General features: G+C 39.8%; 5 protein-coding genes and 1 long non-coding RNA gene across 19 annotated transcripts; 3 read left to right on the top strand and 3 right to left on the bottom strand.

The window, feature by feature from the left end:
- Positions 1 to 8,595: 8,595 nt before the first annotated feature.
- Positions 8,596 to 33,129, bottom strand: SLC25A27 (solute carrier family 25 member 27). 3 transcript variants are annotated; one of them, XM_019734685.2, is made up of 9 exons: positions 32,800 to 33,129; positions 30,066 to 30,257; positions 28,044 to 28,128; positions 25,100 to 25,222; positions 22,773 to 22,885; positions 22,341 to 22,425; positions 17,461 to 17,553; positions 16,452 to 16,554; positions 8,596 to 10,918 (listed from the first exon to the last, which is right to left on the bottom strand). In XM_019734685.2, exons 1-9 carry the CDS (start codon positions 32,903 to 32,905, stop codon positions 10,847 to 10,849), a joined length of 972 nt encoding a protein of 323 aa, XP_019590244.1. In that variant the 5' UTR covers positions 32,906 to 33,129; the 3' UTR covers positions 8,596 to 10,846. The 3 variants fall into 3 exon arrangements, with proteins under 3 accessions (XP_019590244.1, XP_019590246.1, XP_019590245.1); XM_019734687.2 differs by having other exon boundaries at positions 8,596 to 10,764; XM_019734686.2 differs by having other exon boundaries at positions 8,596 to 10,664.
- A 193-nt stretch (positions 33,130 to 33,322) lies between these two features.
- CYP39A1 (cytochrome P450 family 39 subfamily A member 1) lies at positions 33,323 to 107,544 on the top strand. 3 transcript variants are annotated; one of them, XM_019734713.2, is made up of 12 exons: positions 33,324 to 33,709; positions 42,121 to 42,256; positions 44,545 to 44,719; positions 46,175 to 46,324; positions 47,254 to 47,347; positions 52,809 to 52,913; positions 58,493 to 58,583; positions 75,217 to 75,350; positions 82,055 to 82,150; positions 82,977 to 83,065; positions 103,756 to 103,843; positions 106,890 to 107,544. In XM_019734713.2, the coding sequence occupies exons 1-12, from the start codon at positions 33,518 to 33,520 to the stop codon at positions 106,959 to 106,961; spliced, it is 1,422 nt and encodes a 473-aa protein (XP_019590272.2). In that variant the 5' UTR covers positions 33,324 to 33,517; the 3' UTR covers positions 106,962 to 107,544. The 3 variants fall into 3 exon arrangements, with proteins under 3 accessions (XP_074189134.1, XP_019590272.2, XP_019590273.2); XM_074333033.1 differs by lacking the exons at positions 103,756 to 103,843; positions 106,890 to 107,544 and adding an exon at positions 96,801 to 96,819 and having other exon boundaries at positions 33,323 to 33,709; XM_019734714.2 differs by lacking the exons at positions 33,324 to 33,709; positions 42,121 to 42,256 and adding an exon at positions 42,595 to 42,705.
- Positions 107,545 to 154,289: 46,745 nt separating this feature from the next.
- On the top strand, positions 154,290 to 400,601 carry RCAN2 (regulator of calcineurin 2). 6 transcript variants are annotated; one of them, XM_019734722.2, is made up of 6 exons: positions 154,300 to 154,622; positions 156,214 to 156,263; positions 196,914 to 197,140; positions 378,460 to 378,633; positions 382,367 to 382,538; positions 397,993 to 400,601. In XM_019734722.2, the coding sequence occupies exons 3-6, from the start codon at positions 196,916 to 196,918 to the stop codon at positions 398,151 to 398,153; spliced, it is 732 nt and encodes a 243-aa protein (XP_019590281.1). In that variant the 5' UTR covers positions 154,300 to 154,622; positions 156,214 to 156,263; positions 196,914 to 196,915; the 3' UTR covers positions 398,154 to 400,601. The 6 variants fall into 6 exon arrangements, with proteins under 6 accessions (XP_019590278.1, XP_019590281.1, XP_019590277.1 ...); XM_019734718.2 differs by lacking the exon at positions 154,300 to 154,622 and adding an exon at positions 154,796 to 155,110; XM_019734719.2 differs by lacking the exon at positions 156,214 to 156,263 and having other exon boundaries at positions 154,290 to 154,622.
- LOC141571660 (uncharacterized) lies at positions 313,933 to 320,288 on the bottom strand. Of its 2 annotated transcripts, XR_012496625.1 has the most exons (3): positions 319,481 to 320,288; positions 318,658 to 318,974; positions 313,933 to 317,818 (listed from the first exon to the last, which is right to left on the bottom strand). It is a non-coding gene; the product is annotated as an uncharacterized LOC141571660 (long non-coding RNA). The 2 variants fall into 2 exon arrangements; XR_012496626.1 differs by lacking the exon at positions 313,933 to 317,818 and having other exon boundaries at positions 318,516 to 318,974.
- A 41,049-nt stretch (positions 400,602 to 441,650) lies between the features above and the next one.
- On the top strand, positions 441,651 to 453,196 carry ENPP5 (ectonucleotide pyrophosphatase/phosphodiesterase family member 5). 2 transcript variants are annotated; one of them, XM_019734743.2, is made up of 4 exons: positions 441,651 to 441,771; positions 444,073 to 444,936; positions 446,863 to 447,039; positions 450,688 to 451,255. In XM_019734743.2, the coding sequence occupies exons 2-4, from the start codon at positions 444,108 to 444,110 to the stop codon at positions 451,113 to 451,115; spliced, it is 1,434 nt and encodes a 477-aa protein (XP_019590302.2). In that variant the 5' UTR covers positions 441,651 to 441,771; positions 444,073 to 444,107; the 3' UTR covers positions 451,116 to 451,255. The 2 variants fall into 2 exon arrangements, with proteins under 2 accessions (XP_019590302.2, XP_019590301.2); XM_019734742.2 differs by having other exon boundaries at positions 441,737 to 441,910; positions 450,688 to 453,196.
- Positions 453,197 to 466,274: 13,078 nt separating this feature from the next.
- Positions 466,275 to 479,308, bottom strand: ENPP4 (ectonucleotide pyrophosphatase/phosphodiesterase 4). Of its 3 annotated transcripts, XM_074333032.1 has the most exons (5): positions 479,087 to 479,308; positions 477,678 to 477,754; positions 472,110 to 472,968; positions 471,271 to 471,441; positions 467,400 to 469,273 (listed from the first exon to the last, which is right to left on the bottom strand). In XM_074333032.1, exons 3-5 carry the CDS (start codon positions 472,933 to 472,935, stop codon positions 468,912 to 468,914), a joined length of 1,359 nt encoding a protein of 452 aa, XP_074189133.1. In that variant the 5' UTR covers positions 472,936 to 472,968; positions 477,678 to 477,754; positions 479,087 to 479,308; the 3' UTR covers positions 467,400 to 468,911. The 3 variants fall into 3 exon arrangements, with proteins under 3 accessions (XP_019590286.2, XP_074189133.1, XP_019590287.2); XM_019734727.2 differs by lacking the exon at positions 477,678 to 477,754 and having other exon boundaries at positions 466,275 to 469,273; positions 479,087 to 479,294; XM_019734728.2 differs by lacking the exon at positions 477,678 to 477,754 and having other exon boundaries at positions 478,852 to 479,188.
- Positions 479,309 to 515,304: the final 35,996 nt, after the last annotated feature.

Raw genomic sequence — 515,304 nt, 5'->3', positions numbered from 1 at the left:
GGGGCTAAGGCCATAAATACGCACTGAATGAATAAATGAAGATGAATTTGATCCCTCTAAACAGTTAGACTTTTACCTGACAAACTCATCCTTGAAAATTCAATTCCATTTTCCAGATTTTCTTTAATTAGTGTTTCATATTCATGATGGAAGAAAAATAAGCATTTGATGTAAAACTATCCAGCAAGATCTAGATCAAATGTCTCTTCCTCGTGACTCTACTATTCACCCAGGCAGAATTGATTATGTCCTACTTTACATATCTCATATTATCTATCTGTGTTCTATTTAGCTTGTCCCCAAACTCCTTTCATGGCTCAGGGCTTTTAATCCTAAATGTCAAAGTGTATCATGTGGCTGTCATGGCCTGATCAGAGCGCTTTCCTCCCATCCAGATTTTTCCGGGACCCCACCTGTCCCGTGTCTGGAGTAGATATTTACTTTGCTCTGTCTCCTTCTGCTTCTAGACAAAGAACTAAAAAAGTCAGACCATTGCACTGTGATATTTCCCATACTTTATTAAGCAAAAGATCTTGAGTTTCATAGAAAATTAGAAAACAACAACAGCAACAACTTTCCTTTTATTAGGCTTCAGAGGCCCTTGGCTTCAGAAATGGCGAGACAGGGAATAATTTTATTCTAATACAAATATTTAAGAGTTAAAAGAGAAAAGGATAAGGTAACAGATGGAATGTGTCTGGGAGGTACTGGGACTGAGGTTTTGTGTCTGAGAGGTATGAGTTATTTCAGTATCTTTTTATGAAAAGAAGATACTGGGAAATTGGGCAAAACAGATAAATCATATTTGTTTTGTGCTATCTTAGACCTCCCTATATAGAGAACTCTAAGCAGAAATACAGTATACTTTGAAGTCTGTAGTTTCCACACCACTAATTAGCCCTGTTTAAAGATGCTTACTTAAGAAAATCGTTGTTCAATAAATATTTTTTAAAAACCGTTCAAATGAAAAATACTCTGTAAAGAGAAGGAGAAGACAATTTAAGATCAAAGAAAATATTTGGAAACCACATGTCTGACAAAGGACGTGTATCTACGATATGTACTCTCAAAACTCAACAGTAAAAAAAAATCCAATTTGAAAATGAGCAAAAGATAGGAAGAGACATTTCTCTGAAGAGAGTATACAGATGGCAAAGAAGAACATGAAACAATGTTCAACATCATTAGCCATTAGGGAAAAACAAAACCACAATCACGTATCTCTATAAACCTTTGATAATGACTGGAAAATAGTGATAACATCAATCAGAATGTTAGACACTGGATCACTCATACAGCTGGTGGGAATGTAAAACAGTATAGCCACTTTTTAAAAACTAAGTGGATGCTTGCCATATGACCTTGCAATTGCTATATTGGGCATTTATCCCAGAGAAATGGAAACTTATGTTCCTACAAAAACCTGTACATAAATGTTTATAGCAGCTATATTCCTATTAGCCCCAAACTGGAAACAACCCAAATATCCTTCATTGGGCAAATGGTTAAATTAACTGTGGTACATCCATGCCATGGGATACAATTCAGCAATAAAAAGGAAGGGAACTATTAACAACTTGGAAGGTGCTCAAGGGAATTATGCAGAGTGAAAAAAAGAAATCACCAAACGTCACACACTGTATGATTCCATTTGTATAATATTCTTGACTTACCGAAAGTCAGGAATAGAGAATAGATAAGTAGTTGCCAGGAGTGGGGGATGAGGGAGAGTGGATGAGGAGCTATAAAGTGGGTAGCATGAGGGAGCTTTGTGATGAAACTGGTCTGTATCTTGAATGTGGTAGTAGTTACATGAAGCTTACAAAGGTGATAACATTGCGTAGAACTAGACACACACACATACACCACATGCTTGTAAAACTGGTGAGGTCTGAATCTGTGGATTATACCAGCATCACTCTGCTGTATTTGATTGTGTGCTACAGCTATGCGTGGTGTCACCATTGTGGAGAGGACTGAGTGACAGGTGCATGGGACTTCCCTGGATATTTTTTGCAACTTTATGTGAATCTAAAATTATTTTTAAATAAAAAGTTTTAAAAAATTCTATGAAATTCAGATTTCAGTGTCCATAACTGAAGTTTTATGCGAATACACACAAATTCAAGACTATGCCATTACAGGGAGACAATTAGAGTAGAAAGAGCAAGCAAAGGCAAATTATTTATCTGTCCTCTTGCTTCTATATCTGAAAATGGGTGTAAGGGCACACACCATATAGTGTAGTTCTGAAGCGTGAATTAATGTAAGTACAGGTAACATGTTTGCATTAAATAAATACCTGAGATGCAACAAAACATAGTGGAAAAAGCAAAGGCTTTAGATTTTGGAAGTCTCTGGTTCTCATCTCAGGGCGACATGGCAATGAACTTTTCTGAGTTAGTTTCTTCATTATAAAAATGGAATTTTACTTTATTGTGAAGATTAAATGACCAATACAGGTAAAGGGCCCACCCCAATAGACATATAATAAATATGTAGTTATTAGTAATAGTAACTAAAATAAAAATTTAAAACACTTTCTTGTTCTCCTAAAGATTTAATTTTTAGAAAAGATTTCTTAAGAATTAGGCTTATTGCGGCATAGTTTATATACAGCAAAATTCCCCCTTTTGTGCAGTTTGATGATGCTTTGACAAGTATACTGTTATACATTTGTATACAGTATACAGTAGGCATTTGTTTACAATGTAAATGCACATCACCACAAATGTACAAATGTATATAGTAGTAAATGCTCACCAACACAGCTGAAATACAAAACATTTGCATTATCCAAATAGTTCCCTCCTGCCTCTTTGCATTCCATCCCCTCCCTCTCTCCTGGGCTCAGTCTTGGCAATCACAGTCCCTCACAACCTGTCACCATAGTGTTGCCTTTTCCAAAATGTCATATAAAATGGAATCCTACAGTTTATAGTCTCTTGGGGCTGACTTCCACCACTTAGCCTAATGCTTTTGAATTCATCCATGGTGTCTGTATTCACAGTTTTATTGTTGAATAGTTTCCCATTGTATGAACATATCACATTTATTGATGGTCCTTCAGGTCATTTCCAATTTTTGGTGACTATCAATACAGCTGCTGTAAACATTCACATACGTACATGTCTTTGTGTGGACATAAATTTTCATTTCTCTTGGGTAGGTACTACTAGGAGTGGGATTGCTGGGTCACATGGTAAGTATATGTTAACATTAGAAGAAACTGGCAAATTATTTTCCAAAATAACTATCATTTTGCATTCCTACCAACAATATATGAGCTGTTCTACATCCTCATTAGCGCTTAACATCGTCAGTCCTTTTCATTTTAGCCATTCCTGTATTTTGTGGTGATATTGTACTGTGGTTTTAATTTGTATTTTCTTAATGATTTTGCACATTTTTCACGTGCTTATCTGCCATCATGTCTTCTGTGGTGAAGTATCTGATCAACTCCTTTGCCCATTTTTAAAGAGGTTGTTTGTCACCTTTGGAGTTGTAAGAGTCCTTATATATTGTGGATACAAGTCCTTTATCAGATATGTGTTCGGCATGTATTTCCTCTCAGTATGTGGTTTGTCATTTCATTTTCTTGATATTGTCTTTTGAAGAAAACAGTTTGTAATTTTCATGAAATCAAATTATTCACATATTTTTTCTCTTGTCTAGGTGGTAGTTTTTGTGTCCCAAGAATCCTTTGCCTAAACCAAGTTAAAAAAAACTTTCCGTTTTCTTCTGGAAGTTTTATAATTTTAGCTCTTGTATTTAGGTCTGTGATCCATTTGAATTAAGTTTAGTATATGCTGTGAGAGGGTGACTGAAGGTTTTGTTTTTGCACATGGGTATCCAATTGTTATGGTGCCATTTGCAGCAAAAACTATACTTCCCTGATTAAATTACCTTGGCTTGTTTGTCAAAAATTGGTTGACCATATGTGAATGGGTTTATTTCTTGGCTCTGTATTCTGTTCCATTGATATGTAGTTAGGCCACACTATGTTGATTGTTGTCCAAACTGCTTATATTCACTGATGTTTGAATGTTGAAACAACCTTGTATTCCTGGGATAAACCCCACTTAGATATGATGTATTATCCTTTTTATAATGCTAAATTCAGTGTTTTAATCTATTTTTACATCTAAATTGTGGTAAGATATACATAACGCTTAGCATTTTAACAATTTCTAAGTGTACAGTGCAGTGGCATTAAGTACCTTCACATTGTTGTGCAACCATCTCCACTATCCAGCTCCAGAGCTTTTCATCATCCCAAACTGAAGCTCTGTGCCCATTAAACACTATCTTCTTATTCTCCCCACTCTAGCCCCTGGTAACCATATTCTACCTCTGTTTCTATTAATTTGATTACTTTAGGTATCTCATATGGTAGAATCATACAATACGTGCCTAGTTGTGTCTGGCTAATTTCATTCAGCGTGTTTTCCGGATTCATCTATGTTGTAGCATGTCTCAGAATTTCCTTCCTTTTTAAGGCTGAATAATATTCCATTGTATATATATATATATATATATATATATATATATATATATATATATATATATACACACACACACAGTGTTTGGGCTGTTTCCACTTTTTGGCTATGTGAAAAATGCTTCAATGAGCATTAGTGTACAAATACCTATTTAAGTCCCGGCTTTTAATTTTTTGGGGTACATACCTAGAAGTGGAATTCCTGGATGACATGGTAATTCTACGTTTAATTTTTGAGGAACCTCCCAAACAGTTTTGTATGGCAGCTATACCATTTTACATTATCACCAGCAATGCAACGGTTCCAGTTTCTCTATCTCATCAGTAACACTCGTTATTTTCTGTGTTTTGCTCTGTTTTTATGATAGTCATCCTAATAGGTATGAGTGATGCTTATAGGTTTTATGAACATCTATGTGCATAAGGTATATTGACTGTAGTTTTTATAAATATATTTCAGCATGTTGGACCATAAGTAAAGAAAACCAATGGGGAGTTAAGGATGCCCTGAGGTTTCTCGGCTGCAGAATTGGCTGTGTAGTGCAACAGAGAATCTGGAGGAAAACCAGATTTTAAAGGGCAGGGAAGGAGTTGTACAAAAAAAGTGATTTAATATTGGGAAATTTGAGCTCGTAAGGACTGTAGGCCATCCTAGTGTAGCTATATACATAATTGATAATTGAGAAAACATGACGGAAGCTTGAGAAATGAGTAAGGACCAGAAACACAGGTAATGGTAACATCTACCATTTACTGAGAGCCTGTTATGTGTTTGGGAGTTACCCGCCTAAGTGTAGTAGCTGAAATCACAGAAATGCATGGCTCTTCCTAGAGAGAGAATGAAAATTGAGAAGAGGGCCAAGAATAGAGAACCTTGGGATCCAAAATTTAAGGACTTGGCAGCAAAGAAACGGAAAAGTAGTAATGAAAACTATAGCTGTGTTTCCCCGAAAATAAGACCTAGCCGGACCATAAGCTCTAATGTGTCTTTTGGAGCAAAAATTAATATAAAACCCAGTATTATATTTTATTATACCCAGTCTTATGGTAATATTTTAATATAAGACCGGGTATGATATTATATTAAAATAATATATATTAAATAATATAATATTTAATATAAATTATTTTAATATAATAATATAATATATTATATTATATCTTAATACAATATTATATTATAATATTATATCTTAATACAATATTATATTATATTATATTATATTATATTATATTATATTATATTATATTATATCTTAATACAATATTATATTAAAGTAAGACCGGGTCTTATATTAAGTTTTGCTCCAAAAGATGAATTAGAGCTGATGGTCCGGCTAGGTCTTATTTTCGGGGAAACACGGTAGTGACAGGAGGGAATAGTATGGTGGAAATCAAAATAGAATATGGTATCAAAAAAGATGACTAATTCTCCAATGTTTAAAGTAATTCCAATTTTATTTTGCTCTTCTATTCTCAGCCAGTGAGCATGTCCACCACTGTAATTATGAGTTATCCATCCTGTTAGTCAGAGCAAACTGGATAAATAGGGAGAAATGGATTAATAGCAGAACTGGATTTATTATAAATTAATAAATATATAGCAACAGGTAGAAACATCCTTTTTGCTAATATAAGTATTTAAAATCTGACCTCCTAAATTAAGCCAGTTCCTTTTCACGCGTGAAAAGTAAAGATTAAGATTTAAAAATCATCTCTAAATTAGCTATTATCATTTTAGCTACAAAATGCACCAGAACGAAACCACACCAGGACACAACAAAACCCTTAACAGCCAATTAGGCATTTTAAAACATTTTATTTTAAAAATCAGAATAATGCACTATATTTACTCACATATATTCCTGTTTGTTACCAGACATTTTCAGCAAACAGACACCTTTTAGCATCTTCATCTGCTTTTATCAAACCTTCAAAGTGGATCCTGCTGCTGTTGACAATCACAGCAGCCTGTTGGGGGTAAAGTATGGGGAGAGAAAAATAATCATGTATTCCTCAAAATTCAGAAATAATGAAACACTTGCGTGGGTAAAATGTGCATTTGGATGGTATCAGTGAAGGCCAAAATAGTGATATAATTCCCATACACACTCTAAAATGAAGACTAATATAGACTCATCACATATTAATTTTTAATCAACTAACCAAATATATTATTTAAAACTATCAAATTCTAGATTTTTGTGGAATAGCTATTAAACTGCTGAATACTGCTCAAAAATAATAATAATTCCATGCTTAAACACACAGGATCTTTTGGAAATGCAGTTAAGCACTTAATATGGTAATCGCATGAAATCAAGGGTCACTGACCCAATATTATTTATTATTCTGAAGGTAGGAGGAAAACAACATGACTTCATCATGTGTGCATAAATGTTTTTCTCTCTCCACCCCCAAAAATCTCTGAATTCAACATATACCTTCTATTTGACTTATATAAGAGAAACAGATATAATAGATCGTCCTTGCTTGCAAACAGTTCATTCTGTATCGGGGAAGCAGGCACACATCCGCATGTAGAAACTTTTCCGCAGTAGAGGAAGCACAGGGGGTTGAAGATGTTGAAGTCTTCAGAGATCATTCTAGATATTAAAGTAGGATTTGACCAGTGGAAGTGAAGAGGAATGGGTGGTGGTGATGGGAGGAGTTATGTGGGGAGCACAGCATGAACACTGCATGAGATGCAGCCAAGAGCATCTTCAGAGAAATACGTGAGCATTGCATTTAAAGAGGAGGTAAGTGCAGGTGTGCAGTAAAATGCAAAGGTTAGGAAAACAGGTTGGGGTCAGATTGAGACGTTCTTGGGTTATAGTATTAAGGATTTTAACTTTTATAGTGTGTGTGTATAAAGGAGCAACTGAAGGTATGAATATGGGGGGACATGCCTACAGTTGTCTGACGGAAGATGACTGCTACTCTGGATTTCCAGGTGAGACATGCCAGCCATATAAAAAGTTTGTATTAGTGTACTTTGAGGCCTCAATAAACCTTTCCCAATCTTAAAATATGAGAAATTAATTAAATCTAGGGGAAAAAAATCCCAATACATTTTTTAATCCTTTTTTTCCACATCGCCTCAATATGTTGGCCCCTTTCAAGTACATGCAATTTAAGATCTTGGAGTTCAAACAGTTCATCTTATAAAGAAACAGAAATCAAGAGAAGGGACCTGATCATAGTTACAGTACTTTGTCAGAAGTAAAACCCAAAGTAGGATAAAGGTCTTTAGAATCCATGCTGTCTTTCCTCCATATTATCTGGTATTTAATAATAATATATACTTGTTTGGTAATCACTTTAATGAGTCCTGGTTTAATTGGGGAGAAGAGAATTTAGTATTTCACCCCTAATTTTTTTAACCACAAGTGTTAAAACTAAACATTTTTTTTTCCATTGGAGGAGCTGAGGGAATCTATTTTCATGAACAGAAACCATACATAACAATTTCAATTGTAAATAAATGGTTGTGCTCACAGCTTTGAAAATCACAGAACAGCAAAATTTTTACATTTAAAATCTCCCTGAATTTGTTTCCTTTTTCTTAACAAAGTGAAAAAAAATTCAGACTAGTCTTACGATATTCTTAAAATAATGAAGACAAACTTGATTCATGTTATATGTAACTGTAATCAACTTTTGTTGAGTACCTAACAGCAAATAAATGCTACTTATGAAAGTAGAGATTTATATAAAAACAAGACTTAGTTCTACCACTCGTCACTTGTAATCAGATAGGATTTGGAGACACATTATTCCTTACTAAAAGCAAATCTAGGACATTTTATCTAGGTATATATGCTAATTCACTTATACATATAAATGACAACTATATAACTAAAATATGTATTTTTCAATTTGGATGGTGAAAACACAGTAGTAATAAATTTTCACACGCCCCCCCCCAAAAAAAAAAAAATCATTTGGGAGGAGAAAAGACGTGGTTAAGCAAAAGAAGCTTAGATGTTAAGTGTTATCAATACTGAGCTGAAGATAGATACCACATATAGTAGCAGTATAATAAGATAGTGAGATTGAAATGGTTAAGTCTTTCAGTATGGACACAAAATTACTGAAATTTTTATGCCTTTTTATTTTCTGTTGTTTATTTGGGAGCGGAGCAAGATGATTTCAAGTGGGTAAAGCCAAAACAAAGTTCCAAGATACGTCAATGAATATGATTTCACTAGGAAGTATGACTGTGATGGGATATATGTGTTGAATATACAGGATTTGGTCAGATTATGGAGGGTCTTAATGTTCAAGCTAAAGCACGGTGACTCCATTCTAAAATTGATGCTAAAGACAATTCAAATTCATTTAACATGTGTATGGCAAAAAAAAAATGTCATAAAGAAAAACCTTTACAATAAATTTCGGTTGTAATTAGGAGATCTGTATTATTATCCTGGCTCTGCTACTAAGTAACTTATGAGCATGAACAACGCTACTTCTTGGGGGCTTAGTTCCAAACATGTAAAATGAAAGGGTTATGCCAGATAATCCCAAGAAATCATCTCAGGTTAAAAAAATTCCAATTATTCATGCCGAATCCAGATATCAAGAAAGAGTGTCAGTACTTAAGCAATGTTTTTCACCCCAAGTCCCTCAAAGAATAAAGCTAAGTAAAATTTTTTTATGATCCAGTTTGCATATAGTTTTTTTGATCCACTCTTTACGTAATTTTAAATATTATAAAGCATAAAGAAAATCAAAAGTTCCCCAAGTGGTTCCACTGCAGAACATTTGGGAATTTAAGTACATACTGTTATTTTAAATATATTTAACAATTCAATTCAGATTGACAAATACAATGGAAAAGTAGACCCTCTGAAGATTTTAAGAGATTAAACTCCACATTATGCAAACTATAGAAAAACAATAAGCTACTGCAAATTAGCACATCACATTAAAATATATTTTAAAGGATATTTCCCCTCTTAAATGGCAGTGATTATGCATTAGTGCAACTACAGAGCATGTAAACATTTTTCTGAATAGCAGCATCCATGTCCGTAACAAATTCTATTTCGTCTGCTCCAAGGTCTTTTTTGGGTCAGCTTTGAGTTTTCCTTTTTTGACAGTTACAGCCTCTCTCTATCCATAACTGTAGCCATCCATCCAGAAATGCCTACTGCCTGAGGTTGGGGGAGTAGGTGGTTAACAGGTGAATCTGAGGAAATCACTGTTCTACAGTTAGAACATGGATGTGACTCAGGGATTGGAGACAACTGTATACCATAAGCAGTTTATGCTTAGGAATTTTTCAGGCAGGAGGCTTTGCCAAACTGAATACGACTCAGGCTAGAGATAGCTTCAGAATCATTTCTGAGTTCTCTCTCTCTAGGGCCCGTAGTGGTAGGGAAGGGGAGACAAGAAGAAGCACGTCAGAACTGGCTGACTTCATCTTAGCCTTGCATCTAAAATGCCACTAAAAAGCTTATAACAGAAGTTGCTTTATTAAAAAGATCTATCCACCTTAACTTGAATCCAATACATTGGATTTTTAATATATTGAACATTTTCAAGAGCTAGCAACAAATCCAAGTTGCAATGGGATATGGATTTGTTCTCGTCAAAATTCAACGTGCGTGGCTGGCAGGAAGTCCTTAGCATATGCAATGGAGCGCTAACCGATTAACACAGATCTAACTAACAGAGGGCACTGACAGAAAGCAGCTGCTTTCCTTGAAATCCAAACATCGTAACATCATCTCAACTTGATTTTTTTTCATCCTCCTGGCAAGAAAAGGTACATCAGCTCCCTTCAACACTAGGGAAATTCAAAATGTTTATTTATGAATTTTCATTCACCTCTCTTTAATTTACAGTATGTGCACTTTAACAACAGAAAAATTAATTGTCAAATTCCATTTGCAAATACTGACATACAGGTTAAATATATTTCTTAATCACTATGTTTGCATGTATGTATGTGTGTGGTCTTCCCCCATTCCTATTGTCTGCTTTGGTTCTGAGATGCTGTCTCCCTTCTGGCACTTCTCCTCTAAGCGGGCTCTTGAGCATAGAATAACTTCTCGAAGGTCAGATCTCTCAAGGTAAGTGGTCAGGATTCCATGCTTCTTCAGAAAGTGCTGTGCTGGGTCTCAATTGGGTGGCCGTGTGTGATCCAACCAGATTGCTTTTGAACAAAAAGAGGAGTCAAAGAGAACTCGGGTTTCCAGAGAAAAATAAAGTGCTGCCCCCTATAAATCACAGTCTCTGTAGAGTAAGGTGTCTTCCTAAAGAGGTAGAAATAATAGGGGGTGTGTTGCAGATGCCCGTATTTCAATGATACTGAATGAACACTGTATCTGTAAGGGCTTAAAATGGACTGACTCCACTCATCTCTCTGATTTTTTCATAAGTAAGCCAGAACACCAGTGACCAAGGGGTCTGAAAGATTAACCAAAGAAGTTAGTGCATATTTCAAAGCAATTATTCTACATATATACATACACATCTTTGAATGACAGAGTCATTTTGAATCCACCTCGGCTGAAAACAAATACTTTGATATTTCGCCTTTGTAAAGCACTTTATAACTGAGAAAGCATATTCCTGTCTTATATTTCCCAGAGATAGATTGCTCTGAACAATTTACAGTAGAAAGGAAAGGGATCGATATCCCATTTTTACAGATGAAAACACTGAGGCTTAAAAATCAAATGCCTATTAGCATGTTGCGGGTCAAGACCATAGACTTCTGGTTTCCATTCGATGGTTCTTTTTACTGAACGTCACTGGCTAAAAGGCTTGAACTCAGCATGCCTGCATTCTAGGCTGGGCTCCTCTCCATGTAGTTTGTATGTGGATCATGAGAAGGAGTCACTCAAGAACTTGAAAGTGAAGATGAAAGATTACCTTCTGAGAGTTAGGACACAAAACTAACACCTGCTGTATCACATAGTGGATATAAAAATTTATGTTAAATAGAGGAAAGAGTTTCCAACTCAACAACACTTGACTAACTTGAATGCAGGGGTAACTCTACCCAAAGGAATTATATGTAAGGGGATGAGAGTTATTCAACAGGCGATATAAATGCTGGAGAGACAGAGGGAAATCACAGAGTAAACACTGGAAGGAACCATCAGAGAAAGGGTGTCTTGGATCCATTTCCTGTCTGGTTTGGTTTATTGATGATGGGTAATAATGATCAGAGAGAAACACAGTCATACGAGAGAAATAGGCTTCAGCAATTAGAGTGAAAAATGTATTTGGTTAGAGTTTGTAAAGCAATATGTATGTCACAAGTGTTTAGAAATATGAGGCATGTTATATTGATAGACAGAATTTACTAGTGGAGACCACATCTTGGTCAGTTCAATGCATGAAGACATAGACAAAATAAAGAATGAGAAGCTGTGGTGATCCTGTCTTCTTGTGACAACAAAAATAAAGTGAGCCAAGGATATAACAGCAATCGGATCAAGGAGTAGAGGTCTTAGGTCAGAGGGGACTACACAGTCATTCCTAATTGCTCTGGTAATTAGACTTCCTCATGTTAGTGACATAGCAACTAAACTATATCAAACGAAGTGTGTATTAATCAGGGATTGAGCAAAACGAGGTCATACTACCTCTACCTAGTGGAAGGGATTGGGACTGAGTTCAGCTGGGTTTTGAATGGAAGTTGAAGAGGGAGGTCATATAGCCACATAACACGGGGAGTATATGAATGGGAAGTACTGAGCTTCTGTGCAGGAATGCATGTGGGTCATGCATGTCTACTAGTCTCTCCCTCACTGGCACAGCTGTACCATTGAAAATAACCCAAGTATAGATATATGAACCCATGTCGTCTTCTCTGCTCTTCCTGTTGCCTTAACTATTGGAACAAAAGCCGAGCCCTTCTCCATGCCTGGTATTGTGGAGCGGAACACATAAGGGCTCTTAGCTTAATATTCTTAAGTATTAAGTCTACTGATAAGCTCTTCCTGTTATTATTCTGTGTTCAGCAAGCTACATTCTGATTATAACTGGGCTCCCTGCATAACCTGAATTTAGGAGGAAGCATGGTGTCTAGAGGGTCACTTGCCAAGGGTTTCTCAATGTGAATGAGGCGACCGCTGTGGTCCGCTCATCAATTTCAGTGAGGTCATCTGAAGTGAACCTGCATTTGGGAGGCCAGTTTACTTGAAAGTGCTCACGAGTCAGGTTTCTGAGGTCAGGGTCATGCACTGCGGTGAATGACCTAGGCGGCATCATCCTGGTGAGCTCTGGTTGTAAGCCAGCCTTCCTCGGGGAATAGCTCGCCATCACTACACACTGTTTCTTTTCTTTTAAAACTTCTATGACTAGCTATAGGATCTTGGGTAACTCAGTATACTGCATTATTTAGGAGTGTGGGTTTAGAGTTAAACAGACCTGTGGTCAATTCCTAGCTCTGCCACAGACTAGCTGTATGAACATAACCATGTTTCTTCTACTTTGAGCCATGGTTTTCACCTGAAAAATGAGGATAACACAATCTTTTTACTAGGTTCTCGTAAGACCTTAAAAAATAATGTGTGTAAAGAGCTTTGCCCAGTTGTTGTCACGTATTAAGTACTCATTTTTTTTTTTTTTGTCATCTATACTTCCTGAATCTCATGTAAAAGACAATGGGTCAATTAAGTGGGCTCAGTATTCCTTTGTCCTTCGATGTTCTCTCTGCCCCTCACTCCTCCTAACCCTGATTTTGTTTTTAATGAATGGTCTCATCCATCCTCATAGTCTCCCATACTAGAAACCTAAAAGTCCTGTTTCCTTCTTTCCCTCCCTCACCTTCTGTATATCAGTTACTAAGTCCTGCGGAGTTAACCATAAATGTCCCTGGAATCTGTCTTCTCTCCCTTTCTACAGCCATCTCCTGGCTAGACCACTGTCTAGGCTTCCTTTCTTGTATCTTAGCTTTCAAAGTATCTTCTGTATTGCTGCCAAAGTCATCTTGCCCCCAAACAAGTCTTAGCACATTGCTCCCATGTTTGAGCAGCTGTTTGCTGGCTATGGTTACATGTAAAGTACAAAACTTGGCCCACAAGGTCCTTCTCCACTGAGTCCTTAACTTCTCTAGAATTCTCTCCCACCGCTCCCCTCTGGGACGCAGTCTCCAGCCACACTGAACTTCCTGTGGTTCTCCGAGTATCAGGCCCTCACATGACTTGATGCCTCTGCTCGTGCTGATCCCTCATGCTTTTCTTTTCTTTTTTTTTCATGAATATATATATTTTTAATTTATTTTTTAAATTTATTGTTAGTACCTCATGCTTTTCTTGACAAATGCCTACTGACCCTTTCAGGCTCAGATCACATGTCACCGCTGTGAAGCCATTTAAGACTTCTTAAACAGCGAAAGCCATTTTTACTCCACTATTCATGTTGCCGCAGCGTTTTGTTCATATGACTGGTAGAGCACTAATACGACTTCCTTGGTAAGACTATGTCCTCTGGAGCCAATCTGCCTGGGATTGACCTGCCAGCTCCACTAGTTAATAACCACCTACCCTGGCCAAGTTACCTATAGGACTCTATAAGTTTCTGTTTCCTCCTCTATAAAAGAGAGAACTGATAGTAACCTACTAAATAGATTGTTGGGAGAATTCCAAGAGATAAGCCATAAAAACGATTAGCACAGTGTTGGCCGTATACCAAAGTGATTTGGCAATACTAGCTTTATTATTTCTGTAATATTAAGTACTTAAATCTATCTTCTTTAAGTACGTAAGTCTATCTTCTCCATCACATTGTAAGCTTTTCTAGTGCAAAAAAATAAACATTCTTATCCCTTAGTATTACCAGAACTTGTAATAGTGTCTGGTGCATGCAGGCCAAATAAAAATCTTCCTTTTCAGTAAGAAATATCCACAGATGAGATAATACCAAGGTATAATCCAGACAATCAAAATGTTTCACAACTTGGGTACACTTCTGTATCAGATATCCCCAAGGGCTTTGGCTATTAAATTCATATTAATAGATACCTACTATCCCTTGGTGATGCCATTTATTACCAAAGCTTCAATTACCATCTATATGTGGACAGCTCTCAAATTTAAATCTCTATCCCCATATTCTCTCCAAGATCCAGACCAATATGTTAAGCTAATCATCTAGATAACTCTTCTTAGATGTCCTGTGACATTCAAAACTTGTCCAAAACTAAACTAAAATCTTCCCTGCAAATGTGCCCAAGCCACATGGCAGTCGGAATGATCTTTCTAAAAATGTACGTGTCATCAAGGGGCTGCCCCTCACTCTGATGGGTCATACGGCCCTTCCCGATCTGAGCCCCGCCTCTCTCTGGCCTCGCCCTGCGCAGTTCTCCTCCATGTCTTGGGCCTTGGTCGGCGGGGCTTCCTTCAGTTCCTGGAACCCATCATGTTCTCTGTCCACTCCAAATAGTCCCTCTGACTAGAGTGTTCCTTTCTACCCCTTTTAGCACTCATTCTTCAAATCTCAATTTAAAAGTCTATCCTCCAAGTAGGTTTTCTCAATCTCTCGACTTAGGCTGTACTTACTGGCAATATATATATATATATATATATATGTTTTTTATATTTATATTTCCATGGTACCACTCACTTTTCCCCTTCTGCTCATCACTTTTCCCCTTCTGCTCATCCTAGTTTCTTATTCAATGTTTGTTCTCACCTAGACTCGCAGCTCCAGGGGCCAAGACTCTTCTGTTTATCCCAGAGCCAGGCACTGAGTACAGAGCTTTGCATGCAGTAAGTGCTCAATTGATATTATATTGTATAAAGTACTGATTATTTGAATTTCTAAACCCATAACTCATTCATTCTTTCAAATAGTTTCTAACTTACAAAATAATTGAGTACCTTGTTTTTTATTATATACTGGGAGTGCCAAAAAATGTATACACATTTTAAGAGATGTTATCTATGTATTACTTTTTGAAGTTGAATTATGGTAGCAATGTGTAGCTCAAAACATGGCGTTAATCAAATGAATGCTAGCGTCACCATGCTACAGGCAGGACAGTCAAATAAAATGGTGGAAGCATGGTTGTCATTCGAGGAGCGCAAGACCATTTTGAAGTGGTATTTGAAATTCGACATTGTTGTAGAAGTACGACAATGGAGGTGTGAGTCTGCAACAGAGCCTCCAACACGCCTCACAACTGTCCACATTCGGGATAAGTTTGAGACGCATGGTGCTGTGTGAGGAAATTCAAACAGCATGTGCAGCGATACAAGTGGACACTTTGGTCAGCGTTGCTCAAGCAGTAGTTTGCCATAATCAGAAGTGTCTGGACGCTGATGGTAACCACTGTGAGCACCTCTTGTAATTGCAGAAGTCAAACGTGACTTGTATTCATCTTTTATTATTGGTATATATTGAGTATTACAATTTTAATACAGTTTTCCTTTAAATGGGTATACATTTTTTTGGCACCCTCTGTATATTATTTTACTTAAATAAGTCTGTCTAATTCTCCATCTTAGTTCACTTCATAAAATATAACATCCAAGCTAAATAAAAATAACATTATGCTTTCTTACTAAGCAGAGCTTTGTGGTAAGTATTAATGGGTTATACAACATTTGCCATCAAAGTAACAAATTGTGTTTGAAACAGTAACATTTTCATAGGAATAGTCTCTAGTATGTAATCTGTCTACCTGTCTGAAAGAATAATATTTTGGTTAAATAGACTACTAAAGGCTTTACATTGCAGAAAATCTATTGGCTTTATAATAACAGAATATCAGCCTATTTATTTCTGGACATAACTAAATTACTTTAATCTACCTCTGAGGAGAGGTAAAAGGAAAGAAAAAGAAATATAAAAAAGAAAGAAAGAATTGTGGCTTAGGGACATGGCCAGGCAAAAAACCAGAAGAGAAAAGGGAAAATATTTATAGATTCAAAGTAATTTAAGTCCATAGAAAACAAAAACAAAGGAAGGAAAGACCTAACTTTACCATTCGCAGCCAAGATGGTAAAAAGCCCTTATACAGACTCATGAATCCTTCCCCTTGAACAGCCTGAAGCAAGCAGTCAGTAGATGATTTATATAAAAGTCCCCTGAAAGGAAACAAGACAATTTTGTTAAATCACTTGTATGTAAATAGATGTATAAATAAAATTTAAACAAAAAATAGCCTAAGGAACTTACTATATGTTAAATATTTTCTGCTAGTTTAGAACGATTAATACTTGTGGTTCTGTATATAGTAAGTCCTCACTTAATGTCGCTAGGTATTGCAACTTGAAGCAAAATGATGTATATAACAAAACCAATTTTACCTAGGCTAACCAATATAAAGACGAGTTAAGTTCCCACGGTATCTTCATCAGTATTACAAGGAAATGACATTATATTAGGTTGGCACAAAAGTAATTGCAGTTTTTGCAATTATTTTTAACCTTCTAAACCGCAATTACTTTTGCACCAACCTAACAGATCACCTCTTTTGAGTTTAAAGATATTTTCATGGTTGACTATGCTTAGAATTCAGTCTACCTGATCTATTCCAGAGAGAACACAGTGTTTTATATCAGATCAAATTTTCCATGTTACCTGTAAGTCATAAGCCTCTGAAGAAAGTGCTCTGCAAATTCTCAGCAGAGATGTTTTCAAAAACTGGTTGAAAACTATAAAGTCACAATAAATATCTTGTGTCTAAATAATTTGATCATTAAATTAGCTTATTTCCCTAAAGGTACAGTACTTTTTCATCACAGAACAGGTAATTGCATAAAAACAATTTCTTGGTTGAACACATAAACACATAAATACGTTTCTATCAAGAATAAATAAGGGACACAGTGTGAGGGATATAAATGATAAATGTCTAAGTATTGCTTTGTCTTGGGCACCTGAAACTAATAAAATAAAATAAAATAAAAGAATAAATAAGGGAAACGTCTTTAAAGAACAGTATTATTATAGACAGTTAGACACATGGATACTGAAGACTTTCTACCTACCTTCCTTGCTTATCTCGTGGTTGATTCATTATTCTGCTTTTGATGACATCAGCTGGTGTTCCCAGAATAGAAGCTACCAGCCCAGAACATAAACTATAGATACAAATAAATGAAATTGAAAGGTAATATGTAGCAGTTTCTCAATTTTAAGAAAAGGGAATTTATTATTTAGAATGAACAATAAATATATTACTGTAGCATGCCTCATAAATAATGCTCTTGTAGCTTGAAACCAATGCTAAATTAATTCATTAACGAGGTAGAAAAAAACAAAAGAATGTCAGTCAATAAATATACACTGAAGACCTACTGGTGGTAGGTACCCTTCTGGACAGTGAACAAGACACATAAGGTCAATCCTGCCCTCAAGGCATTTACACTGCTTGGGGAAAGGCTGAGAAGAAATGAACAATTTCAGATGCTGATATGCACTATGAAAAAAATAGGGTAACGTGATAGGGAGTAACTGGGTAATAGGCAGTAAGTCTCTTGGGGTGACAGAAGAACTGAGACCTGGTGAGAAAGAAGTGTTTATGTGAAGATCTAGAGGAAGAGTCTTACAAGCAGAAGGAAGAGCACAGGAAAAGAAGCAGGAACACTCTCGGTGTGTTTAAGACACAGAAAGCAACCAACATGGCGGCAGTGTCCTGAAGGAGGAAGAATGCAGCCAGACGAAAGACCAAAGAAGTAGGCAGAGAGCCGTCTGTGAACGCTATTTAGGGAGTTTGATTTCATTCTTGATACTCTCTCTTTGCCTGTTACGCTCTAACAATAGTATAACTAAGTGCAGTTCTCTGTACTTACTACACTAACACCTCCATGCCATTAATTCTTTCATTTAGAATGTCCTACACCCCATCTAATTGGAAAATTTCTGTTCTTTCTTCAAACTATTCTCAGGCACAGGGTCTGATGTGTTTCTGCTTATACCTCTCTCTTTACCCAACAAGGTTAATCACTCCTTGAAAAAGTCTTCTTGTAACACGAAAGAGACAAAATCAATGTGGTCAAGCTACTGATGAGTAAAACAAGAGTGTATAAATGACTGAAAAGTTTAGAAACTACTAGCAGTTCATTATGTGTGTAGGCATGAGAAGGGCAATATGGGAACATGATCAAAATTCCACAAACATAAAATCAACTGCTTTAAACTTTTTCAGGAGTAAGTCATGTAATGAGAAGAGGGGTGGTCAATCTGAGTCAAAGAAAACAGAAGGCCCCAGTCCCAGAAGTTGGCACCTGATTCCATAGACCAGGGTCATGATGGAAGTCTGAAGAATAATAGCGTATGTTTGGCTCATGGAAAGCTAGGAAGGAAAACTGTGTAAAATTTGTTTGTCTTTTGGTGCGTCAAATACCTTACAGAGATAAGGACCACTGACTTCTGTGCCAAGGCTTTTGAAATCTCTGAAGGGTCTGTGGTAGGCAAGTTGAAAGTGAATTAGGAATCTTCATATTCTCTTTTACTGTAAATTGCTGTAGCAGAAAGTACTCAGACTCTTTCTACCTCTTTTAAGTCAAGATTCAAAATTCAAAGGAAGGAAAGCACTTTAGAACTACTTGGATTCAAGAGAAGGAACGCAAAGAACCTATGTACGTACTCTAGCACATGACCCAACCGTTATATAACTGTCCTTGGGTCTCTGTCCACATGAAGGCATTTACTATGTGGAAAGAATGCATCGTTTTGCTGTATGTAGTCTAATAATGCAGACTACTGCTCTTTTCACATTGTTTCCTATTTGTTCAGATTCTTTGAAACTAAAAGTTTAATATCATTGATTTTAATATACCTTCATATTTTCACACACAAATGTCTCCACTAGCATAAAATTGACCTAACCTCTAAAACTATCGCCTGGAAACAGCCCACAAAACGAATCAAGAGGTAAGGAAGAACAAAGAAATATGGTAAAAACAGATACACAACTTCTCCCTCTTTGCCCAAAAGACTAGAAGCAAACGCTACATATTTACTTGTTCATTTGCTTCAGGGAGGGCTGGGTGCCTCTCCGCATAATCGGCAAGAGTCAAGCTACTTCTAACAGAGTGTTAGTATTAATACACTGGTTTTTAAAATGTGGGCAGCTCTTGTAATTGATTATTAGGCGATTTTCTTTCACCTGCATTAACCACATCAAAAACGTCCTTGAGCAACGGATGACACTTTTTGGCACCGAGACGTTAGGATGCAACTGCCAATGGCCTCATCCCATTCTCATCAAATTGTTTTGAGGCCATAGTATGATCTGGCTAGATTTCTTTTAAAAATAAATACTAGGGGGTAGCCAGTTAGGTCAGTTGGTTAGAGGGTGGTGCTAATAACACCGAGGTTGATGATTTGATCCCCACATGGGCCACTGTGAGCTGCGCCCTCCTTTAAAATAAATAAATAAATAAATAAATAAATAAATAAATAAATAAATAAATATTAAAAGAGAGCAAATTAAAAAGGCCTCAAGTAAGATGGCGCCTATAGTCAAAGTGAGAAGATAGAGCAGTAACAGGAACATCGGTTTTGCCAAACTACTTGTAATGGGTGTTGCTGCTATTGACCTGTATCACTCCTTGTTAGTAATACCCCCAAATGCAGTCCAGGGCACAGCCGAAGTGGTAACAGAAAGTGACTGGGCAAGTCTTATGTTCTCTCCAGGAGACCAAATGGCTATCTCTAAGACTAGTTTAAAATGTTCCATCAGCACCGTGTCAGAATCAGTGATTCTCTTCAGAATCAACTAATCATGGTCATGTATAATCTTCATACAATGTAGACTCACCTTTTGCATAGTTTTAGCTCTCAGTAGCCTCATGAGTTAAAAAAAAAAAAAAAGAAAAGAAAAGAAAGGGGGATTATCCTGATCTTCCTGTTCTATACAATTTCCTGGCCATTAATTCAACTCCTCACCTTTTCTCTGCTTCCCTTATTAACACACCTTGCCACCTGCCTTCCCACCTCACTAAAATCCTGGCCACTGTCTTCTGCTCCTACCCTATCCCAGGACTTCATTTTTACTCACACCATTTTTTTAAAAATTGTGCTAAAACATACATAGCATACAATATGCCATTTTCACCATGTTTAATTGCCTAATTCAGTGCTTCCACCATTTTTATTATCCTCTTCATATCAAACTCCTTTTTCCTCAGATGTTGATGGCTTGTATAAAGTTCTCTGCACAGCTGCAATCCCCTTTGAGCCTCCGTGAGCATTCATTTTATCCCATGACACTGCATCTAGAACTTTCAGATCACACAGCACTATTTACCTGCTTAGATGTGAGTTCATAGTTAGCAACGTTTGAGCTGCCTCATATTCCATACACACTCACACCATCCCATTTAAAAACCTAATTCCGTGGGTGGAGCTCAAAAACGAACCAAATACCAATCATCCCATTTTCTCAAAGCCTGAATTAGAACAATAAGGCTAAGTTATTTCAGACGAGGCCTGGAATATATACAGATAGATATCTTAGGCCTTTCCAAAAAAGACACATCTGTTAGGTGGAGCGGTGTACATTATGCAGATTTATACCTGCTGGGAAATCCGTGAATCTTAGGTTAGAAGGGTGGGGTTTCAAGGACCATTTGGGTAAAAAGACAATGAAAAAGAAACGGAGATAATATCACTGTGGGCCTTTCAGATAGACCTGAATGTGCTGCTCCCAGAGTAAAGCCTAACACGGGAACAAACAAGCATCGCGAAAGATGAGAAAGTCTCACAAGATGTCTTGACTGGGTAGCAATTGAGGAAGAAAGTCTCACAGGCAGAGTGAACAGCTTGCACAAAGACAGGCAGAAAGAAGGTAAGGGAGACTACAGATAGTACACGTGTTTTAGGGATGGAGCTAAAAGTGGAAGGAGGGCTAACATCCTGTTTGCTCTGTGAAAGAGGAGCCCAGACTGTGGGATGGAGAGGGTATGGTAGATTGTGAACACGCCTGGGTGAGCGTTGGAATGGGAAAGAGCAGTGAGCAAAGACATCAAAAGATTGCCCTAGCAACACTAAAGGTAGCGGTTATTTTAAAAAAGGAACAATGAAGAAAAACTACTCTAGGAATATTAAGTTAAGGTGAACCTGAATTAGGTATCATATCTATATTTATGTATCTCCAAATGTCATTGGTTTGATACTGTTAATATGCTTTGGGGATTATCTAAATAGCATAAACGGTTCTAGAGTTTGGAAACAGGATCAGAAGCCAAATAAAAGCACTGTGATGCTAAGGACAGCACACATCTATAAAATAACTCACTCTAATGGATATTTGAAACTATGTTGCAAAGAGATTAAGGGACTACTTGTTCCTTCCTGGAATGTGCTTCTTCCCGTCTGTCTGTCAAGAACCACAATCCTTTATAACGCATATCTAATTCTATCTCCTTTGTGGGCCCTTCCATATTTTTATTCCCTCCTCTCAACTCTACAGTAACTAGTCACTTTCTTTTAGCATTTACTATACAGAGTTTTTAAACTTGTCTTGTTTTCTGCTTTGGTAAACTCCCTGAGAAGGAGCTGGGTTTAACATTGGGACCCGCTATGCCCAGTGCCTTTGACACAAAAGATACTCAAACATAATTCTTAAATTGAATTGGAGAATCAATCATCAGAGTCTGACCCCAGGAGGGCCCCCATTAAGGTGCATGTCTTTGGGGAGGTTTACCCTGCAACATTCTGCAACTTTGTCTCTCTTCCTATTTTAACTGCTACAAACTTGAAGAAAATTGCTCTTTATAAATGTACTATCTATCACCTTTCTCTAAGTGTGACATTACTAGATTCCCAATCAAAAGAGACAACATTTAGAATGGATGCCAAATATGGAAGAAAATGTGACAGAGAGAAAAAAATAGAGTCTAAGACTAAAACAATCACTTACCTAGATAAACCGTGAGTCATGATATTGTCCTCAAGTGATGTATTCAGTACCAAGTAGTGTTTCACTGTATCGTAAGTGGTTAAATCTGGCAACGTAAAGAAAAAGAAGACTTAAATGCTTATTCATTCAACAACTAATATCTTTTGAATCTTAGAGGAAGGTGTGGGGTAGAGAGGAGACCTTAAAAATAGTTTGGTCTCATCTCCTTATTGTCACAATTTGCTTATTTTTGGAAATCCTTTTCATATATCACTGTAGAAAAGAGTGAAAATGCCCTAAAGAAAATATTCAATTATGATAGTACAACATATTAATAAAAGACTTGCCAATATATGTTATTAAAAATAATAAAAATTTTCATTTTCCCTGACGTGACTACTGATAATGATTAAGGTAATTAGGCTTTGCAGAAATCAATCAAGTTTCCATTACCTCCCATATTCACCAGTGCTGCTCTTTGTATATTGGGTACCCAGCCTGCCCAAAGCCCACGTATTCCTCCTTCTGCCAAGATTTTTGCAAATGCATGATGTACACCACGAAATCTAAAGGAAAATAATAATGAAATGTTAAAACTCTACGCATTCCTATGTGTGGAATGCAATCAGATAAGGTTTGCCTATAGCTGTTATGATTTGGAGTAAAATAACATCCTAATTATCCAGAATTGTTAGAAATTAAAGCAATCCACATAAGTCTAATTTCCAGATAAACTTAATAATCCTTTAGAGAAATGGCCAACATTTCGTCAAACAGTTTTAATGGAAATCTTTATAAACTGCATCATCCTCTTCTTCTCATAGTTTTGAACAGATTAAAATTTCTTTCTTGATATTGTATATCATCAGTGCACAAATTAATTATAGGAGGGACCAGGGTTATCAGACATCTAGGTTCATTTTACTAGTTTGTGTAAATTTTGTAATTTCACCAAATAACATAAAAAAAATCGATCCTCACAAAATCTCATAAAAGAAATGGTAGTTTTAGATCAAGAAGTAAGAAGGACAGCCGCATCATAAGAGGTTTTAAAATTGAATACTTTGGTTTATGAAAATTTACTACCTTATTCTTCTTTTGATCATTTTTGTATACACAGATAAAAACTGGTGCTGAACAATGAACCAAATCTGGAAACCTCTGGTATAAAATAAAAGTCTGGATTTTATATAGTTAGGAATACCTAGAGTCAAATGCTACCATTACCAATTACTAGCTGTGTTGCTTTTAATCAGGCATTACATGCTCTGAGTCTCACCAAAAAAGATAAAATGACATATTTCGGCGGGGGCATGCATAATTGCTATTACGCTGTATGGGGAATTACGCTCATTATCAGTGGTCAATGTAGCTAAAATTTATTGTGTGCTCATTAAGCACCAGACTTTTAAATATACATAAGATACATTTTATTCCTGAAAACTCTGAAGTGTGTATTATTCCAATTTATATCTGAGGAAACTGAGGCTCAGAGAGGTTAAGGAACGTGACTGGGGTTACAGAGATAAAATGTGGTAAGACTGGGTTTGAATCCCAGGTCGTCTGATCCCAAGGTACATGTTCTTTACAATGACATTCAATGTCTTTACTACTACAGGAAACCAAAAATTTCCACCATTAGAGATAAAGAGAGGGGAAAAAAAATTGAGGTGATAAATTTAAAATTCAGATTATTTTTGGATCCCAATAGTTAGTTCTCTCCATGTATCCAACCAAGGCAAGATCACTTCTCCCTGCTACTTAGTAATTGGACGTTGTTACAAGATGACAGAATAGGCCCCAGGATCCTGTAAAACACTTGGTTAAGTCAGAGTGGTTTCCTTTCCTCGTCTGCAGTGCATGTTCTTTTCCTGTTGGGAAGGCCAAAAAGAAGCCTGGGCTGCTGCAGCCCAACCTCATTTTCCACTGAGTCAGCTAGACGAGTAGCAGAGGGGAGAGCAGGGTCAGTGGGGGAACTCCCAAAGGAGACTCCAAACCCTCCTTCATCTCTGGCTCAGCCACAGTCCTGCAGTTTTCAGACGAGCAGACCCCTTCCCACTCAGCTCAAGGCATCCTGCACTTTTCATCCTCGGAGAAGCCTATCTATCTGCAAGATTTTGCCCCTTTCCCAGGGGAAACTAGCTAAGTAGTATGCTTGTAAATTATTGAACATGAAGCCCTTTAAAGGAAGGCAGACTTTGATAATATAGGGTAATGCAATCGGAGGATTTTATATCACAAAGGCATAATTTTAAAACATAAACTTGGGAAAAGAGGTGGCCTGGCATTAGGGAAGTGGGAACAATTTACAAGGTCAACCTAGCTATTTCCCTCCTTCGAGAAAGCAAGGGAAAGAAACCAAGTTTTGGGGAACCTTGGGAGCCAGGCAGTCTAGCTATCACGCAACTCTTCTGAGATGGCCTCTTCTAAGCACAAAGAAACAAATGCTTAGTGACCTCCACAACCGCAAGCCACAATGGTAAAACTGGGGTTCACACGAGAGATAAGTTTAATGACCAAACTCTGTATACCGAGCTTCTATGGATGGGGAAAGCAGCACACACGTAATCTGTCTGGTAAAGAACAAGTACACCTTGTCATGCAGAGAAAAGATCCATCACAGCGCTCCTCTTAATGAATATAACTTCCAAATGAAGATAGTCAGAATTCATGTCTTTACTGACTGTTGAATTATAAAATGCATACATACATCCATTAGGTAGATGTTCAAAATATGATGCTGGCAAAGTGGAAAGGAATCAGTTCAATGGAGAACTTACCTCAATGGTTTTCCTTCGAGTTTCCTTTTTCCTTCCATTTGCATCTGAACCTTCACTAGGTCAGTTGGGTTGGCTAAAAATTGGCCAACCACACCAGCCATCATCCCTCCAATCACTGATTTCCTAATTATTAAAAAATATATATATATACATTTTTAAAGGTTATCATTAATTTCACAAATTTTATAGTAAACAATACTGGTATAGCCCCTGCATAAGAGGTTTAAGACAGTGAGGAACAGACCCAAACAAATCACAGAGGAAAGTAGATGGTTTGTCTGCTGACAGATGGAAGGGTTAAAGGACCACAAGGAATGGAAATTCAAATCTGAAGTTTCAGAGGCCTCACAGGGCCTGAAATTCAAAGGAAGGGCAGTTGGTTCAAAGATGTAAACATCTGAACTGGTAATTGCAGTTTAATTCTGACCACAGGGGAATAAGAACAGCACAAAGGTAAAAATCGGTCTAGCAGACAAAGGCTGGTTAAATTGTATAAACTACTATATTAGTAGTTTACCAAACCAAGGGGGCTTTGAAAACTTTGCTCTCTCTGAGGAAACTCTTTCTGTCCCTAGATTCTTCCTCCTCCTCACCTCCTAGAGCCAATAGTGATCGAGTCTAGACTATTATACTTAACCGGCTTTGAATCTGTGTTCTTTCATTCCAGCTGTTTGTGTCTCAGGCCAGGCCTCAAACATCTTTTACCTAGATTATTGCAATTGTCTCTTGGGGGAAAAGGGGTCTTTTCTTTCTTTTTACTCTGAAACAAATCTGAAGAGGTACAAATGGGTACAGAATGAAAGAAAGGTCCCTATCCCCGTTTCCCCTCCTCTGAGGCAGTCACAATTACTAGTTTCTTAGGCCTTTCTAGAGAGAGTAAGAATGCATTTACTGAATGCTTATTGTGTAAGGCACTGTTCTAAGCCTTTCTAAAAATATCATCTAATTCTCATAATGACCCTGACATCAGTACTACTGCATTTCCTCTTTATAGATGAGGAAACTGAGGCATCAAGTGGTTAAATGACAGCTCCAATCACACAACTACTAGTGAGTGGTACAGGCAGGATGTAATTCCAGGCACTCTGAGTGCAGAGCCCTTGGTCTTAACCACTGGGTTACAACTGGCAGTTTGTGCACACAAAACGTGTATCTGTAACTATTCCTTTTTAAAAGCACACACGTAGATGATGCCAGGTTGTATACTGTTCTGGACTTTGATTTTTTTTCCTAATAGTGTATCTTAAAGGCTTATTCCTATCAGTTCATAGGAGCCGCCTCATTTTAAAAGATAGTTTAATAGCATTCCATGTTATGGATATAGCTTAACGCATACAATGAGCATAATTTTTCACTAAGAAATCTGAACATTTCCGTGACATTTGATAGGTCCTGTCAAATTGCTTTCCATAGAACTTATATTAATTTACACTCCCACCAACAATCTATTGGAGGCTGTTTCTCCTCAGTGAAACAGGACATGATCGTTTTTTTCTCTTTGTGGATCTCCTAACCACTACCTCCTCTGTAACTGAGACAGAATTCTGATGGTTTAGGCCTCTGTCTCTATTACTGTGAGATCAACGATGGAAGAGATGTGTGTTTTTCATTACTACAGTCTCAGTATTACGGACAAGACTGCCACACTATAAACATTCACCTACTGACTGAATGAATTGTTCTGATTAGGTCAAAAGACATCACGCCAATTCACCTGAGGGTTGCCTTCAGAGTGAAGTATTTGCTTTGAACTCCTTACCTATACTTTCCCTTCTGGTGGGAATTACCGTATGCAATCTATTCCATCACTGACTCGGGGAAAGCAATCAGTATAGCTTAGTACCTTACAATTTTTCAAAAACAGGGCCAAGAGATTTTGCCTGGAAGGTGAAATTCTGCTTATTGCCCTTTTCTTATAGTTGTGACTTGGATTTTTTTTTTTTAACCCAGAAAAGATATTATAAGTATCTTTGTATGTTAGTTATATAAAACTTACCTCATTCTTTCAAAGTTGTGTTATATTTCCCTGTATAATACATATCATAATTTAACTACTGCAAAATATTAGTCGTTTAAATTTTTAAAATTTGCTATTATCAACACTGCTACAATCAGTATTGTGTGTGTGTGTGTGTGTGTGTGTGTGTGTGTGTGTATTTATGCACAGGTCCAAGTATTGCTGAATTATAAAGAAAGAGTTGCTGGGTCCAAAGATTATACATTTAAAAATTCTAACAGGTACTTTATGCTCCAAAAAGGCTTCATAACTTACGTTCCCATTAACAGTTTAATGGCTAAAAGACAGTTTTAATTAATTTCCATGATTACTGGTGAGTTTGAACATTTATATGTTTAATGAATATTTATATTCTTTTGTGAATTGCCTGTTGATAACCTTTTCCTATTTTCCCCTTATGTTCTTTATATATTTTTTCTTGATTTATAGGCGTTCTATGTATATTATTTATAATAATCTCTTTGTCTCTGTTTCTGTTATAAATGTGATAAGAGATAAGCACTTTACATTCATCATCTCTTCCAATCCTACGAAAACAAAAGCCTGACAGTAGGTATTCCTTCTACTTCTGAGAAAACTGAACATAGAGTGTTCAAGTTACATAGTAGTAGAGTAGGAATTTGAGCCCCTCTCTGTCTGACTCTAAAGCCCAGGATTTCTCGGTAGAAAAAGGAATAAAGGTGCTGCATGAGGATTCTTCTAATATGAAAATATTAATTAATATATAGAGACAATTTTTATATACCTGTGTACATGTATGTTTATATAACGTGCAGTAAATGCTCGATTATTTGGATTTATATAGTACACATTTTAAGCCTATAACTTGAGGTAATTTTGGTACAAATGCACAGTTTTATACAAATCTACAGGATAAACATTCAAGCCTTAGAGGCAATAGCATATTATTTTCAAAACAAAACTTACCAAAGGGGATAATGCTTATCTTCACTTTTGCCAAACACAGCTTCACGGAGGTGTTCATATGTGACCATTCGACCTCCAGAGTATACTGTGTAAAACAGATCATTAAACAGGTGAATTTAGCTTTGTGTTTAATAAAAAGAGAGGAAATTTTGAGCTGGTCCAGGCGACCTCTCTAGCTGTCTTTCTCTTGTGCACCCTATGCTTCCGACACACGGACTTCCTGACACTTCCCCATGTGTCTTCTCCCATCCTGTCTGATCTTTCTTGAATGGATTCTCCCTTCTCTGCTTTGCTAACTCCTCCTAGTAGTCTTTCAAGATTCAACTCAGAGAACTAGTTTTCTAGAAAGTGCTCTGCTGCACTTTCCTTTGCACCTGCCATGCTTCTCCTCTGTGTCTTGAGAACTACCCTGGCATACATCTAATATGGTCTTTATCATATTGATTGAAAATTAACTTGATTTTCTTTCTTATCTTTCCATCGGACCATGAATTTTCAAGGTAGGTTTTCATTACTCTATATGCCCTAGTACAGTGCTTGGTACATGGCAGGCATTTGCATTCAATAAGCATGTATAACTTCATTGGATAGTTTATTGTAGTATGGTAATTTTTCCATCCAGTGTCAAACATATGAAACTAATCTTAATGGTAAAACCAAATATGGTGGTCAACAAAATATAAATGAAAAGAAGTGAAATTCAAAACAAGCAAAGCAGAAAAATATTTTAAAAGGATGGAAAATGAAATCACTACATGATATTGATACAGAGAGGTTTTCTTGATACTTCAGGAAGTTTATGAAATATTTTAAGATATTCACAAATATACAAAGTACCAAAACAATAATAGTCTCTATGCATACTTCTGGATGAATCGTTCTTGAAGAATACACTGTCACTTACTCATCTGAAGAACTGATGCTTTAAAAATAATAAAACAGTAAATATTAGTACTGGGCAGTTTTCTGAGCAAGGATCCCTTCATACTTGAGGAAACATTAGGGATGTAAAGGAGAAAAATGCCACACCTGTCCTACCTTCTGTTGAAGCCAAGTTTATGTTCTATCCACAAGCTGAAAACAACGCCTCGCTTTCTGAGTGCCACTCGGGAAGCAGAGCAAAAAAGCGTTCTCCTGTGCTATAATGTAGTTACAACTATTTTGCTTTAAGAGCGACCAAAGGCCTGCAGAGCTAGTTAGGTAGCCTGGGAAACTGAAGCAAAAATCACCTGCTTTGCATTTACTCTATTGCCAGAGCTGGATTAGACAGTCATCCCTATTCTCTTTCAGAATAGCCTGGTCTCTAATGTATGGGACAGAGATGAGTGACATGTGGCATTGTCTTTTCATCTTCAAAGAAAATAAAAAAATAAAATTTTGTGTTTAAAGTCTTGAAGTGGAGAAAAATATCAATTAGTTTTTCTTTCTTAAACTTAAAAACATTTACTAGAAAAAGTTTCAAACATACAGAAAAGTAGAGAAAATAATATAACTTCCTCTATATCTGTATTTGATATTTATCAATTGCTAACATTTTTGCCATATTTGCTTCATTTCTTTTGCTTACTATTTTAAAGTGCTCTACAGATATCATGACAGTTCATTGCTAAATACTTCTGTACTCATTTCTAAAATTTTAAGGCAATAATGCCTTAATAATAATTGGGAGTTAATTTTCTTCTTTAGAGACTATACAGTGCCAAAAAAATGTATACACATTTTAAGAAATGAAAAAACAGTATTAAAATTATGCCGATGGTAACCACTTTGAGCACCTCTTGTAATTGCAGACGTCAAATGTGACTTGTATTTGTTTTTTGTTATTGGGATATATTGAGTATTACAATTTTAATACAGTTTCTTTCTTTCTTAAAATGTGTATACATTTTTTTCTGGCATCCTCTGTATATTCTTTATCACCTCAGTAGAAAAAAACTGGTTTTTGGATACAGCTAAACAGAAAGCACAGGAGACTAACACAGAACTCATAACAAACTTACCAGCCAGAATCAAGATAAATACCTACGTGTCTGTAAATGGCGGGTGTCACTCCTTGCCAAAGCTTTAGAAAGCCTTCCTCTTGGACAATCCCTAGGGCTGTGCGCACCATGCCCCTATAGGGAGCAGATTCTCTTGCACTGTCTCCCAACCGAGCAAGGGCAGCTTCTCCTTGCATTTGAAGTCGAGTTTTTGTGAGATCGAGGGGAAAGGTTGCTAACAAAAAACAAAGAAAAACAAGGAGGAAACCCACAGTATTCAGAGAAACAAACAAAAAAATCTAAAATCGTTGGACTAATATTTCAGTCACCACAAGACTGATACTTCTCAAATTTTAGAAAACACGAGACTCACTGAGGGATATTGTTAAAAACTGTAGCTGTCCTAGCCCCATGCTTGTGAATTCTCAGTAGGTTGATGGGGAGTTAGAAATCAGTTGATTCTTACGTACTCCCAAATTTATAAATCACTGTTCTCGAGTACCCCCAGATGACCAGGGGAAAAAAGTGACAAGTCCTGGGTTCTTTTTATTTAGAAATTTTGTCTAAAATCGACTTTTATCCTTAATTTTTGCTTTCCAATGGGAATAATTTTAGGTATCCATATTCTGTGATGTCCTCGTGACTGCAACCATGATTAAGACTCAGTGTGACTTTTAGAATACTGTAGTACTTATGCTAAGTTCTTAATAAGTGCTGGATGAAGCTGAATTCTATAATTTCATGGATGATGAGTCACTGACCTGATGTTTGAGATACAGAATATGCAATATGGAGTTTATAATGCCGTCTTTTATATACAAGGGTGGTGGCATGCTCAGTATTCTTTCAATTCAGGCACATATTGAGCTGTTTTTCCAGCCCTGATAAGTTTTTATGCATGACCTCTTTACAAGTACCAAGTGTACATGAAGAACTTTTTTCTAATGATTACATTTTGAATTAGAGACAGACCTTTTACCTTGACACAGAGTGAAGCTAATTGTCCCACATTACAAAGATCAAGCCTGTAACTTTATACACACAATGTCCTGAGTAACTGAAATAACCAGATTCAGATAAGTTCATGAACATTATTGACATTACATAATAAGTCTTTTCAATGACTACCAACTGATACAAAACTATAGCTACGCCTTTTCCAAAAAGAAAACAGGAGTGGAAGAGAGCAAATCTTACCACTGGTCTTTGGAAAAGTTAATATCTTGTTGATAGTTTCCCGAAAACAGAAGTAGTTTACATATAGAGAATTCAAGCAATGCTTTATTGAAATATGAAAGATGTGGGAGCCTCTATATTAGCATAGGTTATGCCTCTCAAAATAATTTTGGTTTTCTTGCTGGTTACTTAAATAATGCTTCAGGTTCTGATCCTAAATTGTTTTGCACTCAAAACCACCTCATATTTTGGTATCCCCATCTCCCATCGCAGCCCCCACACAATTCTCCACCAATTTTTAACAGAAGGAATGTTCTTTTACAAAAGTATTGGTCACAGAGGGACACATCAGGTTAAAAAAAAAAAGAAAAGGAAAACAACCTGGAAATATCTAATCATTCAGCAATCTGCTTTTAAATTTTTGTAAAAAGTTGATCAATTGTGCAAAAAAAAAAAAAAAAAAAAAAAATCTCCATCAGCTTTGGAAGAGAGAGAAAAAAAGTAGAGGGTCCAAAGGGCAAGAGTGGAGGAGCACAAAGGGCAAAACAACAGATCAAGTGCTGGCTCTGCTGGATATACAAAATTAACTCATTTTAGAACAGGACAAACATTTACAAATGATAACACATCAAAGCTGTTGCCTTTTGTTTGTTTTAAATGGACAAGAAAAGGAAAGGGTAACCTTAAAATGCACATGAAGGTTTCACAGGGAACACAGGCAGTTTAGTCACAAAATCCTTGGCAGAAACACCACCTGCTCATGCAAGGTCATTATCATTCCACTCTAGGTGGCCTCTTATGTTTTCTCTGACTTGCTTACGCAGATGTAACTTCCATCTATCTATACGCTCTTATGATGCTTATTAATACCTTCATTATAATAAGCACAATGTAACTGTCTGTCTCTCTCCTTGTCTCCCACTAGACTGTAACGTCAGGGCCGGGTCTTTTTAACGATATCTCCACAGTCTTCAGCATTGTAGTAATTATAATAATGTCATAATTAATGGGTGCCCTGCCTTGGATTTAGCATTTATATATTACTGCCTTCTCAGAATCTTGCAAGGTAAACACAATATAGACGAATTAAGCTCAAAGAGGTCAAGTGGCAGATGCTGAGTAGATGCTTAATAAGCGATAGATTAATAACTGAAGTCCCACACGTTGGGTCCACCAATTTGGCCCCAACAGACAATGATGTAGTGAGGCTGTGTAAGAATGTAAATCACAGAGATGATTTCATAAGGATGAAAACTGGATTGTGTTTTTAAAATGGTCATCCTCATTAAAAGGTAAATGATTCCTATTGAGGAATGATGGCTCATGAAGCTTCTAAACACTCCACGATCCGGAGCAACAGCACACCTCTGGGGGAGGATCGAAATGGGAAGGCAAAGACCTCAGTGACCTCCAGTCGCACCTCCTCACAAAGCTGGTCTTGCCCCCCACCCTGCCACATCTACCAGACACGTGTGGGAGAAGAGGGCGCAGCACCCGGGAACCAAGCCGCCCGCTGGTCCTTCCCTCCCCGCCGCCGCCACCACCCAGCGCGGCGCCTCAAGGACTCGCTGGAGAGGCCCAGGTGTTGGGCAACCGGGTACCTAGCTCGGCCACGGTAGCCGCGCAGCCAGACAGTAGGAATTTGCTCGCTCGGGGCCATCTCTGGGCGAGCGGCAAAAGCCTCTCTTCATCCTCTGGGACCGACATTCAGCGGCAGGACAGGACGACAATGCACGCTTTGTGACCGGCGCCCCGCGCTGCGGATGGCCTCCCACCCTGCCAGGGCGGCCTTTCCTCAACCGACGAAAGGCGCGGCGGAGATCATGTCCCTGGCTCGGGTCGGCCCGGCCGGCTCCGCGAACACACAGCCTCCCTAGCAGCCCCAAGCTTGAGTGGTCCAGAGAACTGACAGCAGAAAAACAATGCGAGCCCATGAGGCTTCTGGGAAATGTAGTCCTACGGGCTCCGCCCCTCTCGGACCGCATTCTCTGGCCGCTAGCGAGGTGCTCGCTGAGCCTCCGCCCCTGGTCTCCATGGTAACGGCGCATGTTCACTACCCTCTTCTGCTCCGCCCCTCCGCCCCCGCCCACTGACCTCGGTCCAGCCCCTGCGTTCTGTCCGGGTTGGCCGAGACTTGGAAGAGAAGTGGAGGTGGGAGGGAGCGATGTTGCGAAAGTCACCTAAAAATTGGGGCGGGGAGAGGAGGTTACAATTAGGAGGGCGAGGAAGCTGCAAAAGTTGTAGCAGGAAGGTTGCGAGGTCCGGTGGGTGCGCCCTATCCCACCGGGAAGAAACAAGTGCCACGGCAGATTCTGGAAGATGCTAGACAAAAATATGGAACTAGTTTTCCCAACAGTGGTTATAATCCTAGGTTGCGTTGCTCTTTTGTTATTCCTTCAGTGGAAGAACTTGCAGGGACCTCCGTGCATAAGGGGCTGGATTCCTTGGATTGGAGCTGGATTTGAGTTTGGAAAAGCCCCTCTAGAATTTATAGAGAAAGCAAGAATCAAGGTATGTGGCCTTAGCGGGTGGGGTTTCCGGAGAAGGTAGTGTTTCATTTATTTTCTTTCATTGGATTTTAAGTGCAGTGTTAGAACACTGGGAACATGCTGCCCTCAAACGATCTAGTCATTTATGAATTCCTCAACTAACGACAATTATGTCTTATGCAAGGTTTTTCAAAAGAGATAGATTTTTATGAAATGGAATGCAGCTTGCAACTAACTGCCTTTTTGGAGGCAGAGGTTTAAATGCTAGTTACTTCATCGTGGTTTAGAAAATCCTCTGAATACATATTAAATAAATGCTTGTAACGATTGGAAAAGACAAATGTAATGCAGTTACTTTCAATTTATGAAAATGCATAATAAATTAGTATCCAAATCAGGGTTAACACCAGGCAATTGTAAAAATTGCTTGCAAACTTGGTCTTTACAAATTTTGCTGACAGTATATTTTAATCTGATGTTATTTAATGATGATGAAATCCATTTTCACTGCAAAGTAAGCACATTAGTAATCATTGTTGCAGTAGATGTTTTGTCCTTAAAATATCTTTCAAATATAGTACATCTTGCAAACATAGTATATAGGATACCGCCAATTTTTTTTTTATTTCAACCAATGCTTCAACGAACATTATCGTGTGTATGCGTTATGTATTTTGTGGTTGTGTTTTTTGCACTTATCTGATTGTTTCCTCAGAATAAATTGCTAAAAGTGGAAGTGTCCAAGAACATAAACATTTAAATTGTTTATATTATTGTGTTACCCTTGCAAAAAGGATATAATATTATACACTTAGTCTTTTCTTTTGAGTGTAGGGGATTGCCTAGCTCCTCAAATCCTGGCCCACGCTAGGAGCCATAATTTTTGCTAGTCTGATAGATACAAAGTGATATCTTTAGAAGAAATTCTCCTTTGAGTCCCACAGCCTTTCTTAGGCATACGATTTTGATAAGTTCAGGGAATGTTTTTACAAACTTATCTGAGAAGGTCAAGCAAGGTCTCAAAGATTATTTTATTTTTCTTCAAAAAAGTTTATAGTTTTGCGTTTTACCTTTAGGTCTGTGATCCACCTTGAGTTAATTTTTTTGTGTGGTGTAAGTAAGGGGTAAGGTTCATTTTTTTCCCTACCTGGATGTCCAATTGTTCCAATATTTCTTGAAGGACTTTCCTTTCCTAATTGAATTGACTTTGCAGCTTTTCATAAATTAGTTTACCATATATGTGCAGATCTATTTTGAGCTTTTCTATCCTAGTCCATTGATTTATACGCCCATTCCTTTGTTAACATTACTCTGTCTTAAATACCATAATTTTATAGTAAGTCTTTAAAACAGGTAGTGAATTACAAAAATCATTTTTTGTAATTGCCTTGACATTCAAGATTATTTGAATTTGAATATAAATTTTAAAATTTGCTTGTCAATTTCTACAAAAAAAGACTGCTGGAATTATGAAAGTTTGTTAAGTCATAAGTTTGTTAAAAAAAATTGGCAGAGAATAGACTTTTTAAGAATATTAAGTCTTCTAATCTATGAAAGCCGTATGTCTCCATTTATTTAGCTATTTAATTTCTTTCAGAAATATGCAGTTTTTTTTGACATGAGGTCTGGTCTATGATTGTTAATTATTTTTCTTATGTATTTTCTATTTTTGAGGGCATTATAGATAAAATTGTTTTCACTTTTGCTTTCTCATTGTATTCTGCTGTCACAAAAAAAATACAGCTTTTTTGAGAGATTAACTTTGTGACCTTGTTAAATTCACATATTAGTTCTAATAGTTATTTTGTAGAATTCTTAGAGTTTTTATGCATTAAAATTATGTCCTGCAAAGAGATCAGTTTATTTCCCCCTCCCATCTTTATCTTTTATTTCTTTTTCTTGCGTTATTACAGTCAGTAGGACTTCTAATATATTATGGAATAGAAGTGGTAAGAGTAGACAGGCTTGTCTTTTTCCTAATCTTAGGGGAAATGTGTTAAATATTTCACCATTAAGTATCATACTAGCTATAGATTTTTTGAAGGTACCAATTTCAGTCCTGATCTTCAGCCCATACCCACAATTCACAGATACCACCAGGGCAATAAATAGTGACCTATTGTTTGTTCACTTCTGCACAGTTCTCTCCTCTGCAGAGTTTTAGTCCATTTAGTAGTTCTTATTGTTTCCCCAATCCTCTGATGCCTTTAAAAATATGATCTTTGTAATTTATCCGTTTTCCTAGTTGGCAGTAAGATCCTTGGCTCACCTGGTTCTATCACATCCTACACAAAGACATAAGCATGTATTTGTTTTAAAAGCTGCAAAGTATTCCCGGAACTGTAGTTCATTTAAACAGTCCCTTAATGATGGACATGGTTTGTTTCTCTTATTTTACTATCATAAATAATGTAACAACAATGGTCATTTCTGTATGTGCAAGTATATCTGTAGAGTAAATTATCAGATTCAAAGTGTAAATGCATTTGTAACTTAAATTGAAATAGGAAAACTTTTGAGTGTTTTGAGCAGAGAAGTGATGTGATCTGATTTAAAATTTGAAGGGTCACTTTGACTGCTCTATTAAAAATAGGGACATAAAAGAAGGAAGATAATTTGAAGATTATTGCAATAATTCAAGCTTGCGATCATGGTGGCTTGGACCATGGTGGTAGCAGTGGAAGTCTGAGAAATGGCTGGATATATTTTGAAGATGGAAGCAACAAGATTTACAGGTGTAATGAATGTAGTATGTAAACCAATGAAAAGAGTTAAAGGGGACTCCAAGAAGTTTGGCTTGAGAAACAAGAAAGTAGATTGCCATCAAGTGAGACGGACAAGATTGCAAAACTCACTGGGAGGGAAGGTCAGCTTTAGATATGCAGGAGTTTGGGGTGTTGACATCCAAGTAGAGATGTTGAATTAAGCAGTTGGATAAACGAATTGGAGTTTGGGAAAGAGGTCCAATTATGCATAGGTTTAATCTCTTCTGCCTATCTTCTATAGCTGTCATTTTCCCTGCAATTCTTTTCTAGTTTATTGATATTTTTTGTATTTTTCACATTTCTATACTCTTTTCCTTAGACTCTTAGTTTGGTTTTTTATGGGCTGTAAGTCTCCCTTGTGCTTCATATAATAGTTGTCTTTTATTTGGAACTGTATTTATTGTCTCTTCCTTTCCTGAGTTCCTTTATTTCCTAAATTTTCTCTATTGTCTAGCTATTTCTTCCATGGGTTTCTTATATTTTTGCTTTATTTTCTTTGCAGCTGCAATTATGACATTAAGTTTTTTTTTAATTCACAAAAATAATTTTGCATTGTAGTTTTCAGCTACTCTGGCAAAATAATTTTTGGTGAATTTCTAATTGTATTCTGCTGTGAGTTTCTTTATGTGTCAGAAGTTCTCTCTCTCTTTTTTTTTAATTAAAGAATTTTTCTTACAGTGCTGAATTTTTCCCTTTTGTTTAATCATGTTTTAAGGAGTGGAGTTGTCTTGGACCAGCTGTAAGCAGGACATTTTGTTGGGGGTAGTTGCTCTCCAGGTTTCTCAGCTTAAGTTTGGTATCCTCTCTTGCTACAGCGAAAATATAGTGCCTCTGTGCTGCCAAGGCTTCTCTACTTTTCAGTAGATTAGATTTTTTCTAATCACTTGAGCTCTCACTACCTTTCTTTGATATCTGCTGCTTCTACTAAGAGACACAGCTCTGTCTTCTTGGGTGTTCTCTTCATTTTTTGAAGGTGGCGCTTTTCTGGAATCCTATGAATAGTTTCCGTGGGATCTTTTGATACCTCCCCCAATATCCATGCCCTGTTTATTTTAGCTGATTTCACAGTGGTTCCAGCCCTAGCCTATCTCAGAGTGTATATTTCTCAGCCTTTCCATTATTACACCCCCTGCACATGCCTCATTTCCCCCCTTTGCACTGTTGTAGCTTCCACAGGCAATTCTGCTCGTTTCAGGTGCTATGAGCTACACTTGCGTAGTTTGTAGATTTTCTTCCGGTTAATCTTAATCTGTTGCTTGTGTTTGTATTTGTTTCATTCTCCTTGTGGCTTTCTGTGGCTTCTAGGAAAGAAGTGGAGCAATTCAGATAGAAGTTGCCACCGTGTCACTACCAAAATTGGAAATCCATCTTCTTTAAAAAAAAGTTGTGTTGTTTTTTTTTCAAATTGGTTTATATTCTAAAAACATAACCATATATACAATGAAAAGTATTTTCATTTTTGTCCTCCAGCTGCCTAGTTTCCTAACCCCATGAATAGTGTTGGCCCCACTATTTCCTTTATATTAGTGTTCATGCTCTTTCTACAGTGCACACTCCCAGTTGGGTTGGGGTTGTGAGAATATGACTGAGTTTTTTAACTTATTATTCCTTTATATTTTTCTGTGATCCTATTTTATTTTCTTCAAAGTGACTTTTTGAAAAAATAACTTTTAATTTTGTGTTTCATCATCCTATTATGTATAGGTTACGTTTTATGTAGGTTAATTAAAAATAATTTTTAGATACCCTGGAGCATTCATCTTCTCAGTGGTGGGGGGCGGGTAATACATTAGCGGAATGGGCAGCTGGCTCAAGAGTAAATATTAGTATATTTTGTCTGTTAAACAGAAATATTAAAACATGAAAGTCTCCATTTAAGAGGATGAAATGACAGTCTATAGACTGAGAAAATATTTGCAAGCCACATATCTAACAAAGGATTAGTATCGAGAATACATAAAGAACTCTCAGTACTCAAGATTAAAGAAAAAACACAACAATCCCACTTAAACATGGGCAAATGTCATGAACAGATACGTTACTGAAGAGGATATATAGATGGCAAATGAACACATGAAAAAATGTTCAACATCATTCACAATTAAGGATATACCAATAAAAACCACAACGAGACATCACTATACACCTATCAGGATGGCTAAATAAAAAATAATGACATTACCAAAATGCTGGTAAGGATACAAAGAAACTGGGTCATTCATATATTGCTCGTGGAAATGTAAAATGGTAAAATTGCTGATGGAAAAGCTGGTCCATATGACCCAGCAATTACACTCTGGACACTTAACCTAGAGAACTGAAAACTTAGGTTCGTTCACACAAAAGCCTGTACATGGATGTTTATAACAACTTTATTCATAGTAGCCTGAAATTGAAAACAACACAAACTCGCTTCAACAATGTTTAAACGAACTATGGCATATCCATACCATGGAATGCTACTCAAAATATAAAGGAATAAACTATTGATACATACAGCAATCTGAATGGATCTCAAGTGAATTATGCCACGTGAAAAAAAAGCCAATCCCCAATGTTTCCATCCTACTATATGACTCTATTTATATAACATTCTTGAAATTCAATATTGCAGAAATGGGGAACAGATTAGTAGTTGCCAAGGGTTTAGGAGGAAGTGGCAGCAGGAGGGAAATGGTTCTGGCTATAAAAGGGAAACGTGGTATCTTCGTGGTGATGGAAATATTCTGTATCTTGCCTTTATCAATGTCGTTAGCTTGGCTATGATTCTGTACCATAGCTTTGCAAGGTGTTACCACAAAGGGAAGCAGAGTAATGGGGACTTGGGATCTTTCTGTATTGTTTCCTACAACGGCATGTTAGGCTACAGTTCTCTCAAAATAAAAAGTGTAATAGAAAAATACAAGCACCACTTCTATTACATACTGCATGTGCTTCTCTTTACTTCATAACCCTCAGTGCTGACATTGCACAAAACACGGGAGGAAAGCAAGGAAGACAAAAAACGCTTTGTCACAGAATTTGTAACCCCACCCAAGAGCATGTGTGCTGTGCAGTCTTTTTCCATAAGTTACTTTAAATACCACTTGGCAGCCTTTATCGCAACGATTGTCTGTTTGAACTTGGCTGTCCACACTGTGGACTGGGTGCCTATTCATGTTACAAAGGGACCCTTTCCTTTGGGACGTTAAGAATTCACATGCGGACAAAACTTAAACAATGAAAATTACTCATCTTCTGAGTACTGACTAACAAACAGTTGTAGACAGGGCATATTGAAGCACAATGTAGATCTCTGGGTCCCCAGTGAAAGAAAAGGAGACTTCAGTTTGGTGGCTTTATGATTATCCTGGCCACAAGTGGCCTGACAGTGCCCACAACTGTGGGCCAGTTCAAGGCAAGTCAGAAATGACTGTAATACTGAACTAGTGATGAGCATAAATGGTATTTAGAGATACTTATAATAACTATAATGGGATATAAGAATATGGGTGGTTGTTCTCAGAGTGTATATCTTGGATATGGAATGGTAACGTCACGGTGGCCACCGGGGAAATGAAAATGAAGCACGGAAGGAGGAAGGTTATTATACTCAGAGGTCCCAGAGGGTCACTGCATACCAGGCAAAGCCACCGGAGAAAGCTCCAGTGTCAGTCAGGAAGCAGAAGACAGGAGCAAGAGAAAAGCCTACGCCAGAGCCTTTATTGGGGTTTCCTGCCAGGGAGGGCAGGGCAGGGTAAACAATTTAGGAGTGGATAGTGGTTTGAATAATTCCTGAGGACTTTAGGGGTGGTCTCTCATTGCCTGGTACCTGGCCCTGGGATGGCATAGGGCATCCCAGGGAAATATTGGTCTTGGTATTTGAGAATTAGATAAGGAGACAGTTGGGGCAAGATTCGTTGGTTTGCATATGAAAGGTATGCTCTTGGCTGGCTGAGCCCTTGCTGTGTGTAAGAATTGGCTAGCCCTGGGCGGGCAGTCTCCCTGGTTGGTGAGGCCTTCAGTCCCAGAGCAGCAAGAATAAGAAAATATCTCCAATCTATAGTTGGCTCTGTGATGAATGGATGCCAAATAGAAACAGTCTAAGAAAGTATAGTTGGAATAGTGGGTTCTTTTGATGATAGACTCATGGATACGACTGTGGTTAATTGTCTACATTCATAATTGACGAAAATGCTAAATTACAATGAGAGGTCAGTGAAAATGATATATTTGTTCCCCAGTAAAGTTGTACTCGAAGACTTCCTGAAATCAAACCCCTCACTAGACTATGCTTATAGACAATTAGGGGTGATCTGATGGAGGGGGTAAAGCTGATGATGTGGGAGTAAAGGCATAAATTAGAACAAAGACAAGGTAAGAGAGTGTGGAATCTATAACACAAGGAAAGGACTGTTGGCATTTCACAGGGGCAGGACTTTCCACCTGTGTTAAACAGGGAAAGCCTGGAGAATGGGTACAATGTGTACACCTTGCAAGATTTGGGGGTGAGAAGTCGAGAGCTCTCGTACTTGATTGCTTCCATTTTCCCAGTGAATTACAAATTCGGAACACTCGCTCACAGTGCTGAGGGTTGGGCCAAGTGGTACAGGTGACATAGTCATTTTGGAAAGTGAGAAAGTAAACACATTAGAGAACTTTTTAGGATTGCAAAACGTGGTTGAGTGACCATGGATTTATGGTAAAAGCTGTCAGCAATTTTATGTCTTTCTCTTGAACAAAGTTGAGCTATAGGTTGTTTTTAACCAATTGAATTTTGAAAACAATGTTCAAATGTCAGAGTTTCACATAATTTTTAATAGTTGTATCTAATGATTCATACTACGAGAAAGGAAGGTGCAAGTAAATAGTAACATGATCCAGAGGAGGATTAAGTATTAGTGTAAGGCTGACACTGTATCTTCTATTTTGAGATTTAAACCTCTAGTGTAATTCGATTTAACAATGTAGGTTAGCTTGGGACTTTTTGAAAGTTTTTTTTTTCTTTTCTTTGCTCCTCTCTCTACCTGCCAAAACCTTAATGACGCCGTTTACTATACATTTACTATGCATACCACGTGCCATGATTCTGTTTACTCCAGACCATATGCATACCAGGCTCAAGGACCCTGTTTCCTCCAGGAAACCTCCAGGACACTGACTTGAAAGAAGTTTTTACATCTGCAGAAGATCCACTCCTATCCCCGAAACAAACTAGTCTGTGGAAAGTGCCTTTTCAATGACTGTTTATTCCAGGCTAAGACCATCTCTCCCCACCCCATTTTCCTTTGTTCTGTCTCTTATGTGCCCATAAAACCTTTGGCCATGCTGAGAGGGGGAGTGGCCTTGGAGATGGCCATTGTCCCAGAATGCCAGCATTTTGAATAAACCTGCTTTTCTTTCCAGGAACCTCATCTCTCAAGTGTTGCTTTCGTGCGGCGAGCAGTTGCACCTTTAGCACGGTCCCAATAGGACAGAATAAATTAGTATTTACATAGAGTTGGCTGAACCGGTCAACATTCAGAATTAAGTACAGTACATAATGGTAATGTTTTTCTTGACTATCATTTCATCATTGGGGTTCTTGTTAAACACTATCTTAAACATATATGACGCATGGCCCTGTCTGTAACTTATTTATCAGAGATGTTTACTAATACAGTCTGTATTTATGTGGTTTTTTTTTCAGTATGGACCAATATTTACTGTCTTTGCTATGGGAATTCGAATGACCTTTGTTATGGAAGAAGAGGGAATTAATGTGTTTCTCAAATCCAAAGAAGTAAATTTTGAACTAGCCGTGCAAAATCCCGTCTATCGTACAGGTAAAGAATATTTTCAGATAGTTCATTTGAAATACAGCACTGGAATCCAGGACTAGTTTTAGGTAACAATCACATCCTTACTCCTTTGTCAAGAATGATGAGGCCCCATTATTTTACTCTTTAGAGTAGGGCTAGAAGGAGAAAAGAGCATATAATGAGTTTGGTCGTTGCAAAAACAAATTATAAGCAGCCTAATACATTTAGATCTCAGATGTGTAAGAGATGAGGTTACTGCCTCCCTGATGTTTTCTGTGGACAATGTTTAGAATCTGCATCCTGTTCTAGCTCCCAAGATGCCGCTAACCATTCTGCTACTGTGTGTACAATGTTCTACAGGCTGTAGCTCTTGGCTTGAGCACATGTTGCTACTCTGCTCCCTGAAAGTAGAATTCTGCTTAGTAAGCCCTTTGCTAGTGGCATTTCCTGCCGTATTCCATAGGGCTGTTAAGGTAAGTGGGTACCCTTTTGCCAATTCTCTATCCTCGGAGCCTGCTGGATTGCACTGCTCAGCATGCTTCCTGTGTGACTGTCTGTGTTTCTTCCCAGGCCACAGATAAGCAGGCTCACGCTGTTTGTCCTTTCAAGAATGCAGAGCTGCTTCATTTTGAGCCCAGTTCTTTTCTGTAGTCACAATGCCTGTGCTTGCTTCTACTGTCTGTGGCTTCTTTCTCTTTGCTTCCCTTTTTGTTTCTTTCTTAGGTTCCTTTTCATGTATCCTCTAGTGCATTGTTTGCTATTAAGACAACAAAAGTTTGTTTTAAAAGCTGGAAGTGATCAAAAGAGCATGATTATTTTTCTTCTTGCCTGCATGAAAATTACAGCATGTGCGTTAAATTTTTTTTGACTGTTTAGTACTTCTTGATATTTGGATTATGGAATTCCAAATCAAAGAATGTAAACACTTGGAAGCCTCTTCATCTGTAAGGTCACATACGCCTTCAGAAAAATATACCAGCTTACTTAACTGTCAGGTGTATGGAAGTGATCAAGTTTTTATACCTGTCTCTCCCCTGGGGACTTCCATGTTTAAATATTTCTATGTAACAGACAAAATGTGTTAATATTTACTATTGACACAGCTTCTCATTCTTCTCATATATTTCCCTAACACAGGAGATGAGTGCTCCAGGGTATCTAAAAATTACTTTTAATTAACCTACATAAAACTTAACCTACATATAACAAGATGATGAAATACAAAATTAAACATTTTTTTCTGAAAAAATTATTTCCATGTTTCCCCGAAAATAAGATCCAGCTGGACAATCAGCTATAATGCATCTTTTGGAGCAAAAATTAATATAAGACCCAGTCTTATTTTACTATAATATAAGACTGGGTCTTACATAATATAATATAATATAATACCTGGTCTTGTTTTACTATAATATAAGACTGGGTCTTATCTAATACAAGATCTGATCTTATTTTACTATAATATAAGACTGGGTCTTATGTAATATAATATAAGACCGGGTCTTATATTAATTTTTGCTCCAAAAGACGCATTAGAGCTGATAGTCCAGCTAGGTCTTATTTTCAGGGAAACAAGGTTTGAAGACATCAAACAGGATTTTAAAGAAGAATATAAAGGAACAATGAGTAAAAAATACTCAGTCATACTCACTACTCTAACCCAACCGGGAGTGTGCACTGTGGAAGGATCCTGAACACTAGTAAAAAGGAAATAGTGGGCCCAGCGTTATTCGTGGGCTTTGGAAAGGCTTCCCTGGTGGAAGTCATATTCAAGACGCTGCTTTAAAAAGAAATAGAAATCGTGAAATATTTTGGGCTTGTGGGTGTGGGTGTATGGGAGTGGGGTGAGGTTGGTCAAGTAGAGAATGTTCTGAGCAGATCGAACAGCTCATAAAAATGCTGGGAAACATAAAAGAGTGTGTTTTCAATATGCCTGGAATCTAGATTTAGAAGGGGGAGGGCTGCAAATACCACGAGACGGCTAGGACATTGGTAGAAAGCCTTGTAAACTTTGATAAGGACGGGAAGCCAGTGAAAGGTTTTAAACATGGAAATAAAATCACTAGATACGTGTTTCCCAGAGGCTTTCTTAATCACTCATTTAGAGATCATCTCTTAAAGTAAACTACCTTACAGACTTTTACTATCTCACAGTATAGGTTGAATCTTCACCTAGTTTTATTCACAGGTTATTTTATGTATTTGGTGGACTCTGTCTGTATTTCCTACTGACCAAATAATACTAGAGGTATACTTACTGTTTGCTTCAAGGAGTTGTTGCTTCTTTTGAAAATAGTTTTCTCTGTTTATAGCATCCATTCCAAAGAATATCTTTTTAGCACTGCATGAAAAACTTTATATCATAATGAAAGGGAAACTAGGTACTTCCAACCTACGTCAATTCACTGGACAGCTGACTGAAGAATTACATGAACAACTGGACCATTTAGGCACTCATGGGACAATGGACCTGAACAACTTAGTAAGGTAAATAGATGCATTAGTATTATTTCATCTCGTTCTTTTGAAATAAAAAAATTTGAATTCATACATTGGACTTCAAAAATTATCAGGTGAATTAATGAACTGTACCTACCTAGGCAGTTAAGAGATTATGTTACTATTTTAAATTCTAATTAATGAGAAAATTTCAGTTTGGCAGTATAGTTTTATGGTGAGCAAATAGCCAGTACATTTTAATACATTTACAGTAATTCTCTACAATTGTGTAGAGCATATAAGATTTACCTCTTATAATTGTCATGTATCCATCAGAATTTTGATAAAACATTCAGTGCCATTTGTGATTATTACAACAAGTGGACATTGAGAGAACCAAGGAGAGGAGAGACGAATCAAGTAGACAACAGGCGTCCAGGAGATGTTTGTGAGACATGAAAGTTGGCTGAAGCAAAGTCAGTGTGCCCCAGGGTCGTCCTAGAGGGGAGGTGCTGAGAGACTGATGAGACAGGAAAGGGCTGCAGAGGGGAGCCAAGTAGCACATGTCAGCCATGTTCTTGAAGCTTTCTGGCAAAGGGCTGGGGCATGGCAGCCATGAGAAAAATTCCCCACATGCATAGGAGATGTGGGAATTGAAGTTTCCTTAGGCACTTTTCCATCTCAGTGGGATACTGGGTTACTGAGGGCAAGATTCAACAGTTCAGGCTCATAAAAACAGAACAATATTTAATATTTTGTTAGTGGTCCAGAAAGAAAGAGAGAAAAGAACGAAGAAAACCAACCAACCAACCAAACTCTTAGCACGTTCAATATCTGCGACAAAACCGCAAATTCTCAGATATCTTTGAAATTTGGGGGCAAGAAGAGCCTTAACAATTTCTGGGGAGAAAGGGATGGAAAATAAAAATGAAATAACTAGTACTTAGTGTTACTAATCGGAGACATATTAAAAATCATTGATACTCATTTACTTAAGTTTGCCACAATAATCATTTTATTCACTTAACAGTAAAACTTGAGAGGTACTGTATTTCAATATGCAATAGTTCACATTTGTAGGATCCTGTAAGATTAGGAAATTCGGTGACTAATATTGTCCTGATTCTTTGGTTATTTTTTGCTGCTATCTAAAGAATGGACTGTATCTTAGTTATAAATAAATGCTTGTTAAAATTGCATTGAATCAATTTATTTCTGTGTTTATTTCATCTCACATTTGTCAGAATCTAACAATGCTTACTTAAAAAGCATTTTAAAACCTTCAGATAAATAAGACTACAATTTCAGTTACCCCTAAGTCGTCTTGACAACAATAGGCAAATATTGAAACCTCTTAAGGGTGAGTTTTCCCAAAAGAATCTGTCATGTATTATTATCTACCCCTTATATATAGCTATGAAATAATGCCATTTTTTGGTATTCTGATTTTATATTCTTTTTTGGTCATTGGGTCTGACTTTTGATATGTTTCTCTCCTTGTAGGCATCTCCTTTATCCAGCCAGTGTGAATATGCTCTTTAAAAAAGGTTTGTTTCCCACAAACAAGAGGAAAACAATGGAGTTTTATCAGAATTTTGAAGCTTATGATGAAGGTTTTGAGCATGGGTCCCAGATGCCAGAATTTCTCCTGAGGTAGAAGTTGTTGCCTGTCATTAATTCATTGACCAAGCTCTTCTCACCGATGCATACATCTCTTAATGTCTTCTGTTCTAAGTAGATGTAACAGCAGTTTAAGTGGAAGAGAGAGAACTATTTCTTTTGACCAGTTTTTGGTGTGTGTGTGTATGTGTGTGTATACATTGAGGGAGGTACAGAAGAAGAGATACACGTTTTCCTTTTTTTAAAACAAATTTGGGAGCAAAGATGAGAGAGAGAGAATGAATAGGAATATGAGAATGAAATGAAGAATTTATTTTGAGGCTTTTTATCCTATTTACAGCTTATCGCATTAATTGCTACAGCTTGGATCCGTGTTAAATCATCAAGTGTGGCTCGTTTCAGAATCAGACATTGTCCTCATTCCCTCTGAGGCAAAAATAGGTGTGGTCAAACGCATTTCTCAAAGTTGGTTCAGATAAATGTTTCTACAATGGTTCGAATGCAAAGTAACTCACGTTTTTTTTATTTCTTGGCAATTGGTCTACAATGGTTAATGGCCAGAAAATATGAAAGAGATTACAGCCAGTTTGCTTTTCCTGGCTTAATCCAGCAATGGGTCCTAGTTTTTCATCCTTTTGTAACTGACAATAGCCAGAGTAAAAGTAGACCAAGCAGATCGATCCATGTGGGCCCTGTTTTCTTAATTCAGTGCTAATCCTACAGGAATTTAAACATTTATTTGCAAAAGACACTAAAATGTGGCTGCATTGCCCCCTCGCTATTTTTCTTGTAGAGGAATAAATCTGAAGGGGTACCTCTTATTAAATTCTAGCTGAAGATGAAAAAGAAACTTGGAGAAATAATTATAATTCTGTAGACATTTCCCTGTTTATACTGTGACCTGTTACGCCTAAAGTACTTACAAATTAATTTATACACACATTTTTTTTTTTCTCACTTAGCAACTGGTCAAAATCTAAAAGGTGGTTTCTAGCATTTTTTGAGAAAAACATTCCAGATATAAAAGCATACAAATCTGAAAAAGATAATTCCGTGGTAAGTATACCTTAGCTTTTTTTGCTAAAATAGATGAGATGAAGACGAAGACAGTAATAAAGTATGATTGTTAAAAATATATTTTTGTTAAAAACCATGAGATTAGATACCATTTTTGTGCCAAGCACTGGTGTTAGACATACTTACACACATTTTATTGTCATATCCTCACAACAGTGAAGCAGGTATTAATCCTTTCTACATAGCAAATACCAGAGGGTACAGATCACAAAACAAAATTCTGAGGTTCTTTATTTATACAGAGGGTGCTGAAAACTGTATACACATTTTGAGAAATGAAAAAACTGTATTAAAATTGTAATAATATATACCGATAACAAAAGATGAGTGCCAGTCACGTTTGACTTCTGCAATTACAAGAGGTGCTCAAAGTGGTTACCAGCATAATTTTAATACAGTTTTTTCCTTTCTTAAAATGTGTATTCATTTTTTTGGCACCCTCTGGATATTATACAGTTGGCTGTATCAACAGTGACAGGTGGGAGTTATGGCAAATTAGACATGGATAATAAAGCTCTACAATAATTTGAAAAGCTGGGCATTAGGTGTTCATATCTTAAGTGTCTACATATGTGGTTCTTTTTTAAAAATTTTTTACTAGGGAATAGTGTGTTTTTCCAGGACCCATTAGCTCCAAATGAAGTCGGTGTCTTCAATCTAGTTGTGGAGGGCACAGCTCACTGGCACTCGTGGGAATCGAACAGGCAACTTTGTTGTTAAGAGCACGGGCTCTAACCAACTGAGCCATCTGGCCGCCCTACGTATGTGGTTCTTTAAGTGTGGCCCCCAGACTGATGGTACCAACGTCACTTGGAAACCACACAGTCAGAAACGGGAGCAGAGCCAAGCGATTTGTGGTTAATCAGCTTTCCAGATGGTTCCGATACTTGCTAATGAATGGTTCTCAGTCCTGGCTGCTCCTTAGAACCTCTGGGAGCTTTTGAAAATTGCCTGATTGTTCAGACCCACCCCTCAGAGACTGGAATTCGTTTAGTCTGGACTGCCTGGGCTCAGATCCAGCCCCGCCCCCCCCCTTGTATGACCTTGAGAATGCATAATATGTAATCTCTTGGCCTCAGTTTTGTCACCTACCTCAGAATGGTGGGGATTAATTGAGTTGATGTTTGTAAAGCTTAGAATATGTAAGGACTGCCTGAAAGCTTATCACTGTTATTATCATTTTAAAAAATCACTTCAGATCTTTTAGTATCTAAAGATGACATCAAAAGTTTTTTTTTTTTTTTGTCTTGATAGCATCATAAACAACTCTCCTTGACCCTGTAGAGGAAGATAGCCCAAGGAAAAAGGAATGTGTGCTTGTTTAGGTACCTTTCTCCTAAATTGAGAGAATAAAAAGCGATCCTTTTGGCCCTTCATTAACAAACTATGTTTCAGCGAATGATCCTATCTCACAAACAGACCAAGACAAGCACACATTTTGTCTGCATCATTTTCTAGGATTGAGGGGTAAAATTACTTGGGTATAAAAGCTGCACTCAGATACATCTGTAATCTATGAGCCTAGCAACAGGGTTTTCAATGCCCCAAGTAAAACTCCCTACCAGCACTACTTCTATAATAGCATCTATTTTCTTACTCTAAAGAAATGAGGCATTTTTAATCATAGGTAGTCTGACTCCCTTTTTGAATAAAGGCAAATTTTGAACTTAGCTGAAGCGAATCCAGTGTTTAAGACTTTGAGACAGAATTCAGTGTGGATATTCACGAGCAGTGTAACTTCCATTTTTCTATGTATTCTGTTTCCTTCCAGCAGTAGTCCCGCTGAACTGCTGTTCCCGTTTTCATACCCCCGTTTTAAAGAAAATAGAAGATTGTGTTGTCTTCTATCTACCACTAAGTAGATTTCAGTGGCCTAGTTAAGCAGAATACTGAATGAAGTTGTTTTGTTTGGGTTTTTTTTTTTAAATATTATACACACATTTTTGTCATATCATAAACATCAAATGTGATTTCTTCCATGTTATTATATATATATATATATATATATATATATATATATATATATATATAACTAGTATTTTCATTCACAGAATAGCATATCAAAAGAATGAAATACATCCATAGGATTTTTCGTGAAATATAAACTAGGTGTTGTAACAGCTTATATTGTAAGTAGGACAGAAGCCAGCTTTCAGTGAAATTTATACTTGAACTATTTTCAGTTCTGCTAATCCATTATTATAAAACCAATAAGACATTGCTAACCTTTATGGGGTGTTTACTCCATGCCAGGCATAGTATTACTGTTACACATTTCACAGATTCATTACTCATTTCACACAAGAACTTTCAGACCCCGAAAACTGGGGATTATTAAAACTAGAAATCTGGGGATTAGAATGGTTAATCACTTTTGAAACATTCCATGCCTTACTTAAGTAACAACAACAACCTCTCAGCTTATATTTTCTTTGATAGTGATTTATTTTCTGTGTTGTGGGATTGGAAGCAAAACTACTACATTATGGTACAATGCAGTTCTCTTCATCCCTAATCCAAGAGAGTTATGGATTGTGTCTCTAATGGGACAGGATAGTATAGTGGCTGGGAATGTGGGCTCTGGAGTCAGTGCCATGCTCACAGGGTTCGAATCCCAGCCTGACCATCTACAAGCTATATGTCCCTGTCAAAAATTCCATAACTTATTTATGCTCAATTTCCTCAAATGTAAAATGAAGATAATAGTATTTGCTTCCTGGAGTTGGGTAGATTGAATGGATTAAATACTTATAAAGCACTGAAAACAGTACTGCCTTAGCAATCAGTGACTAGACATTAGCTGCCATTATTTCTATCACCTAACCCTGAGTTATTTAGGATTCCAAGTTCATGAGTAACGTCATGAAAATGTTACAGTGTCTGAATTTCATCCTCACGATGGGCAATAGGCACCGACGAATCTGAGGACACCTGTCTATGAAGAAAATACCTTCATGGAATTCATGCGATGACCTGAGCACAATCATATAGTAGGTAGCCTTGGATGAGGCCATGATCTGACCTGGTTCCTTTCAAGTCAAATGTCAGGTCTCTGGTTTTAGAGAATTGCCCTATTTATAATACATTGGCTTGGTAGATTTCTCTCCCATGGTATGTAGTTTTGATTTAAGCACTTTATAAATAGTAACTCATTTTATTCTCAGAACAACCCTGTGAGGTTAGTACCATATTATGATCATGTTGTAGATGAGGAATCTGAGACACAAGAGCTTAGAGTAACTTGTCCAAGGTAACCTAGTTCTTAAATAACTAAGCCAGGTTCCAGTTTTACGTGTAAGAATCTTGGAAGTTGTCGCTTCATCCTAACAACAAATAAAAAACTGAGCAGACTGAAAAATCAACAACTCTTCTTGGATCCATTAAGTGAGAGAGGATACAGGTCAAACCACTCCCCCCAGGATTGGAGAGACCAATACGCAAATACCTAATGAATATTTCATTGAGAATTTTTACATCTATGTTTATGAGAGAGATTGGTCTGTACTTTTCTTTCAATGTTTTGTCTGGTTTTGATATTAGGGCAATGCTGACCTCATAAAATGAGTTAGGAAGTACTACCTCTGTTTCTATCCTGAAGACTGTTAGGCACGGCTGGTGGAATGAGTTACAGGAGACCAGGATTGGTCTATTAGAGTTTATTTGGTGTGTTTGAGCTGCGGGAGGTCAGGCTAGAGCAGAAGGAAAAGATCATAACCTCTGGGAGCAAAGAGGGGTATTGAGTTTTATAGGAAGGGGTAAGCGAGGCTGTTCCCCCTCCCATGCTTCAGGGGGTTTTCATTGACAAAAGGTTTCATTCAGGGCATGATCAAGCCCTCTGGCTCCACACCCTGGCCCCAGGTCACCATCCAGACAGCTATCCAGGCCCACTGATCACAGGCCCCTAAAAGATTAAGCAAGACAGGATCAAGACACGATGGCTTTTAAGATAGGTTTCTGCTCCTGGCCTAAATATGGCTTAACAAAGACATTGTAGAGAATTGGTATAATTTCTTCCTTAAATGTTTGGTAGAATTTACCAGTGACTCCATCTGGACCTGGTGCTTTCTGTTTGGGAAAGTTATTAATTATTGATTCAATTTTGTTAATACATATGTGCCTATTTAGATCATCTATTTTTTCTTGTAAGGTTTTTGGCAGATTGTGTCTTTCAAGGAAGTGGTCCATTTCATCTAGCTTATCAAATTTGTGGGCAAAGAATTGTTCAACGTAGTTGTTTATTATCTTTTTAATTGTCTTGGTTTTATAATGATGTCTCCTTTTTCATTTCTGATAGTAGTAATTTGTGGTGTCTTTTTTTCTTACTTAGCCTGGCTAAAGCCTTATTGATTTTATTTTTTTAAAGAAGCAGCTTTTGATTTCATGGATTTTCTCTATGGATTTCCTCTTTTCAGTTTAATTGAATTCTGCTCAAATTCTTATTTCTTTTCTTCTGCTTATTTTGGGTTTAATTGGCTTCTTTCAGGTAGAAACTTAGATTGTTGATTTTAGATTTCTTCTTTTCTGATATATGCATCTATGCTGCAAATTTCCTTCTAAGCAATACAATACAAAGTATTTTCACTGCCCTAAAATATCCTCTATGCTCTTCCTATTCATTTTTAGCCATAAAACATACCTTAACAAATTTAAAAGAATAGAAATCATGTAATATCTACTTTTAGACCACAACATAATTAAAATAGAAATCAATAACAGAAAGCAAAATCCCAAAACATGTGGAGATTAAATAACACACTTCTAAATAACACATGGGTCAAAGAAGAAATCCTAAGAGAACATAAAAATATTTTGAAACAAATGAAATGAAAACAACCTACCAAATTTTGGGATGTAGCAAAAGCAGTGCTTATAGCAGCTTTATTCATTTTTGCTGAAATTTGGAAGCAACAGAGATAACACTTTTAGTATGTGAATGGATTATAATGATAGGTATGTATATGTCATTATACATTTGTCCAAACCCATAGAGTGTACAACATGAATAGTGAACTCTAAGGTAAATTATAGACTTTATGTAATTATGATTGTGTCAGTGTAGGTTCATCCTTGGTGAAAAATGTACCATTCTGATGAGCCATGTTGATAATGGAGAATGCTAGCTATGTAGGTGTGGGGATAAGGGTTATATGAGCCAGCTCTGTACTTTCCTCTCAGTTTTATTGTAAACCTGAAACAGTAAAGTCTTAAGAAAAGAAAGCTATGGCAAGTTTTGAACCAGTGCAATGAGGGAGTTGAGCTCCTACTGCTAATTACCATACTAGGAGTAAGTATGTAAATCCCTTAACCTGCCTCAAACTGCAAACCTAGTAATGGCAAAATAGTATCTTTCAGATCAAAGAAAAATGCGTGGTCTTTCATTTATTAACATCAGTCTTTGTTACATACCTGTGGTTTGACAATGTTTATTTCCTTTAAACAGACATTAATGCAGGCTTTGCTGGACATCATAGAGAGAGAAACAAATGAGAAAAGTCCAAATTATGGGCTTCTACTACTTTGGGCTTCTTTGTCCAATGCTGTTCCTGTAAGTATATTAGTGAAATAAGAGTTACATGTCTGTGTACACAATTTTTCCCTTCATCTTTCTTTCTTTACCTTTCTTCTTTCTTCCTTCCTTTCCTTTCCTTTCCTTTCCTTTCCTTTCCTTTCCTTTCCTTTCCTTTCCTTTCGTTCTTTCCTTCTTTCCTTTCTTTCTTTCTTTCTTTCTTTCTTTCTTTCTTTCTTTCTTTCTTTCTTTCTTTCTTTCTTTCCCTTCCTCCTCCCTCCCCCTCCCCCTCCCCCTCCCCCTCCCTCCCTCCCTCCCTCTCCCTCCCTCCCTCTCTCTCTCTCTGTTTCTCCTTCCTTCCTTCCTTCCTTCCTTCCTTCCTTCCTTCCTTCCTTCCTTCCTTCCTTCCTTCCTTCCTTCCTGTCTTTCTTTTTAAATTTCTTTTTTTTCCGTTGCTAATCTTCCTGTCACAATTTTTTTCCTGAAAGCTGTTTTTTTTTTTTTAACTTTTATTTATTTTAAGTGTGTTTTTCCAGGACCCATCAGCTCCAAGTTAAGCAGTTGTTTCGATCTAGTTGTGGAGGGTGCAGCTCACAATGGCCAATGTGGGGATCAAACCGGGAACCTTGGTGTTAAGAGCAGCGTACTCTAACCAACTGAGCTAACCAGCTGCCTCCCCCCTTTTCAGTCTTTTCACTTCTTATTATGGGGAAGGAAAAGATTGCAATGGAGTTGTTTGTAAGACAGAAAAACAAAAACAATGCCTAATGAAATCTCAAGATCACAGAGGAGGCGAAGCAGAGATCTGAAGTGAATTTTGTCTCTGAAATATAGTATGTCACAGACTAAAGGGGAAACCTTGCTCTTTGGGGTCAGTCGTGACAATACCTGCTTATGGAGCATTTTCTGTGTCAGACAGTGCGTTTAGTATGGGTGCTGCAAAGATGAATAAGGCTTGACCCCTACCTTGTATTGGGAAGAGAGTAGGTAAACAGATAGTTTAAGATAGAATTGGGCTTGAACCCCTATATCCCTAGGCATAGCTGTGGAACCTCATAGAGGTCAGTTAAACTCTGAGCCTCTGTTTCCTTGTTGGTAAAAAAGAGATAATCAACTCCTAGTATGATCCAAGGACATGGGGACTTATTAATAGTCATTCTCATTTCTCTACAAGGTTGTTGTGAGGATTTGAGATAAGCCCAGCTGGTACCTGATGAATATTAGTTATTTGTCTTCCCCCGACCGCCCTCTTGTGTGTATCATTCTGTTTGTATTGCTTGGCGTCTTGGTCTTGTAAGCTTCCCCTTCAAGGAAGCTGGTGACATTGGAACTCACCAAACGTCTAAAGAGAGCAGAGACTTTTTAACTGTTTCTTTTTAAAGCTGTTATGAACTAGATTAAAGCCATGAGATTTGACTGCCACTTCATGTTCGATGCACACCGGTTTCCTGTGTCAGGAGGATTTCACATTAGCCTAAGGTGCACTTATATTATCTGAGCAATTAAAGGGTAACCTTTTTCATATATTTGTTTTCTACTAAACAGGAACATTCAAACCATCTCTAACGATAGACGTCATTTTTCTTCTAACCAAGAGAAATAAGATGTTTTAAGTATTATTTATTTCTCGTTCCTCTTATGATGGGCCGGGCTGTTAAAGACTTTCTAATACTGATAATCTAGTTTCCTTTAACCTGTTTTTATTGGGGAAAGAGCAGAAATAGAAATTCTGGTTTCTCTGCTCAAATGTGTGTCAACCACTAGAATATGTATAAATAGTTCATCTTTTCCCCTTCTTTATGTAGCACTAATATTAATCTCTGATTGCTCCTTCCATAATTTTCTTGGAAACTGAATAAGATATAGCAAAATCAAAAAGCAAACATCAAAACAACTCTCAAAGCAGCAACCTGTGTCACAGGATTGCTTTTCAAGATCCCATTAGAAAAATTCCCCAGAAGAAAGGGACACAAAGCCCCATTGATCTGACCTAGGGGAAGTCAGTTCTTTGGAATTTGTTCCGGGCACTGGTCTGAAAGGATTTAAGTCATTAATTTCAGAAAGAAAGTGTCTGATGATTAGTGAAAGGTCCGTCTCACTGGCTGTTGTTGGCACTTTCAAGAGGCAGCTGGTGTGTGGGCAGAGACCCTGGAAAGGCTTTGGGTCAGGTCCAAAGCCAAATCCCAGTGCTGGACGATGGTGGGCCAGTTATTTAACTTCTCTGAGCCTCAGTGTCCTCGTCTCTAACACAGGTTTCATACTATCTACCTCACAGGAGAGTTGTGAGGATTCTTTTAGTAAAAATGGAAAGTGGCTAACAGTCTCTGGCACAAAGTAGGCGTAGGTGCTCAATAAATGTTAGTTTTCTCTTATATAAAGTAAAGCCATGAAAAAAAAGCCGCCCTGGCTTCCAAAACTTAAACCACTCAAATGCCCCCAGGTGGGAGTGGCCACCGGTATCCCGGCTTCTGTGATTTCCAACTGTTACCTAGACAGCCCCTGAAAATCCCACCAGAAGTGTACCTGACCTTTCTTCGTTCCCAGATCATATTCTTAGCTTTTCTCCTACTCAGTGCTCTGCCCCAAGGCCCATGGAACTTAGAGCTGAGGCTTCATATTGGCTTGCCACAAGGTACTAGGCGGCTCCGTGATGGCCTAGGTGAACTTTGCTGGACTGGCCCAAGATGTTAACCACAACTTAGGAAACTATTTCTATGGGGAAACCATTTCCAAGTCCCAAGAAATTTCTGACTCCCAGATGAACTTTTAAAGAACATTTTTGCAAGTCTAATGTCAAAGCTGACATTTTTCCTTTTAAAAATCTGTTTCTCTGAAGCTCTTTCTGAACACTTTCAGTAGTGACCCCCACCCTGCCACCCCATCCCACCCTCAACTCCCACAGCATTTATTATCTGTGCCTCCCATCCCTTGTACATTTAGCTATTCTCGATCCTGGGTGTATCTCATATCCCTAAATACGTGGAAGTTCTTGGGGCAGGAATTATGTCTTACAGAAATTTGTGTTTACCGTGAGTGGCAGAAGACTATCTACGTGACATGTTATAGAGAATTCCATCAATATTTGTTAAATCTTTTTTTGAATGGAGGAATAAGTGATGCTGAAGAACGTACTCAATTCATCTTCTCTGTGACACATCAGGACAGAACTTCCCTCCCTGTCCCTTGACACCTTTGTCCTTACCTCTCCAAGGCAATGAAAGGCATGTTAGTGGCTGCTTCTGAAGTTCAGTGAGCCAGGTGGCCCTTCCCCTTTTTGCCCAGCCCTCACCAGGGACTTGACCCCTTTGGCAAAATATTAAGTGATAACTTTGGGGAGCAGTCTTTAACTCCTTATCAAATGTGGGTGCATAAACACCTCAAGATCACTTATTCTTGTTTGTTGATTCCGTAATGTTTATAAACTTGACTCTCTCTTACATGCTTTTTCTTTTGCTTTTTTTAAAAAACGTAACCTGGTTTTCTAAAGCAGAAAATCGGTTTTTAGATGTGAAATCTGTTAAGAAAAGAGGTGTTAAAAATGACAGCTAGCATCATTGTACCACCCCTTCTCGTTTCGCTGAATGCCTTGTGTTATAAAAATAAATATTACGCAGTTTTAGTGAATCTCTAAAATTCTAATTAAGCACATAAAGTGCCAATTCCCCTCTTTTTTTGTGTAACTGAAAATCTATGTACAATCACTAAGATTTTTTTCCCCCGGACATGATTTGTGACTCTTTAACAAGATGAATTGAGTATGGAGTGGTTATTAATTAAATACAGTAATTCAGCACTTCCATCTATAGATAATAGTAAAAAGGGCCTGAATAGGGAGACAGAAGACAGCTCTCTGAGCATCTTCTGTAAAAATGCAGTAGGTGATCTCTAGGGTAATTCTTTCATAATCTGAAAAATGCCACAGAAAGCGGGTCTCCGATTGTAGTGGCCTTGGTTTACCACATTTATCCTTGCACTCTCAGTTTAATGTCACAGAGGGAAACACAGTAAGCAGTATTGAATTTGGCTTTGTCGCAGCACTTCCTTTCAGACAATTGCTCTTCCTCTTTTGACCACAGAGGGGAGCATTAGGATTATTTAAAGGTACCTAAATTACTTCACCAATGAGACAGAAAGACTAAAGTTACACCGTTTTGTCTGAGTCATTTCAGGACTGGTTTTCCTAGATGACATTTCTTTCGCAATACATGTTCATTGAAAAAACATGAGAGGGAAGCCTAAGCATCTTTTAATGATTTTATACAGGTTTCCTTCCCTGTATAACTTAAAAATAGAAGTGAAAACGTTTACCTGAGCTAGTGGAAAGCTAATTTTTGAGATATATAGCAGTATGATTTTATTTTGTAATACTACAATGAGGAAAGACCTGAAACCCTTTTGTTTGGTCTAGAGAGCGAACTTGCAAGCATTCTATACGCGCGGTAGCACCCCATGAGCTTGCAAGCACCCTTTATTCAATAAGACGTGAAAGGACCTGATTTTTTTATATTGAGTACTCTCATAATTTAGTTTATGAGACCTTAGGTATAGTTTCTGGGACTTCTTTAAAATTACCATGGTTCATTTGCAGAATATATGATTTGCTAATTCATTTGTATTTCAAGGAAATTAAATCTTGAAAAATGTTTTTGTTTTAGATTGAATTAACATTCTTAAGTGTCATAATTTGTTGTTTCTAAATATTTAATGTATGCCTATATAATATTTTATATTGTGTATTAGTAAGAAACATCCTACTTTTCTCATTTTTTAAGGACAGTTTAATCTATATAAACAGTACGAGGTCTGACAATTAAGTTTGCAAACTCATCCCAATTAAGTTCACAAACTCGTCCTAGAAAAAGTGCTATGTACCTCATTGCGGAATATCACTACGGTCACCTCCGAAGTACTCCCCTTGGGAAGCTGTGCACCGGCGCCAGTGCCTAGTCCACCCTTAAAAGCAATTTTGGAACTCTTTTTCTGGAATGGCCATCAGAGCGGTCGTCATATTACCCTTGATGTCCTGAATGTCATCAAAATGTCTTCCTTTCAATATTTCCTTTATCTTCAGGTAAAGAAAGAAATCACTGGGGACCAGATCAGGTGAGTAGGCAGGGTGTTCTAATACAGTTATTTGTTTACTGGCTAAAAACTTCCTCACCGACAATGCCGTGTGAGCTGGTGCATTGTCGTGATGCAAGAGCCATGAATTGATGAAAAGTTCAGGTCGTCTAACTTTTTCATGCAGCATTTTCAGCACTTCCAAATGATAAACTTGGTTAGCTGTTTGTCCAGTTAGTACAAATTCATAATGAATAATCCCTCTGATATCAAAAAGGTTAGCAACATTGTTGCAACACGTTGTGAACTTAATTGTCAGACCTCGTACAGTGAAACTATAGTGACAGAATAAAATTATAAATTGGACCTCTTAAAGATAAGTAACCCCTCTGTAGTTCATAAAACCTAGTTTTAAAAAATGCTGTTTACTAACACGCCTTTACATTTAGTTTAAACATTTTTCTTGTTTCTTTTAAATGTTTGTGACTAATGCTAAGTATTCTTTTCTTCACTTTCAAGGAAGGTTGTATGTTTTGATAGATGTTTTTCTTCTTAAGGTTGCATTTTGGACACTTGGATTTGTCCTCTCTCATCCCAGTATCCACAGGACCATTATGGAAGGCATATCATCTGTTTATGGCACAGCAGGTACTAAAATTGAATTAAATTACATAATTGAACAGACGTCTAATAATATGTGTTTGTCACACATCACAGGCAAAGTCAAATGCCCAGAATTTTATAGAAATTCAACATAGTCCAAAATTGAACCTAATTTTTTATGCATTTCAGGATCTAAATTGATCAGGTAGAACCCTAGAATTTAATTACTCCGTTGTTTTCCAAATGATGGAATAAAGCTGGAGAGATAGCGATTTCCCTAACCTCCCTACATAAACATAAATATATAATGTACAGTACTTTTTATTCTAATCTCTTGGCCCCTAACCTCAATTGAGCTGCAGTCCATAGTTTTGGACTTCAGGATTTTCCAGATTTTATAAAAGTAATATGGTGCATATTGCATATATTACGTAACAGTACTAATGGGTAAGGAGGTCAGGTAACATTTTACCACCAAAGGAATTATTTTAAAAGTTACAGTTGTTAGCGATTTCCGGATTTAGAACTACAGATAGGGATTGCTGCCTTTCCCTTTTTTGTTTCAAATTCAAGCTCTGCAACTGTAATCTGTTTTAAAAAGCAGGAATAAGCTTGAATGGAGACTGTTCAACTACTTGTTTATTCAGCATAATTTGACCTGTTTTGGGAGTAGAATTTAAAAAAAAAAATCTTAATTAATATGTCATATTATGTATTCTGATATAAAAAAGGTAACAGATGTCTTGGTTTACTTGTAAGAAAACAATATACCGTGTTTCCCCAAAAATAAGACCTAGCCGGACCATCAGCTCTCAAGCGTCTTTTGGAGCAAAAATTAATATAAGACCCGGACTTATTTTACTATAATATAAAACTCGGTCTTATTTTACGATAAGACCGGGTCTTATATATAATGTAATATAATATAAGATTGTGTCTTAATTAATATAATAATATAATATAATATAATATATAATACCACATCTTATATAAGACCGGGTCTTATATTAATTTTTGCTCCAAAAATTAATCATTAGAGCTGATTGTCCAGGTAAGTCTGATTTTCGGGGAAACACGGTAATAGTAAGACAAAAGATATGATGCCAATTAACAGTTAACCCGCCCTTCATGTTTACTGAAAATATTTTCTTTGGAATTTTTTATTTCTTTTGACTGCTCCTTACTGAGTTAAACCAAAAAGCAAATTGTGTGACCAACATGAATGTCTAAGCCATACTGTCTCTGAGCCTGGAGTGTAAGTCAGCAGGTGCTGGGTGTCATCTCATAGAAATCGTGAACATTAGAACCAGTGGCTATCAACAGTGCTGTCAAGTTAGATTTGGAGACACAATGGTGAATGGAAGAGAAGATCGCATGCCTTTATGGCGCTTATATCCGCGAAGCTAATGAAAATGTGCATGTCTACAAATGGTAAAAGGGACTGTGTCCTTGATTGTCACAAATTCTCCTTTACCATTTCCTTACTGAGGGCCTTCTCTTGACTTAAAGCTCTCCAAATTCCTGGTCTTTAGGAAACAAAAAGGTACAGGTGGGACCAGTGGGGATAATGTGGGAAACCTATCTGACCTCAAGGCCACAACACAAGTATTACATTGATCTGAATTTCTACAACGCTTCTATCTTGAACACAGTTGTAACAGAGAAAGAGAAAACCTTTTCTCTTCCTCCACATTCTGGTTTATTTTTAGAACCTATTTTCTCCTCTGGCAGAAAATTGCTCCTTCAAATCGTCGTACCAGTGGAATAGCTACACTATGTCAATGCTTTCAGTTCATGACGCTTACAGAATTGAAAACAGTTTAATAAAATATAGAAAACATTTGTGCCATGCTTAGGTAGAAACAATTCAGATCAATTCCTACATAAGATGGAGTAGCAGCTCAGGAATTTAGATGTTGTAAGAGGAGACCACAGATCTTCGGGGGTCGGTATCAAGGCAGATAGCCATGTGCGCCTACAAAAGATCCTGTCAGAGAAAGAACATTAAAGATAATGGAACAAGAATCTGACTTGATATGGCAGTTTTCCCATTTTTATTTTATTTTCTGTCACAAGATCACCATTTCCTTTTTGGAGATGTCCGTAGTGAATTTCCAACTCCACATCCCTCTGGCCCTGAACTTAACATAATGTTTTATTTTATATTGTGGTGCTTTACATTAATTGGTTTTCAGATATTGAAACACCCTTGTATTCCTGAGATAAATCCTACTTAGGGTGTATAATCCATATAAAACATGTAATTTTTGTATATCGCTGGATTCAGTTTGCTAGTGCTTTGTTGAGGAATTTCACGTCTAATATCTAATAGAGGATATTAAGCTATAATTTTCTTTTCTTGAGATGTCTTGGTCTGGTTTTGGTATCAGAATAATTCTGGCTTTACAGAATGACTTTAGAAATGTTCTCTCCTCTTCTATTTTCTGGAAGAGTTTGTGAAAGAGTGATATTAATTCTTCTTTAACCATGTAATAGAATTCAGTAGTGAAGTAAACTGGTTCAGAGATTATCTTTGTGAGAGGTTTTGTTTTGTTTTGTTTTGTTTGTTTGTTTAGTGACTTTCTAAAATTAATTCTGTAAGATTTGTATTCTTTATCATATGTGGCCACTTATTTCTCTGCTTGTTTAATTTAGTGGTCAACTGATACTTGGACTTTCTTTACACTAGGAATGAACAAGTTCTTTACCAACGGGCTCTATGTGCATGTAAATACATGCCTTCAACACTCGGCCAGGCAGTTGACAACTCTGCCCTAGCTTTCACTTCCTGCTTGCACAGAACCTCACAGTTACTCATTGGTGATACCTGGGGCCTTCTCAGGTCTTCCCTGAGCATGAGTACAGCCCTGGGCATTTGTTTAGCCCTACACTAGTGCACGGCATTCAATGTCTGCAGGAATGCACTGCACCTCCTCAAAAGGCCTTCGAACATGTGTCATTTCCTAGCTTTTTATTTTAATCTTTTTGCTTTGCCTATTGTTTGCCCCAATTATTATCTATTGCCTCTGGTAGCTGCAAAGTTAAACCATTATCTTTAAAAGTTTTCAACCACAACTCCCCCCGCCCCCCCTCCATACACACTTAGCTCCAAGTCAGGTCAGATAAAGACAATCTTGCAAGTGGGATTTTCCAGGGGACTGCCAGCCAGGTCAAATAATGAGAATTTTCTAGGAATGGGGTTTTGGAGTAGTTCCAACCCAGTTCTGCCCCCTCCAGTGGCTGCTGGGCTACAGGTTTGCACTATGATTACAAGCTATTCATTTTCAAGGTTACTGTGGAGCTGTAGAGAGGGGGGTGTCAATAGGGCAGGTTAAAATGTCATTATGCTTGCTGTTTTTATCAAGATTCAGCTTTTTTTTTCCCTTTTTTTTTTAAATTTGGGTAAATTGGGTAAACACTCCCTGAATTGCTGCAAGCCTTTAGTTAATTTCCAGAGTTCTGAAAAAGTTGATTTTGACCATTTTTTTTTTTTTTTTACCAGATTTCTCATTGGTTTTGAAGAGGCAGTTCTTGGAATCCTTACTCTACCATTTTTGCCAACATCACCCTGAGCCATACATTTTTTAATTTCTTTTAGGAAGCCTTCCAGATTCATGTGGGTTAACCCTTCATTTGTCTGTTTATTAGCTTGGCCCTCAAACATCTTTTGAGTGCCCAGTGTGTCACTGTGTGAAGTACCAGGGCTGTGACGGTGAGTGAGGTGTGGTGCTTGGTGCTCTCAAGGAAGCTCGGGAAGTGCTTTTTTATAACAACGGAAGCAGGTTTGGAAGTTTCCAGAAGAGGCTAGGAGAGAAAAGGGAATATTTGCATGATTTCTCTGGAGACGTGCACCTGCTGGTGAATTCTGTAGGTTTTCTGGGCCTGGAACCTTTACCTTGTTTTCGTTCATCTTTTAGTCAGCTCAAATGTCATTCCTCAGGTAGGTCTTTTAGACCTACCCTGTCTAAAGTCACGTTCCCTTTAGCGATTCTCTGGCTTGTCTCACTCTTTGTTTACCTCTGAAGAACAATTATTTCGTTTTTAGTATATTTACTCATTTATCCTCTGCCTCATTTACCAGAACATAATCTTTCCAGCAAAAGGAACAATGTCTGTGTTGGTCTGTATAGCATCTCCGGCTGCTTTGAATCAAAAAATTATTCAACAAATATATTCTGAATGAATTTAATGAACAAATACAAGAATATATTTTTAAGAGATGAGTGTCTTAGTCTAACCTTCATTTGCAGCTTTGTCACCCATCCCATAGGAAATGAGCATTTTATGTAAAGTTTTTGACAGTTCCCTATGCTTAATTTTTGAGTTAGCAGAACCCTAGTCTCAGCCAATATCTTATCAGTAATTTGAGACACTGAGTAGTCTCAGTTCCAAGAATCCATATGAATGGTAGTGAATGCTAGCATTTCCTTAGGGTTTTGAACTCTGTAAAGCATTCTCTTGCCTAAGATTTTATTTTATCCCTTGGTCTTGGGTGAAATGTACATTATCAAACCATTGAGAATCTGATAAAGAATGTTTTGCTTGGTTACAGAGTTTTAGGTTACAATTCCTGGAAATTAGTCTTTTTTTTTAACTTTTAACTTATAAATTACAGTGCATTATTTCAATAACCTGTCATAGCCTCAAAAAACACATTGCAAGAACTGAATCAGATTTCCTGGGTTCGAATCCAGTCTGAGACCCTTACTAATGGTGTATCCTTATTCAAGTTACCAAATTCTTTAAGCCTGTTTTATTTTTGTGATAATGGCAAAATAAGAATGCCCATTTCGTGGGATTCTTAGGAGAATATAGCAAATATAAAGTAGATAGCACAGTGCATGTTTTATCAATCTTAGCTATGACCCAAACTGATGTAACGATATCAGTCATATGAAATTTTATAATTTTCCCACGTCATGAAATTAGTAACTATTATGAGCCTTCTTCTTCCAAATATTAGTCCTTGTTTTTTGAAATAACATAGTTTCCTTGAATGTTTGTAGCAATAATTGAATTACTGTTCTATACATTTGCAATCTTATGAAAGGACTGAAGTATAGCAGAAAATATATCATGAGGCTATTTATGTCTAATGTTATCCTAGAGGATAGCAACAAAAGCAATGAGAATAGCGCTCACTAAGATAACACTAAGTACCAGGCCCTATTCTAAGTGCTCTTCTTGAATCATCCCTTCTCAATGATACTATTTACCTTTATTTTAAACATGAGGAAAATGAAGTACCAATTAAGCAATTTGCTCAAGACCACACAGCTAGTAAATGGAAGAACTATGATTTGAACCAAAGTTTGTCTGGCTCTAGAGTTGACTATACAAATTAGCAAATCTCCTTGTTTTAAAATGTTCTTCAGAATGCCTGAAGTAAGATGATTAGATCCAATTTCTAGCTTTATTCCATTCCAAGTTGCTTCCATATTAAATTTTCTAAACCACAGCTCTAGTGACGCGACACGTGTACCCAGAAAGTATTCCTGGAGCGATCATGTGCAGTTTCCTGAGCCCGATGCTGCGGCCTCGGTGTTCTGACCCATCTTTGTGTGCAGAGCGATAGTCTAACTAAGGTGGACCTTTGACTCTTCTCTAAAAACACTCTCCATTTTCTCTTTGCTGTGTGTTATATTTGTAACATCTACTGTGACTTAATTTTGATCCCTTTATAAGACTTTGCTCCTAAGTACACTTAGAGATTAGAAAAAATGTTTTCTAAACGGAGCACCTCATTTTTGATTCAGAAAATAGGATAACCATGTTTATAACCAGCCTTTTCTAAAACAATGTGGTGTGGCTGTCTTGACCATGAAATTTACCCAAACAAAATAATGGTGACTGGTAATAAACACCATAGAGAGCTATGATTTGTGGTTTATAGGTAGAAGCAACTTATTGTGTACCTATGTCTTCATCTGACCTAAGTCACCTAGACATGTGGATCCCAACCCCTCTAAATATCTCTCATATTGTGATCTAGTCATCACTAGTCGCTTGGTAGATCCAAGTTCTCTTCCTTCACTGGTTCTTTCCCCTTCATCTGTCAGATCCTGGGACTCTGTGCTGAGCAGCATCTCGTGGCTTCACATCTCACTCAGAATAAAGTCTAAAGTCTTAACGAAGGTGCTTTGTCATCTCAACAGTCTCTCTGCCACCCTCTTCCTTGTTTGTTTTGCCCCAGCCATATTCATTCCCTCATTCAGCAAGTGTTTATTGAGCTCCTATTAGGTGCCAGGAATTAGATGCAAGGCAAGTGTCTGTTGAAGCTTGGGGTTCAGATATTGCATAGCCAAAACTGACACGTGTCAATGTGTGTGTAGATAATGGAGTATATATATTTTATGTATGTATGTGAGTATAAGAAATAAATACATTTATTATATTATCTAAGTATATTTTATAAATATAAATACATTTTATAAATATAACTATGTAGCTCTGTATCTGTATCTCTGTGTGTATACACATACATCCCTTCTTTATTCCAGGTTGAGGTGACTACTTGCTTACAGACCCCAAAAGTAGACTAAGTACAATTAAATCTCCCCACCTTTCTCATGAAACTTCATACTTGTATGAACTATGGACAGTTTTAATAAACAGCACAATAATTGACTGAAACACCTGTGTGCCAACCAAAGATAAATGCTCATCTCCTTTATTCTGTTCATTGAACAAGCTGCACACAGATAGTTCAACCAAAGTTTGTTTTGTATGTTTTGATAAAGAGAACTTTTTTCCCTAAATCTCTTCCTCTTCCTGTAGGGTTTGCTCTGTTCTCAAAACAGGGAACATTGCTGTATCCACAGAGCTGAAGAAGAGAATTAAGTTGTTCAGGTTTTTATTTTAATGTTAAACTATATCTTACGTTCCATTTTATTTATTTAAGTATTTACATTTTAATTTGTTTAAGTGACATTCCATTAACCTACCATTATGGTCTACTTTTCTTTTGTTTAAAATGAAAATGTTGTAACGTATGCCTCTTATGATGCACACATCATAAGATGTTTATTTTGTTTAAAATGTAAGAATACATGTTTAGATGCTTCTTGCATTTTTAGCTTCATTGTACTTTGTTTTCTCAAGATAACTACTAAAGGATTACTAGCTCATAAAAGATTAATCAACACAGCGTCAATAGTTATATTTATGACCCAAAGCACTCCCAAGGCATTAATATTTGGGTCCTGTTTAGGCTGTGTTTTAAAGCAATGTTCTTTTCTAATTCAGGATTCTCACTGTGAGTATCTGCCCACTAGCAGAGAGTCATTCTATTTTAAAAAACAAACAAAAAACAAATAGAAATGCACTTGAATTTTTGAACTCTGTTCACCTGTTTTTTTTAACGTAGGGTAGCATATACACACACTTTTTTTTTTTTTGCTATTAAGTTTTACTGTGTACTTACATAAGGAAAAAAATAATAAACTTTTTTTTCTGTTAAATTACAATGAATCAGGTTCTGTAATAGAACTGGACCTGCATCGAATTGATTGACCTCTTACATAAAGTCATGATGTGTGCATCATAAGAGGCATACGTTACAACATTTTCGTTGCATGAGAGTCAGAAATTTGATGTATAAGTGTCAGTCCTGTCAATCACTAATTGTGTGACTTGGGGTAAAAGAGAAAATGTACTCAGAAGCAACTAATAAATAATAATGATTTTGCTACCACTGTGCTCTGATTTAGCAGCAAGTGTGGGGACATAACAACATTGTCAAGTGGCCAGATGCTGTTACGTGGTGACATTGACTCAGATAGCTACACTCACCCTACACTAGTGAGAGAAGATTCTGTCTCTGCTCATAATTAGAAACAGGTATAAAAACGAGCAGAGTGATTAATGAAGCTGCTCAGCTCCTATGCTGATGTTCTAGGCAAATTCCATGTTGTTTGCATTATTTCAATTACTTCATCAGTTGTACTTATTTGCAACAAAACATGTTCATTGGTTCTTGAAACCTTATCTGTAGTGATCGCTTACCAATATTATAACTTGTATGCAGCTTCTGTCCACTTGGATATGTCCCCGTGCCATCTTAGCAACCAATAACAGCGTTCTTCGGGGACTCCATTGTGGCCCATCAAAGACCTAGTCCCTCCAGCTAACAGAAGAAGCTCACTCTCATTACTGCTCTGCAGCCTGCCAGGGCTCAATGGCTGATAGCCAGAGTTGTGGCTGTGATAGATTCTTGGCCCTTTGCACTGCATGTTGACCAAAATATTGAGGAGCAAGATCAAGTAGCAGAGCCAAGGGCACTTCAATAGAGTTCTGAACAGGAAAGTTATTTTATTAAAAAAAAAAAAAAATCTCTCCACTCCCACTGGTAGCCTGACGCTATGAACCTAATATGGAGATTTTGGAGGCGATGGCATATTGTACAGGAAATGTCTTACATAGTCTCGTGTTTCTTTGCTCGCCCAACTTTTAAAATCCTGGAATGGACCCAGACAATATTAAATTGTGCTGGAGCATCTCACAAACTACTTCTCACTCATCAACCTTGAAGAGCATATGTAGATTCCTAAGAAAGTATTTATAAATGCAGGAGATTGCATCTGAAACTGTTCTTTTGTGACCTTCTTTTCTGCTTGGCCCTAAAGACCAAGATGGCGTCATTTTGGAATGACCGTTTGTTGCTTTCCAATGCACTAGCCCAGCCACAAAGGCCCCGGTGGAACTGGCATGTATGACATCTGGTCCACAAGAGATTTCCCAGGAGGCTACATTCCCTCCACCATTTTCTGCCTTTAATACATGAATTATGACTTGGGACACTAACTCAGGAGATTTTGTGTGAAGTCACCCTGTCCTTTATGGCGTAGCTTCCACAGGAGGGAAGAGATGCATCTGATAGCTGTAGATTATTTGTTATCCCTCTTCAAATTTATAAGTTTGGAGAAGGTCCTTTTTTTATTAAGTCTTTTCACTGTCCCACCCCAGTACAGCACTGTTAATCTGCTTTATCTATCCTCTGCATTTTTCATTTAGACGCAGTTCTTTTTTAGAATGTTCTGTTGGAGAGTTGTTCAGGCATTTGGACAATCTATTTTCCTTTTTAGAAACTACTGAGGTAAAGGCCTTTAAGTTGGGTCAACATCTCTTCAGAGAACACAGTCCAAATTTAGAATCATTGTTCAGAGTTTATAAATGAAGGGTATTTCTAGATCGAAATGTATTTTACATTTTATTATCTACCCATATTGTCTTGTTTAGTTAATATCTCACTTTTTAATTTATTATAAATATATAAAGTCCTGTATCCTTTATTTCTTAAAAAAGTGATACGGTTATACAGCAGTCTTAATTTTATATTCCCATGAATAGAGAAACTCATAACCCCCTTTTTAACATATGAGAGAAGTATTTCTGAAAATAACATGAGGTATTATTTTTTCAGAAGAGACTCTTGGTCGGTGGACTTGATATAGTAGTATCAAACTTTTCTTGAAGTGATAGAATAAGATTTGGCATATTTTTACAGCAGCCTGTATGGACAGAGGAAGGGGTGGGGAGGACAGTCTGTCGGTTCTTAACTCCTTATCTTCCATCAGTCTTAATAACCTATTCTAAGCAATATTTCAGTCCCTGATATCTTTCTCAATCCATTGTTATCATTGCCTCTGTCAGTCTGTAGTTATGAATGTCAAACTGAAGCAGCTGAGCAGAATTTATGTCCAAAAGATGATTGCTTGTAGTTTATCAGTAGGTGTCAAGCAGAGTACCACACACTGGTTCTCAGTCCCCGGGGAAGACTCTCAATACTTCTGCCCTCTGCATCTTGGTATCAGAGTTGCCAAGGAAAACACAGCACGGTGATGCTGTCGATGGAACAATGCTATACTCACAATGGAAGGAACCCTGTCCCCTCGCCTTGGAGGACAGATACAGCGGTGGGGTTGAACAAGTACCATGTGTTGCATGCACTTTGAGCAGAGACAAAATCAGAGACTGTGCCTGAAGCAAAGGTATCCCCACACCAGCTGATAAGCCCGGCCCAGGCTGTGTGGGCTCATCTCTGGGTAAGGAAGTGTTTCAGGCCAAAGGCGCATTCTTATGTGACTAAGTTGCGGTTGAAAGACTGTGCACATGAGACTGCCCTTCCCAGCAATAGGACTGTGTGTCTTTGATAATAGAATTTTATCCTAAATCCTTCAGATGCCAAAAAGCCGTATCCATCCCTGGGAAAGTCAGAAGAACCAGAGCTGGAGGTTCAGAAATGACTGAGGTATTTGGAAAAAGCTGGTAGTTAGAGGAGAAGTGAAGATGTGGCTTGCCAGGCTGCCGCTGTGATCCCTAAACCCCCAACACCCATATTCAGGGTGCATGGACAATCTCTAGGCTGATTCTTTGCTTTCCCCAGTGTGTTTCCACCACAAATACCACAATAAGGTGCTTTTTAAACCTCCCTTTCCGTTTACATCCGTCCTTTCTATTCATCTAACTGGTATTTCTCTTGAATAAAGAGATTGGGTTGGGGTACGATGTATACGGAGGAATTATAACATTTTATAAAAACATATTTTTTAAAAAGCAACCTAAGTAAAGGAAAAAGTATACCATTTTCCTGTATGGGAAGGCTTAATATGCAAATGCCAATACTTTTTAAATTAATACATATTTCATTAATTAGAATTCCAGTGTTTTTTTTGAATGAAATTAACTAAATGACTTAAAAGTTTTTGAAGAGTGAATGTGATTAGACATCAAAATTATTAGAAATATAAACTAGTAAGGCCAGTTTGCTCTACCAGGTATTAAAATTGATTATAACACTGCTATTAAAAATATAAACTAGTAAGGCCAGTTTGCTCTACCAGGTATTAAAATTGATTATAACACTGCTATTAACAAAAGAGAACACAATTGGCAACAAAAGCAAATTCACAATCTTTTCTGCCAAAGAAGGAAGGAAGGAAGGAAGGAAGGAAGGAAGGAAGGAAGGAAGGAAGGAAGGAAGGAAGGAAGAAAATAGTAACTTCCATTCTGTTTCACATTCTTGACACAAAAGTTTCTAAACTACCAACATTTGCATTGGACTAATATTCTAGAAACTTGTAGTCATTGCAGAGACGCTACCTGTAAAGAATTCATAGGGAACAGCAGTGAACTAAAAAGCATTTAACTTCATAGGCGACCATATACTTCATAGTCTTTCACCTACTCTCATCTTCTCTCTTAAATTTTCTGTAAATTTAACTTAATATCTTTCTCACAGAATTTTGTCTCACAGAACATGTACAATAATGTACTTCCACAATAATGGAGGAAGTTAATATTTTATGAAAAAAAACAAAAACCTAGAGAGTACATCTTTTTTCTCTCTTAAAAACCTATTTGGAAGATGACACGGAATATTGATTTTTAAATTGAATTTTTGAAGGGTCTTAGCACAGTCAGCTTACAATTTGTTTGATATGGTAGTGCAGCCTCATGTTTTCAAGAAGGGTGGAAATACCTTTTGCATATGTCTTACCACCTCTGGAGCTTGCCTGGGTGGACCTCCTTCTATCAGCCCTTTCTTCACATTCCAGAAGTTTCTGCGAGATATCTAAATGAGGCAGCAAGACATAACGGACCACCAGGGACCCATTCTACTATTTTCTTTAATTCATTATCTTTCTCTTCTCGCTCTTTCTCTCTTCAAAAATTATATTTACTTCCTAATTATTTTAGGTGTCCATCCCTCCCATTCTCTATCTTCAGATGCCATAAATCCAGAGTCCCCCGCTGTATATGCAGAAGGACCTGGATGTTCTGCAAGGGGGAGGAGGGAAAAGGCAAGAAGGTGGGAGGAGAGGAAGAGGGGAGGGAGAAGGACTAGAAACTGGAGGATCTCTGTCATGGTAGGCTGCAGTTTTATAAAGCTCAACTCTCCTACACAAATGAAGCCCTGTTTTATTCTCAGCTGCTCTGCCTAGTGACCTCTCCATCACTCTCCCTTCTTAAAAGAAAACAACCTCTTCCTTTCTTGCACACTCTTTTGAATCTTTTAAAGCTGTATCCTACTGTTACCAGTGGAGAAGGTCCAGCCGCAAAACATAATTTGCCACGTTAGGGAAAACCCTGTTTTATTGTGTAGAATAATTAAGTCCCTCAAATTTTGCACCTTGCTTAACCAGTTTAGCTCTGCGACCTTATTTGCCCACTCATTCTTTAACCGTTTCTTCTCTTCTCCTCTCAGCGACTCTTTGTTTCTCAGTTCTGGTCTACCCCTGTTCTAGGCATTTCTCTCACCGTCTCTTAGTCCTCAGGAATAGAGGGTAATACTACACGTTTGGAGAAGGGAAAGGTCATTGGGGCCTTTATCCAAAATTTAAAATTGATTTTCCTTTCCAATAATCAAAGATCAGTTTTACAGTATTTCATTTCACATTTAAAAGAATAATTATAGAAAAGGATGTATTGCTTTTCGCATTTGGAAGCCAAGTCAACAAACAAATTCTCATCTCCCTGAAAATTTCCAGAAATCTGTAATCAGTACATTCTCACTACCTATAAATAACTATTTTAGGGTCATTAGAGATACAAAACCTATTGTTAATGATATTATCTACTTCAGAACATTTTGTCCTCTCCTTCTATTTGAGATGTGCTAACCTTTTCCAGTGAATACACGTTTCTTCTGAGAAGGCAGCAATTTTGTAAATATAAGAAAATATTCCTGAAATAAAGTAGAGGTATAATTTTTTTAATTGAATTTTTGAACATTCCTTAAAATATTAAAGTTTTTGAATTCCTGAAATATAGGGAAGAATGTAAGATCCTCCTTTATTCCCCTCTGGCATACTATAAATTCTTTATTTACTATTTATTTTTTAGCTTTGTCTCTGTTCTCTAAAAACTGGTTTTTATTTTTTTTAGGAACTTATCATGAGGTCCTTGGTTGAGAAAATATGCCAGAAAACTAGTTTCCTGCCCTTATTCTTTGTCAGCAATTGATGTCATTGCTTCATTGTTTCTGAGCAGAAGTCATAGAAATGCTGTATTTTTTCAACGTTATTACATAATTTCCCTAATAACAGTCTCAAGTAAACACTAACTTTTGCTATTTGATTTTACTTTTTAAATAAATTATTATAAAATCTGGGAAGCAAATTTCTTGACCAAATTTTGGTAGAAATTATTGCTTGACGTTATTACATCAGTTTCTTTATTTTTCAACATTTATGTCATGCATTTTTATCCCAGGTTCATTCTCTTTCATGTGTACTATGACTTTTTACACACACCTTAACTGTAAAGTTTTAAACAAGGTGTTTTACAAATACGAAAAGGCAACCTCTGTGACAGAAAGCTTACCTCACAGCATAAAACAACAGAACTGAGAATCCATGCTTCAAAAAGTAAAGAAAGAGATGATGGAATGTGTAGGAATGCACTCTTTAAATTTCAGTGGAGTTTATTCTTTGCTGCTCTTCATCTTTCCACGTGTCCCTTGGTAGTATATACACCTGTGTTTCATTTGTGGGGAAACTCAGGGCCTCCTCGATATTCAACCCCACTGGGCAACCTCACCTTCTGATTCTCCCTCCTCAGAATTATTTCTCAAATAGTCTGAATGACTCAACAAATACCAACTATTCTCCTTTTCTGTCAAAACATTAATTATTTCTCCAAAGTTATTAGTTAAATCTTTATGTAACGTTACTCCAGGACTCTAGAAACAAGATTTTTGTATTTTATATTTTGTGTGTTTACTTATTTACTCTGTGTGTGTGTGTGTGTGTGTGTGTGTGTGTGTGTGTGCAAGGAGAGAAAGCTTAAATATTAAGGAACCAGAGGAGCTCTTTCTCAAAGAAGAACTTAACTCTGGTCATTCTATTTGATTTGTGTTTCTTTTCTTTTTAAGTCCAGGAAATCATATTCTTATGATTAATTTTGGCATTTAAGTTCCTTTTCTTTCTGTCTGGGTAAGTCTCACTCATCCTTCCAGGCTTAGCTGAAATTCTAGCCCTAGGCGAGAGGGGATGAATGCCACTGAGCGTGACTCCTCTCTTATGAAACTTGTATTAGGACTATTTATATCTAGATATTATTTTGTGTCCTTGTGTCCAAGCTCCTTTAAGGCAATGACTGTATCTTTCTCCTTCCTTTCTCCTCTTAGGGGAAGCGATAGGGTACAGTAAGCAAGGGTAAAGCTTAAGGCTTCTCCGTGTAGACAGACATAGGTTTGAAGACTGCTCTGACGCTTTCAGGCTTGCTTCCTCCAACACGTTAACCTCTCTGAAGCTCCATACCTGGCAGGCAGTTATGAGAAATAAATGAAGTGGTCCAAAGTATTTGTGACATTAGATAGTCGATAAATTAGTATTATCCTCTTCCTGTCTCTTACGGCACCTTTGCTTGGGCTAGCACATAACAGATACAAAGCAAATTTTTATTGAGTAAATACGTGGCTGAAATATAGAATTTCAATCTGTTATACATCCTTAGTAGATATAATGTATAGTTACCGTGTGATAACATGCGTGCCATCATGCCTGTGGAATCCCCACACTGTATATATTTTAGAAATTTTTTTTTTGCCATTTCTGAATATAAGGATCATCTTTTCGTTTATTTTGTTTCAAATGCCCTAAGATTTGGTTTGACTTTGATTGTATTTATGCCAAGAGTTAAACGATTAGTTTTGGAAATTTACCCCAAATCACCCATCGTTTCCTCCCTGCCTGTCTTCTGTACTGGTCTTGGTGGAGGTTAGGTTCTAGCCCTTTCGATGATTACCTTGGCATTCTTCCAAGTGGAGCCTTCTAATTATAGAGTCAAAATGCTGGAAGAACAAACCACAGATGTGCATTGAAATATGCACAGTATGAGTACAGAGCCATTTCTAAGAGTTATAATAAGAAAGGTCTTTAACCTAAAGATGTTTAAAAACTTAGTATGTTTCCTTTGCTTTTTCTTTGTCTCCTCCAAGAATACTACCTTATTTTTCCCACATCACACTGGGATTTGAGAAACTAAAAATATTTTATCAAAACATTTGTTTTCCAAGTGTACTCTACATCTCTCATACATTTATTTATAGTTTATAATAGATTTTAAGTATTAATATTTTCAACTCAAAAACAAGCTTTTGTTTCTGTATTATATACTACAAAACATTTTGCAGTTTATAGTTCAATTAATCTGCTAAGCATTCTTAATAAAATCTCTTTTTTCTAAATGGAAGTCAGAAACTTCACTATATATGAAGTTCCAAACTTTTTTAAAGCCTTGCTCTTCCGCTTTTGTTTGCCTAGAATAACCAGAGATTCATCTCCCCATGTTGAAGTTGGACCATTTGTTAATTCAGTGTATATTTACTGAGGCTTCACCAGGCAGGAAACTAATTATATTTGTAATTTTAGAGAAAGATACTCATAGACTATTTTGCTTTACCTTTAGTTGGATGTGAACCCTCCCTGCTTTGAACTATTTTAGAATATTTTACATCTCCCCACATAGTTTCCTTGCCTATGTGGTGTACCAGTTAACTAGACGCCTATGGTGCTAGACTAAGTGTATTGCAAGAATGCCTTAATTGTTGTAACCCTGGTAGAGCCTAACTCAGATCCTGGCCTTTATCTGTGCTCAAGAATCTATCAAGTTTAATGGAGTGTATAGACACCCCTATGGGGATTAGTAGAACCAGAGTTCAAAAACCCTGGTGCCCCGACTCCACTAACCAAAGACATTTGCTTTTGACTCCCCGGGAATTCCACATGTCCTCCCAGGCAGTACCCACCCAGCCCTCCTGCAGAACAGGCTTTAGAACAAGCCTCATCCAGAGTCAAAGAGAGACTTGGCTGGAGACCCTACATTCCACTCCTGTCACCACTCATTCCCAATACAGTTGGAGACAAATAAGATAGTCAACTTAATTAAACTGATAATGTTGTTGACTTTTATTAAAAATTCAGTCTAAACCAAATTGAAAGAAAGTAATATTCAAAATGCAAACGTTTTACTTGAAATACCATTAGCTAAATTGTCTGATTTGACTGAAAGCCCTCATCATACTTTGGGTTATAAAAAGATTGGACCCAGTACTTTTTTAGGTGCCTAATTTTCTCATAACCTGCTTTTATTTAGCTAAAGCACGCATGTTACAATAGGAACATCTGAGGCACCTATGTTTAGAGAAATCATGTTTCCAGATGAAATACATGTGCCCCATCACCCTTTTCCTTATATTTTTTGGGGACCTTCTGAAATAGATGATTTAAAAAAAAGGGAAAACCAAAAGTGAATCGACAGGGAAGAGATAGAAGAAGTAAGCCAGGTGGTTTCTCAGATCTTTTACTTTGTGCTTTTGATGCCAGTCTTTTATTGCTGTTTTCTTAAGTGGATAAGAATTTGGACAAGAAAGAATGAAATGAGTATAAATTGAACCTTTTTGACAGATAGAGATAGGATTGTGAGAACCAAGGTTGGATACCAATCTCTGATGTTACAGTAATCAGCATTGGTTTAGTTTTTTATGCCATATCTTTCATCTTGGTAAAAAGAAAATGATTAAAAGAGGCAATAAATTACTAAAGTTAGAATGCAAAAAGTAATAATAATTTTAGCAGTAGCTCTTAGAGGCAATATCTAACCTATGTTGATGAACTTACCTAAAATCACTTTCTGGCTTCTTTAAGCCCATTTTCTTTTTTAATTCTCTTTACAGGTAAAGATAAGATTAAAGTGTCTGACAATGACTTGAAGAAACTCCCTCTAATTAAATGGTGTATTTTGGAAACCATTCGTTTAAGAGCCCCTGGTGCCATTACTAGAAAAGTGCTGAAACCAGTTAAAATTTTGGTGAGCTTTGGGTTTGGTTTTAAAATAACAGTCCTTTTAGGAAAAAAAAAAGTACATATTTTGCTCATATATTATTAGATAGTTCCATAATTTCCATCTGAAACAGGTTACTGATAAGAGTTGTGTAGCAACACTTTTTTTTTTAGTAGTAGTATCGATTTTTATCCCATGGTGACTGTTTTAGCTACAACATAATTGTTTAATACTGATTTTGGCTATGTGATTCTATATCAGAATTAGTATAATCCTATTTCAATCAAGCAGGTGGATTGGATAGTTTTTCAAAATTAATTTTACTTATTTGAACAACTTTACCAAAAGAAACATCCATGCTTGAACACATGCACACACATACTTGTATATGCTCATGTATATATACACAACCCCTGCAACCTCTTAACTGTACTGCAACTCTATCCAATGTTCTCTTTGTATGACATCGATGCAGAAATCTATGTCTGTCTCCTTACAGTGTAAATCTGTCATTTAAAAAAAAAGTTCGAAACATTTTCTTTTCTTTTCATGCATCTATAGTGTTTTCATATTTACTTCAATTGCCACATAATAGTCCGGTGATAGCTTGAATATTTATTTCCTGACTCTTGAGAATTTAGATTGTTTTCCTTTGTGGTTATTTTAATGTAAGTATTTGCATCTTTGTACAGAATACATTCTCTTTTTTAATGATTATACTTGAATTATGTTTTAGTGGTGGATTACTGGTCCAAGAGTGTAAACACATTCGTGATTCATGACATACTTTCCTCTAACAAAACTGAACTATTTTATAAGTCTAAAATCTATGAATTCCCAATAATTGTTTTTAATTAAAAATAATAGCTATCCAAAAATGAATGAAGAAATTATTTTAAAAAATTAATAGTCTCTTACCTCTACGTTTTCACACTCATGCTTTCTTCCTAGAGGACCTGAGGCTCAGATCTAGTCAGTGTCCTTCCAAACCCTAGCAGCTGAAGGCTATCTTAGTGGTGAAGCAACCACAGAAACCTGTGCTTAGGCTGCTATCTTCCAAGAATGTTCCAGCACTTTCTTTCACTATTTTTCATAATATCTTTTCAATATTTGTAAAAGGTTCAGTGTTTCCTTTATTTACTGTTTCCTTTATAAACACAGCCTTTCTTGTTGGGAGGCCCAGACTAATCACTGTGAATTTCTCCTGGTGGAGATGAGACTTCAGCTTTAAAAATAATAACCTGCACAGAATTTTCTTCTTATTACATAAGTAATACACGGTAATTAGAAAAAAAAAAGTGAGACCATATAAATAAACTGAAAGAAGAAATTAAAAATTGCTTGTCATCTCATAAGTCAGAGGTAATCACTGTGAACAAATACTTTGGTATTATAATTTCAGATGTTTTTCATGTATGTGCATTTTTAAAAATTTAATTGGGTCATACTATGCTAATTTTCTCATAACCTGCTTTTATTTAGTAATAGATCACAAATAGTTTTCTCTATCAATAAAATATATCTATAGAATTTTGAATTGCAGCATAATTAATATATGGAGATAATATACTTTTTTTTTTAATGTATCTCCATGTTTTGTTCGATAGTTTATACCTTTTTTTTTTTTTTTATTGGGGAAGGGGAACAGGACTTTATTGGGGAACAGTGTGTACTTCCAGGACTTTTTTTCAAGTCAAGTTGTTGTCCTTTCAGTCTTAGTTGTGGAGGGCGCATCTCAGCTCCAGGTCCAGTTGCCATTTCTAGTTGCAGGGGGCGCAGCCCACCATCCCTTGCGGGAGTCGAACCGGCAACCTTGTGGTTGAGAGGATGTGCTCCACTGACTGAGCCATCCGGGAGGCAGCTCAGCTCAAGGTGCTGTGTTCAATCTTAGTTGCAGGGCGCACTGTCCACCACCCCTTGCAGGACTCAAGGAATTGAACTGTCAACCTTGTGGTTGAGAGCTCACTGGCCCATGTGGAAATCGAACCGGCAGCCTTCGGAGTTAGCAGCACGGAGCTCTAACTCCCTGAGCCACCGGGCCAGCCCCCGATAATATACTTTTTAAAATCAGCTCCCTATTGTTGAATATGAATGAGGCTTCCATTTTTCACTATCATAAACAGTGTAAAGATGAACATTCTTATAGATAAATGTTTGTGTATATTACTAATTATTTCCGTAGTATAAATTCCTACAACTTGGTCCTTCTAGGCTTTGTATGTTTTCTAAAACAGGTGGAATGTCTTTGCTGAGTATAGTAACATGTTCCCAGGAAATTGGATTATAGAAAACATTTCCTATGGGATCATCTATGTTTAGTAGTAACAGAGGCTCATATTTTCTCTCTTATTGGACAACTGGGCAAGGTTTCTTGCTATGAATGCTAAAGGTATTCTGCGACTACATTTCCCCAGTGTAGTCTGAACAGGGCATTATTGTTTGTTTTTGCACCTGTAACCATTCCTTTCTCTATTTCTTGGAATACATTGAAATGAACACACACTGTCTGTTTTCTTTGATTTACTCCATCCTTCTTTCTCTTTTTTATGCCACCTTTCAGAAACTCTTAAACTTCTACCTGTGCTCTCTTTTCAAGGTTTTATATTTTTAGTACAAAGTTAATCTGCAAGAATACCCAGGAAAGAATAAACAAGGAGGTGTTGAAAATTATGAATAATTAAGGAATATTCATTATCATCATGAGGTATTAAAACATGTTATAAAACTATAATTAAAATGGCCTGATAGTGATGTCAGACCAGGTGTTCAGACCAATAGGACAGACTTGGAGAGTTAACCAAGAAACAAAAACCCCATTCTACATAAAAATTTAATATAGGATAAAGGAATCGTAATAAGTCAATGAAGAGGGAAGAGGTTAATATATGGCTTGGGAGTGACTGGATAAAAGTGGGTACACAGTAGTTCTCCACGTTTTTGGTCTCAGGATTTCTTTATACTTTTTAAAATTATTGAGGACCCCAAAGAGCTTTTATTTGTGGGAGTTACATCTATCTATATTAACTGTATTAGAAACCAAAGCTGAGAAATTGTTAAAAAGTATTTATTTACTAATTCATTTAAAAAGAGCAAGAAACCCATTACATTTTAAATTAATAGCATGGTTTTATGACACATAACTATGTTTTCAAAAAAAAATAGAATAGCGTCACTTTAAGTTTTAGCAAATCTAATGCCTTGCTAACAGAACATATCTGGATTACAATGTATGTGTCTACAGTCAATCTGTTGTGATACATTGTTTCCATTGATGGAAGTGAAGAAAATCCAGCCTTGCATAGACATGTAGCTGGAAAAAGAAAGAGTATTTTAATAGCCTTTTCAGCTTTTTGTGGCTATTCTTTGATACTACACTAAAATGAAGCAATGGTATTTTCTTAAAAGTTGTTGCAATCTGAAAATATATCTGAATTTTTTATATTCAGTTACATTAAAATCCATTGGTCTATCCTATACTTTGAATGAGTCTTTTCCCTAGGAACAGTACTTAACCTGGCAGATCCTTTGAAAAGGTCTTAGGGATTCCCAGAAGTCCCTAAGCCACCTTTGACAGCTACTGTAGAGAAAACAGCTGCCTAAGTTTTGGATTAATCCATGAAACCACAAAGCAGATCAACAACTTTGAATGTACCATATCAAAATTTAACATGTCTTATTTTTTTAGTATAACTCAAATGTAAACAAAGAATTAAGAATAAATGTCAATATGTGTACAAAACAAGGGTAAAAAATTTTGATATTGAAAGAATTCACAAATCAATAGTAAAGCACTAATATTAATCTCATATTAATGAGACTAGGACATGAACACAAAAGTTTGTAAAAGATAATAACATGAAAAATAAGAAAGATGTAAAATTTTAGATAGCAAAAACAACCCTCTGGAAATATCAGGTTAGCAAATAAGAAGGTAATGAAATTAACACTCAAATATTGTAGTTAGAAATATATTTTCCTACAAAATTTGAGGAAACAGTTGAGCAACATGTATTAATAACTGGAAAAATATCCATGTCCTATGTCTTCTGAACATCTATGTTAAAAGATGTTACATGAAAAATGCTTTGTGGAAGAAGATGCTTGTAATGGCACTATTTATTAAATAAAAGAACAATAGGTAATGATGAACTTAATCATGGCTTAATCTACCCAAATGAAAGCTTAAGCAAGCATTGGGGAGAAACTTATGCATGAGTATACAATATAAATTAAAAGGAACTTATGCTATAATATTAAGTTAACAAAGTAAGATTCAAAAATTATTTATTTAGTAAGGTAAAAACTGTTTAGAAAGAATAACAACAACAAAAAACTGAACTGCTGTTTTTAGGTAAAAGTATTGGAGGGAAGGGGCGGCCAGATGCCGGAGTTGGTTGGAGTGCGGTGCTCTTAACAGCAAGGTTGCCGGTTCGATCCCCACATGGGCCACTGTGAGCTGTGCCCTCCACTTCTAGATTGAAACAACTACTTGACTTGGAACTGATGGGTCCTGGAAAAACACATTTAAAATAAATAAAGGTTTAAAAAATAAAAAAGTGTTGGAGGGAAGTCTCACCGTTGATGACTGTCTTTTGTTGTCAGCACTCGTTTTGTTTTGTTTTTTCTATCTTTCTGAGTTGTCCAAAATTTTTACAGAGCATTTTTAATCACACAAAAGAGCATACTCTTTCATTTTTGAAGTACTTTTTTTTTTTTTTTAGCAACTAATAACAGCCAAGCTCCTGCCGAGAGCTGGGAGAAAATCTGTGTGCTTTGGACTTTCTGTTATGGATGCTTTGCCTTTATACTAGTATTCCTCCTTTCTCTACAAGATTCTACATTCCTTGCACCCACTTTACTCCAGTATCCTTCTTGAGTTTCAACAGAGAATCTTGCCTTCTCTACCCTCTACAAGAAAACCCCATCTCCGGTCTAGCCGATGAAGCTTATTTGGCCGCACAGTATCTCTGTGAGGTGGGCTGGCCAGGTTCAATTCTACCTACATGAGAGATGCAGTCACCACCACACAGAGAGGCCATGTTGTGTGACTTCCCTTAGCTAGTGATCTGTGTTCTGGTCCTGTGACTGTTTTGTCTCCCTCTTGACCTTTCTCTTCATCTGTCACGTAAACGATGACAGGGACCGTTTTGACTGGGCATGATGATGCCTGTTTGCTCAGAGGGTTCTTTTGATACAACCGCTCCCACATTCCTTTACTCTGTTCACCAGCCTGGCATTTGCTGATGCACCAGGCACGTCCTTTTGGTCTCCTCCCTGTTGCTAATGTTAATGCTGTGACTGAGGCCCCGTTAGAAGTCTCTCTCTCCTCGCCCACTTTGTAGGCTACAGCAGTCAGCAGCCTCAAAGTCAAAATCATAGGTCAACAGTCACTAAAGAGGACAATGGGGTCGGAAGGGGAAGGGCAGCCATTGTCCCGACGGGAGGCCTGCTTCCAGCCCGGCCCTCGAACATATCAGGTCCCTCCCCAGCTGATTTCAGAATCAGTCATGACCTCTCTTGCTTCAGGTCCAGCAGAGGTAGAACCAACACACAGGATTGGGATCTCACAAGTGTCTTTCTACTTTAAAAGTGGTTAAGTGGGTACCAGCAAAAGCGTCGCTTTCTTCCCACTTTTGGATCTGACCCTTTCCAGCTTTCCTGGTACCAAAGTCCAGCAATACTCAGCTCCCGTGGGAGCCAACAACGGGTTAAAAAATGGTGACCTCTCCCCATCCTCCCCTCACTGCTACCATAAAAAGACATGTTTTTAATTGTGCTAATCCTAGATACATGATCTTAATGTTTTGCAAATATGTTGAGGACACTTCAAAATACGCAGGATTCAATAGATGTGGCTTCTGATGATTGGTGATGGGAGTTACTAATAAAATGGCTTCGCCTTGGTGAAGTTGGTAGCTATCTAGTGATCACACACAATCTGTGGGACAGCCGTTTGTCCTATGGTTTCGGAGCATGGTGAGGTAAGGGTGACTGTGAAATGGTTTTTGTCCTCGGTATAAGTTTACATAGCATGAAAACCTATTATCACGCGAATGGAGAAGGATCATGCAGGCCTGCTGTTTGAGGAATAACACTGCTTATCCTCAGCCCCATAGCCACCTCAGCCTCAGACACAAAACCCACCAAACAACGCATGACACTTGCTTCATCCTGTGTGTTCTAACCAGTTGTCTTCATATTCTTCCTGCCCTAACAGCTGCTGCTAGAGTGACAAAAAAAAACAAAGAATCCACTGTCCCTGCACTGACACTGTCGTGCGTGTCCCCTGGGACAGAACACTGCTGCCCCTCTCCTCAGTGCTATGGCCAGTGTCCTGTCTCAGACTTAGATTTTTCTGTTCCAGAATCTGGAGAGCCACTGTGGTTTCCATCATCAAGAATATGTGTCGCAAACCCCAATATTGAACATCAAAAACTGCATTAGAGTGGACTTATATTAGTTTCTAAGATTTTTACATTTATCTAATATTTTTTCCCCATGTAACCAAATATGTACGTACATGTAACGAATCATCAGAATTAGAAATCAGTCATTGCCCTAAGTTGCAAAATAGAAACTATCCATCCAGGAAAGAGTTAAATTTTCTTGCCACTGATTATAAAATGTATATGTCTTCTCCACAATATACTTGTAGCTTTATTTGTTAATGACCCAAACTCTCTTTAGAGCAGATTTCAAAAAATGACTTGGACCCGATTTTTCTGTCATAGAATTACACTGTCCCTGCTGGTGACTTGTTGATGTTGTCTCCATTTTGGCTACATAGAAATCCAAAGTATTTTCCTGAACCGGAATTGTTCAAACCCGTAAGTTGTTTCTTTCAATATACATTGCCCTTTGATTTTTAATTTATTTTTATGACACGAGTATGAATTCATAAATTAACTAGGACTGTATCAGTAAGCAGCTATATTTCTCTACTAATTAAGGCTACAAAGTACAGATTGCAGTATAGACAGCATTTACAAATCAGACAGAAAAGTTTTTGGAATAAGCTTCACCAACTTTAAAATAAAATTTTATCTGAGACCAGCAGGGCATGTTGAAGTAAATATGCCTGGTTCTGATAGAAGACATTTCATGTTCTTCAGGCAATTGTTCCTGTTGTTGGTTTCCAAGGAGTACGAAAAATAAAAATGAAGCAAATTAAACTGTTTCTTAGAATTGGGGAGTTATGGGGCTGAGCAGAATCTTAAGAGGTCATTTAGTCTATTCTCTGCCTTTAAGTAAAATTGTCAAAAATGGCATCCAGATGTATTCATTCTGCATCCCAGGCTTTCTGCAACAGCAGGGCTGTCAACATCTTACTACTAAATTTATTACCAAGGGCCATTTTATGATGGGGCCTTAGGCCTTGTTGTAAATAATTCTTCCTCTCGGAGGTCAATTCTGTGGTTGATTTACATTTACCACTTAACAGAATTCTTTTTAAATCTTTTTTTATTTATTAGTTCACGTTCCAAAAACATAATCATGGCTGATATTAATAACAGGTTGGAAAAAATTACCAACAACCCTGCAACTTTATATGCAAGGATTAGCTGTACAAGGTCATTTTTAGCCTAGAGAAATAAAGTTAAGCTTATTTATATAAGGCTGATTTGGAAAAAAAAAAATGTTTTCTTCCCACAGGAACGTTGGAAAAAGGCAAATTTAGAGAAGCATGCTTTCTTGGACTGCTTCATGGCATTTGGAAGCGGGAAGTACCAGTGTCCTGGAAGGTCAGTGAGACAGCTGGGCCACAGTTATCCAGACGCCTGCAGAAAGGGGATGGTGCAGACTGGGAAAGCTTGGGCTTAATCTTTCTTTTCTTTATTATAAAACTACAGGGAATGCCAGGAGACCACATTTTGTTGGGTTGGACAGTTACATTGTGTCCTGTCTTTGTGAGAATATCTAAAGGGGCCTCATGAGAACAAAATATTACAGTTCCAGCAGCCAGGTGAAAGCAGGGTCTATGTTGGGGCAGCCAGATGGCTCAGTTGGTTAGAGCGCAAGCTCTGAACAAGACTGCCAGTTCAATTCCCCCATGGGATGGTGGGCTGCGCCCTCCACAACTAGATTGAAACAACTACTTGACTTGGAGCTGATGGGTCCTGGAAAAACACACTTAAAAAAAGAAAAAAAAGAAAGAAAGCAGGGTCTATGTGTCAAATGCTCGGCTTCCCTCTAAGGATAATTCAAAGTGGTCTGAGTTGTACTTTTTCGGAAAGATAAAGATAAAAGTACAGTATTTCTTTAACTACAAACTTACGATGGACATTTGTTGGGGTTACAGAACATCTTTAGCTTGGAGCATGGCAGCAGCTTCCTAGATGGTTTTTGTTTATTGGGTTAGCTTGGTTCTATAAAAACTCTAACTGGATCCCTTTGATAGCTAAATGAATCTGCCACCCAGGACTTCTCTTCAGTGGGATGCCCTGTTCTAGGGCAAGTATTCATCATTTAATGAAATATGTTTGATGTTTATTTAAGCAGAAACTTTTTTGAACCTCTCGCCTGTGCTATGCCCTCTGCTAAACCTCAGGGGAGAGCACTGAGAACGGGGATTGTAGTCCCTGACTTCATAAAACTTATACCTCACATTAAATAAGGCCCATTTCGTCATTGGTGGTGATTCTGTTAGAGAAATGCCAGTGCCTGTTTCTAACAAAATTTCTGTCAGTGCATGTACAGATCCTTTATACTGGAAAATTTGTAGCTTCTTAATTTAAGACGTAAGGTGTCTTCCTTGTTTGAACAGTAATAGCAGCTCATTTTTGCAATTGTGACTTCCTCCACACCATCCATTCTACCTCTCTTTTGTTTCATGTTTTATAGTATCAATATGCCTTTAGTAATGTACACCTCCCCAAAACTGGTTTCAGTGAGTTTTAGCCAGCCATGGTAGTTCTATCTTCCTTTTTAAAAGAAGTTATTCTGGAAGCCTAAGGGTAAGCAAATTGTTGCCTAATGTTTTTCTGGAGACAACTATGTGCCTTGATGTAGACAGTTGACCTAAACTGACCAACGAGACTGAAAGGAGAGACTCTTCTTCCACGGGTAGGATAGAGGCCCCCTTTGTCCTTTGCCGTTGGAAGTGAAGAAGAAAGCGTGCGGTCCCAGTTGTTGCAAGCCGCAGGTTCAAGTGGAATAGCCCTGTGATGGTGGAGAATCAGTGGACAGCAGAATAGAGATAGGGAAAGAACCTGGTCCATGTGGTATCATTGTGTCATTGAATCATCCATTTTGAAGAGCTCGTCTACTTCTTGTTATGTTAGATAATAAATGTTTTTAGTTTTATGAATAATAATATATGTACTAAGTGTGTATATACATAAGTGTGTATATACATACTTGTACATATAATAAATGTTCATTCTTTTTAAGGCAGTTTCAGTTGAAGGTTTTATTATTCAGAGATGAAAGCATGCTCACATCCCCACCAAAAACTCCAAAGTTGGACATTATAATTGAGAATCAGATACTTTAGGGGCATAGTGTAACCAACAAAAACAACAGTAATAGCAATAACCCAAAACCTGCCTCTTATGGTGTTTACTTTAGAGAAGTAGTTCTTAAACTGGTAACACATTTATTGTTTTTGTCATGAATTACATTTCAGTGTCGTAAGAGTGGCTCTTTTAAAAAGAATATATATATTTTTTGGTTCCTTTTACATGTATTTCTATTGCAATTAGACAGTTTATTATAATCACCTTTGAAATCGACCTAGAAGTATTTAAAACCAGTGACTGAAATGCTTGAAAATGAAAATTTGTAGTACGGGCCAACGGTCAACTGATGACTGTTGTTTCTAAGAGGAGCTGTCATGACGTTACTGTGAGGTCTTTTGAGGCTGACAGACGTTTACTTGAGTTTGAGAGTAATGAGTTGCGAGCAGCAGAGGGAACCATGACATTTCAGCTCAATCATTAGTGTCTTATTTATACAGAAGCTGTACTTTTTAAAAGGTTTTTTTCTAAAAATATAGCTAACAGACAATATTAGTTTCAGGCGTACACCATAGTTAGTCAACATTTATGTACCTAAAGAAGTGATCACCATGATACGTCCCGCAACCGTCTGACACCGTACCTGCTATCACAGTATTATTGGCTGTATTTCCTATGCTGTACATTACATCCCCATGACTTACTTTTACACCTGGAAATTTGGACCTCTTATGCCTTTCTCCTTTCCCCCACTTTAAAACATTTTCAATTACAGTTGACATTCAGTATTATTTTATATTAATTTCATGTGTACAGCATATGGTTAGGCATTTATCATTTATCAGAAGTAATCCCCCTGACTAGTCTAGTACCCACCTGGCACTACACATAGTTATTACCATATTATTGATGAAACTCGTATTCCTTATGCTTTACTTTACATCCCCATGACTACTTTGTAACTACCAATTTGTTTCTTAATCCCTTCATCTTTTCGCCCTGTCCCTAACGCCCTCCTATCTGTCACGCCAACAATCTAGTACCCATCCGACACCATACATAGTAATTACAATATTATTGACTACATTCCTTATGCTATACCCTACACCCCTGTGACAACTTTGTAGCAACCTATTTGTACTTCTTAATTCCTTCCCCTTTTTCACCCACTCCCAACTCACCTCCCATCTGCTAACCATCAAAATGTTCTCTGTATCTATGAGTTTGTTTCTGTTTTGTTTGCTTGCTTATTGTGTTCTTTAGATTCCGCACATACACAAAATCACAGTGCACCTGTCTTTCTCTGACACACTCCACTGAGCACAGCACCCTCCAGGTCCATCCATGCTGCCACAGATGCAAGAACTCATTCCTTTCCCTGGCTGAGCAGTACTCCATTGTATATATGTGCCACCTCTTCTTTATCCATTCATCCATGGACAGACACCCAGGCTGCCTCCACATCTTGGCCATTGTAAACAATACTGCAGTGAACATATGGATGCACGTGATTCCTCAAAGTAGCATTTAGGTTTCTTCATAAATACCCAGAAATGGGATCACTCAGTCCTTCTTTGTCTCTTGTTATATCCTTTGTTTTAATGTCTGTTTTGTCTGGCATAAGTTTTGCTACCCCAGATTTTTGTTTGTTTGTTTGTTTCCATTTTCTTGAAATAACTTTTTCTGTCCTTTACTTTCTGTCTGTGTGTGTCTTTCAATCTGAACTGGGTCTCTTGTAGATAGCATATGTAAGGGTTTTGTTTTCTTATTCATTCAGCCCTCCTATGTCTTCTGATGGTAACATTTAATCCATTTACATTGAAAGTAATCGTTGATAGATATGTAGCTATTACCATTTTTCATAATTTTTCTTTTTTTTTCTTTTTTCCATCTTAAAGAAGTCCCTCTAACATTCTTTGTAATACTGATTTGGTGGTGATGAACTCCTTTAGCTCTTTCTTGTCTGCAAAGCTGTTTATCTGTCCTTTGGATCTAAATGATAGCATTATTGGGTAGAGTAATCTTAGAAAAGTCCTTACTTTTCATCACATTGAATATTTCTTGCCAATTCCTCCTGTCCTGCAAAGTTTCTGTTGAGAAATCAGACAATCTTATGGAGGCTCCCTTATAAGTTACTAGTTGGCTTTCTCTTGCTGCTTTTGGAATTCTCTCTTTGTCTTTAACCTTTGCCATTCTAATTCTAATGTGTTTTGGCGTGAGCCTGTTTGTGTTTATCTTGTTTGGGACTCTCTGCACTTCCTGGACGTGTATGTCTGTTTCCTTCACCAGGTTAGGAAAGTTTTCAGTTATTATTTCTTCAAATAGGTTCTCAATCCCTTGCTTTCTCTCTTTTCCTTCTGGTACCCCTATGATGCAAGTGTTGTTACACTTGATGTTGTCCCAGAGGTCTCTTAAGCTATCTTCATTTTCTTGGATTCTTTTTTCTTTTTGCTCTTCTGATTGGGTGTTTTCTGCTACCTTGTCTTCCAAATCACTGATTCGATCCTCTGCTTCATCTAGTCTGCTGGTGATTCCTTCTAGTGCATTCATTTTGGTTATTGTATTCTTCACTTCTGACTGGTTCTTTTTTATGGTTTCTATGTCTTTTTTTATTCTTGCTACCCTCTATTGAAGTTCTCACTAAGTTCTTTGAGCACCCTTACGAACATTGTTGTGAATTCTGTCTAGTAGGCTGCTTGCCTCCATTTCGTTTAGTTTTTTTCCTGGATTTTTCTCATGTTCTTTTATTTGGCATGTGATTCTTTGTTTCCTCATTTTGGCTGCCTAACTGGGTTTGTTTCTATGTATTAGGTAAGGCTGCTGTTTCTCCAAGTCTAGGCCGGGGAGCCTTATGTAGGAGATGTCCAATGGGGCCCTGGCACGTTCTCCCTGCTCACCTGCTCCGGGTGCTCCCTTGTGTGGTTTGTGTTTGCCCTCCTGTTATAGTTGAGCTTTGGTTGCTATTGGCATATCAGTGGATGGGATTGACCCTCAGGCTGACTGGCGTTGAGGTTTGGCCATATCCCAGCTCATGAGCTGCTGTGCAGGGAGCTTACCCCAGCAAGTGGGATTCACCCCACTGGGCTCTGGTGCCTGTTGAGACCGCCCTTTGTGTGTGCCACTTGCGGGGCTAATTGGGCAGTGCTCTGCTGTGGTTTGAAGCCAACCTCCAGGTTTATTGGTTCTGGCGCTTCTTGGGAGGGGCTCTGGTGCAGGCCCCGGTCACCTACTGCCTGTGACCATCCAGGGACTACCTGGTAAGAGCTACAAAGCAACCCATGTTCGCTGCCTTTGCTAAACCTGGAGGCATATGGGAGAGACCATGCTACAAACTGAGGATGGCTGCCATCAGTACCAGGCCTGGGGTAGCTCTGCAAAAACCTAGGACACTCCAAGGCCTGCTGAAACCTGGCTGCCTTCAGGTTCAACCACTGATAAAGCCTCATGTGGTACACAAGTTGGGTGAGGAATGGCCTTAGGGACTCACTAGAGTGGGAAGAGTTGTGGTCACCGGCTTAATGTAGACTCTGGTTTGGTGCCAGTGCTGGGCCTAGAGCTACTCAGTAGAAGTCTCAGAGCACATTGGAGCCAATTGCCACCCTCCTGGGGCCCTTGGACTGTGATAGTTTTACAAGAAAGGGTGCAATGCAGGTGGTGGCTGCTTACGAAGAAAGTGGAGGAGTTGGGTGGGTCAGGGTCAGCAAGGGGGCTAATGAGTCAGCAAGGTAGAGCAACAGAGTTCAGCGAACCAGTCGGATTTTGATTTGGCTGTAAGAATAGGGAGCGGGCTCAACACATTAAAGATGGCGTCCGCCTGTCCTGTAGCCCTCACCTCCAAAGCCACATACCTCAGTCTGCCCCTCATATGCCTCCATCACCTCCTGAGTCCCATCCCTCTGCTGGAGCCCAAATTGAGTGCCGGCAAGCGAGTGAGTCTGTGTGTGGGCCATTTAAAAGGATGCCTGAGATTCATGCCGCCTTCCCTCCCATGCAGATGTTTTTCACAGCTAGATGTTGTGGGGGCTCCCTTTCCTGGCACTGGTTCTCTAGGCTGGGGATCCTCGTGTGGGATGCTGGGGTCCCTTGCTCCTCCGTGGTGAACCTCCACGACTGAGCTATCCCTCCTAATTCTCAACCGCCACATGGAGGTTTGGGGCCCATTCCACAACTTCACCTCTTTTCACCAGTTTTGACATGAATTTTTCTTTATATGTTTAGCTATAGGACTTCTATTTCACTAGACTTCAGATGGTTCTCTAGGTTGATTGTTTTATAGTTTAGTTGTAATTTTAATGTGTTTACGAAAGGATGGAGGCACAGTGTTTATCTACTCTGCTGTCTTGGGTCTGCTTCCCGAAACTGTACATTTGTTAATGTACTGAGCTCTTACTATATGCAAAGTAGTGTCATGGGTACTGTAGAAGCTTCAGACAATAGTAAGACACATTCTCAACCCTTAGGAGACAATATCTTATTTAAGTGCAAGGAATGCAGGATAAGATTCACATTTGAGATTTAAGAGCGAGGGCTTATCTGGTTAGGGTGATTTTAGAAAATTTCTGGGGAAAGTGGCCTTTGAAGAGTTGGAGAGACTTCCAACTGAGGAAACAGAGTGATCAAAGGGTCTTAAAGCACAGGGCATGGAGGTTAAGGGCTTATGGCTTTACTGTTATGGGGACCAGATTACTGGTAGTGGCAGGAAGAAAGATCGAAAAGGTACATTGGCCCAAATGGGAAGGCGCCTTAACACCTGGTTTAGGAGCTGTCACACAAGGTAATGGAGCTCACAGGGAATGAAGTATTAAAAGGGTTTGGATAGAATGAACTATGGTGGGGCAAGACATAGGTGTATAGTTATGTTAAAATTCCATGTGAAAGGCAGGGGATAGTACCAGATTTGGAAAATGATTGGAAATTGGGATTCATTGAGAGGAAGGGTTTGAGGAGTACTGGTTTTGAATCTAAATGGCTGGAAGAGATGGTACAAATAGAGAAATCAGGAACAGGAACAAGTCTGGGGACAAGATGTGAAGTTTTCCTTTGACAACTTTTGAGTGTGAGGTATGGCAAAATATATATATCATATAACCACAATCTGTGGGTTAAATATGAATGTTGAATTAACATGACTTAATTGTTTTTGAAAAACTTCCTTAGTGTCATTTTTTTAGTAAGTTTCTGTTTTTAAAAGTCCTTAATTTTTCTGTTACTCCTTTTAAACAGCCAACCCACAAAACATGTCTTTTTTAGACAAACAAAACAGAAAATTGTTCAGGAAAATGAATGACTTCATTTGGACCAAGTATTCCAAGATCTTTGCACTAGAAATTTAATACCACAAAACCTAAGCATAATCTCCAGAAAATTGCACTCATTCTTAGTTTGTGTACCAGGAGCCAATTTTCTCATGTACCAAATACTCAGTGAGTCAGAGAAAGTTGCCTGTAAAGTATCTGGCAATCAAAGTTGGTCATGAACACAGTCTTGTGGCCTCATAATTGTGACCCCTTGGAATTCAGGCCACAAAGGTAGCATGAGAGCCCTTCTCACAAGTGAACACAGAAGATTTTGCTGTATTTGCTAAATAAATACTCATCGCTGCCATCATCTGCCAACTAAAAATCAGAATGGAAGAACTGTAATTCCTCCTCAGAATAGTGGGAGTTCTGAAAATGCATTTAGAGGAAGAGCCCCTTGCTAGGCACTTGCCTGGAGCTGGGAAGCTGCTAGGTACACACAGCAAAGGAACCTGTCCCAGTAATTCTATTGCTGGAGAAGAATGGTGCTTTTGCAAATGAACAGGAGAAAGCAGCGTGCACTGCCCGACTTCCTCAGCCATGGTAGTATACAAAATGAAGAGTCGCACTACAGCGGACATTCTTTTCTTAACCTATGAATTTAAATGAAGGAATAGCACGGGGATTTCCAGTGTTGCATGGGTGTCTCTGAGAGTTGATGATCTTAGCAGAAAAGGATGTGTTTGCTAGAACCACCCCATAGAGTGTACAGCAAAGTCAACAGCTTCGATTTTCCTTGGTTCCCATCCATGCAGTAGAGTGCCTAGAGGGCCGTATCATTGTGCTAATTGATAGGGATTAAATTCCAGTGTTGAACAATTACCTGGATTATTGGTGAGATTAGCCCACTTACAAAGGCATGCTTGGGTAAGAAGAGGGTATATAAAAGTAAGGCTGAAGTACTGGAGATGGAAATGAAGCATGGCTTCCTCGGGAACAGAAACTGGAATTTCTACCTTTGTGTGTGTGTGTGAGTCCCGCATGTATCCTAGAGCAGTACTAGGCCACAAAGTCACGGATTTGTCTTAAATTACTAATGAAAATCACGCAGCTATTGAAAAAATAATTCCAACATAGGTCCAGCTAATAGTAGATCAGCAGTAGTACGATTCAACCTAACGAATACTTCTTGAGCATCCAGCATTAATGTAATTATTATTTCATTCAATAAATATTTATTGAAGGTATGCTATATGTTAGGGTAGGGCTCTCAGAGTTACCGTGCAAAACAAAATAAGGAATGAATGTCCCTTCCCTCAATGAGCTTATAGCCTAACTCAAGTCACTTTATTGAATACCAGGGAATTCAAAGACTATAACATTCCTGAATTGCTTATAATATAGTTGGGGAGATGAGACATAGCAACGTGAAAAACAAGCCCCACTTAACAGCATTAGAGAGTGCGTGAGAACTGCCAGATGGGTCATGTGCATTATAATTGCAATAGGAGTTCAGAGGAAAGGGCATTAGAACGGGCTTTATGGCCTAGATGGGAATAATCAATAAACAGCATAGCAGAAAGCACATCTTCCCAAATGGGCAGTGCTCTCAAATTTTGAGGGAAGACAAAAAATGAAGTACTCATAGGAATGTAATGGACCTGTATATTAATGGTGGCAAGGCAACTATATATTGGGGTTGGTGAGGCTCTGAGCACAGGCTCTGAGGCTCTGTTTATTTTAAAGAGAACGTAATTCTAATAATTGCGTCTTATGCAATAAACTATCTTTGCACAGTCTTGCCTTTGAGAAGCACTGTCAGCAGCTCTTCTCCCTGTTGTCCTTAGAAATCGCTGACCACTTTTGAGGAGTGAGCCACCTCAGGTCCCTGTGGGTTTCGTGAGAACTTGCACATTCAGTTTATTCTGAGAAACTTGTTACATAAACAAATGCGACCCCTCCACTCCGGTTGGTAAATAGAATTGCACAAACTGTATTTGCTGATACAATTGTCTGCTAGTGTTTTCACCACAGTGTGCACATGGCCTGGAGGCTTTATAACAGGGTGAGGATGAGGGTGGGAACTGTGCATGTGGTTCATTCTAAGACTCGGGGCCAGTTTTCAGCCATGCCTCTCTCTTCTTTCTGCTTTCCTGAGGAGCAGTGACTCATGCAAAGCAGCACAGAAACTGTCAAAATTGCCGTCATTACTTTCTCAGCCGTCTCATTCTGCCAGTTCATTATGAGGCTAAGATTTAAGTCTGTCAAGAATAGAAGAAGCAATTCAAGAGTGATTTTTAGTACTTTGATCGGCCAAAGTGCTTCTAAAATAAGCATGTTCGTTTCTGAGCCAAATTCCAGAAAGGACCCCTTTCTCCTTTTTTTTTTTTTTACAAAATAAATGTCCAACCCGTCTATTGTGCACACAATTTCTGAGCATGATTTCTCTATGGAGAGAAAGAAAGGAGACTTTGGACTGGGTAGCTCCTCCTCACCCCTGCGCTTTATATGATGGGCCTCTTCTCCCCTCATCAAACTCAGTGACTGCTCTTAAATAAGTTAAGTGTCTGCTGTTGAGAAAGAGGGTTTAGTTCCTGGGTAAAGAGGAATGGAATTAAAATGGTACCATATCACAATATGGCCCATAGCTGCTGACTCCACTCCAGCTCTGTAGCAGCGGAGCCCTGTCCCGTACGCCAATCCTCACATCCCATCCCTGTCACCCTCGTCTCTTTCTATAGCGACAGGTTTAGGTGTTGGCATATGTTTGAAGCAGTAGAATTCACTGCCCAAGTTTCTGTTGAGACTTTTGGGTCAAAAATAACCATTCCTGCAGGATGTGAATAGGATCTGGTCCTAGAAACGGTTGGCAGCTATGTTAAGACTACAAAAGCAGACATGCTGTTTTGTATGTTAGGATGAAGCTGGTACCACACAGCAGAGCTGTAGAGGCAGACTGGCTTCCTGGTAACAGCATCGAGCTGCTGGAGTGGTCTCTGCCTGGGACCAGCACCAGTTCTAGGTTTTTCTGACACATAAAGCAGTGCATTCCCTTCAGTATAGCCACCCGTCTGATGTGAGTTCTCTCTCACTTGCAACCAAAAGCATCCTATGTAATATAATTTTCTTTCAAGCAAAAGTTTTCTCTCAAGATTTATTGGACCCCCATGAAATACTGTATTAACATATACTGACCACATGATTTAATAGCTTTCCTAATACCTTGTGCTTTGTAAAGGGGCTGAGTTTCATTTACTTCGGGTATATCACAAAACAAAACAAACACAAATGTCACTTGTTAATTTTTTCCTGGAAGGTCTGGAATTTAAAATATACCAGGAGATCATTTCTCTGTGGTGAGTACCTGATCTTAAGTCAATACTGTTCCTTTGCCCTTTTCTTGAATAAGAAGGTTTAAAAAGAAGTGTCCACACTTCAACTCACAGCTCTTACATGGGAGCTTCACTTCTAGGAGTAGCTGTAGCATCACCGTGGGAACAATCTTGGCTGCAACTCTGAAAAAGTGACCCGAGAGAGTCGGTTCTAATCTTCCCAGTGAAACAATATCTTAGATCAAGAAGGGCTAAGGTTCTCCAGTCCTCTCCTGTTGCTTTCTCATCTAAGTATTTCCTTTCCCTCTTCTAAATATTCCCCTCTCTTCTCTTCTATCCTCTCCTCTCCTTACTGAATCCAAAACTTTGGCAGTAGGGCCCAGCGATCTGTGTTTTAACAGGTCCTCCATGGGATTCTGATGTATGATAAAATTTGAGAATCATTGGTCTAGATTATGTTTCCTCCAAGTCACAAAATTGATTATATTTTCCTGAAAGATTTCTTAAGGGGGTGACGTTGTGGGCAAAGCGATTCCCCTTTAACTTGAATAGCCATGCTTCAATGAAGCATGCCTATGAAAGTATGTCTGTATACTGCCTTCTCTGCATTCCAGGGCGAGATCATTCTATTTTCATAAGCTGCAGCTGGTAGCAAGTAGGAATATACTTCAGAGCCCCTGTTCCTGGCAACAGTGGCAGTTTTCCAGCCCTTGCTGGCACCGCCCTCAATGACTTCAAGAGAGGAATTCAGTCTCAAAATCAAGACATCGAAAACCAAAATCATTATTGGCCCCGAATCCTGTCATTCGTTTAGTACTCTCTGTTTCCTTTCAATACGTCACTGTTTTCCTATACACCTGGCCTTTTAGAGTCACCCTTTACTCCTCCCGCCTTTTGGCTTTCCATGTCCATTCTTACCTCCTAAACCAGGTCTTTTTGCCTGAGCATCAGGTGATGGCACAGTTTCCCAGCCCTTCTCCCTGGCTCTATTATATTCTCTTTTTTCAATCCATCTTACTCATTACATACAGGTTACTTTTCCTTAAATAATCATCTCCGAGTGTCATTCTCTTGCTCAGACTCTGGCACCACTGCCTGCAGGACAAACTCATTAGCGCCGCACTCCAGGCTCTCCAAAATCGGACGCCACTTGTACTTTTCCAAACCTCTGGGAATGCCCTCTGAGTAGACAGAGGGTCTGCTCGCTGTCTCCTGACTACAGGGTCCGTTCCTCCCCTGGCTCATGCTATCTGCTGAGTCAGGAGTAGCTTCACTCAACACGGCTGCTTATTTAAAGCCTGTCCATCCATCAAGGTCTAGCTCAAGTTTCATCTCCACACAAAGTCAATATTGATTATTTCAGGTCGGAATGCCCTTTCCAGACTCCAAATTTCCCTTTTGCACCTTTTGTTTTCACCTTTATCGTACATTCTTATCTTTTCCATCTCTCCGCATGCTTTACTAGCAGTGTGAGGCTAGTCTGTGTTTTGTCAGACTTGTGTTCTCAGGGCCTGGGTATGTTCCTTAAACATGTATTTACAAATGAGGAAAATACGCAAGTACTAAGTATTTAAGGAACTTTCAACATGTTTGTATGTTAATGAGCTTTATTTGTGGATGTGTAATGTTGTTCTTGTAAGTGTAAAAAAATAAATCTGTTCTAAATAATAAGCCTCATTATTTTCACTGTTTTGACATTAGAAGTAGTATTAAGGATACATTCCTAACATGAACATAGCTCAGCTTGCTTCTGGAGAGCTTCTGTAAAAATACAAATTTACGAAACCCATTTTCTTTGGCACAAAAAACTTTTAATGTCACTTTTAATGAGAGACCATTAGTCTCTCATATTGTAGATATTGAGCAAAATTCAATAACATGGTAACTGCTTGAAAACACAATTAGTTTTTTGCCATTGCAAAACAGTTAACTTTATTCAGTAGATAATTGGGGTAATTTTCTGCTAGAATATCCAAATATTTGGATTGGGAGAAAATAATATTTTTAGCACATATTATTTTATTATCCATTTATTAATTCATCTTACTTTTCCTTTAACTAGGATATCAAAATATTTAGAATGTGATATGAATATTTAATACTATTTTAATAGCTAGTACTAGTTTAATAACTAACTTAACACTAAAAAATAAAAGAAAAACATTAAAGCCTCACTAATGCACAATATAAATTTGTCAAAAACCTGAATTATAGTTTTACCTCAAGGGGAATGCAGTTTTATGATTTTTAAGAATATCACAGGACCTGAAGTTAGTTAAGGAAATGCTTTCTTAGAGAGTCTAGTGGAAAATTCTTCTAATGAGTTGATAAACCTCATTTCCAATCAAAATATGCATAGTATTTCTAAAATGTTTACACATATACTGGTAAATACAAGGTTTGACGATTAAGTTCATGAACTTGCCACCGTGCACTTACATTGGCAGCGCTGTAACAGCTCGGTAAGGTTTCATAACCTTGGTATATCAGTGTCTCACAGCTGTGTTCGTGTCGACGTGTGGCAGTGTCTTGCTAAGTGGCATTCATTGTTTTTGTTGTGTCTTTTTGTGTGCCATCACGAGAATGTCTGAGCTTGAATTAGAGCAATGAACAAACATTAAATTTCTTGTTAAACTTGGCAAGAGTAAGAGTGGAAGTGAAATCAGGGACAGGTTAGTCCAAGTTTATGGGGACAATGCCATGAAGCAAACGGTAGTGTAAAAAGGGATTAAATGTTTTTCTGAGAGCAGAGAATGCATTACTGATGTAGAGAGGTCAGGGCGGCTAGTAACGAGTGGAACTGATGAAAATATTGCAAAAATTTGTCGAATTGTGTGTCAAAATCGTCGGCTGACTGAGAAGCATAGCAGACCAAGTAAACATCAATAGAGAAACAGTTAGGAAAATCTTAACTGAAAATCTTGGCATGACAAAAGTGTGTGCAAAAATGGTCCTGAAGGAGCCACCAATGAACAAAAGCAAAGGAGAATCAAAGACCTTTTGGAGAGGCAAGATGATGTTTTGGGCCATGTTATCACTGGTGATGAAACATGGGTGTACCAATACGACCCTGAAACAAAGCGTCAAAGTGCACAATGGAAGGCAGCCAATTTTCCATGACCAAAAACATTTCGTCAGTCCAAATCAAGAGTCAAAACAATGTTGCTAACCTTTTTTGATATCAGAGAAATGATTCATTATGAATTTATACCAACTGGACAAACAGTTAACCAAGTATACTATTTGGAAGTGCTGAAAAGGCTGCATGAAAAAGTTAGACAAAAACGACCTGTACTTTTCACCAACAATTCATGGCTCTTGCATCACGACAATGCACCAGCTCACACGGCACTGTCTGTGAGGGAGTTTTTAGCCAGTAAACAAATAACTGTATTGGAACACCCTCCCTACTCACCTGATCTGGCCCCCAATGACTTCTTTCTTTACCCGAAGATAAAGGAAATATTGAAAGGAAGACATTTTGATGACATTCAAGACATCAAGGGTAATATGACGACAGCTCTGATGGCCATTCCAGAAAAAGAGTTCCAAAATTGCTGTGAAGGGTGGACTAGGCACTGGCATTGGTGCATAGCTTCCCAAGGGGAGTCCTTCGAAGGTGACCATAGTGATATTCAGCAACGAGGTATTTAGCACTTTTTCTAGGTTGAGATCGCGAATCTAATTGTCAGCTCTTGTAGCTAGTGAATGTTGGTCTTGTTTGCATTACTCATTTGTGTGATACAATACTTATTAGAGGGTCTCCTATGTGTAATAATGCTTAAAGAAACTTTGTTTTCACACATCGGTATAATTTTTCAATACGTACAGTTTATTCATTAGGTCTGTAAGCACTTTCAGGATCAAAGTCCCAACACTGTCCCATGACACGTTCAGACCCCTCCATGGACCAGCTGCTCTTGCTCTCTCTAGCTCCATCTTTCATCACCTCACCTTCTGCAGGGAGTAGACAGCTAGCAGACCCGCAGGGCCCCTTCTAAGTCTGTGCCTTAGAACAGGTTATCCCTCTGCCCAGGTGCCTTCTTCACTGGAACAGCCCCCGTCCTGCCCCACCAGACTGCTCATTGTCTTTACTCTCTGTGCACAGCCTCTCCTCTAGGGACTTGAGAAGAGGCCAAGGGGCCTTGAGTGCAGGGGCTGAGCTCAGTGGAATGCCTGCTCCATAGCAAGCTAATGTTACAGAAAGGCTAAAAACAGAGTTATAAGAAAAGAGCCTTTGTTTGAATAAAGTGGAACCTATAAAACGTTTGTAATTCACAAATGCAAATGTAGCCAGTATTTTCTTAGTGCTGCCAGGTAAATATTGAATATTGGGGAGTCACTGCATATTCTGCTGAACACAGAATGTCAGCTTAATTATCTGAATGAGTGATCTCATCTGATTTTTTTCTAGGAAGGGAGCTAAGCACTGACAATTGATCAGTTAATGTAAGTGGGAACTTTAATGTCTACTCTCACACGTTGGTCCTCCTGGCCCTTTCATTTAATGGGGGGCTCATGCCCTCCATCAAACACTTTTCACAGAGCCTTGGAGATACCACTTTGTGTTTGTTATTCTATCCCTCTGGCTGTTTCTGCTCAGTCTCCTTCCTGACCTCCAAATTCAGGAATATCCCAGAGCCCTCTCCCCAGAGTTCTTATGTTTTCTATTCAAATCACTCCCTACATCATATCATCCTGTCCCAGGGCTTTAAATAATTTTCTGAAAAATGATGACTCTGTCTTTGTAGCTCTTCTATCTCCAGCCCTGACTGAATCCCTCCTGAACACCAGGCTCATTGACCCATTCCACTCAACATCTGCGCTGGATGTCTCCAAGGCACTGATCTGTATAGCAAGCTATACTTAACAGGCCCAAAACAGTTTCACATGACAGCTCCTCAACCTGCTTTTCCTTCAGTCTTCCCCATTGCTGAGGTAAATGGCAGCTGTATCCTTGCGTTTCCTCAGGTCAAAAACTTGGAGTCATCCTTGACTCTCTGTCTTTCACATCTACAATGTAAACTATCAGCCCACTCTAAGGAGCGTATCCAGACTCTGACCATGGCTCACAACTATTTCTACCATCCTGGTCCAAGTCACCACTTTCTCTGGAAATCGTAATGGCTTTCTCATAAGTCCTCTAGCTTCCATCCACATCATCTTATATTTTATTGTCAGTGTAGCAGCCAGAATGCTCCTTTTAAAACATTAAGTCAAATTTGCTCACAACTGTCCAATGGCTTCTCATCTCACAGAGTCAAATGAAATCGTTAACATGTCCCATGAGGCTCTCTGCGTGCTTGGGATGTTTCTCTGACATTCCCCCATGCTTGCTCGTCACTAACAGCCTTAGCCGCCTCCTTGTTCCTCATTCTCCTTCCGTGGGATTTTTGCTCCTTTTAATTCCTCTGCATAGAATACTGTACCCAGATATTCATATGGCGCCCTCTCTCTCTTTATTCCAGTGTCTGCTAAACTGTTCCCTTATCAGAGAGACCTTCCTTATCGAAAATATTTTAGCCCACACCTCCATCCCTCCCTGTCCCTTGTGTTGTCTTATTTATATTATTTTAGTACTTATTTTCTTTCTTGATATATGTGTTAACTTGTTTACTGCCTGCTTACTATTACTCTACTAGAATAGAAGCTTCTTGAGAGCATGAATATTGTTTCCATTTACTGCTCTAACTTCAGCACTTGGAAGAGTATACAGTACATGAAGGCACTCAATAAATATTGAATGAATAAGTGAATGGAGATCTAATTTTATTATGTTTACTCAGTATTGAATGAATGAATGAATATCTTATTATCTTAGTATGTAACCTAAGCGTCAGTTCCTGTTCCCATAAATGTCACTCTCTTTCGGGGAGAGTAGAGAGGAAAGGTGGGTGTCTTACATCCACAGTCTAGTTGTCCATTCAGAATTTCACCCTTGCTGTTCTACAGTCTTTGCTGCACTCCTCTCTCCTTACTGAAGATGAGATGCTGTTTCTTTCACACTCTCCCTAACAGAGGGGTGAAAATGAGGCTCACCACACTTCCTGTCCTTTTGTCATCTCTTTAGTATTTACTGAATTATCACACAAAACAGTATAAGTGCATAAGATTTGACTAAAATCTTAAGGTAACAGAAATTACAGTGTGGCAGGAAATTATTAAAATTTTACATAAAATATTTCTTTGCCCATAGTCTAGGAGAAAAGTATTGAAGTTGAGAACTGCACGGAAAATCCCCTATTCCTAAACGTTTACTCCTATATATATATGGGGATGTGCTTTTCTTTTTTGCAAAATAACCCCAGAGCAGACACCCTCATTTTAGCCTTACACCTTCCCTGAGGAGTTAATTTCCCTCCAGGATCCATCTCCGTTCCTCCATTAGTACATTTCTCAAAGTCTGAGTATATTGAATAACACTGGGGACTTGCAGCAATATTGTCCGTGGCTGTTCTTGGAACTTGGGGTTTTCAAAACAGTCCACGATGCCACGCCATGTCCAGTTCCCTTAAGATATGCCCAAATGTTTATTCTTCATATCGTCTACTGATTGGTCGACTCTCATTTCAATATCTTTCCCTCTTTCTCTCTTTCACATTATTTCCGCCCAACAATTAGGCTTTTGAGATCGTATCTAAATCCATAAAAAGGAAATTAAATATTTACCCCCAAATTTTCCAGACTAGTGCCTCTCATAGTAGTTAGTACATTATTATAAAGGACAATATTAGTACTTTTTCTTCATACTTTGACAGTTTATTATATTTTCTTTCAATACTTTAAAGATGTTGGTCCATTGTCTTCCGGCCCTAGTGGTTTCTGATGAGAAGTCTATGATCATTTTTAATTTTGTTTTACTGTATTTATTGTGTTTTTTTCTCTGGCTGCTTTTAAGATTTTTTCTGTCTCACTTTTTTTTGTTGTTGTTAGCAGTTTGATTGTGATTTGCCTTAGCATGATTTTCTTTATGTTTATTCTGCTTGGGGTTCATGGAGCATCTTGGATCTGTGAATTATAGTTTTCACAAATTTGAACTGTCTCAGCTATTATTTCTTCAAATATTTTTTTCTGCCCACCTATCAGCATATCCAAATTACATGTATATTAGACTGCTTGCTATTATTTTATAAGTCACTGATACTCTGTTATTTCTTTTTTCAGTCTTTTTAATTTATGTACTTCATTTTGGATATTTTCCATTGCTAAGTTCCATTATCTTTTCTTTTGCAGTATCTTATCTTCTGCTAATCCCATCCAGTACCTTTTTCATTGAAGATACTGTATTTTTCATTGCTAGAAGTTTGATCTGGATATTTCTTCCATCTTGCATTTCTCTCTTCATCATGCTTCTACCCTTTTGAACATGTGGAGTGTATTTAATTGGTGTTTCCAACATCTGTCATTTCTGGGTCAATTTCTTTTGAATGAATTTTCCTTGCTTGTGTCTCATATTTTCCTGTGTCTTCTAGACCTGGTCATTTTGAATAGATGCAAGACATCAAGTGTCATGGATACTAGATTTTATTGTATTCCTTTAGTTTGTGGCTTTATTGTTCCTAGCTTTTGTTTAGGTAAATCCAGGTTGGTATTTAATTTAAGGTGATATAATTCCACTACTAAGGCAATGCCTTTTTAAGGACTCTACCCAATGGTCCATGTGATGCAAGGTTTTTCCACTCTAGCTTGTGGGAACACAGACTTCCATGTCTTACTTGACCTGTGGGCGTTATCCAGCAGCTTCCTGCTCTTTAGCTTTTGCATCTTTCTTCTCCATCCTCAGTAGTTTCTTCTCACACATGCAGAGATCAGTACTCAGCCAAATACTCAAGGAGTGCCCTGTGTAGCTCTTTGGAGCACTTTTGCTCCCTGTGAAACTCCCTTCTCTCATATTCATTCCTGAAAATTCTAGTCTCTTTAACTTGCCTGAACTTTGATCTCTGTCTGCTTCATTTAATGAGACTACCAGGTCTGTGTGGGCTCTTTCCCCCTTGCGCTGTTGCCTGGAAACTGCCATTGGCAATAAGCTGGGCAGCCACAGAGCTCACCTTAGTTCTTTCTTTGCTTTTAGGGATTTTTCACCCCACACTATGAATCTTGCCTGGTTTTTGAGTTGTTGAAGGCAAGAGGATAGCATTGACTTTGGTTACTCCATCATGGCTAGACATAGAAGCTCTAATTTGTAAAAAGTTTGACAAAAATTTAGTAGTGAGAAATTCTGAACCTGTACACAAGCTAGCAAAATTGCTCTCTTCTTAGAATTGCTGCTTAATTTGATCTGAAGCAGGAAGAATTGGGTGTGTTCTATTTCATAGACATTGATACTCTGTTGGAATAAATTATCTTTAGCATTTACAAGTAAATAGGGTTGAATTTGCATCAAGAATATTCATGAAAAATTGACGTGATATCCTAGTGGGTTGTAACAACACCCTGAGTGCTCCAGATTTCATTTGAAATAAAATACAGCCAAGGTGCTTCAAGAATGCCCGTGGGAAACAAATCTAATTATGTGATGTGAATATCAGATCATTCATATTCAGTCACTCAATCAACAAACATTGAGGAGTCAAAGATAAATAAGACATAATTCCTGCTTTTCGTGAAGATTGTAGTCTATAAGGGGCGATCGACAATGCAAACAATTAACTAGTATAGAAGGATACAGACTAGGATTATAGGACAAGGATGTTAGTTGAGGGATGTGTAAAGTGCCACAGAAACACAGAGAAGATTGGAAAGGGCAGGCAATTGAATCTGCTTTATAAAAGGCATCAGCTTCCATATCTATTCATTCAGTTAATGTTATTAGGCACCGGTAGTGTACTGTGCACTGTGCTAAGACCCAATAATACAATTCCTCCTCTAGGAGAGAAATAGCTAATAAGCAATTGTACTTCAGTGTAATAGATGCTATGGCTGAGATACGCACAGGAGCCACGGAGGTGGAGGGGAAGGGCACCTCAGCCCAGAAGCAAGTGATGAGGGTGCCTCCAGAGAAGACTGAGCCTCTGGGAAAGGGCTTGCAATAGAGAGCATCTCCATTCACGGCGTATCGGGGATACAGTGTGGCAAGAGCATGAGTTTCAAAGAGGAGCTATTGAGGAAATAGCTAGAGAGTGGATCTTCAAGGGTTGGCTGTGTACTCCTATGGCATTTGGAGGAAATGGGAAGCACTGACTGTGTGTGTGTGAGAGAGAGAGATGAGGAGACAGTGATAGATTCATGTTTTAGGAAGTTCACTCCAGTGGTAGAGTGAAAAAGAATAGAGTGGGGAGAAATGAAACTGGAAGCAGAGAGATCAATCTGGAGGCTAAAGTGATTCAATAAACCAGAAACAAATGACGAAGTAGTGGGAGGACTGGAGATAAAGGAAAAAGGAGAGGGATTGGGGAAGTATTCAGAAGATACAACAAAAGGTCTCAGTGCCTGATTGGATATGGAGGTGATGGAGAGGATTGAGTCCATGATGATTTCCAGGCTTCTGAGCTGTGGGGCTAATTGTATTCATTAAGCGCTGTGACCTCTAAAACGGTTTGCGTACCCTGAGGAGAGCTCAAAACATAAAAGAAAAAATAGCAGAATTCTATTTACCTTTTCCTCAGTTTTTTAGTTTCTATTCGTGTCTTACAAAGTAGATAGTAAACTAGTACAGTAACATGTGTACGTAATTTATGGGGAATTTGAGGGGCCTATCGAACATTTAGGCAGTAATTTCCAGTGGGCAGTAAGGGTCTCTATCAGACAAGACTGTCCAAAAGAATTTTCTGTGAGCGCGGAAATGTTCTAAATATGTACCGTTCAATATGGTATCCAGTAGCCACATATGGCTACTGACCACTTGAAATATGGCTAATGCAACTGAGGAACTGAAATTTTTCATTTTGTTGAATTTTTATTGATTTAAATTTAAATAACCACATGTAGCTCATGGTTACCATATTGGAAAGCACAGATCTGAACTTAAGAGAAAGACCTGGGCTTTCCTTTATTAAGTGCTTGTACTGGCTAAGCAAGTTAAATACACATTTCAGCTATTCAATCATTCCGACTACACTATCGAATAGGCAGGTTTTTCCAAGCGTACCTCAGAGATATTGCGAGTTCGTTTCCAGACCACTGCAGTAAAGTGAGTCATCATCCTTATGGTGGTGGAGCGTCTCGCTTTTAATTTGTAAAAAAAAAAAAAAAAAATGCCACTTCTGTGAAGCACAGTAAAGTGCAATAAAATGAGGTGTGCCTGTGAGAGAAAAAACTAAATTCTTCATTACTCTGTCCTTTTAATCGTTAAAGTTTATACTGCCAAGAAGAGTATATTTGCTCTGAAACATGAGTACTTTCTAGATATTTTGTACTGGTAGATATTTATCTTTCACAACCAAGTAACAAATTTATATTTTTCTTTCAGGTGGCTTGCTCTGTTAGAGATTGAGCTATGTATCATTTTATTCTTTTATTATTATGACTGTAGTCTTCTAGACCCATTGCCAAAACAGGTAAGTGGTTTCAAAATTTTGAATAGCGTGACATTCAAAGTTGATATAAACTCTGACTTTTTAATTATTACTAGGGGTGAGCTTCTGATTTCCTCGCTTAGGCCTGACCTTAACAGATGCCTTACGTTGAACCAGACTGAGAAGTTATTCCCTTATTTCTGGCTCTAATCTATGTGTCCCTTTATCACAGACCAGAACCTAACAGCAGTGTTTCCACCACTTAGTGTGAGGAACTCTTCAATTGATTCACCAATTTTAACCCTTTTTTCCTGGGTTAAGTAAACACAGCTTTGATTTTGGGCTTGTTTTCCTGGAAAGGTATGTCTGTGGGTCCAAAAATGAACTATCAGTTTTGGAGGCCACTCATAGCTCTTAGTCCATATGGAAAGAAATAGCATGGAAGAAAACAAACCCAACAGTAAGAACAGTGAACAAAAATGAAAAGGCCATGAACTTTGTTGCTCTCTGACCATTGAATATTCTAGTCATTTAGCTTTTCTGTATTTCTGTAGCTTTGTTCTCATAGACCAAAAGGGGAAACCTATGGATTCCTCTTCGAGAAAAATACACACCTTTTTGTACATGCCAAATTGTGGCTGGAATTTCAAGGAGTCCATGGAAACCCTGCACTCATTCCATCAGCTCCTCTATGGAGTTGAGACCAACGGTTCTCAAACTATGCGAGCATTAGAATCCCTGTGGATTTTGTCAGACCACAAAATACTGGGCCCGACCCCTAGATTTCCTGATCCAGTAGGTCTGGGTAGAGGCTCAAGAATGCACATTTCTAACCCGTTCTGGTGCTGCTTGCTGATGCAGCTGGTTACCACACTTTGAGGACCACTGTCCTAGGAAGTAAGGGGAAGTTCAGTTTAATTCCAAATGTTTGGAAGTCAGTTTGAAAACTCTGGATAAAAGGTGCGATTTAAACTGAGAGTGAAGCTCAGAATTAAGCATTGCAATCTCAGGGCTATTCACATAGAATTTTGTGCTTTGATTTATGCTTGATATAATTAAGGCTAATGTGTGGAGGGATAAACAAAACTCTTGGGTGATATTTCAATGGAAATTATGTAAGCGCTTAAGTGACATAGACAGTATTATATGACTCACAAATATGCACATTGCAGCACTTTCCCTTGATTTCTTTTGCACTTCTATTTTCAGTGTAAGTAACTACCAATCATAAAGAGCTCTCAAAATCCTACAATGAAAGGGAAATCAAAACACCCTTCCAAAGGTTCTCAGCCAAGTACAGTGTTGTTGGCAAAATGATTAGCTTAAGGCTTTGCAGACACCAAATACTAGTTCTTGGTGCCTCGAGTGAGATGTCACAATTTTCTGCAGGACTGACTCAGCATTCAACTATTTTCCCACCAGTAAGAGGATGCAGAAATGCCTTTTCAGATCAGAAGGATGACATTTGTCAAAACCACATGACACCTAACCCTGGAGATCAGTAATTTTGACCAGATCCTTAGGCAGGATTTTTCCCAGTACTTTCTTCCTAGCTAAGAATTCTATTAGTTGTATTTATTATACAGTTTTACACACATCCTATTTCTGTTTTGATACTACTAAGAACATTTTTTTTAAAGAAATGCTATTTCAGTTTATCAAAACTACAGGTCTAAGTAAATTCTCATGATCTCAAAGGGCATTTTATTTCATAATTCTTGTTCTAGAAAGAGAAAGATCAATTAAAATTATTATTGGACTTGTTTTACTAAGTTGTAAAATGAAGTTATCAAAAACTGCAGAAAATGTCCTTCAAACTACCAAGCTCTTGAAAGATATGGAAGGGGATGGGTTGCCAGGACATGCTCTGGACATTGAACTTGGAAATGGGCTCCCCAAAAGGAGTATATTGTCATTGTAGCAAAAACCAAATGCTAGAATCCCTCATTTAATTATGCAACAGCCCAGTGTTTTATTTTACATCAGAGGATAGTAAGAAATTAATTGAATTTCAGTTCTTCCCATTATGAACCACAAGGAAACGCTACAAAGCTATCCAGGATCCATGACTGGGCAGCAGAGTCCAGAGGTTGCCAAAGAGAGTTATTTTATTTTGAGTGTTCATGAGAAGACCAACTTCAATTCTCTTGTAAAAGCAAGCACATTTTTGAGAACACAGTGGGGTTTTGCTTGGTTGGTTGGTTTTATTCTGTTTTACTTTGGGGGGCACTATGGATCTTTATAAAATCTCACAAAACCTATGGATTCCCCTTCTAGAAAAATACACACCTTTTTCTACATGCAAAATTGTGGCTGCAATTTCAGAGTCCATGGAAACCCTGCACTCATTCCATCAGCTCCCCTAAGACTCTCCTTGCTAAGGAGCCCATTTTGTGCCCTGTTACATTCAAACTTGACAGGAGACTGGTGACCTAAATTGAATCGACCTTCTTCCTAGCTTCCCATCTTCCTCTCCACTCTCAAGCTTGACATAACAGGTTGCTGTTTTTTGTTTTTTTTCAAGCTCCTAAGCCTCAACGATCGCTTTGTGTTATTTGCAATGAACTGACCTCCCCTCACTCCCACACACATTCATTCCTTGTCTGTAGCTAGGGAGACAGAACACTTGGAACCCACAAACTATCCTTTTGTAAATTATGATCTTTGTACACTGAAATACCACCACCATCATGGTGCTTTTAAACATCTATGAGACGTTGGTGTAGAGGTCTCACCCAGAAATGATAAACAACTGTGTCACAGTGTGGGGACAGAAATGTCGAAAGAGCCTTATTTGTGGTATCCTCTTTAGCCAAAGTGAAGGTTAGGTGGCAAGCCCATAACCTTGGGGCGTGTGAAACTGTGAAGGGATTGCTATCAGAGTAAGGGATTGCCTTCTTTTCTGTTCCTTGAATGGAAGGCTCAATTTGATGCTTGCCATTATGAAACTCATCAAAGAAACACTTTCAATATTCCAAATACAAACTCTGTGCCTTTTATGGATGATTGTAACGGAATAAACCTTGGGTCTAAAACTGTTGGCTTTTACCTATTCATTTCCATATTTCTCCTGCATTTCTGCTTTTAGAGTTCTCTCCATTTGCTGGGTGTCCAGCAGCCAGAAGGGCAATGCCAAATTGAATATAAACGAAGAAAATGACATCTTCCGGGGCTAAGGAGGGCAGGCCTTCTGAAAGACGAACTGCCCCTCATCCACTGGCCCAGCAGTACCCAGACCTGAGCTCAACAAAAACATACTGCTGTCCCTTGTTTTAGTATTTAGTTCAAGAAAGTGTCCAAATGGCACCTGTGTCTGAGATCGCAAGACTAGCCCGAGAAACTGACATCTCTCTCACTGATGCAGAGACCTGAATACATGGTTTATAGAAAATGTTTAAATGATCCAGAAGAAGAGGCATTTCTAAAGAAGTTGGAATTTTGTTCATGCAAAACTGTATTAAAACTGTAAATAGAAATCATGTCATTTGAATGAAAATGTTAGTACATTAATTTGCTGTGAAGGCAACATACTTAACTTTCTGTTTTGAAAAAGGCTAGACTGAAAAAAAATCTTAAATAATGATTTCTGGAAAGTCTATTTTTCTTAATATTTACTAACAATTGGAACTCTATTAATATAGTTCTTTACTGTAAACAACTCCATTAATATAATTCTTTACTGTAAACATGTCTAATGCTAAAAGTATGAATAAAATATGAGCTTTCTAAGACCTATGAAGACAGAGATTGTGTCTGACTCTCATTTCGGCACCCAGCCACATCTGGGACAGCACCTTCTCTGTAAAGCATAGTCAATAAATGTATGTTGATTCATGTATTGATTTGTATTTTCATTAAGGTGAAAGCACTCAAGGTGTTTGTAACTATAGTTTAAGAGATAATATTTTTGCTAATGTATGGAAACACAAATATAATGATGTGTCAAGGCAAATAATTTTGATTCTATTAAAACTTATGCCTGAAATATTTACTATGAACTCCAGAAAAGAAATTCTATCATGTTTAGGGGAAATATATGACAGTAGTAAGAGAGTGATCAGTGATGTCATGATGTGTCCTCTAATATTCAATAAAATGCTGCTTGCCTCATTTATTTCACAATAAGTAAGCTCCATAGTGCATGTTTTCCTCTGGATTATTTGCTCCCCTGTGCTAAAATTATCTCGTGGGGTTGATAATGATTGCTTAGTCATCTATTTCCTATCAATGAGCAGATGACTCCCTAGGAGAAAATTAACTACTTTGGAGTGCATTAACTCTTCCAGACTAATGCAGTGATTTTTTTTTTTTCCCCAAAGAGCTATGTTTTTTTAAAGAATGCATTGACAATATAGTTACAATACAATATTATATTAGTTTCAGGTATACGTAATAGTTATTCAGCACTTATAGACTAAAGAAGTGATCACCATGATAAGTCCAGCAACCGTCTGACACCATATTATTCTTTCACAATATTATTGACTATATTCCCTGTGCTGTACATTACGTCCACATGACTTATTTATTTTATACCTGGAAATTTGGACCTCTTATTGCCCTTCACCTTTTCCCCCCTTTTTAATTTTTCAATTACAGTTCACATTCAATGTTATTTTATATTACTTTTAGGTGTACAGCATACGGTTAGATATTTATATAATTTAAGAAGTGATCTCCCTGACTAATCTAGTACCCAACTGGCACTATACATAGTTATTATTGATTATAATCCTTATGCTCTACCCTACATCTCCACGACTACTTTGTAACAATTAATTTGTATTAATCCCTTTCCCGTTTTCACTCACCACACCAACCCACCTCCCATCTGGCAACCATCAAAATGTTCTCTGTATCTATGAGTCTGTTTCTGTTTCACTTGTTTATTTTGTTCGTTAGATTCCACACATAATTGAAATCACATTGCATCTCTCTTTCACTGTCTGCATCCATTCATCACAATACGCTTCAGGTCCAACCAGGCTGCAGCAGATGGCAAGAACCCATTCCCTTTCATTGTACTGGGAGTGCCAAAAAAATGTATACAAGTGGACACTTTGGTCAGTGTTGCTCAAGCAGTAGTTCGCTGTAATCAGTGGGAGATGAGGGTAAGGGGGATCAAATATATGGTGATGGAAGGAGAACTGACTCTGGGTGGTGAACACAATGGGATTTATAGATGATGTAATACAGAATTGTACACCTGAAATCTATGTAATTTTACTAACAATTGTCACCCCAATAAATTAAAAAAAAAAGAAGTGTCTGGACGCGGATGGTAACCACTTTGAGCACCTCTTGTAATCGCAGAAGCCAAACATGACTTGTATTCATCTGTTGTTTTTGGTATATATCAAGTATTACAATTTTAGTAGTTTTTTCCTTTTTTTAAAAAGTGTATACATTCTTTTGGCACCCTCTGGATATATGGACCACCTCCTCTTTATCCATTCTTATATGGACAAAGACCCAGGCTGCCTCCACATCTTGGCCATTGTAAACAATGCTGCAATGAACATATAGCTACACATGTCCCCTTGAGGTAGCAATTTTGTTTTTGTTTTGCTTTTTTTGCATAAATATCCCGAAGAGGGATTACTGGGTCCTTCTTTGTCTCTTGTCATAGCCTTTGTTTTAAAGTCTATTTTGCCTGGTGTAAGTATTGCTACCCCAGCTTTGTCTGTTTGTTTGTGTGTTTGGTTTTCATTTCCATGAAATAACTTTTTCCATCCTTTACTTTCTGTCTGTGTGTGTCTTTCAATCGGAAGTGAGTCTCTTAGAGTAGGCAGCATATGTGTTTTGTTTTTTTAATCCATTCAGCCCTCCTATGTCTTTTGATTGGAATATTTAATCCATTTACACTGAAAGTAATTGTTGATAGATATGTAGTCATTGCCATTTTATTAGTCATAATTTTGATTTTTTTTTTTCCATCTTAAGTCCCTCTACAGTGAACTCCTTTAGCTTTTTCTTTCTGGGAAGCTCTTTATCTCTCCTTTGACTATAAATGATAGCCTTGCTGGGTAAAGTAATCTTGGTTGTAGATCCTTGCTTTTCATCACATTGGCTGCCTCTCTGTGTTGTTTCTATGTATCAGGTAGGGCTGCTATGTCTCCCAATCTTTCCGGGTGGCCATATGTAGTAGGTGCCGAGTGGGGCCCTGGCAGAGTCTCCCTGCTCACCTGCTCTGGGTGCTCCAGGAGTGTCCCTTGTGTGAGTTGTGTGTGCCTTCCCATTATAGTTGAGCCTTGATTGCTGTTGGCATGTCAGTGCAGTATTGACCCTCAGGCTGACGATCTGTGGGGTAGCCCACAGCTTATGGGCTACTGTGCAGGGAAGGTTACCCCTCAGAGTGGGATTTGCCCCAGTGGGCTCTGGTGCCTATTGAGACTGCCCTTTGTGTGTGCCACTTGTGGAGCTAATTGGGTAGTGCTCTGATGTAACCTGAAGCCATCCCCAAGTATGTTGGTTCCCGGGCCTTTTGGGAAGGGCTCTGGTGCAGGCCCAGGTCATCCACTGCCTTTGACCAGCCAGGGAGTACCTGGTAGGAGCTACAAAGTTATCCACAGTTGGTTGCTGCCTTTGTTTTACCTGGCGGCACGTGGGGAGGCCACGCTGCAGACTGAGGATATCTGCCATCAGTACGGATCTGGGGTAGCTCCATAAAAAGCCAGGACACTCCGAAGCCTGCTGCCACCTGCTGGTTTCCATAGGTTTAGCGGGTGATAAAGCCTTCTGCGTTATGCAAGTTGGGTGAGGCAGTGTCTCAATGAGTCAGCAGGTTTGAGCAGCAGAGCTCACCAGGCCAATCAAATTCAGATTTGGCCTGTGGGGGTGGGCTCAACACAGGAAAGATGGCACCTACCTGCCGGCTGCCTAGGAGAAGGGCCCCACACAGGGAAAATGGGGACTGTCCCTCCAGTTCTTGCCCCAAAGGTACATAACTCAGTCTCTCACCGTATGTCTCAGATGTCTCCACAACCATCATCCCTCCACTGGAGCCCAGGGTGAGTGCCTGCACGGACTCCCTAAGAGGATGTCTGGGTTTCCCACAGCCTTCCATACCACCTGAATGGTCAGCATCCCCAGTTTTTCACAGCCAGAAATTGTGTGTGGGGGGGTCCTCTTCCCGGCATCAGCACTTGGGCTGGGGAGCCTCATGTGAGGGGCTGGGGTGCCTCACTCCTTTGTAGGTAATCTCTGTAGCTGAGATATCTCTCCGGATTTTCAACTGCCACAGGTGGGTGTGGGATGAGCTCCTTTTGCATGTCCACCTCTTCTACCAGTCTGGACGCAGTTTCTTCTTTATATCTTCAAACTTCTGTTCAGCTAGACTTCAGATAGTTCTCTAGGTTGATTGTTCTATAATTTAGTTGTAATTTTGTAATTTTGCTGTGTTCACAGGATGAGGCAAGCATAGTGTTTATCTACTCTGCCATCTTGGATCTCCTAATACAGTGATTTTGAATCTTAGCTAGCAGGTTGTTGCTTAGCTTAAAGGTCTGGAGACTGAAGGGGCTGACACAAGTGTAGTAGTCCATAGCAGATCAGAGAGTTGCATGGTGTAATCTGGCAGGTTTTGCTAACTATGGCAGATGTGTTCTCAGGGAAGTATTCTCCCAAGCAGGTGAGGCCTACAATGAAACACTGTATTTGCATATTATATACAATTCAGCTGAATTACAGCCACTCAGGGCTAGTGTTTACCTCCTTGTTACTGCTTGGTAAGGACGGACGTCAGCTGACAAGTTTATGCACTTTAAAAAAAGAGTGCACCACCATTGAGTTCTGCAGTTCTGTCCATAAATACAGGAACTCTTCTGTTCCAGGCTATCAAATAAAAATGAAGTTATAATCTGTGCCTGTGTCTTGGAACAAGGAAAAGAAGGGCTGATTTTTTTTATCACGTGTGCCAAAATAGCTACATCCACAAGGACGTTGTGCGTATCAGTGATCTCACATTTGTATTAAAATACGATCCAAACGACATTCACAATTCTATTCCCTTTACCTAACCAGCACTTTGTGATCCCCTCCTATGGCCACACTTGAACATTGTCACTTTACCCTTTCTCTTATGCTGAAATTTTAAATCAAGCAGTCCAGCTTCTGGCTGCAGCCTTCTACCCTCCCAGGTCTCTCACTCATGTATTCCCACTACACTTGGTGTTGTCCCAGAGCTCTCTTAAACTATCCTAATTTTTTTAATTCTTTTTTTTCTTTCTTTCTGCTGTTCTGATTGGATATTTTCTGCTACTTTGTCTTTCAAATCGCTGATTCATTCCTCTGCTTCATCTGGTCTGCTAGTGATTTCTTCTAGTACATTCTTCATTTCAATTCTTCATTTCTGACTGGTTCTTTTTTATGGTTTCTATGTCCATTTTTATGCTTGTTGTCTCTCTGTTGAAATTCTCAACAAGTTCCTCAAGCATCCTTATAACCATTGTTTTGAACTCTAGTAGGTTGCTTGTCTCCATTGTGTTTAAAACTCCAGAAAACGTGGTTTTCTCCTGTTCTGTCATTTGGGATGTATTTCTTTGTTTCCTCATTTTGGCTGCCTCTCTGTGTTGTTTCTATGTATCAGGTAGGGCTGCTATGTCTCCCAATCTTTCTGGGTGGCCTTATGTAGTAGGTGCCGAGTGGGGCCCTGGCAGAGTCTCCCTGCTCACCTGCTCTGGGTGCTCCAGGAGTGTCCCTTGTGTGAGTTGTGTGTGCCTTCCCATTATAGTTGAGCCTTGATTGCTGTTGGCATGTCAGTGCAGTATTGACCCTCAGGCTGACGATCTGTGGGGTAGCCCACAGCTTATGGGCTACTGTGCAGGGAAGGTTACCCCTCAGAGTGGGATTTGCCCCAGTGGGCTCTGGTGCCTATTGAGACTGCCCTTTGTGTGTGCCACTTGTGGAGCTAATTGGGTAGTACTCTGATGTAACCTGAAGCCATCCCCAAGTATGTTGGTTCTCGGGCCTTTTGGGAAGGGCTCTGGTGCAGGCCCAGGTTATCCACAGTTGGTTGCTGCCTTTGTTTTACCTGGCGGCACGTGGGGAGGCCACACTGCAGACTGAGGATGTCTGCCATCTGAGGATGAACGGATCTGGGGTAGCTCCATAAAAAGCCAGGGCACTCCGAAGCCTGCTGCCACCTGCTGGTTTCTATAGGTTTAGCGGGTGATAAAGCCTTCTGCGTTATGCAAGTTGGGTGAGGCAGTGTCTCAATGAGTCAGCAGGTTTGAGCAGCAGAGCTCACCAGGCCAATCAAATTCAGATTTGGCCTGTGGGGGTGGGCTCAACACAGGAAAGATGGCACCTACCTGCCGGCTGCCTAGGAGAAGGGCCCCACACAGGGAAAATGGGGACTGTCCCTCCAGTTCTTGCCCCAAAGGTACATAACTCAGTCTCTCACCGTATGTCTCAGATGTCTCCACAACCATCATCCCTCCACTGGAGCCCAGGGTGAGTGCCTGCGCGGACTCCCTAAGAGGATGTCTGGGTTTCCCACAGCCTTCCATACCACCTGAATGGTCAGCATCCCCAGTTTTTCACAGCCAGAAATTGTGTGTGGGGGGGTCCTCTTCCCAGCATCAGCACTTGGGCTGGGGAGCCTCATGTGAGGGGCTGGGGTGCCTCACTCCTTTGTAGGTAATCTCTGTAGCTGAGATATCTCTCCGGATTTTCAACTGCCACAGGTGGGTGTGGGATGAGCTCCTTTTGCATGTCCACCTCTCCTACCAGTCTGGGCGCGGCTTCCTTCTTTATATCTTCAAACTTCTGTTCAGCTAGACTTCAGATAGTTCTCTAGGTTGATTGTTCTATAATTTAGTTGTAATTTTGTAATTTTGCTGTGTTCACAGGATGAGGCAAGCACAGTGTTTATCTACTCTGCCATCTTGGATCTCCTAATACAGTGATTTTGAATCTTAGCTAGCAGGTTGTTGCTTAGCTTAAAGGTCTGGAGACTGAAGGGGCTGACACAAGTGTAGCAGTCCACAGCAGATCAGAGAGTTGCATGGTGTAATCTGGCAGGTTTTGCTAACTATGGCAGATGTGTTCTCAGGGAAGTATTCTCCCAAGCAGGTGAGGCCTACAATGAAACACTGTATTTGTATATTATATACACTTCAGCTGAATTACAGCCACTCAGGGCTTGTGTTTACCTCCTTGTTAATGCTTGGTAAGGACGGATGTCAGCTGACAAGTTTATGCACTTTAAAAAAAGAGTGCACCACCATTGAGTTTGGCAGTTCTGTCCATAAATACATGAACTCTTCTGTTCCAGGCTATCAAATAAAAATGAAGTTATACTCTGTGCCTGTGTCTTGGAACAAGGAAAAGGAGGGCTGATTTTTTTTATCATGTGTGCCAAAATAGCTACGTCCACAAGGACGTTGTGCATATTGGTGATCTCACATTTGTACTAAAATACGATCCAAACGACATTCACAATTCTATTCCCTTTACCTAACCAGCACTTTGCAATCCCTCCTATGTCAACACTTGAACACTGTCACTCTACACTTAGCTGCTTGACCTCTGAAATTTTGAATCAAGAGAGTGTATCCTCTGGCCACAGCCTTCCACCCTCCCAGTTCTCTCACTCATTTATTCCCACTACACTTGATGTTGTCCCAGAGGTCTCTTAAACTATCCTAATTTTTTTAATTCTTTTTTTTTTTCTTTCTGCTGTTCTGATTCGATATTTTCTGCTACTTTGTCTTTCAAATCGCTGATTCATTCCTCTGCTTCATCTGGTCTGCTAGTGATTTCTTCTAGTGCATTCTTCATTTCAATTCTTCATTTCTGACTGGTTCTTTTTTATGGTTTCTATGTCCATTTTTATGCTTGCTGTCTCTCTGTTGGAATTCTCAACAAGTTCCTCAAGCATCCTTATAACCATTGTTTTGAACTCGAGTAGGTTGCTTGTCTCCATTGTGTTTAAAACTCCAGAAAACGTGGTTTTCTCCTGTTCTGTCATTTGGGATGTATTTCTTTGTTTCCTCATTTTGGCTGCCTCTCTGTGTTGTTTCTATGTATCAGGTAGGGCTGCTATGTCTCCCAATCTTTCCGGGTGGCCATATGTAGTAGGTGCCGAGTGGGGCCCTGGCAGAGTCTCCCTGCTCACCTGCTCTGGGTGCTCCAGGAGTGTCCCTTGTGTGAGTTGTGTGTGCCTTCCCATTATAGTTGAGCCTTGATTGCTGTTGGCATGTCAGTGCAGTATTGACCCTCAGGCTGACGATCTGTGGGGTAGCCCACAGCTTATGGGCTACTGTGCAGGGAAGGTTACCCCTCAGAGTGGGATTTGCCCCAGTGGGCTCTGGTGCCTATTGAGACTGCCCTTTGTGTGTGCCACTTGTGGAGCTAATTGGGTAGTACTCTGATGTAACCTGAAGCCATCCCCAAGTATGTTGGTTCTCGGGCCTTTTGGGAAGGGCTCTGGTGCAGGCCCAGGTCATCCACTGCCTTTGACCAGCCAGGGAGTACCTAGTAGGAGCTACAAAGTTATCCACAGTTGGTTGCTGCCTTTGTTTTACCTGGCGGCACGTGGGGAGGCCACACTGCAGACTGAGGATGTCTGCCATCTGAGGATGAACGGATCTGGGGTAGCTCCATAAAAAGCCAGGGCACTCCGAAGCCTGCTGCCACCTGCTGGCTTCCATAGGTTTAGCGGGTGATAAACCCTTCTGCGTTATGCAAGTTGGATGAGGCAGTGTCTCAATGAGTCAGCAGGTTTGAGCAGCAGAGCTCACCAGGCCAATCAAATTCAGATTTGGCCTGTGGGGGTGGGCTCAACACAGGAAAGATGGCACCTACCTGCCGGCTGCATAGGAGGAGGGCCCCACACAGGGAAAATGGGGACTGTCCCTCCAGTTCTTGCCCCAAAGGTACATAACTCAGTCTCTCACCGTATGTCTCAGATGTCTCCACAACCATCATCCCTCCACTGGAGCCCAGGGTGAGTGCCTGCACGGACTCCCTAAGAGGATGTCTGGGTTTCCCACAGCCTTCCATACCACCTGAATGGTCAGCATCCCCAGTTTTTCACAGCCAGAAATTGTGTGTGGGGGGGTCCTCTTCCCAGCATCAGCACTTGGGCTGGGGAGCCTCATGTGAGGGGCTGGGGTGCCTCACTCCTTTGTAGGTAATCTCTGTAGCTGAGATATCTCTCCGGATTTTCAACTGCCACAGGTGGGTGTGGGATGAGCTCCTTTTGCATGTCCACCTCTCCTACCAGTCTGGACGCGGTTTCTTCTTTATATCTTCAAACTTCTGTTCAGCTAGACTTCAGATAGTTCTCTAGGTTGATTGTTCTATAATTTAGTTGTAATTTTGTAATTTTGCTGTGTTCACAGGATGAGGCAAGCACAGTGTTTATCTACTCTGCCATCTTGGATCTCCTAATACAGTGATTTTGAATCTTAGCTAGCAGGTTGTTGCTTAGCTTAAAGGTCTGGAGACTGAAGGGGCTGACACAAGTGTAGCAGTCCACAGCAGATCAGAGAGTTGCATGGTGTAATCTGGCAGGTTTTGCTAACTATGGCAGATGTGTTCTCAGGGAAGTATTCTCCCAAGCAGGTGAGGCCTACAATGAAACACTGTATTTGCATATTATATACAATTCAGCTGAATTACAGCCACTCAGGGCTAGTGTTTACCTCCTTGTTACTGCTTGGTAAGGACGGACGTCAGCTGACAAGTTTATGCACTTTAAAAAAAGAGTGCACCACCATTGAGTTCTGCAGTTCTGTCCATAAATACAGGAACTCTTCTGTTCCAGGCTATCAAATAAAAATGAAGTTATAATCTGTGCCTGTGTCTTGGAACAAGGAAAAGGAGGGCCGATTTTTGTTATCACAGGTGCTTCCACATGGACGTTCTGCATATAGGTGATCTCGCATTTGTATTAAAATACGATCCAAACTACATTCACAATTCTATGCTCTTTACCTAATCAGCACTTTGTGATCCCCTCCTATGGCCACACTTGAACATTGTCACTTTACCCTTTCTCTTATGCTGAAATTTTAAATCAAGCAGTCCAGCTTCTGGCTGCAGCCTTCCACCCTCCCAGTTCTCTCACTCATTTATTCCCACTACACTTGTTTTTGAGTTCACAGGAAGCCTAGTGTCCCAACTGACTATTTCTTCTTATCAGCCTTCTGCCTCCACTTCCCTCTGCCTCCACCTGGTACTCCTTAGGTTACCCCACCCTCATGACCTAATTACCTCCCAAAGGCCCCACCTCCTAATACCATCAACTTTAGGGGTTAAGATTTCAACATATGTATGAATTTGGGGTGTGTGGGGGGCAGTGGGGAATGAAAACAGTCAGACCATAGCAGGAAGTAATCCCCCACAGTTGTTTAACTTTCTAAGTGGAGTTCTGGCTATGATTTTTCTCCACTGGAGGACCCTGCACAGCCCTCACAAATGAGGTGCAGGTGAGCCCTTGGCTCAGAGGCCCCACGCTTCTTGGAGAAGCAGCCCAGGAGTCTGCAGAGGGGAGTGGAACGGGACACCTGGCTTTCCTTAGCACAGCGTCTTTTGTTTTAAAAATGTTTTTAGAATAAATGTCTCCATCTTTCTCCATTAATATTGGGCTTGGATAATTAAAATGAAAACATATTAGAGTTTTGTTGGTAGTTTTAAAATCTTATGTCTTGGTATTTTAATAAGTGGCTATAGTTGTATAGCCACAAGAGTGTAAGTTGTATAAACTTTGTTTTCTTGACCAAATGCCTACTTTCTAGAAACCAACAATATGACCCTGTATCACTTGAGCAATTACTGTGTGCCCGGAACTTTGCTAATTCCATTTCATCCATCTATTTATTTTATTCTCACAATAATCCAATGCATTAGGTTTGTTTCTATTAGTATCCCCACTTTACACATGAGAGAAGTGGAGCTTGGAGATAGAGTGGATCACACAGCTAGTAAGTGGCAGAAACAGAGTTTGAACTCAGGGAGTCTGCCTCCAGAACATGTCCTCCTAACACTGAACAGCACTGCATCCTTCCTAAAAAGAAAATGTTAACCCCAAGACAGCACCTTTGACCTTGTTGTCATTATAATCCACACTCTTGGTTCTCTTAACTCTTTAAAACAAAGTGGCTAATTTGTTGTAGAGCCTACATTACAAATGGAAGAGGCAAAGGACTCCTGATGGGTACCACAGTTTCCTTTCTTCTCAGCTTCCTTCTCCAGAAGCCCCCGACCCTCCCCCTTGTGAGAACTATGCAACAGAATGGTCTAGAATGAAACCTAGCAGATGTGGAAGGGCACCATTCACTGTTTCAAGAAAAACATCTGATAAAAATGCATCTTTTTAGTAAGGGCATATAAAGGTGATGTTGAACAAATATTATCAGTTCTAATGATATGCTATGGCGTGCGTTATCTATAATAGAAATTGGCTCTTTTGGGAGCAGTGTTCTACCTTGTTTCTTCACGAAAAATAGCCCTGATCATTAGAGACCCAATGGGCCATAGGGTAAGGAAGATGTGTGGATTTTCTCTTCTGGCAGAGACAGGAACTAGCTAAATAGCTTTGTCTTCAAGGGCTTGGGAAGAATTGTGAAAAAGGGACCTAAAGAAAGGGATGCAGTGTTTGCTTCACAATGCATGCAAGCTCTCCTTTGATTTTTATTGTTGTTTGTTGTTGCTGAAGATATGTATGTTTAGGATCATAATCCATAATCCATAAGTAGAGATATCAGCCTAACATCTTGACATTACTGCTTAAGAAGATGGAGAAATGTCATGTTATGTGCCCTTGTAGGATGGTCAGTGGCTAGTGAAGACAACCCTCTGGGTCAGATAGTTTAAGTGAGTGATTCTTGAATACAAAAAAAAAAAGAAAGAAGTGTCTGGACGCTGATGGTAACCACTTTGAGCACCTCTTGTAATCAGAAGCCAAACATGACTTGTATTCATCTGTTGTTTTTGGTATATATCAAGTATTACAATTTTAGTAGTTTTTCCTTTTTTAAAAAGTGTATACATTCTTTTGGCACCCTCTATATATGGACCACCTCCTCTTATCCATTCTTATGGACAAAGACCCAGCCTGCCTCCTCATCATGGCCATTGTAAACAAAGCTGCAATGAACATATAGCTAGACATGTCCCCTTGAGGTAGCAATTTTGTTTTTTAAGCTCCTGGAAAATTCTAGTAAAATTACTTTGGAGTCAAGACACTGATCGATGCATTAAATTATTCATTTTTTCATCATATACCAAAGTTTGCTCACTGCAATATAGGTATTGAGTACCAGTGATAGAATATCAGGAAAAACACAAGCATCATAAGAAAGTGACATGGAAGCTATTGATACTGTCTAGTGAGATTTGGGAGATTGGAGTCACAAAAGGCTTCACAGAAGCAATGATTTGAAAGGTAGCATAGCTCAAGTTTGTAACACAGCCGACATATGTTACGTAGCTGAGATAATATCCATGTTCTTAAGCCAGACTGCCTGGAGTCAAAGCCCAGCTCCACTATTTAGCAGCTTAGTACCTCTGTCAAGTTGCTTAAACTTTCTGTGCCTCAGTTTTCTCATCTGTGAAATGGAGGCAATCTTAGCACCTACCTTAGCATGTTGTTGTGAAAATGAAATGTGCTGATGTAGGTAAAGTGCTTAGAATAGTGGTCTTGAGCCTTCGCACGCGTCAGAATCCCCTGGAAGTCTTGTTAAAACACAGGATTCTGGGTCCCAGCCCAAGTTTCTGAGTTAATAGATCTGGGGTGGGCCTGAGAATTTGCATTTTTAATGATTTCCTGGGTTGATACCAATGCTGCTGGTACCAGACAACTCTGAGAATCATTGTCTCAGAATACAGCAAGAATTTGCTCATACCTGGCAAATTTGGATGGCCCTAATAGACTGGTGCTTCTCCTCTGGAAAATCAACCCAGACCAGTCACAGGCATTCTTGAGGGTACTCAGTCATCCAAACCCCTGTGGGGGGACCTACTCTTCTTGTAGATCTGTGATCACACCAGGAGTAGGCCTATTGGCATCTGCACTCATACTCCTGATACCCAAAAGCATCTTGCTTTTATTTACAGACTTAAAAAAAAAAGTACAGTAACATTGAAAGGCTTGTAAATATCATATTTATTAATCTATGAATAGTTTCCCACTATGGACCACAAAACACTTATTTACATACATTTTCCTCTCCGTGGACTGTCAAAAGAACATTGAAAATAAAATACAACCCATCCGTCTTGTTGTTTTTTGTTTTTGTTTTTTTAAGTTCTGATGTGAAAAGGGGGTATATTTGGGTTTCTTCTATTTTTGCTTCATGAGAGTCAATAACATTCAAGCAGATCTGCCTTTGGTTTGGTTTTGTCTAGTTTAGTACCAGGCAATCAGTAAAATTATCAGTAAAAATGCAAAAATTTCATGAAATTTAAGATGTGAATGTCACACTTAGTTCCATAGCTCCATCACTTACTAGAGGTGAGTTTAAGCAAATTATTCAAACTCTCAAAGTTTCACAGTTCTCATCTGAAAATAGGGATAGAAGTTACCATATCCTGCTTTGCGGTGGAGTCAAGCTAATGTAAAGAGCCTGGAGGAGAGTGTCATTCCAGCTTCCTTCTGAAAAGTTCACTGGGACTGATCTCCCCCTATAAGACTTTTCAATTCACCATAGGAGAGTCAACGGGAAAAACAGAATATTTATTCTTTGTTCCCACAATGATGACTCACAGAGTGCTGACTTATCGAATCAATTAGTAAAAAAAGTAAAATCAGTGTCCTATTTTATAGGTGTGAAATAAGCTGTTCAGCAAGTACCAGGGAGGATATACATGCTGAGCCAGGGCTTATCAAGATACTTTACTTTGCTATTTCACCCAAACCAAACTAACAGGAGTCCCTGGGTAATGAAATAGTCTCTCCTCAGCTCCCTAAAATATTCTAAAGAAGTAGAAAATCTCAACAAGTAATGATTGAATTTGTCACATCAGCTGTATAGCAACTATGGACAGTTTCCAACTATTGCCCCCACCATGGGATTGTAGAGTCAGTCAGTCTGTCTAGGTCTTACATGGCTACACTGTTTCCATGGACCCCATCCAACCTAACGAACAATAACTTAACTTTGAAAATGACTGATTAAGTTAGGAGCACCATTTTAGAAGATTGTTTAACAAACCATATTTTTAGCCCTTAGAGAACATCCATGAAGGGCTTTGAGCCCACTTGTACCGAGCGCTACCACATCACACAATGTTTTCAGTTCTTAGGAATTGCTTCAAGAGTCATTCCTAATATTAACCCAAAGTTGAACTAGTGTTATGTTTGTTTGGTTTGCTTGTTTAGTTTTGACCTTAATGTTGATTTCAAAGCTGTGGGATATAAAAGTGGAATCGTACTACTGGCATGAAGAGAGGAAGCCATGTATCATGGGAACTAGGGGAGTAGGAACACTCCACTGCATGTTCTAGCTTCTTCTAAGACATGTTGCCTTCTGATAGGAAATGGGCACAATTATTGAATGTGTTCTGTTTCATCAGAATACGAGAAAAATACGAGGAAAAATAAAACATGATCAGAATATGGGGAATCCTGGATTTAAGAGGCCAGAGACTTGGGTTCCAGTATTGATTCTACCACTGCCATAGACAAGTTACTCTCTGAGTATTACTTTGCTCTTCTGTAAAATGATGATTTCATGAATTATTTCTAAGGTGTCTTCCAGTTTTCTGATTCTGTCATGGCCTAAAATCCATAACCTTTTCTCTCTTTTCTGATTTTTCAAGGCATTCATTCAAGTATCTTTTATGCTACTTCTTTACCACTTTGCTTCCTGTTAAGTTTTAACAAGAAGCTATACCTGGTAATTGCTTAAATCCATTTCATAATTGCCGTTTCTCCCAAACTACTGACCTCGCTTGAAAAAAATGTATTTGGCTGTAGATATACGGAAATATGAAGCTCTTCCCCTTTTAAAATCTGGTGGTATTATCAACTCCTATTTTAAGTTTGTTTATGGAACTAGAATAATACTGAACACGGATATATAAAGGTGATTACAGCAGTGGAAGTATGACCTTTGAAAAATCCTTCCCTGTATAAACAAAGTCTGGAATGTTTTAAAGCCTCTAAGCCAGTCAATTTCTATTTTTCTTTTATTTATTTATCATAAACCTCACGCAATATGGAATGTCCATTTTACTTAAAGTATGAAATGAAAGTGCCTTGGTCCCCTAACCATACATGAAGGAGATGTCTTTGGATACCACATGTTCCTTGCCTCAAACCCATGTGGCTCTGCTGGACTTTCAGAGCCCTGCAAACGTGGCCTCACCCAACAGCTCTGTCTTCCCTGCATTGGTGAACCTGCTTATTTGGTTCGGTCTAGGCATTTCTTCACTGTCCCCATACCCACAGCTCTCATTCTCATCTCCATATCTTTAGATTGATAAGGCGTATCATGGAAAATCCATTCTCTCCTATTCCAACCTCATCCTTCCTTTCGGGCCGAGCTGACCAACTTCCTCAGTGAAGCCCTCTTGGTGATTCATCCTGCATCTCTCACGTGTACCTGGAACTTGCTGGCTGCCAGCGTAAGCCTGGTATGGTAACAGCACGCCCACCTTTTCTGCTCCTCTATTTGTATCTCCACTAAGCTCAGTGGCTCCTTGTTAGTAGATGCTGCATTTTAACTTCCATTTATATTTTGCACAGTACTGTGCACATATTAAGTACTTCAGGAAATTTATTAACTGATGATTAGAGAAAGAGTAAAATTTCCTATTTTCTGCTCATTTGTTCTTAGTTGTTAGACCTTAGAAAAGTTTTTTAACCTCTCTAACCTTCAGTTTTCTCTCCTGATAATGTTATGAAAATACCAACTCTACCAGGCTGTAATAAAGAGAAAGGAATTCAATGTGAAGAGCAGGGAGTACAAATTGCCTCAACAAATGATAGCCACCATCAGAATGGACTAGAAGACCTGCTTCCTTTGACTTCATTACAGGCCAATTGAACTATTAGGTTGGTGCAAAAATAATTGTGGTTTTTGCAATTATTTTTAACCTTTTAAACCACATTTACTTTTGCACTAACCTAATAAAATGTGACCCAGACTCTAACATGGTTATAAATTCTAACTCTTACAAATATTTTCTATCATTCTCAAAAGTAAAGTGTATACGAGGTCTGACAATTAAGTTCGCGAATACATCCTAGAAAAAGTGCTACGTACCTCATTACTGAATATCACTATGGTCACCTTCGAAGTACTCCCCTTAGGAAGCTGTGCACCCACACCAGTGCCTAGACCACCCTTCAAGGCAACTTTGGAACTCTTTTTCTGGAATGGCCATCAGAGTTGTCATCTTATTGCCCTTGATGTCCTGAATGTCATCAAAATGTCTTCCTTTCAATATTTCCTTTATCTTCGGGTAAAGAAAGAAGTCACTGGGGGCCAGATCAGGTGAGTAGGGATGGTGTTCCAATACAGTGATTTGTTTACTGGCTAAAAACTCCCTCATAGACAGTGTCGTGTGAGCTGGTGCATTTTCATGATGCAAGAGCCATGAATTGTTGGTGAAAAGTTCAGGTCGTCTAACTTTTTCACGCAGCCTTTTCAGCACTTCCAAATAGTAAACTTGGTTAACTGTTTGTCCAGTTGCTGCAAATTCATAATGAATAATCCCTCTGATATCAAAAAAGGTCAGCAACATTGTTGCAACAAGTTCACAAACTTCCTTGTCATACCTCGTATTAAAGTCTTAGAGAAGTCCAAAAGTAGAACAGCGTGTATTGCATGATGTTTTCTCAACTTATTTTTAACATTTTATTTTAAGTTTATTTTTTTCTCTCTCTGTACACTTATTAACATCAAAATACAGTTGGGAAAATACTGTTATAGTATTAAAGATGAAATTTTGGCACAATGGGAAAGGAGGAAGATAATCCTTTGCCCATAAACCTTGTGATTCTAAAATGGGATATTTACACACGCTTATCAGAAACTTAAAATAAGTTCTAGATATCATATTTACATACATTACCCACTTTAACTAAACCCATTGAACTAATAAGAGAGTTGCTCATGTTTCGTTTTTTGGCTACTTGATGTTTTTGTTTTTGTTTTTGTTTTTTTAAGTTCTGATGTGAAAAGGGGGTATATTTGGGTTTCTTCTATTTTTGCTTCATGAGAGTCAATAACATTCAAGCAGATCTGCCTTTGGTTTGGTTTTGTCTAGTTTAGTACCAGGCAATCAGTAAAATTATCAGTAAAAATGCAAAAATTTCATGAAATTTAAGATGTGAATGTCACACTTAGTTCCATAGCTCCATCACTTACTAGAGGTGAGTTTAAGCAAATTATTCAAACTCTCAAAGTTTCACAGTTCTCATCTGAAAATAGGGATAGAAGTTACCATATCCTGCTTTGCGGTGGAGTCAAGCTAATGTAAAGAGCCTGGAGGAGAGTGTCATTCCAGCTTCCTTCTGAAAAGTTCACTGGGACTGATCTCCCCCTATAAGACTTTTCAATTCACCATAGGAGAGTCAACGGGAAAAACAGAATATTTATTCTTTGTTCCCACAATGATGACTCACAGAGTGCTGACTTATCGAATCAATTAGTAAAAAAAGTAAAATCAGTGTCCTATTTTATAGGTGTGAAATAAGCTGTTCAGCAAGTACCAGGGAGGATATACATGCTGAGCCAGGGCTTATCAAGATACTTTACTTTGCTATTTCACCCAAACCAAACTAACAGGAGTCCCTGGGTAATGAAATAGTCTCTCCTCAGCTCCCTAAAATATTCTAAAGAAGTAGAAAATCTCAACAAGTAATGATTGAATTTGTCACATCAGCTGTATAGCAACTATGGACAGTTTCCAACTATTGCCCCCACCATGGCATTGTAGAGTCGAGTCAGTCTGTCTAGGTCTTACATGGCTACACTGTTTCCCATGGACCCCATCCAACCTAACGCAACAATAACTTAACTTTGAAAATGACTGATTAAGTTAGGAGCACCATTTTAGAAGATTGTTTAACAAACCATATTTTTAGCCCTTAGAGAACATCCATGAAGGGCTTTGAGCCCACTTGTACCGAGCGCTACCACATCACACAATGTTTTCAGTTCTTAGGAATTGCTTCAAGAGTCATTCCTAATATTAACCCAAAGTTGAACTAGTGTTATGTTTGTTTGGTTTGCTTGTTTAGTTTTGACCTTAATGTTGATTTCAAAGCTGTGGGATATAAAAGTGGAATCGTACTACTGGCATGAAGAGAGGGAAGCCATGTATCATGGGAACTAGGGGAGTAGGAACACTCCACTGCATGTTCTAGCTTCTTCTAAGACATGTTGCCTTCTGATAGGAAATGGGCACAATTATTGAATGTGTTCTGTTTCATCAGAATACGAGAAAAATACGAGGAAAAATAAAACATGATCAGAATATGGGGAATCCTGGATTTAAGAGGCCAGAGACTTGGGTTCCAGTATTGATTCTACCACTGCCATAGACAAGTTACTCTCTGAGTATTACTTTGCTCTTCTGTAAAATGATGATTTCATGAATTATTTCTAAGGTGTCTTCCAGTTTTCTGATTCTGTCATGGCCTAAAATCCATAACCTTTTCTCTCTTTTCTGATTTTTCAAGGCATTCATTCAAGTATCTTTTATGCTACTTCTTTACCACTTTGCTTCCTGTTAAGTTTTAACAAGAAGCTATACCTGGTGAATTGCTTAAATCCATTTCATAATTGCCGTTTCTCCCAAACTACTGACCTCGCTTGAAAAAAATGTATTTGGCTGTAGATATACGGAAATATGAAGCTCTTCCCCTTTTAAAATCTGGTGGTATTATCAACTCCTATTTTAAGTTTGTTTATGGAACTAGAATAATACTGAACACGGATATATAAAGGTGATTACAGCAGTGGAAGTATGACCTTTGAAAAATCCTTCCCTGTATAAACAAAGTCTGGAATGTTTTAAAGCCTCTAAGCCAGTCAATTTCTATTTTTCTTTTATTTATTTATCATAAACCTCACGCAATATGGAATGTCCATTTTACTTAAAGTATGAAATGAAAGTGCCTTGGTCCCCTAACCATACATGAAGGAGATGTCTTTGGATACCACATGTTCCTTGCCTCAAACCCATGTGGCTCTGCTGGACTTTCAGAGCCCTGCAAACGTGGCCTCACCCAACAGCTCTGTCTTCCCTGCATTGGTGAACCTGCTTGTTTGGTTCGGTCTAGGCATTTCTTCACTGTCCCCATACCCACAGCTCTCATTCTCATCTCCATATCTTTAGATTGATAAGGCGTATCATGGAAAATCCATTCTCTCCTATTCCAACCTCATCCTTCCTTTCGGGCCGAGCTGACCAACTTCCTCAGTGAAGCCCTCTTGGTGATTCATCCTGCATCTCTCACGTGTACCTGGAACTTGCTGGCTGCCAGCGTAAGCCTGGTATGGTAACAGCACGCCCACCTTTTCTGCTCCTCTATTTGTATCTCCACTAAGCTCAGTGGCTCCTTGTTAGTAGATGCTGCATTTTAACTTCCATTTATATTTTGCACAGTACTGTGCACATATTAAGTACTTCAGGAAATTTATTAACTGATGATTAGAGAAAGAGTAAAATTTCCTATTTTCTGCTCATTTGTTCTTAGTTGTTAGACCTTAGAAAAGTTTTTTAACCTCTCTAACCTTCAGTTTTCTCTCCTGATAATGTTATGAAAATACCAACTCTACCAGGCTGTAATAAAGAGAAAGGAATTCAATGTGAAGAGCAGGGAGTACAAATTGCCTCAACAAATGGTAGCCACCATCAGAATGGACTAGAAGACCTGCTTCCTTTGACTTCATTACAGGCCAATTGAACTATTAGGTTGGTGCAAAAATAATTGTGGTTTTTGCAATTATTTTTAACCTTTTAAACCACATTTACTTTTGCACTAACCTAATAAAATGTGACCCAGACTCTAACATGGTTATAAATTCTAACTCTTACAAATATTTTCTATCATTCTCAAAAGTAAAGTGTATACGAGGTTGGACAATTAAGATCACGAACTCATCCTAGAAGAAGTGCTACATACCTCAGGGCTGAATGTCACTATGGTCACCTTTGAAGTGCTCGCCTTGAAAGCTATGCACCCACTCCAGCACCTAGTCTACCCTTCAAAGCAATTGTGGAACTCTTTTTCTGGAATGGCCATCAGAGCTATCATCGTATTAGCCTTGATGTCCTGAATGTCATGAAAATGTCTTCCTTTCAATATTTCCTTTATCTTTGGGTAAAGAAAGAAGTTATTGGGGGCCAGATCAGGTGAGTTTACTGACTGAAAACTCCCTCACAGACAGTGCCGTGTGAGCTGGTGCATTGTCGTGATGCAAGAGCCATGAATTGTTGGCGAAAAGTTCAGGTCGTCTAACTTTTTCACGCAGCTTTTCAGCACTTCCAAATAGTAAACTTGGTTAAATGTTTGTCCAAGTTGGTACAAATTCAAAATGAGTAATCCCTCTGATATCAAAAAAGGTTCGCAACATCATTGCAATAAGTTTGCAAACTTAATTGTCAGACCTCATATATATTGTTACCATAGCCCCTTACTAAGACTGGAAGTAAGTTCCTTCAAATATTTTGGACTTCCTTCACCACTAAACTTTACACACACACACACTTGCATACATATGTAAATGCTCTAATATTCTGAACAGTCTGAATGAATGGATGCATGTAATATGTTCACATGCAGATAAGTGTGCATAATTATACACTACATGATGAGCACACGTCTAACTCAGTGAGGACTTTTTGGTGCAAGTGACATTAATACACTCAGACTAACTTTAAGAGAAAAGGGAATTTTTGTTTGGAATCAAGTAGATGTTTGTATTAGTTACAATGAGATTTGGCCACATATTTTAAATTCTGAAAAAATAATTTCTGAGTAAGATACAAATGTATTTGTCTCTCATAAAAGAGAAGTCCAGAAATATGCAGTCATAGTGGACCCACAGTGCCCGTGTGAGTTTCTTTCCCTGTGGCTCCACCATTATCAGCAAGTGGGTTCCACTTCATGATCCAAGATGGCTGATTGAGCTCTAGCTGTCACAGTCCATCCACCAGAAGGGAAACTGGAAAGAGTTAACCTTCTTTTTAAGGAGCTTCCCCACAAGTAGTACATGACACTGCTACTTACTTCTCCTTGGTAAAAATTTAGTGGTGTGGCCTTACCTAGCCATAAAGGCGACCTGAAAATGGGATCATTTAGCTGGATGGTAATTTGTCCAGGTAAAAACGGGAATTATTTTACTAAAGAAGAAGAGGGACATGCATATTGGAGGTGTTGTTACAGTTCCATAATTCAATTAGTTTTATAAACATAGAGTATACTTCTTCTGGCTTCTCTGCTTTGTACAAATATATACAAAATATAAAAAATAATGAATGTGTTCAAATTCTTAGACTTGAGTCCAGGGTGGTTAAGTTAGAAATGATAATAAGAAACTTTAAAACTAAAAATTTAAATGATAGAGGTATTTCAGAGACTAGCTAGGGACAGGGGGAAAAAAAGATTAAGGAGCTGATCATTGAACAAGCCCTAATGTGTCCAAACCATGATACATCTAAAGAGTTGAGTTCACTTTCTTTTAAGTATGGAGTTTTATAATAGAAAATTCAACTAGATTTGGGGGATCTTATTTTCTAATTTAAAATGTGATATTGAAAAACTAGTTTCTCTGGTCCTGAGTTAAAACAGGAAGAAAGGAAAAAAAGAAGAAAGGGAGTTAAGGTGGAAGAAAGGAAGAGAGGAAGGAAAGAAGGAAGGAAGGAAGGAAGGAAGGAAGGAAGGAAGGAAGGAAGGAAGGAAGGAAGGAAAGAAAAAAGAAGGAAAGACAATAACTAAGACAGAATCTATTTCTATCAACTTTTAAATTTTGTTGTCTATTACACATCATTTTGGACTGATACGTAGAGGTGGAGCCTAAGAAAATCAGGAAAATTTTGCTTTTCTTATATAAAACTTTCTTAATTGATAGTTACCTTTTACAATACACATTTTTGAATGTATGGAGAATGCATCTTCTAAGAGTTGTAGGAAATTCATACACTTTGAACTGAAGTAAAGAGAGTCTCTGAGCTTTTATTTTAGAGCATTTAGTATCTGTTGTGTACTGAGCTTCTTGGCTGAGGTCTCACAGCAAACCAAAGGAAGACAAGCACAATTAGTTCATTGTATCAACACACTAAACAAGGAAAATCACGTGATCATTTCAATAGATGCTGAAAAAGCATCTCACAAAACTCAACATTCATCCATGATAAAAACTCAATAAACTAGGAACACAGGGGAACTTCTTCAAATTCATAAGGAATATCTAAAAAAAGAAAACCTATAGCTAATATACTTAATGGTGAGAAACTTGAAGCTTTGCCACTGAGATCAGGTACAAGGCAAGGATGTCTCCTCAGACCACTCCTTTTCAACACTGCACAGAAGTCCCAGCTAATGCACTAAGACAAGAAAAGGCAATAAAAGAATATTCATTGGGAAGGAAAAATAAACCTGCCTTTGTTCATAGATAACATAGTTGTCTGTGTCGAAAACCTGAAAAAAAAAAAATCAGTTAAAAAAACTCCTGGAACTGAGCAGCAGTTACAGTGAGGTTGCAGGATCCATGGTTAACATACAAAAGTCAATTGCTTTCATAAATACCAGCAGTGAACAAGTGCAATTTGAAATTAAAAACACAATACCATTTACAGAAATACACCCACATAAATACAATCAACTCATCTTTGACAAAAAAGAAAGAAGGTGTAATGGAATAAAGATAATCTCTTCAACAACTCTGCACATAGGTATTTATAGCAACTTTGTTCATAACTGGCAAAATGTCTTTAAAAATTAAAATGTTCAATGGGCCAAAAATAAAAATAAAAAAGGTTCCTTTATGGCTGGCTGGTAAGTGTCCAATGTTGAGGGGGCATTTTGAGGGGGGAATTTGGCAGCTTATATTAAATTTTACCAAAAGAAACATAAATTTTGTCTAGGAATACTGCTTTTAACAGTATTTGTTTTCACAAAATCAAAGATGTATAAAAAGATGTATCCTCAAAATAGTTCGTTATAGTATTGTTTATAATAGTAAAAAAAGAAAAAAATATCAGAAGCAACTCAATATCCAACAGAATAGAGTTGGAAAAATAAATTAGTTTTAGATTCAAATAATGGAATACCATGATGCCATTAACATTCAGATTTTATAAAAGTAAAAATCATGCGAAGAAAGTTTATAGATTATTAAATGAAACAAGCAGATTACAAAACCTAATTATGATATTTTCCCATTTTGTTTTTATGAGTGTCACATTCTTACCTCTTTTATATAAATTTGGAATTATTTCCAAACAAAGTTAAAAAGAAAGTATGCTGGGTAGATAGAAAGACACAAAAATGGATAATAGATAGATGGGAAAGAGATTGATATGTAGATGATGGATATATAATCAGATAGGAGAGGAGAGGGAGATGGAGACGGAGGGGAGCAGTGAGGGAGGGAGGGAGAATCAATTCTGCCTTCTCAGGGAAAACATTCAAAGCTAAACATTCAAAATAAAGGAGTGGACTGCTTGATGAGCATTAAGTTAAGTCTGAGAGAGAGAGAGAGAGAGAGAGAGAGAGAGAGAGAAATAAATACACTAAACCTACGACCAGTGGATAACTTTGAATGGTGAAGTAGTGGTGATCTTTATTTTCTTAGCGCTTTCTTCTCCTCTTCTGACCCCTAAAACACTCACATTGGAAGTTGGCGTTCACTGCTCTGTCTTTTTATATCTGAGTGTTCTGCTTCTCAGAGATATTGTAAGCTAAATACCCAGGAGATATGAGTGGACTCCGTGACCAACATTAGGTCAAGGCTGGTTCCAGGTCAAAGGACTTTCAGAGAAAACCTGAAACATAGAGCATAGGGGTTGTCATTTTCTTATGTTAGGACAATAAAAACAGACATGAGTGGGCGACTTATTGCTTCAATAAGTCCAGACACTGAAGTGCTGCAGAGCACAGGTCTGAAACCCAGCTGCCTGGCCCTGTGGAACCACTCTCTGTCTCAGTTTCCTCATATATAAAGTGGGGGTAATAACTGTCCATTTTAAAGAGTTGATAGGAGAATTAAAACAGATTAAATCTTGTAAAGCTTGCAGAATAGCGCCTGTCACGCAAATGTTAGTTCTTGTTATAAAGAAGAGAATGCTTCTTTTCTCATTGTAAAAGTAATGCAGAATATTTAGAAAATAGATATGAGGAAAGATAAGGAATTAAAAGCCTTCCGTATTTCCAATACCTAGATGTGAAGTTCTCAGATATAATCACTGTTAATATTCTGATATGCATCTTTCAATTTGCTTCTCTCTCTCTCTGTATGTATGTATTCATACATTTTTAACTCTTTTTTGCAAAAATGGTATCATACCATAGAGAACTTTATAAATTTGCTTTTAATACTTACAACATGATGAACATTTTTATGTAATTAAATATTTACATGAACATGTAAAAATGTTCTAGTATTATTTGAAAAACAACTAAACCAGTAAGGGCAGATTTGGCAGTCTGAAGTATCAAATATCTTTCATATGAGTCAATAAAGAGAATGAAAACATGAGAAAAATGTAATTTTTTACTCTAAATATTCAAACAGTAAAATTAGGAAATGTCAAGAGATTGTGCATAGAGCTTTTAAAGTGCTAAAAATAGTATTAAGAACATTTGAAAATCTAGTCATGTTCTCCTTTTAGGAGGAATTTGATTACTTAATTTTATAAAATAAAGTTAAATTATTTTCCCTCTTTTTTTATTTCATGGCTATTTACAGAAAAAGAAATAGTTGTACTTTATTCCAAGAACAAGGACTTTTTGAGCTAGTGCTTTGAATGCTTTTACAAATTTAGCCAGGATCTGACTAAAGCAAATGCATTCCTCCAGCTGTTGGAGTTTCACCCAAACCCCAGGGTAGGTGTGTTCTCTCCAAGCAGGTATGTAGATGGTCACCCACCCACAGAGGACATGCTCTGGAGTGGTGTTTGCAGATGACCTATGGGGTTGGGGGGAGGAGGTGGCAGTTGGAGCACCAATGATGCTGCTGACTTCCCTTGACCCTGGAAGTCGGTCTTCTTCCCCACCACCCCCTTCTGAACTCTTTGCCTCAGAGATCCCCTTCTCATTCTTGGCTTCCAAATGTCTTCTCTCTATATGTAACTCCAGAATTAGCCTTGATAACTGATTCTTTCCCCTGGTTTCAAGTGTCCAGCTGCCTTGGGAATAACTGCCCCCCTCCCCTCCCCCCCACACACACTTGAACATTTGGATAAAACCAGGAGTTCAACCTTTTAGAAACAGAACTCACTCTCTAATTCAAATCAATTAAATTCTAAAAAATGATTTCTGAGGATAAACCCCTGTCATGCAATTGAAATTATTAATTCACTCATTTACCTTGGCCTCTCCCACTAGTAATGAATGTAGGACCCATGATTCTGTTTTCTTTGTAGCTCCAGTGTCTATCGTCGTGCTTGGTAGGTGGTGGGTAATAAATAAATGCTATTTGAGTGAATGGTTGAATGAATGAATGAATGAATGAATCATGAAAGTAATATGAAGATGAACCCCAAGGTCCTCCCACCCTCCGCAGGTTCTCCTTCATATTTGGGGGCATAAAACAGGCTGCAACAACATTGTAATAGAAGTACCTAGAAAGTGAACCGGGAGAATGAGTGTGAGAATATGTTCCATGGAATGATCTAATGAATTCGAAAAGAGGAGAGACTTAAACAAGCTTTGAAACACTGGTGGGACCTTTTTCAAATTACCCACAACTGTCAGTGACACCACTGAGATGCTACTGCAAATAACGTACTGTCCTTAGCACTCTTACCTGGACATTCTAGAAACTAAAGAGTATTCAGAGGTCGCTTGGGCCCGTTCCCCCACTGAGCATATTAATCTTGCCTATAGCATCTTGGTCTGGTGGTTATGGAATCTCAGACTAGATTATAGTTCACAATTCCAGGTCTAGGATTCCAAATCAAGGCCAACCAGAAGATAATGATTGTTCTCTCAACCTTAGACAACACTATTCAACCCTTGCCCTTCAAATCCAGATGAATTCCAATTTTTTTAACTTACAATGTCTATGATACAGTTGTTTCTGATAGTGAATAAGGTCTCTGTGCCTTTGAAAGAATGATAATGAACTCTTTGCTAGTATTGAATACTTTACATGTCTTCTTTCTTTAAAAAAATAAAATTATTGGGGAATATTGGGGAACAGTGTGTTTCCTCAGGGCCCATCAGCTCCAAGTCATTGTCCTTCAATCTAGTGGAGGGCACAGCTCAGCTCCAAGTCCAGTCACCGTTTTCAATCTTTAGTTACAGGGGGCACAGTCCATCAACCCCTGTGGGAATTGAACGGCAACCAATTGAACCTGCTGCCAAGAGCTCACTCTCCAACCAACTGAGCCATCCGGCCGCCCCTACATGTCTTATTTCTAATCCTCACTAAACATCTGCAAAATATGTGTTTTATACTAGTTAGGGCCCTTTGTGGCAAGTGACACGAAATCCAGTTCCAACTGCATTAAGCAAAAAGGGAGAACTTCTCTGTTTAATTAACGAAAATCCCAGAGTTTGTGGAATACAAGCATGACTAGGTCCAGGGGTCTACACAAGTTTTGGGCATCCTGTCTCTCTTCATGTCTTGGTTCTGCTTTCTTTCTTTGTTGGCTGCTCTCAGGCAGGTGCTCTCCACATTGCGGCCTTCAGTGACTGCATTCTTATATCTTTACAGTTTCAAGTCTATGAGGAAAAAGAATCCCTTCGCTCAGTAGCCCCAAATCTGAGGCAGCATCTCATTGACTCTGATTAGGTCATGTGATCCTGCTGGATCCAATCATTGTTGCCAAGGGGATTTGATACTCTCATTGGCTAAATCTTGGATGCATTCTCAGTCACATGCTCAAACCTCACTGTGGAGAGTGTTTCTCCTCCTAGAATTTAGAGTGCTTTTAAAACAAGAGGTAGGGCCAAGGCCCAGTTCAAAAAATGATAAGTATGATCTCAATGTCACAAATGAAGTATCTGAGACTCAAAATAATTAATGTCACATAGCCGGGGAGTAACTGTACCAGCAAGAATCCAGCAGGAAACCGAATCTAGCTCAAGTAGTTAGAGACTAATGATGAGATGATTTGAGGAGGTGCAGACAGCGTTGAGGGAACCAGCAAAGGCTGTCAAGGAGCTGGAAATGTAGGCACAGCAAAGCCACTTTGCAGTCTGAGGGGCAAGAGCTGGATCCCAAGAGGATAGGCCAACTCACAGGAGCCGTAGTGATGGAGGGACACCATCATTGCCAAAAGTGCAGAGTGGAGAGAGCCTGGAATGGGGAGGAGAGTCCTGGATTTATCTCTTCTACACCCTGATCTTATTGTGATATCTCCCACTGGGAACCAGGAGCCAGTGAGTATGGGCTGCACCCAGGGCTTAGGAAGGAATGGATGGAGAAGGAAAGAGGGAGAATAACTAAGCAAACACTGCGACTATGTCAATTTCTGAACCCAGAGCTGACCAATCCAAAAGGTTATATCCACGCCATCACCCACCTTTTATATGTGTGAGTGTTCGGAGACCTCTAAGTAAGATGCTGCTCCCCTGAAAATGCGTGTGAGCACCCACCCTTAGCAGCTGGCTCCCAGGTACCTTCAATCGGTAGCTCCAGGTGTTTGTCCCTTAGTGAACCCTTCACATGGCACCACTCATCTCATTATATTCGCACTGAGGTTTGTAACATTTTTATTTGTTCAGTGCTTCACCAGAAATATTGCTTATACTAGAAAGAGTGTTCGCAGGAACTGCTCAGATATGATCCACTTTCTTCCATCTGAAGGAGAATGTGTTGGTTATCCTTTGGGAAAATTTGAGATCAGTGCTCAAGTGAGGACAGACTACTTGGCTACGGGGACCGGCATCTTAAAAATACAAGACTCCAGGGTTTAAGTTTAAATAAGGAAATGAAATCAGAATTCTGACCATTAAAACAAATGCCCAGTGCTCTATACCTGGAGACCATTGTTTTCCTGGCCGTACTAACACTATAACCTCTAATTTAACAGAGTGTGAGTTCTCTGAGCCCTTCCCCAATAGATTGATTGAGGGTTTTTCCATGTGTCAACACAGATATGGCTGATGTGCCTTTTGCTTATTTAGATTTCTGGAAAATAATATGTGTTCTGCCTCACAAAAGAAGATTAATTTGGGGAAACTGAGACACATTAACCATTGGCATTCTTAATTCATGTCTTTCGGAAGAGTGACTGTTATCAACTCTTCTTGTCATCCCCAAAGTGGTCTGTACTTTGATGGTTGTAAACCATCTTGACCTTAGTCACAGGAAGAGAGGACCTCTGGACCTGGAGGGCACATTGAGGTTGTCTGGTCCAAACTTCCACCTAAAATAGGCTCCCATAGGCTCTCTACCTGAAGATTTCTCACGAAGTAGAGCTTTCCAATTCCCAAGGCAGTGCACTGTTGCATGAATTCATATTTTAAAATCCTTTTCTTATATCAAAATGGAATCTCTTCCCCATTACTCTCACTGGTGCTTTCCTTGCCTTACGCATCAGTGTTGGATAAGAGGACACTGTCTTGACCACATTTCATCTTTCCAAATCCTGAAGATAGCTATGACATGTCTCTTTGGTTTTCGTAAAGAAGCCCAAGCTAAAAATGTCCATGTTCTTCCAACTGTTCGACCTCCAGACACCATCTACCTTGGTTTCCCAGGAACAAACTCTTTCTAGTTTATTATTTTCTCCCATTAAATGCGGTTTGTGCTCCATAAGGCCTGGCCCATGCAGAGTACCAGGAGTCATGGCTTCCAATGGCTGGTTAGGATTTTGTTTTTGTTTTGTTTTCTAGCTACTGTGTCATGGTTTGGCTCATACTGAGCCTGACTTCAATAAAACCCCTGGATCTTTCCACAGGGACGCCTGCCCAGCCACAGCTCTTCCCTCAATATTTGTGCACTTGATAGTTATAAAAATAGCATTCACACTTTTTATTATAAAAGCAATACACAACAATTGGAGCAAATTTAGAAAATGCAGTTAGGTAATTTGCTGATTAAAAAAAAAAAAAGAGCAACAATCCCGTTGTCCAGAGAGATCCATAGCTAATACTTTGGTGATTATTACGGGTAGCAAACTAAAACGCCAACAGGGCCCAGGCATATATTGTACAATTGTGAAGCAGGCTGAGAGTGAAACAGTGGGGCATGGACGAGCTTATTGCCGCCTAACGATGGCAGCCGTTATTCAGCTCAGGTTACCTATGACTCTCCAGAAGGGAGGACTCTAAAAATGTAGAACCAGACGTCCTCATTTTTGTTTTCAAGAGACACTGACAATGCAGAATTTTATGAGCGGTCTGCTTCTGAAGTGTTAGCAACTAATTTATGTTGGCCAAAGAATTCATGCCTTTGAACACTCTTGTGTCCTTGAGCCGCTAGTAATATGGCCTCTCTGGTGTATCCTTTCACTTTGCCTTCTTTCTTATCTCTATCTCTCACACAAAAAAAGAAAATGGCTCATCCTCTCTATGTAACAGACTGTGAGCAGCTAGATTAACTCTAGATATCTTCCTTAGCTTAGCGCTCCTCATGGATTCCCTTCTCGTTGCCCCTTCTCTCCCCTCAGACTCACTTCTTTCCCATCCTCCACACATCTTTCTCATATCTACCACAGAGCCTGTGCTGGCTTATATCCCTGCCTGAGCTTCACCCCCTTTTCACACCTCTTACTCCAGTCCCAGATTTCCAAGGTTGGGTCCCCTAAACCCCTTCTCTTTCCTATAGTCACCACTTTCATTATGTGGGCAAGTTCAGCCTTTGGAGTCTGAATGACCAGGTTCAAAAGCCAATCTACACTTGACTAGCTTTATAACTGTGGAAAATTGCTTTGAGGTCTCTGAAACTTTGCTTCTTTGACCATAATTTTGGAAACAATGACACTTACCCTGAAAAAATAGTTTAGATGTTTAATAATAATGTATATAAAGTACTTCAAGAAATCATAGCTGTTTTAATACCATGATGCTTGGTTTTCATCATCAGTGGATGCTTATATTAACTGTTCTCCTAAACTTGATTAGAAAATAGAAGCTGCTTTAAAATATTCATTGAATAAATGAATAAATAAATGACTAGCTGCTTTAAAATATTCATTGAATAAATTCATTGAATAAATGAATAAGGAGCAAAGCTATTAGTAGGCAGGAGGATCTGAGTTATTCTTAAAGACAGAGATACAGGGAAGCACCCCAAACTGAAACAAGAAGAAAAGAGCATACACTTGGTGACTCTGGTTCGTTCCTATCTGATGCTGTGTTTTTATGTTCCAAAGATATGTTGGCATCAAATCAAGTATCTTGTCAGACTGGTATTAGGTTTAATAATTAATTACTAAACAGCTGTGGACTTTGTAATTTTTCAAATATATGGGAAACCAAATTCTCTCCTCAGACCTCTTGGAAGTATTTCATCTTACTAGAGACTTGTCCCTCTGTTATCCAGTGGCCGACCTTGCCCTGAATGCGTTAGGAAGTCCTAGACACACATACACACAGTGGCAGCCTCTGGACATGTGCTCACCAGGCTTTCCTCCTGGAAGCTCCATGCAGCTGTGATGCCAGAAAATGCAACACGGTCTATGAGGGTGTCTTGTAGGCCCAAGAAAGATTTTTGAATACATTAATGGACCGAAGAAAGATTTCCTGGAAAGAGAGAAACTTGTTTTGTTCAAGCCCTACTCACTCTCTGTTCTTTATTAGCTATGTAGCCCTGTGGAAAATCACTGTGATCTCTCTGAAACTTAGTGTCCTCATCTATGATACCGCGAGTAATGATACTGCCTCTCACACTCTGTGACCTCCAACGTTAGTTAGGTTTCTTTGGGCTGCAAGTAAAGAACACTTGACTAAAAGTAGCTTAAACAATCAGGGCATTTATTATCTCACACAACAAGATTTCCAAGGGTAGATGGTTTAGTAGCTCATTGATGTCTGGCCTCTGACATAGTGTCTCTGTGGTTCTCCTGGCTCCTTTCATGGCCATATGATGGCTGCCATCCCATCCCATCATGACAGCATTTAAGACAGGAAGCAAAAACAATTCCCTCGAAGCTGGAGTGGATTCCATTGGCCAGACGTCAGCTACATACCCATGCCTAAACAGGAACAGAAGGGATGATTTGATTGATTGATACCAATTATTGTTCATGCCCTGGGGCTAGAGGGAAGAACCCTCTTTCCCTCAGCACCTTGCATGCCCATATCTGAACAAACAGGATGTTGAACATCTGGGGAAAAGAGGAAGTGGTTATTGTATAATAATATCTAATGGTGACAGCTATTATTTATTGAATGTTAACTATGTGCCAAGCACTGTTCCAGAGACTATACTGGTGTGAATTCCTTATAATGTATCTCCATGAGGTAGATGCTATTATCACATCTTACAGACAGAGGGACAGAGACTTTGAGAAGTTAAGTCGATTTCCCAATGGCATACAGGTAGCAAACTGGTAAGTAGAAAGGTCAGGATTTAAATCCAGGCCAGTTGGCTCTAAAGCATATGTGATTAACCCTTAATCTATGGCAGTTTCCCCTACCAGGGTCTGCCACCCTCTCCATTCAGTAAAACAGTCCTGGACCCTCCAAAGTAAGGTCTTAGACAAGTGAAATGAATACTTGACAATGGAGTAGGTAGTTGAATATGGTTGCCAGGGCGCATGCCTAGTGGATAATTTTTAATGATAGCAATAATAATAAAACCTGCCTGTTGTAGGCCAGGGGTCCTTACGACATTATCTTGTTTGGTCATTTGATTGTTATAATAGCCACCAAGTTCAGTATTCTTTCCCCTGTTTTACAATGGAAAAGTGAGGCTCCATGAACTTGACAAAGTTGGTAAGAAACTAGGTTTGATCTCAGTTTTGCCTGATGAGATCCATGCACTTTCTTTTGCACTCCGCAACCTATAAAAAAAAATAAGTTAATAAATCTTATATCTGCATTAGTCAGGAATCAGATAGCACCTCCAACACAGAAGGAATTCCACCACTTTAATACCAAGCAGGCAGAGTAACCACTCACGGAGGCAGGAATTGCAAAGCCATGTTCATTAATTAATTAACCAGTGGATTTAATCATGGAGAACAAGGGTCTTTGTGAAGCTGGTCCTTAATATTAGGCTGACGAGAGTGTACTTCCACTTCCATTGAGACATTTGTTACATTCTGTAAGTTCATTGCTGTCCTTTTCTCAGAATGAGACTGCAAGCTCTTGGAAGACAGACATATTTTTCTTATCTCTTGATTTTCCATCGTGCCTAGTACAACTTTGTAGTTACTACACACTCAACAACTATGAGAGGCATTTTTTAAAATAATCTTTGTATTTTGGAATAATTTTAGGTTTACTGAAAAGTTGCAAAGCCAGTACAGAAAGTTCCTGTACACTCTTCACTCAGTTTTCCCAGTGTTAACATTTTACATAACCTTCCTATATTTGTCCAAACTAAGACATTAGCTTTGGTACTAAATTAACTGAACTGCAGACTTTATTCAGATGCCACCAGTTTTTCCACTAATATCTTTCACAGTTCCAGGATTCAATCCAGGATACCACATTGCACCTAGTATGTGTAGCCACTTAATTTTAAGATTTTTCATTACTTTTGGTATTTAAATGTGGTAGAAAAGAAATAATACATGTATATACAGGTTCTGTGTATGATAATCTTAAAAATAGTCAGAATTGACTAAACTTTTACTATGTACTAGGCACAATTCTAAGTGGTTTATATGTGCTACCTCATTTTTTCCTCACATATGCGCTATGAGGTAAACACTATTGTTATCTCCATTTGGATAGGAAACTGAGGCAGAGGACGTTCATGTCATTTACCTGCTAAGAACCATGATTAAAACCCAGACAGTCAAACTCTTAAATGTTATATATAAACGCAATGTTTGAGAATACGCTGCAAAAATGTGAAAGGATTATTAGGTGACTTGTTTTATCATTGTGCTATAGTGAAAGGTAAGACAACGTTGCTATTCCTTCCAGACTTCTTTTCCTGGTCTTCAAGTTTTCCAGCCATTTCTTATGAATGAAGGGGCAGCATACAGGGGTCGTATGACTTGCAGGAGCAGAGGTGAAGGTCCTGACACCTGGTCTCAAAATCCCCTTCCTGTCTTATGTACTAGAGTGTCATGTCCGAGCCCGGGATATAAATGATAAATGAATGAGTTTGGTCATCATTTTCCCTCATCATAAACCTCTTCCCAAGGGATCTCATGCTGGAAGAGCAGAGGCATTGAAAGAAAAAAATGGAGATGAACTGGCACAGTACCATGGAGAAGTTCAAGTGGCAGGCTGGCGTCTTTCTGACATAGGACATTCTAAATGTGTCTCAGGGACAGCGACTGGAGCTCCATTTAATTTACAAGGGAAAGACTAAGATATAAGCGTGAGCAGCAGAAACAAAAAATCCAAAAATATGCAAAACCAAAGTATTCCTCTTTAAACTCACAATTTTTCCTCTTATTATTCAACCCAAAAGTCTGTAGAACCATTTATCATTCGAAAATTCCTGTTGAGAGCATAGAAATTCATTGTATAGGTTTATAGCTATGGCTAGTGGTTGATAAATTATTACACAATAAGGCCCTCATATTTTTTTTCTATTAATTAAGGCAGTGGGACCAGGAATAGTGGCAGTGTGTGAAAACAAGCCTACAGTAATAAGCTCACTCACCTATTCATTATTTAACAAACAATGTTGACTCCCTATAGGTGCCAGTCTCAGATCATGTCCTCTCCATCCAGAAGAGGTGATAAACATGAAACTAAATCATTAATCTAGTGTGGTAGTTCCTCTAAAAGAAATAGCTACATATAGGGTTTTACAAATTGTCAGTTATAACCCATATGGTGTGCTAACATATGAAATAGAACAGAGTAATGTTGAAAAATATCTGAGTCTATTGCCCAGAGTAAATGAAAGTATTCTTTCATGAAACTTTCCTTTCAGCAGTATGCAGATTGTGTGTGTGTGTGTGTGTGTGTGTGTGTGTGTGTGTGTTGTTCAGGTGTGTCTGTAAAATATGTTTCTTACTGTAGATTACAATCAAAGAAATCGAACAGGATTGGTGTGATCTTCAATGGGAAAACGAAGGTGGAAGTGATGAATTCCCTTTTTGAATAGGAAGAGTCGGGAATAATGGTTCTCAACAGGTAGATTATAAGATGAAGGCCGTTCTGAACTAATGAGACCAAATGGGGAAGGCAGAGTGAGGTCCAGCAGTCTGCCACATTTGTATCCACTGCACGTTCTCCCTTTCTCCTGAAATAAGAAGGCTGAGGAGCCTGTGGCATGCACTCTCAGAAGACTGAAGAGAATTGCTCGTCTGTGTGTACCTGGGAGTAGAGCTTCTCCAAGTCAATGTGCATGCAAATCATCCAGCCATCTTGTTAAAATACACAGTCTGATTCAGGAGGTCTGGGATGGGTCCTGACCCTTTGCATTTCTAATAAGCTTCCAGGTAATGCCGATGCTACTGGTCCAGGGATCCTATTTTTGAATCAAGGCTTATTCTTAGGGAATAAGAATGAATTGTTTTCAGGCTCCTGATTTTGCGCTTGAGCTGTATGTGATCCTTGCAATCTGCCCAGATGCGAGCAGGCTTCTGGTCTGTGAGAACACCGGGAGTTGCTGGGCCAGGCAAAGGAACTATTTGACAGTCACTGCATATTATGGCCTGGCAGATGTGCTGTTCTAAGTCTGTTATGTATAGGGTCTCATTGGAAACCTATAACAAGCCTGAAATGTAGGCATTACAATTATTCCCATTTTAAGAAAGAGGAACACTGAGTAACTTCCTCCAAATCACAGGATGTGGTGGGGCAAGGATTAAAATCTTAGTCTCTTACAGGTACACTGGGCTGTGCGTATGACTGGGCTTGGGATACACACAGTCCTGTCATTTTTCTGGACCATCTGCCCATCCTTTCCTGATTTTTTTCTTCTATGAATGGGACTGTAAGTGCTTTCTAAACAAAGTGGAAACAACACATACTTTACTAGGTTGTTTGAAGGGTTGTGTTAAAAAATGGATAAAAAACACTCAGGAAGTCGAAGTAAGTAGACACACAGTACGTAGAAGGCCTATAAAACATTACTAGTTAGATGAAGTCATTGGTTCTGAGACCTGAAGTTCCAATTTCTAGAACCAGACTTCCTTTTTGCTTTACCCCAAACAATTCCCCAGTATTCTTAAACAGCTGGCTAGGAAGACGTTGGGGTTTCGGAAATTTTTGTTGTGTATTGGGATAATTTTGCCTTTTGTTTTGTTTGTTTTAATTTGGCTTCTCCCCCACCCGTAAGGGAGTGAACACAAAAGTTTCTGTTCTTATTCTGGTCAGAGAACTGAATCTCATTGAAGATACATGGCAGTGGAAGCTAACTGGATCCCCTGAGGTTTCTAATGCCGACTCCGGGTACATCCCCAGAAGACGGGGACACACTCTCCTAACGTCTGAAATGGAGTACCTGGGCTTAAAGTCTATCAGATATCACCAATCCCAAACCATACTGGTTATCAATAACCACATTTCCTCACTTTTCCCCCCTCTAGATAATATTACTGTTGGGAGAAGGGGCTTTTATAAAAGAAACAATATATTTTATTCTGAGTTATATTCAAGTCGATGATGATGTACGTTAAGATTAAGTGTGTTGATTCCTTTTAAAGGTTTTTTGTGTGAAATAACTTTAAATTCCCTTCAATTATTTTATTCTTTTCCTCTTTTTGCCTTCCTTGTCAAAATTCTGATAATTTGTTATTATCATCATTATTATGATTTTCCCACTTTGAGCCTTAATTTCCTGTGTGCCAAGAAATGTCTTAATGCCTCACCAAATACATGGCTTAAGCTCAGTGAACTATTGCCCAAATGAAGTTTGGCTGTGGGCAAGTAAGAACTAAATAAGAATGAAATTCTTATTTAATTTAATAAGTATGAAACAAAAGTGTAACTCATCAGCCTTGTTTCTGCTTGGTGCATCATTGGGCCTGAGATGAGATGAGTTTTCAGTATTTCACTGCCAAGTATGGAAAAGGTAGGAGAACAGTTGGGAGACTGAAAATCTTTTCACAAGGAAGTAGAGAGAACTATTTTTACTGCATTCCAGAATATTAGATTTAGAAAGAACTGATAGATTTTATAAACCACTGCCGTTTCCTAACATTTTATAAATGAGAAAACTGAGGCCCAGAGAACCTAGCTTGATGTCACACCACTATTCCTTCATGGACAAGAAAAACTGGAAATTTAATTCTCTTTTCCACTTCTTAGCAGCAATTTTGTTTGTGGCTCTTATCCCAAATTTGTCCCCAAAACATTATTCTAGGTATACAAGGGAAGGTGGTTGAAGTTGCCTTGAAGTTGGAAATACAGGTTGTTTTACCACTTTTGTATTACCACTTGTAATATTTCCAAAACCCAGGAAAGAGGTGATCAGAGGTAAGTGTGCAAGCACTGCTGATTGTCCGTACCTGATCTGGTGAACGCTGAGCTAAGGTCTGGGCAGCTCCTGGCTGCACAGGTAAAGGGAGTAAAGGTTTCACAGCATTCCAAGTAGTATTCCTTGAATGATAATTTCGTCTTTCTATCATGTGACCAGCAGCCACCAGGGGTGTGTGTGTGTGTGTGTGTGTGTGTGTGTGTGTGTGTGTGTGTGTGTACGAGGGAGGGAGGAGAACCAAGTCATCTCCATGACACTGTCACAGCCCAGTGTTACCCAGAAGTCACACTCTCATAATTCCCAGCTCAAAGCTGGTGACTCCCAGTCACATTTCCCATGGATATCCATATAGCCCATCTGAACTGCTATTTCAGAGACAGAGTGTTCTAAATCAGGTTTTGTGTTTTGGCAGAGGAATGGAACCCTCTTTTCTAATATTACTTCCGTGGGAATGTGTTTTCTGAGTTCCAAACAACTCAACTTACAAATACATTTTTGGAATATGACCCATTTATATATATGCCAAGGACTGCCTGTTCCAGGGGTAAAAAAACTTCCCATGAACAGCTCGGTGGTACCAACTGCAAATGTTTCTTATACTGATCTTATTCAAGGAATATCATATAATGTGCCTAAATTTGAAGTGTGTTCAGGTTTTCTTCCAGAAAGCGTTGGCTACAGGGTTAGCAACTCCCATAAGGTAGGATTTTAAGGGTCAAGGGAGCCCCCATTTCCCCATTTGTACCCTCAATTTGGTCTTATCAGAATCAGTTTGTTGGGTACAACTTCTTCTTAAACCTGATTCTTGTTTTTGGAGGCAATACTCCTGGAGATTCAGATTAAGTAGGTAAAGGATAGGACTCTAGAAGCAATTTTTGTTTTTTTTTAAGCTCCCTGGAAAATTCTAGTAAAATTACTTTGGAGTCAAGACACTGATCGATGCATTAAATTATTCATTTTTTCATCATATACCAAAGTTTGCTCACTGCAATATAGGTATTGAGTACCAGTGATAGAATATCAGGAAAAACACAAGCATCATAAGAAAGTGACATGGAAGCTATTGATACTGTCTAGTGAGATTTGGGAGATTGGAGTCACAAAAGGCTTCACAGAAGCAATGATTTGAAAGGTAGCATAGCTCAAGTTTGTAACACAGCCGACATATGTTACGTAGCTGAGATAATATCCATGTTCTTAAGCCAGACTGCCTGGAGTCAAAGCCCAGCTCCACTATTTAGCAGCTTAGTACCTCTGTCAAGTTGCTTAAACTTTCTGTGCCTCAGTTTTCTCATCTGTGAAATGGAGGCAATCTTAGCACCTACCTTAGCATGTTGTTGTGAAAATGAAATGTGCTGATGTAGGTAAAGTGCTTAGAATAGTGGTCTTGAGCCTTTGCAGCGTCAGAATCCCCTGGAAGTCTTGTTAAAACACAGGATTCTGGGTCCCAGCCCAAGTTTCTGAGTTAATAGATCTGGGGTGGGCCTGAGAATTTGCATTTTTAATGATTTCCTGGGTTGATACCAATGCTGCTGGTACCAGACAACTCTGAGAATCATTGTCTCAGAATACAGCAAGAATTTGCTCATACCTGGCAAATTTGGATGGCCCTAATAGACTGGTGCTTCTCCTCTGGAAAATCAACCCAGACCAGTCACAGGCATTCTTGAGGGTACTCAGTCATCCAAACCCCTGTGGGGGGACCTACTCTTCTTGTAGATCTGTGATCACACCAGGAGTAGGCCTATTGGCATCTGCACTCATACTCCTGATACCCAAAAGCATCTTGCTTTTATTTACAGACTTAAAAAAAAAAGTACAGTAACATTGAAAGGCTTGTAAATATCATATTTATTAATCTATGAATAGTTTCCCCACTATGGACCACAAAACACTTATTTACATACACATTTTCCTCTCCGTGGACTGTCAAAAGAACATTGAAAATAAAATACAACCCATCCGTCTTGTTGTTTTTGTTTTTGTGATTATTTTTCCACTTTTGGACAAACCAAGTAATTCATGAGTTTTAGTTTAATAGACAATTCCCATATTGCAGGCCCTTGTACATTCTTCCTTCAGAGAAGGAAACACAGATCAGCTCTGCCCTCGTGGCTGTTCTTGTACATGTCATTCTCCCAACATTTGAACTGTACAACTTACACACTCCAGAACCAAGTAAGATCTAACATATCAAAGTGGCTTTTATCCAGGCATGGTGAACCTAGGCCACTGTGAAAGCAGACTAGACTATTTTGGGCATGGCATGCTGTAACAAACGGAAAAAAAAAAGGGAAATCAGAGGCAGACAGCTTATTTTTCCTGCCATCTGAGTGATAATATGGATGTATCATGCTAAAATGAAGAGGGAGAGTCAGATGAAAACTGCTCTTACTGTGGGCGTAGAGAAATCATTTATAGGAGAACATGCTGTGGTAGGCAGGTAGAGAGACAGCAAATCCAAGTCTAAGTTTGCAATTGCCTGCCTTTAAGTTGCTCTTCATTTGTAGAATAGTTTTGTGAGTGTAGGAGTGTGTGTGTGTGTGTGTGTGTGTGTGTGCACGACTGTGAGCATTCTTATGTGAGAGAGAGAGAGACAGAGCTGTACAGCCTGTGCACAAGTTCCGGAGCTTGGTTTAACGCTCTGCTGTCATCATCTTGAAAATCTTAATATATTTTGAACAAGGGGCCCTGTATTTTTATTTTGCCCTGGACCCTCCAAATTATGTAGCTGGTTCTAGAGACAGTTGGTTTCACTGATTTCAGATGCTTGGAATATGGCACGTTTAAAAATTCTTGACTTTTAAGGCTATTCTTTTCCAAATGTGTACACTTCAACTCACCTGTTCACCTTTTTCATGCTACTTCCTACCCTGTGCTTTGTTCACAAGGGAGTCTTCATAGCTTCCAGCATAGGCGTGGTCATTTGACTTTTCTTGCCTTAGAGCAGAAGTCAGCAAACATTTTCTGTAATGGTCCAGATAGCGAGTATTTTCATGGCTGTGGGTCTTGAGGTGTCTATTGGAACTACTTAACTGCTGTTGTAGGGAAAGAAGCCATAGACAATACATAAATGAATGAGTGTGGCTGTGTTCCAATAAAACTTTATTTGCAAAATCATGTGGGAGAGGATTTAGCCTGCGGGGGGTGGTTGCATAATTTGCTGACCTCTCCCTTAGAGCATTCTTCTCTTTTTGAGGATGTTAATGCAGCTGACGATGAAGCAAACGATAACGATGAGAGAGGAATGATGGCTAAAATTTACTGAGGCCAGATCCTGGGTCAAATGCTTCATAACCATTATGGTGTTTAATTTTCAGAACAATGTATACTATGGTTACCATGATCCTGAATTTGCAGAAGTTTTAAGGAGTAAAGTGATTTATTTATTCAAGGACATCCAGCTCGTCAATAGTGCAGTTGATATTAATACTTCAGACCTGTTTGGGTCCCGGTGTTTCCAGCCCTCCACTTCTCGTACCTGGAGCTCTTGACCCTTGCCTGCAATTCAGGCTCATCCTGGTCTCTAGAAATGATGCAAACTTTAGATGAGAGGAATGTTGGAAGGAGTTCCAGCCTCATCGATACAATCCACTGTCAAGCTGGCCTTAGAGACTCCTGAGCCTCTTAGCTTCCAGGAACCAGTACCCACCTTAGGATTCTCGTAATGGGGTCTCTGTCTTATCCTGAATTCTATTTCTTCCAAGCTTTTTGGTTGTCAAGATAAGCCCTAGCTTCTCTATGTGAGACTTCTTCTTGGTAATAATGTACCTGGATAGTTATTTTTGTCTGCTGTGGTGTTATTGTGGGACCACAATGAGTGTTTTGGACTGGATTTGGTGCAGCGCTACAGCCAATCTCCTTCTCTCTCCGGCCCCATCTATTCCCCCATCTCCATGCTTGGTCAGCCCTAAGGGTGGATCTTGCCTTGGCTGCCGCCCTTCCTGTCTGCCATACTCATCCTCTTCGGTGTAAGTGTGGTTCTTCTCGCTTGAAAGGTCCACCACCTACTTCTTTTCCTCTCCAAATGCAATTCATGTTTGAAGCCTAGCCCAAGTCTCACCCTCTGTCACATCTTCCCAGACCTCTCTAGTATTTACAGAACTTGCCTTTTTTTCAATGCCCATCACACAGTCACATATTTTACTTTTCTCTGGTTGTCTTGGGAGCTTTACACTTACTCGTTTTTCTTTAAAAGAGCCCTTTGAAAGTACTCGTACTACTTTTGCTTATTTTTCACTTGTGGAAAAGGTGGTGGACATTATTAGGTACTAGGTTTTGCTGATTATTATTAGAAATTGTTGATGGGCTGGTTACTATGTGAGGTTGCCAAGGTGAGGGAGGATTTATCTATCACAGTGACAATAACTCAGTAGTGAGGAAGAGAAAAGTGGCCCTGACAGCTGTGATCTGCCATGATAGGCGTGAGCAGCTCGGTGCTGGTATCCTCCTGTGGAATATAAACTGTTTCACAAAACATCCTAGGACCATGATGAAACAAGACAAAAGGACGATCTGCAATCCTTTCTAAACAGAGGCAAAATGTGAACATATTCACACGTTCTCCCAGCCTGGCTAATATGAATGACTGCTGCTTTTTTCCCCTCTTCCAATTATAGCTGTAGCTTTGCTTCATTCCTCCTGCCTTGTAGATAAGATTTATTAATATACCCAAGTAAAGAATTACTCCTGCATCCTAACAGCATCCAATCTAGAGCAAAGTACTCCTTCCTTGAACCCTCCCCCAATCACTTAAAACTAGTCCAAGCCCTAAGAGGTGTTCTTTCGAAAATCTTCTTACTGCCATGGCCCATGTGTCCGTGCACACAGCTCTCCCTCACTGCAATGAGCAATAAACCCAACTTGTTTAACTGGTGTGTTCTCGGTGGTCTTTGGCTGGAAGACATTGACACCAGAGATTCCTTTAGCTATTAGAAATACACTCAGTCATCTTGATTTTATTTTATTTTTTAGGGAGTATGTGTGTTGTTCCCCACTCCCACAAGGAAAATCTCTAGAGTAGCTGAGAGCAACCAACAACTTTGCCGTAGAATCACTCACTCTGTTCCTTGCTCTCCACCTGAAATACAAATTGACAGTTACAAACTGGTCACAGGGATGTAAAGTACAGCACTGGGAATATAGTCAACAATATAATAATAACTATATGTAGTGCCAGGTGGGTACTAGACTTATCTTGGGGATCACTTCGTAAGTTATATAAATGTCTAACCACTATGCTGTACATTTTAAACTAATATAATATTAAATGTCAACTGTAATTGACAGTTTTTTTTTTAAGTAAAAAAAAAAATAGCTGTACCTGTTTCATTGGATGTTTTAAGGGTACATTAATTTATATATATGAACTCCAGAGAAAAGTGATTGGCACTTAGTAATGACTTCAAAACATATTTAATATTGTTGTTTTGGTTTCTATTGGTAGTGGTAAGTAATCTTCAAATTGTTTCACAAATTCAAACCCCTAGAATGTCTTCCAATAAGGAAGCAAAGAGTCTGAAGTCCTCTCTTTGAAAAAAAGAAAAAAAAAATCTGAGTATATATCTTTGGGAAATCTGAAGTTCTTTTAGGGTCACAAATGAGTTTTAATAAAATTTTCCCTTAATGAATTAAATTTTCCTCTAAGCCAAGAATGAATCAGGCAAATCTATGAGGAAAACATTTCACTCAAGAGTATAAGCCGCATGGGAACAAAGACTGTCTTATTCATTATTGTATCTCTAGCACCAACAGCAGTAGGGTGGAAACTCAACAGACATTTGTTAAATGAATAAATGAACGTTTGCCGTATAGACAAATACATGCTTTTTAATTATTTTCTGTTACTTTGAATATTCTATAAATAGAGTTCTGATTTAATCAAGAGTGGTAATTCTCAATCTATTTTCCCCCATAGACCTAAGAGATATGATGTTCTTATATTAATAACGTTCAGTTATAAGAGAAATGAGACTCAACTCAGCAAGAAAAGGTGAAGGAGAAGAAGGATGGGTCTCCTGGGGGAGGGGTGGCATATCAGGGTCATAGGGGCAGTGCGTATTGCGGGAAATCCCGTAGAGATTCTGATTCACCCAAAGTGAGCATAGCCCCCAACTGCCCTGGACAATTCCTGACATTAATGAAAGTCTGAAGTGGTGGTCCCCAGGCTCTAACCTCATTTAAATTTTATCAATGATTTGAATAAGGGTATACTCGTATATACAAATATACATGTGTATATTTCCCAGCCCTTTTACCGAGAGGGCCTTGGATAGTAGCACCCAAACAGCAACAACTCACACGTAGCACCCAGCTCTTGGCTTCTAATTACCATTCTCCACCACCAACAAAAAAAACACCAAAAACAAACCAGAACTTCTTGGAGAAGTGGCTGATTCCAAGGGTTGGGCTGAGAATGAATAAGTTGAGTCTGGAATATTTTGTACCAGACAGTAAGAAAACATTCAATTATGAGGACGTGTCAATGGACACAAAAACCAGCTTGAAGGGGCTCTCACTGACCAAACCTGGGGTGATGAGCATTAAAATAACTATGACAATAAATTATGACCCGCTGAATAAACTAGGAATCTGTGAGTACACGTTCATATTACTAAATGAGTAAGTGGGAACAAAAACTCTTTCTTGCCGTGGAATGCGAGCTAATTAATATAAAAGAAGTGATAAAAGTGGAAAAACATTGTGACAAATAAAAACCATATGCCACACAGCATCATTTTTATGATATTCTGGCCTACAACGTGTAACCTCAGTGTAATTATGCAGAAACGTCAGACAAACCCATTCCACAAAATGACTGGCTCATAATCTCAAAACTGTCAAGGTCATTGTTTCAGATTGAAGGAGGTTAAAGAAACATGACAACTGGCTGAAAGGCAAAATCCTGTCTGGGATCCTTTTATAAAAAAGGGTTCTGGCAAAGGGTATATAAAAGTTCTTTGTGTTATTCTTGCAAATTTTCTGTAAGTTTTAAATTGTTTCAAGAAAAAAGAGAAAAAATGTATAGCTATCAGGAATATTACATAGCCATAAAAATAATGTTATTGTTCACACTAAAAGCATAAGCAACAACAATAAATAGATAAATTTGACTCCATCAAAATTAAAAACTTTTGTACTTAATAGTGAGGACATTATCAAGAAAGAGAAACGACAACTCACAGAATGGGCGAAGATATTTGCAAATCATATATCTGATAACATATATTCAGAATATATAATGGACTCTTACAACTCTACACACACACACACACACACAAACAAAAAGACAAACAACTCAATTAAAATTGTTCAAAGCCACCCAAAATGATATACCTAGGCAGAAATCTAACAAAATATATATATATGTAATTTATATAAGGAAAACTGCAAAACGCTGATAAAAGAAATCAAGGAAAGATTAGATAAATGAAGAAATATTCCATGTTCATGAATAAGAAGGCTGAATATGATTAAGATGACAATTCTTGCCACCTTGATCTATAGATTCAATGCAATTTCTGTCAAAATGCCTGCAAGTTATTTTGGGGATATGTACAAACTGATTCTGACGTTTACAAGAAGAAGCAAAAGACCCAGAAGAGCCAACACAATACTAAAGGACAAGCACAAAATCAGAAGACTGACACAATGCGATTTCAAGACTTACCAAAAAGTTACAGTAACCAAGACAATGTGGTATTGGTGAAAAAAATAGATAAATAGATCAATGGAACAGAATAGAAAGCCCAGAAATAGACCCACATAAATATAGCCAACTGATCTTTGACAAAGAAACAAAGGCAATACAATGATAGTCTTTTCAACAAATTATACTGAACAATTGGACATCCACATGCAAAAAAAAAAAAAAAAAAAAGAATTTAGACACAGACTTTACACACTTCACAAAAATTAACTCAAAATGGATGTAGACCTAAATGTAAAATGCAAAACTATAAAACTCCTAGAAGATAATAAAGGAGAAAATCTAGATGATTTTGAGTATGATGATAACTTTTTAGATTAAAACACCAATGGCATGATCCATGAAATGAGTCACTGATAAGCTGGACTTCATAACATTAAAACCTGCTTTGTGAAAGACATTGTCAAGAGAATGAGAAGCCACAAGTTGGAGAAATTATTTGCAAAATACATATCTGATGAAGGACTGTTATTCAAAATCTAAAAGAACCCTTAAAAGAATAACAAGAAAACAATAAGAACATTAAGAAAAATGAACAACCCAAGAAAAAAAGGGCAAAACATCTGAAAAGACACCTCACCGAAGAAGTAATGTATATGGCAAATAAGCCTAATGTAAAATACAGACTTTGATTGATACGATGTGTCAATGTAAATTTGATTGTAAGAAATGTACCATTCTGGTGAGGATGTTGACAATGGGGGGGGGGGCTAAATAAATGTGGGGGCAGAGGGCATATGGGAAATATCTGTATCTTCCATTCAATTTTGCAGTGGATCTTAAACTCTAAAAAATAGTCTATAAAAAAATAATACTGGTATCTGAGTCAGGAAAATGACCATGTTCACTTTTTTTTGTAACACCTAACATATATTGAGTGTTATTGTGGGCCAGGTATTATGCCAAGAGCTTTACATGTATTGCTTTGATTAATCCTCACATTATATCTTGTTTTTCTAACTTTTCAAAATTTCTGCAATAAAATCTTACTTCTCTATCCAGAAAATTGTATTTGTAAACATGTAGTTAACAAATAGATCCTATTAAGATGAAAGTCTTCAGGTTGGTGAAGATTCTAGAAATACTGTAAGGGAGATTTTGTGTAAAGGATTGAGGATATTTTACTCAGAAAGTGGGCCTTGGAGTGACTGAGACATAATGGATCTCTTCATATATTTGAAAGACAGTCAATTGGAAAAGGAATTGGACTCCACCTCCATGGCTTCAAAAAGTAAACCAGAACCAACGAGCGAAAATCCTAGGAAGGCAAGTTTGGGCTCAATATAAGGATGCCCTTTCAAATAAAACCTATCAAAAAAGTACAGTAGTCCACCCCTTATCTGCAGGGGATACATTCCAAGACCTCCCCCCAGTGGATGCCTGAAACCATGGATAGTACCAAATTGTATATACACTATCTTTTTATTATTATTATTGTTATTATTATTATTTTTTATTGGGGAAGGGGAACAGGACTTTACTGGGGAACAGTGTGTACTTCCAGGACTTTTCTAAGTCAAGTTGTTGTCCTTTCAATCTTAGTTGTGGAGGGCGCAGCTCAGCTTCAGGTCCAGTTGCCATTGTTTGTTGCAGGGGGCGCAGCCCACCATCCCTTGTGGGAGTCGAACTGGCAACCTTGTGGTTGAGAGCCTGTGCTCCAACCAACTGAGCCATCTGGCCACCCAGGAGCTGAGCAGCAGCTCATTGACTTCTATCTAGTTGCGAAGGGCGCAGCTCGCTGACCCATGTGGAAATTGAACTGGCAGCCCCGTTGCCCAGAGCTCGCGCTCTAACCAACTGAGCCACCCGTCTACCCCTATACACTATCTTTTTTCCCTCTACATACTTACATATCTATGGTAGATTTTAATTTCTAAATTAGGTAATTTCATGGATAGAAGATTCGTTCTTACAGTTGATCTTATCAGCCTCAGCATAAGATTTTTTTTTCCTTTTCACTTTCATAAAGCACTTTACATCTTCTGTTTGGCATTTCTGAATTGCCAGCATAACTACTCTTTCACTTTGGAGCCATTATTAAGTAAAATAAAGGTTACTTGAGCACAAGCACAACAACCAATCTGATGACTTAGATGGTTACCACGTGCCTCCTCAACAGGTAGCATATTCAGTGTGGATACACTGGACAAAGGGAAGAGTCACATCCTGGGAAGGGCGGAGCCCGCTAGCAAGAGATTTCATCCAGCTGCTCAGAATGATGCACAATTTAAAACTTATGAATTGTTTATTTCTGGAATTTTCCACGTAATATTTTGAAACAGTGGTTGACCAACAGTAACTGAAATGGTGGAAAGCGAAACTGTGGATAAGGAGAGACTACTGTAATTCATCTAAATCAGCGACTACTTATGGATTTACGCATTCAGAAGACGTTTGAGAGAGTAGGAGGCTAAGTTCATATTCAACTCTGAAATTCTGTCTTTATTTGTTAGTGCAGATTAATCAGACAGAAGAGCCAAGGTCTACTTTTTTGTTCGGATTGTTTTCTTTTTTTTAAAGGATGCATTTGTGTATCAACCTGGGGAAAAAAACAATGCAGCGTCTGGGTGAGTGAAGAATAATTGTGAAACTTATAGATTGCTTCAATCCCATTTTAATATCGTTTTAGGAAACAGAAAGCCGTAGAAATGAAAAGGAATAAGGCCTACTTGGGTCGCAATTAGAACGATGACAGAAAACAAAACTGACAAATCTGTTTTTCACTTCCTCACTCAGGTTTGTCTTCAACCCCCCCACCCCCCCACACGCGCGTTTCTTCCATTTTCCCCATTTTCCCCATTATGATCTTTTCACATTTTTTATATTTTCAGCCCTCCTGTAAAGGTGCCCCCGCTAAGCCACAGGCTTCCTCTGCCCTGAATTGCTTTCTTTTGTAAAGCAGAGACTTCTGCTGGGGTTAAGTTTGTTGAACAACAGATCTATTCTAGATTCTGTTTCACATGCAACCGTTTACTGTATGATACCAGCCTCCCATTCCTTGTGTCACAGACTCACACAATAGGAGTCCTTGAAGCCCTTCTGTTCCCGGGTCTGCTGGCTGTGAATCCTGGCAAAAACTGTGAACGCCGGCGGGGCACCTTCAGCCGCGTGGGCGGGGCGGACACAGGGCTCCAGCCAGAGGACGCCAGCGCTTACCCGGCGCGAACGCCTATGAGGACCTTCTAGGGGCTTCCCGACAACTCCTCAGTTAGTGGGAGTCGGGGGCTCAGTCCGCTCATAAGAAGTGTCTCTCTGGCAGTACTCGCTACCCACTTTGCTTCTCGGCCAATTTCTTCTTGGCCAGTCACCATGCGCTTCTGAATCGGCCCCCTCCCCACTCCGATCCCCAAGAAGCCCCCCGACCCCGGCTGTAACCCCGAGGAGCATCTCCCCGCTGAAGCCGGAACTCTTGCGGACAGACTCCTGAGCTGAGGGTCTTCACTCTTTCCTGGGCACCCCAAGTGGAAAGGAGGCGGTAAGCAGCTGAGGGCAGAGTGGGAGCCCGGGTAACGGAGTGCGTGGGGGACCGGGAAGAGCGCCGGTCAGAGGGGAGGGGATGAGAGGAGGCCAGACAGGGGCTTTCGGTTTCCTGGGGTCTGATTGGAGGTTGGCTCGATGAGTCGGAGCTGGGGGCGCGCCCATCTCCGCTGGCTCTTGCGAGAGCCCCGGGCTCGGCCCCTCCCCGGAGCCGCTTTGTCCCGGGTGACCGCGGCGGAGGTTGTGGGGAGCAGCAGACAGGAGGCAGAGACCCACGGACTGACGGACCGGGAGACCCGGAGACACGAAGGCGGGGCGCGCAGCGCACGCCCCACACCCGAGCCAGCGGGCACTGCGCCCGCCCCCACGTGCGCTCGCACCCGCGGGCAGGTGAGCGGCAGCGCCGCGCCCGCAGTCGCCGGCCCCCGCGGACCGCCAGAGCCACACCGCCGCTGCCTCTTTCGGCGCATCGCGTACGCCCAGCAGGTCGGTTATGTAACCGCGCTGGCCCGCTCGCTCCTGCACCCTGTCCTGCCAAAGCTGCGTGCGGCGACCCGGCAGTGCCCGGGGACCGTGGCAGGGGGCGGGCAAGCGCGGCTGGGTGAAGGAGTGGGCAAGGGGCAGCGGCGGGGGTGGGGAGTGGTCTCCGGATCCAGTCGTCAGTCCCCGAGGCAGCTCTGGGGGCAGAGGTCTCCCTTATAGGAGGCGCGGGTCTCCAGGAACCCCTTTCCCGTTCCTGGTGGCTGCAGGTTTCGCCTTCTTAGTAGCAGCAGCAGGTGCGTAAGTGGAGGATAATAAAGACGCCTGTGGTCCCCAGGACTGAGGTTTGGACTGGTGGTTAGTGGAGGTGGACTGGATGCAGAGAGCAGAGGAAAGAACGGCGAGACTCCTTTCCCAGTGCTTAAAGGAAAAGTGCTGGGGAAGAGGAAGGTGCTTTCAGGCGCAGCGGGAATTGTCCTGCCTGGGATTAACGGGCTTGGGTCATCTAAAAATAACTTCAAGTTTGAAAAGTGAAATAGAAGGGAGCACAGTGTTCTCAGTGCGTCCTGCCTGTGGGATGATGCTTTGCTCTAGAAGTCACCAGGGGGAACAAGCAAATCTCCGCCACCTGATCCGTCTGCTGCCTCCTGGTCTCACTGGTTTCCAGGGCGTCTCGGTTTGACTTTTAGTTAATGATTTATTCTCCAAGGCACTGCAGTCTTTTTCTTATCCCGAAATGAATTGTATAGCAGAGTGCATGCTTTGAATCTTAACTATTTCCTACATTGGGATAGAAGTATTCAATGGGTATTCAAAAGTCAAGGCTTTTTTAAAAGTATCGTTTTAGCAACCACAAAAGTTGCTGGGCTCCCTTTAGCATACAGTCCCACAACTGGAGATGAAAGGATGCTGGAGCATTACCGCCCACACTTCTCCCTTCCTTCAGCCAGAATCCCGCTTAACCTATGGTACAGAGCTGAGGCTTTAGGAAAAGTAGGGCATGTTAAATAATGCAACTCAACTTTCACACATATTACATCAACTTCAAAACAGGACAAATGCATCACAAACTCAGGGCAACACTTGCTAACCGGCCCCCTCCATTGCAGGGACACGGCAGAGCTGGAAAAACCTAGAAGCTGGAAGGCTCAAGAAGCAGGTCAGCACTGACTGTAGAACAAAGCAGGGGAATGTACCGTTGGCTGCTTTTCAGTTTACTCATTGATTTTCTTTAGCTTTAGAGCTATTATCTTAAGTATGATCAGTCATTGAGGTGAATTAGTCTAAAATGTGAGCTGCACTTTGCTTTGAAATCTGTGGCAAAGCAAATCTGCATTTATTAAGCACCTACTTACCAGAGTCCAGTCCATAGCACTGCGTCGGGAAAAGTATCCTCAACTTAAGCTCCAGATGCCAAGAGCTTTCAAAGTGTCCTGTGTGTGCAGGTCGTGCAGAACCCAACTAAATTGGGGCGAGTATGGCTTTCTCACCATTGATGAACATTTAATAGGCATAAGTGGGAGCTTGAGAGCTTTGTCATTTGCAAGTAGACATCACTCTCTTTAAAAAAGAACAAAATAAAAAATGCTTGAGTAATCGTTTGCAGTTAGTCGTGTATGTTGCAGAAACTAGCTTTATTGAGACCAACTTTGATAGTGGCTGTGGTCTCATTTCCTGTATTTTCTGTACTATCCACTTAGTTTATTCAGCAGTTGTTTGTTAAGCATATACTATGTAATGTGGAGGCCCTGTGCCAGAGACTAAATGAAAGAGGCCCCTGTCGTTCAGAAATCAATTTACCAAAAAAGAAGGATAAGAAAAAAAGTGTTAATGATCATCATGGTGAGTGTTTGATGGAAATACAGGAACAAATTCAGTGAGAGCTCAGGGAAAGGTGAGTGGAGAGAATCTTGAAGAGCCTGGAGAGAACTTCATTTGGACTAGATCCCGGTAGGCCCTGGGAGTTCTCCACAGAAGGGACTGAAGGGACTACGCATTCCACGTTGAAGGAAAGGTCGTGTTCAAAGAATATCTAGGTGTTCTGAAGTGAGGGATTGGCAGGAGAGTTTGACAGGAGTGGGGGGGTTCCAGTTCACCTGGGTTGTGATTATACCCTGTTGAGGAGAAACCATGTAGACTTTATGGGAGAAATGCTTTGATTTAATTTGTGTTTTGCAAAAGTGGCTATGAAAGTAGTGGGTAGGTAGGGTTACAAAGAGCAGTGAGGTCAGATTTTAGACCACTCCAGTGGTCAGGCAAAAAAAAAATAATAATAATAATAATAATAATTGTGCCTGAACCAGGTAGAATAAGGAAAGAGAAGCGAGATCTAGAGAGAGCCATTTAAGAGGGAGAATCAGTGGCACTGGTCATCAAGTGGGTGGTGCTGTGGAAGGTTAAGACTAGATGTCTAAATATGGTTAGGCTTTTAACTGAGTTAGGAAGAAATAAGAATGAGTAGGTTTGAGAAAGATGGGGAATTTCAACTGAAAATTGTTCCTTTAAGATCAGGAGCAAGGTAAGGATGTCCACTCTTGCCGCTTTATATAACATAGTATTGGAAATTTTAGCTAGACCATTTAGGCAAGAAAAAAATTAAAAGGCATTCAAACCAGAAAGGAAGAAGTAAAACTGTCTCTATTTACTGATGACATGATAATACATACAGAAAACCCTAAAGATTGCACAGAAAAAACTGTTAGAACTAACACATGAATTCAATAAAATGTTGGATACAAATCAATACACAAAAACCAGTTGCATTTCTATACACTAATGGTGAACTACCAGAAAGAGGAATTAAGAAACCAATCTCATTTATAATTGCATCAAAAAGAATAAAATACCTAGGAATAAATTTAACCAAGAAGTTAAAGACATGTGCACTAAAAACTGTAAAACATTAATGAAAGAAATTGACAAATGCACAAATAAATGGAAAGATATTCCATGCTCATTGATTGGAAGAATTAGTATTTAAAATGTTCATACTACCCAAAGCAATCTATGGATTCAATGCAATCCCTGTCAAAATTCCAATGGCATTTTTCACAGGATTAGAACAAACAATCCTAAAATTTGTAAGGAACCCCAGAAGACTCTGAACAGCCAAAAGAAGTCTTAAGAAAGAACAACAAAGCCAGAAGCATCACACTTCCTGATTTCAAACTATGTTATGAAGCTACAGTAATCAAAACAGTATGACATTGGCATTAAAAAGAGATACAAAGATCAATGGGACAGAAGAAAGAGCCCAAAAATAAACCCATGCATCTATGTCAATTAATTTATGACATAGGAGCCAAGAATATACAGTGGGAAAAGTCTGGTTTCTTTAATAAATGATGCTGGGAAAATTGGACAGCCATGTGCAAAAAAATGAACCTTAGCCGCTATTTTACACCATACACAAAAATCAACTCAAAGTGAATTAAAGACTTCAACATAAGACTTGAAACCATAAAACTCTTAGAAGAAAATATAGAGGATAATCTCATTGGCATTGATCTTGGCAATGACTTTTTTTTTTTTTTTTTTTTTAAGTTTATCAGCCAAGCAATGCCAACAAAAGCAAAATAAACAAATGGGACTACACATCAAATTAAAAAGCTTCTACACAGCAAAGAAAACCATCAACAAAATGAGAAGGCAGTCCATGGAGTGGGAAAAAACATGTGCAAACCATATATCTGATAAAAGGTTAATAAACAAAATATGTAAAGAACCCATACAATTCAATAACAAAAAATAAATAATCTGCTTTTAAAAATGGGCAGAGAAGCTGAATAGATATTTTTCCAAAGAAGATGTACAAATGGCCAACAGGTACATGAAAAGATGCTCCTGTTTACAACAGCCAGGATATGAAAGCAACCTAAGTGACCATCGATAGACGATTGGATAAAGAAGTTATGATATATATATATAATGGAATATTACTCGGCCATAAAAAAATGAAATCTTAGCATTTGCAACAACATGGATGGACCTAGAGGGTATTATGCTAAGTGAAATAAGTTAGACTGAGAAAGACAGATTCCATATGATCTCACTTGTATGTGGAATCTAAACAAAATAAACGAACAAACAAAACAGAAACAGACTCATAGATACAGACAGCAGGTTGATGGTTGCCAGAGGGGAGGGTTTGGGGGGCTGGGTGAAAAAGGTGAAGGGATTAAGAAGTATAAATTGGTAATTATAAATTAGTCACAGGGATGTAAATACAGCGTAGAGAATATAGTCAATAACATTGCAACAACTATGTATAGTGCCAGGTGATTACCAGACTACTTGGAGTGGAACACTGAATAAATTGTACAAATGTCTAACCACTATGCTGCACATCTGAAACTAATGTAAAATAATGTTGAATATCAACTATAACTGAAAAAAAAAAGAGAGAGAGAAGGTGCTCAACATCACTAATCCTTAGGGAAATGCAAATCAAAACCACAATGAAATATATCACCTCACACTTACTAGGCTATTATCAAAACAAAACAAAACAAAAAGTGAGATAAGTGTTGGTGAGGCTGTGACGGAAAGAAAATGCTGTGCACTGTTGGTAGGAGTGTAGCCATGATGGAAAACAGCATGGCAATTCCTCAACAATTTAAAATGTAGAATTACCATATGATCCAGCAATCCCACTTCTGGGTGTTTATCTGAAGGAAACAAAATCACTGTTTTGAAGAGCTATCTGTACTCTCGTGTTCGTAGCCACATTATTTACAATAGCCAAGACATGGAACAACTTAAGTGTTCATCAGTGGATAAATGGATAAAGAAGATGGGAGATAAATATCTACCTACCTACCTATTTTTATATTTATATATTTTATATAATATATAAATATTGAAACTTATTTATATCTAAGAGGGGACCTTATTTTTTTATTAGTTTCAGGTGAACAAAACAATGTAATATACATTTATCATTTATTCACCTCACACAGTGATAACCCCTTTCCCCCCGTCTACTACCCCTCTGACATTGCACACAGCCATTACATTTCCACTGTCTCTATTCCTAATGCTGTACTCCACTTCTTGTAACTATATATATATATATATAATTGTAGTTGACATTCATTATTGTTCAGCTCAGCTTCAGGTGTACAGTGTAGTGATCAGGCATCTACATCATCCCTGAGGTGGTTTCCCTAATGGGACAAGTATCCGTCAGATTCCCTACAAAGTCTTTACAACATTATTGATTGCATTCTCCAAATTGACTTTCATATCCCTGTGGCAATCTTGTGGTTCCGATTGTGCTTTCTAATCCCCTCATCTTCTCCCTTATCCGCACCGCCCCCTCTCATCTAGCAACCCTCAGTTTTTCCTCTGTGTCTCTGAGATTGTTTCTGATTAGTTCATTCATTTATTCTTTTCTTTAGATTTCATATATAAGTGAGATCATATGGGATTTGTCTTTCTCTGTCTGACTTATTTCACTTAGCATAATGTTCTCTAGGTCCATCCATGTTGTTGCAAATGGTAAGATTTCGTTCTTTATGGCTGCGTAATACTCCATTGTATAAATGTACCACAGTTTCTTAATCCAGCTGTCTACCGATGGGCATTTTGGTTGTTTCCATGTCTTGGCTATTGTGTATAGTGCTGCAATAAACATAGGGGTGCATACATTTTTTTGAATTAGAGTTTTGGATTTCTCTGGGTAGATTCCTAGGAGTGGACTTGCTGGGTCATTTTCAGTTTTTTGAGATACCTCCATACTGTTTTCCATCGTGACTGCACCAATCTGTAATCCCACCAACAGTGCACGAGGGTTCCCTTTTCTCCACATCCTCGCCAGCACTTGTTTGTTGATTTACTGATGATAGCCATTCTGACTGGGGTGAGGTGGTATCTCATTGTGGTTTTTATTTGCATTTCTCTAATGATTAGTGAGGTTGAGCATTTTTTCATATGTCTGTTTGCCATCTGTATGTCCTCTTTAGAAAAATGTCTCTTCATGTCCTCTGCCCATTTTTTAATTGGGTTGTTTGTTTTTTTGGAATTAAGTTGAGTGAGTTTTTTATAAATTTGTGATATTAACCCCTTATCGGATATATCATTGGCAAATATGTTCTCCCATTCAGTAGGATCCCTTTTTGTTTTATTGATGGTTTCCTTTGCTGTGAAAAAACTTTTTAGTTTGATGTAATCCCACATGTTTGTTTTTTCTCTTACTTCCTTGCCCGAGGGGATATATCGGTAAAAATCTTACTCCAGGTAATGTCTGTAAAGTTTCTTCCTATATTTTTTTCTAGGAGTTTTATGGTTTCAGTTCTTACATTTAAGTCTTTAATGCATTTTGAATTTATTCTTGTATATGGTGTAAGGAGGTGGTCCAGCTTCATTTTTTTGCATGTGTCTGTCCAGGTTTCCCAGCACCATTTATTGAATAGACTGTCTTTACCCCACCGTAAATTCTTGCTTCCATTGTCATAGATTAAATGACCATATAGGCATGGGTTTATTTCTGGGCTCTAAGAGGGTAATTTATTAATGAATACTTGAAATATATACACACACACAGACACATATACAATGAAATATTATTCAGCCATAAAAAAGAAGGAAATCCTGCCATTTGTGACAACGTGGATGGACCTTGAGAGCATTTTGCTACACTTAGCATAGGTCAGAGAAAGACAAATATTGCATGATCTCACTTATATGTGGAATCTAAAAAAAGAAAAACAACTCATAGATACAGAGAACAGATTGGTGGTTGCCAGAGGTGGGGGATGGGAGTGGGCAAAATGGATGAAGGTAGTCAAGAGGTACAAACTTTCAGTTATAAGATAAGTCCTGGGGATTTAATGTACAGTATGTAACTATAGTTAACAATACTGTATTGTATAATTGAAAGTTGCTAAGAGAGTAGATCTTAAAAGTTCTCATGAGGAGAAAAAAATTGTAACTGTGAGATAATTGATGTTAACTTATTGTGGTAATCATTTTGCAATATATACATATATCAAATTGTTATGTTGTACAACTAAAACTAATATGTTATGTATTAATCATATCTGTATAAAACGGGCGGGGGGGAGGAAGTAAATAAGAAAGAATAGTTTGAGAAAGATGGGGAATCTTGACTTTGAACATCAAATGAAAATGTTCAGTAGGCAATTTTATTTTTCCAAGGTGATTTCTTCATTCCTGGTGCTAACTTTCTACTCATCTTACCTTCATCCCAGAGACTGTCCAGGCTGCCTTTGGAAAAGAGGGAGAGAATTTGATAGCAGGAAGTTTTTTCTACCGTCCTCCCCCAAAGTGAAAATATTAACTGTCACTTATCTTAAGTAGTAGTAGTAATAATAATAAAAATAATTTTAATTATAATAGTAATATCTAACATTTATTCAGTGTCTGCTGAGCACAAAGAAGTTAGAATTCTACATAGATTATCACCTTTGATCCTCACGATAACCTCTGAGGCACAATTGTTATTCTTATATAATTGATAAAAATAATAATAAAAAAATAAATAAAATAAAATGAAAGCTTCCACTAAAAAAAAAAATATAAATAAAATTATTTGGTTGATTGCTAAAAAAAAAAAAAAGAAACCCAAGGCAAAGAGAAGGTACCTTATCTAGGCCACACAATTCGTAAGAGATGTGCCCAGGGTTCAAGCTCAGACAGTCTGACCAGCACTCTCGATCGCTAACATGAATTAATAACATTGAAATAATTTTCATTTAGCTCAGCCTGTGTTTTTGACCCTGTGTCTGAATATCATGGCTGGTGCCTTAAAAGCACAGGACTGAGTCAGGAGTCCTGGGCACATGATTTGTTATGTGACCTCTGCAAAGTCACGTCCCCTCTCACGCTTCCATTATTTTAAATCCGTGTGTTAATCAGAGAAGAGGTTAATGAGATGATCTCTAAAGACGCTCAGCATTCTGAAGTTCTCCCATCCGGTCTCAATTTTCACCACTGATTTGGTTTAAACTCATGCCTGCCTAGTCACTTGTCGAATCAGAACACTTCTAAGAGGGATTAACTCCAATGGTGGCCTGTCCTTAGCAGCTTGATGTAAACGAGCCCAGGGCAGCTGCTGCTGAGGGTTTCTGCTGTTGGGGGAGCCCAGTTTGGGTAGAAACTGGATGAACACTCAAGTGGAGGAAGATCCGTACTCACAGATCAGTTTCTTTGTTGTAGATGTGTCACACATTCTCTGAGACTTAGCTTCCTCGTCTCTGAATAATTAAGGGGATTGATACACGTGTTGTAAGGAGTGAAACAGACACTGTAAAGCATGCGCCGCAGAGAAGTGTGCCTCACTGAAGGTGCTCAGTAAATAGGGGGCCTCACCCCAGGCCCCGAGAGGAACAGACATGCAGAAAAGGGAGGTGGAGTGTTTCTGAAGAAAAACGTCTCCCTTGCTTCACAGTTTTGCTGAGGGCTACCTGTTCGAGGGCATCATTTACCTATTCACCTTAGAAAGCAGTGTACAGTGGAACTATATAAAAAAAAACAAAAACACACAGGACATTAAATATCTTTTAACATGTGAATTTCAAGTATTAATAAATTATCCTCTTAGATATAAAGAAGCTTCAACATTGCACAACACAGTTTTAAATTCTTTTTGTCAGCTGATAAAGAGGTGAAGATTGCGGTATAGAAATAGCAATGCCTAGGGTTGCTGGTCCTGGATTTCGCTATGATGACGTTGAATACACAGGAGACAGAAAAATTTCCTACCTTGTGTGTGTCTGTGTGCACGCTCTGCTTCTAGCATCATGAAGAACTTTCTCTGCCTCTAAAATATTCCCTCTCGTTGTGTCTTTTTTCTTGTGTTATCCACTGCCACATGTCATATGCTTTAGGTTCAAGTAATTAATCAAGTTGAGGATTTTGTTTTGAAAGATGGAAACAGTCTTAAACTCCACTGAAGCTGTCTTTTTGTCCCTTAAAACAAAAAAAGTTTGTGATTGAGAATGATACTTTCTAGAAGTCAGAAAAAAGTTTCCAAAAACAACTCAAACTTCCTGCATTTCAGAATGCCCACAGAAAATATATTCTATAGTCAGGATGGAAAGAGATTTATTTTCTTACCTGGTTTCCCCATACTCAACTCGCTGAAACAGGGATGAAACATGGGGCCCTAAGCTTTGAGAGGTATGCATAAGAAGGTATTGTAACAGTCGCTGTTGGACAAAAGAATTGTATAGTTTGAGAGCTATATCCTAGTTTTTATTATGGTTGTGTTAGTTCTTTGTGGGAATAATGGCTTTCTTGTTTCAAGTGGTTGAGATATGCCAGCTACAAAATATTGTAAGTTCTTTGAGGACATAAGCCATGCCTTCTTACAGTGTTGGTAATAAAGTATAAAAAGCATGCACTTGGCATGAAAAGGCCTAGATTCCCGTCCTGGCACTGCCACTTCCCAACTATGTAACCTTGAGCTTCCCTTTGACCTAACAGTCAAAGGACCTGGCGTTTGTTGAATGCTGCCCCTGTTCAAGACACGTGCTCAGCATCTGTTATCTCATTTAACCCTTAGGACAGCTCTACCATGTGGGTATTATGATGACTATTTACAGAAGAACACGCCCTGAAGGTCAGGGGGAATAAGCCACTCAGTGTTGGGTCTCTGAGTTGCAATTTTCTTATCTGTACAATTAGTATAATACTCGATCTCCCACCTTACAATTTTTGAGGGTGAACTGCTGCGGATCTGTGAGTTGTGCATTCACAGTCACAAAATGCAATGCTCTGCACAGATATTGAGGATGTGAGGGAGGTCCATTGTATATAAAAGGCTTGTATGGAAGACATTAGGAAAACTGTATTTCCTTGCCCTGTTCTTTGGTAGTTTGTTTTATGATACCTGTTTCTTTCAAGGGTAATTTATTTGTTGTCAGTACCAAGACTCCGCTAGGCTGAGCCAGGAGGAGGCTGGCCAGGTCATGGAGCTACCGTAGGTCCTGCTGGTGAAGCGGGCAGGAGAGCATGGCTTACAGAGAAGAGGTAACTGCCAGAGGGCTGTTTATAAACAGCGAAGGCTGAGAGTCAGAGCCAAGGCTGGGGAAGGTGGCAAAGGCGTGATGGGGAATGCAAGAAGTCATCCCCAGGCTTTATGTCACATGTGAGCGACAGCTCGGGCGTGGAATCTGCTCACGAAGGCTAGCCACGTTCCCCAGTCTCTGCTGGGAAAACTGGGGACCCTCTGCCCGGATGTTTTGAATGGCTTCTTTTTCTTGGATGTATGTGCTTTATGTAAAATCTTTAGGAAACACAGAACAGTATAAAAAGAGAAAATTCAAATTGCATGTATTACCATGAGCAAATAATTACTATTAACATTTTGGTGTATTTCCTTTGTCTTTTTTAATATGCATATTTTTATACAATTAGGATCATACTGTATAGAAGTTTGCAGCCTGTGTATTTCACCAAGCATTTGAAATCATTTTTCATGTAAAGTCAATGATCTCTATGGACAATGTTTTCAGTAGCTGCATAGCATTCTCATATACTTGTATGATTTTTACCAAATTCATTTGCCTTCTCCCCTTTTGTTGGACATTTAGATGGTTCCCAATTGTCCAAAATATCATACATCTTACTTTGATGAACATCTTTGATCATGATTTTTTTTCTGTGTTTTAGGTCATTTTCTTAGGATGGTTTTCTAGAAGTAGAAGTATTGGCTCAATAGATGAATCTTCTCAAGGCTTTCTCTGTATTTTTACATTTTTAATTGTTTTTCCAGGAGACTGTACTAATTAACAGTCCTCCAAGCACTGCATGAGAATGCACATCTTACCTCCACCCTGCTTCTAAATACTCGTTTTGTACTTAGCCATAAAGGGTGGGTGGTATTAGTGCTTTCCAGAGATAACCCCACTGTGGAAATGTTCCTGCTTAGCAATTGCTTCAAGGAGGCTGAGCTCTCTTTGTGGGACTTGAGGATGGGGATCGGGTAGATTTCACATGTACAAATGAGTGTTTGTCGGTGAGTTGACTTCAGTGGATTAGCTTTTCTTCTGGCGGTTCTGTTACCTGAGGCCTGGGATACCATACCGTCTGTGGGCTGTGTGGGGTGGCAGCTATCACTGCAGCTACTAAAGCTGCCTTACACTAAATAGTATAAAGCAACCTCTGCTTAAGTGAGAACTGGTTCCATTTGCCATTCAAATCCAGAAAAATATTAACAGCAAGTATGTGTGCTTATTTGCATTAGTTCTGTTGTTGTTTCAGTTGGTTCTGACTGGTTCCCCTTCTACTGTTGACAGTCCACTCGGGCATGCCTCAGACAGGTATGCCTTTTTTACCTTCTACAAAATGAGATGCAATGCGGAGTAAACCATCTTGAATAAATAATTAGGATTATCAATTCACACCTCCTTAAAAATCACTTACATGGTCATTATTCTAGAATTTTAATGTGAGGACTAATTAAGTTAACCTTTCAAAAAAAGTCAATGCATTCGCTATTAGGCTACCATCAGCTAAGTTGATTATATTGACCAACTTGTTGAGGTAAACAGCCAATTTGAATTATTTCCCCCCATAAAATTATCTGAGAGACAGACTAAATTAATATAATTTATTTTTTATTTTGACTTCTCTAGCTGTTAAAGATAAAAGCCCGGTAATGGAGTCGGGCTAGGACAAATCAAAGTCTAATTTGTACCTCTTTTTTGAGGTTTAATAATTAGTCCAGAAAGAAATTATTTATTTGATTACAGGTATCATCATAAATTCTGATATAGAGGATGATGTGGTATAACTACCATATCAGTTAAAGGTAGTTCAAAGAAAATTGTATTTGCTCAAGACCAAAATCTCAGCCTTGACAAGACAAGTGAAAGCAAAGTACTAATTCATGAATATGTTCATTTCTTCCTGCCATGGGCATTAATGATATTCATTCGATATTTTATGATGTGCAGACAACCATTTATTATAAAAAGGTTAAATTTTGGTCAGGGAAGATATTCAGCAACTGACATATCAGAAATATACTTATTTTGTATCCTTTGTTTTCTTATTATTCTGTCTCTTGGTGATTTCTGTTCCACATACAACTGTTGTTTGCATTAAACTTAAAAATTTGACAAGGTGACATTTAGGTGAAACTCTGAATTGAAATATTTGCTTGGTCAGATTTTCAAGGTGTACCTTCTGACCTTGTATCTAAGTGCCACAGCTCATGGCGATCCCGTGGGGGTTCTTGGCTTACAACCTGGGGCTCGGTTTGGTTTGGCCTCCTGAACATAACATGGATGGGAAGAGGGTATCGCCATCTCATTCTGGTTTGCAACCATGCTGGGAGGTCCGGTATCATTCCAAAAGGTCTGGAAGGTTTTCACAGCCTCCGCATGTGTGCAGGCCGATTTGGAAAGGTTGTTTCCAGGTGGAGGTGAGATAAATGGTAAACCTGAACTGCTGCCGTTGACACCCCCCCCCCCCCCCCCCCGCCAAATCTAAATTACTGTTGGATTCAAGCACGTAATCACTTCCTTTAGGCTCTGTGAAAACTCCTCAAACCATTAACTGGAAACTGAGGATATTAAGAAACTTAGGATGGCTCTAAATAGGTTCAGTTATGTGCTAGTGAAATAGTTAATGGGACAGGCCATGGGGCATGTGAGAAAATCCGCATGCATGTGTGATGCTTTGCTCTGTCATCCTTTTTTTTTAAATTAACCTGGATAGTTCCCAGGAGGCCACAAGGGCACGCGCTCTAGCGAATGACTCTGAGTTATTCATAAAATGACCTTCAGGGTCTCCAAATGTGGAAATCTCCAAATGTACTAGCTCTTCATGAGGCTTCTAGTTTTATTCTTTAAAATTGCTTTTAAAATGTCACATTTAAGTATAACTATACTTATCACAAAGGCTTCTGTCTTGGGTGAGAAGGCTCACACATAGTACCATGCTGTCAGTGTTTCTTCTCACCTTTTATTTAACCTCTTCCTCCTGGCTCAACCATTCAGATGTCCTCACGACCATACCTGGCTATTGACTTACAATTCAAGCCAAGCTATGATACTATGAGAAGGTTATTTTATCTGAACAAAGCAAGAAGTACCTTCATGGGTAGTCATGTAAACCAATCCTAGGTATTTTTATTACAGTGTAAATTTCAAGGGCATCTCTTATAGGAAAGAAAATCAAAGGAATAATAAAGATCAGAGACCTTTCCCTAGCTGGTGTTTGGGGACTCTTTCTGTGTACTTGGGAGTCTGACATGGTGGGTTGATTTCCCAGCTGATCATGTCAGCAACTTTTCTACCCCACCCCCATCAACCATTAGCTCTCTGAATTATTCCGTTTTCAGAAGAGCGATTCCAGGTCATGGCAGATCCTCCCTGACTCTGTTTGAGGACTTTCCCTTTAGAATCTGTCCCTATTTATCTTCTCAGACACCCTAATCTCAGTGATCAGAAGACTTTAAAAAGCTAAAATAATACATATTAGGTTGGTGCAAAAGTAATTGCGGTTTTTGCAATTATTTTTAACCTTTTAAACTGCAATTACTTTTGCACCAACCTAGTACTTCTTCCTTCCAAAAGAATGGACAAGCAAATAGATAAATTTATAGATATTGTTGCAGAAGAGGGAGTGATGTTCAGATAGTAGACTATAAGCACTGACCTAAAGGACAATTGTTTTAATATTAAAAATCTTCATTATTAAAAAAATTTAAAAAATGACTGGTAGTCATTGAAGGTCATCTAGGTTTAAAAACATGCAGTAGAAATAGTTCATTACCTAGTTTGGTGTGAGATCATCGCTGAGATAATAGTTTTATTTTTATTCAGTTTTAATTATTCCTGTTTTGATCAGGCAAGTCCTTTTAGTGGTTTTCCAAAAGTATCAATAAAATTATGTCTCTTTTTGCTTTTGAGTTTCTACTATTGAGAGATTTCTATGCAGCCTTTATAGTATCCTAATCATTGTTTTAAAAACCATTCCTATACCTCTTTTCTCATCCTAGGATTGATAATGGTTTGTTTTTAAGACAATATGCTAATACCATGATGAGGTTATTCTTCTTACATTTGTAGAGTTTCTGTCACTCATATCTATTGTCAATCATGTTGGTATAAACGCTGCCAAATATAAACCTTTTTATTCCTAATTGCAAATTGACTTTTTATGGCTACTTATTAGAGAGCCCCAGGAGACAAATAGCAATAATTGAAGCATGGCTGCTAGAGACCAGATATTATTTCTTCAGTTTCCTATTATAATAAATAATTAACCACCAAGTTGTTTATAAGTAAATCAAAAGACCTTATAATAAATAACAAACTAATAAGCAGTTGCCTGCAATTTACAGATACAGAATGTTATAGAAATGTTATACATAATAATAATCAGCATGAGAATTGTTTTATTAGTGAGAACTAATTTAAAGCACATTGCGATTGTATAAAATTATAATTGGACATCCTCCTATCTCTGCTTATTTAAATTCTAGTCTTCCTTCAATTTCCATTTTTTTCAAGATTTCCTCAATCCCTGATCTCTCAAAAGAGCCATCATTCTTTCTTTTTTTTTTTTTGAACCTGTTTTTATGGCACATAGTCTAACCTTTATATCTCATTCATTCATATAGTTCTCTTTCTTTCTTTCCTTCCTTCCTTCCTTCCTTCCTTCCTTCCTTCCTTCCTTCCTTCCTTTTTTTCTTTCTTCTTTCTTTCTCTCTCCCCCCTTTCTTCTTCCTTCCTTCCCCCTCCCTCTCTCCCTCCTTCCCTCCCTTCTTCCTTCCTTCCTTTCCTCTCTCCTTTTCCTTCCTTCCTTCCTTCCTTCCTTCCTTCCTTCCTTCCTTCCTTCCCTCCCTACTATGCACCAGGTATTGTGATGGCAACTAAGGTATAAAAAATGGAAGAACATAGTCTCTGTGTTTAGTGAAATTAGAGTCCAGTAGACTTTAAGCTTCTTACTTCTTTACCTCCACCTCCTCTGGCTGGTAAGTGCCTGGAGGATGAAGACCGTGTGTACTCATTCATCCCTGTGATCCCTGCTGCAGGTCACAATGACTTGCATATGGTGGGTACTCAGTCAGTGGTAAAATGAACGGATTACTATATCCATTCTAAGTAATTGAGAAGCACAAGATTGAAGATTTCAACACCTTCATATGTCTTTAAAAGCCTTCGTTCTCCTCTCACAATTGTTAACTATAACAATAACTCCATAAGACGTTTGTCTACTTTCACTTTATGTGTCAAAAGGCCTCTTCTCAGAATATGATCTAGTGCCACATCTCTGTTATATGCCAAAGCACAAACATGACTGGTAGCAATGTCTGAACTTTCCTCAGGCAGACCTATTAAAGGCTTCTGTCTCAAACACACATTATTTTGAAATGGTTCGGTTTTAGTAAGAAAGTGCACCGTTCCCTCTTTGGCAGACCTTGGATGTAAAGCAACTGATCAGGAATAATTGTGGCTATTTATTGAGCACCAATTAAATACCAGGCGTTGGGCTAAGTACTTTCCACATGTTATCATACGTAGTCCTCTCAGCGACTCTGTGAGGTAGTTCTGTTTTTATCCCTAGTTCATTTAGGTGAGGAGACTGAGGCTCGGGGAAGCTGAGTAACAGGGAAGTTGAGTTACAGGTAATAAGTGGTAGAGCCAGGACTCACTAATGATCTTGTTGCCTCCACAGCCCCACACTCTTTGTCCATGTGGGATTTGCAGGGGCACTCATTGGAGAGGGGCATAGGACTTCTATATGGTAATGTTTAAATTTTGTGTTTTTTTCACTTCAGTGATAATCTAAAGTACTATTAACATACTCTGGATCATCTAGAGGACCACCTTATAATGAATAATACTGCCATACGATTTTGGTGCTGAATTTGTGTTTTTTATTTCCAATCAAGTTGGTGCCTCTACTACTTTAGTTGCTATGGACTTATGGGAATGAACTGGTGGCCTTATTATGTAATTTGCCTTATGTGAAAGCCATGTGATGGCGTGGAGCACTGATCCAGTAATGTTTAATTTTGCTGTGAATGAAGAAACGTGGGAGGAAGGTCCCACTACCGGGTAGGATGTAGGAACATTCTGAACTCCAGAACACCTGTGTTGTTGGAGTTTTCAGTATCAGAGTCATAATGAGAGTGAGGCGTTACTTCTACCAAAACATCATCATCTGAATATTAAGTCAACGCTCTTAGTGTGAATTGGTTTTCAAATTTCATTTGCATTTGGTTAGAATATTTAGTTGGAATTTGATCGTTTTAGAAAGGAGTTAAAACTATGAGAAATTAGTTTTATGTTTGTACCTATTTAAGTACCATTACCATAAAAAACATTTAAGTCAAACATTGGGAAGAATGGCAGTATCATTTTTTTCCCCCTAAAACAAGTGCTGTGTACATTTTTCAAATATGAGCAAACTGAACTCCTCTGCACTACATAATGAGAACTGTTCTCTCAAAAAATGCTCCTCCACCCACCAGGCCTGCCTAAGTCTTTATTAAAATAAGGCATTGACATTTCCTTTCAACCTGTAAATGCCATCTGGGAAGGTTACAGTTTGACCTTGGGTGAAACTCTGTATTGCTGTGGGTCTCTTCTGACAGGCCCTGCCAGTCCACGTACCTTTGGATTCTTTGTCCCTCTTTGTCCTAATTCTGATAATTGACAGTGGTGTGTGCACATCATCCATGGTTTATAATTATTTTCTCATCTCCATCATAGCGATTTGTGAATGCAGGCTAGGAAGTAGTACCAGCTCCACCTAAGCAGAGAAGAGAAAGACAGTGTATTAGGACTTAAAAGGCTTCTGGCTGAAAGGTCTCCAAGTTGGTGTAAAATGACTGCTTTAGTTACTCTTTTATATGAAGAAAAGGAAAGCCTCATTAAATGCAGAAACTCAGAGGGGAGGTGATATATGATGATGTACGTATCCATAGCTCTTTAGTCATTGCTTCTGATGAATTCCTGGTAAGGTTTTGGAGCACTGAAAGAGAGAACAATGAGATCTGATGCAAAGAGACGAGAGGATAATTTTATAGCGTGTGGGCATGAAGTATAGCTTATGGGCTGAGATCTAGGACGCCCAGAAGTAAAGGCTGTCATAAGAGCATTGCCAACCTTGGGTGTCCTTTAAAAGAGAGGGCATTTTTTTTTTCTGTGTACAATTCACTGTCCTCCTCTTATTTAAAATTTTAATAAAGTTTCCCTATTTTAATAAAATGTGTAGAAAAATGTATAGTCCATCAGAGTGCCCAGTAAGTGTTTGCTGTGATTGTTATGACTATCGTGATGACTATTCCCTGACAACCAGCATGGTACGGAGAGAACACTGCTGCATGCAGAGTGGGGAAAGCAGAGGAGCTGGGCTTTCGTCCCAGGGTGGCTGTGATTTCCCATGAGAGACTGTACCTTCCCTTAGTCACTTTGGCTTCAGTGTCCTACTTTACATCATTAAGGGGTTGGGCAAAATGATCCGCCAAATTTCTGCCAGTTCTTTCCTTCTTTGTATAGTCTAGTCTTTGCGTCTTTGCTAAAGATCATTATGGCATCCGTCGAGCTTGTAGTCCATGAATGAGAATGACCGCTGGTTGTTATTGTTTTTAATGTTCATCTTTAAATGCAGGGCCATTTGTAAGCAGGGGCAATGAAAATTATTTTGTCGTCTTTAATGAGACAGGTATTCAGTAGCTTTTCAGAATATCATTAGGAAGAGCTTGAACTAAAAGACCCTGCAAGGGTACTTCCATCCTAAGGATGGCAAGATGGATGGATCCTATATCCCAGCCAGGTCTTCAACTGACCATTGGGAGAAAAGGAATCGTTAAGTTTACCTTATTTTTATTCTTCGTCATGGTTCTGAGTGTGTTATCTGGCAGATCTCTTTTCGGTAGATCACATTTGTATTAATAGGTAATGTTTACCTAACTCTTGTTATGTGCAAGGTGTTAAGACATTTGCCTATAACATGACATTTGATCATCACAGTATTTTCTTCTACCTTTGACAGATAAGGAAACTGAGGCACATAGAATTTAAATAACTTGCCCAAGGTCACACAGCTGGTAAATCGCACAGCTGGGATTCAAAGCCAGGCACAGTGCTCCAGCATCTGCAGTTTTAACCCTATTTGATGCTAGTTTTTATATGTATTACACAAAAATGTTACGGACTCAATTTTATCATTTTTTTTAATTGAACCTTAAAGAGCTCACCAATAATTTGATCCCAAAAAGGATCAACTAGTGCTCAGACTTTTTGCCTTTGCTTTCCCGTGTTTGACCTTTTATGTCTAGTACATAATCTATTACTAATCCATACAGTGCTTGCATCCAGAGTCAGAGAGGGGGTAGGGGAGGCTTCTATGAAAGCAGAGATGCTACTGAGCACTTACTGTAGCCAAGGTCTACTTTTGCCTTCTTCCTCTTTAAATATTTTCATGCCTTCCCTTTCACAAAGGCCTGCAATGGTCACTCAATCAACATGTAAGTATTGAGTGTATAACCTGGGCAAGGTAAGGAGCACAAAACAAAAGGACCTTCCGTCTCCAGGAGTCTTACAGTGTGTGAGGGCTGGTGCCATGTTTTGTGATTCACCGTTGTATCCACTGTGCCTGAGCACCTTGCACATAAGGAGTCCTCAGGAAGTAGTAGTGAAGTTTTTGGATTGATTAGAACTCTTGATAGCATTCTAGTCACATTATTACTAATATTCACTGGGTTGTTTTCTACCTAATCATCAAAACAATGTTTCATATATTTTATGGGCCATTTGTTTTTACTTCATGCATGCCAACATACAAAAAAATTCTTCTTCTTTTTTTATTATTATTATTTTGGCCTGGTGAAATGGAAGGAATGGTGGGTCAAGACTCAAGGCATCATTGTTCTAGTCCTGATTCTGCTGTTCTTGAGATGAGACCTTGTCATTTAACCTCTCTGAACCTCAGTTTTCTACTCTGTAAAATGGGAATGATAATAACTTCCTGTGATCTCATAAAGTTGTATAGAGCGTCAGATAGCATAATAGTGTTGGTAACAATAGACGCAAGGAATTGTTTTCAGTAGCACCCACCAGTGCTTTCCCATTATCTACTCCCCATTGTTTAGTGGTGTCACTTCGCCCATCTTCATATTTCCTCCTTTGTTTCAAATTTTAAAAAGTAGTTCATAAGAACACCTGTTTGATGAGCACTGAAAAGACAGAAGAGAAAGAAGTCCCTTTTTGGTGATTCATGATATCTCCATTTGACTATGAAAGCTATGGCGGCAGAGATCTTGGTTGTTCATTTTGCTATTTTGTGCATCAAGCATGTGGTAGACCTTCATTATTTGTTGAGTGAATAATCACAACTCCTGACATCCAGTATTAGCTCATAGAATCAAGTAGACACTCTGCTTTGCACAGAAGCAGAAGCAAGAGACATCACCAGACGCTGGAGAGTATTACACTTCAATTATTCTGTTTTCAAGTAAATACAGAAACCAGCCAGAGTGGACGGAGAGAAGTGATTACAGCAAAATAAATTTGAAGCTGAAATTTCTAAAGAATGTCTGAATTACATTTGTTCTGCCTGTTTGAAGAGAAGTGAATCTTCGAAAATCAACCTTAACTTCCTTTCAATTGGATTGACACTAGAGAAGTAGGGGGCAGAGTACCTAGTCTCCCATAGCCTTTCAAACAAATAAAATAAAAACACCCAATTCCAATGGACTGACTTAACAATTCACTGCCTGCCTGGTGTTAAAAATAAGCCACTGATCTTTACTGTCAAGAAATTAGTCAGCCTGGGCAGAACACGACTTGTAAACTACCAGCACATGCTCAAATGAGTAAGTTTTGAAAATGGCAGAGATGCTTCTGTGACTTCCTGTCCATACTTACTCTTGCCTTCCGTAGAAGTAGTGGAAGGAAGCATGCAGCTATTACGGGGTGTCTTCTCTCCTTAACAAATAACCCTGGAGTCCTGAGAAAGAATCCTCAGTTATCTTCATTATGACTTCATGTCCAACCTGATTTCCAGGTGACCAGGTATTCACCGGTGGTTGTGGACATGTGCTAGGGGCTAGGGATGGAATATGGGCCCAAACTGTGTTTCCTCTATGGCCAAATGGGGGCTCTCCATGTTGGAACATGGGCTGAAGCAGAGGTAAAAGAAATAGAAATAAACTGCTTGGAGGTTAATAATGCCAGGTGCAAGCAGGGAAATTGCTCAAGTCGAGCAGCCTGCAGTCTCGGGCAGGTTTTGAGGTTACTCCGCTCCAAATGACACAGATGCTTGTCAGGGTTTTCCGAGGATTTTTTGAAAATTGCTTTAACATCAGCTTCAATGAAATAAAGAGTTTTCAGATAGTCACCTGGACCAAGCAGAAACATTTCCAAAGCTTCTGCGAGATTATTATGTGGAGAAAGAGGAAAGTCATTTTAATCTAGTATGTGTCAGAAATTGAATAATGTCACAAAACACCCGAACAAAACAAATCCTTGAAAATCCCCAACAGTGCTTAAAAAAACTCCCTGCTTTACAAAAAAGATAAAAAAAAAAAAAAAAAAAAAAGAGTGTTAAAACAATAAGATGCTGCTCGCTTTGGCAGTACTTGTAATTAAACAATAAGACAGATACATTCACCTAGAGAAAAATAAGACTAAGGGTGTGGCAGGGCTTTTGCATATCATTTCTTGAAAGAAAACTCTCAACCTGCTGCCACCTATGTTTCTTTCGCAGCTACTCGCTCCTTTATCTTGTTCAATTAATCTTTTGCTCCTCCTTTTTGTAACTGTTCCTTTGAAGGTCATGGAACCCCCAATCTGTAAAACCAGTGATTTCTTAGTCTTCAGCTTCCCCAGAGGCCATTGGACCATCTCCCTTTCCTGAAACCCACTCCCTTTGCTGCTGTGAGGAGGTGTATTATTGGATTCTCCTCCTTATCCATCCCCACCCATTCTTTCTTTCCTTCTTTCTTAGATTTCTATTATAAATATAGCTAACATACAATATTATATTAGTTTCAGGTGTACACCATAGTTGTTCAACATTTATGCACCTAAAGAACTAATCATCATGATAAGTCCAGCAACCATCTGACACTGTACTTATACTATTACAATATTATTGACTGTATTCCCCATGTTGTATATTATTATACATCCCCATGACTTACTTTATACCTGGAATCTGGACCACTTATTGCCCTTCACCTTTCTCCCCTTTTTAATTTTTCAATTACAGTTAACATTCAATATTATATTAACTTCAGGTGTACAGCATATGATTAGGCATTTATATAATTTAAGAAGTGATCCCCCTGACTAGTCTAGTACCCACCTGGCACTATACGTAGTTATTACCATATTATTGACTGTATTCCCTGTGCTGTATTTTACATCCCCATGACTGTTCTGACTGGTTCTTTTTTTATGGTTTCTATGTCCTTTTTTTATGCTTGTTATCTGTTGAAGTTCTCACTGATTTCCTTGAGCATCCTTATAACCATTGTTTTGAACTCGTTTCTGGTAGGTTGCTTGCCTCCATTTTGTTTAGTTCTTTTTCTGGAGTTTTCTTCTGTTCTATTATTTGGGATGTATTTCTTTGTTTCCTCATTTTGGCTGCCTCCTTGTGTGTGTTTCTGTGTATGAGATAGATCTGCTGTGTCTCCCAGTCTTGGCCGGGTAGCCTTATGTGGTAGGTGCCCTGTGGGGCCTTGGCACAGTCTCGCTGGTCACCTACTCAGAGTGCTCCAGGAGTGTCCTTTGTGTGGGTTGTATATGCCCTCATGTTATAGTTGAGCTTTGATTGCTGTTGGCATGTCAATGGGTGGGACTGACCCTCAGGTTGACTGGCTGTGGGGTTTGGTCATATCCACAGCTTACGGGCTGCTATGCAGGGGGCTTACTCCAGCAAGTGGAATATGCCCCAGTGGGCTCTGGTGCATGATGAGACTGCCCTTTATGTATGCTGCTTGTGGGGCTAATTGGGTGGTCTGAAGCCAACCTCCAGGTATGTTTGTTCTGGGGCCTCTTGGGAGGGTCACCAGTGCAGGCCCAGGTCACTCACTGCCTTTGACCAGCCAGAGACTACTTGGTAGGAGCTACAAAGTGATCCGTGGTCTTTCGCTGCCTGTGCTAAACCTGGAGGCACGGGGGAGAAGCCACGCTGTGAAAAGAGGATGGCTGCCACCCCTACCTGGGATAGCTCTGCATAAAAGCTAGGACACCCCGAGGCTTGCTGCCACCTGCTGGCTCCCTTAAAGTCCAGCTACTGATAAAGCTTCGTGCAGCATGCGAGTTAGGTGAGGCAGGGTCTCGGAGTCACTAGAGTGGGAAGAGTTGCGTTCAGCAGGTTAATGTAAATTCTGGTTTGGTGCCAGTGCTGAGCCTGGAGCTACTCAGCAGAAGTCTTAGAGCACACAGAGGCTAGTCATTGCCCACCTGGGACCAGTGTACTCGGATCATTTTCCAAGAAAGTACAATGCGGGTGTGGCTGGCTGTTCACCGAGAAAGTGCCTCCGGCATTAGGGTAGTTGGGTGGGGTGGGGTCCCAGTGAGTCAGCAGGGCAGAGCCCTGGAGCTCACCAGACCAATCAGATTCAGATTTGGCCGTAAGCGTAGGGGGCGGGGACAATACATTAAAGATGGTGGTCACCTGCCCACTTCATGGGAGAAAGACGCCACACAGGGAAAATGGCAGCTATCCTCCAGCCCTGGCCTTGAAGCCACACACCTCAGTCTGCTACCCCGTATGCCTCTGATGGCCCTCGATTCACTGTTCCTCCTCTGGGGCCCCAGGTGAGTGCCTGTGAGCAAGTGAGTCTGTGTGCCGGCCATTTAAGAGGATGTCTGGGTTTCCCGCAGCTTTCCATCCCACCTGGATGATTGGAATCCCCACTGTTTTTCACAGCCAGATATTGGGGGGTGGGGGCTCCTCTTCCCAGCAGCAATACTGTAGGTTAGGACTGGGATCCTTTGCTTCTCCGGGGGAAACCTCCGTGGCTGAGATATTCTTACCTATTTTCAACCACCACACGGAGGTTTGGGACCAGCTTGGTTTGCGTCTCCACCACTCCAACCTGTCTCGATGTGGCTTCTTTTTTATATCCTTGGTTATAAAATATCTGTTCAGCTAGACTTCAGATGATTCTCCAGGTTGATTGTTCTGTGATTTAGTTGTAATTTTAGTGTGTTCACAGAAGGAAGCAGGCATGGTGTTTCTCTACTCTGCCATCTTGGATTTCCTCTCTTTTTACTTTTGAAACCTACCTTCACTTTACTCATGCAGTCATCTTGGGGTGCCATAACAAAGTAGAGAGAAAGACAGAGAGATACAGAGAGAGAGACAGAGAGAGAGACAGAGAGAGAGAGAGAGAGCGCGCTTCTCATAAGGCCAATAATCCTATCGAATTAAGGCCCCCACCCTTATTAACTCATTGAACCTTAATTACCTTCTAAAGGCCCCTTCTCCAAATATAGTCAAAGTGGGGCTCAGGGCTTCAATATGTGAATTTGGGGGGACACAGTTAAGTCCATAGCACTTCTTGCAGAAACAATTGATAGTTGTTAGGTAGTCTTTCAACAGTATAACCCTCTCACTCTTAGCTGAGTTGCTTAGGAATTTTGTTAAAATGAATTTCTGATGATAGCATGCTGATTCGTCATCAACACTCCTGCCCCTGGCTTTTACCATTCAGCTAGAAGCAGCATGAAAGGTACATGACAATAGGGCCTTTGGGGACAGAGCCCCAGAGAGCAGTTTCCAGGCTCTCGGCCTCACGTGGAAAGGTGCTGGCTCAGGTAGTAGATGGCCATCAGCTGTGACAAGTTGGCCATTGGCTGTTACTGGTTAGCCGTTAGCTACTGATATAACTCCATCGCTAAGCTAGCAAGATGGTGGTGTAGTGGTGTGGCATGGTGGTGTGGCGTCCTGGCGTGGTGGAGTGTGGGTTACAGATCGCAGAGAGGCGGATTGCAGCTAGCAAGTGAGGTTGGTTGGCAGAGACACGTGGACGGTGGGTTGCGGATCATGTGGCTCCTGCTTCCTGTGTCTCCAACCCAGCCGTAAGTGAGACTATAGTGGTAGGACTCCCCCATCTGTGGCTCTGTGGGTGTTCCTTTTTGGCCTCACCATGTCCTGCGTTCCTATGTGGGGAGTGGGACCAGAGACCCCACATGACACCCCGCATTACAGGGCCTCATACTACCTCTCTTCTGTATGTCAGTCTGGACTCCATTAGTTTTTTAAATGTTCCCTGAGCTCTTCTTCATCCATGCATCTGCTCCAGATTTCCCTCAGCCTGGAATGTTTTCCACCCCCACCCCCTACTCTTTCTCTAAATGTCTGCTGTTTCCTCACCATCTGTTCTCCAATACTGCCTGCCCCTAAATCATTTCCTGATTCCCCACTCCAGCTGGATGTCTTCCTCCTTTGAATCCCCAGAGCACTGCCCATTCATCTCCTCTGGTGCTCACCTCACTGCTCCCTCCATCCCGTGCCTGTGTGTCCCTGTACAATTATAGTGCCCCTCCTCTACTACCTGCCTAGGAGTGGGTCTTTCCCTCCAACTCTGAATCATCTAAAAGGCTTCATGGTACTTTGTACACAATTGATTCTCAATACATAATTGTAAAGGAGGAATATACAAGTTCATATGTAATACTCAAAAGTTAAAATATTATCTGTTTTGTCAATTCATTCTCATCCTTTTCATGAAAAGTTACATACAGAGTGCCCTTAAAGAATGAAATTACAGAAGAAAGTGGTTTAATCCCCATGGATATTTTCAATAAATTATTCAGACCTCACTGGTAAGCAGCAGTCATTAATTATCCACTGTAAAAATATTTCAGTGGTTGATCTAACAATTATCAGGTTAAAAAAATCCCAAGCTAGTTGTAGATAACAACCTGTGGTTTCAGCTGTGAAAATACTGCTGAGGCCATTGACTGGCTGAGCATAGACTGAGCTAGCACTGCCATTGATGTATTTTATATGCTCTTGTTATTAACATTTGGTTCCTGGTAGTGAGATGGAAGAGTTCAGCCCATTAGATCTCTGAGACTTTATTGGTGATTTATAATTTATGGTTTATCATTAAAAAGAATAAAGAGAAGGAAACAATAGCCCAGGTAGCCAGGTAAACAATTAAGTTCACTAGAAATTTATTGAGCGCCTGTTTTATGCTGGGTATTGAAATAGGGGTGTGTTAGTGTTTGTGTGTGTGTGTGTGTGTGTGTGTGTGTGTGTGAGTGAGTGTATGTGTGTGTGTATGTGTGTGATGTAATCCTTGCTATCTAGAAGCTATAGGGTCGGGTCATAATTGATCATGGAGTGTTAAACAACACTCTAAGACATTGTATATAGCAAAAGAAAGGAGAGGAAAGCATGGCTATGTTTCAAGAGTTGGCAAATGAATGGGGAACATTTAAATGTATATGTAATTTTAAACGTGGTTTATGGAAGCAGACAAGTATGCATGAATGTGGCTGATCAAACTGTCCAAAATCATGACTCCTAAGACTTCAGGGCTGTGGAGCCTAGGGAAATGACATTGTCATTTAAGCACAGTCTTCTGGAAAACTGGAGATGTGAAGCTTAAGCCACTCTTAGGCAGCCCTGAAGCTAGTCCTTTGAAGCCTTTCCTTCTCTTTGGGCTTCCGAAAGCCATGTTAAGGAACTCTACTCTGAGTGCAAATCCCCATGTCTTATTACTGCAGAAGAGACCCAGTGCCCTGTACCCTCCTTCTCACATTGATTGCCTTCATTCATTTGGAAGAATCCTCGGGATTTCTTCTTCCAAGGAGACTTATGAGTCTTGGAGTGGTCTAGGACTAAGGTTGAGTTTCGAGTTCCCCATTCATTCAAGAAATTTTAGTGATTCTCTACTAAGTACCAGATGTTATGCTGAGCTCTAGAAATGCAGTTAACCAAATACACACAGCCCAGCATTTGCAGAGTTAATTGGGAAGAAGGCGGTTAAACAATTATAATACAGCAAGGTAAGGGCTATGATGGGGAAACACAGCATGATGGGAAATTTATCTTGGAGTTCAAAGTTTCTGATGATCTATTTGTTGCCTGGCTGAGCACTGGGGAGTAAAGTGGAGAGAGTCACAGACACATATGACAAGGATTCAACTAACAAGGAGCTACAAAGGGACTATTGCTGGACTTTGTTAGTCATGGTTGAGATCTAAAATACTGCTGTATGTTACACAACGTTGCTGTTAAAAGGAAGCCCCCATACATCCATCTTTAGAATTTATATGCGTGCTTTTATGTAAGGAGGCAACCTGCTTCCCCTTAAATGTGGGTTTCTATTGAGTAGTTCGGAATTTGGAATGCATTTTCTCAGAGAAACATCATAAATTATGACCAGGTCCTCAGGCTAGCCCCCAAAGCTATTGTATGCATGAGATACTTGATATAAAGTGCTGGGTTTCTGGTTTGAGAGATCTTAGAAACTGTTTATGTTGCTGTGGGAAAATGGTCAGAATTCCAGGTTGGAATACAAGCCAGAGTACTTTCCCCACTGTTGGCTCATGGGGAGAACAAGATTTCCTTTTCCCCATTCCCCTCCTTCCTGAGCATTGTGAAGACTTCCACCAGGTCCAAACCCCTGGAACTTCGGATGGGGGCGCTGGCAGAGGAGGGGCTAGCAAGTGGTAAGACGTGTATACATGGCTGTAATTGCTGAAGAAGGCTCTCAGTATTATTTGAAATGCTTGATGTATGTTATGTCATTGAATCCTTACAACACACCCATGAGATTCTACCATTGTTATTCCTGAAAAATGCTTGTGTGTTCCAGGGTTCAGACCTTGAACCTCTTCTCTTGCTTAACTCCCTCATCCAGCCCCATGGCTTTACGTGTCACCTATGACATCCACTTCTCCTCTGAACTCTGGACTCATAGCACTCACTGCTCATCACTTAGGTAAATAGTAGGAATCCTCAACATGTCCTAAAGGGGACTTCTGATTTCATCCCTCCAAACCTGCCCCCCCCCACCCCCCGTAGTCTTCTCCATCTTAGTAAATGGCAGCTTTGTCCTTCAGGTACTCCGGTCCACACCTTGGCATTATCCTCGAATCCCCCTACTCCATATCCAGTCTATTAGCAAATACTGCTTATACATTAAAATTATCCTATTGCTACTCATTATTTCAACTGCTACCTCCCTGATCTCTATCACCATCACCTCCTGCCTGAATTACTGTCAACAGGTACCTAATTGGTCCCCTCCTTCCGTGCTTGCTGTCTTGGACTAGTTTCCAAACAGCAGCCGGAGAAATTTTTTGAAAACATAAATTAGTCTGTGAAGCTCCTCTATTCAAAATCCTCCAGGGGCTTCTCATCTCAGAGTAAATAGCAAAGTTCTCTCTCCACAGCCTGTAAGGTGCTCCACGTCCTGGCCTCCTGCTTTCCCCCTGAACTCATTCCTCACCGCACTTCAGCAAGGGAGGTCTCCTTGCAGTTCTTCGAACGTACCAAGTTCTTCCCGTTGTCCAGCCTTTTTGTTTTCTTGCCAGTCTTTTTACTGGGCAGCTACATGGCCCACCCCTTTCCTTCTGAGAGACCCATTGCTGTTGTCCCTATGTAAAATAAGCATTGAGCTAGACAATAGTCACACTACACAGGTTTCAACAGGCTGGTAGCATACTCTGAAGGGTAACTGTGCCTAAAGGTGCCGAGAGGTAAAAACACCAGGAGGGAAGGGAACAAGACGAGCTGTGCACGTTGCAGGCAGACTTCACCCTCCCACGTCTGAGCCAAGGCCAACTATGCTTGTGTAGTGAACTAGACCTGCTTGCTTTTTCTCTCATAGGATGCATGTTACAAGTCCTTTTGAATGACTCATACATACAGTTACTACATTTTTTAATGTTCCATATTTAGTATTTGAGGTAATTGTACATTATAAGTGAAGAGACTCTTTTAAGATTCTATTTGGAAGAAGGACAATAATGAGACCAATTTTAAGAAATGGGGAAAGCGGAGAAGATGAGGACGTGAACTGGTGGAGAGAAGAAGAGAGAACTATCTAGATTTATGTAACAAGTATTTTTTGAGTATCTGTTATGTGACAGACACTGTCATCTGAAAGGTAGAATTATTAGGTAACTACATAAAGGGGCAAACAGTAATCATCTCTCAAAAAGACAAGCTACGCTAACATAATGTTTCGCGTCTTTCATATTGCCCCTTGCCTGACACTCAATTTGGCTTAGGAATCCGGTGGTGAACACTGAGCTGTGACATCTTAATAAAGACTAAAAACCAAATTATAATGCTTTTCCCCCCAGCTTCTAGTTCTACGTGGGCTAATCATCAAATTAACAGAGACAGATTAACAGGAGTAAATTAAATTTAGTGCATGAGCATGGGGAATGCAGTATGCATGAGCATTCCAAAGACCGTGAGGCCGCATTGGATATACACGTGTGTGTGACATTTGTGGACAAAGAAGAAAGGCTGGAGCAGGGCATTAGGTTTCAGAAGTGAGAGTGGGTGACTTACAGGCAGTTGAGGAAGAGTGGAACATACCTAGCAGGACAATTCTTGCTGGGCAACTCAGACACAATGGAACCCAGGGGGTATCCAGCTAACAGGCTCCTGCCCGTCTGACATCTGCTTATCTACCATACTTACCGGTAGCTGCAGGTTAGGCGAAGGCAGCATTCTAAGATTGCCTTCCTGAAGCAGGTTTTTCTGTCTGAATCTCTTGGGGAGCAAAGGGGCGAGGGTCAAAGGTTATTTCTGAGTCTTGTTTTTTAATAAACAGCTTACAATCAGTATCCCCAAAAGGCAACTTCAGAATGGCAAAACTGCTAAGAAGCTTCAATTTCATTGGCTGTTTGTTCTGGTAAACCCATGGAATGGCTCTGGGATTGGTTAGAAGAGCAGGAAGGTGAAGGGGCCCTAGTTTCCTCCTCTGAGGTAAAGAGCTTCTGATGTCATGTAGGAATGTTGGCGACGCCCCTCGTACTGTCCCAGTTGGACTTGTCAGGAGTCTGCAGGCCGCAGGAGTGAAGCTGCCATCTTGATTATCATGGTTTCAGTTCATTCAAATTAAAAGTGTTTCCATCTGCTCTTTTGGACAAGTAGCAGGAAGAAACACATCTTCTTCCCACCTCATTTCAAGCGTGGTCTTTGGCATAAGTCAGTGTAGAGGCCTCACGATGTAGTGGAAAGGTTGCCACCAGTTCGGAAAGGTTGCCACCAGTTCGGAGTGGGTAAGCTCACTTGGCTGCTCCTACCTGCTTCCTCCACTGGCTCCGGAGGTCTTCCCCAGACACCTTACTCCCAGCACAGGTTCTAGCCTCGTGAGCCTGGCCCCTGATCAGCTGCTGGAAGAGTGAGACCGGAGGATTATTGGTCCCTCAGAATAACGGGTCCCAATTGCAGCAGGCCAGAGAGGACTTTAATAAAGCTTTCAGGTTTTTTCTGTCTTTTTTTCCTAAGCTAGAATCTGGGTCAGCTCTTTCTTGTAAACAACACGTGACACCAGAAGTGGGGGACCAATTATGGATCATCCTGAACTGTGACTTTCTGACAATGCCCAGATTGTGTCACCTTCTCATTTGGGTCCCTTGGTTAACAGGCTGAGGGCAGGCAGCTCCATCTCAAGAGGAGGAGAGTGACACTAGTTTGCAATGTGGAAGTCCAATCAGTATTTGCTGCTTTAGTAAACTTACAGATTGGTGATTGTAAGCTTAAAAGAGGGAGGGAGAGGGAGGTGGAATGAGAAAGGGGAGGGGGAAAAAGAGAGTGAGAGAAAAAGAGAGGGAGGGAGAGAGAGAGAGAGAACAACTTCAAGCAAAGGATATAGAAAGAAAGGAAGGATTCCAAATGTGACCTGAATCAGTCGGGGCTTACTTTCAGATCAAGAGTGAATTGGTGAATTGCTATTAGCAATAAATGATAAGAAAGGGAAGGTGAGAATGTGCAACCTTCTGGGTTTAACATGGCAGCAGACAATGAAAATCTAGAATGCAGGAAGTTACTCAGTTGAGAAGGTAATAAGCAAAGGTGAGCAAAGCTATGCGACATCTGTTAGGGGAGAGAGAGAGAGAGAGAGAGAGAGAGAGAGAATGAGAGAAAACAGCCATAGCTCTGGGTAGCGGCTGGTGATGTTACATCCCATTTGTTTTGCCAGCACCATGGAATGGAAACTGTGCTTGCTGCCAGCCATTACAGGAAGAAGCAAGAATGTTCAACATATGGGAGGAGATGTAAATATGTCAATAAATGGGTTTGCTTTGCCAAATGTGGTAAATATCAACACATGTGCAGACAGGAGAGCAGAAAGAAGGCACTGGGCAGTCCTCCCGGGGTGGAAGATGCTTGGCTGGTGTTGATGGGGCTGTGGTGGGGTGAAGCAACTGGAGCCTCTGAATAAGCACTGATGGCGTTTTTATCGAATTTGGAAAATGATGCTGAGAAGGAGGAGAATGGCAAGTAAAACTTTAAATCTGAAGCAGGAAGCATGTATTAGAAAGCTAAGTACTTATACGTGTGGGGGCTGAGAAAACTCAAGGAAAGTCCTTGTTATTGGTTGTAATATTATGGCAAATCCGGGCCTAACACAAAATGTGTTTTTCTGAAAGGTAAACAGTTATCTAAGAACATGTAAGTAGTTAAAGATAAAACCAACCATAATATGAACAAGCGCAAGCCAGTGGACCTGTCAAGTGCTAGCATTCCTGAATGATCATAGCTGCTGGCCTCTGGGCTGAATTCTTGACCAGGATGATCTCATGTGGACCTCTCAATAGGCCCAACTTAAAGGTCTGGACACTGAGACTTACTGAGTGAAAATTGCCTACAGTCATCAAGTAAAATGGTTGTGAAAGGCGGATTCAGACGGAGACCCCAGGGCCTAGCTGCCACCACTAGTCGGTCTTCTCCCCATGGGCCGCCTGCAATGAATGGAGAGCTGGGATTTCAATCTGGGTCCGTCTGACTTCAAAGCTCTTAACATTTCTCACTGTGGAAGCACCGCCCCTTCTAAAGAACTGAAAAATAGTGTACCTACCAAAAATGAGGAGGGTTTTAGAGGGGGTGAGCTTGGGTAATTCATTTAATCCATATGACAACTCTGTGAATTGGTACCATCACAGTCTCCATATTGCATATGCTGCCCAGAGATGTTCAGTAACATGTCCGAGGTCACACAGCTAGAAAGTGGCAGTGCCGGGATTCAGACCTGAAAGACCAACTCCAAAGCCCATTTCATTGTCCTCTATACTCGATGTCTCTCTGTGTGTAAAGTGACTGATGACTCTAGGAAAGAGAGAAGAAGAGCTCCTATGTCATGTGAGAGATAGAGTTGCTCTGTTGAGAACTAAGGTGCTCAACGCTAATACTAGTTAACATTTATTGAGCACTCACAGTGCGTCTCAGTCCTTGTTCAAAATGCCATATTCATATTAGCTCTGAAATCCTCACACTCTAAGGGATACACTCCTATTAAGCCTCCTTTATGGGTGAGGCAATTGAACACAGAGAAATTAAGTAACTTGCCCAAGGTCAGACAGCTAGTATGCTGGGGAACTGAGAAATAAATTTAGAACTCCTTGAATTGCATTCAATTCAAGAAATGTCAGAGGTTACCTTACTAGGGTAAGGGTCCTAGTTCGCAGCTACAGGGGTTATCCAGGTGGGGAAGACATAGCCCCTGCCCTCAACATTGAGTGGAAGGTAAGCATAAGAAAAGTACAAGAAGAGACAAAGGGTCCTGAGAGATAGGATACATAGAAAACAACGGGGTCCTTGAGGCGTGATCTCATCTTGTGCAGGTGGAGCTCCTAGTGGGGTCTGAAGGCAGTGGCCCCAGAAGTGGCTTTCAGGATGAGTGGAATGTTGGTAGGTGGGGAGGGGGCTTGCTATCAGGAGAAAAAGCTTACAAGTGAGGAGAGCTTGAGTAAATTGGTCTGGGCCACACAGCAATCTCCTGTAAGTTTGATACAGATAAAGCCCTTAGAACAAAAGAAGTACTCAATAATTGTTTGCTGTTGTTATTGCTATTATGGTTCCTGACAGAGCTGGAACTTGATGCTGAGACTTGAGCTTTTTTTCTCAGCACTAATGCGAGAGCAGACACATTTGGACTGGAAGACTATCATGGTGTCAGTGTCCTGGTTTGCTGGGCCAAGGAACTGTTTCTATTGAATTTGATAGATCTTAGGGAGTCGTGGAAGATTTTTAATGTGGAAATTACATGAACATTTAGCTGTATTTGAGAAAAAAGGTAGCATACTGTACGCTGGGCACAGGGTAAGGATATTTATCTCTCTCTTCCCCCTTCCTTTTCCTCTTGCATTAAAAAAATCCTTACAATGCAGCCCATCATTATCTGCTAATCCTATCAGAGGGAGTGAAACCCGCCTCCTTGGCCTCCTAATGAGTTCTGACCAGCTCTCAGCTCTCCACCCCCTGCAGACAGCCTTCTAGTCTGGCTTTTTTTTGTCTTACTTGAAAGAAATGGAATTTTCTAGGCTGGATTTTCCTCAAAGGTGCCCCATGTGTCCCTCCCTGCTCTTTTTCCTTTTCACTCTATTTCTCCCAACCACTGGATGCCCCATCTGAAAGCAGAAGGTGAAAGATGACAGGATAAATCTTACTTTGGCTGCCATAGCAACCTTCACCTGCTTTGCTACTCATTTTTGAAGTGTCACCCTCCTGTGAAAAGTTATTTTGCATATAATTGCTTGGCTTATCCAGAGGCTCGGGGTTTTCTTTTATGCTCCTTATAGCAATAAGTGAAAGGATGGTCTCTGCCTCCATGAGCTCAAGAATACTTGTTCCACAGTGGTGCAGGTATAGGGTACCACACGGAGCCACTCATTTCCCTTCCACTCTTTGTTCTTAAGAAAAACACAGTCAGAAATGGTGAATCTGAAACTACATTATACAGGCCCTGTTTAATTATACAATTACATTATACAAATAACTCAGGTTTAAATTTTTAAATCAAGTTTTATTGAAATTAACGTATGACATTTCCAGACTATTACCCAGTTAGAAATGAAGTTTCTTTAGTAGATCCCAGAGATTCTCTGTCCATTCTTTTCCATTCTGTACCGTGCCCCTGAAGCTGACACATATACTCCATATTGCACCTCCTTTGCCATCTGGTTTCCAGTTGGGTTTGGCCAATGGAAGGTGAGAGCAGATTAGAGAAAGAAAGGAAGGGAGGGATATTTATTCCTCTGGCGCCCTCTTTGTGGTGCCACCGTTGATTAGCTATATTCCTCAAACAAAGTCTGACAGGGTCCCGGCCTTCTCCTCACAGCTTTGGGGAAGGAAAAGTAATTTTTCTCCTACCCTTCTAAGTTCTTCGTGCTGGTCTAATAATCAAACTGACATGAGATAGTCTAACAGGGGAAACTAACCAAATTTATTATGTATGTACATATGGGGGATCCATAGAATATTGGAACTGAGGACAAATCGGGCAGTTGAGGCTTATGTGCCATCCTGAGTTCAGGAGAAAAGGGTGGGATTTCAAAGGGCAGGAAGGCAATTTACATGGAGATGGAAAGCAAATGCTTGGTAAACAAATGTTTGCTGGGCCAGCTTTGACGATGGGACACAGAGAGGACTTTGATCAAATGGGCCTTGCTGGGTTCCTCCCTGTCTGTCACACACTAGTTCATGCTAAACTATGGTCATGTAACATGAGAGCTCCCTTCCTGGAGCATGTCCTCTATCTAAAGATTTTTAGGCACTTAGGGGGAAAGTCAACGGTTTTGCCTGAGAAAATAACCATCTTAAAATAAGCAATATCTCCAAAAGGCAAAGTTTGGGGTGACAAACTCTGCTCCCCCTCTCAACCCTCTGTGTGTTCCCTGTTCTGGAAACACCTCCCCTCTTCTCACCTCTCCAGGCCGAGGGATAATGCTAGCCCTGGATTTGGCACTATCTTCTGTGGTTTCCCTGTACCCTGCCCACACCTTTGCAAACAGTCCCTCTGTTCAACCCTTTCAAATGATTGGATTTGAGTCATGCCGTCTGTTTGCTGCCAGAGCTTGACTCATACGATGACCAAAGCTCTTCTCTTATGGGTGAACGATCCAATATTGCTTGTGTCATACAATGAATCTATGCTTCGTTGTAGGTCATTCTTTGTAGAAAGATTTTTCTGTCTTTGAGAACAACCTCTTCACCATCATACCATTCATTAAAAATGATGTTTCCTCTACCTGACTCCCTGCTCTTGTAGCCAGCCTGTTGGAAACGCATTATTTTGATAACGTCAGTTAGGTTTGTGGGAATGGAATACAAATGTCCTGCTTGTCTTGTCTGTCCTCGAGTAAATCTGAGGGTCTTTCTTCCCTTTTTATTTTGTCCACTGGAAGAACATACAGGATCTACAAATCCTCCTGGGATATCATGGGCATTAAAACCCTACAGGGGTAAAGACATTATCATGGGCAAATTTATCGTCCCATCACTGCTGTAGAATCCAGTGCAAAAGGAGAGGATGGAAACAATTTGCTTTTTTCTTTGTCCAACTTCATAGAAATCCCTAAGAAGCTGCCTCCTTGGAGAATTGAATTAATTGATCATTGTCCTATGGGCATATAAGGTGTACCAGGGGCTCCAGAAGGTGTCCTGAGGGAAGCCATGAATAAGGAATGTGGATAATTTCCTTTGAAACCCGTGAGGTGAAAATTGCATGCTCATGATTCTTTCAAGACTGATCCCAAATGGTATCAGGAATAGCATGAGGTTCACACAGCTCAGCAGGTGTGAAAATTCTGCAGCTGAATTAAATAGGTTCCATTATATTTCAGAAAGAGCGCTAATGGCTTTCTCTGGAGCACAGCCTAAGAATATTAGGTCTCTCCTTTGTATCTCAGGATGGCTGGGGTGGTTTTTTGTTACTAATATTATCCTTTAATCTCCCTGTAAGATGGGCAAAAATAAGCAAAAGGCCTGGCTTAGCCCTAAGAGGGTCTAGATATTAAAATACCAAAAGGCGTCAAAAGGATCTCACCCATAAGGACAGACTAAAAATGAAAACCAATGATATGATTTAATGGTCAATGATTATTGCTATTCATATAAAATTGTTCTTCTCATAAGCTCGTTTTGTTCCAGGTATCATTAAAGAATCATTTAATTGTAGAGCTGTATTTTATTTTGTTTATTTATTTTTTAAGGAGGGCGCAGCTTGCAGTGGCCCGTTTGGGGATCAAACCGGCAACCTTGGTGTTATTAGCACCACGCTCTAACCAACTGCGCTAACCAGCTGCCCCTAGAGCTGAATTTTAAACACTGCAAAACTTTAAGTTGAGGTTTCTATTGTTTAAAACTTTCAACTGGATTCATTTAAGTATTCAACTTAAAAATAGCTATAGGCATTTCTTCCCTACAGCTTTTTTATACAACACTGCATTCTTAGTTTTTACCACTAATATTCAAGCTGACATTCTTATCTTTAAGTTCCTCCACACTAACTAATCTCACATAATTCATTTACTTGTTTTCCGATCAAAACTGAATTTAAAGTCCGATTTGATATAGGATTGATATTGGAGCCATAATGAATTATTCATTAATCATTTTCATTTATCTTTCTCAGCTGGTCATAGCATGAGTTGAGGCATATTTGTTCCTATTTTGTTGCCCCTGTTGCAAAAAAATTTTAGATTCTTGTTCTTAATTTAAAAAGCAGATGAGTTGAATCTTTAGCATTCTTTTGATTAAGGAAAAATGAACCCAAACTTGCGTTGGTTTCTGTATATCTTGCTCATTTTTCTCCCTTTGTGGATCATTATTTCCTACTAAAAAAAGAAAAAAAAAATTCTCACTTTGCAGTTTAAATAACCTGGAAGATGAGAAACATAGGCAAGTATGTTATGAGCATCAAATTAAAGGTTTCAACTCTGAAGACAGCTTTTGTTAAAGGTTATAAGCCTCCCTTTCTTGAGCATTTTTAAGCCCAGAAATAAACAGATGTCTCTTTTCTTGTTTTCTTCCAATATTGAAAAGATAAGAATCTCAAAGTGAAAAGAGACCTTAAAGCAGGGGTGTCCAAACTGCGGCCCGCGGGCCAACTACGGCTAGCAATCCATTGTTAACTGCCCGCAGCAAATTCCAAAAATACATGTAGTTTACTTAAATAAATCAGGTGAGGCAATACGTACTTCACCTTGAGTGAGTGGCCCGGCTGTTTGTGGATTTTACCGCATATGGCCCTTGGTGAAAACCGTTAAAAAAAGTTTGGACACTCCTGCCTTAAAGGAAATGCCAGCCAGCCATCTCCCTGGTCCTTGGATATCCTCTGTGACATCCTGCCAGATGTTTGTCACCTGCTCTGTGGAGGTGACTTGGTAACCGATAAAAGTTGCTCACTTAGACATGAGACAGGACATTTCTGTTTTAACCGGAATTGTTAAAAGAGCCATGGCTCCTTTTATCAAATTCAATTCTTTCTCCCTGATTAGACTTCTAATCTCTTAGCACCAAAATTTGATGGCAACTGTGATTTCATTCAAGGTTTTTTTTCCTTCTGTTTCTTTCGTATGCTGTGTCTTACTATGCCCACTTCTTAGATGACATGCATCGTGGTTCCTCGATAAGACTGGGTAGTCTCCTTAGAAACAATTGCAGTTTTGCTATAGTCAGTGGTACTCAGAATTGCCCTTGATGTTCTCTCCATGGTGAGGGGGCTCAAGATGAGGTTGTCACCCTTCCAAGGTGGCATTAGCCTTTGTTATAGGTCACACATCCCACTACTAACATACACATTACACTACTTGGTGATTTTACTTGGTAGTGAAGCTAGTATGAGCGTCTCCATGGATGTTAATTATTTTATTTTTCTTGTCATGGTGCACAGCCATTCTCATGGGCTTATTTGTGATTTCCTCCCTCCTTTTCTATAACTTAAGACTTTCTTGACCAGAACTCCTATGGGCAAATGTACGGTTTCTCCATTCTCATGAGATATACCTTATTCTTAGAAGGTGTAATGTTTTAGGATTCCGCAATTCAGAAATCCGAATCCTCATGTATATAATCAGAGTCTCTTTGAGGTCACTTTCCCTGGATTTAATTGTATCATATAAATGTTAGGAATGAAAGGAAGGAGTTTTCGAATTAATTCCAATGATCATTTCCTTGTGTAGAAACCCAGTAATGTCTAGATTATCCAAGTTTATTGAGGAAGAGAGAATTTTTTTCACTTACTTATGCAACAAGCATTCAGTCTCTACTTCTTTGATGCTGAACAGGCATCTTTAAGTTTCAGGTGGCTAGTCTTCACAGGAGGACACATACTGTCTCCATTTTAGGTCTTTCAATGTAAATTAATAAGTGCTATCAGGCTATCTGAGCCTCTTGGATGAAATCATTTTCACATTATAGCAAAGTAACGAAGTAGTTGAAAATCTTCCTCTCTCCAGGCTTCCTCCTCCATTAAAGTGAGTCAAATTCAATCATATTCTCATTGCTATTCACTTTGTAACATTTAAATAAACTATACTTTATTTAGTTTATTGAAAGGCAGGGTTGTTTTTCTTAGGAATATATTTACCTGCTAATGGGGTCTCCAACCAGGCTCATCCCAGCTATTCAAGGAGCATCTCTACTTGTTTCTCATTTTAATGATATGAGTCTAACATGTATGGACATTCACTGGAAGTGTGAAATTTGTTTATACACTTGACGATAATAGATGGCAACCACCTCTGTCGTGCCAGGTTCCTCTACTACTGACTGTTTCTTGACAAGCCTATATACAGTAGTAAGTAGCTTTAATTCAAATATTATTTTGGAGGCTTCAAAAGATGTTCACTTGCTGTATTTCGTTTGATGGTCACAATAGACAAGGCCACAGTGTTTCTCCATTTTGCTGTCAAGAAAACCACAGCCCAGAAGGCACGCAATTTATAGGACTAGAACCCAAGTATGCCCCTGGGGCTCTTTCCGGTATTTCATAAAGATGTCTCTTCCCTGCCTTTAAAAAAGTTTTGAGATTCTCCCAGGGGAGGCTTTATATGTAAAAACAACAGAAGAACGGGTAAATAAATATGACCTATCCATACACTGGGTTACTGTGTGGCTATTAAAATGAGTATTTTCAAAGAATATATAATGATGCAGGCAACTGCTCTTGATTATATCAATGTCTTAAGAATGAAGTGGGAAACTAAACAGCAGGATCTCAATTTTGTTTAAAAAATGATACATGTGAAAAAAAGTACTGGAACTAAACATGCCAAAATATTAGCAGAGTTTTCTTTGTATAGTAGGATTATGGTTTACTTTTATTTTTCTTGTTTTATACTTTTCTGATTTTCCCAGTTTTTTTCTTAAGTGAACTCGTATACTCAAAAAACAAATGTTATTTTAATTATACGCCACAGATTTTTTTTTTCAGTGTTAGCTAGAGGAATCCTCTGAGTACTTGCTATCTTTGATTTATAAAATTACACAAATTAAACCTTTAATTGAAATGAGTGGGTGTTTTCATTATTAGTGTATAAATTTGAAATAGTGTATTATTTAAAAAATAGCATAATATTAGTGTTTATATTTTAAGTTGGTCATTATAACTCATTTGCTTGTCTGTTAGTTCCGAAAGTGACTCCTTTTTACACAATTCATTAATTCAGTCATGATTTTGAGGGTTTTCTATATGTACCAGCCTGGTGAAGACAGCTCAGTCTCAGCTGTTAAGAAATACGCATCTGGTTTGTGATATAGACCAGGAAAACAGTGAAGAATGATCTGTGCGGGACACTCAGGGAGTGTGAAGGAAGGATGCCTGCCACCTCATGGGCTCTGGGGAGGTTGGCAAATCTTCCCAGGGGAGTTGCTTTTTGAGCTGAAGTAAGCTCTTCTCTCTTGGATGACCAACTTCAAATTTAGAAATAAAGACAATACATGTAAAACTTCTTATGCTATGAGGCAATTTTGCCTCAAAGGTATTTTACAACAGTTAAGAGTTTGAAATTAATTTAAAGAGATAAATTAATAATTTGGGGCTGTAGGACGTTTATATTTCGTTATTAGGGAGATTTTTTTTAATCTTCAGAGTTTCCCTTTCTGTACATTTGGGTTTACTAAAGGTTAGTGGTAATACCAAAGCATAATAGTTTTGCTCTGAGATTATCATAATGATGTCTTTTTATAGTATTTCATATTGTATATCCTTTTATGTAGTGGCTAATACTGGTTTGGTTCACTTCTTTCATTCCTGTTTCATTCCTCTACTTCTTCCTACTCTGCTGAGGGAAGCAGAATAGATGTTTTGTTCCTGTTTTACAAGGATAAACTGAGTCATAGAATGATCAGTTGACATTTCCAAATTATGAGGTGAGTCAGTAATGGAACTGGAAAGAGAAATCAGGTTTCCTTTTGTTCAAATCTCTGAATTCTAAAATATTTCTCCATAGAAGTAGAATAGGTTGTTTGCCAGAAATGCATTCACTTTATAAATCTTTACTGAAAGTAATGAGCTTAAAATAAAGTCTCAAGAAGATAATTGTACTGTTACAGTTTAGAACAGAAGTTAAGGCCATTTGAGCAGATTAAAATGAGTCCGAGTGAAGCTTATTATTTGGTTTGTTTAATTAATTTGTTCAGCAATAGATTTTAATTCCTTTTGGAAAAAGAATAATTGAAGCATTCTCAGATCCATTTGAGAACATGTTGAGATCCATTTTGAGTAATTTAGAAATTTTTAAATAAGAGGGACAGGATTGAGAATAAAATCAGAATTGACATTTAATATTTATATTTCATGCTACTGTATGATTATGACTTCTTTATCAAAAGGTTTTCCTATAACCCATTAATTAAAATAATAGTATTTTAATGCTTTTAATAATTATTTTTACTATTAAAATAATTAGTACTGTAATAACAATTAATGTTGGCTATTATGCATGTTACACTAAACTATCTGAAGGAACATTATAATTGAATATGAAGGAAAATAAGTATATATAAGGAGTTCATTGAAGTTTTTCCTTCTAATTAAAAATATTCATATATTTTGGATTAATCATAGAATAAAACAAAGCTTAAAATGTGTACCATATTTTTATTTAAAATAAATATATTGTTGATTCCAATACAGAAAATGTTGTATTAATTGGAGTTTTAAGAACTTTAGATACAGGAATGATTCTATGATATTTTATGTAAGATAAGATTTTTATTTACCAGAATTATAGTGATCTGACTTTAGAGATATTACCTCTGTTTCTTTACTTTTTCGCTTCTGTCCCAGCCAGGCCTATGACTTTATATGTAATGTATTATTTATATTGTCATCAAATACTGCTTATCAAGATCCCATTTGGGTTTTGTTTCCAGGAAAAATAAAAACAAAAAACATAACCTCATCACTATGATACGTTCAGAGTTCAAGAGAGAAATAAGCAGAAACTTATATTTGTCTGGGGATCCAGACTTTGTGTTTAACTTCATGGTGTTCTGTGGACCCACCTTTCTGTTCTTTACTCTGAGGTATTATGGGGCTGGGATTGGGGAAAATGGAGTTTACTGAAGATGATCCAGTAGCCGTGTCGTAACTGTCAGACCATCTTACCTGTATATCCACGGGCAAGGTATTTGACCTTCCGAGCCTCTAATTATTGAGGTTTGAAGATGATAATAATATGATAGGCAAGGGGACAGATATAAAATAAAAATGTAGATACTGTCCTTGAAGTATGTGGGGAGACAGACAAAACCTACTAAATTATGTACCAGTATCAAAAAATGGAAAAACTCCCCAATTGGTTATAGTTGGATAGAATTTTGAATGCAAGAGGTGAGGAAATAATAGAACGATGGAACACAGCTAGACGAGATTCATACTGGAAAGCTTCATGGTGGAGTCGGTGACGGAGGGGAATCTATGTACCGTGGGTCAGCCAAGATAGTACAGACTTTGCAAGATACAGGGTTCACAAATTGCTTCGAGTAATGATCCCATGCAGAAGAAGGTATATGTGTGTGTGTGAGTGTGTGTGTGTGTCCTCATTATGGGTAGACTATGAACTAGTAGAGTTATCATAATCAGGATTCAGGTATTAATGAAGCAGACTATCCTTCCTTAAATATAGACTTGCACTAATTTTGTTCTGCTTCATTTCTGTGGTATAGGAGAGTGAGATCTGGTGCCAAACTCCCTGGGTTTAATTCCTAGTCCTGCCACTTTGACCTTGACCTTGTAAAGTTACTTACTTGCTTTGTCTCTAAGTTTTTCTGTCTGTAAAATGGAGATAATATTGGTACCAATCTCATAGACTATTATAGAGATTAAAGAGGTTAGTTAACGCATGTACATCATTTAGAACAGTTCCTGGAACTCAGTAAATGATAGGCGGTGGTGGTGGTGGTGGTGGTGGTGGTGGTGGTGGTGGTGGTGGTGATGGTGGTGGTGATGGTATTATAAAATTCACCGTGTGATTTATCAAAGCACTTTCCCACATGCATTTTTGTTTGAGTCCATTTGATTCTTTTAAGGAAGCAAAGGCTTAGAGAACTTATACAACTTTCCCAGGTTGCAAGTCTAGTAAACTCTGGGCAGCTTAGGCTGGAGCCCATGGCCTCCAAATTCGAGCCTGGTTAAGTGGTTTTTTTTTTTTTACCATAACACTGACTAGATTCTTGCCCATAAGCAGAACTGGATGGGAAATTGTGTCTCAGAGATCAAGGGGTTAATGTGAACTTGCTGGGTCTTCCTCCTCCTAATAGCTCCTGCTTCTTTTCCTAATTATACTTCCCTGCTGTGCTCCAGACACTCCAGAACTACAACCTTAACACCAAGTTTTAAGGACTCGAGTTCTACTCTAACACATGTCCATCTTTGCATCCTCAGGAATGAGGGGAGAATCTTACTTCATTGGAATGAGGAGGCCTGGGCAGCGAGGGTACATCCCAGAAGATGGAGGACTTTTCTTGCTGTGCTGCATAGACAGAGACTGGGCTGTAACTCAGTGTTTTGCAGAGGAAGCCTTTCAAGCAATCACTGATTTCAACGACCTCCCCAACTCGTTGTTTGCATGCAACGTTCACCAGTCAGTGTTTGAAGGAGAAGAGAGCAAGGTAATAAGACTTTCTTACACCTGAAACACGGGGGGCTGTGGCATTCTCCCAAAATATTTCTGTGGCTCGTTTGTGGTTGTTGTTTTGAAGTGTTTGAAAATGTTTTAGCTAGCTTTATTCTTTGTATGCAGAAGAGGAGGAGAAAAGCCTGTTCTATTATGAACCAACTTTGGAGGTACTCATGACAAGGTTATAGACGAGACTGTGTTGAATCAAATCTTGTCCTCTGTGACTCAAAACAAGTAGTGGGAATAGTGATTGCAGGAGATATGCCTTGGGCTAGGAAGCAGACATCACTTAAAAAAAGAAAATTCTCCTATTTTGCCAAAAACATAATTTGCTTTTCTCAAAACAATATAAGCTCTCTCATCCCTATCCCTCCTGCAGTTTGATGAGTATTCTAAAAATGGCTCTAATCTAAGTACAGTTGTTAGAAAGGTAAGTTGGTTAGCCCTCTGACACTTGCTTTGCTCACTGATGCCACAGTGGGTGGAATTGTTCTATGTGTGTTATAAGAATTTGAATGAAAGTGGTTAACTTTTTTTTTAAAATTATTGGAGAATGAGGTTGTCTATGTATGAGTATTTTTCCAGAAAGTGAAACTTCCAATTTTAAGAGACCAATTTGATTTTGTGTTAAGTATTCCTGGAAATCAGAGTAAATATTCAATTTGGAGAGCTTTCATTTCAGATTCCTCTGACCTTTTAAGTGGAGTGTCTAAATAGATCAAACCTTCTTTAGTGGACATGGATTTGTAGTTGTAAATATCCATGCTATGTTGTAAAACATGGCCAACATTTTTTTAGGAAGGGCCTTTTTCCTGAAACTAAAATACGTGACTCTGGGTGAGATGTAAGAGTAGGATTTTTGATTGCTGCTTCACAAACTTGGGCTGTTTTTACCGGTTGCTGAAGTCCTAACTCTATTGGCTGAAAACGATTGCTGGAAATATATATATATATATATATATATATATATTATTTTTTTTTTTGGTGGGGGGGAGTGGTAGTTTATTGGTTTTGTAAGCAATTCTGATAGCCCAGAGGATTAGGAATTATTTCAAACCACTTAAAGATAGTTTTATAATGATATTATTTTAGAGTTGAACAGTTGAAACAAAAATGGGCTAAAAATAGCTTGAAATCCAAGGATTTATATGTGATTAGAACCTCCAATGCTGCAATCACTTGACTACTTGAAGTAAGAAAATAGCAAATAGCCTATCTGACAGAAACTGAGAATTTTGCTCTTGGATTATAATCAGATTATAACCCAGTTTATAATTTACTCAGAGCAAGTAATTTCCCCTGAAGTATATCTACTTTCATTAACTATGAAACAAGGTTCCTTTTTTCCTCATTTTTATCATCTATTTATCTAAATATCAAGAATTAAAAGGATTTTCCTTGGAGGTTTAATGAGGATTTTGATTCTTTCCTGATTAAGTATTTCCCAGTACATTAAAACAAAAGACCTAGGAAGGAGCTAATCTCATTCAGGAATGCTGCTTAAGAATGGCTGATCAGCTGAACTAGAACTGGTTATATAGAAAGACAGGTTTGGGGAGTGTTCATGGGAATTTGCCCAAATCAATTTTGATATTCTGATCTGTGGTTGAATGACGACTTATAATATATTCTCATTTAATTTGAATACAAAGTTGGTACATTGCATCTTGACAAATAGTATTTGGTTTTCAAAGGAGTTTGATAAACTATTGAGGTGAAATCAACAAGATGTATGTAGTTCACTGGAACCAGGTTCAAATTATTTGGATCATATTTTTAACCAAGGAGGTGAATTTTGTAATTAGCCAGTGTCTACATAATTAAACTTACTAAATCAGATCGAAAGTCTTCCTCTTTGGTGTAATTTTGTAGCCCCTGTATGTGGAGAGTCTCTAGGATATCAAATAATCTGATGTAGATTCTGTTTAGATTTAATTATATGTACATGATTCAAGGGTGACAAAGCAAGATCCTCAGATACCAAACGAGTTGACAATAGCCAGAAAGCATGATCATTGGAACTCCAGAAAAAGGGTTTAGGGACGCTCATGGCTCCTCATTTTCACTGCTGTATGTTTCTCTTCAAGCTCCAGTCCTTTACATTCTTCTCTTTACCTCCACTTTTTTTCACTATCTTAATGAAACTCATTGTCTTATATACTTTCTCTCAGGACAGTCTTATCACAATGTTCCAAGTTCATAAATCTGAACCATGAAGTATGGTGATCGTTATCTTTCCCAAAGGGTGGATATTAGGGGCATTGTGCTAAATTGGTAGGGAGATATTTTTAGGCGGAGGTGGGGGGGGTAGGAAGCAAGAAGTCTTTTTTGCACGTGTATTTATTTGCCTATGGGCAAGGCTGACCATGGTGATTGTCTAAAATACCGGGGGTGCCAAAAAATCTATACACATTTTAAGAAAGGAAAAAACTATTACAATTGTAATAATATATACCGATAACAAAAGAGGAATGAATACAAGTCATGTGTATGCATGTTTTTGGCACCCTCTTTATTTGGCTTTGAGAAGATGCTGTCAGCAGCCTGGAATTATATCAGAGAGATAAGGCATCAGAAATGATGCTCAGTGTTCATTTCAGAAGTCCAAGTGGGCAGGTGGTAATATATGCAGCTTGTTTTGGCAGAGTCCTTTCTTTTTTGGCACAACCTACTTTTTACTTTCAGTTCATTGTTTCTTGATATTGGTGGGCTACAGTTCAACTTGTTGCTTATAATTATTATAAAGCATACATTTGAAATTCCTTAACAAGATAGGAATTAAAGCTTTTGATTCTATCATGAATGGGTATTGCATTGCTATCTTCTCTATTTTCCTGCCTGTCTGAGACACTGTTCCAAGCCCTTTTCCTTTTTGAGGTAATTCGGAAGGTACTAATTGGATTCCCCTTAATATAGGTTACGCCACAGGATATGATCTTCTGGTTATGTTTGTTTCTGTTTATCAAAATGATACATATTCTAATATGCTCATTTCTGCTACCCTATTTCAGTTCTAAGTTCTGACACCCAAAGAACATTAAAAAAAACAGCTTTGTGAGGGCCATGATGTTTTCTGTTAGGCAGAATTCTGTGAGACTGTGTTTTGATCTGATGCTCTTGCCAGGAGTGAGCACATACTTCAGTGTGGCTTGTTGGGGTCCAGATGGTTGAGATTTGTTTATAGAACACAAAGGAGAACCAGAGCCATAGGAAATTAGCATCTGAAACCAATAAATGCAGATTGCTGTTTGTGTGCTACAGCTTGAAGCATAAATATTTTTGTATGAAACACATTAAGAGGTAGGATGTTTACATCATGCAACACCTAAAAGTTACTAGGGTTCATTTTCCCCTTGGCATGCTCCCTTGGGTTTGCCTTTTTGCATCCAGCTGGGCTGCAAAAGTCACGTTGAGAAAAGTGAGGCTGGAGGGGCGTCCTGTGGGCTGCCCTCTGTCTGTGCTGAAGGTAGGTAAGGGTCTGCTCGATGGAACTTCGGCACTCATTGAGAGCTAAAGGAGAACAGTGAACAACCACCATGAAACACACAGTTAGCCAAATACAATTCAGTAAGGAGAAGCCTGAAAGGTGACTTTATAATGGCCTCCAAAAATATGAATTCATTAATCATAATAATAATAATAATAATAATAACAGCAGCAGCAGGAGCAAACACGTGTTTGTGGCAAGGTGCCAGGTGCTTTATGGACATAAGCCCCTTTAGTCGCCATGGTAACCCTATGAGGGTTATGTCTGCCTGCCTCTCTAACTCCTGAGCACATGGCAGGGTTGTGTCCCCTGGACCCTTCTGGCTAGTTCTGCACAATGTGAAAGCAGAAGTGATCTGTGTCACTTCCAGGCCAAGCATTTCATGGTCAGTGTTTGACCCTGAAGAATGTTCTTTTCACTCTGCTAGGGCACCTGGCATTGTGCCAGGTAGTGCCTGCTCGGGCAGTTGGGTCATGGAGTGAAGACGAGGATAATACAGAGTCCCGACCAACCTATGATGAACATATAATGTGACAAGAGAAACAAAAGCCTTTGAAGCTTGAAGCCACTGGGCCTTCAGTGTTTGTTGTGACAGTGTACATTACTCCGTTTCTGTTGATTCAGTAAATACGATGATCTCCATTTTTCAGATGAGGACACTGAGGCCCAGAGAGGTTGCCCACGGTCTCACAGTTAGTAGTGGCGGGCAGGGATTCAAGCCTGGATGGCCAAGCTACGGAGTTTGTGCGCTTCAACATTGGGTAATAGTGTCTCCTGATGGGTAAATATTTATTGAAAACATGTATGATACTTGGCTCTGGGGATGCAGTGGTGAGCCAGATAGCAAAAACTCATTGAATTTAAAGTCTACCAAGAGAAGACAACTCAAAATAAGCAAAAAAATAAATAGAATAAATGCTCACAGTCACACTAAATCAAAAGGGCATTTAATATATTTTCAACTATTACTCACTGCCTTACACACACAGAGACATACAAGGTTGGGCAATTAAGTTCATGAACGCATCCTAGAAAAAGTGCTACATACCTCATTGCTGAATATCACTTTGGTCACCTTCGATGTACTCCCCTTGGGAAGTTATGCACCAACGCCAGTGCCTAGTCCACCCTTCAAAGCAATTTTGGAAATCTTTTCCTGGAATGGCCATCAGAGTTGTCGTCATATTACCCTTGATGTCCTGAATGTCATCAAAATGTCGTCCTTTCAATATTTCCTTTATGTTCAGGTAAAGAAAAAAGTCATTGGGGGCCAGATAAGGTGAGTGGGGAGGGTGTTCCAATACAGTTATTTGTTTACTGGCTAAAAACTCCCTCACAGACAGTGCCATGTGAGCTGGTGTGTTGTCGTGATGCAAGAGCCATGAATTGTTGGCGAAATGTTCAGGTCATGTAACTTTTTCACGCAGCCTTTTCAGCACTTCCAAAGAGTAAACTTGGTTAACTGTGTGTCCAGTTGATACAAATTCATAATGAATAATCCCTCTGAGATAAAAAAAGGTTAGAAACATTGTTGCAACAAGTTCACGAACTTAATTGTCAGACCTCGTACACACACACACATAAACACACAAAATGTCCACAAGGTTTTCTTGTTGTTTTTTATTAGTTTTTTTTTTTTTTTTTCAGTAAGAGAGCATTTCTGCCAACCATTAAAGAACTTATGGTAGGTACCAGAATGAGCATAAGAGACCTAACTCTACTGGGTCTCTTAGGCTTTGTGCTTCTCATAAGTGTATCGTCTCCATACATTGTCAGTGGCTGGAGTGATTCTGATATTCAGAGATATATGTTTTTCAGTGCAACATGACCAACATATAACCCAGTTCTTTGAGAGCTCCGCTGAGGAAGCATTGATCTAGTCTCACAATGGAAGTGTCAGGAGGGCACCCTCAAGGATTTTCAAAGTTAAATCTGACAATTTGCGATTTTTACCTTATTCACCATGTAATATTGGCCTCCACTTTAGTTTTTAGGCAGATGTGCACTTTTTACCTTAACCACTGCTGGTCTACGGTCCCTTAGCAGCAGCGCTGAAAACTGAAAAGCTCTGAAAACCAAGACTTTCTTCATAACCCATTTTGAGACAAAATCTTACTTGACCTGATTCATTCAAAATCTAACCTGCACTGATGGGAAACACCTCCTCATGTGACCATTCATCTCTCTGCAGAAATATTCCTGTCTTTTCCTGCAGGGGGGCAGCCCCAGACCTTGCTGGAGCCACTACCTGATATGACACATGTACCAGGTGACATTTCCACATCCCCAAATTTGGAATCCCAAATATATCAGGCTCCACGAGTTAGGTAGCAGGTTGTGGACCTGTAGAATATATGAAAATGTACTCTCACCCTATGTTCAGAAAGAAGAACGAATGCATCACCCAAATCTGGAAGGTCAACAGCATCAAGAAGAGGGGTTAAATATAGTTGTCCCATAATGAGATGCTTGTGTCTATTGGAAATGAAGGACGTGTTGGAGCCCGGATGAGCCCTGGGCACGGGTTCTGCCTGTGTGGCCTTCCTGAGACAAACTCTGACAGTCTCTGAGTCTCCTCCTTTGAGTGTCTCCAGTTGAAAGCTTCTGGACTTGACCTGCTGTCACTGCCTGTGCTGCCCATCTCCTCACCTCCTTCCTGACTAATGGTCTAGTTTGGGTCCACAGGAGACACTCCTGCGCAATCAGGGAAACAGTTGACTGCTTCAGGCTCAGGTTTTTCTTCACCTCAGGGAGCATCTATTGTAAAACATTTTGCTTCTCTTCATTTGCATTGTTTTCTCCCCAGACTCTGATGTCCTTGAAGGAATGACATACAAAGTTTGTATTCTTCTTTTTTGTATGTCCAGCACCTTGCACGGGGCCTGGCAAGACACACACTCGGTACTCATTCAAGACTGAGTTGAACTTATACTTGAATGCTGACTAAATTAAGACACAGCAGCCTGAATTTGCAGGATTGGCTGATTAATTAGAGATAACAGCAAAAAGCAGAGCAAAAGACCTCTTGACAAATTTTAAGTCTAGTTCTTTATCCTCCATGCCTTGCTGACTCGACTGTGGAAAACAGGGCTAGAAATAAAGTTGGCTGTCCCTCAGCATGAACTTGCAAGTAAAAGAATGTAAAGCAGAGAGAACTCACGGGATCGACAGCCAGACTCAAGCTAAACATAAATACTTGGAGCCCAAATCACTCTTGTAGTGAAACTATGATGCTCATATAAATAAATCTGTTTTATGCCAATTTATAGTCACGTGGTGTTTAAATGCTTTAGAGACGACTGGCTTATTTAGGAAGCCAAATGAGTAAAACATTAGGAGTGTCTTAAGCCCAATCGTTTCCATGACTACTCTTAAAAGAAGAAAAGGGAGAGATAAGAAAAGAAAAGACATTAAGGAAAGCTGAAATCCAGTGCTTTGGAAAGCTTTAGGAAACATCACGGGGATGATTTAAAGCTGGTTGAAAAATTCATGCTGAAGATGTGTAGCAAAGGATGAACAAGCAGATAGTAACTTACTGTACTTTGTGTCACTGAATATATGTTGAAAAAAGTAAAAGTGAACTATTGTGAGCTGAGGGTGGGGAAACGATAACCAAACAAATTAAATGAATATTCAATATTCATTTTAAGTATTAAAGCAGTATTAAATCAGACACTAGATAGTCAGGAAAGACAGAGGCGTTTCACTGTATCTCTTGTGTTATTCATTCTTTATAGGTAGAAGTGACATTTACAGATTTGCTTGTGGTTTTACAGAATGTTTACATTGTAAAAAGACAGGGCATATTGTACTCAGTAAGTTAGTCCTGCTTTCTCTTTTCTCTGGACTATGAGTGGGAACCATAATTAGTCACTGCTAACCACTTGGGGACTCCTGCCAGATGAGAGGCCCAGCATGGGGCAGGTTTGAAAGCTGCTGGAGGACATTCCCTGGAACCTTAACCTTTCTTAAAGTGACAAAAATATTCCAGAGGCATATTTGGTGTCTTGCTTCTTCTCAGCACTGAGCGATCCCTGGGGTTCAAGAGCCTGACCAGCCACGCCACATGCCCCACTTAACTACCTGGAAATAATTGAGGCAGTGGAGAGAATTAAGCCTGATGCTTTGAGTTGAGAGTCTTTGGTTTCTGTGCCAAAGGGTGGGTAAGCATATATTTTTGATGGCACTTTGGGGAAAAAAAAATGCTGCCGTGTTCTAGTTAGTCTGGGATGATATGACAGAGGGGCATGGACCTTTTTCCCTTTTCGGAAAAATGAAAGGACTTGGAATCTACATGGTTTTCATCAGAGCTGCTGCTAGCCTATCGAGTGACTGCTGCCATGGACAGAAGCAGTCTTAGCGTATACTGCCTGGGGCAAGATAGGTGAATTTAAGAAAATCACGCCCTTTCCTCTGGGCTGAAGGGGTGGATAAAGCCCTGAGCAGCTGTGGGCGGCCTGACATGTGGAGGGCAGGCTGGATCTCATCCTCCACTCTCTTCCCAGGCTCAGAGCCCTTGAGACCAGCCCCAAAGAAACATCCGTCACAGTGGCCCCGGTCGTAATGAGATAATTGTCAGTGGTTTCAAATTTAAAAGGGTACATAAATTCAAGGATAACTATTGAGTTCCGTTGCCTTTCTTTTTTTTTTCAGAGGCAGTTTCAGAGATGGAGCAGGGGAAGAATAAGCTTTATCACTGTTATTATTATTGTTATTAATTATTATTATTTGCCTTCATCAGCTGAAATGGCATAGGCTTCATTCACCCAGCCTTTCTTGACTTTCTTGATTTTGGTCTCAGTGTGGTGGCCCTGAAATTCTTGATGAACTCAGACAGAACCAGAGAAAAGTCAGCGAGTTTGGACATGAACTTTAAAACTCGCACCAGGTATCCTTCACAGCGGGGCTGACATTTCGCTCGGTGGGTGAGAGCAGTGTGATATAGATTATCTGAGCAGCAATTCCAGTAATGTCGTGTGCTATTTACTCTATGAGAGTAGGGTTATGAGCCTGCAGCTTATATTTCACGATGATCTCCTCACAGTTTTATGCATACAGTGTTGAACTATACACTCCTACCTTTTAAGCAGAATGGATGTGTAGAAACAGAACGTGTAGTTTAGTTTTTTACGTTTGATCAGTTTCTGGTAATATTTTGGTAATGGTATGTTTTGCTGGGAATGCTGTATTCTACAGCATAACCATCATTTTAAACACAAACATGTTGATCGCTATCAGTGTTTTGTGAGAGAGTTGCATTGATCATGACATAGCTGAGATTTTTTTATCAAACATGTTGAAATATCATGTCTTGTACTTAATTTTACTCTCTTCCACCCACCCCACCAAATGTAGCTATGATTAACTCCAGAAACGTACACTTATTGTGTATACATAGAGTACAATGCCTTATATGATGGTCTAGTCTTACGTTTTAGCTGGATGATGATTTTGAGGGCAGTAGAGCAAGCACATCATTCTTTTGTGTATTGCAACGTCTAACACAGCTCTGCACATCACATGGGCACTTACAAGGCGACAGAAGAGCCCAGTGAAAGGGCTTTGGATTCAGAAGCGATTGGGTCCAAATCCTGCCTCAACTGCATACCAGTTATGTGATCCTGGCCAGCGTAACTTCTCTGAATCTCAGTTCCCACTTATATAAAATGGGGTTAGCCGTGCCTTCTTCATGTGATTAAATGAGGTGAAATGAGGAGACAAGGTGGCACGATACTAGGTATTGGTAAACTTGGTTCCCTTCCTCATTCTTCATTCCCCTCCCCACCACCCAAGCCTGTGATTGTCTGTCTCTGGTTCAAGGAAGGAAGGAGCACTTCTACAAACATGTAGATTGCGATGGTACATGTGCTGTGGAAAGTGGAAGAGAGGCTTAATTTAGCCAGCTCTTTGTAGAATTCTACTAAAGTTGCAATTTTGTATCATAACGTTGGGTTTCAAGAAAGTTTAATTTTGGTCTTTGCCACCTGAAATTTGTCGTAGGATACATGTTGTTCACTGTTCCCCGCATAAGGTTCACGTGACACATTTCATTTAGACTATAGGGCCAAGAAAACTTTGTTCACCCTGGAAAACTGATATTTTTTTCACTAGGAAAATTATGTAAGTTACACGTTTCTCTTTTTGGCTTTTAGGAAGCTCAGATTAAAAATTGATACTCCATCGTAGCCACTCTCTTCATTCTTATTGGTCTTGATACTCTGTCTCTCTTATATTAACCTAATTATGTATAGGTGTAATGCAAGAAAAAATTCTGAATTATCTGATCAAACTTTGTTCTTATTTTTATGAGAACTTTAACAATCATCTTTCAATGCAGAAGGAGGCTGGCCAGGAGTCACGAAGGGTGTATTTTGCAGATGTTTTAAATTCCTCTATGAATAGAAAAAAAAAAAATCACCTAAATTAGTAGATTATATACTTTGAGAATAATATGCACAATTTTTTTCTATAACTCACATTGTTTGGCAAATAGTTTTTAAACATCTTCAAGGCAAAAGTGTAAGTTGGCAATGACAATTAGCAGCGTCTTCCACAGCACAGGTGGGCTGCGTGTTTTTAGAAAAGCACCTGGTCACATAACTATACATTACGTTTGACTCTGAACTCTGATTGTTATTTTAATACTAATTGGTGAGAAAATGAACACATGTAAACCATTTGAGGATATGTGTATTGAAGTTTGTCCTTATAATAAATCAGTCTAATTTTGAAGTCTAAAGGCTTAGAGCCAAATTATTTCATGGAAAGGTGCTCTAGTTTCAATGCCTGATACTTGAGATTTTTATTCTTTCCCTCAAACAGATTATTTTCCTCCTTGGTATTGCGTTCTGTCCAGCTGCAAAACTTGGAACAGAAGTCGACTTAAAACTTATCACTGCAGATGAAGTTCAAGGCTTTGCAAGGAGCGTAGATGAGAAAATGAGTGAAGCTCTTCAAATAGCTTCTCTTGAAATTTTCAGAGAAATCCGTCTTTGGTGTCAGAACTTGGCACTGATAACTAGTTTTCATTAAATCTGCTTCCCACAGATAGTACTGCTGTAAATGTGGGAGCCAGGAGGATAGGGATATTGTCCCCATTGTCCTTTAGAAATAGGAAGAAAAAATGAGTACGATTGGTTTCCTAGCCATGTTTTAGACGTGCTTCCTGTTGACCAGCTCTAGTGGCTTGTCTTTCCCCTAAACAAACATCTCTGCGCCTTTCAAAGGGACCCCTCTTCTGGCATCAGTGATAGCACATTCTTTGCAATGTTTTGATCGGTGCAAAGCCTTTGTATTTAGGGCAGATTTGAAGTTGTAAAAATAGACAAGTCACTCAGAATCATGTATCGTGGTGATTCAGGTGGGTAACCGGCCCGAGTAAAATAATTTTTTATTTAAAAACAACATCGACTGATGCCATAATCAGAAAAAGCAACAATATAATAGGAATGATTTTCTTCTGGAGCTTGGGAACTGACTTTTGGGAATTCTAGAAATGCATGATGAAGGCATTGCTGCAACACGATCACCTTTTTTGAAAAAAAAAAGAAACGGTCATTCGTACGTGTAATATGTACATGTGCATATTAAATATGATTCAGAATTTTTTTTTATTATACCTGCACCCAACCCTGACTCTCAGACCCCTGTCTCTTGCTTTGTTCATTTCTGAACAGAGCAGGCTTTAAGAACAAATGGATTGACTCTGCGTTCTGAGGAACTTCCTGTCCCTAAGTACCTCCTACAGTGGTCTAGAGTCTTTTGAAATGGAAAGGCTATTTTCTGATCAAGAATTCTCTTTTTAATGAACATACCTCCAGGAGATGTTATATCCTAAAATATACTTAAAATATATCCTACGATATTCTAAGCTATATGATCTGCATACCCAGGGAAGGGCAGTGACTCACAAACATGCTAGCAAGGGGGGAGAGTACTGCATTAATCAATCAATCAATCTAGCTATCGATTATTGAACACTTATTGAAAATCTGCCATGTTCCAAGGATTGCTTTCGGCACTAGCAGTACCAAGATGAATGACATGCAAGCCCTCGTGAAGCTTAATGTTTCCTGGTGTCTGAAAATTATAGTGCAAGATAGGTAACGTGAGAGACTGAGATGAACGCAGCATATTTACCATGTTTCCCCGAAAATAAGACCGGGTCTTATATTAAGTTGTGCTCCAAAAGCTGCATTAAGGTTTATGTTCAGGGGATGTCATCCTGAAAACTCATGCTAGGACTTATTTTCCGGTTAGGTCTTATTTTCGGGGAAACACGGTAGGAACACAGGAGCTGAGCACACCCGAGAGGGGAGAGAGAAGGCTCTGGGATACGTTTTGGTGCTCTGTTTCGAGTGGTATCTTGCACCTATACAGGAGTCTCCAAGTGGACCCATCCTTTGCCATGTGGTGCCTGTGGTGACTTGAGGACAGGATTTTTCAGGCCCGCCTCTTGTGTAATCAGCATTGTTGTCCCGCCTCACAGGGCTTGTTTTGAAAGGACAACCGATGAGTGGGGGTGGCAGAGGGCAAGAACTGCCTTTGACTTTGGAAGTGGCTTCTTCAACAAGTAAACCAAGGCACAGAGACAGGCGCTGCATGGATGGGACATTCTATCTGTGACCCACGTGTCCTCATTTTCTTTTCCAGCGTGTGAAATATCTGCTTTCCTCAGAAGGTGAGCTGGGAGCTTGCTTCTTTGAAACCCTGCAACCTGTGGGGAGAGAGGGTGTTCTTTGACAACATTACATCACTGAAGCCTCTAGGTGTTGAGTCATCATTATTTTTAGGCAGCTCCATGCTTTTTTTGGTTGTGCTAAGAATAGCCCTTGTGTCTGGACTCGACAGAAAGTCACCTCAATAAAGGTCCTGTCACCGCTCCACAGTTGGAACGGAATGCTTTCTGAATTTCTAGGTTCAGGGCACACATTTTAGAATTTTACCTCCCAAACAGCCTGCCTTTTTTAGGTTGTCTGTAGTCAACCTGATGACTTTGTAAGGAGCTCTCACTTGATTTTGTTCAACTCTTCATCAAACATATTTATTGTTGTAAATAACAACAAGAACAACAAAGTAAAAAAAAAACAACCCTCCCTCTCTTCACAGGCTTCTTATTTTCTATACTCAACGCCCATTTGGTTGGTGAATACCTTAATCAGTGATTTTACCCCATTTTAAAATATTTCAAGATATATTTCCATGCCTTTGGTTTCACAGATTAAGTGACTCTAGCTCCCTCTCATTGGGACAAGGGATAGGGGGTGCTGTTATTGGCATCTTTGCAGGATCAATGAAGAGCAGCTGAAATAAATGTTACTATAGCCTGTTAAACTAAATAAGCATATAAATTGTAAACTGTATTGGAACTTGATGACAGGGCAATAAAAGGGACTGAGTAAGCCCAGAAGTGGATATCGGTGGGTCAATATTGAGGCTGATTTTCCCGTTGCCCATTCAGAGCATATACTCACATATGATCAGTTTATTTTATGTGGCACTTTTGAGCCCACAGGAGAACTAATGGCTCATGAGCATAGCCAAATGCTATTCTAACTGAAGCATAAAGCAAAGCAGCTGCTTGGCATAAAATGAGGCAGTTGTTCAATATTACATTATAGTGAATCTTTTGTGTCTGGAGGTGACAGAAGGGCAGTCATGTGATCTGTGTCTAAGTGTGGCCGAAAGGACAAGTGCGTGTGATGGGCTTGCTGCTAAGTACATGCTGGGAAGGCTCCCTTTTGAGCCTACTCTGATAGAGTTAGTTCCACTCTTATTATCTCAGAGCTCAAACCTCCTCCCCACATGGGCCATCCTGCCTCTAATTAGGGAAACAGCCTAGCATAGTGATTATGAGAGAGGGCGCTAGTATCTGTAAGTCAGGTCCAGAACCCAGTTCCACTGGTTATTACGTGCGTAACCATGGGCAGCTTATTTATTTAACCTGTACAAACCTCAGTGTCTTCACCTGTAAAATAGCATCAAGTAATAAGTAGTATTTACCTCGTAGGGTTGCTGTGAAGATGTAAGTGATATAAACCACGATGCCTTGATCACAGTAACTGCAAATGTGGGCCAGTAGTAATAATAATGTCTGCTTATCAGTCTGATTTTCTGCATCTTGCATCATCTAAAATTTAGAGGACTCTTTTGCTTTCCTTCCCTAGGTTGTTGCATAACTCACCATAGAACAGTGTACAGGTCAGCTCCCATTGTCCATTCTCTCTACCCTCAGAGCTTCTAAATCGCGATTAGGGGTAGACCAGATGACTGCCTTTTGAAATCTGAACAACTGCCAGTTTGTTCACAAGAATTAGCCCAGAGGAAAGCCCATTTGCCGGCTCCTCTACAGTGTCTTGAAAACCCACTCATTTCTCAGCTGGACCAATCAATTGCCAATTCTATGTCCTCATTTCCCTAATGCTCACTAGCAAGCTCCATTTTCTTTAATCTTGAATGTCAAGTTGAAAAGACTAGATAGAGTAATTTGGCAATTCCATTTACATACTTCAGTGAGAAGCGTGGTATGGATTGGATTTTATGTTACAGTCTGAACAAGGTCCTTAGAAGTTTTCTGAAAAGACAAGTTAATTTTGCATTCGTGATTTTTTTCCTTTTGATCTAGCTTTTCACCAGTTTCCAGAGAAAACTGTATTGGTCAAGCAAGCCTTCTTTGTGAATAATTACAGTCATTTCAGGTTTTAACTTTGGAAACAAAAGTCTACTGAATACAAGATATTTTTCTCTGCTGGTGTTTCTTCCTTGATTTAAGCGTCAATTGTGATTGGCAATTTAAGCATGCCCAATTACTTTAGAAGGGATTAACATTTACATTAGAAAGAAAAAGTAAATGAGAAGAGAGCCTTTAAAATCGGAATATGATTTTTTTTTAAGTATTCATTAAGTACTCGAAGAGTTCTGCTTAGAAGATGCTTCACTCAATCCAAGCATATTTTTTCTGAAGAAGATGGTACAGGAAACATCATAACAAAATAGATAAGTGAAAAGTGGTGTTTCTTTGAAACAAAAATATCATTATAAAGAGGATTTGAATTTGTATGGATGATTTTATTACACTTAAAGAGGTGATTTAAAAAAAATAATTCTTTAGAGAATCCTATATAATTGGTGTAGACAGAATGATAGTTAATATCATCTATGGTAACCTTTTAAAATTTCCTTCGACACAGGTTGTCATTTGTGTAATACTAATCACTGCTTGGCACAAACAAAGTGTGAGGATTTATATTCTGATCTATACAGAAATGTCATCATTAATAAATAATGCATTGCACCAGCATTCTTAATTGTCAGAGATTTTGTTGCCAGGAATAGAAATAATATGGGGGGCGTAGAACCTCCCATGGCCTGATCGACTTCAGGGGTCCTTCACTTGGCTCTACTGACATTTTGGTCTGATAATTCTTTGTCATGGGGGCTTCCCTGTGCATTGTAGGGTGTTTAGTAGTAACCCAGGCCTCTTCCCACAAGATGCCAGTAATATCCCCTGCCAGTTGTGACAACCAAAAATATTCACAGATATTGCCAAATGTCCTGTGGTGGGGGAGTGGGGGTGGGCAGAATCATTCTGTGTGAAAAGCAGCATTGGTCTAGTTGATAGTTCCTAGCAACCCATTAACGGATCTGCTTAGACATTTCTTAATACCAATTCTAAGACCTCATCTTATTGGATAAGAATCTCCTGGGTGGGTCCCTGGAGGCAGTACTTAAAAAAAAAAAAAAAAGTTGTTCTTAATCCAATTCTTTACATCTCATTTTGCGTTCTTTTCTTTTTTCCATTCCAAACGAGGAGGCTGAAGTTCTTCCAGTCTTGTCTTTGCGAATTTCTTTTGTTGCCAAAAAATGGGTTCTTGGTATCATCACAGGAAAGAATTCAAGGACGCACTAAATAAGCCAAGCAAACAGTGCATTTATTAAAAAGGGACAGTGTACTCACAAGAAGGGAGAGCGCAGGCCTGGAGAAGAGCAACTGTGCTGAAGAACAAAGAGGCTTAGAAATTTATTATTTCTGAAATGAGGGTGTGAAATATTCAAGACTTAGGGGTGGCGTTATAGGTGTTCCTAGGTGGGTCCTCACTGACCACCCCTTCCCATTGGGAGGAAAGATTTTTGTCCTTATTTGGCTCTTACTGCAACTGGTGGTACAGGGAGTGGAGATTGTCCCTAACGTAATGCTGATACCATGTTTCCCTGAAAATAAGACCTAGCCAGGCCATCAGCTCTAATGCATCTTTTGAAGCAAAAATTAATATAAAACCTGCTATTATATTATATTATATTAATTATGTTAATTACATTATATTATATTATATCCCCAGTCTTATAGTAACATAAGACTGGATCTTATATTAATTTTTGCTCCAAAAAACGAATTAGAGCTGATGGTCCTGCTATGTCTTATTTTCAGGGAAATATGGTAATATAATAATCCATTATAATGAGCTAAAGTTCACCTTGAGGAACAAGATGGCGTCCTGGAATATAGTTCTGACCAGTCTGTTGACCGCACCTTTTCTTAAGGATAATCCAATTTCCTCCCTCCTTCGTTTTCCCGAACTTCCTCTCCCCACTCCCCCATCCCTGTTCTTCCTGCCTACGGTAACATTTTGGACAGTTTCTGGCTTAATGACACGGAGGTTCCCGTAAGACAGCCCTCTGAGTAGCCCTTCCTCAAAAACTGTTTTGTAACATCTCCCAAGAATTTTTGTCCTTGGACCACTGGAGGTCTGACACCTCCCCATCAGCTGCTAGCATTACTGCCCTCCCACTTAGGATGCCAAAAATTGTGGCATTTAGGCCAATGAAGATTTTTGTTTGAAAAAAAAAAAATTGGTTCACTGAATTATCATTGGACCAAGTACCCATGTGGTTAGGCTCAATGCCTTTGTATAATTTTGATGTATACAGTACTTGGTATGCCAGGAGGAGTCACCATCTTTGTCAGGCTTGTGGTACGAATGGGGCTTGGAGAAAGGCAGTACTGGGACACTGGTTAGTCAGCATATTGGTCAGTTGAAGGACATTTTAAAATCATGAAGATAAATTAATGACCTTGTAAGAATCCCATGAAAGTCTTGGGTCAGAATTTTACAGATGGCCTATGTCATTGGTGTCATTTTATAGTGCTACCCAGTAGTATGTTGAAGTGGACTCTTGCTGGCCCAGCTGATGGTGAGCAGCATTTAATGACATGCTTCAAATTTGGTTATGGGAGTATTTACATCGTGGAAATGAGCAATCTCTATAATCAGGTTTGTTTGTTTTTCTACAGTATTAGTTTTCTATTGCTGCTGTAACAAATTATCTCCCTCTTCCCCCCTCTGCCCCTCTCACTCTCCCTCTGTTTTTCCATCTCCCAACTGACTCCAAACACCTGCCTCCCTAAATACCCTTGTGATGTGATGACATTGATCCCACCTGGATAATCCAGGCTAAGCCCCCCATCATTAGGTTCTTATCTGTAAAATCCCTTTTGTCATGTAAGGTGGCATATTCCATTCATAGGTTTCAGGGATTAGGACATGAACATCTTTGTGGGTGGGGGACATAATTCTGTCTACCACCCCCTGAAAGTCATTTACCAGCGAGCTTCTTTGGATTTGGGAGTAGGGGGCAATCTGAGGATCGTATATGCACTGACACCTTCCCTCTTCTACAATTTTCTTCCTACCCCATGATTTCCGCATTGTAAAAAGGAACACTAAGATTTGTTATTATATCCCTGATTATTATTAACTTATTTTTTGAAGAAGTTAGTTATTTACCTAAAGCCATCTAGAGAATGCTTTAATTTAGGACTTTCTTAATTGGTGAGCCAAGATGGGATTTTTTTTGCCCCCCAAAATAAAATAAGTATACTTAAAAGATTCAGGGATAATTTTGTTCAAAATGTTATAAAACACGTCCCTGTGTTTTCAGATTTATACTAACTGGACTTTTTGACTATAGATAAAGCAGAATGACTTATGTATCCTACTTTCTCATGATCAAGTGGTAAAAAGACAGAGTCAGATGAGTCCTCAGCTAAGTTGATTATTATCAACGATAAAGATTTTTTGTATTGCTACTATTTTATTATATATTACTTGCCAATTATGATACAGTTGAGTCAATGAACATGTTAGCCAAGTTTGCTGCTAATTACTTTTTTGATGCTTCATGTACAGCATTGTTTCTGAAGATACTGATGGCTTTTGATAAAGCACACAAAATAAAATTAACACACAAAATTGGTTATTATGGTGAATTGGCTTTCATAAGTTGATACAAAGTGTAGTTCAAGTTTATAAGTACAGCTTATAAACTATCTTGAAGAACAGTATGTAATTCATTAATTGGAAGGTGGGAGTAACTGAATTTACTATAAGTCTTCTATCTCAGTCACAACATTTTTGTCTCCGTGTTTGGTCTTCCCCATATCTAATTCTGAACAAAATTGCCGTGATTTTAGTATATAAATATATAGGTGTCGCTTATAACACAAAGTAAGTAAGTATCAGGGTTCCCCCCATTTTAATTAGAAATGACATGAAATTATTCTGATACTGTGAAAGTAGAAATTCTTTCTAACACTAATCACACTTTTAATTGTCAGCTCCAACTCTGGGCTAGGTGAACTCTGGAGTATGGTTTTCTTTCCTTTTTAACTCTTAACTTTTGAATAAAGGTTGGGATAAAATAAAAGGAGGCCAGTTACTAAATGGCGTGTTGTTTTACTTATGTGAGGACTTTAATGTGTGCATTTCTTGTAAAATATGATTTTAATAATGTCACGAGTCACTTCGATTGTCTGTAGAAGCAAATATGTCTGAGTTGTTCTACTACCTGTGAGTGCTACGAAGGCATATGAATGAATCACTACCAGCATTCACTACTGTTCAGTGTTAACCAGGTCGAGGAGGTGACTTTCTTAGGTTGTTTTTCCTGAGTGATTTTATCGAGGACCGATATGTACTAAATAACTTTGATATAATTTGATTATTTTTTCCATCTGGCAGCTTTCATTAGCACTTGAAAGCAAGTGGTTTGTTTTTTTTGAAAAATAAGGATTTGCCATGATATCCAAAATTTAACCAGGAAAATAAAAGCACGCGCGCGCACATGCACACACACACACTGCTGGGAAGACAATCAATGAGAAGAAAATCGTTTAGCTGTTGCCTGAACTTTCCCGTAGAAAGTCCCTCCCAGAGCACCTCCCGTTTCCATATTCTGTTTCTGCCTTTATTCATGAATTATTTACACCAGCCATAGTCTTCTCTGCCAGAGATCATTTTCCTGATGGATGGCATCTGGGGTGATCTACACAAGAGTATTTTAAAGGCTGTATCGGGAAGATGATTTTTTTTTCTTTTTCCTCCTCCCTCAATTTTTAATAACCTATAGACTCTACAGCTAATGGCCTCCTTTTGTGCCCTTGTCTGTTGTGTCCTAGTTCCTATTCTTGCTACATATATGCAGGGAATTTGCTATTGCCCTTCTCTTGGAAGAAAGCAACCTTTTATTTCTCGGTTGGTATAAATACAAGTGAAACCACACCTAGTAGGTGATAGGGGGTTGCAAATACAAACTCCCCAAGAGAAGGCAAAATTTAAACCACGTTAGGAGGCCTAGGAAGATTGAATTAGACTATAAAGGTGGGGGCATTGTCACTCAGATATTCCTCTTATTCCCCCCATTTTTCTCCCCCTAAGCAATTTTGTCCAAGTCTTTAATTGCCATCTACACCCGAATTAATAACCTACCAAAGTTCTATTCCTGATCCAAACCATTTCTCTGAGCTAGGCATCTGACATCTCTTGATGCCTCATGATGTAGAAACGCAGCAAGTTCAAAATGAAGCTCCTGCTCTTTCCGGCTCACAGGTTTCCTTCTACTTGTTGCCTGCATTCCTGAACTGTACCTCCCTGCACCCAGTTCCTCACATCAGAAACGCTCTTCTCCTGTCTCCTCACCATCATTAACTAATCCTGATGATCTGACCTCCTAAACTGCCCTCCTATGTGACCGTTTCCTTTTATCCCCAGCCCAAGCTCCAGGCACCTCTCATCTGGTCTATTGCCGTTGCTTCTGTCCTGGTCTCTGACTAGTTTGCTCCTGCTTCTCTTCAAGCCATTTCACGGTAGACTCAGTCTTTGTGTTTTTTTTTTGGTTGTTTCAAAGCTCAAATCCAATACGTGTAAAACCCACCAGAGCTTTCTCATTCCTCTGAAGATAAAGGAATTATCCTTTAATTCCTAGTATTCTTAGCCTGGGCCCTCAAGCCTCCCACCCCACCCCGAAAAAAAAGGTTTTCCCTCACATTTTCGTGCTCCACGCTCTCTGCCTTCAGCCCATTAACTTTCTCTCCTTTTTTCAGCTTACTGCCGTGTTTCTCCGAAAATAAGACCTAGCAGGACAGTCAGCTCAAATGCATCTTTTGGAGCAAAAATTAATATAAGACCTGGTATAATTAATATAATATAATATAATATAATATAATACCAGGTATAATATAATATAATATAGTATAATACCGGGTATAATATAATATAAGTTCTTATATAATGTAATATAATATAAGATGGGGTTTTATCTTAATTTTTGCTCCAAAAGATGCATTAGAGCTGATTGTCCAGCTAGGTTTTATTTTCGGGGAAACCTGGTAACATTGTCATAGTTGTTCCCATGACCCATAGGTCATACCCATGACATTGTACACACAACACATGGTTGTGCCCCGGGGCCTTTGCATGTACAGTTAACTCTGCCAGCATCTGTCATATACACACCCATCCTTATGTCTCCTGTGCCAGCCCTAGACCTCATTAGTTCCTCTGTTATACACTTTCATAGTGTGTTGTTTCTTTCCTTCAGAGTGCTTTTCTCACCATGAATGATGTATCTATTTACGTGACTGTTAACTGTAATCTAGGGTCCATGAGAGCAGGAACATGTCTGCCTTACTTGCCATGCTCCAGCACTTAGCACAGTGCCTATATACATTCATTGAAGAAATGACCATGTAATACCTTCTATGTTTTCTATATAAAATTTTACACATACTTATTCATGTATCAGTCCCTCCAGATCCCGCTTGTACTGATAGAGACTTTTCACATGGAACCGACTTATTTCTTTCAGAAATTAAAACTTTGCTTACTCTCCAGATAATATTTTCCTTCTTCAGTGTAATAACTAAGAAAACCCTTGAGGGGTTTGCTGTCATCTACAAAGGACTTTACCTGAATTATTTCATTTGACCCTGACAGCAAAGGTGTGAGTTAGAAAATGTGGAGTGTTGCCATCATTTGCCAGTCTGCACAGAGAGCTGGCATAATCAGGGCTTGAACCATGTCTTTTGGCTCCCAGTCCAAATGCCTCTTGTGCTGAGTTGCCTTGTTAAGTGGCACATTCAGGGTGGGCCCAGTAGAAGTGTTTCTGCAATGCTGTTATTTATATTTTGCATATTGTGTTCCCCTATAATGAATGGGGAACAGGATACTTCAGGCGTGGTCCCATAATGGACCCTGGTTTCTATAATATAACCTTAGATCATCATATTTTTTCCTCTATTATTCACACTGTGGTTTGCTTTTTTAAAACAATTATAAATCTAATTTATACCATATTACAAACTGGTACTTAATTGATTGCCTGATATTTTCCCTGAGGCTGGAGTCATCTTCCTTTGCCTTCTAAAAATGTTCTTAGTTCCACTTAAAGCTGACACCTTGGCCATATAAATTTATCTCCTTTTATTCTTGATAGTAAAGATATAATAAGGTATAATCTCCATGATGCGAAGAGAATGGAGAGACGATATCACCTGTAAAGAGATTTCAGCACATTTTGAGAAGAAAGTAGATAGAAGAATGGTATCTGACTTAATAGAGTGGGGGGAGCTGCCAGCTGAAGTGCCTCCTTGGGGTCAGGGGAGACCCTAGAAAACAAACAAGCCCACAGAACTTCTGAGAGCTCTGGGCTCTGGAGCACCAGGGACAGGGAAAGGAACAGGTGAGCTGCGTGGTTGGAAAGGGGGGCATAATATCAGCTTAACTATCCTCCCCTGCCCTGGGCCCTGAATATCCAGGCCAAAGGAAATATTCTCTGGAAATTCTAAGACATTGCCCCACAGAAAAATCACAGGCAGGTCATTTATTTATTCATCCAGTCAACAAATATTTATTGAACTTCAACTGTGTTCTAGTCATTGTTCAAAGCACTGTGAATAAGACAGATAACAATGCCATCACTCATGTTGTGTATCTCCTGGTGGAGACAGATAGACAATTAACACATTAAGAAATAACAACCAAGACAGCAAAGTAAAACAGTAAGAAAATCAAGAAAAAGTGGAAAAAGAGGAAGAAATGATATGATTTTTCAATGGGGATAAGTGCTACCAGGTGACATGTATCATTCTCGTTTTCGATCGGGGAGTAAAAATCCCAGAATTACTTCCCCTTCCCCCCAGCAGACTTCTTATTGGCCAGAACTCCTAGATGCAACGGAGGCTGGAAACACAAACATTTATCAAAAGGAACAGGATAGCCGAGCCTGGCTTAGCTCTAGTAGGATTCATTCTGCAGCTGACCTGGGTCCTCAGGAGATTGGGTCCGAGGTATAAAATAGCTCTTTTGTTGTGAGAGAGGAAGGAATGGCTTCTGTGGAATCAACTGACAAAGTCTGCCACACACTTCTGTTTGGATTGCTTGCAATTTTCAATTGTCCATTGGTTGGTTTCTCCCATTTCTTTTGAAAATCCAGAGGCTACTGTTGATACATCAACACAGCTATATTGCTTTCATGGCCATGTGACTCTGGAAGCTGGGTTAAGGAAGTAGGATGTTAGTAAGTATTCAGACATTCATCTGATGGTGATGTCGTCATTTATGTATTCAGTACAAGTATTTGTCCAGTCCTGATCTGTACCAAGCCCTTGGGAAACAATTTAATGAATAATAATTGCTAGTGCTTATGGAGCTCTTACGATGTACCCGGTACTATTTTAATTATTTTACATATATTAACTAATTTACCGTTAATAACAATGCAATGCAGATGACATTATTGTTTATGCTCACTTGCCAATGAGGAACTGAGGCACAGGATCAATGACTAGTCCAAGGTCAAGTGGGGATGTGAACCTAGAGAATCTGGCTCTAAAGCCCATGCACGTCGTTAGTAAGCTGGGATACTGAGAGGAATAAATAGCACTTTTTAGGAACTGCCAAATGGACAGAATGATAGATGATGTACTTTTTTAAGAAAGGAATTAACTATATATTTTTTGTGATTATTCACTTAATTTCCCTGAGATTTTAGTTTACAGATTTGATTTAGTCAATCTTTAAATAATGCTTAAACATTAATCAAGATTTCATATAGCTATACCAGGGGTGCCAAAAAAAATGTATATATGTATATACATTTTAAGAGATGTTACCTATGCTCAAGCAGTAGTTCGCCATAATCAGAAGTGTCTGGACACTGATGGTAACCACTTTGAGCACCTCTTGGAATTACAGAAGTCAAACGTGATTTGTTTTCATCTTTTGTTATCAGTATATATTGAGTATTACAATTAATTTTTTTTTCCTTTCTTAAAATGTATACATTTTTTTGGCACCCTTTGCCTATATATATAAAAAACACGTGTGAAAGTTATCACAATTTTTTTGGCAACACCTTGCCCCAGAGAAGTGATGAGAACTTTGTTATTTGCAGGAAAAACATACGGGTAAACAGGAAGTGGGACTTGGTACAAGTCTCTACTCAGTTAATTAGAATGTCACTTTAAATCTCCTCAGCAGGGGAAGTTAAACTGGTGACTGCTTGTTGTATATCTTCACCCATTATTGCTGTAATTCTTTGCCTTAAAAATAATCTTGATTTTTCTCTTTCTTTAAAAAATAAGCAGTCTAATAAAGTTAAGGCAAGTAAAGCCAGGTAGAGCACAACTTTAGAAACACGGGGCCTAGGTGTAAGTCAGCTCTTCCACTTGCAAACAGTGTGGTTTTGATCAATTTGCCTAACCTAGAGGGTCTTCCTTTAGCAAAAAAAAAAGAAAAGAAACAAAGAAAAAGATTTCTTAGTTTTAGGATTTCTAAATTCATGTTATTCAGAATAGTTCCTTCCATAATATTCCCGATGATCCTACAGTAGGAGGAGCATTGTTGTCTCCATTCTGTTTAGAGAAGTGAAGTAACTTTCTCAAGGTCACCCAGCTACTAAGCGGTGACAAAGGTCTGCTGACTCAAAGCTTATGCTGTGCTTCTTGCAAGTCTGCATGAGTTCACATCCCACCTCTACCCCTTACTGTGTGACCTTGAGCAAGTTAGGTCATATTTCTGTGCTTCACTTTCCTCATTGTCAATTGAATGTATGAATAACTGAGTGAGGATTCAATGAGATGATTTGCATAAAGTGCCTAGAACGTGACCTGTTCCCAGTAAGTGCGCCATAAAAAACACCTCCTCTGCTATCTACAGATTTATTGTTTTTTCCTTTTCCCTTCCAGGATGCCAAATGGGTTTTGTATTGAGGAGGGATTTCAGCTTTTCATTCTAAGCTTTAGGGCTCATTCATTTACCTTTACATATTTGCATAGCCTGCTGCTTTTTTTATTCAATACTGTCTATGAACTGCAGAATATTCAACTGCCTACTTTTTTCCCTTATAGATATTAAAGTGGTTAGTACTAGAAGTAGTAAAATAAGGTCTTCTACAAAACTGCTGGATGATGAAAATATCACAATTGCAAAATCCCTGTTGCCTTTAGGAATGATTATTTTATAGGAATACTGAAAATAAAACTTAGAGAAGGTCCTTCAAATATAGTGAAATGCAGTCATGAAACCATTTGAACCATGTTAAGAAACACTCTGAAGAATTGTATTCATTTAAAATAGCAATTAAAGACCAGTACAGTTTTTGGAAAGGATAATGACACACCTTTAAAAGAAGTAATCAGTTTCTTTCTGAACCAACTCTGAGAGTTAAAGTTGAACTGCTGAGAAATGTTTAATATATAATCTTTAGTAGAGAAGTAAATTTTATTTCATAAGGATGGCTGTGCTTCAGAAGATCCGGAATTAAGGTTTTGATATTTGCTTGGTTTTTAAAAGTAAGTAGGCACATAAATGTACAACTCAAACTAATCATAGATATTCATACTCCATGTAGCTCAAATTGTAATTTAATTTTTTCAGCTTCTGATTGTAGAAAAATAAGCAAGAAGCCATCAGCAGAAATGGAAAAGTAAATTAATTATTTTATTTTATTTTAAGCTGGTACCAGTCTAAATATATTTTCACTAGAATATCAGCTCACAAAGTATAGTCTGAAACCGCTTGGTGGTTGCCAAGACCCTTTAAAGTGTCTGTGAGTCCACCTACATGCTAAGATATATTTGCCTTTTCACTCTCAGTCTCTCTCAGGTGCCCCGTGGAGCTTTCTAAAGGCTGCATGACGTGTTGTGATGTCATTGCTCTGATAACTCATACAACATACTCTGTGCATGCTTACGTTTTACATTTTTCTGTTTTAATTTTTAGTATGGAAGACATCTACTGATATACACAAACAAAAGCCTTTGGGATCCTCAGTCATTTTTAAGAGCATAATAGTTTCCTGAGACCAAAAACTTTGAGATCCCTGCTCTAGTGAAAGACAGCTTCACACGGATAAGGGAATTATCTTCCAAGTGCTGCTGCTGTCCAGACACTTGGAGACTGGGAACCACATACACGGCCTTAGAAGTTCAATTTTCATTATCAGTATAATTACTTTATATGAATCATATCATTATTGGCTCACATGTTTTCTTTGCGTCTCCCCACATGTACATAAGCTCCTTCAGGTGAGAGCTCTGACTGCTTTCTTCTATAGCTTCAGTGCTTGCAGCGGTATCCTGTAGCCCCCCAATAAGTATTATTGAATGAATGGATTTCAAACCATGACATTGAAATATTTCTAAGCTGTTTACTATGTGCTCATCTTATTATGTGCATTATCTGAAACATTCCCAGTAGTGCTGTGTGGGAGGTGCTATTGTTATCTTCATTCTCTCTCCTTCTTCAGAAGTGTAGTTCCTTGCCTCAGGTCGCACAGCTAGTCCTTCACAGCGAGGACTGACACCCAGGTCTGCTGACCTCCGTGCCTGCTCTCTACCTGAACAACTCTGCTGTATTGGCTGCTGGCTGAGGCCAGGTCAGTAGGGGTGTTACAGGTATCGCAAATTTAAGGAGTTTGGTCCAGAGAGGTCAACTCATTCAGGAAGGGAACAACAAAAATCTAGTGTCAAGGTCAGGCTCTGGAGGTACATGGATAATGTCACTCCACAAAGACAAACCACTTCCTGGCTTGATTTGTGCTCTTTGCTTATGAGGCCGAGCACCACAGTGGTTAAGAAGGGAGGACGTTGGAGCTAGGCTGCGGGGCGTTGAGCCCTGGTTCTTCCACTCACTGTCATTGTAACCCTTGGCAAGTTGCTTAAGCTTCCTGTACCTTAGTTTTCTGTGCAAAATGAGTGTGATGATAATATTCCCATCAACCTCAGTGGATTGCTTGCAATTAAATGAACTAATAAGATATGTATACCCCTTCAGACAGTGCATTGCATTTATTTAGTAAATTCTATATATGTCTGTATAAGTGTGAGCTTTTTTTTTTTGTATTGGTGATTGTCTGGGGCGCATAAATATTGATTGGGAGCAAAAGAGATGAATCCAGGTTTCAACAGAATCAGAGGCAGGGCTGTTCGGATGATGGTGCAAAGTGGTTAGCACAACGCTCTGGCACTTTTGCTACTTATTGGCTGTATAAACTTGGATTATTCGCTGTTTGTGTCTTAGCTTCCTCCTCTGTAAAGTGGAGATGAGAGTGCTTGCCTCAATGAATTATGGAAAATAGGGAGTTAATGGATGTAAAATGTTTAGAAAAGGGTCTGGACCGGAGAACAGAAGTTCAGTCTCATCTCAACAACCACTCAGGGGTGTGGCAATAATCATACCTATTTAAAAAAAGAGGAGTTTTAAATAGGGGAATTGAATCACAGTAAAAGCAATGAAATAATAGGGCTTCTACAATTTGTACACAAGTGGATTAGAAAATGTATGAAGAAAGCAAAACATTGTGCACTGAGTCCTGAGAGGATGGGCTCACCTTCCCCGTTAGCTGATGGCTCCACAGTGCACAGGAAAGAGGACAGGCCTGGGCCAGTCCTATGACAAAGAAGTCACATCTGGTTGTGTCCCTTTTCTGCTTTTGCCTTCCCTCATCCCCCACGGTATTGAAAAGTGTAAAACTAATGACCATAAGATTGGCAGTCTGGAGACCTGGGTTTTACTCTTGGTCTTCCATAGCCAATACTGGGACCCCCTGGGATCCCAGGCTTCTCATTTGGAAATAAACAGGGCAAATTAAATTATTGTTCAAGTCCCTCCCAAGGCTGATTCTGGGAATTCACTTAGACTACCCAGAAATACTAGGACTTCCTGGAATGAAAATTGGAATCCAGATGGTTTAGCTCTAATGCTTAGACCCACCCCTTCGGCAAGGCACTAGCTATCCCGACTGAAACATCTGGAGATCCGCGGGAACAAACATCCACCTGAGCCTCTGGCAGGCAGCCATGGAAGGACAGCCCCAGCGAGGTAAGTGTGTATACTCCTAAAGTAACTCTCACTTAACACAAATTTAACACGCGGTTGTTTATCTTGACACAGACATCATTCCCTGGGGGAAAAAAATGCCCTTGAGAGCTTCGTTCATCCTGTTCACCTCCTCCTCTGTAGCTCACCAGTACTACTGTGCTAACATTCCTGTTCTTCATCATGTTTTAAAATTCGCTTCTTAATCCTTTTAATATTTTCAACTTCTTTGCCTTGAGACATGCATCCAGCCTGCTCTTGCTTTTGTGCACTCTTTGCACAACGTATAAATAACAAGACTAGATTATTCCCACAGCCTTGACTTCTCCACTAAATTAAGTGCATTTACTCATTGCTCTCGTTTTTGTTCTTGGTGAAATAAACCTGAATTTTCTCAGGTAAACTTGGCTTTTGAAATTCAGTGGTTCATTCTTGCTCTTCATTCCCTTAGATGCCGGTAGCATTTTAAACCTTTGCTGGAGTATGTCTTCTTTGGTTAGTGACTGCATCTTTCTCTCTGAGGCTTCGGCTCATTTTCACTGCCTTTTACTAACTTTTCTTTCTTCTTGACTCGCTATACATGTCCTAACCTTTGCTCTTCTTTCCAAATATTCTTCCTTGGAAATGGTATCCACTGACGGCTTCACATTCCCTTTAAGCGGATGACTTCCAAAACCTGTATTTTGATAGTTAGGTAGTTTTTCCATCACCTAATCACTTGCATCATTCACTAGATAGTGATGAGTACCTTGAATGATATATAGTGCTAGAGCTAATGATGTAAAGGATATAAAGAGGGGTGGCTTTCTCTACCTTCCACCTACTCTAATGGAGTCTAATTGAAGTGATAATAAAGCTGTCTGATAAAGCCAACCCCTTATGACAAGTGCTAAGATAGAGTATTAAAAAAAAATAAATAAAAATAAAAAGCCGCTTTTGGAACATGGAGCAGTAACTAATCTCTGAGGGCTAGCCAAGAAAGGCTTCCCAGACAAAAGGATATGGAGATGGGTCTTGAAGGTTGAGTAGGAGTTTGTGAGCTGTGACATCTCCAAACTACTTTCTGTTGTGTTTGCTCTGATGTTTGCTATCACCTCAAACTCAACATGCCAAAAGTCACATTCTCCATCTTCCTCCCTAAACGATATCACCCACTTGACTTTCCTATTTTATTGTCCCCCCAGTCATCAAGGAAATACACCTGAGGCACTTGTGTCTCTTCCTCTATTGCCTACTGTCCGACACAAAGTCATCTGCATTCTTCCTTCATCGTTTTGTTCACTCATTCCCACTGCCCAGTTAGTTCATACTCTGTCACTTCCTCCTTGTGTTATTGCAGTGGGTTCCTAGCTGGTCAATATGCCTGAGGTTACTTTCCCCATTTAGTCTGTCTTTTAAATTATTGCCATATGAATCTTTTATGAACACCAGTTTGATTTTTGTCACCTGTTCAAAATGAATAGCAAACTGACGTTTGTTCAATGCTTAGATAGTTTGTGAAGTACTTTTCTTTGTCATCTCATTTAATTATCAAGACAATCTTGTGAAAGAAATACTGTACTCTTCTGAATATCTCTTCAATTTATAACCCAGTAGTCTGTGAGCTCCTGGAAAACAGAGATGACACTGTTCATTTCAGCATCCTCAGTGCCTAGTGCAGTGTTGCCAGCAAGTACTGTATCGTGTCTTTGTTCCTCCCTAGTGTCTGCACATCTTTATGTGCCCAATAGAAATTATGTGATCACACGATATTGAAATGGAATCATAAGAAAGATAGTTTCCACCACATTTCAGTGCTGATACTGTTTCTCCCCACGCTGCTCAGCAGTCACAGAATCACCTCTTCATGGTGTAATTAAGGAACACTCTGGAACCCAAGCTCCCTAATGGATTCTTAACATTTGGTGCTATGTAGATGCAGGACCACTCCTTGTAAACAGTTGTCCTTAATTATGCAACCGAAGACGGCATGCACATAGTAGTGTGTTTGTATCATTCTAATCTCAGACAATTTAATTGCCTCGCATGGCTTTCAGTGATGCTATTTAACCTAGAGAATCTATTTAAACACTCTGGTCTTTCATGTTTGTTTAAAAATGCAGGGCTTCTGTGGTTTATAACCTGTACTCTTTATTTGTATATTGTGTCTCCTGAAATTTACAAGAAAACTGGTTGTAGAAGCAGTAAGATAAAAAACATTTAACAATGTTAGTGAAGTAAAATAAATGTGAATCTGTAACAATCTGAAATTTTTAAACCTGAAAACAGAGTAGCCAGATACACTGCTCATGGACCAATTTGCATAAAAAGAATAAATGACTTTTTTGGTTTTTATTGTTCTTATGAAACCAGAGAACATAATCTATCCTGCATTTTTAAGGGCAGTTTGCTGACACAAAGAATATGAGAAAGCAGCAAACTATTTAGAATTGTGTTGACTGTGCAATAACAGTTTATGTTCCTTCCTAGCCAAAATGCTCTGAGCACGTCAGGCTTTTTTTCCTAAGAGTCCCTGCTGCCATCTGCTGGTTTTTGTTATTCAGCAGCAAACTTCTAAATGGAGAATGGTTGACAGGGTTTTCAGTAAGATGTTATTTTCAGGAAAAAAAAAATCATTTTGTAATTTCATTGTTATTAAAATAGAAGTAAATACTAAAATGAGATGTGGTTATGAATAAACGACTTATAACAATGTCTTTTTATAGAATCTTGGACATAAATATCAAATAAAACAGGGATTTACTGTAGGTCCCAAGGAAAGTCATATCTTCCCTACAGAAAACATACTTTCCTTGGATGAAATCAGGTTCGTATGAAGCTGAGGTGGATTTGAAGTGAATCAATGTCAAACTCAGGCACTGTGGGTATGGATGATGGAGAAGTTAGACTGGTTAGTGGAGGGAGGAAGGTAGTAGGTGATGGGAGATAGGCAGGAAAGGGCCCCTGAACAGTGGTTCTCACACTCCAGCTCCATCAGAATCCCCCGGGAAGCTTGTTCGAATGAAGATTATCGGGTCCCATCCAGTGATGTCCTGGGAAATGTTTAACAACTGGCTCCTTGGAAACAAGTCTCTGATTTGTAGCAGTTGCTGATTTCCATGGTATGAATGCTCCCACCGCAGCTAATTTGAAGCGACTCGTAGGGCATCAGTAAATGTGGAGCCAAGAGGAGAAGCACTGCACCATGCCATCGTCGTAGCCTCTCTTCTGTGCATCCGCACTTGATGCAAATAACCTCAAGGGCATAGAAAAGAGTAAAACGTAGCTGTCTTATTAGATAGTATTGAATGTTGAATATTCATTTTCATTTTGAATATCACTTATTTACTTCAAAGTGTATATGATTTAATGTTTAGTAATGGTTGTGTTTAACCGTCAGCTTGTAGAATTCCTGGAAATTTAGCAGTCTGTTCTCCAGTGTGGCTAGGAGCTGGCTCCAGCCCAAAACTGGGTGCACCCTCCGCTCCCCCCCAGAGAGGCTGGAGGAGGTTTCATGGTTCTGGGGTGGCGTCCAAGAATTTGCATCTCTAACACTCCCAGGTGAAGCCCACAGGCTGTTCCACGGCCCATCCTGAGAAGCACTACGTTAGAAAGGAACAGTGACTGGGTGTTTAGTTTGGATGGGGAAGGGAGGGTCTCTGAGAAGGTGATAGGTGAGTTGAGCCCTGAAGCATGAGAAAACTCCAGCCGTGGAAAAGCTGGGATCAAGAGCATCCTGTAGGACATTCCTGGGTAGGAGCAGGGCTACCTCACCCAATGTGACCGCTGGGAAGGCCACAGTGGGATACAGGTGCGGGCAGTTATTATGGGAGTGTGACGGTGAGCCAGTTCCTGTGTGACTGCCGCCTGCGAGTTGGGGAAGGGTGTTGCATATTTGAGAGGTGACGTAATAGTTCTGGAGTGGGAGAAAAATAAATATGCTAAGGAAGTACATTTAGAATTGCTGGGCAATGTTAAGGGGCCATTGGAAATATTGGGTTATGAATGTAAAGTGAGAGCAAATGGCAAGGTTTCATCCTTTTTGCTCGTCACCCTGAGTTGCCAGAGCGCTGGTGCAGAGGAGATAGCTGACTGGGGAGCCTGAGGCTGGTCAGGTGAGAATGATGGAGAAAGAGATCTGTGCAGTAATTAAGGGTGCTGGTAAAGCTCTGATTATAATGATGGGGCATGGAATTCAAATGATGTAAGGAATTGAGGCCATGGCATTACTTTGATTCTGGAGAATAGAAGCATGGGAGCTGTAATGACTGGAGAGTTGAATGATGTGGAAGAATCATTGGAAAGTCAGAGAGAGGGATGCTTAAAATGTTTGCTTTAAAAACTTAGGTTATTTTTCTCTGATCTCACAATAATCAACTTTAGTTAGCTACAGCATTTAAGATGTTTTGTTGAGATACTACCAAATTGCTATATTATCATACTTTTACTTTCATGAAGTTCTAATGAGGATAATGATAATAAATTGTCTGACAGATTATTAATGTCAAATGACATACCAAACAGGAGCTGGATGTGAATTTCAGATCATTCATTTAATAGTTGTGTGGCGTGGGACACAGCAAAAATCTCTCTGAGCCTCAGTTTTCTCATCAGTGAAATGGGTCTGAGAGTTTCCTCCAGTAAGTGTTGTAGGAGTTAACAGTGTTTGTAAATCACCTGGCACAGTGCCTGGCCCTTAGGACATGGCAGCTTTATTCTTATTCCAGTATCACTGGACCTTGAACACAAATACTTAGGAAAGAGTTTGAGCTTATTTCTCTGATATACATTGCCCTAAGTGAAACTGAATATGTTGGATTCTGTCAATGCAATGTATATAAGGAATCCGAGAAAATCGGTGCATCTGTATCTTGCTCCACGTCCTTTGATCATTTTGGGAAGGACAGATTTCAGAAAATGGCCAGAACGATTAACAACTGAACAGGAGAGAGCCCTTCCCCACCGTGCTTGGTTGTTGAAAATGAACATCTTCTTTCTCTTGGTCCAAATTGCTATGTTGGTTGTATAGAACTAAATTTTAAACTGAGTTCATTTTCATAATCTTTGTTCATCAATTCATTTCTCTCTATTGCTTTTTAAATCAGGAGTCTTAGAAACAAATCACAGATCTTAAAGGAGAAATTTTATTTGAGAGCTCTTTGAGCTAAGATATGCAAATTAAACCAACAGTGAGGAATCCTTTTTTATGTCTCAAATAGGCAAAATGGGTGAAAAGAAAATTATAATACTCAGTAAGGGGGAATGTGCAGTGAATTCTTGCCAATTGGTTCAGTCTTTCTGAAAAACCATTTGGTAATATAAGAAGAGTCATAACAATACTCATGTTATTTTGACACAGCAATTCTAAGGAAATAATAAAAGTATACGATAAAGATTTAGGGAAAAGTATCTTCATTACAATGAAAATAGCAAAGTAAGTAAAGGGGAGACAAACCAAAGTCTAGCAATAGCAGAATGGTTTTAAAAGGCTAGCACATCCATGCGATGGTAAATGCTATAAGATTGAATTTTCTTGATTCCAATTCTATAAGTAATAAGCACAGAAATTATTGAAATAAATCTATTGCAACATTAACCATTGTTATATCAGTGTTATAGAAAATCAGATGATTTTCATTTTGTCCTGTTTTTGGTAAATCTCTACGTTTTCCAAATACTTTACAATAACACATTCAAAGATGTTGAACTTATTGAGAAAAAGGTACAATACTAGATTTTTCCACTTTTCATCCTCCTTCTTTGTTTCTAACAGTTGGATTTCTGCCATTTCTTCTCTACTGGAATTGTTCCTTTAGAGGTTATTGGTTCCTTAAATTGTCAACTCCACAAGCCTCTTCTCAGCCCTCAGTTTACTATTTCTCTACATCATCTTACGCAACTGATGGCCACTTTATTCTTTTTTTTGATATAAGCTTTGTTTAGATTTAATTTACATACAATAGAACTCGCCCTTTAAAAATATACAGTCATTCCTTTATTCTTGAAATGCTCTTCTTTTTAAAGTATCCATGACTGAGGACTACCCTGGTTTATTAATTCTATTTTTTTTCAGTCGTTGGGTACCACTTATGTGCCAGGCACTAGTCTCCTAACCTTTCTTTGCTGTTCCTTTTGAGTTTTCCTTGCTGGGTCCTCTTCCTCTGTGCAGCCCTCAAACATCAACATCCTTCATGCTCTTTTCTCTTTCTTAGCATCGTCCCCACCAGTTCGTCTGTGTAGATGCTCTAGTTCACCTCAGCCTGGTGTATCTTTTGAATCTCTTCACCCGCATGTATCATCATTACTGCCCGAAAGTTCACAGACCCACAGGGTAGTTATCTGTGTCCCTTGCTGTACAGCTTCATTTCTGCTCCCTGTTTCAGCTCCCCCTGAGTAATGGTGTCACAGTCCTGCAAGTTAATCACGGTCGACGTCCTAGAGACACCTTTGATTCTGTTTTTCTTTGCTATTTCCTTTGCTTCCCTGTGTATTTTAAGTATCTTGATTCTGTACCTTTCAAGCCATTCCCATAACCGGTGCCCTGGTTTTGCCCTCATTGGGTGGTGTTTGGGCATCCTGTCTCTATGTTCCACACTGTCACCAGGGTCATCTTCTTAGTGATAGCCCTGGGTAGATCACTCTTCTGCTCCAAAACCTTTCTATGAAATAAGCTCAAGCTGCTTCTCTCAGTGATCAAAGCCATACACGGTCCGGCCCCAAACGACTTTTCCAGGCCTACGTATCACTGTAGAGCCCTGTGACTCTCTTACAATCCAGCCAGATTTGAGAATTGGTGATCCCTGAATACACCTCTTTCACTTAGCCATCATGGTGCACTGACTTCCGTGATTCACTTTCTCCCTCCTCTCTACTAATTAAAATCTGGCCATTATTCAAAACCTATTCAAATGATCCAGCTTCTAGGAAGTCTCAGTTATTTCTCTAATTGTGAGTCACCTTTCCCACCTTTGCACTCCCATAGCCATTGGTCTGGAAACTTCCAACACTTACCACATTCTACAAGGTCTTTGTAGTTTTGCCGTTTGTTTATCTCCCACTTGTACTAATGGCAGCCACTGTGCCTCGTTAATTTTTGTATTATTTATGATACCAGCGTAGGGCACTATGAAAAATGGACACTTAATAAATGTATTAGCATTGAAAAGTACTTTGACATATTGGTATTTAACCTCTAATTTGGTTTCTAATACACAATGTTCAGGATCTCCACAGATTTGCAGGTTACCCTCATTTCCTTGCTAGCCTTTAATATCTCTGAATGTTTCAAAATCTAAACAAGCACTTCATTACTTTCAGAGGGCCGAACGGCCAGCCTCATGGTCTTGTTTTCAGAATCAAACTGGTGGTGGTGGTGGGGAAGCTCTAGGGTTGGTCACCAAGCTTTGTCTTGGTCTCATTCCTGACTCCAATCCACCAATGTTACTATTAGGTAGCAGCACTTCTCTCATTCAAGGAAGCCTCCTTTTCACTCTGCCAGGGGTTGATCTGCCCAGTGTGGTGAGCAGAAGTAATTCAGAACTGTGCGTTCTGCTCTGTAACCACAGACACTTCATTTCCCAGGCCTTCCACAAGTTAGCGTCCTCAGCAGGGGGCAGAGAGAAAATGCAAGGCTTTCAGTGCTCACCCCTGGAGTCAACTCTGATCTAAGAGATCCACCACTCACAGTAAATCTTATGTATTTCTTAAGATCATATGTTCTTAAAAGGATTTTATAACCCCAAAGTTTAGGGGAAAGACTCATTTGTATGAAATTGCACTCTGCACTCTTGTTCCATTGTAATGATTTCCTTCAGTGTCTTCCACTTAAGCTAAACCATAAGTCACAAGAGGCCTCTTAACCGCCCTACAGAACCAGAGGGAATTTTCTCAATATCTTAAAATCTAACAATCTTAGCAGGAAGTCTACTTTCAATAGAACTGCCCACATTTCCTAACTTAATCAGCCTAATACATTTAAGTGCTGACTAATTATTATCATGTTTCCAGGATGTAATCTGTTTTTTTAAAAGATTTAAAAAAAATTTTTCACTTTCATTCGACGTAATATTCTGTTCATTTCAAGTGCACAACATAGTGATTAAACATTTATATAAATTATGAAGTCATTACCCCAATAAATCTAGTACCCATCTGACACAATACATAGTTATTCAAATATCATTGACAATATTCCCCATGCTGTACTTCACATCCCCATGACTATTTTGTAACTAACAATTTGTACTTCTTAATCCCTTCCACCCCTTCACCCATTCCTCCAACCCCCCTCCCATCTGGTAACCATCAGAATATTTCCCATATTATGGGTTTGTTTCTGTTTTGTTTGTGTGCTTATTATTTTTTTTATTCGACATATAAGTGAAATCATGTGGTATTTGTCTCTGTCTCGCTTAATCACTCAGCATAAAGCCCTCTAGGTCCATCCAGTTTGTTGCAAATGACAAGATTTCATTCTGTGTTTGTGTTATGACTCAGTAATGTTTCATTCTATATATGTACCACTGCTTCTTTATTCATTCATCTATTGGTAGACATTTAGGTTGACTCTAGGGACCTCATATTAGTACAAACAGACTTTAAAACAAAGGCTATAACAAGAGACAAAGAAGGACTCAATAATTCCACTTCTGGGTATTTATCCAAAGAAACCCCCAAACAGTAATTTGAACTGATATATGCGTATGCATATATTTGGGGGTTTCTTTGGATAAATACCCAGAAGTGGAATTATTGAGTCCTTCTTTGTCTCTTGTTATAGCCTTTGTTTTAAAGTCTGTTTTGCCTGGTGTAAGTATTACTACCCCAGCTTTTTTTTCAATTTCCATTTTCACGAAATATCTTTTTCCATTTCTTTATTTTCAGTCTGTGTGTGTCTCTCAATTTGAAGTGAGTTTCCTGTAGGCAGCATATGTAGGGGTCTTCTTTTCTTATCCATTCAGCCACCTTATGTCTTTTGATGGGAGCATTTATGTAATCTGTTCTTTAAATGACACACACTTTAGCTCTGGTGTTTTCATTCAGTGTGTCTCTAAGAACCTTTGACAAGTGCTGTCTCTCTCCCCTCCGGGAGAAAAGATTTGTTTTTTTAATATAATAAAGTTTTTGCTTCTCTTTTTCTACTTACATATTGTGCTGCTATTAACAAAAGTGTGTTTCTTTAGTAGAAGTTAAATCTTTAATACTACCCAGTTTATTCATTGCCTCTTATTAGAGCAACGATTTTGGTTAAAGAATCATTTTTAATAGGAAGAAAAGAGATTAAGTGTAAGCCTAAGAGTGCAAAATGAAGAGATTGCTTCATGGTTTATTCTTGGCTCATTTGGCTCTCTCTCTGTTAATTAGAAGTTTGAAAAGAAATTGCAGAATTCAGTAGAATGAGTAACTTTATCGACTCCTCTTGGTAACGGTGTAGGCTAAATTTAAATCAAGGGAATACATATGTAGTATCAGTTCGGGGTGGAGAAGGGTTGGGAATGGACTAGAAGTAACCTAAGTTTCCTTTCATTCCTATTCTATGACAACTTAAGTTGCCATGGATAACATAAGAATAACCATTGGGACACCCAACAGGGAGCCTAAATGAGAGGCATTTTGGCCAGGAAGGTCATAGAACTCTAGACTGCCATCTCATTTATTTCTGCATTACAGTGTGCATTTTTTTCTCGTTTGTTTTAATATAGATGAAATCAAATATACCCTCAAATGTGTAGGCACGTCCTGCTTTTCCCCCCCTTCTAGCTGTATAAGATCCTGCTTTAGATGGCAGAATGGTAGAAAACAGCAATAATAACTCTTCCCAAAGCCAAAACTCAAGTTTCTGGCACAACAGAGGAGGACCAGACGTTCTTAAAATAGACTTCTGAGTAAGGAAAGAAGCATTGCAAAGTCTCTACAAGAGCTTGGCTCCTCTAAAGGTCCCATCTCCTGTTGCCTGCATTTATAGGTGCTCAGGCTCTGGTTTCCAGGTCCTCAGTGGTATTCTGTGTGCAGTAACAATGCTAGTTACAAAGAATGACAGTTACAAATTTGACAAGAAAAGATGGAAAGGCTGCAAAAAATCAGGAACACGAGTTCCAAGAGAAGAGTGATCTGTGGCCATATAATGTAGGGACAGCCACCAGTCTACGTGCTGTAATGGAAATCATTATAAATAGCAACCAGACTTGAGCACCTGCCACATATGAAGTGCTTCACATATGTTATCTCTAACCTTCATAGTAATAGGAAGATATGACTATCTCTGTTTGATAGATAAGAGCTCAGAGATGTTACATGAGTTGCTCAAGGGCATTCAGAAAGTAAGCAGAGAAGCCAAGTTCAACCTCATAGGGCTTAGAACTGCAGCTGCTCTAGGAAGAGGTGATAAAGCAAGTCATTCTTTGTTGATAGATATCCTTGGAAAAGTTTTACTCCAAGCATCCCGCTTTTTATTATCCTTTATCTACTCACATATTTCCATTCTAGGAATTCTTGAGTGCCAGCATTAAGTCCTTTAGGGTAGACCTCCAATTTGTCCCTTTTCATGACCTTCCTTACCAGCGTAAATGTTATAACCCACCATTATATCCTCCTTCAGAGTGCCCTTACTAGTCCTGCTGTCTTATTACACTCCCTTGGGAGAGGCTTCACCCTAGCTTACCTCAAGTCATGAGTCTGCCTGTGAACAGTAGCTGGCAAAAAGTACACAACTGGCTGACTGTTCTCACTTTACATTCCGTACAAGAAACCACAATTGGACTCCTTAGATGCCTGGTGTTTCTACTGTAGGTGTCCACTTTTTCACCCTCTAACATGGTGGCTTCACACTTTTCCATCTTTCCTCCAAACCCTGTCTCAGATGATGATATTGCCTCACACGTCGCTGACAATCCAGAAACAAGCAGGAACTTGCCACCCTCATCTTCCCACCACCAAGTCCACCGATCCTAGATGCAGCTACCTGAGCAGATCTCATCTAAACTGTGCATCTTCAAGGGTATCCAGGGAGACGCCCCTGTCCCAGAGGACGAATGGGGGCTCCTGTGAGATCTGCTGCTTCCTGTGTCCTTAGGGACTTTTTAAGGGCCGCCCAGCCATTGTTCCCAGATTGACTGAATCATTCAGGTGTTCACTGCACACTCAGCATGTGCCAGGCACTGCGCTCGGCATCGGGACTCCTGCTGCCACTCGCCCTGCCTGCCCAGCGGCTTCCTCTCCTTCAGGTCTCCCACCCACTGCCAGCTTTTCGATCACTTTGGCCCTGAGCAAGGGTGTCAGTGTGTCATATTTTTCCAACATAAAAATGCACCCAAGGTAGTTTTGTTTCACTAATTATGGAGGTGGCTGTTCATGGCCCGCATCAATCAGTACTTCCTTGCAGCAAACTTTACATTTAGCTGCACACAGGAGCCCATTGTTTGATCAGTCGCGTCCACCAACATTTCCCGTAGTGTCAGATGCTGAGCTAGATGCAGAGAGCGGAAGGACTCTCTTAGCTTACTGAAATTAAATGTAGTGAGGCAAGCCATGTTTCCTCTTAGCTTCTATACATGTATCTTTTGAATACTCGGGAATGGGTTGACTGCTACACTGAAGAATGAGGGCAGATCCAGTAGGTAATTACACAGGCTTTGGAGGCAGGCAGACTTGGGTTTGAAAACCCAGCTCTGCCACTTAGGAACTGGGTGGCCTTGCAAATGCTCCTTAATATCACTGACCCGTGGTCCTTCATAGCTCAAGCATCAGGAGAGTTGAAATGGAGGAAAAGTATACTGAAGAAGGGTGCGATAAATAGTAGCTAAAATGAAAGTAAGAAAGCACAGTTATTTGATACTTGTATTTAAATATCAAAAGGTCACTAAGAGTTCTTTAACAGACCATATGATCCATGGATGAACAAATTAAAAGAACCTCTTCTGAATGTTTTTTGTTTGGGGGTGGCTGTTATGTCACTGATTGAGGCCCTCTGAGGTTTTCCCTTCCTCTGTGTAGAACTTTAGAATCCTACAGTGACATTATTGGGCATCTTCACATGAGTAAAGGACTTTACTAAACATCCCCATTTAAACCCTGATAATTCTGTACTGCAGGGACATTTTAGCCCCCTTGAGTAAATGCTGCAGATACACCCCCTCCACTCTGTTTTCCACCACGTTCCAGTCCAGCCCCTCTATCCCCAGCCTTTGCAGAAAGCAACACAGATTCAGGACTTTCCTGACACACCAAGCAGAATACTCAAAATCTACTCAGGGACCTGGTCTTTTCATGAAATCTAGTCTGGTTTATTACTATTTTTAAAAATATTTTCATCCTAATTCCAGGACTAAGTGAAAATTGTAGGGCTCTAATTACACTATAGGGTGAGCCACAGCCTCGTCTCAGCTGATGACTTTGTCATTTGAAAACCTGAGTTTATATTAATACATGGTAGAGGGAGATGCCAGCCAAATAGATAATAAAATGATATCATGCTTCATTATATAGGTCCGAGCCTTTGTGCTAGAGATGGTCTGTTACCTTAAAAATTGACCTCACCTAAAGCAAAGCTATAACAAGCAACGGAAGCCCTTCTTTTCAAATTCAGTAGAAATGTTTAAATCTGCCTGTAGTTGGCATGAGCCTGTTTTCTTAGACAACATATCCTACTAGGTACCTACATCACGGTGTAAGCTGTTGGACTATTCCTAAACATTAAAATTCCCATGGAAATACCACCTCAATTAGTCCAGTTAGTCCTGGTGATGGCTTTGCCTTAGGCCCATCATTTAAAATCCCACCCTTTGCCTCAGTTATTTGTTAAATGACCAATGACAATGGTAGCAGAGAATGAGAGTTCTTATAGCTTCTAGGACCACCTGTTCACTTGATACTTACTGTGGACCAGGTATCTCTCTATGAACTGTTTTGAATTGTGGGAAAATATGTATAACATGAAAGTTACCATTCTAACCACTTTTAAGTGTATGTTTCAGTGGCATCTACATTGTTGCACAATCATTAACACTCTCCATCTCCAGAATTTTTTCATCTTCCCGATCTGATACTCCATGTCCATTAAAACTAATTCCACATCCTCCCTCTCTTTAGCCCCTGGAAACCCCTATTCTAGTATCTGTCTCTATGAATTTGAGGACTCTAGGGACCTCATATTAGTACAATAGTTGTCCTTTTGTGTCTGGCTAATTTCATTTAGCATAATGTCCACAAGAGTTATCCATGTTGTAGCATTTGTCAGAATTTCTTCCTTTTTAAGACTGAGGGCAGTCTTGTTTATCCATTCATCTCTCCCTGGACTCTCTATGCACTTTTAAATAGGTTATTTTGTGTGATCTTCCCAGGAACCTTCTCGGAAGGTTCTTCTCACTGTTTGATATTTGAAATGAGTTTTCAAAGAGTTAAGGCATTTGTTCAAAGTTAATGCTGAGCTATGGATTGCTAATATATAAACTTCCCCCCGCTGAAGTCCAAAGCCTGTGGGTTCCCTCTTGCTCTCAGCTTCCTACATGAATCAGCCACCTTTTGATTTTTGGAAGGAGAACCAACATCATGAGTCAAAGGGCTTTGAAAACCACAAGCTGACAAATAGCTTAGAGTCATATATATCATCCTTGTTAACACTAAATTTTTTCCCCAAACAAAATTATTAATTAATGTGCTTTTGAATTGATCAAAGATCTGTTCTAAAAGATAGGATTTTTTTTTTTTCACCAAATAAAAGAAGCATATTTCCTACAGGTTATTCTGATGAGGCTGCATCTTATCTGGAACCTCACCCAGAATCAGGAAATACTTGAATACTGTCATAACAGGCAGGAGATTCCTTTTGCAGGAGATGGTCTGTTTCCTGAAGTGGTTGACTACTTCTCAGCCATGCCTTCTTGCTTTGTGGCCAGAAGGTGGAGACATACCATGTCAAATACCTCACTGCTATTCTCTACTCAGGATTTTTCTCACCAAATCCAGCATGTCCTAATCAACTTCAAATAAAATGGGGTCTATTATTGATATATGTCATTGATATATCTCATATATGTCATATGAGATATATGAACTGATATCTCAAAACTTTGGTCAAAAATATTTTATGAACTTTTACATGGAGAAAAAATGTTAATGTAAAAGAGCAAAATATTAGACTAGTTCCTGACACACGACAGGATCTCTATATTGTGAAAGAATGAGTAGTACATTTAAGAGCCTATTATAGAAGTGATATTGGAAAAAGTGGTCTAGTACTTTCATGGATGCAAACTATAGTCCACCAGTTTTTGGTCTCTGCTCTTTTGACATTGTGGAATGCAATTATAGAGTGAGTCTAGCTGTATACCTATAGTACATGTTTTAGAAATGTAATGCCACAGAAGTCAATGAATATATGACTTGTACTGCTGCCAAAATTTATTTAGTGGTATTTGAAGCCCATGAATGACTTAATAAACTTTTGGAAGGTGAATAATAATGTAAGAACAAGCTCGGCGTTGTATTTCTGATTTTATTATATAACCCTTCTTTCTGTATCTACTAAATGTGATTTTTTAAGTTATTGCATTTGCATTTGCTTCTAGAAATGTACACAAACGAAAGTTAATCTGTAGGGGTTGGATAAGAACCTTGAGACAGTATTTTAGACTATTTCCTTTCTTTACGCAGAATTCCTAATATTTACATACTATGGTCCTAAAGACTCCAAGACAACTCTTTCACTAAAATAAACAAGCATATAAGGAATCTATTTTATTAGCATAATTTAAAAAACCATCTTAGTAGCAAATGATCTTGTTTCAAATTTTTGTAGCTTGATACATCCCTGTGAAATTCATGGACCCTGGCATGTCTCCCAGGACCCAGGATATTATGTGATCATCTGCCCTTTCTTAGCTTCTTCTTGACTCCCTGACATATAAAAGAAAAGTGCAGGCGTAAACTTGCTACCAGGCATCCTTAGGAGGATGGCATTTTCTCTAGGCCAATATCCTATTGGAAAAAAAAACAAAACAAAACAACAACAACAACAAAAAGCAACAAAACAGGTAGAAATTTATTTCCTTGTCAAGCCTCTAACCAATCCTTTTCATATTCCTTATTACCTGCTTATTGAAAGTAATTGACTAACTCAGTTGGGTAGAGCACCAAGGTAGGGAGGCCGAGGAGCTGTTTCTTCTCTGCGTGAGCTGGAAAGTGCGCTCCTTTGCTGGCAGGAACTGTATCCGAACTTTGGTCACTGCCCTAGGAGTTCGAATGGCAGTGTTCAGCATCACTCTGTCACCATTACCAGAAATGGGGACGGTGCTGGAAATATTCAAATTCTACACACTTCCCTCCCAGCAGAATCTTTTGGATGTGAGAGGTAGCACATCTAGCTCATAGAAGGGAGGTCAGGCTAACATGTTTAGCTAATTAATCACCCTCTTCCATAGCAGGACAAAGAGAACCCATGTTGCAGTCTGAGCCGTTCGCCAGCTGGTACCATCGGCAGCAGGTTGCTACAAAGAGCCTGCAGACATCGCAGATGTGTAACCCCATGTTGGATGCTCTAAACATGGAAAGAGCTACCTGAGCAAAATAATGCAGAACAGAGAGGTTTGAATTGCGCGCAAGGAAGTAATACCGTGTTTACCCGAAAATAAGACCTAGCCGGACCATCAGCTCTAATGCATCTTTTGGAGCAAAAATTAATATAAGGCCTGGTCTTATAAGACCGGGCATAACATAACATAACATAACATAACATAACATAACATAACATAACATAACATAACATAACATAACATAACATAACATAACATAACATAATTTAACATAACACAATACCAGGTCTTATAGTACAGTAAAATAAGACTGAGTCTCATTAAGTTTTGCTCCAAAAGACGCATTAGAGCTGATGGTCTGGCTAGGTCTTATTTTCAGGGAAATGTGGTAGAACATCATCAAAAAACTTACAAAAGCTATCTCCAAGTATCTGTCAGAGGCTTCCTAGGAAACAAAATCTTTGTGATTCTAGGTTTCTGACCAAAGAATCCTCAGAAGTTGCTTTATCAACAGCTTCCCTACTGAGAGACTAATCATGGATTTTGAAAATTTCAACATACTGATGACCTTGAAAAAATCAAAACTGCCCCTTTCCAGATGGGCAACGTCAGTGTAGGCTAGAACAATTCCATTTTAACCTCTAATTTCTTGTGGTGTTTATATTCCTCCGGGACACCCCAGGGTTTTAATTTTTACGTAGTCCTCAATCAATCTTTTTCTTTTTTGTCTCCCTTTAGCAGCGTGCCTCTAAAGGTCTGCCCGTCTGTAAGCGTATGTAAGCTCACGTTTATCTAGTACTGTTCAGTTATCCGTCTATCCGAAATTCTCAGGAATCACCTGAAGAGGCCCCTAGGGAACCTCGGCATCTCTGTAGGCCAGTGGTTCTAAACCTCAGTGTATCTCACTCACCTGGACACCAGGTAAAACACAGATTCTTGGCCCCCCATCTCTTCCCTCAAGGATTCTGCTTCAGTAGCTCTGCCAAAGGGCCTGAGCCTTTGCCTGTTGAACAAGTCCCCAGCTAACGCAGATTTGATGCTGCTGGTTCTGGGACTACACTTAGAAGAGAACCGCAGCTGTAGGTCAGGGGATGGATTTCCAAACTTGGTTGAAAATAAAATAATCAAAATAACATATCACAAATACACGCTTCCTGACCCTGTCACAAAATAGGATCTTGACATATACAAAATAAAAATGATGCAAAATTACCCATCTTGAAATGGATGCCCTTCCCCTAACTCCACCTATATTTTAAAAAATCCTCATCCTTTCAAGATTAGCATTCTTTCCATGAAGCAGTTGCCCACACCCAAAAGAAGCTCTTTCATCCTTCTGGTCAAAGTATTGTAGTTTTCCTGTTCTTAACTACTATTTGAAAGCGGACTTTTTGAAGATTGCGGCTTTGTCTGAGTCTTCTTGGGGACTTACAGAAAGCAGCTGTTTAAAAATGTTTAAATCATCACTTTCTTTCATTCTCATGAGAAATCAAAGTTTCATTTCCACTAAGATCTTTATATTTGAGTGGTTTCTACCGGTATAGTAAACGTGTAGTTTGATAAAAATAGTGGTATATACTGCTATTGACTCACAACTGCATTTGGATCTAGTTTCACATCAATTTAGTTATATTGAAGATGCTAAAAGGGAGCTCTTCCTCTGTCACATTTCTGCTGTCAGTCTATTTCCTTTGGTGCCTCTTTCCTTGTGTAGTCTGCGGCTACTTCACCAAACAGCCCAATGATAGGAGTCGACAAGAAAAAGAGCCACTGGATGCCTTCCAGTCACTGGGATATGGTACAGTCTCAGTTCCATGCTCCAGAAACTCAGACTTTGGGTTGTAAAGTTCAGGGGTCTCTGTAACTTTTAGACAGTGAAGGTCAAGGGGAACCCAGATATTGCATATTTGTCGCTGATTCCCCAGCCCTAATTTCCAACTTAAATGCTTTAATTTTTCTTTCAGAGAAACCATCGGCTACTTGTCTAGCTTTTTGAAACATAAAGTCATGAGAATAAAGCGTAAAATGTTAGGGATTGAAGTGCTGTCATTTACACTGAAAGTTCCGCCAATAAATTGTAGCTAAGCCATTCAAGAAAGTAGCCTCTATAAGTGGAAAATGTGTCTTTCAAATGTGTCTTTCACAGCCAACTGATGTTAAAGCAAAGGGTTTACGAAAAGCATGATGCTGAGACCTGTTTCTCTCTGAGTCATTTGTAAGCATTAAAAGAAAAAGCTGACAAAAACATTTACTTAAAATTGCCCTGAAACTCTACCAGCTATTCTTAGTCTCTCTTCAAAATCATTAATGCTGGGAAGGCTGAGTGATCAGTGAGGACTGAACTAAAGGTTTATTGTTTTGATAAACATGTTTAAACCCTAAGAAAGAAATGAAAACAGACTAAGACTTATCTGCCAGAATTGAATGACATTTGCAGGAATTAGTTTATTTGAGAAAATTAGATATCTATTTTTTTTTATGTTGAGCATGCATGGAGACCTTTTCATCCACATCCCCAAGCCTGTTATAAGATGGTAGTACGAATCTTGGCAGCTTATAATTTGTTGATATATGCCATCTTTTATTGTGAAATGGATTACATCCAGCTATTGTTGAGTCTTTGCAACACACTCATGGGAAGATAAGTAGTTTTCTTCAGAAGAAAAATTGCTCAAAATTTATGAAAGTGTTTTTATCCCAGTATGTGGAAGAGGTAGTAAGAAGTGTGGTACAGTCTTCTGTGGGATTTTTGTCTTTTGTACAGATTTCCATGGGGAAGTGATATTGCAATGTGGTAAGCAGTCTGCTTAGTGTCATATAATTCAGGTTTTCTGGGTCCTGCCATCTATTTAACGGCTGGGTTAGCCTTTGTCCATTTTAGCAACATTTAACATGCAACACTTTATTTGTATTACATTTAAAAAGGAATTAGTAGATACAAAATCAGTACATTTGGTGCATACCAAAGGACCACATCTCTAAATTATTAATGGTATTAAGACCTTAATCCCTGTATGAAAGGTGTGCTTCTTTTGTGGGTTCTATTAAATTTGTAGAATAATTATTTCAACCCACATTTATGAATTGAATATATAGCTAATAAGGTACTCTAGACCTGGCTGGAGGGTAAATGATAAGAGTAAGGTTTCAAGGACAGCTTTCATAAGAAGGTCTCCAATAGCATGAACGAAAAATATACTGAAGTATTTAGTTTATAACAAATTACCTTTATGTGGTACCTTAGATATAAATATTTGGCAGTTATGAAATGATGAAGATTAATATTTTAAGACAGTATGGCCTGTGGTCAAAAGAGTAATCATTTCCCTACCCCAAATCACCTCTTCTAAGCTTATACCACTCCCACCCCCATGTCCCCAAAATACAAATGAAAAGTAGTCAGTCCGCGCTTCAGGCCCTGCTCTCCGTGTATTACTATACCATTTTGCTGGGAATTTTAGATAAAATCTTCTTTATTTTTATAAAACTTTTGTTACTGTTAACTCCCTTCATGTGAAGATCTACTTTAAATAGTATGGGAGCACATAAGGGTGGATAGGAAATAGAAAAATATATTCTGTATTCGGCCCTTTGCACATCCCACTAACCTGAATCTAGCAAGCAGACCTTGGAAAACACAGAACACACACACACATCTAGACATATAACACATACATAAAATATTTTTAAAATAGCACATAAGTACTTGGTGATCACATGTTGGTGGGTGAACTGAATCCAACCAAACTCTTTCAAGTTTCTATTTCTTGTACTTGTGCTGCTTCAGCTTGTCAGATGCCTATAGAGAGGGTACTATTGGTGCCAAAAACAGATATACACATTTTAAGAAAGGAAAAAACGGTATTAAAATTGTAATACTCAATATATACTGATAACAGAAGATGAATACAGCTCATATGTATACAGTTTTTTGGCGCCCCTAATATGCCCTTAATATTCTTACTATTTCAGTGGCAACATTACCTATTTTCCCAAATAACACTGTGGTTTTTTTTTTGGTTTTTTTTTAACTTTTTGTATTTATTTATTTATATGTACCTCCATACACATTCTCAGACACACTGTACCGACTCTCCCCAGGCTTTGCATCCAGCACTGCTTTAGCCCTAGATTGTCAGTTGTGTGGGGGAGTTTTCGTAAACCTCTGATTCTTAGGCTTGATGGGGTGTGTTTGGGGAATACCAGTTTGTCTCTTCATTATGAAAGCAGAAGCTCAGATATCTTATGTCCCTGGGGTTCTCATGGGAATGGAAGGAAGACATTTGATTATACTATATGTAGTTTCGTTGTCCAAGGAGTTACCATATTTATTATTTAGAATGAAAATACAGAGTTTGCCACAGAAATAAAGATGTGCTGACAATTGTGAAGGCTTTAGAAAGCTTCAGGGAGATGTTAGGGTAGAAATTAAATTAACGCCAGCTAATTACACTTGTAGTTTCCAAGTTACTTCAAAACAGACCTGAGCATACTCCAATTAGGGGCATCCCAGGCCAGCTTCCTTTGTTATATAATTTTGCTGTGTTTTTTATTTCTCTCTGTGCATTTCAAAGTCTTTCATAACCAGAGTTCTGAGAGGGATGGACTTATTTGCACAAAGAATCCAAGGATATTCTGTGGGGGGAGACACCCAAATTTCAACGTTCTTCCCCAAATTCAAACTGTAAGGAGACCTTTGGAGATGCTGGCAAAGGCCTAGTGGTAGGAATGAGCAACAAATTCCCCCAAACAAGCAGAAAGAGAGCTGTGGGCTGGGTCCTAGAGTTGGCGGGACAGAGGAGGGAAGGTGATTATGGGACTATGAGGTTCTTATCCAAACTTGTGCGCAAACCTGGGCTGCATGGAAGGGTTTTGTGAGTGAACAGAAGGAGTAATAACTTTCCCAGAATATTCAACCCACTGTGGACATCGGGCTCCTTGACTGAGCCTAGTTTAACTGCAGCACACATGGCTGTGTTCGTACCTTTGATTATACTAGGCTGGTAGGCCTCAGAATTTAGTGTGTAAAATAACCACTAGGAAACTTGTTAAAAAGCAGAGTCCTGTGTCCTTTCCCAGAGATTCTAGATTAGGGCTCAGAAATGTTCATGTTTAACAACTATCGTAGGTGTTTCTCCTTCAGGTGATCTGTGGAGGGGGGGGGGGTGTATTTTAAGAAGTGCCTTCCTGCTATAGGGAATTGGGCCCAAGGCAGAGAGAAGCCATTCTTAAAATTCTATAAAATGAGAACAGTGATGTTGTTTATCAAACTGTTGTAATCTGAGAATTAAAACAGACAGACTTGTGTGAAGGTGTTTGCAAATTTTGGAGGATTCTATAAATGTATGATAGCATTTATTTTGCAGCAGGGAGCCCTTTAAAAATGTCCTCTTATCATCAGGACGCATCGTTCTTTCTGCTTCGGGAACATTTTATATTAAAAGGGCTTTGGTCAACTGACCTGGGTGTCTAACACTGTTTTTAATATAATTTCTATGAGGTAAAAAATGTATCTGGGGTTCCAAATAATCAATTTAGCAACAAACTTTTGGAACCAGATCCACTCCTCTGTTCGTGACATCCTGTTAAGAGGGTTAGTGCACAAGATTAAATAACATCTTAGCGCTGTGAGTTTATGTAGCTTCTGAAGGTACTTGTTTATGTACAGGGAACACTTTTGGTTCTGGAACAGTACTTCTCAGACTTGAACTGTGTGCAGACATTTTCAAAAGGAAAAAGATTTTTGTAGACCCCCCGTCAATTTAATATTTTCAACAAGATACAACTTAAATGAGTACAACCCAAAACTAAAAAGACACAAACTCCCCATACCTTTGTTTTTTTTTATAAGACCAAAACAAATTTATAAATTAAATATAATGCAAACTAAAAACAAACACGAAAACACTGATTCGTCTGACTGAATCTTTGTTACAGTTTCAACACTGGTCACATTGTCGATTGGGTACTGACTGCGGAGGGTGAAGTTCTTTTGAGTTCCACATACCTGGTATTCTCCCAGGATTTTCTCTATTGGAAATTCTGCAAACCATAATTTGTGCAGTGGTTTTACAAGCTAGGAATACATTGCCTGTTGCACATGACTTTGTTTCTTTCCTCATTAGTCTATAAGAATTAGGGTCGTAGTGCTTGTCAACCTTACATGTCATGTCGATGGACACAGCTGCATCTGGACCTGGCCTAGCACCTGGTACAGTGCCAAGGAAATGGTAGGTGTGTCTTAGTCAGCTCGGGCTGCTATAACAAAAATATCATCAACTGGGTGGCTTAAACAACAAACATTTATTTCTCACAGCTCTAAAGGCTGAGAAATGCAAGATCAAAGTGTTTACAGAACCAGTGTCTGGTGAGGGGCCACTTCATGGTTTTGCACGTGGCCATGTTCTTGCTGTGCCCTCACATGGGGAAGAGACAGAGACTGAGACAGACAGACAGAGAGAGAGAGAGAGAGAGAGAGAGAGAGAGAGAGAGAAACTCTTGTGTGTCTCCCATTCATGAGGGATTACCACCCATGACCTAATTACCACCCATAGACTCCACCTCCTAATACCATCCCATTGGGGGTTAGGGCTTCAAAATATGAATTTACAGAGATACAAACATTGAGTCCATTTCAGGGTGCCAAATAAATGTCTTTTGAATGAATGAGGCATATCGACTCTCCTCTATGGTTCCTCTAGCCCTCATCCCTGAGTCTATAGCTCTTCCTTGTGGTGTTCTCACAGCTAAGCAAGTCTAGGCTGTGGTTCTTTCCCAGTCAGTGGCTCTGAACACCATTCTAACAAACCCTGGGGCAGTAGCCAACAGTGCTATGCACTGGAATAAAGAAATCCAGTCTGTATTTGGTCCAACTGCTTCCATGGACCTCAAATTCAATCTTCTCTTGCCAATAAAAATGATTCTAGCATATGGCCGAGATCCAGACAAGAAAAATTGGAAAAGAAGTGGAATTCAATCAGGGAACAAATACATTAGTAGAATCTAATCAAGGGATAAAAGAAATTAGCTGCAACTTGGTTAAAGGTGCACAATTTCCTCTACCTAAATTAGGTGATAAAACACTGAAACAAGCTTATGATAAAAAATCGGATGAAGCTGTCGCTTGAAATATATTCTAGGACATGTGTGATATTCAGAGCTGTGAAACTCGACTCCAGGTGGAATAACTGGGCATAAGGTCCCCGGCTGACATAGTACACAGACCTTAACATTTAGAAAGTAGTCAGCTGTTCACCTGAAATTTGGGGAGAATCAGCTTTGAAATACACAGTACCTAGGTTCCATGTCTTCATATTGGATTTGACAGATAATTAAGTATGTCCCGGTCCTGAATCTTTGGCCTAGGGAACATGGGATAAATTTATGTTAGGCTAAATGATTCCTCCTGAATTGGAAAATGACTTTACAGTCCATGGAAGATGTTAAAGGAAGCAGAGAGATGATGAAATGAGCCACCTTCCACAGCCTTAATGCTTTTGTGCCACGTTTAAGAATACATCCTGTCACCATTAATTCTATTTGTGCTTATTTGTTATTAAAGGTGTTTGAAACAGTCTGACCTATTAGAATATCTACAAATTCGCTTTGATATTTTGATTTGAAATGTGCAATTAATATTAGACATGTTATTTAATTTTGAAAGGAGTAAAATAATTTCATTACATTGGTAAATTGTTTTTGAATATTTAAGAGAGCAGCCTTTGCTACAGCTGATCATTCCTTCCTGTTGAAACATTCTCTTCCTCTGGTTCTTGAGACTGTTCCTTACTCAAGGCCTCTTCTTGCTCGTTTGCTGATTCCTCCTCTTTTCCCCAAGCTCAACTTGAAGTGTCCTGGACTCAGCCTAGGATCTGTCTTTCCTCTCTCCCTGGCCCCATCCCATCTGGTGGCTTTAAACACCACAGGTTACCTGATGACTCCCGGATGTGTGTACCTGGCCTGACCCTCTGCCCTGAACTCCCAACCTGGGTCTTCATCTGCTCCTTACTTGATACCAAGGCCTCTCAAACTTTACGTATCTAAAGCGAAATCCGTGCACTATATCTACCACCACCTTAGCACCACCCTAGTAACTTATTTCTCTCAAGTCTTTCCCATCTCAGGAAAGAGCAACTCTGCCTTCTATTAATAGCTGGTCAGGCCAATGGGGTTGTAGTCATCCACGACTCTTCTCTGTTTAAGGCACATCTAGTCTATCAATGAATCCGTTTACTGCTTCTTCAAAATCAATGATCACTGCCATTTTCATCATCTCTGTGCTTCCACCCTGGTTGAACCAAGCCACGCTCATTTCTCACCTGGATTACTGCAATTGCCTATTACCTGGTCTTCTTCGTTGCCCCAATCCCCACGCAGCAATAAGAGATATCCTGGTAAAAGGCGAGGCAGATTCTTCCCTTTGCTCAAAATGCGTCCATGGCTCCCATCTCACTAAGGAGACAAGCAAGAGGCCTGACAGGAGCCCACAGAGCCCCATGCGGTCTACTTTTTATAGAGAAAATTTAAAGGAAAAAGAAAAATAGAGGGCGTGCATGAGAAGGATAGCAATATCTCAGTCAGGGAAGAACTCCAACTTATCCATTAAGATCCTGAAGAATTGCTTAGACATCACCCATGTCTATGATAAGAATTCTCTAACGTGAGTCTGAATGTCTTGACTTTTGGACCAGTTTTTCAATCCATTGGCCAGTGTTCACAATTATACCTCTCTAAGCTTTTATTCCTCCAGCATGCCCAGCCACATTTTTAAACGAATAAGTCATAAATGTGGAACTGGCATAGGCACTAATGAAAAGTAATTCGGGACTTATTCAGCACATTTTCATTTACGCAAATGCCAAATCATAGTCACTCCACTGACGTCTCTCGGTGAAGACCTCTGTATAAAGATGATATTTCAGCACCCGTTTGTGTAGATTTACTGCTGTTGAAGAGGAGAGTGCTTGAATTGAAGAGGTGTTCAAGCACCTGTCAAGCACTTAAATCTGATCACTGTTAATGAAATCCCAATATCACTTCCTTACCAAATAAGAGAAGCACTAGCTATTGTTAGAACAATGCGTTCTTTTGAATAGGCGCTGCTGGGAATTGTCACAAAGCATGAGCCATGGAAGGTGGTTGGCTGGTAGCTCAGCTTTCAAACATCAGTCCTCTTTTAATGCTGCTTGAGCATTCCGACTTGAAGTCACAGGCCTCAGGATACAAGTTTCCACAGCATTCAGACGAATTCTATTGCCTGCTAAAGAAATGGAGCAAGCTGTATTGCTATTAATGCCAAAGGTTCTGATTTACTTTAAAAGTGTGCTAAGAGTGTTGGTGACATAGGCAATGGCAGGCAGGGTCGGAAGGAAGGAAGCGGAAGCAGTACCATTGGTAGACTGACTGAAAGCAGGCAGGTGGGAGAGAAAATAGAAGAGGTTTTAAGAGGCAAGAGAAAAAGTAGTAAGTGATCTGGTAACTATTGAGTGCCAGAGAAGGTAGGCAACGGAAGTCAGAAGAGCACAGGAGAATGAGTAATATAGGAGAAGAAGAGAAAACTATCCTTTTAGTAACTTGTTGTGATGCGTATTTTCTCCTCTGTCAATAGGGGACAGGGTTCAAGTATTACATGCTAAATAAGGCAATCTATTCCTTTGTGGGGAATTAGAGTATTTAGAAAATGGTGTGACTTCACACCATTATCATTAAGAAATGCCCCCCATCCCATCATTTCCTTTGGGGCAGGAGATCTGACAAAGAGGAGTGGTAGCTATCATTTTTATTGAACGCTTGCTACAAGCCACTGGCTGCACTGAGTGCTTCATTTGCATTATTTCAGTGAATTCTTACATCACCCTGAGTCAGTAATATTGTTATCCCCATATCTCAGCAATTAAAACTGAGGTTCAGAGAAGTTAAATAACTTTCTCATAGCTAGTTTGAAGCTTGGCTTTACATTCATGGACATAACTCCAAAACCCCACATGTCAACAGTATACTAAAATTTGATAATACGTAAACATTTGAAAAATATTGGGAGGAACTTAAAGGTCATCTGGTTCCATTTTCAAATTCTAGTCTCTGGACTATTTTAGGCTGATGATGAAATTTTTGATGGTCTGTTGCAAAGTTAGCAAAGTAAGGCCAATGCTAATGAAATTTTAATATAACCAAATTCACTTAACTTGGAGAACTGTTTACTCTGATATGGTGTCATTATTTCTTGGTAGGTCCCTAAAAATGACCTTCCTATAATGAAAAGCTATGACTAAGAGTAGGGTTTCTGTTAGTGTACTTAGAAATATAAAAACTTAGCACTGTGTTGCCACCTACCAATTGTATTGGTTTAAGAAATCCAAAGCTCTTGGGATCATTGATCCAGTTTCATCCCCTACTCAGCTATTTCCTGCAACGGCCCTAAAAGTTGGCCCTGCAGATTTGTTTTTAATGTTTCCAATGATAGAGTTCACTCTATCACTTTTGGACAGAGTTCATGCTCTGTTGGGATAAATTTCTTCCTTTTATTGAATTAGAATCTTTATCTAATTAATGGAACAACAAAGAATAAGAATATCCCATTAGATTTGAAGGCAAGTGTTTCAGAGCAGACACCATGTACAATTGCATCCTTCCACTATCAGAAATTATTCTTTGTTTACTTGTTTATTGACTATCGTTTCCACCTCCCATCAAGTGTCAACTTCATGAATACAGCGACCTTTTCCCCGGCCCCTAAGACAGTGCCTGGCACAGACAGGTGGCCAATCCATATTGTAGCAAGCATAGACATTCAATAAGTATCTGGTCAGTTTACTAATAAAGCTAACTTCTCCTTACCCGATAGATTTAAATAGTATTTAAATATTTGAAGTCAGCTCTCATGACCCCAGGAAGTCTTCTTTCTTTTTCTGGACTAAGAATGATCAGGCCCATGAATTGCTTCCGCTATGATAGAGTTTTCAGATTCTCATGGATGTTCCACCTTTGTGCCCACTCCAGAGCATAAATGAAGCTCCTAAAACATTGCCCTAAAACCAAATACGTTGCCCTAAAACTGTGAGGCTAGGCCCTGGCCGATTCCGGGGGTCTGTTTCTTCTCTGAATGTCATAGCATGGCTTCAGTTTACATTTTTAAGTCACGTGATATGGCTACCTATTAAGCTTGTAATTGATGGCACCTCCTAAATCTTTGTTGCCTTTATTTCTGTCAGGCAAAATCTCTACAATTGAGCAAAACATAACATTTATCCCCTTTACATTCCATCTTGATGTCTGACCTATCATTTAACCTATTGAGAGAGCTTTCTAAATCTTGATTTTTCATTCACTCATTCATTCACTCAATCAGTAATTTCTGAGCACCTACAAAATGTCAGGCCCCATCTTCAGTGCCCCCCTCCCCTGCACTTTTGTGTTGTTGGTGAATACAGTAAACACACTCTCTGTATTGTCACCTCTCTGACTTGCTACCATCCTCTGAGTTGACATCTTCTAAATAATCAACACTTGTGCAATTGCTAGTTTAATCAGGTATGAATCCTCCAACTTCCATTGTCACCTAGCCCACACTGGTCCTGAGGATGGCATGAGAGACTTGTCCATGGTTTTGTCAGCTCGTGGCCCCGAGAACAGAGTAGATGGTCCACTAAAGAAGGAAACAAATGGCAACGAACTCTACGATGCCTGTCAGCCTACTAAGCAGAGACGCCCACTTACGCATGCACAGTTTCCAACAGAGTCAGGCACCTTGGCTTTTCCCCAGCGCTCTGGTTCAGTACATTCCTCCTCCTGGACCAGCCTGCCCTCCCAGCCTGTCAGCTGCAGTTAAACAGCCACATTTTCTGAGACCTCATTGTGTGCCAGACACTTTCCTTTCATGATCGCCATCAGTCTTCACAACAGCCTCATGAAGTGTAGGGACTGTTCTTATCACCGATCTGTCTGAAAACGCTATCATAGGGGAAGCAATTCAGGGGACTGATCATATTAGCCGATGAGGAAACTGATGTGTGGGGCAGCTGTGTAATGTTCCCAAGTCTGAGATCTCGAGAAACAGAGCTGGGATATGCTCCAGGCTGCCTGACTCTGCAGAACACAGCTCTCCCTCTGACACAGGAATTGTGGTTCCAAGGCCTGGCTGGCTTTTGCCTCAACTTCCTTTGACCAGAGCTGTCCTGAAATACTCTTATCCCTCATGTGGCTGCCATGACATCCAACTGGGCATTTTATATTTTTATTTATTTTTCAATTACAGTAGACATTTAGTATTATTTTATATTAGTTTCAGGTGTACAGCATAGTGGTTAGACAGTTATATAATTTACGAAGTGATCCCCCCAATTAGTCTAGTATTCACCTGACGCTATACATAGTTATTACAACATTATTGACTAGATTCCCTGCACTGTATTTCATATCCCCATGACTATTTTATAACTACCAATTTGTGCTTCTTAATCCCTTCAACTTTTTCACTCAGCTCCCTAACTCCCTTTGCATCTGGCAATCATGAGTTTGTCCTCTGTGTCTATGAGTCTGTTTCTGTTTTGTTTTTATATTTAGTTTGTTCTTTGGATTCCACATGTAAGTGAATTCATATGGTATTTGTCTTTCTCCGTCTGGCATACTCCACTCAGCACAATACCCTCTTGGTCCATCCATGTTGTTCCTGATAGTAAGATTTCATTGCTTTTTTTTTTTTTATGGCTGAGCAATATGCCATTGTATATAGGTACCACCTCTTCTTTATCCAGTCATCTGTTGACGGGCACTTAGGTTGCTTCCAAATCTTGGCTGTTGTGAATAGTGCTACAGTGATAGCGTTTTTTTCACTCAACCTCTTACAAGGGAGCTGTTATTATCACTATTTTTATATATCAGGAAATGGAGAGAGAAACTTTCCCAAGATCAGTATGCTTCCAAAAATGACTCTCACAGCTCCAGGTCGCAATTATGCTCTCCTTTAACTCCCTGTGCCTTAGTTCTCTATTTGACGTTATTCCCAACATTCTGCTTATGACATTCCTTATACTAGTAATCCTAAAAGAAACGAGGGTAACATGGCTCGACTGGGCTTCTGTAAAGCAGTGAAAGTGTGTGGTTACCACCATTTTTTTGTCTGATTTTTAAATTATTACAGGTTAATAACTGAACAGCAACGCATTATGTAAAAAATAAAAAAGGAAGATAGGAACGTTCCAAATATCACATTCCATAGAGAACCTGCCTGTAGTTATGTCTTATGCAAAGCAAAGTAAGAAGACTTGGTTTGTTGTTTGGCGAGGCTCAGTTCTGGGGTTTGAATCTGTATTCTAAAAGGTCCACATGTGCAGTGAGAACATTATCCTGCTCAGGCAGTGTATTCGGTGCTCCATTATGTCTATGAATATTTATAGAATAATAACAGTTTTGAACAAGGTTTTCAGGTAGGGCTTGGAACAATTTCACAATGTTACAGAGTCAGTGGCACAGAATTTGACTTCTCTCCCCATGCTGAGTTCTCTTCAAGACTTTTCTACTTCAGTGATATCATTCTCTGATATCAACTGTCTGGAAATCTCCTCTGGTTTTCCTGTGGTCATATGTTCAACTGTGTTGCTCATAACATCAAGCCAACGTTTGACATCTAAATATTTTAACCAGAATTCATTCAAAGATGATGGCATGGTCAGTTTTCAGGTGTTCTTGGTCTCAAATAATGATGTTCTCTTTGATTATTTATTTCTCTTTGTTTTTGTCATTTCATAAGGTAAAGGATCATCATTGAGGTGGGTGATTCACAAAACTACTTTTTATGATGTGATGCAGGAAGTTTGCCAGCATCGCTTTAGCCTCCATTCCAAAATCTTCTGACGGGCTAGTGATAGTCAGGCTCTTTGGCAATCTCAATACCTACTTGAAACATCGCTCTGTCAGAACTTGGCAACTTAACTGAAGGCAGGACTCTTGGTCTCAGTGGAGACCGTTGGTGGGGGACAGGGATGAGTGCTGAGAAGTCTCAGGAAGGCTCTGAGGCCACCAGAACTTTATTTTCGTTGTATTCACAAGCCACATAGAATCACCAGCTCCAAAACAGCTGAATAATGGTGCAAGAAGCACTTAGCGAGCAGCGACAGCGTACGAAATACTGGTCTAGGAGCTAGAAGTACAAAGATGGATAGCATGTGATGGAGCTCTGGAGGAGCTGATGATGGGCTAGTGGGGAGGTTGGTACCCAGTCAGATACCTTGACTATCATCAGTGCTGTAGGAGGCGAATGGGCAGGATGCTGTGGGAGCACTGAGGGGAACCTGTGCTTCTGGGACTCTTCCTGAAGGAGATAACTCCTGAACTGAGTCTGCAAGAATAACTAAAGGGGACAATAAGGGCATTCCAGTGAGAGGGAACAGCCTGAACAAACTATGAAGGCCTGAAGCAGCAGGTTGCATGCTGGTATACACCAAAAAATGCACTATCCTCAGAGTGCAAAGAAGGAGCCAGGAGAGACAGGAAACGAAGCTGCAGCTCAGTTCACAGAGCACATTGCTTACCTTCCTATTTGTGGAATCCAGACTGTGTTCTGTGTTCCCGGGGAGCCTTTCAAACTATTTTATTCCCCTTACATAATTAGGACAGTATTTGTCTGACCTTAGTCTTCTGGCGCTTTTTTTGTTTTCTTCCCCACTTTCCTCCAAAGTTGTTCAAAGAATTTTTCTGCTTCTAGAATTTTGTTTCATTTGCATATCTTTATGTTTTGCATCTCTACTTCCTCATACCAGTGGTGCTCTGCTCTTTCCAGCCAGAATGTTATTGATAATGATAATAAAAATGCAAATGAGGAGCAAGGCATGGGTGCCCCTTCTATCAAATGCAACCCCTTGGCTGTTGTAAAATTCTGCTTCGGCTCTGATTGGCTACCCAGTCCCCCTTCTTGTGGATTTGTACCTCTTTTCTGTATTTCCCTTAAGTTGGAATTGTCCTCCTGGGTTTGAATATGCTTAGAGGTTTTGTTTGAAGCAAAGTGGCTAGTGAAAAGAGCTTGAGCCTTGAAGTCTGAGAAACCTAGTGGTTCTTTTTCTGATTTAAAAAAAAATGTTTTACTATGGAAAATTTCAAAGGAAGTGGAATATGTATGATGAACCCCTTATATAGCCATCATCCAGATTCCATAGCGATCAGCATTCGGCCATTCTTGTTTCATCAGTCATCCCACCTGCTCCTCAAGCTTGAGTAGATTTTTTGTTTTCAGTGCTTCATTTGCCAGGTAAGTTATATACTTTGTAATGCAAAACCTTAACTTATGATTTGGACAACTGCCTACAGTTGTGTGCCCCATCCCCCTTTCACCACAGAGGGTCAATCTATTTCTCCAGAAAGTTCCCTTGTATCACTTCCCAAGCAATCTGTCTGTTCCCCAAAGCACTATTTGATTTATTTCACCTCAGATACGTTTTTTCCTGTTTAAGAAATTCATATAAATGGAACACACAGTGTATATTATTTGTGTGCAGGGCTTCATTTGTTCGGTATCGTGACAGACTTAGCTTTGAGAGTCTCTTCTTTGTATCTGTCTTTGGATGAGTTACTAGGCTTCTTTGAGACTCGATTGCCTTCTCTAGAAAATGGCAGAATAATGGCAATAAAAATGAACAAAAATTAAACGGGCTTTAGGAAGATACAGATGTCTTCTCTAATGCAAACTAATGCTAATTATACAGCAGCTGGGACGTAGGAACATGAACACCTTCAAGGTTTACTTCCTGTCTGAAAAGGTAGTCCATATTTGCTGGCTTTCTACCAATAATTGCTTGTCTTCAAGTGTGATGCCTGGATAGGCATAATGTACTGGTCAGCATCTAGTCAAGAAAACAGATCTCACACCAGGTAGTTCGGTAGAAGGAATTTATTACTGGGAACTCGTTTAAAGGTGTTGAAAGCGCTGAGAAGGCAAACAGGCAATGGTGAGAGGCAAAGCAGAGATCAGCAAAGCGGGAAGCCACCAACCTCCCCTCCCCAAGGCGGAAGGACCATGGGAAAGAGGTGGTATCTCCAGTTCCCATCAGTGAAGGCCACCAGTGGGTCCTGGAGCCTCTTTGGAGGCTGCTGGGAATATGGAGGAGATGCAGCCACTTCCAGGGATGCCTCCTGAAGCCCACATGGGGCAGTGTGCTGCGATAGACCCTCCCCCTTTTCCTGCAGCCAGTCTTCTGTGAACGCAGCCTGTGTACAGGGAGCCTGGAAAAGCTCAGCAAGAGTCAGTGACTCACAGTACTGAGCAGAGTAGGAAGACAGGGACCAACAGGAAAATAATGAGTATGTGTAGGCAAAAAACATTCTCCACACACACGCACGATAGTTAAGAAAATTACCCTCAATAATAATTAGCTCTTGAGGTACTTCTTACCTTCTAGGGTAGAACTCATCAATAGAACTTTCGGTAATAATGGAACTATTCTATAGCTGCACTGTCCACAACTAGCCACGTGTGGCTACTGAGCACTTAAGAGGGCACGAGTGCAACTGAGGAACTGAATTTTAAAATTTTAATTCATTTAAATTTGAATAAAGGGCTAGTGGCTACCATATTGCACAGTATACCTTGTAGAACATGGTCCGTTCATGATAAATGATCCATCATTTCATGTGTGTAGTCAGTAAGCATGTTTGAGCACCTGGTGTGACCCAGGCACCACATTAGGAACTGAAAATACCCAGAGGTCTAGAACTGTGCTTCTAAGTCTAAGGAACTCAAACACTTCTTGTCCAGTAAGAAAGAATTAACAAGTGATGTCACAGAGTTATTTCCTTTAGAAAGAGTAAATGCTGTGGGAAGAGGAAGCAGAGACTTGCCTACCTTTAGGCCTTTACTTAGGCTGCTCCTATTAGTATTACCAGTTTCTATACATGTGGAAATCGTAGCACAGAGAAGTTGAATGAATAATCCAAGATAGACATAACCATTGGAAGACCATCTCATACCCAACAGTCCTATCCTTCATCCCTATACAGCCTCCCCCCTGAACATACGAAAATTGGAAATCATGTAGTGGAAAATTGAAAAAGGCGTGTTATGCTGCTTAGGGTCCAGCTTTTCAATTCCCAGGCAACCCCCTGTGCTCTCAGTGTGATGTGTGTCTAAGAACGTTTGATCTGTGCATATGGGAAACGTGGGCCTGGAGAATATAAGCCAGTGCCTCTGCAGGGCTGTTGACCTCAGGGGGCAGTTGATTCAGCCAAAAAGCCCTTGAAGACAGACTGCCGATAAGATAAAAAGTGCCAAAAGGGCTTGGATAGGGCAGCTATATGCTGTCACCTCTGACCAAAGATGAGCAGTGGGAACAGGATACAGTGATCTTGGCTGAAGTTTAATTATTGGGCTGTGGCTATGGCAGAGAGGAGAATTCCTGCATGGATTGATCTTTCCCTAGTGAGACTTTTTGTTTAACAGTAATAATCGCCATTATAGGAAACTCACTGCAAATAAAACTCTTGGCCTTTAAGGGGGGACTAGAACGTATAGTGAGGTTACTTTATGAAGGCTCGATACCCTGAAGCCCAATTCAGCTTGAATTTCTGTCCCCTACCTGTGTGTGTAGAAGGGGAGACAGCTCATCTCATGTTCGTTCTCACTCAATTAACGTATTGCCACCCCACCCTCATTTTATAGAGTGTAATTCCAGGAAGTGGAAAAAAAGCAGTGGATAAGTGAGCTGAACCAAAGAGCGGTGGTTAGAGCTGGAAACTGATGTCCAGAGAAGTTCAAGGGGCTGGCCCAAGGTCACACAGTTCATTAGTGGGAGAACTGGGATTAGAATTCAGGCTTTCTGATTCTCCATTCAAGGACCGTGTCGTTGTATTATCCATTTGTCTGGATTGTTCTTTGCTGGTCATCGCACAGAAATCCAAACAGCAGAACATGTCACCTATCTTTCAGCATTGTCTTAAATCTTTTCTGGAATGACATGGGGTAGGGTATATGAAAATGCATTTGTATGTGTACTTCATTGACTATTTCGATCTTCTGCATATTGTCACGTTTTAATGTGATCTGATAGAGAACATGACTCTGGGTCTCCCAGAGACAAGAAACCTGAGGACGATAATATTATGAGTGTATTTTTTTATATCACTTTCCCAGCACAGAAATACCATTTTACATTTCTAATTTATTTACTTTCTCTTATTGTGTATCATTGATCTGCTAATTAACTTTTGTTCCATTTAATGATGTCTTATTCCACGAAATAACATTCTGTTATATTTTATTCTTATTTAAAATAACTTATATGTACGTAGTACCTTGTTGTTTATAAAGTACCTTCTTTACGTGCATTATCTCTCGACATCTTCATAACAATCCTGCTAGACGAAAGGGCAGGGAGACTCAATCCCCATTTTCGCAGATTGAAAACCAAATTACAAAAACCCCCAAAAGATTACGTTTCACAGCGAGTTAACCGGGATTCAGTTCTCTTTACGTTCAGTGTTTATGCTTGAACCTTTGCGGGAATGCTTCTCATCCTGCAGTGGGTTTCAGAATCTCCTGGAGCGTTTGTTAAACATGGATTACTGGGCCCCATCTCCAGAGTTCCTGATTCAGTAAGTCTGGGATGGGGTCTGAGAATTTGCATTTCTGACACATGCCCAGGTGATGCTGACACTGCTGATCTGGCAGCCACGCTTAGCTACCCACCGCTCTATGGCTTTTCCATCACATCTTTAACATTTGGCAGGTAGTCAGTTCCTCATCTGCAATACGAAATCCGAAAAGCCCTGAACACTAAACACTTTTCTTGTGAAGGTTGGCGCAATCTCATTTGGCAGCAACGCCTGACCTGAACTGAGGTGAGGCTATTAATAAATAGTCTTTCTTTATCCCTTGCTGTGAGTGTTCATATAGTTTGCTGCAGAAAAGTTAATATGTTGGATCGCACGAGGTGCCCCAGACCTTTCGGGGGGAGGGGGGGTTCCATGACAGACCTACTGTAATTCCTTTTCGAATCTGAAAAATTCTGAAATCTAAAACACATCTAGTGCCAAAGATTTCAGAGAAGAGACTGTACATCTGTACTAACCTGGCAAAAGCAATTGTGGTTTTTGCTTTTGCTGCTGCTGCAAAAAAATGCCGTTTTTAGGTAGCCAAAAGATTTGAACTCGATACATACCTTTTGAGACATCTTTTTGGAGGATTTTTCAAAAACGTCTGTGCTTTAGCTGCAGAAATGCTACTGCCTGCTGAACTGCAAAAAAAAAAAAAAAAAAAAATGTTTAGCAGTCCTTTCCCAGTTACCTGGGCAAATCCCAAGGACACAGTGAACTGAAATGAATATTTCTTGAAGCTTAATTACATTTAATTAGGGATGCCATGAATAACAACCTGCTTTTGACTATGCTCCTTCTAAAGCTTTGATTTTCTACCTGGGAATGAGGTGTCATTAGGCTGCAGACTGGGGGAAGGGGGAAGGAGAGGAGAACTTAGTATTTTCATTTAACAATGAGTCAAGTTTAGATCAGAGACAACTATTCAAATCCCTCAAACATCATTTCATTTAAATGAGACTGCTTCTTAGTGCTATTACAAAACCATAAAAAGCATATTCATCAGGAAACACTAACACTTTCTGTAATTGGATTACATGAAATTACTTGAGCTAAAATGAGTTACAGAGAAAAAAATAAAATTAAGCCCTCACAATCCTTTTATCTGGAGCTTATAATTTTGCATTCTATTCCTGGAATCGTTGAGGTCTTCTGTCACTGAACTGATGTGGCTGTGTCTCTAGCCATGCTTTCCAGAACCTCTTCTCCTGGATGGTGCTTGAAAGACCCAGAATAGCTAATCATTTTCAGAGAATTAATCATTTCATATTGGCACATATCTCGTGTCCAGAGAGTGCCGTGCCCGGAAGCAGTCAGCCTCTCCTTCCAGTAGCAAAGAGGCTCTTTGTCTCCTGTGTTTAAGGCCAAGCAGGTTTCATGGACCCACATAACCAGCAGACATCCTCCGCCCACTGGGAGACCTGTTTCTCCCAGCTTTGTAATTCTCACTCACCTGCCTTCTATTTTCTGGATCCATGCACACTCCTCATCTAGGGCCAGAATTAATGGGATTCATTAATCATATCAACTTATAGAGCTTAATATGTCTCTAGTTGATTGCAGTGCTCTGTACTCTGGGAGGCCTGTTTTGTATGTCGGGCTGCTATTCAAACAATTTGATTCAATGTGCAGGTTAGGTTCAGAACCTTTTTGATACACCCAAAGTATAATCTAACCAATTTCCCATAAAAAGTAACTCTCTACTCCATCAACACTGTCAGTAAACATTCAGTTTGCTGAATATCTCCTCAAAATGTATACCAGTTTTGTTCTTAAGACACCTCTACCCTGGGTTCAGTATCTTCAATGAGGAACAAGAAGGTTTCAGATACTCGAGGGTTGAACGCTGTTTTTCAGGGCTGCAACCACATTGATTTGCACACTCCATCACCCTAGGGACATCCTGCTCCATGTGACTTGTGCCCTGAGGCTTGTGCAATTTGCACCATCTGATGTGGCAGCTCTATGTAGTGTCTCATGCTTTATAAATAAGTATTCCAAGAGTACAGGACTCATTGCCGTCATTATCAGGTCCGTGCCTCCTAAGACGTGTGGGATTTACATAAATGCCAGCTTATTAATAATACTCCTGTAAACCCTGTATTTCTTCTATCAGGATAGGATCGCTAGACCAGAAGACCAGATCTGAAGCTCATAAGGTAGAATAATGATAATAGCATCTACTGGTTTTTGAGGGGCTTAGGCATTGGCATTCCTTAGCTTTGCTGAGCAGCGTGTGGCTCCGTTTATCAAAGCTGAGTAATGTTTTTTAAGTTGTCTTTCATCACATTCCATTCTCTCTCTCGTGTTTATTCACTCCTAAGAAGCCCTTTACAAATGACAAGCTTTTATTATTTATAAGCAACTCATGAAACTCATGGCATCTGTGAGGCAAATCTCAGCCTCTCTGAACTGGCAGCATGATTAGCAAACGAATGGCCATCAGTTTAATTGCAAGAAATTAGCTAATTAATCAGCAAATGTTTGGTTAGTACCTACTGTGTGCAAGCTGCTGTGACAGATACTGAGGGGATGCAAATAATTATAAGAGCAGCTGATGTGTTCTGAGTGTTCATGCATTACACAAGTGGTGATTCTTTTAATTGCATAACAAGTTTTATGAAGCCACTATCAGTATCTCTATTTTGTAGATGAGGAAACTGAGGCATAGAGCAGATAGAGTAATCCAAATTCATGTAATTAATAAATAGTCCCAACAGGGCTTGAACCCAAGTCCTTCTGACTCCAAATTTTGTGCTCTGAACTAGTACCCCCCATTATTCTTCCCTTCCTGCCCTCCTAGGCTGGTCAGGATTTAGCCCCCATCTTTCTGACTCCTAGTATAATGGACTGATACTATGTTAGATAAAGGGAATGCAAATGCTTTGTAACAAGCAAGAAGTAAGATTCTTATTTATGCCAACTTAAGAGTTTCCATAGCAGAAATTAAGAGTGACCTCAAGAGGCACTGTGCCCCATTAGCTAACTTCTGCCAGAAAACGACAGCTGGGTTCTTGGCTTTGATGGTCTTTTTTCAGTTAGTTAATAATAAATAACTCTGGACACCAAGTTCTTTTACTTGGGCTTCACTTCATAGCTGACTCGCCCTGCCAGTTCTACTGGGAATTCTGCTACTCCGGTTCAATCACATAAGAAATAATTATGGAAGGTTTCCTCCTGCCAGGATTAGGCACCGCCCACTCTGAACATTTTCTAAGCGAAAGTCATTCCCACTAGGCTCCTTGGAGGAGATCTCTGGGGTCTTAATTACATCCTTGAACTAGTAGTGCTTGAGAAGCATCCAGGCTTCCACTGGAGCACACCAGCGACCTCATCGGTAGGTTCCCCTGAGCATCCAGCTGGGGCAGAATGTGTTTCAGCGCCTCCATTTTTTAGGAGAGAATGTCAGTTCTACCTTCCTCTCACTGAGATGCCAGCTCCTGCCAGAGATCCAGTCTGAGTCCTGGCTTTGGGGAAGAGAGGCTGCAGGATGTTGGTCCCCCACTGTGCCTTGGGTAGATTCACAGTTCTGTCATTGTTTCCAGTCAGAGCTCCAGAAGGCAGCATCTTGGGACCTCTTCTCATGGAATCGCCTTGGCATTCCTAAGTTGTTCTGAGATGCAGCCCTTTAAAGATCACATCCTACTTTGCAGTATTAGTCGTCATGGTGGACAAAATCCAGCCTGTTGCCAAATGCCCTACACAAATTTCCACATGAGCAACTGCATTTAAAACTTAATGCTGGGAGTGAAAAAAGAAACAATTGCTTATGTGGAAGATGCGGTCTGTTTCCTCCTTTCGGATAAGACGTTGTAACTATTATCTTTGCCTTTTGGCAAGGAGGCTCAGAGCCCAGGCTCCATGATGGCATCAGTCCTTAGGATTTGCTTACCCTGACTTTTATGGCCTTAGCACTCCAGTGTGATGTCATTATCAATACTCTAGGTAGATTTTGGAAAGAGGCAAGGAACACATTTTTATAATTAAATAAACCTTTGCTGAGTATTAACTCCGTGCTAGGCATTGTATAGCAGGGGAACGAGGGTGTGAAGTTCATTGGAGTTGAATTAGACATGGGATTGCAGAGAAGCATGGTCTAGTGAGCTCCAAACAACCACAGCCAAACCTGACTGCATCACGTTCCTTGTTAGGGATATAACCAAGAAGTGCTGGGAGAAGACAGGAAGAGGCACAGCATCACCTCTGAGAAGAATTGATACTTTTTCCGGGGAGCATGATATTTGATTTGGACATTGGAGAATAAAAAGGGATTCATAGATGAGAAGAAAAGAAAGACATGGCAGGCAGAACAGGTACAGTGTTCTAGAACAGAGGGTGACACACCATGCCATCTGGCCACCCAGTATATGGTCCAGGTGTTAAGAATAATTTTTATACTTTTAAATGATTGGAAAAAATCTAAAGAAGAAGTATATTTTATGATGTGAAAATTATATGAAATTCAAATTTCTGTTTCCATAAAGTTTTCTGCGAACATAAACACAGCCATTTTTTCACATGTGGCGTACAGGTACTTTTGAGCTACACCAGAGTTGAACAGTTTTGACAGAGACTGTATGGCCTGCAAAGCCTAAAATATTTCCTCTCTCGCCTTTTGTGGAAAAGGTTTGCTGATCCCTGACAAAGAAGCATCAGTATGGAGGGTTGTTTTCCTAGAATGGCAGATTAGTTGATCAAGTTGGTGCATGGGCCAAAGAATATGCCAGAAAGGGAAACAAAGGCCACATTTAAGAAGGTTTTGAAAGGTGTGTCTTTAGGACTTCAGTTTGCAAGTGATGGGTTGCCACTGAAGGATTTCTGAACAGGGGAAAGATGTGATCGTAGGGCGTGTGTTTGGGAAGAAAACTATGCAGGCTGAGAAAGGGCAGGGTTGAAAGAGGAGGCTAAGTGTAATAGGTTAAGTGTGGGAAGAGTATTCCAGGCTAGTTTTGTTTTCTAAAGAACCTTGTGTTGATTTTCATGGAATTTCATGAGTTGAACTTTAAATTGTGAGTACCACACATGGATTTTTCTTTTTCTTGTCAGCAAAGGTGTTTTCTTTCATCTTTCTGTAACTTTGAAAAATATTCATTGCATTTCTATGGCTTCCAAATGGTACTCTTACAAAGAAGGTTTGATAAGGAAAAGTGCTGGGCTGTGTCGCGCAAACAGAGACAGACTTGATGAATTTAAGTTTAAAGTAGAAAGGATGAAATTGTCACACTGATGTTACTTATTTTCATTGTCAAAATTTAGGCTTCTCTATGGTGTTAGACCTATCGAATCTAGAAATCACTTTCTAAAAATCAAATCCTAGATTCATAAGGCTGAAAATGGTATGGGTGTTACAGTCTATTGGCCTCATATTTTATCCATTCATTTGTACAACAAATAAGCATCATTTTATATATATGTGTGTCTACACACACACACACAGGGGGTGCCAAACAAATGTATACAAGTGGACACTTTGGTCAATGTTGCTCAAGCAGTAGTTGGCCATCATCAGAAGTGTCTGGACGCTGATGGTAACCACTTTGAGCACCTCTTGTCATTGCAGAAGTCAAACGTATTGTATTCATCTTTTGTTATCAGTATATGTTGAGTACTACAATTTTAATACAGTTTTTTCTTAAAATGTGTAAAAATTTTTTTGGCGCTCCACACACACACACACACACACACACACACACCTATACATATATGTATAATTATATTGGGCTCTGAAAAACTTTAAAAAACAATTTTTGTTAAAGAACTGGAGCAACATGTATGAAATATTAAAATAATAGTACAAGGTAGAACATGATCGTGCACCATAGAACTTCAGTGGAGGGAGCTATTTGGCAAGGCCTGAAGTGGATTCTAGGAAAATGAATTTATTTAGCAGGAAAAAGCCAGGGAAAGGTGTTTCATAAAAGGAGTTTTGATGTACTAAGTACTGGGGGAGCCATGGTAGGTTTTGGGTTATTCACATAGCCGGTAAGTTTGTGTGTTCTATGTGTTAAACAGTGTGATATACCACGGAGAAATGAAGATGCATGAGACATGGTCCCTGCCCTCAAGGAGCTTACAGTCTCGTAGGGGAACCAAACAATGAAATAATCACAACATATGTTGAGTTCTGTAATGCAGGCAGCGTCAACGTGCTGGGTGGGCACGGTGGAAGAAGACTTTTAGGGCTGTTGCTGTGCTGGCATCTGTTGGCTGGAACGTCAGGGGATGGACTTCACCTGAAGCATCCAAGTCTAGGTTGGTTCTAAGGGGAGGGAAGAGAGGGGAGATAAGGGGATAAGGGTAGGTTTTGCAGTGGGATCAGGGTGGGGGGGGGAGAAACAGAGAAGGAAATTCACTCATCTTCTGTCTTCTTATACATCAAGGGTCACAGTCAACAAGTTCTGTCAACAAGACTCTGTTATATTTGTTACTCTTCTTAGGTGCCCTGTCTTCCTTGCTTGCGTTTAGCTAGATATGTGTAGTACCATATCACTATCTTCTTTGACTAATTATTTAAAGATAAGGAAAAATGTGAGGGCAAATGCAGTGATACGTTTTCACTTGCTTAATGACTGGTTAATTCTTACTCTGTGAAAAAATAAAACACCAACTTCATAAAAGCAGGAGATTCTCAGGCTTTATGTTTCTTGACCCTGTAGCTTAACTTTAGTGTATCTGCCAACAACTGAACTGCCTATCAAACAATAAAAATAAATTAACAGTCGTTTACTAGGAACTCAAACAAAGCACCCTTTATGAAATAATACCAAATGTCCAACGATGTCACTGGAGCTCACTGCTAGGGTGTCTGTGACCTCCAGAGTGAGCACACAATACTGGCAGCTCTGCATGCTGATCCGAGCTCCTCTGTTCACTGGGAATGTGACAGGGGACCAGGGACTCCATTTCTCTGGGACTCATTTTCCTTTGACCTCAGGGTCTCTAGTGTCTGTTACACATCTGAAATACCATTTCGTTTTTATCTTCCCGTTACCTTACAGCATCATTGGCTCAGAAGTTACTTTCCTTATTTGACAAATGGAACAACCTGTACTTCTGATAGTTAAAGGACCCAGTAGGTCATTAACCAAGACCTACACGTAGCTCTACTTTTGACAGCTACTCGTTGGCATGGCTTTGGAGGAGTTATCTTTGTGAAATAAGAAGAGTCCCTGAGGTGGGCTTGGCTTATGTCCACAACTCTTAGTTTGAGGGCTGCAGAGTAACATGCTTGAGTTTACAGGTCATCTTGGGCAGCTTTACCTCCAAGCTTCAATTTCCTGGCCTGCAAATTGGTGAGATAATACCTACCACACCTCATAGAATTGTTGCAGTGTTTAAATTAAACAATAAAATGTATTTCAATGTCTAGCACAGAGCCTGGTACAAATGAGGTGCTGTTGTGGTCATGACCATTTTCTTCCATCACATCTGTTTCGTGTCTCCAGTCCCAGTTGACTGCTAGGAAATATGATTATGCTAATCATGTACTATTCTTCAGCATTACCTTCTCCATTGGTAATAAGAAACATCCTTGGGCCTGCTGCCTGGGAGAGAATTCTTCCTTTGGTTGTAGTCCATAGTTCTCGTAAGTTAATTTTGAATTAGAGTTGAAAGGGGTCTCTGTGGTTGCCTAGTCCAACCCCAGTTCCTGACCATGCATATGATGATTCAGTACGTTTGGTTTCTATTCAACACATGTTTATTGAACATTTGGACTCTGTCCCTTGTTTATGAGATTCAACTGATTGAAACTGGATCTCAATGATAGACCAAAATGTTATTTATACAGGGATGTTCCATAAAGGAGAAACAACTTTGAACGCAACAACTGTGTTGGACTTGTTGGTTTTCCTTTTCTTCCTGGAGAACTCCATTTTTTTTCAGGTATACTCACTGTTCTCACATTCAGTTCATGTTCCTGGGGAACGCTGACCCCATCTTGATCTCCACCACAGCATGATGAGTCTAAGAATAATCCTATCCCGCTTGGCAGAGATTGGCTCCCTAATAGACACCCTGGCTTCAAGCTATGTAAACTAAACCTGTTGTTTAACCCAGTTTGGGTTGGGCTTGCTGTAATCTGAAGTAGAGAGTGTTCTGATACACCCACTTAGCATGGTATACATGTTTCAACTTAGCATTTTTTATTTCTTTCATAAATTGCTCTAATGTTGGGTGGTGAGTGGCTGTTGAGTAGAACTGGCCTGGAGATGCCGTGAGACAGAATGGCTAAAGTCTAGTACACAGCCACAGGCATGGCCAGCAGATCTGTGCTTATACTTCTGAGATGTTCCATGATAGGTATTAAGTGTGGTAACTTAAAATCTTATCTAATTTAGGACAAAGTGTGGAAAAAACAGTATAGTTGTAGGTAGGGCTGTCTTCTGCCCCTCTATATCCTTTTACTTACTCACCCCTGAGGAGGTAGAGTGACATATCGAATTGGTAAATTGAGGGGAAAATTGGAAATGCTTAGCTTCACTTATTATTTCTTCTTCCTCTTGAGGTTGGGCTTGCCTGAAGGAAGCAGGAATTCTTTTCTATCCTTGATGTAAGTCTTACCTGAACAAACTCACAGTGGGAAAGTCTGCCCTGGCCCAGCTTTTGGTGATTGTGGAAGGAAGTCTGGCCAGCCCATTTGGCTCTTACTATGTTAGCTCACACTGAGTTGGCCTCTGGGATTAATGACTTATATTTTGGCCACCATCTTTACTTATTTTGTTCACCAAATTGTTTAGAACCAAGGTTATGTTTTGGACACCCAACGGAATTGATTCTCATTATAAATAGGGAGTTGTCAGAAATCTCTGCCCAGGCTAGGGTAAAACAATGTGAAAATCAGGCATCACTAATTAAAATTGTAAAGCTGGTCCCAAGTTGCAGATCTTCTTTTCCATCTGTACTTAAAATTAGTTCTTAGTCATTTGGGTCCTAAGTCCTTTGAAAGTCTAATGAAAGATACAGGCCTTCTCCCCAGAAAATGGCACAAACACATAATTATACACTGTCAGGGTATGCATGTATCCCTCTCCAAATCTACCTGTGTAACCCTTCCAGGTCCACTTGTCTCAGGTGAAGACCACTGAGTTAAATCATCATAAGGTCACTCACTGAGCAATGAGTATACATGAAAGAAGAGAAGCCTGCAGAGGACAGCAGTGTAATGCTGAAGGTGACCTGGGGTGGTGTCCTGGGAAAGCAATGTGGCAAGGTAACTATAGATGGGAGCTGGGCACTGACTGAGGTCTGGGGGTGCTGCACAGGTGAAGTTTCAGAGCATCTATCAGTCAGGAGTCTAGCAGAAAACAGAATCACTCAGAAGGTTTAAACAAAGAGACTTTCATGAAGAGGCTTTTCACTGAAATGAAGGCAGTGTTAGATCATTAAACAGGACGTTGAGGCGCTCAGAGGGTAGCAACTGTAAGGAGGTGTTACCACTTCAGCGAAGGAGCAAGCAGCAGAAGCATTACTAGGTGTCGCTGGAGCTGGCATCATCTGCCAGGGGGAGCTGTGCTACACGGAATGCCAGCTCTCTCACCCTGCCCACTGATCTCCTGCTGGGGCTTCCCATTGGCTGACCGCAACCAGAAGCCAGAAGATAAGGGAGCTGGGGGGATGCATTCCATGAGGCAGCTGGCTGGGGTCCAGAGCAGGGCAGAGAAGCATGGGGCATTATCATAGAAGGCACATGGAATAACCATTATAGACGATTAGGCAAAACTAAAGAAACTGGGAAGTGTAGGGGTGCTCATGGGTGCTGAGGAGGCACTGACAGGGTCTTGGTCATGGTTATAGAGACATGTGCTGAGGTCAAGTCCAGAGGAAAGGTGATCTGAGTGTGGGATGACAAAGCCCCAAGAAAATCTGTCCATCCTGCTCTAGACTGAGAAGTAAACAAACAACTCTTAAATTATATATCTGGATAATATATGCAATTTATAGCATGAAGTAGAGAAGCTTGAGCCAGTGGAATTTGAAGACGAATTTAGAAGAATGTAAGCCAGAATACATTGGTTGTTAATTATCATTCGCCTCACACATGCATTTCAAAATGCTAGAATTAGTTGCCAAGTATGTCAACAAAAATTGGAAATTGCAATGTACACAGAAAAGAGAAGAAAAAAGTAGCCCACATGTAGTTTATTTTGGTGACTTTATAATCTGAGATTATATGTATTTCAAGAGTAAGAAAAAATTAAATCAGGAAAAAAAATCCCCGTACTTAAAAAGATGAATTGTAGAGTAGATCAACCATTACTGACGCAAAGAGATTCAGCAGTATGAAAAAAAAAAGAAAGAATGATTCTCCATCTTGACTGAAAATAATGGGTCAGAATAAATGATTTAACTTGATTGTGAACTGATATTTCGAATTCATCTTAAGCCACCAAGTCTTTGAAGTTCCACGATGGCATAATTTTAATACTGGGGCTTCAAAAGCTTTCTAAATAAGTCAGGATCTCATGCAACCTTCAGGCTGTCACTAGATAGCTAGGATATTTGTTGGCAAAAACAGGTGTTCTTTTGAACCTTCTTCACTAAAAAAAAAAAATCCAATAATTCCACCTGATGGTGTGATTTGATAAGCCTGGAATTGTCAATGGCTTGTGAAGAAAAATAACCAAATAAAATGCACTCTCCTGATAGTACATTCAGTTGGGATTTTTCCATTTCTTAAACCGTTCCTTAAATCCTACAATAATAAGTTATATGTTGAGATGGTAGCTTTTCTCCAACTGTGAATGCCCCTTATTTTATAAACAAAAATCCCTTGCATGTTCCATTTAAATTTGCATATGTGGGCAGAAGGCAGGAAACTTATAGTTGAATTATTTCTCTGAAAATTCAAGTCAAGTTTTACACATACATGAGGGGAAGGGAAAGAGGCCTGTTATTGTATCATCAGTCTTCAACAACCATTGTACAAAGTTAATGACCATTTTAAAACATAGACTAGAACCATATATAATAGTGCCTTTCTCCCTCTGTTATCAACAGGTAAGCCACTTTTCCAGATTCTTCACCACTGTAGCAAAGAGAAAAATTCATTAGCTTGATTGAGCCAATACAGATTATGGTTCATTTGCCTATTTGGTACCAAACAGATGGTTGATTGTCCATTTAAAAGCACAATGTTGTTTTGTATCTTGTATGCCCAGCCTCTGTTCACTTTCTTCCATTACTGTCTGTTCACTATCTTCCTTTTCATAGACTAACAATGTTTTTTTCAAAATAGTTCTTTGGGAAGTTTGTTGTCTCCCTCTCTTTTTGACATAAAGCTGTCTTTCAACCCACATCTCCTAAGACCTTGATGTGAAAAGTGTGATTCCTGGACCAACAGCATCTGTAACACCAGGGAAGGTGGTTTGAAAATGTAGAATCATAGGCCCCATCCTAGAATGTGCATTTTTTTTTTCTTTTTTTTTTATTAAATTTATTGGGGTGACGATTGTTAGTAAAATTACATAGATTTCAGGTGTACAATTCTGTATTACATCATCTATAAATCCCATTGTGTGTTCATCACCCAGAGTCAGTTCTCCTTCCATCACCATATATTCGATCCCCCTTAACCTCATCTCCCACCCCCCACCCCCCACCCCCCTTACCCTCTGGCAACCACTAAACTATTGTCTGTGTCTATGAGTTTTTGTTTCTCATGTGTTTGTCTTGTTCTTTTGTTGTTTTTGGTTTATATACCACATATCAGTGAAATCACATGGTTCTCTGCTTTTTCTGTCTGACTTATTTCGCTCAGCATTACTCTCTCAAGATCCATCCATGTTGTCACAAATGTTCCTATATCATCTTTTCTTACTGCTGAATAGTATTCCATTGTGTATATATACCACAACTTCTTTATCCATTCATCTATCGAAGGACATTTTGGTTGTTTCCATGTCTTGGCCACCGTAAAATATGACCCAGCAATCCCTCTCCTGGGTATCCACCCAAGAATGTGCATTTTTAACAGTTCCTCCAGCGGTTCTTATCACATTGAAGTCTGAGAAGCACTAGATTAAAAAGGCTAGCAGAGCCTCTGAGTAGCTGAAATAAGGGCGTAGGAGATGTTGGAGTGAGAGATAGGAGATGTAGTGCACAGGGCCCGGGCTTGGAGTCAGACACACCCAGATGCAAATCTTGGCACTTGTTACTGGAGCTCTGAAGACGTAGACGAGTGATTTGTGGTCTCTGAGCCTTAGCTCTAGCATCTGTACATTGTAACTTCCATTACCAAACTATTTTGCGTGCGAATTAAACAAGATATAGTCATAGAAACAGGACATACTCACCCAAAGCTGATGTTCATCTCCTCATCCTCCCCTACCATAGGCCTGTCCCCCCTTTTTGATGGTTCTGTCTTTTGAGCATCCCAAATCATTCAGAGCAATGATTACACGCTTTTTATGTGTTCAGACATGGTTTGGATCTATCTAAATGGATGCGTCCAGAAAACTAGTATCATAAATAACAACTCATAAAATATGAATAGTTGAAAGATTGTAAGCAAATACACTGGAGAGTGTTAACAGAATTAGAATGAAATTATTGATGAAGTCAGCACACGCTCCAGCATTTCTACCTTCCTGACAAATAGCTCCAGGCTCTAGACCAAATGCTGACAGACATAAAGTGTATCTTTGCTGTCCTCTCACTACTCAGGCCATCATCTTCTTGGCATTTTAGTGCCCAGTGAGTATCTCTGGGTCACAACTTAAACATCCGGAAGCTGTCTGTGGTGCTGATCCTGGAAGCCCTGTGTAATTAGTTTTCCCAGCTGATTATTTTTACCCAACAGAATTACTTGTCCTGGGTTCTCTTCTCTCTGAGGTTTAAGTTCGGGTGCCCATTACGTCTTCGAGGAGTGGTTTCCAAAGTGTGATCTCTGCACCAGCAGTAGTGTGGGGACGGAGCCCCAGAAAGCAGTTTCCAGGCTCTCGGCCTCACGTGGAAGGGTGCTGGCTCGGGTAGTAGATGGCCGTTGGCTGTAGCCGGTTAGCCAATTGGCCACTGATATAACTGCCGCGGCTGTGGTGGAGAGAGTCGAGTCGGTCGGTTGGCAGAAAAGCAGACAGCAGGTCGCATGTCGTGTGAATCCAGCCTCCAGTGAGACTACAGTGGTGTGACTCCCCTACCTATGGCTCCGTGGGTGCTCCTTTTCAGCCTCACCATATCCTGTGTTCTTGTGCAGGGAGCGGGAGCTGAGCTCCCGCCGGACGCCCGCGTGACAAGGTGCATCCCTTGAGAATTGATTAAAAGTGCACATTGTTATGTGCTACCCAGAACTAATGAATCAGAACCTCTGGGGGTGAGGCTTGTTTTCACAAGCCACCTGTGTGATTCTGAGAGGCTCATGTTTGGGAACCATCTGCGTTAGAAGGCACTACGGAATGCTAGATGTGGAAGGAACGGCAGGACTCTAAACACAGCAGGGTTTTCCCACTGTAATAGTCTCCTACCCGTCATCAGGCTGAGTGATTCTCCACCCTGGCTGCACATTGGAATCACCTGTCAGCTGTCAACAAAATCGATACTTTGGGTCTTCCCTGAAGATTTTGACTTCATTGGCCTGGAGTGTAGCCAGGGCATTGGGATTTTTTTCTAATCTCCTAGGTGATTCTAATGTAGAGGGTTGGGAACCACCAATGAAGACCACCATTGGCAGCATATTCAAATCACCCGGGATCTGTAACAATCCCTGGGCCCCACCCCAGGCTAATTAAACCCAAATATCCTGGTCCTGGGCACTTGCAGGTTGTACAAGGGCCTCTTCCCTGATATAGAGGGAAGACTGAGAATCACTCAAGTTGAATGCCTCATGTTTTAGGTGAGAACATGTGAAAAACTCCTCCCAAAGATCCCTCTTCAGGTGTCAGTGTTTGCTAATGTTCCCACCGCACTGGGCACTTAGATTTTAACTGGGGACATTTCAGTTAAGGTTGGAGAAGACGATCTGAGGTGGGAGAAGCCCAGACCCTATGACTGGCCATTGGAAGTACCAGGGCGCCTGGGGCCTTCCCCCACCTGAGTGATGTTGTCTTTCCCTGCTTTGCCACAATCCTTGCCCCAAATAAGCTGCCTCAGAGGAGCTCTTCTGAAGTGTGCTCATGGCAGTCAGTGGGCAGTACAGTTATTAATATTACTGACGTGTGTTTTTCGTTGACTTGATAAATTCTGTCTTATCCCATAGGATTTAAAGTAGGGGAAAGGATTTCTGCAGCAGGCTTTAAAATGCCACCACAATCATTCCTAGGACCACAAATGTGTGTTTGCCTATATAAATGTCATCCTACACCTAGGGCATCATCAGGATTATAATGTTATTGAATTTTCCATCTGTACCTGCGATTTGCATATTGTAAAAATAAACTGAAGATTTTATACAAAAATTACTTCTAAATAGACTGGATAAATTTTTCCAAGTTCACATGAAGCCTCTGCGCCCTCTGGTGAGGGAAAGAAAAGATAATATCTTGGCTGGGAGCTGGGAGAGACTCTGAAACATGCCTGCGTCTTCCTGTAAAAACTGAAGTACTTTAAATATATTTCCTTGTCCTGGCCTCTCCTTTATGTTGTCTGCTTTTCCCAAGCAATTTGCAATTCCTGTTGCTAACACAACATGCCAGGGAGTTAGTGACCTAGTTAAGAAATCCTTAAGACAAAGCCATCCCAGCCTCAACACTTAGAAGTTGTGTGACCTTGAACCTGTCAGGCTCTCTGGGCTTTTGCTCCTGTATCTCTAAAATGGGGAGAATGCTAGTGCCCTCATCATAGGGCTTAGCAATGCATAGGTCTCAGCTCTCGCTCCCCACACAAGAACGCAGGATATGGTGAGGCCAAAAAGGAACACCAACTGCTCTCTTGGACTCTGTCCCCACAGGACTCCTGAGAGGAGTCAGTGGTTGTGAGGGCAGAGTCCCAGAGAGCAGTTTCCAAGCTCTCAGACTCATGTGGAAAGGTGCTGGCTCGGTTATTAGATGACCATCAGCTATAATCAGATGGCCATCTGCTGTGGCTGGGTGGCCATCAGCTGTTGTTACCAGTTAGCTATTAGCCACTAATATAACTGCCATGGCTACGCTAGAGGGTTGGTTGGTTGGCAGAGAAGCGGACTGCAGATTGCGGATCGTGGGGCTCCTGCTTCCTGTGTCTCCAGCCCAGTCGCCAGCGAGAATATAGGGTATGAGCCCCCTGTCCATGGCTCCATTGGTGTTCCTTTTTGGCCTCACCGTATCCTGCGTTCTTGTGCGGGGATTGGGACCAGAGTACCTGCATGACGGTGGTTAGTGTGGGTTTTAAAGCAGCCAGTACCTGGCATGCAATAAGCAATATATGAATGTTTTCTGTTTTATTACCATATATATTTAAAACCATTAACTAAATATCACTAACTAATAACTAATTTCTTAACTGAGGAGGGGTTTCCAGAAGCTGGGACTTTCTGTGTTCAGCCTGTGACAATCCCAAGCACACAGGGATGTGTTTTTCACTCTGTCTTCAGCCTGTGGCCAGCGAGACCATCATGTGTGGGCAGCGGCAGCGTGGTGTGGCAGCCTGCCCCACTTACTCCTTAGTACTGACATACCCCCGTCCCTGGCAATTACCAGCCTGCATAGCAGGCGAGGGTCAAGGACATCACAACAGAATTACAAGGAGAACTGAATAAAGCCTGGCCTCAAAAAGTAAATATTGGAAAGACTGGAATGCTCTATTTAATTATGTAGCTGTTGGATAAGTCCCTTAACCCATCTAAGTTTCAGCTTTCTTATTTGGTAAAACAGGTATAATATAATGTGTATCTCATAGGGCGGTTGAGAAGACTGGTCTAAACATATGGGGAAGCGATTACCTGTGATCCTCTGCAAGGGTTCATTGCAGAGAAGCAGCTTGCTGGTGTATGCAAAGCAGGCTCTCAGTTAGAATCCCATTTACACATTGTTACCCTTTGACTTATTCTCCCATTTACTCATTCCTTGACCTTTGGCAAGTTTCATTCATAACGATGAGCAGACGTTTTTGTGGCATATTAAAGAGATAATAATTGCATCACAATGCCAATTCTACAAGTCGTAAAACATTGCTTTTTTTTGTCCTCAGCCAGAAGTAGGATATCTCACCCTAAAGCATTAAAACGCATAGGAAACCAAAGCACAGAATTCAATGACAACTTCAAGAAGATTTTGAACAATCCATAATTTCAGATTTCTGTCTCTGTACTTTTCAAAAGGATTCCACTCTTAATTTGGTAAAAAGAGGGAACAAAACATGTTTGGAGTTCTAGAAAGAGCCTGGGGCTAGCTTTATCATTTTCTCTTCTTTCATGCTGCTTAATTCTTGTGCTGTAACTTCCCTGGTGCCACTGTCACAAAGACACACTCTCGGTGAGGGTGGTGGTGAGGAGATATCTTGGGGCGATGGTGGCCTTTACCTGGTCACTCAAGTGATGCAGTGGCAGGACTTAGGCAGCTGGCCGCCCACGTTGGGGTGCGACAGTGCCTGGTTCCTCCAGCCCTGGCCCGGGAGCAGCTGCAGCCTCTGGGGGAGTGTTTGAAAAGCAGGATTTCAGTGCTATTGCAGCCCTCCTGACCTGGAGTCTGCATTTGTACAGGCTTCTCCCGTGAATTTGGGCACGATAAAATCTGGGAAGCATGGCTGCATATGGTCGAGGACCTGAGTTAAGAATAGCAGGGCTACGGTGACAATCGTTAATAATATTGTATTATATATACTTGAAAAATGCTAAGAAAGTAGATCTGAAAAGTTCTTATCATGAGGAAAAAATTGTAACTGTGTGGTAATGAATGTTACTAGATTTATTGTGGTCATCATTTCACAATATATAGAAATATTGAATCATTATGTTTTACACCTCAAACTAATATAATATGTCAATTACACCTCAATAAAATATTTAAAAACACATAAACAAACAAAAAAGCCCAAATAGGTATCCCTCATTTTACCTTTTCACTATCGACCCTGTAATTTGGGTGTTTTCCGTGCATTTCAACTTATTTCATGATGTGAACTAAGACACTGAGTTTATAATCACTGGCCTAGAGGATTTGGCTGCCTCTGTCTAAACGTCTATGGTAACTGGAAGAAGAGATCAGATCTAAAATTGGGCTCAGACAGTACGAATATAGGTGAAATTTAATAACCTATAAATTGGTTATTTGAATTGAAATAACCTTTGAATTGGTTACCATGTCTGCTTGTGTTTGTCCTAAATTTGCCTCCCTGAGAGCTTGTAATAAAAATATTATTTGCTCTTTAAAAAAAACAGTAGGCCCACTCCTGTGGTGGTCTTATGGACAGTCACTGACCTTGGGCTTGTTTGGTGACTGATGGCAATGTAGGCTTAGGTTAAGAGAAAGTATAATTTGTTAGATACTGAGTTGTGTTTCTTTTACATTGCTTGCCTATCAAATCATGTCTATGGACAGACATACCGGTGGCAGTTATTGTGGAAGAAGAATTTCTTTTCTTTTTCAATTTTCACTTTATGCCTCTGGAGCAGTCTTACTTCCTAAACTGTTGTACATTTGCACGTAGACGACTGACTCACTGCTTGTGCAGAGGACTCTTAGATAGATGCTTTTAGCCAGTGGGGAGTGAGAACTACGTGATCAACTTAGGCTCTTGAGAAACCTCTTTGGGTTTCCTGACAGGTGTAACACTCATTCATTCTAATGACTTGCTTCAGTGTTTGAAAAGTGCTCTGGTTTGTTTACAAAGGAGGCAATGCCCTAATAACGAACTTCCTTCATTTTATGGTTTTCCATTTTTCTGACAGTATTTCTTCTCAGTCTGCATGCATGTGGATATATGGAGGGGGTTTTCTGAAAGTATTTTAATAACAACATCACATAGGTCTAATACAGAGCATTCAAGATCAGAACCGTGGAATTTTAGATTGAGAAATCATTTTTTTTGCAAATTCATTTTTAGTTCAGGCTGATATCTCAGCAGGGTCGTTCGCCTTTACTGTGGGTGTTTAGGGAGACAAACTCTGATTGTGCATTGCAGGAGTTTTGAAGTTTAAGCATACCCAGTAAACAACAAATACAATATTCTTCTATTTATGACCAGCTTTAATTGTGGGAAAAGTGTTTATGTTTTTATTTACAAAGATAATTATTTAAGTCTTTACACCGTAATAACATGTTGTTTTCCTGGCGCTATGAACAATTGCTAGGAAACCTTTAGGGTTAGCTTCGTAATACATATTTTGTTCAGTAATTGCAATGTGCTTTATCACTATTAAATAGCAATGTATGAGGAGATTGTAAAACGTGTAAACATCAGGTAACTAGATCAGTGACTGTCTGCCTTGGCCTTCACTTTGCAGTCGCCTTAGGAGCCTTCAAAGAGACTGATGCCAGGGTCCCACCCCAGAGCTTCTGGTTTAATTGATCCAGCGCATGGCCTATACATTCGGATTTTTACCCTTTTATTTTGAAAAAAATTATAGACTCCCTGGATGTTGCACAGATACAACAGATTGGTCCCTTGTACCCTCTCTCCAGCTTTCCCCAGTGGTAACATCTCACATAACTATAGTCCAACATCAAAGCCAAGAAATTGACGTTGGAATCATAATGTTAACTGTTAGTTTGGTGCAAAAGTAATCGCAGTTTTTGCAGTTATTTTTAACCTTTTAAACTGCAATTACTTTTGGAGATTCTGTACACACACACACACACAATGTACATATGTGTATGTGTGCAAATGGAGACCACACTCATACATATGCATCCTAAATACTTAAAACTTTTAATAACAGATTGCAGGATAAAAATGACATTTGGAAGCAAACTTAACCGCCTGAAAAGTGCACAACTATATAAAATATATCCTGGTCTGGATCCTATGTCACACAAAAGGTATCTATGGTACCTGAGAAAATAAACTCAGGTTTATGACTCCCAGCATTAAAGTCCATATAAGGGATAAGAAAATGCTATGGGTTTTGAAATATCGTTTATAGACACAATTTCAGTTTTAAAGTCTGGTAACATGGTAACAATTAATGTATATAAAATTCTCATTTGTCATGCTTCAAATGTGTGTAAGCCACTACTGTTCTTTGTAAATAAGTCAGTGTTTCCTTCTCTGCTACATAGGAAATGAACACTGTCCTAGGCAAGTCTCCATACGTTTTCTCTTTAAAAAGAGTTGAAATGGCAGTTAAGCGGTGGGAGTAATGAGTAAACCTTCCATCTCATCCTAGGGTCTACTCTCAGGATTAACTGTGATGTTAAATAGGGACGCTTAGAACCATAACAAGCTCTAGGCCAAACCTGGGACATTGTACAAAACTTGCCCTTACCTTATACAAAAAGGAGATTTCCCCTTATTTGGTATGAAATTTTCATCAAGATAATGGAGAATCTTGCCATAGTGTCTGGAATTTATTTACTAAGGGTTGTCCACGCAGGACTCGTCAGATGCTGCCTGCTCTCACCCTGTATATACTTGTCTCTGTCTGTATACACTGGTCTCACCCCTGTATATACTGGTCTCTGTCTGTATACACTGGTCTCACCCCTGTATATACTGGTCTCTGTCTGTATATACTGGTCTCTGTCTGAATATACTGGTCTCTATCTGTATATACTGGTCTCACCCCTGTATATACTGGTCTCTGTCTGTATATACTGGTCTCTGTCTGTATATACTGGTCTCACCCCTGTATATACTGGTCTCTCCAGGTCTCTCAGAATGCCTCCTCCAAGAAGCAGATTATGGGTGAAGATTTCATTAGTGGAATGGATGCCTCTTGTTTTCGGAGGCCTTCCTAAACAACCTTTCTGTGTGTCTTCTTCCTTTACAGTCACAAGGCCCTCTCTTTTCCCCTGATCCCTCCAAAGTACTCCATGTCCTTGTGTCACCCTAACAACTTCCTGTTCCTGGCCCGGAGCCCAGATCTCCCAGGGGAATTTGACTTGGATGAGTTCCGTGAAGTTACAGAGCACAACGAATATTTGAGTTTTGAGAATATTCTTTCTACCTAACATTTTAGGGAGAGGTTCCGGTTTGGAATGGCATTTACAGGAGCTCAGGGAGGCCTGCTGAAGACCCTGGAGAGACTGTGATAGAGCCCCAAATATGTCAGCCCAGGGGAGAGGCTGATGGAGTCTCTGGTCGCACACTATGTAACTCTCCTGCTCTAGGCCTACGCCCCAAAATCAGTCCTGAGAGGAAAAGGAGGAGGGGATGGGAGGGAGGGAAAGTGGCCATTCTCAGAGATTTTGGTACAAGTAATCCTTTTCTCCTCTTTATTCTATTCACTGATCCATCATTTTTCACTTAAAGCTGTGAACTTCAAGTGCCCTGGGTAAAGTCGTTGGGACACATTGATTATTGTAGATCAGCTGGATGAGGACAACAGGATTTGGAATATTCAGGTCAAGCCTTTCCTATGAACAGAGAGGGGTGACTGGATAATTACTGTGCATTCAGAGACCCCAGTCGGGGCCTACTCCAGAATTCCCTTCCCCCATGGGAGAATGCCTGCATGGTACACCTGAGTGTACACTTTTATACCCATGACTTATGCTTACTGGGGGCCTATTGAAATCCAACTATAATCTGGGATGGGTGACATGATGTTAAAGGTAAGAGCCATGTATTTACAGCATCACGTGACGTGTTTGACCCTTTTTAGAAGCCAGCATTCAACAGGGTGAGGAGATAAAGAACAAAGAAAACTCCGGGTACACTGATTTCCTGCGGACATCGGAATGGAAGTTGGGCGAGCTGGTTGCCATAGAAAAAATGTGACTCCTCTCCGTTTGCTGACTTCCCGCCCACCTTTCCCTCACTATACAAATAAATGAAAACAATCTGTACCATCTACTCCCTGGATGATCGCGTCTGCATGCAGGTGTATTTTGTTTTGTTCATCCATCATTGCCAAAGGTTTTCATTATCTGGATCCCACTGAATCACTTATTTTCCTGTCCGTGAGCTGGCCTGTTTTGCCAGCTTGGCGGTGCGTACTGTTTACTAGAGGAGCTATTAAATTTCTCACCTGTGTGTCTTGTGAGAGCTGCAGCTAGAAGATAAAGCCTCTTGGAGTGTGGAGCATTGGTATGTGAGAGACTTTCAAGGACATGGCTTCCTTCAAATCCCTGCTAAGCAATCTCAGATGAGAATCAAAATGGAGTGTCCACACTAGCTGCCCTATTGGTTTCAGCACACCACCGTAACAAGACATGTTCCAGGCTGAAACACTTTGACTGGAGTGCTAGATCACTAACAGATTCTGTGTACAGAATTAAAACTTAGATATCACAAAGAAATGCCTAAAAGGGAACAGAAAGCTTTGGCTGAGAATTGTCAAATGCCAGGAAGATGCTAGCCTTGGAAGCTGCTGACAGTGGCTTACAGGGTGAAAGAACAAGGGCTTTGGAGCCAAACGTAGCTGGGTTTAAATCCTGGCCCCACTTACTGGAGACATGACTTTGGGAAAGTTATGTAACATCTGTATTTGAACCAGTAATTCCTCTGCTAAGAATGGATCCTACAGATACTATGATAATAGGAGAATGCTTACTATATGCCAGGCCCTCTTCAGGACACGTTACATGTGTGAACTCATTAGAGCCTCACAACAGCCCTAAGAGGTAATCCTGTTGCTGTCCTGTCCAGGGAACTGAGGCACAGAGAGGATGACCCACCCTAGCTCGAGTTAGTCAGTACACTCATGAGAGGCAGCATAGCACATGTTTAAGTGAATGGATCCCAGGGCCAGATTTTGTGGGTTCCACTCTGAGCTCTGCTGTTAAGTAGCTGTGGAAAAAAACTCGATAGTACCTGCTACAGAAAGACTCCCATGTAGTGTTTTACGCTGAGGGAAATAGGATCTCCCTTTATGTCATTGATGCGTGCAGTGTCTGCAGATTTCAGATTTCTGTTTGCAGAAACAAGAGCCATTCAACTCAATTCCTAGAGCAGCAGTGATTCCTGCATATCCCTTTCAGTGGTTTTGTTCAGCCCACAGCTTGTCCCAGCATGGAAAGAATTGTATCAGTTTTACCATTCCTATTTTGGGGCTATAGACCCAAATGCTCAGAAATAATGTAATTTATACCAAATGGCTCACCTCAAATGCTATATTTCTGGGATCACTCACTGCCTTCCACGCAGCTGATGGCTTTGTGTGTCCCAGACCCAGGAGGATGTGCCTTCAACATGAGACAGTCACCTCCATCTCAGCTACTCTCCAGGTACCTCTGTCCAGCCTGCTCACCTGCCCATAAGCCAAGCAACATTTTTTAACATCAACCATTGCTCTGGCAGAAAATCTAGAAGTGGAGACACAGACAATAATATAATATTCCCTGGTGCTATTTAACATCAGGTTTTTCTCCAATTTCTAGCTCTCTCCTAATTTCATCCATTCATTCACTGAACAAATATTTACTGAGGAGCTAGCATGTGCCTGCCGCATACTATTGTCCATGCTGAGGCTACAGCAGTGAATGCAACCATCAATGTCCCTACCCTCATAGTTCTTACATTATAATGGAGAAACCAATAAAAAAGTAAACAAATTTATGACATGGTAGGTAGTAATAAGTGCTACTGGGCAAAAGGAAGCAGGGGAAGGTGTTAGGGAATGGGCAGGTGCTATTTTAGACATGGTAAGAAAAGGCCACCTTGAAGAGGTGACATTTGAAGACAGACCTGAATGAAGTGAAGGAGGGAGTCATGTGACCATCTGGGGGGAAGAATATGCCAAGTAAAGGGAACAACAGTGCAAAGGCCCTGGGGCAGGAGTGTGCCTGGTGGGTTAAAGCAGCAAGAACATCATAATGGAGAGCAGGGGGAAATGAGGTCCAGTGGGTACCAAGACCAGATGAAATAGGTTCTTACAGACCATGATGAAGATTTTGGATCTTGTTCTTAGTGTAATAGGAAGTCATGGGGAGGTGAGGACAGGGAATTACATGAACTGATTGGCATTTTTAAAGGTGGATCATCCTGGCTTCTGTGTGGGCATAGACTGTATTAACACTAGAGGGAAAACCAGGAACCCAGTCAGGAGACTCTGGCATTAGTCCAGGTGAGAGAAGATGATGGTTTGAACAGGGGTGATAGGGGTAAAAGAGGCAAGAATGGTCAGGTTGGAGATAAACTTTGAAAATTCAGTCAACAGGATTTGCATATGGGTTGGATGTGGATGAGGGAGACAGAGAGGAGTAAAGGGGGACTCCATCTTTCTCCGAGATGAACATTTGTGTATCAATTTGTGTTATCTGTGTATATCTTTCTTGCCCACTGGATTTAGAATTTCTTAGACTAAGAATCCTGAGTTATTCTGTTCTCTTCCCCTTTTCTTCTCCCCTTAGTAGTGACTCTCCTAGGACTTTGCATAGAGTCAGTGCACAATAAAAGCTGTGAAACAAATACAGATGATGCATTAAGATATTTATTAGTGAATATATGTCCCTTAATTTTAGTATTTGTTTTGGATTTGCTGTATAGTTTGGGGAAAATGGCTCACTTTCTGACTGATGGTTCCTGTTGTGACATAGGATTTGTCACATTTGCCTTTGTCATGGAAGTACAGTGTCATTGTCATCTAACGCTGGGTGGCAAACAGTTTGGGAATAGCGTCCTCGATTATCCATAGTCAGGGAGAAAGAACAATGGAAATAATTTGGGGAAAATGTCTTACTGAGGTTTCATTTTATATCATTTATTCAGACTTGAAGGGTTTATTGTCACCAGTCTTCCCTGTGTCACAGGCAGACACTGCAGGCTGAGTGTTCTTTCCTGGGAGGTCTGAAAGTGGCCTCAGAGTCTTTCTCAATATAGGGCTCCAAGTTGCTGTTCCTGCCTGAACCATTCCACTCATCAAACCGTTGAGGAAATGAAAGCCCAGAAATAGTAGATGCCTTTCCCTAGCCCATCCAGGCAGTTGGGGGCAAAACCAGAGCCTGAGTTTGAACCCTGATTCCCAGGCCAATGTGTTTTCAAGCAGAAATTGATAGAATAATAAGGGATCACGCAGAGAAGATCAGATGTGACAGAAAGAAACTCTGTGGGCATGTGAAGGGCCATAAGTGGACCTACAGAATTAGTGGAAAGGCAGGGAAGCCCCTCAAAATAGGCTTGGAATAGAAAAGGGGTCCCAAGCCCATTGCCCCCACAGATATTTCCTGCACCTTGGAGGAAATGCTGGCTGGCTGGCATCCAGGATTGTTAATTCACTTTATGACTATTAAAGAACATATACTGGGGGTGCCAAAAAAATGTATACAAGTGGACACTTTGGTCAGCGTTGCTCAAGCAGTAGTTAGCCGTCATCAGAAGTGTCTGGATGCTGATGGTAACCACTTTGAGCTCCTCTTGCAATTGCAGACGTCACGTGACTTGTATTCATCTTTGTTATTGGTATATATTGAGTATTACAATTTTAATAATATATTTTCCTTTCTTAAAATGTGTATACATTTCTTTGGCACCCTCTGTATTAGCCTCTTTTACCCAATCACATAGTGATGGTTGTGATCTGACGTACTAATCCTGCCACTGAATGTGAATTTTGTTTTTTCCTTTTGTGTACTATTTCTGGGTTCAGTCACCTTAAATCCACCACAGAATGGCATTTAATTTCTCAGAAAGTGACACAAACATCATTTCAGGTGTTTTACTAGATGTGCTGTTGCTGGAAATCTAGTTTTCATGGTTGAAAGTGATGTATGCTTTGGTTTAAATCACAATATAGTATTCTGCTCAGGTCTTGCGTATACCAAACCATCTTCTCCCGGTTTTAAACAAAAAAAGGGTCTTGCTTATTTATTCTCATACAGACTTGATTTACTTATTAATATGCCAAGAGATGAATATGCCTTTTGTTTTTTGGGAAAGTTTTTTATTAAAGAACTATCTCTTCATAAGTCTACCTAAATTTTGGATGTGAGAATGATCTTTAAGCTGAATCTTCCATTAAGTGAAACCTGGACACTTTGAACAATGACTAGTTTTCTTTCTTCTTCTTTTTCTTTTTTATTTTGCCAGAATTCTTTAATAGACCATTAAGCTTTTTTATGCAGTTGGTAATTCTAATTTTAATGGATTGTCTTGAGATTTTTAGTAAATTGGTGTATTTTAGATAACATGGGAAAATATTATTAAAATTCAGGTAGGAAAAATACCCATCTCCTTATAAAATATGTAGAAATTACTTATTCCTTACATTTTTGTTGAGATTTTTAATAGTATACTTTTAAACCTAAGTTCAAATACTTTACATTTGAATTTATGACTTAAACCAGAATAAATTTCCTGGGTTCACAGACTAGAGAGCAGTGATTAAATCTGAAGAATTTTCATATATATGATAATAAATGTCATTTTCTTTACATTGTGACCTAAAGGGAAAGGCATGGAACTGGGAGGAGAGGAATCCAGATTCTGGGCTTGATTCTATCACTAACTTGATGTATAACCTAAGTACCTTATATGTGTCCACCCAGGAAAGGAAATTGAATTTCCTCATCTGTCAAATGGAGGCAGAGGACTGATGAATTTCAAAGGGTCTTCAGAGAAATATCATTCTGTGAATTACAGTGTTGCATTATTCAAAAATTTTTTGGAACAATAGATTAGATTTTTGTTGTTGTTGTTAAAGAGGCACATTTACATTGCAGATGATTTGGAAAATACATTAAAAAATAAAAAAATTAATGGCAATCCCTCCAATTCAGAGTTAAGTACTACTAATATTTTGATGCATTTGTTTTCAGGCTTTTTATATGTAGTATGTATGTTACATGTAATAATGGGATCAGACTACATTTTTTTACTTAACTTATGTCTTTGCCATGGCATTAATTCCTTTGAGAACATACTTTAATAATTAAGACACATAGTGTCTCATCGTACAGACTTACAATTTATTTAACTAGTCCTAATCATTGAATATGTTTTTCACTGTTATAACTCTTGCACTTAAATATTTATCTATATCTCTAATGATTGCTTTGAAGAGATTACTAACTATCAGGCAAAGATTATGCATGTTTATATTTATATCTTTAACAAATTTTGGTATCAGGATTATGCTGCCCTCATAAAATGAATCATCAAGTGTTTTTTCCTTCTCTATTTTCTGAAAGATTTTGAGTAAAATTGGTGCTTATTTTATTAATTTTACTCTTCTTTTCAATGTAGGCATTCAAAGCTATGTATTTTACTCTAAACAGTGCTTTAGCTATGTCCCACAAATTTTGATATATTGTTTTATTATCATTGGCTTTTAAATAGTTTTTAAAGTTTTTGTTAGATTTCTTTTTTGACTGAAGGATTATTCAAGAGTGTTGTTTTATTTCCAAAATACTTGGGGGTTTCTAGATGTCTTATTTTCATTGATTTCTAACTTAATTTCACTATGGTCAAAGAACACATTATATATCAGGGGTTATCAAAATTTTTTATCTCACCACCTTTATACTCTTAAAAATTATGTGGGTTATATCTGTTTATATTTACATGTTAGAAATTAAAACTAAGAAGCTTTTAAGTTTTTTATTAAGCCATTTAAAAATAACATTTTAATGTAAATAGTATTTTTATGAAAAAACTAATTTTCAGAACAACAAAAAAGTAGTGAACAGAGTGGTTTATATTTTTGAAAACATGTTTAATGTCTGGCTTAATAAAAAACAACTGGTTTTTCACATTTGTTTCTTTATTCAATCTGTATGACATCAGAAGTCATTCAGTTTCTGGAAAATTTCACTGCACACTCATGAAAGAATGAGAATGAAAAAGAAAAACAATATCTCAATATTTTGAAAGTAGTTTTGTCCTTAAGGATCTCCTAAAAGCATCTCAAAGACCCCATGGGCTTAGAAATTTTGAGAAACTCTGACCTACGTGATTTTGACCCTTTTTAATTTATTGAAACTTGTTTTGTAGTCTAGCATATGGTCTGTCATGATGAATGTTCTATGTACATCTGAAAAGAATGTATAGTCCGCAGATGGTGGGTATAGTGTTCTGTAAATGTCAATTAGGTCAAATTGGTCTGTAGATTTGTTAAAATGTTTTTTATCTATAATGATTGTTTATATTTTCTATTAGTTTCTGATAGGGAAGTGTTAATATATCCAACTGAGATTGTAGATCTGTGTTTCTCCATTTAGTGCTGTCAAATTCAGCCTCATGTATTTTGAATTTTTGTTATTAAGTGCATTCTCATCTAGGATTGTATTATTGTTTTGATTTTTTTTGTAAAGTTTTTGTTTTGTTGTTGTTTTTGTTTTGTTTTGTTTTTGTTTTTGGGAAATAGCCATGGTCATTAGTTACATATTGCTTTCAGGCTACAATGGCATAGTTGACTCTCCTAAGGAGGGCTCAGCTCACAGTGGCCCATGCAGGGATCGAACCGGCAACCTTGGTGTTAGCAGCACCACGCTAACTAGCTGAGCTAACTGACCACCCCTATTGTCTTGATTTTTGAGTGATAAAATATACTTATCTTGGTAATTCTCTTTGTCTCAAATTCTACTTTGTGTGATACTAATATAGACGCACCAAGTTTCGTATGCTTTCTGTTTGCATGTTTTATATTTTTCTAATCTTTTACTTTTAACCAGTTTGTGTCCTTAGATTTAAAAAATGTGTTTTGTATGTATATGTGTTTGTATATGATATATATAGTATATATAGAATATATACATATACAGAGAGAGAGAGAGAGAGAGAGAGAGAGAGATTGATTCTTGCTTTCTTGTATTTTATCCAGCCTGATAATTTTGTGCCTTTTAATTAAAGTGTCTGTAATCCATTTACATTTAAATTAATTATCAGTATGGTTGCAATTAAGTCCACTATTTTGCCATTTGTTTTTCATTTCTTCCGTCTAGTTTATATTTCTCTGTTCCTCTTTATATTGTCCCACAGATCTCTTTTCCTTTATTTTAGTTTTGGTCTGGATAAAGTATTCAATTTACAGACTTGCTCTTTGTCTGGTACTCGGTGGGATTCTAATCCATTATTCCAGCCTGCATGAAACTATAAAAGTTTGTTAGGAGTTCATCCAGTTCGTCCTTACACCTGTCTCTGGTGAATTGTTTCTTCCACCATTACATGAAAAAGGGAAGCAGACACACATCTCTTTTCTCATGAGAAGGGCTCATCGCTTTATGGAGTTTAGTTCATTTGGTTTTCTTTTTCATCAGCTCTCTGAAGGGGATTTAAAATCTGTGATTGTGTAGTGTGTGTGGCTTATTCTTTTTGAGGGTGGCATAGTAATTTCCTTTTTAAGAAACTACAAAACTGTTTTCCAATGTGGCGTGCTGTTTTATATCTTCATAAACAACAGATAAAGTTCTACTCTCATATTTTAAAGTTGTTTTTTGCTAGATATAGAAATGTAGGTTGATAGTTTATCATTTTTGTTTCTTTAAATACATGGTTTCATTGGTTATGGCCATCATAATTCCTCATAAGAAGTCAGTCATCATTTTTATTGTTGTCCTCTGTATGTAATATGTCTCTTTCTTCTTCCTGCTTTTAATATTTTCTCTTTAATTTTGAACTTAGGGAGTTGAACGACTGTGTTTACCCAAAAATAAGACCTAGCCAGACAATCAGCTCTAATGTGTCTTTTCGAGCAAAAATTAACGTGAGACCCGGTGTTATGTTATGTTATGTTATGTTATACTGTACTGTACTATACTATACTATATTATACTGTACTGTACTATACTATACTATATTATACCTGGTCTTATTTTACTATAAGATTTTTTTTGCTCCAAAAGACGCATTAGAGCTAATTGTCTGGCTAGGTCTTATTTTTGGGGAAACACAGTATAATGTGTCTGGGTGTGGTCATCTCGGGGTTTAATGAGCTTCTTGGACTTATGCACTGACATCTTTAATCAATTTGGAGAAAATGTTGTCTGTTATCTAGTCAAATATTTCTTCTGCATCATTCTCTCTTCTACTTTTGGATACTACTTTTGGTACTCTGATGATACATATGTTAGAATAGTTTAGATTGTCCCACAGATCTCTTTTTCTTTATTTTAGTTTTAGTCTGGATAAAGTATTCAATTTATAGACTTGCTCTTTTCCTGGTACGCAGGGGGATTCTAATCCATTATTCCAGCCTGCATGAAACTATAAACGTGTGTTAGGAGTTCATCTGGTTCCTCCTTACACCTGTCTCTGGTGAATTCTACTTCCTTCCACCATTACATGAAAGATGAAAACAGACACATACCTCTTTTCTCATGAGAAGGGCTATTGCTTTATGGAATTTAGTTCATTTAGGTTTCTTTTTCTTCCACTCTCTGAAGGATTTTTTAAATCTGTGATTGTGTAGTGTGTGTGGCTTATTCTTTTTGAGAGTGGCACAGTAGTTTCCTACAACGTTCTACATTTAACTAGAAGTAGGAGTTTCTGTGTACTTCATTAAGTTTTTTAAAGGTTTCTGTATTCTGGGAAGATTGTTCCAAAGTTACATTTTCACTAACAGAGTATTGAACACTCCATTTATACTCTACCAAAAATAACAACACCAAAAATTTAAATGCATCCCCCAGATACATGCTATTGACAACTTTATATTGATAAGTTTATTTATGTATCCTCTGCTGGAATTCTATATCTTTTCCCGCATTGCCTTCCGTACCAGCTGTCCTAAAGACACAGCACAAAGAAAACTCCATCCAAATAAACAATATTTACTTTGTGATGCAATTGCCCCGAGACTCTTTCTCCTTACCTATTCTGATGAATTAGTCAGGCTTTCCTAAAAAGTAACTTGAAAAACTCTCTTGGTCTCTTGTTCCCTTGAGCCTAAAGCCAGTCCTCCATAGCCAACTGCATAGCCAACTTTTTTCTACACTTGACACTCTACTTCGATGTCAACACTCAAAAGACCTAGCTCAGTCAAAGGAAGAATTTGATTTCTCAAAGTTTTGGAAATTTCCAAAGGAATTGACATGCCCAATGGACACCCCACCCCAAATCCCAATCTAGGTAGTGGGAAGTGTGTATAATCAGCCTGACATACCAGAAACTGCCCTTTTGTGCATTTACCTGTGGTTTCTTACCTCTTCCTCTATACTTCCCTCTGATAAAGCTTTTTGACTTACCAGAGCCCCTTCTTGAAAAGGGAGAGTAAATGAAAGAAGACATGAGGTAGGACTTAAAATTTACTTTTTCAGATGATGCCTTTGTTCTTAGGCCCACCCTAGAAGGGTTAGAAACACAGAGCAAGTCATGGGATGTCCCTCCCTAGCATTTCTAGGCAGGAGGGATCTTAAAGTACAGGGGATTAGCAGTTTGACAAGATCCAGTGACATAATCATAATGTATTGGTAATCTATATTTCTTACATATAATCGTGATGATTTATTTGTTTCACCAATCATAATCAATGTCTATTACTGAATCAGCTGTTTAAAAAAAAAAAATTATCAATTTCACCAGAAAATCTTTTCTGACCTTACTCATTTTGTCCTTTTTGCTTTCAGCTCTTTTCTTGAGCTCCATTTTCTCCCTTGGTCTCTGCCTTGAATCATACTAACCATTATATATCAAAGAACAATATGACCACCTGCCCAGCTAAATTAAATGTAAAATGAAAGATTTCCCACATTCAAGAATTAAATCCTCTTACTTCTGGCTCTATCTCCATTTGGTTTTTGATTCTATATAAAATTGGATTTTGCATTCAGAGAACACATACTTTAACACACACATGTTGGATTGGTTAAGGTAATGCTTCTGCTCCACCAGATATGCCCTAAAATCTCAGGGGCTTGCTAGAAAAGAGGTTTGTTTCCCACTCGTGTGAAACCCACTAACTGTGTTATAGGGGAGGAGGATGAAGGGAACGGGAGTGTGCTCCATGCAGTCATTCAGAGACGCAGGCTGAAAGAGGCTCTGCCATTTTCAACACTTGTCTCCAAAGATTAGTTGCAAGAAGAGCAATTAGGGTCCTGCAGAGAGTTCTTATGGGGCAAGCCTGAGAGTGGCATGCGTTAATTCTTTCTTTGCATTACATTATTCTGGCCCGCCACAGCCAGAACTCACTCACAGGATCACTCTTGGACTGGGAACTATAACCCTGATCGGAAAACTACTTTCCAGAAATGGATTTATACTATGGAAGGAGCACAACCTTTGGTGGACTTTCAGCCATCTCTATACACATAAATACATTCATGGCTATGCTTCTTAGTTTTTCCAGTCTAAGTATCCAGGAACCTCAGGGCTTGAGGAGCTAAGGAATAGGGTGGTGAGGTAGGAGACTTCATGCTAAGCACCAAAGACTAAAGGAAATGGAGCTGCTACTAGCAGAGAATGGCTTAGAAATAATCCATTCATGAAAAGAAAATGAAGATGGCATTAGCTTGTCTTGTCTTTCACTCATGCATTCTTTCATTCATCAGACATTATCTTGTTTACTTGCTTTATGCCAAAGTGCTAAGTGCTGAGGGTACAATAAAACATTTAAGCCATACAGCAGGATAAGAGCTATAATGGATTTATGTATGTGGAAGTAATCTGCGTTATTTTAGGGGAGGAGGCTGGCCTTCCACTAAAGCAACAGGAGGAATTGGCAGCACAGTCTCAGAGGCCTATTTACCCATTGAATTTCAAACATTTCCTTGCAGCAGCATCAATAGGTTCTTGGAAACTGCAGCATTAAGCAAAACGACATATATCGAAACCAGTTTTACCACAAGCTGACATAAACAAGAGTTAAGTTCCAAGGCATATTTCTGGTCACAAAATCATCACCAAACTTCTAAATAAAGACCCGAAACACTTCTAATATTCAACAGTAAAATAAATGTGAGCTATACATACATTTAAGAACAATTAATAAAAACAAGTAAGATAATTATTTCCCAACCAGCTTATTCCAGTGCTGGGTCACGGTGACCAGGCAGGCACCCACCCCTGGACAGGACGCCCTTCCATTGCAGGGCGTGCTCACACCCACCCACACTCATTCAGACTGGGACCATGTAGACACTCAGGTCACCTCACACCTATAGGACTTGGGAGGAAACAGGAGTCCCCAGAGAAGACCCATGCAGACAATGGGAGAACATGCAAACTCCACACAGACCGCAGCTTCTGCCGGGAATCAAATTTTTTTTCCTCATCAACATTATAACAACACAACTTGAATGAAATGATGTTATTGGAGGACCCGCGGTATAATTCCTTGCATATATGCGGCCCTGGTTCCAACTTTATATTCCACTCTTCAAGGACAGTAATATGATCGTATTTTCTTATTAGAAAGATCTTTCTGACCGCAGATTGTTTGCAGGATGGAATCAATGGCAGTGAAATTAAAGGCAGAGAAAGTCAAGATGCTACTGTTGTAGCCTTCACTAGTTCTTTCTTCCTATGGGACAACATTTAAATTCCTGTCTGTAAAATGGTCAGGCCCTTGCCTAACAGTCTTGCTGTGTTTCCATGATGTCCACCCCTAATCCTTAACTCCCCCTGGGAATTTCTGCAACATGGGGCTACTCACGATGTCTCCTACTTCGACACGTCATTCCGCCCCCACCCCCACCTACACTTCAGATGTCATCTCTTTACGTGTCTGCCATCTAGAAAACCGCTTACCTTTCAAGGTTCAGCCAAACATTCCTTGCTTAGGGAAAGCTTCTCTAACTCCCGCTCCCTACGGCAAACATAGGCAGTCCTTCTCTTAGCATGCCACTGACCTTCAGAAGACAGAGTCACAGAGACAGGGCCTTTTGACGACCGCATTGATCCTTTGGGTCAACCAGCCCCGCACCGTCGTCAGGCTATGGACTGCTGATGATGGAGTCAAGGATGACCGTGTCTCTGACGCTAGTGGCTGGGTGGGAGGTGGTGTCACTATTAAAACAGGGAGCACAGGAAGACCAGCAGGCTTAGTGGATACAAGTTCAGGTTAAAAAATGATACAGTTACTTTTCTACAAGTATTGTTTTGCTTCACGATTCTTTAATTTCAAATAATGAGTGAGACTCATCGAATGCTTTTATGTACATACACCTCAAACTAAAGTCTCGACCTTTGTGAAAAGAGAGTAGGAACATTTGCAGAGAAGGCCCACTATTCACAGATGTCCTGTTGTTTTTTTCCATGCGGTAGATTTTAGCAGGAGAGCAAAACGGAGATAAGGTGAGAAGGAGTCATTTCTAGAGTCTTGATTTCTCACAACTGTAAGAGCTTTGCCGTAACATCCATCCCTAATTAATACCTATAAAGACAAGTACCTGTTACCACTGTAAGCCATCACCTCAGTTGTTACCCAAGCCCTCCTTTTTTGCCTTTTTGCTAATGTGACGATTAATGATAATTGCTAAAGATTGAAATGACTAAATGTGTATCTCATGATAATGGGTGTATAAAACTGGCCACAATTTACTCTTCTCACCTGCCTACCGAAGCTATTTCACATAAAATTGTCTCCATCTCCCCAGGCTTGGAACTTCAGAATCTCCTTCCTTCCTCCTGACCTCCCTGCCTCCCTTTCTCTGCTAACTCCAACCTGCCTCCCTTCTCATTTCACGCCCCATCCCAGCCAGTACCTTGACAGCCAGTTCCTCGTAAAATCCTGAACATTTTATCTCCACGGTGTTTCTCATATCCATTTCTTTCTTTATATTCCTATTGCATCTCCATAATCCAGGCCTTTGGTGCCTTCTGGCAAGAGTTTGGAATTACCAAAATTTGCAGTTCTTCTCCACTCCAGTTCAACCTAGATCTTTTCATAAACTTTTGATAGATCCCATACCCTCCTGAGTGAAATACATTCATTCTTCACCTTGGCACTCAAAATCCTCATCTGTGTGGCCACAACCCCCCTTACCCCTTTCTGATCTTGTAACTTATCATTGCCCTGCTCAGACTTTATATTCCAACTAAATGGGCTGCTCACTGGTCCATGAACAACCCCCTAACCTTGCTTATAAGACCTTGCTTATAAGACCTTCTTAGTTCTTCTTGGAAGGTTTTCTTGATTTTGCCGGTAGATGGGAATCTTTCATCTCTTTAAGAAACCTCTCCTTGTCACTGGCACCATCTTCACCTTGGAGATAAGACTCTGAAACCTTACCTGAGGAACACCTCCCTCCCTGTCCCTGATGCGCCTCCCCCTCGCCCCGCCCAGTCTGGTCACTGAGTTCTCGCTTATATTTCTACAATGGCTATGGCATTGCTCAGCACCTAATTTGGTTCATCATTGCCACTGACTTTGATAATTCAGTAAAAAAAATGCAGCCAAGTTGAATTCTACCTTCCTAAAGTTCCTTTGAGATGTCAGTTTTCTTCACTCCTGCCTTTGTTACTTTCCAATCCAGTCTTCACATCCTCACTAGAATTATTCCCAGAATGCAGACGTGTTCACATTCTCTCCTCCAGAACATTAAAGATTTTTAAGACCTCACACTTTGGAGACCAGCCATTTGGATGTAACCTAGCGCCACCCCTCTCCAGCTGTTTGACCTTGGGCAAATTACTTTCTACTCCCTCAATGGGGCCTATCCTGAAGTTTAAATAACAGAATGCTAATGAATTTTTGTAGCGTGACTTCACAAGATTAGCCCTAAGTAAATGATAGTGTGACAGGATGATAAATTTCAAGTTTCAACTAAGACCAGGATAAAATCGTAACTATGACATTCCAAACAGAGTAGGTATCAGACTAACATACAGATTTTCAAAGCAGGTGACCAAAAGCTGGTTAGAAAGCTCTACAACCTGAAGGAGGGATGAGTGGCTAAAGTGAGTGGATATAGAGAGATGGTTTTGTGAGGAGGTTTTCTTTGTAGATACCTACTCTGGGACTCTGCTGTCACCTCAGAATGGAGGTTTAGGATGGTACCAGTTCCCTCCCCTCAAGTCTGATTGGGTGGATGAGGGCATTTCTGGGGGCAATTTGGAAACCTGAATGGCCCCGATGAATGACTCCTACTTTATTGTCCCTTGTTATTTAATCTAGGCGTGTGTGTGTGTGTGTGTGTGTGTGTGTGTGTGTGTGTGTGTTAGCCAGGACTTGTCTGGTTGCAACGATATCTGAATTAGCTTGGGAGAAAAGGGAGGCATTGGTTGGTATGCTACTAGAATATTTACCATAACTAAGGGGAGAGTGGAATAAGTGACCCATGGAAGGACAGGGGCCACTGGGCCTCAGGAATAACTAGAAATGAGGACTCCAATGCTTCCAAGGACTTCCTTTCTCTACGTTTTCTTTCTGTTTATGTCTGAATTTGGTTTAATGGTGGAAACACTTGGCCAGCAGTAGCCCCAAGCTCCTGGGAACACAGGGGACTGACGTTGCAACCAGAAAAGTCCTGGCTAACACACACACACACACACACACACACACACACACATACACGTGCACCTAGATTAAACAACCTTGTTATTTAATTCTGGTTGCTGGAGAAAACAGGGATAGAAGCTAGATTTCTTTGTAGATTGGTTTTGATTTGTGAACCATATAATAATTTTTTCATAATTATAAAACAATTAAATTTAATTGGGAAGGCAGTCCTTGTGAATCAAAAGGTTTTAGTTTTGAAAAAAAGTAAACAAATTTTGAAAACTTTTAGAAACAAATGAACCTTTAAAAGTAAATGTTTCTAAAAGTAAACATTTTAGAAACCAATGAACCTAACTTGATATCCAGTTGGTGGAATACAGGAACTATTGGAAGTGACTTATAAGGCTCAGTACTATGTACCTGCTGTGTAGGCTCTACCCAAAAGGACAAACAAAACAAAAACCAAAAAACACATGGGGGAAAATATGTAATTGTTCCTGGTAGAATTAATAATGTGATTCTGAGGCTGCTGTGCGTATAGTGTGGGGTAAGGCAAATGGGTAATTGTGTTGCTGGTTAGACCCAAGATATTTGATGTGGAATTAAGAGGATGCAGATGGAAGACTGGCGAGTTTCAGCATGAACACAGTAGTCCTGTGTTTGAATTGGAATCATCAGTCTGAATTCATGTATACTAACTTTAAAATATATTTGTGTATGTCCTAGTCCTGTCCACTAAAAAAGTTTATAAGCAATAACCACCCAGTGAAAACAGCACCTCTCTGTGTACCTAAGTATATCAACTAGGATCTTAAAATACATTGACATACTCACTAAATGGAACTGAGGCTCATTGGAGAAATGGCCGATTCCTTATCTGGGGCAAGAGATGGACAAGATGAGCCTGGAACACCTTGTCATGCCAGAAGGTGACTGGAATTGTGTCAAAATGACACGGGAACCAACCTCATGAGACTCTCACCAGCCAAAGATGGGCAACTTAAGTATCAATAACAAAACTACAATGGATTTAAACCCATCAAATATGTTTAACAAATTCATAATGATGCTTAAAAAAGAAAAAAACCCTCAGTGATCTTTGAAGGATAATACAGGAACAAATATCTCTCTCTCTCTCTCTCTCTCTCTCTCTCTCTCTCTCTCTCTTTTAAACTAGCTAATAAAGGAAAAGAATCACGTGTATTTTTTTGCCTGTCTTCCAAAAATGCAGCTCAGGGGAACTACATAGTAGATGAGAAGTAGTTCCTCTCAATGGAAGCATTCCATAGAGAAATGAAGACGTATTACCATCATTTTGCAACTCCGAAGGAAAGAATGAATCTAGGCCTTGAGCATGAGAGGCTGCCAATACACAAAAGAGAGACACCTGGGCCTTACATACCCCCACCCCTCACCCCGTGGAAGTACACACCACTATCTAGGAAGGAGTCTTGCCAAAGCTGAATCTATCAATCCTCTGGATCTCATTAGCAGGACCAACAGGTAGCAGAGGAACCAGTTAAATGACACTAAGTGGAGGTCATCAAGAAAATCTAGACTGAGGAACGTTCTAAAGGGCAAATAATATGGTTTCATCATCAACAACAACAAACTACAAGGAAGAAATAAAGAAGAGATGGAGGAGAATGCTATCGATGAGACATGAGAGATACAGCAGTTTGGATCCCAATGTAAACAAACTATTGAACAAAGGAAGGAAAGAAGGAAGGAAGGGGCAGCAGAATGGGCCCAGGGAGGGGTGGGGAGTAAAGAGAACATCTGTGGTGCAGTTAGCGAAATGTAAACCCTGGTAGGATATTTGATGATACTGAGGAATTATCCTTGCTTTTGGGATTTCATGATGAGAGGTATTATGATTTCAAAAGAGGAACCCTAGTCATTTAGAGACCTATATGGAACTATTTACAGATCAAGTGCTGTGATGTCAGACATCTGCTTCAAAATCACCCAGAGTGAGTGGGAGGGTGGGTGGGGACATGGGGCAGTGGTTCTCAGACTTGAACTTGGATTAGAATCACCCGGAGGGCTTGTTAAAATACGATACTGGTCTCACCTCCAAAGTGTTCGATTCATTCTTGACTGTGGCCTAAGAATTTGCTTTTCTAACAAGGTCCCAGGAGGTGTTGAGGCCGTGGGTCTGGGACCACACTCTGGGACCCACTAGCAGAGATCAGCCCTAAGTTATTCTTGCACCTGGGTGATGGGTGCATGAAAGCTCATTGCACTATTTTCTCTACTGCTGGATGTCTTTGAAATTTTCTGTAATAAACATGAAAACAGCTTAAGTGATCCAGAAGGACACGTCGGAGGAGCAAAGCCTTTGGCAATCCGTAGTTGTAATGGGACCATCTATGCTCATTAGCAAAACAGATGTGGCTGCTGCTCCTAGGATTGAAAGATGCACATCTCCTGCTCACTTGGAGGTCAGTGCATCAGCTTGGCTGTCTGTCCTCTTAGAGAACTGCCTGGCCTGAGGGGCAGGGAAATGGCCTTCCCTTGAGGGGTTGGCACCATGTTGTCTATTCCCTTAATGTGGTCAGTCATTGGAAGAGCGGGGGTTTGGATGAGGACTAAGATTTGCTGACCACTCTAGCTAGGAAGTGTGTTCCTAAGCAGAGCTGTGTGCCAAGGAGTTCAGCTGTTAGGGATGGGGGTGATTACTAAACTCAGACACCCATGTATCGTCCTGCAAGGACCTTCCCATAACACTAGATCAGGAGGCACCTCTATTGGGTTGAGTCCCTTTACTTTTAAGATTCATTCACTTATCTATTCATACTTCAGATATTTATTAGAGTACCCAGAAAATGTAAAGCACTTTCTAGCCCCTGAGAATATAGAAGGGAACAGAATAAGCAAAACTCTCTGCTTTTGTGGAGATTAAATTTTAGTTGGGGAAATAAGCAATAAACAAGTAAAGAACTATATGAACAGTAATTTCAAATAGTGAAAAGTGCTATGAATAAAATTAAAATGAAGATGCTGAGGTAATGATTGATTCTGTGTGTGTGTGTGTATGTGTGCACGCATGTGTACACATATTTTATTGTAGATGATCAGGAAAGGCTTCGCCAAGGAGACAATATCTGAGGTGAGTGCTGGATTAGAAGAAGGAGCCAGCCACCGTGAGGAGATCTGGGTATTTTCAGACAAAGTCAATAGCAAGTGCAAAGGCCATGAGATGAGAAATAATTGCCTTTTTTTTTTTTTGGAATGTCAAAATGACTGGTGGTCCTGGGACATGGAGAACAAAGAGGAAAATGATATGCGATGAGCTGGGAGAGTAAGCAGGAGCCAGGGTATGTAGGGCCTTGTAGCCATCAGCCAGCTGCTTATAAATGCACCCTAGACACCTCCAAGGCTGTCAGTCATCTCCCAGCTCTAGGAAGTACATTCTGTCTAGAGAAACAGGACATTCTTTTAACAGGGAAGCCCCATAGGGGCCCTGGTCTATAGAAAAATGAGTGTTTTGTATAGGCAATCGTGTTGTATATCTAATTTGTTGAACCAACCTATTAAAAAAAGTAATTTTATTTCAGAATCATCATATGCTCTTGATGCCTTATCATTCTACCCGGAAAACATTATATTCTCAAGTTAAGATTTGGTCCCCTGTTAAAATACAGATTCCTCTGCGATGGGTAATGCTATGAGTTATCCGTCATTTCATGCTAATATAAATGAATTGAGAGCTGTGTCCTTGAAGAGTTGTTTTAAAAGAGGAAAGCATAAAGTTCATGGGTTCTTGAGTATAGGAGGGAATCTCCAGGGCAGAAACAAATCAGAAAGGAGAAACTGAGGCGACATCCGAAAAACTACCTATTTTACAGTTTTGAGCAGGGCTCTGCTTCCTGGATAGACAAATGTCCTCCTGCCAAGACTTAGTATAGCAAGGCGCTTTTTCTTGAAATAACACATATGTCTTTTAGTAGCTCTTTCCTAAATAGAAAGTGCAAAATAATTCACAATCCCATTGATTTACGTTGCTCCTAACTCCCGGATGCTCCTTGGCGAGCTCTGGACACACATGCTGGACTCACCCTCTATGGACCAGCATTTCCATGACTATGAAACAGTGTGTGCTGGAGGCAGCTCACACTGCGGTGTGAATAGGTGATAGTCATCAATTTCCAACTTTGCGTTCAAGTGACTTCATATTGATTGCTTGACATCACCTGTGATAGGATTATTTACACTCCAGAAATCAGCAAACACTACACATTGAGCTTTTGTCTCCACAGAGGTGATTGTTACACACTTACCAGCATGCTGCTGCCATGAGACCTTTTAAACATATATTTTAGCATATGCCATGGCATAGGAAAAAATAAGCCATTTCTTCAGTTTGCTTTTTGAATAGATGTTAACGGTATTCAAAATTGCATTCACTTTTGTATATCTTTTACAGTTTAGCTGACTATATATATATATATATATATATATATATATATATATATGCATATATAGGCATATATATACACATATATGTATATATGTATATATGTATATCTTCCATTTTCTTTCTCAAAAACTTTGCTTGGCATTCCATGGTTAATCAGATAGACACTAAGGGCCCCTCATGGCTTTGAGTCGTCTCTCTCTTGTTGCCTTGTCTACCCCTGGCTCCAGTCAAATTTAACCTTCAATGTACCTTGTCTCACAAGTCCCCTATTCTTTTTTGCCTCTGGACATTTCTAGTCTGCTGCCCCTATGTGGAGGGCTCTCCTCACCCCTTCTCTGTCTGACAAAGTCTTACCCACGTTTTAGGATCAGAGCAGAGGTCATCTCCTCCGTGATGCTCCTGCCACAGCTCCCTTCAGCATTGTTGCTCTTTCTCCAGAGCACCCCCAAATGCTGTCTGTACGTCCTCAGCCACCGTCACCACTGTCTCGTATAGGTGTTGGTCTCCATGTCTTATCTCCTCCCCTGGATTTTAAGCCCTTGAGGATAGCAAATTTTGCTTATTCCTCATTTTATCCTTTAGAGCATCTGGTGCAGAGCTTTGCACCTGGTCATCGTTCAGTAAATGTTCGTTGAATTATCTGCATATATGATTTCATATTCCCCACAGTCCCTGGACAATGTAGTAAGTGACACACACACACACACACACAGTTTCATCAGTGTAAATGTTTGTATTGGTGGACAGGTTTCAGTGAGCATGGGAAATGCCTTTTTGAAGGGGGACACTAGGATCAAATGTAGTCCAGTGAGGACCAATCACAGAACGTCTACCTTTAGTCTGAAATATCACCTTTCTCAACTGCATGCAAAATTGGACCACTTTGTTCAACCATGGGTTAGAAAGGCACCAATCTGTTACAAATCATTACGCTCTGATGGCCACCAGAGATGCAACTGCACTCTTACGGAGGATAATCCTGCTAGAATGTTAGTGAGTTCTACTGGTGCTTTTATAACTAAAGAGACATAAAAACTAATTTGATATATATATACATATATATATATGTATATATATATTTGGCTCACTTCTGTGAAAGGCCATCCCCGTTCTCTTGTTTTATTCTTTAAATGATTACTGCCTTCTCGTGCTAGACACTCTGCTAAAGCCTCAAGATATGAAGGTGAATTATCCATGGTTCTGTCCTCCAGAGATTCACAACCAGAAAAAGAGACTGAAAAAGCAATCGGACGTGTTCAGAGTCTCAAGCGAAACAGAGCCCCGCCGCTCTGACAATGACCCACATCAGTGTGTTTGCCCATTAGACTCTGCCATCTGTCCCCACCTGAGACGTTTGCTGTAACTCCTTTCCACAGGCTGCTTTGGGTGTGAATGACCTTGGAGGTGGCCTGAAATCCTGAGCTTGGAAGGGTGCTTTTAGAGTTACTGGTCTGCACTTATGTGCTTCAAATAGAATTTCACAAACCTCTAATTATCTCCTCTTACCAGGCTGCCTAAATGACTGACGACCAGATCTTGAGGCACTCCAAGAATGGATTTCTATTCAGCCGGTGCCCAGCACTGGGAGGCATTAGGATGCCCAGAACATGTGTGGCTTCTCTGAGCAGCACAGGACAATTAACAGAAGGAAAGCAATTTGCAAAATGCCTGACTTCCTGCTTGTCTCTGAGGCAGAAAATTCTCACACCTTCACCTCAGGAGGCTCCTTCTGCAGAATAATTTCACCCCCTCCTCCCTTCCCCCTCCCTCAAATAGAGCCTCTGGTGTCAGTTCCCCCCCGCCCCCCACCGCTTTTTGCAAACATAAGCACTCGGCTGAAACAACAGCTATGACTCAGTTCCTAGCTAGCGCTGCCTGAATTGATTTAGTCTGAGTTCAGATTTAGCACATAATCAGGTTCAATTTGCTCCACTGCACTGCCTAGAGATAAAAGGCTTGGGGGAAAAAAATAGCTTCAGCTTGTGTCAGTCTTTGTGGTGATGTCATTGCCATGAGAAAGCCAGCCCTTCGTGACTCTGCTGTGCTCCTTCAGACGCGGAGGGCTGCGTGCATTCAGCAGGAGTGGGCTCCAGGTGCAGAGCGCTGGCCGTCCCCAGGGCAAGGCAGCACCCAGCCGGCCACGGCACCATCCACCTGGAGGACGCTCTTCCCATCACCCCGTCAGGCACAACTCAGAGGCTGCCTAACTCTTTTGCAAATCAGGAAGGGGAATGCCAGCCCCTAGCATGGACTGTGATGTTTCCACTCTGATTGCCTGTGTGATGGACATCGAGGTCTTTACAAATCAGGAGGTTAAGGTATGCACCTGCAGTCTTCTGTGTCATGCTTGCTGTCCCCGAGGCTGCGTGGCACAGCCTTTTTAGTTTAAGGAAACAAGACTTTGGTTGGTAGTTTTCGGCTCACTATGTATACTAGGAATGCATGTGTCGAGAGCGTGACAGTATTAATTAGAATAAGTTAGAAGAGGGGAACAGCACATTCATTTTGAATGCAATAAGGTCTACCATTGTTTTTTCTCGCCTTTTCTATGAGGTGATCCCTGGTCATCCCTTTCACGGTAGACATGTTTTTGTAGTCTCCTGTCTGTGTCAATAAGGAGAATTTGCCAGTCCTGAATGTTGAGGAGGGTTTTGAATCTATGATTAAATGAAGGAAGCACACATAATAAACGTCATACCCAGGACACCCTGCTAGTGGGACACTAACCCCTTCACGGCATGTCACTTAAATATGCCATGATCTGGTCTTCAAATTGAACAAAAGCTGCCCTACAGATGGCAGTTTCAATCTCAAGCTCTCTGGAAATCAAAGTTGGAGAGCAGCTGTCTAATTTTTTGTTGTTGTTAGGCAAAGGAAGCAAGTCGTTTTCCCTGAGCAGTTGTCCATAAAGAAAGTTCAGGCATAATTTTCCATCTTAAGATTTAGTATTCTGTGGCTCTGGCCTTGGCTGTTTGTCTGCAGCAATTGTTTAATTGTCATGGTAATTGTTCCCTGAGGGTAGTCATTCTCATCTATTTTCCCATTTGGTTTCATATTATTAAAAGGATTCCAGGTTTATAAAATGGGAATTTTCACCTCTGATCTCATATTTAATATAATAACTAGTAGAAGCTTTTTATTTAAACAGTTTTCTCTCTCTCTCTCTCTCTCTCTCTCTCTCTCACACACACACACACACACACACACACACACACACACACACAAAGGACAGTTTGCTCATTGTGTGATGGAAAGAAGAAAGGGGGAATTATATCGCATAATCATTTTCAGCCCTTGCCTTAGCCTTTAAAGGAAGACCTTGAATTCTTTATTGTTGAGTGTGCAGGTACTTCCCAGGTGGAGATTTATGTGTTCACTAGCATAACACATGGTTCTGTCATTCAATGTTGTGGTTGTGATCACTCTTTTGAAATGGAGGAAAAAGTCTGGTTTGTTGTTCCCGTACGTGTTTTAAATGTGTGACCCTGTGTTTACCAACTCTTAATGCCAGTGCTGTGCAAGTGTCTACGCCTGTCATCCTGATGCCAGAAAATAAAATAATGCCTATATTTGCATCCGGGATGGAAACATGCCGGCAAAGACTCACAGTCCTGCCAGTTGTACCAGCCCTAAGCACTCCAGAGGGAGAGCAGTCCTCAAAGGCCCTCCAGCTGAAAACCAATTTGAAGTTTGGTGTGGGTAACTGGGTAGAGAGACATCTTTCACCAACTGCTGAAACTGAATTAAAACTTCATACTTCTCCCCTCTCCTCGCCAGTTCTCTGTTGTTTACATGCTTGCCCTGCATAAGATAGTCTAAACTTTTTTTGTTCCAAGAAATGATAGTGAAAAATATTTATTAGCCACATGCAATATGCCAGGCATTGTGCTTATACAGGAAGGAGTTTGAGATATGTTCGTAGAACATAGGTATCTGTGAGATAGACATAAAAGCAACCGCTTGCCGAGTATTTCTTCAAAACAGAGTGTCTTATGGAATTAAGGGGACACAAAATTCTTACAGCTGGTTGTACTTGAGTAGCTTCATAGAGAAAGTGGTACTTGAATTTGGTAATGGGTAAATTTTGATACAGAAAGAGAAAAGGCATGGGGATGGGAAAGCATTCCATTTTGCAGTCCAGTTGAGTCACTGCATTTGACTGCAATAGGATTCTAAGAGATTGGAGGGGAAATAAGGAAAGAAGATGAGTCAGTATCATATTATGGAGCAATTGACACTGTTCACCAGATATTTATGGGGTTTTCTGGGAAAACTCCCACTGGAAAGATGTGTCGTATGTCCTCACTGCTAAATAGCTCTGAATCACAATGGATTTGTCTCTTTGGGACAAGTTACCTAACCTTTCTGTGACTTAGTTTTCTCATCTCTAATGTGGGGATAATAGTTTCTACCTCATTGGTTTGGTATTAGGTTAAAGAAAATTATACATGTAAAAAAAATAGCATAGTGCCTGACAAATATTTAGTGTTTAGTAAATGTTAGCTATTGCCATCATCATCGTCATCTTTTAGACCCTCTCTGAAGGAGATAGGTGACATTTGCCAGTTTATTGGAATGTCCTACTTCTAACTGAGTTTACAATGACAATCCAGGACACAGAAAATGTTTTCCCTCTCATTCCCCCAAATGCAAACACACATGCACACATGCACGCACGCCCTCCACCCCCACACACCCTAGCAATTTAGAAAACATGGCCCTTCCTTTCAAACATTTAATCATTTAATGTAAAACAGTGACGTTATTATCAAGCGAAGATCTACTTTGTGTTTATTAAAAAGGGGGAAAATGAATAAATTAAGGTTGGCCAAAGAGGGTTGTTGAGAAAACCTCTATGTTCCTTATTCAAGAGTGGGCATTGCTTATTATCGTGTTCAAAAGTAAAATTCTGGCACCAAACAAAGTTTCTCCAAAGGTGAATGTTATTAATTGCCAATAACAGCTAAGTGGTGGAGCCAGGAGTTCCTTTCTTCAAAGCCTTTAATATCTACTATCAAAGAAAAGGGAGGCCTCTGTGAGGCCTGCCTGTGTCTTGCTTGCCTGCCTGTGTCTTGCTTGCCTGATTTCAGGTTTTATTGCTTTTTACAGCCCCTTCCTTTCCACATGTTGCCCCTATGGGAAAGCAACCACCCAGGTTTAGGCAACCAGCAGGTACCCTTCCTAAGTGCAGTGGTTTATTTGAAGGGGATAGAGGTCCATGCAAATCCAGTGTCTGATCTCAATGTAGAAAGCCTTATCGTCAATGGTGGCTGTCACCTGGTTGCACTAGGGGCCCTTTGGACTCCAATTTCCTAAATTTTGCCAAAGCTGCTAGAGCAATAGTACTAAAAAAGGAGGAAATCGGGCAAATGGAGTTCTGCCGTATTTATCTTTCTCCAGAAATTCCATTAGTTGTGTCTTGAACTTAGCTGTCTGTTTTATGGCATAAGAGTCCTCCGGAGATGAAGAAATATGAAGCTCTTAATAGAAAAACAATGATATGATGAACTGTAGAGGTGTGTGTGTATGTGTGTGTGTGTGTGTGTGTGTGTGTGTGTGTGTGTGTGTGTGTAGGGTTAATTTTCTTCAGTATTCTTCTTGTGTTTCTGAAAATAGTCTCCCCTCCCCAAAGAGCCAAACTCTTGGGAAATGAAAGGGATCCGAAGATGGGTGATTAAATGTATATTTTACTTTAGTCCAGTAGTTCTTAAACCTGATTGCACGTTGGTATTCCATGGAGAGCTTTAAAAATATTGACAGTGCCCAGCCCCATGCCTAGAACTTGTACTTTGATCTGAATGGAGCCTAGGCATAGATTATCGTATAAAGTCAGTGTCATGTATCTTCTAGACACAGGTAGGCATGGGTGAGGTCGGTCAAGAATCACCTAGAATATAACCTCTGCTTAAACACGTTGATTTATATCCTCCAAAATGAGACTTAACGTATGCAGTTTTAGAAGCAATATCTAAACTGTCAGAAATGTTGAGACGCACCCAACACTGCTGGATCATAATACCAAAAAGAAGAGGAAATCAGGCAAATGAGGTTCCGCCATATTTGTCTTACTCTAGAGATTCCTTTGCCCACTTTTGAATGGATGGCCAATGGAAGCCTCTCTGGGGAGGTGACAGTTTATTAAATGTCATAGTTCCAGTGTCATTCAGAATCGAGTGGGAGAGTCACATGTAGATCTGAGGGTAAAGCATTTCAGGAGAGGGAATAGTAAATACAAAGAGAGGTGATCATATCTTACCCAGCCCCCCTTGTAATCTATTTTTATCATTCAATCATTCAGGGACCTGCTAGGCTATCGCTATCATGTGGCATCATTTATATTTTTAAGGATGCCCCTTTTTAGATATTGTGCTTAACCAAATTGCCTCACTATATTTTAAGCCTGTTGATAAGGAGATATTTGTTCTCAGCATAATAAGTTTTCCTACGCTTGGAATCTTAAGATTTTTCTTTCTCCTTCTGAAAGTCCAGGGCCTTTATATGGTGACTCATAGTCCTCCTTCCTCTCCTCAGCTTTTGAGGATTTCCCAATATGTAACCTTGGGAAGTCTCTTAACCCTTCTGGGCACATGATAATCATACTGAGAAAAGTACTTGACTGCTTTGTGTTTTGTTTTCCTTTTCACACAACAGTATGATGTGACTGACTCATAGTCTGCCTCATGTTGTTGGGTGAGTTATGAAAAAAACCAAAACAAAACAAAATACCAGCACAGTGTGGTCCCTTGGTACAATAAAATCTCTTTGTCATTCGAACCACTGGACATTTAAAATTATTTGTTGTGTTTGGCGGGAATCGTAGGAGGAAACGGATGAGGCAAAATAGGTATGATACTCTGATTTGAGGAGAGACAAGTGACACACGTGAATATGTGGGTATTGGGTATCGGGAATTGATTTGGAAGAGAAACTTGTGTTGATTTTTCAGGACAGCTGAGTAAGCTCCATGCCTATTTCTTAGGCTTATGTGCAAATACAGTGCTGGAGAGAGGATCTGGCCACAGCCATGACCCCATGGCTCTGCCGAACTGTAAAGCTCTTTCATCACCTTCAAAAACCCTGTGTTCACTCAGTAACTTAGAAGAGTTTGCATGATTTAGTTCTCAAACTTTGAAACCCTCCAGGGAGATTCATGGTAACACTTAGTAATCAAAATGTTAACAGAAACTCTCATTCTCTATTCAATGGCTGTAATATTAAATAATATGTGTTATATATCTCCAGACCATGTTTACCTTCTGAAAACCAAAAGGGAGTGTGTGGGGAGAATGGCGCGGGGGGTGGGGGGATAGTCAGAGAGGAGGTGGTCATAACTGATACTAACACTCTAGCAAAACAAAAACTTGCTCTTTCTTTGATAATAAAATGGACTAGAATTGGGCTGTTTTGAAAATAAATGAATTACGCAGGAGTGAATGTTAGAAATTAACCCTAGAAAATAGTTTAAGAAACAGCATCCTTAAATGTGCACCATTTTCTTGCCTCTGCAGAAAGTAGAACACATCTTTGACAGAGTGAGAAGTGATTTTATGCAAGTGACAGAGGCTCCCTGAGAAGATTAATAGGCAAATTTTTCAGCCACCTGTCATGTTAGGGAAAGACAAGGTATAGTGTTCAACTAATGACATTGTTAAGCAGGAAAGTCAACTAAAAATTTGCTGATCTATGTAAAGGGTCTTTTAACTGTTAGAAAGTCACAGAGACTCTGACAGTTGCTACCTCTAAATTGAGTGTCTGATTTAAAAACAACAACAACAACACAATAGCATCTTCATTAACACTGTTCTCCTAAAGAAACAGATTTTACTGTAAAACTCAGAGTACCATTTGCATCCTTAGTGATTCTGTGTGAGTATCACTATCAATAATTTATAATCGGCTGTTTCAGTACTTTCTAATGATGCTTAGAATTGACAAATAAGAAAGAATGTGATAACTGAAAATTTATTATCACTTGACCTGTTTAGGTTAATAGGCAACTTAATAGGCATTGCAACTTTGTAGTGAATAGCCCAGCTTTCCAAGGAGGTCACAAACTCTCCAACCCATGCCTGGTCCAGAATTTCTTTATGTAAAGGGACAATTTATGTTATCTTTATGTAAAGGGAATGTATCCTTTTTCAACTCTAAATCTAAGCTGATTCTAAACCACAATTTTTTTAAAAATTGAGATAATTTAATGAGGCCTTCAAGCAGATAAAATGTTATATATCCTCTCTACTCTACCTAGAATGGAGAATTTGTCTTAAAAGTATTTGAGAATAAAATATCCCCCAACTAGACCTTCCCTAGAAAATATTCACTATATGTGCTTTCATACTCCTCTTTCAAGGCAAATGTATCTAGAGGTGTGAATCATTTTGACTTTGGGGAAGAGCCAGAAGTCACACAGTGCCAGATCCGGTGAATAAGGTGGGTGAGGACACACCGTAATATTTTTATTTGACAGAAATTGCTGTATACCAGAAGTGATGCATGACATGGAGTGTTGTCAGGATGGAGGATGATTTACAGCACTTTTTTTTAAGTTTATTGGGGTGACAATTGTTAGTAAAGTTACATAGATTTCAGGTGTACAATTCTGTATCACATCATCTATAAATCCCATTGTGTGTTCACCACCCAGAGTCAGTTCTCCTTCCATCACCATATATTCGATCTCCCTTAACCTCATCTCCCACCCCCCACCCCCCACCCCCCTTACCCTCTGGCAACCACTAAACTATTGTCTGTGTCTATGAGTTTTTGTTTCTCATTTGTCTGTCTTGTTCTTGTGTTGTTTTTGGTTTATATACCACATATAAGTGAAATTACATGGTTCTCTGCTTTTTCTCTCTGACTTATTTCGCTCAGCATTATACTCTCAAGATCCATCCATGTTGTCACAAGTGTTCCTATATCATCTTTTCTTACCGCCGAATAGTATTCCATTGTGTATATATACCACAACTTCTTTATCCATTCATCTATCGAAGGACATTTTGGTTGTTTCCATGTCTTGGCCACCATAAACAAAGCTGCAATGAACATTGGAGCACACGTGTCTTTATGTATAAATGTTTTCAGATTTTTTGGGGTAGATACCCAGGAGAGGGATTGCTGGGTCATATGGCAATTCTATTCATAATTTTTAGAGGAACCTCCACACTGCCTTCCATAACGGCTGCACCAATCTGCATTCCCACCAACAGTGGATGAGGGTTCCTTTGTCTCCGCAGCCTCTCCAACACTTGTTACTATTTGTCTTGTTGATGACAGCCATTCTGACTGGGGTGAGGTGATATTTCATTGTGGTTTTGATTTGCATTTCTCTGATGATTAGTGATGTTGAGCATTTTTTCATATGTGTATTTGCCATTTGTATGTCCTCTTTGGAGAAATGTCTCTTCAAGTCCTCTGCCCATTTTTCAATTGGGTTGTTGGTTTTTCTGTTGTTGAGTTGCATGAGTTCCTTGTATATTTTGGATATTAGGCCCTTATCGGAGGCACTGTTTGCAAAAATCTTCTCCCATTCAGTTGGTTGCCTCTTTATTTTGTTGATGGTTTCTTTTGCTGTGCAGAAGCTTTTAAGTTTCATATAGTCCCATTCGTTTGTTTTAGCTTTTATTTCCCTTGCCTTTGGAGTCAAATTCATAAAATGCTCTTTGAACCCAAGGTCCATAAGTTTAGTACCTATATATTCTTCTATGCAGTTTATTGTGTCAGGTCTTATGCTTAAGTCTTTGATCCATTTTGAATTAACTTTGGTACATGATGACAGATGGCAGTCCAGTTTCATTATTTTGCCCTTGCCTATCCAGTTCTCCCAGCACCATTTATTGAAGAGGCTGTCTTTTCTCCATTGTATGTTTTTTGCTTCTTTGTCAAAAATTATCTGTCCATATTTATGTGGTTTTATTTCTGGGTTCTCAATTCTATTCCATTGGTCTATGTGTCTGTTTTTCTGCCAATACCATGCACAGCACATTTTTAAACACACCTTCTCTCAACTGTAGTTCACACTCAACTGACTGCACTGAACACATTGAAACTTGTCACACACTGTTACTAAGGTTTGATGTACCACTTACCATATTGAAGATCCCTGCCTTTCCTTTGGATGGCACTTGGCAGCAGCATTCATTGTGTTTGTTGATCACAACAGAAAGGCTCTGTGTCACACATCACTTCTGGTACAGCAATTTCTGTCAAATAAAAATATTATGGTATGTCCTCATCTACCTTATTCACCAGATCTGGCATCGTACGACTTCTGGCTTTTCCCCAAAGTCCAAATGACTATGAAAGGTAAGCGTTTTGAATCGATTGAGGACATCGATGCAGCCATGACAGCACAACTAAAGATACTCAGGAAAGGACTTCCAGAACTGCTTCAGAAAGTGGCAAGAACAATGGCATAAGTGTGTTTGAAGTGAGGGGGAGTATTTTGAGGGGAATTAATGACAATGTGTCTTTTACTGTAATAAATTTTTTTTATTTAAACATTCACCATATGTTTTGATAACCCCTCATACACACACACACACACACACATGCATTGAAAATGTATGTATGTATATACTGTATATTTCTTTTTTTATCTCCATGGTCGTAGAAAGCATTTTCTGTTCTGCTCTCGCCTATCTAGCGATTAGAAACTGTGTGCTCTTAACCATGTATGAGATTTGGAGCCTGGAGGTTCTTGGCAAAATAGTTGAACAGAAGCCTAAACAATTGCTAAACAATTCCTTCAGGGGGAAAAAACACTAAGAAATTCATGGCCTTTTTAAAAATCGTTATAACACCAAAGGAGTGTTTAAGTCCTTGCAGCCTAGTAGCATAGTTACTCTCTCCAGAATCTGATATATTAGCTCTGGACATTTTTTAAAAGGCTTTCAAAAAGATCTTGACCTTTGAGTTTCCAGAAAGATGACTTCAGCAAATCTATCCTTCTGTGCTGTATAGAACTATACACCAGCTTTCAACCCTGCCAAGCGAATCCTCCTTAATATTCTACTTGTCCCAATGGTAGGGTAGTTGGCTGCTTAGTTGTATGATTTTTTCACCTCCTTCTCTGGTGTCGCTGAAGGAATATATGAGCAGTGTTCATTTTGTGCCCCAAAGATTGGACTTTATACAGAGCATTTCCCTAAATTAACCATTAATCATCCCACATGATGACAAATGTAAACCCCCAGAAATGTGCATCTGTATGGATCAATATTATACGTTATCAAGGTAGGCAGCTTTAAAAATTCTAACTCTTTCATTTACTAAATACCTCTAAGTGCCAGGCACATGTCACACAACAGGTACTCCGTGTCACCTGCGTAATAGCCCAAGGTATCTATTTTTCTGCCCCCTGGTAAACAGATTCCTGATCAGAGAAGTTAAGTTTTTGCGAAAGATCACACAGCTATTAATTGACAGAAGTGGAACTCAGACTGTGGTCGGCTTCACTCTTTGACACCAAAATATCTCTAAGGATTAATCAATAAGCTATTAATCAATTATTGGGAAAAAATATAAATCTTAGAAGATAAGACATTGAGCTCTTTTGTAATATTTACTCTAGTATTCAAAACACTGCTTTTGTCTTCTGTTTCTTCTCAGAGGTGGGAACACTACCTTTACATAATCAGTAGTTGAGATCATTTTACTTTTCTCCGTCAATCTAATGTGGTGTTTGTAGGTATAGCATCTGTTTTGGATTTTGTTTTAAAATGTGTTCCAAACTTTAACTATGCCATCTAGTTGGGGAAACAAAGTCTTCTGGAAAACCCAGGTAACACCTAGCGTGAGAATTCCATCTCTTTTCTGATGTCACCAAACACTTTTTGTTGACTTGGTGAGCGGTGAGTGATGAATTGTAGAGCCGCAGTGGTGAAAATATTAATTATAATAATAGTGACATTTTACTTTGGACAGTGCTTTCCATATTATGCGAAACTCGGCTTTCTCATAGATCTCAGGAAGGAAGCAAGATCACATAATTCATAAGGAGAAAACTTGGACCGGAGATTTGTTCGACACAACACAAGATGCCTGGATATATTATTATAACCTGCATCAATAGGACGTCAGATAGAATTGATTTCATCTTCTGTGACTTCACATGGCCTTTAGGTATTGATGAAAACAGTCATCTCAGACCACTCTTCCTGGAACAGGATATACAAGCCAGGAGCAAACTTAATAATAGCAGCAATGTACTGAGCACGTACTATTTGTCAGGCACCACGCAAAGTGTGTTTATTCATTCATTGATACATCGGCTATGTACTGAGTACCTTCCATGTTCTAGGCCTCACACTAGTCTGAAGATACTGAGATTATCAGTCCCTTGGATGCAAAAGCCTGTGCCCTGTCATGCGGCGCTGGCCTTTATTCCACTCGCTTCCATTTTCCCCAAAAGGACGATGCTGTTTCGACCTGTAAAGAGACTCCTATGCCCACGTAGGACATGTGAGAAGGAAGCAAGCTCAGCCCCCAAGTCAGACGTTCTGCTTAGAATTCTCTGTTTGGCCACCCGGCTCTTTACTGTGTGACCTTGAGCAAACTGCCTTACCTCTCTGCCTCCATGTCCTCGACTACAAAATGAGGAAAGCAATAGTGCCTCCCTTATAGCTTGGCAGTGAAGAGAAATGCATTTGAGTCTATTAAAGAAGCTGAACAGTGACCGGCAGACAGAGTGTGCACAAGTACTGTTAACCCTTCTGATTGTCGTCATCGTCACCGTCATTGTTCTTATTAGTATACATCTTACATGGAGTTTGGGGTTTTCTTGCCAGGGCACTTTACCTTACCTGCCCCTAATTATGTCACACTCTTCCCCTGAAGTTTTCCACTCGTCTTTGCACAGGGGCAGCAGTGACCTACCTCAGTGACACTCGGGAGGTCACAGAAGCAGAGTACGAAGTAACTGGCTCAGAGAGGAGTGAGGAACCACAGACCCAGACAGGTGGCATGGATGCTGCCATTCTCAGGCTATGTCTCGTCCCTTGTTTGTGACTTTTCTTGTCTTTTCCAAGTGTCCCGGGGTAAAGGGCCCCCGTTAGAGTAGGAGGCAGCAGGAAATGAGGTGTCTGGATAAACAGGAAGTGTCCTCACTCTGCAGCCACTTGGGGGTGGGGCATGTAGCGATGACGCTCCATAGAAGTTGCTGATGTTGACTTGAGTTCATGGAAAGGGAAGCAGCCTGAATAACCCCCCACCTCCACCTGGCCCAAATTCAGAAGCTCTGCGGCTCCCATCTCACCCAGAATAAAGACCAAGTCCTCGCTGTGGTCCTCAAGGCCAATTAGACCTGTCCCAACTACCTTGCCAATCTCATGTCTTCCGTGCATTTCTTCCTCTCACTCGGCACTAGCCACCCTGCTCTCTGCACATGCCAAGCATCCCCTTGAACTTGCATTGCTGTGCCCTCTGCCTGGAATGCTCTTCCTCCTGGCGTCCACCTGGCTTCCTCTTCATTTATCATAGAGCTGTTCTTTGACAGCCGAATCCAAAATCGCACAGCCTGCTGGTTGCTCTCCACCCCTCATCCTGCCTCATTTTCCATCACAGCACAATCACAAGGTGACATAGTTTGTTTATTTACTGGTCCATTGTCTATTGCCTTCCCCGCACCTCTGAATGGAAGCTTCATGAAGGCAGGGCCTTTCCCCTTTGTCCACTTCTGAGTTCCTAGAGGCTGCCATGCAGTAACATCGAGAAAACGTGTGTTAACAAATGAGTGATAAACTCCAATTCTCAGTGACCTTGAACAGGCTGTTAGACCACCTTCTTTGAAAGGGATGGTCTATGTAGATTTCTAGATCCAGGACCAGGTTTATATGGCAGCATACAGAGGCTTTAAGACAAGAAGCCCGTTAAGGAAAAGAGAGATGGAGCTCAGAAGCAATTTCTTCCAAATCTATTTACATCTGTCTCTGAGCAGGAATTTTAAATGAAGTTAGAGACTGGTTTCACCACAGTAACACTAAAGTATAATTGCAGTACTTTTAACATTGACCTTCACTTCCCATTTCTACATTAAAACTGCGGAGATAGGTAGAAATTAGATTAATTACCTGAGCTGAGCTCAATATCTCTTTTGCTTAATAGGCATTTTGCCCTAGAAACTCTGTATTCTGCCATGCATACTTACCTCTGACTGCTTATTAACTTATAAAATCAGCAAACAATTCTGTAATACTTAAAAATAATAAAATAACGGCTAAACTAAAAGTCCTACTATCTATTGCCTGAATGAATAAGCAGTAAATCTGAATTGTGAATGAGAGGGATAGTGAATGGTCTATTTTATATTCTCCCTTTGTAAGGAAAAGTGCTCAGCAAAATAATATCCTATATTTAAATAACACTTAGCATATAATCAACAACAATCGACATTTATGTAAGCTTCAGAAGATTTGAACCCTCTTTCAATGAATACTTCCTCATACCTTCTGATGTAGGTGGAAAGTATTATTCTCTTCATGAGAAAATCAGGTTAGAAGTAGTCCCCAAACGATCTACGCAATCTGTATAAAGACTGAACTTTGCTCATTTTTACTTCACATTCTTATTGCATAGTTTCCGGAGGTGGAACCAGGAATTTGGTGTACTGGTTTAGAGGAAAGCAGCTTGGTCTTCTGAGGCCAAAAGACCTGATTTCATACTACCTCTTAATTTATGACTTTCTCCAGACGTGTAAAATGAAAAAAAAGGTGCAGACTTAGGTTAAAAGTTGTTAGGGCCTAGGTGATCGATAAATAATCACTGATGTCCGTGTACAGGATTCGTGAGGCACCTCATCCATTCATTACACATTTAACAAACATGATCGAGCCCTTGTTAGGTAGTAAGCACTGCTTCAGTCCTTGGAAATTCAGGAATGGAGGCCTGCCGCCTGCCCTCAAGGGTTGCATAGGCTGATGGAGGGGGTGAAGGTGGTGAATAGACACAGAGTTTGGACGACACCATGATTTGAGTAAACCCAGTACACTATGGAAACCTATAAGAAGGTGGTCTCAGATGATGAGGAAAGGTTTCCCCAAAGAGGTAATTCTTAAGTCACAGCTTTACAGGTTAAGTAGCTATTCAACAGCTGGAAGAAAGATGGAAATAGGGAAGGGTATCCCTGGGAGAGGGAGGGGCCTGCACCAAAGTGGAAATGCCAGGGAAAGTAGTGACTTCTAGGAAGTAGAGCTCTGGGTGGTTGCAGAATTATACAGAGGCCAGGACCACATTGTGAAGGAGTCTGGACCTTACGCTCAAATCCAGTTGGATTGCTCATGGGAAGCATCTTAAGAAGAGGAGAGACCCATCCACCTGTTCTGACCCAAAGTCCTCTTGTTGTAGTGTGACTGTGGCTACACTGAGGCTGATGCTGCAAAGAGGCGAGTAGAGACGAGGGGCCCCTACATCCCAGCCAGATAGGATGAGGGCCTGAGAGACTCAGCTGCAGAGTCTAAGCATCCTTGAAGAATCAGGTTCATTATCTTTTGTTATTCTTCTGTCTTTTTTTAAAGAGGGAAGAAGTCAAAATAGAAAAGCAACAATCTTGAGGATGACATTAGGTTGCCATTTAACAAGGTTGATTGGGGGGCACAGAAGGGCATATATGCTAGCTCTACACCTTGGGTATTTAGGAAGTGCATTCAATTCAGCAGGCTTATATTGATTGTCTTCTAGGGCTAGGAGTCTAAAATCAGGGCTCCAAACCCTTGTCCCTGACCTGGAAAATCACTTAATGAGGGAGGGAGGCAGACTTACAATCACAGGTTGATGCCCTTTATCCAAAAGGTCTGCCCTAATGCCTCTTGAAATTTCTGACAGTATGGAAATAGAGATTCAATGATGTTAAATGCTGGACCTGGAATATTCTGGACCCCTCAAGAGAGCAAGTGCACATGGAAACCCCCATCCTCCAAATCCTCAGTATCATTACTAAAATATGTTTCTCGAGGCTAATATCCCCCCAAGTTTCACATACACAAAGCAAAGACAAAGAAAAGTTTGATAACACATCCTGTTGCTATCATGCCAGTAGTTTTACCTCAGTGCAATAGTCTACATTTAGTAAATGCCGAATAAAAGTTAGATGAGGGAATGAATTAATGGTGCTTGAGTTTATTGCAGGCCTTGTTTTAGGCAGCAGGATGGAGGATGGGGGGAGAAAGGTGAGCCTCTCTGTCAGGGCAGGCTCCTAAACTTGCACGCATCACCTCCTCTCAGATTCACCTGGGCAGAATGTGGGCACATGGACACACTGAGATGCAAGAGAGAATGAGAATACCACCTTCTTCCTGGTGGTGCTGTGCCAGGTTAAACATCAGGATTCTGTTATAAAGAGAAGAAGAGGAAGGTAGGTTTTGAGGGACAAGTAGCCATTTCTAGTGCAGGTGACAAATGTACCTTTTAAATAAATGACTTGAGAACTCAAGTCCCAGAATTCACATATGTTGTATGACAGCCCAGAAGGAGTTAATGACATCTCAAAACACAGTCTTAGGAGAAGTTTGTCAGGTTTCATGCAATAGGTAAGCTTTGATCTGGGTTTTGAGAGGCATGGCCAGTATGAGGCATGCTCCAATGTGGCCACTCCCTTCTGGGTCAGCTGGTGCGTGAGAGCCCACCAGGCTGCCTCTCCTGTCTTATCTCCATGCCTTGGCCCTTGCTGTTTTTCCATGCTGGCAGAGCATTCCACACACTTACCCTGCTTTGTAGTCTGCTGCCATCCACTTGGGTAGTTCTGTCTGTTGGCAGACAGACTTTTATTAACAGATGGCAAGACCTCTAGTCAGATCCAGTGTATCATTCAGATGCTTTGCATTCGTTGGATCAGGCTAGAGTTATGTGCATGTTAAACAGGGCAGCCAGTTTGTCCATGTGGGTACTAAGACGTCTTCAGCCTTCCTGTGCCCTTTACAGAGGCAACGGGGCACAGAATACAGACACTGGCTGTTGGGAGACAGAAGGAGGATGAAATAAGGAGGCAGAAGCTCTGGGTACAGGTTTTCAAACATTCACTTTGGAGAAATAATTTAATCTCTCTGATAGTCCACTGGAATGAAAGAACCCTAGATGAGCAGCAAACAGTATGCAGAGGGAATGGGTTTTAGAGCCACACCAGCCCAGGCTTAGAACCTTGACCCTAACAGTTACTAATTAGTTTTGCAGTCTTGGGAAGTTTTCTTTATCTCTGATTCAGTTTTCTCATCTGCAAAGTGGGTATAATAAAGTGTTGTAAATGGAATAAGAATGTACTGAAAGCATGAGGCACTCAATAAATGACTTATTTTTCTAGATTTTAATGATGACAATACCTTAAATTCAACTGAGTCCAGTAAGGAGATTTAGCTCTGTCAAAGACAGCAGTTCTGCTACATCGAGAATCACAGATTAGCTTCACCCACAAAATCACGTCATTTTTCTGAAATACATGCAATTTCTGGTTAACATTCCTACATAGGGCATCATCTGTATTAGTGACAAAAAATCCATCAAGTCTTTCAAGACTGCAAAAACTGGTAATTCAGTCAAATTCTCCCATGAGATTACTGCTATTGATGGTATCCGTTGCTTCCTTTGATTCAACACTGTGGCAAAAATCAAAAATTGTTAACAGCAGCTATTTATTTGCCGGTACTAAGGAGAGATAAGCAAGTAGTGATCTTCTTTTGTTAGGTCAAGTAAGAGATTTCTTTGGAGGAAATATGAATCAGTCTTTGTTCTTTTTTTTACAAATATTGGAAAACAAAATTTCTTCACTGAGTGCGTTGGGCCAGGGCAGTATGTGCTCTCAGTCAATCCTCCTTCTAATTTATGTTATAGAATGGAAGCTCTGGGCACAAAAATTTTATAATGAATTCTTGACGGTATTCCAGCTCCAGATTCTTTCTTGTGGAGGGAAGTGAAATAACTCAGAAGTACTTTAAGTTCTTGAATTCTGAATGAGCACAATGTAACAAAGCCTGAATGCCTCAGCTTTCCCTGGAACCTTCTATTTCATCCATCTAAGCAGTTATTCCAGGCAATTATCGTCATTACCTAGGTTTGGAACCTGGAACCATCTTTACTCATTAACCCCTTTAATGGACTTCACATGTAAGCAAAACCAAGCAGAGGGTACCAAAAAATAAAAAAAATGTATACACATTTAAGAAAGGAAAAAAAAGAAAACTGTATTAAAATTGTAATAATATACAGGTAGCCCCCGCATAACATGGTTGTTAGGTTTCTTTTAAAAGCCGTGTTATGTGAATCCGTGTTTTATGAAACAAAGAACTAGTACAAAAAAGGGGGTTACATTCAAAAATTTAAAACACACACTATTGTATTTTTATAATTTAGAAAAATATCTTTATTAAAGCAATTTTCACCAAAAGTATAACATATTAATAGGTATTAAATGTTTTCTTCATCATCACTACTAAGCACCATTAGCCGAGGGTGTTTTCTTTTTGACAAGATATCTTCATCCTCTGAACTTTCTTCAGCATTATCTTGACTTCTATTCTGTACTTTCTGCCAAAAAACCTGTTATTTTAGATTGCTTGCTTTTAGCTGAGAGATCTTTATAAATTTCATTGTATGGTGCTAAGCACTTGTGAAGTTCTCTCTTTAACTTTGTGGATTTAAAATGCTAATACATTTTAAAATTCTGCAGTCAAATCTGATACAACATCCACACTCAACTGAAAAATTTCCAAGGAGACGTCTTTTGCTCTTAAAAGCTCTTATTACGTTCCATGTTGTTCGTGGATTTCTCTAATTTTCAAACCGTGTTAGAGCGAAACAGTCTTATAGCAGTGCCGTGTTATCCAGGTAACAAAAGATCGTATATCGATAACAAAAGATGAATACAAGTCATGTGTATACGTTTGTTTGGCACCCCTGGTGTTTTCAGATCTGTTTCTACTAAATCCAAGTTGAAAACCTGTTTGTAAGTACTTATTATGAGTGGGGTATCATGTAGTCCCCAAATGGAAGAAAACCCATTACCTCAAAATCATAATGGTCTAGCAGGGCTGACCAGTAGAAATGCCCTGAGAAAGGTGCATATTTCATAACAGGGCTTCCAGGGATCACAACTCACTTCAAACTGTGCACATGAGGACCAGCTTCATCTTAAAGGGAGCGTTTGTAGATCAGAAGTTGCAAAATGTCCACCTGTGGAACCAGATCCATAGGTGGGTTTTATTTGTCCTGTATAGTGTTGTTTTATTACGTTGAAGTTGTTGCTAGCCTTTAAACATTAGGGAGATTTTCTATGTACAAGCTACATCCCAGCTTCTCTTAAGAGGTTGGTAGAGCTGGCGTCACTGAAACTCCTCTCCCGTAGGCTACAATTGACCTCCCAGGATTATGGAGAAGATTAAGAAAAACAACATTTCAGACAGTCTTTTCAGCCATCATCATCACATCATGACGTCATTTCTTGGCTCAAGATGAGCTAAGTCTGTCCTTTTCAACAGAACAAGCATTCTCCAGTTCCTCCCCCCCCGCCCCCCACACACACTTGGTTGGCCTACACTTGACCTACTACCAGTCATGCAGAGAGCAGTGGAAGATGGCACTGTAGAGACAAGTGAAGATGGGTCGTGCTATAAATGACCTTGAGCACCAACCAAAGCATGACAATTAACCCCACAAACTGTGGGGAATCATCAGTGTTACAAAGCCCAACTTAGGAAGATCACAGTGTCCCAGGAGTCCAGCCTAGAGAGGAGAGAGGAGAAAACAGGGAGAGGGAGAGGGAGAAGGCAGGTGAGGAGGCTGTTACAATTCTTTAAACACCCACGTCTTCATTTTTTTAATCCCTCTTTCTTAATCCTACATGGAAATTCTGTCAAGTGAACTGCAAAGAATGCTGGACTTGAAGTCGAAAAACTGGGCTGACGTTATAGGGCTGCCCTGCTGGCAAAATGCATGGGCAACAGTGGAGCTTTCCAGGCCTCCCTTTGCTCATGAGGAAAAGAGGGTAAGACTGACCTCCCAGGATTGCAGTGAGGATTAAGCAAAACAGCACTTTGGACAGTCTTCATGGACTATTATCATCACCTCCTGACTTTATTTCTATAGACTTCTCCTTATTGGCAGACTCACCTCCATCTCTTTTTCACTGATCACTTTTGACTTGATTCTAATTATTTCCAAGCTTGGAGCCAGCCCTCCAGGGCGTCTTATTTTTTGCCTCCTTAATTAAGGGCTATAATGATGGGGGGGGGGGAGGGGAGGAGCACACTAGATGGATTAATTAATTAATTTAGCAACATCTAATCAACTGATTTAGCAATATGCGATAGCAAAAGACGAAGGCAATTAATAGAATATGCTAATGACAGAAAGTAAAGGTGGTTAAGACTAAACTATATACGTTGATAACAATGTCATGTGAAAGGAATACACATCCATATAAGTTTAAGAGATCCCAACATACATTTACTGTTGACCAAAAATCACTTGGCTAAATACACAAATAACATCGATAGGAGTATCCAAAAGCAGTGATACACTCTACAGCACAGCAACTATTACAGTGGGTGCCAGAAGCTCACCAATCCTTGGGAACAATGACACTGGAACAGTCAGGAATCAAAACCTTGCCAGGTCTGCAGCTGAGAGAAACTCGGGCGTCTCCCACTGCTGCTTGCTAGTTCCCCAGAATGTTGCTGTTGTTGTCGTTGTTGGAAGTTAGGGCGTCTCCCGATGTTGCAAGCTGCAAGCTGCATACAAGTTTCCAAAATGCTAGCAAGTCCTCAAGAAGGCTAACCTTGGGGAACAACACTGGAGAGTCCGGGAACCATCCAGACCTCACCAGGTCCATGGCTGGAAGTCAGACATGGTGTCTCCAGGTGTGGTAAGCTTCAGGTGGCTGGAAGTTTCCAAAATGTTAGAATGATGAAGAATCACCAAAGACAAATGACGAAATTACGAGATTGCACTGCCAACTGAGGTCTGTCTTATATATCTTTATTTAGCAACATCTAATCAACTTATTAACAATATGCAATATTGTGCCTTAGAGCTAAGCTCCTTGTTCCTGCCTCCCCCTCTGGGAATGGCCAGTTCTGGGAGGGTCCAGCAGTTACTGATATGAGTGCTGCCCATCTGGCTGAAGGGCCAATTCATCTAGATGAGCAACAAGGCCTGGCGATGTGCCTGTCACGTCGTCCTGATATAACTTAGCTACTTCTTCACTTCATCTGCTGATGCGGGTGAAACAGACAGAACAAAGAGGGAATTCTCTCAACCCCTGATCACAGAATTTTTTTTTAACCCTAAGCTAACCGTCACCTCCCAGATAAAAGCTAATAGACAAAAGTTAACATCAGCCAATGAAGACAAATTTTCCTCAACATCTTTCCTACAAGGACTTACTTGAGAGACAATGAAGGATCCCCAACTGATGTAGCCGTCTCCCCTCCACTATTGCAGCCTCTCCTAGACTCCTCCAGTGACAGAGCAGATAGCGCCCTCACTCCTTACTGAGACTGTTTTCATGGTGATTCTTTTTTTCCCCCCTGAAACCCTGGACCTTCAACCTGTTTGTCCTAGTAGGTACAGTGTGTTCCGTGAGCAAACAGAGCAAGTCTGCTCTTTCCTTCCCAGAAAAATATTCTTGTTCTTTGAAGACAGTTATTCAGTCTTCCCCTGACACCTGGATTTTCCTCTTCAGACTAAATTCGAAGTTTCTGGAGGTTATCCTCTATATGACATGGTCACAAGCCCCCCCCACACACACACACCCCCCATCCTGCCGTTCTCCCCAACTTACACCATATTTCAGTCAGCAGCTGTGCTTCTCTGTCCCATCTCATCCAGCAGTCCTGCGCTTGGATACTTTAGTCACATTCTACCCTAGGCTGTGCCTACAAGCACCCCCGCACAACCCCACCACATCTGCCTCATCTCACTGACTGGTCACACTCCCATGTAAAGTAAGTACCGTGATCACCATCCCTCTTTCACAGTTGGCGAGTGCATGGCTTTGTGAGGTTAATGAACTTCCCACCTGCCCATGCCAGCCAGCCAGGAAGTGGCAGAGCTGGGATCCAAACTGGGGCTGCCTGGCTCAGAGCTTGTACTCCTCATCGCTGCTGGGCCTTCTCTCAATGTCTTTGTCTGATGCCCGTTTCTGAATATCCTTTCATCTGTGTATTTGTTGGATAATTACTTGAGGGCTTTCACAGGATTTAATAGAAAGTGTAATTGCTGCTATCATTACTGTAATGCATGGAGACTTCTTTTCTTCCTCTTGCTTGCTTCAGAAAAAGCCTCTACCACCACAGGCTGGCCTCCATCACCCGCAGGAAGATTTCTAATAGAGGACATTAGGGGATGGCCCAAAGAGAGGAGGCTATACTCGAACCCTAAGCATTGCAGTGCATTTCTCCAGCTCTCCTCATCCCCCTTCCTTGTTCTGTTTCTGTTCATAGCACTTGTTTTATAGCATATTATATAATTCACTTATTTATTTAGTTTATTATCTGTCTCTTCTCACGAGAATGTGAACTCCATGAGGGCAAATATTTTTCTGTTTTGTTTGCTTCTGCCTCCCAGCTTCACACAGAGTATGAGCACAGCAAATGTGTGCTAAATGAATGTCACAACAATCAAGCAGTTACATCACCTTTCAACACAGAGCTTTGGGGTTTATTGTTCTCAGCTACCACCATGACCGCCTGCCCCCTTCACCCTGTCCTCACACATAGTCTCTTGCTAATATCTACTCTGCCTTGAAGCCTCATCTCATCAGTGCTTGATTTATGCCAGAGCCATAGCTGCTCCTTGAGGCCTTAAGCCCCTCCCTGAGGCCCCCTCTGTGCTTCCTTAACACCCTACATTTTGGTCTATCATTATGCTCACTGCATTGAATTATAGTAGCCCATGCTTATAGGCGTCTCCTCACTAGCCCTAAAGTGTCTGAAGGCAGAAACCCTTTCTTCTTCGGGTCTGTCTCCCCAGCACCCAGTATAGTGCCTGGCATAGAGTTGGTGCTCAATAAATAATTAGTGAAATAAAAATACTGTTTTCCTAAGTGGAGATTTGGACCCATAAAGTAGCCCTGAGTGAGTTTAAGAAACAGAAATTGCCATTTTGGGATCAATCGGTATTTGCTGAGTACCCAGTACCTGCCAGGACCTGTTCTAAATATAGGGAGGCATCACAGGAGGAAAAAAAAAATGTAAAAAATGACTCCCATGGAACATTCTAGTGGGAGGAGAGATGATAAGGACTAAATAATTTATGTACTATACCAAGAGTGATATGTGCTAAAGAGGAAACGTAAAAGCAAGCCAGAAGGAGGGGGGTTATGAACGGGGACAGGAGGTACAACTTTCAATAAGACGGCGAGAAGAGCTCTCATTGAGAAGGGAGCATTGGAGCAAAGACTTCAGAAGCCTTCCAGAAACATTTATGAGTCCCTACAAGGAGGAAGGCACCCTGTGGAAGCCTGACATTTCCAAAATAGAGCTTACGCACTAGTGAGAAGATGGTCCCATCAGCCAGAGTATGCTGAATGTGAGAGTACCTGAAATAAAGTGGGATGCCAGTAGCCTGTGTGAATGGAGAACTGACTTCCAACGCTCTGTAACTGTGGCCAGGCCATCCTCACCTTCACCTCTCTTGAACCCTCCCATGCTCTTTTCCACATTGCCTCGTAGCCTTTGAAAGTGCCCACAGTGCTAGGATGGTAACGCTGGAACGTGTACATTTATCTGGAAGACTTAAAAAGTGTAGTCTTCTGGGGTTGTAAGAACCTTGAGGGTATTAGGGGATAACCATTGGTCTAGAGGTGTCTGTGTGCCTTCTCGTCTCAGTAATACACACTGTCGCTGTTGAGTTGGAATTCCTGGAGGAGAAACACACCCAGAAGGCTGGGGAGAAGGTGATTTCAGTTGAACTGTCTGTTGCCAATTCTCATCACTTGGTAATTCGGACTTGGAAACAAACCAGTCTTGGAGCCACACAGCCCCCTGAGGCGTCACGCTGCTATTAATGTGCTGCCTACTTCTCACCACATTCCCTTCTGTGGTGTGCGTTTTGCACACCACAGCCCACTCTGTAGCGTGCAGGCTCCATCCGCAGCCACGTGACTGCCTCCGGCAGTGTCTACAGAAGCTCCCTCTTGATCACCTCGGCAACATGTGCTGAGCACCTCAGCTCACCAGGAGTGGTGCCAGCCATACCAAGTGGCGCTCGTCACTGAAAAGGCCTCCAGTGAAGAGCAGGACTATCCCCGGGTCATGGAAGCCCATGATGAGTTCACATTGCCTGGACAGTCAGCTTCTTACTACATTTCTCATGGAGTGAATTGTTTCGACCACGTTCAATGCCTTGCTTAGCTCATGAGGCAGCATAAATTTCGATTCTGGTTTTGACCCCTCTCCAACGGAAGACTAAAGAGAAATAGTTTCAGTTCTGTGACTAGCAGAGAATCACGTGGATTCCTGAATAAATTTCCCATATAGCTGACTTATGTAGCTGGCTGGTCGAATTTAATTCATGATGACAACTTCCCTGTAAAAGGTTTGAGTTCCCCTTTGAAGTTATAAAAGTGTAAAATTGATGCATGTTTGAAATCTAATGAAGAAAAATCAATCAAGCAGGTGTCTTAGAGAGTGCCCTCTTAGCCTGGGTTCCCCAGAAAGCAGAGCCTGAGACTAAAGCTTAAGTGCAAGTGTTTTATTGGGGAGGGGGAGCCACGGTGCAGGGGTGGGGGCCAGCTGGAGTGAAACAGGGAAGGAGGGGGAGCCAGTGAAAAGATAATGGGTAGTGAAGCAGGCTCCTATGATGGTGATTGTTTGCTGGATTCCGCGGAAAGCCTGAGAAGCTGTTTGACATATGATATAGAACATTCTGTCCAGGGAAAGAAAAAGGGAAGCATTCACCCATTGGCTCCCAGCCACCGTGGGTCCAAGTTTCTCCCCACAGTTTGTTAGCACCCCTGCCCTTTGGGGTTGTGCATGCATGAATACCAAGTGTGTTGTTGGGGTGCCTGCCTCTGTGTCAGCAGAGAAGCCTGGGATGGAAAGATACAGGCACTGAGGTGAAGCAAGCCCCTTGGGTTGCACGTTGTATGAAACTGATCAGAGCCCACACAAAGCTGCTGACTGCAGCAGTAACTAGAATAAGAGACAGGTGGGGCCTTGAGAATATGAAGGGACGTACTAGACATATCCAACACAAAACTGGATGCTTGTGGCTATTTATCATTTATTTATAGTCCTCCTTATTCTAAGAAAGGCATAAGGTTGTTTGCAGCTTGCACCTTGGTGCAGCACTCTGCTGGACCCCTCTTCTAAACCTGGTCAGGAAATGGCAGCAACTTCTCAGGGAGGTGCTGACTATTGCCTTTATTAAAAGCATGGGGATGGTATCAGTGCCAGGCTTGATGTAGATCAGATTTGTATGATGGCTGCTGCTGTTATTTTCTCTCAAGAAAAATTCCCGCCACCAACTCCGATTATAAGTCCTTGATCACCACGTCCCTCTACACACCTCCAGGGCACCCCATCAGGTTTCACCCCCTTCGGCACCACTGTGCTTCTACCCTGCTGACCTCTCAACATCTTTCCTCTCCTGTGCCTGAAAACAAAGCTTCATTGTCAGAATTTTCCAAGCTTGTCAAATCCACAACTTTCAAATGGCTTCTAGGCTTCCTGAATTTAAAGAGGCAAGATTTGGGGTAGGTAAAGATTTCTCAAACAAGACACAAGAAACAATAACCATAATTTTTAAAAGACGGATAAATTGGAATTTATTAATAATTAAGGACCTGTATTCATCAAAAGATACCACTCAGAGGATACAATGACAAGCCACAGACTGAGAGAAGATAGTCACAATGCATATATCTGACAAAGGACTCGTTTCCAGAATATACTTGTATTAGGAAATCCCAAAAATCAGTCAAAGATAGACAAACAACCGAATTAAAAATCAGCAAAATACTTGAACAGGTTTCAAAAAAGAAGATATCCACATGGCCAAAACTCTTGTTTATCGGGGAAATGCAAATTAAAACCACAATGAGATACCATTACTCAGCCAACAGAGTGTTTAAAAGCAGAAAAACAGTCCATGCCAAGCATTGGCAAGAATGTGGAACAACTAGAACTCTCATTTATTGCCAGTGGGAGAGCAAATTGTTACAAATGCTTTGGAAAACTGTCTGTAGTGTCTTCCAGAACTAAATAGAATGTCTGCCCTATGATCTCGTACTTTTACTGCCCTCGAGAAATGAGTGCATATATCCACCAGAAAACATGCATAAGGATGTTTATAGCAGCCTTATTCATGATAAAAATACCCAAAATGTCTCTGACCTGAAGGATGGATGAAAAAGTCTAGATGTATTCACACAACAGAATGCTGCTACACAGCAATATAAAAGAATAAGCTACTCTAGGCAACCTGCATGACTCTCACAATTAAAAATGTAGAATAAAAGAAGATCTTTTTAAAAAGTACATATTTATTATTCCATTTGCATAAGGTTTCGGAGCAGACTAAATGAATCCTTGGTGATAGACGTCAGCACAGTTTTTCCCGTATGGGGTGGGGAAGGTGCTTATTGCCCAGAAAGGGGCAGAAGGGTGCCTTCTAATGTGCTGGAAACATTTTATACTGGATCTGGGAAGTAGTTATTTATGGTGGTTATACTGTAAAAATTCATTGAGCTGTAGGCTTAAGATTGGGCATTTTATATTTGTATGTTATACCTCAATAAAAATAAATTAAGAAGGGACAAGGTTGAGAACAGAAAGTTGATGACCCTCTCCCCTTCCCTCCTGGAAAGGCTCCAAGACCTCATTGTCAAGTGGGAAAGGAGATAGCACCGTGACAAGACTGGAAAATAATTGAATAAAACGTAGACTCAGGAAGCCTGGTCTTCAAATTTTAAGTCTTTACTACTTAGCCATGGAATCCTGGAACTTAACCTATGTAGGCCTCAGTTTCCCAATCTGTAAAATGGCTCAGGATGTCTTGTGTCCTCCCAAATCACAAGATCCCAGTGATGGCCTTCCCGCCCAAGGCCTGTAGGAAGATGCCCATTTTGTGTTGGTTCTGCTTTGCTGGATGACACTGAGGCACACAGAGCCTCAAGCTGAAGAGAGCATAATGCTTGGAACTCTACGCATTCTATTTAGAGCTCTCCCATGGCAGATTGTGCACTGGCCAACACTGCAGTGAGCCCAGCAATGGGTTGCTGCAGTTCCTGTGCCATCACCAGAGGGATAATGAATGTTCTTTCAGGCCCTCACTGAATCACCTCCAGTAATGGCAGGGAAAACCTGCTTCTACCAGTACGTTGCAGTGGTTACTGACATACTTTGGGGATTAATTTGACCTGGGAAACCCAGCTCTAACACTCACTGTCTCTGTGACACTGGTTACATCAGCCCCAAGCCTTCATTTTCTCTAACAGGATAGTCAGTGCCAGTTCAGAGTTGTTGCTGTAAGGATTAAATGAGATATAAAGTATGTCTTAGTGCAGTGCCTCTGTCATAGGCAGTAGTCAATAAAGTGTAGCCATTTTTCTTAGTGCCGACTGTCCCCCATCTATGCTCTATGTTTCAGTTGACATCATGTTTAGTTATAAAGTAGCTTCTTCCTTTCCTAAAGTAGACAGGCAGGAAAGAAACTTAGAAACGCTCTTGCTATCACCAAGGGTCTGTTAAGGTCATTCTGGGTTGCAAACAATAGAGGCTGAAACGCTAGCTTCAGCAAAAAGGGCAATTTATTGAAAGCATGCAGGAACATCTTATGCAATCACGGGAAAAGCTAAACAACGAGCTGGCAGAATTGCAGGAATCAGGACCACCCTGAGGGCAGCAGGGTTTGCAGAGCCTCCCTTGGACGTCCTCTTAATGTGACTCAGCTCTCACGTTTCCCGGTACCAGGACCCAACACATCCCTTAATGCCTAATGCAGCATTCTGACCTCACCTGGCCACACCAGAGCTCTAGGTTTAAAAAAACAAAACAAAACAAAAAAATCCTGCTCCTCCCACAGTCTTCCCCAGTTCAGGGAATCGTACCATCAACCACCCGGTCACTCAGATCCGAAGCATAAGTAGCAGTTTTCCTTGACTGAATTCTTTCCCATACTCCCCGGACTGATTTCAGCTCCGAACTCCACTTCTTACCTCCTCCACGTTAACCTTAGTCCCATCTCCTTTCTTCTGGACACGGAGGTCATTTCCTAACAGATTCCCTTCCCTCCACACTTGCTCTCGTATAATCCGGTCTCTACTCTACTCTCTAGACCACTCAACCAGAGTGATCTTTGGAAACTACAACTTGGGTTATGTTACTCTATGCACAAAATCTTCCAGTGGCTCCCCGTGGCTCTGAGAAAAACATCCATGTGCTTTACCACGGCCTCCATGGCCCCACAGAACTTGACTTACTTGAATTTATCTCTATGTTGCCCACTCCCCATTCATTATACTTCAGGCCACACTGGTCTTCGTTGTTGAGCTTTTCTGCCTGGAATGATCTTCCGTAGATTTTCTACCTGATTGACTTCTTTATATTAGCTCTTCAGAGATGCTTTTCTCACCACCCAACTTGAACTAGCTGCTCCCTTACTCAGTCAAGTCCTCATCACTTCACCATTGTTATATGTTCACCATTGCATGGGATCTAATATTTTCTTGTCTGTTGGTTGTCTCTAGCTCCCAATAGGATGTAAGCTCTAAGAGGATAATATTTTTGTCAGTCTTGTTCAGCAGAACCTAGAACCTTAGTAAGAGTACCCTTACTAAGCACTCAATAAATATTTGTTGAATGAATGAATGAGTGAGGAAATGCATTAAGTTGGTTGTGAAATGTCAAGTGCTAGAAAGGATCTGATTGTCCCAGCGTGGGGGGGGTGGTGTACAATGTCTACCCCTGGACCATTCACTGCTAGCCAAGCTCCCAGGGTTCCTGAGCATGGGCCTGGCATCTGGAGGCCCATCCCTATGTATCTTTGCAACCCTGACAGCCATCCTAAAAAGGCTTCGTCCTCATTTTACAGGTGCAGACACTGAAGCCCACACTGAATAAGGGGCATTCTCAATTATTGAATCCGGTCAATTTCTATGTTAGCAGAATGTGCTTCATCTGTTCTTGTTTAAACATCTCGGCATCTTTGTCTTTTAAAAGCAGTGGTGTTGACTACATGTTGATAAATATTTTCCTTCATCTACACCTACTCTATTTTAGCACTGTTGGAAATCTCATTTCCTCCCACAAGAAAGAAATGTGGCCCAGATTTCCCAGATTTTCACTGTGGGACAAGATGTTTCAGCTTTTCCATGCTAGGCTTTTGGGATTTTTATTCCCCCTTTTTGGCACCTCTGATTTTTTAAAATGAGAATAGAGTCTTCCTGTCCCTTTAGTCACTAAAATCTTAGTTTACATAGCTGTTTTGTTTTATTTTGTTTGGTTTGGTTTTAATTAAGACTTAGCACTAGCTGGCAAATTCTGAAAATAGGATCCCATTTTAGTTTTTTCTTCTAACTAAATAGGAATGTGGTCATTTAATAGTGAAATATGTGCCTACTCTGATAAAAATTCAAATTTGATTTTAGCTAGTTGGAATTTATATACAGCTTTCAGTCTAACATTCCTGCTCACTAATTATTCTACTTTATCTGAATTCCATCCAAATAAATAAATACCATTCCATAGGGTATTTAAGAATAAGTAAAGAATGAAATTTAAAAAGCGTTAATAAATTTTATGTAGTATCTCTAGAGCATATGAAGCAGCGTATTAAGTAAGATTAATTTACTTCTGTTTCCTAGTCTTTTCCCTCAAGGATCTGTGAGTGTTTTCAATAGGGAGTTAGAAGAATTAGAGATAGACAAGAGATTTAGATATAGATATGGTTCTTGTATATTTTAAAGTTTTATGTATTCATTTCTATGATAACAAAACTTTAATATAGCAACTCCATCTTTTTTTGATTAGCGTTTGCATGTTATTTTTCCCCACTCTTTGACTTTAAACCTACATATAGCTTTGTGTTTAAGGTGGACTTCTTGGTGGCAGATAGTTGGGTGTTGCTTTTTTAACCAATCTGATAATCTTTGTCTTTTAATTCATTTGTTTAGATCACTTACATTTAATGTAATTTATTGGTATGGTCAGGTTAAATTCTACTACATTTCTAATTGTTTTCTTTTGTTCCATCTGCTTTCATTTTCTTTTTCTTTTTTTTTCTTTTTTAATGCTGCTTTTAGATTAATTTTGCATTTTTTGATTATTCCATTTTATCTTAACTATTGGCTTCTTTTAATATCTCTTTGTAAAATTTTTACTACTTGCCCTAGAGTTTGCAATATGCATACAATATACACCTTTAATTGATTAGTCTATCTTCATGTATATGATAAAAATGTCATATAATTAAACTTTGGATCTTTGGTATGATTACCTTATAACCAAGTGAGTATTGAAGCTGTCTTTCAGTTTCCATGTTAATATTTTTTGTAATAATTGTATTTATAATAATAATTAATAATAATAATAATAAATAACAACTAGGAACATTTACTAGTTGAACTTTTACGTCGATTGACTCATTTGATCCTTAAAACAACCTGATGTGAGTAGGTCCTATTTCTTTAGCTCCATTTTACAAATGAGGAAGATGAGGCAGAGAGAAGTCAACTAGCTCACCCCAGGTGACAAGGCAGTAAGTGGCAATACTACCTTTATTTTAGCAGAAAAGAATAGCATAGGATTTAATCTATAAAAAGGGGAGGGGAATGAAGGCTTCTAATTTGCTCAAGTTTTCAGGCAAGAAAAGAAGGAAAAGCTGTATTCTCAGGACAGGGTGGTGGTGGCAAGCCACACTGGAACAATGCGCCCAGAAGCCAGCACCGAATGAGCCACTGCAAACTTGAGCTGTATCGATTTTGTAGTTTGTATCTCATTTGAACATTTGTGTGCTTTTAAAAAAAAATTGTAAGGGCTTTAATAAGATAGTTATATACCTAGTTCTACATTCATGCATATTTAAATAACATTAAAATAAAAATGACTCAAGTCAACACTAGAGTCCTTGAGACTTTCCCCCTGTTTATGGACCCTTTGGGTCAAAGGCAGACTGGCCTCCTGAAAGTGATAGCATTGTCTCAGGTTTCCCGATATTGCTGAAGTGTAGGTGAGTGGTTCCAAGGCAAATCAACTTCAAATTGTAAGCTTCATGCAGAAATTCTTGAAAAGAGTAATGAGTTGCTTATATCTGTCCACGTTTTGTTCAGATAACTTTGCTTTACTGTTTTCAGACATTTGTAGGGTCCTGCTAAGAGGCTTCTGAAGGCCTCTGTTTCCAGCCCTGGATCTATAACAAGCAACCCACCATCTTTTTGAGGCTTACTTTTCTCATCTATTAAATGGAGATGGGACCTACCCTGCAAGGTTATTATGATATTGAATGAGATAAAGCAAATTAAATATTTGATATAGAGTAGGTACCCAAATTGTAACGTTATTATTGTTGTTGCTGAGAATAATCCTGCATCTTCTCTGTGATGAACTACAAGCTCTGAAAGTGTTTGTACTGGAGAGACCAGTACGGTTGCTCTTGAGAGCCTTGTGCATTGATAATGTAACCCTGAGGAATCAGCTTTCATAGCTGCACTACACTTATGTTTGGATGATGTTTTTGGTTTCTGCTATAGACAATGTTTGGGTTCCCCCTCAGCCCCAGATTCATTTGATGAAACCTAATTCCCAATGTGATGGTATTTATTCATGAGAATTTGAGGAGGTGCTCAGCATGGAGGCCTCATGAGTGGGATTAGTGCCCTTAGAAGAGACCCCAGTGAGCTCCTTCACCCCTTCTGCCATCTGAAGACACAGCAAGAAGACAGACCTATCTATGAACCAGGAAGCAGACCCTCACCACGCACCACGTCTCCTGGCACCTTGATTTTGGATTTTCCAGTCTCTAGAACTGTGAGAAATACATTTCTGTTGTTTATAAGCCACCCAGTCTGCCATACTTTGTTATAGCAGCCTGAACGGACTAAGACATTTCTACTCCTTTTTAAGTTGGGTAACTTTTTAAAGAGCATATTCAACTGTGATTAGTTTGTGTGATATTTACTGAAGTGAGGGAGAATCTACTGCATTGTGAAAATTGAGCGATAGGCAGAGAATAAAGCTCAGAATCAACAAGCCCACGCCAGACCTCTGGGACTGGGGTGCCTGGCTTGCTTGATATTGCCCTCACTGCTGCCCCCAGCCTGACAACATTATTTGTAATCAATTGAAGGTGGACGTGGTACTACTGCCCTGCAATGAGCAACATCTATGACACTCACGTAAAATCAGTTGTGTTTACAACTAGGAGTAAAAGTCAACTGCGTTGGGAAAGCATGTAAAATATCTCACAGTATCGAAGGCAAGGTAATTTATAAATGAATTATTTTTAGTATTTTTATTCTCTTGTGACCTGCTGGGAGGACAATTGGCTTTTGAAACCACATGCTAATGTTAGGCACAGCTGTCATTAAGTAACAAAACAGGCTTTGTAATACAACTTACATATTAACAACTGTCTTCTGGTGTGTGTGGGACCTTTGGGGCTTGACTAAGGCTTCCAAGCCACCTTGACTTTGGTGGAATGTTGAGCAAGTGAAATTTGTTGCCAGGTCTTCCACTTCTACTTTCACTCATGTTGTTCCCCTGTTTGGGGGAAGTCCTTACCTCAGTATATTATTTTAGTTCTTTCCCTGTCCATTCTCTCTATAAAATGTTTTCAGGCTAAAAGAATTATAGCCAAGTGATTCTCACAGAACACTAGAATTTATTCCTTTATTGTACCTACTTTTAGCAGGAAACATTTTGAAAATGTATTACATACTTCTCTGTCTTAATAAATAGTATAAATTTTTTAAAAATGGAGTATTCTTATCAACTCCAAGAATTAGAGACGGTTATCTCAGTTTCCATTAGAATAATTAAATCCATAGTGGTAAATGTTTTAGAATGCACAGACAAGTTCACACTTAATTTGGCCCTTCGGGGAATCTGAAAAAAAATACATGTTCTCTGCCTTTGCCTATGGGAAAGTCTAGCTCTTCTTAGCATTTTGCCTCCACATTACTTTTTGGGGCGGGGTGGTGGGGGGGGAGTGATTCTATCTGTCTGGACTGTTCAGTTCAGTAGTTATCAGACTTTGGGTGGTTAGCACTTCTACACCCTCCGGGAGGTAAAGGAGAGGCATTGATTGTATAAAACCCTTTCACCATTCCAGGCCTAAGGAGCTGTGCTCTGATTATTCCCTTTCTGAGAATAGCTTCACTCTTCCTCCTTCCTGCTGAAGTGACATGAGCCTGTATCTTCTCATCTCAAAGTCCTGGCAGAGCCCATGCTGAGCCAATCAGTGTCTGCTGAACCTTTGCACTGCAATCCTTTCTTGCAAAATTGGATGCCCACTGAGGTGGCTGCTGCAGTGAGAGGGTGCCAGTTCTGCAGAGCTGTGCAAGTTCAGGACCAGGCCCTTAAAACTTAATAAAAGGACATTACAAGTAGTACCGAGCCTTTATGACGAAGTTCTCTTGAGAGTTCAGAAATAAGGGAAAAAAATGTAGAAGAGTTTTCACTGTAAAGAGATAAAATGAAGAAGGAATTTAAAGTATTTTGGGTGGATGCGTCAGCATGTAATGGAAAGAGACAGGATTTGACTTCTTGAAGGCCTGGCTTTAAATATTCTCTATGTAACTAGTTACCTATGTGGCCAGTCTATTAAAAGCAGAAATTGGTAGTGGGAAAGATTTACAGGAGACATATTTTTTTTAACTTACTGCATGAGAAAATGCTTCAGTGTTGGAATGAATCTTGTCGTAGGTTGGGAATTTCACTATGCCATTTATCTTTTCCTGGAGTTTTTCAGAACATCACAGAATGTTCAGAGAATATTTATGTACAAATAAGAGGCCAAATGGTGGGTCAGATGGCCTCTGGGTATCATATAACTTTATTTCATGCTGCTATTCCTCCATCTGTTAGGATTTAGTTTTTAATGATTTATAGTGACATAAATTATTTAAAAATTTTAAAATTTATAATAAAATATGAACTTCAGTTCGATACAAAGAATTATGCATTAAGGAAAGAAAGAGAAATGTAAACATCTGTTTGTCTTCAAAGGTATCTTCAAAGTTAGATGGGATCTACTGAGGATTGATTAAGCCTTTTGCCTAGTGTAATTATTTCTAAGTGGAAAGGGAATGTTTGATCCCAAAATATGCCATCAGAGAAAGCAACAAGAAGTGTCCTCAGGTGACATGGCATTGGCGAAGTCTTTACTACATTCCAGGGAATGGCCCTCCATTTTTTTGATTAAACAAGCCTGCTGTTATCAATATTCCAAGAATGACTCACTCTCTTTGGGCAACATACAAATGCATGAGAGACTAATGTGTAAACCAGAAAGCCATTTCACTAACTTGCAGTGAGAAATAAAACGACAAAAGCAACCAGGCATTCACATGCTCTGACCAGTTCTCTATGTAGGGAGATCAATATGGCAGGCCAAAAAATAATCCCAAGATTGCGTGGTGATTATAGAACCAAAGCAAGATCTGTGTGTTTAACGGCTTAGCGTTATGGCTACTGTTTTAGTTTGCTAGAGCTGCCATAACAATGTGCCATAAACTGAGTTGCTTACAAAACAGAAGTGTATTATCTTAAAGTTCTGGAAGCTAGTAGTCTGAGATAAAGGTGCCCACAGGGTTGGTTCTTTCTGAGGGTTGTGAGAGAGAACCTGTTCCATGCCTCTCACCTAGTTTCTAGTGGTTTGCTGGCAATCTTTGGCATTCCTTGGCTTGAAGAAGTATCATCCCAATACCTGCCTTCGTCTTCATGTGGCATGAAGTGTGTCTGCAGATGTCTGTCTCTAAATACCCCGTTTTTATAAGGATACTAGTCATGTGGGGTTCAGGCCTATCTACCCCCATGACCTCATTTCAACTTGATTACCTCTCTAAAAATCCTCTCTTCCAAATAAGGTCATATTCTGAGGTTTTGGGGTTAGAACTCCAAAACATGTTTTTTTGGGGGGAGACACAATTCAACCCATATAACTGTCATGTATCCTTTTCTGTATCTGAGGTATACCTGCGGGAGACCCCAGCCCCTACGCAGTGCTGAGAGCCCAGCAGACCTTTGCCAGTTCTTATGGGGCATGCTGTTTGACAACATTTTGAAAGCAACAACTTCCGATATGTTCAAGGTTATATCCAGGGCTCCAGATTGGGGGGCACTTTTCAGTTACATGTCTTACTGCCTGGCTACTAGGTGACTTTCCACAATGTCATCTTTAAAAGAACTCCTGATTGTTAAGTTTTCTTTTGGGGGGTGGAGGGCTTGCTTTTATCCTTGTAAAATCAATTTAAACAATCCTATTCTATTGCACATTTAGGTGGCTTTCAGTGTCTCATTATAAACAACACTTCAATAATAATGCCTAACATTTATTGAGTGCTTTCTCTGTTCCAGGTACTACTCTAAAATATTCTCCATCTATTAACTCATTTTTCATACTCATGACAAGATAAGAGGCCAGTTCAGTATCATTCTCATTTTTTCACAGACAAGGAAACTGAGACCCAGAGAGATTCAGTGTGATTGAACTAAGATTTGCATGCAAGTAGTTGAGCTCCAGAGTCCGTGTGCTTGATTGAGTACTGAGACATATATCCTCTCCCTGCTTCTTAGCTGTGTGATCTTCGGCGAGTCATTAAGTTAAGACAATATGTAAAAATGGGGATAATAACAGGTCATACCTCATAAGATTGTTTGCGTCTTAAAACAATAACTGCCATATAGTAAGTGCTCGACAGGTATTAACAAAAACAAGCCCCTCCTCTCCATATGTTTCCCCCCACCTCAAGTGGGGAGACAGGATTACACACCCAGACAGTCTTACTCTAGGGCATTCTTACCATTGCACACGAGTTTTCCTTATAGTCAGTAAGAATTGCTGTTAATAAAAATTGGCCCCATTTCTTTACATTATCTTTCTTCTTTCCTTCCTGTTTCACCCGAAGAAATATTTCTTCATTGGCCTAAGATGACACTTGTGTCTGGACCTTCTCCCCTGCAGCCTTCCTGCGTTCATCACTATCTTTCTTGCACCTGACTCTTCAAATCTTCCCTCTCTCCTGGCTCCTTTCTTTCAATCTGCAAGCGCGCTCAGGTTGATTTCATCCTAACAACAGATGCCATCCTGAAGACATGCTCCTTCTGGCATTTCCCATCTTGTTTCCTTCTCTTCACTGTTAAGGGTCTTTAAATAGTAGACTGCGTTTTCCTCTGCTTACTCGTCTCTTTTCAACTCACTGCAAACCTGCCTTCGTCCTCTGCCTATGGAAACTGACTTTGCTTACTCCCACCTCTGGTGGACATGCTCAGTCCAGATCTTGCCCCCTCCTTAGCTTTCACACAGGTGACCCTTCTTTGCTTCTTGAAATGCATTTCTTCCTGGGCTTCTGTCAGGCTCTTCTTTTCTGGTTTTCTTCTCTTCTCCAGCTACCGCTCATCTTCATTGTCATCTTCTCTTCTCCCGTTCTTTCCTTCAGTGTCACTCTGCCCAGGTGCTGTCCTTAGCCAGCACTCATCTCGCTGCCCCTTGTCTCATATTCTGAGTTCAGATTTCCCATAATCCTTACAACTTCCAGATTTGTCTGTTAGGCCCAGGTCTGTCTCTTGAGGCTCAGATCTGTAGAGGGAACGTAACATGTTTATTGCTTATATGTTTATTAGACATCACCGCGTGGATAATTCCAAAGGCATAGCAAACAAAACAGGTCCAAAGTGGAGTGTCTCTTATCTTTATTCCTGCAAATCAGCTGCTCCCCTCAGATTCACCAAGGACCTGGGAGCCACCCATGTGTCTTCCTCCTGTTCCCCTATTCTAAACAATGTGGATTTTTCTGAGGATTCTTCCTCCTGGATGTTCTTTGAAGTCTTCTTTTCTTCTCCATGCTTCTGCCATGAACTTGGCCCAGGCCCACACCTATCTCTTTGGGATTACAACAGCGGCCCCTGAACGTGGCTTTCCTGTCTTCATTCTCTGTCACCCTCCAGTTCAGCCTCCACATCATAGAAAAATTAATATCGCCTGTCTTAAAAATAACTTTAAAATATAAAAGCGATGTATGCTTATGCTATTATCCTTAAGCCTTGGAAAACTTTGAGAACATAACAAAGAAAATTAAAAAGTTTTTCAGTATCTTAAAACTCAGGTATAACCATTATAAATATATTGATACATTTCCTTCCAGTTAAGAAAAAGCATGTGTAATTTTTCTAATCATCATTGGGATCATGTCCCATGTATTAATTTATTGCTTGATTTCTTTATACAACATATAGTGTATTATCCTATATCATTAAAAATTAATTTAAAATGTTATTTTAATGACCACAGTGTAGTCTAGAAAATGAAACAAATGAGCCATAATTTAACCACTTCTCTATTGTGGAGCATTTGGATTGTGTCCATTGTCTTTTATCATTTTAATTAATACTAAGTGAAAAACTTTGGGCTTTAATCGGTAACTCCTACCTCTTATTGTTTCCTTGGGATCAGTTGCTGGAAGTAAAATTAGTGGATTAAAGAATATGAGTATTTTTGAGGTTTTTGATACATTTTGCCCAATTGTTTTCCAGTTACTAGGGAACAAATTATTCTGTCTGTAGTGTATGCCTCACTCACATGTGCCAGAATGGAATGTTCACATTTAAGTAATATATTTTGTGAGTCAGTAATTGAAAGCTGAAACTCTGGTATTTTCTAAATAAAGTGGAATGTGTTCTCATATGTTTATTAGTTATAGCTATTTGTTATTCTGTGAATAGCAAATTCATGTGTTCAGTTTGTTTTTATATTAAGGTTTTAGTTATTTTATTATTATTATTATTATTATTATTATTCATGAATGAACAGTCATTCTGCAATGTAAGCCTTGCTTAAAGATCCTTCATTGTTCCCTATACATCTCAGGGTGAAGTTAAAATCCCCTAGCTTGGCACAAAAGGCCTCCCATTATCTTGCCCTTCACTGCCCTTTCTGCACCAAGAGGCACACAATACACTACAGGCTATTCTGAACTATTTCCAGTTCTCAGAATAATGTATTTGTTCTTTATGCCTCATGTCTTTTCAACGTGCTCTTTTATCCTGCCCAAATCACCATTCTCTACCTGCCTGCTGTTTTGCCTCGCAAACTCCCGTTCACCTTTGAACTCACTCAGAAATTACCTCCCCCAGGTGGGAACTGCTCTTCACCTCTTGGTCTGAATTATGTGTCTCTTTTTTGTGCTCTTATAGCATCTGGGAAAGCCTCTGTCATAGCCATCACTCCACCATGTTGTCTTTCCACAAAGAGGGCAAATCTGCCCTAAAAATAGCTAGCAGATATAAGATACTCCATAATGGCTGAAGAAATAAAGGGAAGAATGAATGAAGCTGTTCTCTCCATCTAAAAAGAGTTGTATTTGTCCAGGAAGTTTATTCCAGTTTGAATTTCTTATTTGAATATTATAATAATAGGTTTTGGCCCTTACTCTGTCCAAGTAGGTAGAGCTACAGTATTTTCTAACTTATTAAAGCCACTATATATAGTAGAATGTATGGTTATCATACATCTAGTGTCTATATTTCCTCATGAAGTTGTTGGAAAAAATTATTTGGCATGGATTTATCTCTCAAATTCATTTACTATTAAGCACAAAGAATTGGAAATTGTAAGTACCTGTGTTCAGTTATCATAGCCTTTGGTTTCTCACCTTAATTCTAAGAAGAACATAGTGAGATGCTGAGGACACAGAGAATGGCAAGATGGCAGGATGATGGATGGATGGATGGATGGATGGATGGATGGATGGATGGATGGGTGATGAATGGATGGAAAATAGATCTAAATTATACTTGTTGAGTGGAGAACATGTTCATTTGGAAAAGATAAATTTATCTATTGCCTTAGTCCAGTCAGGCTGCTATAACAAAATACCATAAACTGGGTGGCTTATAAACAACAAATATTTATTTCTCACATTTCAGGAGGTCCAAGATCATGGTGTGAGCAGATTTGGTATCTGGTGAGAGCCCACTACTTCCTGTAACCTCATCAGAACAAAACTTTTCTCATGATTATTTTTATAACTGGCAATTTGTACTTCTTAATCCCTGTCATCTTCTTTACCCATCCTGGTCAATAATTTGTAATAATTTTGTATGGTGTCAGATGGGTACTAGGTTATAGAGAGAAGAACCGTCTTCTCTCTGTAACCTCACATGGCAGAAGGAGACTAGGAGCTCTGTGGGGTCTCTTTTATTATGGGGCCCTAACCTCATCACAAGGGTTCCACTCTCATGAACTAAGCCCTTCCCAAAGGCCTCACCTCCTAAGACCATAATATTGGACATTAGCTTTCAACATATGAATTTGGCGTGGACACAAATATTCAGACCATAGCGTTCTATTATCTAAGAATGGTTCTATATCATTTCAGCAGACCATTGAGGTTCAATTAAATTACATTCTAAAATAAAAAATAGTAAGTGCACCTCCAAAAGGGAAGTTGACAAAATTGTATTGTATATTTAAGGCAAAATAGTAATAATAATAATAATAAACTCCCAAGAATCTGTCAAAGGGTAGCATAATAAGAACATCACCAAATGAATTAATTATATTAAGAAACCAAGATTCCCATTTTAAACATATTTGTCTTGGAGGAAATTGAAATAATAATTGCATGCCTATAATTTAGTTGATGAGTTGTCTTAATGATTTGGAAACCAACCAATCTTTCAAGTACAGAGTCGGCCATGTTCATCAGTGCTCATAGCCTCGCCTCTTAGTAGCTTTCCAAGCGCTACTTTTTTATCTTCTCTTTCCTATAGCACAGGAAAGAACTGACATTGGCATCATACCCGTTGCCTGACTGACTAATCACAATTTAGTGTAATAAGTTTGCTGATGGGATACAGACTAATTACAATTTAATGTAGGAAGTTTGCTGATGGGGCCATTTCAAGAAGTATTTGCATTTTAAGCCTTTTAATTTCAGCTTTGGAGAACTTTTAGACATCAATAAGCAACTGGAAAGATCTGAGCTATTATTGCTGATTGCTGAATACTATCTGCTCATTCATGCCTCTGTGCCTTTGCAAGTGCTGGTCTGTCTGCGTAAAATACCATTCAACACTTCAACGCCCCTCCCCATCTGCTAGTGAGTGATTCCTCATGGATAAAGAAAGTATGTGTGCCACTGTATAATTAGGGTTGCTTCTAAGGTATGCTTAGGGCACAGTGAAGCTGCATTTCAGGGACAGGTATATCCTTAGAAGACATTGATGAAAAGACACCTAGAAAAGTATGGCTACTGAATTGCAGAACATGTCTGGTTATGAATTGAAAAGCTTTTTTGTTTTTGTTTTTGTTTTAAGTTTTTAAAAGGCCATAAAGTGTTTTGTTGTTGTTTTAGTTTGTTATTAATTTTTTTCAAATTATTATATTTTTCAATTACAGTTGGCATACAATATTATATTAGTTTTAGGTGTATAACATAGTGATTAGACATTTATATACCATACAAAGTGATCACCCTGATAAATCTAGTACCCATCTGACACTACACATAGTTATTACAATATTACTAACAGGGATGGGTGAAAAAGGTAAAAGGGATTAAGAAGTACAAATTGTCAGTGATAAAAATGGTCATGGGAAAAGTCTTATTCTAATTAAACATGACCTAGTCTATGGCAGAAAATATAAAATCTACGGTGCATTTTTTTGTGTAAATGTATTTTAGTTATTAAGAAAAAGACACAAAGTATCATTTTTTGTCCTTCTTAACTCTAAGGTTTTAATCCGAGCACTGAAGTGCCTGGAGGGGTCATCTCTGAAGCTAATGGTACCTAATTGAGGCTCTGAAGGCAGCCTTTGCTCCTGTCCCTGGGCCGTTGTTACTCCAAAACAGCCTCATTTCACACCACCAGGCCCTCAGCCTAATGAATACCTACTCGTTCCTTCTCCTCATGTTCCCTCACCCCTTCCCTTTCTCCTACCCTTCTTGCTTTTATTCAAAAAGCACAAATAACATTAGTGAAAATACAGGTTAATTATATTTAATGTCTTTCAGTTTAGCTGGATTCAGCATTTTCTTTTTAGTCTGTTATTGAGTTTTTAAGATGTAAATAAAAAGACCTCTTAGAAACACACTGATTAAATGTCTCCTTCTAATTTTATCATTAAAAGTCTTCGTGTGTTCTTCTGCTCTTTGCTAGACCTCAGCGAGCTGCCTTTAACTTCCCCGGAATCTTTAGCTCTTTCGACGCCTGAACTTCAGCTTGTCCATCGGGTGGAGGGTGTAATCTGGCCACAGTTACTGAGCAGTGCTTTGTGGACCAGTTCTGGTTGTTCTCTCCTTGATGCTTTTAGGTCAGGGGTTGTGACGAAATAGTATAATATCAATTTTCCCATTCCCCATGAGTTTTAATCAGGATTGCGAGTTCCATCCAGAAATGTCATTATCTTGCTCAAAGTAGGGTTGACCCTTGAGCAACATGGGTTTGAACTGCAGGGCCCACTTATGTGTGGGTTTTTTTCCAATAAATATACAGTCAGCCCTCTGTATCTCCAGGGTTTCAAATCTGCAGGTTCAACCACGCGTGGATCATAAACAGTATTTCCCATCTGTGGTTGGGAATTGTGGGTACAATGGGCCTACTGTATGCATTGTTTTATGACATTTTATATATGGGGCTTGAGCATCCATGGATTTCGATATTAAGGGGATCCTGGAACCAATCCCCTGCTGATACCGATGGATGACTATAGTTAAATTTGAGGGTAGTCAAAAGTTACATGTGGGTTTTTAAATGTGTGTGTGTGGGGAGGAGGGGTGTCACCATCCTAATCCCCAGCTTGTTCAAGAGTCAACTATAATTTTACTTAAATCTTATCGTCATGATCTTGATACTATACTTTCTCATACTTACTGGATAAGATATAGTTCTTTTGCTCAGGCTTCCATCTTCATGTTTTTAGTCATATATTTTGACTAATGCCTATTAACTTGACAGCACCATATTAATACTGCTATAATGTTTCATTTTCCTCTACACTTTTCCTGAATTTGAGAGATAGATTTTTTTATTTTTTTTTGGATTTTTTCTTTATTATTTTAGGCACAACGATTTACTGATATTTAAGATTATTCTGGAACAGTAATTTATAGACAATTTAAAGGTGACTGAATAACATGAGAGGGGGAGAAAGAATTCAGTGCTGCAGTTTCATCTGTCACTAAACAGAACAATAAACCAACAGGAGACAAAGTAGCCTCCTGTACGCTTTGTTCCAATTAGTCTTTCTGTATTTTTCTGTTTTTCATCATTTAACATGTCAGCATTGACTTACCATGTTTACTGCACAAGATATCATGATTAATTCCATGTGTAAAATTGGAATTTCTTTCCTCCTTTGCATTAGTTCATGATTGTCCATGTTTTTCTTGCATATTTCAGTGTGCTTGATGGATAAAATCCTGTACTAGGGTACAGGCTAAGGCATTGTAGAAAGAAAACTAAAGATGTAGTTAGGTAGAAGTGTTCTTTTTTGCACAATAATTCAGAGGTAACTGGCAGTCCACGGTGGGTCAATAGCTGTGTTCTGCAGTGTCATCCAGGGATCCCCACAGCAAGGCCTGCCATGTTCCATACATGGCTTCACCTCTGACTTCAAGGTGGCTGACTGTTCCAGTTTTCTCCACTTTCCAGTGTAGGGGAAGGAAAAAGATGAAGTAGAGGACAACCAGCTTTCTTTAAAAATGAGATTGAGAAGTTGCATGCATCACTTCCACTTTCATTTCATTGGCCCAAATTTAGTCACGTGGCCATACTTAGCTGCAAAGGAGATTGGGAAATGTAGTTTTTAGATTTGGGAAATGTAGTAGCCATGTTCCCAGATCCTCAGCATTAGAATCCTAATCATCCAGCATTAGAATTCTCTTACCAACCTCTATTTATCCAAGGTTAGAGAGGGTCTAGAAGGTATGTGAACTCAAGACCTGCTTCACATGTGGGCAATGGGGACAGCCCCCCAGAGGTTGTATCCAGGATCCAGGAAGCTCCCCTTTCTAAATTTGCACTACTCAGTTCTTGTTTGCCTGGATTCCTGAATGGGAGAGATTCCTCACGAGAGATAAAGCTGGCCTACCTTCCAAAAGTCACCACCACATTTATTTATTTCTTTTGTTTCAGGTAGTTGACTGGTTTTTTATCATGACTTATTATAGCCTTTTATGGTATGTGAAGTTTCTCTCTGCCCCAGCTCCCTGTTGCTATAATTTGAGAATGGAGGGCAGAGAAAGGGACACTGGAGGGCAGAGGGCTTGACTACATTTTTATTGAAGTTCTTGATTATGCAGAACTCTCAGTAATGTAGTCATCTGATGGATAAGAGTAAGACCCCCACTCTCCCTGCAAGAAGGAAAAAGAGAGTAGTGTTTGGGTAGGGGGAGGAAAAATATTAATATTCTCAACTTGTATTGTGCTTTGCCATTTACAGAGCACTTTAATATCAAATAATTTTCTGATTATTGCAGTAACCCAGTTGAAGTAGGCAGGACAAATATTAACTCCATAGATAAAGAAATTGAAATTTAAGAACAGCCATTTACTCTTAGAATCCATGGCCTCTTCTGAGAGTCCCACATTCTTTCCAGAAAAAAAGAAAAGGAAGCTGCAAACCAGGCTCCAAGAAAAGTCTCACAACTTGACCTTACAATTTGGCTTTTTATTTTTTATTTTTATTAAAGTTTATTGGGGTGACAATTGTTAGTAAAGTTACATAGGTTTCAAGTGTACAACTCTGTAATACATCATCTATATATCGTGTTGTGTGTTACAATTTGGCTTTGAGTCTTCCCTAAAGTGGTTAAACTTATGCCAGTGGCAGCCTATTAAATGTGTATATACTTGAGAAACATGAATACTTGACTCCTGTGAATGGTTTTCCATGTGAAGTTTAGTCAGAAGTTAAATAGAAAGGGACCCATAATGAAAGTCATGTCTCTAGTGATATCACAGGACAGAGGAATTCGTTCAGTGAAATGTTCACCTTAATCTAAGATGGGAAGATGTATGTGTTTCAGGGATCATAGTGGGGAAAGAAAAGGTTTGTATAACCATTAAACCCTTTCAGGATGCCAGCCTGTCTGATTTATCTTCCTCCACAAAGAGCCCAGCCCAGTGTCCAGAACTAAGCTGCATAAATGTGTGTATAACTGAACAGAAAACAGACTGAGTCCTACTTTGAAAGGTGAACTGAAAATCTGTTTGTGCCACAGTTCCAGCAAAGATATACATGCTGACTAGATATTGCTACTTGTAGAGTCACTCTGTGTGCCATTCAGGGGACTTGGTACTAGCTGTGCTCTCATCCATTAACCTCCCTTTTGGGGAAATTTTGTGTCCACACAAAGGGCCTCTTTCCAGTCTCCATCACAGCATGATAAAAGGTTCTGCCAGTCATTTTCTAGATAACCATAGGGAGTGAATGAGGGTTCTTTGCCTGGTTGTGTTCTTGAAGTGGCCTTTCAAACTGCCTGGGAATGTCTATTCTTCAGCCCCCAGAGAGGAGTTATTGGCATGTTCTCTAGAATCCCAGAAGTTCAGTAAGTAACTTTAGCTTCTCAAGAATTGTACCAATCCTGTCACACCAGCCTGGAGGAGCCATCTTTGTTTTGGCCAAAATGAAATGTGATGCCTTCTGCTTCTCCTTTTCACTAGCGGTGCTTGGAAATCTATATTATTGTGTAAAGTTACAGCATTTGTGGGAAATTTTATATCCTTATTTTTCCAGGAACAAGAAGAGATGCATGTTATAGAATGACTACTTAAAATAGCCACAGCTTGTTAATAACATTCTATATGCCAGGAGTTGCACACAATTCATCTTTAATTCTTAAAATAGCCATATTAAGAGTCATTAGTATTCTATTTTATAAATTAGAAAACAGTGACCCAAAGAGTGGGTTCTTTACCTAATATCTGGTAAATGGCACAGCCAGAATTTAAGTCTGTCTAACTCCAGACCTGCCTTTAGAAAAAGTAGGCAAGGAAGACATTTTCCGTAGTCAAATTCAGTATGTGGTTATATGTGTATTCAAGTAGCTAGGACAACTTATCAATAAGTATTTGTTGGGCATCTGCTAGAGTGGTCTTTCTCTAATTTGACCCATAGATCACCTGTCTCAGAATCATCTGGGCCCCACCCCAGACCCATTCAATTAGAACCTCTGTGTTTATGACTTGGGACCAGACATTGTTAATAGCTCTTTTCTGCCCGGTCATTCTTACATTCCCAGATAATTTTGGCAGGCCCAAAGCAAGTAGCAGATAGTTATTGTTTCTCAAAGTATGATCTTGGAACACAGGCATCGGGTCACTTAGAATGGTTATGTAAAATGCAGAGTCCCAGACTCCATCCTGGAGATAAGGTAGAGCTCAAGATCTGTTTATATTTTTAAACACACATTTTCTTCAGCATTACATGTTCTCATTATACACGATTACATACAAGCAGAACTAGGGTTTCAGTAGGGTTCTAGGTTGTATGTGTGTATGTATGGCCAGGGGGAAGTTAAAGAAATTAAGACCTGGCCTCTATTAGAGAACCAGTAAATAGTTGAGAAAACAAGACAAAGACATATTATTGATCAATGAATAGATCCTATAAGACAGCATAATCAAATACTGTGTGGTACAGAATCTGATTCTAGAAGGAGTAGCTAAGAGAAAAATTAACGAGGTTGAAAGAATCAGTTTCTTTTTATGGAGAATGTGTGCCTTGAGATGCATCTTAAGTATTTAAGTACTTAATACTTCTTTAAGTATTTAATACTTTTCCAAATCCCAAATTCATGAAGATTGCAATGGCATATTGTTTTTCCCCAATAAACTGTGGTAAAGCATAATTGCATCAGCTCTTCAGAGTCAGAGTTCCAGGAATGCAGTCACCAGGAGTAGCTAATACTGAAGTGACATGGGCTGCAGATGCCCCGTGATTGCCGGCTCTCTATACATAGCTAAGTCACTCAGCCTCGCCCAACGCATCAGCCCTGCGTCACTAGTGACTCAGGCTCGTGCTATCATACTTCTTCAGCACAATTTCAGTCGCTCCATGTCCTAGAGCCTCAGGGCCATTCAGGAATAGTCAAAACTCAAAACGTCAGTTCCTCCTTTACCACGTGTCTGCAGCAGCAGTACCTATGGATTCTGATCTATTACATTTCATTAAAATTGGTTATTTTTCTTCCTTGTACCAATTGTGAAGTCCATGTTTGCAAATCACTCCCTTCTAGATATTTGTGACATTGTTTTTCCCTTCTGGGCCAGGAGGAACATTTGCACTGTCCTCACTGGACTGGATCATTCACCACTATATCATTGCTGCTCTCCCTCATATCCCCATACCAGTCCTTGGCACTTGCAAGTTCCCGCCACTGTAGTGATGGCCCTTCTGCCAGGACTCAATATCCTTACCCTGGCCGCCTTTTGGCTCCTACGCCTTTCAACTAAATATTCCAACATTTATTACAAATAAATAATACACATTTCTTTTGCACTTTAGTTCATAAAGTGGCAACTCTGGATAATCCAACCCTCCTTCTTCCTACCCCCAAGCTTCAGTCAAGCACTTCTTTTAATTGTCCTAGAAAATTCTAGGTTGGAGTTAAAAGTCCTCTAGGGTGTGGAGGTAACTTTTGCCTGAGGCCACTTATGATCAAAGGCTATGATCAACTCCTTCCAAGTGTAGCTGTGGTTACTTCAAGTTTCAGATTTGTATTGCATAAACTATAGCGAATCCATCCTCCTTATCACTGCTACCACCGCCGCCCCCACCAGCACCACCAGCACCACCAGCACCCTAACTTCTTAATGGTGGTCTCCTGTACTCTCCTTTTTGTTTCCAATTATGTTGGCAGAAACTCAAGAGGACATTAAGAGGTGCCTCTTCTTTTTGTTATTTAGAGTTCTTAACCCTTCACCACTGTTTTTTGTTTTGTTTTGTTTTGGGTTTTTTTTGCAATGAAAGGGACAAATTCACTGCTCCTGCTTATATTAATTCTATCCCTTACCCTTTAAAGCTACATATAGTTCAAGCCGTTTCTCAGTTGTAGAGAAAAACAATACGGCATTCTCTGAAGGAATATGATGTTATAAAAAGTTTACCAGAACATAATTTAAAATATACAAGTCACATTTCCCTTTTTCTCAAAATCACCTGGCACCCGCAATACGACCAGCTAGCCCCGGGATTCATTGTCTAGGTCCGTAGAATGGTTCGTGAGGTAGAAAATAAATCAGGCACACAATAGGTCTTGCATCAGTATTTATCATTGTGACTTCTACCGTTAGGAAGGCCCACCTTTCTCCTCTCCATTTGAAATCCAGGTGACAATTCTGTAATATTCACTCTTATATGTAATTATAGTTATAAAGAACTTATTTACAACATTATAATCAAATGGAAAAGGGGTCTAACCTCTCAGTTAACCAAGCTAACAGGAAATCATGGTGTTCAAAGTGTAACCAAGTATCGTGTGAATGGCAACCCACCATCAAGGTAGGCGAGTATTGAGAACAGAGAGACAAAGTGGTCTTGATGAAGACCACACCTGTATCTTGGCAGGAGAATCAGAAAACCAGAGTTCCTGTCCTTGACACTGACTTCTTGTAATTAAGCCATTTTTCCTCTGAGCCAAGGCCAATATTAGTCAGTACACACTGGTATGTCTGTACCTCTTGTTTAAATTATTAAAATACTGTTGTAACAGTGGGAACAATTGGCAGGTAGCCTTTGCCCAAGCCCCTTCCAAGGCTTCTTTGGCTGCTTTCCTGAAACTCTCTGGATTTCCCCGGGATCTAGTCACTACAGGACTATTGCCTGCCCTCCTGATTGATCAGTGTTCATGCAGAAAGAGTAAGTAGTTGTTTGAGCATTACCCCTGCTCTGGGCTTAAGATTTCTTAGGTCTGAAATGAAGATTTAGAGGAGAGAACCCTTAAGGTTCCTTTTAACTCTAAAATCCTGAAGTGTTATTCTATACTATTTTAATATTTAAAGGAAAAGACAGGCTTGACTTGGAGCCAGAACTCTTTCTTTACCTCTGGAATTGGCTTTTGGGAAAGGGTGTTAAGCTCTGTTTGCACTGAAGACCAGAAAGAGCCTCAAAGCAGTTCTCTGCCAAGTTGATCTGGGCTTTGGCCCGTCAATCACTGCCAGTGTAAAATGACTGATGGCACCGTCGTTGCATCCTGAAGATGGATAGCCCCTCCAGGCCTCTAACTTAGTGGTCCACGAAGCAGACTTTGGTTTCATGGTGTAATTTAGAAAGTGAACAGAAACAGTTGCAATAGATGAAGACAGAGGGCTTCTTTGCAGAGGAACCTGTGTTAAGACGACATCATTTTCTCCTAACACATCTGTGTGACCTATTTTGAGTTAGTTACTGCATAGAGCAGTAACCTAAGTTGCATATTGGCTATTTAAGTGATTTCTTTTTGATAAGCATCTTCAAATCATTAGGGAACATGTGAATTATTTGTTCTAAAATACACGTGTTCAAAATTTTCTCTTATGCAATTAAAATTTTTTAACTGGGAAGCTCAGGATTCTGGAAGACCATGGGAAAAAGGAAGTGAACAAGACAAAAATGGCCCCTCGCTTCTTCCAGTATATTTGACACTCAGTGAAAGAAAGTTATCATTAAAAATGATACTGGGAGGCTGATTCGTATAGTGGTTAATGATACAGACTCTGGAGAAAAACTGCTACTTGTTAACTTTGTGACTTTGGTCAAATTAGTTACATAACCTCTCTGAGCCTTAGCGTCCCTATGTGGAAAATGGGGGCAAGAATATATACCTTATAAGTCCATTGATAAATAAAAAATGTTTTAAAAAGATGCCATTTAATGTCTTTGGAATAACATCTGAGGTATAGTAAGCTTGAATACATGATATCTCTGATTATTAATAAATTAGAATTACTAATAAGAATTGACAGAAAAATAATAAAACAAGAGGAAAACTGTTTAGCTCAGTTCTCTCCTTCAAGCTCTTTTTGGAGCACATGCTAATTGAAACTGTGAAAGCTATTACTTCATGTTTGGGCCTTTCCTCTCTCTCATCAAATAATTTAGATCTCCCTTTTCACTTGTTTTGGGGCCAGGCCATCTTTATGACCCACCAAAACTCTTATTTTTGAATACACTTTTTGAGGAATAGATAAAAACCTAAAAGCTGCTCAAGTATCACTTGGGAGACTTGTTTAAAACACACATTTCCAGAAAGCAAGTCCAGGAATCTGTGTTTGTGACAAGGGATTCTCATGTACAGACCAACTGTGGACACAAGTTTGAGAAAGTCTGCTCTTGAGAGCCAGCTTTGTGAACCTGTGCCTATAAAATAAAGCCAGATATAAGCTGGATATGTATCCAGGGCTGGTATTAGACAGCACACAACTGTTAAAATATCAAGCTAATTTCCTACTACCACGCCCAACTAGCTATTGCCTGGGGGCCTTGCGTCCTCCCCCTCGCCTCCCTCATTCCCTCCCTCCCCAAGCCTCAGCTGCTTGATCTTCCCCAGGAGCTTCGAAGCAATGAGCAACTACTGTTTCCCTGAAAATAAGACCTAGCTGGACCATCAACTCTAATGCGTCTTTTGGAGCAAAAATTAATATAAGACCGGGTCTTATATTATCTAAGACCCGGTCTTATATAATAATAGTACATAAGACCTGGTATTGTGTTATGTTATGTTATGTTATGTTATGTTATGTTATGTTATGTTATGTTATGTTATGTTATACTATATTATATTATACCTAGTCTTATATTATAGTAAAATAAGGTCGGATCTTATATTAATTTTGCTCCAAAAGACACATTAGAGCTGATGGTCCAGCTACATCTTAGTTTCAGGGAAATACAGTCAAGAGCCTAGTACAGTCTGGGACTCTGCTATAGGGAGGTGACTGAGATCTGCTCTAGAACTGGACTGATTGATAAATAGTTTTAATGTTGCCCTTGAAAATGACTGATTATAGGGGAAAGATGACAGCTCTGTTTCTGGATAAAGCACACACACACCACATCACACCACACACACCACACCACACACCACACATATCCTCTCCTGTGCCCATAGACCTCCCTGAGGCATCTACACCTTGATAACCACTTTCCTAAGAGACCTTCAGTGTAATTAATATCCAGCTTCTTTACTGAAGGGGAGAAAGAACAGGATGACAAGGGCTGTCAACCCCACTCGTTATGATGAATGAACTTCTCTGGTCTATTATTTCATAAGAAGCTACAGCCTTTTAATAGTAGAAGTAATTTCTCAAGCCTCCATTGGAACCAACAGAACTTTCAAAATATATCTCCGTAGGGAGAACAAGACTTCTTAATCCTTTATATTTATGGGGTGCCTGGAAATGCCTGCTTTTTCTTTTCTTTTTTCTTTTTTTATAGTCTTCTAGACTGAAGAATTTGTTTTCCCTATGTTCATCTATGTTTTCATAGACAAAGGCCCTTTTAACAGTTAAGGGTTGGCATATTCTAAAGGTTGTGCATTCTTCTATGCCAATACTTCACTTAAAGAGATTAAATGTATTCCTAAGACTTTTCTTTTCCCTTTGTGAAAAATTTTCAGGGCAAGGTACTTACGTGATTCTGTGCCTTTAAATGCTCCCTCAGACAGCATGAGTTCTGACTTCTCTAATTTAGAATGATTCATCACCTCACCTGTACTGCCGAGTCCTGGTTATTATAGCACTGCCCAGAGCTCATCCCTGGAATTGTCCTTGATCTTTCAAAGCTTTGTGCAGGATAAAGAGCGTTTGACTGGGAGTAGTAAAGCATGTTCTAATAGTAAAGCTAGTTCTACCACTAACCAGCTCTGTGACCTTGACAAAGACTCTTAATCTCTCTGTGCTACAATTTCTTCATCAATGAGGATGAGGATAAAAACCACTAATCGCTGCCAGGGTCTTATCATTGCCAGGGTCTTATCATTGCCAGGTATATTCTCATCTCTTTACAAGGACTATCTCATTAAGCAATCCTTTTTTGAGTGGCTACTGTTCATCATCTGCATTTTATACACTATCTCACTGAATTCTCACAACAACTCTGTGAAGGAGCTACTCTTATTATTCCCGTTTTGCAGAAGAGAAGACTGAAAGTTACAAAGACCAACTTCCTTGAGCAAGGCTCACCTACAGTACGTGAACCCAGTACAGTGTGGTAACCAAACCAAAGTGTATAATTACATATATACTGTACTGCCCTAATCCAGCTGGGCTTAGAAGACAAGTGGATTAGATAAATGGAGATGGGAGTGAAGAGTAGTTTGACCAAAAGCCTTCAGGCAGGGAAGTTTAGACCAGTGGTTTTCAACAAGGGACAATTCTTCCCTCTCCAGGAGGCATTCAACAATGTGTGGAGACAATTTTATTGTCATGATTAGGGGATGCAACTTATAGTTAGTAAATAGAAGCCACAGCTGGCACTAAACATAGGACTACCCCACACAACAAAGAATCTGCCTCCAAATGTCCATAGTGCCATGGTTGAGAAACCTCTTGCTCTAGAGCAAGACTGTTCTGTTTATGCATCTCCAATGAAAGAGACAACTGGGAACTCTTTGGTGTTGTCTGGTTGCTGAAGTACCTATGTCTGTCCATTAGGAAATGTACAATTCAAACTATCAGGAGTTGGGCTACAGTAAGAATCAACTGATCTCCTTGCCAGTAAGCAAGACTTTGGCTTTCATTAATCAAGTGTAAAGCAAAGATGGGTTGAATAGAAAGATCTAACTATTTGAGTTCTCACATTTGCCAAGAAAACCTACCACCTCTTCAAAGGGGAAAAAAATCCTTGGCTGCACATTAGAATCATGTAAGAAGATTTTTTGTTATTTTTTTGTTGTTGTTGTTTGTTTGTTTGTTTTTTTGGGTTTTTTGGTTTGTTTCTTTGTTTGTTTATTTGTTTGTTGTAAATGCTAGTGCTCAGATCTTATCCCAAGAGATTCTGGCTAATATGATCTGGTGTGGCCTAGGTAGTTCCAATGCACGGCCAAGGTTGAGAGTTACGTGCTGTATTGGATCAAGGTGGGCAGTTGATGAATAAAACTTGCATGAAATAGCAACTTTAGAGGTGAGTATACCACTAAAAACTAAGCATCTAGTACAGGGGATTTTAAAATACTTGCAACAGCCTTCCAGAGATGAATTACCTCAATGTAATCAGGAGGAAACAGCAGACAAACCCAAACTGAGGGACATTCTACAACACATCGGGCCTGTATACTTCAAAAATGCCACTGTCAAAAACTGAGGAATGTTCCAGACTAAAAGAGATAAAAGAAACATGATAACTGAATTCAATACATGAGGTGGATTTTCTTTTGCCATAAAGGATACTAATGGAACAATTGGCAAAAACTGAAAGAGGTTTGTAGATTATTGTGTTGATGTTCATTTCCTGATTTTGATAACTGTACAATGGTTGTGTTAGGGAATGTCCTTGTTTTTATTAGATACACACAAAACTTTGAAAGGTAAAAGCACATCTTATCTGCAACTTTTCTCAAGTGGTTCAGAAGTAGTGTGTGAGTATGATGGGAGAGATTAAAGGATAAAGCAAAGGTGATAAAATGTTAACATTTGGGGAATCTGGATAAAGGGTATATGCGAACTCTTTGGACTCTTCTATTCTTGCAACTTTTCTGTAAACCTTGAAATTATACCGAAATACAAAGTTAAAATACTCCAAACGGTGATAGAAAGACTCCGGTTTCTGGAGTCCTTTGGGACTACCATGCATGTCCACTTTTCTTGAATGAGTTAGGTGACATCTGTTGAGCAAAGAAGAGGGAATAAATGGAAATGTACGAGAGATAGTCTGAAGGTTATGAGATAACTTTTTTTTTTTTTCCAATCAGGGAAATTGAATTGTGACTTCTAAGCTAGGAGATTCCCCCCTAAGTGTGTCTCCTGATAGAGCTAGGTTATCTCTTCAAAGAGCCTCTTTCTTTGAACATCTGGTTGAATCAAGTTCATCTAAATCATCACTGTGGTGACCTGGTCATCTAAGTGCTGCAGCTACTTTTAGTGCTATGTCTCAGCGAATTCAGTACTCCTCTTTTTAAAGTCTTTATTCGTGTGATGGGATGGAAGGATAGAGGAATTTCTCTCAGGAAGAGAAAAATAGATTAGTCAATTACATATACCCTCCAGCACACTTCCCTTCCCCATCCATACTCACCATACCCTGTCTGTCAGTCTGTTCAGGCTGCTATAACAAAAACGTCATAGACTGGGTGGTTTAAACAAGAAACATTTATTTCTCCCAGTTCTAGAGGCGGAAAAGACCAAGATCAAGGCACCAACAGATTCAGTGTCTGTTGAGAGCATACTGGTTTATAGATGGCCATCTTCTTGCTGTTTCCTCACATGGCAGAAGGGGTGAGAGAGCTTTCTAATGTCTCTTAATAGCAGCTCTAATGCCATTCACGAGGGCTTCATTCTCATGACCTAATCACCTCCCAAAAGTCCCATCTCTGAGCACCATCACTGTAGGGGTTAGGATTCCAACATATACATTTTGGAGAGATACAAACATCCAGTCTATAACACTGCCCATCCATGCTTCTCTCTGGCATAAATTTAAAAATACCATGTTTTGCCATGTATGACGCACACCCATGATTTTGGCCCAAATTTTCATTGAAAAAAATCTTTTGTTTTAATTTTTTAATCGAATTTTCATTTCTTTAACTTTAGGTACTTGTTTTTTGTATTATAAAGGAATTTTAGCACTTATTTTTTAACATATTATAGTACAAGAAATTTTATGTAACAAATAATTACAAAACACAAGAACAGAGACAAGGTGCAAGAAATTTTACATGCCAGTAACAAATTTATGATATTTACGCATCATGGAAGGCCAAGAACTCTTTGTCATTGCAATTTTGTCTTAAGTTCAACAAAACTGATTCTTATATTCCAGGGTATCATTTTGCATATGGATATCGTTATTGATTTCTAGAGTAACACTTTTAACTTATAAGCATAAATAAAAGAATTTAAAACATTTACATAGATACAGAATTAGTACTACCCATGTATAATGCACACCCTTATTTTTCTCTCATGAATTTGGGCAAAAAAGTGTGCATTATACATTGCAAAATACAGCAGGTGGAGAAAAGGGTGTAGGGACTGTTTCTTCTTTATAGACAAGAAAATATGAAATAAAATTAAAAGCCGCTTTTTAGAAAGAAAGTGAAAAGGGTGAAATAAATGAGTATTTCTGGGCACAAAGATCATTGTCTACTTCAGAGAAAATGTTTGTAACCCACAGGTAGAGTGACCACACACCTCAATTTGCTCAGTGTGTTTGGGTAGGTACTATTCCTCCTAGCACAATTGTCAACGTCCCCTTTCATACTCAAAAATGTCCCAGTTTGGATATTAAATTCTATAGTCATCTATCTGTAGAAAAAGCCATTTTTCACCCAAATAGGGAGGTATAGTATTCAGATCATTGGGCTTCATAATAGAAAAATTAACCAGTAAATAAGCATGTGGAAATCTGAGCCCATTTGGGATAGAACAGATATGGATGTAAAAATAGAAAGTAAACACATTCTACAAATGAAACAATAAAAGTCTCGAGAACAGAAAGTTAGTTGAACAGGACAGTTTTGCTGACCTTTCTTTTCTCTTCAACCGTCATTCTAAATTATTTTTTTCATAGAACAAAGCTGTGTTTCCTCCTTGCCCTTCCAGAAAGAGCCGTACGTTCTCAGCCTGCATTTGTGTTCCATTTCCACAAAAGAGCCCAATAGTATTGATGGTATCTGTTCAAGAACCTAATGAAATGCACATCATTTCAGGAGAAGTCAACCCAAAAATCTGGTGGAGGCTGCCGCTCGCTGCTTCTTTAGCTTTCAACCAACTTCTGTCCCTGTCTACATCACAAAATGATGCACACATTCATTCTGGGAAGCAAAAGCTCCATCAAGATGAAATAAATGGTGGCCGATGCACAGCCAAAGGGATGATTGAATGCAGTCCAGAGAGTTTTTAATGCCATTTCAACTCCCATGCTTGAGCTTTGAAAAAATGTGACTGCAGTTTAAATTATTTATGAGAGTATGGGATGGCTTCTTTCAAACACAAACAGGCTTTCATGTTTAAAGTGTTCCCTAAAGCAGCATTTTGTAGGAAATACTGTGTGTAGCTCACAAGATCAGAGAGAGGGACAATTTGATTGTGACAAGATTAGAGTGTAAACACATTCTTCCTATTTTAGCTGAGGTAGATGAACAAGTCTCATGGATGCCTCTGTTGATGAATGAACACTTAAATCCTGTGGCCATAGAGACCATGCTGGGGCCATACCTCATAGGCTCCGGGACATAATTGCTACTTCAGGTGGCTTGTCTTTCTTCAAAGATTATATTGTGGCAAAATATGCATATGCCCTTCCGTGGGCACCGCTGACATTCATAAATGAAGGCAGATGTTACAAGGTCTGGTCTGGCCCTTAGGAAACCCTTTATGGTATGTTAAGATATCCAGTAGAATTCCAACTGTGGCTCCATATTTTTTTCTCTTGAAGACTTTTCATTTGGGAAGAGAAACCAGCTCACTGAAATGGTGATGAACTCATAGCAGATGTTCCTCCACTGTGGTTACATTTGTAGATCATCTTCCATATTTTAGGAAACTTTCTAATCCACTTTTACCATTTTTTAATGTGTGATTTGCATGCATGCCACATGAGAAGCTAACCAGGCTCTAGGAGCTAATGGGGAAGAGCCTATATCTCAATAGCAGTGTCAAAGTGAGGATCTTAGTTCTGTGGTCATTCCATAAACACTGTGTCATCACTGTCCCTGACAAGCAAATCAACAGTTTCTCTTTCTCAAGAATTACAAAGTAGGCGATGCTTATACCAAGCTCACAAAAAAACATTTGTGACTTTTAGTGACAAGCTGATTAAAGAACAGCCGTGATTGTGTGTGCCGTCTGGTGACTTAGATGAGGTCTGTGTTTGGGAGAAGATGGTGGATCCAAGTCCAGTCTTGGCAAACTTGCCCACTGTTTGCCTGTGATCGCATTCTCATCATGACCTTGAGAAGGGCATAGAAAGTATCGACTTCACGGCCCATAGACTCAGGGATACAAAAGCAACAATGGCCTTTATTTTTGACAGCCAAAATAATATCTACTATAAAACGCTAGTCTGCTGATTTTAAAAACATAATGTTAGCCACTGCTGGCTTTTCTCCTAGTCGTGACAGGGTTTTCTCAGTCAATGTGGACCACCTCTAAACCGATATTGAATTTAAAACCGTTACACATTGTCAAAGTGTTAAGATACGGTTGTTGGGAATGAGGGTGGTCTTGTTCAAATTTCGCCAATCAAATATCCACTGCTGTTTCCTCAGGCTGCTGGTCCCCAGTCATCTGCATCCATTTGTCCATCTGTTCCTCTGTTAAAAGTATCTGAGATTACTCTCGGTTCTTCTTCTTCCTGACCACAAAGTAGGTCCTTGGGTCTCCTGCCCTCTCTGCCTCTGTCTGTGCTTCTCTTGGAAGAAGCCAAAAAGTCTCTGAAGCTCTGTTGTGATTCTAGAGCTATGGGAAATCGACTGGGGCTGCCACAAAACCGTGTCCACCCTATTGTTCCTGTACAAACTAGGGTGTGTGGGGGGAAGGGGTGTGAGGGAGGGGCTTCTGGGGCCTTGCTGCTTTTCTGAACACTCTTCCCTCACAGGTGTTATCTGTTCTCAGACCTCTAACCTCACTTGGTGATCTCAGAATTCGATTAGCCCCTTGGAGGTTTTGATGATGATTGGGGCGGGATGAAGGGCTCCGACTCAGACACATACCAGCGTAGAACCATATTGCTCTTCTCTCCAACTCTCTCTAGTCTAGAGAATTTTTATCTTCTTTGATGGAAACAACCAACTCTACACATATTTTTCTAAATATTAACATCTGGACCTCAGCTTTTGAACTCAAAAGCTGAAGATCTGACCCCTTTGTTTTCTCTTGCCACAGTTAAGGGAGTAGATGAACCACATTTAGCTACCTGAATAGAGTCATGGGATTCAAAGAAATCCACCAGTACAACCAACATCCCCAAAACAGAAATTTAGCAAACACTTTGCCTGTGTTAGCGAAGGTTTACAGGTTGAACACCTTCTTGTCTGAACTAAGCTCTATGTTAACTTTGAATGACAAACAGGAAGACAGCTAAAATGCTGCTGGAAAGTAGATGATAAAATAATCACAGTTCACATTTGCTTTTGCTGCATAATTCACAGGAACCTTCCGTGCTGTGTCCTGTTCAGCCAAAACTCTCATCATCATCTTTATCAGCATTTTATGCATCCAGCCTCACAGAGCTGACTACAGGTCACCTTTGCCCTAAGAACCAAATGCAGTGGTTAGGTTTGTTCACAAAAGAAACACACTGGGCAGTGGGGGAAGGGGCAGGCGGGGAAGGGGGGCAATTTTTTTTTGCCACATTCTTTCAGCTCTCTAAAGAGAAGATGATCATGATTAGGTCAACAGCCACAATTCATTAGAGAAAATGCCCATGCCATAAATGGACATAGCCATTCAGCTAAGTCTGTGTTGATTAATCTTTTCTGCACTATAACAGGAGAAAATACCTTAATGTTTGTGACCTTAATGTATATCTGTTTATTATATAATTCATGCATTTTAAAAATAATGTACAAGTACATTTTTAATGCAATCAAAGAAATACAGTAATTACTTTTAGCTGTTCTAACTAGAATGGAGAGATTAGCTTTAGCAAAGGAAAATTACTTAAGCTCCTTAAGGCTTGTTTTCTTAATCTGGAAAGTGGTAACAGTAATGAAGCGTCCCCTACACACCTCAGAGGCTTGTGAACAGTAATGATGTAATCTAATAAAAGGTAGAGAACGTATATAAAAGCAAGAAGTAAACCCCGAAGTACAATACAAACACCCTGCTGTTAGTGTTATCGTCATCTTCGACAGTAGCAGTAGTAAGACATGTTTTCATGAGTGAAACAGAGAGAACAATGACATTCTGAATTCCATGCCTTCATCTTTAGTGAAAGGAAAAACAAAATTTTAAAAGTCTATTGGCTCAATTGCACCAGTGGCCTAAAGGACAACACACTATCAGGAAGGGCACTGAGGAAAACAGTATGCACGGTGTGATCAACAAATACGGTGAATGTTTAAATTTAAAAAATTATTACAGTAAAAGATACATTACCATTAAACCCCCTCAAAACAGCACACTTATCCCATCCTTCTTGCCACTTTCTGAAGTAGTTCTGGAAGTCCTCTTTCGTGAGTGTCTTTAGTTGCACTGTTGTGGCTGCCTTGGTGCCCTGAATGGATTCAAAACATTTACCTTTCAAGGTCATTTTGACTTTGGGGAAGAGCCAGAAGTCGCACGGTGCCAGATCCGGTAAATAAGGTGGATGAGGACACCGTAATGTTTTCATTTGACAGAAATTGCTGTACCAGAAGCGATGTGTGACATGGAGCCTTTCCATTATGATCGAAATATATGGTGAATGCTGCTGCCGAGTGCCATTCAACAGAAAGGCAGGGATCTTCAATACGGGAAGCGGCACACTGAACCTTAGTAACAGTGTGTGATAAGTTTCAACTTGTTCAGTGCTGTCAGGTGTGAGCTATGGTTGAGAGAAGGTGTGTTTTAAAGTGCGCCGTCAATCATCCTCCATCATGACAATGCTCCGTATCACACATCACTTCTGGTATGGCAATTTTTGTCAAATAATAACATTATGGTGTGTCCTCATCCACCTTATTCACTGGATCTGGCACCATGCGACTTCTGGCTCTTCCCCAAAGTCAAAATGATTCAGGACATTGAGGCAGCCACAACAGCACAACTAAAGACATTCACGAAAAAGGACTTCCAGAACTGCTTCAGAAAGTGGCAAGAACGATGGGATAAGTGTGTTCGAAGAAAAGGGGAATTAATAGCTATGTCTTTTACTGTAATACATTTTTTTTAAAAAAACATTCATCATATTGTTTGATCATACCTCATAAGTGTGAGCTGCCCCATCCAATATTTGGAACACCAGCTCCTGAAATAATGATAACATAGCTCTGGTTGCCATTCCTTGAGAAAAACATAGCCAAGGCCTACAAAGGCTTAAAACTGGACAGGTGAAATATTCTAAAATATGTAAAACTTTAGGTACCCTTAAACTCAAACAAAAAACACTGCAAAGAAAGATGCTTACCCAAGGGGAGCTATAGGGTGAACATCACCCTTATTCATTATATCTTAGTATAGCAAAGCCAGGAAACCTCAATTTGAAACTTGCAAAAGCTAAACACAGGACCAAAATAAATAAATAAATAAATAAGACCTATATTTTTACAGAAGTATCTACTAAATCTGGAAAAAAGTTATGGAACTAATTTTTTCTAGGGGCAATAAAGGCTGAAAATGTTATTTTCATTCAAAAAGTTTTGTTTCACCCTTAATAACATTTAGCTTTTTACTAATAATGGAAACATTAGATATTTATAGAAAAATGAAAAATACACCAAAAAGATAAAAATATTAACACAGTTTTGTAACAGAAAAATATTTTAATATCTTGATGTGTCTTCTTCCAATTGTTTTCTTTTTTGTGTATTTTATTATATAATATTTACATAACATATATGTAACTTATGAAGCATAACAAAGTAAACCTTTATAAACCTACCTCTTTACTTAGGAACAAGACATTGTTCTTTATCTCAAGGGGCTAATATTATAATTTCATCAGAGAGGTAGGAATGTAAATTGGTGCAGCCCCTATGGAAAAGAATATGGAGGCTCATTTAAAAATTAAAAATAGAACTACCATATGATCCAGCAATTCCACTTCTGGGTATTTATCCGAAGGAAATGAAATCACTATCTCAAAGAGATATCTGTACCCTCATATTCATTGCAGCATTATTTACAATATGCAAGACATGGAAATAACCTAAGTGTCCATCAACAGATGAATGGATAAAGCAAACATGGTGTTTATACACAGTGGAATATTATTCAACCATAGTAAAGATAGAAATCCTGAAACATGGATGGACCTTGAGGGCATTATTTTAAGTGAAATAAGTCAGACAAAGAAAGATAAATACTGTATGATCTCACTTGTGGAATCTAAAAAGCAAAACTTGGAAACAAAGAACAGATTGGTAGTTACCAGGGGCCAAGGCAGGGTGTGGCATGGGAAGATGTCAAAGGGTACAAATTTCCAGTTATATGATGACTAAGTTCTAGAGAGATGACATACGGCATGGTAACTATAGTTAACAATATTGTATATTTGAAAGTTACTAAGAGGTTAGACCTTAAAACTTCTCACCAAATATACTCAAAAAACGGTAACAATGTGAGGTGTTGGATGTGTTAACTAACCTTATTGTGGTAATCATTTTGGAATATGTACATACACCAAATCGTTACATCAGACCTCTTAAACTTACACAATGATATGTGTCAATTACATCTCATTTAGGCTAGAAAACACAAAAGAACTCTATTATTTTTTTTTTTTTAAAGAGTCAGAGGAGGATATGATAGTTCCATCAGGCTGGAGGTGAGGGAGAGGTAGACGTTGAGAGACACCTCCTAAAGATACAACCTTCCTTAACTTCATTTTGAAGTTTTAGATGATTGTTAGTTAGGATGTTACTATTTTGCTATGTCCATGTTATTAGCAGTATCAGCTACCTTTTTTTTATTAGTTTCAGGTGTATAAAACAATGTAATAGCTACTTTTGATAACAATGGACAGTACTTTGTAAGCCCTTGAAAAAGTTATGCTATATTGAAAAGGGCTCAAGGCAAGCATTAGTGATAAAACCCCAGCTGTACAGTCATGAGCTGAGTGGCTTTTGGCAAGGTCCTTAACTTCTCTACAATTAGTTTTATCTTTAAAAGAGACAATGTCTGTTATAGTTTCAAAGATATGAAGCTTACGAAGTCTGACAATTAAGTTGGCAAACTCATCCTTGAAAAATTGCTACATACCTCATTGCTGAATATCACTACAGTCACTTTGAAGTACTCACCTTGGGAAGCTATGCACCGACGCCAGAGCCTAGTCCACCCTTCAAAGCAATTTTGGAACTCTTTTTCTGGAATGACCATCAGAGCTGTTGTCATATTACCCTTGATGTCCTGAATGTCATCAAAATGTCCTCCTTTCAATATTTCCTTTATCTTTAAGTAAAGAAAGAAGTCACTGGGGGCCAGATCAGGTGAGCAGGGAGGGTGTTCCAATACAGTTATTTGTTACTGGATAAAAACTCCCTCACAGACAGCGCCGTGTGAGCTGGTGCATTGTCATGATGCAAGAGCCATGAATTGTTGGTGAAAAGTTCAGGTCATCTAACTTTTTCACGCAGCCTTTTCAGCAGTTCCAAATAGTAAACTTGGGTAATTTGTCCAGTTGATACAAATTCATAAGGAATAATACCTCTGATATCAAAAAATGTTAGCAACATTGTTGCAACAAGTTCGCGAACTTACTCATCAGAACTCCTATACTACAAAATGTTTACGGCTGGCTTTGCCTTGGCTCAGTCACCACAGTATAGATCCAGGTCCCCTCCTTTGCTGTTCACTCTAGCTATACATATGACACTCACCAGTTTTTTCAGGAATAAGGAAACAATAACAAAACCTAAATGGGGCTAGTATACAAAACAGAGAATCCCAATTTGTTAATTCACCATGAGGTGTCTTTCTTTCTACTGCCCAGAATGATTGTGAAGATTATCCAACGTATCCTCACTACTACTTCCACACATAGGAGAAAGGGAACAGAAACAAAAGAAAGAAACCAACACTTGCCTACCATGTATCAACTGCTGCACAAATGTCTTACCAGCTAATTTTCACAATAACCTTTGCAATTGTTAAGGAGATACAAGATGGAAGCTTAATGGGATTAAGTACTGGCCCCACTTCATTCAGTGTGTTTGTTATCTATGGCTGTGCAGCTGTGGTGGTAAATTGTGTGTGTCAACTTGACTGGACCGTGGTACCCAAATATTTAGTCAAAAATATTCTGGATATTTCTCTGAAGGTGTTTTTTGGATAAAATTGACATTTAAATCGATAGACTTTGAGTAAAGCAGTTTACTCTCTATATGTGGGTGGGCTTCATCCAATCAACTAAAGCCCTTAATATAACAAAGATTGACCTTCCCTGACCAAGAAGGAATTCTGCCAGCCAACTGCCTTTGAACTCAAACTACAAGTCTTCACTGGATCTCCAGCCAGCTGGTCTACCCTGTAGATTTTAGTCTCAGCAAGTCTCCATAATCACATGAGCCAATTCTTTAAAATAAATTCCTCTCTCTCTCTCTCTCCATATAGAGAGAGACACATATGTATATGTATTCACACACACACACACACACACACACACACACACACACACACACACAGAGTTTCTCTGGAGAATTCTGACAAATATAATAGCAAATTACCCCTTAAACTTGTAGTGTGTAAGAGTCAGGAATTCAGGAATGGTTTAATTTATCTGGGTTTTCGGGCTCAGAGACTCACAGGGTTACAATTACATTGTTGGCTGGAGCTACAGTGTTGTCTGAAGTTTTGACTGGGGAAGGAAGCATTTCTAAGCTCACTGAGGAGTTGTTGCCAGGATTCAGTTCCTCATAGGTCATTGGACTGAGGCCTCAGGTCCTCTCTGGTTGTTGGCTGGAGGTCACCCTCTGCTCCCTGTCATGTGGGACTCTCCAGAGAGTGGCCCAGAAGGGGCAGCTTGCTGTACCAGAGCAAGCCAGTGAGATGAGCCAGAGAGAGAGAAAGAAGATAGAAGTTACTTTTTTTGGTAAACTAATTTCAGGAATGACATCCCATTACTTTGGCCATATTCTGGTCCTTAAAGCAATCCCTGTATCCAGCCTATGCTCAAGGGGAGGGGATCACAGAGGGCATGAACGCCAGGGTGCAAGGATCACTGAGAGCCACTGAGAAAGGGAGCCCACCACACACAGCCAGGTAATACACACTGGTGGGGAGATGAAGCTCAGTCTGATTGCAGAACCCACCCTCTCCATGGTGCCCTCTGAGACCTCGGAGAGCCTGGAGAATTCAACAGAAGGAATCAGCAATCAAAGGCTCCCTGGGTGAGCATGGTACAGAGCAGAGGGAACTGAATGGTCGTACAGAATCCTTCAGCTCATGGTGAGGCACATTGCCCCTCAGCCAAGCCCCAGCATTCTTCAGGGCTCAGAGTTAGTGTGTCTCTCCTCCGGAGCATCTGTTACACGCTACTACAACTTGCCTTATCAACTTTGACTCCATCTTGAATTTTCTGGGAACATATTCCTTCTTTAGAGTATATAGTGAGATAATCAATATATTCAGATTCATGCACGGGGCACAAATAGTGACCACATTCCTTCAAATCCAGGACTCTGAGCCCTGTGTTGCCTCTTGTGAAACACCTTGCTTTCTTCTTGGAGTTCTCCTCCGATGCATCCAGAACACAGTTGTTCTAGCTATTCTCACCTCAAGGGAAGGATTGAAAGCCAGCTCAGGTGCTGCTGAGGAATTCTGTTCTTAGTAGCATCATTGTTGAAAGTCAGAGGGCATTTTTTTTCATGGACAGGACACAAGCTACCCTCACTGGGGCAGTAGCTTCTCAGGGGGCAGGAGGGAATGAGGTGGGTTTGCTCACATGAATCATGTGACACCACATGGCCAGGACACCCAAGGAGACAGCTTCTTCAGCTTTTTTATAGTTCCCTTGGATCTCTCACTCACACATAGCCACCTCCTTCACGGGTTCCCTGTAGCACATGTGCATCTAGTTGGTCCATTCCCTGTGCTGTTTAAGATATGTATCCTCCACAGACAGTGGCGATGCCACCATAAACCAGTTAGAATGTCGGCATGACCGTGGTGTAGCAGAATTAAGTGAAATAACAGAGGGGACAATTCCCAGTACAGTGTTTAACATTACATTGGAACTAAATTATAAGTTCCCCTCCTTGGAATTGAAAAGCGAATGCATGAAAAAAGAAAGATACTTTTTAAAAAGTTGACAATGAATGTTCTTTCCTTCAAGGGAGTTAGGAAGGTATTCTTTGGTTTATCTGGTTTATTCAGTGCCCTGTGGATTTACTGTTAGATTGAGCCGCATTGAAATTGCCAAGACTCGAAGGTTTTTACAGCTCCATAGAATGCAGTTTCATGTGGTTCAACCTAATATAATCTCAATAAGAAGTCACTGGCTCAATAGAGTAGGCTTACAAAGTGTTTGACTCCTGTCTCTACCCAAATCTCTCTGAAATGGCAGGAACAAAATAAAAGCAGAAGAAGTAATCCACGGAGTCAGAAATAGGGGCACGTGCCACGAGCAGGTCAGACGTTCTGGAAGACAGTGAGCAGAAAGGGTCCTGTGGGCAGGAGCTGGCCGATGCAGGGATCCTGTTGTCTGAGACCCAGGGAGTGGCCAGCTCACTGACAGTCACACTGGCTGACCAGGTGAAAGAGCACAGGCTCCACAGGGCAGCCACCTGGCCGGCAGGTGAGGGCCTCTACCTTCACACTCTCAGCCTCAGCATTTGCTCTGAGGCTGAGCCTGTGAGTAAGCAATCATTAAATGAAGTGTGGAATCAGTCTTTTGTGGCTCCTTGAGGGTCGCTGGGGCTGCAGGGAAAAGCTGAGCCGAGCCCGAGGGAACTTGAGGCCGAACGACAAGGTAGCTCTGCCCACAGAGTCAAGTGACCCTCATTGGGTAGTGTTGGGGTCCGGTACTCACTTGAACCCTTCCAGTTTCTGGGTCAGAAGTCTGTCAGGACATGTCACCCAAGAACCCTCCAGGCCTTCAGATCCTCCCGGCATGCCGGAAGCACGCATTCTCCAGTTTCTGAAGAATTTGCAGCTGTAAGGCTCTCGGCTGAGTCCCCCTGTGAGAATAGGCCTCAGACAAGGAGAATGAGGAGTCACCTCACCAAAGCCATGGCCATGCCCCTTCTTTAGGGACAGCTGTCATCCAATAACAGTTCTAAGGGAAGCACGGTCCTGAATGGGGGCCACCCCTCCCCCCATTGCTGTCACAGGATCTGCTGAGGGCTTTGTTGGGCCGATCAGTCTAATGTGATGGCAAAATATGTACATATTTGACAATGTGATGACTTAGAATGTTTACCACTTGTCACCTTTGTATGGGAAGGGGAACCACTCAAAAATGTTTTCCCACATCACAGAAAATAATACTCCAAGAAAGAGGAAGATTCATATTATAAAACAGTAGAAATAGCCCACAACTGAGATGAAAAGAAATCTTGTTACGACCATTGTACCACAGGCCTAAAACTTGATCGGTTGAATATGGACCATCAATTCAGAGGAGTCTATGGTGAATTACTTTAAGACGTTTGATATGATAATGCAAATTATATAATTAGGAACCTGGAAGTATAATTTTATGGTGTTACTATAATGAAATAAAACCTTATGACTCTTCTCTGCAATAAAAATAGAAAGGCATTTTAGAAATTCTGGGAAGGAAAAATGAGACAGACATGGTTCTATAATGAACAAGTGAAACTTTGCACCATTAATGAAGTGAAAGACATAGTGTTTTCTGAAACAAAAAATCCAAAGCCCCACAGCTGAAGAAATTTAAGAGTAAGGAGAATTAGGAGTGCAATGAATAGTTCTGGTTAGTCTATTTTATACTTATTTTATAATACATGTTGGTTGCAGTTCCTTCGCTATGCTGCTATTTATTTTCCTGCCAGTGCTTTTTGCTGGTTTTATATACTATTTTACAAATTTGCCTTTTTCTATGATTTTTTTTTTTAATTAAGCTTAGGTTCTTTTTCAAATTAAATAATAGAGGTTTTAAATTTTTATTTAGATATCAGCATTATCTTCTGATTTTCATGACACTTGACTTAGATTATTATACCTGAAAACATAAACCTATTTTCCTTAAGACTTTTTATTTAAAACTTTAGAAGAATAATATTTCTTGTTTTGACGAAGTCTTGTTCTGACAGTCAACAAGTTCTTAGTTTGCTTTAAATCTTTTTTTCTGATCAATTTAAGTAAAATTGATAAAGATAATGCTTTTATTAAATACAATGTTAACAGTGATTCTCTTTGATGGGTCGGGTCATTTTGTCCTTTGTATTTATAAGAACAGAGCGATCAACACAAGTAATTGCCAAGCGTAATTCTATAAATGTATAAATTAATGCAAAGAGTTGAAAACCGCTGACACCAAGGGCAGCACTGGTAATTCTCAGTAGCACAATTACGTAAGTCAGTTTATTCACTAAGTCTGGAAGCTCTTAAGTCTCAAATGATCCATCCCCCCATCTCCTTATCTGGTACTTCTCAAATTGAAAGGGGATCCTGATTATCTGGGATATGAAATGCAAATTTTGAATCAGTAAACCTCCGGGCGTAGGACCTGAGATAATACTTATTTGACAAGCCTTCTAGGCTGCTGCTGGGCAGTGATCCACAGGTTGGATTGTCAGGATACCCTACAGCACTTAGAACAGTGCCTACACTTAAGAAGGTCTGATAAAGGTTAACTATTATGATTATTGCTGAGAGGTGCAGGAATTCCAAATCTCGGTGTGTCGTGGGCAGTGGTACCAAGAGTTGTGCAGCAGTGAGAGTTTTTCAGTTGGATACCTAACTAGAATCATTTGATACACTCATTGATGGATTTTAGTAACCCTTCAAAATGTATTCTGTGACTCTCTCATTAGATTTCATACAAATAAGTAGCCCTTCGTAGGAAATAAGTCTATGGTGTGCACATGATTTGCTGCCCAAAACTGCAGAGAAGATGTACATGTTCAGACAAGATGCACCCATCGGGAGGACTGTCACATCTTTCTGGTGGGCCACAGTTTCAGAATCAGTGACTCAGGAAACAATCAATTGGTGACCACTTACCCAGTGTGCCCAGGACATCCTGAGGTCCCAGCATAATCCATAGCACTGCCCCTGTCACAGTGTCCTGGCTTCAGCAAGACATCGTATAATGATCCCAATTATAGCAGACAGTGGTGGCGAGTTCCTGGTTTCATTCAACTTGCCTGCTTCTCCCCAAACTTTCTAGTACGTGAAAAGAAGAGAATTCTCGGTCAAATCATCCTTCTTGGCTGGCAACGGTTTGGGCCCTAAATCAGGCTTATGTTCAACAATCCTGAACTTTCGTGTGCAACACACGCCAGTGTGTGTATTGTGGAAGAAACCTAGTTTCATGGGGAGTTTCATCACTGGTACAGTTTGCAGATGCGTTCACTCTGAACTTCCTTTGTAAAGCTCTCATCCTTTTCACAGACAAAACTTTTTGGGTTCCAACCATTTTTCCTAGGATTACACAGAAATTCTAAACTCTGCTGCTGGCCTGTGAGATATGCTTGAGCAAAACTGACTAAAGACAAAAGATGTCCCCATCTAATTGAGTGAGATGCAACAACCCAACTTCTCTCTTGCCGTGGGTGGGGTGGCCTGGAGGTTAAGACAATAACTACAGGTACCAGACTATCTGGGATGAAATCTGCATTCTGTCACTGACTGGCTGGCCATATTAGGCATACTGTTGAATCTCTTTCACACCATTTCTTCATCTGCCTCATAAGCATATTATGAGAATAAAATGTGTTATTTTTTTGGAAGCGGCTTAGGGAAGGCTTGGCACAGCAAAAGCCCCCCCATTTGAACCTTAGCCATTCTTAGCCATACCTGAAGTACCTACTTGCCGTCTCTTAAATGTCCAAGTGAAAATGTAACCACTGTGCAAAATCGCAATCCAAAAAGTATGCTCAGTGTTAGCTACAGTTGTAGAATTGGTCATCGTGGGAGATGATTGTCACGTTTCAGTTTGGAGCAGCACCTCCTTTTAGGTATCTTGCATCCCAAATTTGTGATGGGTTGAAACGATCGTTTTAGTTTCAAATCTCAAGGAATTTGAACATAAGAGATTAAATTTTATATAAGGTTTTTTACCATTAACATGTATTCTTTATATGTCATTACATAAAAAAAAATAGAAGAGAACCTAAATAAAATAAAAAAGGTATAAGGCAGAGGAGGTAAAGGAAGGCCAGGAGGATCAAAACAAGCTGTGCACTTTCTTTGTGGGTTTAAGGTTGAGTCTAAAAAGTTGTTCATTATCTGCATCTCAGAAAAATGCAAATGCCATTTCAACTTCATGGGCACAATAAGTTAAGGATACCAGACTGCCTTTGAAAAGCTTACTTTGATCTTATGCCAAATGGCAAAATGAATGTATTAAATTTTAAATCGTCTATCTTCAGAAGGATGTGATATGGAACATATTTAGGAATTAGCCTTTTAACATTAAACATACTAAAAATGTCCTCATCAATTATTGACAGCCCTATATTAAAACAGAGGCTTCACTTCAGTCTTGAGAAGAGAGAACACTATTTGTTTTTAGAAGTACATTTCCTACCTCTTTTCAACTACAACACTGTTTGGCATTCTGGAAAGAAATGATGTCCTAAATTGGTATTTTCGCTGGTGAGCAGTTTTTCCCATTTGCCTCAGCAGGCTCGTGACCCGTAGTTTAGAATTCAAATGAAATGTGTTCAGCGGGGTATATTGCTAGGAAAATAAGTGTTGTAAGAAACATGTAAGAGCTGACCCTTAAAATAATGCAATTTCAAATCTCATTTGTTTTACATTTTGTACAATTCTCTAAGTATTTAATAGCAGTGCGACTGAGTAACTGGGCCATGCCTATAGAAACAGGGCTTAGGACCAACTATTTCTTATTTTTGTCCTCTTCTTCCTCAGCCCCCCAAAATAAGGTTTCTTAGAGGTGACATCAGATTATATATAAATCCTTTGATAATGCTGCTGTCCTGCCTGGAAGAAAAAGCTTCTTCTGAGGGCTCCTACCACCTTTCCACACGTCAAAATTCCAACCCTCTCTCATTTACCATTTCTTCCCTGAAGTTTCTCTTGACCCCTGTTCTCTCTCTCTCTCTCTCTCTCTCTCTCTCTCTCTGTCAATACATTATTCTGAAACGAGATTCAGAGTGCTGTAAAACAATTGAAGGAAGTAGAGCTTAAACCTAGATGGAGGAAGGGTATGTCAGGGGAAGGGATCAAGGAACACTTTTGGGAAGAAACGTGTACCATTTGATTTTGGGTTTTTGGCTTCCCTATTATAATATGGAGGATTTTAATCCATATGTTTAATACGTATCTGTTGATTTTATTGAAGGGTAGCTTTGAAGAGGAGAAAAAACTCACCAAAAGATAGTGGGGGTGGGGGGAGAGGACTGTGCTATTTGCATTGCCTTGTTCATTTCATTACCAAATGAGCCCTTCCCAGAGTGCAGGCATCCTGCATGGTACAGAGGGCACTCAGTGATGAACACATGAGCAAGGGACATAGAACCAAAAAAATAAAAAATAAAAAAAAAAATGAACCACTCTGGCTCTTGAAGTTCTTATAGCTTAGTTAATGAGGGAGCAGTTCCCCTCACTAAATGGATGACTCTGTTACGGGACCAGGGTTGGAAGGATGTTCAAACCTCAGTGAGATGCAGGAGGGATTTCTCAGCTAGAGACCTAACTGGGACTTGAGACACAATGAGAGGTTATCTGATGAGGATGTAATAAACAGCATGAGGACTATAGTTAATAGCACTGAATTGGATATTTGACAGTTGCTGAGGAGTAGATCTTAAAAGTTCTCATCACAAGAAACAATATTTGTCGCTACATGAGGTGATGGATCTTAACTAATCATATTGTGTTAATCATTTTGCAGTATATACACTTATGAAATCATGTTATATACTTTAAACTTGTACAATGTTATATGTTTGATATATCTCAATAAAACTAGAAAAAGTAAGAATACGGGAAAAGAAATTACTTAAAGGAAAAGGGTATCACTGGCGGAAGAGAGAGCAAGTGAGAGAGGCTTAAAGATACAGAATAGCCTGCTTTTGGGAACCTGTAAGTGGAAGTTTGGCTGGTGTATAAAGGATATAGGTGAGGGGAAAAGTAGAATATGACATTAGTGGGGTGAGTGGTGGCCATTTTATAAAGGGCTTTTAATACTAAGCTAAGCCTTATGCTAAAAGTTATGTCCTTTTATAGCTGCCACAAAACCTATGCTAAAAAGGATTTTATAGAGGAGAAACACGATCAGAATTTTCTCTTTTAAAAGGACTTCTCTTGCAATAGACTTTCAAGGTTGATTCGAGGATGGCCAGGCTGAAGCTAGGGAGACTTAGCACAGTAATAATGTGAGCTGTGGTGAGCCAAAGAATTGGGGGTAAGACGAAGGGCAGATGAAAGGCTGAGAGCAAACAGGCCTTGGTGACTGGTAGGATGTAGGGTGAGGAAGAGGGAAAAGATCAGGACGATACTCAGCTTTCTGGCTTGAGCAACTGTGAAGGTTGGGGCCATTCACTGAGATAGAAGGGCTAAAGATTTAGAAGCCCCAGCAAAGAACTTGGCTTCGGAGTCTTTAAGTTTAAGGCACCTATTGGATACCCCCAAAGGAAGTGTTCAGGAAACAGTTGAGTACGGAGAATAGAGTTCGTGGAGATGAGTTTTTCTAAAAGTGAGTTGAAGTGTGTTGGGACAGGCGAAGGAGCAGGTGGGAGGGGCTTAACCAGTTGCTCCTGGGTCTGAGCTTCAGATGTTTTTGCTTGTGGCTTGCATCTTTGTAGTTTGCTCACTGTCTCTCTGAGCCCCAACTCCTGCTGATGGTGAAGGGTCTTCAAAGGCAGGACTGAAAATAATTACCTGGTTGATTTCCTCCTTAGAATTATTTAATTTACCATGATGTTTTTGTAGAGGAAATTTGTGAAGCTTACCAGCCAAGAAAGAAATCTTGATGGTTAATTTGAACTCTACATTTTAAGTAGAGAAGAACATCAATAAAATCAGGTTATCATAATTAGACTTAATTTTTAGATATTACTCTGGGCATTCCTATAATTGCTCTTTACAATCTTTAAGGATTTGATACAGGTACAAGTGTAGTCATAAATATAGATAGATGTAGGCATAGATATAGATATACTTGGATCTAGATAGAGGGAGATTCATATAGCTAGAACCAGCAGGCCAAATAAACACATATTTTCCGGGATTCATAGTAATAACAGCTCACACACACTCTGCTCAGCACCTTTCTAAGCAATTTAAATGTACTAACTCATTTAATGCTCAGGACACTCCTATGAAGTCAATAATGTTATTATCCCCATTTTACAGATAAGGAAACTGAGGTGTCAAATAGGTAAGTTAATTGCTCAGGGTTGCACAAATCCTGGGTTCTAGGATTTGAACTAGGTAGAGTGACTCTAGAGTCTGTGCTGGTAACATGGCCTTATGCTGCCTCTGTTTACCTACATCTAATAGAAAAATCAATATCTAATTGGATTTAAAATGCAGTTCCTGTCCTCTTGTGAGACTGGGTAAGCTGTAAAGGAGGCTGTGTATTTCATCAATTACACATGCACAATTAGAGCATCTATCTAATCAGGACTGATGACAGCTCCACTCATTCTTGCAGATTGATGATCAGAGAAGAGTTGATGGCCCAGAGAAGGATGAAGCTGTCATTAGCCCTCAGGAAATGCCTTGAACCAAGGCAGCTATGATATTATTATAAATTACCTGGACTGTCAGATCCTTTCTTTGTATTTATAACCAGGCAGATATGGCCAATTTTGTGGCATGTGATAGAGACCTGTGCTCATCACAACTCTCTCACAAGTCTCCAGTTTTGCCAGGTGCACCCCTCCTACCCCCAGTAACTGGGGTGCTCCTCTTTAATACTTCCTATGTATTCAGAGACACCCTTGTGAGGCTTACAAGTGTCCTGGAGGCAAGTAGGAAGCATGCGGGCACCCTCAAATGGTATCTTGCTTGGCACAGCCAGGTTCTGTAACCCTTGGGCATGCGATGGAGGCAGTGTGACCCACCAGAACAAGCCATTCAGATGCTGGGAGGGTTTCCCTCATTCCAGGGGAGAGTACGCTGCACAGAGTTCTACTCAACATGGGTCCTAGACATGCAGATGGTGCCACATGTAGGTTCGTCTCTCGGTCCCCTCATCTGACACTTACCCCCCCTTACTGAACACCTGCAGGACAGGTACCAAGCAAGCCCCTAAGCAAGCCTCCTCCTCAGTACTCCATCTTGGGTTCAGGTGGGCTCCTATCAGAGCCATCTATAATATGATACACGGGCTGAAACTTTACAGATGCAAATTGCTTGGCTCTCATTCTGCTGGTTCAAATACCATTTCATTAGGGAAATGAACCTCATCAGCTAGAAGTAATGTAAGTGTTGCACTTGTGTTAGCTGTTCTGAAAACCTAGACTCCAGAGTCCTTGGTGATGGCACCATAGACTCAGTCTCTTCATCACATTTCCTGGAAAGTGAATGAAGTATTAGCTGTAGGGCCCCTCATTTGCATGGGCCGCTACCAAAACCCTGGTAGGGCTCTGGCATTGTGTTCACATGGTCGTATATTTTTTGATAAAATTGACAAAAGTTACTCCTTATGAGTTTTTTCTTCTCATTCTAAAAATAGCAACAAAAAAAATCCCACTTTTGTGCCGAATTTTGTATGAGTTTGCCTAAAGAGGGCTTCCCAGGTTGTCAAAGCTTCAGGCTCCCCAATACTTAGATTCACTGCTGTTCAAAGATCATTCCAGTTTATAGTCTCTGTACATTTTCTTAGTTCTGGAGGAGTTTTGTGGTTTTTGTTTTTCCAGTTCTAAATGCATGGATGATGGCTTGGTGGAATCACAGAAATGGAGACTTCTTTAACCAAAGAGAAGTAAAAACACATTCTCGCATAACGGTGGTGCCCAGCCACAGGGAACATTAGGGCCACCGCTGGGAACGAAAGAATGGAATCGAACATAGACCATGGATAGCATTCTGCTGAGAGAATCCGGTGGTGAATCCATGAGGTTTTAGGACAGAGCGGGTCCTTTTAGAGTTTGAGGTCAAGGTTTAGATCTCTGTCTCCCCAAGGACTCCAGGGAGAAATGCTAAATTCGTTTGTGTCTTTATCAGTGAAGTCTCTTTTCTTGAAACAGTTATGTGACACGAGGTCTGTCCACTCCTTTTACCAGTTAAGGAGGGTTGAGAGCCTCATTTCCATGATGATTTTTTTATTTAGGTCATATCAAGACCATTAGTGCAACAAAGCATGATTTAATACAAGACCTGACCTAAGAAATCCTGACAGGTTAAAATACAGATGTACAAAACCCCTCCATGCAGGCCTGGTTATTCCTTTCACAAAAGGAGTCTGCCTTATGGAAGATTTACAATAGAAGTCCCCTTGATAGGAGGCCCTCCTAAGCTGCCTAGAAAATCCAAGGTGATCCCTAAACTTGGCATTGCACATGACCTGCTCGTGGTATCCCTTCAGAGGTGGTAAGTCTAAATGAGTTGTTTCATTTTTTGGCAGTTTCTGGGAGGTATTATCTGTGTCATTTTGAGAGAAGCTGAATTTCATATTAAGATAATTTATCCCCAAAGGGATCATAAGTGAGAAAATTGAAAAATACATAAAGGCATACAGCATTGTTTGGAATGCAGATAAAGGCTCCGCTGGACTTCTCTGGTACCACGTCCTCAGGGACAACCCTGTTCTTTCCAATTGATGCGGAAAGCCTCTCATTCTTGTTTTTCAGACTTCTCAATTGTTTGCGTTTCATCAATGCTATTTATGTAGAATAGATAACTAGAGCTTACTGGTTCTGGGTTTGCTAACTAGTTCGTTGGGTAACTGTGGAGGAGGTCATTAACTTCTCTGGCTTTCAGTTGCTTCCTACACTAGTCAAGGATGATAATTCCAACTCACCCTCAAAGGGCCTGTTCAGAAAGGTGAGGATTCAGTGAGATAATATTTTAGACAATATCGTTTATCTGCAGCCTGCCTGGCGTAGAGTTACAGTGAAGGTAATATTTTAATATTCTATAAAATACCTTGTAGCATCAACCAGTCAAGTAGAATATATTGAACATTCTCTTGTTCCACCCTCTCCCTATCCCCAAACACACACATGTACACACACCTGTCTTGCACACCCGGTGCTGGAATGACTCAGCTCTCTACTTCCTGTGCTCCTAGAAAAAGAAAAATGGCGTAATTGTATTGCCTGATTCTATTAAAACTGTACCATCCCCAGATTCAGTTGGTCACTTAGTGCTGCATAACTGCCTGTATTGGTTTCCTAAGGCAGCTGTAACAAAGTACCACAAGCTGAGTGGCTAAAAGTTACAGAACTTCATTGTCTTAAAGTTCTGGAGGCTAGAAGACCAAAATCGAAGTGTCAGGAGAACCACACTGTCTCTGAAACCTGTAGGGGATCTTCCCTCATCTCTTTTTAGCTCATGGTTGTTGCATTCTGTTGGCAATCCTTGGCATTCCTTGGCGTGGAAATGCTTCCCTATAATCCTCTGTCTTCATGTGATGTTTTCCTTATATCTCTCTGTCTTCACATGGCTGTCTTCTTATAAAGACGCAGTCATGTTGATTTAGGAGCCCAACCCACTCCAGGATGACCTCATCTTAACTAATTATATGTTCAGTGACCCTATTTCCAAATAAGGTCATACTCCGAGGTACTGGGGATTTCAATATACTTTTTGGGGGGAGACGACATAATTCAACCCATAACACGGTCCTTTGATTCATCCGCATTGACTCTCCTTCCTTCTGATGACAGTGGCTGTTCTAAAGCTTCCTCAAGCTCCTCAAGCCTTCAGTCTCCCTTCACCTTCCCTACTCTGAACAGAGGAGCTCACCTTCCACTTTCCAGAGGAAGAAAGCCATCTTTAGTTTTGCTTGTTCCGTTTCCAAACTCACCCACCCTCCCCTAGTCACCTCCTCTCTCACAGGAAGAAATGCCCGCAACTGTTCCTGAAGACTCTTCTTTTCTCCATCATCTACTACCCTCTCCCTTCCCAGTCTCTTCTCTCTCCTTCACCAGTCGTTTTAGTTCCTCAACCAATCAGTGTCTCCTCACACTACTGAGAATCTTCTCGTGACCCTGACTTCCAATGTGGTTATCAGCCCCTCTCCTTGTCACTGCAAAGCTCGCTTTCTCCAACTTTCCCCCTGTTATTTACTCCACAATCTACAATAATCTGTTTCACCTCCATATGTGTTCAGATAGCTCTCAGTAGGATCCCCAGGGATTTCACTTTTGCCAACACCACCCTCATCCTATTTGCCCTTCCTGCAGCTTTCAATTTCTAAGCCCACATGTCCTTATGTGATCGCTTTTCTTCCTTAAGATTCTCACAAGACCACCTATCTTCACCCCTAGCCAACCAAATCTTTACTTTTTCTGAGGTCCTTAGTACAGCAGTCCTCAAAGGGAGGTCTACAGACCCCTGGGAATTCCCAAGACCATTTCCCGTGAGGTCAAAACTATCTTCATAATAATATTAAGTCAGTGCAAAAGTCGTTGCAGTTTAAAAGGTTAAGAATAATTGCAAAAACCACAATTACTTTTGCATCAACCTAATACTAAGACATGATTTGCCATTTCAACCGTGTTGACATTTATACCCACGGCACAGAAGCAGTGGTGGTTAAAACTTTGATATCAATCAATGCAGTGGCACCAACCTGTGCTAGCAGTATTTGTATCCTTCACAACCACACACTCACAATTAAAAAAAAAAAAAAGGAAGAAAGAAAATACCAATTTTAGATAAGAATATTCTTGATGAAATGGTAAGTTATGAATTTTATTAATTCTTTACCCTTGAGCCTTTTTAATAATCTGAAAAATGAAATGGGGAGTACACATAAAGCATTTCTGTAGCATACCAAAATACAATGTTTGACTTGAGGAAATATTCTGAGCCGTTCTAAGCTGAACTAGGCACTTATTTTTCTTATGCAACACCATTTTGACTTGAAAAAACAACTAACAGACAAGCTGTTGTTATGCAGACTTAGATATTTGGCAGCCATTCTCTCAAAAATGAATGAGTGAGCATGTTACTTCAAGGAAAATAACTGACAATGTTTCCTGCCAATGATAAAAACTGAACTTTTAAGCAAAAATTAGAATTTGGGAAAATTTGTATCCATCAAAATTTTGGAAAATTTGAATTTGACAGCTTTCCAATCTGTAATGACTTTCTGATAAGATACGTGGTAATATCAATGAATGTGATTTTTGATATTGTGTAGTGAAATGTGTCAACATTTGGAAAAGACGAATGACTCAGGGAACCAACATTTTCCAAATGACCAATGCACACTATGACAAAAGCATGCATCAGTAAAAAATCCATTCAAGGTACAAAATAGATCAATGAGTTTTAATGTAATCAAATAAAAATGTTTGATTATGGCTTCAGTTTCAACATTGCAGTGCACTTTAAGTGACTGCCACTTGTCAAGTTTTAACGCCGTATCAAGGAAGAATACTCACCATAATTTGAAAGGCTATTAAAATGCTCCTTTCTTTTCCAACCACATATTTGGGTGAGGTCAGTTTTACTTCATACCCTTCCGACAAAACAGCATAGTGCAACAAATTAAATACAGAAGCAGATATGAATTCGAGGTATCGTCTATTCTGTTAGACATTAGCAAACATGTAAAACAATGACAATCTTCTTCCTGAATATTTTATGTTTTGGAAAACAGTTATTTTTCATAAAAATATCATTTTAACATATAATGGGTTTACGATTATTACTTATAAATGGGTTTGTAAATATTTTTAAATCTCTCAGTTCTAATTTCTAGTACAATAAACATTGATAGATAAAACCTACATTAACCAAAGTTCTATAGGATCCTCCATTATTTTTAAGACTATAGCAAGGTCCTGAGACCAAAGTCTGAGATGGCTGCTGTAGAATTTTACTCAAACCAGTGGCTACAAAGAGAACTAGCTATTGAGGAAATGAGGAATTTATTGGGTTTGTGGGGTACCACACTGGAGGAAATGCCTGCCAGTGGACGATAAAATATTACTATGTGCCTGGTGGGAATCTGGGCATCAAAACCGAAGAAGAGTTGATGCATGGGCAGGTGGAGGACCCCTGCAGCTGGCTCTGTTCATGTCACTGTTTTGCCTTAGGGTACATCTGGTGGGCTCACTGTGCTGGATCTGCCTCTAACCAGTTTGATCTGGTATCATATTGCCTCAGCAAATGAAACGTTTGTCATGTCACTTATGGAAAAAAAAATACAGATGGCCAGCATGTTCCTAATTCTCAGCCAGGTATCACCCTCCTACACACACACAGAGAATCCCACCCCCTACAAGTTCCCAAAAGACATGTGCAGAGAGGACACGTCAAGTTACTGTTATTTGTTTATTATTATTATCATTATAGAGTTTGGTCTGCAGATGGTCTAGTGAAAACTCTACACCCTGAGCTCTGGGCCAAGCACCAGTTTTGGTGAAAGGGCTCTTTGGATTTATCTGCCTAAGCCCCAAACAAGGGGTATCCAAAAGGTTTCTGTCATTTGCCGACTCCAGCTTGATGGTCGTAGCTGCCCAGACCCCTCTTTTGAGGAGCAGCGAGGTAAACAGTTGCCATCATTATGGAGATCTGCCAAGGCCTCCCAACAAAGGAGCACTTAGGTCATTAGTGTCACCTCCCCCCTAAGCTTAAAGCCTGGATTCCTTGATTCCTTTCTCCTAATCCAGGCTCTGAAGGCCAAACAACTTTAATCAACTGAGATGTAGGACATTTAGGAGAAATACAGAATGAAAGGCAGTGAGTTAGAGAAAAAGAGCACCTCCCCCGCTGAGTCTTGTCTTAATGCCCAGGCTGAGGCCTTGGGGTGGGGATAGGGAGGTGGAAATGGAAAAACGTTAAGCGACAAAGAAAACCCAAGGATTTTGTCCTAAAAGATGATACTCTACATAGAACTAAGAGTTTTTAATCTCTTAATTCTTCCCATTCCAGAAAATTCCCCAAATTAATCAAACCACCAGCTGTGCTTTGACCAGTTGAGAATACTATCATATGATTCTGGGGAACCAAAAAGCATTGCATTCACCAAGATTTCTGTTCAGGAAAGCACAGTGTCATTGGGAAAGAATTCCTTAATGAGCCCACTTGGAGTGGTAGCTGAGCCTGGGAATTGGCTGAACCGAAGGCTTGAGAGATGAGACCAAAAAAAAAAAAAAAACACTGGCCAAGGAACAGACAAGGAAAGACTCTTGTTTTACTCCTGATAGAGAAAGGGGAGTAAGAATTGAGGCCTGAAAAGGGGGAGAATAAGCCCTTAACTCTCTATACTGTCATGAAACTTAAAAAAAAAAAAAAAAAACTTGCTTTGAGTGTATTCTTTGGGGTTCTGTACTGGATAGATATGGTATTAAAGAGAGAGTGTGTACAAACACAGGAGTCAAAAATGGGGAGAATATGGAGGGCCACATCCTGGGGAATCTGAAAAATGGGCAATAGCATTTGGAAACATCACAAGCCAGGGACTTGGGGTCTGAGACAAGTCCATCTGGATGCCCAAGAAGCAGGGTGACCTTCTCTGATATATGACTTCCTCTTCCTATGCAATTAGAGGTCAGGGAGTTTACAACCCCACATCATCTTAGATGAGTCACACATGAGCATTGGATCAGTTTATTGCTATTCATTTCTTGCTCTTATTAAAGCAACGTCATTTTCCTCTCAATCTGGCAGTGTAATTTTTTCTGTAGTTGAAAGCATCTCTATATTTGGGTCACAAGGACGTGGGCCAGGTTGTGGCTCTGCCACTAACTGGACATGTGACCGTGGGCAGTCCTTATCTCTTCAGACCTCAGAGTCCTGATTTGTAAAATGATACAGGAGAGGAGGGAAAGGTTGAGTTAATTATCCCTTAGATCCCTTACCCATCAGTATTAATCTTTTGTGCATCTTCATTCCCACTTGTACTCACTCTTATGACAAAATACCTCTTATTGTAGAAATAGAAGAATCAGGGTTTTGTTGAATAGAAGTCATTTCCTTAGTTGCAGTCTGCCCTTTAAGAATATGCAGTAACTTAACATACACTGGTTTTGTTACTTATAATAAGGATTTTTTTTTTAAGCTAAGAGGAACCAGACAGATGGTGTTACACACACACACACACACACACACACACACACACACACACGTATATATCATTCTTTAATTTTCCCTTTATGCTTTTTTTCAGTCATATGGGTATTCTCTTATTTGTGTCTATGTCTGCCTCTCACATTAGATCACTGAGAGTCACAACAAAACGATACTCATCTCTGTATCCTCCTAAAACCAAGAGACCATGCCTTGTACAAAGTGAGCATTTAATAGAGATTTATTCAATCAAATTGAAAATTGCATTGAAGTGAAATTTTTAAATAATTGCTTTGTGTTGTGGTATGCTTGGTTATGCCTGAGGAATAAAATGATCCCCATATCTCAGTGGTTTAATGCAGTAGAGGGCTATTTTCTCCCTTGAACAAGGCAAAGTCATCTATAGGATGGGGTGGGAGCAGGGAGAAAGATATCTGTGCTCCACACAGCCACTCAGGGACCCAGGCTGAGGAGAATCCTGCTTCTGACTGATGTACCATCTGGAATACATGACATCTTCAGAGGAAGAGACTGAAACTTTTCTCAAGGACTTTTTCCTGCCTTCTGTACACATTTCATTGACCAGGACTAATCGCATGGCACTGTGTGACTAGAAGGGGTTGGGGAGTATGGGCTCCCATATCTTTAAGCAACAAAAGTGCCACCAAGATCAAGCATCACTAATAATGTCTACCATATGCTTTCTTTACTCAGTAGCTGTAATGTTTTGGAGATAATGAACTTTGAGAATCTTATGACAGCTATGATCTCTCTCCCCAGAAAGAAATACATATATGCAGAACCTTTCTCAGCATTTTGCCTAATTTTCAGGTTTTTCATGCACATTTATCCTCTACAGATCCCTGAAAACTGGTTATGAATCTTTCAACTGAATCCACAGGCATGTTTAGCACCTGGTAACAGGGCGACGGATGAAAAAAATATATAACCATGTTCTGTTTTAAATATATGTGAGGGACAGACTATTTACTTACTTAGTTATTTGTTTCGTCAGATCAGGCATCATGTCAGATACAGGACCAATGCATTTTCCTCTGTGTTTGTTTTTATCAGGAAAAATTTGAGGGTCTGTTCCGGACTTACGATGACTGTGTGACGTTCCAGCTGTTTAAAAGTTTCAGACGTGTCCGAATAAACTTCAGCAATCCCAAATCTGCAGCCCGAGCCAGGATAGAGCTTCATGAAACCCAGTTCAGAGGGAAAAAATTAAAACTCTACTTTGCACAGGTAAGGTAATTCTTAGCAAAGTTAATCTGTTTGACATACATTATTTTTTTCTGTTTAAAATGTAAATGGAGCTCTTCTCTACTTGCAGATTGATTTGTAGTCCATAATTAGTCCACTGAGAAATAAACCTATATCATGATTCCCAGTAAGGGACAACATGGAGGTTTAGATAGCAGGTCTGAGGGCTGAGAACCTTGGCTCTAACCTGGGCAAGTTACATAACTCACAGGGTCTCGGTTTCCTCATCTATAAAATGGGGATGATGATATACACCCCTATACTGTTGTTATGAGGATTAAATGAATTATTGAGTATTAAAATGCCTCGCATTTGGTAAATGCACAAAAAAACGCTAGTTGTAAAGAATGATCTAATTGCAACTACTCCTAAACTTCCTAATTAAGTTATAATTAAAACTTAAATTATATGACAGTCTTAGTAGACTGTATACCTTTGCAGTGATTCACATTCATGAGAAATCATTACAAGCTATGGATCATTACAAGAATCAATTTTGTGTTTTACTTAATACAAAAAAAATAAAAAGGTCAAGACAAACAAATGAGAAACAAAAACTCATAGACACAGACAATAGTTTAGTGGTTACCAGAGGGTAAGGAGGGTGGGGGGTGGGAGATGAGGGTAAGGGGTTCAAATATATGGTGATGGAAAGAGAACTGACTCTGGGTGGTGAACACACAATGGGATTTATAGATGATGTAATACAGAATTGTACAACTGAAATCTATGTAATTTTAGTAACAATTGTCACCCCAATAAATTAAAAAAAAAAAAAAAGAAAAGAAGTGACTAAATGCAAAAAAAAAAAAAAAAATACTGGCTATTTCAAAAAGGGATGAGTAATTCTTGACAAAGTACACAAAGTCCACAGCCATAGAAAATCAATGTTCATAACGTTCTATCAGTGTCTTCACTTCATCATTAGATATCTTGACCCATCTCTTATTGGTCAGTAGGGATTGTTTCCACCTTTGGCGTTTACAAAGATGGTACAGTGAAAAGAATATAGACTTTGCTTCTTTTCAGGGCTGAATAGTATTCCATTTTATGTACATGCCACATTTTCTTTATCCATTCATCCACTGATGGACTTTTAAGTTGTCTTCATATCTTTGCTATTGAGAATAGTGCTGCAATGAACACAGGAGTGCTATCTTTTTAAGAGCCTGTTTTAATTCTTTTAGATAAATACCCAGAAATGGAATTACTAGATCATACTATGGTTCTATTTTTAATATTTTGAGGAACCTCCAACAGTGTACAAGTGTTCTAATTTTTCCAAATGCCTGCCAACACTTGTTATCTTTTGTTTTTTCAAGTGTGAGGTGATACCTCATTGTGGTGTTGATTTACCTTTTCCTGATGATTAGTGAACTAAGTGAGCATTTTTTCATATACCTATTGGCCATTTGTATATCTTCTTTGGAAAAATGTCTATGCAAGTCCTTAGACCATTTTTTAATTGAGTTATTAGTTGTTGGGGGTTTTTTGTTTGTTTGTTTGTTTTCACTATTGAGCTATATGAGTTTCTCATATATTTTGAAGACTCATCCCTTATCCTATACGTGGTTTGCAAATATTTTCTTCCATGCTGTGGATTACCATTTCACTCTGTTGACTGTTTCCTTATCTGCACAGAAGACTTTTAGTCTAATATAGTCCCACTTGTTTATTTTTGTTTTTGTTGCCTGCGTTTTTGGTGTCGTGTTCATGAAATCATTGCCAAGGCCAATGTCATGAAACTTTTCACCTGTATTTTCTTCTAGGAGTTTTATAGTTTCGGGTCTTAGATTTTAAGTCTTTAATCCATTTTGAGTTGATTTTGTGTATGTTATAAAATACGGATCCAATTTCATTCTTTTGCATGTGGATATCCAGTTTACCCAACTTCAATTGTTAAAGAGACTGTCCTTTCCTCATTGTGTATTCTTGGCACCTGTGTTGAATATCCGTTGACCCCATATGTGTAGATTTATTTGTGAGCTCTCTGTTCTATTTGTGTATATGCCGGGCTTTGTGCCAGACCCTACTATTGTGATTACTATAGCTTTGTAATATATGTTTCAATCAGGAAGTGTGCTGTTCTTCTCAAGATCGATTTGGCTATTTGTGGTCTTTGTGGTTCTGTATGAATTCTAGAATTATTTTTTTCCATCTCTGTGAAAAAAGCATCATTGGGATTTTGATAGGGATTGCGTTGAATATGTAGATTACTTTGGGTAGTGTAGACATTCTGCAATATGCGGCAACATGGATGGACCTTGAGGACATTATGCTGAATGAAGTAAGCCAGTCATAGAAAGACAAATATTGCATGATTCCACTGATATGAGGTATATAAAATGGTCAAATTTATAGAATCAAAGAGTGAAATGATGGTCACCAGGAAATGGGAAGAGGAGAAAATGAGGAGTTACTAATCAACGGGCATAAAATTTCAGTCAAAACAGATGAATAAGCTCTAGCGATCTGCTGTTACCCCATTGTACCCGTAATCAACAACAACGTGTTGTGCACTTAACATGAGATGTTAAGTGTTCTTATCACAATAAAAGAAAATTAAACTAAAAATTAAATTAAAATTAAAAAGAAAAGGAATTGAGACTTTGGCCTCAGACCCACGTTCAAATCTTATGCTGCTAATTAGTTGTGGGACTTACAGAAATCTCAGTTTCCTCATCTATTAAAACCCTTAAAAAGTTAAACGTAGAGTTACCATCTGACCCAGCAATTCCATTCTTAGGTATATATTGAAAAGAATTGAAAATGGTCTGAAGCAATCACGTGTACACATATGTTCATGGCAGCACTACTCACAATTGTCAAAAGGTAGAAATAACCCAATGTCCATCAGTGGGTGACTAGACAAACAAATTGAGGTCTATCTGTTCAGTGGGATATTATTCAACCGTAAAAAGGAATGAAGTACTAATACATGCTACAACACTGATGAACCTTGAAAACATTATGCTAAGAAGTGGAGGAAGCTAGACACAAAAGGTCACATATGCTATGATTCCATTTATATGAAATATCCAGAATAGGTAAATCCAGGCAGGCAGAGAGCATATTGGTGGTTGCCAGAGTCTGACTTGAGACAGAAGTGTGGTAGTAACTATTGACTGGGTACACGTTTTCCTTTGGGGTGATGAAAATGCTTTGGATCTAGATGGAAGTGGTGTTTGGTTCTATTAGTACAATGTGGGGAATATGCTAAATGCCACTGAATTGTTTATTTCAAAATGGTTAATTTCATGTTATGTGAATTTTACCTCAATTAGAAGGAAGGAAGGGAGGGAGGGAGGGAGGGAGGGAGGGAGGGAGGGAGAGAGAGAGAGAGAGAGAGAGAGGTTTGGGGACCAGTAGCATCAGCATCACCTGGGAATTTGTTAACAATGCAAATTCTTGGGCCCCACCCCAGATCTACTGAATCAGAAACTCCAGGAGTGGGGTTTAGCAATCTGTATTTTAGTAAGCTTTCCAGGTTAATTCTGATGCACGCTAAAGATTGAGAGCTACTGTTTTATGAATGAAATAAGCTGATTGAGCATGTGGTGTCTGGTAAGTAGTAGTTAGTAGTCGTACTAGTATAGCCTGGTCCATTGCTTCACTTGTCACAGGCTGACAGTGAGACTGGATACCTTCGTGTACCAATGAGGCACATCAGAAGCCATAATGAATCATGTGTCTTCTTTTCTACTCTGTTTGAAAGGTTCAGACTCCAGAGACAGATGGAGACAAACTGCATTTGGCTCCACCACAGCCCGCCAAACAGTTTCTCATCTCACCCCCTGCCTCTCCGCCCGTTGGCTGGCAGCCCATCAGCGATGCCACGCCAGTCCTCAACTATGACCTCCTCTATGCCGTGGCCAAGCTCGGACCAGGTAAGCTCTGTGGCCCTTTTAAAAATAAACATTTGTCAGCAACCTAGAAAAGCCAAACAAGATGAACGACCTTGAAATCCTGGGTTCACGGTCACGTTTGCATTTCTAATGGATTTATTGCTGTATGTGGACAATGCGAGAATGATGAATGAGAATGCAGCATCACATTTTGTACCTGCTCAGAAGCAGTTCAGGAACCAGTACTAAAATGTCAGGCTGTGCAAATTCTGGGTTGCAGTGCAGATATTTTAAGATTGCAAAGAGCTCCCTAATTCTTAGGAGATTTCTCTCTGTATCACAAGAAATTTGCTTCCTCAGAACAGGCTAAATGACCTCTACTAGCTGGCATGAGGCCTCCATGCTCTGCCTCCCTGTTTTATTGCTGTCACAGGTGTGCCCAGGGAACCCTCTGCTACAAGACAATCAGCCTGTCTTGTAAGTGAAGCCTCTAAGTACCCAAGGAGTTGGTCACAGTAGCCTCAAAGTTTAGAAACATCGTGAGGTCACTTTGTTCCAACGTTGGTGTATGTATCTCAGACTCGCTCCTTTTCACTGCCATATAGTGTTCTGTTGGGTGAATATACCGTCACACGTGATTCATCCGCTCTCTGGTTGAGGGACATTTAGATTGCTTCCAGCTTCTTGCCGTTACAGCCAAAGCTACAGTTAACATTCTCACACGTATCTCTTATGCACTCGTCCAAACATTTCTTTATGTTTTATACTTAGAAGTGATAGTGTCCTTAATTTCAGCAGATGTTGCCACATCTGCCCCCTTGTACTCCAAAGTATGTTTTCTATAGTATAGCCGGAGGAGAAATGGTGGGAAATGGAGAGACAGCAACCAGGTGGCAGCGGAGGTTTTGGGTACTGTGGATCCCAAGGGAAATAATGGCCATTGCGTCTGCTCCTTCTACTAAAGGTAGTTCTCCTGAGGTGAGAGGGGGCTTTAAAAATAGAATCCCAATGCCCTGACTGTACTCCAAGAGGTTCTAATTTTATTGATTTAGGTAAAGTCCAGGCATCCGTGTATTTTAAAAGTTCCCTGGTAATTCTGATGTGCAGATGAATTCAAGGGCCACTGCTAGCCAAATGCCAAATGTCGGGGATGATACATTTATAAGTTCTTGCCAGTATCCTTTAGCGTGGTCAGGAAAACATTTGGACCAGAATCACCCCTCCCAGAAATCTGCAGTTTTAATCATCCCATGTGTTGATTCTTGCATACACTGAAATGTGAGAAACCTGGGAATTAGAGTGACCCGCTGTCCTGGTTCATCCAGGACCGAGGGGTTCCTGGGAACTTTCACTGCTAAAACCAGGAAATTCCCAGGCAAAGCGGGGAGAGCTGGTCACCCTCCTGAGTCCTCAGATTAGGGTGAGGCTGACCTGGTTAATAAGCAGAGATACGAACGATTAATATCCCCATTTAACAGAACATTGAGCTGTAGAGCAGTGAGCAAACTTGCTCCAGGTGACAGAGCTGGTTGGTGGCAGAGGCAAATGTCAAAGTTGGCTCCTCTGACCCCCATTCAGCCACTTCTGATGGCCTTCTGTTAAGGATACTGGCTGCCCCAGTGGACTTGAAACCTACTCTGCTCTAACACAGGCAAAATGTGTATCGTAACCCTGAACTAACAATTATCTCTAACACCACTATAACTTGAAGAAAGCCTAACCGAGGGTCTGGTAACTGTGCAAAAGGAGGCCTGCGTACTACATGTGCACGTGTGAAAATGAGGGTTTCCTGCTTTTGAAGGATGACTGATATTTTGTCCCTGGGATACCTGTCTCTCCATCTTTTGACAGTAATTTGAGGCTGTTTCTCTTTGTTTATTTACTTATTTGTCCTTTTCCTGTGTCCTTGAAGCTTCTTCACCCCACACAGATGAATGATTTGTATGTCACAACTGAGTTGAAAATATCACAACGGTCATTTTAGAGGCCTGGGCCTCTGGCAGCTGTTTCAGCTGCAATGATGAGGGAGGGGGGCCACACCCTGCACCCTCCCCGCCCACATCTCTACCCGCTCCCCAGTGAGGTGCCAAAGCAAGGAGTTGCTCCTGCAGTCTCTTCATGGCACTTTGCACAAATGCTCACTTCTCATTATAGTAATTTTATATTGTTCAACTTCCTGTCTTCTCTACTTTTTGAGAGGAGAAAGCATGTTTTATTTATTTTGGTATTTCCAGTGCCTAATGGCACCTTGCACGTAGTAGATGCTCAATAAATATTGAGTGCATGAATGAGTGAATAGATAGAGCTATTAGCCTGCCTAGAGATAATTTCTTCCCTGGCAAGTTGTTCTTTTCTATGGCTTTAGCCATATTGAGCCAGGCAGCACTAAATTAAGCTTTTCTCCAATGAGAGGACTTCTAGCATTTCCTTTTGGATAAAAAAAATGATTTAGTAAAATTCATTTTTAATCCTTCAGCAGAATCATTTCAGGAACAAATTATAACTCATTCCATGTGAAGGGATGACCTCAGTTTGGGGAATGCAGAAACAAATTAGAATGAAAGCAGAGAAAAGCGTCTCAAATGATCAAAGGATGGAGTTTTGCTTTGGAGGAGAGACTGCTAACGCTACATTGGTAGAGCTGGGTGACTAAGAAGAGATGCATAAATTAGAAAACACTGAGAAAAAGAGAGTCTAAGGAAAGAACATCCTGGGGCTAGCACACAGGGCGAGAAGGTACGCAGGATCACGTCTGCAAACAGGCTGGCTTGTGGGAGCTGTAACACATCTCGCTGACCATGGAAGGCAGTGACACGCGTTATTAAAACCCTTTCACGGAGGACACCTGTGAGGGAGAGGACACAGGACTGGGCTTAGACAAACGGGTAAGACAACGCCCCCATTCTCTAAGAAAAGAACACGGGTGACCCTCTTCCAGAACTCCCTGGAACTTCCGGAGAGGCTCTTAAAACAAGCTTGGAGAGAACAGAGCAATTCCAAAGGAACCATGATCAACCCAAACCTGTGAGTTTCCTTTGAAATCCTTAACAGGATGTTACAACACGAAACCAGGGCCACGTCATACTGGAGAAGCATCTCTCAGTTCTATTTATCGTAGTGAGAACAAGTTTATATTCTGGAAAACATGAGAACACAATTTCAAACACTCTTTCAAACACTCTTAATCATTGTCCCCATGTCTGTATGTTGTTTTTGATCCACAAAGTAAGAAAAATAGATAAATGGGGGTGGGGGGTCTTAAATAGAAACAATGGCTTAAACATATATAGGGCTTACTGTATGTCTATTATCTCATTTAATGCTCACAACAGCTCTATGAGACAGGCATTGTCATTCTGCTCATGTATACAGCTGGGGAATATGAGGCACAGAGTGGTTAGGTAACCTGCCCAAGGCTGCCTGCAGCTGGTAAGTTAAAATATGTCCCTCAGCCACTGGCAAGAAGCATACTGGGGAGGGGGAGGGGGGGAGTTGAGAAACCAGAGAGATCTCTTGAAGAGTAAACTTAATTTCTCCAGAAGAAATTCACGAGTGTTGCATAAGGAAATTTTAAAAACACAAAACACCTTCCTCATTTTGTGCCTCCACATTTTGTTCCTCTGTTTATTGACATGCCTCTCAAACACATCCACTGCACTCTCTCTTTAGGGCATATTAGGTGTTTTCCTCTTTTGTCCCGAGGGACATGTGGATCAGAATTTGTCTTCCTCTGCTCTGTCTAAAGGACAGTCATCAGGTCTATAAAAATAGAAGCTTTCTATATGTATATTAGTCTCCCTGGTGACTTTAGAGAAGCCCGTCATTTAACAGTGACCGAGACAAAATAGGATGGACTTTGACCAGGTAGAGAATTAGCTGAGTATTTGTTTTGGTTTATTGTATAATACCCATTGTTCCTGATTCCAGAAAGAGTATAGTGCTGTGTTCTTTTGGATGTAAAACAAAACACAAGAAAACAAAAACCCAGCCCAGCAAAACAGCTTATCTCTACCAATCAGTAAAAATGGCAAAATAGAGACTAAGGACATACTAAATGGGTGGTAAATCAGAGGTGGGATGTGAAATGCCAGCCTTTGTTCTGCTGTCTAGCTGTGGCTCTGGAAGGTCATGTTCATTGTCACTGAAAATGCCTGCAGGGAGTGATATGAAAAGTCATTGTCTATTTCCTTTTTTTTCCGCCCACTATTTTTAGCTTTTGTTAGGGAGATCAATTTTAGTTAACTGCAGAGGAAGGCTTAAAATGATGCTCGAGTTTCAAGTTGCGTACATCTGCTATATTTAGATTTTTTCCAAACTCTTCTCCATCAAAACATGCCATACTGAAGCAATTTTGCCGGTTTGCTGCTTGATATATATTGTTTCCTCCAAGAATATATTTCATTAATTCCTGTAACTTACAAAGAAGAAACATTTTCTATTCCAAGCTAATTGATTCAAAGGCAGAGAAAATTCCATTTAAAAACATAGATGGACACCTATATTTTGGGTGCATGTGGTATATGACTCTTATATAAGACTCAATTCTTGTTCAACAATTGCCATTTTGTGATCACAGATATAAAAAGCAAACAAAACAGCCAATCTCCAGTGTTCCATTTACTGCAGTCTCTATGTGTCACTCCCCACCCAAGGGATGCAGATTTCTGATCCCGGAACATATGCTCATAACTTTCCATCTCCTTTCAAAGAATTTTCCCTGGAAAAAAGAATTTTAAGAGGCTTTTCTTCTCAGCATATATTCCACAGTTATTTTCAATCATTATTGAGTGGCAATATAAAATACTTCCTTATTTCGCAGGTAAAACATGCACATGGTAGAAAAACTAAAAAAAACACACAGGACCAAAATACGCTTGCACTCACACATCCCCGTAACTATTCCTTTGACCTGGTCCCTCATGTTGGGAAGGTAGGACAGGGTAGCCATTCCCAGAAAGGTAAACCTCACGACTCTATGACCAAGTATACAGATAGCTTGGACAAGCAGCTCTTTCTTCTCTTATGTCAGCTACTTTCCTCTTACCCTACCTCACAAGCTTCAGAGAGCCCTTCTTCTCTGCTCTCCTTTGACTTTCCCACCCCTTCTCCCTGTAGGGTTTCCTTAGTCTTTCTCACCCTTTCCTTCCTTCTAGGGCTCCATGTCTTTGTCCCTACCACTAATTCAGGTCCTCAATCAATCAGTTGACTCCATGAAGTACTTTAGGGACTGAGTGACTCAGGAGGAAATAAAGACTGCTCCAATCCAGTCTTAAAAATGCCCAGAAGACAAGCAAACTTTCTTTTATTGATGTAGAGCACCTCTTATAAGAAAATTACGGTAGTTTCCTCTCTCTCTCTCTCTCTCTCTCTCTCTCTCTCTCTCTCTCTCTCTCTCTCTCTCTCCCCCCCTCACCCCCCATCTCTTTTCCTCTTCACAAGAACCCCTTCTGTTTTCCCTTGATGTGGGTCAGGACTAAGGATGGGGGGGCAAGGAAGAAGACTCTAATCGCTCACTTCAGTATTTGCTTATCATAGGAAAACAGGTCACTTGCCCTATTTTCATACTAACAGAGGCTGGGTGTGCAGCCCTGATGTCGTTTCTGCACCCAACCTTACTCCTAAATGTCAGAGGCAATGTGGTGCTCATGCTTTGACCTTAGCAGACTGGGATTGGAGTCCTGGCTCTACTACTTGTTTGTGCTGACCTTGAGCAATTTACTTCACCCCTCTGCCTCATTTTCCTTTTTAATGGTGTTTATTTGATAACTTGCAAGGTCATCTTGAAGATGGAATAATTAATATATAAGGTGTGATAAAAAATACAGTGAATGTTTAAATAAAAAAAATTATTACAGTAAAAGACACATTGCCATTAATCCCCCTCAAAATATTCCCCCTCGCTTTGAACTCACTTATCCCATCATTCTTGCCACTTTCTGAAGCAGTTCTGGAAGTCCTCTTTCGTGAGTATCTTTAGTTGCACTGTCAAGGCTGCCTCGATGTCCTGAATCGATTCAAAATGTTTACCTTTCATGGTCATTTTGACTTTGGGGAAGAGCCAGAAGTTGCACTGTGCCAGATCCAGTGAATAAGGTGGATGAAGACACACCATAATGTTTTTATTTGACAGAAATTGCCGTGGCAGAAATGATGTGTGACATGGATCCTTTCTGTTGTGATCACAAAATACAGTGAATGCTGCTGCCGGGTGCCATCCAACAGAAAGGCAGGGAACTTCAATACGGGAAGTTGCACATTGAACCTTAGTAACAGTGTGTGACAGGTTTTGACGTGTTCGGTGCAGTCAATTGGGTGTGAGCTACGGTTGAAAGCAGGTGTGTTTTAAAGTGTGCCATAAATCATCCTCCAGCATGACAATGCTCCGTGTCACATGTCGCTTCTGTTATACGGCAATTTCTGTCAAATAAAAACATTACGGTGTGTCCTCATCCACTTTATTCACCAGATCTGGCACCATGCAACTTCTGGCTCTTCCCCAAAGTCAAAATGATTCAGGACATCAAGGCAGCCACAACAGCACAACTAAAGACACTCACAAAAGAGGACTTCCAGAACTGGTTCAGAAAGTGGCAAGAATGATGGGATAAGTATGTTCAAAGAAAGGGGGAGTATTTTGAGGGGGATTAATGGCAATGTGTCTTTAACTGTAATAATTTTTTTTTAATGTAAACATTTACTGTATTGTTTGATTACACCTCATTCGTAAAGCACTTAGCGCAGGGGTTGGCGTGTAGAAACTATCAAAGTCATGGTGGTGATCATTCTGCTCTGAGCAATAGTGTTTAGCAGGGCATCCTCAGAGAGCTGTTTCCTCTACCATTGTATGAATTAAGGTATGTAAAGTGCTTGGAATAATGTCTAACAGCCAGTAAGAATGACGTGCATGTTCTTTGTGATGGTGGTGGTTGTTTAAATGGGCCTGTTCTCTGAACTTCCAATGAAATTATTTGGGTTGGTCTGTGCTTAGCTTTATACTGTCTGGCACTCAGGCTGAGATGGCATTCTTTGACAGAAACTGCTACTGCACAAAAGGGAAGGGACAGAATTGCTATTCAATGATTGATCCCGCCCTCATGTCTATATAACATTTTTTTCCAGGGCCTACCAAAATTAAATATGAGCTCATGGGTACACAAAGGAATCGGAGAGTAAAATATTTTGTAAAGGACTTCCCTCCCTGGGATATTCCTTCCTCCCTGGCATATTTCTTTTAATCCTAAATCCCTCTTTGCACTTCCGCTTAGAAAATAGTTCTTTTTCCACTCTCAGATGGAACTTCTTAATAGGCAGCTACCAAATAGCTGTGGTTTTAAGTTTCCAATAAGTCTCTCTGCCCTGGAATACCTCCTCTTTTTTTTTTTTTTTTTTTCTTTTTTCTTTTTTTTTTTTGTAGCTGTAAATGAAGCTCCAACATGAAGAGAGAGATTTCTCTTGCTTGCGGAGGATGATTAAAACTCAGGATGTGAGTTTGCATTCAGACTCTACCTTGTAGTAGCCATGTGACCTTCCGGAACTTTCTTAACCTCTCTGTGCCTCAGCTTCCTCATGAGTAAAATGGGATGGTTGTGAGCATCAAATGAGATCATCCATCTACATCCAAATGTCCATCCCTGGACATAGTAAATGCTCAGTGTGTTACCCATTTATTGTCACTTGGTTTTTAAACCATATCTTAGTCTCCTGTTACAGTGTAAATGCCCACGTTAAGCTCTTAGCTCAGTGTTTCTCAATGTGATATTTTGGAACTCACCCTCCTACACATTGCAGTACATTTAGCATCTTTGGGCCTCACCTGCTAAATGCCAGTGTCCAGTCCCTATGACAAAAAAAAAAAAAAAATCCCATCGCATTTTCAGACACCACTGAGAGTGTACACACTAATTACACTTTAGCAGTATTATCAGATGATTCTCAAATGTGACAGAGTCATAGCAGCAAGGAGTGCCTAGTAAGGAGCCAGAGGTACCAGTGTGGAGCAGACAGAAGTCGGGAACAGAGGGGGACAGTGGACAGTACAGAGAAGTGTCACCCACTCCCTCCCCCCTTCCCAGACACACACTTTCTTTCCTTCCCTTTGGAAAAATAGGGGAAGACGAGATTGCCAGCAGGTAACTTACAAATACAGATAAAGGGCATATCTGGATGGGAGGGGGTGCAGTTCAGGGAAGCTTCCGGATGTTTTTCATTATAAGTCAGTCCTTTTCTTGAGGAACACGTTTGGCTGCAAACAAACCAAAGTAAACCAGCATTAGCCATGCCAGGACTGACGGAGGGTTAAGAGACCTGGTAAACTCCAATACTGGCCAATGCCAGGGTAGAGGGAAGAAAGTGGAAGTTCACCCATCTCCTTTCACCCCTCACGCCTTCCCTCCTTCTGGCATGTCACTCTCCTTTCCACCTGTCCCGTTTGTCTGAGAGGTAGATCCATGCCAAGCACCTGCGTCATCTCTACCGTTGACAAGGAAGCAATAAACGGGCTTGGCAGCCTTGTGGGCTTTCCTCTCCCTGCCAAATCTGATTCAGTCCTAAACCTAACACTTAAAAGGAAAGGAAATCTAAATGTGAACACCTTGCAAGCGCGTCTCAAATTATTCTGAACTCTTCCCTCAATCTCTGTGTTCCATCTAACCAATGGGCAGCATGCTTAGTAAAACGAACACACCTAGAAATTCCATTTTACTTATTTCATAGACTAGGACCACTGCTCCCTACTTCCTCCCAGAAAAAAAAAAAAAAAATCACAATAAAAACATTGTGTAGAGATTTGAAGTGCCTTTTAAACATGAGCAAGCATAAAATGATTTTAATTTTGAATTTCCATTCTTCTTCTGCTTAATCAACTATAAAGAGCTCTTAATCTAACCTAATATTTAGTGCTCAGCAAACAGCCCAGCACAGTTCCGTTCAAGGATCCTGCTGGAAACTTCCTTGGCACTTGCCTGGATAAGCCATCATCCCTTCTTAAAATCCAAGATAGATTAATAACCGACACGTGCTTTTCCCCGTTTGGTTCAGAACTCACTCAGGGTGAGATAAGAAGTGCAACAGATGAGCTCAGTAATGCCAGCTTTGTTTCTGATGAAAGACTGAGGCTGAAAATGTGATCTCATCGCGGAACCGCCAGGGATTCCTAATGCTGAAATCCAGAACCACGCAATGTTACTCACCTTGTCACAGTGATGGAAAACGTCAGACTGCCCCACACACAGCAGGTCTTTTCTGCGGGGCTTAGCAGATGGCTCAGAGTAAAACACAGCACAGGCCCTTTGCAGGCAGAATGGCTCAAAGAAAAAGGTGGGAGAGAGAAAACTGAGCATTTCCAGGTTTCTCCCCCAAAGTTACCATCAGGTGTCGCTCATCTTCCCCCAGAGAGGCATACAGGAGCAGCCAGAGAGAGGTCCCAGTGGTATGCTAATAGAGTTCCCTCCACTTGCAAAAAACCACTGGAACTGGTGAAGTATCCACTCTAACGTAGCCCTTGAGCAGGGGAGAAAAAGGGGGGGGGGGGGGAAGACCATTAAAGGCAATTAATTTCAACTCAATTGTAGTGGCTTAGCTTGCTTCTAAATAAAACGAATTATATGACCCATGACTTAAAAACTGCTATGTAACAAACTACCCCAAAATAAAGGACTTAAAACAACAATCATTTATTTTGCCCACAAATCTGCTATTTGGGCAGGGCTCAGGGAACAGCTCGTCTCTGCTCCGGGCATTGTTGCTGGGGCAGACAATGCCCCAGCTGGGGCAGCTCAGCTGCGGATTGGCGAATCACCTTTCCAGGTGGTTGGCTCCTGTGGCTGGAAGGTGGCTGTTGGCTGATAGCTCAGATGGGCTGTGGGCCAAGGACCCTGGTTCCTTCCCAAGTGGGCCTCTTCATGGGCCGCTGGGGCTTCCTTACAACATGGAGGTGAGGCTCGAGGACTGAGCATCCGACAGAGCAAAGTGAAATGTGTGCATTTTTGTGACCTAAGTCAGAAGTCATACTGGTTGCTTCTGCCATACAGTCTTAGTAACAGTCATAAAGGCCTGCCCAGATTTGAGGAGAGGAAACACACTGGGAACAGTGCTCGATGAAGGAGGAGCAAGATTCCTGAAGAGTAATAATGTTGGGCAGGAGATAGTGTGACCATCTTTGCAAAACACAATCAATCTGCTACAACACATAACGTTCCTGTTGAGAGTTCAATATGGGAGACAATAAAGTGAAAGCAAGAAGGAAACAGGGAGGATCTTTGTCCAGAGTCCAGAGCTGCCCTAAGAGATATAAATTAACTCAGTCTATAGTTTATAGTCCTTTTCTTTTTATAATTTATTTAGCGTTGTCTTTTGAGAAGATTCATTGTCAAGGAGACGGTGCTTACAAAAACTAGCAGTTGGCCAAAACAAAAAGAAACAAGATGCAAAAGGAATAAACAGTCCTTCTTTAGCTAGAGAACCAATCTTCATTAAAAACATGAATTGCCAGGAAAATGTATTAAAAGTAAAAGTTAAAACTGGGCTCCCTTTCAGTAGAGTCTCTTGTAGAAAACAGTGGGAATAATGAGAAGCAGGCCTGGAGATTAATTATGAGAACATTCTTTGAAGTCAGACAGGGTTTGATCGAGTTTGATTGAATCCTTGCTCTGCCGTTTACTACCTGTGTGATCTCACTTTCCTCCTGTATGATCTAGACATTATATAACCCGTGTTACAGAACTGCTGTCCCAATTAAATGTCTAACTTATGTGAAGTACTTAAAGCTGTGTCTGGCCTTGGTAAGTACTCAGTAAGTAGTAGTTCTGTTTAAGGCAGATGGCCAGTTTCTCTGTCACCTCCTATTCCTAGCGCTGAGAGCATACTGAAAATAAGACAAATGCCTGCCCTTAAGTAGTTTTCAGTTCAGTTGAAAAGCTAAAGTTAGACACGTTTAATTATAGGAGACAAATTGATGCATGCGTATGTACTGCACATTACACAAGTAGGCCATAAATGGTCAAGCTTGGTGCCTTCACAAATCCGTAACACATTTACTGAGCACTTGCACGCACCCTAAGCTGCAGCAATCACAAAAGAAGTTTAAATCCTGGCTTCAGTGGTTTGCAGTATAAAACATCACCAGATAAAATGACCAACGAGTAATACAAAAGGGGATATAATCAAACATGATAAATATGTAGCCCACGCTTTTTCAGAAAAAGAAAAGCAGACATCTCATTTAAAAAGCAACTTAAGATTTTTCCTTCTCATGGGAGTAGAAGTTTGGAAATGGGTAAGAGGAGATCAGCAAAAGGAGGAAAATTTACCAGTGAGGAGAGAAGGGGGGCACTGGTCAAGCGAAAAAGGACCATTCGAGTTTGAGGATCAGAATCCACGGCACCCCAGTTACTTGAACTGTGGGATCCAGCAGGTCACCATCCCCCCGTTATTGCTATTTCCAACAGTGACCCCCACTGAGTGAAAGCTCTTTGCAATTGTTCAGCTGCTTCATTCTTTAACTATCGTGTAGTGTGACTAGTTTAGTTATCACATTGAAAACCAGAAGTTATTGTGGGGTGGGCCACACTGACCACAATAGCACCTTAAATAAGCATATCATGCATCTCGGGAGGGCTGCGTAAAGTATTTAACACATAATTCATTATTTCGTAGTATCCCAGGGATGTGGTAGTCATTCCCATTTTACTGATGAGGAAAATTGAGGCTTAGAAATGTATAACATTCAGAGTCACATCACTAGTAACGATCAGGTGAAGTTTCCAAATGTTTTTAGGAAGGTTATTCTGACAGGGAAGATTACTTCCTGTGATGAAGAAACCAGCTGAGACTGCTCTGGGTGGGAGGAGGTGAACCATGGGAAGGTCATTGCAAGCAGGGTGTGGGAGGCAACACCTGGAGAAATGTTTCAAAGTGACATTCAGTAACGCTCAGTGACTTAACTACAATGGATGAAAGAAAGAGGATTCAAGAATGATCGACTCTATGGAATTGCATGTAGAAGGCTAGAAGAATGATGGAGTCTCTAAGAGAAATGTGATAGTTGGGAAAGAAACATAGATTGACAAGGAAAATAAATCATTCTACTTCTCACAGGGACAGGAGTGGGAAGCTCATGTTGTTCCAGAAAAAGAATCTTCTGAGAACAACAAACAGCCGAGGAATAAAGCAAACCTTTTTGTTTTGTTCATGGCAGTTTCCTTTGCTGTGCAAAAACTTTTTACTTTTGATGTAGTCCCATTTGTTTGTTTTTTTTTCCTTTTGTTTCCCTTGCTTGAGGAGGTCAGAAAAGAATACTACTAAGAGCAATGTCAGAGTTTACTGCCTATATTTTCTTTTAGGAGTTTTATAGTTTCGGTTCCTACATTTAAACCTTTAATCCATTTTGAATGTATTCTTGTATATGCAGCCCTATGTTCATTGTAGTATTATTTACAATAGCCAAGATATGGAAGCAACCCAAATGCTTGTCAATAGACGATTGGATAAAGAAGATGTGGTATATATATTCAATGGAAAATTAGTCGGTCATAAGAACGAATGAAATCTTACCATTTGCGACAACATGAACGGACCTAGAGGGTATTATGCTCAGTGAAACAAGTCAGGCTGAGAAAGACAAATATCATATGATCTCACTTATATGTGGAATCTAAAGAGCAAAATAAATGAACAAACAAAACAGAGGCAAGCTCATAGATACAGAGAACAAGCTGATGGTTGCCAGAGGGGAGAGAGGGTTGGGGAGCTGGGTGAAAAGGGTGAAGGGACTAAGAAATTGGTAGTTATAAAATTGGTAGTTATAAAATCGTCACAGGGATATAGTATACAGAATCTAGTCAATAATGTTGCAACAACGATGTATAGTGCCAGGTGGGTACTAGACTAAGTGGAGGGATCACTGCATAAATTATATAAATGTCGAACCATTCTGCTGTACACCTGAAGCTAATATAAAATAATATTGAATGTCAACTATATAACTGGAAATAATAAATCAATAATTTTTATAAATAAAGAAAGCAAGCCTTCACCTGGTACCAGCTAGACTTTGCTGTATTTTGAAAGCCTCCACTGCAGGGATTCCATCTATTCCTGGCAGAATCCATTCAAGGACTTGTCCTGGAGACACTGAAGTTCCCTCCATCACGAACATTTTCTTATTAGGAATCTGAGTCTGTACTGTGCTTCACTACACGTAAATACAGTGTTATCTGTATTATCAGCCCGCCCTTAACAAGTCTGCATTACGCTGATTTTTATAAGTTGTGCATAATCATACCGATTATTTTAGAATTCAAGAAGGGACCAACTCAGGACCCATATGCAATAGGTGACATGATGGAGAACTTCCAGGGGTCTTGGGTCACAAGTCTGGGATTGGACAGAAAGCACGTGACCACGTCCTCCAGCCCCCTGGTCAGCACAGGGACCCAACCTCCTCCCTCTTGAGAACAGGAGGCAGCCTGGGGGCATCTCCACTTCCTCCACACTTGCAGGAATCTGGAAGTTGTCACCAACCTGTCTCCCCCCTCACAGGAAAAGAAGAAAAACAGAACTGTAGCGTCTGTTTTGAGCAGTGGCTAAGCCTACGTCAGTTCCAAAGGCTTGAATGAGAATTTAACGTTTGACCATGTGCCGGAGGATTTTGCCTTTGCGTGGCTGGGACTTTGTTTCACAGGGATAGTTGGAAAACTCTGATCAATGCATTTTCTGAGGGCTTTCACTCCTTTCTGCTCACAGGGAAGGGCAGTTTGAATGCAGACTAGAGGAGTGAGAGTGTGATGGGTGAAACTCTGCTTGTCCTTTCCAAGACATTCTGCTCTGTGTGGCCCTGCTCACTGCACCGGGACAGGACCTACCCTAGTCCTTGACCCCTACTGAGCCTCGTTGGTCCCCATGCAGGGTGACAGCATTGACGCCCGCCCCCACGGTAGAGGAATAAGCTGAAGCCCAAAGGGAAAGAGAGATCAAAAAAAGAGAAATTCAATTCGGCAAGACCAAAGCTATTTCTTTTGATTTTGTGGGCTCTCAACAGCTGTTAAGCTTTGCTGGATTTTAATAGTAAGAAAGTTTCCAAAAATAGAACAATGAAATGTCAAAGTTAATGGGATCACAGCCATAAAATATCTCTACTACCAAGCAATATGACTTTGTTCAATCCAGGAGAAAGTTGCCCTGCCCCCTCCCCTGTCCTGAGTGGGCCCCCAGCACACCTAGACTGAGAGGAAAGCATCCACTTTTGAAGCAATAAAGACATTGCAACCTGACCAGTCTTTGAGTGGATGTTCTTTATCCAAGCCAGAGCAACCACATGGTTTAATCAAAAGGCTAGTTTCGTTATGTATATCTTACTACTATTGGGGAAAAAAAAAAAAGCTAGCTTCTTACCAACAGATGAGGAAAGGGGCAGGGTGTCCCCTAGCCCCCTGGCTGGGGTCCCGGTGTCACCACCTCACCCACCACTTCCCCCGTAGGTACCACAGTCTCCACACTTGCTCTGCTATGGCAGATTCTTTTCTGTTAGCCCTGCAACAGATGACAAGAGACTGCTGCCTGCATCATCCCTGCGTCACAACCAGCAGAACCATGAATGGGACTATGGCAGCCAGTAGTGTTCCTTCAAAAGGCGCTTCTCCTCCAAACATGCAGAGAGAGCCCTTCGAACAAACCATGTCGACAAAAACAAGAGCCACCTCATTTGATTACTCAGAAGTCATTTCTTCCTCTGTCTCTTGGGTGAGGGTGTCTCTCATTCAGAATTGCAAAGCATGGCCTTACCTCTCTCTGAGATTCCCTAAATCCTGCCTTCCCTCATGGATCAAAGGCAGATACCACCCAGTTCAGGAACCATGCCTGTTATCCTCCTCCTGGAGTGAAACGTGCCCTTTCTGGGTGACTAGAGCAAATACCATCAGTTCCAGATCTGGGGCACTCTTTATGTGCTACTGTGCACATCTTGGTGAAAACAGCAAACTCGGTGTTAGGTTCTTGTAGGTACAGTGTTGAATTCTGACGTCAGAGAAGGAGGAGCATTGATAATGCAATAAGTATCAAAGCTCTTGCAAGTCATGCTGGGAAGGATGCAAACATTCAGAGTGAGCTGTTGTCATGGGTTGAATCATGGCCCCCCAAAAGATGTTGAAGTCCTAATGCCTGTGAATGTGACTTTATTTGGAATTAGGGTCTTTGCAGATGATTAAATTAAAATGAGGCCATTAGGGTGGGTCCTACTTCAAAATGACTGGTGTCCTTATAAAGAGGGGAATTGTGGGTGCTGGCTCTCATACAGGGAGAACGCCATGGGAAGACTGGAGTTATGGCTGCCACAAGCCAAGGAAGTGCCAGAAGCTAGAACAGAGGCCAGGAATCAGTCCTTTCCTAGCATCTTCAGAGGGAGCGTGGCCCTAGCAACACCTGGATATCGGACTTCTAATTGGCCAAAACTTGAGTCAATCAACTTTGATTGTTTAAGACACTCACTTTTTTTGCTTTTCAGGAGAGAAATACGAGCTCCATGCAGGGACTGAGTCCACCCCAAGTGTCGTCGTGCATGTGTGTGACAGTGACATAGAGGAAGAAGAGGATCCAAAGACTTCCCCAAAGCCAAAAATCATCCAAACCCGGCGTCCCGGCCTGCCACCTTCCGTGTCCAACTGAGCTCACCACTCCGCCTCGACGATAATATCTGTCTCCTCTTTATCATGCTTTTCTCTCCCTTGTTGTTTGTCGGGGAAAAAAAAAAAAAAAAAAAAAAAGAATTGCCTTTAAATCCCTGGGTGTTTGGTTGTTTGAGATTCCTTCCTTGTAATCAAGCCTCTCGGACAAAAGGGCTAGGAAAAGGTGATATGTTTCCTGATCATATCATACCCATAAAGTATAATCCATTATTTAGAAGGTTCTAGGAAAAAAAAAGTAGTATTTTCTTATTAAACAATCAGCACGGTCTATATCTTTCATTCTGTCATGGTGATCTAAGCCAGAGGCATCAGTAACAAATAGCACCAGTGTTGTTTGTGAGCCGTTTCAGTCGTCCTGACATGTCTGTATTGTTGTTTTTTTTCCTGGCCACTTAAGTAGGACCATTAAGTAAACTTGACTTTGACTGCATGAGATATTCCTATCTGGTCTCACTCAGTCCTCTGCATCCCAACATTCCCAGGACATGCATGGTCACCAGCATTTATTTTCATGATTTGAGGATATACTATAACTCACAGATTGTCAGCATCCAGCCATGTCCTACCTAGATTAGAAAAATTATCAGCATTGTCCAGCTCAACAAGCCTGGGTATTATTCAATATTTTGAGTCAATACTTCATAACTCTGTTAAAATTCCTGGAGGCAAAACTGAGCTTGGCCCCAAAGATATTCCTCAGTAGATTTTGAACACCACTTCCATATAGAACTTTCCCAGCCTCATTGGCGAGGCTTGTCCAGGGTGATAGAGACCGATTTCAGACAAACCTATTTATTACAAAAGTTTCACGGTGTCTGAACGATTGTTTTTTCTCTTTGTATATTTGTACAAATGTTTCAGCTGTGCTTTTAAAATCTGGATGTTTTTTTATTTAGTGATTGTTCAGCCGTTAGCTGCTTAAAAACATAATATATGCATTGCTTATGAATGCATTCATATAATAATACAGATAATCTGATAATATTACATTCTATTATGGATAATGCTGAATTTTGAAAGGGCACAAAACTTCTCATGCCAATATATAAATGATTAGCCAACATCTTTGCTCTCAAGACCACTTGTTTTTAAAGTGAAGATGCAATTGTCCAGTAGGAGACAATTTGGATGAAGCTATATCTCCAGAGTGTAGCAGCTGCTGAGCATATGAAGAGGGAAAGGATGAGAGATAAATGTATGCCAATCCTACTCATGAAATGCCCATATTACTCAAAAATGTATTTGTTTTCGATACATGTGATTTTTCTATTTCTCTAGCCCAAAGTGCATTACACAAGATACACCTATAGAACCATTACCTTCTGCTATATGTGCCAGGCCTCATCTACTCCTGTACATTAATGAATTTCATTAGCTGCAAATGCCAATTACTACGATGGAGTGGGGAAATACTTTCATTACCCAAGCCTCAGAAAAACACACAAGAACAATAACTTAGCCAACGGATGGAAGGATTGTTGTGGTTTTTGACTAAGGTGTATGTTAGTTTCATCAGAAACTTAAAACATAGACTAGATCACTCAGAAATTAACGTCCGTTCTACTGTGAATATAGCAATATAGTACTGGACACAGTACTGGTGAAACTGAGGACAGCGTTGCCTGTAGAATCCTGAGTTTCCGTAAGAAAAAATGAAGGCTCCTCTTAAAAATAAAATCTGAGGAGTGTATAATAAGCAAATGCTTTGACTTTCCTTTGCTGTGGAGATTTTTGGTTTTTCATTGACAAATGAAAGACTAGTCTTAATAGTGGGGAAGCGTTGCCCTCTAGTGGAAGATGAACATCTCAATAGCCCTCAGGTATTGAGATGAAGGGAGAACTACAGCTGTCAGCCATTTTGTGCTGAATCTTCTCTGTCATCTGCGGGTTGTTTGACTTTTTAAGCTACTCAGAATTTTCAGAATGCAGGTTCTAAAGAAATCTGGATGAGAGAAAATATTTGGAAGTGATTTTTAAATGTTTTAAAACAGATACATCAGACATTTCCAACCAAATTTAGTAAAAGTTGAAATGACCGGTCTGTGTAATTGTAAAATAAAGACTCAGTGGAGTGTGTGACCTAAGTGATTAGACTTGGTGAAATTTATTGCAAACTGTCAATGTTAATCTGTCTCAGATCAAGTAATTCTTTCATTAGGTTGGATTTGGGGAGAGAGGAAGAACTTTCCAGAAGAGTGGTAAGAAGCAGGAAAAACTCCTTGAAGTGTTTCAGTGGACGCTCCTAGCACTGTGAAAGTCAGACTTGCCTCAGCATTTCCATGACGCACATTATGCAAACTTCTTTAGCACTATTTTAAGTTTGAAAAGTTTAAATATGGAGGGGAGGGGGGAGATTTCCACCACCTGAATCATTTGTGCACGTGTATAGCTCAAAGAGCTTAGATTTCAAATATACCTGGTGAATGACTCTTTGTCCCTGTAGTGTAATTTCTGTGTTGTCTGCCTGAGTTGAATATTTTTGAGTGATAATTGTGGAGGAATGCAATTCAGCCTGTAGACTTTCTAAGAAGTTACCAAGAGATGAAGTTAACCCATCTGAGCTCTTCCTGAAATAAGCAGAGGGGGAAGCTGGTTGGCAGCCATCTCATGAAGGAAGGGGAATTTGAGCAAGGCCTGGAAGGCTGGATTGGGCTCTACTAAGGGAAAGTGGGAGCACCCTTGTCTTATTCTCATGCTTCCACCATCTTGGTCCTAAAAGACATATCAAGCGTACTAGGCCCCTCTTCTAACATCTATCCAACTCTATGCTTTAGTTTGAAAGACTATAAGAGACCCAAAGTAGGCAAAAATTTGTTACATAGAAGACAAAAAACACTATCATAAAAGATCAGTACATTGTATTTCATTAAAATTAAGAGCATGTGTTCATCAAATTGCACCATTAGGAGGAGAGTGAAAAGGAAAGCCAAAGACTGGGAGAAGATACTTAACAATACATATAGTTGTTAAATAACTCATACCCAAAATGTAAAAAAACAAAAAACAAAACAAAACAAAACAAAAAAAACCTCCCATAAATCAATTAAGAAAAAGACAATTCATTTGTAAAAAATGATCAAAACACTACAAGCAGGCACTTCACATACATAGGAAATTCCTACATGCACATACCTAAAATACCCATAGGGCCCATAAACTTTAAAAAAGTATTCGGCATCATTTTGCATCAGAGAAAGGCAACTCAAAACCTCAAAAGCATATACCACACACTTAGCAAAATGGCCAAAATTGAGTATGGGGAAATTTGAAGTGCCGGTGACATATAGAGCAAGGAGGAGTACGTACTGGTAACGCCACCCTAGAACACTAGTAGTATCTACTAAGGCTAAACATATGCCTGTCTGGGAGCCAGTCCACTCTAGGACCTATACCCAGCAGATACAAATTCTCACATTTACCAAAGTACTTATACAATAATGTCCCAGCAGCATTGCCTATAATCGCCATTAACTGGATACAAACCAAATGTCCTTCAACTGTAGAATGGATAAATAAGCTGTGGTATATTTACAGAAAGGAATATTACAAAGCAATAAGAAACAAATTACTGAGACATATAACAACATGGATGGATCTCAGAATCATACTTTGGAGTAGAAAAAGACAGACATGAAACAGTATATGATCTATGAGTCCATTTTTTATGTTAAGTAGCAGTCAAAACTGACCTATATTGATAGAAATTATAATAGTGGTTACCTTTTGGAGGGTATCAACTGAGAGGGGACACATGGGAGCCTTCTGGGACGCTATAACCAGTCTACATCTCCATCTAGATCTCTATGGAAGTATACATATGCAAAATTCATTTAAAATGTGAGCAATATACTGTATGTAAACTATACCTCAACTGAAACAAAACCATTATGAGAACAGGCGAAAGGAGCCATTAGTTGCAAAAATAATTCAGAATGTCCCCTCATCCTAAAATACATCCATCTTACGTTGGTGAAGCATTTCCATATATACAAAGCCTTCCTTTAAAAATCTATAAATAAGTATGTTATGAAATAGAAAGCATAGGACTTAAGCACTGAGTGAGACACTGTTCATTCAAGTGACAAACATTTACCAAGTACCTGACACTGGGTTTCCAGTGGTGAGCAAGGTGGATATTGTCCCGGCTATTTCAAGGAGTAGAATCAAGTGTGGGAAAGAGACGATACATGAAAAACAAGCAGAAAAATAATTATTAATTCTGGCAGGTGAGCACAGTGAAGAAAAGCAAGAACGGACTATGAGAATAGAGAATAAAAGTGAAGGATCAGGGTCTGAAGAGGTGCCCTTGAAGCTGAACTGAAGAAGGAAGCTGGCCATAGAAGAGCATTCCAGGCAGCAGGGGTCAAGTCCATTTGTTTGGAAAGGCCTCCTCATCCTGGAGGAACCTAAAGCTTCATCCGTAGGGCAGACGCAGGGAGAATGAGTGTGGCCCCAAATGAAGTTGGGAAAGGGTGCAGGGTCTAGGCTCTGTAGAGCTTGGTAGGCCAAGCTCGGAGGCTTGGAATTCGTTTTAAGCACAAGGATAAGGGTTTTCAGTGGGGGAATTTGATGACTCAATTTCATCTTGGAAGACATGGAGGAAACTTCCTAACACAAAGCCCCAGCCCTAAATGTCGAGATACTCTAGTATGGGCGATTGACCCCCTACTCCCACTTTAGATTTGAAAAGAGAGCTTTGACTAGCGGCATGCATCACTGCAGTCTTATCTACCAAACAAATTCTCAGCAACCAACATCAATATGTAGTGTCTTTCACGGTTCTAGAAAATTTGCTTTTTTTTTTTTCTATCCCTTTTCAAGTCGTTTAGAAGGCCTTGGCGCAAGCAAGGGGGTGCAGAGCAGGTGATAAAGAATGATAAGTCAGTGATTCAGGAAAACATTCATTTAGCTGCTGGTACAGAGTGTCCCTGCCAGAAGCCACCGTGCAGAGCGTCACTGAACACTTGGCAGACTTTCCCCTTAAATTTATGCAATCTGAGAAAGGGAAAACTTCAAGCAAAAAGTTTTCTGTCAAACTCATTCCTCTGCTGCTTTTGAAGATAGTCTGGGGAAATGCGATTGGAGTTGATTCAGGAGATTTTCTGTCTCTGAAAGGAAGCCATATTCAAGATTGTGTGTTCCTGGGTGTACGTGTGTGTGTGTGTGTGTGTGTGTGTGTGTGTGTGTGTGTGTGTCCAAGTGCACTTGATATACATTAGAAATAAACCCAGAATAGGCTGAAGAGGTTGAAATACTCTGTGCTAAAAGTTTTCATGCACAATACTTCCTTGGCTCTTTTGCACTATCTTCCATTCTCGTCCAATAATCAAGTTTGAAAACTTTTAGGACTGGGCAGGCCTCGGAGCCTCCTTGATTAGTGACAAACCATTAGTGCAATCATTATTGTTCCCCAAACAGGCTTTGGATTTGCCGATGGCATCATTTTATTCTTAAAACAAGATTTATAACTGTCTCCATAGTTCTGCCATGCTCAGCAGCTGACAGGCCACATGATATGCTGTAGTGGGTACTGTGGTATGAGCCCCAGCCTTCCCTTGAGGGTAGAGGCACTCGTGCCTCCACATGCTGGTGTGTTGGTGGCTCATGACCCTCCACCAAGTGGTACTGCACTCATCTGGAGAGATTGCCACACCCACTCAAGGTCACATACCCCCACCCCAGGGAGAGCCTGCATGCAGTAACGGGTCATGGGGGAGTGGGAAGGCCCAATGAGACAGCTCTGAAGGACCACCCCAGAGCTACTTGTGGGATTGACTGAGGCCTCTGCATCTCAGTTCAACTCCCCCTCTCCATAAACACACTTCCCTCACTCCCCACAGCTTGGGACACTAAAGGCTTCCCAATAAATTTCTCCCTCTCAGAGTCTGTGTTCCAGAGAAACTATCCTAACACAACCTCACTAGCCTTCTCACTATCACCTGGGGCTCTCTGGAATTGTATAACCCATTTCCATTCGTCCCCTTGCCCTTGTATTCCTATATGTATCAGTGATACCAGGCATTAGTAGCTTTTCCAAAAGCAGCGTAGCCAAACTCCATTCCATGCTTGCTTTGTGTGTTACGGCAGAGTGCAGGGTGATGGGGTAGACATGCTGCTAACGAATCCCGCAGTGCAGGAAGGAGGGCTTCTCCCAACACCATTGTGGGTGAGGAGGACAGTGAATGCCTGCTCTGCTGTTGTCAGGGCCCCTTATGGAAAAAAAATGCAGAGGGGTCTGTGGCCAGGAAGTCAGGACCCAAATTCTGACAAGTGTGTCACCTTTGGCCCATCCGTGTGTATGGGAAAGGGCTATAGATTGTGTACATGACTTTAAGCCAGTTACTAAGGTCCCTGAAAGTTTGTTGCCTTTCTTGTAAAATGGATATAATACCCCACCTTTGCCATGAGGACTTAATAAGATAATACTAACAACACTAGCAATTATTATTGGTGACTAAGTTCACAAATTTTGGTACCACATGACCACAGCTCTTCTGCTTAGTAAACTTGTGATCTTCTGCAAGTTTCTTAGACTATGTCTTGGTTTACACTTCTGCAAAGAGGCAGGATATTAGTACCTATCGCAGACAGTTAGGAGGGATTAAATGAGAGCACACATCAAGAGCTGAGCACGTAGGAGGTCCACGACCAATGCACCGGGCCCATGGGAAGCACTTGGTACTCATACTCTCACTTAATCTTCATGGTGATGATTTCATTACTCCTACTTTCCATAAGTAATAGTCACTGTTTGAGGGCTTACTCTGTGCCAAGACCTCTTCTAAGTGCTTTCCATTCTTATTTAAGTCTATCAGTGACCCTATGAGGAAGGTACCGATGGCCCACTTTACATGTGAGGCGACTAAAGCCCAGGAGAGTTACGTCCTTGATACTCAGTGTTCCATGCACCGCCTGTATCCGCATCCACATCCCCTGGGAGCTGGTTGGTGATGCAGCCTCAGCCCCGCCCCTGATCTCCTAAAGCAGAATCTGCATTATTTCTATGCACAGTACAGTTTAGGGAACACTCAAGTTCAAGGGTTATATCACACCCCGAGCAGAGCTATGACTACAGAGCCGATACTTTGAACTACTTCTGTGTATATAGTGGTCATCAAAAAAAAAAAAGCTCAAAGTGTACAATTTCCCTCCCCGCAGTAATTATTAGTGTGACCACGCTGCCTTCTCTGTCCCTATCCTCAGTCCATCCTTTCCATTTTGCTGACCTTGCTGTTTTGAAAAAAATACCCAGGCGTTGCTGCCAAGCCTCAGGCTCAGATAAAGCTCTGCCGATGGCCATTCCAATGACCTCCAGTAAAAGTGCTCTGAATAAGCTCTACTGTGATTGCCAGAAAGGTAGTTACCCCAGGAGCACACCAGAGTTCTGAGAACCAGCTACTCCTGACGAGAATACTGAGAATAACAGCATGGTTTCAGGCAAGCAAGCAGTATACACTGAGCTAAAACAAAAACAAAGTCATTTCCTCTTGCTAGACTAAGTGAACAGCCAAGAAAACCACTGTCTTTATTCTTATTCTCAGATACCATGTTAGGAATGTGGGAAACCATGTTCAGATACTGTTCTCACACTGATGAACCTGGTTGTAAAGAGTTGGCTGTCAACATCAGGACTTTCCCAGGTAAAATCCAAAATTGGTCCCCATACACAGAGGGCAAGGAGAGAGCAAGGAAAGATTTGTGGGTGGCAGTTTAATAAGCAAGGGAACTTACATAAGAGGTTTGTCTTGGGTGTCTCTGAACGGAGTAGATCTCCTCACCCACCTGCCAACATCTTAAATTATTGTATAGAGTCGTTAATGGGATTCAGTCATGTTTTCAGTCCAGACGGCCTCAACAATGCATTGCTTTCTCAAGGCTGCCTCCTCCTTCACAGCTCCTAGCATGTGAATGGTGGGCGGAACATACAATTGAAGGATGAGGGAAGGAGTGAGGAGCTTCCAATTGCCTGGGCCCAGCTCTCGGGTCAACTGGGGTCACGCTCTCTTGATGACCTCCAACATAGGAAACATAACAGTTGCAAAAGCCAGAACCTAATCAAACCCTTCATTATAGTCTTTTGGGGCAGTAGCTGCAGAAGCCCCATTCCAGAAGTTTCTGAAAACTTGAGGAAAAAGGCAGATGATGAGCTACAAGTAGTAACCAATCCTTCCCTTTACCTTCAACTGTTATTTATGTACAGTTCAGTCCACTTCTGTTACTTTTTGCCATAACTTAGCAGAGGGGTGGGTGGGCCATAGGATTATGATTAACTGCATCTTATATTAGCTTCACAAAATTGTGCAAGAGATGCTTCGAATGACAAAAACGTACAAATAAATACGTTAAGTTTTTAGCTGTTTATAAGTTAAAAGACTTTTTTGTCTTCAATATACAATTGCACTGGTTTCAAGAGAGGACCTGGCCACCCCCCAGTTTGCCCTGTCTGGCAGGCAACTGCCCCTCTCAGAGCCAACACAGGTCACCGCCACTGCTGGTGTAGGAGAGGTCATGTATACTTGAAGAAAAGATGAAAGACTAAGAGGAAAGGAGGGAAATAGGGAGGAGATTTTAATGTCATTATTTGAGCACCTGGATCAAACTATACCTGAAGTTAAAATCCTCTGGACTTTGCAGATACAAGCAACTTCTTTTTGCTTAATCCAGTGTAAATGGGGTTTCTTCACTTTCAACTGAAAGAGTGACCAGATAAATAGTAAATAAAATGTAATAGGCATAAATGTGAAGTCCTATATTTAGTTGTTTAAAAATATACAAGTATAAGGATGAAACACTGAATCTGAGAAGAGAAACATGATAAATATTTGAGGGCCTCAGCTAAGCAGAAGCTCCATATGTGTCAATATGGTGGAAAGGGAAAAATCTCTTTATGAGCCTTTTGTTTAAAATGGTAGATGGAACACACATGTTTACTGATCCTCATCCTCTCAATTCTCTTGGAAATTACAGAAAAAGTCGTCAAAAGAAAATACATATAATAGCTGTGAAAGCCAATAAAGGGTATCATCAGTTGTCCACAAAATCTGAGTCATTCCTGGAATGCGGAAAGCACATTAACAGAGAAACTAGATCTGCTAAAGCCACAACAGAAAAACCTGTACAGGTGAAGGCTAGCATGGATGTCACAACCATTATTTCCAGCTGAGCTTAAGAGAAACTCTGAGCTCAGTGTCAGCAAATATACAGAGAAGGAGTGGGCAGGAAATAAAAGGACCGCTTTTGGAAGACCTGAGACCACGTGAGCCTCTCCCTGCCACAGCGGCAGAATTGCCGGGGCCACATCCCCAAGACTTGTTTTGTAACAAAGTGAAAGGGCTGCCTGGTGAGTACTCCTAGTGTGATTTGGGGCCCATCAGAGCCTCATAACCATTCTGCTTCCACTGAACCCATGGATGAAGAAAAAGGTGTAGTTTTGACATAGGATATTGTCCAATAACTTCCCTAAGAAGAGAACTCTTTAAAGGTAAAATTTACAAGACCCTGCATGTCTGAAAATGTCATTATTGCACCTTCACAATTGAAAGATAGTTTGCTTTGTTGGAATTCCTTCAGAATTTTGAAGGCATCTCTCCATTGCTTTCTAGCTTCTAGAAGCCCCATGTCATTCTCATTCCTGATTCTTTTATGTAGCCTTTATTTCCTTCCTGGAAGCTTTTAGGACTGCTTTGTCCCAAACCATTGTGAAATTTCATGTACTAGATACCTCATGGGTCCTTTCAATATGGAAACGCGGATTGTTACCGGACCAAACCGGGTCCAAATGCTTAGTAGTTGCCAGCCAAAACACAACTCTGGGATGATTTTATGAGAAGGAAATTTATTGCAAGCCAGCAAGCAAGGACACACCAGGAATCGTTCCCAAAGCAGTGTGTCCCCGAACAAAGCATCTAATCCACTTTTATTAGGGGAAATCAGGCATAAACATCAAGGTAGTAGGCTTTATCATTGCATGTATAGGTGGGGACATTCCAGCCCACATGCAGGCAGGAAACATGGCTATACATATATCACATGTTAAAAAATGGCGGAAGATCTCCACCTCTGGGTGGAGATTTTAGTCTTGTAATGAGGGAAGTTCATGAGGTCCCTGGAGGGTCCTTCAGGCTGTTCCAGCTGGTCTCAGGCGGTTTCAGCTGGTTTACCCTCTGGTCCTGCAAAATGTCCTGGGTTTGTTCCTGAGACACAGGTCTAGCCATCATCAGTGTCAGGGATTGTGGGTATGGATAAACATCAGACTAATTCTTGGTCTTTCTGCAACTTTCTGTAACTTTCAGCAAATTACAAGATAACTGCAATGCAGGAACTCAGCTCCCGCTCCCTGCACAAGAACGCAGGATATATGGAGAGGCCAGAAAGGAACAACAATGGAGCCATAGATAGGGGAGTCACACCACCACATTCTCAATGGCAGCTGGTCGAGAAACAAAAGCAAACATCCACCAGTACCCCAATGAGGGGTCCCCCTGCACCCCAGTCTTGCCAGCGGCCAGGAGATACAGGAAGCAGGATCAACACGATCTGCAATCCACAATCCGCTTGCCAACAGCACTTGCTAGCCGCAATCCACACTTGCTAGTGTAGCCAGTAGCCACGGCAGCTGTATACAAAACAATAGTGGCTAATAGTCAACTGGTTACAGCTGATGACCATCTAATAACGGAGCCAGCACCTTTCCACGTGAGGCCGAGAGCCTGGAAACTGCTCTCCTGGCCCTTTCCCTACAATAGCATTACACAAACTTTATAAATTTTAGAGTGATCTAAGTGGGGTTACAGGTTAATCGAGGCAAAAATATAAACTCTAAACAGAGGTTAATCTATACTAGATCACGTGCTAAGCTGCATGCGTAGGTTAGGTTACAATAGCCTTCAATTATGGACACTTTTCTTGAACGAATTATGTGACATGTTCCTTCTCTATATCTTCTCCGTTCTCTTTTGAAATATTATTTGGATCTTAGATCATCTGAAATTATCCTCTAATTCTTTTTTTTTAATCCTCTCCCTCTACAATTTTCTATCTCATTGCCTTTGTGTTTTATTTTCTGGGAAATTTCTTAAACTTTCTCTTCCAAATCCTCCATTTAATTTTTTATTTCTGTTGACATGTATTTAATTCTTAAGAGTATTTTTCATTGTTGGGATGTTTTTTCTCTATTGCCTTCTGTTCTTGTTTTAAACAATATTTTCTCTTATCACTCTGGAGATGTTTTGCTTGTTGTTTTTTCCTTTTCCTATTTCCTTTCTTCTTCACATTTTCTTTCTTCTTATTTCTTGGTTTCTGTTTATTTGATCTCTCTCTCTCTCTCTCTCTCTCTCTCTCTCTCTCTCTCTCTCTCTCACACACACACACACACACACACACACACACACACACACAGTGGTTGTCAATAGGAGAGATTTTGCCCTCAGGAACAATTGGTTATGTCTGAAAACATTTTTGGTCATCACAACTGAAGACCTGTGCTACTGACATCTGACAGGTAGAGATCAAGGATGCCACTAAACATCTTACATTATACAGCGCAGCCCCCACAACAATGAATTATCTGACCCCAAATATCAATAGTACTAATGTTGAGAAACCAAAACCGTGTGTTAGAAGTTTTCTCCAATGTCTTGTGATTCTTGGTGCTTTAGTCACATTTAGGTGAAACACTGAAAATATGATTGAATTGATTATGTGGTTATGAGTAGAGCTCATTGACTGTGAATTTTATTGTAGATTGATCTACATATCAGTTTCATTGTAGGACTTCAAACTCTCTGCATCTTTTTTTGTATGTAGTTTAAGAATAATTTAAGTACACATTTATGAAGTTTGATACAACATTATAGACATTCTTCTTAATAGACTTTATTTTTCAGAGTTGTTTTAGATTTACAGCAAAGTTGTGAAGCTAGGACAGAGAGTTGCTGTATGTTCTGTATCCACCTTCCCCTAGTACCAATTGCTGACATTAGCAAGGTACATTTGTTAGACTCAATGAACCAATATTAATATGTTATCATTAACTAAAGTTCATCTCAAATCAGTTTATCCTGAGAAGAGCTGTCCAATCTCCTCTCTGGAGGGTTGAAGTCTGGCAATTGTAACCACACATGAACTTCACGTCTCTAGCATGCATTCTGTTTTAACCCAAGCCAGCTTGGTTTAGCCGGACAGAGCTATGACTCACTTGCATTCTTTCCCCAGACCCTCCTAGCTATGCATATACTGTATGTCCACTCCTTTTAATCATTAAGCCCTTGGGACATTAGGTTCTGGTCAGTGTCAGCTTTAAGAATAAAGCTTCAGGTCCATCAACCATGACCAAGACACAAAACCAAACCTCAAACTACAATAAGGTTTTAGTCAAACAAAGTTAACACCTTCGCCTCAGTTATGTTTTGGCTCCGACTCATGAGAGTGGAACAGCCCCACAGACCACATCCCCTGGGAACCAGACCAAATAATACCATGACTGACATCAGGAACTGATGCTATAATCAATGGCTCCCTGCCTTAGCCCTGACCAATCAGTAAAACCCTCAGCCCCAACTCCCATAGCAACAACGATTCATGATTTTTTCCTTATATAATCTAATCACTGGAGGCCTTCTGGAAGCCAGGATTTTGAGAGCACAGGCTCACCTGTGTCTCCAGGCTTGGCACCGATTCCTGAAATACTTGGCTTGGATGCATGCAGGCAAGAGGGTCCTTTGAGTCTACCGTAACACAACCAGTATTCTAGGAGATGACAGAGAGGCAGCCATTCAGTCTGTAGTCTGTCTACAGGGGCTCACACCCACCACCACCCACCCCAGCTGTACCCACTACCCCTGATACCCAAGTCTTTCTAGTTCAGTCTCCTCAGGGGGTCTGGCCTCTAGTCTAGGGAGTCTGGAAAAGGAGCAGCCACAACAGAAAACATCAAGTTATATCACCATGGGAACAAGGAATCATTACAGCAGAAAATAACCATAGTCTATCATATGAAACCCGATGCCTGACTGGGCAGGGAGGCTGAGCGGGGGTTCTAATTGCCCCTTATTCACTGTTTCAGATAATCTTCCTGTTTTTAAGCCCAATACCACCCCACTTTTAGAGCTACCATGTTTCCCCGAAAATAAGACCTAACCAGAAAATAAGCCCTAGCATGATTTTTCAGGAGGACATCCCCTGAACATAACCCCTCATTCGTCTTTTGGAGCAAAACTTAATATGAAACCCAGTCTTATTTTCAGGGAAACATAGTATCTGGTGCTTAATATTACTGAGGTTCGTCCCCATGCACTAGCCTCCTACCTGCCTCCAGCTCCTGCTGAGATTAGCTTCTCTAATCTGTAAGTCACCTTGTTTTCTTCAGCTCTCTAGCTTCCAAAATGTTCCTGCTCGTCTCTTTTCCTATTTTCCTTGTCCTGTGCGCTTATACCTTTCTTTTTCTTTCCACCGAGATTTTGAAAAGAATAAAAATAAACTCATGTGTTTCATTCACCAGGTGTAGCCAGATTTCGGAGTGACTTCCTTTCCCAGATAATTTCTTGACAAAAACACGTTGTCGAACTTCCTTAGACCGCCCGAGGGCTTTTGAAAGGAACATTCTAGTTCATGGTCACTCACATGCTCTCACTTCTGCAGAATTACAGAATTCCTGAAAATGGGACTTGAGGTTCTTCTCGCTATTAGATGTGTCGCAATAAGAAATGTCACCAAGTCACCTGGGTGAAGCCAGAAAAGAGACAAGCAACTGTAGACTTTTAAACCTCCATCAGTCTCTTGCAATGGTAACAGTGCTGGACCAATGTTTTCTCCCAACCTGGGCTTTTCTCAAGGTGTTGCATGTGACATCCTTTAGGGCCATGACCTCCCCGAGCCTACAGAAGTGCATTATCTTTTTTGGTTGTTTTATTACAATTCCTAATCATTAGATATACTTCATTCTTGCCTTAACTAGACTATTGCACTCTAGGTGATAGTGTTAACTCAATGTGTTGAAAAGATCTCATAAAGGAAAAGAGACCCAGGAAAAGTTAGCATGCAGCTCTCTTCCCTGGAGGAATGATAACTAACATCTGCTGAATACTTTGTTCCCGGTACTGTCCTTTCCCTGAATTTTTCTCATTTAGTCCTCATGACAATCTATAAAGTTGATTCTTATTCCTCCATTTTGCAGATGAGAAAGCCTAGATTAACCAAAGTTTAGCCCAAAGTGCTGGGCCTCGAGCTGAGGCAGTTTGAGTCCAGAGCCTACAGTTTTAAATAAGAAACTGCACTACCCGCCCAAAGTGGGGGTGGGGGGGTGGTAGGAGTGATAGCATAGTGACAGCAGAGGCAGCTAAATCTATACATTATCATTGGACCTTAGGGCTTATGAAATACTGTCACATGCACTGTATTATTTGAACACATTTAACGCCAATGAGAAACTAGTTGACGCCAAAGGTGGAATAATCTACTCTGAATAGCTCGGCAGAGACAATACAACATGTGGAATCTCCAGAGAGAGAGCAGCAAGAATGCTGCAGGGTTACCATTTACTCCTGTCCTTGGATTTGCTCAGCCTCAGCTCCGTGATTTCCAGCAGAGCATGCCATCTTGGTTTGTGTCTAACATTGTTTCTGGTCCCAGAAGAGTAGACAGACCTGCCCAGGAGTGATATGCTCAGGTAAGAAGAACACGTATCCTTGTTAGTTCTCCTTGTGCTTTCTCTCTGGTTTGGAAAATGGAAGTTAGCATTGGGTCCCTTGAATCACAGATCCATGAGCAGAAAGAAACATGAGAAAGACTGGGGTTCAGTCTCCTATGCTTAGAAAGAGACGGGGCTGTCTGATCTATTCAGAACCCAATTCATGTGTTGAAACCCTAACACCCAATGTGACTGTATAAGGAGATAGGGACTTTAGGGAGATAACTAATAACAAATGAGGTCATTAAAGTTGGGCCCTAATCTGATAGGACTTGTGTCCTTATAAGAAGAGGAAAAGACACCAGAGATCTTGCACACCCACACACAGGAAAGGTCATGTGAGGACACAGTGAGAAGATGGTCATTTATTAGGTTGGTGCAAAAGTAATTGGGGTTTAAAAGGTTAAAAATTATTGCAAAAACCGCAATTACTTTTGCACCAACCTAATAAAAGCCAGGAAGAGAGTTCTCCCCAGAATTCAACCCTGATAGCGCCTTGATCGTGGACTTCCACTTTTCATAATGACCAAATAAATGTCTGTGGTTTAAGCCACCCAACCTGCGATATTTTGTTATGGCAGCCTGAGCAGACTAATAATACATCAGTGGCTGCCCCAAGAAGATAGGCGAGGCAAAAAGCAAAAAGAGGAAATTACTCACAGAAAAAGAACAGTGAATGATTTTGATCATCAATTAGGATTCTTGTCATTTATTTAGCAAGTTACTAATTTTTTATGGATTCCAGGAAAGGAGAATCTTCAACTTCCCTTGATACTTCCCTTGATGATTACTTGGCTTTCTTAATCCTCTTTAAAGCCTTTTGTAGTATGGTTATGTTTAATGTTTACCTCCTGGGGTTCACAGCCTACTCCCATCACAAGTCTCAGCCCCGTTCAGATGCCAGCAGCTGCTGCTCAGCGTCTGGCCTAAATAAAGCCACATCCCTCTCAGGGTCTCCTCATTTCTCCTGCGAACCAAATCCTTTGATTCTCAGTTAAGGTTTTAATTGGCGAACTGGGTACTTTGTTTCCATTAATAAGTAATCTCTCTGAAGTATTTCTGAATCACCAAGACAGTCTGCCCTCCCTTGGCTCTTGGAATTAGGTGAACAGGTACCCCATCTAACTGCTACATGGTCCCTGCTCCCACTAAATTTGAAATGTTTGTATGTGTTGTCTATTGCCATTTAATAAATTACCACAGAGTTGTAGTGGTTGAAACAAAACACATTTATTCTCTTCCTTTCTGTGGGTCAGGAATCCAGCTAAGCTGGGTTCTCTACTTCAGGGTCTCAACCAGTTCAAGTTCAAAGTCTCATCTACTTCAAAGCTGCATCAAATTGTTCACAAGGTTGTGATCTCATCTGAAAGCTTGATTAGAAAAGGGTCCACTTTCAAGCTCACTCAGGTTATTGGCGGAATTCTGTTCCTCAAGGGCTGCTGGACTGAGGGTCTCAGTGCCTTGCTGGCTGTTTTCAAGTAAGTTGTAAAATGGTACAATTACTTTGGAAAAGAGTTATTTTCAGTTGAAAGCACTCCTAACAGATATATGTTTCAATAGTGTGAAACTCAAATATCTGAAATTTTAGGTCAGACATTTAGGTCAAGGTCACAACCTCTATCAATCCAATATTTGAAATTCTCTCTTTTTTCACATTGGGTAACTTCTTGTAGATGGTACAAATGCAGGGAAATTGTGGAAATTTTGTAATATGTTCCCATTGTTCTTTCTTATTATTAAGTTATTACATTTAGTTAAAAACTATACTCCTGACAATGAAAAGAACTCCACATATTCAAGTCTCCAATATTATCTCAAAGAAGCAGCAAGGAGAATAGGAAAGTTATGAGTAGGAAAAAAGGCGAAACCTCTGAAAGAGAAAACAAACAGAAGAGGAAGGAGAAAACCATATCAATATAATCATATGCAACATTGGCCCTTAATTTCTAACCTCTTACAGTATTGACCTTAGACTTTGCCTACAAGACTATAAGACTTTTCTCCTCAATCTGTCTCTTCCTAAAAATTCCCAAGACTTATTTTAGGATCATAAGAGACATATATAGTCATCAGATGGGCAACATGCAAAGAAGACATATGCCTTCTTTGTGCCTTCTAACCAGTGTAAGTTAAGGGCCCAGTAAAGACTTACCTGCTACAAAAATATCTGGTCTACAGTCTTACCGGCAAATGCCAATATCTGGCTGAAAATGCAGTCTTGAGAATTACCAAAGTACAGATGATATGGCAAAAAAGACTAACTCTAGAACTGCAATGGCCATGAGCTACCTGTGACGATGGAGTTCTTGAAATGTGGCCAGGGCCATATGTGAAATGAAAATTTTTTGTATATATTGGTCTAAAATAAAATATATCTCTAAAATTAATTTTACCTTTTTTTAAAAAATTTATTTTTATATGGTCACTAGAAATTTTTGAGTCATACATATAACTCTCACTATATTTTTATTTGAAAATACTGCTTTAGAGCGCGATGGCTCTTAGTAGAGCACTGTGGCCCAATTTTATTTACTACATCAAAAGACTTGTACTTTAAATAGACTAGCCACAGGATGTGGACACTTCTGTGTGGAGGACAGAAAGGTTGAAAAGGAGAGGTCTAAACAGAAAGTGGGTGTAATTCTGACGAATGGAGAGCATGCTTACTTAGTTTTAGATGAGGCTGAAGGGAATGGAGGCAAAGGGCAAATCCTTAAAGAGGACAGTTTGCTCCAAAATCATGTTTTGGTTATGGTACCATCCCACCTGGTACCCATTCCATCCACCTTGTTGGGTCGTTCTCTGCTTCCTGTACTCTTTGTCCACCTCAGTCACCTTCTCAGGGATTCTCGGTATCCATGAGCTATTTTACAATTCTAGTTGTAAGGTGACCAAATGGAACCAAAGTGACAAATGTTTTTCTACACAGCAGAGACCAACACATTTAACTCAGATACACAACAGCCGCACTATTCTTGAAATGAGCTGCAGGCAGAGAATCTCATCCATCTTCTGCTTAAAGTCATCAAGGTCTTCATCCCCTGTGATATATAGTCAGTTTACATTAAGAGTCTGGAGTCCCCTAGCACTTTCTCTCTGAAGAGTATTGGCTGTGCTAGAGCAACCCATTAAATGAATGGGTCAGCAGAGCTTTAATAAACAATCAGATTAATGGCCCGGTAGGAGAGTTACAATCCCATAAGTAATAGATTTAAAACCCCACTCGGCCCCAGTTATGGGTCAGCAGAAACATTTGCCACCAAATGTTTTGGGGCAAAGAGCCATTACTTGGTGGTCTGTCACAGTGCCTATTTCCAATTGTCTCAAAAATTCATCTAATGCCCCAACTCTGAGAATAACATGATAGAAGTCCCCCTACATTCTAAAGCAAGCTATGAGGCATATTCCTCTTGGGATTTAGTTACAAAATAGCCAAACTAAACCTATAACCTCTACCCCATCACCCAACCCAGGCTATAAAAGAGAAGACTACAATCTTGGGCCACATAGTATCACGTTTCCATCAATGATGGACCACATATATGATGGTGGTCCCATAAGATTATAATGGAGCATAATTTCTGTAAGAAATAGAAAGAGATGTGGTTTATTTAGGAGGAATATTTTTTCTCTGATGAAGCAATATCTGTGGGGCTTGGCAGTGGATTCCCTCTCACTCGCAGCATCTCAATTTGGAGTGCACAGATTACATCCCCACCAGTCATCCACTGACCTGTTTCAGCACAGAGGAGCCTGTGCCCACAGGCTACGTATTCACAGGGCACTATAGCCCTCCCAGATCTAGCCTGATGGTCTTCAAGGTACCCAGCTGCAAATCCTTTGTTGAGCATCTAAGATCCTGCACAAAGACACAGATCCACAGGAGCTCCCTTAACAAGTATTAAGTTAAGCTACTGCTGCTTTAGTAAAAGCTTCCTGTGTGGAGCCAACCTGTTCCTGTACTTTGGAAACATTTTCAGGTTGTAATGATGAAAAGCATGGTTGAGTTTTATGTCTTCCATCAATTCAATGCCAGAGAGAGCCCTTTGTGCCAAATTGGGTCAATGGAAACACAAACAAATGGCCAAAGTCAAATTGTTGAGTCCTCATTTCTACATCCTCTCCATATTAAACACCCTCTTTTTTAAATAAATACCGCAATTTTCCGTAATCTCACCACTGCCCCAACATACAATAACCAAAACTACATTGCCATGACAATCACCTATGTTCCTTTATCTCGCCATCGTGATTCCTTTTTCCTACTGATCCTCAGGCCATCATTTACTCCCTCCTGACAGTGACCATTACAATGAACTATGCCTCACCTCGCCAGTTCTCCCTTGACATTTCCAATCAATCCAGCCCACACCACTGTTCGTCAGCAGCATTGACAGCTTTGACATTCTATTTCTGACCCTGTTGGAAGGAAGCAGGAGAAGGCTTTGTGGGACAGTGTTTATAAAGTCTGCGGGAGGGTACGGTGTGTCCGAGGCCTGCATATTCATTCCCCATTCACTCACTGACTCACTCAGAGCAACTTCCCACCCTGCAAACTCCATTCCTGATAAGTGCCCTACACAGGTGTACCAGTTTTATCTTTTATACCTTATAGTATTTTTACTGTACTTTTTCTGTGTTTAGCTATGTTTATATATATATATATGTGCGTGTGTGTGTGTGTGTGTGTGTGTGTGTATATACTTACCATTGTGTTACAATTGCCTACGGTATTCAGTACAAACATGCTGCACAGGTTTGCAGCCTAGGAGCAATGGGCTGTACCATACAGCCTAGGTGTGTAGTAGGCTAGACCACCTAGGTTTGTGTAAATGCATTCTTTGATGTTTGCACAATGATGAAATGGCCTAACGATACATTTCTCAGAACACATCCCCATCATTAAGCAGCATATGACTGTATATATTTCAAGGTAGACTTGGTAGAGGGTTGCTAGCCTAGTAAGAAGTCTGATGCATTTTCTTCCTTCTCCTGCTGTGTTTTTAAAATCTGTTTATATTGGGACCCATCATTGAAAATGTACTTTACATTGAGACTGAGTACACAAATACGTATATGCATGTTTGGGGTATGTGTGTGTATAAACTGAAAGGTTTCATAAAATAATGCCTATCCCTGTTACATGTGAGACACTTGGATATTTCCTATTCTGATCCATTGTATTCTATTTCATTACTTTTAAAATGTTGTCACCAACCACTAAATGAATTTGACAGCCAGTGAATCACAAACCCCACGTTGAAAAGTACTCTCAGAGATATACCTATAGAATTTGGGGCAACTAACAAAATGGCAGCCAGCATCTTAGTTCAGGCTGTATACGTATGTTCAGAATCTCAGCTTTGACTATGGAATCTCAATCCAGAGAAGCCAGGGGGCCAAAGTGAATCAAGCTGAATTGATTTCAGGGCTCACTACTGGGTCACAACCCAAAGAATGCAAAACAATAACACAACCCAGGTTCATTCCTAGACTTCATTTGGATTGCCAATTCCCAGATAGTGTTGGGGAGACAAGAGCCGGTAAACTCCTCCCTGACAGAGCCAGTGAACTCTTGTGACACAATTTTTCACAATATTCTCTTCTTCCATCTTTTCTCCCATGGGTGTGGTGATTCTGAAATCCAGGATATGCAAATAAAAAGAAAATTTGTTCAAAGTCTTTTGGCAACTGGAGAAGAAATGGCTCTCCAATTCCCAGTTGAAGACAGTAACGATGAATGTTCTATTGGGAAGAAAAATGTTTTGCTTTGCTTAAGGAGAAGTGACGCCATTCCAAGGCCTGGCTAGACACTGTGTGACAGACCGCCTGGGAATGTGCATGTGTGTGAATGCAAACACCTTTATCATTATCTTCCAGAGAAGGAAGACCTTTCTCCTTATTTCCTGAGATACCACAATGTAGAGAATATTTTTTTTTTTAATCTAAAAGTCCTAATAATGAGAGTGGAGTGATATTGTAAGCACACCTTTTAACTTCTGCTGAGAAAAATAGCAGTATATGTAAAATCAGAAAAGTAATTTCCATAATCCCAGCTGCATAACACAGAGATGTTTTCCTATCTCTTCAGCAACAAAGACTCTAATGACTCGTTTCTTAACCTTCTCTAACTCCTCCCACTCAGGCTGCCACAGTGAGAGCCAGGCATTAACAGAAGTTGTAGAATCTCATTAAAAAAACAAAAAAAAAAAACAAATACATTTTAGTTCATGCTGAATGATTTAAGCTAGAAAATAGGAACAGGATAGAGAAATAATGTAACTGTGTCTATGTATGGCAGAACCAGCCTTACCCAAAACAAGAGCATTTGACTCCAGAATCAAGATGGAAAAGAAGTCAGCCAGAGAGCCGGGGCTAAAACAACCTGAAGGCACACGTGCATACAATTGGCTCAGAGACCACCCTGTGGTCCGAATCCTCACAACAAGTGTTATGGGACTGTCCCTCCCTGCTTCCCCACAAACCCCTCAGGTCACACACTACATGATTCCTTTATTCCCTCAAAGCCACCAACCAGTTCCCTCAGACTGGGAACTGGTAGGTACTGGAGACAGAAAAGAACACAATGTAACTTTCCCTGGATTAATGCCCCCAAGAATGGTTCTGTGCCTTCCCCAGAAATGCAGATTGATAGTGTTTGGGAGGGGGAGTGACAAACACACAAATAGAACTACCCCAAAATGTACACAGAGCTCGCTGCACAATGTCCCTCAAAGCTGCCTGAAAAACATGTTACCCAGTAGCCCCTTCCAACACCCCCAACGAAGTTCAACTTTCTACTAAAGTGGGGAAAATAGTTTTTAAAAATACAACTAATATATTCCTTTATTATTGAACTTCATGACGGTACTAGGAGAAAAGCAAGAAAAAGATCATGGAAAATTTCCCATTGTACAGATAAATGAGCCAACCCAGAGAAGAAGCGATTTGCTCAATAATACTCCTCTAGGAAGTGGCAATGCCAGGAGGCAAGCCAGTTAAAACTCTAAGGTTAATGTTCTTTCGCTGGGTTTGTTGGATGAGGAAGGGCAGATTGCATCTTGGAGAGAAGCAACGAGGTAAAGTGTGTGTCAGAGTACTAGGCACAAGGCCTAGATGCCATTTCGGCATTCCTTCTAGGGCTGAGGTTCTGTTATGCTAGAAAATATTTTATTTCTTATAAAGAGAAAATCATATTAGCTCTGTATTGCATTTTCTTAAATGATATTTACCTATAAAACTTTATTTAGGATGTAGTAGTTTATAGAACAATTTTGTGATTACGTGACTGAATCCTAAAGGCCTCTACAGGATATTTTTTTTTGTGTGGCTTTGAGAAAGAATGTGCAGTCTGTTTGTGTCATTTGAATTAATTTTATGAATGCAGAATATTCTGACATCAGAATCCAGTGACGGCTTGGAAACTGTTTCATGCAGGTAGAATGGCAGCCCTCTCTTGTGTGGGAAAATTGTGTGTGGTTTACATAATCTTCCCCCTTAGAGCTCGGAAGATTTTAACCAACTCTTTTTTATTTACTTGCTTAAAAAACATTAAGCTGAGTGCTGCCTGGTGGGTGTTAGGGACACACTGGTCTCTGCTCTTACAGACAAGTGGAGAAGGCCAAGATACACACAGGGCCTGAGAATATAAGAGTGGGTGATTCAGAGCACACACGTTGGAAAGTAACAGACCCATGTGTGGATCCCAATTTCAGGGCTCCTGGCTCTGTGACCTTGGGCAAGATCTTAACCTTGCTAAGTCCATTTTCTAATTTATAAAAGAAAGAATAATAAGGTCTGCCACCCAGATTTCTTGTGAGGATTAAACAAGGAAGTACCTGTAAAAAGCTGGGTATCATCTAGAACACGGTAAGAACTCAGTACATACCAGTAGTCCTTAGCATGAAATGTTGCGGAATCACAGAGCACTTGACTAAGTCTTAACAGAATCAGGAAAGTCTTGTGAGAAAATGGGACCAGAGCAAGGAGAGGCAGAATAATGAGCAGTGGTTCCCAACCAGGGAGATGGTTTTTGACCCCCAGGGGACAATTTGGCAATGTCTGGAGACATTTTTGTTTGTCACAACTGAGGGAGAGGGTGGATGCTCCTGGCATCTTGTGGGTAGAGGCCGGATGCTGCTAACATCGCACAATGCACAGGACAGCCTCCCACAACAACGAAATTTCCAGTCTCAAATTTCAACGTGCTGAGGTTGAGAAGCCCTGATTTAGCGCATGGATTCCATAACCAGAATGCCTGTATTTTGTAGGGGATGAAAAGCTTGTTCATCTATTCTCTTAGGCTTAATGACTGGAGACTGCCAATTAAACTGACAAAAGACAGATTAACGGGAGAAAAGGGCATATTCATATGCACACCTGGGGCCTACAAAACAAAGTCACTGGCGAATTTAAAGGTTAGACTTCTATGCTGAACTTAGAGAAAAGGGAAGGGGAGAAAGGGTTGTGTGGGAAGAACCAATAGGTTTCTTTAGGAAAAACAAATGGGTTTTTAGAAGAATACACAGGGTATAAAGCTCCTGATGTTTGTCATTAATGTCTGAGTGGTCTTTTTGTCTTTTTCAGGATCACAAAACTCTCCAAGAGAGGGGATTTCTGATGTGTAGCTTTACTCTTGGTCTCTCTCGGGAGTAGAGGTTGGCCCTCAGAGGGAATTTATGGCAGTCCTCATTTCTCAGAAGTTGCTGCTTTGGGTCAGACAAGGGAAGCTCTGAGAAGCTTTCTTTCTTGCATCTGTTGAATCTCAAAGACCTACAGCTTAAAATAATCTTTAAAGCAACTCTGATGTTCCAAGTGGATCCTCACAGTTTTAATTCTGACTCTGTCACTTACTAGCAGTGTGACTTTGGACAAGTTACTAAACTTTTCTGTACCTCACTTACCTCATTTGTAAATGAAAAAATCCAGAAAATTTATTAATGAGTTAACATTGTTAAATACCCAGATTATAATGTAAAAAGATAAACTGAGGCATATTAAAATGTTTAAGTTTAATTCAGCAAAAATCTATTCTAATTGGGCAGTGCCAAACTAGAAGTGGTTAGTAGTGCTTCATTGACAGGGGCTCTGGTAAAAAAATTATTGATTGGCAATAGCGCAAAGCCTAGATGGCTGTTTGTGATTGGTTGGTTGTCTTTAAGTTTTGATTTCATAACCTTGAGGCATTTACAGGAGTAGATCTTAGTTTGCTTACATAGGCAGTCACAGCGTTTCAGCCACCTCAGTCTAAGGACCTCCTTGTTTAATTTAACAATAGTAAGTGCCGTTGCCAGAAAACAGGTTCTTGGTGAGCATCAGAGGAAAGAATTCAAGGACACACCGAATAAGCCAAAAAGCAGAGGATTTATAAAAAGAAAGGAAGAGAGTACACTCCCAAAATAGTGGGAGTGGGCAGGCCAGGAGAATAGCAACTGCCCCAAAGAACAAAGAGGCTTAGGATTTTATTAGAATGAGGGCAAGAAATATTCAAGATTTAGGGGTGACATTATAGGTGTTCCCAAGGTGGGTCCTTGTGGAATACTCCTTCCTGTGGAGAAGTGGGATTCCCTTGTCCTTATTTGGCCCTTGTCGGAACTGTCATGGCAACACTGGGTGGAGGTATTTTTCTGCCCGCGATGCTAATAGTATTACAATCCATTACAATTAGCTGAAATTCATCTTGAGGAGCAAGATGGCGTCCTGGGTCTGTTTTCAGTCACCAAAATCTAGTTCTGGGCGGTCTGGTAGCTGCACCTTTTCTTCGAATGCTCTCATCTCCTCTCTCTTTGGTCTCCCCTTACTTCCTTCTTCCTCTCCTACCCCTGTCTCCCCATGGTCCTCTTCTTTCTACCTATGGTAATAGTACTATGTTTATACTTCAATAAATAAATTCCAATGTCTAAGTAAGTCTTAAAAGGTATTTCCCCCAAAACCAGGAGTGCAGGCCTACTGAAATCCCACACTTTCTGTGTCCTCTATAGGTTAAAGAAAAATCACTCTCCTTCACATGGAGTTCTAGCAGTTATTTCCTTTGGACTCTATATCTTTAGCCAAGCCAGCCTGGTTTACTTGGCTCAGTCAGTCCAGTGTGATTTAAAATTCACACATAAGATGTACCACATAGAAGAATGGGGCATTCTGGGATACTGCTGGGGAAAGGGTGGGATGGGGCAGAGTGGAGGCAGAGCTAGAGAGAACCATGTACTCACATTCTCTTTTGCAGTTTCTGCTTTTATTATTTTATGTTTTCTTTTGATTTTTCCTTTCTATTCAAGACTTATCTCTCCAATACGCACCAAAACAATTCTCTGCTATTTTTCTTAAGAGCTATAATGACACAGATTTATAACTTCTTACGCTTAAGGGCATTTTAGAATAATTATCTGTGCTTGGATAGTTGAAGAGCAGATGAGAAATCAGATCTCGGATTTCTTTATGATTTATCTCTTAACTGAGCAGGAGATTGGCTGGAACATTGGGGTATTTACACAAACACATGCATGTGAGCCGGTCATTAAAAGGAAAAGTTTAGAATTACCAACCTATATGATAAGTGAGTTTAGATGGAGTGTATTCTAAATAGGGTGATTTTTTTTCCCCCTCTGAATGTTTCTCCTCCATTTTTTTCTTCTATGTACTTTGTGATTATCAAAGTGTGTCCTGCAGGCTGTATGCTTTCAGGAATTTCATTTGTATTCCTCTCAAAACTTTTCAAACCTAGACAAGAATCCAGTGAGGGCTTTGAAACTTGAATTCTCTCTGGGGCACTGTCACCTCTCTCCCTCGAAGATGGTTTTCTGCCTTCTTCTGGATCATTTCACTGCATTGTTCCTCATTTGTTCCAGTCTTTAGGCCAGAGAAACTTCAAAATATCAGCATCCCCTGAAGAGTCAACCAAATCAAGAAACTGTATTTAGGATATTCTGTAATAGGATAAGGGGAAGGGACCAGCTCCATAATACATTTGAGACATAGCATATCAAGTTGTTTATTGATTTTTTTTTTATAGCAGCCAATCCAAGAAGCGGTATCAAGGTCATTAGCAAAAGTACTTCTCTCTTGCCCACAGCATCTTCCAAAAAGTTGAGATCAGTGAACCCACCTTTTTATTAAAAGGCTATGACCCTGCTCTGTAGGGTCAGCCCCTGCACAACATCTCCTCCACAGTAGTCACAGCCAGTCCTCACAACCAATTAGCCTAGGGTCAATCCCTCCAATTGATGTGCCAACAGCAATCAAGACTCAACAGGAGGGCACACACACCCACACAAGGAGTATACCTGCAGCCGCTGGTTCAGGTGACTGAGGGCCTGTGCCACTGGACCTGACCAGACACCTACTACATAAAGCTACTCTACCAAGACCAGGAGATATAGTAGCTTTATCTATTACATAGAAACAAACACAAGGAGGCAGCCAAAATGAGGGACAAGGAAACATGTCCCAAATGAATAAACAGAACAAAACTCCAGAAAAAGAACCAAACAAAATAAAGACAAAAAGTCTACCAGATGTATAGTTCAAAACATTGCTTATAAGGATGCTCAGTGATCTCAGTAAAAACTTTCAGTGAAGAGATAAGAAACATAAATGGAGATAGAAAACATTAAAAAGAACCAGTCAGAAATGGAAAATACATTGGAGGGACTCAGTAGTAGGTTAGATGAAACAGAAGATCGAATCAATGATTTAGAAGATGAGGTAGCAGGAAACACCCAATCAGAACAGCAAAAAGAAAAAAGAATCCAAAAAAAATTGGAGAGTTTAAGGGGTCTCTGGGACAACATCAAGCATACCAACATTCACATCATAGGGGTATCAGAAGGAGAAGAGAGAGAACAAGGAATTGAAAACCTATTTGGATAAATAATGACAGAAAAATCCCCTAACCTGGAGAAGGAAATAGACCTACAAACCCAAGAAGCACAGAGACTACCAAACAAGATAAATCCAAAGAGGCCCACAGCAAGACACATCATAATTAAAATGCCAAATGTTAAGGACAAAGAGAGAATGTTAAAAGCAGCAAGAGAAAAGCAGTTAGTTACCTACAAGGGAGCTCCCATAATACCGTCAGCTGATTTCTCAAATAAAACTTTACAGGCCAGAAGGGATTGGCAGAAAATATTCAAAGTGATGAAAAGCAAGGACCTACAACCTACAAGATTACTCTACCCGGCAAAACTATCATTTAGAATCAATGGTCAGACTGATAAAGAGTTTCCCGGACAAGATAAAGCTAAAGGAGTTCATCACCACCAAACCAGTATTACAAGGACTGTTAAAGGGAATTCTTTAAGAAGAAGAAGAAAACAATATAAAAAATAAGAATAATAAAATGGTTATCATTACATATCTATCAGCAATTATGTTCAATGTAAATGGATTAAATGCTCTAATCAAAAGATAGGGTAGCTGAATGGATAAAAAAAACAAGACCCTTACATAAGCTGCCTATAAGAAACTCACTTCAGATCAAAAGACTGAAAGTGAAGGGATGGAAAAAGATATTTCATGAAAAAAATAAAAAAGCTTGGGTAGCAACATTTATAGCACTTATACCAGACAAAATAGACTTAAACAAAGGCTGTAACAAAAGACAAAGAAGGACCCAGTAATTTCACTTCTGGATATTTATCCAAAGAAATCCTAAGTGTCCATCAATAGACGAAGAAGAAATGGAGCATTCCTCAGCCATAAGAAAGAATGAAATCTTACCATCTGCAACAACATAGATGGACCTAGAGGGCATTATGCTAAGTGAATTGAGTCAGACAGAGAAAGACAAATACCATATGCTTTCACTTAGAAGTGGAATCTGAAAAACAGAATAAATGAACAAACAAAACAGAAACAAACTCATAGATACAGAGGACATTTTGATATTTGCCAGACAGGAGGGGTAATAAGAGGATGGGTGAAGGGGGGAGGGATTAAGAGGTACAAATCGGTAGTTATAAAATAGCCATAGGGATGTAAAGCATAGCACAGGGATTATAGTCAATAATATTGTAATAACTATGTACGGTATCAGATGGGTACTAGATTTAACAAGCCAGGCACTGAGATATTACTTAGGGTAAACAAAACTGTGGTTACCAATAAAACCCCAAATCCAGGGGCTCAAAGATACATTTCAAACAGATAATAGATTTATTTAATCTTTTTACAAGCTCTCTTATAGTGCATATGTATTCTTGTTATTTTATAAATCAAAAGTCTTCTGTGGTTTCAATTTGCCAATGGGCCAGAGTGTAAACTACTGATCCTGGCTGGCGATTAGAGCTTTCCACAATTGTTGTGTGGTTTTGTTTGTTTGTTTTCAACTCCTTTATTTTTTTTTTAATTAAAAAAATTAATTACAGTGACATACAATATTATATTAATTTCAGGTGTACAACATAGTGATTAGACATTTATATATAACTTACGAAGTCATCACCCCAGTAAGTGCAGTACCCATCTGACACCAAACATAGTTATTATAATGTTGACTGTAGTCACTAATATAGTCCACAATTGTCTTTTTAATCTCATTTCCTCATGTGGACTCTATACAGGATTCGCTGGGCTGTTCATTTTCACCCAAACATAAGTTGTTCCTTGCTATAGTCATTCTGTTAAGCATGCCAATCTCTCATCCTGGAAACACTCCAGATAGTCCCACTAAAAATAAAGTGAGTTGGTAGAAAAGCTGTTGAGAATATGCAGCTGCCAGCTGTAGCAAACCGTTCATAGATAAGCCTTGTTTAACTTGATGAACCGTTTCCTCCTCAAATATTAAAGAACAGGAAATGCAGAACATTGAACAAAACTAACGTGTCAGGATCCGTGCTGTGAATGAAGCAGAATCCTTGTTCTCAAAAGACACCAAAGTTTAGAACCCAACAGGATCACTTAATTCTGCATCTCTCCACACTTTCTCCTCCTCCTCCTTCACTCATCCATTCATTCAGTAAACGTTTCCTGAGCAGTCACCGGTCACACATGATTTATCAGGCCCAGTCTCGGCCACCTGGCATATTAGCCAACAGTTGTAAGTGTAATGGCTGAGGTAAGCAGGGCACTGGGAGCATGGAGGAGAGGAACGTAACCAGGCAGGGCTGAGAGGGAGGTTTCCTAGAGGAAGTCGCTCCTGAGTTTGGGCTTTAAAACTTTGAAGGAGGGAGCGTGGCAAAGAGTAGACAAAGAAGTGTCCCCATTAGATTTCTCTCCTCAGCTATTTCATCTATAGCTGTGAATACTATTGCTTTCCATAAGCACCAGCCTTGCCCAAGAATGGAGGGAAATGTTATACATAGAAGAGGTTGAGGTTCTTTTTTCTTGATTTTTCTTTTCACTAGATTGTATGACTTGACAACAGAAAATGTATCTTGCTCTTTTGTGTATTAGTTTTTTGCCATAGGTAATAACTCCAACTTAAACATGTACCAGTGGGACAGTGAGATTTTGAAATTCATTCCCACAGTATTGCTAAATTGAGAACTAATCATTTCAAGAAAGAAAAAAAGAAAGAAAGCCAACTGTAAGTAGACTTAAAGGAAATGCCTAAGCGTGATGGCTTGAAGATGCAAACTAATGAATTGCTTTAAAATTACTGTTGTGCTATTAGCATCAGAAGTTAGATTGGAGATAGGAGACAGTTAAAAGTGTATACTTTAGAGCCAAACTTCCTAGGTTCAAATCCCAGCTCTGATAAATCCTAACTGGGTACACTAGGCAAGTTGTTGAATATGTCTGGGTCAGTGTCCTCATATCCAACCTGGGGAATAACAATAGTGCCCATTTCACTGGGCCATTGTGAGAACTAAAGAAATTAAAAGGAGGAAGCTGATTAAGTGTTTGATACAGATTTTGTATCATTATTGAATCAATGAGGAGCTTCCTCCAGTGGGGATTTTGTCAAATCCCATAGCAAGTTATGTTTTCTGGGTCCTCAAATGCTCTCAATGTGAAGAAGGAATGGAATGCAGTTATGGGATCACATCCAGTCTCTCTGGAAATTCCCCACAGCCCCTTACTGAGTTTATGTTGCAGTTGTACTTTTCTTTACAACAGGCGTGTTCATAGCCTGTCCAAGAGCTGAAGCAGTAAAGAAAGTATACTATATGTGACACATATATTATAATATACATATAGTATACTATAGTAGCAATCCACTCTTCCCAACATCATGTTCAATTCAAATACCCGCATTCATCTTTGCCAGTCTCTTCACTTACTCCTTGTCAGATAATATCCAGGGAGTTTCCTATATTTTATTAAGCCAGTGACTGCCCTGATTCAGTCATCGTTTTATGTGTGAGCATTACTTCCCTCCTGATTTCATGTCTACCTTCCTCCAGGCATAGATTCCTTCCCTTTCTAACTCTGATGTGATGAACATTAGACAGTGAATCTAAAGTACAGGACTTCGAATTTCTTGGGAAAATGATGAACAAATGAGTAGAAAATTGGAGAATCCTGAGAAAAGGTTGGTCCTGCTTATTTTGTTTTTCTTCCCATTTTCATATAGAGGAAGATACTTCATCATTTGACTATAAACAGTGCTCCTAACAGAGTCACACAGCCATTATCTAGAATGCAAGAAGATTCATCTAACATCATTTATAAAAAAGGGAAATGTTGATGGCCAGCTCTGGGGTACAAAACATCCCTGGATGTTCTACCCGATGATGCTAAGATCCCATAGAGGAAATTAAATGTTATAAAATGCCTTTAATCATGGAAATTGTCAAAATTGTTCTTCACAGAATGCACAGCAGCATGGGCATCGCTTAGGGAAAAAGAAGAATACATAAAAGGTATAGTATGGGGTCAGAGCTCCGGTAGGACTTTTAGAGGTGATGTGTGTCTCCAGCGCTGAACTGTTCTGAGAGAGAGAGAGAGAGAGAGAGAGAGAGAGAGAGAGAGAGAGAGAGATTTTGTTTGGCCTGTCCCTCTACTAGAAAAGGGGTTATATACACAAATCAAGGAAATTCTCAAAAGGATATTCTTTGCTTCTTTGCTTCAAATTTTGGCAGTCGGTCTGTCCTTGTTTTCTTCACCTGCTTTGCCAGGAGCTCATATTTTTGAGTGTCATCCTTGGTGGTCCATAGGGCACAGCTGGTGGGAGAATGGAGGTAAAATGGAATTGCCTGGTAATAAAGCCACTGGTCAGTGTAACATGAAAGACTTCTAAAATTTAGGCAAGGGATAGTTGGAAAACCAGGAAAATAAATACTATAAATATCAATATCCTCCTACGAGTATATATGAGGTTAGACAATTATGTTTGTGAACTCATCCTAGAAAAAGTGCTGCACAAGTCATTGCTGAATATCACTACAGTCACCTTCGAAGTACTCCCCTTGGGAAGCTATGCACTGATGACAGTGCCTAGTCCACCCTTCAAAGCAATTTTGGAATTATTTTTCTGGAATGGCCATCAGAGCTGTCATCGTATTATCTTTGATGTCCTGAGTGTCATCGAAATGCCTTCCTTTCAATATTTCCTCTATCTTCAGGTAAAGAAAGGAATCACTGGGGGCCAGATCAGGTGAGTAGGGAGGGTTTTCCAATACAGTTATTTGTTTACTGGCTAAAAACTCCCTCACAGACAGTGCTGTGTGAGCTGGTGTGTTGTTGTGATGCAAGAGCCATGAATTGTGGGTGAAAAGTTCAGGTTGTCTAACTTTTTCACACAGCCTTTTCAGCACTTCCAAATAGTAAACTTGGTTAACTGTTTGTCCAGTAGGTACAAGTTCATAATGAATAATCCCTCTGATATCATAAAGGTTAGCAACATGGCTGCAACAAGTTTGTGAATTTAATTGTCAGATCTCGTATACAGTTTTATATCCTGCTTTTCTCTTTTAACACTTTATCATAAGAATTTCCCCTTATTATTAAGTATTCTTTGAAAATGTGCATTTTAGCCATGATATGAAAAAGTTAAAATGTTCTTAATCAGTTCTATTTGTGAGACACTTAAGCTGTTTCTCATTGAGGAGTATTAGTAATAAGAATTTGGAATATTGTCATATCAAAATCTTTGTCTCCATCTCTGGCAGAATAAGTTCTAAAAAGTAAAATTACTAGGTCAGACTTTATATGCTTTCCTAAAATTACTTAATTATTGCAATAAGCATTACTGGCCAAAAAAATGATACTGGAAAAAACATAACTGGCTCTTGATAAGCCTACAATTCACCAGGCAGCAGCATAAATATTAGATGGAAATAGAGCAGCCAGCAAAGCTTAGTATGCCATGGGTAGCAGTCAATATGATTTGCAGAAGGGTCGAAGAGTGTGGGCCATTCTGATGAGTCAGTTAAGTGTAAATAGATTAAGAGAGTTTCTGCTGCTTTAGGTTTATCACCCTGGCAAGTCCCCTAGTCCCTCTAAACCTGTCTGATCATTTGAAAATTGGGGGTGTTTACCACATTCATGGTTTGGAATACTTAATATTGTTAAGTTCAATGTCCTCTTTAAACTGATCGAAATATTTAACATAATCCCAATGACAACCTAGGCCTGCATTTTTATAGAAATGGACAAGCCAATCTTAAAATTTATATGAAAAGGCAAAGGACATAGATTAGCCAAGGCAATCTTGAAAAAGAACAACATTGGAGGACTCGCGTTACCTTACCTCAAGATGCACCATAAAGCTTTGGTAATCAATTCAGTGTCATTTTGGCAGAAGGAGAGACAGATAGAAAAATGGGCCGGAATAGAGAGTCCAGAAATAGACCCATGCTTATGAGGTGGATTGTTTTGACAAAGGAACCAAAGAAATTCAAAGACAAAAGAAACGCTTTTCAACAAATGGTGCTGGAACAACTGGCTAGCCACATGAAAAAACAACAACAAAAAACTTGGATCCCTATTTCACTCCATACACAAAAATTGATTCTACATGGTACAAAGATCTATGAATAGACGTTTAACAACCTTGAAGTATAGTTTATAGGAGAAAGCATCTGCCCACAGGCTCAGCCCATCCCCTGTCCTTAAATGCATCAGGATTGACTTATTCTAGGCTAGGCCTGGCCTTTGGTCCTTCCCCACACCTTATTAATATACTTACAGAGAAACCTAAATTCAAAGTCCAAAATTACCATGACTCTAAGGAGTACAATTACCTCAAACTCAAAAGAAGTACAGACATCTCGAAGCTGTTCCATCTGAAGTAAAAGTATTGAGGTAGATCAAGCATTTTATGTAAACATACCATATTTTCCCGTGTACAATGCACTCCCATGTATAATGCATACCCATGTTTTTGGCCCAAACTTCCAGGGAAAAAAACCTTTCATTTTAATTTTTTGATCAAATTTTTTATTTGTTTACATTTAGGTACTTGTTTTTTGTATTATAAAGGAATTTTAGTATTTAGTTTTTAACATATTATGGTACAAGAAATTTTATGTAACAAATAATTACAAAACACAAGAACAGATACAAGGTATAACAAATTTTATGTACCAGTAACAAATTTACAATATTTTCACATCACAGAAGGGCAAGAACTCTTCATCGTTGCAGGTTTGTTGTAAGTTCAACAAAACTGATGGTTGTATTCCAGGGTATTATTTTGCATACAGATATTGTTACTGATTCCTAGAGTTACACTTTTAACTCATAAGCATAAATAAAAGAATTAAAAACATTTATATAGATACAAAATTAGTACTACCCACATATAATGTGCATCCTTATTTTTCCCTCACAAATTTGGGCAAAATGTGTGCTTTATACATGGCAAAATACGGTAATATTCTTAAAGAGATAAAGCATGATATAAGCCATATGAAGAATAAGAAATCATTAAAATGACAATATATGAAGTATAATGCCTGAAAAAATTACACAAAAGATGGAATAAAGAACAGGATAGAAACAGATAAAGAATGAATTAGTGAATTGGAAAATGAGACATGAAGGAAATCTCTCAGCAATCAGAAGGACGAAGAAATAGAAAATAGAAAAGCTAAGCATACTACTCCTTGGCCCTATTATAGTACCAACCCTTCCCCATTAAGAGAATTAGGGTCAATTATCCCACCATTACTATGACTCCCTTCTCATCCACTGGCATGAAAGCCCAAAGCGGCCAGGTGGTAGACACAGATTCAAATTCATAGAGCCCTATCTTTGTCTGCTGGTGTAGACATATCCCTTCCTGGGAACTAGGGCCTGTAACTTACCAGAACCTGAAGTTATGGGGATAGAAAGAACAAATTCCACAAATTTGTTCACTGGGAGCAGTGGTATAGGGACCACTCCTACTTCCATACCTTGGTTCCCAGACATGTGCATTCCAACTAGTGGGGATATAGCACCATGTATTGCCCCTTTTTTAGTGCATATTCTCCAAAATGGAGTATTAAACTCTAACCCTTAGGGTGTGTTCTTTGCTGCACCATACAACTAGACCAGCTGCAGCTGGCCAGTGGAATACATGGTGAAACCAGAGAATCCTGATGTGGGCACAGAGTCCCAGAGAGCAGTTTCCAGGCTCTCAGCCTCACGTGGAAAGGTGCTGGCTCAGATAGTAGATGGCCATCAGCTGTGACTAGTTGGCCATCAGCTGTGACTAGTTAGCCATTAGTCACTAATATAACTGCTGTGGCTACACTAGGGGGTTGGTTGGTTGGCAGAGAAGTGGATGGTGGATTGTGGATGATGTGGATCCTACTTCCTGTGTGTGTCTCGCCCTGTCACCAGCGAGACTGGGGTGCAGGAAGACCCCTTGTTGGGGTACTGGCAGATGTTTGCTCCCTGTGTCTCCAATCCAGCTGCCAGCAAGAATATGTGGTATGACTCCCCTATCTATGGCTCCGTGGGTGTTCCTTTTTGTCCTCACCATATCCTGCGTTCTTGTGCAGGGAGTAGGACCACAGACCCCACAGGACACCCTGCGTGATACCTGATATCATTGTTATACCTCCTTTGCAATAAAATCAATCCCTTGTCTGAAAAAATGTTGTAGGATACCATATCGCTAGATTAGGCATTCCAATGCCTTTTGATAGAGATATTACAGTAGTACCTCGGTTTTTGAACGTCTCCATTGACGAACATTTCGGTTTACGAACGCCGTAAACCCAGAAGTAAGTGCTTCGGTTTTTGAACACGCCTCGGAAGTCGAGCATGTCATGCGGCTTCTGCTGAATGTAAGATCCTGAGGCCTAGCTCTCAGCTCTTTTCGAATGTTTCAGAACTAGAACGGCCTTCTGGAATGGACTATGTTCAAAAACCGAGGTGCCACTGTAGATATAAATTTCAGTAAAGACAAATTACTGCTCTTTTCCTCAAGTGAGAGCTTACCATCAGTCCCTGATGCTGATTCAGGAGTGGCTAGATAAGCCCTTGGTGAGCTGAATCCCACTCAATGAGGTGCCAGCACACTTCCATCTTTGCCACCATGAATGTTCATGGGCCCATTGCACTAGTAGTGAAATGACCAAGAAGAAGGGTTGGCTGACATTCGTAGGCTTAGTCATCCCATCCCCCAGATGGTTGAGATCCCCTTCTATAAGAGGAGCTTGGTGGACAAGAGATGGAAAAATCTGCATGCGTGGTGCCCACACCCGTAGGTCCCACATGTCTCTTTCCCCCACGGCCTTGTTCTCACACTTCCAATCTTGGTCCTTCCAGGGCCCTGATAAATTAGCCAAGTCATTCACCATTATTCTATTTCCATAATGAAAGCAACTTCTCCTTCTACACAAAATAGAACTATCAAGTGTGCTGCTCAAAGCTCTGCCCATCTTATATAGCGATCAGACAAGTGATGAAAAAGATTATGGGAGGAGGTAGCCTAAAAACCCCCCTAGACACTCTTTCGAAACACCACTGTTCCACTCTAAAGCCACTTCACAGCAGTCATTAGTAGTGAAATTCCTTCAAAGAAAAGAACCCATGGCAGTTTAAGGGAAAGTGAGAATGCAGGGAGCACTTCTGTTAGCATTTAGGCATTGGGAAAATAATACATCTCCAAAAAAAAAAAAAAAAAATGGTTTAAATCCCTGAGAACTTGAAGAAGTATCAATTTAGTGTTTGGTTAATTACAACTTTGTATTGTTTGTGATGCTTTCCTGTACTTTTGTGTCATCTCTCTAATTCACATTTTCATCCCTTTGGAGGCAGGAGTGTGTCTTCTGCCTCCCTGTGTTCAACTCCCCCAACACCCATCACAGGGCTAGGATCACAGCAGCTACTCACATTAGTAGTTTTAAATTGACTGATCGATCCAGACTTCTGCCATCCTGGGGCTCTTTTTTTTCAATTCTGCCATGATCACTTTGCCATGATCACTGATGCCCATGCTTCCTCCTATAAACTAGCCATCAAGGTTTTCAAACCCCTCCTCACAGATCTTTCTACCTTTTATTTCAATATGAGTGGCCATCCTTAACCCCATGTCACTTCAGTTCTAAGGATGGCCCTTCTCTGGATGACCATGCCAGTCCCATTTGCTCACCTCTCGCAGTGTCTGTGTGTTTGCTGTTGAAAGAAGAGATTGTGAGAGCTCCCCATCTCTGCATCACCTGATAAGGGAACTGAGTTATTCAACTGCTGGCAAAATACCAAATCCTCCTGTGATGGATGCAGTACTGGGCTCAGGCACTCTGCCTCTGTGCTCTCCACCCCTCAGACGCACGCCATTGAGGACCTCCAGGCTGAGGAGTACATCCAGAATCTCCAGCTCTGGTATGAAATCCATAGACCCCTTGTCAGAAAATACATGAGCTTGGTTCCTACAGAGCTAAGGTCTGGTCTGTCTGAAGATCGAATCTATCCCCAGAATGTCTCTCTTATAGCTACACTTTGGGATCTTTGTGAACTGAATTAACAGCCTGGTTCTTCCACATAGTAGTTGTGTGATCGTAAATGAGTGACTTATTCTCTCTGAGATCTCCTTTCCTGAGCTGGCATAGGAAGAGACCCATTTGTATTGCACCAGGCTGTGTGCTGCTTGGCACAGTACCTGGTATCTGGTTGCTGCTAAATAATAAGCATTGTTAGTATAATTATACTAATATTGTTATTTACTCTGTTTCATGCCCACTTCCCCTCCAATGCAGGTGACCCTTGTTCTAGCTTTATAATTGTCCTTTTGGAACTATCTCTTCTATGCTCCTTCTACTCCTGCATACACTGCCTAGTGATTTGTTCTATTTTTCAGTGAAACTGCAGTACCCATTCTGGAAAGGTTTAAAATGCCCTTCCTACTTTTCCCCTTGCTTTGCAGACTATAACCTTTTCTATTAATAAAAACGTACAAACAAACTTGCAGCATATGACAATGAGGTGACCTCCACACAGGACTGGAAAGTATACATGCATTTATACTGATATGCCTATTTCTTCTGATTCACAAGGCTAAGATTTGATGACAGGTTCATATTCTAAAACTGGGTGGCACTGAAAACACAGGACATGACAACACGTGCCACACAATGTACTAGGACTAGACCAACACATGTCCAAAAAAAAAAAAAACAAGAAAAGAAAAGCATACCAATTCAATGTGCACTACATAAAAAGCCAAAGTTCTTTATATTTTTCAGTAAAAAAGTCAAAAGAATGGGTGAGCCTGGGCTGTGGCATGAGAACTGGCGATTCCTGCCAAATGAGTTAAAGAAGTAATGTTAACATCAAAATCAATTAAACATTGACCTTAATTAAATGTCAACATGCTGGACCACTATGCCACCTGGCACCACTGGTGATTCAAAATGATCTCCACTGCTCTAGTCACAATGTGCCCTTCCTCTAAAACCTTCAACTGCCCATCCCACCACTGCCCACATAGACGACTGCAAATGCCCAGCCCAGTTTTTGATGCCCTCCACTATGTCTCTATTCGCTACTCCCAACTAGATCTTGGACTTTCTCACCCCATGCTTTCACTGACAGTTATCTCACTCAGTTCCATCTACTCTGTTGAAATCCCACCCATCTTTTAAGGCCTTGCTTAAATACTAGCCTTTCCACGATCCACTCTCTATGCCTACTACTGCCGTGAAATCCCAATGTCTTCTTCAGTCAGAGCTAATTTCTCAGTCCGATGTTTTTCTGTATCACTTTCGTTTGTTTCTCTCATATGGGAAGTATTATATTTTGCCCTGAATTCAAATGTTTAGCTATACAAGGTCAGACAATTAAGTTTGTGAATTCATCCTAGAAAAAGTGCTACATACCTAGGCTCATAGCAAGGTGTGGGGGGATGAAGTCCTTTGTGGAATCAGACAGCAGGTGACAACAGGTGTGGATGAATAAAGATGAAAGCGACTTAAAGAATGACAAAACTCTCAAGGATTTTACATCAGAACATTCACAAGATGTTGATTTTTTGACGAATTTCAACATTTCATATGAAATTTTTAGACCAAAGTCTATTTTTAAAAATTAAGGAAAAACTTGGAGTGCCTTTGAAGGCAAGTGTCCTCTTGGTCATCTATAACCTTATAGCTCCCTTCAGTGATCCGCTGCTTAATGACTGTCAAAGAACAGAGCTAATTTTAAGCTACTTATAACAGATGTTGGCTTTGGATTTGTTCCTTTTGCTTCCTTTTTCTGTTTTCACTTTCCTCTAGGGTACCCAGTCTACTTAGTCACCTCTCAAAACAAAATGCCCAACCGACTGAAAATGCCCAACCATCTTTCTCCCCAACAAATTCTGCTACTCTGAGTGAATCATATAGACTAAGTCACACACACATGTGAGTAAAAGGCTAATGGAGGTGGATCTGGCATCACTCTGGAAGAAACACCTTAAGGTAAAGAGATGAATTTCCAATTATGAAATTGCAGCCATCCAGGAATGGAGTGAGGAATACCCACCCATCATTTTCCCCAGCCTCCATGTCAAGAAAGCCGCAAAGACATAAAGCAATTGCTACCTGCTTGGCTCATGCATAAAGTGTAATATTTACCAAAGAATCCAGTGCACCCTCGCAACATAATAGTTGCAAAGGATGTTTAGATTTACATTTATAGTGGGACATATGTCTTTTTGATCTGGGAGTAGGACAATATTTTTTTTTAGGTCTTCCCACTCTTCTGGCAAATTTTCAGAATTACAATACTCATGATAAGCAAATACTTTTCAAAATAAATGGTGACGTTAAACTAAGTACTTTGAAGCTTCTAAGGGATATATGTTCTTTACTAAGAACTGAGAATGTGGTTTTGGCCCAGTGTTTCCACCCCGTACACCACAAATGCATGTGCAGTTTTGTTCTTGTCTTCTTCTGAGAATATGTCTTTCAAAGTAGGCCTTGAACCAGACACCAAAAGACAACTGTCCCTTCTGCCTCCACTAGCACATCCTAGGCTGATCTAGTTAGTCAACAAACGGCACTCAGCTCTAGCTTAGAAAGTAATTGTTTCTCTGCTATGTAGTTTCCAGACTTCACTTACAAGGTGAAAGAGCATGAAAACCAGCAGAGCAGGGGCCCCAAGGGTCTGTCCTGCAGACCAAACGAATATGCTCTGCTATACACAGAAAATTGATTAGTAGAGGTCAAACACTGCTAGGCTTCATTCATGAACTTTGGGGAGAAATGATCACACAGTAGGGCTTATATTTTGTTGCTGTTGTTAATTGAGATATATAATTTACAAATGGTAAATTTAAATATTTTCAGGTGTATAGTTGTCTACGTTTGACAAACGTACACGGTCATGTAATCACCATCACAATCAAAATTCCCTCGCCTCAGAAAGTTCCTTGTGCCCCATTGTAGCCAATCTCCTCCCTTCCACCCCAGCCCTTGGAAACCATCAACTGATTTCTGTCCCACCATTCTGCCTTTTCTAGGATGTCATGCAAATGGCATCATACAGTATGTAGCCATTTTTATCTGGCTGCTCTCACTTAGCAAAATGCTTCTGAGACGTGTCCAGATCGTTGCCTGTAGCAGTACTCAGTTCCTTCTTATTGCTGTATAGTGTTCCATTTATGGATAGACCACAATTTATCTATTCACAGTCGCAGGACATTTGGGTTGTTTTTAGCTTTTAATGAGTATGAATAACACTGCTACTAAAATTTGCTTAGACGTTTTTGAAAGGATATCTTCTTCATTTCTCTTGGCTAAATACCTAGGAGTGGAATTTCTGGGTTGTATGGTAAATGCATATTTAGCGTTATAAGAAACTTCCATACTGTCTTCCAAAGTGGCTGTTCCATTCCCACCAGTAATGCATGATAGTTGCTGTTGCTATACATTCTTGTCAGCACTAGATGTTGTCGGTTCCCTTGATTTGAGCCATTTGAGTAATAATTAATGAACGTTGGGTCTAGGCTGGGCTATAAAATGAAAGCTTCTGCTGGCTACATGTACTGAATTGAATATAATAGTGTCCTTCTAACATGCACATTCACCTGGAACCTCAGAATGTGACCGTATTTGGAAATAGGATCTTTGCTGATGATTTAGGTAAATTTAGATGAGGTCTTACTGGATGAAAGTGGACCTTAATTCCAGTGACTGATAGAAGGCTCCGTGAAGACACAGAGACAGAGAGGAGAACATGTGACGATGGAGGCAATGATTAGAGCTATGATACAATAAGCCAAGGAACAACAGAAGCTACCAGAAGCTAGAAGAGACGGGAAGGATTCTTCCTTAGAGCCTCTGGAGGGAATGTGGCCCTGCCAACACTGGCTTCTCTCACTTAGCAAAATGCTTTTGATTACACAACTGCTACTAAAACTGCTACGTTTGTCAAACGTAGAGAACTATGTACCGGAAAATATTTAAATTTACCATTTGTAAATTATATACCTCAATTAACAATAGCAACAAAAAAATAAGCCCTGCTGTGTGATCATGTCTCCCCAAAGTTCATCAGTTATGCCTAGTGGTGTTTGACTTCTACTAGTCAATTTTCTGTGTATAGCACAGCATATTCGTTCAGTCTGCAGAACAGACCGTTGGGGCCCCTGCTCTGCTGGTTGTCATGCTCTTTCACCTTGTAAAGTGAAGTCTGGAATCTTGATTTTAGATTTCTAGCCTCCAAAACTATAAGAGAATCAACTTCTCTTGTTGTACAAGTAAGTCACCCAGTTTGTGGTAGTTTGTTATAGTGGCCCTAGGAAAATAATACACTCTGAATACAATTTACAAAATATAATAATACAAAGAAGTTTATAAGGTTATATTTGACTTATATAAAGCTTTCAGAGGATAAAAGTATAATTGTGTGAAAATATAGTTCTAATTAGTACCAATATTTCATTAGAAGCCTAAATTACTAATAGACATAAACATACTTGGACTAAGTCTTTGAATAATCTATAATTTAGCTTTGTTCTCATTGGGCTGAACTTCTGCTAATGAGTCCAAATTAGTGAAGACGTACTATTTATCAAGAATTAAGGTCAGTCCAGTACCAGAGTCCCATTGGTTCCTCACCCATGGCTTTTGAATATGTGAGACCCACATTTTGCAGAATGTTCTATAAAGGATGAAGAAATAGACTTTCTTTTAATTTAGTCATTTGTGCAACCTTATAGATTTTTAAAATTGCAAAATCATGTGTTCATTTTTCCTACCATGAGGTATAGACCAGTTTTGAAAACAAAACTTCTGTGGCAGAGCCAGTCTTGGCTTTTTCATAAAGAATAGATCATATTTCAGTCTCAGCACAAACTGCATCCAACTCCTCAAGAAGAAAATAATCCAGTCTTCAAACTCCTAGCAGATTTCCTTAAGGAGGCAGAGGGAATCCCATCTCCACCCCAAAATCCATGAAAAAAGTTGATACTTCTGTCACTCCATTATTCATAAAAATATTACTAGCTCAATGATAACTATATTAATTCAATAATATAAAATAAAGGAATAGCTACAGTCAATATCAGGTTGTGCCTTCTACCTCCATAATTTTGCTGAGTAGTTATTGCAGTTGGACAGAATTGAGGCAACAGAGCTGGCAGGAGGGCTGTCACAGATGTGTAAGAAGGATTCCATGCTTTTACAATCATTCCTCTGTCTATACAATTTAAGCGCCATTTTCTTCCCATTTAATAAGCTTCCCAGTTGAACACTAGATATCATTATATGGAGATCTGGGAAGTGTGTCTGGCACTCACTGAGGCGTTCATGAGTCGTTTTCCCAGTTTGTGCTGTGGTTAACAGCTGTACCATGCCTAGTTCACAGAGGTAGCTGGAAAATACAATTGTGCCTTCCATAAAGGCAGAGTGTCATCTGAACAAAGTCCAGCAATGTTCAATGACCCACATAAACGGCCCGTTTTCTCCTACCTCTGCTCTCTAATCAGCATAAGCTGTTCTTTGAGTGTTTGGGGAGAACACAGGATTGGCCTATTTTGGGGGAACAAGGACTTATAATATTAGACTACCCGTTCCAAGTTTGGGCAATTTCAAAGGACAGGGCTTTGGAGACTTGGAACATCCTGTACAATTGCACTGTCACCGGGTCTGGCTAAACACAGAAACCAGTCTCCCTTTTAATCCCCATCCCACGTGTAGAAAACCATAAATTCAAGTTACTACAAATAAAAGGCCCCCAGAGAGTGCCCCTATGCCCTTTGGGATGATATGACACAATCAGAAGGGAACAATTGGGGTAAGGATTGTCCCCTCTATGAGAAATTGAGAGAGAGGAAATACCATGACCAAAATGTTTGTCTTGTTTAATTAAATATCAACAGGAATGTCTATGCATTTTACAGCTCCAGTATACCAGACAGGGAATATAAACTCCAGACCAAGCCAAAGCCACTGGTTTTAGACTCTGTTTTATGGGCTAATTATATGTTAAAACTCGTGACAACCAAGCAGATATCACTGCCCATTGCAGAGTGGTCAGAATTAGTCCCAAGAATTGTGTAGGTGTACAAAATCTTTCAGGGGAGCTCCAAATCACTACTATAATATGTGGTAATTATAGTTGACATCAAATTGGCAAACTGCACCCCCCACCACACTCCTGCCAACCTAAAAATACCATTGATTACAAAAATACTTGAAAAAATTAATTCTCTACAGTAAGGGAACAGAAGAAACAGGGCCAAAGAAGACTTTCTGAAAGAGAAATCAGACCTAAAGTTCAAAGCATTGCAACATAGTATTCGGAAACAAAGCTAGAAGCAAAGTCTGCAGCCTAGATGCAACTATCAGAGTAGCTGGTCAGCCTCTCTCCCTGTGCAAATTAACGTAACCCTGAACCTGACTTGGTTTAATGTATTTATTTATTCTCATGTGCCGCACTATTGCAGATCCCTGAGACCGTACATTGCAAAGACCTGGACAATAAACCTTGGGATTGTGAGCTGACTAAATGAAGTATTTTAAAATTATTTTTTTGTGTGAGGTGAAGCAGGTACCAACACCAACTAATAAAGAAAAAGAATTAAAGAAAATTTCATCGTCGTATCGACATCCTGCGGTGTTCCTCAGAACAAAGTCACCAATGTGTGATAAGAAACAACACAAACAAAAAACTTGAGAGATCAGGGAATAAAAGTAGCTTTTAACAAAAACAGTGAGTGTGAGAGCACACAGACCACTGGGATAGCGTGTTATAATCTCTCTGCGTCTCGGACTTCAGCACCGCCCGTCTGGAAAAGGCACGCTGCGGAAAGGTTTGGTGACTAGGCAGGGAGAGGAGATTCGCGAGCACCAAGCATCAGGTGTCTTTGACTCCTTTCCACTCCTGCCGCCCTGCTGCGTCCGCGCCGGCCCTTTGCTCACGTGGGCTGCGGCCCCCTCCATCCTCCAAACCCAGGCAGCGGCCGCCCCGCTTCCCCTGATTGACGGGCGGTGCAGCGACTCCCAGGAGCACGCCATTAGTAACAATCTCTACTGTAGCCAATAAGAGCCCAGAGGCGGGGCCTGCGGTGGGGAGGCGATGCTGGTCAGGTGCTCTGCGCCGAGGTTGCGTGCAGGTGAGCCGATGCGGGTTCAAGGGGCGCTGGTTGCTCTCGCCAGCTCCCCGCTATAGCCCCTGGTTTGCGGAGGGATCCCCCTCCAGATTCTCCTTCCCATTGCCCCAATCCAGTGCGGTCTGACCGGATTGCTGCGAAGGTAAGAGTCCAGGGGAGTGGGCGACTTGCCTCCAGCGGACCCACACGCCTCCTATGGGCTCCCGCAAACTACCCCCCAGTTCCACTGCGCGCGCCTACACACACACACACACACACACACACACACTCCACGTTGAGGCCTCTACCGATCTCGGTGGGCGTACCCTAGCCTCGAACCTTCCTTGAGCTGGGTTGGAATGCCTGTGGAGAAGATAGGATGATGCATCACCCTTTTCTGACGTCTGTTCGCACTACACACACACACACCTACTCCTCCCCCACTTTCCCTCTTCTTCGCGTTTCTTGTCGCCTCTTCCCTCCAGATGTCCAAGGCTGTCTGGGGGGGAAGGATTGGAGGAGGAATTGGGGAGCAGCCCACTGAATTTTGGACCCAGAGCTAGGGATTCCGCAGCATTTTTTTGTGTATGAAAAAGAAAAATGCATCCTCCCCCATCTCTCTGTTTATTGCTTTATGACATCGATGTGATGATGTTGGTTCTGCTTAGCAAACATTCCTAAGCTTTAGACAACACTTAGCCTTTGTTTGTTTTCCTTTGTCCCAGGAAATCAGTTCTTACCACTGTACCTGAATGAATGTACTTAGAGGAAAATCAGGTGTTCCACGTAGTTGATTTTTTTTTTTTTTTTTAGCCTTAAATTATATTTGTTTCATATTAGCCTTCCTTTTGTTAGGAAGGTGAAGGAGATGGGACAAAGAGGGAGGAACCACCATGCTCTTCCACATAAGTTAACAAATATATTTGCAGTTCCCTATTGGAACTGATGTTTAGTGTTCCTTCCAGAATTGGAAGCATTATTGCCATGTGAGAAATCGTTTTTAAATTTAAATTTGAACTATTGTCTGGAGACCAGTAGCTAAAACAATTTCTGTTTAAGTAATGTTCTATGTGTGGTCAAATCATGATTTAAAAACAAACAAAACCTAATTATTGCATCATCTGAAAGCAAAGCAAGCATGCCAAGCAGTTTTTATTTACTTATAGCTATAATATAGCAAGGCAAGGGGGTCTATTTTTGAGGTTTAAAAATGTCCTCAGCATCTTCAAATGAGGAAGATATCAAAAGCTGAATTCCTGAGATTTCTTGGCACAAAGTATGGTTAGTTCCAAGTTTGGGTGGGCTTATACATACCTTCATGCAAGAATGGACAAGAAAAGGAGAAAACAAAAGACCCTTGCTAGATTTGCAAGCTCAATGAGAACTGAAAACATTTACATATGTATTTATCCATGTTGCCTTTCATTAGCTTCTTGAATAGAATAAAAACTTTTTCGAAATATATGCAGATAAAAAAAAAGAAGAAGAAACGGTAACCTTGTTCCAAAGAGATTATTTAACCTGGGAAATGTCTTTTCTCCATATATCACTGATAAGATTAAATGTTACCAATTTTGACATTAAGAAGGTCAACATCAACTTCCAAAATTATGTTTCTCTTTCTTCTTAGTTCAGAATCTAATTGTTTAGAGAAGGTGCTCTAAACAATTAGATTCCATTTATTATTAATCAAATCCCATGATTTGATTAATAATAAATGGATGAAGATCACTTCAAGAAACCAAGTTCCTGTTTTCTCCTCTCTAGTAACATCTCTAACCATATTTCTAACCATAATGAACCAAACATAAGCCTTGGCTTTGAAAAATAGAGGTATATATATCATATATCATATATGTGTGTATATATATATATATATATATATGTATATATAGGCATTATTATTGGATTTGCTAATAGTACTTCCTTGTTGCTAGGTTCCTATAGTTGGTTTAACCACAAATATGTTCGCAGGTATTTGACTGTCAGAAGTCTGGGTCAACCTAAACTTTTTTTCTGAAATGTCGTATGTCAATTATGTTTTTTAAATGCTATTTGGGAACTTATTTAAATAATTCCTTTAAGGAATATTTTGACTTTTGATAAATTCTTGGAAAGTAAAACAGTTTCTAATGCAACTAAACTTCTTAGCTTTGTTATACAGGTAGCCCCAGGTCTGTTGTTTAAGATGAAGTTCTACATCATAATCCTTCCAGGCTGTGATTTATGGTATAATTGGGATTACTAAGCACCATCACTTTCAGTTTTGGGTAAAGTATATGAAGCAAAATTAGTGCTATTAACTTCTCTATGTTTTTTATACAGATCATCTTACACTAAACTGATCAAGTACTTTGAAAATGACTTCAAAACTTCTCTGGGTGGCTTTCATACTTGCTGCATTAACACTGTCAATTACATTTTCTCTCCAACCAGACCAGCAAAAGGTTCTTCTACTTTCATTTGATGGATTCCGTTGGGATTACTTATATAGAGTTCCAACACCCCATTTTCATTATGTTATGGAATATGGTGTTCATGTGAAACAAGTTACTAATATTTTTATTACGAAGACTTACCCTAACCATTATACTTTGGTAACCGGCCTCTTTGCAGAGAATCATGGGATTGTTGCAAATGACATGTTTGATCCTATTCTGAACAAATCTTTCTCCTTGGATAACATGAATATTTATGATTCTGAGTTTTGGGAAGAAGCAACTCCAATATGGATCACAAATCAGAGGGCAGGACATACTAGTGGTGCAGCCATGTGGCCCGGAACGGATGTAAAAATACATAAGAGCTTTCCTACTCACTACATGCTTTACAATGAGTCCGTTTCATTTGAAGACAGAGTTGCCAAAATTATTGAATGGTTCACATCAGAAGAGCCCATAAATCTTGGCCTTCTCTATTGGGAAGACCCTGATGACATGGGCCACCATTTGGGACCTGACAGTCCGCTCATGGGGCCTGTCATTTCAGATATTGACAACAAGTTAGGATATCTTATACAAATGCTGAAAAAGGCAAAGCTGTGGGACACTCTGAACCTTATTATCACAAGCGATCATGGAATGACCCAGTGTTCTGAGGAAAGGGTGATAGAACTTGACCAGTATCTGGATAAAGACCACTATGTCCTGATTGACCGATCTCCAGTAGCAGCCATCTTGCCAAAAGAAGGTAAGTCTGACGGAGCAGTGGTCAGAGACTTGGTCTGCACATGCCCAGTTCGACTCTGTGGGGAAATTTTGATTCTGTGCCTTTGAAGTATGCTTGCCTGTGTCATGGTAGTATTCTGGAATTTAACCCTTAGACTCTGAAAAAACAAACAAACTCTTTTTGTTGTTGTTGTTGTTGCTGAATTGAATTTGGTTTGTTCTTGGTGAACAAGGAACCAGACATCACACCAAGAGTTGTTGCCACACAAAGCGAAATTTATTTGCAGTAAATAAAGAACCCGCAAGGAATAATTTCCAAAGCCGTGGCTCCCAGAACTAGGGAGCCTCTATGTTTTTACCCATCAAATTAATGCATATTCATGATGGAAATTTTTGTCATAGCCTGTAAGGAGTGGTGTTGGCTTGGCACGTAGCAGTTCATGCGTCACATATTCAGAAAATGGTGCCCAAACTCTTCCCATAGGTGGGGATTTTACTATTATAATGAGCTCTTGGTCACCTTAAGTTCGTAATAGATGCCTGAACCAGATTGAACTGGTTCTTTACTGGCCTCCTTTAGTGGTGTCTGCAGGTGCTTCTCTGGAGGCCCCACCTACTCCCTGAAAAATAGGCTAACAGAATATTTTGTTATTTCCTCAAACCAACCTGACGCTATCACTTGGAGTACACTTTTTCACTTTTTCCTAGACTATTGCAATTGACGCTCTCTATGTATTTATGAGAGATGAATTTAACCATTTTGGAATCATCGAATATACGTACAAAATTTGCGTGCAATTCTAGTGATTTCTGGGCCCGAAAGCCTTCTGTAGATCCTCAGTTAGGACCTGCTGAATAGGAAGGCAGTGGAGTGTAGGAAGGAGGACGCTTGGGTTAACCTAAGATTCCTTTTTCTTCTCTATGAGTAGGGGAAGTGCTAACAATACCTTGAACTATTTTTAAACCTCTCCTCTAAGCCTCATACCATCCAGGTCACCTACATGTTTCATCTCCAGATCACAATGTCAGTGCAGAGCAAGACTCAGGCCTGCTCTTCTGACTTCTATTTTTCTCACCTCCTAGGGTTCGTCTAGGTATCGAAGGAGAGAACAGATTCTGAAAAGCGGAATACCTCTCAGCTGAGAGTCCTATCCCTCACAGCAGGGTAGATTAAAAGGATCATAGGAAACAGTGAATGTTGAAATACACATGTGTGCCTACACACAAACTTTTCAACAAATTCAATATAAAATAGCAGGTGTTGTGTTGTTGTCTAAGACAATCACATTAACCCTTCAATTTTCCGTACAAAATTGGTACGGTGTTGCCTTGTTGGGGTGTGGGAGGCAGGGAGGAACCCCCACCAAATGGGTTTGAAAGCAAGAAAAGGAGTGAAGACAGTGTGAGGTTTACTGCATATGAAGTTACAGGGAGACTTTTGCAACACCTCCTGCGTGTTAAAGTACGTTTCCATTTTACAGTATGCTTTCCACCTCCAGTCTGCCCTTTCCCAACCCTCACCTTCCAATTACCATATTTTCTTATCTAGAGATTCTCTGTCTCTGCAAAGTCACTATGTAACTTTGTTTTTCTTTTGGGTATTGCAGTGCCCTAAACATCTTACTTAGCACCACTAATTAGTGTGTGTGTGTAAGTTATTAAAACATCTCAAATTAGAGATTTCTGGTTGTAAAAAAAATGTTCTCTTAATTCCATGAGGTGAATTTACTTACAACAGAAGATTCATTATTTCTCAGTTTCCCCCCTCCAGCTTGTTCCCTGTAAGAGGTTGGGAGTTGTAAAGTGCCTGGCTGTACTCTGTTGGGTGCGGCTTGCTGGCTTTTTCCCTCAGTGGGGTGTCAGCATTGACTGACTTCTGTTGCCAATAGTTTCTTTGATTGCAGCAGTGAGTGTCTTCCACGTGCCTCTCCTCTACTTTCTCTTTTAGGTAAATTTGATGAAATCTATGAAGCACTAGCTCATGCTCATCCTAATCTTACTGTTTATAAAAAAGAAGAGATTCCAGAAAGATGGCGTTACAGATACAATAATCGGATTCAACCAATTATAGCAGTGGCTGACGAAGGGTGGTATATTGTACAGAATAAGTCAGATGACTTTCTGTGTGAGTATGTTACAGTATTTCCTCTCATTCTGCATCATTGCTTGCTAAAGTGGACACTGTGGATAATGCAGCAATTTATTTACCGATTAAATAATTCACTACTGTCATACGTTAATAGCAAAATTAAGATCCTTGGGGCTTTAAAAAGAATTAATCTCTTAAAAGTGAAACATTTACTTTTCTGAAGCCATCAGACAAAAGACATGCAGTGACCTATACTGCTAATTATAACCATTATGTTCCTGAGAAAAACGTAACTGAAATTTATAAATTGAATTATTTTCTGTATCTGTTTTAAATTCTGATTTCATAAGAATTTAATCTCTATTTTTATTTGCCATTGTTTTCTAGTTTTTTGTGTGGGGCCTTCTGGCTCTACCAGCTTTGCATTATACCTTGGAAACATTTCTAAAAAGCAGTGGCTATGTCATAGAAAATAATATATCAAGACGTGTTTTCCTAGTGCCTAGTGATACAATTTTGGAGAAGATAATGGAATTTCCATTTAAAATTCAAACATGCAGAATAAGGTGCTCACTGCCATCCTTAATGTGTAATTTTCTCTTATGCAGCTTTTAACAAGTTAGGCAAATGGAAAAGTCGTCCACAGGATTTTACTCATCTTTATTGTGTCTGTTATTTGCATATTTGCTCCCAAACTCCCTGCCCTTTCCATACTCTGCTTTGTGTCACCAGTGACTGATCCCTACAGACTAAATTCCCCAGACTCCTTTGCAAACTGATTTCTGGTTAGGTTTGACCCTAGCTGGAGTGTGGAAGCCAGGAGGAAGGGAGAAGCCAGGGTATTTGTCCCCTTCTCTCTCTCTCTCTCTCTCTCTCTCTCTCTCTCTCTCTCTCTCTCTCTCTCTCTCTCTCTCTCTCTCTCTCCCCCCCGCCCCCCTCTCTCTCTCTCTGCCTCAATCTGTGTCTCTAACAATGGCTTCATTTCCTCTGTGATCCCAACTCCATTTGAACTACGTCTTTCTTTTTTTTTTGAAGGAGGGCACAACTCACAGTGGCCCATGCAGGGATTGAACCGGCGACCTTGGTGTTATTATCACCACATTCTAACCAACTGAGCTAACCAGCCACCCCGGGACTACATCTTTCTCTATGGCCTCAGCTCCTACTAAGTAGCCCTGTCTTTGGGCTTGATAACACCACTCTTCCATCTGTCCCTCCAGCCCTAGGGGCTGTAGAAGGTTTCCACTGTTCCTAAACACTGAATAACCTCACCATCCTATCTCTGCTTCTCAGTGTTTCAACCCCTTTATAACTAGTCCTACATTAAATTCCCTCTGTTGGACTACCTGGCATGGCTTTCCTGGTTGATTTAGGTAATAACATGTACTACTGATCAGTTCAGTGGATTTTGTTTCTACCCCGTTTCTTGAATGTTGAAGGAACCACATTGTGTCAAACTATCTAGAAATGCTTTTTTTGGGCATTGGTCCTTGATATATAGAAAAGATGTATGAAAATGTCCCTTTAGGTAGAATTGGGCTCCTATCATGTTTATTGAGGAAAAGAAAAGCCGTTGCCTGACAATGGTACTTGTAATGTATACATGAGTCATAGTGACAGATTATGTGTCATTGTATAATTTGTACAGGTACACGGTTTCAGGTTTTTAAAACTGGTTCTACATACAGATACCGATCTGTAAAACAATAGTTAATCACACCTGGGGAACTGTTTTAAGAAGGCCTTGCAAAATAATTTCTTTGGCCGTGAGAATAATTGCTACCTTTATATGTTCAAATTTTCATGTATTGTGTTATGTTAGTCGGATTGCTCAAAATTTTACAGTTAACATGATTTTAAGGGCTCTCTTGAAATTTGGTTTGGTGAACTACAATTATGCAATAGATTGGTCACACCTATTTTTGATAGGAAACCTTAATGTTCCCATTTATATTACATTATGATCATTTATTTAAGAAAATATTGACCACCATAGTCTTCCTCGTCCTGAGTTCCACAAGAGATTAAGCCCTGATGTCCAAAGGCAGTGGTTCTCAAAGTGTGTTCCCTGGACCAACAGCATTCAAATCATGTGGGAACTTGTTAGAAATGTAAATTCTTTAGCCCAACCCAAACCTACTGAATTAGAAACTGTGAGGGCAGAGCCCAGCAATCTGTGTTTTTTGCATGCCCCACCCCCACCCCCAAGGAGTCTCAGACACATTGAACTTTGAGAACCATTGCCCTTAGGCATCCATTATTAAATGTTGTCTGCTGGATAAGCATTTATGGTAGGTGCTATCACCAAAAACAAAGTCCCTACTCATGGGAAAGGTTTTCATTTCATAAGTCAATGAGTTCATTTCAAACCTGATTTTCTAGTAATAAGTTTGATATGAGAGAATTATCTTTGCCTTCATGACTAAGAGTCTAAATCCCAACTTCTTCTAGAAATGAACATAAACACCATCCAATCAATTACAAATTATATAATGGCATCTTTCCCAATGTTAATGTTATCAGTTAATTAAAGAGACTAGCACAGTACTCTGTCAGATCATTACAAGAGTTCATAAATCCAGCATTATTTTTACTTGAATAAACTCAAAAGAATCACGGCATTTAGAAAGACTTCTTTAGATATGTTTGGCCAGGCAGATTTGGAATTACTTTGAGGAGCTGACTAGCGGTCAGTTCATGACTTTCCGAGAAATTGATTTAAGATTTTTTTTTTTAATGTTGTGTTTCCATTGCATATTTCCCTGTAGTAATGTAGGTACTAGAGACTGATTGGTTAGCGTTGTCCTCGCCACCTTTAAAATAAAGCCTGTCAATTTTCGTAGGCTGCCATCTTGTCAGCAGTAGCTCCTTCACTTTTGCACCTCAAGCTCCCTGCCCTTTCCATGCTCTGCTTTGTGTCACCAGTGACTGACCCCTACAGATTAAAATCCCCAGACTCCTTTGCAAACTGACTTCTGGTTAGGTACTATCCTAGGAACACATGCCTTTGAAACGCAGCTTTAATAATGCAGGAGTTTTCATCCTTTGATTTTGTATCACTGGATGTGTCCGGAGACTCCTCAAGTTTTCTGTTTATTTGTACCCATGCTAAAGCACACGATGCTAAGTTGGATACTCATCTGAACCACCAAAGTCAAGATTTTCCTGGCAAGTCCTGACCTTTATTTTTCAGTAGTGGATTGGAGCTATAACTAGAGGTTTCATTTTTGTGATGTCTTTTGTTTTTCTTTATTGTTTTTCCCCTTCGGTTAGTAATTATGAGTTTACTGTCTTAACAAGAAGAGCACTTTTATCTATAGAGCAATTCTTGGAACATAGTAGGCACCTAACAAGTATTTGCTGAGTACTAGTTTACCTGCCACCAAAAAAAATAAATAAAAGTTTTATTTTCCCCTGACTTGGCTCAACTTTGCTCTTTACCCTTCCTTCCCCTAAGGTAGTGTTGGCCTTTGAGAAAGATCTGTGATCATTTGACCTCTCACTTCCTGAAGTAAATTGTGATGTTGATAACAGTAAAGGTTGTTGGTACAAGATTATTTTCTGTTAAAAGTCAAATTGGATAAAATTTGCATTTAACTTGTTCAGACTTTGACAATACAACAGTTATTGCCATTTTAATGCCTTCTGGTTGGTTAACTTATTCATGCATTTTATCTTTTACAGTAGGCAACCATGGGTATGATAATGCATTAGCAGAAATGCATCCAATATTTTTAGCCCACGGTCCTGCCTTCAAAAAGAATTTCACAAAAGAAGCCATGAACTCCACAGATCTGTACCCACTGATCTGCCACCTGCTCAATATTACTGCCATGCCACATAACGGATCACTCAGGAATGTCCAGGGTCTGCTCAGTTCAACGGCTCCAAGAGCGATTCCTTACACGCAGAGCGCTACCCGCCTCCATGGTAGTGCCAAACCAAGAGAAAATGAGGAAGAGGAGTCGTATGCTTATTTCATAGGGGTCTCTCTCGGTAGCATTATAGTTATTGTATTTTTTATAGTTTTCATTAAACATTTAATTCGCAGTCAAATACCTGCCTTACCAGATATGCAGGCTGAAATAGCTCAACCATTATTACAAGCCTAATGCTACTTTAAGTGAAGATTGCCTAATGATGGCAGTGTTTAAAGGTTTCAAATCCTAGGAAACCACTGTCAGACTTTTGCACAGACTATTAAGCAGTTATGTACTGTACAGGCATAGTGTCTCTCTCTCTCCCTCTTTCTCTCTCTTTCTCTCATGCACACATACAGATGGACCAAAATACACATACTTGCAAAAGATTAAAAATGTGGAAGTATGTTTCCATTGTTTTGTCTGGCTTTTGGATAGACAAAATCCTGCTTTATTTGGACTTGGCACATAAAATGTATATATTTAGCAACTTTGCACTATTTAAAGTACTTTATATATTGCACTTTAAATTAGTCTCCTAATGGGTACTTTTATGTGAAATGCACTTTATTAACAATTATGTCTTATAACTTTGTTGAAAAATATAATTTTTGCATCCATGTCACAGAATACTTGCTATTTGTTGTTCAAACTGAATGAAATTTCTAATCATTACTAAACAATGTAGAAATCTATCTTCTTAAATTGGGAGAGCAAGAAGAAAGTGAAAACTGTTGAAAATCCAATGTGACAACCTTTGTATATTGAATTTTGGAGAGATGCATTTCTAACAGCAGGATACATCTGCGGGCATTCCTTGTCATATTTCTTTCCAAAGGACATGGGTTTTTATTTTCTTTTCCCAAAATGGTTCAATTACTGATAGATTCATTCTAAACATATTGTTTCTGTCATATTCATATTGCTATTCCCTGATTGGTCATTTTACTCTGATTTTTATAACACCATGGCTATACATTTCTTCTGTAGTCCAACACTGGCCTGAATTTTAGAGACCAGGCATCATCTCGGCAATATTTTCTGTTACTCTGTAATTATTTGTTTCTTTGCAAACTAAATCACTATTAATCACATTAAAATCAAATTAGATAAAACAATGTTTTCTTTCTGGTAATATGTAGTAACAAAGTACAAGCATCTTTTAGATTTGAATGTTTGAAGATCCAGAATTGCAAGAGAACATAACCTTTATTAGGTATTAATATAATGTAAGCCATTCAGTCCTTTAAAACAGCTGCATGGATCTTGGGGGGGGAATTAGGCAGGACCATTTTTCAGTGTTCCCATCACTGTGCTAAAGACTGCCTGATAGCAAAAAATAGCAAAATTACTTTTAGAAATAACAAGTGTTGAAACAAGATGCACTGAGATTATAGCCTTGTTTCATGGAATATTTGAATACCTGCTCCCTAGATGCTCAGTGGAATCAAAGGTGAATCCCAGTCCACAAATAGACTTTACCTCCTGGGCAGATATTCACCTGCCTGGTCATCTCTGCTTTCATTCCAACCACCAAGAGCTGTGCTTTGGATCTTTTAAGTAGTCGGATTGGAGAGAGGGAGGCATTACCTATGGTTCCTTAGAGAAAAGAGGAAGCCCTGGAAAGAACAGCTATCCTTGAAAACAGAAATTAGTTTATAGACACATGGCCCATAAAAAATACTGTGATTTCATGTATATACACTGACTGGCTAATTAGGTAAAATGGGAAATGTATTTTAGGAAGAAAGGATAAATTAGATGTAAAAAATAAAAGTGGCATGATTAAAAATACAATTGAATGTAAGTGCTTCCTACAACCAGGTGGGTGAATTACTTTTAGAATGATACCAATAAAAAATGTTAGCACCTAGTTCTCATTTCATTATACAACCTCTTCATAGGATAGAACAGAATCACTGGAAATGTACTGTGGATTAAAAAGCTGAGAAGTTAGATGATAGGTGGCAAACTCCTCAAAAAGTCTGAACTCTGGGTTAGACATTCTAGAATATATGACCATATTCTGTTGGTCATGTTGGCTTGTTTTGTAGCTATGAATTTTATCTGCATTATGGATATGCCAGTGTAACAACTGAAAGAGGAGATTCATCTATTTAAAACAGTTACTATTCAAGTGCTATCTGTACATTTAAACTAATTGTTTCATTCAGTTCATTTTAGATTTTAGAAGGTGCTATTCATTAGCAGTAAGAAGAAAGTAAATTCTGTAACTTTGATGAAATCATTAAAATTGTGATATGGAGATTTGATTATTGAATGGTTTCTTTTATTTACAGATACTTATTTTCCTGTAAAATATCAGCAGGAGAGTTTACCTGAAGGAAAATAAAATTTTAAACTTTGCTGGGAAAATCTAGTCACTCATCATCCTTTGATAGCTTTTTGTTGTTTTGGTTTTACCTCCATGAATTCAAGGTCACACTTTGTATGCAGTGAACAAAAATTAGCACCTAGAAATAAAATTTAGCCTCACTAATCTTACTAATTGTAAATAAGAATTTTATAAAGGTCAGAGGAATGGAGAGCCACCCTCCCCACCATTTTTGCTCAGTATCCTCTATCATCAATTTTGTACCATTAGTCACTTGGTAAGATTTTTTCTTACTTAGTATATGTTTTGCAGTTTCTCCCTTTGCTACCTGCCATTTAAATTTAAAGTTGCTAAAAAGAAATAAAATTGCTTTTCAAAATGCTTTCCGACCTCTTAAGGTGAAACGACCCTGTTTCCCCAAAAATAAGACCTAGCCAGACCATCAGCTCTAATGCATCTTTTGGAGCAAAAATTAATATTTTATGAGATTTTATATAATTATGTTATAGTAAAATAAGACCGGGTCTCATATTAATTTTTGCTCCAAAAGATGCATTAGAGCTGATGGTCCGGCTAGGTTTTATTTTCGGGGAAACACGGTAGAATCCTATTTCAGTTTCTTATAAGAACCTATTATTTCTAGAAAATCTAATCAAGATCCTTGCTCTTCTGGTTCCCAGGTTTGTTTTTTGTTTGTTTGTTTTTTTCAGCTATTTGTTAAGGGTGACAAACTCAAGAAGCTTAGGGCCAGGAGATATCTAAGGGACCATTCAACCTCCTGATTCAACAAGGGCCCTGGAAAGCTGTGAAATGATTTGCGTGCTTTATGAGTGCCAGCTAGAAGCTGCACCCAGGTATCCTGATCCAGCTAGGGGCTTAGGACTTCAACATGATGAACTTTGGACACAAGTCACTCCATAATGGGCAGGGAATGCAAAACAAAAACAAAGCTGGACACATGAGAAGCTGTGCATGAAAATATATTGATATCTGCAACTTGATAATCCAGTGGCATCTAGAAAGGTGGTCAGGGTTGCTATTGAGTAGTCTAAAGCCAGTTTCTCTCTCTCCCCATCTCCCTTCCATTTTACACTTAACTATCTAAGGACACTCCACTTGTCAGTCATGGGTCTCTTTCACAGTGAAGGCTCATATATATCTTTTTTATTTTACTAAATTCTCATAGTTTATATTTTCCTTTAATCCATTTTCTGTTGGTCACTTTTGGCACTCATATTAGTTGGATGTTGAACCTTTTGAATTGGTTGATTGTTCATCCAGTACTTTCCAACTCTTCGTTACACCATTTGAGATAGTTCATCTTCCGAGCCTTAGCCCTTTTATTTTTGTACACATTGAAAGTCTTGTTTTGGTTTCCAAAGTTCTTTCTTGTTCTGTTTATTTGCAATATGTATTATTTATTTTAACTTTTTTATTGAAGTCAAACATTTAAAAAATGTGCAAATAGTAAATGTAGCCAATTCTCACTAAGTGAAAAAAATCATGTGCCCTTACTTTAGAAAAGAAAAAGAATGTTACCAGCGCTCCAGAAAAACCCTCTTCAGACTCTTCCCAGTCGCTACTTTTCGCCTCCTACCTAAAGGTATCACTATCCTAGTTAGGAACACAATAGAACAGTTTCCCCTATTTTTAAATTTTATCTGAATGGGATTACACAATACATATTCATTTAGGTTTGGCTTTTTTCAATCAAGATTGTGAGATCCACTTTCTATGTGTAGCAGTAATTTGTTTTTATTCATGAAATTAATATACCACAATTTATGCATTGTTTTTGGGTATTTAGATTATTTCCAGTTTGATGTTACTATGAGTAATGCTGCTGTGAGCATTCTTTTACATGTCCTTTGGTGAGTATATATACACATTTTTTTGTTGTATATGTTGTATAGATCCACAATGTAGCCTGGGTTTTCCCAAAAGCAGAGCCTGAGACAAAGGCTTGTTATGCAGGCTGTTTGTGAAGTGATCCTAAGAATCAAGAGTGATGGACAGGGAGTGAAAGAGACGCAGAGAAAGCCTACACAAGCATAGGTTAGACTTGGCAGCTGTAAATGGGTGATTGGTGCTCATTCCCACAGGGCTTTCAAAGGACCCTTACGAAATGTATTTCAGAACTGACTGCCTGAGGAATGGAAAAGGAAAGTAAAACATTTATCCACCAGTTTCCAACTCTACTGGTTAAGAGTGGCCACATGTATATTAATTCCAAGGACTTCTGGGTAGTACATGCACAAGTGCCGAATGATCTCAGGCATCCAATGCCATAGTGTCTGGGCCAGAAAGAGGCTAATAATTGTTAGGTTGCATCTGTGGGAAGCTGGTCTAAGCCAGGATGAAACTGGAGTAAGGAGCGGGTTGAATGGATTTGAGGCGGTACGCAAGATATGCCTAACACACCCACATTGTATGGATTTATCATTTTACCAAAGGTCATCAATTCTGTTCATCTACTTGTCTATTATGTACCATACCATACTGTATAAATACCATACTGTTTTAATTCTTATAACTTTGTGATAGTTCTTGACATCTAATAGAGTAACTCCTGTTATTTTTCTCGAGATTGTCTTGACCCTTTACCTTTCTACAAAATTTTGAGTCAGCTTATACAATTCCATAAAAATAAAGCTGGGATTGCTTAGATACCATGATCAATTTGAGGAGAATTGCCATCTTTACAATATTGAATCTCCCGAACTATAAGCATGATATAGCCTGCTATTTTGGTCTTCCTTAATTCTTCTCAATGTTATAATTTCCTGTGCAAAAATTCTGCATGTGTTTTGTTAGACTTCTTTCTACAGATTTCATGCTTTTTGATACCAATGTAAATGATACCAGTTTTAAAATTTTATTTTCTGTTTTCTGCTGATACATAGAAATACACTTGCTTTTCACATATTGACCTTATATCCAACATTTGTTAAAAGCCCACTTCTAGTTTATCTGATTCCTTTGGATTTCCTATGTATGCAATCGTGTCATCTGTGGATATGAGAATGTTACTTTGCAATTCTTATTTATTTCCTTTATTGCACTTGCTAGCACCTCCAATGCAATGTTAAGTAGAAGCGGTTAGAATAGACATCCTTGCCTTGTTCCTGATTTTAGGAGAAAAAACATTTAGCATTTCACCATTCTGTCTATTAGACATAGGTTTATGATATTATGATGTTATAATTCAGTATGATATTAGCTTTAAATTTGTAGTGTGTGTACGTATTAAGTTGGTGCAAAAGTAATTGCGGTTTTTGCAATTATTTTTAATCTTTTAAACTGCAATTATTTTGCACCAACCTAATAATTCTCAGCTTGAAGTTCCCTTCTAGTTTAAATTTGGTGAGTTGTTTGTTTGGTTTTGTTTTCTTTTCGAATAATAAATAGGTGTTGAATTTGGCCAAAAGCTTTTTCCACATTTATTAACACAATCATGTTTTTCTTTTTTTCACCTATTAATATGGTAGATAACATTGGTTGATTTTCAAATATCAAATGTGTTGCACTCCTGGGATAAATTCCACTTGTTCAAGTGTATTATCCTTTTGAAATACTGATGAGTTCAATTGGGTAATATTTTGTTAAGGAATTTTTGTTCATAGGGATATTGGGCTATGATTTTCTTTTAATATCCTTGTCAGATTTTGGTACTAGTGTTATATAGCCTCATAAAAACAGTTAGGATGTATTTCCTTTTCCTCTACTTTCTGTAAAAGTTTGTTTAAAATCATTTCTTTCTTAAATATGTTATAGAATTAATCAGTGAAACCACCTGAACTTGGAGTTTTCTCTGTGGGGATGTTTTTGATAACAAATTCATTTTTGTGATAGACATAAGACTTTTAAAAATACCTTATGATTTTGTATCCATTTTGATAAGTTGTATTTTTCAAGGAATTTGTCATTTTTATCTAAATTGTCAACTTTTTTGGCATAATATACCCTTAATATCTTTTTGAAATACATAGGATCTATAGTGATGATCCCTCTTTTATTACTGATATTGCTAGTTTGTCCTACGCCCCCCTTTTTAATCAATCTTGTTAGAGGCTTATCAATTTTACTAATACTAAAAAAACACAAATTTTCGTTTTTTAAATTTTCTCTTTTCCATTTCATTGATTCTAATTTTATCTTTATTATTTCCTTCCTTCTACTCACTTTGGATAATTTTCTCCATCTTTTTCTAAGCTTCCTAAAGAGGAAGCTTAAATCACTGATTTGGAACCTTTTGTCCTCTCAAAGACAGGCATTTAAGGGTATAAATTTCCCTCTAAATACTTAAGTACTGCCTTAGCTGCATACCACAGAGTTTGGTATGATATAAATTCCTTAACATTCAGTTCAATATATTTTCTCATTTGCCTTATGATTTCTATTTAGAAGTGCATGGTTTAACTTCAAATATTTAAGGTTTTTCTAAATCTTATATCTAATTCCATTGCAGTCAGAAAACATACTTTGTAAGACTGCAATTTTTTGAGCTCACTGAGACCTATTTTATGGTCCTGAATATGATCTATCTTGGTGATAATTCCATGTTCTCTTGAAAAGACTATGTCTTCTGCAGTTTGGGGCTGTAATCATCTCTAAATGTCATTTAAGTCAATCTGTTTGATACCAAGAGGATCCAAGATGGTGGAGTAGATAAACACCCTGCTTGCCTCCTCCAGTGACCACATTAAAATTACAACTAAATTATAGAACAACCAACCTGGAGAACCATCTGAAATCTTGCTGAACAGAAGTTTTATAACTAAGGATATAAAGAAGAAGCCTCATCAAGACTGTAGTAGGGATGTTGACATGGAACGGGCTGGCCCCACATCTCCGAGTGGTGGTTGACAATCGGGAGAGATATCTAGGCTGAAGAGTTTCCTTTTCCCTGAAGAGTGAGGGATCCCAGCCCCACACCAGGCTCCGTAGCCCAGAGTACTGGTGCCGGGAAGAGGAGCCCCCACAAAAATTGGCTGTGAAAAACAGTGGGGATTCTGACCATCTAGGTGGGACAGAGGCAGGAGGAAACCCAGACATCCTCTTAAACTGCCCATTCACCCTGGTCTCTGGCAGAGGGACAGTGACTCAGGAGTTCTCAGACATATGGGGAGAGACTGAGTTCTGTGGCTTCAAAGTGAGGACTAGAGAGACAGTTGCCATCTTCCTTATGTAGACCCTTTCTCCCCTGCAGTCAGCAGGTGGGTGCCATCTGTCCTGTGTGGAGCCTTCCCCCACAAGGCCAAATCTGAATCTGAATTGGCCAGGTGAGCTCCATCCTGGTGACTCCCTGGGACCCTGCCCCACCAAACTCATGCAATGCCAGAGGCAATTTCTCAGTGAGTAGCCATCCCTGCCCATATTGCACTCTTTCTTGGGGGTCGGTGAGCCCCAGGTAGGCAGTAGCTATCCTTCGTGTGCCCTGAAACTTTTGCTGAGTACCTCCAGGCTAAGCCCTGGAACCAAACCAAAATCTAAACTAGTGAACACCACTTGGGAGTCCCACCCTGGTGATTCCCTGAGACCCCAATTCACCCAATTTGTGTACCTCATGAGTGTACCTCCATCAGTGGCTGAGACTTACAAAAGCTGGCAGGCAGCAGAAGACCTCAGGGTGTCCTGGGCTTTTTGTGGAGCTGCCTTAGGCCTGGTACTGTTGGCAGTCATCCTTGGTACACAGCGTGGGCTCTCCCATATACCTCCTGGTCTAGCAAAGGCAGCGACCAACCACAGATCCATTTGTACCTCCTACCAGGTAGTCCCTGGCCAGTCACAGGCAGCGGCTGACCTGACCTTATACCAGAGACTTTCCTGAGAGTCTCCAGAACCAATATATGTGGAAGTCGGCTTGAGATCACAGCAGAGTACCACCTAATTAACCCCACAAAGGATACACCCAAAAGGAAATCTCAACAGGCACCAGAACCTGTTGGGATGAATCCTGATCCATGGGGTTAGTCCCCTGCACAGAAGCTCATAAGCTGTGGACAAGGTCAAACCCCACAGCCAATCAGTGTAAGGGACAGTCCCACCCACTGATGTGCCAATAGCAACCAAGTGTCAACTATGACAGGAGCGCACATACAATCCACACAAGGGACACTCCTAGAGCACCTGGCACAGGTGACAAAGGAGATTGTGGCACTGGTTCCCACAGGACACCTACTACATAAGGTGACCTGGCCAAGACTGGGAGATGTAGCAGCTCTACCTAATACATAGAAACAAACACAAAGAGGCAGCCAAAATGAGGAAACAAAAAATACATCCCAAATGAAAGAATATGAGGAAACTCCAGAAAAAGAACTAAATGAAATGGAGGCAAACAACCTACCAGATAGAGTTTAAAACAATGGTTATGAGGATGCTCAAGGAACTTAGAGGAAGAATAGATAAACTCAGTGAGAACTTCAACAAAGAGATAGCAAACTTAAAAAAAAGAACATAGAAACCATAAAAAAGAACCAGCTAGAAATGAAGAACACAATAACTGAAATGAAGAATGCACTAGAAGGAATCACCAGCAGACTAGATGAAGTATGGGATTGAATCAGGGATTTGGAAGACAGGTAGCAGAAAACACCCAATCAGAACAGCAAAAAGAAAAAAGAGTACTGAAAAAATAAGGATAGTTTAAGACACTTCTGGGACATCAGGTGTACCAATATTTACATCATAGAGGTACCAGAAAGAGAAGAGGGAAAGCAAGGTATGGGGACAGAGCCAGGAGTGCAGTTTCTAGGCTCTCGGCCTCACATGGAAAGGTGCTGGCTCGGATAGTAAGTGGCCATCAACTGTGATTGGATGGCCATCAGCTGTGGCTAGTTGGCCGTCAGCTGTAACCAGTGAGCGATTGGCCACTAATATAACTGCCGTGGCTAAGCTAGCAAGCGCGGATTGTGGGTTGTGGATTGCAGAGAGGCGGATTGCAGTTAGCAAGTGAGGTTGGTTGGCAGAGAAGCGGCCGGCAGGTTGCAAATCGTGTGGCTCCTGCTTCCTGTGTCTCCAATCCAGCCGCCAGCGAGACTATAGTGGTATGACTCCCCTATCTGTGGCTCCGTGGCTGTTCCATTTTGGCCTCACCATGTCCTGTGTTCTTATGTGGGGGGTGGGACCAGAGACCCCACATGACACCCTGCATGACACAAGGGATTGAGAACCTGTTTGACAAAATAATGACTGAACACTTTCCTAACCTGGTGAATGAAATAGATACACCAGCCTGGGAAGCACAAAGTCCCAAACAAGAAAAACCCAAACAGGCCCACACCTGGACACATTATAATTAAAACGACAAAGGTTAAACACACAAAATCCTAAAAGCAGCAAAAGAAAGGCAAGTATGTATAGTGCCAGGTGGGTACTAGACCAGTTGGGGGAATCACTGCATAAATTATATAAATACCTAACCACTATGCTGTACACCTGAAACCAATACAAATAATATTGACTGTCAACAATAACTGAAAAAAGTAATTTAAAAAATAAACAGAAAAAAAAATGATTCAAACCAAGGAATCGGTGCAGACTCTCACAAAAGCAAAGGTCTGAATGAATTGGAGAAGGGAAAGAAAAGGGAAAGACTTGTCAGAAGTGTCAGGAACAAACAGGGTTCCCTTTTGTCTTGCCCATGATGGCAAAGTTCTTAATGGAAGACGATGCTAATCAATAGAGCCAGACAGCTGATTTATATAATGGAATCAAGCTGAGATAGTGGTCTTCCTCTGCAGAGTGATGTGAAACCGGAAAAGGTTGCCAGACCGGAATAACCAGGGGACTCCACAAGTATACCTGCCGGTAGGTAGTCCCCCATCAACAAACCACGGGAGAGCTCCAGACAGCAGCCTGCTTGAGCCTGGACGCTGAACAGTGACGGTGGAGCCAGTGCCGCTGCTGTATTTTGCAGCTGCCGCTGCCACTGCCACTGAACAGATACCGCAGCGAGGGCTCTGACCACGAGGCAGGAACTGGGAGCTGGGTCTGGCTGGGAGGGAGGTGGGCCTGACTCATCAAGGGCTGCAAACCCAAACAAACAATCTAGGAAGCAAAAGGAGAGAACAGGTGAACTTAAGCCAAGATATCAGGCAAAGTGGAACTGGAGGAAATATCATTGGTGAGGGAGGACTTCACGAAGAAGCTGTGTAAGCCACTCTCGCAGAATCTGTACGAGTTTATTGAAATAGAGTTCTCATTCCAGGGCAGGTATTACCTTTGCGTGTCAGGTAACCTGTGCTTTCTGTTATCATTTTTAAACATAAATAACCTCAAGATGCTTGGTTGACAGAGGGATATTTTTTTTGTATTTATTTACCTGTATAATAACAGCACAGGTATCTTCTCAGCATAGAACTTAACTAGGCCAAGTTTAAGAATGTGGATTGCACAGAATTTTTTTAAGTGCTGAAATGGAAGACAGCAAAGAGTATTGTATTAAGAATGTTTTGACTAATTGTTCAGAAATGAAACTGGGTATGTACTTTTCCTGATTTGATTCTCTTGTCTCCAATCTTTTATTTAATTCACTTTCATGGCATACTGTTTTACTGTGGAATAACTCATTTTAAAAACTTTAACAGAGCTCTCTGTACATTTGTAAATACATTGGAGAATTCAGTTATACAGCTCCATTTCCAACTAGTCTGAACAACTAGGGAAAAAAAAAGACCTTAAATTTTCATCCAAGGGTTTATTTTGAATAGAGAGATGATCTTTTAAAAATTCTCTCTTGTAGGACGTATGCTCACAGAAATAATACTTTAATGGTAGAAATTAGTTCACGAAGGTGAAGCTTGAAGGTTAAGGGAATGGAATGTTCTCTAAACTATTTAACTAAAAATCAATATTTTCCCCTCATGGTATTAAAATTCATGAAAATTCTCCAAAGGTAGAAATACGCTTTTGCACTTAATTATAACTTGCCTCACCTGTAATTTTTGTGCTGAATTTAGACAGAAATGCTTGGGCCATTATTGAATTTAATATACAGTATCCCCCTGTCCCAATCCATGCCTTTTAATACTACTTTTCAGGGGTTTAGGAGGAAAGGGCTGAGAAACTCTTAGTGCTCATTGTGGACTTTTCTTTGCAGGCACACACCTCAGCATTTTCAGAAACAACTTGTTATTAATTCCCTTCCTGATCATTGGCTTAGAAGAACTTTCTAAAGGTGTCAGAGGGAGTACTGTAAGGGAAGTAAAGTGTCTTTAGAGAGTGCTAAAAATTATTTTAACTAAATTCTATCATTCCTAATAAGTATAATATTCACTCAATAATACAGTGATATATATCTAACACTTTACCCAGCATATTTTGCTATAAATACAAAGTGTAGAGACTTGGCATTTCAGTAAGGGAAAAAAGTTAATCAGACCAGGAAAAGGAAAGAATTCCAAGTATGAAAAAAAGTCAAATGAAACAATTTTAGAAATTGTATTGTATCCTAACCATCAAATCTTAAATTATTTTGACTTATTAGAGATGCTTATTCCAGCATTAACATTTAATAATTCTATACCTATTGTGATCCTACTTTATAGAGCTAATTACTCATCATGTAGCATTAGCATACAAGTATTTTTTTTAAAAAAACTTATAAAAAATAATCACAATAATATTAACAAAAAATCTGGTTGATACCATCACTCAGAGGTTTTTTATATCCTTACTGATTTTTCTTTTCTTGGTCTGGTTGTTATATCAATTACATAAGAGAGGAGTGCTAAATTCTTCAGTTGTGTTTACGGATTCTCTTTCTTTCCTTAGTTACATCACTTTTTGATCCACAAACTTTTAAACTGTTTGTTTGTTTTTCTTTCTTTTTTTTTTTTTTTTTAGGTGTGACCATTTATAATTGTTGTCTTCAGTATTTATTCTTTTATCATTGTGAAATGTTTCTCTATCTCTGGGAAGTCTTATCTTGAAGACTACTTTATCTGATATTAATATAGGTACTCCAGCTTTCTGACAGTTTGCTTGGTATATGAATTTCTGTTTGCTTTCAATTTGCCTTTCTATTTAAAGTGCATCTCTAGTAGACTACATATGGATTTTGCTTTTTCATCCCATCTGACAATCTCTGCCATTTAATTGGAATGCTCAGTCTATTTACATTTAGCTATTGATGTGGTTGGATTTGATTTTCCATTTTGCTTTTCCCCCCCTCATTTGAGATTGGTCTGTAGTTTCCTTCCTTTGGTGCTATTTTTATCAGGTTTGATATCAATGCTATAGTCACTTCAAAAACTCATGTGTTTTTTTTTCTAAAACACTAGTTTTATGAGGCAACTATAACATTAATAATCAAACCCGATAGAGGTACTAAAAAAAGATTATTGTCTTTTGGGTCTGATACATTTTTGAACAATAGTTTATAACTTTCCCCATCTTTAATACAGAAATTGGTTTTAGTTTTCTCTCTCTACTGGAATCAACTTTGTTCAATATTTTTACTAGAAAATTATCCATTTCATCTGTATTTTCAAAATTATTTGTGCCAAGTGTAAAGTAGGCTCTTATGATTTTTAAATGTTCTGTTTCTCTTTGTCTTTTTTACATCTTGTTTTCTCTCCTCTCACACCAACCCCTCTTCCCTTTTTTAATTAGATTAGCTTTTCAGCCTCTCAGCTTCCTCTTCCAGAATTCAGATTCCATTAGGGGCTCACTTTTACAGGTTTCTTCCTTCTTCTGAATTTTGGCCTTTTGATTCTCCACTTTCTTGGTTAATTCCTCAGTGTCACAGCACCGACCTTTCATACTGAGGGTGCCAAAAAAATGTATATACATTTTAAGAAAGGAAAAAAAACTATTAAAATTGTAATAGTATATACCGATAACAAAAGATGAATTCAAGTCATTTTGGACTCCTGCAATTACAAGAGGTGCTCAAAGTGGTTACCATGAGTGTCCAGACACTTCTGATTACTGGGAACTACTGCTCGAGCAACGTTGACCAAAGTGTCCATTTGTATACATTTTTTTGGCACCCCCAGTATTTTGTCCAAAATTGTAGCAAGAGGGTTTGAATTACACTCTGGTATTTTACTGGAAGCAGAACTCCTATGTCTTTTCACAATAAAAAACAAGAGTTCACAGGAATTTTGTGTAAAAAAAAAAAACAACATGTTCAGTCTCCTCAGTGGACAATTCAAACAATGTGTAAATCAATACTACCGGGTTTCGTTCTGACCTATAGGAACCCTTTTATAAAAATGTATATTTGTATCGTAGCGGTTGCCTAGAATTATTTTGTAGTTAATTTCTATTGATCTTTTCCACCACCTCTGTGAAAGTGAAGATATGATAGATAAGAATGCTGATTGGGTCACTGGTAATTCGGATCTTTAACACAGGAAGGAGGTCTGAACCCCAGGCATGTATTTATCTGTTAACCATCACTGTGGAGCTGTCAGTGGATGGAACTCCCTAGAGTCAGTTTACTGACTGTTGAAATCAGATTTCAGAGGTCAAAGAAGTAGAAGATATGTGGAAAGGTAGGTCTGCACAGCAGTTTCGCTTGCTCTTTGGGTAAGACTCTGCCTTTGCCAGGGAATTCTGGTCGAGACATGAGTCACAGGTCCTACCAGTTTCAACACTAACCACCACCTACACACACACACACACACACACACAAAATTAGGATACAGAAATACAGAGGATGCAAAAAAAAAAAGTGTACATATTTTAAGGAAAAAACTATTAAAATCACACTGATGGTAACCACTTTGAGCACCTCTTGTCATTGCAGAAGTCAAATGTGACTACCATTCATCTTTTGTTATCGGTACATATTATTACAATTTTAATACAGTTTTTTCCTTCCTTAAAATCTGTATACATTTTTTTGACACCCTCTGTGGATGTTCTGCTCAGCGTGTTTATGTGTTACAGGACTCCGGGACCCAAAAGGCCCATCTGGAGTCTCACATGTTCTCGGAAGCACTTTATATGTGAGGAGAACTAGAATGTACCCTAAGCACAGGCACCAAGAAGGCTGGGGGTGGGGGAAAGAGCGGAACCTGGCATCCAAACTTGAGGAAGCACAGGGCCTGGAAAATGGTTCCGGAGCCAAGCATCTCTGCAGCAAGAGCTGAACCATGAATAGACATAAGTTAATTTGTTGGTATCAAGTTTCAAACCACTTTTGAAATGCTACTGAACTCTCCTCCAGAGTACAGGAAGTACCTTTTATTCACTTGTTTTCCCACAGCTCCTAGCAGCGGTCACTGTCTGTAAGGGTAGGAAATGAATTAATCACTGCTCTACCAGAGAGAACTTGGTTGAATCTATACTCATTTAGACAAGACATTAGATACTTCATTTTAAGGCTATGTGTAAAACAAAGTTTAAATACTATAATCCCCTTTACCCCGAGTGTTTTCTAATCAACTTTTTCAAACTTCTTCCTTTCTACTGTAACCCAATAAATTGTAGCTCTGCAAAATTTATACCGGCTTTCTTTCAAATGATGTCGTTATGCTGGATTGTATATTTATACACTGTTTTAAAAATTTGGTTAAATGTTATACACTTAATCTTTATTTTTAAAAAATCTGTAGTGGATGCTTATGTGGAATTTTGCAGTATTACTAAATCATGTCCAAATCTGTCACACAATATATATTGTGCAACGTGACAAATTTTAAAAATCATCAATGATGTTTCATTCTATATTTAATAATACAGTAAAGATGTTGTGGGAGATTTTATTCACATAAATTTTTAAATCATAAACAAAGTCATGAATTCAAACAATATCAAAATATATTTTACTTTAAGGCACTACATACAATTTTTTTTAAAGCACACTCATTTCATTTTAATTACACACTATTTTAAGAATCGACAATAAATACGCACTTTCCATCTCATCCCTGTCCTTCATTTGTAGCTTTATGTATTCACAGTGAAGTAAAACCCTCCAAATAAAAGGAATTAAATGCAATCATCTTTAAAGCTTACCAGATATGGGCAAGAGAGGAAGAAATCCAAGAACAATGCTAAGGCACTTTTAATCTTTTAATGTTCCAATAATTTATTTTTAAATTCTTATACCAAGCTTAACGGAACAATAACACAAAGCCTACAGAGCATTGAAAAAAATTGTATTCTATTGCTGTTTACCACAAGAAATTGCATATTACTGACAGCAGCAGAACTTTATAAGTAAATGTAGTAATTCTGAATTCACTCAATGAATAAAAAACACTCAATAAGAAGTTTACCTATTACCTTTGAGTATTGTTGTCATAACCAGTTCAATATTTCCTGGAACCAAATTCTAGCCCCCAGAAAACACAGCAGCATATTAATCAATTATTTAACAAAATACACCAAAACCTTACTGTAAAAGGCAAGCTTTACTAAAAGATACTCTGTGTAGTACAGGATTCATTGGCTTTAACAGTGATAATGTTTTAAAGATACAAATGAATTAACACAAAGGTCAATATAATAACATATAAATGTCTCTTTGATTAAATAAATACTGTTCTTGTCCCATTAACATATACATATATATAATTTACAATTTTAATTAAAGTTAATATTTTGAGAATGGCATGAAAGGCAAGACAAAAAGGTAAATGTCTTTTGTTCAAAGTTCCGACACTGACATCCTATTCCATCCTATATAAAATCTACTCACAGGCTGGATGCCATGTACAGATTTCTGAAACTCATACCTACCAGTCTAGCTAATGCAGTCACTAAAACTCACACCACTCCCAAGGACCAAACTCTACTCAACTAGTATAAAATATCCTATTATTTTTAAAATGTCCACAGCTTTAAATGTGACTGTTCTACTCTTTGTTGTTGTTTTTTAATGGAAATTGAAGTAGAAAGAAATTTTTCTGATTTCATTCAGATCAACTATTAACCTTGAGGATTACTTTTATGTGAGAAAAAAGATCAGAAATAAAATTTGTCAAAAAGCAAAATTGGTCCCATTGGTTTGCTGTTCTTAATACAGTCAACAGTGACCAATAATAGCATGAGCTATTTATGCAGGACGTGGAAGACTTCTCAAGAACCCCAAGTACAATAGGCACTAAATACCAGATCAGGAAATCAGCAGTGACCACGTAGGCTGAATTACATACTTGATGCTGACCCACCACAGTTCTTACCCTTCACAGATAATTAACGTTTAACTGGACTGCCTATTTACTGTAGATTAATTTTGTATCTGCAAAACAGTTTATTTTTGATGGTCAAAACTTTAAAGATCACATATTAATATCAATTGCTTGTCTCAGGTCCTATGTAATGAATGGTTCTTGAACCCATTTTTTCCTCTAACAGATACAATCTAGTCAGCCACACCTCAGTTTCTTCATATTAATTTTGATTATTAGAAGGTACCACCTAGCACTCAGGCTAGGGGATGTCAGGCAATGCTGATAGTTTATTCTACCACTTAACAAATGAATAATGTAAAATATCAAAAGCTGCAAAATTCCATTTTAAATTTAACTACTCTATTGTCTAAAAAGTAAGGCGTAAGAGCCCCAAAGGTGAACATGAAAATCTTTCTTCCTCTTTCTGACTCAATCAAAACCATATTTATAACCAGGTTATAAATATTTCTGCTGCACTGGGAAACCTCTGCTTACAATAAACAAGAGAAAGTTAAAAAGAGTAACAAAAATTTACAAATTTTAAAAATTATAATTTTAACTTGTGAGTTAGAAGAAAGCAAACAAATATGAACTGCAAATATAACCCTTCCTGACTGAGAGTTGTGTTCCATGGGGACGTGGAAGCCTGCCTATGGTCCAGTCTACCTCTGACCGCCTTCTAGAAGTCGCATAAAGTCTGCACGGCCATACATGAAACATACTCGTGCACACACACAACTAAATGACTTACACAAAGGCATTAAGCACAAATAGAAAAACGCACTTTTCTCTATTCTGTTAATTTATTATTAGCAATGACCTTCAAAAGATAAAGCTTTCGAGACTTCAACATCTTAAGGGTCTTAAAGACACCATGGTACAGAGGCTTTGTACCACTTTGTCTTTGTTGGTTTTTTGTTTTTGCGATAGCTTTTCTTAAAATAGTATCTTCATATGCTAGCTCTTTTCTGCCTGGGTAACTGACTTTATTAACCATCACAGAGAATTTCCTAACTCAAGGGTTCACTTGGAATACAAACTCTATTAAATGTAAATATAAAAATATAGGCAACTTTTCCTCTGATACACAAAAATCCACTAATTGCATAAAGATTCCATTGTTTCATTTACAAATATAAAAATTTATTAGAAAGGCATGCTTACTAAATTGTGGCATATTTTCATCTAGAGATGTGTTAAATCTTCATTGCAAAAAGAAAAAAAGACAGAGGCAGTATTTTTCTTAAAAAATGTTTCCAGTTAGAGAAATAGTTGGTGTTAACTAATGATTTACTAGCAATTTTTACTATAGTCAGGGTGTTGTTTTTTTCTTCTTCTTCTTTTTGTATTACCTAACAATGCACCAAAACAAAACGCAAGGGAAAACAAAACACTTAATTTTCGCATGCTTGGTATAAAGTCTTTGTCATTCAAAGTATACTTTTTCATAGTTATCACACCTTGGGTCTATCCTTGGTTTTGTGACTAAGCAAAGATACTTTGTCTAAACCCCAGCATGTATTAGTCAATTAAAGGATCGTCATCTTCTTGTAGCTGAAGCCGGGAAAATGGCTGTGGGACAGACAGTCTATTCTGCATGATTATCATGAGACATGTTAGAATGGTTAAGACTAAGAGCGCACCAATAACAATTCCAATGGCTTCCGGCAGTTTAATGCACCATTGGTCCACTAACAAACACTTAGTATGACCAAAGGTTCCATTATTGGGATGTGGTTTTAATCCCAGGATGTGGCACATCATTGGATAAATATCCACATTGTTAATTGTGCTGTGCTTGTAGCCTTTGTGAAATGCAGGACCGTGGGCAGCCAGAAATGGATGCATACTAGGCAGAGAATTATCATAGCCATGGTCACCTACTGAGAAAGAACAAAATAATGTTAGTAAATGAGATCAGTCCATTACAAAACAACTTGCTTTAAGTGTCAATATACTAGAGTCTTGCCAGTGTAACTCCCATCATTAGAATTCTGATTAGTTGGACCAGTCAGGGGTCAGAAATAACATTTTCTATTTTCTTCAACTCAGCCATGTTCCCTATTTCATACACATCCCCCTTTTCCCGGTTGGTCATGGCTTCAGATTTTAAAACTATTTTTCCATCTGATGTAATTACCTTTCAGTCTTAGCCCCACCTATTTCACCTGTTACTCTCCAGCACTGTTTGCAAAAACCCACTGCAAACAGCACCAGTGATAAAAAAAGTGGTCTGGCTGAGAGTCCCGACTACTGGGGAGGGCAGAAATGAGTAAACCTGTGAATGGCGGAGAAGTGAATCTGCAGACTTACCTATGTCATTGCTCCTGTGATAAGAATAATATACTACTTCCTGCTTTATTGACAGTTAATGAGCATCTCAATATCTGGGGGGCTGGGTAACTGAGAAAGTTACAGACGGGATTCTTGTATTGAGTCTAACCAGATGCTCCAACTTGTAACACCAGTAAAAGTCTAACTCAAAGAAAAACGTGATGGTCCCAGATAGAATTCCAATACCAGATTCTCAAATTTTAGCTTTATTTTAACAAATATTGCCTTTTAATGTACACCATTTGCACTTAATAAGCTCCCACTATCATATAAAGTACAGGGACTGAGTGATGAATGTATTGGTGTTTGTTATATTATTCTTTAATTGTATGTTTAAAATATTTCATAATAAAAATAATAACACGTGATCAATATAATAAAAAGCAGAATATAACACTATATATAGATATGATTTCAATAATATAAAAATATACAAGTATATGTAATAGAAAAAAAGATTAGAAGGGGAAAGACCTCCGACAATTAATATTTGTCCCTCTATATCAAGAGATTATAGTTTTTGTTCTCTTTTCTCAACTTTTGTTCTCTTTTCTCAACTTTTCCACAATAGGTATGTAACATAAATATAAATAATGTATAATTCCATTAACCCTCAGTCTTATTCTTGCCTGATGTTTCTGAATTGCTACAGATCAAGGATCTGCAGACCACAGCCCCGGGGTAAAACCAGCCCCCCACCTGCTTTTGTAAACAAGCTTCATCAGAAAACCCTGTGTCAGTTTGCTTACATGTTGTCTCAGGCTGTTTCCACCACTATAAAGGCAGACTTGAGTGGCTAAGACAGAGACCAGCTGGCCCACAAAGCCTAAAATATTTACGACCTGGCCTTTTACAGAAAGTTTTTGTACCCTTGCTATTGATTACAAAATAAGATCTTTTTAAAAAAGTATTCAAATTGAATGTAACATACGGATAAATAAGCTGCTTTCAAGGAAGACCTGTAACTTTCCCCTATACATTTCCTCACTTTTAGAGGAGCCTTTGATACATCTATTTTGTTTACATTAGATATTTGTTTGCTTACTTTCTGGTTCTTGCCAAATATTCTAAATAGCTGTGGCACTCAGGTAAATGATTTCATCATTGGGGAAAGACTCAGGGCTCCTTGGACAATTTGTTTTTAATATAAAACAATAAAGAGAAATTTGAACTAGTTAATCTCTCCTCTTTCACTGTTTCTTTACCTCTCTCTCTTTTATTTCTTTGTTTCCTTACTTTCATTCTCTACAAATCAAGAGAACCAGTCTTGAAAGTGACTGAGCTTAACTGCAGCTTTGGTAAGAAAGTGAAACTACACCTTCAGCCTCAGTGTCACCCACCCTTCTAATCTAAGGGCAAAATTGTGGTTCCTGTAAATTGCTATCAAATGAAAGCCTGAGAATGGAATGAAGACCCGACAATCATTAGTTCAACTGGAAATGGAATTAATTTACTGTGTCAACATCTCTCAAAGTATCTTCTTAACAGAGCAGTATCACAATGCATGATTTATCCCTAGGACACACAAAACTCTCCTAATACTTACATTTTGGTGATGATTTATTTAGCATAATTGTCCAGCCTTCGTCTGCAACCAGAACAACAGGCTGAATTCGATCATTATGTTGGTAATGAAATCTGGCAGGAATATCCTCTTTGAGATAAACATTCAGGTGAGAGCTACAGTTTTTCAGTTTGTTATAAACCTCTGTTTTATCTGGGAGAAAAAGGAAATAATAAAGGGAAAAAGTCATGGTTAACTGATAATGAAAAAAATACTTCTAACTAGAATAACTGGAAAAAAGTCCTGAACAGTATCATCTAGCTATTAAATCGCTTTAAATTCTTTAAAAAAAGAAAGAAAGAAAAAAGAGCAATAATAATCATGTGACAGTGTTGGGAGATAAATCCCCCCTCCCCCCACACACACACTCTTTTTTCAAAGCATTCACGTATCTCTTTTTTCATTTTGTTATTCCTGGTGAACCTTTTATACAAAGGGGACAGTTTTCACATCTAGCTTCCTAAACAAAAATAAACTAGTTATACATTACTACTAATTACTAATTCTAAGATCAGTAGACAAAAGGTATATCTCACACAAAAATCCAAGGAGTTTTATAAGGATAAAAATTTCCGTTTTCTATTAGTATGAATAATTACCAAATATATCAAAAAGCAAAGAAATAATCACTTTGAACCAAAACCTTAAACTAATTGCTTAAAAGCTTGTAAATTAGGGGGAACAACATATAATACCACTCTGAATCAGTGTAAGAATGCATGGTCCTGAACTACAAAAGCCAGAGCTTTATTCTTTTACAAAACCCTCCTTCCTCAATCCATTGCCCCATTCAAATATCCCTTGGCTATAAGTTTACTTACTTATTTTGGGAAGTATCGCAGCAACTGGGGTCAAATCTATAAGAGTATAATCTGAACGATTGATGCAGAGATCCAAGTTTATCAGTCTGTCCTTAGAACACTGGGTCATCCCATGATCACTTGTAATGATTACATTAAGATTTTCCCACAAGCCTAACATCTTGAGTTTGTGGACCAGGTCACCAATCAGGTCATCTATTTCTTTCAATACTCTGCGCATGTTGTCTTTATCTTCGGGGCCATATTTATGTCCACTTGCATCTGGTTCTTCCCAATAGAGTGTTGCAAAGGTGACTGGTGGGCTCGAATTGCTCAGCCACATGGTGATATTATTTAGTCTCTCCTCAAATGACACTGAGGAGTTGTAATTCATAAAATAGGAAGGTGTGGTATTGCGGATGGGTATATCCGTACCCGGCCACATAGCAGCGGCACTTGACCTATTTTCCTGAAGCTGATTGGTCACCCAAATTGGTACTGCCTCGTTCCACCAAAAAGGATCCTTATAATTCATGTCAGAAAAATGTTTCCCTGTGATGACATCATACATGGAATTGGCCACAATGCCATGGCTTTCTTCATACAAGCCTGTCACTATGCTGTAGTGGTTTGGAAATGTTTTAGTGATGAAAACATTTTTAACATGCTCTACCAAGACACCTTCTTTGATAAAATTCTGGAGATGAGGAAATTCATAGTTCTGTAGATAGTCAGCTCTGAAGCCATCAAAGGACACCAAAAGTAACTTCGGTGGCAAACTGTAGGAAGAGTTACCTCTACACGCAGTTATAAGTCCAGAAAATAAAAGTATTACTAATAACTTCATAATGAACGTGTTGAAGGAGAATGATCAGGGTTCCTAAAATATAAAAATACAATTTATAAGTAGTAATACTATTTGACTTGGGTTAGGTTTCAAAAGTTTAGCCATCAAGAGAAGAGAACCAATATCTATAAACTTTTTATATCCCAGTTTTTAACTACATCAACTGAAAAATTAAATAATATCATTTACCGAAAGATAACTGAATAAAACAAAAATTGGAAAAACTAAACATTGCCTTTACTTGTCCAATGTCCAATGTCCTATTTACAGACATCCTCCCCCATCCTCCATGCTCTGAAGGGGAAACGGGCCATTCTCATCCACCACATAAATACTCGCGTGTGGCGGCCTTTCTCATCTGCAGCAGCAGACATTAAGCTTCATAAGAACAGATGAAGAAACAAAAATTATCCTTTTGCGCAAAACAGAAACAATGCCAAGCTTTTAGAGGCTCCCGAGAGAGCGATTATTTTTCTAGTTTAATGACCGGTACCACAGAAATAGGCGGTGGAAATTCTACCCTGTTGGTTCATCACCAGTTCTTGTTGAAAAAATTGGCATACCAAAGGAGAGTAAGAAAGAAATATTATTTGAGAGAAAGGTCCCACCTCAGCCTGTAGCTACACCATAGTCACAGAAAGCTGACAGACACACAAAGCCTCCCATAACAGAAGTTACTGCCACAGTAACTTCTGAAGAAATCCAACAGCTGTGGAAATGAATTTCATCAGCATATCCCTCTTAAACATCCCGTTTACTGTCAAAGACATAACTATTCTACCTGATAAGCCAGGCTCAGAGCGCTCCCTGATTTTTCATTCTTTTTCAGCAATCCATGGATTACAATAAATCTCTTTGCCTGCAGTCTCCATCTTTTTTGGCCGCTAAGAAAATAGCACATGTGATTTATATAGAATGCTTCGCTGTAGGTGGGCAGGAGACCTCTTCCACCATAACGAGAGGAGAAGCAAAGGAGTGAGCTAACAGATTCGAGGGCTGAAGGTGAAGGGAGCTGCATTCTCTGACTTGCAAGAGGCAGTAGGGTCACTTACTGAGAAGGAATGGGGTGGTGAAAAAGCCGGGGCTTTAGGAACAGAAAAATGGCCAAGCGGAGAATGGGAGAGAGTACAAGGAAACAGTAGGACTGGTGGTCAATGATGACAGCCGGTGCCATGAAGCTTTAGAGTGACACTGTCGATGGGTTTTCTCTAGCAATTCAGTGGCCCTGGCACAGGCATGAACAAAACAGGCAGCTGATCCTACCTGGGCTTGAAATTCTGCCAGAAACTGAAGTATGATTAAGGAAGTATCTCAAGAGTGGCTGACTTTGAGCTGCAGCATCTAAACTGAAAGTACAATAGATGCAAGAAGTGGAAAGGTTTTTAGATTAGAGACTCTACTGAAGTCAAAGAACTGGCATTTTAAAAGTAACTTTCAGTGAAAGTTGCAAGGATGAGTGCTTGCAGGCAGAGTGACGTGAATGCATTCTTTGTTTCAGGTAAGAAGACTCAAGGTGTGGCCATGGGGGGAGGCACCTAGATGTCCCAGGTATAAGCAGCAGCGACTTAACTAATATGACGATTAAGTTCACATGTCATGTATTGCGGCCCTTCTTTCTCATTAGACTGTAACTACTTGAAGCAGAGCCTTTTTTTTCTTTCAAACATACTTCCTAGATGATCCGTGTACATGTAGTCATTCAAACACTCAGTGATTGAAGCCATGACCCTCTGAACACCAGGGACTTAAAATTTTGAAGACCAAAGGCACAGAACCTTGCTTGTGAGGATCTTTGGGTCTGGAAAATCTCTAGCATGTTAACCTGAGATGGGCAGCCTTCTGAGCGCGGGGCATGGATCATCTGTGGCTCGTGCCATCCAAGAAAGCAAAGGCAGTACAGAATAACAAAAACCACCTCTCCAAAGAAAGGAGTGACAACTTTCATCAGTACAAGAGACATACTTTGCATTGACGCAGCCTGTCACATCTCAGCAATTTCACCTGTCAAGAATCTAGACAGCAGTACTTCTCTTTTCATTCAGTATTTCGTGCCCCCTCACCTAGTATTTATGCAGAACTCATTTCCTCCCTTGGGCAGTCACAACTGGGTTCAGTCAGACAATAACACCAGGCAGGCTCTGCCCGAGGTTCCAGTGATCTTAGAACTCGTGCGGAGGGCACACAGATTGCCATGAAAGCTTGGATTGGGCAGATACCTGGTTTCTTTCTGAGAATAGCTACTTCCCCGTACCAGAGGCCCAAACACAGGACTGGTTCTTCTCAAGAATGGTTATTTCCCTCTAAGAACCCTCAGCTTCTCTTCCTTCTTTCAGAACACTCTGGGTATTGCCTAGTTCTGTAAGACCCTTGAATAAATCTTCATCATTTATTTTTAGTCAAAGCCTGCTGATTCACGTATGCTCGGCAGACAACCAAAATTAGGAGCTAAAACTATATATTTTTTAAAAAACTCTTAGAAGAAAATACAGGAGTAAATCTTTAGACCTTGGGTAGGCAAAGTCTTCTTAGATACAGCACCAAAAGCATGAGTGACAAAAAAGAAAGAATAAATTTGACTTCCTTGAAATTAAAAACTTGGGTGTTTCAAAGGATACCATAGAGAAAAAGGAAAAAAAACCCACAGAATGGGAGAAAATATTTGCAAATCATATATCTGATAAGGGAGTTGTATCTAGAATATATATACAAAACTATAACAACTCAATAATAAAAAGTCAAATAATGCAATTAAAAAAATGAGCAAAGAATCAGAAAAAAAAAAACACTTCCCCAAATAAGTACATGAAAAGATGTTCAACAAATAAGTACATGAAAAGATGTTCAACATCATTCGTAGTCAGGGAAATGCAGATCAAAATCACAATGAGACACCACTTCACACCCACTGGGATGGATGCAGTCATCAGAAACACAGATAATAGCAAGTGTCCACAAGAATATGGAGAAACTGAAACTTTTATGCACTGCTGGCAAGAATATAAAATGGTGCAGACACTTAGAAAACATTTTACATTTTGGCAGTTCTTCAAAAGAAACATATGACCCAGTAATCACATGACCCAGCAATTCTACTACTAGGTATATGCCCAAGCGAAATTAAAACATATGTCCACACGAAAACTTGTACACAAATATTCACAGTAGTATTATTCCTAAGATCCAAGAAACAGAAACAATTCAAATGTCCATCAAGTGGTAAATGGACAAAGAAAAATAAAATAAAATGTAGCATATCACACAGTGGAATATTATTTGGCAATAAAATGGAATGAAATGCTAATATATGCTACAACTTGAATAAAACTTGAAACATTATGCTAAGTGAAAGAAGGCGGTCACAAAAGATCACTTATTATATCATTCTATGTAGATAACATGACTAGAATAGGCAAATGTATAGAAATGGAAAGTACATTAGTAGTTGCCTGGAGCAAAGGGTTGGGGAAAAATGAGGGATAAATGCCAATAGGTGTGAGGTTTCTTTTTGGGGTGATAAAAGTGTTCTCAAATTGCTTGTGGTAATATTGCACAACTCTGTAATATATTATTTTACACTTTAAATGAGTGAATTGGATGTGAATTACATGTCTATAAACCAATTATTTATATAGTAGAGGGAAATTTATAATCTTAAAAGCATTGGAAATGCTATGACACAAAACAGGAAACATCTCTAAAGTGTCATTTTACCTCAAAAATGATGTGAAATTTGTACTTCATAATACAGACTTGGGTGTTTCAATGTGAAAATATTTTACACCACTTCCCATATGCAAAATAATAAACAAAAGCCTGGGTACGCCTCTCTCTCACACAAAATACATACAAATGAAAGTCTTTCTTCCCCAAATCTTGAGTAAAAAGGATGCTCAAGGTGCATATGCTCTCCATCCTGGGGTCAGTAGTCCCTTAACTCACTACTGGATCCAAGTGCCCCAGTCCTCGTCCCCAGGATTAGAAGCACAGACAAAGCAGAAAGATTATAGGCTCTGAAAACACACAGATCCCAGAATTTGAGCTCACACTTAGTAGATGGACGATCTTAGGCAGATCTAACTTTTCCCAGATTCAGTATCTTTTGTGTGTAAAATGGGGAAGTATAAAGTGTTACAGAAGGGACCCTCAAATACAGTTTCCTTGTATCCCTTCTAGTTACAAAGCTGTTACATTACATAAAAATGTCTGTACTATGATAGGCAGAATGATATTATTGTGAAACAAAATAACTAGAAAGAATGTAACCCCTTCTTTTTACCTATGATAAAGTGGAAGTTTGGTGGTGGCCCAAGTTCAGAAAGAAACTAGTAGCTTTGCTGTGTTCTTACTTATTTCACATCCTCAACAAATTTATGAGTCTAGTAGCAGCAAGTTAACAAGTCTAGTAATAAACTCCAAACTATTAACAGAATTTTTCTGCCAGAATATCTTTCATTAGCAAGTGCCTGAATTTCTATATCTACCACATTGTTTCACTTAACAGAGTGTTAAACTATCAACAAAACACCAGTGAGAAGTTGTCAAGTAGCTTTCAAGGAATGAAAATCGCAAGTCATTATATTAGAAAACATGAGGAAGCATACTGTAATTTTTCAAACAAACAAAAAAAACTATATAAAAGGGGGAAACAAAAAAGCAGACTCATCTGGACTACATCCAAATATCCCAAGGGGAACCAGAAGTAGTTGGTAGTCTTCTTCATGTCAGGGGACAAAACACTCCACCTGGCCTGGGATGGCTTTCTCATCTGGATGAAATGCACGTCAGGTAATTCTCACCGGCATTCTTAGCCCATGTGAAGCTGAGACAGTATAACAGTTACAAGATATAGTGAAAGATATTTGTCACCATTAGCATGCCATCTGCTCCGTAATACGATAGCTTTATTCTAAGCGCTTCACAAAATATTATTTATAATGAAACTCATACAGCTTTAAAACAGCATTATTGTCTATGCCCATAGATAACTTAAGTGGTTTCCTTTCTATTATTTTCTTAATATTCTAAGGAAATAATATAACTACTCTTTAAAAGAATTTGTCTTTTCTAGGATTCTGAATTATTCTCCAATTTTTCAGAGCACGCAGAATTATCAAGCAAGTATGTTCAAAACAGCTAGTTATATTGCTTTTGTACACTGTAAAATACCACCACCCCAGGTACTCATTTTGCTTTCATCAAAATTTCTCCCAAATATTTCATAGCTAATTTAAAAGCAAGGTGGGGAGGATATTTATATGAAATAAATTGCCTGGAACAACCTTTGGGGGAAAAGGAAAAGAAAGAAAAGAAAATCATAATATAAAAACAAGCAGGTGACTTCCTACAGTACTTGTCCAGTTTTCAGGCTTAGGTGCACCAGCTCGCCTGGTGGTGAAGCAAAAACCCTTCTGGACTCAAACCTGGTATAAACCCGAATCTGCCTGCCCCTGCCTGTACAACCCTGGTCACAGCACTTCATTTCTCCGAGCCTGACTTTCTTTATTTGTATAGTGGGATATTATTATCTTATAGGGTTGTTGTGCCCAGAAAAGGAAGTGTTTTGTTTGCAAAGTGCTTAACACAGTGTCCGGCTCTTAAGCAGCCCTTAGATGTTACCTTTATTGTTTGGTTTTCTGGGAAATTTCGTTTATAAATTGGATTATATAATTACCATAAACTCTAATCTAATATTCAGACAGATGCATGTTGATGCCTTCGACAGTGTTTTGGGTTTGTTTTTTGATTTTCGTTTTTTTTTTGTTGTTTTTTTTTTCAATCAAACGCCCACCCCGCCGGCCTGTCGCCCCTCATTGTCACCCTCACCCACCTTCGCCCCCACGAAGTTGGTGTTGAGCCAACTTTCGCCTCTGGACCCTTCACACCGCAGCCTTCCCAGCCCAGCCCCACCTGCCCCACCTGCTCGCTTGTCTCTCCGCTTCCCACGCCGCCCTGCTCCTTTCCCACGGCCGCCGGCCCCCCTGCCGCGCCGGTCCCGTCGCGGACGTCCCCGCCGGCGCCCCACGATGTGTTGTGGGGGAGGGCGGGAGAGAAGGAGGGTGTTGCTCACCACCTTTATTTTCAAAGCCCCTCATGCGTGAGACGAGGGTGGCATGTCCCTCCAGAACGCCGTGCGCGCGAGTCTCACACTCACCCGCTGCCACCGCCGCCGCTCGGAAGCCGGCGCTCGCGGAACCCGGCGCCGGATCGTGGGTGTCCGGGGCGAGGGCGACGTGCAGGGCCCGCGACCAGGCTCAGACCTTCGCGAGGCGCCTGCGCAATAGCGGGCACCCCGCCGCCGTTAACACCCCTAACCTCCTGCAGATCTGCGCTGCTGGGGGTGCTGCGGAGCCTGCGCAGCTGCCCGGCGCGCGACAGCGGAACTGGCTACCCGCTGGTGGGGAACGGGCCGTGGAGTCTGAGACGTGACCTCGGATTGGATGCTGGACCCGCGTTACATGTAACTCCTTTTCCGATTGGTTAGATTCAGGTACCACCTGCGGACAGCTGCTTTGGTGGAGTAGAACTTGGACATGGGAGAAGAGGTTTTGTTCTTTTCTCCCACCATGGCCCTTGCATATCATCGTAGGACTGAGTGTCCTTCAGGGGACCTGAAACGAAGTGAGTCCCAGAAAGGCCCTGGCTGTTTCCAAGTCCACACCTATCTATCTGCACTCCCATTTTTACCCTTAGTTAATGTACAACCTGCGGCTTAGGTGTCCCCAGGAAAAAAGACTGGCTGTACCAGGTAGCCAGTATTTCTCACGTAGCTTCAGCTAGTTCCAGTGAGCTGGGATAAATACAATGTGGTTCCACCATTGCAGTATTTGTCTGTCTTAACTTTAGAAGTGAGCACTTTTGCACGAGAAGTTGAGTAGTAGGCAGTTTTCCAGTAAGATTACAAGAAACACAAACACAGACCTTGCAGTATGGAACTAGTAATGGGTACCAGTGTAGAAATGGGCACTTCTTTTTTTCTTTTTTTTTTTTTTTTTCAGAAATGGCCAATGGCTTTTTTGTTGTTGTTGTTGTTTTGTTTTGTTTTGTTTTGTTTTTATTGGGAAAGGGGAACAGGACTTTATTGGGGAACAGTGTGTGTACTTCTGGGACTTTTCCAAGTCAAGTTGTTGTCCTTTCAGTCTTAGTTGTGGAGGATGCAGCTCAACTCCAGGTTCAGTTGCGTTGTTAGTTGCAGGGGGCACAGCCCACCATCCCTTGCAGGAGTCAAGGAGTCAAACTGGCAACCTTGTGATTGAGAGCCCACACTCTAACCAACTGAGCAAACCATCTGCCCCGAAATGGGCACTTCTTTTGACAGGTGTATATGGGATTGGGCGCCTCCCTTTAATTGGAAGGGTAGTCAGCCAAATGTAACTTTAAGCTTACTAGTAGCAAGAGAAATTACCAAATAGGAATAGATTTGTTTGTTAACATTTGGGTTACTCAGGTACACTTGGCAAAGAGCAGATAGTATCTTTCTCCTCTTTGTATGTACAGTGCCGAACACAGACCTGACATAGAAAAAGTACTTACTAAATGATTACTGAATTTAATGGAATGTTGTGAGGTGCTCTGGATTCATTATCCCCATAAAATGTGAGCTCCAAGAGGACATTTTCTTTCCTGTTCACTACTGGAACACCAGTAGGTGCTTAAAAACGTACCATTAAATGAGTTAAGAATATTAGTTATTTGTAATATTTTCAGGTGTTAACAGATGTAAACCCACTACTTGGGTTATTAATCTGCAATAGTGGACATTAGAAATCAAGGTCTGATGTGGGCCCCACGTGTCTGAGCTGTAGAGCTTAGCCATCATCAAGACCCCAGAGTCTGGAGGCAGCTCTAGACACAATTTGGGACTGTTTGTAATCTGTTGATTACTAGTTTGTACCTTCATCATTTAATCGCAGTGTCAAGCCTCAAGGCGGGCCTGTGCACTGATAAATTGGGGCATCTTCCATCCCCAGGCTGCCAGAGCTGGAAGGATGGCAGAGGCCATGTGGTCCAATCCATAGCATCTGCCAGATCTGAGTTTGACTAGTCTCTCTGCCAATAGGTAGCTGAGTAGTCTTGGGCCATTATTTCAACCTATTTGAGCCTCCATTTCCTCATCTGAAAAATGGACCCTCTTACAGTACCGTGTTTCCCCGAAAATAAGACCTAGCTGGACAATCAGCTCTAATGCACCTTTTGGAGCAAAAATTAATATAAGACCTGGTCTTATTTTACTATTTTACTTATTGTACTTATACTATTTTACATATAATACTTTATAGTAAAATAAGACCGGGTCTTATATAATATAATATAATACTGGGTCTTATATTAATTTTTGCTCCAAAAGATGCATTAGAGCTGATTGTCCAGCTAGGTCTTATTTTCGGGGAAACGGTACCAGCTTCTTACAGTTATTGTCAAATAAGTGAGATAAAGCAAGTAAAGAACTCAACACAATGTCTGACACATGGTAAGCCATTATTATCACTATGAAATGTTTCTTAACCTGAACAGTGGCCAGGGGAAGGCTGAGTTCTGGGGAATTTACATAATGTCCAATTTAGTAAAGCAAATATTCTGGCATTTGGGGCATATGGCTATGCGTATTCTGCTTGTTCATTCACTAGATTTATGATGGTTTAAAGAGTAGACAAAATCAACTGCCGTGTAGGTCAGATGTGTAGTGGAGACAGCAGCTAGATGGGGGCATCAGAAAATAATGGTTCTCTTTATACAATGCCACTGCCCCTATCCAAGTGACGAGGTCCGATCAGGGAGTCCTATGCAGTCTGGTCTCCTTCTTACAGATTAAGTGGTTGTGAACAGATGGAGAAAAATGATTCATGAGGATCCTTTGGCACCAAGTTTCTATCATCCTCCAAATATTTACCATTTCAACCACAAGTGGAAACCTGTTTCAGATGGGTTTAAATAAGAATGATATTTAGAATCTTGTTAAACAGGAAGTCCAGAGGTAGGGCAGGCTTCTGGACTGGTTTGATTAGCATCGCAACAATGTCACCCTGTACTGGGTTCTTTCTAACTTTCTATCTTGCTATTGACAGAGTTGGCTTCTGGTTCCTTTGTGTTAGAAATTGAAATGATGTAGAAGGAAATCTAAACACACATTTGCAAATAAATGTGCCCAGAGCAAATGGACTTGACTAAATTAACAGAAATTAAGTACAGCTGGAGTCTTTGCCGCATGGCCAATGTCGGGTTTGGAAGTAGCATGTTAGAAGCACTTTCTTCCCCCTTCCTCATTAACTAGACTCAAAATTTAGTGTTTATTCATTAATGGAAATAGTAAATATTTTTTTAACTATATCTTATTTTCAAGATCGAGAAATAGCTCTTTATGCAATTATTTCTCTTTTAAACTCCTAGTTATGATGCATCACTCATTGCTGACAGAAGTTAGAGGTCACGGGAAAAAAGTTTCAGAGCAAAAGCCACACCCTGCCAATTCCTGTCTACTGCTCAGAAAAACAATTCTTGTCCACTGCTCAGCTCTGATTAAATAACAAAACTGAAACTACTGAATCAAATTTCAAATCACTGCTTGGGGATTTTAAGTTTTACGTTTTAATATATATTAGATGTTAATGTACAGAAAATAATACAGATTTTATCTTAAATATAAAGAGGGGAAAGGAGCTTAGGAATCATAGTAGTTTAGGGATTTTTAAAGTTCGTTTAACAAAAACTCCACCCACTCCATTTTCAGCAATACTACATTTGAGTAATCTCAATTAAGTAAGCTTGTAAAATATTTTTAAATGCTTCTGTTAAAAGTGATTCTATATTATCCACCATGAACTATGTAGTGTTAGCCTTTCTTCACTCTAAAGGAAGTTTTTCAAATATTTAATAAAGTTGTACGAGAAAAAGTATAAATTCCTTTGAGCTTTCCTATGTGGAAAGCAACGGGCTCAATTTTTCAAAAGATACAAAAATAAATAAGATTCAGTCCCTGCCCTCAAGGTGCCTTTAATCTAGAAAGTTAAATGGAGAGACATCATCATTCTATTGCTTTTTCCTGCCCAGAATTCATTTTCTCTTCTTCTAGTGGCTCCCCTAGGAAACCATCCCGTTTTCATTCTTAGTCATGGAAGTTATATGGGGCCAAACACAACTTCCCTCAGCTCCATCATGGACTCGTAAGGTAACCGATTATCCTGGTTTGCCCTGAACTGAGGGATTTTCTGGGACATGGGACTTCTAGTGCTGAAAACAGAAAAGTCCTAGGCAAATTGGGATGAGCTGGTCACACTTACTCTGATCCAAGCCCAACCTGGTACAGCCAATTCCATTTCCTTGACAACAGGAATTGCTTCTGTGATGGAGACATACCCCAGGCTAGATCCACACCTTTGTTGAAACTTTTATTGAAACAGTTGAGAAAGGTTCTGTCTTTCAGCAGCAGCAGCTAAATAGGTAGAACATAAGCCTGTAACGGTTGGCGATCATCATTGCGTCTATAAAGAAAGAGTCTATCTGGGAATGAAACCAACACAGAGAAAGCAGAGCCAAGAGATGGAGCCTGACACCTGATGACACTGAGCGCTAAGTTTACCTGAAGCTCCATCCCTGCGCTTTTCCATTCATATGACTCAATAAATAATCCTTTTGCTTAAACTAGTTCAAGCTGGGCTTCTATCACTTATATCTAAAAAAGGGGATAAGAAGAGGAAATATTGTTTACATTATGCTATCAAATAAGGTAAATGCTACAAGCGAAGCCCGAAAGAGGGAGAGGTTAAGTCATGCAGCGATTCAATTCAGCTGCAGGAGTCAGAAAACAGATCCAGAATGAGACGGATTTTCTTGGTTCTTGCAGGTTAGATGGTTTAGTAGTTTGCTATGGCTGCTGTAACAAATTACCACAAACTTAGTGACTTACGCAACACAACCCTTTTATCCTACAGTTCTGGATGTCGGAAGTCTAGAATGGGCCAGCAGGACTGTGATTCTTCTGAAGGCTCTTGGAGAGAAGACATTTCCTTGCCTTTTCCTAGAGGCCAAGTACAACCCTTGACTCGTGACCCCATTCTCTATCTTCCAAGGCAGCAGTATAGCATCTTCTAGTCGCTCTGACTCTGCTTCCTTCTTCCTTTATAAGGAATCTTGTGATTACATTGAGCCCACCCAAGTCATCCAGGGTAATATCTCCCTCTGTCAAGATCTTCAGCATCATCACACAGTTTCTTTTCCTGTGCATGGTAACAGAGCCGTACCTTCTGGGGATTAGGATATAGACATCTTTGAGAGGCTATTCATGTTTGGCTGAGGGAGTAACATCAGCAAATAGGACCAGGATAAGAAAAGTGTGTGAGTCCTTAAAAATAATTGCATTTTCCTGGGAACTAATGATCTATATTTGGGGAGCCACTGGGTTGAGGCTGCGTAGGTTAATTAAAACCATATTATTTTGTAGACAGAGGAGTAGTTAGACTTCATTGAGTAGGTAACGATGTACCAAGTGCTGTGCTATTTGCATTGTGGTAACAGAAATGAGTATAATATTGTCCCTGCTGTTAAAAAGTTTTAATCTAGTAGGCGAGAAAGACCTCTGGATGTAGAGTGACCACATTTTCTCAGGAGAGTCGCAGTTTTTGCCTATCGTCCCACATAAATATTCACAGTGCACTCCCTGCCGTCTAAAAAATGCCCTGGTTTGGATGACCAAGTATATGGTCGCCTCACCTAAGTGCCATCACCCTCAGTATGTATTGAATATTGCAAGGTAGGAGCCCTGTGTTGGGCCCTGGGGAAAAGCAAGAGACACAGGCACATTTCCAAGTGTTTACCAGCGAGTTTTAGGGTCCAAAACTATGTTTATAAAGTGAGGAGGTAGTGCAAAAATTAGCTGGTCAACAAAGTGGTAGAAATGCAAGAGAAACAAAAACTAGGTGCTTCAGACAATGAGAGCTGTGAGAGAGATCCCTGCAGCCTGTGCGATGGGCCGGTGGGCTGCTGGGAGCTTCAGGTGTGATCAGGCTTGTGGAGGTGATGAGACAAGAGGCTACACCTATGTCACTTGTCAGGTGTCCGCAGATGCGGAGAAAAGTGCCGCTGTCTGTGTTTCCTTTCAGTATTGCATTGAACCCGTGATACTATCTACGTTAAGACGCCCTATTATTTTACATACCATTAAGAAAAATTGTAACCAATCAGCTGTAAGATAATCTGATTTCACAGGTGTTAAAAATGTGGGGGGGAAATGTATATTTCAAAATCAGAGAAGTCAGGTAATATTTCTTCTCAAATGTAAAGACTCTCTCTTGCCAAAGTGGCTCATCTCTGGACTTAAATGAGTTTAATTACTTTACTTTTTTTTTATTTGGTGTTTCTAATCATTTGATCACTCTACAGCTTTTCTTCCAAGGATATTCATTTCTCTCTTAAGCCATGGAAATACAAAAAAAAAATATGTAGAATTTAATAAACATTCTTCCTACCAGTGTTATTTAAGAAATTCTCTTTACTGATAAATCCCGCTTCCCCCAGGGTTCTACTTGAAATCCCCAGGATTAGTATAACTCCTTTCAAGTATTTAAGAAGCTGAACATTTTAATTTGGTTGAGTCCAAATAGAGTAATAGATGAGATCTGACAATTAAGTTCGCGAACTTGCCACCGTGAGCTTACATTGGCAGCACTGTACAAACAGCTCGGTAAGGTTTCGTAACCTTGGTATATCAGTGTCTCACAGCTGTGTTCGTGTCGACGTGTGGCGGTGTCTTGCTGAGTGGTGTGTGTTATTATTGTTGCATGTTTTTGTGTGCCGTCACGAGAAAGTCTGAGCTTGAATTAGAGCAATGAGCAAACATTAAATTTCTTGTTAAACTTGGCAAGAGTGGAAGTGAAATCAGAGACACGTCAGTCCAAGTTTATGGGGATAATGCCATGAAGAAAACGGCAGTGCACAAATGGATTAAACATTTTCCCAACGGGAGAGAACACATCACTGATGAAGAGAAGTCAGGGTGGCCAGTAATGAGCAGAACTGATGAAAACATTGCAAAAATTCATCAAATGGTGTGTCAAAATCATCATCTGACTGTCAAAAGCATAGCAGACCAAGTAAACATCGATAGACAAACAGTTAAGAAAATCTTAACTGAAAATCTTGGCATGAGAAATGTGTGTGCAAAAATGGTCCTAAAGGAGCTCTTGCATCACCACAATGCACCAGCTCACATGGCACTGTCTGTGAGGGAGTTTTTAGCCAGTAAACAACAGTATTGGAACACCCTCCCTACTCACCTGATCTGGCTCCCAATGACTTCTTTCTTTACCCAAAGATAAAGGAACTATTGAAAGGAAGACATTTTGATGACATTCAGGATGACAGCTCTGATGGCCATTCCAGAAAAAGAATTTAAAATTGTTTTAAAGGGTGGACTAGGCACTGGCATCAGTGCATAGCTTCCCAAGGGGAGTACTTTGAAGGTGACCATAGTGATATTCAGCAAAGAGGTATGTAGCACTTTTTCTAGAATGAGTTCGCGAACTCAATTGTCATATCTCGTATTAGTTAAGTAATGCATTCACATACATTAGCTCCGTTTCCCAAACTTGCAAAATCACAGAATCACCTGGGGCTTTTGTTAAAAATGTCCCAAGCCCCTCCCCTAAAGATTTGAATCCAGTAAATCATGTGTGCTGTCTGAGAACAGGACACCATGGGAACACTTGGGCACAGGAAGAGGTTATTGCGTGAAACATGGGGCCCTCTGCACTAAGTAGAGAGGGACCTCAGATTGGTCTCTAAATACTTAAGGCAGGGAAGAGGGTCTAGGATAACAACTGAACTTTGAATTTGTTTACTTTAAATCTACAAAGTGCTTTTACGTAAGGTCTTATGTGGCTTGCACCACTGACCTGTAAATAAGCGTGGCCTTTACATCTGTGTTATTTCTAAAAAACCAAGGTTATGGTGCTCACCTAAGTTTCTGTGGGAATGTCAGAGCTGGTCCCTGGTCCCTTATCCCTGCTCTGACCCAGCTGCATGGGCGGTGGATGAAGGGAGCCCTTTTTCCGAATGCCCATCCCGCTGCTGTCTCCATTACACACCTGACCTGCATGGCAGTTGGTTTTGTCTAGTCTTTAAAACATCAAGCACCTAGTGAATGAACAAACAGGATATGCATAACCATATGTCCCAAATGCCAGAATATTTGCTTTACTAAATTGGACATTACGTAAATTCCCCAGAACTCAGCCTTCTCCGGGCCACCGTTCAGGTTGAGAAACTTTTCATAGTGATAATAATGGCTAACACGTACCACGTGTCAGACATTATGCTGAGTTCTTTACTTGCTTTATCTCACTTATTTGACAATAACTGTAAGAAACTGGTACTGTAAGAGGGCCCATTTTTCAGATGAGGAAATGGAGGCTCAAATAGGTTGAGATAATGGCCCAAGACTGCGCAGCTATCTAGTGGCAGAGTGAATATTCAAACTCAGATCTGGCAGATGCTATGGATTGGACCACATGGCGTCTGCCATGCCTTCCAGCTCTGGCAGCCTGGGGATGGAAGATGCCCCAAGTCATCAGTGCACAGGCCCGCCTTGAGGCTTGACACAGGAGTTAAATGATGAAGGCACAAACTAGTAATCAATAGATTACATCCAGTCCCAAATTGTGTCTAGAGCTGCCTCCAGACTCTGACGTCTTGATGATGGCTAAACTCTAAAGCTCAGACCCAAGAGGTCAGCGCCCAGTTCCTTTAAATGCTGAGGCCCATGTTCTAACAATGACGTATATTATAGAAGAGGATGAAAAAATAGCGTGACTTTTTATAATTACACCCAAGATTTCCACATAAACTCATATTAGCTTTGAACTATGTTGGATTGTTTTAAGCTAATTTTCATGCCTAAAGATACCTGTTTTTTCTTCTTTTCCATGAGGAAGCTGGTTGCACCCTGTCCTATTTCTAAGTCGGCATGAATGCAGTCTGCCTTTATTTAACCTATAGTATCTGGGTCAGTTATGTAACTGGTTTCGTTAGACATTCACATATCATTGCTCCAGGTACGGGAGCCCTGGGTATTGTGAAGCTTTCTGACATCCATTACAAATAAAAGATCTAGTTATTCCATTGGCATAATTTTTCAGAGATAAATGGACGGCTGCTTCTGTTTTCTAGAAGTCATTTTTCTAGAAGGAGTACAAAATTTGTCAGCAGTAATTTTGTTGTGTTCGTACTTCCTAAAGTTAAAATCCTACCAGCAAACAAAATGGAAACTTTTAATAAATGTAACTCTTCATAGTAAAACTTGAAATTTTTAAAATAAACATGAGCATTACAAACGTATAGGTCTCTATGAGAGCACAGAGGTTGGAGCATCTCATCCATGCTGCCTGCCCAGATCTAGGCTGGGTCCTAACAGATTCTGCAAACCCAGACACAAATTAGGTAGAAATTTGATAAAGCAAAATGTTTGGCAAGAAGACAAAGTCAGATTCTGCACTCAGCCCCAAGGTACGGCCTCAGTGAAAAAGGAGGTCAATGTCTGGCCCCGGGTTCCAGAAACCAGTGGAATCCTTACTTCTCACCATTGCTGCTTTAGATGGCAGTGGTATCATTAGTGACTCCACCCAGGACACAGGCCCAACTCCCCGCACAACACCCAGCGTCATGGTTTCCAAGCGTCCTCACAAGCTTCTCAACCACAGGCCCAGAAGTTCTCAAGGGTCACTTGCTATGGTCCAGTCTCTAAGGATTCAATGAAGTCATTAAGCTGCTCATCAAAATCCCATATTTTTGTCCTTTTCCTCTCTGTGTATCTCATCTGCAGCATTCAGATAGTCTTATGCCAATGAGCTGTTTTGCTATCATCTTGGATTTTTGCAAGGGTCATCCAATAATTTGCAGAATCTGCCCAGGAACTCATGAACTTCATATTACTCTCTCATGTTTTCCACAGACTCAGCAACTCCTCTCAGCTACTTAGATGCAGCATGCAGACTTTGCAGGACCTCCCAGAGGTTCAAGGAAGTTACCCAACTAGACCAGTTTGCTAGGGCTTCCATAACCAAGTACCAGACTAGGTGGCTTAAACCACAGAAATTTATTTTCTCACAGTTCTGAAGGCTGGAAGACTAAGATCAATGGGTCAGCTGGGCTAGTTTCTTCTGAGGTCCTCTCTCTTTGATTTGTAGATGGCCACCTTGTTTTATGTATTCACATGGTTCTCTCATGGTGTGTGTCTGTGTGCTAATCTCCTTGTAAGGACACCAGTCATAATGGATTAGGCCTCACCCATAAAACCTCATTTTACCTTAAATACCTCTTTAAAGACCTTGTCTCCAAACACAGTCACATTCTGGGGGTTAGGACTTCAACATACGAAGGTATGAGGGACACAAGTCAGAACATAACATAACATAACATAACATAACATAACATAACATAACATAACATAACATAACATAACATACTCAAAGAGATGGCTGGTCCATATGCCAGTATGATTTACCTGCTTAAAGGTGTGCCCCACCTGCTGGACGGTGTCCCATATTTACTGGCTAATGTCACCTACCTGCCTGGGTGACCAACCTTTGTACTAAGAACCCCCTGGCTCCCTAACACCACAACCTGACTCCCAACATCACCTACTTGCAAAACTGCCCCCCCCCCCAATTTGCTTCTTATTTCCTCTAGCAATACCTCAGGCCCCCTCCTCTTCTTCCCTGGACCCGGCTATAGCCTTGCTTCCTTTCCTGCCCCTTACCATCTAATCGTCACCCAGCAGCCAGAGCGTTTTAGTTAGAAAATCACTTCCTGTGGCTCACCTGCTCAGACATCACAAAGGGTCTCTCATCATATTCAGAATTTGCCTGGCTCCCTACAGCTGCTGAGGATGGCCATATCACCTGACCCCTGAGATTCTTGGACCTCAGTTCCCTGCAACTCACTGCCTTGCACATTCTTAACAAAGTGGCCTCTGTATTTCTCAAAGACATGAAGAACTTTTGCCCCATTCTTCCCACTGCCCAAATCACCCTCCACACAAGCTGTACATGTCTCACTCCCCATACTCATCAAATCTCTGCTTAAATAGAAATTCTCTTGGTTAATATTATTTATACAATTGGTAATAATTTCAAATATTTGAAAATGCAATTTTGTCAAAACTCAAAATTATAGGGATAAAATGTATCCTTGATTAATGTTCTTTTCAGGAAAAAGCACATTTAAGGCATCCTAGGTAGGTGGTTATCTTATTTCTCAAAGGCCTCTAGGAAAGGAGATGATATACAATCTTTCAGAAGCCCATCCTTTTATTTAAAGAACTTAATAGTGAATTCTGCCAAAACTAGTTATGTGACTATAGGCAAATTACTTAATGTCTCTAAGTCCTTTGTAAAATGGAAAATTTTCTATTTGCCATCCTCAAAAAGCTATGTGGTATTAATATGGGACAGGCTCAAATGAGAGAATTACTTTGAGAAAGTATAGGGCAAGTCAAAGACGAGATAAATTTTTAACTCTCTGGATATTTCATGCTATATTTGAGTAAGTGACTCTCTACAAGGGAGAGATGGAGAACAGTCATACGCATTCTCTACACGGCATTCTTTGTTGGAGTTTCTTTTCTTTTGTCAGTTTTTTACTTTTAGTGTATATTGGCCATGTTAAGTCCTTTCTGGAATAAGGTGAAGTTATATATAAACACATTTTAAAACAGTCCTCATCCTTTGTATACTTGAATCATGCTTTAAAAATTAATTTAAAGACTTAACTACACTTTGAGCTCTGTGATGTGTGTTTTATTAAGCCTATCTTTGCAACCTATAATTTGAAGATGGCTGGAGTCCTTTTGCAAATAAGGAAGCAGAAAACATGAAAATAACCTAGGATGTGAGTTTATCCTTCTATTATTTCACCCATCGCCCTCCTCAGCTACACACACATTTTATTTCTTTTTGATTTTCTGGTTTGTCTAGAGTGCACCTGGAATGAATCTAAAAATATTTCTTCCCTAAGCATGGTATATAATGTATGAAATGATTGTTTCTAAGCGTATTTAAGTTAATCAATGACAAAGAAAGTTAAAGGCAAAAGGGACCTTTTCATTGAATTCAACCCTGCCTTTTACATGTAAGAAGCTTTAATTCCTCACTTAGTTCTAAATAGCAAATATGAAACACCCCTTCTTTTCCTGAGAACATTTTAAAGCTGTCAGATTATATTGTGCTCCTTTGAACGGCTTTCTGAGACACATTTGTATATGCTTCTTGGGTACTTTAGAAACTTCCTAAGCAGTGGAGCATTCTTGAAACTCGAGTGTCTTTCATCTGAGTAGATTCATGTGTCTTATCCATTCACTTAGCGGATTGGCACAGGGTGCTTGCCGACCCTAGGGCAGTTAGTTGAGCACAGAGATTTATCTCTTCTGCAAGATGCATTTCAAACCCCCAAACCTTCCACTAGGCTTTAGTTGTTCCATGGTGGATGAGATGGGACAGATAGAATGTCTCAATCCAAACCTTTTTGATTCAGTACATTATTGAGAGCCTATAGTCAAGAGTTTGATTCTGAAAAGACTGGAATCTAGTTATCTGTCAACCTAACTTGGAGAATATAACCAAGATAATGGTGGCCAGCTACATTATCTTGATTAAACATACAAATAGGTCTTCTCCTGGTTTTAATAACATCGCGGAGTGGCTTGGGTGAAAATGAAACTAAGTGGTTTCTCCTGTTTCGGTAATAGAAGAAAACATAGACTCATCAAATATGAAAGCTGGAAAGTACCGTGGGAGGAGTGTGAGCCCATCCCACTTGCTGTCTGGGTAAGGAGGCTGAAGCCCAGAGAGGGGCAAGCTCAAGGTCACAGCTCATTATTGTCAGACCTGGAACGTCCTCCTGGGTGTCCATTGCAAGCCCCGAACTCTTTCCTCCTCTCTTCACATCCTCATAAATGCTTCTGTCTTTAAGCAGTAGCCCCGTGCTCGGGGGGCAATTGTGCTGATACATCTAATGTTGTGGTCCAGAGAGCAGATGTTTGGGGGATTCTCACCAATGCATCCCAGGAGAGCGTAGGGCAGGTTTCCTTGTTTTATTCACGACCAGGGTGTAGTCTTTATCTTATGGCAACATTTAGGATGGAAGCACTCTGAAGTTGCTCCTTAGCTGCAAGCTCACACTGGTCCTAGCATTGCATACCCCACTTTTCCTGCCATGGGCCACAGGTTTCAGGTGGATGGAGGAGAAAAATACCACCAGCAACATTGTCTTCAGCTGGCACCCCCTCTGTGGCTGGTGCCCTATGGCTGTAGAGCATGTACACAGAAATAGCTGAGAGGTTACCAGTGACCTAAGCTCCTTTTCCAGGTCTTAAACAAATGCTCTGGACCATGCTTCTCTGCCACTCCTGCCTCTGATGACAATGAATGTGGCCAAGGTACCTGACAGCATACTTGTGTGTCTTTGCCTTCTATTTCTCTCCTGTTTGTGGGACCTGTCATATCTCAGGGCATAACTAGTTATCTGGACCCATTCCCAACGGGAAGGGAGGTTCCAAAGAGATGAGCCGAGTTGTGGATGCCAGCAGGATGTTCGTTCTGTCACCCAGAGGCCTGTGTTGGGGACATCCACCATAGACCATCAGGCTCCTTTATTGGATTAAAGGACAGAGGACAGGTTACCAAATTAAGAGTATCTGATGTGATGGGCACATTTCCAAGAAAGTGACATATCATGGACCCACTGATCTAGGGTATAACATCAGGATTGGGCCCTGGAGACATCCTGTAAAAACCAGCAACAAGGTTAGACCAACACCAAAAGCAAGATTGACTTGATGCTGAGTTACAGAGTGCTGGGAAAGAGTTTGTTAAAACCCTCCTTCTTTAGGCCAGCTTGGGGCTAGAGAATGAGAAAAGAGGTGTTCGAGGTCCCATCTAGGGTAAAAGAAGGAACGAGAAGTGGAAGGCGAGGCAAGCTCTGATGCGATCATTGACATACTGTGTTTGAATAAGGTCGATTCATACCTGTGCCCTCAGCGCTATTTCCATTTCCACAGCTCTTGGTCAAACCCATATTGCTACTCCCCTACCTTGAATTGTCATCTTTGTGAGCTATCCTGGCCTATGCCTTCATATTTAGGGAACACTAAACTGAAAATAACTAGAACAGGAGTCACATAGCAATCACTGGTCCATAGCAACCATTTTGACAATTGTTGTGCGGAATAGGTACCCAAGATCTTGGTGGTAAGATGACCTCAGGGGAGGTGAGACTGAGTGTGTGTCTTGACGCAGGAGGTACATGAACACAGGGACGTGGTTAAGAAGAACTTTCACTTTTTGTTTTATATACTTTTGAATTTCTTACATTGTGTCTGTATTCATGTATTTCTTATATCATTTAAAACAAAAAGTATATAAGGTGATATTTTTAAAATTAGAATGGACTTCGTGAATGGCACCAGTTCTCTTGGGCTCCAATAAACCACTGCCAGTGGTTTGGTGGTAGCAGACTGTGGAGGGGCAGGTCAGATGACAGGGTGGCGTGGGTAGAGCAGCTCCTGCAGCCTATGCAACACAGATGGCATCTGGGGCCAGCCTTTGCCCCCACACGGTGCAGGCAGTACTACAGCAAAGTCTGACTCGGGGCAAACCCCAGAACCTTACCACGTCTCAGTTTCCTCATCTTTGAAATGACCGTATGGGCAATGATATCAGCCCCAGCAAACTCATAAGGCTTACATGTTGTTTTATTTCTTTGGTTTTGCTTTTTCCTGGCTGCTCGATATTTCCTTGCACGGTAATGTGACCTAGTGATTGGAGACTGAAACAAGGTGAAGTGTCAAAGGCAGACAAAATGATTGGAGCCAAATGGGAATGAGTTAACAAACTGATATACATCATAATGACTTACTTCTGTCTGGCATCGCTGGAGAGCTAAAAACAGGACCTAAACACCATCGTTTCCAAGAAAAGAAAAAACTAGTGGCATTTTGTCAGAGTGGCATTAGAGAAGTCTCAGTCCTGTTTCCGATGGCTTTATGAATTTTAAATCACCACAGCAAAGCACTGTAAAATTTTCTTGAGATATAAATCTCTTCTTGTATTCTTCTAGAAGGTTAAATGGACAAAATATTGTCAACATGACCACATTCTGCCCGTCATGTTAATGAGGAAATATGCATTTAAAAAATTTTCCCTTCCCTCTTGTCATAAAGATAGGGCACAGAGAATGCCAGTTCAAAGGCCGATGTATCCATCCATCCATCCATAATGAAACATACGGGCAACAGCCTACATCTGCAATTTTTATACTGGTTTTACTATAGAACAAGCTTCATAGTCTTCCTGAGTTTTAGATATACATGGTCTTCATATAAATACATACATATGTACATATGTGAAGTAAGGCAGAACATGTAGAAAAAAGAGTAAAATTTCTTCGACCGTCCCACTGCCCAGAGATAATTGCTCATGACAAGTGTGTGTGTATTTTTGAAAAGTGTGCTTTCTTTTGCATCTGTTTAAGTGTTTTTCCTGCACTGATGCATAAGAAAGACCAATAGTAAAATTATAGCTGTATAGTTTTCACCCTTTCAAGGTACAATGATAAAGGAGCAAAATCCTTGTGTTCTCTTTGCTAGAAAGTTCTGCTTTTGAGGGAGGTTGCCTTCCCTGAGGCTCTCTCTTATTTACAACCTGGGGACTGCCCTGCAGTTGACAGGATTATTCTGCAGTGTCCCTGAAAATTTCTGTCTGGTCATTTTTCTGCCCCCCCCACACACACACACACCCACATACCCCAGGCAGCAGGGCAGCCAGTGTTGGTTCCCCACACTGGGGCACCAGGCTCTGGAAGATTCTTATGGCCAGCTCTGCCCCTGGCACCAGGCTCTGCTCAGCAAACAAAGAACAATTAGCGCATTGTTCTCAATCTAGTTCACAGTCTTAAACTCTCTCAGCCAGTCACAAGCTCCCTCCTCGGGTACTTTGACTTTCTAATTGACTGATGCTAACAAGTGGCTGGTGACTGGAATGGGAGGAGGGAAGGCAGGAAAAAATGCTTACACCTCAGTGCAGAGGAGAGAGGGTAGGAAGCAATGGTCACACCCCAACTTGTCTGGTAGCTCCTTTCATGTTGGAAATACATGGTAAGGCCATGATTCCTCCCCACCTCCAATACATAGAATAAGTGTAAGAAAGACAATGCAATTCTAATTTTTATTTTGTTTTTTAAAGATTTTTATTAAAAATATAGCTAACATACAATATTATATTAGTTTCAGGGGTACACCATAGTTATCCAACATTCATATATCTAAAGAAGTGATCACATGATAAGTCCAGCAACCATCTGACACCGTACCACGCTATCGTAATATAATTGTCTACATTCCCTATGCTGTACATTACATCCCCATGACTTATTTGTTTTATACCTGGAAATTTGGACCTCTTACTCGCCATCTTTTCCACACTTTTTAAGTTTTTAAATTAAAGATGATATTCAATATTATTTTATATTACTTTCAGGTGTACAGCGTAGTGGTTAGACATTTATATAATTAATGCAGTGATCCCCCTGATTCGTCTAGTACCCACCTGGCACTATACATAGTTATTACCATATATTCCCTATGCTTTACTTTACATCCCCATGACTATTTGGTAACTACCAATTTGTACTTCTTAATCCCTTCAGCTTTATCATGCTGTCCCCCAACCCCCTCCCATCTATCACCCCAAGAAATCTAGTACCCATCTAACACCGCACATAGTTATTACAATATTATTGACTATATTCCTTATGCTGTAACCTACATCCCTATAACTATTTTGTAACAGCGAATTTGTCCTTCTTAATCCCGTCCCCTTTTTTCACCCACACTCCCAAATCCCCTCCCATTTGGCAACCATAAAAATGTTCTCTGTATCTGTGAGTTTGTTTCTGTTTTGCTTATTTATTTTGTTCTTTAGATTTCACATAAATCACATTGCATCTGTCATTCTCTGACTGATACACTCCACTCAGCACAATACCCTCCAGGTCCATCCATGCCACTGCAGATGGCAACCCATTTCCTTCCCTGGCCGAGCAATATTCCATTGTATATACCAGAGGATTCTCTCTTTGTCTTTAGCCTTTGCCATTTTAATTATAATGTATCTTGGTGTGGGCCTGTTTGGGTTCATCCTGTTTGGGACTCTGCACTTCCTGGACTTATATGTCTATTTCTTTCACCAGGTTTTCACCAGGTTTAGTCATTATTTCTTCAGAGAGGTTCTCAATTCCTTGCTTTCTCTCTTCTCCTTCTGGTAACCCTATGATGCAAAAGTTGTTACACTTGATGTTGTTCCAAAGGTCTCTTAAACTCTCTTCATTTCTGTTTTTTTTATTATGTTTTGTTTTTGCTGTTCTGATTGGGTGTTTTCTGCTACCTTGTCTTACAAATTGCTGATTTGATCCTCTGCTCGTGTAGTCTCCTGGTGATTCCTTCTAGTGCATTTTTCATTTCAGTTATTCTATTCTTCACTTCTGACTGGTTCTTTTTTATGGTTTCTATGCCCTTTTTTGTGCTTGCTATCTCTTTGTTGAAGTTCTCACTAAGTTCCTTGAGCATTCTTTTTTTTTTTTTTTAAGGTGAAGTGTATTTTTCCAGGACCCATCAGCTCCAAATCAAGTAGTTGTTTCAATCTAGTTGTGGAGGGCGCAGCTCACAGTGGCCCATGTGGGGATCGAACCGGCAACCTTGTTGTTGAGAGCACTGCGCTCTAACCAACTGAGCTAACTGGCCGCCCCTCCTTGAGCATTCTTATAACCATTGTTTTGAACTCTGTCTTTGGTAGGTTGCTTATCTCCATTTTGTTTAGTTCTTTTTCTGGGTTTTTTTTCCTGTTCTTTCATTTGGTATGTAGTTCCTTATTTCCTCACTTGGCTGCCTCTCTGTTTGTTTCTATGTATTAGGTAGATCTGTTATGTCTCCCAGTCTTGGCCGGTGGCCTTATGTAGTAGGTGCCCTGTAGGGCCCTGGCACAGTCTCCTTGGTCACCTGCACCAGGTGCTCCAGGAGTGTCCCTTGGGTGGCATTGTGTGTGCCCTCCTGTTATAGTTGACCGTTGATTACTATGGCACATCAGTGGGTGGGATTGTCCCTTCGGCTGACAGGCCATGGGGTTTGGCCATGTCTACAGCTTATGGGCTGCTGTGGGAGGGGCTTGCCCCTCTGAGTGGGATTTGCCCCAGCAGGCTCTTGTGTGTGCTGCCTGTGGGGTTAATTGGGCGGCGTTCTGCTGTGGTCTGAAGCCAACCTCCAAATGTGTTGGTTCTGGGGCCTCTTAGGGAGGGGCTCCAGTGCAGGTCCAGGTCACCCACTGCCTGTGACTGTTCAGGGACTTACCAGGTAGGAGGTACCAAACAATCTGCAGCTGTTCAATGCTTGTGCTAAACCTGGTGGCATGTGTGAGAGGCCACACTATGAACCAAGGAAGTCTGCCACCAGTACTGGGCCTGGGGTAGCTCTGCAAAAAGCCAGGACACCGTGAGGCCTACTGCCACTTGCTGGCTCCTTCAAGTTTCAGCTGCTGATAGAGCCTTGTGTTGTATGCAAGTTAGGTGAGGCAGGGTTTCAGGGAGTCACTAGAGTGGATAGAGTTGTGGTCACCAGGGTAATGTAAATTCTGGTTTGATGGCAGTGCTGAGCCTGGAGCTACTCAGCAAAAGTCTCAGAGCACACTGAGGGTAGTCACCGCGGGCTGGGGGCCTGCCAAACTCTGATAGTTTTCCAAGAAAGGGTGCAGTGCAGGTGGTGCTGGCTGCTTGCTGAGAAAGTGTTGGGGGAGTTTGTTTGGGGCAGGCTCCCAGTGATTCAGCAGGTTGGAGCCAGTAGAGCTCACCGGGCCAATCAGATTCAGATTTGGCCGTGGTGGGGGCGGGCTCAACACAGGAAACATGGCGTCTGCCTGCTGGCTGCATGGGAGGGGGAGCTCACACAGGGACAATGCTGAGTGTCCTCCAGCTCCGCCTGAAGCCACACACTTCAGTCTGTCCCCTGTATATCTCCAACACCTCCCGAGTCAACGACCCTCCACCAGAGCCCAAGGTGAGTGCCTGTGAGCGAGTGAGTCTGTGCGCTGGCCGTTTAAGAGGATGTCTGTGTTTCCTGAATCCTTCAGTTCCACCTAGATGTTGGAATACCCACAGTTTTTCATGGTCAGAAGTTGTGGGGGCTCCTCTTCCTGGCACCAGTACTGGGGCTGTGGAGTCTAGTGTGGGGGGCTGGGGTCCCTCACTTCTTTTGTGGGGGAACCTTTGCATCCGAGATATCCCCCCTGATTCTCAACCACCACACAGAGGAGTGGGGCTTGTTCTGTGTCTCTACTTCTCCTACCAGTGTCGACATGGCTTTTCTAATATTATTATTATTATTATTTTATTACCATAATGACTCCTTCAGTACTACTTTTAAAATATCAAGTATAAAATTTTTTCCGAACAAATATTTTGGTGCCTGCCCTAAATACATGCTTAACTTTCTTATAGGGTAATCCAGCAATACACACAACAGAATTTGGTAAACTAGCAGCATTTTCATAGATATCAGCTTCGATAGGATTAAAATAATTTCTCCCAGTAAGATCTTATTATTTCTGGTAATTTAAAACTGAAGTTTGTTCTATTTTAACTCATTGACCTATTGTTACTGTGCTAAAGGTCTGGCAGCTCTCTGCACAAAGCCAACACTTGAGAGATGAGGTTGGTGGAAAGAAAAGAAGGTTTACTCAAAATTTCAGCACTCGGGGAGGATGCTGGACTCCAGTCCAAAGGCTAGCCACCCCCAGTTTCTCAGCATGGCTAAAAGATTTTAGAGGCATGAAAACGGAGACATAATAGAGGAAAAAGGTGGTGGTGGTGGTGGTGGCGGTGGTGGTGGTGGGGGAGGTGGTCCTGGCCTGGAGTAAACAGGATCATTGAAAAAGTATTTTCCTCAGGCTGGTGTGTTTCAGGGATAGGAGTGGATCTCATGCAGATGTAATAACTTCTTTCAAGTCAGTGTCCTGGAGGTTTCCTTGAGGAAACAGGGTAATTGAGCCTGGTGTGCATATGGTCTGGAGTACAACTGGCATGCATAGTAAATGTATAATAAGCAGAGTCATTAAGGTTTGACAGGAGGGAAGAAAAACAAAGCGAAGAAAAAAACTTTCAATAAGTCCCAAGCTAAACTACACTGCTAAATTGAATGATACTAGAGGTTTAAATCTCAAAATAGAAGATACAGTGTCACCCTTACACTATCACCCTTTGATACATATCTCTAAGAGCTGGAAGAAAAAGATACCCTCAAACCTTTAGACTCTTTACACTAAAGAGCATTCTTTTAAGTAAAATTATATATATTTTTGCAGTCCCATTTGAACATTTTTTTTAACTTTAAAAATTTAAGGTCTAGTATGTGATAATATTAAGATCACTAGGAGAGCATTTAAAAAGTACAGATGCACAGGTCTATTCAATAGCCTCTTCAATAAATGGTGATAGAAAAATCGGACAGCCACAGGCAAAGGAATAAAAGTAGATCACTATCTTACAGTATACAAAAAAATTAACTCAAAATGGATTGAAGACTTGAACATAACACCTGAAACTATAAAACTTCTAGGAGAAAACATGGGCAGTAATCTACTGGACATAGGTCTTGGTGATGAGTTTTTTAATCTGACACCAAAAACAAAATCAACAAAAACAAAAATAAGTAAGCAGAACTATGTCAAATTAAAAAACATCTGCATAAACAAAGGAAACCATCAACAAAATGAAAAGGCAACCTGCTGAATGGGAGAAAATAATTGCAAATCATATGTCTGATAAGGGGCTAATATCTTTTAAAAAATAAAAAAGATAAAGAACTCATACAACTCAATAGCAAAACAAAACCAAACAAGAAACCCTGCAAATAATCTGATTTAAAAATGGGCAGAAGATCTCAATAGGTATTTTTCCACATAAGACATACAGGTGGCCAACAGCTATATGAAAAGATGCTCAACATTAATCATCAGGGAAATGCAAATCAAAACCGCAATGAGATATGACCTCGTACCTGTTAGAATGGCTATCATCAACAAGACAAGCAATAACTGGTGTTGACAAAGATGCGAGAAAAGAGAACCTAGGAATGTAAATTGGTGAAACCACTATATAAAAGAGTATGGAGGTTCCTCAAAAAATCAAAAATAGAACTACTGTGTGATCCAGCAATTCTATTTCTTGGTATTTGTCTGAAGAAAATGAAAACCTAATTCAAAAAGATACATACACCACCATGGTCCTTGCAGCATTATTTACAACAGCCAAGATATGGAAACAACCTAAGTCTCCATCAGTGGGTGAATGGATAAAGAAGATGTGATATATATATAACAGAATATTATTCAGCCATAAAAAATGATGAAAACATGCCATTTGTGACAACATGGATGGATCTCAAGGTTTTATGCTAAGTGAAATAAATCAGACAAAGACAAATACTGTATTATCTCTTATATGTAGAATGTAAAAAACAAACAAAAATACAAACTACCCCCTCAAACAAGTTCATAGATACAGAAAACAGATTGGAGGAGGGGTGGAATGTATGAATACAAACTGTTTTCTTTTTCTTTTTTTTTCAGTTTAAATAGATTTAATTTAAAAAAATTAAATAAATGAATACTACAGATGCCCAGACCTTCCTTCTACCTCCCCTTTCATGTTGATTCAATTGTCCTGGGGTTGATTCAATTGAGCCTGAATCACCATTTCTTTAAATGCTCCCCAGGTGATTCTAATAGGAAGCCAGCTTTAGGAACCAGCATTCCACCCAGTAAGGAGCTGTGTCTACACCTCATCACGTGGTCCAGCACCAATTAGTGAAATGACTGAATCGTCATTGGTTTCTATTGAAATTGATGGGAAAAAAAGGTTACCGTTTCAGATTAACTTAGCAAAAAAAAAAATTATGAATTACATGATAGCAAAATACACTTGAGAGTTAGATTTATACACAGAATTGCAGACATTTCTAAGTAAGCTATGTCAACCTATGGTGAATTTTAGCCATCAAGACGTTTCATTAGGGTGTTGTGAATCGTGTATAGCCTGGAATAATGAAATTCAGGTCTCGGATTATCTATCCTGTCCCCCTGGCCACTCTAGTTGCTACTGGTTGCCTGAGCCCATGTTGATCTCTATTTTTCAGGAGGCTTAGAGAGCCTTTGTAAGTTACTGAAGGTCCTGCATAGACCAGTATTTCCAGTCCTTTGCCACATGACTTTCAGTCTGTCTGAACACACTGGGTTTTTTCCTTGCACAGGCGGTGAGCAGCAGAGCGCCGCCCCAGCCTGTCCAAATGTGTATTAGAGGAATCAGCCCTGAGCTGGGGTGAGGGCTACAGAAGTAGGCAGAACTGTCTGTTCACTGCTGTTGATTTTTTTTGTACATTTTATTAGGAAATTTTTCAGGCACATAGAAAAGTTAAAGAACAACAATATGTCCACCACCTAGATTCTACAATAAACATTTTTCTGTATTTGTTTTACCTACATATCTAGCCGTCTGTCCTTCCTTTAATTCATCTCATTTTTTGAGGCATTTCAATGTCAGTTGCGGACATTAGTACACTTACTTCACCTTGTAACAGATCAGTAGCATGTCATTAATGATAGTTCGGAATTTGTTTAGAGTTCTTTTTATTTTTAAATAAATTTTACAAAGACTGAAATGTATAAAGCATGCTCTTCTCTGAGTTTTGGCAAAGTATACCTCTGTGTAACTCAGCGTCCTGTCAAAATATACAACATTCCGTCTCCCCAGGAAGGTCCCTTATAACCCTTCCTGCCTACCCCGTCCCTAGGCAACCATTGTTAGGACTTTTTGAAAAAATTATAGATTTGTTTTGCCTTCTATAATTTCATATAAAAAGAATAAAATCATGTAGTAAGTGCTCTTTTGTGTCGGGTGTTTCACTCAACACAATGTATTTGAGGTTTACCCGTGTTGTGTGCATCAGTGGCTCATGCCTTCCTATTACGAGCTTTAAACCCAGCATTGACCAACAAAGCCTCAAGGCAGGTTTGGAAGCAGCTTGGAGGCAGGCCAGGCCACAGCAGGTCTCTCTCTTGGATCCCTCCATGATAGGAGTCAATGGATCTGTTACAAGCAGCTCTATGGAGGAGGCTATGTGACAAGGAACTGAGGCCTCCTGCCAATAGCCATACGAGTAAGCCATCTTGGCAGCAGGTTCTGCAGCCCGAGGCAAGCTGTTAGATGACTGCAGCTGTGCCATACGTGACTGCAGCTGTGCCATACGTGACTGCAGCCTAATGAGAGAGCCTAAGCCAATATTCCACAGTATAGAAATAGTAGCCAACATTGCATAGTATGACTATACCACAATTCACTTATCCATTCCCCAGTTAATGGACATCTGGGGTATTTTCAATTTTTGACTATTATGAATAAAGCCGTTTTGAACATTCTTATACAGGTCTTTTTCTGGACATGTGTTTTCATTTCTCTTTGGTAAATACTTAGGAGGGCAACTGCTAGATCATAGGGTAAGCATATAGTCATTTTGTAAAACAAACAAACAAAAAGACAGCCAAATCTTTTCCCAAAGTAGGTGTATTATTTTACATTCCCACCAACATTTTTGAAAACCCAGGCACTCAGACAAACTCACTAACATTTGGTGTAGCCATATTGGTGGTTTTGTAATGCGGTGTCAGTTACCTGATGGAAGTAAGGCAAGGCTATTATTATAAATAGAAGATGATGCTTATGCTAACAGACATGAAATCAAAGTCTGGAGAGATCCGAGAGGGCTTCATGCAAAGGCACCACTTACCTGGGTCATGAGTGACAGATAGGAAGGGAGGAGGAAGATTTATGCATTCTTAGCTACACTGAAGGATGCTTAACGTGGTAAAAAGCAGGAGTTAGACTGAGTGGTGTGGGGGAGGGGGAAAGAGAGAGGACGAGAGAGAGAAAATGTAGTTATATAGTTTTTGGACTAGAGTGACAGTCCAAATAAGAGACAAAGATGTAACCACAGGGACCTCATGATCCCCAATCTTGTACACTGTATACATACAAGATTGCATATATATGGATATAAACATATATATGTGTGTGTGTGTGTGTGTGTGTATAAATATATGTATATGTTCATTCATTCAAGGAGACTTCTTAGCTTTTAGTTTGAGGCCTCAGAACATAGAACTAATAGGACAAATCTTATGTGCCATGAATATTGGCAGTGACAGCAGATTTTCTTTAGTGATAGTAAAGAGACTGCAAACAAGACCCAGGACACCAAAAGTACCACAGAATATTGGCATGGAAATTGAGGACACATGGACATACACATGCACAGAATGGAACCATTCTGATTTTGGTGTGGTCACTCCATAACTTAGACAGATGCCATTACGTACTTACTGTTTCGTTTGAACATTTTGAGTGCTGAAGTTAAGACATGGGGTAAAGTTTATGGGTACTTAATTACTTAGGTAATAAGATGAACCAGGGCAGGACTACAACACACTTAAAGCTAGTTTGTAGATTGACTTGAGGGGAAAAAATCATTCAAGAGAGAAAAACTTCAAAGGGGCTACGAAGGATTGTTTTGTAACTGGCATTCATTAAAAATGCTATTCCGTTTGCTTTTGTTTTTCTAGCAAGTCTAAGGAGATAGCGCTTGAATTTAATTATAATTTCTCCTAGAAAATTGAGAGTTAAAGAGTCGCGAAAAGAACTGGGGCTTGGGATTCAGACAGGCTTGGACTCCTGTGTGGCTTCTCCGCTTAACTTACTGTCTGCCTGGCATTGGGGTTATGACTTTCTTTGAAATTTAGTTTCCTCAGGTGCAAAACAGAAAAACAAATTTACCTATAGGGTTGTTGTGAAGATCGAATGTTTTTCATGACCTCATTTCCCCTTTTATTTTACAATGTAAGACTCATTAAATGAACTGTAAGGAACGTGACACACACAGATAAAAAAAATTTAAACGTACGTTTTTAATTTGAGACACTTTATCCTCAAAGCAAAATAATTAGGAAATGAGAAAAAGTCATCGGAACCGGATAATGTGAACTGCGACTGTCACCTAGCTTTTTAATCTAAAACAAGGGAAAACAGCTCCCGAGGCGGCAAGGGTTCCTCGCTGAGAGCGGCCAACAGTGCCCTCTGGTGGAATATTGATGCAAAAACACTCCGAGTTGTCAAATCCTGAGGGTGATTTCTGAATTAATTTATCCTTTCTTGCATATTTAGTGTTTACCTTAGTTAAATCATGATCATTTTTATTACATTATATATCATTCTGGTTCAATTCTAGACATGATATTTTCCATGATTCCACAGACCTGCTTTTGCTGACCATAACTTTTAAACTTTTTCTTTTAATGACCACAGCAATCTTTAGATATGGGCAAAGTTCAGTGTCAACCCAAGTGTCAAGATTAGGGACGTAGGCCCTAATCTTAACGTTATAAACACTCCCTAGGTAATGCATGTTTTACTTCATTCTTGGTAAACTCACGCAAAATACTGTCTGTAAATGTCTTCTGAAGGTTGCAATTACTGCCAAGTGCAAAATGTAGTTATTATGATTTAGAGGATCAGTTATTGAAAGAAAATAACTTCCAAAATGCATATTAATAAATGCAATGCACAATAGAACTAAATTCCATTAACATACTAACATGTCGTGGTTACTTATGTTACTCATATATGTTTCTTTCCCCCCATAATTTCTTCATTCTGAGCTCTCAAACCAAGGTAGCTTAGTTGTGGGGGACGAGTTGGAAAGTAATGCTGAACACGCCTATATAATCTGCCCGGCCCCGGGGTTTCACACCTAGTGTTCTCATTTCCACTAATGCTTTGAGGAAGGTGCTATTTTCACTTTTACAAAAAAGGAAACCAAGGCTCAGGAAAGGTACGTGGCAGAGTCAGCATTTGAACATGCTCAAAGGTCCCTTTGGCACCCAAGTTTCCCCTCCCCCATGTTGCATGTTGCTAAAACAATATGCAGTTCATTCTCTCCTCATCTTCATGATTTCTGTGAAACAAAACAACACCTCAATAAACCTCAAGTTGTTTTTTTTGTTTATTTTCCCATCCCACAATTCTATCATTTCTCTTCTCTGCCCACTCGGCACCCAATTGTACACCGAAACCAAAACAGAATTTAAATATTGTGTAGATACATTGAGTATGCTATCTGCAGACAGGGAAATGCAAAGGGAAATCATCAGCAATCTTAATATCCCTTGCAAAACATCCAGTGTGCCTTTCCTTTCTGTGGACCTTGTTTCCTGTTCAGTCCGTGTCACAACCTGGGAAGTACATAGAGCCAAGGACGATGAATTTCCCATTTTATTGTCCGGTGGGTTGAGCCAATCACTTATTTCAGCAAAATCCTTTGCCTTTTACGAAGTCATTTGGCTCTACAATAAAGAAAAATATCTTTGCATCTTCTAAGCCAACAAATTACATCAGCTAATATTTGAGTTTACTGTTTGAAAAATACTCTGCTGGTTTTATACAAATATGCTTACATTTCATGCATGCACAATACATGATGTAAAACATTTTTAAAAAATGGAATACAAAGAGGAACATGATTCATCTTATATATACATATGGGTAGAAAAAGAGTAAGAGAATGTTAACTTACTTATTTTGGGGTAGTGGAACTGCACATGATTTTTATTATCTTTTTGTATAATGAGCGTGAACTACATTTGTAATCAGAAAGAAGTCTTCTTAATATAAAAACACATTTTTGATACCATGGCAGGAACCCAAGAAGCTCAAAATGACAGGTGTGTACATAGTTCAAGGTTAAGAATGTGTTTCTTGTGAAGTAAATCAAGGGCAGTGGCCTTGGGCAATACTATTTAGAAAATATAATGTTATGGATACCAGGACCGGAAAGAACCCAAGCGGCACTCAGAGAGTTAGGAGAGTCAGCTTGATTACCCTGGCGGGCTCAGCGGGATCTTTCCCCAAATACTGAGCCCCTAGCAAGGTTTTGAGCAGGTTTTTATGGGTTGGGGACTTCCTGGAGTTGGGGAAGAGGTAGATGTCTCTGGTGATTGGCTCAAGGAGTGGCTTTGAGGGGGCTATGTGGCAGTGGGTTGGGACTTAGGCTGGAGACTTCTCTCTCCGCGTGGGTCACCATTTTAGGTCAGTTCCAGGTGGCAGGGAACCATTTTAGGTAAGTTTCTCCATCAATAAAACTGAAACATGAAAAGACAGCTTACTTGGCACCTAATTCCCCAACCCAGTGGAATTATAGGAGTCAAGTTGTATTTGCAGAGTCCTTTCTCCATCTTTCCTGGATGGTTCACAGTAACAATTTGCAGTGTATTTAATATATATATATATATATATATATATATATATATATATATATATATATATATATATATATACACAGAGGGTACCAAAAAATGTATACACATTTTAAGACAGGAAAAAACTGTATTAAAATTATGCTTATGGTAACCACTTTGAGCACCTCTTGTCATTGCAGAAGTCAAATGTGACTTGTATTCATCTTTTGTTATTGGTATATATTGAGTATTACAATTTTAATACAGTTTTTTTTTTCCCTTTCTTAAAGTGTGTACACATTTTTTTGGCACCCTCAGTATATAATACAGAGTGATTACTCGGAAGATTACTTACTGAGATAGATTGTTTTTGGCTTTATCATACAGAACCAAACTACCCAGATGTCCTTGGGGAAAAAAAACTCCCCAAAGAGTAAAACCTTGAAGCCCATGAAATCGCAAAATAAAATCTTCAAAGATGGAGAAATGTACTGGAGGAATGAAATGAGGTGAGAGAGCACAGCAGAGTCAAGTTGTCCATGGCAGAAAGAAAGCACATTTTCTTTTTTTAATTTATTTTTTAAATTTATTGGGGTGACAATTGTTAGTAAAATTACATAGATTTCAGGTGTACAATTCTGTATTTTCTTTAGGCAGAATGATGGAGATGAAAAATACTCGGCCTAGTAATACTCCATGAACTTACTCAATAAAGTTATTATTTCTACAAGTCCTTTCCTCACTCCTGCAGTGTGCTTCCATCCTTGTGCCTGACTAAGAGGAGACCCACCTCACCTTTCCTTTCTCCTCTTGGAAGTCAGCTATCTGGGCCCCTCAGTCGTTGGGCATCCTGCAAGTTCGTCTGTTTTGAGTTGCTTTTTCTCTATACTGGAAGTTCAAGAGAAGCAACAGAGAGCCCCTAAGGAGGTCAGACAAGGATGCTTTGGTCATGTTGGAGACAGCAAAGGGAAGAAGAGGAGGGAGGAAACTAGACCCCTCTGAATAAAGAGGAAGTATTCATACAAGGGAGAACTGGAGCACATCCATGAGAATGGGATCCTGGGGTTGGTGTGTAGTCCAGCCCCAGGGCAGAGCACAAGGGATAGGCAGAGGATAAAGCAAGGACTGTCCTGCTTAAGAGCTTATTGTTCATTCTGTTTTGAAAATCCAAAGGCAAGTGTAACTGGACATACACATAAGAGACTCCACAGGAGAGACCCATGGGGGAAATAGGTCAAGGCCACGTGACGACAGAAGCAGAAATGGGAGAGATACAGCCATACGCCAGGAGCTCCTGGAACCACCAGCAGCTAGGAGAGGTGAAGATGGGCTCTCCCATGAGCCTTTGGAGGGAATGTAATTCTGCGGACACACTGATTTTGGCTTCTGGCCTCCAGAACTGTGAAAGAATAGACTTCTGGGTATTTTTGTTGTTGTTGTTGGTTTTCTGTTTTTTCAAAGGTGTTCTTTGGGGTTCTCAATTTCTTTATTAAATTTATTTAAATAACCTTTTTGTCCCTTCCCATTCATGTTAGATTATTTTGGTGGAAAGGATTTCATCTGTCATCCCCCCAATATTTAATGTCCCCCCCTTTCCTATTGTCTTTATTCATCTCCTCTAAGTAGTAAAACATCATAGATGACTTTTATCCAGGCTCCTTGAAGACCTCGAGGACCTCTCCTAGATTCTATAATCTAAAATAGCACTGAGGTGGACCACCAATATAATGAGTCAAGCTATGGATGACTATTTATAATTTGACAAGTAAGAAAGTGTAAAATTTTGGGATAGTATGCAAGTAAGTGTTTATGAAGAGACACTTACAGTGGGGTATAGTGGCAGCATCAGAATCGTGAGGAATGAAATTTAGAAAGTTGAAACAACTAGATGAAGGTTATGAAAACAAAGGCTGTGCAATGACTGGGTGGGAAGGGTGTCTGATGCAGCTCCAGAAGGAGAGTACCAGGAGAAGGAGATGGGAGAGGGGCTCTTCGCTGAAATGACTCAGATGAACCGTCAGGAATTAGGTGGCTTATACACAGTTGCCTCCCTGTGCCCATATTGAAGTGTAGATGCCATGTTGTGATGTGCCAGTAGACCAGTTGCTTCAATAAGCAATACTAACTACTGGAAATGGTTTTCTCTGAGCAGTTTTCTCTGTATTGAATCCAGCTAGAGTCTAAACAGTAGTGGAATTGAACTTCTTTCTGTGTTAGGGGTCTGCTCATCTTCAATGTCCTCCTATGAGCATAAAAGTCAGATTTCTAATCCTGGCATTCAAGCCCATCCACAGTCTAGCCCAGTACACCCATCTTCTCTATTTTTGCCATAATCTGCATGCCGCATCCAGTCTAGTTTTCTCTCAGTCATTGTGAATTCTCAGCTCTGCATTGTATCTCACACCTTAACCTCCCTTCTCCACTCCATCTACCCAAGTCTCATCTACTACCTAAGATACTTCCTTTTTTTACTCTTCACCTCAGCCCAGGGTGAACTTGCTGTCTTCTGACATACAACAGCCCCAAAGATCCGTTCCATTCACTTGTCACTAAACGTACTTCACATTATCAGATAACATTTATTGCTGAAGCATTATATTTTCCGCTCAATCAGATTTTAAACTCTTGAAGTCATGAGCTATATCTTATAGCCCTTCCATCACCTGTATATTTTCAGATTTCATATCTTTAGATGGATCCAGAATGTTTGCTTGTTCCTCATAAAAAGACGGCAGAAGATTTCATATTGTTATCTAAGGGGTAAAGTTTAATAATAATAATAACAACAATAATAGTGGTAATATAGTAGTCCCCACTTATCAGAAGGGGATACGTTCCAAGACCCCCAGTGGATGCCTGAAACTACAGATAGTACCAAACCATATATATATATCATGTTTTTTCCTGTATATACATACATTTTCACTTAAAGGAAACATTTTATGGCTTCTCTTTGGCATAACCGAATTGCCAGCATTACTACTCTTGCATTTGGGGCCATAATTAAGTAAAGTAAGGGCTACTTGAACACAAGCACGGCAATACCACGACCATCAATCTGATAACCCAGACAGCTACTAAATGACCAATGGGCAGTCGTGGATACAGTGTGGATTTGCTGGACAAAAGGATGATTTATGTCCTTGGCGGGATGGAGTGGGACAGGGTGAGGTTTCATCATGCTGCTCAGAGCAACAAACAATTTAAAACTTATGAATTGTTTATTTTTGGAATTTTCCATTTAATATTTTTGAACCGTGGTTTACCAGGGTGTAAATGAAATCACGGAAAGCGAAACTGTGAATGAGGGGAGACTATTATAGTACCAATTAAGAGAGAGCCAGGCATTGCAATAAGCTTTTTACCTACTTTATTTTACCTCTAGCCTGACAGTCATGTTTTGAGTCCCAGGTTTATCAAATATAGCAGGGCCCAATCATTCACTCCAGGACCTGTTGTAGGTGGGACTCACTATCTCTTCTCATCCTAGGAGACTATAGTTTGAGGATTTTCAGATTGGCTGGAATGAACTGAAGTTAAACTCAAGCGAGTTCTCCAGTGAAAGTCGAATATTTGAGCTCTGCAGGAAATTTAGGCCTATAACGTTCCTCATCCCCTTCACCTTGAAAGGTTGAACAGATTCCAAGCCCTTTCCAAATGGCCATTTTTGACATATCCTCATTTCCCCTTCCCCATAATCTGCAAACCACTGATAAGAACAACTGTGAGGAGGGAGATTCAAGTAGAACAATGCTCGTGGCTTGCTTCCAAATCTGAGGTGCTGTGGCTGTACTCATCTTTTCTGGGAGCTAAACCATTCCCATGCTTTAAAGATCAAGCAATTCAGAGATATTGCTTCTGTTCGGAAATTCTTGGCCACTGGGTCTTCAGTGTCCCAAATATCTCATCAGGGATTTACCAAATCTGAACATAGATGCAACAAGATGGATATCATATCTATTAGAATTCTCTTCAGAGAGAATACTGGGTGTGTTCCAAAGAAATTCTTGGAAAAGCTTGTTTGGGAAGAAAGGTGAAAAGATCTCTCCTCCAAACCAAGCATGAGTGGAGCTTTTCTGAAAAATCATCTATGGGAGAAACTGGACGAATTGATGGTTCTTCTGAAAGTGGAAGAAAGGAGAAAGGGAGGGAGAGAGGAGGTGAATGAGAATTGGGGTGGGGCCCTGTGACCCCAAAGTCTCCATTAAAGGTATAAAATCTTTGGGTGTGAATAGATTTAACATGAAAGGATGACATTTTGCATTTGAATGATATATGCATGCACCCAGATTCAGAGAAAAAGATGAGGAAGACGATTGTAAAACTGGGGATTTTAAGGCATATGTCCTCAAGGGTTTTAGGTTTGGAGAGACCCTGGCTGATGCATGGATTGTATAAAGTGATGTAACATACCCTGAAAGTTTGTAAATGACACTGTTGATGGTCATCTGTGGGCATTGGTGGCCAAGATGTTGTTGGCACCATGGGCTTATGCAAATTACTCTGCCTGGCTTGTTTAGCCCACAGCTGTAGTCCAGGAAGTAGTGGGGTAAGTTTCACTTCCATAACCTAATGATGGTAACTCAAGAAATTTTGCTCCCAGAAAAGGAACTCTAAGACAGCTGTCAACGTGGGGCATTCCTTGCCCATGGACTATTGGCATGATCCTTAAACTCTTTTCGAGTACCCATTAAAAGAGTTATTAGAAATCATGTATCCACTGGTATATTTTTGACTTGACATAATTATATAAAATAGTTTAGTATATACTTTTTATGTCTGGCAAATTTTACTCATCATATTGTCTACGAGATTCATTTTGTTGTCTGTATCAGTAGTTTATTCCTTTGTTATTGCTGAGTAGTATTCATTACAGTCATGCACCGCTTAATGATGGGGATACATTCTGAGAAACATGCTGTTAGGCAATTTAGTCATTGTGCAAACATCATAGAGACCTCTTACACGCACCTAGATAGTACAGCCTACTACACACCCTGGCTGTACGGTATAGCCTGTTATGCTGAGGCTACAAGCCTGTTCAGCGTGTTATTGTATTGAATACTGTAGGCAATTGTAATATAAAGGAAGTATTTGTGTATCTAAACATGTCTAAACATAGAAAGGTACAGTAATAATATGGTATAAAAGATAAAAGATGGTACACCTGTGTAGGGCACTTACCATGAATGGAGCTCGCAGGGCTGGAAGTTATTCTGGGTGAGTCAGTGAGTGAGTGGGGAGTGAATGTGAAGTCCTGGGACATGACTGCTACACTACTATAGATTTTAAAAACACTATACACTTAAACTACACTAAATTTATAAAAGAACATGAGATTAAATCAAGCACAAGAGAAAATGATGCAATCAAAGACTCAGTAAATGCAAGATGTGTGAGGCTGCTGCTGGTGTAATGCAGGAGTGTTTTACAGTAAACTTTTTATAAGTAGAAAGAGTGTACTAAAATAACAATAAAAGATATAGTATCGTAAATACATAAATCAGTAACATAGTCATTTATTTTCATTATCAAGTGTTATTTACTGTACATAATTACTTGTATGTGCTATACTTTTGTATGACTTGCAGCAGTAGGTTTATTTATGCAAGCATCACTACAAATGTGAGTAATTCATTGTGTTACAATGTTATGGAGGTCATGATGTCACTAGAAAGCAAGAATTTTCCAGCTCCTTTATAATCTTATGAGACCACCATTGCATATGCAGTCCATCAGTGAATGGAAAGTCATATGCAGCACTGTATGAATACTGTATGACTGTACATGAATACACCACAGTTTGTTTATTCATTCTCCTATTGCTAGAAGTTTTGAGTTTTTTGTATTATGAATCAAGTTTCTGTAAGCATTCTCATACAAGCCTGTTAAGATTACTTTTATATTGACTTTTTTTCTTGGCTACATTTCTAAGATTTGCTGTAATTGCTGAGTCATAGGGTAAATGTATGTTTAATTTTATAATAAAGTACAAAATAATTTTACAAAATGGTCATACCATTTTATACCCTTATCATCAATGTATAAGAATTCTGGTTGCTCCACATCACCAACATTTGGTATTGTTTTCCCTTTTAATTTTTGATGTTCTAGTGGTATGAAGTGATCTCATTTAACTGGATTTCCCTCATGGATAATAATTTTGAGCTCTCTTTAATGAGTTTTATATGAGTTGACCATTCCTGTATCATTTTCTGGTGAACTATCTATTCAAGTTTTAGCTCATATAAAAAAATGCAAATTGTAAGATAGTATATTTAACCTAAACACATCTCAATTACATTAAATGTTAATAGACTAAATAATCAAATTAAAATGCAAAGATTGGGACGTCATAGGAATGGCGGCAGCGGGGCGCACTTTTTGAGTTCTCCTCTGGATCTTATCACAAACGGGACATATAACCCATCAAAGGACTCTCTGCTCATCACACAGAACAGCTAAGAGACTCCTGCAAGGATTACTTGCAGGTGGGCAAATTGGGCGAGCAGGGGAAGAGGGAAGGGAGCAGAGTGGAGTCGCGGCCCGAATCTGTGGCGATGGAAACGCAGTCCGCACCTTCAGCTGTGGAAACGTGGCCGCCATCTGCGGCGGTGGAAAGATGGCCGGCATCTGCAGTGGTAGAAATGTGGCCAGCATCTGCAGCTGCAGAGACGCAAGGGATCCCAGGACAGAACAGAGAACACAAAAGCCAGGAGGTGGGCTCTTTCCCTGCATCCCACAGCTGATCTCTCCCGCTGAGGGAGCAGCATATCCAGCATTTGAGGCAATAGCCTTAGCTGATACCTCCAGTTGGGCCCTAGGTCGGACAAAGCACATAAATTCCATACCTTGGCCCCCCTCCCACCTCTTCCAGTCCTACCCCCACCCTTCCAGAGACTTAAACTGGCCCCTGAACTGAGGAGCAGTGTCAGATTACAGAGGAGCCTTAGTGCTCAGGCTCTGGGAAGACTGGTGGGCAGCTCTGACCCAGGGAAGAGGCTGGGAAGAGTGTGGTTTTTGCTGGGCTAGGAGAGAGGGGACTCCTCTGCCCCCAGCCACCACCTTTTCTGGCCTGCGGGAAGAGTGTGACACGGTTGGGCTGGGAGAGAGAAGACCCCTCCATCCCCAGCCCCCACCCTTTCTGGCCTGCCTAGGGCGGGGCAATTACAACTGCGGAGACACTCCCAGGGACCAGCAGTAAGTGGCAGACGCAGCTCCCTGCTTTCAGCAGCTCAGAAATCTCCCACCTGCCACACACACACACACACACACACACACACACACACACACACGGAAGAAGTGCCCTAAGACTCAGGAGAACTGGACACAGGGCTGGTGGTGCTACTCTCAGTGCACATATATGCAGGCAAGGGCAGAAACTGCGCTGACTTTGTAAAAACTACCATCCAGACCCTTTAGTCCCACGCATCTAACTCTGCAGTCCCAACGTCACTCTGGGCACCAGGTGACCAGCTCTGCCTGCACAATACGCAGGGGACTCTTTGGTACAGCAGAGGACAACCTGGAGATTACTTGGTGGGCTTAAGCCAAGACTGGTGCTGCTTTTTGTTTTGTTTTGTTTTGTCTTTATATCTTTGATATCTTTGCCTGTTGTTGAGTGGGGGTTGTCGGTTGTTTTTACATGTGAATGTATTTGATTTTTTTCTTTGTTGTTGTTGTTGTTGAGCTTGGTGATTTGCTTTGTTCTGAAATTGCCCTACAGGGCCCAGCTTAAGAGGCACAAGATTCAACACACCCAGAGGCCAACTCCAGACCAAACCAGAGTACTACAGGGTTTGACCTACAAGTGACACACCCAAAAGGAATTCTCTACAGGCACAAGAGCCCATAGAGGCCAAACCACATTTAAGTGGTCAACCCTCATGCAGCATAACACCCTGTGGTGGGCAGAGCCAAGTCTCACAACTAGTCAACCTAGGAGTTAACCCCACCTACTCACAAGCGAAAAGCAATAAAAGATCTTCTTTAACAGGACAATATACACAACACAAGAGTCACCTTTGGAGCACACACAGAGGAGAAGAACGAAGTAGTGCAAGTCAAATATAAAGGACACATACTACATAAGATAACCCAGCAAGAACTAAGAACTCTAGGGGATCTACCTAATACATCGAAGCAAACACAGAGAGTCAGCCAGAATGGGGAAACAAAGAAACATGTCCCAAATAAAAGAACAGAAGAAACCTCCAGAAATGGAACCAAATGAAACAGAGGTAACCAACCTATCAGAGACAGAGTTCAGAACACTGATGATAAGAATGTTTAAGGAGCTTAGAGATGACACAAAGAAGGATGAAGAAATCATAATGAACAACCAGTTAGAAATAAAGAACACAATTACTGTATAAAGAACTTACTTGAAGGAATTAACAGCAGGTTAGATGAAGCAGAGGATCGAACCAGTGACTTAGAAGATAAGTTAGCAGAGATCACCCAAACAGAACAACAGAAAGAAAAAAGAATAAAAAACAATGAAGATGATTTAAGAGACCTCTGGGATAACATCAAGCGCAAAAACATGCACATCATAGGAATACCAGAAGGTGAAGAGAGGAAGCAAGGGATTGAGAACATATTTGAAGTAATAATGTCCGAAAACTTCCCTAACCTGATGAAGGAAACCAACATACAAGCCCAGGAAGTGCAGAGAGTTCCAACCAGGATAAACCCAAACAGGTCCACACCAAGACACATTATAGTTAAAATGGCAAAGGTTAAAGACAAAGAGAGAATCCTAAAAGCAGCAAGAGAAAGACAGAGGGTTACATACAAGGGAACTCCCATAAGACTATCAAATGACTTTTCTACAGAAACATTGAAGGCCAGGAGGGAGTGGCAGGAGATACTCAAAGTGATGGAAAACAAAGGCCTACAACCTAGATTGCTTTATCCAGCAAGGCTATCATTTAAAGTTGATGGAGAGATAAAGAGCTTCCCAGAAAATAATAAGCTAAAGGAATTTATTACCACCAAGCCA

The sequence above is a fragment of the Rhinolophus sinicus genome, linkage group LG05 (genome assembly GCF_036562045.2).
Source record: "Rhinolophus sinicus isolate RSC01 linkage group LG05, ASM3656204v1, whole genome shotgun sequence".
Taxonomy (NCBI): Eukaryota; Metazoa; Chordata; class Mammalia; order Chiroptera; family Rhinolophidae; genus Rhinolophus; species Rhinolophus sinicus.
Note: the sequence above shows the minus strand (reverse complement) of the source record. Positions and strands in the feature narration are given on the sequence as shown.

Coding starts and splice junctions, on each gene's coding strand:
- SLC25A27 (XM_019734685.2), bottom strand. CDS start 32,905: ATGTCGGTCCCAGAGGATGAAGAGAGGCTTTTGCCGCTCGCCCAGAGA. Junction 22,426..22,772: donor AGCACTGGTGAATATGGGAG/GTAATGGAAACT, acceptor TTACGTTGCCAG/ATTTAACCACTTACGATACA. Junction 17,554..22,340: donor ATGACTCACGGTTTATCTAG/GTAAGTGATTGT, acceptor TTGTATCTATAG/TTTATGTTCTGGGCTGGTAG.
- CYP39A1 (XM_019734713.2), top strand. CDS start 33,518: ATGCTAGACAAAAATATGGAACTAGTTTTCCCAACAGTGGTTATAATC. Junction 47,348..52,808: donor CTGAAAAAGATAATTCCGTG/GTAAGTATACCT, acceptor TCCTTTAAACAG/ACATTAATGCAGGCTTTGCT. Junction 83,066..103,755: donor AAGTACCAGTGTCCTGGAAG/GTCAGTGAGACA, acceptor TTTTTCTTTCAG/GTGGCTTGCTCTGTTAGAGA.
- RCAN2 (XM_019734719.2), top strand. CDS start 196,916: ATGAGGGGAGAATCTTACTTCATTGGAATGAGGAGGCCTGGGCAGCGA. Junction 197,141..378,459: donor TTGAAGGAGAAGAGAGCAAG/GTAATAAGACTT, acceptor TGTTTTTATCAG/GAAAAATTTGAGGGTCTGTT. Junction 378,634..382,366: donor TAAAACTCTACTTTGCACAG/GTAAGGTAATTC, acceptor TCTGTTTGAAAG/GTTCAGACTCCAGAGACAGA.
- ENPP5 (XM_019734742.2), top strand. CDS start 444,108: ATGACTTCAAAACTTCTCTGGGTGGCTTTCATACTTGCTGCATTAACA. Junction 444,937..446,862: donor AGCCATCTTGCCAAAAGAAG/GTAAGTCTGACG, acceptor TTTCTCTTTTAG/GTAAATTTGATGAAATCTAT. Junction 447,040..450,687: donor TAAGTCAGATGACTTTCTGT/GTGAGTATGTTA, acceptor TATCTTTTACAG/TAGGCAACCATGGGTATGAT.
- ENPP4 (XM_074333032.1), bottom strand. CDS start 472,935: ATGAAGTTATTAGTAATACTTTTATTTTCTGGACTTATAACTGCGTGT. Junction 471,442..472,109: donor TGCGATACTTCCCAAAATAA/GTAAGTAAACTT, acceptor TTTTTCTCCCAG/ATAAAACAGAGGTTTATAAC. Junction 469,274..471,270: donor AAATAAATCATCACCAAAAT/GTAAGTATTAGG, acceptor GTTCTTTCTCAG/TAGGTGACCATGGCTATGAT.